This window comes from Neovison vison, chromosome 12 (assembly GCF_020171115.1).
Source record: "Neovison vison isolate M4711 chromosome 12, ASM_NN_V1, whole genome shotgun sequence".
NCBI classification, from domain to species: domain Eukaryota; kingdom Metazoa; phylum Chordata; class Mammalia; order Carnivora; family Mustelidae; genus Neogale; species Neogale vison.
In genome coordinates, this window is record NC_058102.1 from 66999768 (window position 1) to 67559479 (window position 559712).

General features: G+C 39.9%; 9 protein-coding genes and 1 pseudogene across 27 annotated transcripts; 5 read left to right on the top strand and 5 right to left on the bottom strand.

Moving 5' to 3' along the window:
- The first annotated feature begins 16575 nt into the window (after positions 1-16575).
- PTHLH (parathyroid hormone like hormone) lies at positions 16576-28099 on the top strand. Of its 2 annotated transcripts, none has more exons than XM_044227299.1 (4): positions 16576-16853; positions 17387-17509; positions 23053-23475; positions 27620-28099. In XM_044227299.1, exons 2-4 carry the CDS (start codon positions 17409-17411, stop codon positions 27627-27629), a joined length of 534 nt encoding a protein of 177 aa, XP_044083234.1. In that variant the 5' UTR covers positions 16576-16853; positions 17387-17408; the 3' UTR covers positions 27630-28099. The 2 variants fall into 2 exon arrangements, with proteins under 2 accessions (XP_044083234.1, XP_044083233.1); XM_044227298.1 differs by lacking the exon at positions 16576-16853 and adding an exon at positions 16879-17203.
- Positions 28100-48876: 20777 nt separating this feature from the next.
- On the top strand, positions 48877-49464 carry LOC122891361 (transcription factor BTF3-like). Its single transcript, XM_044226965.1, has one exon. It carries the CDS (start codon positions 48979-48981, stop codon positions 49462-49464), a length of 486 nt encoding a protein of 161 aa, XP_044082900.1. The 5' UTR covers positions 48877-48978.
- Positions 49465-147993: 98529 nt separating this feature from the next.
- Positions 147994-149311, top strand: LOC122890921 (annotated as a pseudogene).
- A 48047-nt stretch (positions 149312-197358) lies between these two features.
- Positions 197359-213573, bottom strand: KLHL42 (kelch like family member 42). Its single transcript, XM_044228476.1, is given in 4 exon segments — positions 197359-198000; positions 201343-201536; positions 211597-212752; positions 212755-213573. Coding segments are annotated over 4 exon segments (2244 nt in total). The 5' UTR covers positions 213197-213573; the 3' UTR covers positions 197359-197548.
- A 2571-nt stretch (positions 213574-216144) lies between these two features.
- MANSC4 (MANSC domain containing 4) lies at positions 216145-227280 on the top strand. Of its 5 annotated transcripts, XM_044228482.1 has the most exons (7): positions 216145-217355; positions 217480-217534; positions 219469-219511; positions 219868-220004; positions 222754-222888; positions 225589-225799; positions 225949-226015. In XM_044228482.1, exons 2-7 carry the CDS (start codon positions 217516-217518, stop codon positions 225965-225967), a joined length of 564 nt encoding a protein of 187 aa, XP_044084417.1. In that variant the 5' UTR covers positions 216145-217355; positions 217480-217515; the 3' UTR covers positions 225968-226015. The 5 variants fall into 5 exon arrangements, with proteins under 5 accessions (XP_044084417.1, XP_044084416.1, XP_044084412.1 ...); XM_044228481.1 differs by having other exon boundaries at positions 216145-217534; XM_044228477.1 differs by having other exon boundaries at positions 219469-220004; positions 225589-227280.
- A 9206-nt stretch (positions 227281-236486) lies between these two features.
- On the bottom strand, positions 236487-281018 carry MRPS35 (mitochondrial ribosomal protein S35). 2 transcript variants are annotated; one of them, XM_044228765.1, is made up of 8 exons: positions 280860-281018; positions 276913-276959; positions 275130-275297; positions 272311-272371; positions 264642-264781; positions 257795-257904; positions 255434-255503; positions 236487-236764 (listed from the first exon to the last, which is right to left on the bottom strand). In XM_044228765.1, the coding sequence occupies exons 1-8, from the start codon at positions 280969-280971 to the stop codon at positions 236495-236497; spliced, it is 978 nt and encodes a 325-aa protein (XP_044084700.1). In that variant the 5' UTR covers positions 280972-281018; the 3' UTR covers positions 236487-236494. The 2 variants fall into 2 exon arrangements, with proteins under 2 accessions (XP_044084700.1, XP_044084701.1); XM_044228766.1 differs by lacking the exon at positions 280860-281018 and adding an exon at positions 280751-280814.
- Positions 281019-286909: 5891 nt separating this feature from the next.
- REP15 (RAB15 effector protein) lies at positions 286910-288730 on the bottom strand. Its single transcript, XM_044228767.1, has one exon. It carries the CDS (start codon positions 288127-288129, stop codon positions 287419-287421), a length of 711 nt encoding a protein of 236 aa, XP_044084702.1. The 5' UTR covers positions 288130-288730; the 3' UTR covers positions 286910-287418.
- Positions 288731-288831: 101 nt separating this feature from the next.
- PPFIBP1 (PPFIA binding protein 1) lies at positions 288832-462861 on the bottom strand. 13 transcript variants are annotated; one of them, XM_044228754.1, is made up of 33 exons: positions 462643-462861; positions 441893-441969; positions 399592-399700; positions 385442-385471; positions 346008-346105; positions 342059-342267; positions 333351-333437; positions 332301-332414; positions 331253-331384; positions 326340-326432; positions 325929-326021; positions 324473-324587; positions 322544-322576; positions 321149-321210; positions 317869-317944; positions 315102-315256; positions 309568-309683; positions 308546-308602; positions 307187-307247; positions 306800-306829; positions 304728-304899; positions 304214-304246; positions 301929-302079; positions 301514-301642; positions 299439-299589; positions 298640-298751; positions 298404-298492; positions 294836-294958; positions 293988-294164; positions 293221-293409; positions 291741-291920; positions 290968-291033; positions 288832-290687 (listed from the first exon to the last, which is right to left on the bottom strand). In XM_044228754.1, exons 5-33 carry the CDS (start codon positions 346069-346071, stop codon positions 290601-290603), a joined length of 3156 nt encoding a protein of 1051 aa, XP_044084689.1. In that variant the 5' UTR covers positions 346072-346105; positions 385442-385471; positions 399592-399700; positions 441893-441969; positions 462643-462861; the 3' UTR covers positions 288832-290600. The 13 variants fall into 13 exon arrangements, with proteins under 13 accessions (XP_044084689.1, XP_044084686.1, XP_044084693.1 ...); XM_044228751.1 differs by having other exon boundaries at positions 317860-317944; XM_044228758.1 differs by having other exon boundaries at positions 293988-294113; positions 317860-317944; positions 462643-462860.
- Positions 382011-383574, top strand: C12H12orf71 (chromosome 12 C12orf71 homolog). The gene is made up of 2 exons (XM_044228768.1): positions 382011-382655; positions 383251-383574. The coding sequence occupies exons 1-2, from the start codon at positions 382011-382013 to the stop codon at positions 383563-383565; spliced, it is 960 nt and encodes a 319-aa protein (XP_044084703.1). The 3' UTR covers positions 383566-383574.
- A 22333-nt stretch (positions 462862-485194) lies between the features above and the next one.
- SMCO2 (single-pass membrane protein with coiled-coil domains 2) lies at positions 485195-509299 on the bottom strand. The gene is made up of 8 exons (XM_044226361.1): positions 509146-509299; positions 506631-506748; positions 500823-500959; positions 499443-499592; positions 495694-495788; positions 490383-490435; positions 489162-489337; positions 485195-485393 (listed from the first exon to the last, which is right to left on the bottom strand). The coding sequence occupies exons 1-8, from the start codon at positions 509271-509273 to the stop codon at positions 485195-485197; spliced, it is 1056 nt and encodes a 351-aa protein (XP_044082296.1). The 5' UTR covers positions 509274-509299.
- Between the last annotated feature and the right edge of the window lie 50413 nt (positions 509300-559712).

The window sequence follows — 559712 nt, forward strand, 5'->3', positions numbered from 1 at the left end:
TACAGAGGCAGATCTAAGAGGGTCTTAAAGAAGCAAAGTCAAGGTCACTATGTGACACCTGAAGACTGACCTATCTGAGATTTGATAGGAGAGATAATTAATGTTATAAATATAAGACCATGTTGGGTTAAATTTTCTATTATTTGCAGCTGAGAAATTTCTAACAGATAGTTACTTTGTTAGGGAACCAGTGTATTCATGATTATTATTGGTGTTCTGTGGTCCAGAAGAACCCACTTTAGCCCCTGTCCATGTCTGAAGCCCATTTTTTATACAGGCACCATGGGCTTCAGATATGAACAGACACTTCTCCAACGAAGACATACAAATGGCCATCAGACACATGAAAAAATGTTCATCACTAGCCATCAGGGAGATTAAAACCACATTGAGATACCACCTCACACCAATTAGAATGGCCAAAATTAACAAGACAGGAAACAACATGTGTTGGAGAGGATGTGGAGAAAGGGGAACCCTCCTACACTGTTGGTGGGAATGCAAGTTGGTGCAGCCACTTTGGAAAACAGTGTGGAGATTCCTCATGAAATTAAAAATAGAGCTTCCCTATGACCCTGCAATTGCACTCCTGGGTATTTACCCCAAATATACAGATGTAGTGAAAAGAATGGCCATATGTATCCCAATGTTTATAGCAGCAATGGCTATAACTAAGATGCCCTTCAATGGACAAATGGATAAGGAAGATGTGGTCCATATACACTATGGAGTATTATGCCTCCATCAGAAAGGATGAATACCCAACTTTTGTAGCAACATGGATGGGACTGGAAGAGATTATGCTGAGTGAAATAAGCCAAGCTGAAAGAGTCAATTATCATATGGTTTCACTTATTTGTGGAGCATAAGAAATAGCATGGAGGACAAGGGGAGATGGAGAGGAGAATGGAGTTGAGGGAAATTGGAAGGGGAGGTGAACCATGAGAGACTGTGGACTATGAAAAACAATCTGAGGGTTTTGAAGGGGCGGGGGGTGGGAGGTTGGGGGAACCAGGTGGTGGGTATTAGAGAGGGCACCTATTGCATGAAGCACTGGGTGTGGTGCAAAAACAATGAATAGTGTTACGCTGAAAAAAAAAATAAATTTTTTAAAAAGGAAAGGAGGTAGTATGTGTGAAAAAAGATGTTAGTATGCTAACTATGCTGGAATTTTTTTAAAAAAATTAATGAAAACCAAAACCAAAACCAAACCAAACAAAAAAGAAGTTAGGTAACCAATGGTATCTCTTAAACAAATAATCTTTCTAAATTATAAATTTTTCCTAGAGATGGTGCACTCTAATCACTACTGACGAAATACTTGATGTCAGAGCTCGGCCCTACTCTCTAGGAATAGGTATTTGTATGCTTTGGCACATCGGGTTCTTTCGGTTCCACCACAAGTCTGGTGACATCAAAAAACGTAGAGGCCTCTAAATGTCCTTTCTTCCTTACTGGAAAATGACACTGCATTGGATTAGATTATTTTTATTCACATTATACCTGATAGAAAAGGAGTAAAAATGGAAAGCTTAATTGCTTTATATAGGCCTAATCCTCCCCCCACAACACAAAAATCTGTAAATCCCTCCAGGGAATAAATGGTGTCTTTTTCATATTTACATATCCTATGAAGTTAGCCTTATATAATAGAAACTCCATCTAATAAAGAAATGATGACTTGTTAATCTCATTCATTCTTTCCAGGATTAACCTTTATGACAGCTAATTAAGGCTCCAAGCTAGGTGTGGTCCATATCCAACGTGTGTGCATCAGCAGAGATCCTTTGGTTTTAGTATACTTTCCTCCCTGTGTCTCCAACCACAAGTATTGCCCAGAAGCAGGGACTTACAAGCTAGAATTCTAATGCTCCTTACAGTGGATGGTACAGGATTAGGTTGGGCGGGGGGGCATGGAATGCATTCCCTAAATCAGACAAGCAGTACCTACAGAAATTTAGACTTTGATAAGACCTTACCAATCCATTTCTTTTCAGCTTTACCCATCAGAAAGTTCCTCATTCTTAAGAATTAGTGGGTTAAAAAAAAAAAAAAGAATTAGTGGGTTGAAAATCCTCTAGGAGAGAATATCAAAACTGGAACATGTTCAGACAGATATACACACAAATAGTATGTTTAAATGAAATTCTCTAAGTGATTTCAGATTTCTCCCTTTTTCTCCTTACTATCTCTTCTCTTATTTAATTCCCCTAGTTAAAAGATTCAGGTTCTTTCCCCTTCCCTTGTGGCACAGGATATTTGTTAAATATATGGATTCATGCCCTTTGGTTCTTATTCTTTGACTTGTAATTCTTATCTCTCTATTCTGTCCCCAGACTCAAAGTTTGTTGTTATGTCTGAGAAGTCCTTAAATACCATGGTTACCCCAAGGGTCAAACTGTCTCTCCCCTAAACTGAACGTTGCTGATTCATGGAATGCCTCAGGGCCTGTCATAGCCACAGCTGAAATAGTGACCCAAACAGTGATGCTTAGGTAAGAGCAGCTATTAAAAATGACCAACCCCTGTTACAAATCAATTAGCTACCCCTAATTTGAAAGACATTCAGTATGGTATTCATACTGTGAATCAGGGAGGATGGCATTCCCTGAACTGATTGACACAATGCTAATATTTGTCAAGCAAATGAAGGAAAATATCAAGAGAGTAAAAAGTCAAACAAAAAAATCTCAATCTTAAGGTCATTTTCATTGTCTAATTGTCCCAGTGTGCTATCAAATGCTCATCTGAATGCCTGAGGAGTGAATAATTTCAGTTAATATCTATGTATTTCTATATAGAATGATGGCCAAATGTAATATATGCATTTAATTAAATATTTCAATTAGATTTACACCCTATAAAGTAACTTCACATGTACTATTTCATTTGATCATTGTGACATCGCTGTGAAGTATGTGCTAATACTATCCCCATTCCACCAGTGAATAAATTCTGACTCTGAGAGATTCTGTGACTTTTTAAAATCCCTAAAACTAGCTAATTAAAAAGAAGAGAAGGACTAAAATCTAGGTCTTTCACTCACTCTTTCCATTGTTGACATTGCCAATATACATTCATGATAAACTGTAGTCCTCATTGTCTAAACAATTGTACCAAAAATTAAAAGTCAACAGGTTGTAATTCAGGTGCCCTTTCCTTTACGTGGGGACTATGGATTTGCCTTCCTGTCTATTTCTCTTTTGTTTAATGTAAGATCACAATAATGTTTCTTTAAGGGACATTTGAGGGTATCTAATGAATGAGCGATATTCCGATGGAGAATTGGAAAGGACAATATGCTTAAAGGCTGGCTAAGTGACACCAGGGAATATTCTACCATTGAAATGGCTGAGCACTCAGTTTTCCCCACTTGTCACTATTTATGCATTCACTGATGCTCTCAGTATTTGAGTTCCATCCTTTAAATCAAGAGAATGATGCCTTGTTAAACATAGGATTGTCTAGGGATGCCTGTGTGGATCAGCGGGTTAAAGCCTCTGCCTTCAGCTCAGGTCATGATTCCAGGGTCCTGGGATCGAGCCCTGCATCGAGCCCTGCATTGGGCCCTCTGCCAGCAGGGAGCCTGCTTCCCCTTCTTTCTCTCTGCCTGCCTCTCGCCTACTTGTGAACTCTGTCTGTCAAATAAGTAAATAAAATCTTAAAAAAAAAACAAACCCATAGGATTGTCTAATGAACCTTTTAAAACTAACACTTAAGTACATGCTGCTTTATTATCTCCAGTTTATAATAGAAAAATGAGTTTCCATGACCCTTGGCTTTCTGTGGAAAAATATTGCCAACTTTTATTCTTCTAAAAGCATCCATGAGAGCTTGAGATGGTTTCCATTCAAACACTATTCTTGCCAAGGACTGTAGGCCAAGATCCTTGCTGACTGACAGGACAGCAACTATGATCTTCAAGTTCTATCTAATGATGTGCTTTTGACAGGCAAGGTAATGTTGCTTGCATTTTAGGTCTTAACCTATGATTCTAGGCAATAGCCTCTCTTGTCAGGATTGAAAAAAAAAATAAGGTTTCATGCATTCGCAGATGTCTGAAACTCCAATGAAAGGCAATATATACTATTATATGAGATAGGATTTTGTAGATCAGATTTATTTTAGGTTTTTAATATAATCCTGCATTCTTTTGAATCAACATTGCAAATATATTAAGCTCATAACTCCATGGTGAAGTGGAAGGCTATTGCTCAGAGCTATTGTATGGGGAATGTAACACTTAAACCACAGCTATAACAGGTCATTTGAGGGGAAAATGTGGTTTCAAAAAATAACTGAAAAATGCATTCATAGGCATTATTATACAATTGAATGTGGCAGTTAGGGAAAGGAGTGGGGCACTGACTCAGGTATGATACTCTTCTGTCCAACTCATCTGCCATAACAGTAAAGTGTATTTCTTTACTGTAGGAAAAAAAGACAAATCAACATACATAAAGCTTTGGTTGATTAATGATTCAGCTATGATGGAATCACTCAAAGAACAATAACCAGCCTTTCCCACTAGCAAGGATCCTTACTGGGGTGTGGCAAAATAATATTCTCCATTCTGGCTATGTCATCTGATTAAAGAGACTAATCTAATTGTATCATAGTTTGGGAAGTAAAATGAATACACACAGGAATGAAAATAGGACCTGCCTTTGATGGTAAAAATTATTCATTTCTGGGCAATTCTAACTGATTATTACATAGGATATATTAAGACATTGTTAGGTTTAATGAGATATTATTTTCATTTATTGATAATCTTTTAGTTTATTGATATAAGTGAGTGACACTCATGAGGAAAATTGTCAACTCAGAGTAGAAATCTGTTTTATTAAAAAAAATGTAAAAATGTAAATGTACCACAATGGATATTGCAAGGAAAACTACTTGCACTTTTTAATGTTTATTACTCCTCTCCTTTGAAACATCTATTGACTTCTGGAGGTGTGAGGCAGGGCTAGGATAAAGGGTGGTGGATATTAAGGAGGGCACTAGTTGTGATAAGCACTGGGTGTTATATGTCGGTGATGAATCACTAAATTCTATTCCTGAAACCAACACTACATGTTACCTAAATTGAATGTATATTTTTTAAAAAAAATTTTTAAGGACTTCCAAACATATGCCAAGTGCTGCTCTAGGCTTGGGAGGTACAACAAAAATAGAAAAAATGTTGGCCTCTGGGGCTGGTGGGAGGTTCAGTCTTAAGCATCTGCCTTCCGCTCAAGGTGTGATCCCAGTGTCCTGGGATCGAGCCCCTCATGGGGCTCCCTGCTCAGCAGGATGCCTGCTTCTTCTTTTCTCACTCCCCCTGCTTGTGTTCCCTCTCTCACTCTCTCTCTCTGTCAAACAAATAAATAAAATCTTTAAAAAATAAAAAAATTTTTACAAAATGTTGACCTTTGCAAAGTTTGTATTTATTCCAGTGGGAAGAGATAGACAATAAATAATGTGAGTAAAACATTTAATATGTCAGAATTTAAAGATTTATGATAAAAATATTAGTCAAATATTTAGTAAATAAGAATTAAGAGATTCGGAGTTCTACAGAAACTGTAAGTCCCATGTCATTAGTGTAACCCCAGAACCTACGACAATGTCTGGCCTAGTAGATATTCAAGAAATATTTGTGAAGGTCTGAATGAAAAAAATGAATACTTTATGTTCTCTGAAAATAGCCCTGACACTATATCTCAAACTCATACTAGATTTCCCTTTTTTATCTGCTTACTTCCAAACAAGATTGGAAGTAACTTACAACAAAAAGGTAAAAAGAATGTAGCTTAAGCAATAAAGAAAGAAATAGAATCATGAGGTATGTCTTTTTTAAAATACAGGGCTTAGACACAGTGGGTGATCAATAATTTAAGTGAAGGTATATTTGATAGCAATTTCCCCAAAGATGCATACATATTTTTCACATGACTTTTTCAAAAATATAGCGTATTTCCAAAATACACTATATCCCTTATCAAAAACTGAGAGGGGGCAGGTCCAAGTGTGATTTTGAAAGGAAATCTTGACAAGCCATTTCCATTGGCCTTAGCGCAATAATCCAAATGCATATGGCTTTCTTTAAAATTCCAAGAGTAGGGGTGCCTGGGTAACTCAGTCAGTTAAGTGTCTGACTCTTGATTTCAGCTCAGGTCATGATCTCAGGATCCTGAGATGGAGCCTGAGCCCCACCTCAGGCTCAGTGCAGAGTCTCCTTCCTCCTGCTCCCTCTCCTTCTGGTCTTCTCCCCACAGCACCCTCCCACCCACCCACCGCTTACACACTCTCTTTCTCTCTCTCTCAAGTAAATAAATAAATCTTTAAAAAAAAAAATGAAGTTCCAAGAGTAGAACTTAGCATAAAGTAGAATCTCAATAAATGCTGACATAAGACCATCAGATAAAATTGATTCTTGGACTATCTGTATAGTGTGATAATAAGATCAGGCAATCAGCATAAAAAAAAAAAAAGATGTTCTTTTTATTTTTGTCTGTTTTCAGCAAGGATGTTTAGTGCCTCAATAACCCTGATCAAAGAAGGGTTCTTCTCAATCTCTTTAACTAAATAGATAGCATTCAGGAACCCATATGGGTGGGTGAGAGAGGACCACAGTTGCCTAACCAGTCATATCGGCCAAATCAACACTAACAGATTTGTGGATATGAGATGTAGCAGCCAGAGCCAACATCATACCAGAGGCTATGTAGTGTCAGACAAAACTGAATTCAAGCCTTAGTTCTAGTAATTATCCACCACAGTTGGGGCAGCAATCTATTATAAATGAAATGAAGTTCTTGCCATCCTAAGTATAGGAGCTCAATAATGTTTGTAATTATTATTGAATGTAGATAACATCTGAGATATTTTGGAGACTAAATTTCTGGGACATCAACAAGAGAGAAATTTAGGAAAATCATATGGCATGGTGAAAAGAGAAGGTTTCCTGAGACTTTGGAGTAGGAATTAAATAATCATCTCAAGAAAGGGGCAGATGTTGCTTACATAGAGGAGAACAATTGAGATATTCTGGATGGTGCAAAAAGATAATAGAATTATAAGCTAGAGTCGAACTGGTCTACACAAGTCCAGATCAGCAGGTATGAAGGCTCCTATAATATCCTGCCCCTCCCTAAGTGTGTGAAGGAGTTAAGAGATTTTTCAACCAGCAGCCAAAATAGCTCATCCCCTTCTTTGAAAAAGGTCTGAAAGTTAACATGGTAAGAAAGAAAAATACCTTCCCATGTCTTATGGGCAATGGGAAGAATGATGGGGTGGGCATGGGGATTCTTACTGATAAAGAAGCCCTTCCTTTAATTCCTTCTTTATTTCATTCTTCCCTTCCCTTCTATTCCTTCTGTCTTCTCTTTCTCTTCCTTCCTTCCATTTCCTCTTTTTTTTCCCCGTAACTCATTCAAAGGGTCTGCGATGGAGTGACCTCCTCATTGTTATTTGCCACTGGATTCTGGATAAGTCAGGTGCTAAAAGATGCTTTCAGGTTTTGGTTTGCTTGGATTAGACCTGATGTATTTTTCATTCTTCCTTTCTACATCTCCAAATGTAGAAAAGTGCAGCATTCAGATGAAAAATACATGGGTCATCAAGACTAGTTCTCCCATTGGAGCACAGGAAACAAAACTTGTGATGACTGTGAATGAACTCTCTGAGAACCAAATGAAAATCACAGAAATAGAAACCAGATGTAAGCAATCATGAATCCAGGGCAATGCTCTGCCTCCAATTTATTTTTAGCAGAAATGTTATTAAAGTCTTTTCAGTACCATAATTAATTTTCAAGGATTGCCATTAACCTCATAGTGTAAAATGGGACAAGAATTTTTTTCTTTGCATGTAAAGTTTAGTGGAAAATAATGATTTTTAAAGTAGTTTGCTGTGTGTTTGGTGGTTATTGGGGGTATTCAATGGTTTTTCATTTTTCCCAGTTTAACCTAGGAGTAATGAATCTCTCACCAGAATGTAATTCGTCTTTCGATAATAGTGGCTGTTTATATATTTAGGATGTGTCAACCTCCTCAAGGCTGGGAAGTATCATAGCCTAATATAATATTTGGCTTTCAAGTTTTGGGTGTGCAACAAGAGGACCAACAGTCTTGTTGGCTAAAATCAACCCAAGGTATTAGAGTTTGGACATGAACTTGGCCTGCCCATGCCAGAGGGAATACAAGTACCTTCTTTCAGGCTCTGAATGAAATCATTAATTATGTCAGCAGCTCCAGCGATAGACCTGGAGACACTTTGCACTACTTAGCAAACAAGCTACCTTCTCAACTGTTTAGAAGTCCGGGGAAGATCTTAAAGATCTGTACTCGCTGTACTTACACAGCCCTTTCCCTGCAAAATCCTCAGACTCTCCTTGATCCTGTGTCTCTTTGGTTTTACCACACCGGGGTTGGAATGAGATGAGGGAAATATGTGGCTATGATGCCCAGACTGTGTATTATAGAACTAAAAGAACATCCTGGTGCACCTCGACAATGAAACTCTTTTAAAATGAGGGGTTTTGGAACCATATCAACCACACTTGAGTTCCTGCTCCATTTAAGGCCATCATAGGTCTTTTGAGGAGTAATTTAACTGCTATAGACATGTACCTTTTTGCCTGTTAAGAACAGCTTTACAAAGAATGTGACCTGTGTTTATAGGACAAAAAAATTTTTTTAATCCTTTCCACAAAAAGCAGTTTCCTTTTTTTTTTAACCATTAAAAATACTTTGGCAGTTTTATGTATAATTACAGTTTAGCAGGATGAGAATTAAAGGAACAAAGTGCAACAAAATTCTGCTAAGGTCAGTTTTCTTAACATAAGTACTCTCACATAGAAATTGACTTCAGTATATTATGATACATCAAAAGTCCACACTTCTCCCCTCATTCACACTCTCTGGGTAGTGAAGCACAAACGAAATGAAGGGGGAAATATCTTCAGGAAAAGCATGAAATACAAGCACTAAGCTTTTGAAACTTAAGCACAGAAACTTTTGAAACTGAATGAGACACAGGATGCCCCCAAATCCACCACAATTTTAAAAAGAATATGCTTTATGAAAGGCTCCCGATAGAGATCAAAGTGCGTCATAAATGAATTTTGAAAAACAGATCTAAGATAATTAAAACTATGCTTTCATTTCTCAAAAGTGCAGGTAGGAAGAGCTACAATTCAATTCCACAGATATCTTCAGAAGACCAGCTCTGGGCATATAGCAGTGTTGGGCACATTGGGAAGGTAAGCACACAAAGGAGAGACTGATAGATTTTTTTTTTCTTTTTTAGCTCATAGACTATTATATCAATTGAATGTTTAACTGTTGAAAGCGGGGGTGGGGTATGGTGGTGGAAGTCCAGCAGCTTTAACAGAGCTGCTGGTGAGCATGATTAAAACCCTCTTTAAAAAATGTATAAAGTTTAGCATATTAAAGAATGAGATCTTAAAAATCTAATAAATGAGCAGTTGGGGAAAGCTAATTTTTTAAAAAAATAAAGAAACTGGGGGGAATTAGATAAACTTTGAAGGGAGAATTCTCAATTGGTATCACCATGGGACAGAGGAAAATACTAAGGCACCAATAGAGGGGAGTTAGGAGGAAAAAGCACATCAAGTTATGAGCAGATAAGGGATAAAAAAATGAAATTTATTTATATCATTTTATTTCTTCTCCTTTCTATGAAAGGAGAGTAAAGAGATGTATGGGGGAACTTCACTATCAAAGAATTAATAGAACAAAACTAATCTGAGTTATAAAATAATAATATTAAAATATTATTATGACAGTTTCATAATTTTCAAGGAACTGGGTACACATTTAAGTCTTATTTCATTTATTTTTATAAATAGTCAAAGAAAGAGAAAATAAAGGTTTATATCAATTTTACTGACTTGGGAAAATGTTTAGAAGAACTTATAGAAAGATTCTTTTTTTCTTCACTATTTGTATTCTGTAGATCCAGATACTGAGAGAAAAGCTATGAAAAATTATTGAATCATCACACTTTCTATTTTACATCAGGCATTCTCAAGGTTGTTTATAAACATATATACTCTATCTCTTTTTTTTTTTAAGTACTGCACCACCATAAGAAAGAATGGTAAAAGCAACAAGCAATGTGTTTTAATGTGATGTCTTCTGATTTATACAGAAATATGTAAATAAATATATATCTGTTAGGTACTGGATGTTAGATATGCCCTCCCCATAAATAAAGACACAAAATTCAATAAAAGCTATAACTGTTTATAATATTTTGTAGATTTTCAAGGTATTTAAGGGAATTTGTTATTCAGTTGGAGAGAGATGGCCAATAGAGGTAAGTGAGGGGAATTGCCAGGAGAAATTAAAGACAAAAATGTAAAATGTGGTGACAATTAAGAAGGCAAAACATTTTTTTGCCTTAAATACATACAAAAGCTTAATTAAGTTCATAAACAGTTCTTCATAGGAATATATCACAAGAACTGGGCAAAATGGACCTACAATATTGCATATTACATGGGAATTTCTTTGTTTCCTCCTTTGTTAAGAAGTGAAAATCACACGGTTCAGGGCTCTGGTGAATAATAAAGATCTCACCCCCCTGAGCAGTAATATTTTACGAAGAGCCCCAACCTGAGACACCTGACAATCTCCAGCAGCAGTGTCCCCAGTCAATAAAGCGGTTTTGTGGACATTCCTATAAGGATACTCTCCGGCATTCAGCTCATGGATGCCTTTAACAGATAGGGGAAGCATTAACAAGACCATCGCGCTCGTTCGTTTGAGAACAGAACCTTAGAACAGGGAAGGGAAGGAGGCTGCTGGATGGACCGACGTTTCTCAAATCAGGCTAAGTGTTGCCTGAGGGCTGGGGGAGACACCTTCCGGAAGGAACTAAAAGGAAACCCACAATTTGGACTCTAAGAGTTTCTTTGCGTCTATCTCTGGAAATCTGCCTCTGCGACAGCGCGTCCCGGAATTGTGCAAACGAACACATCCAGCCTCATGCCCCGCGCGCACCGGCTCTGTCGCCGGCAGGTGGGGGCGGGGGGACGCGGGAGGAAGCGCGGCGGGGGGAGGGTCCGGGCCTCACCAGGACAGCCCGAACACGCAAGAACTCTTAACCACCATGGACAGCTCACTGGCTTCCCCCAGCCAGCTCCGAGCTGTTCACAAACTCCACAGGAGCCACCAACGAGGTTGACTTTTATGCCCTGGAGAGATGCCATGTGTTCCACCGTCTACACCCCCCCACCCCCACCCCGCGATCGCCAACTGCAACCACTGAGCAGCTATATATAGACAGAGCGGGCTTCGAGAATAACCCTCCTCGCCCTCACATCAGTCCTTTAAGGTACCACCGGATTCTAAGAATCAGATGGTGAGAGCTGGCAGAGAGAACTTTGTTCCACGTCCCTTCATTTCCTCTCCTCGCCGGTGCGGCCCCTCACCCCGCCTTGGCTTTGCGGATCGTGTTAAATGAAATAAAACAGACGGACCCCGGGGCTCTTGAAGCTGTACGGACGGGAGAGGCGGGCTGGCAGAGAGCTACTCCCAGGGCTGGAGGAAGAGGGAGTCGTCCCTAAACACCCGCATGGGGTCCCGGACCTGGACCAGGACAGGGCCCCGGAGGGGGTGGTGGTGGAAGGGTGGGGTACATCTGCCCCCACCCTTCTCTCCCCCCCCCACTGGTAATTTATCGTCACCGTCTGCCAGGGGCTTATGTCAAGTTTGAGTCATAGATTGACCAGGAGGGAGAAGGGAGGGGTGAGCCCCGCTTGGAGGAAGTTCGCTCGCGCCTTCGGACCCTGTCCTCGGGTCGTACTGTTCCCGAAGTTTCCCTTCGCCTGCAGCCAGGAGCGGGGCCCTCCAGCGAGGGACTGGAGGGCTAGACCAGCGACTCTGAAGTATACCCGGGAGCGAAACCACGCGAAAACCCAGCGGGATGGGGCGGGGCGCCAAGGCCTCATTTCTACCGGTTGGGACAAAACAGATTCTGCGCAACAATCCGGAATCCAAATTCTCAGGGAAGGAAACCCCAAAACCCAGGAAACATAGCTAGACTTCCAAGGGGCTCTCGGGCCTCTGAACTTTTCAGCAAGCCTAGTATCCTCGGGAGCCAAGCCCGGGACTGCTTCCCTGGGAGACACACATCTCGCCTCGCTGAGTCCGGCGCGCAACCACGGAGCCGGAAGACCCCAGAGAGAGAGCCTGCAGCTTTCATGCTCGCTTTCCAGAGGCCTTAATTCTGACAAGAGTCCCAGGAAGAGCAGGCAGAACCCGAAGACACCGTCACCACAAGCTGAAAGCGAAAGAGACACAACGCCCATCTGGTGCCCGATGTCTTTATGCCAGAGGAGATGGGCACCCTACTTCGGGTGCTGCGTTGGGAGAGACTGAGAGCTGCCCTGTTTTGCAGAGGTAGAGAATGGCGTTAGGGAAGTAAACAGTTTTCGAGGTCCCAAGTGACTCCCGAGGGCAGCGCCTTGCAAACAGCAGGACTCACACTTTAAGAAAGCATGATTCTTCTACTCACAGAGGAGCTGGGAACCGGCCAGGAAGGCTGTGTGGCACCGCCCCACCGGAGATCAGTTGCGGGTTGAGGGGTTGTCGTCTGAGCCAGGTGGGACTCTCCCTGTGGTCTTGCACAAGTTCAGAGTTGCCTACTTTGAGGAGCCAAGAACTCGGCCCAGCCAAGGGCATCTGTCAGGCATCAGTCCAGGACATCAGGACTCCTGTTTTCTAACACCCCTCCCCCACCCTCCCACCTCACCCCCTCGCCCAACACACACACACACACACACACACACACGAGCACTATCCCTGGCCAGAAGACTCCTCAGAGGAGTTATGAAGATCATACGTTTAGAAGGTACACAAGTACTTGACCTTGGAGAACTGGCCCCTAGAGACCTCCATTTCCTAAAGACCTTCTCAGCTCACATGGGCTTGTGGTCTTGGGGGGAAAGTGCTTCATTACTGAACTTTCTAGTCATGTTTGGGGAAAGCTGAACATGGCCCAGAACATAGGGAAGGGTGAGGATCAAACCCACTTTTCCAATAAGAGAATCCATCAGCCCGGTTGCATGTCTACGCATTTCTCCCTGAGGCAGTTCCTGCAGATGTCAGCAGCCAGCCATGTTCCTGGAGAAGATAGCCTCTGTTTGGGTCTTATCACCTAACTAGGAACAGATTTAATAATCATACACCCTTTCCTAAACCTACTTGGAATTTAAATGCATTACACCCTCTTTTTTGCTACCTTGATGTCAGCTGACAATGGCCTCCTCTCAAGTCTCAGACCACATTCTAATAGAATCAAATAATTTTACTTGAGGTAATTTTGCAAACTTCTCTATGTAAACAAAGAAAAAGTTAGCAGAAGGGATGAGTTCAGTTGTTTGGTTTCATAGGATTTTAGAAAAATAGCTTGAAGCTACAGACTGACAAATGTTATTGGTAATAAGATAAGGGATGCTGATTGGTTATAAGGGAATTTCTGAGCCCAGGTGCATTGTTTAAAGAGCTATAGGTACCTTTTTGGTTTGTATGTTTGTTTGCTTGTTTGGGCTGAGGAGGAAAAAGAGAGATTAAAAAGCTAAACATAAATGTTAGGGTTTTTAACTTAATTGCAATAGACGATATCCCTGGAGATATCCATCAATTGGTTATTTTAACTTGAATTTAGGAGTAAAAGTGTACTTAAAAGTTTTGAAAACCTCTTCTTAAAATTGGCATATAATGCTGTGACTGGGGACTGGAAGATGGAAGTTTGGAACTTGCTCATGGGCTAGGCATTCGTGTAGGTGTAGATCTCACAATGCTAACCTGTCTTCACATGGAAATACTTCAGATTAAGGACAGGCCTTTAGATCCGCCTATTTGCTAAGGTGCATTTAAGTGATAGCAAGGCCTAAGCAAGCATTCAGCCTCTATTGGCAGTCACACCATGCCTAAGCAACCCCCCCCCAAAAAAAACCCAAACCCTGCTAGTGTGAAGTCATCTCATTTGTAGTCATGTGTTCTCAGCATTATCCTGGAGGTTATTCACTTATACTGGGAACGATTATGATGTCAGAAAATATCCTTTTCAGAAAGGCTAAAAGTCAGGGTCCTGAGTATATATTGAGGAGAATTTCTACTCAAGGTAATAAACAGGGCAGCTTAGCACATATAACTGCTTTCTAATAATTGCCTTAGTGAGAACAGAAGAGCCTTCTTAGGAAGTTTTTAATTCATTTAAGACTTAATTTTAGTTTTCTGAGGAACATCAACAAAAATTATTTCTGGAAGAGACCGCTGAGAAGATTCCCTTCATTTGGCCAGAAGAGCAGAGAAGACTGTAAATCAAGGAAAAGGTGAAGTAATACATTATTAGGAAGCTTCAGGAGTCCAAGTATATAAAGACTATTTGTTTTTCCTGTGTCCATATTTTCTCTTTTTGTGGAGGGAGGAAATTCTAAAAATATTGGATAGATTTTTTGCCATTAACACCAGAAAAGTGTGTGGGGGAAAAGAAAGGGAGGGGGTCCATTTTGTTTCATTAGTAGAAAAAGCAACATAAATCAAAGTAGCCTATTGATGGCAGCCTCTAATTTATAATGTTTTGAGAGAATAATGAATTTATTTACAGTATAAGTGATTTGATATTTTCAACCTATGTCTTCAACTTTTATTGGGAGAGGGTGGACTTTTTAAAGCCTGGGTAGTTTGAAATTTGGCCACGTACTTTTGGGCTTTTTATTGTGGAAGCAAATATTATCATTTTAATATTAAACAACTTGCAAGTGTTAAACAGATCATTTGTGATTTACATTTTTGTTTTGTTTTGTTTACAGATTTCCCCCCTTCAGATCTAATGCTTGCTTTAAGGCTCCTGCTTCTTTTTGGAAAAAATTTATTATAAATCAGAAAGTGTCAGAGATTCAAAGATTGACATTTCTGAGTGCTGATACTTTGTCTTTTCATGCCATGCAAACAGATCTAACATTTAGAAATTCTTAAACGAGGGAAATTGTGGAAATTCCCAGATTTTTTTTTCCAGTGGGAGGAAGCCAAGTTTTTTAAGTATGGAGTTTAGAGTAATCAAATGAGGGAGAAAGAAACTTGTGAGAAGGGGTGACTGTCACCCAAACTAAGGAGCTAATATTAACTGCTAGCTATCTGCACTTAACGAGTGGGAAAGGGAACCGTGTCACCCAAACTAAGGAGCTAATATTAACTGCTAGCTATCTGCACTTAACGAGTGGGAAAGGGAACCGAGATCAGCGAGGGAGAGGGCGCTATTTCACCCACCCTCGGTAAAATCCGTGGTGCATCAGACAGGAAGCCAGACTTGATAAAAGGTCAGGCTCCCTAAATCACCTCACATCTCCAAATCACACAGCGCATTGAAACGTACCAGTGGGGTTGTCTGTCTAGAATACAAACATCCCTTGAATGGTCCCCAACTACCCGCGTTCATTTCAGAAAGATAGAGGAATCCGTGGGGCGGGCGTTCACATCCGCTGCAATCCTTTCCTAGATGATACTGCCCAGTAATTCAGAGCAGTCTTCTTCCCCGCCCAGTACTTTGGGAAGAACCCCCTGCTTTCCCTTCGCTTCTCTGAGGCAGAGCCGCGTACAGCGATAGTTCCGCTTCATCTGCGGGCTGAAGCGACACGGATAGAGTCATCCCAGAATATGTAACAGGGGACTGGGCGGGGGATGGGGTGGGGTGGGGGTGAGAGAGTAGGTTGTCGGGAAAGGGTGGATTAGACTCTAGTCGGTGGGCGAAGGGGCCGCCTGCGCTCCCCTGGAGTGTCGGTCCACTTAGGCAATTAAAAAGAGGGTCTCCATCACGTATGCGGGTTTTCTTGGACCAGTTCCAGATGTCCTCACTATTCTAAGACAGCAAGAAATGCAATCTCGACCTGAAGTCTGGAACCTTTTTTACTCTTCTAAGCGAACGCTCCCCCCGCCTTAGGCGATGCTCCCCACTCAGCGGGTCCCCGGAAAGGGCCACGGAGGAGGATTCCCGTGTAGCTCCCCAAGCTCCCGGGCGGCCTTGGGGTTTCTTAAAGCCAAGGGCCAACCTCCCGCGACCTCCCCGCGGAGGTTTCCGGGCGCCCACGCTCTCCAGCCCCTTACTCCTCGGCCTCGGTCTTGCCGGTTCGCCCCCAGCGGCCTCGGCGGCCGCGCGTCCAATCGGGCGCGGCTGGCGCGATGCGCCGGGAGCGGTGACTGTTTCGGGTCGCCCGCACGCCCTCGGGGACCTCAGCGCGCTTCTCCGCCGTGCAGTCTGGGGCCGGTCAGACCCAGCGGGAACTGGGAGATCCGCCCACGCCCCCCGGCCCCCGGGACGGCGCGCCGGACCGGCGCTCTAGGGTGGGGCTCGGGGGACCTCGGGGCAGCGCCGGGGGCCGCCGAAACGGAGGCGTGGGGAGCTCAGCCGCTCGCAGTACACTCCCAGCTCAGAGCTCCCCTCTGCTAGCTGGGGCCGCCCGGGGCCCGCTCGGGCCGCCCGTCGCCGCCCCCGCCCCCCGCGCGCCCGCGCCCTTGCTCGCCCCGCGCGCGTTCCAAGGGCGCCACCTCTTTGCGACTAGCTCACTTCTCCGGCAGGTTTGCCTGGGAGCGTGTGAACATTCCTCTGCTAGGCTTTCAACTCGCCTCCAACCTGCGCCGCCCGGCCAGCATGCCTCCCCGCCCGTGAAGCGGGGCCGCCGCTGCCCTGCCGCTCGGGCCGCCGCCTCCCCTCCGCGCCGCTATTAACCCGCCCTCGTTGCCACCTGGCCCTCCTGATCGACGACACACGCACTTGAAACTTGTTCTCAGGGTGTGTGGAATCAACTTTCCGGAAGCAACCAGCCCACCAGAGGAGGTAGACAGACAGCTATGTATATATATGTGGGTCTCTACAAGTGGCTCTGGAACAAGACGGCCTAGTTCGCAAAGAAGCTGACTTCAGAGGAGGGAAACTTTCTTCTCTTTTTAGGAAGGGCTTAGCTCCGCTCCACGAACCTGGGAGAACTGCCGGCTAGATTTAATTAGACATTGATAGGGAAGACGTGTAAACACGCTGCTTATCATTGATGCATATATAAAAACATTTCATTGTTATCATTGCAGAGGAACGTCTCTGATTTTTGTTTTGTTTTGTTTTCCTTTTGGTCCCTTTTTGCCTGTGTGGTTTTGGAAAAAGCACAGTTGCAGTAGCTGATTCCTAAATAAGTAAGTGCTGAGAGGCTTCAGAGAAAGTTTTTTTCTTTCTTTTTCTTTCTTTTCTTTGCAACTTGGGAGATGCCCTTGGTGTCGAAGAGGCTAAGTGAGAGCCAGCTAAAACGGGGAGCGTGGTAGTCCCGGGAGATGGAGATTCCGGACTGACACTTTAAAAGCCCCTTTCCACTCTTGCAGGTCCCGAGAGCGAGAGGATACGATGCTGCGGAGGCTGGTTCAGCAGTGGAGCGTCGCGGTGTTCCTGCTGAGCTACTCGGTGCCCTCCTGCGGGCGCTCGGTGGAGGAGCTCGGCCGCCGGCTGTAAGTGCCCCGTCCTCCTCGGGGCGCCGGGTGAGGGCTGGGAGGGCCAGTGGGAGAGGCCGCCAGGCTGGGGCGCTGCCGAGGGCTCGCAGCGGTCACTGATGCTCCTTGCCCGAGTTAAAAAGCGGGGAGAGCCGGCTACCTGCCGGGGGCTGAGACAGTGCCTTCAACCCCGGCGGGAGCATTGGTTGAACCTCAAGGGGAGACAGGCAAGAGACAAATTTTCCATGAGTTTCCATAAGAGGGAGCGCAGAATCTCCTCTGGACAAAGATCATCTGTCTGTAGTGAAAGGAAAAGGTTATACTTCCAGGACCTGGGAAGGTTTTGAAACGCTGAGGATTACAGGAGACGGATAACTCGGAAGACGCTGAGGGAGCTAGGGGACAAAGGTCTGTGTGCGTTTGATTTACAGACTGAATGTGGGTGGCAGTTTGTGTGTGAAAAGCAGAAGCCTTACATCAAACTTTATTATGAATGACATAATTTTAAGCATATGAAATGAACCACATTACATAATGAACGCATATTATATAATAAAGTAGTAACAACTTTGCAATGGCACAACTCCAACATTAGTATTGATACAGTTCAGGAACGCTAGCGTGCCTAACTCCAAAATGAATATTAGGTGAGGAAAATTGTTTTTTCTTGGACTTATTGCTAACAGTTCTTTAATCTGGAGTCAAATGTTTGTATTGTAGACCGAAAACTTGTATTTTGGCATTCTCATCTGGTGGTTCTTTTAAGGATAATTTTGACTTTAACATAATCATACATCCAAGCACACCAGAGAAATATTACCATGTTGTAGGACTGCAAGTTGGAAGAGCAGCTGAGTAACACTATCTTAATAATTTGTTGGACCTAGAAGTACCTTAATGTGTGTAATGCCATCTTTGGGTGATCTTTAAGCTGTAGACTCTGTTCAGGATGGGAAAACCATAAAGATTGAGAACTGAGAGGAGTTTCCCTCTGGAGAAGGAATTAAGGGGCTTTTACACTAACAATAAAAATAGCAATATCCAATATTTACAATGGAGTTTGTGATGCTTCCTTGTAAATTCCCGAGGGTATACAAAAAGGCAACTGTTTTATATGTGCCCTTGGTCTATTATTATTAGAGCAGAAAATCCTTAAATGAAATTACTTTAGACATGTCTGAACCTTGGCACCAAAATGAAAATCTATTACGAATCTCCTAAGGCAAATTGTGTAGAACATTGTACTGAAGATAAAGCTGCATTGTATTCTTCAAATCAACATTTTACTGATGTATTTCTGAAAATTGTCTTCAGACATTTTCCTCTTTTTAAGACTTGTATTAAATTATTTAAAGTCCATATATAGATATAGATGTAGATATAGATATAGATATAGATATAGATGAAGAGTGAATTTTTAAAAGCATGCTTAAATACTGGCCAAAAAATACTGTCTTGAAACAGAGCCAGATTTTTCTTTACAGTTGCTTGAGAAATACCTGTTTTCTCTTTTGAGAAACAGTAAATGGACCATGATTAAATCCACAGTTATGACATAAAAATAGTGCTAAGTAGTCCTAAAGGCTATTTTTAACTCTTTCTTTGTTGCACCTTGCAAATACACATCAGAAACTATTTAACAGCCAGAGACTCTGTTATAGTTTTGTTTGTGGGTGAAATATAATATTGTAGTTAAACACTCACACTCAGCAGATGGTTATAAAACTACCACAAAACATTCTTATAGTTAATGGCTAATAGATCATCATATTACAGCCATGGTTTTTCCTGAAGGCTGAAATCATCAGTAGATGAAGATGTTTCATCAAATTATTACAGCCAAATGGAGTTTAAAAAAACAAGTCATTATTTTTGCATTGCTGCCAAGTAACAGTAAATTTTGTGTGCTAGACAAAACATTAGTCTACTATTACACTAAATCAACCTAATTTCTTGAAAGAAATGTTAACATATAATCAAATCATATTACTCCCCAATTACTTTTTACACCAAGTATTAGAGAAATTGCTTTAGATATTTTTTCTAACTAGGGACTGACTTTGAGGGGTGGGGGCAGGGGGTGACTACTACAACAATAACACTTCCTAAGCCACGCAGAGGAGGCAGTTATAAGTTGTGATAGTCCAAAAGATTTTAACTAATGGGGCTAGAGCATGAATAAATTGGAGGTTGGAAAGTGAGGCCTATAGACATTCTTGTCCCCATGAACATGACTTTCGGCAGGTAGCAACCTTTGTGTTTAAGTTAGAGAGGGAATTCCAGTAGATTCAGAACCTAAAACATAATTGGCTGATTTGTTTGGGAGCCAGACTGGGTCTATTCCATTTAATGAAAAGCATAACTTTTGACTGAGTCATTTGGGTTGGAAGGGACTTGTGGTGAGTCATCTTCACTCTAACACCCGAACCCTGACTCGTGCATGTACCACAGAACTGTTCTCCTCAAACCCAGACTCCTTCGTAAATAGCTGAGCCTCAACACAAGCCTGCTGCTCCTTTCTGTGCTGGAAGAGGCAGTCCTATCACTCCCTTTGCTCCCTGCGTTCCTTGATAGCTCCTTCAATTTTCTCTTCTTCCCCGAAAACTCCCTGGAGAGTGATTTTTCTTTAGAGCAGAAGAGCTATGTTTTGACTGAATTTATAGTTACCTATCTTAAGCATTTCTCCCATATTTCTGAAAATGTTCTTACAGTAATCAAAGGAGACCATAAACATACCATATTGGGATTGTAACAAACGCCGTGCGAACCACTGGGCTAGGGGATGTTTGCAGATGTATAGATTAATAGACTATTATTGAGACCGTATTTATCACATAAATATTTCAGAATTATCTAAATGGAAAGCCTCCTTACTTTGGATTCATTGCTCCCCACCTGTGTATATCTAGTTTTTACATGCTAGTTATTTACCCTTGTGTCAGTTCATGTCTTGTTTTGAAAATAAGTAAAATGCTCCAGGGATCTTACTCCTTGTTGACGATAAAGATAGTACTAAATCCCTGATCTTCCAGTGCAGTTGCCCAATCAGAAATTCATTCTTCACAGTATTTTAAATGCAGAAGTCTTTGAGCTGTTCCTTGTGTTTGAGATTTAGCATTTAAGAAAATCTGTGAGATTTAGCATTTAAGAAAATCTGGGTTTTCTAATATTATATTAACAATTGCCCCTGAAGGCAGAAAGAAGCTTGGTACCTTACAAGAGAGACACTATTTTAAACTGAACGGACTTGTGCCATCTTTGTAAACTTTTTATAAAACAGAAGGATAGACTGACCCCTCCTTTTCTCATGAGAACCATCCTGGGAAAGTGCAGTGCTTGGGTTAAGAAGGCACTGTGACTCACAGTTGACAGGCTGGCCAAGATGACAGGCATATATGCCAGCCAGAGGGGGCATAAGCAGTGGTGGCCTGATTAGAACAGACCAATCATTAAAAGTTTTGGCTTCGAGTTAAGCTAGGATGGGCTGTATTATACATTTGGAGAGGAATACAGATCGGGTGGTTATCTTCCAGGAACTGAGAAAGAAAGAAAAGCCCCAGGTCCTATAAATGATCACTGGTTAAGAACAACTTTAATGGGACATTTTGCTAAAGGATACATCTTATGAAGCTGCAACACTAATGAAATATGCGATTAATTCCCACTTATTCTTCAAGAATGTTATTAGAGAGTATAAATATATTTGTACCAAAACCTCAAATTTGTATATTATTACAAGTTTCCAGAATACTAACTATTGCCATAAAGTAAGTGAATTTTAATCTAGTCACATGTGGCACCTTCAAAAAGGAAGAGAGACTCCTTCATGCCTCATTTAAACCAGGCTCCTGTTAAATTCCTTTCCATTAAGTCATGTCTTTTTTGAACAAGCTGCATGGCTTAAAGTCAGTCCACACACTAAAACACTAAAAGGAAGCTGGTATTCTGGGTATAAGGTCTAGAGAAATAATGCCTGTATTTTCATGTCTTATTCTACTTTGATTCACAATATGACTGGGAAATCTCTCAATTTCCAGTGATAATCCAAACTCTAGAAATCCTTTTTTGGGGGATGAAAATGGCCTTGTTGGAGAAGTAAGCTTGATCTTCAAGTAAACCAATAAATTGCTATCCATTTGCCCACTGTCCTCATGTTTCCCACTGCAAGCTTTTTACTCTCTGCCCTTCATTTCTTGTTTCCTCAACATACACTTCTGCTTCCACAGAAGAAAAGATTGAGGTCACTGAAAGGCAGTCTTTGGTCTCAGAATCAGAGGACCTGATTTTTGGATCCCTGGTTCTGTCTGTTTTTATTTTGTGGACAAAGGCAGGTCATTGAATCTCTCTGAACCTCAACTTCCCTATCTATAAAATGAAGTTAATGCTATTTTTATTTTCATATTTCTCTGAGGAGTTAAAGAAGTTGTACTAATATAAACAAATAAGGGACCCAGATACTGTGTGAGAGAGAGGTAAGACAACATGGGAGATAGCCCTGTGAAACACCCTCAGATGCTTGACAGTGAACCATTTTGAAGAGTTACAGAGTGGCAGAAATTGGAGTAAAGTAAAGCACAGCTGAAGCAGGCATGATATGACTGATTCAGGTATGCAGTCCCTGCATATGGTTAATAATATACACAAGAATAATACAAGCATATGTGAATGGACATTTAAACAAGAGTCAGGGTGCCACCTAAGAGGACTGATGGGAAATTAGGTGATTCTCTTCCACTACATTCTCTTCCACTACACTTCATTAGAGTGTTGTTTAAACAGAAAAGCCACTTCATACTTGCTCCTAGAGACATTTTTTAAGACAAAGAGAACAAGTAGAAAAGTGAATATCTCAGTTTAATACTAAGGATAATAACCTCTGAAATTCTAAATTAAAAAAAAAAAAATAACGATGCACGGAACTCTTCTCCTCGTATTAAAATTCAGTCTGTTAGGTAGTTCCCTAGACAGCCTCTACTGCTCACTTCATCTTCAGCTTCTGTTTGCCTTTCCTCTTAAAGCTTTCTGTTCTCTGAGATTCAGTATTATTATTTTCTGAATAGGGGATTAGTGTGTGTGTGTGTGTGCACGTGCGCGTGCGTGTGTGTACGTGGCTGTGCACTCGGGTGAGTACTCAAGTAAATTCAGCCTCCTTTTAATTTCAGAGCTAGGACATCTGGATTTATTTTCCCAACATAAATCTGAAAAACATGAAAAGAAGCTCAGTTTTTTCTGTCCATTGCTGAAAATTACAGAATCATAATGTTTTAAGTTGAGAAGAGAGCATAGAAATCTCCGAATCTGACCCCTGCCTTTTAAATGGAGAGGGGCATGTTCTCACCAAAGTCACAGACCTAGGGAGCGGCATAAATGGGATTTGGGGCTACAGACTCTGAACTGCCCACACTTCCTTTCCCTCTCTGCTCTTTCCCTGCTCCACAAGCTTGCTGCCCTTCCAGCTTATGCTTTGCGTTATCAAAGGCCCTTCCTCTTGTCTTTGAGGTCTATACCAACAACTAAAATATTCTCCTTTTCTTCCTCCCCTGCTGTTTTTTTTCTTAAAGCAAAAGAGCTGTGTCTGAACATCAGCTCCTTCATGACAAGGGGAAATCTATCCAAGACTTACGGCGACGATTCTTCCTTCACCACCTGATCGCAGAAATCCACACAGCTGAAATCAGAGCTACCTCGGAGGTATCCCCGAACTCCAAGCCTGCTCCCAACACAAAGAACCACCCCGTCCGATTTGGGTCTGACGATGAGGGCAGATACCTAACTCAGGAAACCAACAAGGTGGAGACATACAAAGAGCAGCCACTGAAGACACCTGGCAAGAAAAAGAAAGGCAAACCTGGAAAACGCAAGGAGCAGGAAAAAAAGAAACGGCGAACTCGGTCTGCCTGGCTAAACACTGGCATGGCTGGGAGTGGGCGAGAAGGGGACCACCCATATGACATCTCTGCGACATCGCTGGAGCTCAATTTACGGTAACTGGCTTCTGGGCCCCATAGCCTCTCTTTGGTGCTGCTCTAAGCTGTGTAGTGTCCCTTCCTTTCACCCACCATGGCTTGAACAAATCTTGAATGTCCTCCCTTTCTGTCCCTCTATCCATTGCTCCACAGTTTAAAAGCTTACAAAACAAGACAGTTCAGCATATTATCTGCCCTCAAGTAGTGTCCTCCCACCACCCAGGCACCAACGGGGCTTGGATAACCTGTTTCTCTTCCTCCACCATCGCAACCCCAACACCAATCCTTTACTACTGTACCAAAGAACTTCTCTTCTAAGTCTGGCTTCAGAAACCCAGGACCACCTTCATCATTTGCTGCAGAAGTTTATTTATTTCCCTACTCTCCCACCTTGGCAAACTTTCTTGATCATTTTGTTATTTCTTACTTTTTTTTTTCACTTCAGGGGTGAACATAGAAGGCTTTGATATGATCTACAAACACTACAAAACAATACCCTACCATAGACAATTCTGAGCCAGTCACATTTTCCATTTAATTATATTTAATTAAACCTTAACTTTATTTTTCATTTAAATAAATGTTAAACATTTAAACACACACTCTCAATTTATTTAATTGAATTTAACTCTGGTTTCTACCAACCCATGAAAAAAAAGTCATGAATTCGGAAAATTTTTAAGTTTTGACTTGGGAAGGACATAAGTTTTTCTCATATATCCATTTATCCACTGGGAAGTTGAAATAATTTTCCAGGGCATTGCAGTAGGAATAATAAGACTTCACATTTACATGGCTTGTTCATTCTTGGCTCACAGATGCAAATGGTAATGGCATTCACCGACTATGGGGTCAGATACCTTGAGGTTCAAGTCTTAATAGGTCTGAACCTATTAAAGTTCACAACCTTGGGCAAGTTACATAGTCTATCTAAGACTCACTTTCCTTTTCCGTGAAGTGAAGATAATAACTGTAACAACCTCATAGGGCTGGGCAAAGATTAAACAAGATGACATGGGCTAAATGCTTGTCATAGTAAACAATAAAGTGTAACTTGTTGTTTGGGTACTTTTAGATCTAGTAATGATTGTTCTATCTATCTGGATATGTGTGTCTGCATGAGGCAAAAAAGCAGCAAATATTAACCTCATTTTATAAACCAGAAAACCAAGGTACTCTATGACTAAAGGACCTGAACAGCCCTGGGAGCTGGGATAGGTAGTCCTCAGAACTGGATTTGTTTCCCCATATCTGGATATTTGGTCCAGCACTGTGTTTAGTGCTGCCTCTTAATTCAGACATTTCCACCAACACAATCTTTTCTGTTTTTTACCTTTCATTTTGGCTCTTCTGTGGGGTTTGAAAGAAAGAGGAAACCACACAAGGACGTGTCATATACAGCTAATGATCTCGTTAATTACAATCCCTTGTTACCTCTCCAGGCTTTCCACTGACTAGTAGAGATAAAATTACAGGGTGATGTTTCAAGGGGGAGTACAGACCTACGTAGCATCACTTCTCTCTTTGAGTTAGTTGACAAAACTCATCATTAAATAGCTTATAAAATGATAATTATATTGGATGAATATTTCCACTTCAGTAATTAAGGAGTAATGACACTAGAGAAACTTTTAGCAGAGTGAATGACCTATTCTGGAAGTATCTAATGGATCTATAATGGGTAACAAACCCTGTAAATCTTGGCCAAGAGCACATATTCAATGTATTTTAAGATAGGATCCTAACTACATATTTATAACTAATGCAAGAACTTTATTGCCAAAACCCATTTTTATCCATTGTTGTACTCTGTGTGTGTGTGTGTGTATATACATACATTTATTAGAATTCTGAAAACGAAAGTATACTTTTTTATGGATTTCATTTATTTAGGATTTGAAATGCTCTGAAGTATCTGGGAATTCAATGAAATTCAGCACTCATCAATTCTTATGCCCAAAGCTACCCCTATGTAAAGGGAGATCTAGTAAATATTAGGCAGTGGCCTAATCAAATCCAGACCTAGGACTAAAAGAAATAGAATGTTTCTGCTTTCTCCTTTCTGTTCCCTGGTTGTGAGGGATGTTCATGGAAAGCACTGTTTGTCTGGCAGCCGGATGTTGGCCCTCTCCCGGTACGACGCAGCAGAGGTGCAGGGAAGATCGGGGAGATTCAAGAGTGTACTGATTAGACTTGATGGGGCCATGCAAGTGTTCTAATCCAAACAGAATCTTTTCGGAGTAACTAGTTTACAGTTTTGTAAGCAACCGACCTTTTATTAGTGTCCTCTCTTTAGTCTCTTTGCATAATTATACAGTAATCTGATGATATGGCAAGCACGAATTGTAGTAAAATATATGTAGTATTTCTTAAGAGAAACTACTGAGCTAAAACTGTCTGGCTCTTCTCACATGGACCCATCGGAAGTATATAGTTCAAATGTTGGAAATCACATTTTGGAATTTTTGATGTTGTAAATGAGATGTCCAGATACGGTAGGACTCATTTAATTGAGAACATATATTTTGCCTCGGTAAATATTGACTTAGAAATAATACAAAAGTTTTCAATATTCAAAAGAGACTCTAAAGTGTTGTCACACACATGCACAAACACACACACACACACACACACACATACTTTCAGGCCGTGTTATATGTTTTACTTGGCTATTCTAAAACGTGCCATTATAACAAGCAAACTGGCTGGACAAGGGGAAATATAATTAAAAGATCTTTTCCTTGGTCCTTTATTTCTTTTTTCTTTCCTTCCTTCTGAGGAAATAATTGTTCAAAATACTCATCATTCCCTCCTTGTTTGCATTATTCTTAAGTTCAATTCACTACATACTATTTGACATGAAAACATTTTAAAATTGATATAGCACACAAATTATTGAATTTTACAGTCACCTTTTATGTTTTCTTCATAACATACATCCATCCACCATTAAAAATGTTAATCTTAATTTATTTTCTCTGCAGTTAGGAGCTATTTTGCCATTCTAATTAAAATGGTTGGTGAAGATGTCAATTTCTTAAGACAAGAAAGCATCCTAAATGTTCAACTTGCTTATCTTTCTTCAAGCTGCATGTGAAGTTCCTAACTTGTCAAAAGTTGGCTCTTCCGTGGTTTTCACCTCCATATGGGTCTGCCATGTAAAACTCTGCCCACACTCTGGCTATTAATGCAATGGCACAGCCAGCTGAGTTCCATTCCATAGGTGCTTCTTTTAGACACTACTGAAATAGACACACAAAAGAAGAGAAAGGGAGAGAGAAAAGCAGAAAAAAATAGTGCCAGCCCATCTTAAAATACTGTCACTACAATGTTTTAGAAAGGGTTGGAAGAGATGTCAATCTCAGGTGGTAATTTATTCTGTGTAATGAACAGTGAAAAACTGCTATTTTATACTTTTAAGTTAATTGATTCTTTTTCTCTAATTTGAGTTTTCCCAATTTCTAATTCCAGATCAATTCCAAAAACCAGCAGAGTGAGAGACAAATAGTTCTTAGTTTTGACTTCAGACTCTAAAATCCAAAAATAGTTTCATTCATTAGTGTTCAAGGACAGCTAAAGCGATGACTGATATCATCAAATAACCAACCAAACATACTGTTCAATTACACATCCTTCCAACATTTACTCCAAATCACACACTCTACTCTCCTAACAGCCATTATCTTAGTGAGAGATTGGCCAAATGGAAACCTGAACAGAATAAGCAACCTTTGGATCACCCATGTCAGGCATCTCTGGGGAATAAGCTTTTAGCAAGGTGTATTTGATGATGGATTGCAGAACCTAGTCTTATTTCCAGACTCTCAAATGTGTGCCTTCTCTTCCCAGACTTGCCAGTTGGCAGCTTTGGAAAATTCCCCCAGGGTCTCCTTTTTCAGACATTATATAGAATTAGAAACCAAGCCCTTGCTCTTCTTGTACTACACTGATCATTAGATCATGCTGAAGACCCTGCCCGCAGCAAAGGTTCTGGAGAGTCAGGCAGATCCCACTGATACCACCTACTGGGAATATTTACAAGAAATCCCTGGAATCTTTTCCATTGTAATTCTGTATTCCTTTATTTTTTATGCCTTTTCACTTGTTAAGGAGAATTAACCTATTTTCTTTCTCCTCTTCTCTCCCTTCCTTCTCTTTTCAGGAGGCATTGAAATTTTTAGCAAAGACCTTCAGAGGACGTATTACAGGATTCTGTAATAGTGAACATATGGAAAGTATTAGAAATATTTATTGTCTGTAAATACTGTAAATGGATTGGAATAAAACTGTCTTCCCCATTGCTCTATGAAACTGCACATTGGTCATTGTGAATATTTTTTTTTTTGCCAAGGCTAATCCAATTATTATTATCACATTTACCATAATTTATTTTGTCAACTGATGTATTTATTTTGTAAATGTATCTTGGTGCTGCTGAATTTCTCTATTTTTTGTAACATAATGCACTTTAGATATACATATCAAGTATGTTGATAAATGACACAATAAAGTGTCTCTATTTTGTGGTTGATTTTAATAATGCCTAAATATAATTATCCAAACTGATTTTCCTTTGTGCATGTAAAAATAGCAGTATTTTAAATTTGTAAAGAATGTCTAATAAAATATAATCTAAATTACATCATGACTCAGAAGGTGAATTATGTATACCCTTTAAAATTTCTACTACAAGGAACATGATGTAATATTTTTAACTATATTTGAATATAGCCATAAGTATAATATGTTTATATTGGTATATATTCCAACATTTTCATATTAGCTTTTAGTTAAAAACCACTTAAAATGTATTTTGTCCAATATTGAAGTTCAATTCAATAGAATGGCTGAACTACTTAGACATCCTTTTATGAAGTATGTCTAATTTGAAGTGAAGACGGAAGAGAGCAGAAAAAAGGCAGAGAAGTCAGGAGAAAAGATTAAAGAAACTCAGTCCAGAGAGTTAGCCAGATCTGAGAAAATGGAGTAAGGCAGATCAGGAACCTTAAGGCCAGGGGTAATTTTCACCAATGTAAAGTTTAATTTTGAAAGATCTTGCTCTTACTGGTAACAACAAGAAGCATAAAAGAGCTATTGAGAATTTTACCAGGGAAAGGGATCGAGTGGGAAACATATATCAGCTCAAAAAAAACCTTCCCTGGGGCGCCTGGGTGGCTCAGTGGGTTAAGCCTCTGCCTTCGGCTCAGGTCATGATCCCAGCGTCCTGGAATCGAGCCCCATACAGGGCTCCCTGCTCAGCGGGAAGCCTGCTTTTCCCTCTCGCACTTCCCCTGCTTGTATTCCCTCTCTAGCTGTGTTTCTCTCTGTCAAATAAATAAATAAAATCTTAAAAAACAAACAAACAAAAAACCTTCCCTGAAGAAGACTGCTTTCCTGTTGTATCACTCAGGGTTCCAGGGACTTGGATTGCTAAATAGAATGGTGTGATGCCATATGTAATCACCTTTCCACTATGAGTATCATCCTACTTGTTCCTACCTCTGTGTTCAGATGAAAACAGACTTTCTTCTACAGAATTTTTTCTTTAACTGTCCACAGCTCAGGACCCACCCATCAGTAAAACAATACAACAAGACAGAAAGTCTGTGAATCAAGCAAGCACATATTTAGGTAGTATTCTGTTTATGCTCCCAATCCTCTTAGATATCTATTAGGTGTTTGGAAGATGCACAAGAAGTAAAATACCGTAACTCCCCCCGAGACTCTCTCATCCTAGTCGGTAGATTATACATACATTTATAAGAAACAACTAAATGCTGGATACATGATCCAAAATTCTATGAACATTTTAAAAAGGAAATACACACAAAGGGAGAGATTGGTCTGAGCTCTATGTGATTAGAATAATGTTTCTGAGATATTCAAATATTCAGACTGAATTTATTCATGCTTTCATTTGAGTCCCATAGCCTTCAAAACAGGACCCATCTTTGTATTTTTTTTGGTAAGAAATGTAAACCTATGTTAATAAGCAAATTCTAGAATTTGTGCTTAGTTTCACATATGAATTTGTTGGATACAGTTTTTAGCATTCAAATATTGAAGGCCAATACATTAAGCCTGTATAAGGCACCTAGTTTGGAGTGCTGTAACAACAGATATGACCACATTTTACAAAACTTCATCTAAAACTCTAAATCTTAAGATTGCACCAAATCCATCTGAGTTGTTCCCATGAAAAATATGTTTTTTAACACTGTCTTGGTAACTACTTGAACATTAAGGCAAGGAAGTATCAGATTCAGGTCATCTTTAAGGTTTCCCTCACAAATAGCCCATCCCTTAGAAGAAAAAGGGGAAGAGGGCACATGGGAATTTATGGTTAGCAAGTCTCACCAAAGCATTACTAATACAATTAGTGTCTTTAGAGTCATACAAAGGTCTTCTAGCAGTGGTAAAGACTAAAATCATAGGATAAGGCATGGAGTGGGAAGATGAAGGAAGCAAAAAAGCCTTTTAAGAACAAATGGTGATTTTTTTTAATGACATTGTCATTTTCTATGAAGGAAAAACTGAAATATATAATTTAAGATAAGTGTTTAAATATAAATAAACTCTTAGCAAATTATAGTCTAAATGAATATTGTTCAGCCTTGAGATAAGTAATGTTTATAAAGCAATAACAATTTAAATAAGGTAAGTTGGACTAAGTATTCTAGAATTAAGAAAACCTAATTCACTAATTCACTATTAACTTCCTCCAATTTCATTCAGACCGAAATCTGGTACTTAATTAGACAGCTAAGATATAGTCATGGATATTGGGGAGTTCAACTCCAAGCAAAAGACAAGAAATGATAGTTAAGTGTGAAGCCCCTATTCCTTTCCTCTGTATTTCCTTAGCCATTATTGTAAAACAGGTACATTCTAAAGGTTTGTGCCTACAATACAATGAATATATTCATGGCTATGTTAAGTTATGAACCAAAGTCCATGTTGACATTATTGGTGCTAAAATACTTCTCTCTCTCTCTCTCTTTTTTTTTTTTTTTGTTAAGTAAACTCCACACCCAATGCAGAGCCCAATGTGGGGTTTGAACTCACAACCTTGGGATCAAGACCTTTGCTGGGACTAAGAGCCTGATGCTTAACCAACTGAGCCACCCAGGTCCTACTGGTCCTGAAAAATTTAAAGTGAATACTGGCATCTCCCTTCCTTGTTACAAAAATTAGTTTGGAATGCAGGTAGCATCAATTCTAGAAATAATGGTGAAACTGACACCTTCGGAGATAGCACAATCATACATTTCGATGGTTATGAATTTGGTTTTAATTTTCTATTACCTATTCTGAGTATCAGTTGAGGAAATCAAGCACTTAAAGCATTTTTATTTAAATTCATTAAATTTATTTTATTTTTAATATATTTATAAAATATACTAATAACTAATATAATACTAAATTTTATTAAATTTAAATATTTAAAGCATTGAGAATTTTTCTGTATTTACCAAGCAAGAACAAAGGGAGTCAGTCTTCTTAAAATTCAAAAAGTTCCTTCAAGTCATATACTAATGGACCCAACAAGAACAAAGTTAAGTAGAACTTCAATTGTATCTTATAGTCCATTCATTAAATACTGAAATATGGTTTAATAGATGCTCATTAGTGGTTCAAGAACACAAGTTAATGCCTTTTATAAGAAATTAGAAAATATGTACACCATCACGGTGTTACCTTTAGGATAATCTTGAGTTTAATTCTAGAGCTTAATTCTCAAACTGTAAGATACAGTTTGTTATTTTTACCTTTGACCACAAAGTCCACAGAAAAATACAATCAGCTCTGGGCAGAAATAATGTGTTGAAGCTGAGAGGATTCATCTTCTGTAAATAGTATGCACTTTTATTGAGAGTTCTAAGTGTTCCCAGGAGAGCCACCATCCCTTCCTCAAACAAAGGGTCAGAGACATTCCAATCACAAATTTTTGCCACTTCCCTTTATTTAATAACCCAGCAGGTGTTAAGAACAAGACTATTACTAAAGAGTCTACTATATAGTTAGCAAAATCCTGCTACTGAACATGCCAGAGGAGGTATTAAACACTGGTAGCTACAAAGATTCCAAAGACTAAAGGTATTACTTTAATGAATTATATATCACAGGTCCTGGGGTTAACTCCTAAAGAGAAATGCTATTCCTTCCAAGTTGCCAATGTTACTTCCCTAATTGCTTTGTGGACTTCTTAAGGACAGGAACCTTATTATTCAACACATACTACCCAATACCAAATAATAGGATTAGTACATAGCGGGTGTTCAATAAATAATCTTTGAACAAAATTTAAAAGTTCTTTCAGCTTCCGAATGAATCAACTGAAAAGCAGAGCTGAGGAAAATGTCTGCCAGAGGTAGGAGATGGATCAGCATTTTGAGTATTTCAGATTCTCAGGTCATGCCATTTTCTTATTCCAGTAACAAGAAGCTTAGAGAATAACTGCTCTAAGTTGTCAACTGTTCACCAGAGTGCCTTTGTTTTTCAGCCTCTGGTTTAATAGGAACTTTTTCAGCTCTGTAAGTACAAGAAGCAAGGGTTTTTTGTTGAGTACACAGCGACCTCCCAGAGGAAGGGAGGAGAATTTAAAATATCAGGTTTTCTTCCTATGAATACACCGCACAGAAGTTACCCACAGGGCCCAGTTGTGCAAAAGAGGCACACTGCTATTTTGTCAAAAGATTAATGTACACAGTTCCCAACCAGAGCTACCCAACATCAGGATGAGAACATTCACATCTCTGTGTAAGTTCCTGATATGCTCATATTTACAACTGCAAAGCCCAAGGGATATATATGTTTCAAAACTGCATTTTAATTAAACTTCAAAATGTCTTCCAGAAAATGTCATTACATTTTCCTACAACCTGGAAGACATTTAAAAATTGGAATATAAAATGTGTCATGCCTGAAAAACTGGATTGTTAATGGTGACTCCTACTTCTTGCCAAACCTGCATTGCTTTGGGGTCTGAAAGATCGTTCATCCATCTTCCATTAGAGCAAGGTAATTGTGGTTACAGCTTCCTGGGTCGCCATTGAAAGACTGATGGGAAGTGGCTACATTGAGTCTCATGTTCTACAAAGTATATGCAAAATAATAAGAAACCATACCATATTGGATCTAGTAATTCTATACTCTTTTTTTCATTTATCATGAGTTTTAGTAGGACCCTTGAATCAACGCATACTACAAAACAATATACTGCAGAGTTGCATCATAGATACCTACAGGTAAAAGAAACTAGAAAGCAGGAATGTTTTCTTAAGGAGGATGTGTTTCTCTTCAGATGACACAGTAAGAGATTCCCCTGTTCCTCAAGAATTGGAAATTTTATTCCGTAACAACATTTTATGACATTATACCAACCAGAATGGTAGAAAGAATAAATTAGCCTAACACCAAGCCAACATATAACAGAGCTCATATTGTTCTTTCATGAGCTTGCACTAATCAAACTGACACTCTCTTATTTAATCCTTCCAAGCATCCCTGATACTATGTCTCCATTTTACAGATGAGACAGCTTTGCATTAGAAGTCTTACCCAAGATCACCCAGCAGCTCACATAGCAAACAGGACTCTAAGTACGCCTCACCTGCCCTCCCAAGTCTGTACTCCATGAGCCAGATACAAATTTTGCAGTAAAGCTTGCTTCAAAATCAACTTCTTTTAGACAAAACTATGTCTGTCTTACTTTCAGTGAGTTCAGTTAAATCACAGGTCTGACACAATCCTATTTTGTTCCTTTCTCTGCCTCCTCTGAGGGTATCATTTTACCAGCTTCTGTCCTTCATGGCATCTTGTAAAGCTGACTATTACCTATATTCCACAAAACTCATTTTTAAGTGTGCCCTCTTTCTCTCAATCAAACACACACATACACACACACACACATACACACAGGCATATGCCTGCAGCCAAGAAGCCCAGGTGTTTGCATAGTCCCATGAATGAGCAGCTGTTGCTTTAAAAGGAGGGAGGCAGAGGAGGGTGAGGGAGCGCTGGCTGGCAGGCGGGTGTGTAAACGTATACAGAGAACCACTTTCTGTAAGAAGGCTAAAACATATTTAAAATGGGACCACCTCAGAGATGAAATCTTTCCCCTCCTGCTACCTCTCAACCTGCTCCAAGACTCCAATATTCAGTTTTTCCAAGCCTCCCTCTCCCTCCCCCTACTTCCCTAGAGAATGCTGATTTTCTATGGGAACACTTGGCACATCACAGAGCGGCTCTCCTCCTTCATTTCACAGGCAGAAATAATCTCAGCAGTTAATTATTTCCCTGGCCAACAGAGGAGTGGGCCAGGCTCTGCATGCTCCTCTATCCACTGCCCACACAGGGCAAACAATGAGTGTGCCCTCATGGTTTCTTTTCAGTGGGCTTTCATCTCTAAACTGGCTTTTGGTTAGTGATTTATTTATTTTGAAATTACACAGAAAGAGAACAAGAAAATGTTTCCATTGAGATCAACTTGATTTAGGAAAGAAGAATGCCTTCATCACAGGAGGGCGCTGTGGAGAGAACAAACAGGGCTGGTCTGAAAGGTCTGCCTCTTTTGATTTGGAAACCAGCTGGGGGCAAAGGTGAAGATAACATACCAGCTCCTGAAGGTGCTGGCTTGACTTGGTTTTGAAAGCATTGGCTGCTGCAGCCTCTTGAATTCTCCCACTTCCCTCAGTCTGCAACTGCCTACCTTTTCTCATCAATTGCATATTCTTCCATTTTCATAGCTCTCAGTCTAATTGTGAAGAATCCTGCTTGCTCAAAGCTCTCATTCATTTAGTACTAAATTAGTCTTTTAAAGAGATATGCAATTAAATATACATTTTATTGCCCAAAAGAATACACAAGTTTTAGGGTAATGGCTGCACATACTTCACTGATGCACTGAACAGGGGAGATGATATCTTTACCTTTTACTATGTTGGACTGTTTGACCATGTTGCTCCAATGGGCTATCGTTCTCATAACGGTTCTCCTTGTCCCAAAGAGACAAGGAGATTCTTTTCCAAGAATCACATAGATTCGTATGCCCAAGCAATGAAGGCTACTCTAACCTAAAGGCAGATCCAATTCTATCTTCTTCTGGGGAGGACTATTATCCTGGTTGTCTGATGCTGTCCTTATATCACCTTCTCCAATGGTGTCACAATTAAGAGGTGATTAGCTTGAAAAGTAAATGTCCAGCAGACTATGTTAAATTGATTGGTTTGTTGGGCTTGCAGTTCATATACTTACTCTCTCTGGATGCCATGCTGAATCTACAACTGTTTTACCTTTTTTTATACTATAGATAGAGATACAGATAGCTATTTGGCCATTATTTCCTACTGAGCTTGTGTTTTTCTTTGGGAATTGGCCTAGCAGCAGCCAACTGGCCAGTAAATACGTATCTTGGTTGAAAGTGACTGGGTCATCTGGAAATATCCCTATTCACTGGAGGTGGAAGTTGCATTTCTTATATTTGACATAGACTGTACCTCAATGCAAATTCCAGACAGTTTCTATCACCTTTTATGTTAGTTAAATGGTAACAATAATAATAACTCCTCATGCTTGTTTAGTGTTAATGTAGCCAACCATCACAGAAACAATATCGCCATAGAATAAGTCTACCTTGAGTAATCCATAATACAAACTAAAACTTCTAATGTTTTAAGTAAATGCAAAGAATTTTGTAGTAATAAAAATTACAGGGCTTTTCTGCTAGTCAAGAACTAAGAGCTCCAGAAAGGATCTAGGTTACATAAAGGTAGGGATACCTTCCTATTATTCCAGAGGAAGTCCACATAACAGGTGCCCTATTTAACACTCACTTCACACACTTAATAAACATCTCATGTGTTAGGAACACAAGACAAAGAGACAACTGAGGCACACTATTTCAAAGAACCAATAGATTACTTATTGCAATCCTAGTTTTACCTAACTTTCTGCTGGTACCACCTGGTATTAGGAGAAATATTTCTCCTTCAAATACTGCATCCCTTGTTTCAGGAACACATGTTGTTTGTCTTCAACATATTCAAAATATTTGTGTTTCCAGTTGAAAACTATGCAACTAGATTCTAGAGGAAACTCCTGTAGGTTATCAGATTCTGATTCTGGGGAAAGTATTTTATAACGCCGTGAACTGAAGGTAACCGACAGCAATGTAAAATAATTCTTGTCTACAATTTTGTCCTGTCTAGTAGAGGATGTACTGACTTCTTTCCCCACACTTGGAAAAAAGTTTTGCCTCCATTTGCATATTCATTTCAATCTTTTTTGAACACATTATAACATCCATCAGTCCCCTCATTAATTAGTGCATAGAGAAAATCTTTAACATATGTTCTTTTATAAATATTAGACTTATGATTCTTAAAATCAACTGGTAATACAGTATCTTCCAGGTAAGGTGTCCACCCTTTCTTTATTCCATCGTTTTGGGAAGACAGGAAGGTTAACACAACCTTCCAGTCTACAGAGTGGGCAAATGACCCAAACTTCGTAAAACAGAGAACTCCACTATCCCTGACCATAGTGCTTGGTTTACGGATGGGCACATGATCAAAAGTGACCAATCAGAGTTCTCCCTGGACATTTCAGTTGGGCATTATGGTAATAATGTTGCGGCTTTCTTTTCACTCTTAGGTTGTAAGAAAAATGTCTACATTTTTCTTGTATTCATCATCGCCCCTAACTGTGTGAAGGAAACTAGTATAGAAGGGAAAGAAGCCAACTTATAAAGAAAAGCAGAGAAAAGAGATGAAAAAAGATAACCATGAAACCATGGTTTGTGCCTTGGATCCACCCATTCCTAAAAGTTTTAGCTATATGGCAAGGGGCAGGGAAGGAGGAACAACCTCCTTTTTCTTAAACTAGTTTGGTTAGATTCTGTCACTTGGATCTAAAAGGTTCTAAAAAGCAAGCCTGACTTCTGACTTTTCCTGAATTTCCCTTCTTCTCCAACAGCAATCCTTCCACTTCAGAAAATGTTTATGAGCAGCTAAACTTATTTGAGCAGCTAAGATTATTTTAAGATAACAGAGATATGGGGCACCTGGGTGGCTCAGTCATTAAGCATCTGCCTTCTGCTGAGGTCATGATCCCAGAGTCCTGGGATCGAGCCCCCCTTTGGGCTCGCTGCTCAGCAGAAGGCCTGCTTCTCCCTCTCCCACTCACCTGCTTGTGTTCTCTCTCTCTTTCTGTGTCTCTCCTGTCAAATAAATAAATAAACTCTTAAAAAAAAAGATAACAGATAAATGAGATAATGAGATAAAGGAGTAACACACTTTTCATTTATATTAAGTCAAGTTTAAAGGAGAAGGCAGTCTCTTCTGGGATTTCTTGCTACCACACAGCTTCCAAGGCTGCAATAACTTCCTCTGGCAATTGACACATGAGTTTATAGTTTTTTTCTATCATCCCAGACAGTCTACTACATCTTCAAGCATTGTCCACCTCCCTCCCCAGCCCAGTAACATGGGGTGCCTATATTAGTTAAGAGTTCTCTAGAGAAATAAAACCCATAGGATATATGTAGGCCTTTGATGTCAGATTGGAACTTACAACCTCAGTTCTTTAAGGTCTCAAGCTTGCCAACTGAAAATTTTGGATTTAGCCTCCATAATCCTGTGACTCCATTTCCTATAGTTTATCAATCAATTTCTCTCTTTCATTTAGGGCCTTTTTTTCTCTTCTTAAATATTCTTGCCTCCTTCCTAATAGATTAGTTGATTTATAAGTATATCTAGGTTTATGTCATAGATTTTTATATATTATATATAGATTATATAGAGGCCATAGATTTATATAGATTAAATAGATTATACAGACATATATATGTGTGTGTGTGTATGTGTGTATATATATATATATATATATAGAGAGAGAGAGAGAGAGAGAGAGAGATGGAGAGAAAGAGAGTTTCAAATGTAAATCTCATCCAGAAATACCCAGATATACTCAAAAATAATGCTTAAGTTCATGATTAAAAACTCCTGGCAAAGTGTGTTTAGAGGGAACATACCTCAGCAGAATAAAGGCCATATATGAAAACTCACAGCTAACATCATACTCAGTGATGAAAAACTGAAAGCTTTTCTTCTAAAATCAGGAAGAAGACAAGGATGCCCACTCTCACTACTTCTATTTAACATAGTTCTCGAAGTCCTAGCTGTGGCAATCAGATGAGAAAAAGAACTGAGAAGCATCCAAATTAGTGGGAAAGAAGTAAAACTGTGACTATCTGCAGATGACATGATAGATGAAAACTCTAAAGACTTCACCAGAAACTACTGAAACAAATAAATGAATTCAGTAAAGTTGTAGGATACAAAATTAAGATACAGAAATCTGTTGTGTTTCTATATACTAATAATGAAGTAGCAGAAAGAGCAACTTAGAAAATAATCCCTTTTACAATTATATCAAAAAGAATAAAATACCCAGGAGTAAATTTAACCAAGGAGCTAAAAGACCTATACTCTGAAAACTATAAGACATTGATGAAAGAAATTCAAAATGACACAAATGGGGAAAAAAAAACCATTCTCATGGATTGGAAGAATTCATGTTGTTAAAATAACATACTATCCAAAGCAAGCTACAGATTTAATGCAATCTTTATCAAAATACCAATACCAATTTTCCCACAGAACTAGAGCAAATAATCCTAAAATTAGTATAGAAACACAAAGACCTTGAACAGTCAAAGCAATTTTGAGAAAGAAAAACAAAGTTTGGAAGTATCACAATCCCAGATTTCAAGATATACTGCAAAGCTATAGTAATCCAAACAGTGTAAATCTGGAAGAAAAACTGACCTATAGACCAATGAAATAGAATAGAGAGCCCAGAAATAAGCCCACACTTATATGGTTAGTTAATCTGTGACAGAGGAGGCAAGAATATGCAAAAGAGAAAAACAGTCTCTTCAATAAATGGTGTTGGGAAAACAGGATAGCAACATGCAAAAGAACCTGGCAAAAATTTTACCAAGATAAAAGCAAAGGAAGCCATCAACAAAACGAAAAGGCAAACTATCAATTTGTAAATAATATATCTGATAATTAGAAGCTAATACTCAAAGTATATAAAGAACTTCTATAACTCAATGCCAAAAAAAGTAAATAATCTGATTAAAAACAGAGGACCTGAATAGACATTTTTCCAAAGAAGCCATACAGATGGCCAACAGACACATGAAAAGATTGTCAACATCACTAATCAGCAGGGAAATGCAAATTAAGACCACAATGAAATATCACCTTATACCTATCAGAATGTTTAGCATCAAAAAGACAAAAAATAACAAGTGTTGGCAAGGATGTGGAGAAAAAGGAACCTTTGTGAATTGAGGTAGGAATGTAAATTGGTATAGCCATTGTGGAAAACAGTATAGAATTTTCTCAAAAAAATACAAATAATAATACCAAATGATCCAGTAACTCCACTGAATATTTACCCAAAGAAAATGAAAACACTAATTCCAAAAGATATACGTACCCTTGTGTTTATTACAGCATTATTTGCAATAGCCAAGATATGGAAGCCACTTAAATGTCCATTAATAGATGAATGGATAAAAATGGGATATATAAATACAATGAAAAATGACCCAGACAATAAAAACAATATAATTTTTCCATTCATAATAACACGGATGGACCTAAAGGGTATTATGCTAAGTGAAATAAGTCAAACAGAAAAAGATAAATACCATATGATTTCATTTATATGTGGAATCTAAAAAACAAAACCAATGAGCAAATAAACAAACCAAGAACAGACTCATAAATACATACAGAGCACAAACTGATGGTTACCAGAGGTGAAGGGGATTAAGAGGTACAAGCTTCCAGTTATAAAATAAATAAGTCACAGGGATGAAAAGTACAGCAGAGGGAATATAGCCAATAATTCTGTAATGACTCTGTGTGGTGCCAGATGGTGACTACGATAAAAAAAAGAGGAGGAGGTGGAGGAGGAGAAACGTTTAACCAATATCTGGGTGCCCTGCAGCCCAGTCAAGTTGACACAGAAAATTAACCATCACAGTGCCCCACTCACGCACTCCTATAGCACACTGCAGAATGGAATCAAGACCAAGAAAAATGAACCAACAGTGAGTGCCTCTTCAAATCAATAATTATTAAATAGAAAAGAAGCCATACGCTATTGTGGGAAGTTAGTAGAGAGGGGAAACTGCTTGAGGTAGCCAAAAATTAGCTTCTCTTGCATTGCCTGTGAACGGTTCCCCTGTATCAGATTTGCAATCTCAGTCCAGCTGAAGGAAAGCCCTGAAGACAACCAGCCTCACCTTCTAAGAATGCAATTTAGTGATTCATTATTAGTATTCAAGCAGAGTCGTGAGGTGTCTCACTTACCCCACCTCAAGATGTCTATGAAAATAGTCCGTCAATCACAATCATACTCCCCTGAGTTTTAAAAACACAATTTGTTCCATTTTGCACATGTTCACTGACATTTAACACCCTGCACAGCTATACTACTCTCTGTGATTTTATCCCTGACTCTCTGTATTTCTCCTACAGGCATTCCTCTTATGCTGTATTGTAATTGCCCACCCACTTCTCTGGTGTAAACACCATGAGAACTAGCCCCACTAGAATACGGTATGGCCAGAACAGTATCAGGTGTTCAGTAAGAATTTGTTGAATGGGTACGAATGTGTTACTCACAACTTTTAAACTCCCTAAAGGCAAGGATCTTATCTGCCCCACACTTTTCACTGGAGATTTGTCAGAGCAGTGCCACACACACATACACACACAATATATATATAAATATATATATATATACATATTTATAAATATATATATTATATGTAGGGGTATATGTTATTATTCCTCCTGACTTTCCCACAGGAAATCTCTAACAAACCACCCTCCTGACTGTGGGCACTTACCTTATTACTTTGTTTTTATAAACTTCGCCCACCCCCACCCCATTGGCATAACCAATTGTTAACTCACCATTCGATAAATACAGCTTAATATTTTCAAATAGATTGCATAATGAACATTTTCCGGTACATCACGTTCACAGGCTACAATTTCTAAAGTCATTTCTTTGCTCTTTCTTTTTCTCTTGTTCATCACTGTGACCATACCCTCTAATGAATTGTAGCCTTACATGGATTTCCTGTTACACTGTAAGCCAAAACACAAATTTCTGAGTATTTCTTTCAAAGGCTCCTCCCAGGTAGACCCACCCTTTCTAAGTGTTTTCATCTCCTTCTCTAACCTAGCCTTCACTTCAAGATCAACTAAATTTATTGTCATGCGGCTCCTTCCACTGGTTCTTCCTCTGCTGGCCATGTGCCTTTGCTCAATTTTTTCCATATCTATGGAACAACAACCAAACCACAAGTTTCTCCTCTTTAAATCACAGCTCAAGGACCAACTGCTCCAAGAAGTTTTTTCCCCACCCATCTTCCAATCCATCAGATCATCACTGACCCTGACTTCTCCCACAACATAACCTTGAAATGACTGAATTTATAAGTATGGTGTGGCTGCAGTCCAACTTCTGGCTTACGTCAATACTAATGGCCTAATCTCACTATTAATCAATGTTAGATTTAGAAAGAACCAAAAGAAATGTTCAATAGTCATTAAATCAGCACTGTAAAATTTAGCATTTTGGGGTGAATACAATTAGGTGTACTTCATTTGAGTTTCATGAATTTATTCCTGCCTCATTCCATGGGAATTTGAGATTACAGTAATAAAGAGCATATAATGACAATTAAAAGTAGTATCAAGAGCAGGGAAAATGTGGACAGAGTAAAATACCAAGATTATGGGGAAAACTGAAATGTAAATAATCAGGCCATAGACTCTTTCATGGTTATTAAAGTTGAGCTGCTCATTTAGCTATGATCTTGGCACTAGATGATTAACCATTAAGTCCTATTTCTTCCTTAATAGTTAAAATTAATCCATCCTCTTTGAATGCTGTGAAAATAGTCAGGTTACTAGTACTTTTCAGAGTTGATAGCTGTAGCATAAATTAGTGTTTCTCAAACTGTTTTGCCTGAAACATAGTCCCAAAAGACATGGCATAAACATGGCATAAAAAGGGGGGTCCTGTGTTCAGTTTGGAAAGCTTTGAGTCATCCTGCAGAAAATAATCCTATTTTATTTTGTTAAAATCCAGTACTTCCCAAATGAAATAGAACACAATTCCCCAACCTTTTTCTCACATAATACCTTTTCCCATACAACATCCCACAGAAATAGCTTCCAAATGGCTCACTTGGAAAAAGCTGGCAGGACAGCTTTTAGGACAATAGCAAAGAAATCAGAACTACCACATCTTAAGATGCTTCAGTTGTATTTGTAATGTTTTAGTTCTTAAGCCAGGTAGTGGGTATACAGGTATTCATTATATAATTGTACATTCTTTTTGATGTGCTTGGTACACTTCCTAATTGCAAAAACAAAATTTAAAAAAAAAAAATCCCTGTCATAGACTCTAGGTTCTAGCAACTTCCCCCAGGCAGTGTATAGAAAAAGGGCTGATGACTTCATCTGCAGAATGGGCCCAACTGCATGGCTCCAACATTATTTGGAACAACAATAAATCAACAGTAACCATAACAGCAGCCAATACTTACCTAGTACCTACTATGTGTCAATCATTCTTTCAGGGCTATGAATTCATTTAATCCTTATGACACCCCTTGCATCAGTATTATTAACCATTCTTTGCACATGAGGAAATTAAACCATAAAGACGGTTTAATGTTTGACTCCTGAATTACATATTTTACCAGCACCCCATCTTGTATAAACCTTGTGTTATCCAGGGTGGTCAAGGGGGACTTCGCACATATGGAGACACTTGAGCAAAGGCCTGAAGGAATTAAGGGAGAGAGGTGTGTGGGTATCTGGAGGAACAGCATTCCAAGCAAAGGGGATGCCAATTGCCCATGGGGCAGGTGTGCTTGGCGAGTTTGAACAACTCTATTAACAATATACGACCCCACGTAATCAAAGACCTGCGAACCTCTGCAGACATGTTCATTTATTCATTAATTCTAGCTTCCTCAATGCACCTTTTATTCTCTCTTTTGCCTCTAGAATTTTTCTCCTTTAGAACTACTCCTCTCTCCCGGTCCCTATGTCCTTATCTTTGTCAAGCTAACTTCTTTGGGTCTTATGTTGCATCTTCTATTACATCTTTGACTTTCCCATAAGTAGACTGTTTCCTGTATATCTCATACCTCCATGTATAGATAATGTGTATTAGGTACTCCCCATGAGCCAGAATTATGCTAAGAACTTGTCTGGCATCATATCACATAAATTTCATGATAGCCTAAATGAGATAGGATTTGTTAGTGTCCTCATTCTATGGGTGAGGAACATGAGGCTTAAAAAGCAACTTACCCAAGGTCACATGACAACACAGGTCCAAATAAGGCCAAAACCCTTGTTCTAAGCATTCTGCTATAAAGCGTATTGAGCACTTATCACACTGCTCTGTAACTGCAAGTCCACATAGCTATCACCACCAAGCTCCTTGAGGCGAGGATTATGTCATGTTCTTTAGTGTGTGGAATGGCTTCTGCTACTAGTAAGTTAAGTAAACATGACTAAATAAGTGGAATAGAGCAGCTTTCTTCATAAGCAGTGCATTCTTGTCTTCAGGAGCTCAGAGTCTAGGTCAGCACACTGGGATCTGAGATTTAATTCTAATGTTTAGAAGAGGCACCATCCAGGCATACTTTCTTTGGCCAAACCACACCGTGTATATTTCAAATTCTGCATTTCTGCCCATTCCGTCTCCCCTGCTTGGCCACTTTGACCATCCTCCCTTGTTTCTCAGGGTCCAACAGAGATGGCAACTTTTCCGTACACCAAGCCTCCTTGGACCAGCCTGACACTTGTCAGAGTCTCACTCAGTCCATGATAGTCCATGACAGTGTCTCCAACAATCCAGAACTTTGCCAACATAGCACCTTCCAGAACATCCCTCAGATGACTTCCTTACTCTATTCCTAACTCTAAGCTGTTCTCTGCATCCATCTGATTTCTGTGCTTAAATTATTCTGTACATATTTTTAGTTCTGTTACATTGCATCATGAAAGATTCTTCAGTTGTTCTGTTTCCCCTGTTAAGCAACATGGGGAGCAACAATCAAGGCTTTAAAAAACCTCAAATGACATTTGGAAGGCTTGTTTATTAAAATGACTTTTTTTTAATTAAATATTTTTATTTATTTATTTGACAGACAGAGATCACAAGCATGTAGAGAGGCAGGCAGAGAGAGAAAGAGGGGAAGCAGGCTCTCCGCCGAGCAGAGAGCCCAATGTGGGGCTCCATCCCAGGGTCCTGGGATCATGACCTGAGCTGAAGGCAGAGGCTTTAACCCACTGAGCCACCCAGGTGCCCCAAAATGACTTTTAAATTTTAACTAAATATCATTTAATTCAAGAGTTATTAAAGCTTTACTTAAAAGGTACTGGTGTACAAGAGGTTATTTTAAGTATTTTGGAGTAGGAATAAACTTCATGTAATATTTGAATTATTATAGCCTTTTAACTAAAACTCTATAACAGGTCTTATCTGAGTCATTTTCTTGTCTCTATTCTGAACACTCTGTACAGGATGGATATCTAAGGAAGAAGAGACTCTGGTATCCATATGTGATCATCATTTCTTCCAAACAACTACTCCTAAATAGAAGTTACTGGAAGTAAATGTCAATTATTCAACAGACAGACATACAAAGCTTTAAAGAAATCATACCACTGATGTGGTTGAAGATTTTTTTAATAATGCTGCTCTGATAATTATTGACCTATTTCATTAGCATAGATTCTCTTTTTTATTGTAGATAACTACATTTTAATAGGAATTCACCTCAATAGTAAGTCTTTATAGAAGGCTTAATATCCATAGCCATATATTACCAACTTTCAGATTCTCTTCATTTGTAATAATGTTGGCTAAGATTGCTTGAGCATTTCTTACAAATCAGGCACTGAATTCAAGAGCCTTGTATGCATTATTTCATTTAATCCTTCAAAATCCCTACAAGTCAGTAGGGTTTTTATGCCATGTTGCAGGTGAGAATCATTAAACTCATTGTCCAAGCAACAGGTATCCACAAAGGTCATAGTCAGAACTGGAAGCCAACAATCTGATCCAAATACTCTGTTTTTGTTTTGTTTTTTGTAAAATACGAATTCATTCATAAATTGAGACATCCTTTGGGAATTTAAAAAGTAGAATAGTTTGCTACATAGTTTTTACAACTGATAAAAGGAAAAGGAAAGGGGGAAAAATCCCAGATGCATAAGTAAGATTTTGAAATATATCAGTTTGATGTGTATGGTCTACTTTTTATTCTGAAAAAAATTAACATTTCCTATTAATCACAACATAGTTTTGAATTATGGGATAAAATCCTTACCTTATTTCATATTTAAAAATTATTAATTAGTAAGTGCCACAGACTTTCTTATATTAAAATATATTTTTTTGAATTTCAAAGTATACCATTTTTGGTCCTTGAGGATTATCTGATCATACACTTTAGCAAGTTTCTAACTGCAAAAGGGCAAGTTGGAACAGAAAATATAGAATTTGCCAATTTAAAAAAATTAGCCATTATAGCTAGATCTAAAAAATCATTTGTTTTATAAAATCCCTTGTGTCTTTCAGTTATTAAATATTGACATCTTAAAAACCCTAAACAACAGAATTTCTTATTGTGAATTATGCCATGATAATATAAAAGTTCCAGATTTTAAAAAAAAAATCTTATTTCCAATTTAAGCCACATGAAAGAAAGCTGGAAGGGATTTAAGGAGATCACGAGGTTCATCCTCCAACCACTTCCAATCAAGACTAGTATTCAGAGACGTACTTTAAGGTTATGTACTAGAATAATGTCAACCATATTCTTAGATTGTGCTGTGATTATTTGACATGAAACAAAATGTCATGGGCATAATCTTAATTCCTGTTGGCAGCTTGGAAGATACCACTAGGTGGCAGCACAGGAGACACTCAGCCTCTGAAGTGGACTTCCATTGGCATGACTGGAGGGGTAAGCCAAGCCAAAGAATGGTATAGAATTCTGCTACAAATTTCAAATTGTGTGGCTTTGCTGGCTACACCCTTTATGGGTTAGAGAAGACAAGAACAATAATTTTCTTTTAATTAAGGGAAACATAAACTAATTCCCTTAGTTTTTTCCTTCACATGCATATTTTTACATAGTTGTAGTGAACAATTTAATATTCATCAAATCCATTTTCCACACTGTAGTCAGACCCATATTTTCTAAATGTAAATGGAATCATCCTCTATCCATGCTTTAAAATTTTCGATGGGGGCGCCTGAGTGCCTCTGTCAAGTGTCTGCCTTTGGCTCAAGTCATGATCCTGGGGTCCTAGGATGGAGACCTGCATGGAGCTCCCTGCTCAGTGGAGAGCTGCTTCTCCCTCTGCCTCTACCTGCCGCTCTGCCTACTTCTGCTCTCTATCTCTCTATCAAATAAATAAATAAAATCTTTGAAAAAAAAAAAAAAGATTTTTCGATGCCTTCTCCTTGCTCCTTCCAAATGGCCCTGTATAGATCATGTGGCCTTTACCTCCCCAAAGTCACCTTTCCTCCTGCTGTAGCACCCAGCACAGTGACAAGCACTGAATTCATACCTACTATTGTACAAAATTGTTTAAATTGTGGAAAAAACCACATAATATAAAATTTACCATTTTAACCATTTTTTTAAGATTTTATTTATTTATTTGACAGAGAGAGATCACAAGTAGGCAGAGAGGCAGTCAGAGAGAGCCCCGCTGAGCAGAGAGCCCCATGCAGGACTTGATCCCAGGACCCTGAGATCATGACCTGAGCCAAAGGCAGCGGGTTAAACCACTGAGTCACCCAGGTGCCCCCATTTTAACCATTTTTAATAGTGTTGTTATATTCACACTGTTGTGACAGAACTTTGTCATCTTGACAAACTGAAACTCTACAGCCCTTCAACCACTTCCCCACCCCTAACAACCACCATTTCACTTTCAGTTTCTATGAATTTGACTACCTTAGATACCTCATAGAAGTAGAATCGTACAGCACATGCCTTTTTGTGACTGGCTTATTTCACATAATATAATATCTTCGTGGTTCATCCAGGTTGTAGCTTGGGGCAGGATTTTCTTCCTTTTTAAAGCTGAGTAATATTTCATTGCCTATATATATATATTTCACTGCACATATATATGCAAAGGAATATATATAATCACGTATATGATATCACATTTTGTGACATAGTATGTCATATATGTGTCACATAAAGAAAATGTATATATACATGTGTGTGTGTGTATATGTATAATATATCATATTTTCTTAATCCATTCATCAGTTGGTGAACACTTAGGTTGTTCTCACGTCAAGGTTATTCTGAATCATACTGCAACAAATATGGAGGGGGATGTAAATATTTCTTCAAGATTCTGCTTTGAAAGTACTTTTGTCCATTTTCTTCTCTTCGGAGAAATGTCTATTAAAGTCCTTTGTCCATTTTTTAATCAGGTTGTTTTCCTACTGTTGTTGAGTTTATAGGAACTATTAATATTTTCTGGATATTAATCCTTTATCAAATATATGATTTGAAAATATTTTCTCCCATTCTACAGGTTGCCTTTTCACTCTGTAGATTGTGTTCTTTGTGCACAGAAGTGTCAATTTTTTATAAAGGGAAGCTCCATAGTCTACATAATTATCATTCTTCATGGGGCAGTCACATCCTTCCACCCAGCAAGTGGAATCATAATTTATTTAACCATTCTTCCAATGGTACATTATTTCCTATTAAATAATGCCATAAAAATAGTATTAGTGATTATTTCCTTAGGATTTATATTGCCAGAAATAGAATTACTGGATCAATTAATATAAACATTTTATTTTACTAATTGCTTATGGTCTTATTACTGATTGCTAAATTAATTTCTTTCTCTCTTTTCTTTCTTTCTCTTTCTTTTCTTTTCTTTCTTTCTTTCTAAGACCAACAGTAATATTATATTCGTTACTTTGTTGAAGTTATTACATGCCAAGCACTCAGCTAGATTATTTGAACTTAATACCAGTCCTCATATCGATGCTACAAGGTAGGAATCATCACCATTTTAGAGTTAATAATACAAATTCAGAATTGTGTTAGTTACCGAAGATTGCATAGCTTATAAGTGACAGAATTATCATTTAATGTTAATCTGCCTTACATTGATTATCTCTGCTTGCAAATATACCACTTTCACCATTCCTTCACATCCTCTTTAAGACTTATAATTTCTGCTAATTTAATAGATGAAGAATGGGTAATTATTAAGGCACATACCTTTGATTACATGCATGGATTAATATTTTTCCACATTTAATTTACACTGCCCCTTACTATTTCCCTACCCTAGACTGAATAGATATTTCTTTTTTCTGCACAACCACAGCACATAGCCTTTTATAACAAATGTTATTATGCAACTTTTATCCTGCCTTGAATTGTAGGAGTTTCTCTTTAGTAAGTTCACTGTTTATATCCTCAGCCCTATTTTTACATCTTATCAAATTATTTTTTCTATAATAAAGATATTAACCCTTGTCAGTCATACTTGTGCAATATGCAATGCCAATCTATTTTCCCTTCTTGTTAGTGTTTTTTCTATATATAGCACATATTCCTTAATTTTTATATATTTGTTTTTAACATGGTCATTTTTATATTGATCATTTAATTTGTGGTTTCTTCTATTGTTTCTAAGTGTAGAAATTTATTTTATCTTCATATATAAGTTTCATATAAATATTTATTTCTATTTTCTTGTTTTGCTTTTTTCTATGATTCAATTTTGATGCTTGAATCTTTAACCCCCTGAAATTTATTTTGAAGCACAGTGTAGATACAAATTTATTACCTTCTCAAAATTGTAAAGTAGATGGTCCCCATACCATTTATTAAATAATCTTTCCTCACTATTCTTAATGCCTCAATTATATATTAAAGCCATTTATATGAACTAATTTTAGTAGCAAGTTTATTGAAACATAATTCACACTAAAGGGCACAACTCAGTGGGCTTTGTCCATTCAGAATTGCACAACCATCATCACAACCTAATTTCAGAACATTTTCATCACCCCAAAAGGAAACCACCCACTGTTAGCAGTTACTCACCATCCTCCCCTTCCCTACCCTCCGGCAACCACTCATCTACTTTCTGTCCCCATGAATTTGCTTCTTCTGGACATTTCATGTAAATGGAATCATACAAAATGTGGCCTTTTTATGACTGATTTATTTCACTTGCTTCCCGTATTCATCCATGTTGTTACATGTGTCAGTACTACATTCCATTTTATGGCCAAATAAGATTCTAATATATGGGCACCTAATCTCAGCTGGTCCGCCCGAGACCCCCTGAGCGCCAACCCTAGTCCCCCGCGCGGTCCCATTTCCGCTCCAACAAGATGAAAGAAACTATCATGAACCAGGAGAAACTCGCCAAACTGCAAGCACAAGTGCGCATTGGTGGGAAAGGAACTGCTCACCGAAAGAAGAAGGTGGTTCATAGAACAGCTACAGCAGATGATAAAAAACTTCAGTTCTCCTTAAAGAAATTAGGGGTAAACAATATCTCTGGTATTGAAGTGAATATGTTCACAAACCAAGGAACAGTGATCCACTTTAACAACCCCAAAGTTCAGGCATCGCTGGCAGCGAACACTTTCACCATTACAGGCCACACTGAGACAAAGCAGCTGACAGAAATGCTACCCAGTATCTTAAACCAACCTGGTGCAGACAGTCTGACTAGTTTAAGAAGACTGGCTGAAGCTCTGCTCAAACAATCTGTGGATGGAAAAGCACCACTTGCTACCGGAGAGGATGATGATGATGAAGTTCCAGATCTTGTGGAGAATTTTGATGAAGCTTCCAAGAATGAAGCAAACTGAATTGAGTCAACTTCTGAAGAAGATAAAACTTAAAGAAGTTACTGGGAGCTGCTACTTTATATTATGACTGCTTTTTAAAATTTTGTTCATGGATCTGATAAAATCTAGATCTCTAATATTTTTAAGCCCAAGCCCCTTGGACACTGCAGTTCTTTTCAGTTTTTGCTTATACACAATTCATTCTTTGCAGCTTATTAAGCTGAAGAAGCCTGGGAATAAAGTTTGAAACAAGATTAATAAAGTTCTTTGCCTAGGAAAAAAAAAAAAAGATTCTAATATATGTAGGGGCATCTTGCCTGGGTGGCTCAATTTGTTAAGCATCTGCCTTCAGTTCAGGTCATGTTCTCAGGGTCCCAGGATTGAGCCCTGCATCAAGACCCACGTGGAGCCTCACATCAGGTTCTCTGTTCAGCAGGGAGTCTCCTTCTCCCTCTCCTTCTGCCTGCTGCTCTGCCTACTTGTACTGTCAGAGAAATACAATCCTTTAAAAAATACTTTAAAAAAAAAGATTGTATTATAAAAAAATGAAAAATTTTAAAAAACAAAATAAAAATTAAAAAAGATTCTACTATATATACACATTTTGCTTATCCATTTATTAGTGGATGGTCATTTGACTTACTTCTACTTTTTTGGCTATCATAAATAATATAAATATAAACATTTGTGTACAGGTTTCCATGTGTGTGTATATATAGATATTTTTTCTCTTGGGTATATACCAAGGAATAGAACGTCTGGATCATATGGCTTAACTTTAAGGAACTGCTGTACTGTGTACAAAGCAACTGTATCATTTTACAATCTCGTTAGCAATGTATAAGAAGAGTTCCAATTACTCCACATCCTCATCAACACTTCTTATTATCTTTTTTATTATAGCCATGCACGTGGATCTGAAGTTGTATTTCATTGTGGTTTTAATTTGTATTTCTCTAATGACTAAAGATGTTGAATACATTTTTATGTGCTTATTGGCCATTTGCCTACCTTCTTTGGAGAAATGCCTATGCAAATTTTCTGCTCATTTTTTAATTAGACTATTTGTCCTTTTGTATTTGAGTTAAAAAATTTATTTATATATTCTGGATACAAGTCCTTTAATTTCTCCAAATCGGTGGGTTGTCTTTTCATGTTCTTGATGATGTCCTTTAAAATGCAAAAGTGATTTTTTTTAATGAAGATCAATTTACCTATGTTTTTCTTTAGTTGCTTATGCTTTTAGTGTTATTTCTAAAAAACTATTGCCTAATCCATGGTAACAAAGATTATGCCTATGTTTTCTTTTAAGAGTTCTATAGTCCCAGTTCTTTCATTTAGGTATAAGTTCCATTTTTAGTTTCTTTTTGCATATGATGTGAGGTCCAACTTCATTCTTTTGCATATTGATATCCAGTTGTTTCAGCACCACTGGCTAAAAAGATCATTTGTTCCCTGTCTTCGACGAATTTCTGGACCATTTATTTGTTCCAGTGATTTCCATGTTCTTGAAGGTCTACTATGCCTTAATTATGTTTGCTTTGCAATCAATTTTACACCTGGAGAAGTTACCCTTCCCTTATTAACCGCCTCCATCACCCACTCTCCTCCCCAACCCACATATTCAGAATATTCTTTTTGATTCTCATCCACTTATTATCCTAGATCAGTAGTTTACCAACTTTGCTCCTCCAGACAACAAATTCAAAAGTTTATGGTTCACTGCTTGCATTTCTACTTAGTGATCATTTCCTTCCTCTCGAATTGGTGTTGTTAATGGTTTATGTATTTTTCTCAATCCATTGTTCTCATTGAACAGGTATTACCTCCATTTTAAAAAGTGAATAAATATTTAAAAATAGATACACAGCACACAGTTAAATTCTATGACTTGACCTAGTTCACCCAACTAGACATTGGCAAAAACATCTGACTATCTCAATTGCTATAAAGTATATTTCTGAGAATGTTTCCACTTAAATCTTACTGTTTTTGATCTACTAATCTGGATTTTCAAGAAAAATTGAAATGTATGTCAGTCAGTCTAATTGTACTTTTTCTCCGTACTGGTTTATTGTTGTATATCATCAAAAGGATTTATAATTTGATAAACTCTGACCTGTCAAAGCATCTGCAACTTGGATAAAGCCACTAGCTATTGGCTGTGTCCAACTGTTTTCTCAGTTTTAACTTAGAAGAAGTATTCCCAAGGGATGCACAGTATGATTCCCTATGGTGATGGGAAGACATATGTAGCTTAGGATAAGTAGTTTTTATATTGCTCTTTTAATGCATACTATAGTTAGTAAATCTCAATAAAATCTTCAGGGCTGGGAGAATATACCCAACATTGAATGAGAAAATGCTGTAGTGGACATATATCTACCACTCTCAAAAAAATAAAAGATAAGACACTATTTTGGAGAATAATATTGTACCTTCTTCCATCTCCAGGTCTGTATAAGCCAAAGAAAGTTATGTAAATTTATGCAATTTGCCAATGATTGGGCAATGCAATCTGCTGCCTTTCAAATATACAGATCATTCTCTTAGTACCAAAAACCTCCCCACAAATAGTCTAGGTCAGCACTTTATAATAGAAATAAAGTGTGAGTCACATAGAGAAACTTTTAAATTTTTAAAATTAAATTATTGAATTTTCTGGTAGTCACAAATCAGTAATCAGAAAAAGTCAAAATTACTTTTAATATATATTATTTAACCTAACATATCTAATATATCATTTTAACACATAATTATTATGAAAATTATTGCTGAGATGTTTTCTGTTCTTTATTCATACTGAGTCTTTGAAATCTAGGGTGCACTTCACACTCAAAGCTCATCTCAATTCAGACTAGCCATATGTCTAGTACTCCATAGACACATGGGGCTGGTGGCTGCCATATTGAACAGCACAGGTCTAGACAGAAGACCTCAGGAACTTCTCCAAGTCAGAGGGCCACCAGCGGAAGGAATGCATGGGAAGGAAAGGAGAAAAGATAAAAATTGGCAAAATGAAGAAAAATGGAAGTAGAGGAGGAGAAATGAATGATAAAATAAGAAAAAGATAAATGAAAGGAGAGAAAGGGAATGAACATTTTCTGAACACTTGCAGTGTGCCAGCAGTTAAGTATAATGGGAAGTGCTCAGAAGCTACTTAGAAATAATCTTTAGCATCCTCTGTAAGTAAAAAAGTCACATTGATACCAAACTATTATTACTGGTGATGATTCAGTAAGTTAGAAAAGTACATTAACACCCAGTCATAGGAAGATATTATTCTGGTTCACATGCTCATAGTATGGAGACATATCTGCCTCTGGCCTGGAATATAAATCACTGAGAGGGCTGCCTTTGAGAGAAACTCTTTCTCGTACCTTTTTTCTTTCCAAGACACCAAGACACAATACCAGACATCCCTTAGAGGAGATCTAGGCCAATGGAATTTGCAGTACAACTGGAATGAAAAAGGGAATGAAGGAGAAAGAAAAGAAAATCACAGAGTTTTCTCTGTGAGATACAGTGAACTGGGCAAACCAAAATTTTCCATGCTGATCTAATTCAAGCCTGGCATCTGGTAGAGGCTGTATGTAGGATTAGCGCATTGTAAATTCATGTTGTTTTTGCTCATTCCCTCACCTGGAGCCATGCTCTTTACACCCCCATCCAACTTCGAAACATGGAAGCCCTTCCCTTTCTTAGACCACCCCAATCCCAGTGGAACAAGCTGAACCACTCCCAGCCAATGGAACTACTGCTTTAAAAAACACTCAAGACATTATTCATTATAAGTATGGAGACGTTTCTTTGGGGTATTTTGTTTTTTTTTTTTTTTCCAGAGTCATTTATATTTGCTCTTTTCACTTTTGCAAATCTTTCTGGAAGCATCACTCAACTCTTTGTTTTCTACTTCATTTAATCAAGTTGGAATTATTTTCATTTAAGTCTTCAGATATTTGCTGTCTTTCTTCTTGGGAAGCAATGAAGAGCCCTGTCACTTTGGTTGCCATAGACCACCAATGGCCTGTAATCATCTCACAGTGCTGTTCTTGGCAAGAGCAAAGCCTTTAGAAACCAGACCCTAATAAGTGCAAGTTCTTTTCCATGCCTGAAATCTGCTTTGAGGATGTGCAAGAAGTGTTATCATTTAAGCCCACTGTAGGGTTGCTACAGTCTAACTGAAAGACTGGCTCTGCTCTTGAGCCATCATGAAATGATACATATGTCTCTGCAAACTTAGAAGAGTAAGAAAAAATACTGATGTTCTGTGTGTTTTAGATTTTACTTTTTTAGATTGTTGTTTTTAGTTAACATTACCATTTGGTTCTTTAGTTATGTGATGGGAGTGAAGGACTACAGTTGAGGAGTGGGGTGGAAAGAAAGAAAGGAAGAAGAGGTCAAGGATGGAATTTAAGGCAAGGCAGAATGGCTAAGTGATTAACACCATAGAATTAAGTCATAGCTTCAAATCCTGGCTTTCACACTCTCCAGCTGGGTGTCTTGGGCAAGCTATTCTATTCTTTAAGCTTGTTCCCTCAACTGTGAAATGGGAATACTACTCAAATCTACTTCAGGAGGTTGAGTGAACTAATTAAAATAAAGCATGTAAAGCAATTAACAAATGTCTGGCACGCAGCAGTCACTAAGTGCTATGGATTATTAGCACAATTAGTAGTAGTAGTACAGATGGGATTAAACAGAATGAAATAAAATCAATGCTATACTTCATTCTACTCATTCCATTCCTCCCATTTTTCACATAGATTTTTCCTTTTTGGTGTCCAGGGAGAGATGTGGTTGTGGAAATTGGATGGGTAAGGAAAGTGCTTTCAGAGAGCAAACTTAATCATGCAACAAGCACCATAGGGCAACATCACAACTTTCGGGAATAGAACGTTGCAAAAGAAAAGTAATTCTAAGAATGTATGTCTTCACAATCACCTCTATTAGATCTTTAACCGGAACTTTCACTCTCATTTCTACAAAATGGAAATAAAAATAATTTACAGAACTATTTTTCACTTGACAAATCTCCATCCCTGACAGGATCATCTCTCCTCTCCTCTTTCTCATCACTCCCAACAGCTGGGGTCAGGTCCAGGATGATTGTTCTGGGAGTTAATGAACCTCCATTGCCCCTGACTTTGGCTACCTCCACCTTGTGGTAAACTATCTGAACAAAACTAGAATAGGAATGGATGAGGGCAAGAAGGCTAAGAGGCTCTTGATCCTTTTCCAGAAACCCTGCAGTTTCTGGCAAGAGCAAATTCTGAGTATTTTATTCAGATATTAACAACTCTAGCAGTGATTTTACTGCCTTTGAGAAAGGCAATGCCCCAGCTAAAGAAAGGCAATCTACAGCATCTGACTCAGTGAGTCTGAGAGCAATGACCCTGTCTGGGTATGAATGTTCTATTGAAACTGACTGAAGCAGTTAATAGCAATCTTCAATTGGGTTACCTACAAATGTTCCTGCTCCACTTCCTAAGGTGTTCTTTTTCTGGCAGCATCAGTTATCTGCTGGGAAACTTAAATGAACAGAGATAAGCTGGATGTAGCCAACTGTAAGGGAGGTAACATGCCAACCAACCACATATGCTGTTAAATTAAATTTATCATTTACATATCTACACACAAAGACACATCTTGTGTGGTTCACAAGAAGATGCTCTTATTAACTTCTACTACATGTGATAGTAACACAATAACTATCTTCACAAAATAAAGTATGTTTCCGTATATTACTATACTGAATAGCATGTATATATGTGTATATATATGTGCATTTATATATGTGCATATATATACATATATACGTATTTCATACATTGCAACATACACTGAAATATACTTAGAATATACCTAGAAAGTATGGTTCATGAGGCAGGAGTCTGTCCCATCTTCTTACAACAGGTACCTGATAAATCTTGCTGAAAGAACATACAATAAATCATTTCATTTGGTCCTCAAGGCAACTGTATGAATTAGGAATGAAAAGTAATATTACTGCCAACGTGTTGTAGGTGAAGGATTCCAAATGGCTCGTCCAGGGCCAACCAGCTGGAGAGAGCAGAGTCAGACTGTAAGCCCAGGTTAAGTGGCTTCTCCTCCCATGCTTCAGAGGGAATAGATCTAACTTCTATCATGGGAGGAAACAAAAGTTGATTGTTTTCTTCTTTTACCAGAAATGTTGCTAGACTAAATCCATTTCACCATCTGTACTCATTTTCTTGGATTGGGTTTAGCAGGCACCTGGGGTTGAAAGAATTAGTGGCCAGTTCTTTAGGGGTTTTCATTCTTCTCCACCTCTAAGCCAATCCAGAGCCCCCATAACCCCCAACCACTTTTCTTTTTGTCCTTCCACCCTCTTCTTCCTCCTCCCTTGCTTTTGTTTCTCTGTCTTCCTTTGTGCTCTACTTACTCAAGCGGATAAAAGAAAGTAAACACCCTCTTATTTATTTATTTATTTATTTGACAGACAGAGATCACAAGTAGGCAGAGAGAGAGAAGGGAAGCAGGCTCCCCGCTGAGCAGAGAGAGCCCTACGCGGGGCTCGAACCCAGGACACCGGGATCATGACCCTAGCTGAAGGCAGAGGTTCCAACCCACTGAGCCACCCGGGAGCCCCAGTAAACACCCTCTTTTTGTGGAATCCTATCTGGTACTTCAAACTCTTGAGATCTCTTCTTCATAAGCCACAGTGAAGAAAAAGAAAAGAAAAGAAAAAAGAAAAGCTCCATTTACAGGAAAAGATGGAAAACTTAGTTGATACATTACTTGCTACACATGCACGTATGTGCCCGCGCGCGCGCACATTTCTACCCCCCACATACACACATGCTCATTAATCCTTAAAAAAGCTTGATTTTGGAGAGAGATGTTTGGATTTAGAGTGAATCATTAGCCTCCCATTTCTTTCTTCTTTCCACCAAACATGAGGAACACTGGATAATGTGTCCAGTCAGTGGCTTTTTTTTATTAACCGCCAAATGTTTAAAAAAAAAAAAAAAAAGCCCATGTATTATATCCACACACCTACTAAGGAGACAAAAAGATGGTGGACAAGGAATTGAGGATTTTCTTGAAAACATGTCTCATTTTAGGGGAATGGAATAAATGTCTCTGAAAATCCTGATGTCCGTGGGTATAAATGCCCACTTAGTATTTAGCATGTTCAATTTCTTGCTTCCAGGCCCTCCTGGCCAAATTTATTACCCATGGCCAAAGAAAGGATTTTTTTTCCCCCCATGAAACTTGTTTTGGCTTGAAGTAAAGTTCAAATAATATTTACCAAGATTATTAAAAAACTCTAAAACTTTTTTCTTCTTCAGCGTTCAGGGATGGAATGTCAGAAAGTGTTGACATTAATTTTTAAATTAATATTTTTGGAAGAATTTTCTTTAATAAAAGATCAAATGATGACCACAATGCTGGATATGCGCTACTGATTGGTAACAATGCTTGTCAACAGCAAAGTTCAGAACTTTAATGCAAACTCTCCCATGCGTTTGCACACAATGGAAATACAAGTTATCTTAAATAGAATTTTTTTTGAATTTTTGTTCTAGTTCATCTTCGGCCCTGAGGCTGAAATGCAGACCTCAAAAACGTCTTTGCTTCTAGCAGGAGAAAGAGCATTTCTTAACTGACCCATATAGTGTACATTCGTTCTCTATTGGCATATGCTAAGGAATTCTGTCACTGCCCACCAGGACATTAGAAAAGACTTCTGAAGAAGAAATTGTTTTGCCCTTTCCAATCTTCCTTTGTTTCAACACACAGCTACAGCAGAGAAGTATAAAGAAGAAAATGAGCAACAAAAAGCTAAAGATTTTAATCATTTATTTTATAGAATGATGGTGATAACAGATGGTAGAATTTTTTTTAATGTCCTTTAAAATAAAAAGTTGGCACTTCAAAAAATTAAAAAGAAAGATTATAAACTTCATTCAAACAGAGCTGGTTTATAGCTGAAACTTCACTACTCGGCTATGTGGCCTCAAGAACTGAACTCCTCCTGGCCTCCGTTTCCTTGCCTGAGAACTTAAGATAATAAGAATACCTTTCTCTCAGAGTGATTGAATTGGCACTCCCAATCCCCACTTTTTTCCCCCTGGAAGCCTGTACCTATACCAATCCCCACTTTTTTTTAACTTTGTTTTTCTTCAGGACAGTTATCGTCTTACAACATACTCTATGTTATTTACTTAGTTAATTGTCTAAGGACGCTCCCTCCCATTAGAATGCCCAGGAGGGCAGTGACTTTGAGTCCTTCACAGCTGTATTCTATCCAGCACACAGTAGGTACTTGATAACTATGTACTTAATGCTCAGTAAATGAAAATAAAGTCCCAGCACAAGGCTGGGGCATAAGACCCCCTTCCTCTGAGCACACCAACGAACCCACTCCTGTAATTGTGAGGGTCATAAACAGAAATCAGATGGAGACTTTCCAAGAGTATTTGTTTTTCTTCTGGCCTCCTCACCCTCCTGCTTTTTGTCACAGCACACCTGGTGAAGAGCTCTACTTTCTCTTCCTGCTTCCTTTAGCAGTCACATTGCCAGTGTCTATGGAAGCCCTAGAAGATTCTGAATCAGGATGGAGCCATCCTGGGAGGAGAGCAAGCTAAAGTGGCAACTTGCCATACCCAAGTAGCCCCATCTGACCTGAGTTTCCCTCTCTTTCCTTTTTATTTATTTTCACTTTTTTTCTGAAAAGCAATATTCTCAGTTTCTCAAGATAAAATAGGGGGTTTTCTCTCTTTTTTTTTAAGATTTTATTTATTTATTTGACAGAGATCACAAGTAGGCAGAAAGGCAGGCAGAGAGAGAGAGAGAGAGGAGGAGGAAGCAAGCTCCCTGCCGAGCAGAGAGCCCAATGCTGGACTCGATCCAAGGACCCTGAGATTATGACCTGACATGAAGGCAGAGGCTTAACCCACTGAGCCACCCAGGCGCCCAAAATAGGGGGTTTTCTTTGTCATTCTTAAAGCTTGGTGTTGTGCCCAGGTCTGGACACCATCTGCTCTAAATGATATGACACATTTGCCTGGACCCCACAAACCAAGGATACTGCTTCTCTCAGTGACCAGGCGTCAAGAATGCCCACAGAATTTAATCCCCCTGGGAGACCAGGTCTCATTTTTACTGGGGTACAAATGGGGTGTCTGAGAATGGAAGCAAAGCAAACCATCAGAGGAGATATGGACAAACTTAATTTCATGGTGGACAAAGTCAGAGCCTTAACTTCCCTCCCTCCTTTCAAGATGAAAAGATCATAATCTTTGGGAACAGCTGGATTTGGGCTAGAATCCTAACTCTGTACATCTAGGCCTATAAAATTGCGATTTCCTCATATAAAATGGGATTGTAATGCTTATCTCCTAGGATTATTATAATTCAATGAATTAATGCTTATAGTGCATCTGGTACAGTATTTGGTACTGTGTTCCATAAATGTTCATTTGCTTTTCCTGTATTCACCTGCCTGGTCCAGTTATCTCTTATTGTGTGACCCCGAATAATTCATGTCATTTCCCTAAGCAACAGGGTCCTCAGTTGTATGGAGTAAATGGAGTAAGTCTTACCTCCTGGGTGACAGTAAACATTGTCATGCAGTGACAATCTAGAGCATCATAGTTGCTCAGTACAAGCAGTTATGCCAATTACAACCTGCCCTTCAGTAAGCACCAACTCTGTGTTGTAACCATACGACTCATCCTCCAGGCACTTCAAATACATGACCTTGTTTATTTAATCTTCAAAGCAACGCTCACTCTGAGGTAGGTGTCCTTATTTTCATATCAAAGATGAAGAAATTAAGACCTAAACGTTAAGTAAACTTGGTCAGGATTACAGAGAGTAAGTGTCACCACTGTTGTTTGAACTTGTGTCTTCTTGACTTTTAAGTCTGCATTCTCCCTGATAACTATGCTACAGTGACTCCCAAATTATCATCATCCTTATTATTGTCTCTTCTAGTTCTCTTTTGCCAGATCAGATCTACTTGATCTGACACATTTGTCCCCAGGGTCCAATCATGTCACCTAAGTAGCATCTGCCTTCATGGCTCACAGGGCCAGGAATACCAAGTCCTAACGCCTTTGGAGCTGGAGTACAGGCTACTTTGTCCACTCCTTGAGTTTTCATCTTCCTTGCAAATGCCTTCTTGCTTTGGAATATGTAATAGAACCACCCCCCCCAAAAAACACGGAAGGCTAGCAGCCAACTTCTAGATGCCTGTCTAGTGATTAGAAATGAAGATACCAGAAAAGCCTGCAGGAGGTAAGAATAACATAAAGCTACCACAAAATCCATTCAGAGAGCTAAGTGTCAGCTAAAGGGAAAAGGAGTTCAATGGCACAATTAAAAAATCCAGGCTTGTCCAAGAGTCAGGTTAACACTGGTAGGAAGAAGCACGGACCTGGGATTCAGTAAATATTAATTGGATAGGTGGAGGAAGAAACCATGTTTATTACATCAACTGATTAGCACTAATTCTTAAAATCACAATTAGAGAACCTAGGTCCTTTGCATGACAGTCAGATCCTGGGTGTGTCCCATCCTGAACTCCCCCCACTTACACATTACCAACCTTGCCTTGAGTCCTCAGAGTTGACAGTCATGACTCCCCGAGCCATACGCTACTATTGAAGGGACATTAGAGATTGTGCATTATGTCTGGCTTACTGGCATGTGTGTCCCAAAGTTTCTAAATCAAAGTGAGGTTCAAAGGGATCAGAGTAACACGAGAGATGCCAAAGGGGGAAGCAATATGAGGCCACCTCCATTAGGGGATGGAATGCTTGAAATTAATGACTGCCTCCAAAATTCCAAACAGGTTGTCACAGTACATATAACTTTCATCCTTCCATGCTGCATAGAATCTAGAAAAAGGAAAAGGGAGATGACTTCTCAGAGAAAGAGTCTGAATACCAGAACCTTCCCTTGGATGTAGTTCCATCCTGGCCATTGAGCCATGCTAGCTTCTTCACACGGCTCCCACCTGCAGGCCTGGGAGCACAGTTCCAGATGCTGCATTTTGCCTTGGCAAGAGGCATACCTGAGGCTTCTTGGCAGAAGTAGTTGTCTTGGTTTCAAGACATCCCTGCTGCTGGTTCCTGCTGCCTTGTTCCTAACTCTTGCTCCCCACCCCATTTAGCCTTCACCTCATGAACCCAGAGTTTCCTGGCTTCCGCCTAACTCTTGGCCACAAGATCTCTAGTGCTTGCCAGATTTCTAGTGCTCCCAAATCCAACCAGCTTCCCAGGCTTCCCCTGGCTTTTTTGGTCTTGATTCTCCATCTCTGGCTCATCGCCTGTCAGCCCTTTACAGTTCTGGTTGAATACCTACTCACCCTGCAGCCAATACCTTACCTATTGCCCCATGATACTATTTTTTTTAGAAACCTAGTACAGAAAAATCTAGTACTATGACCCTCCTTATACTCAGGTTAGGATAAACCTAGAAGGGATGTTAAGAGTTCTCTTTGTGATAAATAAGTGGGCCAGGAGAATTATTTTGGGAAGCAGATCCCTAGACTTTGATGTCTTTGTATGGAAGATCTTCCATTATCTGCCCTTCTTCCCTGACCACACTTCTTCCCTCTTAAGGAACCTCCATCAGAGCAACCAGGCATAAACATTCATACCACCTTTCAGACCTAATTTTCTCACCACTGCATTCCACACCACCAATAATTTTAACATTTTAAATATTTCCCCCACTCCTTTATTACATATTAATTCTTTTATTCACTTAACATACATTCTTTATGTTCTAAAATATGCAGTTAATGGCATGAAATCATCTGTTTAAAAAAAAATTCTTTGATCAACGACACACATTGTCATTGAACCGATGCTTGATTGAACTGGGGGAATATGGACATGGAAATACAGAGGCACTTCCAGGGAGTAACCCAAGCATTCTACCTAATAGGGTGAAAGTGGACAATGTGTCTGTTTTCACAAGGCAAGGCACAGCTTAGCCACTGCAGTGCTTCTTGAACTTTTAAATGTCCTGGCATATGGGAAGTCAGCAATATTATGAGGAACATTGAGATAAACAGAGGAGGCCACATACAATAAGACAAAGCTGTCCAGGTCTTCTGCCATAGACCCTGCCTCAAGGGCTGAGAGTGTCAACGTCCCAGCACATCTCTAACCCACTGGTAGCCCATCAGAGTACTGTGACACAATGATGGGTAACCTCTGACTTCCAGTAGTGGCCATCCATTCTTTCATTCCAATATTTCTGGGTTTCTACAAATATTTTGAGTGGTTATGCTAGTGGCTATTCAAAGAACTTAGGATACACCAGTAAACAAAATAGAGAATGATCCCTGCCCCCACGAGCTTTGACACTAATGGAAGGAAACATGGAAAACCTGTATTAAGCATAATACATAAATAGGGGCCATAGTTGTGAGAAGAGATGAGTGCTATGGAATAAAGAAGCAGAGTGAAAAGATTGGGATTAGGAGAACAGGGCAGTTTGCTGAGCTAAACAGGATGTTCAGGATAGGCCTCACTGAGAAGTGAGCAAAGACTTAAAAAGAGTGAGGATATTAGCCAAGTGGTTATCTGGGGTAAGGGCATTCTAGGCAGTGGAAACAGCTAGAGCAAATGCCCTGAGGTAGGAAAGTGCTTCTTCGGTTGTAGAAACACCAAGGATGCTAGTCTGGCTGGAGAAAAGAAAGTGAGGAGGGAAGTATAGGATCCAGGTCAGGAAGGCATGAAAGGTCTCTGCTTTTGTTTATGTACGTATGTGTGTAAGTGTGTGGCAAATATCTTCCCTGGGCTATAGCGCATCTTCTCAATTAGGTTATAATAATCTTTGCTTTGCCTTACAGAAATTTTAAGTTTAATATAGTCAAACTTGAGTGCTGTGAAGAGTGTAAAACTGGCGAGTCACATACCTGTACCCTGGGGGTTAAAAATATATGTTTATAAAAAATAAAAAATTTTTAAAAATATAGTCAAACTTACTAACTTTCTAATTTTGTTGTGCAGTGTTTTGTGTCCTCTATAAAGAAAGTCTTCTGAATGGAACATTATATTTTATTTAGAAGCTTCAGAGTTTTTATTTTTCCCATTTAGGTTTTTAGTTAGCCTGGAATTTAGTAAGCAAAGGTCTTACATTCTTTTTTCCACAAAGATAATCAATAGTTTTGGCATCTCTTCTTGATAGTCCATATCTTCCTCCATTGATTTTTTTAATGCAACCCTGTCATTTGTCCCTCCTTTTAGATGAAATGTATTCTTGGTCTTGCCCCACATATCACTGAAAGGCAGAATATTGTCTGTCCTTACCCAGACACTGAAATAAACTAACAAATGTGTGGTTTTTATAGTAAAGGGGCAGGAGAAAAGCAGCAAAACATGAGGAGCTTAAAAACTGGGACAATCTGACCTAACCAAATTCATATAATACAGATGCTTTGTAATGGGGAGTGGCCTGACTCAAACAAAAACGAGGTGGCTAATACCCTGGCCCAAATGGTTTGGGCCATGACTGACTTCTTCTGGACCAAGTCCAATAGATAAGGAAGGCTTCTGACATGATAGGAGCAGATGAACAGCTATTTGACATGTGGAGGTCAGCAGGAAGACTGAGGCACCCTGACACCCTGGGAAGAAATCAGGATTTCCAAGCTTCTGCCCCCCTTGCCGAAGCTTCTCATTTTTAAAGATTGCCATATACTTCTAAGATTATGACTGAGAGTCATTGGTTTAATTTTTTTTTAATTTTTTATTGGAGTATTGTTGACGCAATTGTGACATTAGTCTCAGGTATACAACAGAGTGATTCCCCATCTCTATATGTTATGCTCACCACAAGCATCACTACCATCTGTCTCTATACAACACTATTATGACATCATTGACTATATTCCCCAAGCTGTGTCTTTCATTTCCAAAGTTTAATTTCTTGAAGAGTATGTGAAGTGAATGTCTACTTCACATACTCCTCAATGGCTCACTCCAGCATCCTGTCCCGAGACCCAGGGCAAGTCCCAGCTCAGTGTTCGGACTCCCCGAAGCTCATGGTTCTCTCATTCCCCAGGAGAGCGAGGAGTTATTAAGGGCACAGAAGATGCTTTTCCCCCAATATGAAACCCAGTGCGAGGGTCATGAAATCTGTTCAGGTTTCTGTCTCTTGATTCAGAAAAGCCAAAGCAGCTCTGAGCAGGAGAGTGATTACAAGAATGCAATGTTCATGTCTGCTGTGGGCCCGCTGTTTGCCTGTCTGCAGTGTCTGGGAAGGAAGCACGATGCTTACAGCATTTATATTTTCCATGCTGTGGTGAATTTGGAACCTTCACCCAGCTCAAGACAGAATAAATTTACTCCAGCACAAATCTCTTGATCATTTCTCCTTCAAATGTGGGAAAACAGCACTGAGCATGTGGAAAGTGGAGAGCACATCATAAATCCAGAGACACAGGCACTCAGAGAGCTGCATGGAGCACATAAAGGAAGCTCTGTGCTTTAATATTATTTTCTGTTTAAAATCGACATGTGTGGTTTCGGACAAAGGCCTTTTAGTGTGGAGGAGAGAAGGTTCAGTGTTTCTCTTTTCCAAAAGCAGAGGAGTGTCTGGGAGAGACAGTGAAGAGATGTGCTCTGGGGTATAATCTGAAGGAAACTAAAAATAAAATGACTATACTTTCGAATAACTGCCCTTAGGAAATAAAACCATGAAGCTGGTTTCCCAGGACGTGAGGATGTGTCTTCGCATGCTAGTGATTTCAGTCTTGGTGTGTTCTATTTCGATGGGAACAGGTGTTTATTGATAAAATCCTCAAGTTGGGTCCACATGGGAGAAATGATTATCACTGAAAATGTCTCTGTGTCCATTGCTCCCTCTCCCAAACAGGAGAGATTATCAGAGCCCTACATTTTCTTTAAATATTTTGTTATAGAAGTGTATTTTGTTACCTGAAGTTTCAGAGATAGATGGCATGGTGTATAAGAGTGCAGCCTGACTCACAGTGCCTGGGTTAGAGTTCATACTTCGTTATATATGGCCCCAGCTGTGTAGTCTTGCGTAAGCTACTTAACTTCTCTAGGCCTCAGTTTCCTCCTCTGTAAAATGAGATTAATGATAATGCCTAATTCTCTGGGTTGTTTTGGGGGAGTGAATTAGTTTACGGAAAGCATTTAGCATATACTGACTCATCGGGTTATATCACGTTTGCTGTTCCTAATCAGTGAATTTTCTTGACTGCCTCACCTTGAATTTGAACCCTAATGTCTTGGCTTCCTGTGTTTAAAAAAGGAGTGGGGAGAGGGCACTACTCTCACTAGATACAAACTCTTGGTTTTTGGCTCAGGTCATGATTTCATGGGTCATGAGATCAGCACCCTTTCCCCGCATTGGGCTCTGTGCTCAGTGGGAGTCTGCTTGAAGATTCTCTCCCCCTCCCCCTCCTCCTGTAGGTGCACACATGCTCTTTCTCTAAAATAAATAAATAAATCTTTAAAAAAATGAATGAATATCCTCAGTTGAATCTACTTATTTCTCAACTTGGGGCCACTGGGCATTTTTCCCACTTAGCATCTAACTCCTCTTCTTTTGATCATAGCATCATGATTTTACTTTGGAGAACTCCCCTCTCCTTCTGGATCCCTACTGCTTGTGCTTCCATCAAGGGACCTAAACACTCCTGTCCTGACAGTGCCTCACCTCTCACCAGTGAAAGAGTGAGCTTATGATCTGAGCTTGTCTCATGATATTCTCTCACTTTGGCGTTTGTACCTTGAGCAGAGTAAATCAGAGACTGGGGAAATGGTGGCAGTATTTTATCAGGTCACAGTGCCTCAAGGAGTCTATACCATAGTTCCTGCTGCCCAGACCCCGAGAACTTCCCCTGTGCTTAACCCTGTGGTGATGACTCTTTGTTTAGCTTTTCCTTTGAGTTACTCCAGATCCTTTCAATAAATTCCTTTCCCCTATGTTAGCCAGAAAGTATATCTTTTCCCTCACAACCAAAGATCCTAAGTGATGCATCTCTTGTTCCCTTTAGATTGCTGTGTCCTATAATTGCCTCTACTCATCTAATTCTATTGCAAGCTCATTAGTTCATTGTTAGTCTGGGAGTCCTATGCAGCTAGAAAACAAGTCACAAGGAAATACTCTCATTCCTTTTATTCAGACACAAATTTTTAAAAGCTGACAGGCATTAGAATGCCAAGAAAGCCATGTTTGAGAGGTGATGGGCTATCCTGAACTCTAGCAGTCATGGAGTCATCAGCAAAGAAGTACTAGGAGCACACAGTGGGCAAAAGTGAGAATAAAGTATATTGCATGTACTTGATACAAAGATGGGGAAGCTGGTGATACCAAAGCAATAAGAAGGGAACAGGATGAGAAGGAAAATTAAGAAGGATGGATAATGAAGAGGAGGGTGCAGAGTGAAAATGGGAGCAATGGGACAATCATTAAAACATGGATACTACAGAGGGAGAGCTCAGTTTTGTTATTTCTATCTCAGGGTCTCCTTGAGTTCAGCAGGCCCTCTGCTCCCAGGAAGCTGGGATGGGGGAGGGTAAGAAAGCACGTTTGACAGTGAGGAGGGGGATGGAATAAAGGGGAGAGAAATGGGGCCCAAGAGGAATCCTTTAACTTCACACTTGGGCTTTGGGCCCCCTCATGGGTGAGTGAAGCATGGGAGGGAAAGAATGATGTGACAGAGGAAAGCGGGTAAAGGCAGCAATGGGGAAATGGGGAAAATGGCAGAGAGGAGAGCAAAGAATTGAAGTAGGAAAAGAAGTAGCCGAGTGGCATGAGCACCACCAAGAAGCAGACAATGCTGCCAACACAGTACTTTCTTCCCAGTTCTGGGTGAGGAGTCTCTTTCAGTGGTAGGGTATCTCCCTATCCCTGCTGTGAGGAGAACAAACCTCCCCACTAATGAATGACCAAGGTGTTCATAATAATGGCAGTGAAATATTAGAAATTTTTGGTTCAGTGGAGATTTCTAGAGCATTAGCATTAATATTCTGCTTTTACTCTACTTAGCACTGTCTAAAACCTTAATGTTTTGGAAATCCCATGAGACCTTTGGATTTTCTCCTGGCCTACCAATAGGTTCTCTCAACTTATCTTGGCATAACATCTGAGACAAGGACCCAAAGTGAAGGTTAGAAGAAAAGTAGCCATGCAAAGAGCAAGAAATATAGCAAGATTAATTAGAGGATGCAGGGCCCACATCCCATTTGGGGAGGAATCTGGTCCAAATAGAGAGGGCCAAATTAGGCCCCAGGGAGGCCAAAGCTGCCAGGGAACAGATGTTCTTTTATCCTTTTAGTGTGAAGACAAGTCCCCCACAGAGAATGGCATGAAGCATGGGCAATGTGGCATATTTTCCAATTATTAATGATGCACACGATATTCACAAATCTACCTTATCGTGCCATTGAAACAGTTATGTGGATTATAAACTTAATTTAAGCTTTTTTTTCCCCAAATGTTTTTCAGTCTTTCTCTCTCTCTCTCTCTCTCTCTCTCTCACACACACACACACACACACACACACACACTCTCTCTCTCTCTCTTTCACACACACTCTTCCTGCTGAATCAGAATAATAGAGCAGAGCTCGGGGTAACATTATCTGCAGCTATTATGATCCCTTTCTCCTAACAATAAGAGCAGAAACTAAAACAGAAATTAGAAACAGCACAGTCAGGAAATATGCTATATGTAAGAATTTTCACTTTAAAAAAACATTTGGACATTAATGCTCTGCTATTTTTAACCTGGCTTTATTTATCACAGGTTTTTAAACTAGATGTACAAGTATTTCATTACCAAGAACAAAAATTGTCTTTTGTTCATGGGACACATGAAAGCCACTTTTCCCTTTGAAGAGAAAAAATAATAACCCTGTGTTGAAAGGAAGAAAAAAAAAACCCAGTTACATTCTACAACATGAAAGACAATCAGAGGGTTACAATTCCCCTAATTGCCTCCCATCAGATTTCACTTGAGGCTTCTTAGTAGGATGCATGTCTGTTCCATTTTTAAGATGCCCACAATAGTCTTTTCTGGTAATCTGATACTTAATAACCTTTTATTTCCTAGGGCATTTGTCCCTCCTTCAAACCTAAATTCATCCCTCTCCTGTTTTTTTTTTTTTTTACTATTTCTTTGTAAAATTAAAATATAATATGGATCTCTAATTATTAGCATTTTACATAGAAAGGAATAATTATATTTAGACAACTATTAATCCTATTCATAAAAATGTCACATTATGCCATATTAACTGACATATTTGTTTTATCTCTAATTGTTTCCATCACCCTTTTCTATTTTTTTATTAATGAAAAAAGTAAAAATACACAAAAGTTGAGAAAATGTGTAACAAAGCTCAAATACCCACACCCAACATCAACAATTGTCCACTCATGTTTCATTTATGTTCCCATACCCATTCTCCCTGTACTGATATTATTTTGGAGCAAATCCCATCCATAATATAATTTCATTAGTAAATATGTTAGTCTCTATTTCTAAAAGATAAGGACTCATTTTTAAAACATAGCCATAATGATATCTCATTGTGCTTTTGATTTGTATTTCCCTGATGCCAAGTGATATGAAGCACTTTTTCATGTGTCTGTTGGCCATCTGGATGTCTTCTTTGCAGAAACGTCTGTTCATGTCCTCTGCCCATTTCTTGATTGGATTATTTGTTCTTTGGGTGTTGAGTTTGTTAAGTTCTTTATAGATTTCGGATACTAGTCCTTTATCTGATATGTCATTTGCAAATATCTTCTCCCATTCTGTCAGTTGTCTTTTGATTTTGTTAACTGTTTCCTTTGCTGTGCAAAAGCTTTTGATCTTGATGAAATCCCAACAGTTCATTTTTGCCTTTGCTTCCCTTGCCTTTGGCGATGTTTCTAGGAAAATGTTGCTGCAGCTGAGGTCGAAGAGGTTGCTGCCTGTGTTCTCCTCAAGGATTTTGATGGATTCCTTTCTCACATTGAGGTCCTTCATCCATTTTGAGTTTATTTTTGTATGTGGTGTAAGGAAATGGTCCAATTTCATTTTACTGCACGTGGCTGTCCAATTTTCCCAACACAATTTATTAAAGAGGCTGTCTTTTTTCCATTGGACATTCTTTCCTGCTTTGTCAAAGATTAGTTGACCATAGAGTTGAGGGTCTATTTCTGGGCTCTCTATTCTGTTCCATTGATCTATGTGTCTGTTTTTGTGCCAATACCATGCTGTCTTGATGATGACAGCTTTGTAATAGAGCTTGAAGTCCAGAATTGTGATGCCACCAACTTTGGCTTTCTTTTTCAATATCCCTTTGGCTATTCGAGGTCTTTTCTGGTTCCATATAAATTTTAAAATTATTTGTTCCATTTCTTTGAAAAAGATGGATGGTACTTTGAAAGGAATTGCATTAAATGTGTAGATTGCTTTAGGTAGCATAGACATTTTCACAATATTTATTCTTCCAATCCAGGAGCATGGAACATTTTTCCATTTCTTTGTGTCTTCCTCAATTTCTTTCATGAGTACTTCATAGTTTTCTGAGTATAGATTCTTAGCCTTTTTGGTTAGGTTTATTCCTAGGTATCTTATGGTTTGGGGTGCAATTGTAAATGGGATTGAGTCCTTAATTTCTCTTTCTTCTGTCTTGTTGTTGGTGTAGAGAAATGCAACTGATTTCTGTGCATTGATCTTATATCCTGACACTTACTGAATTCCTGTACAAGTTCTAGCAGTTCTGGAGTGGAGTCTTTTGGGTTTTCCACATAGAGTATCATATCATCTGCGAAGAGTGATAGTTTGACTTCTTCTTTGCCGATTTGGATGCCTTTAATTTCCTTTTGTTGTCTGATTGCTGAGGCTAGGACTTCTAGTACTATGTTGAATAGCAGTGGTGATAATGGACATCCCTGCCATGTTCCTGACCTTAGTGGAAAAGCTTTCAGTTTTTCTCCATTGCGAATTATATTTGCGGTGGGTTTTTCATAGATGGCTTTGATGATATTGAGGTATGTGCCCTCTATCCCTACATTTTGAAGAGTTTTGATCAGGAAGGGATGCTGTACTTTGTCAAATGCTTTTTCAGCATCTATTGAGAGTATCATATGGTTCTTGTTCTTTCTTTTATTGATGTGTTGTATCACATTGATTGATTTGCGGATGTTGAACCAACCTTGCAGCCCTGGGATAAATCCCACTTGGTCGTGGTGAATAATCCTTTTAATGTACTGTTGAATCCTCACACCAGTCAGAATGGCTAAAATTAACAAGTCAGGAAATGACAGATGCTGGCGAGGATGCGGAGAAAGGGGAACCCTCCTACACTGTTGGTGGGAATGCAAGCTGGTGCAACCACTCTGGAAAACAGCATGGAGGTTCCTTAAAATGTTGAAAATAGAACTGCCCTATGACCCAGCAATTGCACTACTGGGTATTTACCCTAAAGATACAAATGTAGTAATCCAAAGGGGCACGTGCACCCGAATGTTTATAGCAGCAATGTCCACAATAGCCAAACTATGGAAAGAACCTAGATGTCCATCAACAGATGAATGGATAAAGAAGATGTGGTATATATACACAATGGAATACTATGCCACCATCAAAAGAAACGAAATCTTGCCATTTGCGACAACGTGGATGGAACTAGAGCGTATCATGCTTAGCGAAATAAGTCAAGCGGAGAAAGACAACTATCATATGATCTCCCTGATATGAGGAAGTGGTGATGCAACATGGGGGCTTAAGTGGGTAGGAGAAGAATCCATGAAACAAGATGGGATAGGGAGGGAGACAAACCATAAGTGACTCTTAATCTCACGAAACAAACTGTGGGTTGCTGGGGGGAGGGGGGTTGGGAGAAGGGGGGTAGGGTTATGGACTTTGGGGAGGGTATGTGCTTTTGGGTAAATTGGAAGGGGTGGTGAACCATGAGAGACTATGGACTCTGAAAAACAATCTGAGGGGTTTGAAGTGGCGGAGGGGTGGGAGGTTGGGGTACCAGGTGGTGGGTATTATAGAGGGCACGGCTTGCATGGAGCACTGGGTGTGGTGAAAAAATAATGAATACTGTTTTTCTGAAAATAAATAAATTGGAAAAAGAAAAAAAAACATAGCCATAATGAAATCATTTCCTAAAGGAAAATTAAAAGTAATTTCTAAAAGAAATCAAGATATCAATCCCACTTAAAATTGTACCACAAAAAAGAAAATACCTAGGAATAAACTTAACCAAGAAAGTGAGAGACCTATATTCTGAAAACTATAAAACACTAATGAAAAAAATTGCAGATGACACAAACAGATAAAAGATATCCCATGCTTATGAACTGGGAGAATCAATATTGTTAAAATGTCCATACTATCCAAGGCAATCTACAAATTTAAGGTAATCCCTCTCAAAATACAAACAACATTTTTCACTGATCTAGAAAATAATCCTAAAATTTGAACCAGAGAAGATCCCAAGCAGCCAAAGCAGTCTTGAGAAAGAAGAACAAATCTAGCAGTAACAGAATCCTAGATTTTATGACATATTACAAAGCTGTAGTGATCAAAATATGGTCCTGGCACAAAAACAGACACATAGATCTACAGAACAGAATAGAGAGTCCAGAAATAAAGCCACACTTATATGATCAATTAATCTATGACAGAGGAGGCACAAATATAGAATGGGGAAAAGGCAGTCTCCTCAATAAATCGTGCTGGAAAAACTAGACAGCTACATGCAAAATAAATGAATGAATGAGTGAAATGAAGAAATGAATGAAAATGGACCACTTTTTTTTACACTATACACACACAAAAAAAACTCAAAATGTAACACCTGAAACCATAAAACTCCAAGAAGAAAACATAGGCAGTAGTATCTTGGGTATCAGCCTTAACAACATGTTTCTAGATATGTTTCCTGAGGCATGAGAAACAAAAGCAGAAAATAAACTATTAGGATTACACCAAAATTAAAAGCTTTTGCACTGTGAAGAAAACCATGAATAAAATGAAAAAGCAACCTACTGAATGGAAAAAGATATTCACAAATGATATATCCAAAAAAGGATTAATACCCAAAATATATAAAGAACTTATACAACTCAACACCAAAAAGAACAAATAGCCCAATTAAAAAAATGAACAGAGAGACTGAATAGACATTTTTCCAAGAAGACATACAGATGGCCAACAGGCATATGAAAAGATGCTCTACAGCAACAGTCATTGGGGAAATGCAAATCAAAGCCACAGTGAGATATCACCTTACATCTGTCAGAATGGCTAAAATAAAAAACACAAGAAATTACGAGTGTGGTTAGGATGTGGAGAAAAGGGAACCCTGTGCACTGTTGTTGGAAATGCAAACTGGTACAGCCACTGTGGAAAAGAGTATGGAGTTTCCTCAAAAAATTAAAAATGATGAGGCACATGGGTGGCTTAGTGGGTTAAAGCCTCTTCCTTCAGCTCAGGTCATGGTCCGGGGTCCTGGGATCAAGCCCTGCATCGAGCTCTCTGCTCAGCAGGGAGCCTGCTTCCCCTCAACTCTATCTCTGCCTGCCTCTCTGCCTGCTTGTGATCTCTGTCTGTCAAATAAATAAATAAAATCTTTTTTAAAAAATTAAAAATGTAATTATCATACAATCCAGTCTTTCCATTACTGGTTATTTACCCAAAGAAAACAAACAAAAAACTAATTTGAAAAGATACATGTAACCTTGTATTTACTGCAACATTATTTATAATAGCCAAGATATGGAAGCAACCCAAGTATCCATCAAAAGATAAATGGATAAAGAAGATGTTGTGTATATCTACACAATGGAATATTACTCAGCCATAAAAAAGAATGAGCTTTTGCCATTTGCAACAACATGAGTGGATCTATGGGGTATAAGTTTAAGTGAAATAAGTCAGAGAAAGACAAATACCCCAACTGGAATTACTTTGAGGAACCATCCCAGCTCAGTGCTTCCTGCGGGCTTGGCAGAGGCCTTGCCATAACTACAACACAGCCCAGCTTCTCCTCCATCCAGTCCTGGGGTTTTCCCTTCCCCTACAGATGTTGTTCCCAGGAGCGCTCTCCAATAAATTTCCTGCATGCTAATCATTGTTACAGAGTGTACTTTCCAGAAAATGAAGCTACACTCAAGATTTCTGTCTCATAATGTCACAAATGACTTTTATGTTCATTTGGTTTTAATAGATTGTTCTTTTGGATTAAGATCCAAGTAAGTTGGATTTTGATTCAGCTTATTTTGGATTAAGATCCAAATAAGATCCAAATATATCTTTTAGGTCTCTTTCAGTGTATAGGTTTTTCCCTCTTTCTTTTTTCTCCCCTTCCAATTTATTTGTGGGAGAAACAGAGTCATAATTATAGTTTCCTGAAGTCAGGATCTTGTTGATTGCATCCCCATAGTGTGGCTTAACAAACTATTACCTGTACTTCCTATATATTCTAGTTGGATCTAAAGACCTGATCAAGTCTTTAAGTCTTTTGGCAAGAATATTTTGTAAGTGGTGTTAAGTTCTTCCCCTAAGAATTATATAATTTCTGAGTGTCTCTCTTTTTGTAATGTTAGCCTCCTGTGATGTGGAATGAATGCCTAGATCCACTAATTCATTGGAAGTTACATTGTAGGGATACTCTAATTCTATCATTTCTTCATTTATTAATTACAATGCTTCTATTTGGTTATATAGTAGTATAATTTACATAGGGAAGTCCAGATAAATGCTCGATTTTTTTAAATAGTTTTTAAAATAATAGGGTGGTTTTCTAGCATCCTCCAATGAGGAGTAATTTTTTTTCTATGATGATTATGAACTAAGAGTTCAGCATACTTGCAGTCATTATTCTCATTAATACTTAAATTACCACATCTATCTAGTAGCAATCTCTTCAATGTAGCCCCTGAGTTGACAGCTTCTCTTTGCTTTTCCAAGCAACCGTTCTCCAACTGTCTGGCACCAACTGAGTGTCCTATAATTCTAATCAATTCTGACACTGCCCACAGCTAGTACAGACACCACAGGTTAAGAGCTCAGTCCCAGGGACGCCTGGGTGGCGCAGTGGGTTAAACGACTGCCTCCGGCTCAGGGCGTGATCCTGGAGTCCCGGGATCGAGTCCCACATCAGGCTCCCAGCCCCATGGGGAGTCTGCTTCGCTCTCTGACCTTCTCCTCGCTCATTCTCTCTCTCACTGTCTCTCTCTCTCAAATAAATAATAAAATAAAATCTTAAAAAAAAAAAAAAAAGATCTCAGTCCCAGAAGACTGCTCCCATTTCAAAGGCCAGCTACAAATGGGGTGCCCAAGCTGTCCAAACTTCTGTCCAGCTGACTATTCAGGGGTTCCTACGACCTCCCCCTCCACACCATCAGGTTCAAAAATTTGCTAGAATGACTTCCAGAACAAGGAAAGCTCTGTATGTACAATAATAACTTATTATCAGCCAGATACAAATGAATGGCCAAATAAAGAGATGAATAGGGCACAGGGGGAAGGGCACAGAGCTTCCAAGCCCTCCATGGGCACACCATCCTCCCAAGCCAGTAGCTCCCTCATCCTCATTCTTTCTGTTTCCATCTATGTTTCAATACATGGGCAACCCTGATTAAATCGCTAGCCCTTGAAGAAAGAACACAACCTCCAGCCACTTTCCTCTCCTTGGAGGTTAGAAGGAAGTGGGGTTGAAAGTGCCAACCGTCTAATCTTGTGCTCTGTTCCTCTGGCTATCAGCCACCATCCCAGTTCTATTAAGGAGCCATAAAGAGTCAGCTCATTAGCATAAACTCTGCTGTGGTTGAAAGGAACTTACTACAAATAACAAAAAACACTCCTATCAAGAAATTGCAAAGGTTTTAGGTTTGTGTCAGGAACCAGACACAATGACCAAATCTTTGTATATATTTTTTGTCCCATGACTTACTTCCTTTCTTTCTGATATAACGAGATATTCTAGGCTTGTCTTATACATCACCCACCCCAGACTTGAATTCAGACATTTCTACAAAGGTCCAATGTTCCTTTTAGTTGGAAATGATATTTAAAAACAATAATGTGGGCACTAAAGCTGCCCATTGCTAATAGGTTAGCTACTGTTTCTAGGCCTTGTAAGTGGACAAAGTTGGAGAAATCTTTGAAGATAAAATTCCTCATGAATTCAACTGATATTTCTTATTTGAATTTGTAAGTATTGTTACTTATTCTCTTATATCTCTGAAGCTGAGAATCCTGGAATTTTATTCAGAATGTCATATAATTATTCACTTGCTTTGTCCCACAATACACACACAACAGTCTCAGGTGAATGACTCTTGGCAAACTATTTACAAAAATGTTGTTCTCTCCTCTGCTTAGGCTATATCCCACTATGAATGTATTGTCCAATTACCAGGTTTAAATTCACTTACTATAGTTTCTTTCTGCCAACAACTGATAACACAGTAAGGTTAATTTTGTTTCGTTTCCTCTTCCCTGTCTAAGGATTGTTTTTCATTTTTAAATTATTTTTCTTTTTAGATTTATATGATACAGGTTTATCTAAAAGAGGAAACAAGTGAGTAAATTCACTTATGAAGTACAACTAAATAAACCAAACACTACCCAGCCAAGCAAAGAAAATGTGAATGAAAAAAAAAAAAAAACTCAGACAATAGCAGCATATTCTCTCCTTTTCATAGATTCAGCTTTGATCTGTGTTACCATGATTTATTTCTAGCTGTAAATGACATGCTGAAAAAAGGCTAGGATTCTATGCAATTTTTAAACTTAATCTTGTTTTGTAAGTATATAAAATATTTTCACAGTTTCAAAGTCAAATAAATAAAACGAGGATATTCAAAGCCTGGTTTCTCTTTCTTTTCCACTATATTCTCTCCCATTCCTCAAAGAGAAAACATTTTAAATTACTTTATCCTCTATTTAAAAAATCATACATATGTATGTGTGTGTATATACCCCTTTCTATAAAAAAATTTTTACTCATCTTAATTATAAGAGATTCTAAGTTATAGAATTCTGTGTTTTGGAACTGCTGTAGCACCCCACCTTGGAAGGAAGAAGAGATAAAGGGAGAATGGAAGGATCCTGGTATTTATGAAACATTTGTCACATACCAGACACATTCCTAGTATATTTAATCCTCATTATAACTCTCAGCAGTATTAAAATCCCTATTTTATAAATGAGGAAACAGGTACGTACAGACAGGGTTGTCCAAGGTGACTTGCCCAGCTAATTACAGACAGAACAGATACTGGACCCCAGATCTTTCTCACTGCAAAGGCATGGTCTGTCAATATATTTTCTCGATATTTCTAACCTAGATTTCTCTTCTTAAGGCTAACGAATATGGTTTAACATGTATTCTCTTTCCTCCACCATTCTGAGTGTCCCATGAGATAAAGCATTTCATTTCTATTTCCATGTGCCTGGTGTATAGTTTCACATATTTCAGATATTTCTATTTATAAATAAAAAACAGAGATGTAATACCAAAAAGATTGAAAAGCCCTGCTGGCAAGCATCAGGAGTACCATACACTTTAGCAGAAGCATTCAGACTAAAGATGGAAAAGAAATTTCGTTGTAAGAAAATTTCTACTTTTAATTTTAACATGTCAAATCAGTATTCCACAAGATTTTGTATTTTTAGGTTATTGATAACAACATGATAATAATATCATCAGTGCCATTTTAATGTAAAAGATAAAAGAAAACAGGATTCCTTCCTGGAGGAATTCTTGGCAGGAACAGGAGAGCGTGTGTGGCAGATACTGGCGGCCTGTTTACAAATCAGATTTGGCCTACCCAGAGGAATACTGCCCCCAATTTTTCCAAACCTATCAATTCTGTGTTTGCCTTTGGAGGAGCTTGTTAATTGGCCTTCTTAGATATGTAAAGTTTGGCCCAGAACTGAGGAAGAAGGCCAGAGTTGAACCTCTCCCTTTTGTGTGGTAACAGGGACTTAGAGTTTTCAGATGGTACCTTTTGAGAGACTGGATCATTGACCTGGAGACCTCACAGCAGATAAGGAGGTTGTAGAAATTACCTTGGTGGAACAAGGGTGTCTGACTGAATGGAGGCAGTGTCTAAGGAAAAGTCATCCCCCGATGCCCTGCTGTTATCCCCGCTCTAGATTCCCAAGGGCAACTTTGCTGTACTGGGCTTTGGAAAATGACAGGGTAAAGCTGTATGCACAGAGAGAAGCAGTCAGAGCTAAAGTCATGAGGAGGATTGTATGTTCACATGGTGTGGGGACTGGGAACCTCTCATTCCCTTGCTGGAAACACCTACCCCATTCTCCAACTCTCACCTCGGGCATCCTCAGGATCCTTAAGAAAGACACATCTTCCCATGGGACATTTTATATGGATATTATAAGAAGGTAGCTCCAGCAGAGTCAGAGGCTAAAAACATTAAGATTATAAGAAAAGTAGAAAGTGAAAAAGACTGTATATGGTTTTTTAAAAATTGAGGATTAAAGCTATAATTATCTTTAAAATTATAACACCTAAGATGAAAAATTTTTGTTACTTAAAGAAAAAGAGAGGTCAGTATTCATTTTCATAACTGGGAGCTACAACTGATTTACTCCAAAATACTATTGTGAAAAGCTGCAAACTCATCAATCAAGAGAAATAGGGTCTGGGCAGCATACAAAATTCTGGGATGAAGTGGTGGAAAGACACAGAGACATATAATAAGGAATTCAAGGTCACATATTACTTTATGTTAGGTTCAGTAACAATACCTTAAGTACCGAATACCTAAAGGGATACTGATCCATCCCTTTAAAAGCAGAATGGGCTGCAAGAAGCTTAAAAGGTGATGAGGTTTATTAAGTCCCCACATATACATTTCCACTGTACTAGATGTTTTCGGGATCCTGTAAAGAATAAAAGAGACACTTCTTCACAGACTAAGGGAGTTGTTAATATGTGTATCTGTAATTCTCAGAAATGGCCTATCAAGGGGCGCCTGGGTGGCTCAGTCGGTTAAGCGTCTCTTGACTTGGTTCAGTTCATAATCTCAGGGTTGTGAGATGGAGCCCTCCATCAGGCCCCATGCTGGGCATGGAGCCTGTTTAGGATTCTCTCTCTTCCTCTCCACTGCCCTTCCCCCCTAAAAAATTGTCCTATCAAGACATATTCTAAAAATATTCTCTTGTGTCTTTAAGAAAAAGTGGAGCTATTGATTCATAGATCCATTCATGATTTCAAGGTTTCCAACAGTGAAAACAAATCTGCTGTTGTTGGTCATGGTGTGCTTGCTATAATGTCTTCTATTTTGTTTCATGACAGTTAAATTCATATCATGCCATATATTTCTTATTGTTAGGGCATTCCAAGTCACGGGAGCCCCTCTTCAAAGAAACTAATTATCTACTTTTATAAACTATTCTTTTACATTTTTTTCTTTTTTTTTTTAAGATTTTATTTATTTGTGAGAAAGAGAAAGAACAAGCAGGGGTGAGGGGAAGAGGGAGAGAGAAAAAGAGAAGCAGACTCCCCACTGAGCAGGGAGCCCAACATGGGGCTCAATCCCAGGACCTGGAAAGCATGATCTGAACTGAAGGCAGACACTTAATTGACTGAGCCACCCAGTGGCTAATTTTTTTCTGAATTTAACTTAAGGATCCTTTTTCTTTGTCTGTCTAAGTCAAACCCTACCTTTGTTGCCTAGAATTGCATAACTAGGTTAATAGTATGAGTTAACATTCAAGGGCTAAAATAAATGGCATACTCTCTTGGCACAAGAAGCCCTACTGGCATGAAGAAGTGAGAGTCTAAAATGAATTTTTCCTCATCCAAAAAATAGACAAAAAGTTTGAAGGGACATTATAAATCATCTGATATTATTCCTATTTAATGAAAGAATCTGGCATATAATATGGTTGGCAATTAATAAAGCCTTGTTCATTTATGAAACCATTCATTTATTAAACAAATATTTATTGATCACCTACCATGTGCTAAGCAACATGTTAGTTGCTGGGGGTAAGATAACAATGAGCAAAAATAGTATTGGTCCTTCTCTTTCCAGAGATAACAGTCTAGTGGGAGACGGGCAAAAATTGTCAATGGTAATAGCTATAAAGGAAAGGTACTTGATAATGTGAAAACCTAGCATGGGGATATTTGACCCAATAAGAAGGCTGAAGAGGCTTCTCTGAAAAAAAAAAAATAATGCTAGAGATGAAATTTGAAAGGCCAGAAGCTTTTTATGGTGAAGAAGGGAAGGAAAGGTCTTCCAAGTAGAGGAATTCAAATGTGCAAAAATCCTGTGAAAAGTTTGTTTATTTGATTATCTTAAAAAAAAAAAAAATCAGGGGTGCCTAGGTAGCTCAGTCAGTCTTCTTTCAGCTCAGGTCACAATTCCAGGATCCTAGGATTGGGTGCGTCTGGGTCCCTGCTCAATGGGGAGCCTGCTTCTCCCTCTCCCTCTGCAGCTTCCCCTGCTTGTGTTCTCTCTCTTTGTCAAATAAATAAATAAATATATAAATAAATAAATAAATAAATAAAATTTAAAAGAAAAAGAAAAAAAATCAGTGTGGTTGGCATGGAGAAAGTAAGGGGATGAGTCATGACTGAGAGGCTATGCAGGACCCCCATGTGGGGTGAAGGCAGTGAAGAACCACTGAGGGGACTTAAGGAAGGATACAGTGAGACCAAATTAGCATTTGGGGTGGAGGGAAAGAGACATCTATAGGGCCAAGAAGTTCTTACTGCTGCAGAGTAAGAACTGTAAATTGTTCAGTGGTTTGAAAATCTGGAGAGCCTTGCCCCCTTGGCAAGAGCAACTTCATTCTAGTTTTGTGTAGGAGGAGTGAATAGGATCTGAAAGTTGGAGAGAAGAGGGTAATAATACATTAATATTTAATAATTTGGGGCCCAGGTGAGAATAGGAGAGTTGGGGTAATTCTTCTAGAGAGCCTAGGGGTAAAGGGAAGGTTTTTTTTTAGGAGAGAATGGAGAGAAAGGAAGTAACAGAAAAGCTGTTCTCATCACCACCATCTCTGTTAGCACCATCACTCAGTATAGTTACACTGTTTTTAGAGCACTTGGCCAGAGTTTTATATAACTAGCATTGTGCTAGAAGGCTTTCTGTTAGTTTCACGACAACTACGTAAATTGGGCATATCTATTTCCTTTTTTCAATAGAAAGACACTGTTGCCTAGGGGTCACTCAGGGAGTAGGTAATAGATCTAAAGTTTGAACCCTGGGCCAACTGACTCCCAAGTCAAACTAACAATGACTCCAAAGCCCATGTTCTTTCTAAACACCATTGTATGTCTTATTTAGAATGGGAGAAGTTACCAATACAGAAAAGAGGAAGGATAACTAACTTTATCCATCTATATTGTTGTAAATGGGAAGATCTCATTCTTTTTTTTATGGCCAAGTAATATTTCATTGTATAAATCCACCACATCTTCTTAATCTATTCATTTATGGATAGACACTGGGTTGCTTCCATATCTTGGCTTTTGTAAAGAATGTTGCAATAAATGTAAGGTCATATATATCTTTTCAAATTACTGTTTTCACTTCTTTTGAATAAATATGAAATAATGGAATTCCTGGATCATATGGTAATTCCATGTTAAGATACTCTATTCTTTTTTAATATTAGCCAATGGGTTTGTTTCTGGGCTGCCTATTCTGTTCTCCTGATCTATGTGTCTATTCTTGTGCCAGTACCATATTCTTGATTGCTACAACTTTGCAATATATCTTTAAATCTAAGACTATGATACATACCTCCAGTTCTGTTCTCTTTCAAGGTTTCTTTGGTTAGTAGGGGTCTTTTGTGGTTTCAGGCAAATTTTAGGATTGTGTGTTCTAGTTCTGTGAAATATGTTGTTTGTATTTTTATAAGGATTGCATTAAATCTGTACATTGCTTTGGATAGTATGACCATTTTAACAATATTAATTCTTCCAATCCAATGAGCATGGACAATACTTCCATTTGTGTCATCTTTAATTGAATATATGTATTTCATCAGTGCTTTATAGTTTTCAGAGTACAGGTCTTGAACCTCCATGGTTAAGTTTATTCACAGGTATTTAATTATTTTCAGTGCAACTATAAATGGGATTATTTTCTTAATTTCTCTTTCTGGTACTTCATTATTAGTGTATAGGAATGCAACAGATTTCTGTATATTGATTTTGTATCCTGCAACTTAATTCACTTATCAGTTCTACTAATTTTTCGTGGAGTCTTTTGAGTTTTCTATATATAGTACCATGTCATCTACAAATAGTGACAGTTTTGTTTTTCCTTTCCAGTTTTGATTACTTTTATTTCTTTTCCTCATCTGATTGCTGTGTACTATGTTGTTGATAGTACTATGTTGATAGTACTATGTACTATCCAGTACTATGTTGAATGAAAGTGGCAAGGTTGGACTTCCTTGTCTTGTTCCTGATCTTAGAGGAAATGCTCTTGGCTTTTCACCATTGAGAATGATATTAGATGTGGGTTCTTTATATATGGCCTTTATTTTGTTGATGTATGTTCCCTCTTAACTTACTTTGTTGAGAGTTTTTCTCATGAAAGGATGTTGTACTTTATCAAATGCTTCTTCTGCATCTTTTGAAATCGTGTTTTTTTATTCTTTTTCCTGTTGATGTGATGTATCATGTTGATTGATTTGCAAATACTGAACCACCAGTGTATCCTGGAATAAGTCTCACTTGATCACAGTGAATGATTTTTAACATGTTGTTGGATTTGGTTTGCTAACATTTTGTTGAGGATTTTTCATCCATGTTCACCAAAGACATTGTCCTATAGCTTTCTTTTTTTTGTAGTGTCTTTATCTGGGATTGGTACCAATGTACTGCTGGCCTCATAGAATGAGTTTGGAAGTTTTCCTTCCTCTTTTGTTTTTTCAAATAGTTTAAGAATCAGTATGAACTCTTCTTTAAATTTTGGGTAGAATTCACCTGTGAAGCCATCTGGTCCTGGACTTCTGTTTGTTGGGAGTTTTTTTTTTGTTTGTTTGTTTTGTCTTTTAATTTTATTTATTTGACAGAGAGAGACACAGCGAGAGAGGGAACACAAGCAGTGGAAGTGGGAGAGGGAGAAGCAGGCTCTCTGCCGAGCAGGGATCCTGAGGTAGGACTGGATCCCAATACCCTGGGATCATGACCTGAGCCAAAGGCAGCTGCTTAACGACTGAGCCACCCAGGTGCTCCATGGGAATTTTTGATTACTCATTCATTTTATGACTAGTAAGCAGTCCTTTCACGTTTTCTATTTCTTCATGATTCATTTTGGGAGTGGTATATGTTTCCAGGAGTTTATCCATTTCTTCTTGGTTGTTCTTAGTTCTCTTACAATCCTTTGTGTTTCTGTGGTGATGGCTGTTATACCTTGCTTCTCATTTCTGATGTTGAGTCTTTTTAAAAAATGAATCTGGCTAAAGGTGTATCAATCTTGTTCATCCTTCCAAAAAATCAGCTCCTGGTTTCACTGATCTGTTTGCTTTTTAGTCTCTATTTCATTTATTTCTGCTTGAATCTGTATTATTTCCTTCCTCCTACTGGCTTGGGGCTTTGTTTGGTCTTCTTTATGTGTTAAGTTAGGTTGCTTGAGATTTTCCTTGCCTCTTGAGATGTCCTTCTTAGAACAGTTTTTGCTGCATCTCAAAGATTTTGGACAGTTATTTTATTTTCATTCATTCATCCATGTATTTTTTAAATTTCCTCTTGTATTTCATGATTACCCATTCATTGTTTGGTAGCATATTTTTTTTAACTTCCATGTATTTATGTTCTTTCCAGATTTTTTCTTGTGATTGATTTCTAGTTTCGTACTGTTATTGTCTGAAAATATGCATGATAAGATTTCAATCTTTTAAAATTTACGAGACTTGTTTTGTAACTTAACATGTGACATTATGGAGAATGTTCCATGTGCACTTGAAGAGAATGTGTATTCCACTATTTTTGGATGGAATCTTCTGAATTTATCTGTTAAGTCCATCTAGTCCAATGTGTCATTCCAAGTCACTGTTGCCTTTTCTGTTTGGATAATCTATTTATTGATGTAAGTGGGATTTTAAAGTCCCCCACTATTATTGTATTACTATCAATTCCTTCATATCTGTTAATAGCTACTTTATATATTTGGATGCTGTATCTTAGGTGCATAGATATTTATATGTTATATATTCTTATTGGACTGTTCCTTATATCATTATGTAATGTCTCTGTGTGTTGTTAGTCTTTGTTTTACAGTCTATTTTGTCTGATATAAGTATTGCCACCCCAGCTTTCTTTTCTCTTTCACTTGCACAGCAAATATTTTTCTATTCCTTTGCTTTCAATCTGTATGTGTCTTTAGAATGAGTCTCTTCTAGGCAGTATATCCATGAGTCTTGCTTTTTTATCCATTCAGTCACACTACATCTTTTGACTGGAGCCTTTAGTCCATTTACATTCAAAGTAATTATTGATAGATATGTATTTATTGCCATTTTGCTACTTGCTTTACTATTGTTTTTATAGTTCTTCTCTTTCCTCTTCTCTTGCTCTCTTCCCTTATGGTTTGATGTCTTTCTTTAGTGATATATTTGGATTCTTTTCTCTTCTGCCACAGGTGTTTTGATTTGTGGTTCCCACTAGGTCCATATATAAGATCTTATGCATATAGCAGTCTATATTAAGTTGATGGTTGCTTAGTTTGAACCCACTCTTTACTCCTCTTCCCCCATGTTTTAGATGTATGGTATCATATTTTACATCCTTTTATTTTTTAATCCCCCAACTGATGTTTTTTAAGATTTTATTTATTTATTTGACAGACATAGATCACAAGCAGGCAGAGAGGCAAGCAGAGAGGGGGAGAGGGGGAAGCAGGCTCACTGCCGAGCAGAGAGCCCAATGCGGGGCTCGATCTCGGGACCCTGAGATCATGACCTGAGCCAAAAGCAGAGGCTTTAACCCACAAGCCACCCAGGTGCTCCTCCCAACTTATTTTTATAGACACACTTAATTTTACTGCTTTTGTGCTTCCCACTTTTCTTGCTCCTCCTTATGGTCTTTCCTCTCCATTCAAAGAATCCCCTTCAACATTTCTTGTAGGGTTAGCTTAGTGGTCATGTAGTCCTTTAACTTTTGTTTGGGAAACTCTTTATCTCTCCTTCTATTCTGAATGATACCCTTGCTAGGTAGAGTATTCTTGGTTGCAAGTTTTTTTGTTTTTTTCCTTTCAGTACTTTGAATATATCAGAACCCTCCTGGCCTGCAAAGTTTCTACTAAAAACTCAACTGATAGGTTTATGGGATTTCCCTTGTATCTATTTTATTTTCTCTCCCTGCTTTTAAAATGGCCTCTTTATCACCACTTTTCAACATTTTAATTGCACTGTGTCTTGCTGTGGCTGATTTTGTTGAGGGCTCTCTGTGCCTCCTAGATCTGGACATAAGTTTCCTTCTCCAGACTGGGTAAGTTTTAAGTTATTATTTCTTCAAATAAATGTTCTGTCCCCTTTTCTCTCTCTTCCTCTTCTGGGATCCCTGTAGCATGAATGTTTTTACACTTAATGATGTTTCTAGTTCCCTTAATCTAGTCTAATTTTTTATTATTCTTTTTCCTTTTTGCTGTTCAGCGTGATTGCTCTCCATCATGCTGTCTTTCAGGTTGCTGTTCCATTTTTCTGCCTCCTATAATTACTATTTATTCCCTCTAATGTATTTTTAATTTGTAGTTGAATTCTACATTCCTAATTGGCTTATGTCTTCTCTTTCACTGAGGTCCTCTGCTCCTTTCTCAAGTGTATTACTTTGAATTCTTTATCAGGCATATTGTTTATCTCCATTTCATTTATTTTGCTGTGGTTTTGTCTTGTTCTTTCATTTGGGACATATTTCTCTGTCTCTTCATTTTGTCTAACTCTCTATGTCTGTTTCTGGGTACTGTGAAAGTCAGCTACATCTCTTGATCTTGAAATAATGGCCTAATAAAGAGGAGGTCCTGTGGTGTAATGTGCCCTATTCACCAGAACCAGTTGCTTCAGGGATATTTCCTATGTGGCTTGTGTGCACCCTACTGTTATGACTGAGCCCTGTATGCTTTCCATCCAGTTGGCTACAATGACCCACTTTGCCTATGTGGACACATGGGTGGGGCAAGGCATGTTCCCTGTGCAGTTAAGGAGCTGGTCTTGGGCTCCCATGGGCTAATAGTTGGGTAGTGCACACAGACCAGATAACTGCCCTCAGTCCATCTGCTAGGGCTGTGGTCACACCCATCTGCAGGGCACTCTCCTTGCATTGTCCCCTAAGAGGCATTCAGTGTTAGGCAGGACTGGCAACCAGATCAGATGCCTGGCCCCAGTCTCAGCTCGGTTGCTTACAGGATGTGTGGGCAACAGAAACCACTTTGTAGGGATGTCTGCCAAGTTGGGTGAGTTGGATGGGATGGATCTGCAGGAGACCAGGGTGGGAAGGTCATGTGGTGTTAGCAAGATAGGTGGAAAGTGTTCACACTGATTCCTGAAAGTATCCAGCCATTTAGTCTGGGGTGGGGGTGGGGACAGGGAAGAAATGGCACCTTCCATGTCTTTTGTTCTTGGAGATGTCTCCTAAAGCTCCCTGCCCCTCTTGCACATGTTTTGAGATGGTAAACAAATCTCTTTCACATATAGCCCAGGCAGTTGTTCAAATTGCTGATTCTATGCCTTATCTCTGTCAAGTTGTTTATTATGCTGTCCCTTTAAGGGCAGGGTCTCAGTTGTATCACCCTTTGGCTCTTTCAGAGATAAGCCTGCTAATTTTTAAAGTACCAGGAGTTAAGCACCACTAATTTAACAACTTGGGGAGTTAAATCTGGTGGTTTTCAAAGCCAGAGGCTATAGGGACTTGTTTTCCTAATGCAGATTCCTGTTGCCTGGTGTGGGGTCTGCTCCTCTCCATTCTCTATGCTTGTCTCACCAGGAAGTTGGTTCCTGACAACATCTCCACCCCTCTAACCCTTTGCAATGTGGTCTCCTCTCTACAATTAACTATGGAAAGTTTGTTCTCCCCATCTTTTGTCATTTTCTGAGTTAGCTGCACTGATTTGGCTGTTACATAGGTGTGTTCATGGGAATAAGAAGAGCTTTAGATCCACCGACTCTGCAATCTTCCTAGATTCCTCCCCCTTAAAATGTCTTTCCCCCTTGGATTCTTTCCGTTTCCTCTGAGCCCTCTTTCCACTCTTTTGTAATCTGTTGGTATTTCCAAACATTTATCCCAGACCAACTTACTTCTCACTCTACACACTATGCCTGGACAATCTTACCCACTCTCATCCTCCTGTATGAGGACTGTACCCAAATACAACAAATAACTTCTTTTTTTTTTTTCCAATTTATTTATTTTCAGAAAAACATTATTCATTATTTTTTCACCACACCCAGTGCTCCATGCAAGCCGTGCCCTCTATAATACCCACCACCTGGTACCCCTACCTCCCACTCCCCCGCCACTTCAAACCCCTCAGATTGTTTTTCAGAGTCCATAGTCTCTCATGGTTCACCTCCCCTTCCAATTTACCCAAATTCCCTACTCCTCTCTAATGCCCCTTGTCCTCCATGCTATTTGTTATGCTCCACAAATAAGTGAAACCATATGATAATTGACTCTCTCTGCTTGACTTATTTCACTCAGCATAATCTCTTCCAGTCCCGTCCATGTTGCTACAAAAGTTGGGTATTCATCCTTTCTGATGGAGGCATAATACTCCATAGTGTATATGGACCACATCTTCCTTATCCATTCATCCGTTGAAGGGCACCTTGGTTCTTTCCATAGTTTGGCGACTGTGGCCATTGCTGCTATAAACATTGGGGTACAGATGGCCCTTCTTTTCACAACATCTGTGTCTTTGGGGTAAATACCCAGGAGTGCAATTGCAGGGTCATAGGGAAGCTCTATTTTTAATTTCTTGAGGAATCTCCACACTGTTCTCCAAAGAGGCTGCACCAACTTGCATTCCCACCAACAGTGTAGGAGGGTTCCCCTTTCTCCACATCCTCTCCAACACATGTTGTTTCCTGTTTTGTTAATTTTGGCCATTCTAATTGGTGTAAGGTGGTATCTCAATGTGGTTTTAATTTGAATCTCCCTGAGGGCTAATGATGATGAGCATTTTTTCATGTGTCTGATAGCCATTTGTATGTCTTGATTGGAGAAGTGTCTGTTCATATCTTCTGCCCATTTTTTGATGTGTTTGTCTGTTTCATGTGGGTTGAGTTTGAGGAGTTCATTATAGATCCTGGATATCAATCTTTTGTCTGTACTGGCATTTGCAAATATCTTCTCCCATTCCATGGGTTGCCTCTTTGTTTTTTTGACTGTTTCCTTTGCTGTGCAGAAGCTTTTTATTTTGATGAAGTCCCAGAAGTTTATTTTCGCTTTTGTTTCCTTTGCCTTTGGAGACGTATCTTGAAAGAAGTTGCTGTGGTTGATATCAAAGAGATTACTGCCTATGTTCTCCTCTAAGATTCTGATGGATTCCTGTCTCACGTTGAGGTCTTTTATCCATTTTGAGTTGATCTTTGTGTACGGTGTAAGAGAATGGTCGAGTTTCATTCTTCTACATATAGCTGTCCAGTTTTCCCAGCACCATTTATTGAAGAGACTGTCTTTTTTCCACTGTATATTTTTTCCTGTTTTGTCGAAGATTAATTGACCATAGCTTGCAGCCTTCCCATTGAGATCAGGAACAGGACAAGGATGCCCACTTTCACCACTCTTGTTCAACATAGTATTAGAAGTCCTAGCAACGGCAATCAGACAACAGAGAGAAATAAAAGGTATCCAAATTGGTAATGAAGAAGTCAAACTCTCTCTCTTCGCAGATGACATGATTCTTTATATGGAAAACCCAAAAGACTCCACCCCCAAACTACTAGAACTCATACAGCAATTCAGCAACGTGGCAGGATACAAAGTCAATGTGCAGAAATCAGTGGCTTTCTTATACACTAACAATGAAAATACAGAACGGGAAATTAGAGAATCGATTCCATTTACTATAGCACCAAGAACCATAAGATACCTGGGAATAAACCTAACTAAAGAGGTAAAGGATCTGTACTTGAGGAACTACAGAACACTCATGAAAGAAATTGAAGAAGACACAAATAGATGGAAGACCATTCCATGCTCTTGGATCGGAAGAAAAAACATTGTTAAAATGTCTATACTGCCTAGAGCAATCTATACTTTTAATGCCATTCCAATCAAAATTCCACCGGCATTCTTCAAAGAGCTGGAGCAAATAATCCTAAAATTTGTATGGAATCAGAAGAGACCCCGAATCGCTAAGGAAATGTTGAAAAACAAAAATAAAGCTGGCGGCATCACCTTACCTGATTTCAAGCTTTATTACAAAGCTGTGATCACCAAGACAGCATGGTACTGGCATAAAAACAGACACATAGACCAGTGGAGCAGAGTAGAGAGCCCAGATATGGACCCACAACAAATAACTTCTGTTCTGAACTCTCCCCAGAGCTCTTCCTATATATTGGAAACACTCTAGAGCATCACCTTTTCTGCCCCCAACTTCAACACATACATGTGTGTGCATGCACACACACACACAAAATCCTCCTAGATTCTTTCTTTATTTCTTCTGTCTTGGTGTGTGAAACCAGTTGCAGACATTTTATCTATATCTATTGAGTGCTACCAATACTTGTATTCATCTAGCCAATAATCAAAGCTGGAAATTTAGGTACTCCAGCTTCTCTCTCTTCTTATTGCCCAGATCCAACTGTTCATCAGGCCCTCTACATTCTCTCCCAAGAACACATTTGTGACAACTGACCCCTTTCTCTCTACCTCTGACTGCTCCTGCATTAATTCCAAGTCTCATTGTGTTGTAAGCACCTCCTGAATTCCATCTTGGTTTTCTGTCTCCTCTGCTCTTGTCCTTCCATATGGCCACCAGAGTTAGCCTCCCAGTGTAATTTAACCAGATTACTCCCTTATAGAAAAACCTCCATGGACCCTCCATTGCTTACCAGAACCTACAGTTCTGGTAAAAGTTTAAAAGTGACTTGCTTTAAAAGTGACTTGCAGGAGCCCCTGAGTGGCTCAGTCATTAAGCCTCTGCCTTCAGCTCAGGTCAAGACCCCAGGGTCCTGGGATGGAGCCCCGCATTGGGCTCCCTGCTCAGTGGAAACCTGCTTTTCCTCTCTCACTCCCCCTGCCTGTGTTCCCTCTCTTACAGTGTCTCCCTTAGCCAAATAAATAAATAAATCTTTTTTTTTTAAGTGACTTGCAATTAGAATCCAACTTCATTTTGTTTCATTCCCCTACTGTAGACACTTGAGTTGATCCTTATCATTTTCTAGAATGTGTTGTGCTCAGTCAATTTCCCGTACTACTCACATTATAAAATGTAGCTCCAGATTGCCTTCTCTGGGACACTTATATCAAGTCTTCAGGGAGAGTCCCTCTTTTCTTCCACTGCCCCAGAACCGTTTTCAAACTCACATTCTAACACTTAATAGGAATCATTATAGTTAGTTATTTATATGTTGGTCTCTCACACTAGACTATGAGTTCCTTGCATACAGGAGCCTTGTTTACTCATTTTTGTACTTCCAGTGCCTTGCACAGGGCCTGGCATAGTGTGGATTGTCAATGAACATTTGCTGAATAAATGAACCAAACACTGAAAAATAAATTGCAGGTAGAGACAAGAGCACGTCAAAGGCTCAGAAAAGGCATGTTGTGCTTTGGGCATGTCTAACAACTCAGTACAGCTGGTGCTTGTGACAGATGAGAAAGGGTGTAAGAAAAGAGTTTTGAAAAGTAGGTTGGGGCCAAGTTGTGAGGGAGCTTGTGTATCAGGCCAAGCTTGGCCTTTATCCCATAGGTGACTGAGAGCCTGTGATGAATCAGCCTCAATTTTTAGTTTGAAATTCTTACTGTATGATTTTTATGAGCTTATAGTTTGAAATTCCTACTGTATGATTTTATTAGATTTTTGTATCTGAAATAGAAATCACCCTAACCTAAGCAGAAAGGAATTTATACTAAAATTTCAGGTAGTTCATAAAAACACTGAGAGATTGGAGGAGCAGAGTAGACAAAGGATCCGACTAAAACACCCTGGCCCCCAATCACAGTAAGCAACTCTGCCATCTCCTACGCAAACAGTCACCAGTTAGGACATTTCCACCATGATCTACTAGGATCTGCACCAACAAAAATGGATGCCTTGCCTCATCTCAGTTCTAAATTCAAGTTTCACACAGCTTCACCTGACTGATGGAGCCTAAATTATATTTTAAACATTAGCTGTGATTTCCAGAATCTGGAAAATGTGGGGTGCCTGAGTGGTTCAGTCATTAAGCATCAGCCTTTGGCTCAGGTCATGATCCGAGGGTCCTGGAATTGAGCCCCATGTTGGGCTCCCTGCTCAGCGGGGAGCCTGCTTCTCCCTCTCCCATTGTCCCTGCTTGTGTTCCCTCTCTCACTGTCTCTCTGTCAGATAATAAATAAAATCTCTTTTAAAAAAGAGAGAGAGAGAGAGAATCTCGAAAATGTAATTTAGTATTATAATACTATATTAATACTATAATACTAAATGAGGTTGGAATGGGTGATGAGTGAGACAATCCAGTTTTTATGTGCCTAAGGAGGTGTTTTACTTTCGTGTCAATGACAGCCCATCACACCCTACATTCAGATGGCACGTTAGTCATCTACCGCTTACAACTACGTCAAGTAATAAACAACAAATATCTCAGTGGCCAACAACAGACATCTCTTTTCTGACTCTTGGGTCTGCAGTTCATTTGGGTAGTTCTTATTGTGGCTACAGTTGGGGTTTGGTCTATTCCATAAGTCTCCATCTTGAGGCACAGGCTGAAAGGGCAATAGTACAAGGAGCATGCTCTTCCCATGACAGATTGTAGGAGTGCATGCCAGAAAGCCAAACCTCATGAGAAAAACAAGAAGCAAAATACCTAGTAGATTCATTCCTGAATGTCACAGAAGTAAAACAGTGCTTCTCACATAGAAGTAAAAGAACTAGAGAGCAAACACAAACTGCCTTCAGAATCAAACCAGCCCTCAGAGATGGAACATGGCAAAGACAAGATGCAGACTGAGTCAGAGCCCAGGACTCCTGTGAGAAAAGAAGCTAGGACAGGATCAGAAACATGTCCTGTAGATAACGCTGGGCTTCTTGTATCCTCCTTGTTTATTGCTCTGCTGTTCTCCCTATTATCTCATAAGAAGCAGGTATAAAGCACCCATTATGTACCAGGTGGTGGGCTGAATGCCCAGGAATCCACAATAAGCAAGAGAGATATGTTACCTGGATTGTGGAGGCCGAGACCATCAAATTGCAGGGCAATTACCGTAGTGTGCTAAGTGCTAAGGTATGGAGAAGTACCAGTTTATAACAGGAACACTCCAAGCAAACCAAAAGGATGGATGAGAATTAACCAGAAAAATTAACCAGAAAAAGGGATGAGCACTATAGGTGCCAAGAAAAGTAAGTGTGAATGCTAGGAGCATGAGCAGAGAAGAGATTGTGGTGCTTGAGATGCCTCTGTGAGTTTCACATAGTTGGAGAAGGGAACACAAGTGTGAAGCTTGAATGGTAAGCCAGGACAAGCTCACAAAAGGTGTACAAAGGGTTAATGAGTTTTAATTTCTTTTTAGTACTTAGGAAGATATTTTTGAAAAAGGAGATTTTTGTCTGGTGTGATTAGAGCTTTAATAAACCAAGTTGAGTGTCTCTCTCTTTCTGGTGCCTTAAAGTCATTGTTCCCAAAGGGAGTTGGGTGTGAAGTATGTCATCTCCCTTCCTTTCCATTAGGAGGTATATCAAAATTACACTGTGGATTTTTACACACATATCCTAGTTTTACCTCATGCTGCTTCTCCCTCTTTTCCCCCCAGCCATCAGTACTGTGAATATGCCACTTCCCTCAGGTGTGTCTGGGTAAAGAAACAGGTGAAGAGATACTGCTATAGAGGGTCTATGCTTTATTAGAATATGGGAAGCAACAGAAGAACTTTAAGATATGTGTCTGGGTATCCAGCATGGGTGCAACTTGGGCCACAGTTGGATACATGGCGAGATTTGTATTTTAGAAAACATCTCTGCTCTTTGGGACAGAAAGTGGTAGGTTGATCAGCCTATGCAATAATTAAAACAAGTGAGAAAAGGTGAGACTTGTATTAATGGTTAATGTAGGGATGGAAAAGGAAGTCACATTCCAGTCACTTCAGAGGTGACATTGAATCTCAGAGTAAGAGAAAGAGAGAAACTGAGGAAGATCCTGAGGCTTCTGGCTTGGGCTAGTGGAACCTACTTCCAAGGTACTCCTTGGTGTCTTCTCTGTGAATTCTGCTGCCTCACATCTCTAAGCCCTAAGATCCCCAACTCCTCCTATAACACTGGGGGCTGTAACACATGTGTAGAGTTAAGTAACCATCTTACAACATGAAAGAGAAATCTACTGTACAAGTTAGTACCTAGAGTAGGTCAGTCAAGTTATTACTGGCTCTAATTATCACCCCCATAGCTGTTAAATTCTTTACCTGCAGCAGAGTAGAACTCCAGAGGTGAGAAATTCTTTCCTGCCTTTGAAAATGCCAAGGAAAAAACCCAAAGGAGTAACTTCCAATACGAACCTTAGAAATCAAACCTACACTGTACATGAAGACAAGGCAGCCAAAGGGAAAAGCACCGGCAAACATGGAAAATAACTTACTGGAAAGTCAAAGGTCTAATGTTGATTTTATTTAGAAATTACCTCCTACTGCGACTTGGGTGTGTAAACTTGGAGACTGTGGCCCTCAAAAGCAGCAAACAGTGAATATAAGAAAAAAAGAAGAGAAAAAGAAGTCATGGCTTGCCAGTCCCTATAGTATTTTTCATTCATTCATCTCTAATTAAGACATGAAGAGGGAAAGCTGAGCTATCCATCAGACACGTGGAGAAACATAATGGAGAGAATTGAAGAGGTGGTACCTGGAGAAGACAAGATCCCATAGAAGGGGTCTTAACCAGAGAGAGAAAGTTGCTTTGCTGGTTACCATTACCTTTTAGAGAGGAAATACTAAGATGGATACTGTAAAGGGTTAAAGAGCTTTTACCACCTTGTCTGTAAATGGCCCACCTTAACCAAACACTTGCTGTCTAAAATTTCCAATTAAAAAAAATCAATCTCATAGAAGATATCAGCATTTTAACTAAGTTAAGAAAATATACAGGGTCAAGAGATTCCCCAGCTAACCAGAGAACATTCATTTTCAATGAATATCACCCATGGTCGTATAGGTGAAATCAGTTTTTAGTGTTAAGGTTCTGACATCTTTATCCTTTTGCTTTCCATGTAGGAAAATATGCCTGCAGTAGGAACTCAGGGAATAATTGGTGAATCACATTAAACATGAAGAGAACCATTTGAGAGATGCTGAAAGCCACATATCTGAGCTCACACTCCCAGATTCCTGAAATATGATGAAGAGAATTCCCAGGAAGCTTCAACCTAGACCTGAATACACACACACACACACACACACACACACACACGAGGAGCAACAGAGAGAGAAGAAAATAAAAGATGTGCCTTGTGATGGCACATTCACAAGGATAAAAATTGCACATGTATAGTTATGTGAGTCCAAATCTATTATTAAATCTATATTAAAGATTGGATTATTTTCTTAACTATGAATTGTCTAAGAGACAAACCTTCACCAACATGTAGCAAATGCACCTTCTGTTCTTCCCCAGTATACTTATGTTTCTATAAGGAGCTCAATTTTTTTGTGTGTCTATCCTACAAGCACTTAAAATATCTTTCAAGAAGTCAGATAGATGATAATACTGGAAAAGAGCATATGTGAAAACTTACACCTTGGAAGATTCTCTGCTGAGGAAGGTAACAATGTCATATGCTCTGGTAGCAGATTGTCCCTGGAGGCTATGCTTACATAGCACCCCAAAGCCACCTGAGGCTGTGAAATACAAGTCAGTATGTACCAATTTTCCATCTGAATCTGTATTTAGGATTATAATTAGGTCATTTCTTCTTCTAACTTTGCTGATTTTAGTAGAGGGAAAAGCCCTTCTATATACTGATTTGCCATGTAACTAAATTTATCATAAAGATCTAAAGGATATTCTATGTCCCAGTGTTTCAAATCCAGAAACGATAATTAACAAAAGCACTTGTATGTTCTCAATTCCACATCTCAAGATGGAATGGAACATCACAGAGTTCCTGTTGCTAGATAGGAGATGTATCAGAGGATGATGAGCTGCCCTGCTCTGTCTGCATGCTGGTGACAGGACTGCAACGTGCAGAGAGCCAGTGTCTGTGGAGAGCCGGAGCACACAGAAAGGGGTACAAAAGATGCTAGGACAGTTCACAGCATGAACTTGGAAGTCATAGGGCTTGCTTCTACATTTTATTCACTGCACGGACTTGGGGAAATTACCAAATCTCTTTATTTGCCAATGTTAAGGTAATAATATTTACTTTATCGGGGTCTTAGATATAATCAAGTAATCTACGTGAAAGTTATAGTTCCTGGGCTGTGGTATATGCTCAGTATTAGTTATTATTACTATGCCAGTAATCATCATCAGCATCAGACTCTTTCCAGGGTTCTGGAAGGAAGCAGAGGCTCAACTTGAGAATCCAATAAAGGGACTTTCATAAAGGCAATAGGGAAGGGAGTGGGGAAGGCATGGCAGAGAGTGCAGGGCTAGTATAAGGGCTGCACTTGTTACCCCTAAGCCACCCCTAATTCTGAAGGAAACCATGAAGGGAAGACTGTGGAAGGACCGAACAGGAATTGCGATTCCCCCTAAGGAAGAAGCTTGGGACTAAATACCCAACCTCTCTCTTCCCACCCTCCAATCTCCCAATGATGTATTTCATCGGCCCACACAATGGAAGGCCAGAGGATGAAAACATCCTTCGGATGTAGTCTATACATTTCAGCCCCCCAGAGCTTAGACAAGGATAAAGAAGGATGAGAGGCAAATAGAAGTATCAGAATAAATACATATTTGTGAGGTCCAATGTGAAATGACCAAACTTGGTCATTTACTGAGTGTCTAGGGCAGTGTCTAGCACATGGCAGGTACTCAAGAAATATTTTTAAATAGTGGAATAAATTATCCCGTGAACCATATTCTGGTTCCTTTATGTATATCCGACATTTTCCATATGTATTACTGGTAAATCATTTATCATTTGTCTCATACTTTAAAGTTAAGTGTAAACTTTAGTCTGAAAATAAGGTCTATCCCCGAGGGTACTGTAAGTCTGGAAGTAGGGTACCTGAAATCAGAAAGAAAGGTATGTGGATCCAGAGCTGTACAGAGAGGTGGATGATGAATCCTATACACACACACTTGGCTGACAATGTTGACAAAGCCTGGGTTGTGTTCTCAGCCTCTCAAGCCATAACATGTGTGGATTAAGAGTCATCATAGTTACAGCTTCTGAGCAAGCGACTGAAAATTCAAGCCTACTCAGATCACATTTTCCTTTGCTAGAACATGAAGGGGAAAGTTGCTGCTGACTTCGGAGTCAATGCTGACAGACAATTTTGCATGAAAAAAATAACACCCATGTAATGCTATAGCTTGCTTTGAGGGATGAGGGAGTAAAAAATATCAGTCTGAGAAGATATACAAACAGGGCTAGTTGTACTACTTGGCACAGACAGGCCTGTCATACTAGTTGGCAAAAACTAATAAAGCACTACACAAAGAAACCCATACTCACTTTGAGATGTACTTGAATTCTATATGTACATTAATCCATGATTTAAAATGTTTTTCAAGTTGTTACTCAGAGTATAACTTTGGGAAGGGATTGGGAGTGGAGATGAATATGAAAAGCACAACAACTATGCTTATAAGTGGACCATGTTTCCTGGTAACATTTGTAGCCCAAAACCCTGCAGCTCAAGAAGTGTCCCTATTCCTCTAACCACCTTCTCACATGACCAGAGCCATCTGAAAGTCTCAAACTACATCAAGGAGTCCTTCTAAATTTTAGGGGTTGGGGAAACTGAAAAGAAACATACCTTGGGATCGTATCATCTATAACCCAAATACCAGTCTACACAGATATAATCTCTATAAGTAAATGACTGTCATAGGAGGAATCATATCTTTGAATATCCCCAACCTCCATGCTTTCAAGACCAAAAGAAAATATATATATATATATATGTGTGTGATACAATGGGGTCAAGGACAGTCTCTTTAAAAAATGGCATTGGGAAAACTGGACAGCTACATGCAAAAGAATGAAACTGGACCACTCTATGACACCATATACAAAAATTAACTCAAAATGGATTAAAGACTTGAACATAATTATACCTGAAACCATAAAACTCCAAGAAGAAAATACAGGCAGTGTCCTCCTTCACATCAGTCTTGGTGATATATTTCAGATTTGACACCAAAAGCAAATAATAAACAAGAGGGACTACATCACACTAAAAAGTTTCTACAAAGCAAAGGAAACCAACAACAAACTGAGAAGGCAACATACCAAATAGGAGAAAATATTTGTAAGCCATATACCTGATAATAGTTTAACATCCAAAATATATAAAAAACTCCTACAACTCAATAGCAAAACAAAACAATCCAATTAAAAAATGGACAGAGGAGTAGACATTTTTCCAAAGAAAAATGAGTAGACATTTTTCCAAAGAAGACATGCAAATGGCCAATAGTACATGAAGAGGTGCTCAACATTACCAGCCATCAGAGAAATACAAAGCAACACTGTGATGAGATATCACTTCACACTTGTTAGAATGACTATTATCAAAAAGAAAAGAGAACAAATGTTGGTGAGGATGTGGTAAAAAGAGAAACTTCCGCACTGTTTGTGGAAACATAAATTAGTGTGGCCACTATGGAAAACAGTATGGAGGCTCCTCAAAAAATTAAAAATAGAAATATTATATGATCCAGCAATCCCACTTCTGAGTATTTATCCAAAGGAAATGAAAACACTGGGACACCTGGGTGGCTCAGTTGGTTAAGCATCCACCTCTTGATCTCATCTCAGTTCTTGATCTCAGTGTTATGAGTTCAAGCCCTATGATGGACCCTAACTGTCCATCAATGGGTAAATAAATACACAACCACACACACATGCACACACACGCACACTGGAATATTATTCAGCTGCATATATAAAAGGGTATTTTGCCACTTGCAACAATACAGAGACTTTCGGAGGCTTAGGCTAAGAGAAATAAGTCAAAGAAAGACAAATACCACAAGACCTCATTTATATATGTAATCTAAAAAACAAAATAAAAACCCAAACAAAACAAACTAATGAACTCATAGTTATGGTGAACAGATTGGTGATAGCCAGAGACACGGGGTGGGGAGTGGGCAAAATGTGTGAAGGAGGTCAAAAGGCACAAACTTCTGGTTATAAAACTAGTCCTGAGGATATAATGTACAGTATAATTTCTATAGTTATCAATACTGTATTATATATTTGGAAGTGGTTAAGTGGATATATTTTTAAAGTTCTCATCAAAAGAAAATAATTGTAACTATGTGGTGGTAGATGTGTACTGGGCATACTGTGGTGACCATTATTCATATATCCAACTACTGTCATTGTGTTGTATACCTGAAACTAATATGTTATATATCAATTATATTTCAATTTTTAAAACATTAAAAAATTGTCAATATTTTGCTATTTTATGGCACAAAACTTACTTGATTTATGTTTTAAAGACTCTCTTACTCTGGTATTTTTAAATCATTTCCAATGCTATTGCCCATATATAGTGACTGCATAGCCTTTAAGAGAAGAAAGGAGAAAATGAACATTTTCAATATTTGCCCATTTAGCCTCCCCTTACTTCTCATCTTCACATTTATCTAAAGTGCTTTCTCGGGAAACTCCTAAAGAAAAAGATTTCATACCAATATTTCAATAAAGTGTCAAAATTTATTTTTTAAGTGAATTTGAAATTTTAGAATAGCTTCAGATTTACAGAAAAGTTGCAGATAGTAGAGAGGGTTTCCATAGACCCTATGACCAGTATTGCTGTTAAGATCTTACCTATGATAACATTTGTCACAACTAATGAGTCAATGTTGATATATTATTATTAACTAAAGACCATGTTTTGTTTGGGTTTTAAAACTTATTTTTAAGTTTTAAGCTTTAACTTAAAATAACAACTAATTTTTAAGTTTTTTTTAAAGATTATTTATTTATTTGACAGGCAGAGATCATAAGTAGGCAGAAAAGCAGGCAGAGAGAGTGAGGGGGAAGAAGGCTCCCTGCCAAGCAGGGAACGTGATGTGGGGCTTGATCCCAGGACCCTGGGATCATGATCTGAGCGAAGGCAGAGGCTTAACCCACTGAGCCATCCAGAAGCCCCCTAATTTTTAAGTTTTAAGACTTATTTTTTTAAAGAACTTTTTCTACTGAATAGGGTATTATAACTCTTGGGGGGGTTAATATTTCACACTAATATGAATGAATTTTCGACCTCCACTGTTCATTTTTTAAAGAACTTTTTGAAGATTTTATTTTTAAGTAACCTCTATACCCAACATGAGGCTTGAACTCACAATTCCAATACCAAGAGTTGCACGTTCCACTGACTGAACCAGCCAGGCTCCCCTCAACTCATTTCATTTTATCTGATGCATTTTTACTGCTGATTCAGAACATCCCAGGGACAATGGACCAGACAACAGAATACCCCTCTGGAGAAATGTGTTCACAGAGAAATGTGTTTCAGCCTTAACTCTGTTTTGCTCTAGGAAAACCACTTAAGCTTCCTTCTAACTTAAATTCTATTTCTTACAAAATAAAGAAATTGAACTGATGATATCTGAAATTCCTTCCACCTTGAAATTCTATGGTTCTGGAACATCTGAAAACATGTTAATATTGTCATAGCAAAGGTTCAGAATTAGGGCTGGAGAATTGTGACTGTGGCATTGTCAACTTTTTTTTTTAAAGATTTTATGTATTTATTTGACAGAGAGAAATCACAAGTAGATGGAGAGGCAGGCAGAGAGAGAGAGAGGGAAGCAGGCTCCCTGCTGAGCAAGAGCCCAATGCGGGACTCGATCCCAGGACCCTGAGATCATGACCTGAGCCAAAGGCAGCGGCTTAACCCACTGAGCCACCCAGGCGCCCTGCGTTGTCAACTTTTAAACTAGCTTTTGTATTTCTCAATTTCCAAATTTTCCCAGAGACCAGCAGGTATGTTAAGAAGCTTCATGTGCATAAATACTTTCATTTAAATAATGTAGCTAAAATTTGCTAAAGTTTATATAATTTCTCCTTTAGAGCATAGAACACCTGGGATTCTCATTCAGTATTGACTTGAATATTACCTGATTCTCTTAGGATGCTCTACAGAAGAATTTTCTTGTCATTTCATTCCTTTTCATAACTAACCCAGAAAGAGAGCTACTGCTCTTTTTCTTGAAAACAGATACAAATTCCAGTAAACAGTTAGTATTAATGAAATAATGCTGAAATATGACACCAGAATTATACTTACAAAAGGAAATATCAAGAATTTAATGACTACAGACAAAATATCATCTTACTGATTCAAGACTGAAGGACAGTTACAAAAACAAGGCACATTCAGCATGTATTAAAAAAAAAAAGCTGGGGAGGAGTCAAGATGGCGGAGAAGCAGCAGGCTGCTTCTAAAGAGTGCAAACACCTGCAAATCCATCGGCAGATCGAAGAGAAGAAGAACAGCAATTCTAGAAACAGAAAAACAACCACTTTCTCAAAGGTAGGACTGGTGGAGAAGTGAATCCAAAGCGACGGGGAAGATAGACCCTGGGGGAGGGGCAGACTCCCGGCAAGTGGCGGAGCGACAGACCACAAAATTGGGACTTTTAAAAGTCTGTTCCGCTGAGGGACATCGCTCCAGAGGCTAAACCGGGGCGAAGCCCACACGGGTTCAGCGTGGCCTCAGGTCCCGCAGGGTCACAGAAGGATCGGGGGTGTCTGAGTGTCGCAGAGCTTGCGGGTATTGGAGCGAGAAAGCCAACTGCAGAGACAGAGCCGACAGTAAGCTCGCAGTTCAGGGTTACCTTGAACCGGTCGCAGGCTCGGTGAGCTCGGAGCTCGGCCAGAGGTCAGGCAGTCAGGAGTTACTGGGCGCTGTTCTCTGAGGGCGCACTGAGGAGTGGGGCCCCGGGCTCTCGGCTCCTCCGGGCCGGAGACCAGGGGGCCGCCATTTGTATTCCCGTCCTCCGGAACTCTACGGAAAACAAAACGCTCAGAGAACAAAAGCTCCTGAAAGCAAACCCCAGCGGATTACTCAGCCCGGCCCCTGGTAAGGGCAGTGCAATTCCGCCTGGGGCAAAGACACTTGAGAATCAATACAACAGGCCCCTCCCCCAGAAGATCAATAAGAAATCCAGCCAGGACCAAGTTCACCTACCAAGGAGTGCAGGTTCAATACCAAGGAGAGCAGCAGAATTCCAGAGGAGGAGAAAGCAAAGCACGGAACTCATGGCTTTCTCCCTGTGATTTTTTAGTCTTGCAGTTAAAGTAATTTTTTTCTTTTTCATTTTTTTTTCTCTTCTTTTGCTAAATTTTTTAATTTTTTTTAAATTTAAAAAAAAAATTTTAAATTTTTTTTTAACTTTTACCCTTTTCATTTTTAAAGTTTTTAAAAGTTTATCTAATATATTTTTTCTTTTTCATACTTTTCTTTATTCGTTTTTTTTTTTTAAATTCCTTTTTTTTCCCTTTCTTTTTTTTTGAACCTCTTTTTATCCCCTTTCTCCCCCCTCATGATTTGGGATCTCTTCTGATTTGGTTAAAGCATATTTTCCTGGGGTTGTTGCCACCCTTTTAGTATTTTACTTGCTCCTTCATATACTCTTATCTGGACAAAATGACAAGGCGGAAAAATTCACCACAAAAAAAAGAACAAGAGGCAGTACCGAAGGCTAGGGACCTAATCAATACAGACATTGGTAATATGTCAGATCTAGAATTCAGAATGACAATTCTCAAGGTTCTAGCCGGGCTTGAAAAAGGCATGAAAGATATTAGAGAAACTCTCTCAGGAGATATAAAAGCCCTTTCTGGAGAAATAAAAGAACTAAAATCTAACCAAGTTGAAATAAAAAAAGCTATTAATGAGGTGCAATCAAAAATGGAGGCTCTCACTGCTAGGATAAATGAGGCAGAAGAAAGAATTAGCGATACAGAAGACCAAATGACAGAGAATAAAGAAGCTGAGCAAAAGAGGGACAAACAGCTACTAGACCACGAGGGGAGAATTCGAGAGATAAGTGACACCATAAGACGAAATAACATTAGAATAATTGGGATTCCAGAAGAAGAAGAAAGAGAGGGAGGAGCAGAAGGTATACTGGAGAGAATTATTGGGGAGAATTTCCCCAATATGGCAAAGGGAACGAGCATCAAAATTCAGGAGGTTCAGAGAATGCCCCTCAAAATCAATAAGAATAGGCCCACACCACGTCACCTAATAGTAAAATTTACAAGTCTTAGTGACAAAGAGAAAATCCTGAAAGCAGCCCGGGAAAAGAAGTCTGTAACATACAATGGTAAAAATATTAGATTGGCAGCTGACTTATCCACAGAGACCTGGCAGGCCAGAAAGAGCTGGCATGATATTTTCAGAGCACTAAACGAGAAAAACATGCAGCCAAGAATACTATATCCAGCTAGGCTATCACTGAAAATAGAAGGAGAGATTAAAAGCTTTCAGGACAAACAAAAACTGAAAGAATTTGCAAACACCAAACCAGCTCTACAGGAAATATTGAAAGGGGTCCTCTAAGCAAAGAGAGAGCCTACAAGTGGTAGATCAGAAAGGAACAAAAACAATATACAGTAACAGTCACCTTACAGGCGATACAATGGCACTAAATTCCTATCTCTCAATAGTTACCCTGAATGTTAATGGGCTAAATGCCCCAATCAAAAGACACAGGGTATCAGAATGGATAAAAAAACAAAACCTATCTATATGTTGCCTCCAAGAAACTCATTTTAAGCCCGAAGACACCCCCAGATTTAAAGTGACAGGGTGGAAAAGAATTTACCATGCTAATGGACGTCAGAAGAAAGCAGGAGTGGCAATCCTTATATCAGATCAATTAGATTTTAAGCCAAAGACTATAATAAGAGATGAGGAAGGACACTATATCATACTCAAAGGGTCTGTCCAACAAGAAGATCTAACAATTTTAAATATCTATGGCCCCAACGTGGGAGCAGCCAACTATATAAATCAATTAAAAACAGAATCAAAGAAACACATCAACAATAATACAATAATAGTAGGGGACTTTAACACTCCCCTCACTGAAATGGACAGATCATCCATGCAAAAGATCAACAAGGAAATAAAGGCCTTAAACGACACACTGGACCAGATGGACATCACAGATATATTCAGAACATTTCACCCCAAAGCAACAGAATATACATTCTTCTCTAGTGCACATGGAACATTCTCCAGAATAGATCACATCCTCGGTCCTAAATCAGGACTCAACCGGTATCAAAAGATTGGGATCATTCCCTGCATATTTTCAGACCACAATGCTCTGAAGCTAGAACTCAACCACAAGAGGAAGTTTGGAAAGAACCCAAATACATGGAGACTAAACAGCATCCTTCTAAAGAATGAATGGGTCAACCAGGAAATTAAAGAAGAATTGAAAAAAATCATGGAAACAAATGATAATGAAAACACAACGGTTCAAAATCTGTGGGACACAACAAAGGCAGTCCTGAGAGGAAAATATATAGTGGTACAAGCCTTTCTCAAGAAACAAGAAAGGTCTCAGGTACACAACCTAACCCTACACCTAAAGGAGCTGGAGAAAGAACAAGAAAGAAACCCTAAGCCCAGCAGGAGAAGAGAAATCATAAAGATCAGAGCAGAAATCAATGAAATAGAAACCAAAAAAACAATAGAACAAATCAACGAAACTAGGAGCTGGTTCTTTGAAAGAATTAATAAAATTGATAAACCCCTGGCCAGAATTATCAAAAAGAAAAGAGAAAGGACCCAAATAAATAAAATCATGAATGAAAGAGGAGAGATCACAACTAACACCAAAGAAATACAAACTATTATAAGAACATACTATGAGCAACTCTACGCCAACAAATTTGACAATTTGGAAGAAATGGATGCATTCCTAGAAACATATAAACTACCACAACTGAACCAGGAAGAAATAGAAAGCCTGAACAGACCCATAACCAGTAAGGAGATTGAAACAGTCATTAAAAATCTCCAAACAAACAAAAGCCCAGGGCCAGACGGCTTCCCGGGGGAATTCTACCAAACATTTTTGAAGAACTAATTCCTATTCTCCTGAAACTGTTCCAAAAAATAGAAATGGAAGGAAAACTTCCAAACTCATTTTATGAGGCCAACACCACCTTGATCCCAAAACCAGACAAGGATCTCATCAAAAAAGAGAGCTATAGACCAATATCCTTGATGAACACAGATGCGAAAATTCTCACCAAAATACTAGCCAATAGGATTCAACAGTACATTAAAAGGATTATTCACCACGACCAAGTGGGATTTATTCCAGGGCTGCAAGGTTGGTTCAACATCCGCAAATCAATCAATGTGATACAACACATCAATAAAAGAAAGAACAAGAACCATATGATACTCTCAATAGATGCTGAAAAAGCATTTGACAAAGTACAGCATCCCTTCCTGATCAAAACTCTTCAAAGTGTAGGGATAGAGGGCACATACCTCAATATCATCAAAGCCATCTATGAAAAACCCACCACAAATATCATTCTCAATGGAGAAAAACTGAAAGCTTTTCCACTAAGGTCAGGAACATGGCAGGGATGTCCATTATCACCACTGCTATTCAACATAGTACTAGAAGTCCTAGCCTCAGCAATCAGACAACAAAAGGAAATTAAAGGCATCCAAATCGGCAAAGAAGAAGTCAAATTATCACTCTTCGCAGATGATATGATACTCTATGTGGAAAACCCAAAAAACTCCACTCCAAAACTGCTAGAACTTGTACAGGAATTCAGTAAAGTGTCAGGATATAAGATCAATGCACAGAAATCAGTTGCATTTCTCTACACCAACAACAAGACAGAAGAAAGAGAAATTAAGGACTCAATCCCATTTACAATTGCACCCCTAACCTTAAGATACCTAGGAATAAACCTAACCAAAAAGGCTAAGAATCTATACTCAGAAAACTATGAAGTACTCATGAAAGAAATTGAGGAAGACACAAAGAAATGGAAAAATGTTCCATGCTCCTGGATTGGAAGAATAAATATTGTGAAAATGTCTATGCTACCTAAAGCAATCTACACATTTAATGCAATTCCTATCAAAGTACCATCCATCTTTTTCAAAGAAATGGAACAAATAATCCTAAAATTTATATGGAACCAGAAAAGACATCGAATAGCCAAAAGAATATTGAAAAAGAAAGCCAAAGTTGGTGGCATCACAATTCCGGACTTCAAGCTCTATTACAAAGCTGTCATCATCAAGACAGCATGGTATTGGCACAAAAACAGACACATAGATCAATGGAACTGAATAGAGAGCCCAGAAATAGACCCTCAACTCTATGGTCAACTAATCTTTGACAAAGCAGGAAAGAATGTCCAATGGAAAAAAGACAGCCTCTTCAATAAATGGTGTTGGGAAAATTGGACAGCCACATGCAAAAAAATGAAATTGGACCATTTCCTTACACCACACACAAAAATAGACTCAAAATGGATGATGGACCTCAATGTGAGAAAGGAATCCATCAAAATCCTTGAGGAGGGGCGCCTGGGTGGCTCAGTGGGTTAAGCCGCTGCCTTCGGCTCAGGTCATGATCTCAGGGTCCTGGGATCGAGTCCCGCATCGGGCTCTCTGCTCGGCAGGGAGCCTGCTTCCTTCTCTCTCTCTGCCTGCCTCTCTGCCTGCCTCTCTGCCTACTTGTGATCTCTATCTGTCAAATAAATAAATAAGATCTTTAAAAAAAAAAAATCCTTGAGGAGAACACAGGCAGCAACCTCTTCGACCTCAGCCGCAGCAACATCTTCCTAGGAACATCGCCAAAGGCAAGGAAAGCAAGGGCAAAAATGAACTATTGGGATTTCATCAAGATCAAAAGCTTTTGCAGGGCAAAGGAAACAGTTAACAAAATCAAAAGACAACTGACAGAATGGGAGAAGCTATTTGTAAACGACATATCAGATAAAGGACTAGTGTCCAAAGTCTATAAAGAACTTAGCAAACTCAACACCCAAAGAACAAATAATCCAATCAAGAAATGGGCAGAAGACATGAACAGACAGTTCGGCAAAGAAGACATCCAGATGGCCAACAGACACATGAAAAAGTGCTCCATATCACTTGGCATCAGGGAAATACAAATCAAAACCACAATGAGATATCACCTCACACCAGTCAGAATGGCTAAAATCAACAGGTCAGGAAATGACAGATGCTGGCGAGGATGCGGAGAAAGGGGAACCCTCCTACACTGTTGGTGGGAATGCAACCACTCTGGAAAACATCATGGAGGTTCCTCAAAATGTTGAAAATAGAACTGCCCTATGACCCAGCAATTGCACTACTGGGTATTTACCCTAAAGATACAAACGTAGTGGGCGCCTGGGTGGCTCAGTGGGTTAAAGCCTCTGTCTTCGGCTCAGGTCATGATCCCGGCGTCCTGGGATTGAGCCCCGCATCGGGCTCTCTGCTCTATGGGGAGCCTGCTTCCTCCTCTCTCTCTGCCTGCCTCTCTGCCTACTTGTGATCTCTGTCTGCCAAATAAATAAAATCTTAAAAAAAAAAAAAAAAGATACAAACATAGTGATCCAAAGGGGCACGTGCACTCGAATGTTTATAGCAGCAATGTCCACAATAGCCAAACTATGGAAAGAACCTAGATGTCCACCAACAGATGAATGGATAAAGAAGATGTGGTATATATACACAATGGAATACTATGCAGCCATCAAAAGAAATGAAATCTTGCCATTTGCGACAACGTGGATGGAACTAGAGCGTATCATGCTCAGTGAAATAAGTCAAGCGGAGAAAGACAACTATCATATGATCTCCCTGATATGAGGAAGTGGTGATGCAACATGGGGGCTTAAGTGGGTAGGAGAATAAGAAATGAAACAAGATGGGATTGGGAGGGAGACAAACCATAAGTGACTCTTAATCTCACAAAACAAAATGAGGGTTGCTGGGGGGAGGGGGGTTGGGAAAAGAGGGGTGGGGTTATGGACATTGGGGAGGGTATGTGCTTTGGTGAGTGCTGTGAAGTGTGTAAACCTGGTGATTCATAGACCTGTACCCCTGGGGATAAAAATATATGTTTATAAAAATTTTTTTAAAAAGCCATAAGATTAAATCATCCCAAAACTAAAAAAACTCAGGGGGTGAAAAGATATTTTCACTAATTAGAAGGACGGAAAGATATATTCTGTTTTTATAAAAAACACATTGGGGAGGGTATGTGCTATGGTGAGTGCTGTGAAGTGTGTAAACCTGGTGATTCACATACCTGTACCCTGGGGGATAAAAATATATTATATGTTTATAAAAAATAAAAAATTATTAAAAAAACCCAAATGAACATATTTATGAAGTAGGGGTTATAAAAGAACCTAATTTCACGATCCGAGAAAAAGGAGTTTGTGACAGTTGAAAGGGAAAATCCCTAGCTTTTTCAAGGCTTCTATTATGCCCTAAAGGGGAATTATGCATTTGCAAATTTTAAAGTGGTATCCACTAGCTGTGGAAATGAAAATGGTTTTTCTTTTTCTTTCTTTTTTTTTTTTTTTTTTTTAATTTATTTGACACGGAGAGAGATCACAAGCAGGCAGAAAGGCAGGCAGAGAGAGAGGAGGAAAACACTTTTACTTTGAGTGAGTTCCTAAAGCATCCTTCTCCTCAACAAAGGAAAAAAAAAATCGGGGCACCTGGATGGCTCAGTTGGTTAAGAGTCCCACTCCAGGGGGGCACCTGGGTGGCTCAGTGGGTTAAAGCCTCTGCCTTCAGCTCAGGTCATGATCCCAGGGTCCTGGGATCGAGCCCCACATCGGGCTCTCTGCTAGGTAGGGAGCCTGCTTCCCTTCCTCTCTCTGCCTCTCTCTGCTTACTTGTGATCTCTCTCTCTCTCTGTCAAATAAATAAATAAAATCTTTAAAAAAAAAAAAAAAAGAGTCCCACTCCAGGTTTGGCTAAGGTCATAATCTCAGGGTCATGAGACTGAGCCCCAAGTCAAGATCCCCATTCAACACAGTCCACTTGGGACTCTCTGCCTCTCTTTCTGCCCCTCCCCCTGCTTGCACTCTCTCTCCGCTCTCTTGCTCTCTCTCTTTCTCGCAAATAAATATATGAATTTATTTATTTCTTTGTATTTAACTGGACAGTACATGTAAAAGAATGGAACTGAACTACTTCCTTATACCATACGCAAAAATAAATTCAAAATGGATTAAAGACCTTAATGTAAGACCTGAAACCATAAAACCCCTAGAAGAAAACACAGGTAGTAATCTGACATCAGCCTAAGCAACATTCGTCTAGATATGTCTCCTCAGACAAGGGAAACAAAAGCAAAAAGAAACTACTGGTACTACCACCCAAAATAAAAATTTCTACACAGCAAAACAAAACACACCCTACTGAATGGGAAAGGATATTTGCAGACAGTATATCTAATAGGGGATTAATATCCAAAATATATAAAGAACTCACATAACTAATACTAGAAAAACAAATAACCTGGTTTTAAAATGGGCAAAGAACCTAGACAGACAGGTTTCCAAAGAAGACATACGAATGGCCAATACTCCTTAAAAGATGCTCAATATCACTGATCATCAGCGAAAAGCAAATACAAACCTCAATGAGATAATACTTCAATCCTGTCACAATGTCTAGTTTCAGAAAGGCAAGAAATAATATCTGTTGGTGAGGTTGTGGAGAAAAAGGAACCCATGTGTACTGTTGGTACACATGGAATGCAAACTGGTGCACCCATTGTGGAAAATAGTATGGAGGGTCTTCAAAAAATTAAAATTAGAATTACTAAATGATCCAGTAATTCCACTACTGGGTATTTACCCAAAGAAAATGAAAACCCTATTTCAAAAAGGTATGTGTACCCCTATGTTTATTGCAGCTTTATTTATAACAGTTAAGGTATAAAAGCTACTTGTGTCCACCGACAGATGAATATATGGAGAAGAAGTGGTATTTTATGCAATGGAATACTACGCAGCTGAATTAAAAAAATTGAAGTCTTGCCATTTGTGACAATTTGGACCTAGAGGGTATTATGCTAAGGGAAATAAACCAGACAGAGAAAGACAAATACCAAACGATCTCACTTATACATGGAATCTAAAAACAAAACAAACAAACAAAAAACAGACTCTTAAATACAGAAAACAAACTAGTGGTTGCCAGAGGGGAGGTAGGTGGGGGGATGGGTAAAATAGATAAGGGGATTAAGAGGTATAAACTTCCAGTTATACAATAAATCACAGAAAAGAAAAATATAGCATAGGGTATATAATCAATAACATTGTAATGTTGGTAACAGATGGTGACCACATTTATCGTGATGAAGACTGAGTAATGTATAGAATTGTCGAATCACTATGTTGTACGCTTGAAACTAATATAACAATGTATGCTAATTATACTTTATAAATAAAATAAATAAATAAATAAATAAATATTTCACAGCCTTAGCAACTGGAGAGGGCCATATTTTGGAATCAGATCTAGGCCGTATTATTTACTACACATCCAATATTAGATATTGGATTTTGTCCAGAAAGTGGGGACAATAAATCCCTTAGGGATCTGTTGTAAAAGCTGAATACAATCACATAAAATCCCTGGTAGAGTGTTCAACCCAAAGTTGGTCCTCTGTGTTTTCTTTCCTTTTATCAGCTTTCATATTCATCATTTAATTTGTGATGCAAAAACTAGCAAAGACTGGGCTGAATAGCTTTTGAACATCATGGTGTGTCTATTTTCTATCCCCCTCTTCACTGCTACTTAACTTCATATTTATCTAGGAGCGCTCTATAGAAAATTCTTAGAGAAAAAATAAAGAATTCACAACTATATCTCAGCATAGCACCAAGACTTACTTTTTAAAAAAGTTCTTCCTCTAGAAATATGTTATTTATAATCATTAAGTAATTTTTAACTTGTATGATAGAAGTGGAAAATAAACAATTGCAAAGTAGTGAGTTCCATGTTGAATTAAATTAGTTATAACTTTGAAACACTATACCTTAGTTCCTGAGGTTTAAAAATTAACTTTAAGAACAAGAATTCAAACAACCAATTTTTCATAATAAAGACTGCGATAGCATGAAAAATCAGAAACAACAAACATACTAAAGATTTTTCTTTCGTAAAATCTCCTGAAATAAACTTTTTAAATAAAGTAACAGAAATAACTGATGAGAATAGCACATTTCTTAAAGGGATAAGGAGTTTCAAAACAGTCAAAGAAAAGGAAAAAAGTAAACTACCTAAACAGTAAATAGGAAAGGCTTTTTAAAATGTTTCTCATTTAAAAACAAAATTAAACCATATAGAAAAATATGAAAAGTATCAATAGATCTGAAACATTAATACCCAGAACTAAATGCTATTAACATTTTGGTAAGGGTCTTTTCTAGACAAGACTCTCTAAATATGTTAATGAGACTTAACAATTTCCACTTAACATGTTTGGGTCATTTTTCAAAGTAAATAATTATAGATCTTTAGCAACTTTTTAACATTGCATAGTACTTTATTGTTAGCTATTTAACATAATTTATGTAACCAGTTCTTTTTTGTAGTTTTTATCTGCCCCCCACCTTTATTTTGCTATTAAAGTAATGCTGCAGGGGCACCTGTGTGACTCAGTCAGTTAAGTGTTTGCCTTTAGCTTAGGTTGTGATCTCAAGAGTCCTAGAATCAGCTTGCATTGGGCTCCCGGCTCAGTGGGGAGTCTGCTTCTCCCTCTGCTTCTGCCCTTCCCCCTTGTGCGTTTCTCTCTCTCTCTCTCTCTCTAATAAATAAACAAAATCTTTTTAAAAATAATGCTGCAGTTAATATCTTTACATAGACATCTGTTAGCATATAATTTCCTAAAAGATAGGAATTTTTTACATTTTACATCAGATCTTACATTTTACATCTTGGTACATATTTCTGAAGGGGCCTGTTAGAAGATTTCAACCAACAGCCACATAAGTCTTTTTAAAAAAGTGTGTGGGGGCATATGGGTGGCTCAGTTGGTTAAGCAGCTGCCTTCCACTCAGGTCATGGGTCCTGGGATAGAGCTCCCAGATAGTGTGGGGGCCCCTGCTCAGCGCCTGCTTCTCCCTCTTCCTCTGCCTGCCGCTCTATCTGTGCATGCTCTCTCTCTCTCTCTCTCTCTGTCAAATAAAGAAATAAAATCTTAAAAATAAATAAATAAATAAAAATGATAAAAAAGGCATGTGGGGTGGAAGGGCCACCCTGCCCTAGGCGTGTGTATCTTTATAATAATCACCTGTGATTAACAAAAGAATAACTAGCCCCTAAAAATGGAAGTAAAACATTGAAGGTGTTATCAATAGAGATGTTAAAAAAATTTAAGTTCCCCCCCCAAAAAAAAAAAGTAAAAGACCAACCCAAAAGGGCCTCTTCGGCACCCCTTGGGACCCCTCTCATTCTTGAAAGCTTTTTCTGTATCTTCACTTAACAAACTTCTATTGCTTTACTCACATTAAAAAAAAAGAAAAAAAGGGCATTAGGTTGTTAGGGCCTTAAGATAGAGAATGGAGTATAACGTTTGATAGGGTAATACAACTGGTTTGACTTACCTATTTCTTGTGCACTGCTAAAATCAATTTACATTAAATAGCATTAAATAGATAAAACAACAACATATAGCCTTCAGTTTTATTCCCAAAACAGGTAATATAATGGGAGGTACAGATTATAACGATTTGCATTTGGACTGCACTTGGCAGTTACAAAATACTTTCACTTTCATTATGTAGTCTGAAGTCTCAAAAATTCTTTAAGATAGTCCAGGCAGGGGGCGCCAGCAGTGGATTAAGTGTAATGGATTAAATGGATTAAGTGGATTAAGCTGCTGCCTTCCACTCAGGTCATGATCTCAGTGTCCTGGGATCGAGCCCCGCATCAGGCTCTTTGCTCAACGGGGAGCCTGCTTCTCTCTCTCTCTCTCTCTGCCTGACTCTCTGCCTACTTGTGATCTCTCTCTCTCTCTCTCTGTCAAATAAATAAATAAATAAAATATTTAAAAAAAAAAACAAAAAAGATAGTCCAGGCGGAAATCATCATCTTTATTTTATAATAAAGAAATAGAAGCCAAGGAAGGTCACTTCTCAGTATCACACCACCAGGAGGTTAGTGTTGGACACAGCTGTGGTCCTCCAACTGATGGTCCTATCTCCCCATTGGGCCTTGCTTGCCTTTGTAACCCAGCACTACTACTTCTGTGCTAACATAAGATGGGGGATGAGGGGGTGCCTGGGTGGCTCAGTGGGTTAAAGCCTCTGCCTTCAGCTCAGGTCATGATCCCAGGGTCCTGGGATCGAGCCCCATGTCGGGCTCTCTGCTCCACAGGGAACCTGCTTTCTCCCCTCTCTCTGCCTGCCTCTCTGCCTACTTATGATTTCTCTCTCTGTCAAATAGATAAAATCTTTTAAAAAAAAAAAAAAAAGATGGGGGAGGAGGTCAACCATGCTGGATCTAGAGCCCACGTATCAGTGTCAACTTAGACTGTATATCTATAGACCTTGAAAGATCTGTGTCTTCTTTCCCATTGTAGGTCCAAATCAGTGCTGAGTGTCACTGAAGTGACTGGAAGGGCCTTCTTCATAATAACCCAGTTTCCCTTTAATCAATGGATTTGGAGTTTGCCTACTGACTAGTTATAGAAATTGGGCAAAGACTCATGGCTTTCCATTACAGAGGCAGACTTTAGCTTTCTGTTCATCCTTTCTTGATTTTTTGGCTTACATTTTTAACGAATATCCTTCTTGGCTGTGTAATAAAAAATGTCATATTGTAGTGCTCTCAAGACCCTATTTTATTACTTATTTCCGTAGATCAGTCAATCAGTCCTCCTGGCTGCCGTTCCATTCTTGCTGCACATTATAGCAATTACTCCCATTTCCTTCTGAAAGTTAAGTATAACCCTGTGTCTTCTGTTATTTTCAAACGATTATCCCCCTTGTTACCAAGGAGCAGCATCTCCTATCATCATCCACAGTCAGTAGAGGACAGTGACCACTGAACTTCTCAACAATGCTGATGACCCTCAGGTACAGATTGGCTTCAGCATTGTCCCTTGGAGGAGCACCTGCAACAGTGAGTGCCACCCTCCTCTCTCCAACCTAGAGGCAGGGGTCAAAAGCTTTATGAAACCCCACTTAAGTCAGTCTTAACCTATTCAAGCTGCTACAAGAGAACACTATAGACTGGGTGGTTTATAAACAACAGAAATTTATTCCTCACGGTTATACAGGCTGGGAAGTTCAAGAGCAAGATGCCAGTATGGTCAGGTTCTAATGAGAGCCTAGTCCTAGCTATCTCTTTACCATGTTTCCATGTGGCAGAAGAGAGTGAAGGAGCTTTCTGGGGTCTCTTTTATAAAGGCACGACTCCCATTCACGAGGGCTCCAACTTTATGATCGCCTCTCAAAGGCTCCCCTTCCAAATAGGATCACATTGGACTTTGGGATTTACCATGAATTTTGGGAGGATGAAAACATATGTTCTGTAACATGCATAGTCATTGTCTGACGGCTGCCTCTTATGTGGGAGAAGTATCACCTCCCAGGCCAGGAAATTGCCCAAGAGCAATTCTCCAGAAAAAGAAGACGTGTTCTGTCAGCACAACTAGAGTTGGGTGCACTAGTTCAGGGAAGAGATCAACAAGATCCACTACATTCTTAGTAGGCACCTTTGAAAAATGCTAGGAAACCCACACTATTATTTTGAAAACTGGTAAGTAAAGGCAAAGGAGCTAAGCATTTATTCTGCTTTTCCTATTAGAATTGTACCAGAAGGGGCATCTGGGCTGCTCAATCCGTTAAGTGTCTGCCTTCAGCTCAGGTCATGCGTGGAGTCATGGGATCCAGCCCCATGTTGGGCTCCCTGCCTGTGGGGAACCTGCTTCTCCCTCTTCTCCCAGCTCATGCTCTCTCTCACAATCTCTCCCTCTCTCTCCCTCAAACAAATAAATAAAACTTAAAAAAAAAAAAAGAATTGTACTGGAAAACCAAATGTTGATGCAAATAAAATTCTCTTTAAAATATTTTGGCTAATAAATGAAGAGAAATTTAAAAATTAGTATCACCATTTCATAACACCTAGTAAACTAATGGAGTTTGGTATTCAGCATCAAAGCTGAATATTTCAAGAAAAGAGTGATGATCAGACGCTATGTACCTCCCAATGAACATAAGACATAGTTACCTATGAAGTATTCTTGCCAGTAACATTGATCCCGACTTTGGTAAAGCCTCTAGATAAAACTATCAATTTATAGGAAATACAGAAAACATAGGAATGTGTTAAATAATATCTCACCCAAATATCTGTGTGTTATATATGTGTTAAATAATATCTCACCAAAAGATATGAAAAATTATACTGGATGAATGAAACTTCTTTTCCTTTTTGGAAAATAAATTTCAAAAAAAAAGACAGAAAGAAAATCTTTTTATTTAAAAAGTCTTAAGATCATATCAATTAATTACATGGTATGAACCCTACTTCAAGCCTCATGTCAATAAGCAAACTATAAAAAATAATTATAGTCAATTATAAACAATTATTAACAATGTTGTTTCATTTTGCTCCAACCACCCCAGGCTCCTTGCTATTCCTCAAACAGGCCAACTTCGTGCTTTAACACTGGCTATTCTACCTACCGATTTCGGAAATCCTCTTGCCTGGACACCTGCATAGCTGCTTCCCTCACTGCTTCAAGGACTTTTCTCAAAGTCACCATCTCAAGGAACTCTTGCCCATCTCCCCACTTAAAAATTAAACCTTCCGTTCTCAACATTTCATATCTTCCTTGTTCATTTTTTTCCCTTAGCATTTATCACTATGGAATATTGTTTATACTTATTAATCTTCTTTATGGTCTGTCTCCCCAACTAACATGTAGGAAAGAAATGTTTGTGTTTTGCCTATCTAGAAAATTCCTAGTTCATATGAGGTCCTCAATAAATATTTGTTGAATATTGAATGAATATGGATGAATCATAGCAAAATAATATTTAAAAATGCAAATCCCCAAATATATCACTTTATAGACTTAAAAACAACTAAAACTAAAATATATGTATATGTGATAAAAATATACATGTATGTGTGTGCCTACAAGCACACACAAGATGAGAAAAACAAAACTCAGATGGTTATTAACAAGCATAGAGATAGGGCATCAGAGCAGGTAGATTATTACTTCATAGGAAGATGTAAGTTATTCTTAATATTTTTTATTCCATGTTGATAGTAGACTAGATATTTATTATATTTTTGATTACTTAAAAATGAAAGTAAAACAAGAATAAAATGATACCAAATCTTAAGAAAGTAATCTTCATTAAAAATAATTTTAGGACCATATCATTTACAAATATTATTACAAATCTTAAAATTCTGTTAAAAAAAAAGAATCTAACAGCATATGATTTGGGAAATTTTTAGGTAATTTCTTCTCTTTTAATCTTGGCAAATGCCTTATGGTCTCTATAGAGTGCAATGTAGAATGAACAGATCTAAAAGAACAGAATTTTACTCTATATACTTACTTACAAATGTCTTAGTATGCCTCTGGGACAATATAAAAAAAGCTGTCTCTAACAATGGCTCCCTCCAAGAGGACAACTAGGTAGACGAGGAAAAGAGGTATGAGGGTTATTTCTCATGATTTACCCTTTTGTTTTTGTATACCATAGACATGTATTAAATTTTCAGAAAATGTTATGAAATCCTTTACATTTATTTATGAAAGGATTTATACACATACACACACACACACACGGCTTTTATAAATCAACAAACAAAACATAATAACCCAATAGAAAAAATGGGCAAAGGAAAGGCCAGATAATACAGTGAAGAAGAAATAAAAGGACGAACAAACATTAACAAAAAAAATGTCCAACCATAATCATAATTATAGGATACAAATCAAATTAAGAAAACGTTATTTTTCATCCAACAGGCTAGTAAAGATTAAACATTTAAAGACACCCAGTGTTGACAACATGTTGGAGAAATTGACATACTCTACTGATTGGGTATAAATTGGCCGTGTTTTGGAAAGTGGTTTGTCAATATATATAAAAGTCTTATATGCATATACTCTATGTCTTAGCAATGTTACTTTCAGGCGTTTACCCAAAGGCAGCTATCACACAAAGGCATAAAAATATATGTTCATAGAAAAAAATGTAGGAACAAAGACTCAAAATAGCATGAATGCTACTAGGTAAATACATTTTTCTATATCCATACAATGAAATATTTTGTACCCTCTAAAACTGTAAGTATATCCATATATATGACTATCCAAAGATGTCCAAGTTACATATTAACTGAATAAAACAAGTTCTAGAACAATGCATGTAGTATTGTGCCCCCCCCCCACTAACACACACACAGTTGGAACAATACAGTTTGAACTGAATGGATCCACTTACACAGGGATTTTTTTTTTAAATACAGTACAGTACTATAAATGTATTTGTTTCTTATGATTTTCTTAATAACATTTTCTTTTCTCTAGCTTGCTTTATTATAAGAATACAGTATATAATACATAAAACATACAAAATATGTGCTAATTGACTGTTAACAAAAGTTTTCCAGTCAAGAGTAGGGTATTAATAGTTAAGTTTTGGGGGAGTCAAAAGTTGTACATAGATTTTCAACTGTGTGGGGGATCTGCACACTTAAAACCCCATGCTACTCAAGGGTCACCTGTAGATATATTTAAAAGTGGTTATATAAGGGTGCCTGGGTGGCTCAGTGGGTCAAGTCTTTGCCTTTGGCTCAGGTCATGATCTCAGGGTCCTGGGATCAAACCCCGCATCGGGTTCTCTGCTCAGCGGGGAGCCTGCTTCCCCCTCCCTCTCTGCCTGCCTTTCTGCCTACTTGTGATATCTTTCTCTCTCTCTCTGTTAAATAAATAAATAAAATCTTTTTTAAAAATTAAAAAATAAATCAAAAAAATAAAAGTGTGTGTGTGTATGCTTTTAAAAGCACAAAAATCTCTGGAAAGATGCATCAAAAACTATTAAGAATGACTACTTCTAGAATGTGAAATTGTCAGTCAAATGGGAAAGGCAAGAGATTTACTTTTAATTTTTTACATCTCTGCACTGCTTGACTTTTCTACCATTTGTATTTTGTACATCTAATGTTAAATCTATGAAGAAGAAAAGGAGGGGAAGACTTTACATTTTTTCAGGACCTAGTTTTGCAGCAAAAGAACAATTTAATGTCCTCTGTGTCACAAATAATCATTGTTTCCAGACATACCTCAGCTAAAGCTGAGAAATAAAAGATAAATAATACCAAAAATTCCATCAAATGGATTAATTTATTTCATGGTATATATATTTTTTAAAGATGTTGTTTCTTTATTTGACACAGGAAGAGCAAGTGAGATAGACAGGGAGTAAGCACAAGCAGGGGGAACAGCCGGCAGGGGAGATGCAGGCTCCCCACTGAGCAAGGAGCCTGATATGGGGCTCAATCCCAGGACCCTGGGTTCATGACCTGGGCTGAAGGCAACTGCTTAACTGACTGAGAGACCCAGGCACCCTATTTAATCATGTATTTTGCTACTGAATCATCTTGGCAGGTCCACTGAGATGCAAAAATTCCATATGACCCATCTTAAGCTAATTTACAAGTGAATTTATATTCACTATTTTCCTGATCAACACCCAATTTTCATTGCTTAACAGTCTAGAACTCCAAGATTTAATGTAGTATTTATCCAAATGTAAATATATATTTCCTAATTTAAACAACAACAACAAACGCCTTTTTCACCTCAAATACAGTTATTCTTTGCAAAGGTTGAATGTTTCCAAACCTGGGCAAAAAATATTCTGTAATATAATCAAAACTCAGATTTTTATAGCCAACTGTAACTCCTTTACCTACATGCCTGATAGCTAAATGTATGAGGAGCACCTTTACTCCTTTCACCATGAATATCTCCATTTTGGCACTGTACAACAAGTTCATCTCTAATTTTTTGTTGTCTAACCCCTGTCAAGAGCTTCTATGAAATAGTCTATACTCTAGAGGATTAAAGGTCATCTCTCTAAGCCATGTCCAATCACATATCTTACCTGGAAAATTTGGTCTCAGTTACTACGAGAGTGTGATACACACAGAAATGCTCTACCAGATCCTCCTTCAAGGAAGATCTTGTTGCCCAGCTGCTGGGAGCTATCATCAGCAGTTAGCTTCCAGAGGTCAGATGTTTCAGGGACCACCTGAACTCCAGATTGGCCCAGCGTCATACCCTTTCAGGAGCAGCTCACAACCAATGACTGATTGAGGCAAAGAGAGAAAGTCCTAGGCATTCTTTGTAAGCTATTTTCACTCTAAAACTTGCCAAGGGGTGGTCTGAGGGTGAAGGGACTGCATCTCGGTTAAACTTACTCTTCTAGCCCCATCCTGTGTTCAACCACTCCCATCTATAGAAGATTATCAAGGACATACTCAACAAACATTCTCAACACTATAGACTGTCCTCAGAGTCAGCTTCCTGGACAACTTAGACTGTGTCTCCTGGAATCAATTCAACATCATCCCATTGATTTTCATCCATGCCCAGTATAAGAAGGGTCAAGAATGTTCATTATTTTTTTAAATTCATTAATGAACCATTGCAGTTTCCTCAAGGGAAGACAGAGAACAAACCCTGGTGGGAGACCTTCTGTAAAGAGACCTAGTACCCATCATGATTCAGGCAAAGTCATGTCCAATAAGTCTCATGCCACAGTGATGATGAATATGGAGCAGAAATATATGGTGGGGAGTATCAGCCAAAATAATAGTGTTAACAAAGAGCTGGAATTCTGGAATGGAGCTAACGTTCAGACTAAGGAAGAGCAAAAATAAGGTAGGACCTGGTCTTATTGATTTGAATTTGGAAGAATAGCTAAGGTGCCAAAAAGGCACCCCAGAAAAGGGAGACAAGGCAGAAGGCCAATTGTAATACTGATAATAGGGATCTGATTTATCAGCTCAGGTACTGAGTGAGGCCACCACCAAGCAAATAAAAGCTGGGACTTAGAAGCCTTTTGCTTAACACTGGAGCACCATGTCCTTGGTTGGAAACATAAATAGCAAGAATCTATACCTATTTGATAGGGTGGTGTTAGGAGTAAATGTCAATGTGTGAGCCACGGTAAACACTGGGAAAAAATGTAACTTTTAAACAGTGGTAGTTATCATAGTATGGTTTGAGATTATCCAAGTGTTCCTATTCTGAAATCCTTCTTGTTATGTTAATTAAGGAGCTTTCTCAGCCTTGATAAAAGATCAAGCCCAGGTGAGGAGCCCAACATTCCTAGCCATCAAGGCTAGCACAGGAAGAGACAGAAGTGAAAGGCTGGTACTCACAATCTCTCTCTTGATAAGCAAAAGAAACGTTTCCTCTTATTCCATACTGAGATGCTGCACTGCCTTGTTGTTTCACCTTTTGCTCAGTTGCCTGGGAACATAAAACCAAGCTTAATGCACAAAACAGAGAGGCTGTCCCTTCCTCCCTTCCAACTTCTTATTCTCTTACCTACCACCTTTCTAACTGCTTCAATTTTATCCCTATATCATTCATTTGTGACTTGTGTCAAATCCTTTTGAAAATTAGAAATAAGGAGACAAAGTAAATTAAAATAAAATTTTACTTGTAATGAAAAAATAATCTTTCATGGAGAAAGCTTGCCTACTTAAAATATTGTTGCTATATCACCTTACACCTGTCAAAAAGGCTGAAATCAAAAACACAAGACAAAATAATTCTTGGGGAGGATGTGGAGAAAAAAGAAAACTTCCTGCACTGTTGGTGGGATGCAAACTGGTGTAGTCACTCTGGAAAACAATACGGAGGTTCCTCAAAAATCAAAAATAGAATTGCCATATAATCCAGCAATTCCACTACTGGGTATTTACCCAAAGAATATGAAAGCACTGATTCAAAAAGATATATGCACCCCTAAATATTACAGCATTATTTAAAATAGCCAAATTATGGAAGCAGGCCAAGTGTCTATCCATAGATGAATGCTTAAAAAGGAAGATGTCATGTATCTACACAATGGAATATTACTCAGCCATAAAAAGAATGAAATTTTGCCATTTGCAATACATGGATGGATCTATAGAGTATAATGGTTAGCAAAATAAGTCAGAGAAAGAAAAATACTATATGTTCACTCATACATGAAATTTAAGAAACAAAACAAAAAAAAAAAGGAGAAATAAAAAACAGACTCTTAACTATAGAGAACAAACTGGTGGTTACCAAACTGGAAGTGGATGCAGAATGGGTGAAATAGGTGAAGGGGATTAAGAGTACACATATCTTGATAAGTACTCAGTAATGTAAATAATAATTAAATCACTATATTGTACACCTGAAATGAATGTAACACTGTATGTTAGCTATAATGGAATTAAATTTTTAAAAAAATTGTTGCTAAAGATTTTTGTAACTGACAGGTTTTCCATAACTCTCGGCATAAACTAGCTTTAAAAATTCATTCATTGGTTCATTCATGTATATACTCAAAAAACATTGTTGAACTATCAAAATCTTGAAGTTTTTTAAAGAAATGGAAAAACCCATCCCAAAATTCATATGGAATCTCAAAGAACCCTGAATACCCAAAACAATCTTGAAAAAGAAGAACAAAGGTAGAGGTCTCATAATTCCTGATTTCAAAACTTACTACAAAGCTACAGTAATCAAAGTGCAGTATTAGTATTAAAAACAGATATATCAATGAAGAGAACAGAAAGCCCCCAAATAAATCTTCACATATATAGCCAAATGATTTTTGACAAGGGTGCTAAGACTGTTCAATGGGGAAAGGATAGTTTTTTCAACAAGTGGTGCTGGGAAAACTGGATATCCACATGCAAAAGAATGAAACTGGACCAATTTTACCGTAGGCCAAATTAAGTCAAAATATACACACCAAAAAGTAAGTCAAAATGGATCAAAGAGTTAAATGTAAGACATAAAATTCCAAGAATAAAACACAGCAGAAAAGATTCAGGGCACTGAATTTGGCAATGATTTCTTGGAAATGACTCCAAATGTATAGGCAGCAACAATAACAAAAATAGATAAATTGGACTACATCAAAATAAAAATGTTGTGCATCAAAGAACACTATCAACAGAATAAAAATGCAACCCATGGAATGGGAGAAAATATTTACAAATCACATATCTAATAAAGGGTTAATATTCAGAATATATAAATATATATTTAAAAATATATAAAATCCTACAACTCAAGGACAAAATAACAACCCTATTTTTAAAAGGGTAAAGGATTTGAATGGACATGTCTCCGAAGAAGTCTATGAATGGCCAAGAAGCACATGAAAAAATACTCATCATTGCTAATGATTAGGAAAATGAAAATCAAAACCACAGTGAGATACCATCTCATATCCAATAAATGACTATTATCAAAACAAAAAAATAGCACATGTTGACAAGGTTATAGAAAAATTAGAACCTTTGTACACTGCTGGTGGAAACGTAAAAATGGTTAAGCAGCTATGGAAAACACTATGGAGATTACCTCCAAAATTAAAATTCCCATATGATCCAGCAATTCACTCTAGGTATATAGAATTGAAAGCACAGATTCAAACAGGTAACTGTCCACTTGATTCACAACAGCATATTCACAATAGCCAAAAGGTGGAAACAACCCAAGTATCCACTGACAGAAGAATGGATGAGAAAAATATGGCATATAAATGCCAGGGAATACCATTCAGCTTTTAAAAGAAAGGAATTTCTTTTTTTTATTCTTTTTTTAATTCTTTTTTAAAAATTAACATATAATGTTTTATTTGCCCCAGGGGTACAGGTCTGTGAATCATCAGGCTTACACATTTCACAGCACTCAACATAGCACAAACCTTCCCAATGTACATAACCCAGCCACCCTATCCCTACCTCCCCACCCCCCAACAACCCTCAGTTTGTTTTGTGAGATTAAGAGTCTCTTATGGTTTGTCTCCCTCCGGATCCCAACTTGTTTCATTTTTTCCTTCTCTACCCTCTACAACCTCCCGCCCTGCCTCTCAAATTCCTCATATCAGAGAGATCATATAATAATTGTCTTTCTCTCAGTGACTTATTTCTCTCAGCATAATACCCTCTAGTTCCATCCATGTCATTGCAAATGGCAAGATTTCATTTCTTTTGATGGCTGCATAGTATTCCATTGTGTGTGTATGTATGTGTATCTATATCTATATCTATAGATATAGATATATAGATTGTGGACATTGTTGCTATAAACATTCGGGTGCATGTGCCCTTTCAGATCACTACATTTCTTTCTTTAGGGTAAATCCCCAGTAGTGCGATTGCTGGGTCATAAGGTAGCTCTATTTTCAACTTTTTGAGGAACCTCCATACTGTTTTCCAGAGTGGCTGCACCAGCTTGCATTCCCACCAACAGTGTAGGCAGCTTCCCCTTTCTCCACATCCTTGCCAACATCTGTCATTTCCTGACTTGTTAATTTTAGCCATTCTGAGTGGTGTGAGGTACTATCTCATGTGGTTTTCATTTGCATTTCCCTGATGCTGAGTGATGTAGAGCACTTTTTCCTGTGTCTGTTGGCCATCTGGATGTCTTCTTTGCAGAAATGTCTGTTCATGTCCTCTGCCCATTTCTTGATCTGATTATTTGTTCTTTGGGTGCTGAGTTTGATGAGTTCTCCATAGATTTTGGATACTAGCCCTTTATCTGATATGTCATTTGTGAATATCTTCTCCCATTCTGTTTGTTTTCTTTTGTTTTTGTTAACTGTTTCCTTTGCTGTGCAAAAGCTTTTGATCCTGATGATGTCCCAATAATTCATTTTTGTCTTTGCTTCCCTTGCCTTTGGTGGTATTTCTAGAAGAAGTTGCTGTGGTGAGGTCAAAGAGGTTGCTGCCTGTGTTCTCCTCAAGGATTCTGATGGAGTCCTTTCTCAAATTGAGGTCTTTCATCCAATTTGAGTCTATTTTTGTGTATGGTGTAAGGAAATGGTCCAGTTTCATTCTTCTGCATGTGGCTGTCCAATTTTCCCATCACCATTTGTTGAAGAGACTGTCTTTTTTCTATTGGACATTCTTTTCTGCTTTGTCGAAGATTAGTTGATCATAGAGTTGAGGGTCTATTTCTGGACTCTCTATTCTGTTCCATTGATCTATGTGTCTGTTTTTGTGCCAGTACATACTGTCTTGATGATGACAGCTTCATAATAGAGCTTGAAGTCTGGAATTGTGATGCCACCAACTTTGGCTTACTTTTTCAACATTCCTCTAGCTATTCAGGGTCTTTTGTAGTTCCATATAAATTTTAAGATTATTTGTTTCATTTCTTTAAAAAATTTTTGATAAGGGATTGCATTAAATGTATAGATTGCTTTAGGTGGCATAGACATTTTCACAATATTTGTTCTTCCAATCCATGAGCATGGAATATTTTTCCATTTCTTTGTGTCTTCCTCAATTTCTTTCATGAGTACTTTACAGTTTTCTGAGTACAGATTCTTTGCCTCTTTCATTAGGTTTATTCCTAGGTATCTTATCATTTTGGGTACAATTGTAAATGGGATTGACTCCTTAATTTCTCTTTCTTCTGTCTTGTTGCTGGTGTATAGAAATGCAATTGATTTCTGTGCATTGATTTTTATATCCTAACACTTTACTGAATTCCCATATGAGTTCTAGCAGTTTTGGAGTGGAGTCTTTTGGGTTTTCCACATAAAGTATCATATCATTGGCAAGGAGTGAGAGTTTGACTTCTTCTTTGCTGATTCAGATGCCTTTAATTTAAAAGAAAGGAATTTCTAATACATGCTACAACATGGACAGATCTTGAGGACATTACGTTAAGGGAAATATGCCAGTCATGAAAACAACAATTACTGTGTGACTCCACTTATAGGAGTTACCTAGAGTAGTCAAATTGACAGAGACAGAAAGTAGACTGGTGGTTGCCAGGGCTAAGGGGAGGGAGAATGGGGAGTTGTTGTTTAATGGGTATGAAATTTTAATTTTATAAGTTGAAAAGTTCCAAGGATGGACAGTGGTGATGATTGTAAAACAATGTGAATGTACTTAATGCCACTTGACAATGGTAACAATGGTCAATTTTATGTTATGTATATTTTGCCACAATCTTTTTTTGAAAAATGCATTTTTTTAATAACCAAATTTTACTAGATCTGTATAAGACACAGATAACTAAAAGTATAGTAGGGAAGAAAGAAAAAAATAAATTATCACAAAATAACAGTCACCATAATGGAGTTATTCACACTTTGGTAGCCCAAGAAAGAGAAACAGAATCAAGGATAGAGTACCCTATGTTTCATTTTATAGAACTAGCTATGTCCTGAATATATCTAATGATTTGTTGTTCAAAAAAGACTTACTGAACAACCACTTTCAGTCAGACACTCTTGCGTGGAAATTACACTTCCTGTGAGAAAAAATAAGGAAGAGCCACATTTGCCCTGTGGAGCAGAGATCTAGACTCCCTGTCCAAACTGGGGAAAAAATAGAAGATATTCTGGAATCTAACCCAAAGCCATTTTTCATGCGACCCCCTGGAAGTAGGACCATGCTTTGAAAAATTCTTTTGGCAATAATCATTTCCTAGATATTAGATCCAAGATTCAAGAAATAAAACTGCTCTTTGACTTACAAATTTTCCCTCCACTAAGAACAGTCAACTTAGTTAAAGTTCACCTTTTCGACAACAAAACACTCAGTATTATAAGCCAGTGCATCTTAGCATTAGTGTACATTCAAGGCATCTGGGGTTCTTTTGTTTTTTAAGATTTTATTTATTTATTTGACACAGAGAGAGAGAGACAGTGAGAGAGAGAGAACACAAGCAGGGGGAGTGAGAGAGGGAGAAGCAGGCTTTCTGCTAAGCAGGGAGCCTGACAATGCAGAGCTCAATCCCAGAACCCTGGGATCATGACCTGAGCCAAAGGCAGAAGCTTAAGGATTAAGCCATCCAGAGAGCATCTGGAGTTCTTAACTTGCAGTTGTTGATTCAGTGGGTCTTGGGGCAGGTTCTGTTCTGCTTTCCTAATAAGCTCCCAGGTGAGGCAGATCCTGCTAGTCCCTTCACCACACTTGGAGCTGTCAGGTCATAGATAACAACATCAGATAATATATATACCCTCCCATCACAGCAATCACATGGCTGCTGCTTGGTTCTGGTTCAAGCTGGGGTTGCTCTCCCTGACACAAACTACAAAATCTTACAGCATTTGTCAAAAAAAAAAAAAAAAAAAGTAGTTTCCAGGGGTTGGGGGGGGGAACCTTTTTAAGTTTGGATGAACCTCTATTTCTAATTACAGGGTTTTCATAAAGAAAGCCTTAAGGGTAAGATTAGTTTTAAGTTCATCAACTGCTTTCACTCAAGGAAAATTAAGGGTTGCCTGAGTTTGACAGGTACTTAATTGCATCATAACAGAAAGAGGGTTTGATTTCCCCGCTAGACCATTATAATTAAATCCTTGCATATTCTTCAGCTTCTGAAAGGTCACATGAGGAAGCTGAATTTGTAAGTGTTGTAGGGTTTTTTCTTCTTTTTCAATTTAATAAAGAAAATGAATCAAATTGCTTTGCTTGGAAACAAACATATCAGCCCCCCGAAGAGAAAAATCAGTGCATGGGTACAAAAGGGGACTGTATACCTCTCATAATTCTCATAATGAAAACTCTGCATAATTTGTGATGTTTTTGTTTTCCCAAACTTGTTAAATGATCAAAAATTATTAAATCTTAACAGATTGATCTACCCTTGTCAAAACCCACATTATGCAGAACAGGGCTTCCCAGAAAAAGAGGACTCTTCCTGGAAGGTTATTAGGCAGTTTCAAGAAAATGTTATACACTCCAAGACCACATCAATACTTCTAGGAATCAAAGACTATTTGTGATACATAAGTTTTGTTGTTTCCTGATTATAACTTTAAATCTTTACATCAAGAAGAGCAATGAACAAAAATGCATTCACAATTTTGCTCCCATGAGCTACAAAAAGATCATTAGCTATTGCACTTAGTTTTTCCATTTTGAGGGGTGAACCAGAAATTCAGAGGCTAATTCTCTACCATTAAGTTGTACTTTTTCTTCCATTATTTCATAATATTTTGGTCTAGCTGTCATCAGAAGCACTGTCCAATCCTACATAGGTTTAAATTCAGGCCTGTAGATTTAGCTGAGATCAAGGTATCAAGATTCCGCAAATGGCATTAATCCAGTCTCACATTTTCCACTGAAACAAATCTAGTTCCAGAAAAACCCACAAGATATGTAGCAAATTCCTATGTGACCACAGATCTCCTCACTAACTCTTCTTGTTAATCCTTGAAAACTCTCTGGATGGCCAATCAAGAGAGAATATACTTGTCCAGCTGGCAGATAGATGACTTATAATTGTGATAGCCTCTTATTTCTTTTTGTGACTTTAACTGAAATGGTACTTTTATTGAAGTCTGCCATTTTTTTCTGACCAGCCATGCAAATAATTATACTGTCCAGGATATTAAAGGAAACAGGCCAACCCAAAAGGAAATCAGGGAGTGACTTGAAGGAATCTTACCAGGACTCTAAACACAATAACCTCTGCCTCCCCCCTTGCCATCTTTCTCTCAGGTTTCTGTGAGAATCTGTCTTCTAGGTTTATAATAAGCCAGGAGAGAAGCAGAACAGACAGAATAAGTGGCGCAATGAAAATAGGAGGAAGCACATTATCTTTGGTGGTCCACAGACTGGCTATGATGTGTGACCCTGATTGGCCCTTGAGGGGACCAAAATTTTCCCATATGAAGTCCCCTTAGGTCTACTTCTTCTTTCCACTGGCTCTCTGAACAGCCAGGAGCCAGGACAAGGGGCAGTCTTTTAACTTACTTTTGCTTAGGGACACACCAAGAACCCTCTTCCTCCTGAAGGAAACTCAGCAGCTGACAGACCCTTCTCCAATAGTTGCGTAGCAGACCAGGAACCTGCCCAAGAGCCTCAGAGTAGAAATTTATTGGAGGATCCTACTTCTTGCAGTCACTAAGTCATTTCTCAAAAACAGTTGTTGCTTTCTTAATTTACTTATGAAAAATGGAAAGCTGGGGCCCAATCACCATTTCCCCAACTCTCTTAACACCCTCACTTCTTAATTTACCATCTTTCTCTCTGTAGCTATAGAAATTTTTGGAAACATTTTCCATCTCTCTGTTAAAAGTGCCACTTTTTCAAATGATAACCAGGATCTAACTGTACACAACCTCTCTCTTTCACCAGTCTAATGAAGTTATGATTCAACAAAGGAGCTCTTCCTAGCTAGCATTTAAAATTCCTTAGTTACATTAATTATACTAATAAATGCAAAAAAAACAGGCCTCTTATTCACTAAGAATAGCCTAAAAGAGAGGGACCACCCTCCCCAATAAAAAGAAAGGGATTTTTCCATTTAAAGGTTATTTTCTTGAATAGTTTAAGTAGGCATTAAACCCAAACCTTCCGGAGTCTTGGCCTCCAGAGGCTCCCTGCTTCACTCCTGCTGTCCAGGGCTTTGCCTCAGTCACTGTGGTCCTCCTGCTGGCACAGGAGACTCAGACCTCAGCTTTCCCCCAAGCCTGTCAATGCTACTCCCAATAACTGCCAGAGAAACCATATGGTCTTTCCATACCCTCCCCTTGGGGCCAAGTTTATTATCTCTCCAAGCTACCCACAGCAGCACGGAGCGGGAAAGAAGAGAAAGAGCAAATTTGGGGCCTGAACGTGGGCTATTCTTATTTTTCTGCTATTGAATCACCATAGGGAGAGGTAGTGTGGGACATGGGATGGAAAGAGAAAAAGGAGGGGAGAGAAAGAGGAGAGAAAGGAAAGAAAGGAGAAAGGGAAGGAGGGAGGAAGGAAGAAGAGACTACTTGGCAAAAAAGAAAAAAAAAACACTCGATATGAAAGAAGCTTAGCTCATCTGTAATTCAGTTGTTGGTTTAGTACCATTTAGTTCTACACTCTGATGTCAGAAATGCCTAGGAAATGTCTTCTAATTCTAATAATGGTGTCCTCAAAATAATTTATATACTGGCGTTAAGCAGCATTTTAAGAGCATTGTGCTTTCTTTAATAATATCTTCACCTCAGAGAAGAAAGACTGCATACAATCCGGAGGCACTTCTTGAAGCTGCTATTCAAATATGGCATGGTAAGGTAACTCTCTGAGTTGAAGAGAAAATTGTTACCTGGACAAAATGTCACCTGGACAAAAGGTCACCAGAGTTTAAAAATCATTATGCTTTTCCTATTTCAAAAATGAATTCTGTATAATTTTTTTAAACCTGGTCATTAATTCCTTAAATATGACACTCAGCTCAGATTCAGAAAGTAGGTTTTCATAGGAACCAAACTCCATCTGAAAAACTACTATTGAATATCTATCTACCCATCTAGTCACTTTTATTTTTATCATAATGAATACTAAGCTATGATCTCTAGCTATCAAAATTTAATTTTAAAAAGAGATATTTATACTCTGTACTAAAAAGACAAAATTGGAAGTCTAAAATTATTTTATGAGAAAATAATTTGCATGAAATTCTGGATGTCTGACCAAACCATTGCTTTGGGATTTGACCTGAACTAATATTTCCACCCCCTACTCCTCATCATACATCCCACTCAATACCTCATACACTGAGAAATCTTTTTTTTTTTAATGCCGTGTTGAAGGGACTTTTCTAAAATGCCAAGAGACCACAAACTGTATCTGGTTGGCCTGTCTGTTCCCCATACTTGCCTGGCTTCATTATGAAAGATGCCAGAAATAGCATTCCTACAGGATTTCCAGTACAGAAACCACAAGAATGCTCTTTCTCATGATATGGCAACTGTGCAACAATATGGCGTCATCTGGAAAATTACAGTCTTAGAGACAAATATTTTTCCCCTCTCTGATGATTTAAAATAGACAGGGTGTCGCCCAAAAATCATGCTTTCCCTTCTCCAAGATGGAGGACTCTTCTTACAACGTTTCTCCTGGGGACAGCAACCTTTGTTGCTAGAACCCCTAAAAAAACAAACTCTCACACACAAAACTCCTTGGATAGTCCTCAAAGGATTTTGGAAACTATTCAGTGTGTGTCCACTGAAATGGAAAGCATTTTAGAGTATATCACTAAATAAACATTTCTTTTTTAACTTGACATTATAGTAAATCACACTTATAATGAATTTTCCGCAGAGCTTAAATTTGCATATTATGAGAATTATCAACATTATTATGGCAGATATTTTTTGTGTGTGACATTTATTTTGGATACACGCTGCACAAAAAAAGAACAATAACCTAGAAACAAGTAATTTAATTATGAGACATTATGTATAGGGCATTTTTTTCTGGCACATTAATTTTCCTCTTATTCCCTTTTATAGGTCTTTTTACATTTTTGTTTTTTAATTTCTTTTCAGTGTTCCAGAATTCATTGTTTATGCACCACACCCAGGGCACTTTTAAGGAGAAAGAACATAAGAAGATTTTCCCAGAAGTGTAGATTGTGAGTTCCATGAAGGCATGCCTGCCTGATTCATAGCTATAATCCCTGGACCTACTCATGTAGAACTTATAAAGAAACTCAATAAACATTTAGGAAAAGAAGAAAGAGTAGGAGATATGGGGCAGAGGTAAGGACAAGAAAACAAAGTGTGCAAGGTAGCTGAACTCAACATGGGGTAAATGAAGCTAATTTATTAGGAAACCATCTCAGTCATTTGCATTTACCGAAAGAAGGAGTTGCACTCTCCTCATGGAAGTGGGAGTTGTTTTTCACTGTGATGGCAAATAAGCCTGTGGGCTCTTGGGAGAACCTACCACCCAGTTTCTCAGAGCATTTTCTATTTCCGTTTCTTCCTACACAGCATCAAGTCACTATACAATTACTTGCAATTGCCTAAAGACTGCATATTAATATCCTGGCTCTTGATTTCCAGAGTCCCCTCTAATTTTATTACATTTATATGGGTTAGACAAAGTTGTTAATGTTTAAAAGGTCATAAACAAGACATATGTCACCAAAAGTGTGTGCGTATTGTTTTCTGTTTGGTTTTCAGCAAAGAGAGATTTTTACTTCTTAAAAAAAAAAAAAAAGAGAGAGAGAGAGAGAGAGAGTTCCTGAGGAGAGATTTATTTCTAATTTTTAGCCTCTTTAGCTTCTGTATTTCTTGAAACCCTCTAATCTCAAACCCCAATGGCGGAAAATTTATTGAGCTCACAGAAGCAAAAAATATAGAAGCCAAAATGATTGGAAGAAGTGTAATGTTGGTTTACTCAAAAGTAGAGACAAGTGATCACACAGAAAAGCCATTTGAGTCCAGTCCCTCTGCAAGGTCACACACACACACACTCACTCCACAAAAGCTTCTCGAGCTTCAGAGGGTTCCTTGTGTGAAAATGGCCTAAGGTCTTTAGAATTACTACTTCCTGTTGGCAGTTTCCACAAACACCATCTGAAATCTCTGAGGAATGACTAGATGAACAGCTCCAGAATGGCACCCTCTCAAGTTTTTTACCTGGACATCGACTGAAGGAAAAGAGGAAGTTATTTAATGACTGGGAATGAAAAAAAATCAAGTAACCTAAAACATATTTTCTGGCAAAATTTGCCTTCTACAAAGCTGCCGAAGGATGATAACAGGGTGTGGAGAGATGGAATCAGCAGTTAAGTGGATATCCGTCTGTCACTTAGCCTTCATTACACAGCATTAGAGACCAGCGTCTGGCCAGCTTGGCAATCTGTCTTCCCACATTGCCCCACTGGCAAAATGCTTCCCCAAGGTCCATGGCCTGTGGCCACACCACTCTGGCCTGCGGTTCCATCACATCTTACAAACTGTAAAGGGGCCGAACAGTACTTGGATGAGATCAAGGGTCAATCTGGACTGGATTCAGGCCTGGTTCAACAAGGCTTTGTACAACTTGTTCCCCCATTTCCCTCTCATTTCTTTATCTTCTGGGCTTCCTATTTTGAGCACCTCCCTCACCCCTCTGACCCAGATGAGCTTCTGTTTTCCTAAATTCTTCTCACACTTACCATATCCCAAAGTCTTCCTTCCTCTGTCTTTTCAATGTTTCCTCTTGCTGTACTTATATTTCTTTAAAACCAACATGAATTGGCTGGAAGCAAAATAAACAGATGCAACTAACAGAATCATAAATCACCAAGTCGGAGGGTAAGATTCTTCCCAATACAGGAAACCACCTCTCAGTTGGCTTTAGGAAAGGAGATAAAGGAACAGAACTTTAGATTCACCAATATGTCCTATTCCCTTAACAAGTCCTCTGGGATTAAATACGAAGTGTGTTAGACAGATCAAATATTCAGACTGAGCATATATACAGTGAATCAAGTCCTTTTCACTGTATGCACCTTATTTAACAAATATGGAAAATAAATACAACTCTTGTACTTTCTGAAGCTATAAAGAAGTATTAAAAAATGACCTCCAGGTATTCAGGCACATAACAATAGTCCCACACCAGGGCTCACCAAAACTATTTTGCAGCAAAAGTGCACTGTGAATTCTAACTTTCCTCATAAAGATGGAGCTGTCACATACATACAAACATGCATACACAGACAGACGCACAGACACATCACTCCAATTCCACAATACTAGCCACAGAAAATGGCTCTCTCATCTACCCAGCTGTGCAAGCCACACCCTAACAGTCATCTGCTTCTGTCCAGTGTATTTACAAAAGAATTCTCATTTCTATAGCCTCCCTTTAGTAGTCCAGGGGTTGTCAAACTCTTTCTGTAAAGAGCTAATAATGAATATTTAAAGCTCTATGGGTCAAACAGCTTCTGTTTCAACAGCTCAACTCCACTGTTGTAGTACAAAAGCAGCCATAGAAATATGTGAGCAAATAAGCAGGCAGCAGGTGGGATCTGGCTGCTGTCTGCTAATGGCTGTTGCAGGCTATGAGCATCTCTCATTCACATTTCTGCCACACTTCTAACTGGTCTCCTATGTCCAGACTGGCTCTTCACTAACCCATTCTCTACTTTGCAATCAAAGATCTTTCAAAAACATGAGTAAGATCCTCCATGGATGAAAAGGTTCACTAGTTTCCTAGTTCCCTTAAGATAAAAGTGAAAATCTTTAGGATGGCCCTTTTATGCACTCCAGGATAGGCCACTGTCTATTTCTTCACACTCTATGATCCAGTCATACTGCACTTCTGCATTTGTTTCCATTCTTCATAATATACATCAAGCTACCTGTTCCCTCTGGGCCTTCACAAAGGCTGAGAAGAACACTGTCTCCAGTGTCCCTCCCCCTATGCCCTTTATCATTTAGATCTCCTCTTACAAGTCATTCCCTCTTGAATGTTCCCTGCCCATCATACTTGACGTATTAAGTCAGACAGGGACTCCTGCTAAATCTTCTTAGCAGGAGAACTTCTTAGATGAAACCTTGAGTTTTCATCATATTTGAATATTAATCATGTTTGCTTTTAGACTGTAAGTTTGGGAGGAAGGAAGCATGTCTGTGTTTTATGTAATTGTTTCTTCAGCATCTAGTAGAGTACGTGGCATGTGATGCATGCAAAAGAATGTTTATTGAATGAGTAAATAAGTGAACCAGAATTGAAAGTGCAGTAAAATGTTCCAAATTGTTCTGTAATACTATACTTAGTTAATTACAATAAGGACCATAAAATCTCAACAGGCATAAAAAAAAAAAATGTTCCCCAGTATAGAATAATATTACAGTCTTTAAAGAGATGAGTTCACTATATAACTCAATGAATTGGTTAAATATTCATAGTAGTTCATTAAAATTAAGTACTTCAATGTACATTCAGGTATAGTCTTTATTACCTTCTCTTCCTATACATAACACTCTTGCTGATCACTGTCCTCAAATGTGTATAGTAAGACATGGAAACATGACAACCTCATTATAATAAGGATGTTACTATCTTTTGACTCCTTCCCATTTGTAGAGGCAAAATAACGTCACTCCATGCATTTTTAACAGCCACAGATAGAAGAGTTGCAAAACTTTTCAGGGTTCTAAAAACCACTCATATAAGTAAAATTTGTGAGAAGGAATAGCGAACTCTTACTAATGGCTCTTGGCACTCTAAATCTGCATAATTTTTTTACTGAAGTATAACTGAAATATAATACTACAATATCCTATTAGTTTTAGGTGTGTATCATAATTATTTGGTATTTTTAGACATTACAAAATGATCCCCATGATAAATCTAGTTACCACCTGTCACCATACAAGGTTGTATTACTGACCATGTTCCCTATGCTGTACATGACATTCCCATGATTTATTTTATAACTGGAGGTTCATACCTCTTAAGCTACCCGCCTCTCAACTGCTTCCCTCTCTGGTAACCAACGACTTTTTCTTATATCATTAGTCTGGTTTTGGTTGGTTGGTTTGTTCTTTAGATTCCACATACAAGTGAACTCATACAATATTTGTCTTTCTCTGACTTATTTCACTTAGATAATACCCTTGAGGTCCATCTGTATTGTCTCAAATGGCAAGATTTCATTCTTTTCTATGGCTGAGTAATTTTCTATTTCAATTTTTATTTATTTATTTATTTATTTATTTATTTGACAGAGAGAAATCACAAGCAGACGGAGAGGCAGGCAGAGAGAGAGAGGGAAGCAGGCTCCCCGCTGAGCAGAGAGCCTGATGCGGGACTCGATCCCAGGACCCTGAGATCCCTGAGATCATGACCTGAGCCGAAGGCAGCGGCTTAACCCACTGAGCCACCCAGGCGCCCCAGTAATTTTCTATTTCAGATAGATAGATAGATAGATAGATAGACAGACAGACAGCAGACAGCCAAGTAGCTAGAGATAAAAATAGATATCTTCTTCTTTATCTATTCATCTATCGATGGACACTTAGTTTGCTTCCATATCTTGGCTATTGTAAATAATGCTTCAATGAGCATTGGTGTGCATATATCTCTTCAAGTTGGTGTTTTTTTTTTTCCTTTGGGTGCATACCCAGCAGAGGAATTGCTGGATTGTATACTAGTTCTATTTTTAATTTTTTGGAGGAAACTCCATACTGTTTTCCAGAGTAGCTACACCAGTTTACATCCACACCAACAGGGCAAAAGAGTTCCCTTTTCTCCACATCCTTGCCAACACTTGTTTCTTTCTGTCTTTTTGGTAACATTTATCTTTTTGACAAACATGAAGTGATAGCTCCTTGTGGCTTTGATTTGCACTTTTCTGAATGAGTAGTGACGCTAAGCATCTTTTGATATGCTTGCTGGCCCTCTTGTCTCCTTTGGAAAAAAATGTCTGTCTTCTAACCATTTTTTAAATTGAATTGTTTTGTTTTTTGAGAAATTGTATAAATTCTTTATATATCTTGCACATTAATCCATTATCAAATATATGATTCACAAGTATCCTCTCCCATTTGGTAGGTTGTATTTTGGTTTTTCTGGTTTTTAAAATTATTTTTTTTGCTGTGTAAAAGTTTTTTTAGTATGATGTAGTCCCATTTGTTTATTTTAGCCTTTGTTGCCCTCATCAGAGAAGACTGGTCCAAAAAATATTGCTAAGATCAATGTCAAAGAGTTTACTGTCTATGTTTTCTTCTAGGAGTTTTATGATTTCAAGTCTTACATTCAAGTCTAATCCATTTTTAATTTATTTTTGCATATGGTGTAAGAAAATGGTCCAGGTTCATTCCTTTATATGTTGCTATCCAATTTTGCCAACACCATTTATTGAAGAGACTGTCTTTTCCACACTGTACATTCTTGCCTCCTTTGTCATAGATTGACTGTATATATGTGGGTTTATTTCTGAGCTCTCTACTCAATCCATTGATCTTGTGCTTGTCATTGTGCCGGGACCACACTGTTTTGATTACTATAGATCTGTAGAATACTTTGAAATCAGGGAGCAGGATACCTCCAGCTTTGGCTATTTGGGATCTTTTGTGGGTCCATACATATTTTAAGATCCTCAGTTCTAGTTCTATGAAAAGTGCGATAGGTATTTTGATGGGGATTGCATTGGCTCTGTAGATTTCAGGGGGGAGTATAGATATTTTAATAATATTTATTCTTCAAATCCATGAACACAATATGTCTTTCCATTTGTGCAATCTTCAGTATCTCTCATAAATGTCTTAGAGTTTTCAGAGTACAGATCTTGGTTAAATTTATTCCTAGGTATTTTATTCTTTTTGATAAAACTGCAACTTATGGTTTTGTGAATTTTCTTTCTGATAACTCAATATTAATGTAGAGAAATACAACTAATATCTGTCAATTTTATATCCTATGACTTCACTTAATTCATTTATTAGTTCTAATAGTTTTTTGGTGGTCTTTTAGGTTTTCTCTATATACTATCATGTCATCTGCAAATAGTGACAGTTTTTTACTTCTACCTTTCCAATTTGTATGCCTTTTCTTTTTTCTTGCCTAATTACTATGGCATAGACTTCTAATATTCTGTTCTACACCTAATGTGACAAATATCTTGAGTAAAGTTGCTATTACGTAGCTCAGAGAAAGAAAAAGTGGAGAGGGTGGCATCTTTGTCAGGTCCCTGGTCACATGGAAAAGGTTGCAGCTTTTCACTGTTGAGTATGATGTTAGCTATGAGTTGTCATATATGGCCTTTATTATGTTGAGATACATTCCTTCTATACCCACTTTGTTGAGAGTTTTTATCATAAATGGATGGTGGATTTTGTCAAGGGCTTCTTTGTATCTACTGAGATGATTATATCATTTTAATTCTTTGTTTTGTTAATGTGGTATATCGTGTTGATTTGTAGATGTTGAGCCATCCTTGCATTCCTGAAATAAATCCCACTTGATCTTGGTATACGATCCTTTTAAGGTATTGTTGAATTTGGTCTGGCAATATTTTGTTGAGGATTTTTACATCTATGTTTATCAGACATTTTGTCTGGTAATATTCCTTTTTTGTGGTGTCTTTGGTTTTGGCATCAGAGTAACTCTGGCCTCAAAAAACGAATTTGAAAGTGCTTTTTCCCCTTTAATTTTTTAGAATAATTTGAAGATAGGTGCTAACTTCTTTAAATATCTGATATAATTCACCTGTGAAACCATCTGACCCCAGACCTGTTTTGGGGAGTTTTTAAGTTACTGATTCAATTTTACTGTTTGTAATTGATTTATTCAAATATTATATTTCTTCATGATTCAGTCTTCTGTGTTTCTAGGAATTTATCCATTTCTTCTGGATTTTCCAATTTGTTGGCATATAGCTGTTTATAGTCTCTTACAATCTTTTATGTTTCCATGGTGTCAAGTGAAACATCCCTTCTTTCATTACTGATTTTATTTATTTAGGCCCCCTCTACTTTTTCCTTGCTGAGTCTAGCTAGAGGTTTATTGATTTTTGTTTATCTTTTCAAAGAACCAGAGAGCTGAGTAATTTTTTAACTTGGTGTGCTCACTGAGGATTTTTCTCAGTAGCTATAGAGGGACAGAGATATCAACATTTTTAAATAGATCCTAAATGACTCCAATATGAATCCTCAGTTGAAAGTTTGTTCTAAATGGTAACTTATTGAGGGCAGAAGCTATTTCCCACTCGTTGTTTTATGCCAGACCTTGGTTCAGAGCCTAACATGTAGTAGATGTCCCATGGATATTTACTGACCTAATTCATAATGACTGTTAGTAAAGACTTTTAAATTTATACACCTTTGTATTACATGGAATTTTTTTTTGATGAGCATGTATATTTTTCTAACCAGAAAAGAGTAGACCTTAATTCAAATTTATATTAATATATCTGGAAACAGATTAGAGTAAAATATATATTTTAAAGCAGAGAATTAGATTCATATTAAAAGTACTGATGAATAACTTGAATTTAATAAACTGTTTGAAATTAATAAACTGTTTCTATCCAAAAGAATAAAATATTGTAACTATAAAAACTTTTTTTTTAAAGATTCCATTTATTTATTTGAGAGGAGTGAGAGAGAGAACATGAGAGGAGAGAGGTCAGCAGGAGAGCTGGGAGCTCAATGTGGGACTTGATCGCAGGACTCCAGGATCATGACCTGAGCCAAAGGCAGTTGCTCAACCAACTGAGCCACCCAGGCACCCTATAACTATAAAAACCTTTTTTTTTTTTTAAGATTTTTTTATTCATTTACCTGACAGAGATCACAAGTAGGCAGAGAGGCAGGCAGAGAGAGAGGAGGAAGCAGGGTCCCTGCCAAGCAGAGAGCCCGATGTGGGGCTCAATCCCAGGACCCTGGGATTATGACCTGAGCCAAAGGCAGAGGCTTTAACCCACTGAACCATCCAGGCACCCCTGTAACTATAAAAACTTTTAATAGCAACCATGAAGGAGCACATTCCTGGGCCCTACCTGTAAGTCATCATCAGTCACTGTAAGTTAGATCAACTGGTCTTTAGGTTTATACTTGATGTGTCCCCTATCTTGGATAGAGCTCCTACAACTCAGAGAAAAATCTCTAAAAATAAAAGAAAATAAATATTGAAGTCTTTTCCCACCAGGGCAATTATGAATAGTTGACCTTTAGGCTGCTAATACTGCAACTCCTTCCGAATGACCCATAATTGTGCCTTACACCAGTCTACATTGGTAGAATAAAAACTGCTTACTCTGGAAGCTTGATTGCACTGCTATGAAATGACTTGCATACTATATTTTTATTCCAGTGGGATGAGCTACCTTCTAACTATATCCCCTTTTATTTCCCTCGCTTTTTTGATCCTACTCATTGTTTTCATCTTCCCATAATTCTTAGTTAATTGATTTTCCAATCTATTTTTCCTAGAAACAAATTTAAGAAGTGTTCACACCAAGTTGGGGCATTTAATGGCTTTCCCCTGCACCACACCCAAAACCACTATCACCCCATAAAAACTTGCTGCCATTACTTTCTCACCATTCAGGCTATTTCTCAACTTTGCCACTTGTTCCTTGTTTTGGACTTTCATTCTAGTCTAATCTCCCTGGTTTTCATCTCATTAGCACGTACACATATTTTTCCATGATTTCCCAGCCCTTTCAAATGGACAGCTCATTCGGAAAATCGGCCTCAGCTTCATCCTCTACTGAAGATGCTACATCTTGTATTAACCACTCCACACATACAACTTATCCTCAAGAAATATGCTTGGCTCAGGCCAGAATCCCCAGTAGAAACCCATTATGGACCACAGGACCCTTGATTCCCTCTTCTCTGAGAGAATTGATGAGATCACTTGGAAAAATTAATCTTTAAAATTTCACTAGATTATTCCAGCTGGGCTCAAATTCATCATCATAAACCATATTTTTGTCACGAATTACCAGTCACTACACTCAGGACTTTATTTTGGTAAAAGAATACTTGCACTTTAAAAAATTTTTAAGGGAACACAAAACAAGAAAGATAAATCAATGCTGCACTCCTCCCACCCCCATCTCCTACCTGATCTTCTTCTAGATATACCTCAGGATTAAATTTGATCAGGGTTAGGCCTATGTGTCTGATCTTTTAAGAAATATTGAATGGCCTTAGGAAATAACATAGAAACTAGGTTTTTTGCTTGGGTCTACCCATTCATCATTCAAATAATTTTGTGATCCATCATGTATGTTAGCTAGTATTTATCAAATGTCTACTTTGTGTGTATTATAGTCCCAGCCTACTCCACCTACACCTCTAATGGACACAACATATTAAGATGATGTGTCAAGCTGGACCAGAACTATATTCCTCGGGGATATAATCTATGAGGTAGGAAGAGGACAGGAGTGATGCAAAAACAGTACTTAAATGTACCCAAAAAATAAGGGCATGTGAGAAGAACCTTGAGGGTAGCAGCCTAAATCCTCAAGAGATGTCATGGTCTAAATTGCATGTCCCAGTTCTGAGCCCTTTCCATCTGTCTGAGCTGGAGGTGGTCTTGGATTCTGCTCTACAAGGAGCTGTAGGGCAAATAAAATAGAGATGGGTAACAGCACTTGAATGTTGAATACACAACCCCTTTTAAGAAATAGGAGTTCAAAATCCAGGGCTTTCCAGCTGGGCTGAGTACAGCTGTTGTACCCTGAGTTCATGCCATCCCTTTGAAACAAAAAACAAAGCAGCAGTAATAAAAATAAAATTCATGCTTAAAAAAAAATGTTGGTCCCTTCCCACTCATGTTTATGTATAAACCAAACACCAGCAAAACAAACTGGTGGTTAAACTGGCATTTTAGTTATGAGCCATTGCATTAACCAAACAAGCTATGGGACACCCACAGACATCTCTTATTTTTATGGTGCTGGATGGCAAGAAGGTCCAGGTAGGTGTCCAGGTATCCTACTGTTCACAGAGAGGCCTCCAGCCTTCACTATTCCCACAGAAATTCATCTTAACAAAAATTATAAGAAGTTTTGGAGTCTTCTGGAGGAGAAACTCCTTCTAAGCTTAGACATCAAAACTAGGAGAGCAATAAAAACTCCAAAGCATGACTTTATGGCTGGGTTGCTGCTATTTTAAATGACTGTTTCCCACTCTGGTCCCTTAACCCAATTTATTCTCATCTCCCCAAACCAATCCTTCTTACTTATGGGAGATATGAATGGGCCAATGCCTATTTGAAAACCAGTTCTTTCTAAAACTGTTTGTTTTTGCAGAGCACTGGATGAGGGGATTTCCTAACTGACTTAGGAAAATGTAGCTCAAGCTGATGAAACCATGTTCTACTTATTATTAGGCCCAGAGTGCTGGAGAGAAAGTGTGACAACCTACAGCTGTCCACAGCTCACCTTTCAAAAACAGCTTCTTAAAATTAAATACAGCGGCTGCAAACGCCTGGCCAGAGGCATTCTGGGAAAACACCTGTGTCAAGGCAGAGACCAGAAAAGACGAAAAGATGAGTACTTGGGAGAAGTGAATCTGTGGTTTTGACTGGCGTAACCAGTCCAATTTGGAGTAAGAAGTCAATGGAAAAATGATCCTTCCTCAGTTACTTTTATTTTGTTTTTGTTAAAATTTCTTTTGGAAAAATTAAACATCTGGACCTCTTTATGGAAATAGTTGTTATGGTCACTGGGAAAAAAATTATATATTTTTTTCATAGACTTTGGATCAATTTGGTCAGAGAAGGCCTAGGGGTGTAGAAAGCCCCAACATGGGGTGGTTGCTGCCTCTCCAGCCTTTAAACATTTTGAAAATAAACTTTCTGCTGACTACATTCTGGGGCACTGGACTAATAAAGCATTTGTTCCACAGTGTTGAGAAGCAGCACTGAACAGTTGTCTATAACAGGAAGACCTGACTATACCCAGGAAAGAGGGAGCTCTCCTCCCCAAGGCAGGGAAATTCCTGTTAGGTTTGAAAGTTGGTTGTTTGTGTTGCTAAGTTTCTGGCATAATATTTTTCCCCCTGAAGTTGGTGTTTCACATTTGGGAAAGGGAGAGGAAAACAATGTGTTTGTGATATTTTTCAATCAATATCTTTCTTTTCTGGAGCACATTTTAAGGGAGATATATTTGGGAAGAATTTTCTATCTTCTCACCTTCATTATTTTTGAAAAAGGATTGTGGAAGGACCTGGCTGCTTTATGCTCCTTTCTTCCTAAGTATAGGGCTTAAGGAAAAGGAGATGCCTTTTTAAAACTCTCTTATTTGGAAATGTAGCATTTTCTTTAACTCAGGCAGACACTCTAAATTACAATCAGATCTGAAGTCCCCCCTCTCTCCTGTGTTGCCAATTTTTGAGCCCATTTTGAAAGCCGAAGTCTTCTTTCAACTCCAAGATAAAGAACTCCAAGATAAAGAAAAGGTATCACAAGTAAGCTCCAACAAGATGGGAAATGTGGTCATCCACTAGCATTCTCTTTCTGCCTCCCATGAGTGCCTTGTACACAGGAGATAGTCAAGAAGGCTTAACCTAAAACATGCAAGTTTAATTCACTCTGGGTAATGAAATGTACAGAACTTTTCACATGTGATCTCCCCCATCATTTTTTTTTCCATTTTTGTTTTTTAAAATTGTCTCTGAACAGAAGTAGCTGGAGCTACTTGAACCTAGACTTTTTCTCTTGAAAGTTCCCCCATCAGTCAGCTTGAGATCATATAGATTACCAAATGGCCTAATACCATCTTTGATCAAAAGTTCTTATCTGTCTATGACCCTGCTACTCAATTTCATTTCTTTGGATTTTTGGTTTGTAAATGTGTCCTATTAAAATGTAAAAAATCCTGAAGACTATAACACCATATTAATAGTATTAATAATCACCCCTTAAGCTGAGATTGGCAAAATGATTAAGAAAAATTACCATAGGAAGGAATAGGGTGGGTGATAACAGAAATGAGGCTGCAGGAAGGGGTCCAGGTGGCATGGTGCAAGGGAGCAGAGAGAAGGCCACTTGAAGGGAAAAAAGAACATTTTCTAAAGCCTAATTTCATATAATTTGCACTTTACATAATTTACAGTTGTGTTAAAAGCCAGTACTGTTCTTACCCACAGGGGATTCATAAGGAACACTTTGAACTCCTCGGAAGGAAAGATTTAGTAAATACAAAATATGATTATCATTACACCTGTTTCCTAGAATAGATGAGGGAATTTTTACCCAGGTGTCTATTATCCCTTTGTGTCTTTTGGGTCAAGAAGGTTAATTTATAATTTCATGTCTGTTTGGAGAGATTATAGATGGGTAGCACTGAGAGAAAATGGCATAGGATAAGACAGAAAATATGGCAGCAGATGAGAAAGGATATAAGCAGTTTATACATTTCAAATGGTTCGCCCTCAAAAGACAAGGAAGAATAGGAAGGCTGGCTAAGTTTGGATTCCCCCAGAAGCAGATCCTGAGGCAGTGATCTGATTGCAAATAGTTTACTTAGGAGATGATCCCAAGAAGTGCTAGTAGGGAATGAAAAGAGGACAAAAAAAGTGCCCAAAATCAATAGCGTATAATCAAACAATTCACCTCTGGGGGCAACTGAGGGTAACTCCTGCTGAGTAACTCTGGGACATACAGAAGAATAAATATGTTTCCAAGTCATTCCATTTAAGAAGTGAGGAATCTGGGGTATCTATCTTTTGATACTCATCCGTCATGGCTGAGGGCTGCTCCCTGCTGCTTCTGGCATGCCTTGGTGCAGACTGAGAAGCAGAGCCACAGGTGCTGTGTACTGGAATGGTAAGTGCAAGGGAGATGTGGTGGGGGCAACAGTGTGTGGGCATCCAGAGGCAACTAGGGCCCATGAAAGTCATGAAAAGGCCCTGTGGGCACTTAGAGCTTCATACACAAAGACATAACAAATAAGTGGTTCTTATCAATTTAGGATATTCAAATTCATAAACAAGTTCATATTTTTTTCTACTTTCCATGAGAATCTCCTCTACTTACTTGGCTCCAACTAACACAGCAACAATGACTCCCAGTGACTCATTTCTGCTAAATCCTTGTTCCATGTTTCTAACTGCTTAAAGAGCATCTCCACCTGGAAAAGAGCCTCTCAAACTTAACACTGCTTAAATTCTCTTCTCACAAAAATCCACTTCTTTTCCTGCCCTTCCTAACTCAATCAAAGGCACCACTATCCATCTTATTAAGTTCAGTTAGAAACTTTGAAGTCATCTAGAATCTTCATTCTCTTGTACCCTACAGATCCAGACAACTCCTGATGTCCTATCTCCTAAATATTTTTTAATCTACCCCTCCTCTCCAGCTCCTCTACCACTGTGATTTTTCTATGACATTATCATTTGTCACCTAAATTATTGCAACATCCTCCTAATTGCTCCCCCACCTTCATTTTCTCCTTCTCATCAGTCTATTCCTAACACTGCTACCAAAAAGATCATTTGAAAACCTTCATTTGATTACATAATTCTAATCTACCTATCCAGCTTCATCTTGTTTCTCTGCATTCCTCCAAGTCAAAGTTCTCAGTTGCAAATAACTCTAGATGACTTAAACCAACTCTGGATGACTTAAGAAGTCATAATAACTAACTTAATAACTAACTGAGTGATTATTAGGAAGCCCACAGGATCTCTGGGAAGGCTGGAAAACCAGGCTCAAAAGATAGATAAGAACAAAGGGAGGCCATGCAGCCAAAACCACAGCCAAAACCATTCTACCAAGCCAGTCCCTGGAGAACAGTTGCCTCTTTCAGCAAATACTAGACACTGTACTGGCTCCCAAGACAGTTTTGGGCCCTAGGGACTGCTGCTGGTTCCTCTGTCACTTTCTCTCCCACAAGCTAGATATTGCTGCCATTGCTACTCCCTGCAGAATAAAATCTCCACCATATTTCTCATTCGCATCACTTGGTCCAGATTCAATATCCTGTGAGTGTGATTGATTGGCTACCATGTGAGGTCACATCACAGGACCATGACTTCCAGAGAAGCCAGAGAACAAGTAGGTGGTTTTCTCAAGCTTGTAAGGGGAGGCGGACTCAGCTTCCCATCAAGCTTCATAAGAAAACAAAAAATGAGTTTATGTCATAGGCAGCTGTTAAAAAATGACAACTGTCAATGAAAATAGATCTTTTCCTGATGAGGAATTTGAGAGGAAAAGTGGAGGGGTTTAGGGGGTAGGGAAGGAAAAAAATGAAACAAGATGGGCTCGGGAGGGAGGCAAACCATTAGAGACTTTTAATCTCACAAAATAAACGGAGGGCTGCGGGGGGTGGGGGGGAGTGGGATATGGAGAGGGTAGTTGGGTTATGGACACTGGGGAGGGTATGTGCTATGGTGAGTGCTGTAAAGTGTGTAAGCCTGATGATTCACAGACCTGTGCCACTGGGGCAAATAATACATTAGAAGTTAATTTAAAAAAAAAAAGAAAATAGATTTTCCGTTTATAAACTACAAAGAACAAAAATAATTTTTCTCTTTAACAGAATTCAGCTGTTCCTACATATATCCACAAATATACTCAGGCACTCTGCAAAGGGAGATGATCCAAAACCACATCAGCACTGAACTTAATATTGATATAGCAAGCTCCAAAGTACATGGTCCATGGAGTGTGCAGTGTTCAACCTACACAACCTGATGGAAACATTCTTTCCTTGAGTGACAAAAAGTTCTAAAGCAGCAAAACCATTAGTTTCAAGGACAAGAGTACCTTATAGCTAACTTAAAGCTATTTCTCAAAAGGAAAAAGTTACCTGCTAAAGAAAGCATGACTTATTCCAAGTCTCTTGGATTCCTGCTGTGGTGACACAAAGGTCAAGTTTTCCCATAGGTTCCATTCCAGCATCTTGGTATTCACATGTCCACTGAAAGGAGGGCCAAGTGACAGCTTGATTATACTACACCACAGGCTAGCTAGAGAGCCTTCCTGCTCTGGGTTCCTCTCAAAGGTGTTAGCTTTTTGGGTCTCTTGGTAGATAGTTTTAAGCCACACATCCAAATGTGGTGCATATTCTCTCCCAAACCCAAAGAGGCCCCACCAAGTATTGTGCCTCTGATTTAATGAGTATCTCCTTGGGCTTCACTGGAAGAGCTCGTCTAACATGCCCACTGACCACTGGACTTTAGAAAGGACACTGTATGTCAGTCTTTGTGCTTTCATGGGAGTTTTCACTCACCCTGCAATAAAATTATATCTTGTTTCCTCCTTCCCTCAGATGTTATAACTGATGTAGCAGAACAGTAGATGTTGAAGGATGGAGAGACTACTAAGATCCCTGGGGACTAAATTGTGCCACAGAATCAGAGTAGTTATAATCTTGAGGCAACCAGAGGAAAGCTGATGCTTTCTGATGTCAGCTTGCTGGAATCCAGGGGTAAGCATTAGATGGCTTAATAACTGTGTAACAGGTGTGAAGGACTACATTATCCAGAAAAGAGGCATCACCAGTAACAACAACCATAATTGAAGCCGACATGTACATAATCTTGCACTATGCCCTCTGCTTTTCTTCAAAACCCATCCACATTCTATGCAGGCCAGATAGACAAAGTGAAGGGATATGCTCATGTTAAATTTCCCCCAGGATGCAGTTTTACCTCTGACTTACTATTTACTACTGCTATTTTATTTTTCATTTGAAATTTGTCTGATCTTTCCTATCAAAATAGCCCATGTGAGACCTCTGCCTGATGTTAAGAGTATTTGCTTTGGTGATTTGTTCATGATCTGAGAAGGCAACCTGGGGGTTATTCAGGGTCCAGCTATACCTAACATTGAGCATTTTCAGGTCCAGCTCCATTTTTGTCTGATGCTTATAAGATTCCACTCTGGCTGGTAGCCTACAGTGATGTTATAAGTCACATGTTGGTGTTAGCCCAAAGCCAGTGTCCAGGAATTGTGAACAGCCTTGATCTAATCCTTTCCCTGATCCGCAATTACCCAGTAAATGGGAACAGTACCCTTTAAGGAGATATAGTAGGAAGATTCAGAGTATATCATTTTTGTTGTTGTTTTTAATATCCACCTTCAATAATACCCACTAGTCTCCTCTTTATTCAGGGGCTCTCCATCTACAAATTTACCCAGGCATGGGGTTGGAAGAAGTGGAGTGATCTTTGCCAGGGTGGTCAGGTCAGATCTTTATTCATTAGTTTTTTCTATTATGCAAATAAAGCAGAATATTACTGGACTGCTGACCTATCTCAGATGTGGGGACCTTATGCTCATTAGTTATCCTGAGGAACATTTTGGTGACCATGTCCCTGAGGTAAATAACTTTACTTGGCTTCTGCCATCCTGAGATCCTGCCATTTTCAGGAGCTCCTTTTAAATACAGACTCTCTGGGTGCCTGGGTGGCTCAGGGGCTTAAAGCCTCTGCCTTTGGCTCAGGTCATGATCCCAGGGTCCTGGGATCGAGGCCCCCATCAGCCTCTCTGCTCAGCGGGGAGCCTGCTTCCCTTCCTCTCTCTCTGCCTGCCTCTCTGCCTACTTGTGATCTCTGTCTGTCAAATAAATAAATAAATAATCTTTTAAAAATAAATAAATCAATAAATAAATAAAGACTCTCCACCAGCACTCCTGGACTATAGGAAACATTTTACTAAGGCACAATTCAAAGTAAATAAAATTATATATTTACTGAGGTCTTAGAGAAGGAAATATTTTCTGGGCTCTCTTGTGAAAGGTAAGTCATTTATTATGAATCCAATACAACTTTTCTTATCTTCTTAAACCTTAGAATTCCTTCCACTATATTATACCAAGAAATTTATGACATCCACATTTAATCCAAAATAGGACATCACTGTGCCTGAGTTTTAGTAGATCAAGTGAGCAATCAATAATAATTCACCCAGTATTTCAAGCTACTCAACTGAATTTGAACTCCCTGGGAATTGCACCACCTTAAGAAATTAGGCTGACTTAAAATTATACTCATCTCTACATGGTTTAGTCCCTTCAAGATTCATGCCCACACATATTCTCCAGACTTTTGCTGATATAAAATTTTTAATCTCACTCTTCTCCCAAATGTGAACCTATATTTTGCTATACTAGGATGTAACTTTGCTTATAGATCCAAAGAAAATAAGTGGTAGATGAGGCAGACATAAGGATAAATGATTTCTCCTTTTAAATTAATCCCTTAGGGGAAAGAGTTATGTGATCTAAGAAGGAACAACCTTATCAATAAATGGAGAAGGAACTTCTTTGGGTGGTATATTTTCTATTGTCACTGTAACAAATTACCAAAATGTATTATCTCACAATTCTGTAAGATAGAAGTCCCACATGAGTTTCACAGAGCTTAAATCAAGGTGTCTGTATTCTCTTCTGGTGACTCTAGGAGAGAATCCATTTTCTTGTCTTTTCCAATTTCTAGAGGCTGCCCCCATTTCTTAGCTTGTGGTCCCCATCCTCCACATTCAAAGTAAGCAATGCTGCATCACTCTCTGATCCTTCTTCCATGGCCCTGTCTCCCTCTGACCACAGCTGGGAAAGGTTCTTCACATTTAATGATTCATGTGATTAGACTGAGCCTCTCTGGATAATCTCCACATCTCAAGGTCCTCAGCCAATCTGCAAAATCCATTTTGCTACGTAAAGTAACATATTTGTAGGTTCTGGGATTAAGACGTGGCTGGGAGTATTATTCTATCTACCACAACTAGAAAATGGAACTTACTTGAGGTTGGATGACCTTTCTTTTCCATTCTCTGGATCTCATTCTTTCTCAATGTACATCTTCATTATTAAATAAAAGATCTGGTAAGGTTGCAGATTCAACTAATGTTGTAATTTAGCACAACCCATATCAAATCTGTTTAGTCTACAGTAATCTCAGTACTATCACTGAAGGAGATAAATTATTTTAGCACAATCATAAGAAATTCCCTAAATTTCAGGCTGAGGCTCTTTGGGGGAGGGTAGGTATAAAAGGTATTCTTTTTTCCCAGCTTTTTTTTCTTTCAAGGTATAATTGACAAATAAAAATTACGTATTTAAGGTATACAACTCAACGTTTTGTTATATGTATACACTGTGAAATACACACCACTATCAAGCTAATTACCATATCATCACCTTAAAGGGTATTCTTTTTTAAAAAACATTTTTTATTAACACATAATGTATTATTTGCTTCAGGGGTCCAGGTCTGTGATTCATCAGTCTTACACAATTCACAACCCTCACCATAGCACATACCCTCCCCAATGTCCATCACCCAGCTACCCTGTCCCTCCCACACCCCTCCACTCCAGCAACCCCTGTTTGTTTCCTGAGATTAAAAGTCTCTTATGGTTTTTATTCCTCTCTGATTTCATCTTGTTTTATTTTTTCCTCTTTTCTAAGCTAGTAATTAAGGAGCTTGAACTTCATGTTCTCTTTCTTGAAGCCATTCAGGGCCACTAGAAGTGGCTATTTTTGGCTATTGCATTTCTCATGCCCATCATCCTGGTCTATGGCCTTTAATGCACACTTTATTACCCATTAATATAAACCATAACTGAGTTATTTCTTCGTTCTATTTCATGTGCTACAGCTTGCCATCCCTTAAATTTTGCTTAGTCCAACAAGATTCAAATTCCCCTGCACTAATCTCCTTGACAGTTTGTAGCCACTCCTTGTACTAATAGCTGGGATGCTTGGTTGTAAGCCACAGAAAGCAATTCTGAGCTCTGCCAAAAATTAAAATGTATGAAGAGATAAGAGGTTGCCCCCAGGATGGCTGAAGAGGCTTGAGAGCAAACTCAGTAAACTAGTAAGAACAAAGAGCGCCAAAGCAGCCAGAGTCACAGCTAGAATTACCCCCAGAGGTCCAGTCTGATAATAAAGATAATGGTACAGCAGTCAGGACCAGCACTGGTCTATGCTGCCACTGATATTCTTAGCACCACAATAATTCTACCTAAAAAGAATTCTTTCTTTCCTAGTTTCTTTGCTTCATAAATCAAGATCCCAAGTCCTGAGGAGAGACATTTGACTAACCAAAATGGGACATTACTGTGTCCCAGTTTCCTGGAAGAAAAAAAAACAAGAAAGGATTTGGCTTCTTTGGATCAATGCAGTAATGGATTCATACTTATTGGTCATTTTGTAAATGGGTTCCTTTTTTTTAACATTTTTTTAAGATTTTATTTATTTATTTGTCAGAGAGAGATCACAAGTAGGCAGAGAGGCAGGCAGAGAGAGAGAGAGGAGGAAGCAGGCTCCCTGCTGAGCAGAGAGCCCGATGCGGGACTCGATCCCCGGACGCGAGATCATGACCTGAGCTGAAGGCAGCGGCTTAACCCACTGAGCCACCCAGGTGCCCCTGTAAATGGGTTCTTATCCCATTGTACTATATCTGTTCATCTTCTGCACTGTACTAACACTGAAAGATAGGTACCATGTCTTAACTTGGTGTCTCCAAAAGCAACCACAGTATCTGGCACACAATAGGCTCTCAATAAATAAAATATTTAAAAAGGGAAATTAATTCCAGGATTTTCTTTTGATCTTTTTGAAAAAGAACTGACTGGGGAAATAAGGAATCAAGGATGGAGGGTGTGCCTTTTTCGCAACGGGTTTGCCGCCAGAACACAGGTGTCGTGAAAACCACCTAAACCAGAATGGGGAAGGAAAAGACTCATATCAACATTGTTGTCATTGGACACATAGATTCGGGCAAGTCTACCACTACTGGTCATCTGATCTACAAATGTGGTGGGATCGACAAAAGAACTATCTGGGAAAAGGCTCCTTCAAGTATGTCTGGGTCTTGGATAAACTGAAAGCTGAACGTGAACGTGGTATCACCATTGATATCTCCCTGTGGAAATTTGAGACCAGCAAATATTATGTGACCATCGTTGATGCTCCAGGACACAGACTTTATCAAAAACCTGATTACAGGCACATCCCAGGTTGACTATGCTGTCCTGATGGTTGCTGCTGGTGTTGGTGAATTTGAAGCAGGTATCTCCAAGAACGGGCAGACCCGTGAGCATGCCCTTCTGGCTTACACACTGGGTGTAAAACAACGAATTGTTGGTGTTAACCAAATGGATTCCACTGAGCCACCCTACAGCCAGAAGAGATATGAGGAAATCGTTAAGGAAGTCAGCACCTACATTAAGAAAACTGGCTACAACCCCGACACAGTAGCATCTGTGCCAATTTCTGGTTGGAATGGTGACAACATGCTGGAGCCAAGTGCTAACATGCCTTGGTTCAAGGGATGGAAAGTCACCCGTAAAGATGGGAATGCCAGTGGAACCACACTGCTTGAAGCTCTGGATTGCATTCTGCCACCAACTTGTCCAATTGACAAGCCCTTGCATCTGCCTTTCCAGGACGTCTACAAAATTGGTGGTATTGGTACTGTCCCTGTGGGCTGAGTGGAGACTGGTGTTCTTAAACCTGGCATGGTGGTCACCTTTGCTCCAATCAATGTTACAACTGAAGTCAAGTATGTTGAAATGCACCATGAAGCTTTGAGTAAAGCTCTTCCGGGACAATGTGGGCTTCAGTGTCAAGAACATATCTGTCAAAGATGTTCATCGTGGCAATGTGGCTGGTGACAGCAAAAATGACCCACCAATGGAAGCAGCTGGCTTTACAGCTCAGCTGATTATCCTGAACCATCCAGGCCAAATTAGTGCTGGATATGCACCTGTGCTGGATTGTCACACAGCTCACACTGCTTGCAAGTTTGCTGAGCTGAAGGAGAAGATAGATCATTGTTCTGGAAAAAAGCTGGAAGATGGTTCCAAGTTCCTGAAATCTGATGACGCTGCCATTGTTGATATGGTTCCTGGCAAGCCTATGTGTGTTGAGAGCTTCTCTGACTATCCTTCTCTGGACCATTTTGCTGTTCATGACATGAGACAGACAGTTCCTGTGGGTTTCGTCAAAGCAGTGGACAAGAAGGCAGCTGGAGCTGGCAAGGTCACAAAGTCTGCCCAGAAAGCTCAGAAGGCTAAATGAATATTATCCCCAATACCTGCCACCCCAGTCTTAATCAGCAGTGGAAGAATGGTCTCAGAACTGTTTGTGTCAATTGGCCATTTAAGTTTAATAGTAAAAGACTGGTTATGATAACAATGCATCGTAAAACCCTCAGAAGGAAAGGAGAATGTTTTGTGGACCATTTGTTTTTTTTGTGTGTGTGTGGCAGTTTTAAGTTATTAGTTTTTAAAATCAGTACTTTTTAATGGAAACAACTTGACCAAAAATCTGTCACAGAATTTTGAGACCCATTAAAACAAAAGTTTAATGAGAAGAAAAAAAAAAAAAAAGATGGAGGGTGTGGACAGTAATAAGGAAAAGCAAGTCTGTTTGATGGAGATAGGGAGGAGAAAGGGGAATGGGATACGTGTGTGTGTGTGTGTGTGTGTGTGTGTGTGTGTGTAGGTATCATCAGATGAGTGTGTTAGAGATGGAGAGAGGCAGAGACAAAGAGAAAGTAAGAAACTGGAAAAAGCAAATGAGCCCTAGACTCACCCATGATGCTATGTATTAACACACCTCCAAAGCCCAAGTGACCTGGAAAAAAGGTACCCAATCTTAAAAGAAATTAATATGTAAGGAATTAATAACAGCCCATAGCACCCTACATACTTTGGGGGACTTTTTTTGCCCAATATCTTCAATTGAGTTTCCCTAAAACAATGGTTTCCTCATGTAACTCCTCACTCAGAAACTTTCAACAACCCCCACTGGCATAGATTAAAATCAATATTCTTTAACTGGATAGGTACGCCCTTGAGTACCACATTAATCTTCCAAAATGAGGAGTCAACTTCCTTTTTCAGAAATGTCTTTCTTGTTTCTATCTCTATGATTTTTGTTAAGCTATTTTCCCATTCTAAAAAGACCTTTGTTGCTCTTAAACTACACAAATTTGTATCATCTTTCCAGACCCCAATTAAGATTCTCTTTGTCCCTCAACTCCTTCAACCCCACCCCATTTAGAATTGTAGTAATAATCTCTAGAGCCACCCCTTTTGCACTTAATCTCGTAGACCCTCAGCACTGTAAAGTTATTCAGCTTTCATGTCACCACTGCATTAAGACCAGAAAATCTACTGTAAGACTGTGACTTTCTGTATATTCTCATGTTTTGATAAGGCTAAAAATTAGCTCTAATAAGTGATGATATTGATACGATTTTATTTGTATACCTAAAGAGGAAAGAAAATAATTCTTTATGTGGGAAGATGATTTAAACCCACGTGCAAAACTTCAGTAGGCATAGCTTACACAGTCTGAAAAATGATCATATCTTCCAACATGGGCTGAAATTCCAATTCTCCCAGAAAGCTCAGCAAACCTCCCCCGAGGTTTGGTCCTCTGAACCTAGGGATAGGGTGAGTATGCAGGTGAGAGGAAAAAATGAACAAAATTAAGGTCTTATTAGGAAAGAGAAAGGAAAATGGTATTGGGCAAGTAATTAAGAATGTCTATAGTCCACCACCTCTCACCATGATTGACTTTTTTTGAACACTTAAATTTGAGTTCCCAAGGATTATATTATAAACCCAAAAGACAAATAAGTACCCCAGGTCTTAAAACTTATTCTTAATGTTTAATAAAATGTCTACTAATTTAAAAAATCAGAATTTCAAATAAAACATCCATTCTTTGTTTTTAACCCACAAGTCTTGCAATGATAAATTGTGACTCTGAGAGGCCACTGCCCAGCCCTGGAGTACTCCTTTCTTTAATATGAGTAATACCCCTGGGCTTGGCATAATGCTTGACAACTTTACATCGGCAAATCTGATTCTCCCACAGTCACACTTTACTAATAAAAAAATTGATGTTAAGCTATTAGTGCCATGACTAGTAATTCTTGGGCCCAAAAACAGAATCCAGATCTTCTGATAGAACAAGAAGTGGAATGGAAATAAATGGAGTTTGCCTGGGTTCAAATCCCAGGTTTGCTCTTACACTGTACAATCTTCAGAAGTGACTCACCTCACCAAGGCTTTTCTCCTTTGTAAAGAAGAATAAACAAGATGTACAGAATAAGGACAGAGAGAGTATGTGAAAACTTCCTGGTGTTCAGTGGGGTCTGATTAGAAGATAGAATTTTTTTTTCTCCATAACTTGTGTTTCTTTCCAAAGTCATCTGTAGGCCACCACAGAAGTCTCCTACAAGGTGATCTCTTAGGCCTCCAGAATGAGGAGAGACATTCGCTTAACCTGGTGGCTGTAGATGGTCAAAAAGCAAGATCCTTGACTTCTCCACCTATCCCTACTGGCCTCCCCTCCAACAGCAACAAAATTGCGAGGGAATTTTAGATTTTGGCTTCCTGGAGGGTTTACTAGGGCTGTAGAAGAACTTCAAGATGATTCTCATAAAAGCTGTTTTCCTTGTGATTAAGTTGTATTTGCCTGTTAACTATGTGGTAAACAAACACTCAGCTCCCACCTCATGGTTCTAGCATAGCCGCATGTTAATTGGGACTCAGAGGGTAGTGGGTTGGCAAGGCTACTTGGGACAGGAAGCCAAGAAGCCCAATTTGGTTATCAGTTCTGTTGACATGAGCTGAGCCATATGTGGTTGTGTGGCATGTCCAGCAGGTCTAGCAGGGGTTTTCCAAGCCATGAAAGGCCTGCTGTTTGAAACGCTTGGCCTGCAGTCAAACAGGGCTTCAGATCAGGATTCTCACTGCCTTCAGCCCCATCAGTTCCACTGGCCCGGTCTGCCACTTGGGCAAGGGGGAAGGGCATACCAAACATGTCTGGTCCTATACTTGGTTCAGAACAGAGGAGAGAAAGCAAGAAATGAAACAAGCTGCACCTGGAGCTAATCTGCCCTACTTAACACCCCACCACAACCCCAACCCAGACAGAAAAATATCCCTTTCCCTGCAAGAGACATCAGCAGCACTGAAATCCTCTCCCTCTGTGTCACTTATCAGGGCTGAACTCAGACACACTCAATCCCTAAAATAAGACTGCCAGGGGATCAAATGCGCAGGAGAGGCTTGCTGGGAAATTCCTCCCAGCCAGTGGATACATGACTTGAGAAGAAATTGGGGCAGTTCCCAATGTAACTTGCTACCCCTCCCCCAGGGGCAATCACTGTCAAAAATGATTTATTTTAAACATTTTGTAATTATTTTAGCCAGTGGGACGTGTGTGTGTGTGTGTGTGCGTGAGCGCGCGCGCGTACGCGTGTGTGTACACACACAGAAAGAGAGAGAGAGTGTGTGTATGTGTATTTAATCATTTGTGGTTAAGCCTGCGTTCACAAGAGTCTTTGAATTCAGTAGAGTCCAACCGCCAAACCCACACCCAAATATTTTGTAGATAACAGAAGAGCCATTGCCGGGTTATTCTCGTATGTACACAGACAAGCTCTGTGGCAGAGTGGTGAGGACCCTGAAGTGGGACTCGGGAGGTGAGGCCTTTGTAGTAAGAGCTCCAGCAAGTCATTCAGCTGCATCTCAGATAAACAATGTTTTTAGAGACTTCTGTGAAAACAATTCATTCTGCTTCTTAGTAAATTAATATAATTAAGCATCTAATGGGTACCGTGACTGAGTTAAATACTGTTGAACAGGGTTAGCATTTATTATTAGGATGATGTTTGCTCTTATCCCCCATGTTAAATGTTTACAGGACCAGAAGCAATTGTGCCAAGATGTTAAATGGAGCTAATTCTGTGCAGTGGGACTCTGTTACTTTCTCCTTGTGCATTTCTACAGTTTAGACATCCCTATAAATAATTTTGAATGCTTACTGTATGAATGAATGAATGAACCAACCCACGTAGGTCTACTTAAAAATAGGCCTAGCTTCTGCTCTCAAAATGCTTCTATTCCTAAAGACATAGGATGGATAACAACATCCCCGAGCATCTGTTTCTATGGGCTTTTTGTGTTTGTTTGCCTTCTACTTTCTTTTCTTTTTTAGGATATTAGAAGAATAAAAAAGAAGAGGCAACATATACACTTGGGGTAGCTCAAAGTTGGGGGGGTGTGGGGAAAGGTTCAAAAGTTGTGAAGAGAGAAGAAATCCAGAAGATAATCATTTAGTTTTAATAAATGGCTTTCTTTAAGGAACTTGGAAGGTTGTAGATGGGTGACAGTGGTTTCTGGCTGGTCAAACTGGTCACATTCCCAGGTAAAAAGGAATATACTACATAAGTTAACATTCACCAGAATTTAAGTTCTATCACACAGGGACTCCATTTGTCCCCATTCAATCTCCTGTGCCTAGAATAGTGTCTAGTGAATTATACACAATCGATAATATTTAAATTATGAGTGAATGCATTTCCTTTGAAATTTAAAAAGAGGAGGAAACAGCTCTTAAGTTGTAAGATTTAGATAAGGTCAATAGAACATATTTCTGACTATGATCACTTTGCTACATTATCAAGAGTATCAGTATAAGCTATGAAATTTCTAATCCCTAGAGCTTTATAAGAAGAGATTAAGATATTACTATTAACAATAGTGGCAGTAAGGTTAGAAAGTCCTATGCCCAAACCAAAGAGTCTTCTATATTCCTGTCTTTGCTTATTTTGGTTTAAAAGTGGTGCTAGATAAATAAAAGCTTTTAAAAAAGGGGGGGGGGTGCACCTTGGTGCCTCAGTTGGTTAAGTGACTGCTTTCAGCTCAGGTCGTGATCCTGGAGTCCTGGGATCGAGTCCCACATCAGGCTCCCTGCTTGGCACGGAGTCTGCTTCTCCCGCTGACCTCTCTCCTCTCATTCTCTCTCTCTCTCAAATAAATAAATAAAATATTTAAAAAAAAAAAAAAAAAAAAAGATTGTGCTAGGGCTGTCTTGGCTATTGTCCAAATACTGGGGCAATGACTGGTTCATTGCAAACTGGTTCTTCTCTCAACCCATATTTTGCAAGGGGCCACAAGTTAAATCATTATGTTAATGAACTTGACAGAATTATTTCAACTGTAACAAGCTATATAGGATCATAAGGCTTTATGACTTCTTTAGTCAGTAGAATGTGGTCAGTTTTGAGTAAATGTAAAGCGATGCAGGGCTGAGCTGTCAAAAATGTGATTGAAAGTCTTGAAATATAGGCACCTCGTCACATGGTTTCCTAGACCATGGGACACACGAGGACATTCTACAGTGTTCCTCTTAAAAGGTCTTGCCTGAGAAGTTCAAGTTTGTGAGGACCATATACAATGGACATGAGGCCTGCTGTTATGTGTTTAAAATAGGTCCCCAGGACCCACTTTGAAGTGATGACTCACAGAGAATATTTTGTCAGGCCAACTAGGCCATAAAAATATTAAGTGTGGTTTTAAGTGGTAAAGGTTTTTATTATCCTGCTCACTTCCTGTCATGAAACATTGCACTAAATTGTACTTTAAAGGGATTAATGACCTGCATGCTAAATTTCACAAGAAATTCATTATTATAAATACTCTAGAAGCATTGATATTAACACCAGGGTTAGTAAAAAAAAGAAAAAAAATTGGAGGTGCTCAAAAATATTCACTGATCTGAATTGGGACACATAAAACATAACAACATAATATTGTTGAGGTGACAATTCATTTAAATTTGTTTTTATCCAGAAATTACCAGATATCACCCTGTCATCATGGAATTGTTGATGCTAACATCAGAAAAGGACAAATTCCTTGCTCAGGACTTCTTATGGCTCAGCAAAGCAAGGTACTTCCTTCCAGGCAGTTGCAACCCAGGGTAATTTATCCCACCTCTTTCAAGCCACTTAGCTGACAAGACTGATCAAACCCCATCTCAGTGCCACTGTCTTTAAAAAAAAAAAAAAATCAAACAAGAAAATAATCTCTTCCAATCTTCAGTACAATTGTGCTGACTGGGAATCTCCCCAACCATTAATCTACATTTCTTCTTTGCTGAATTCAGTCTATTTCATTCAGGTCACATTATCTTACATGTGGGGCTCAGGGGCCATGTCACATCCAATGGCAATAACAACTGAAATCATTTTGGGGCCTGCCTCATTCCTTCCTTAGATTTGATACTTGTCTCTCATATTTTCCTTTGCTTGCTCAGCTTCCTCTTTTAGAAAGTGAGAATTATACTATGGATTGCTTGGGCTATCTAAGATAAACAATGTTTTACAGCAGTCTGCCAACAACCAAGTCTTTTGAAAACAGCTAAACTGGTCAGTGTGTATTACTGTTCTCAAGCCCTAAGTTTGGCAGCATTTCAAATGCGACATTTCTATTTGTGTCTTAGCTGCTGGTTGGCTGAAGCATGTTCATTTGATTAGGGCCATTAAGAGAAAAGAACTGGTATCTGTAAGTTCATATTGTATTATTCTGCCTTTTTGCTAAAAAGATATTTAATAGTACTTCCAGAAGAGGGCAATATTCCTGAGGTTAACTTTGTTAATAAATTTTCCAAACACCAAAAATTCACACCAACTCCAGATTATTTATTCAAAAGCACTCTCATGCTGAAGTCTGAGAACTGATGACTTTAGGAAAACACTGGATTTGTACAGATTCCCCTTATAAATATTACTGTAATTTTCCTTTTCTCAAGAAATCTGAAACTGTTCTATCTGTTTGACATAACTCTTCTCTGGGGCCTAAAGTTTCTGGGAAATGTCTTTGGGCTATGCCAAACTCTTGGTTTAATTATGCTGACAATTCACAAACGTTTGAGACTGGTTTGCCCCTCGAGATTGAAATATTGATGTTATTTTAGATGGGTGCCTGGCTACAAAGATTACCATTTCATCTGCAAAGTGAAGGACTTAGGAAAACACACTTGATTGTTCTTCTTCCCTCTCTCAAAGGCCTGAGTCAAGCTGACTTCTGAAGCTTTGGGTCATAAATTGCTCTGTTGACTGCCCTGCAAACTTGAAATGCATGACCCTGAGCCCTCACAGGACCCTGGAGTAGAGAGTTGTGCTTTGTCCCCACTTAAAAGTGTACGATTATGTCAGGGACTCTTCCTAGAAAGGAACTGTTCAAACTTCAGTGAAAAAAATCATTAACTAATTAATTCAAATAAATCAATAAATCCTGTTCTTCTTAGAAGGATTTCTTAATTCTGCTCCAAAGAATTCTAGCCCAAAACAGCCTATGGAAACCATTTCAAGAAGTCTTCCTCTGTGAATTCAGATGAGTTTTTGGTGGCAAATGCAGTGTCTCTAAGGGCACAGCCTGTAACAAGCAGGCACACTGTAATAAAAGTGACCTGCCAGTAGCCCTAAGACATGCCAAGGAGAATTTTGCCTGAAAGATCTCAAAAAAGCAAAGCCAGCTTCCAATAACCTTTCCAACCCTATAAAATTATCGCCTGGGTGGACATCTATTTATTTATTTGCTTTGTTTTGCCTGCCAACAACCCTTCCTCTTCTTTTGGCTAAGAATGCTCAAGCAACAGGCCTGTGATCCTGGTTTAGACAATCAGATTTTTTCTGCTTAGAATCTGACTCTTGAGTGAAATGACAACAGAACAGGGGTGGTTGTGGTGCAGTCCTCTCAAAGCTGCCCAGGAGCTCCTGTTTAGAGCTTCCCTAGTCTCAGCCACATCCAAGACCCAGCCGCTCAGCTCATACTTAGATTTTGTGAACTTGACTTACCTGTTCTCTGCAAAAGAGAACAGAACCAAAGAGCCTGAACCAGAACATGTCCTGAATATAAAGAAATCCTATGAATCCCTGTGGGTGAAGGACCACTTGGACCATCACACCATAGGCTGCAGGCCAGAAAATAGAAACAAAGTCTTTAAGGGCATATAGTCAATGGTACTGTAATAATGTTGTTAGATGAAAGATGGTAGCTACACTTGTAGTGAACCTAGCATAACATAGAAAAGGTGAATGACTACGTTATGCATCTGAAACTAATGTAACATTGTGTGTCAACTATACTTTAAAAAAAAAAAAAAGCCTTCTGGGGCACCTGGGTGGCTCAGTGGGTTAAGCCACCACCTTTGGCTCAGGTCATGATCTCAGGGTCCTGGGATCAAGCCCTGCATCAAGCTCTCTGCTCAGCAGGGAGCCTGCATCCCCCCTCTCTCTCTGCCTGCCTCTCTGCTTACTTGTGATCTCTCAAGTAAGTAATTAAATAAATAAAATCTTAAAAAAAAAAGTCTTTAAAAAAAAATCTATAAAAGGCATCCAGTTCCAAGTTGGAAGAATAAAGCTCTAATCTCTTCTCAAAAATAATCTCAAAACAAAGCAAATAAAAAGAAAATCACTATGTATTTTTGATGAAACTAAAATTACCTACAGTCCTGAATTAAAACAGCAATAGTGAATAGGAAAACTGCAAATGACTTCACAGCGGGGAAATAACAAACTCAGAACCTGAAATGGTGAGGCAGGTGGCATGAAGGAGAGATACAGCTTTAAGAAAAATCTCCAGAAAACTTCAGAATTCAAGGCACCTGTTAGAGATAAGGCCAGTGACTGAAAAGAGAGGCTCTCTCTAGAAGTCTACATAAGGAACACTTGGGCCTTGGTGCTCCCCCTCCCACCCCACCCTGCCAGGGCACTCTTCCCCTCCAATCCCTGCCATAGAAGATGCGGATTGTGCTCTGGCAATGTTTTCCCCAGAAGAAACCAAACCAGGGAGACTCCAGACAAGAGGTGCGGAAAAGCAGAGGGTAATGTACACAGTAAATGGATGCTGCCTTCAGTATCTTCGCCTTCAGTGGAGACGAGAGGAATGGAAGTAAGACAGTATCTGGCAGGGGTGCCTGGGTGGCTCAGTCAATTAAGGGTCTGCCTTGGGCTCAGGTCATGATCCCAGGTCCTGGGATGGAGTCCCCCATTGGGCTCCTTGCTCAGCAGGGAGTCTGCTTCTCTCTCTCCTTCTGCCCTTCCCCCTGCTTGTGCACTCGCTCTCTCTCTCTCTCTCTCTTTCTCTCTCAGATAAATAAAATCAGTTTAAAAAGTATCTGGCAGAGTTGCTGGGCAGGAAAAGTACTGATAAGCTTTCTGTGAAGCTATTGGGAGGTGGAGGGCGAATTCGTCAGGTGTTCTTATAAAACTAAACAGATGAAATGACATCATCATGGTAATATTACCTCCAGGTAGAAGGAAAAGTTGTTCCAAAGCAAAATAACCATAGCATACTATTAGGCTTAGTGGGCAAAATTAACATGGTCACAACAATGGGAAGACTGTTATATTTGAGCAGAAACTGAGGAGTATACTGAAGAAAGTCAAATAATAAATAAAATTGAGAAGACATTGATATTTAAGATAATGCCAAAAAAAACATATAAAGGAGTTCAAAATTATTGCTTCTGAGGATCAGTACAGGGGTAAGGGTGGAAAAACAAGCAACTACTGTTTCCCATAATAAGCCAGTTAACATTATTTGACTTCTCAAAACTACCTGCAGGTAATATTTTGACAAAAAATTTTCAATCCAGGGGTGGCTGGGTGGCTCAGTGGGTTAAAGCCTCTGCCTCTGGCTCGGGTCATGGTTCCAGGGTCCTGGGATCAAGCCCCACATCGAGCTCCCTGCTCGGCGAGGGCCTGCTTCCTCCTCTCTCTCTCTGCCTGTCCCTCTGCCTGCTTGTGATCTCTGTCTGTCAAATAGATGAATAAAATATTTTTTAAAAAAAAGAAAGAAAAAAATTTTTCAATTCACTAGAATTAATTGAAACATTAATAGGGTCATGGGCACTAGATTTTTTTATGAAACAGCAACTATACATTATTTAATTATACCAATAGCTACATAAACATGACATTAGTATCCCAGATGTATCCCACAGTTCCCAGTTTCCATCTTGGTAATATGGTGATGATAAAATTCTTTGAACACATATTGTAATAACAGATAACTATTTTTTTTCTTTTTTAAGAGAGACAGAGAGAGAGCACACATGAGGGGAGAGGTAGAGGGAGAGAGGATCTTAATTAGGCTCCAGTGGCCATCATGGAACCATTTGGGGAATTGGATCTCATGACACTAAGATCATGACCTGAGCCAAAAACAAAAGTCACACATGGAGTACCTGAGTGGCTCATCTGGTTAAGCATCTGACGTAGGCTCAGGTAATGGTCTCAGGGCCCTGGAATTGACCCCCACATGGGGTTCCCTGCTCTACAGGGAACGTATTTCTCCCTTTGCTCCCATGCCACCACTTGTGCTCTCTCTCTCTCTCTCTCTCTCTCTCTCGCTCTCTCCCAAATAAATAAATAAAATCTTTAAAAAATTATTTCTTTCCCTCTGCCTCTTACCACCCTTTGTCAATCTCTCTTTAAAAAAAAAAAAAAGTTGAATGCTTACCCAACTGAGCCACCCAGGCACCCCTAACAGATATATTTTTAAACTCTGAATGCAAATTATTTGAATAGTGGGCTTAGCCTGAAATAATTTTTGAAGTGAAAACTATTTTAAAAATCAAAATTAGCATATTTCTGAGCAGAAATCAGTATTGGGACAAAATGACATAAATTGTACTTAAATTATCTCCTATTAAATGTCGCTAAAATCATCTCCTATAAAAATTTATTTATATAAATGTAAACATTAAGTACACATTATCATTCTAAAATAAAGTACTTCCAAATAAATTCATGTTCAAAAACAATGTCACTAACATGAAAATGAAAACATGTAATGAACAAAGTTAAGAAATTGCTATTATTTAATATTTTTAAATGCAATTTTTAAAAAAGCAGCTTGTCATCTTTAAATCACACAACCATTTTCATGCAAAATTTTCCAGCTTCTGCAAAAAGCTTTTTCTGGCTCTAATAGTCTGAAGATAAGAGAGGAGGTAATTATAAGCTAGCTTCAAATATTTTCCTTTGGCTTTTACATCTTCAAACACTATCTCCTGTTTAATAATTCTAAGTTCTTTTTTGAACTTTTTTTTTGTAAAAACTGTTCAGTTGACACCAACCTATAGCTTTTGTTTCAAAGAATGAATTTATGACTTGCTTCATCTTCTTTGTTTCATCATGTTTAGAAATCAGTACTGCTGTGTTCATATTCCACTGGTTTGAAAAACCTTTCAACAAGAATGAGAAATATTCTTGCAACAGAACTTTTCAACACAATACAGTTGCTTTATTGCATCTTGCCCAAAAAGATCTGTCTAGACTTGTAGACTGTGCATCAGATGGTCTTTTCCTTTCAATTGAAAAAGTGAGTCATTGCTCTTGATCTTGAGACAGAATTGATTCAGATTTCAACTATTTTAAATAATAACATACTACTCCAAGTAAAATATGATGATTTGGTACTTTAAAATCATACAGCACAACAGACTACTGAATACTGAAAACTGATATGCAATACCTAGTAGAAAGTTCAAGTAATTCTATACATTGGTTTTTAGTTTATCAAAACAATATTTGAGCCATTTATCTTCATTCATAATACAACAATTTTCGGGGCACGTGGGTGGCTCAGTGGGTTAAAGCCTCTGCCTTTGGCTCAGGTCATTATCCCAGGGTCCTGGGGTCGAACCCCACTTCAGGCTCTCTGCTCAGTGCGGAGCCTGCTTCCTCCTCTCTCTCTCTCTGCCTGCCTCTCTGTCTACTTGTGATCTCTGCCTGTCAAATAAATAAATATTTTTTTAAAAGAGTCAATACAATAATTTTCAACAGCGAACTTATAAATGTCAGTTTATATCCAATATAAATATCCAATATAGTTAGAAATTCTCAGAATATACAAATTAGGGGGAAAATGTATGCTTAATACCTGATCATAATTACAGAAAGCAGTAATTCCAAATTCTTATAACCATAGTGGAAGCACAGGGAGGTGATTTTGCTGGTGATCACTCAATATTAATTTACCAACACCTCACTAAAAGCTTTCATTTAAGACAGTCTGAGATCTACTTTCTGTAAATCACAAGTAGGTATTAATGTCACACAGCAGAAAGAAAATAGCTTGAAAACCCATGATGGTGGCAAACAGACACATGAAAATATGCTCAACATCACTAATCATCAGAGAAATATAAATCAAAACCACTATGAGATGTCACCTGTCAGGATGGCTAAAATAAAAAAAATAATAATAATAATAATAACAAGTGTTTGCAAGGATGTAGAGATAAAGGAATACTCCTACACTGTTGATGGGAACACAAATTGGTGCAACCACTGTGGAAAATAGTACAGAGTTTCCTCAACAAATTAAAAATAGAACTACCACATGGTCCATTAATTCCACTACTGGGTATTTATCCAAAGAAAACAAAAACACTAATTTGAAAAGTTATATGCACCCCTATGTTTATTGCAGCATTATTTACAATAGCCAAGATATGGAAGGAACCAAAGTGTTCATCAATAGATGAAAGGATAAAAAAGATTGAGTATATACAGAGAATGGAATATTATTCGACCGTTAAAAAAGAATGAAATCTTGCCATTTTCAGGAACATTGATTGACCTAGAGGTGTTATGTTTATGCTAAGTGAAATAATTCACACAGAGGAAGACAAATGCCATATGGTTTCACTTATACATGGAATCTAAAAAATAAAGCAAATTAATAATAAGCAGAAACAGACCCATAAATACAGAGAAACTGATGGTTGCTAGAGGGAATGGGGTGGGGGATGGGAGAAACAGATGAAAGGGTGGGAGATACAGGCTTCTAGTTATGGAATGAATAAGTCATGGGGGTGAAAGGTACAGCATAGGGAAGATAGTCAATGGTACTGTAATAGCATCATATGGCGATAGACAGTAGTCACACTTGTGGTGAGCACAGCATAATGTACAGACTTGTCAAATCACTATGTTGTACACCTGAAGCTAAAGTAGCATGGTATGTCAACTACACTTCAGTTAAAAAAGCAAAACAAAACAAAAAAAAAAAAACAGAACAGCGATGGTTTCCGTGAGAAACTGGAAGATGCAAGGAAGGGTCCTCCCCTAAAGCCTTCAGAGAGAATATGACCCCACCAGTGGACTTACAGCCTCCCAAACCATGAGAGAATACATATCTGGTTTTGGTTTTGTTTGGTTTTGTTTTTTACATATCTGTTGTTTTAAACCTCCACCCTCAAAGCAAACGAAGAAAAATCAGTCATGGTTTCTAGTCTCTTCTTAGTCTCTAAACTCAATTCCCTCCATTTCCTATGTGAGAATTAGTGAGGAAGTTGCTCCTTTATTGTTCACCTTTATGTCACACTGAGAGAAAATATATGAAGCTCTGAGTAGGATGTTATACATGATCTGAGTGGACAATACTTTAGATTTTGGAGCTCGCTGTAAAAACCTGCCCTTCAAACTACCTTTGTTAACTAAATGCCACAAGAATCAAAGTCCATCATTAGACAATTTCTGCTGGAGTTAAGCAGGATCCTCTGCACGTAGTACTCTTCCTACCTCTGAAGCCCCTGGGAAGAAAGACTCTTTCTACCTCTGAAGCCCCTGGGAAGGAAGACACACTCCATCACTGTTTAGTGTGGACTTGTGTTTCAAATGATGGTAAGACAAAGACAGCACACAGAACTATACTCTGTGTGAGAGGAACAATGCAGAAAGGTGGAGAAAACACACCAAAGATCTGGCTTTCAGGTTTTTCCCCAGGGCCCAGCTTTATCTCTAACTTCTTAGTTCCATGCTGCTCTCTACATTAAATCCCAGCCTTATTTATTCTAGGTTAATCTCCACTCTGGTTATATCTGAAAGGGTTAACTACCGGCTCCTAACTTTGAAGGAACAAAGCCCTGCAGTTAATGATCACAGATCACAAGAGGAAAGAGAAACCACTCTGAATACTAGCACTGACATTGCAAGTACAGAAGGAAATGACCACAAAATGAACAAACGTGCAGAGCAGTGAGTTCAGGGTTCAATAGACACACACTTTAAGTCTGAGGGTTAAAAATACTTCTCATGGATGTGTCCTGGCTTCCAGTCTGTCTCAGTGTTTCCTGTTTTATACATGTAGGCTTTGGAGCGCCACAGTTGGACTTCTCGTCAGGGAGGTACGGAAAGTGGGAGATGTGTCCTTTCAACCCTCTCTCAGTTAAACATCCCATCCAGCTTAAGGAGCTGTACCACTGCACAGAGCTCACTTCTGGTGACTGGCCTGAAAGACAAAATGGAGCCTCACAAACCAGTCCTGATTTCCAAAAGGTCAAAAGAAAAATCTACAACAACATGGATGGACCCAGAAGATAAAATGCTAAGTGAAGTCAGCCAAAGAAAAGACAAAAACTATATGATTCACTCAGATGTAGAATTTAAGAAAACAAATGAACAAGAACATAAAAGGCATAAAGAATCCTACATATAAAGAACAAACCTGTGGTTGCCAGAGGAGGGGTGGGTGGAGGATGGATGAAATAAGTCACGGAGACTGCGGAGTACACTCATTCTAAAGAGCACTGAGTAATGTACAGGACTGTTGACCCATGTTGTACACCTGAAACTAATATAACACTGTATGTTAATTATATTTCATTTAAAAATGAATTTTTAAAAGGGTGGCAAAACATTATAATTCACTTTTGAAAAGGAAATTTTGCACAACAGACAAATCGCTAAGAAACATCTCCACCTGTGGTATATTCTCTGCCTTGCTCTGCATAAATCTCTCCGGGTGTCCAAGTTGTCATCCATTACACATACAGTCACAGGACTTGCGTCTTCAATAAACACAGCTCAATGGGGTAATTTCATTGTTTCATCATGTGGTTCCAATTCTAGAAATGATCACTGGAGCATTTTAATAGAATCTTCCGAAGGGGATACATGAATAAAAGGGGTGGGAGGGAGACCCTTGGCAAAATGAAGTATCAAGGAAGACATTTAACCAGGGGGTTGGTCAGGAAGTACTCAGAACTGCAGACCCCTGATGATGTAGAATGATCTTATCTAAAGCTGAGTCAAATTCCTGGCCAAAGAATTGCCCTGGATTTTAATTCTCTGGGAGGAAAGACAATCCAAACACAAAGTATTGGGCAACTGTTTGGTTATCCCATGGGTACCAGTGGGTATATGTTACCATATACCAAAGAGTCTCTTTAGACCCCATGGGTAAGGGCAGGGGAGAACACTGAATTACCCATGTTCCCCTTCAGAGTAAAGACATCAGAATTATCAGAGTTACAGGAGGAAGACCTTGAGTTCCCCATATCAAATGTGGGGCATATATCCTAACCTCAATTACAGTCCCAGCAACATGGTTGTAACTCACATAGTGAGGCCCCCGCCACTGTATGACAGAAAAACAGTTTCCACCAGTTCTGGTTTCTTTTCTTCCTTCCTTTCTTTCTTTCTCTCTCTTTTTTTCTCTCTTTCTTTCTCATTATTTCTTTCTTTTTTTTCTTTCTTGTTATTGTTGCAAATCAGCCTTCTTACTTTAAGAATAATCAAAGCAAAATGAAAACTGGGTGGTCATGAGACATTTGAACGGCTTGCTCCTAGTTCTCCACTGGTGTCTTTTTGACAGCTTTCAAGGCTGTGGCCCAAATGTTGCATTTCATCAACATCACTCCTTCCAGACCCAAGCTCTGAATTTAAAAACCGGGCAGAAGTGTTTCTTCATCTGGGGATTCTCAGGATGCCAAGCTTGGCCAAATGGGAGTAGCTTTCCTTCTCGACCACAGTCTTGTGGCCCACCATGGAGGCTGAAATAACCTTACTGTACTCAGCCTCCCAACCTCACCCAAGGTCCACTAATAACATCTGCTTTATAGCCGACGTTCCTGCAACCTGCTCTCTCCTTGGCTCTCCTGCCCTCTCGGAGAGGATGTGCTCTACTATGCGGCAGGTCTGGTGGAAAGTTGACAGTCTCCAAGCCAAGAGCAAAGCCAGCCAGCACTGGATAAATGACTTGAAGTGCTTTCTCAAGGGACCCTTTCCAGGTACAGGAGCCCTTCTTAACCAGATTTGGCCTGTGCTGGCAGACAGCCTTGTTCAGGAGCACATTAAAAATCAAAATACAGACACCATTTGGAAAGCATAGAAAGCTTGACTCTAACATCTTGTGTATTAAAACATTGTTACATAAAAATGACCACAAAGCTCCAAATTCATACTTTCCTACCTTGTAAGACCAATTGCCACCAGGAATAAACCCATGAAAGTGTAAGGCTGACTGCAGAGCCTCAAGAGGCCTGGGGACAAGGCTGGAGCCACATGCCAAGCCTTAGGGGCAGGATCAATGCCCTGGACCTTGAGGGCAACCCAGCCTGAAGCGAAGTGGGTGAGCTGGTGCCCTCATCTCACCACCCGGGTCTGGGGGGCAAACACCCAGTCTGAGCCAGGGTGCAACTGATAGTCTTTTCCCAGACCCTCTTTCATCTACCTCATAAAGCCCCAGACAAATTGGCACAGCTCACAGTTTTTAATGAAGCGCGGGCTCCTGGCTGGAGCCAAAGGGGCCTTACAAACTCAGAATGAGGTTCTTTCATACCCTCTGAGATGGTGATATAGAAGGCCAGACTTCTGGAATAGCTTTCTGCTGAAGAGCTCGATAGTCATCATGTAACTCGTTTCATTTTCCCTTGTCAAACCAACATGATGTCCAGAATGGATCATTTCCTCTTTGTTTTGAAATATATCTAAAGCAAGGCCTTGACAATTTGAGGTTACCAACCAGTCCTGGGGCTACAGTGCAAATCTCCTGAGTACTGACTATATGAGGACATTTATAGAAAGCTTACAACAGGCTGAGCAATGCTAAACTTTATAGGCATTGCCTCATTCACTCATGACGATACCCTATGGGAAATTCACCATTTTCTCCCTTTTACAGAGATGAGGAACCCCACAAACAAAGAATTTATTAAGGTCATATATTTAGTCTCATTTTGTCCCTCCTTAGTAAACATAATGCCTTTGACATTCATTCAAATGTGAATGAATAATTAAAAAAATATTTAAAAATGTGAATGAATAGGTGTAATGGGCTTGGTTGGACACTTGGAAGAATTATTTTTGAAATCAGTTGAACTGTGTATAAATCTTGACTCTACGAATTCTTAGCTGTGTGATCCTGAGAAATCAGAGTTTCTTCATTTCTAAAATGGGGTCATTTATAGACCAGGGCCTCTGCACTGAAAAATAAAAAGTGGGTTACAACTTTTTAAGGCTACCACCTAGAATTGTGTAATTTTATGGCCCTGTCAAGACTTCAGCAATTGCACATTGTTTATAAATTGTATGCCTTTTTTCTTCCAGAGAGAGCATGGTACTATGAAAAGATGCGCTTTGGAGTTGATTATTCTTAGGTTTGAGTCACAGTTCTTCCACAACCTGGCTATGTAACCTTGAGCAAGTCACAACCTTCTGAGTCTTCATTCCCCAAACATGTTGGGAACTGGGAATAAAAATATTCTTCTGGATAATTATTATAAAGATTTTGTTGTGCGGAAGTGGAATACCAAAGCAAATTCCAAAATGTAGGAATGGCTTTGGAATAGAGCAGTGGGTGAAAACTAGAAAAGCTGTAAGGATTTTGAGGAAAGCATTAGTAAAAATTTAAGTGCCTTGAATATACTATTCACATCATTTTGGATTTTGAGGATAATGTCACCGAGGACTTAAAGGAAATTAAAGAAAATATCATTAGAAATGCAACGACAAGAGATCTTTGTTAGGATAGTGGCAGGAAGTTTAGCAAAACTGTCATGTGCTGCTATAGGGGAAGTAGAAAATATACACAGTGAATTGGGGGTTCTAGCTGATGATAGTCCTAGCCACAGTGTTAAAGTGATACCTGGTTTCCTCTTGCTGCTTATAGGAGGTAAGGTTGTTCTACAAAAGACTATTAAATTGAACATACTGGGAAACTATTAAAAACAATGGGTATGAACATTCCAGATGACAAATAATGATAAATTTGAGAAAGGGCTTTTAAGCCAAACTCCAATGCAGAATAATTCCAGGAAGACATTGTGCCTCAGAGTACTGTTCATTCTGACTAAAGGCTCCATAAAGATATTAAGAGTTTTACTCACAGATTCATTCAAACTTCAAGACTTTTACAGTGCTTAGGGACATTGTCCTTCACTAGAAGTTTAAAGAAATGAAAGGTGTCTCTCAGAGAGATGTAAGAGTTTTTATTTAATGAAGTAAACCCCAACAGCATTCATAGAAGGCCCATTAAAGTTTTTAAAGAGTGATTTCAGCCTGGACTAAAAAGAGAACACAGGGAAGAGGACGAAGTAAAAAAAAAGGTCATTGGACCCCAAAATCTCAACTGACAAGAAGTAGTTGAGAAAAACACTCGGATGCAAACACATGCTAATTCTCATGGGAAAAAAAGGGAGTACTGAGGGTACAAAGCCAAAGGCCCAGAAGGCAGAGCCAAGAGTAATGTAGAGTAACTCCTAATCAGGAGCATGACTGAATCCTAATCAAGGAACTTTCATATTTGTCTGGTTGGACTTCAGAACTGCTAGGGACTCCTGCATGCCTCCCACTTCCCCATTTTTGAACAGACATATCTATGGTGGTTACCCTACACCTATCTAAACATTGCATGTTGAGAGGTGGGGTGGATAACTTGTCATAGAGTTCACAGGTCTGCATAAAGAGGAACAGCACTGGAGGAGCTATACATAGGAAACTACACCTGACAAGCTTCGTCTACTCCCAGACCTCATTTAGATGACAGGATTCTAGACTTTGAATGAATGTTATGATGGGATGAGACTTTGGGGGACCTTAAGTGCAGGATGAGTGTATTTTGCATGTGGAAAGGATATAAATTATTAGAACCCAGAGGACAGACCATGATGGCCAGATTCCAAGATGGCACTGTATCATTCACAGTCAAGTACAATCTCCTTCTGCCCTGTACCAGAATTTGTGTGACCAACAGACTGTAGAGGTGGTGTTATATCACTTCTGGGATTAGGTTATAAAGGATACTGTGGCTTCTGTCTTGTTCTGTTTCTCTTGGATCACTCACTCTGGAGATCACCAACTGCCATGTTGTGATACTGTGAACAGTACCATGGAAGGGCCCATGTGGTAAAAAACTAAGCCTCCAACCAATAGTCATGTGACTGAGCTTAGAAGCAGATCCTTCAGTCCAGTCAAGTTTTTAGACAACTATAGCCCCAACTAACATCATGACGGAAACCTCACAAGAGGTTCTGGGTCAATATTACCCAGCTAAGTTGCTCCTGGATTCCTGAACCTCAAAAAGTGTGTGAATAATAAGTGTTTGTTGTTTTAAGTTGCTAAGCTTTGGAGTAATTTGTTATGCAGCAATAGATAACAAATAAAGATAGTCAATACAGAAGAACTTCTTTGAAGTGTCGCATTCATGTGGTTAAAAACAAATGTCTGTGTGGTCAAAGGGTTTATTATCTACAGATGCATTTTACTAAAAGACATGGAATGTAATCGTTAAGACTCAATTGCTACATGTCACTCTCTGCACATAAAGGACATGAACATACAGAGTCATAAATATCTAGAGTCAAGATGCTACCTCTGGAGAAAGGAACACAGGCCCACACCCCACTAGTCTTCAGGAGCTAAAAATCCTTTGTTCTTACTGGTGTGCCAAAATGTCTAATGAATAAACTCCTCTTGATATACATTTGGTGCCAGAATAGCTCTACACTTGGAAAACATGCTAGTGTTTATTATTTTGCATGCTCCCAACTTGGGAGTAAAGGGGAGACTGGATTTTAATCCACTTAAAAGAGCCCAAGAAAAAAAATACAGGAGTGAGTAAAGATGGGAGGTGGGTGTTCTAATTGACATAGCTCAACTCTGGATCTCCAGCTTAGGAAAAGGTTTTCAAACCCAATGTGACAGACAGTCAGGGTGGGGCCTGGGAGAGGAAAGACAGGGGGCTGGAAGAGCCTAAAAAGAGTAAATCCTCTGAACCAAAGTTTCCATTCTGTTGAGGATAACGGAGGCATCTCCCTAGTGCCTGATGTGACAAAACAAGTTGTAATTGACTGTAACTAAATAAAGCAACAAGAAAGGGAGGACAGCAATCCCCAGTTTCAGTGGGATGTTTTGACTAGAGAGTGAGTAGCTCTCATCACTGAGAATTGACAAGAACTGATCTTCTTTCCAGTCAAAAATGTGTCTCGCTTGGGTTCTTTTATTTTAGAAAACTTCATCTCCTGCCTCATGCTGACCACATTAGAACCTGGAATTGTGGGACCAAATTTGGTTTTGATCCTATCCACGGAGCAGTTTAGAGGTCTTTCTTTTTCATTGCTTTCTTTCTCTCTCTCTTTTTAATGTGAGTTGAGTGCCAGTAAGAGGAGCCAGATGGAAACTGAAGCTCTCTGTTTATGACTGCACAGGTACACCACAAACAGCAGTGTAAATGTCCCACCCCACTGCCTCCCACAGACCCAGACTGCCCCAAACCCCACCTGGAAGGACCAGCTTCTAGCAGGGAGATGACGGTTCCATTCCGATGCTTATTGAGCCTGGTAATATTTGCTTAAGGACAACATTTGAATAGAGGCCCCTCAGAAAATTCACATTTCCATATTTACTGGGGGATTTGTTTATTACAGATGAGGTTAAGAAACCATTCTCTATACTTGCTAAATGAAAATAAGCAGACTACAAAAGAGTACGCCAGTCATCACAGAATTAATAACCATTTGTTAGCATTTACTATACATCAGAACCTGTGCTGGGCCAAGAGGTCTATATAGATGAGTCCATGTGAGATGAGCTTACAATGTGCATTTTACAGGTGAGAGACAGAGGTACAAAAAAGGTGAAATAACCAGTCCAACCTAAGATGGCTACCTCTGGAGAGTCAGGTAGAGGTGCCGTAGGATGCATCGTGTACTCTTTTACACTGTTAGAAATGATATGCCACAGTTTACTATTTGATGTATTTTAAGTAACAAGAAAGTAATTCACTTTTTGTAAAGTCTTTGCTTAAACTCACAGGGCTGCATGTGGCCCAGGCAAACTCCGGAACTGGTTTATTGGGCTCCCCGGCACACAGACTCATCTTGCTGCTCTGACCTTTTGTTGGAGAAAGGAATCTAGAGACATCGGTTGACGTGAGCACGTAGTTACCTCTGGGAAAGAGGAAAATGGCCACATTCGCTATTGTCCTCAAGGAACACTTCTGAGAGTGAAGGAGGTGCTGATTGGACTGGGACGGTCCTGGGTGCACTAGGGTGCACTAACTGCACCTAACTATGGGTGACTGGTTTTATTATGCTGCAGACACCAAATGTTCTGCCTTGAGCATGTACCATTTTAATAAGAAGGACAGCGTTGTACACCTTTTTTTTTTTTTTTAGACAAAGACACTTTTAGTGTCTTTAGTTCTAACTTTTAGTTAGAACTCTTGTGGTCATACATTCTTTTCATTTGAATCATAAATCAAAATTCACATAATTCCAATTATTCACCACTGGAATCTTCTCGAGTGCTGACAGCCATAAATGTGGCCATCGTTTTTGAAATGTGATGTTGAATCAAAGTGCTTGGAAACCACTGTGTAAATCCCCCTCCCCAGCAGTAGGGCAGCAACAGGCTTCAACTGCGCAGGTGGCAAACCCAGAGGTTAGGGAACACCTCCCCCAAGGTTACGCGGCAAGTTAGTCAGCTTCTGCTCCACCTATCACCAACTTCCGCTGCTCCTCCAAGCTGAAAAACAGTTTCCAGTTCTCTGCGGCTAGTCATAACTTTCTCCAAAAAAATACAAGCCAGCTTCAGAAGAACATATGTGTTACCTTGGCCACATCGTGCACCAATACACAAACACCATTTACATCCAGGCAAGACTATCAGTAAATAATGTAACTTGACTCAAAATGGAATACGAACATTGCTCAGTAAGGGCAGCCTTGTCTGGACCAATTCAGATGACTAAGGAACCTCAGGAAGTGGAACCGTGAATCAGAAAGCGACCTCCTTTCCTCTGACTCAGTGCTGAGCTCATGAACCTAGGGGCATCGAGGATAGTGTCCCTGGAGGTGCTGAGCTTCTTGCAAATAGACAAAAACTAAGTAAAAACTTAGAACCTTTGCCGTTGCTCCCTGAATGAGGCTCTGTGATCACACTGTACTAATTGCTTTACATATGTGAATCTCATTAACAGTTTATGTTCCACATCATTATCCCATTTTAAAAATGAAGAAACTGAGGCTCAGAGAGCTTGCCAAAGCCCTCCAACCAAGTTGATGCATTACCAGTGCTTTTTCTATCATATTACACTGCCTCCCAATATGAAGCAATAAGGAAGAATTTAAATGGTATAAAACATCCTGTGAGCCACCTACTTCTAATTTTTACTATGATCTGTCACTGCAATTTAGATAAGCTCTATCAATAGTAATAGCTTTTAAATACGTCTTTCGTTTCTTCTGTTCTATTTGCAAACTTGGGAAGGTGCTACATTATTTTGAGCACAGTCATGATATAGATAGAGTATTATCTATCTATATATCTCTATAGATAGAGTATTATCTATCTTTCTCCCATACACGAGAGGTCTGACACATATTCGTGAATTCTTAAGGGAATAAGCAACGTACTTTTCCAGGAGATGTATTAACTCCAGTCTCAAAGGCAGTGCATGAATAGCCCACATCTCTTTGGGTCCACTGACCCCACAGAGGAATGACCACATATGGCCCCTTTTGGGATTTGTCTGGCTAACCCATCAAAAGCGGTTTGCAGCCTCTCGACGTCAGCGTGATGCTTGCAATCCAGATTTTTACCACTAGGTGGATGGTAGTGCTTTGTATACTAATGTATTTGCTGAGTAAGGGATAAGCTTTCCCTAGGAACTTACAAACATTTAAATTTATAAAGTCAGTTATACCAGCTTTAATTAGAGACTACAAGCTCCATTGGAAAACAAGACTTCAGAATTTAAAGGGTGTGAGAACAATAAAACCATATGGAATAAAAAAGTCTCGTTTATAACACCAAATCCCACTCAATTATGCTACCTGATACAAGCAACCTTTTTCTTAAGTAAGCATAAGAACTAATCCGATTTGGGACAAGGAGAAACCTTTTGCAAATTGCTGTAATTTGGTGGCTTTCTCACTAAAATTCAATTACTGCTGATTATTGCTGAATCTAATCATGTCTTTACTTTTTCAATTTTTAAGAGGGAAACTCTAACCAACCAACCCGCCATCATTCCCCCCCATTTTTTTATACATGAAGTTTCAGCTGTCAGGAGAGTCTCAGACTATAAATGTGACTGAGATTAGAAGCCACTGCAGCCTCTCACACTGAGGCTCATCCACATCCTGCCAACTCCGGAATGATCTTACTTTCCAGTCCTTCCTCAGTCTTAGATGGTCACTGTGAGGCAGAGAGCTGCTTTAGGAAGACAGTGGTGACTTTTTGATTTGTTTCTCTGTGACTATCCCCATGATTGTCCTTTATCAATCATGAAGAATCTCTTTCTCCAAGAAACTCCTTTCCATTCTAATCCCAAGACCTTTGAAATCTAGAACCAGCATAAAACTATTAAGAAAGACAGTAAAGTAAAGTATAAGTATTACTTAAAACCATAAGTAATGCTGACATCAGGCTTAAAGATGTCGGGCGCTATGCTAAGCATTTTATAGGTCTTAATTCATTTTAAGTTATGACACTTTAAGTATTACAGACAAGCTATAAAACATCTCTAATAGCTTCATACCACCTTTTTTTTTAAGATTTTATTTATTTATTTGACAGACAAAAATCACAAGTAGGCAGAGAGGCAGGCAGAGAAAGAGGAAGGGAAGCAGGCTTCATGTTGATCAGAGAGCCCGATGCGGGTCTCGATCCCAGGACCCTGGAATCATGACCTGAGCTGAAGGCAGAAGTTTTAACCCACTGAGCCACCCAGGTGCCCCTTATACCACCTTTTTAAATGTTTTTGCAAAACATCTAGTGAATGATGCCATTTTTAAACAGAGCTAGCTTATAGATTCATGCATATCTTATATTCATATACATAAATATTTCACCACATATACACACCCTTACTCACCTCTTCCTGGCTATCTTATTTTCCCAGGTGGCTTATGGCTCTGTGAAAGGTAATCTTCCCCTTAGCTCCATCTGTCATTCCTCTACTATACCTTTCCACTCCAGAGCATGGGTCTGTGACCTGCAGCATCTGAATCAACTGAGATCTTATTAGAAAAGCAGAATCCAACTTCCATCTCAACCTACTGAATCAAAATCTGCATTTTAACAAGATGCCCAGGTGAATTAGATGCGCATTCATGTCTGAGAAGGGCTACCTTTGGCAATACATCTGTTGAAGAAGATGATCACTTGATTAAGGAGTTATGTAGTAGGAGTGACTGTGTTTCCAAGAACAGAGAAGTTGGTGAGTGAAAATGGAGTGCCAATTTAGCAGTCAAATTGGGCCACCGATGCAATATTGCTTTTACATTAACAGGAATCATACTTCTCTAGAGTGAGTAGTAAGTAGTAGAGGTAGGACCTTTTGTTTTGTTTTGCTTTGGTCTTTAAATCTCCTTGTCCCAATGCAAAAGAAAGCATAATGCTAATAACAGAAAACGAGAAGTATTTTCCTCAAACATCTGATCCTATGGACAAAATAGTACACATCAGTGATTTACCTCTTTTCCAAAGATAGCTATTCAGTTATTCTTTTGTCTTCCCTTTTCAGATTAATCCATAGCTAAATGAAGCAGGAGCTACTCACAAGTGGTCACATATTGTGAATGGCATTTATTCCAACGAACATGTCCCGTTTGGACTCAAATGCTCTAATTTTGGAAATGTGAAGGGTGAGGGTGGGAACGGCAGAGCTCCTTGACCACGTGGGTGCTGGCTCACCCCCAACATCAGCAAACTAACTCTACTATTTGAGATACTTAATTAAAGCTAAGGAGTCCGAAAATGCATTTTTTAGACGCCAAGAAGCAATGTGTGTTTTTAGCAGCTGTGAAAGTATGTGTTTGTGAAATTTAGACTTGGAGAAGGAGGTGATTTGCAAGCGGGTCCAGCTGCTGCCACCCTCGCTCCTGCTGCCCTCTCTCGGGAGCGGCTGCTGAGTCGGGGCTGACAGTTCTGAACTGTACCAGACAGAAGAGAATACGCTGGTCGTAAGACGGTGAGCAAGAAGGGGTGAAGTGGAAGAAAGGTGGGCAACTATTCCCAGCCCTATCTTTACACTATGGTCCGAAGCCAGAGGTGGGTGTGGGGGGGCAGGGGGATCTCAGATGGAGAGAACATCTCTCTGGAACCTGTTTGATATTCATCTTAAAAAGTTAATGACAGGAATTAGAGGTTTTTTTTTTTTTTTAATGTTCTTAAATCTTGTTAAAAGCAGGAGAAGAACTTAAGAGGATGAGAGGCATCTGCAGTAAATGCCTCTGCTGCCTTCTTGACTCTGTGAGGGAGTGGAGGTGGGTTTTACAATAAGCTTACATTGTTATTATTTTCTTTTTAAGAATGTTTTTAAACTCCAGTCCTCAAGGTCTCTATCAAAGGCTCTTCACTTTTGGAGGAGCAACCTGCCTTCCAACTAATGAGCCTTTGCCTATTCCTCATGGCAGGCAGATTCTCAGATCCATCTGCTCCAAGTTCCCCAGAAATGGGAGGTGTCTATACACTGGTTAGTGCCACCTGATCTCTGCCTTTTTATCACCAAAACTGCTGAGCAGGACCTGGGATTCTCAATGGAGACAGTATCGCCCCACAGAGGGCATTCTGGAAACTGGCAGGGTGTTTTAGTCATTCTTTTTCCTACACTTAGTGCACACTAGTTCCAACATTAGATATTTGCAGTAAACAGAACAGTCTGAGAGAACGAATTGTCCAGCATCCTAGAAACTTTGTGTTGTCCAAAGACATGCACAGATTAAACATTCTGTGTATAATTTTCTTACCTAGAATATAAGTTTATTTTACAGATAGGGTTCACTGTTTTTTTGCAAAGTAATTCAGTACTACAGTGAACTTCCTAGGAATACAACTACTGTATAAATCAAGAGAATACTGTCCTCTTTTTCCACTCAAAATTTTGCCTAGGGTTGTTTACAGTTATGGAAATCCATGTCCCCAGTGGCAAGGCCATCACTGGTGTCTGAGTCACAGGTACAACACACCTTTATCAAGCTGCTTTTGCAGTTGTCACAGGGCAAGGATTGTTGGTAGATCAAATTCTCTGGCAGCTTTACTGTCTTTTTTAGGACAGTTGTGCCCCAACATTTACAGATTGATAAACATTATTTGATTATAAATCATTTTCCTTTTTTCTTTCTCTTACCAACAGGGCATCATATTGATTCTTAATGAAGTGTGCAGGGTGGCTATATTCTTCATATTCTATATTCTTTGCTATCTCAAAGTAGTAAAGAAAATATTGTAAAACAAATGCAAAAGAAGTGTTGAGTTTAACAGAGTTGAGGCCACTTGGTATAGGCAATTTCTCCAGAACCTAGGATCTAAAGAAGAGCAAAAGACCAAAAAATGTCCAGCAGAAAAATGAGAATGAAGACTTGAAAAGGATGTGCCTCTGTTCTGTACACAGGTAGCCCCTGACTGCTCAGTCTCCTTCAATGTTCTCTTCCCCTGCCTGTCCCTTCGTTCTTCCGCTCTCTCATTCTAATCCTCATCTTTGGAAGATGTATCCATTCATAAAACTTCAACCTCCATTTCTACGCACATGATTCTAAGTCTACCCTCCAGGTCTGAGAGATCCTTCAATTTCTTTTTTGGATGAGCCACATCTATGTTGTATTACACCCCAAGTACATGCAGCAAATTATATTCATCATCTTCCCCCAAAACTTGGTCTCCCATTGGTGTTCCAACTATTAGCTAACAACTTCCTTATCCTCCGAGTCACTTAGCATTACAACTTCAGGCAAAAAATTCAGAGTGATCTTTAACAACTTTTCAAGCCCACATGCACCTTAACCAATTATCAAGGTCTGTCTGTTCTACCCAAACATCTCTGTGAAATCTTCCTCAGTGGTGTTCTAGTAAAATGACTTCCCCAAAAATAAAATTTTTTTAAAGACCTAATTTGTATTGCTTGCCAATTTCTGTGATGCAAATATTCCCACTATGGCCAATTTAAAATGGCCAAAAGTTTAACATCTGGCTCATAAAATTCCTGAAAATTTCACAATAAGCCCTTGAGAGCCAGTGCCCCTTTCTATTTCTACTGTTGCCACCCTAGTTCGGTCACTTGTCATGTATTTTCTGAGCTATTTAGAAACTTATAAATTAGTCTGTGTACCCCTCGCTCCAACTACATCTGTGCATAAAATTCTTTTACATTTCTTTGTTGCATATAAAATAAATGCCAAACCTTGTATGCAAAGCCTTCCATAATATGGCCGTAGTCTATCTAGTCTATCTGTTTCCAAGGAAGGATTTGCTAAGACGAGAAGGCTGGAACTGAGAATGAGTGAAGGAAATGTGGCTCAAGAAAGAAGCAAACACCAGATTATGAAGGGCTCAGTATACCACATTTCCCAGCTGATACTTCTTATAAGTAGAGAATTTATCTTTCTCAGGCAGAAAATAGCCTACGAGGATGCAGATGCCTTTCATGGAATCCAATGAAAAGCTGAACAGCCAGGCCTCCGTAAGGACTGGAACTTACCTCCAGGAACTGAGTTGCAGAAGTGCACCAACCTTTGCTTCAAAGCTCTGGAATTAATGTGACTCAACTCTCAACAGCCTATTCTTATGTCGCTCAGTTTAAATGCAAAAGAGAATCAGATTGGTCCAGTTTGGGTCAAGAGTGCATTCCTAGTTTAACAGCTATGACCAGAGCCACATTGGTCATCTTCATACACCAAGATGCTCAGAGAACAGAGATCCCAGACTCAGCAGAGATCCTCAAAACTGTCTTCTTTAGTCAGACACATAATTACTCAGAGATGAGGGCAGAAAAATCATGGCCAGTTGTATCAGTTAGCAATGCTTTGGGCTGCAAGTAACAGAGAACATGCTACAGTGGCTTAAACAAATGAAAATGAATTATTCTGACATACCGAGAAGTCCAGCTATAGGTATTACTAGTGTGAGTTCAGCAGCTCATCAGTCATAAGGCCATAATCCCTGTGATTCTCTTGACTTCTTGCTCTTGGTCCTGTGCTGCTATAGTTCCAGTTAGTTACATACACATTGGAGACCTAAAAAGGAGAAAGAGTGATGCCAACTGTATCCCTTGCCATTTATGAGAGCCCAAAAGATTTCCCAGCACCTCTGAAGAGACCTGTACTTAGTTGTCATTGCCATACATGGTTCACATGAACCCTTCTCACTCCAAGAGAGACTATGAAAGCATGAAATAGTATCACAGTTAGCTTAAATCAACCATGATCTACAACTAGATACATGAAGATCCCAAACAAAATTGAGGTCGTTAAGTATGGCAGACAGACTGAGGTAACCGCCAAAGATCCCCACCTTCTGGCTCTTACACTTGTGTGTAATTCCTTCTCCTTGAGTGTGGGTGGGACCTGTGACTTGCTTCCAGTCAAGAGAATATGAAAAAAGTGACGGAATGTTAGCTCAGTGATTATGTTACATTACATATGATTCTGTCTTGCTAAGACTCATTCTAGAGACTCTCTCCTCCAAACTGGCTTTGAAGAAATTAAGTGGCCATGTTAGGAGGATCACATGGCAAGGCACTTGAGGCTGCTCTCTAGGAGCTGAGCCAGCAACAAGCCAGGATTCTTGGTCCTAGAATCACAGGAAGTAAATTCTGCTAACAACCTGAGTGACCTTAGAAGTGGATGCTTCTCCTGTCAAGTCTCCAGATATGAATGCAGCCAGATAACACATTGACTCCAGCTCTGTGAGACCCTAAAGAAAGGATCCAGCTAAGTCATACCCAGACTTCTGACCCACAGAAACTGTGGGATGATCAGTGTATGTTGCTTTAAGTCACAAAGTTTTTGGCAACAGATAATGAATACGTCAAGGGAGAATTGAGGAATATTTATGGTGGAGGCAACCAACAGCTTCCACCATACCAGTCATGTTTGATTTCATTTCTTTTCTATATAGACCATTTTTTACCTTCATCCATGTTTAATTATCTTCCTTATTCTAATCTCTAGGCCTGAATCTGAAATCTACAGAGATCATGACTCCCATGGGCTTTGACACCACTCCCCTTGGAAATACCTTTCTTGACTCTGACACTGCACTGCCCTTGTTTCTTTCAACCTCTCCTCCGTGGATGTCACTAAGGTTCACTTCTTGACCTGACACTCTTCTTTCTAGCTACATTTATCCAGCTCCCTGTTGATAGTTTACTGTTATTCTAAAGTCAAAGTGGTTGAAACCCATTATTCCTTCTCTCTATGTCCCATAAACCAGCCTTCCTCCCCAGCCCTCCTTCTCTGTTAGTAGCACTACAGTACTTTTCATCTTTCAGAATCAACATCTTGAAATAATCATTGATTCCCATCACCCATCATCAAATGCTGGAGATTTTCCTCATAATGTCTCCAAAAACATCCATTTCCTCCACTACCTTCCTGTTTCAGAACTTCAGAACCTCTTGTTGGTATTACCTCAAAGCTTGCTTGTTGATCTTCCTACTTCAATTAATTATATATCACATGCTCAGAGCTTTCTTTTATCTTCTATCTCAAAATCCCCTTTATTGTTTATGCCACTTAATTTTGAGTTTTCTCTGACAGTCAAAAACTTCCTGGCAAATGCAGTCCACATCCCACAATTAACATCTATTTCTAGGCTCTACTGCATTCATTTCTGGATCTGAATATAAAGCAAATTATGGACATTCTCTTTTCTCTAAGTGCATTAATTCCATGTCTGCCCCTGAACTAGGTTGGAAGCTTCTCTTAGGATATAGATTCCTCTTTGGTTTGTATTCCAATGGCAGTCACTATAATATACAGTTGACTCTTCGCTAATGTGGGGGTTGATGGCACTGACCCTCCTCTAACTTCACCTGGTCAAAAATGTATGCATAACTTCCAATGCCTCCAAAACTCAACTACTAACAGCCTACTGTGGACTGGAAGCCTTACCAATAATATAAGCAGTCAAATACATGTTTTTTATGTTACACACATTACATATGATATTCTTATAGTACAGTAAACTAGAGAAAAGAAAGGGTTATTAAAAAAATAATGACAAAATACATTTACAGTGCTGTGCTGTAAAGAAGTCTGTGTGGACCCACACAGTTCAACCCGTGTTGTTCAAGGGTCAACTGTAGTTGCAACATATCCCACATGTTGATTAGGAATTTACCATAGTCAAGTTAGCACAAAATACCCTACAAATTAAGATACTGACAGCTTTGGAACAATTAAGTATCTAAGGAAAAAAAGTCAATTTCTGCATTACATGATAGAATATATTATTTCCTCACTAGTTCTTATGGGTTGAATTATGACCCCCAAAAATATATGTTGAAGACCAAACCACCAGTACCTCAGACTACAGTGTTCTACAGAAATGGGGTCATTGCAGATGTTATCACTTAAAATAAGGTCATACTAGAGTAGTATGGCCCTTGGTCCAACATGCCTGTTGTCAGGATGAGAGAGGATGCCGTACAAGGATGACTGTAGTTCGAAAGGGCAAAGATGGATTCTATACAGAGTTGCAGAGAGAGCATGGCCATGCTGAGACCTTGACTGAGACTGTTAGCCTACAGAACCAAGGCAAAATAAGTTTCTGTTGTTTTAAGCCATATGGTTTGTGGTACTTTGTTATAGCAACCGCAGGAATATGCAGATTTTTAAAAATCATATCTAAATACCAATTATAAAAAGCTTACTCTATCTCAGTGTGACCTAAAGCCTTGCAGGTGCTGCCTGTTCCCCACACCTGCTTCTTAAGCCAGAGCCTGCTCTGTCCTTTCCACTCCCCTAATTCACCAAGGCCCTATCTTCCTCCAGGCCTTCAACATGCTATTCCATCTGTTGGGTAACAGAGACTCTTCTCCTGGCTGGCTCCTTCTCATCCCTCAGCTTCAATGTCCCTTCCTAAAAAGGTTGATTTCCCTCCTATTATTCACTTTAATAACATGGTTTTCTTTCACCTTAGAGTATCATCACAATTTGTATCCTCACTCCCCCAAAAATGTACCCCCAAGGGCTGGTGCCATGTCTTTTGGGGACACTACTGAATGTCTGACACCCAGTGGAGCATCTGGCACATACTAGTACACCACATGATTGAGTCCAAGATCCTGAGATATATGCCCAATGTCAGGTGCCCAGGTATCCACATACTCTGTGCACTGACAATGGCTGTAGTTCCTAATGTGATGGGCACAAATATACTGCAGCAAACCTTTCACAGCTTCTTGCTTTCCCAACATTTCAAGGAAGTTCTTGGGTCACTTTGGTTCTGAGGAGGGCAGTGTGTGGAGTTATTGGATACATCTGAAGGAGAGGCTAAATGAGTCATGTTAGTAAGGGTGTGGAGCTACCCACTGAAGAGGTAAAAAGGTGGGAAAGAGAAGGGAAACTGAGAAATTAGGGGAGATTATAAGGGGACAGGTGAGATCAGGACACAGGACTGCCATGTGGTACCCTGGCAGAGGTGATGGTGAAGACAATGGTCAATGTTTCATGGTACGCCGTATAGTATGCTCCTTCCTTTCTCACTCCACTTCCAAGAATATCTATATTAAAGCTTTTCATTATTATTTTTTTAAAAGATTTTATTTATTTATTTGACAGACAGAGATCACAAGTAGGCAGAGAGGCAGGCAGAGAGAGACAAAGGAGGAAGCAGGCTCTACTGAGCAGAGAGCCAGATGCGGGGCCCCAATCCCAGGACCCCGAGATCATGACCTGAGCCAAAGGCAGAGTCCCCAGCCCACTGAGCCACCCAGGCACCCCTTCATTATTATTCTTATTCATCAAGGATTTTGGTGTCATATTTGCAACTCCTCTGGAAAGGCTACCACCTATACAAAAATATCCCAGATTAATCCAACTGCTTTAAAAATCATCCCTATTCCAATTTACTGTCCATCTGCTCACACCTCTCTTTCTGCTTCCTGAGCATTAATCCTTTGTCATTATCAGGAAAATACATCCCAGACCTCTCCATTGTCTCAGACTGAGCAGTTACTCTGGGAATCACACAGTAGTTGAAACTACTTTGGAACTTTGGAACCAGACAGGGGTTCAAGTCCCAACTCTGTCAATTAGTAGTGGGTAGAAGTGGACAAGTTATTTAGTAATATGCACCATCTGGAGTATATTGTGATAATACAGAGTGTTCAGCACCATGCTTGGCACACAATTAGAGCTCAGTGTGTGACAGCTATTCTTTCGGTGCTCCTTATGACTAATAAGGTGACAAAGTATCTCAGCATCACCTCTACAATTTTCCTCCAAAATTTTCAAAGAGCTGGAGATCCTCAGAGCCATTGTAGAATTCTGAGGGTGAGGGGGAAAGTATAAAAAGTAATAGTTCCAATTAAAGAAGATTTTTGTCACACAAAGAAGACGGCGGGGGGGGGGTGCCGCGTAACTAATGAAAGCCCAAGTCCTAAGCTTTAAGTAATGGAAATACAGAGTCCTCTTTTGACCACACCCTTGCTTCTCTTCACTCCAAAAGGAAGAGGGACGCAGAGCAAAGACACACTGAGAGGGGAACTCTTAGTAGGGGAGCAAAGGGGCCAAACCTCTCTCCCCACCCCTGGACACACTCAATCCTCCTCTCTTGCACCACTGGGTGAGGGGCAGGGCAGGGCTTCTCCTTGGGTGGCCCCCTCCACACTAAAACAACTTGGACTAGCAGAAAGACAGCTTGAAAAGTTACTTGACAACAGACCTCCAGCTGATGGGGCAAAGATTTCCAGAGTAGGAAAGGAAATAGGGACTCAAGGTATATGTTCTGTCCAAGGACCCCAATTATGAGAGACACTAGTGTTCTCCACATTAAAATTTTGCAAGAACCTAATCTTGGCCACAGATGCCTGGAGGGAGTTAGGTCTCACCAACCTCTGCTTCCAATACATTCAACACATTTGGGAGTTTTCATGTATTGAGTCAAAGACTGCAAGTTGCATATTCCAAAACCTATTTTTCTTTTCTTCCATAGTAATAGGTACTGTATTTGTTTTCATTTGTTGTATAATAATTTACCACAAATTTAGCGGCTCAAAACAGCCTCCACTAACTAACTCACAGAGGCTGCTCAACCCAGCTGATATCTTGATTTTAGCTCCTAGATCTGCCTGGATTCCTTGCCTCAGAGCCCGCCCCCAGCCCCAATCTTCACGCCAGCAATGACAGGTTGAAACTATCTCCTGCTGCTTATCTCTAACTTCCTCCATCTCTAACCTCTACACCCGATTTAGAGGTCAGGCCTACCTGGATAATCTTCCTATCTTAAAGCTGATTAATTTCAAACACAACATAATCACAGGAGTGGTATCATATTTGCAAGAGCCACCCACACTCCAGCAGAGGAGATTATACAGGGTGGAGAGGCCTGGAGTATCTTAGATCTCTGTCCACCAGAGACCCCTACCTTTAAGCTTCACAGGTGGATCCCCAAATAAAGACTACACTTCCCAGCCTCCCTTACAGCTAAGTACAGCCATGTAGTTAAGTGCTGACCAAAGAAGTGCCGTAGAGCAGCTTCCCAGAAACCTCTTTAAAATACTACTGTTGCCCAATAGCTATCTGTCCCCTCCTGTTTTGATTCCTTCTTGCCAGCTGGAACGTGTGATTTAATGTCTGGAACTTTCGCAGCAACTTGGACCATAAGAATAGGAGCCACATGCAAAGGCAGTGGAGCAGGGGGATGGAAATATCCTGGGTGTCTCCAGTCTTCTACAGAACTCTACCCAGTGGCGGGCTGTTAAACGTTAAACCACAGGCTCTCAGAAAGGCGAAACCCTGATTTGTAACATTTGCCAGTTTCTGAGATATAAATACTCCACCCTGGCCAGTTTCAGGTTGCCACTAGGACGCTCCTGAACTTGGAGTTGGGCGGAGATGCTAGCAATCGGTTCTCAAAAGCTGGAACAAGCCACCCCCAGGCCACCCCTGGCTGGAGCTGCTCTGGGCGGCCCACCTCCAGGTTTCAGTTTCGAGAAAAAGAACCTCCACCTTCTTCGAGGGACAGTTATTTTAGGGTTTCTGTTGAATGCAGACAAACCGGACCCGAGGCTAATTTTCTCCGGTTTTCTCTCCCAAGCACTGAATCTTTTTCCATGTGGGTTTTTCTCTGTATGGGTTGGGTCCAGACCGAAACAGTAGAGTGGGTTCCGGTGCGACAGGATTTACCCGGCGCGCGTCCCCAGAGGCGCCGCTTCGTCAGAGCCGCGTCTCTGGAAGATCCACCCCAGCACTTCAGACAGCAGTGCCGGATCCACCTTACATGCCGCAGAAGGACCCGGAAGAGTGACTTCCAGAGAAACAGCAATCGCCATGTTGACAGGGACTTCCGGTCGGCCCCGCGGTGGGAAACATTTGAAGCCAGGCGACAACACCGGGAGTATGTGACATGGACCCCCTTCTCACAAAGCCGCCTCCAAGACCAGGGAAGTTCGAGACCCCGTTCGAGAGCGGAAGAGACTTCAGACCAAAAAAGCCTCAGCACAACCAGAAAACACCCACGCACCTCTCTGAAGATGGAGCGGGAAAACACCAGAGGCCAAGGCTTTCCCTCAGACTTGAGTAGCGCGGGACCCCTGAGCATGAATCTGCCACAGCGAAGGGGCTAGACCTTCACCCACCAGCCCGGTGCCTGGAGCAAGCCGGAGAGCGGCACCCCCTCTGTTACCGACGTGTGTCCCCGCGGTGCCGGCGGCCCTCTGAGAGGACGGCTTGATGTCCTTACCTCAACCTGGAACCCAGCAATGGCGCCGGCGCTCCCAACAAACACGATCTCCTCCGCGGCTTCCGCTCCCTGCCTTCCCGGGGCGCCTCAAAATGGAACGTACAGGGACGCCTGGGTGGCTCAGTCGTTAGGCGTCTGCCTTCGGCTCAGGTAGTGATCCCAGGGTCCCGGGATCCAGCCCCGCATTGAGCCCCCTGCTGGGCAGGAAGCCTGCTTCTCCCTCTGCCTCTCCCACTTCCCCTGCTTGTATTCCCTCTCTGGCTCTCTCGGCCAAATAAATAATTAAAATGTTTTAAAATATAAATATATATATACATACATACACACACACACATAACGTAGAGTTCAAGGTCCTCCTCCATCTCTTTGTGTAAGAGCTGTCTCGGAGGAACATAGCATTGACGACCTATGACCCACCTGGACTTCCTCGTCAGACCCCTTCTGCAGGTGTGTCAGGTCACGGAAGGGGTCTGATCATCAAGAATCAGCCAGATTTCCTCCAGGAGCTCCCTCTGGGGGCTCATCGCACTCACAGCCTAGGAAGAGTGGTCACAAGAAGTACGTGTCTCTGTCCTCTGCGGAGTATCCACCATATGTGAGAGCCTGTGGGAAGTGTGTGCATTTTCTCCGGGGATCTTGCTAGGAAATCAGTGAGGTACCTGAGATCCTTACCTGCACTCCACAACTGCGGACTCGGGTGAAGGTGGGGCTGAGGCCAGGTCGCCAGCTCTTTGCATTCAGGCTGCCCAAGCACAGAGCACAGACTTCTCAGAAGGGGGCCTTTGGCTGTGGGTTCCTGATCCTTCCCAGAGCAGTGCTGAGGTGGAGAAAGGATGTCTCACTCAGACTGTGAGTACAAGGCTGCCATTCCTAGGAAGCACCCTGGGCTCAGTGTCCCTGGGCTTTTTGAGGCCAAAAAAATGTTTTACTTGTAATGTCTTTTAATATCAAAAGAGAGACCTACATAATAATGATTCCATCCTGGATTATATTTGTACACCAACATAATCAAAAGATATAATTTTTAATATCTTCTACAGAAAAGAAGGCACACGAAGGCAAAAGTGCCAAGGACCTATGAAAGTCATAAAATGGGGCGCCTAGATGGCCCAGTGGGTTAAGCCTCTGCCTTCAGCTCAGGTCATGATCTCAGGGTCCTGGGATCAAGTTCCGCATCAGGCTCTCTACTCAACAGGGAGCCTGCTTCCCCCTCTCTCTCTGTCTGCCTCTCTGCCTACTTGTGATCTCTGTCTGTCAAATAGATAAATAAAATCTTTTTTTAAAAAAAAGTCATAAAGTGACCCAGATTAAGATAGTAGAAGTAGATGGCATTGCTGTGGGCACCAACCAGATGGAAAAAACGTCAGAATGTTCCCGCACACCTGGGAGTTGTTGGTTCAAGAGAGTATATTCACAGTGAAAGTCTCAGAAGATTGTCAGAGTTTGAGCTATAGAATATTCCAGTAAGATAAAAATAAATAGGGTTAAAAATGCTCCTTATCTGTTCTTTATCCCAATTGGCTATTCAGATAAGAAAACTGAATAAATCAGCAGCCATTGTTATGATATCGACTATGCTAGAGCCCTGGCATTGGATCTGGGTTTTTTTTCCCCCCCAATATTCTTAAGGTAGTTATGGAACAGTCCTCTGGTGACCTCTCTTTTCCCATGAGTGCCTCCACAGAACTAGAGATTTACCATGTCTGGTACTCGGAAACATAAGATAACCGTGTCAGATGGTTCCTAGGATGGGAACAGGGCTGCCCTGACTCCATAGCTTAATTGTTGGTTTTGTTCTGGAGAATCACCCTCCCACCTTGGGCACAGTCTTCCTGAGACTGTCCATCAAGGTGCCCTGCCTTGTCCTGGCGTGGGCACAGGACTCCAGCTGGACAGTCAGGATGTTCACTCCTTGAATTTCCATGTTGACCTGATGATGTGGGTCCTGAAGTTAATTAGAGTTCCTCTATCTCCTGGGTGGAGCCCTGATGAGATTGTGTTTGAGTTCCCAATTCCCAGAGCTGCTGTAGTTACACAGCTTCTTTGATTCCCTTTTAAATACTGAGCTGAGGGCACCTGAGTGGTTCAGTCAGTAAAATGTCCGGCTTCAGCTCGGTCATGATCCCAGGGTCCTAGGATCAAGCCCCACATCTGACTCCCTGCTTAACTGGGGAGCCTGCTTCTCCCTTTACTGCTCCCCCTACTCATGCACATTCTGTCAAATAAATGAATAAAATCTAAAAAAAATTGTTTTAATAAATTTTTTAAGTATATAACTTTTTAGTAATTTTTCCTTCTTCTACCTCTCCTTCTTCTCTTCCTCCTTCTTTTTCTTCTTCCTCCTTCTCCTCATCTTCTTCCTTCTACTTTTCCTCCTTCTGTTCTTCCTTTTTTCCTCTTCCCCCTTCCCCTCCCTCCTTCTCCTTCTCCTCCTCCAACTCTTCCCCCTCCTCCTCCTCCTCTTCTTCTTCCTTCTATCTTCTTCTTTTTCCTTCTTCTTTCTTCTTCCTCCTCCTCTTCTTCCTCCTCCCCCAACTTCTTCTTCTCCTTCTCCCTCTTCAATTAGCTAGAACCTGTACCTGGTGCTTTAAAAAGAATTTTTAAATTTAAATTTTTGATTGGTGGGTACCTTCCAGGTATTCAAGGGTGGCAGAAATTATTCTGTGTGGGACACTGGGCATTGATGGCACTAAATTCACGAACATCATGTAAACCTGCTAACTCACGCACTTAGCTAAGAAACATACCTTGTTTGTCATTAGAAATAGAAATCAAAATTAATTCATTAAATAGAAATCAAAGCACAATTAACAGAAGGGAACGGATCTATTCTGTTCTTTTAGATTTATAATTATTAAAAGATGCTCCCTGATGAGGAGGTGGGGAGCTGGGGAAGGATGCAACTCAAAGCAGACCTCCTTTCATGAACTGGGCCCCCTCTCCATGAATCACATTATGTAAAAAATAGTAACAAAAAGTTTTAGAAGAAGACTCAGTATTTGTTACTGGTTGAGTTGTGTTCCCCCCAGAAAAAGATATTGAGGTCCTAGCCCCAGGTACCAAGGAATGGAGCTTTTCTGGCATGTAGAGTTGTTGCAGCAGTAACTAGTTACAGTATGATCACGCTTGAGTAGGGTGGGCTCCTAGTCTAGAGTGACTTCCTAAGACAGCCATGAAAAATACAAGGAGAATACCACATGAGGATAATGGTAAGAGACTGGGTTAGCACAGCTACACACCAAGGAGCCCCATGTTGCCAGCAAACTCATTCAACTTAGAAGAGGCAAGGAAGGAATCCTCTACAGGTTTCAGAGGGAGCGTGCCCTATTGAAACTTTGATTTTGGACTTCTAGGCTCAAACTGTCAGACAGTAAGCTTTGGTTGTTTTAAGCCATCCACTCTGTGATTATTTTGTTACAGAAGCCTAGGAAACTAATACAATAACCTCCTCTCCAGACTTTCAAGAAGACATTGCTTTAATGGCAGAAACTTTGTTAAAATAAGGCAAACAGGCAAGCATATACATACACACTAGACCATGAGAAAACCTCAAGCCACACACCACTTGTATCATAGTGTCTCTTCTTAGATCTCTTGTCCTTTCATCCAGCACCACTGGTGACATCTACCAGGGCTGAAAGTGATGTGAGCAGTGCACTCTGTTCCATGGGTTTCCTCATCCTTCAGGAAGCCCTTTCCAAGCAACCCCCCGCCCCGGGGGGGCCAGGGCAGGGCAGGAATCACACCACAGGCAGGAAACTGGCCTTCTGTCACTAAGTCAAACACTTTCCAGCAACAATATCTGTCTAGTGTTCTACTTCTCTTTCTAGTATTCAATTCAAATTTGTGGCATTCAATTCAGATTTTACAAAGTCACTTCTCTAAGTGACGATACTATCACTCAAGCCCTGATATTGATTCCATTCACAAGAAGATAACAAAGTGATAGGGCTCGATTCCCATTTTCCTGCAGCGCTCTAGGGTTCCTAAGCACCAGCAGCACTACTGTTTGAGGGCAAATTTCCCTTCCAGCACTACCAGAAGCTGAAACTTCTCCCACCTCTTTGATGAGTTATGTACTATGGTAGAAGAGAAAAGTACACTGCAAGGTATTTCATATATATATATATATATATATATATATATATATATATTTAAAATGGTAGTGTCTTTTTTTAATTAACATATATTATTTGTTTCAGGGGTGCAGGTCTGTGATTCATCAGTCTTACACAATTCACAGTGCTCACCATAGCACATACCCTCCCCAATGTCCATCACCCAGCTACCCCATCCGTCCCACCCACCTCCACTCCAGCAACTCTCGGTTTGTTTCCTGAGATTTAGAGTCTCTTATGGTTTGTCTCCCTCTCTGGTTTCATCTTATTTCATTTTTTCCTCTCTTTCCCTATGATCCTCTGCCTTGTTTCTCAAATTCACATATCAGTGAGATCATATGATAATTGTCTTTCTCTGATTTATTTTGCTTAGCATAATAACCTCTAGTTCCATCCACGTTGTTGCAAATGGCAATATTTTTATGGCTGCATAGTATTCCATTGTATATATAAACCACATCTTCTTTATCCATTCATCTGTCGAAGGACATCTAGGCACTTTCCATAGTTTGGCTGTTATGGACATTGCTTCTATAAACATTGGGGAGCACGTGCCCCTTCAGATCACTGCATTTATATCTTTGGGGTAAATACCCAGTATTGCAACTACTGGGTTGTAGGGTAGCTCTATTTTCAACTTTTTGAGGAGCCTCCATACTGTTTTCCAGAGTGGCTGCACCAGCTTACTGCAAGGTATTTCTAATAAAAGTTATTGATTAAAAAAAATACTAAATTAATTCCTTTAAAGAAATTGTATGGTTGGATATACCAAAACCTACATTTCTTTTTAGAAAACCCAACTAGGCTTCAAGACCTTCCAAATTCAACAAAGATGTTAAGCATCTGCTATGTACAAGACTTTGCTGTATTCCCTGATTTAGGATTATAAAGAATGAATACAACACTGTATCATCAAGGAAACTGCAATCTAGAACAAGAATAAGAAACACACATAAGAACTATTATGTAACTGTCATAAGGAATTATCTTTCATAACACCATGAAGCTAGTATTTAGCTCACTTCACTAAGACTCACAGCTTAGACTCATAGCTTACTCATCAAGGCCAGCTGCAAGGTCTCACTGCAATATGGCCACAAAGTGTTGTGCCCAAAGCTGTCATATCATAAACTACACAGTCTCAAAGTCTGCTTTAAGATCATCCAGCCCAGGCCTGGAAACCTGACGTCCTCTTTCTGAGACATGGCTCAGACTCAAGGTGATGTCCCTTCCTCACTGCAATTAGCATTTTTAACATAACAAGCTTAGCTCTGCTCGAGCAACAGATTGTTCATACGGTCTTTTCGGGATACAACAGTTGACATCCCTTTCTTCTGGCAAGGGGAATCCCTCTTATCTGATATTCATTCATTCCATGTGGTTGAGCCTGGAGCTTTCCCTCCAACCTCCCTAGCCACAGCAGTTACCCTAGGGATGGACACATGACCTGAGCTGGTCCCATCAAAGGCTTGATTAAGAGTTTGGCCCTTAGGGGCTCATGGGTGGCTCAGTTGGTTAAGCAACTGCCTTTGGCTCAGGTCATGGTCCCAGAGTCCTGGGATTGAGCCCCGTATTGGGCTCTCTGCTCAGTGGGGAATGAAAAGAGAAAAAGCATAGGAGGGGCACATGGGTGGCTCAGTGGGTTAAAGCCTCTGCCTTCAGCTCAGGTCTTGATCCTGGTGTCCTGGGATCGAGTCCCACATCGGGCTCCCAGCTCCATGGGGAGTCTGCTTCTCCCTCTGACCTCCCCTCTCATGCTCTCTCTCACTCTCTCTCTCTCAAAATAAATAAATAAAAATAAAATAAATGAATAAAAATCTTTTAAAAACAAACAAAAAAAATAAAAAGAATTTGGTCCTTGGGATGGGATGTTCCAACTATCTAACACTTAAATACAGGACTATCTAAATAAAGACGAGGGGTGGAATAGGCAGGATTCCCTATCATTATCCTTATGAGAGAAGCAAAGTAACTGATGATACTGCTCTATCTTGGGATTCAAGCCCGTTCTTTGGGAGACATGACAGAAACACATCAGGATCATGGAATTTGTCAGCTACCTCTTAATAGCTTCAGTAAGGTATTTTAAGAAGGGCAGAAGATGCTGGCCGTGCTAGCCCAGTTGAAGGTATAAAGAAAACAGCCAACAGCTCTGATAGTCATAACAGCTCATGTCTACTGAGTGCTTCACCTGGATTCCTCATTCAATGGTCATAATAATTCCACAGAGTGGAGACAGTGGTTATCCCTACTTTACAGTTAAAAAACCCTGAGGCCCAGGGAGATGCAGTTATCTGACCAAGGCTATACAGCTAGAAAGTGGCAGAACTGGGAAGCAGAGTCAGCCAACCTTGCTCTGGAGCCCAGGCTTTTCCCTTTTCTGCCTGCAGCCAGGCAGCAGCGGAAGGTCAGATAATGTGTGCCTTGCAGAAGAGCCAGAACTTCTGTTCCCATCAAAGGTGCATGAACAAACAGGAAAACATAGCAGGACGGGGCCTTCAGAGCAGGCAAAGAAACAGAGTGGGAATTCATGCCCAGAACCCCTCCCAAACACCTTCTGCCACACAGAAGCAAGCATTTCTACGAAAGCAGCATTCCCTGGGATGTACCTCAGCAAGGGCAAATCCCTACTATAGGTTTTCCCAAAGCTGAGGAAGACATTGGAGTCATTAAGCTAGGGGTAAAGAGTATAGGCAGGAATACAGATATCACAAAGATGGGCTTCAAGTCTAAAAACCCAGGCCCTACTAGATCTGGGCCTTTAGCATACAGGGTCTCCAGAGATCAGATCCACCATGCTCTAGCCGAGTTCTTAAAGGAGTTTTATCACCAAGGAAATGTTACTGGCCTGTAAACAGATGATCCCCCAGGCTCTACAGAAATTCCCAGGTTCTCTCCACACACCCGTCTGTCCAATAACCATTTCAATGGGAAGAGAGCTACCGCTTGGGCACAGCACCCAGGCAGGCCCATGGAACATCCAGCTGCAAGGCAAGAGAAGTGGTTCTCAGATTAGCTAACCGGGAATCCTACCACCTTTGGAGCAGGGAGCCCTTGCTAGACCTTACCTGCAGGAAGAAGTATACAATTTGGACCAGTGACTACAGTTTTTCCTTCTCTCTTTTCCCAAATAGCAATGCGTGACCTGTATGTCTCAGGTTCCTTAATTGTAATGTGGGATAAAATTTGTATTTACCACATGGGATTGTTGTGAGGATGAAATCAATTCAATTTTAAAAATGCGTGGAGTTCTGGGGCACCTGGGTGGCTCAGTGGGTTAAAGCCTCTGCCTTCAGCTCAGGTCATGGTCCCAGGGTCCTGGGATCAAGCCCCACATCAGGCTCTCTGCTCAGCAGGGAGCCTGCTTCCTCCTCTCTCTCTCTGCCTGCTTCTCTCCCTACTTGTGATCTTTGCCTGTCAAATAAATAAATAAAATCTTAAAAAAAATTTTTTTTAAATGCTTACAGTTCCTTACACAGAGTAGGAGCTCAATTTGTGTTGGGTGTGGTTGTTTTCATGTGTCTTGAGTATGTAGGAAATAATCTGAATTATTCATGATAGATTGTCAGAACTGAGTGGTCACCCAGGGACATTCACAATGGACATCCCCTGACAACCCTGGACTGGAATGCAATAAGCTGTGATGTCCCTGGGTGCAGTAGCTAGGTCTGATTTTTTACTGTAAAGGCAGGTATGTCAGGTTTCTTATGAGGTACCAGTGCTATCTTAAGACGGATCATTCTTATAATTGTATGTATAAGGGGGAATGTATGGGCAGGTGAGTTCCTGCACATGGGGCAATCAAAGGATGGAAGGGAATGGACATCCGTGGTATGTCATATAGTAACTGAACCCCATTTTGTGATGATGCCCCCTCCAGGAACCCCGCAAACCTCAAAAGCAAGGGATTGTAGGGCATTTGGATGGCTCAATTGGTTAAATCTTCTACTCGGGTCGGCTCAAGTTGTGATCTCAGGGTGGTAAGATCGGGCCCTGCATCAGGCTCTGCGCTCAGCGGACGTCGTCTTGGGATTCTCTCTCCTCTGTCCCTCTCCTCCCCCTCCCCTGTTCTCTCAAATAAATAAATCTTTAAAAAAAAAAAAAAAAAGGCAAGGAGTTGTATGTTTCAGTTTTCCTGGAGTGAGGAGTGTTTAAAGGAAATGGGAAACATTAGAAAACAGTGGAACAGATTGTGGCGGACTGTAATTGATGAACAGTGGGATTAAGACGTCAGAATTCTAAGGCTTCAGAGATCCTCCTCCCAGATCCCTCTTCTCCAAACACTAAAGGCTCTGGCAACATTTGCTACCCCATTTGATCCATCTTCCTACAGGACTACTGCCTCTCTAGCTGGTCCCTCTGTGCTAATCTAGCCTTCCCTGTGGGTCAAGAGCCCCCACCTGAGGGACCCGTGTCCTCTCTGTTCCGCACAGCTCCAACCACATGGCTGGTACACAGTACCTAATGGACAACAATTTAGATTGCTAAGATTTTGAACTATTTTATTTGAAGAGATTTTCTTCTATGGTTCTAGTTATAAACACAGAACAAATGCTATTTGAGTGAGGGCATCATAGGCATCATTGTACTTGAACGAATCATATCATAATGTTTACATTTTAAGCCATACTTGAAGACACAATACAACCTTTTTAACAAAGTGTCAGTCATAACAAAACATAATTGTTCATTCTACAGATTATCCACTCTTCTAAAATAACCACTACATATGAAAACATTGTAGAGACATCTAAAGAACCCCATTAAGATTTTTCTTAGAAAAATGACACAATAATGCAAATTACATTTTCCTTTTTGTTACTAGGAACAAACTGTGACATCCATTTGAGAAAGCAGCAGCCAACCCTACCAAAATCATCTCAGCGGCCTTTTGCTCCTCAAAATCAACCATCTTTTACATTTAATGTGTTCTAGAGGAATGATAAAAATGGTTATGTCAAGTGCAGAAGTTAGCATTATGTCCATTGGTATGTATTTTATACCGTGTTCCTAAATTAACATAAGAGAATGAAAAACAGCAAATATTCTTACATGAATGAAACATAAGGACAGAAAGCCACCCTTCAATAAGTGATCACACAGGTAGCATCAACCGACTTTCCTTCAGGACCAGTGTCTTAATGACCATTTAGTAATGCTTTTTATGGAAGTGTTTTAAAGGCATAGGTACAAACACACATGTGAAGAGCTCCCCTCTCCCCCAATATTCACTTCCCTGACTTTGCTCCCCCTCCCCCGCTCAAGGGATTGAGCTGTTGAGCTCTTAGCCACATAAGCTGTGTGCCTAGTAATTATCTTTAAAGCAGATCACTTTTTTTTTTTTTTAGAAAAATGAAGTACAGAGAAGACTATGAAAGGTAGTGAGAAAAAAAGCAAACCCTTAGAACTTAGGTTGTGATGTTCAAATTTAGAGAAAAGCTGGTTCATAAGAATTGTTAGATCATGAAGCAGTGGATAGACGAGAGGCAGCCAGGCCACAGAGCCCCAGTATGCCCGACAAAGGTGGGCATCTTAGAGGACATCGGTTACAATGATATGGCAAACATTTTCACAAGGCTGTAAGCTCTCCAGGTCAGGGGACATGACTCATTTACGTCTATATCCCTAGTTCTTAATATTGTCCTGCACACAACAGACTTTCAGTATTTCTGGGAACCAGGGAATGGAGCTGAATCAGCTCAGTGCTTTCAAAGCCTTTCTTGGGGGGCGCCTGGGTGGTTCAGTGGGTTAAGCCTCTGTCTTCAGCTCAGGTCATGATCTCAGGGTCCTGGGATTGAGCCCCACATTAGGCTCTCTGCTCAGCAGGGAGCCTGCTCTCTGCCTGCTTCTCTGCCTACTTGTGACCCCTGTCAAATAAATAAATAAAATAAAATTTTTAAAAAGGCAATCTGGATGGTATCTACTCACTATTTCATTCACTCCTCTAAGGCAGGATGAGAAAGAGACTTCATTCATCTCACTCTGATGGCTGGGCAATGGATGCCAGGAAGCTCTGATGACATGGACTGTGAGACCAATTCCTGGCACTGAGGAAGGGAGTGCTACTGATTCATGATGCCACCATCAGAGAAAGGTGGCACAGACATTATATATTCCCCAGCCCTGGTCAAGGAAAAGGCATCCAACAACTCACCCATGTTCCCTTTCTGTCACTATGCTGCCTCACGAGAGCTCTGCATTAAGCCACTGCTCATTAGACGCTGGTTGATCAAGAAGGCCAAGGCCTTTCCACTCGATTTACCTCTGCGGCCAAACAGGTAGGGTCATGACTTTACCTGGAAACATGGCTTCCACAATGCTCATTAAGTAATTCTTTACTGAAAGAAAACAAGCATTTCCTTCTAATTCCCTTTGGAGAGAAAGAGCTTTGTCCATCTCAGTACAACTTTAACTGACATCTAAGGCATTTGGAATTACTTGGGATTTTGGTTCAAGAAAACACGGCCGAGCTCAATTCTCTTTGGTATTCATGCTTAATCTTAATCTATTTGTTTCTTAATAGAATCCAAAAACTTCTCAGTACTTCATTGTTATGATTTAACCCACACTGTTGAAATAATCAACTCCTACTCTTTCATCAGAAAAACTTCCAAGGATGCTAAGGGGAGAGGCCTCTGAAACCAAGAATGTTATGAAGAAAGCCAGAAAGAATGACAGGGAGAACCAACCTCCCTCTGCCTCCCAGGCCATTCTTCATAAAATGGGTTTCTTCTGGCAAGGTGGCTCCCACCAGCAGGGGTCCTCCCGCTAACTCTCCTCCCCACTGTGGGAGGTTGGCACCCCTAAGAAGCATGTCAGAAAAGAAGGAAGCAGCATTTAGAGAAAGGAAGAAAACAGAAGAGTATTATCAAAGAGTACTACATTGTACACCTGAAACTAATATAACACTGTATGTTAACTACACTACTATTAAACACTTAATTAAAAAAAAAAAGCAAAGTCCTGGGGGATGACAAGGACTTTTCAAAATAACATTCCCTCATCATAGGTAGAGTCTTCACTACAACATTGGCACCAATGTGAGAACAGAGCTAAATTAAAATTATCCTCAAAATGCCAACATAGCTGATGTGCACAGCAGGAAGAATGACGACATGATGACCCAAATCCACAGATCAGTTCCTATTACACATTCCTCCTCGCCCAAGTATGGCTGGCAGTCCAGAGTGACAAAAATATTGTTAGACGTCTGGGTATCTTAGAGCAATACACCAGGATGTGCATGCACACACACACACACACACACACACACAATATGCACATACACACACATCAAACCTGGTTTATAAAAAGAGCTTTGTGGACCAGAGTATGCCTTCACTTGGTCCAATAATCGAATTGTTGGCATGAGGGAAACAGACCCAAAGAATGTAACCAGGAAGAGAACTGGTTGGCAGCAATAATATTACATTTAAATGATATGGTTATTTACAAGCTAAGGTCTAATTGTCCAGAACTAATTCAACTGGCTAGACTCTTCAAAATATACAAGGTGAAGCTTTAAAAAAGTTAAGATCTGTAGCAACAAAAGTTAACACTATCTAAAATAAATTAGATTTTTAAATATATGCAATGAAATTATAGGTCACTGGAAATTCAATTCCATAATGAATATAAATTAATATAAATCTATTATTAAAGTACCATCCCCAAGAAGATTTCAGTTCAGACTTAAAAAAAAAAAAAAAAAAAGGCTGAGTATTTGAGAATAAATGGGTATGGCTTAGAAACCCTTAAGTAATGTAAGTAGAGTACCAATATGATTATTTGGTGACAAGATCCAAGAGCTGTTCCCAGATCCACAATAAAGGCTTGCCTCAATTTACTTAATAGAAGTATTCCTAAAGAGTTGTGCAAATAGAATTTTTACAACCAGACCCTGATTTTCATTCTGCTCGCAGGCCATGGTTGTCAAGAAACCCTGTAGTGACCTTGTGAGAACCTGGGGCACTCTGCCAAAGTGACCGGCCCTCTGCACCATGTCCGCAGGGCGAATGCCTACCCAAGGCGCTGGGTAACCTCGCAAAACACATGGATTTGCCATGACAGTTTTTTGTTTTTCTGCAGGACGTTCTTAAAGTGAGGTGCACTGTAACTGGAATGTTAGAGCAGAAGGATGGACTCCAGCTCCCAGCTTCACCATCCTATTACAAAACATCAGAGACGCTCAGAAAGAATAACATTTCTATAAGTATATATATTTTTTAAAGGGATGGAGCTATGACTGGCAGAAACTTTATATTCGTGTTAGCTGACTTACTGACAACTGCTGGAGCTGGGTTCCATCTGACTCAACGACCAAGGCAAGCAGAAAAACTTCCCAAATTTCAGAGATACCACCAGAGGCCATTCCTCTTCCACAAGAGTTTCTTCCCTCTCCAGCAGCAAAGTCCCACAGCTATCCTCACCTTCCCTCATAAAAGCAAAGCGTGAATTAAAAGGCTAAGGTTAAATTAGAAAGATGTCTGATCTAAAGATGATGAACTTATCTTTCTTATCTTAAAAACAGAACTAAGTCAAAGACATTCATCAAAAGTAACTCTTAAAGTCAATTTTTTTTTCTTATTTGGTCTTCCCTTCCCATTTAAACTTAAGACTTGATTTCAAAAAAAGAAAAAAAAATATATATATATATCCATCCTTCTAAACAATATATCCTCTTTTAAACAATACAGAATGCCTAGCAATGCAATTTATCTGACCACATAAATTTGCAATCTGCCACCAAAATGAAATAAGAGGTTACACCTGTCTATTCAGTACACATAATTGCAAAAGAAGTTTGGAAAAATAGCTGAGAAGGTTTTTAAGAAAGGTTCTGGGAGGACTGGAAGCTTGTAAGGACTCACTCTAGGGCTCCATCATTGTAAGTTTCCTGGAAAGTAGTGTGCAAATAAAATAAACACAGAACCCTATTTTTAAACCACCGGAAGTATATGTGGGTATGAATAGGGGAGAAAAGGGGTGAATGACAGTGTTAATATAAATGTATCTCAAGTAAATGAAAAATCTCTCACTTAAGGTATTAATGATATTTCAAGTGACCTAAATAAAACGGATTTTAAAATGATCTTTACCATTCACGTCAACAATTGACTTTGGTCCTTTACTAAAGCAGACACAATGAATCTTCTTTTTGTTGATCAGTTTCAGTCACTGGTCCAAGGGTACTATATTTGATGAAAATAGTATCATGGATTTGCTCCCATCATTTAAAAATCAATAATTAAAAAAATAACAAAGTTGGTCTCTTTTCTCCACAAGTTTTCAAGTAATTAGTTCAGGTAAGCTTATTTACAGCTATTGTACATGTGACCTACTTTAACCCACTTTTTCCCTTTAGAAATTAGCCTCCCTGGAAATGGGACACTACTTTTTTCTTTTTTTTTCTTTATCTGCCTTGAACCAGGTTTCTTTTAAATACTAAGTCGGTTCAGTCATGTTTCCGCTTTATTGGGCAGATAAAGAGAGGAAACCAGCAAGTTGTGTCCAAAGGCTGGGAAACGCCTGAATGCTTCCCAACTATCTGAGAAGATGTTGTACTTGAGAAAAACTCGATGTTCCAGGCTGGTGGACAGGGTCACATCTCTGCTCATGATGTAGATGCCGTCGTTGTGGAGTGCACAAGTCAAGTTAAGCCCCGATTTGGACGTGTTCTCCTTGAGGTAGAGCCACTGCCGCGTGACCGTGTTGTAGGACTGCACCGTGAGCATGTCCTCGCTCTGGCTGCTCCTCCGGTTGGGCCCCAGCTCGTGCAGACAGCCGCCCACAATGTAGATGGTCTCCTCAACAGACACCATCTGCTGCTTGCGAATGTGGACGTCACAGGTTTCAAACAGTGTCCAGATGTCGGCCGAGGGGCAATACTGCAAAATGTTCATGTTGCGGTCTGAAAGGAAGAAAGAAGCCAAATGAGGACACAGCCGTGAGGAACACCACTGCCCATGCACGCTGTGATAACATCTGTCCCCGCCTGGACCATCTGGTCACACAGAGGCAAAACGACTCCAGAGAAGCAGAGGTTGGGACAACAGTAAGGCTGGGAGATCATCTGTTTAGAACCATCCCCCTGGGGATGTCCCATCCCTGGGAGGCTCTCAGAATCAAGAGAGCCAGGACACGGTCTGCTGTGATTGGAGCATTTCAGAACCACCAGTCCAATGTAAAAAGAATCAGAGCCTTGGAACTCTCCTCAATCACTACAGAATTACTGACGTCTTAATACAGGTGACAGGCGAAGCCCCAAGGGATCTACTCTTGACAAGCGACTCTACTAAATAAGACAAGTAAGCCAAGCAAGATCTTCAGGGGTTAGTCTAAAGGAAACAACACACAACTGCAAGTCAGGAAAAACCCCAGAAATTCTCACTGTGGCCTTCAAGCCATAGAATCACTTGGCAACTCGATGTCCCAACTACAACAGCAAAGACATACTCACAAAGGCCCTTCCCTCTCCCCGAAGCCTGCTTCCCCAGAGATGGCTGGTTCTTGTGTGGATAAAATCAGAAAGTAGATCAAAGGCTACTCTAACATTATCTTGAATTCTCAGCTGCTTTAAGGAAAAATACTGCCTACTCTCTTTTTGAAAAATGCTTGTGAAATTTAAAATAACTAGTTTCATTTTTCTTTTTTTAATTTTTCTTTTTTATCTTCTTCTCCTCTAGGAAAGAATAAGTGGCATATTTTAGCCTCAGCAGAAAAAATGCCCTGAGTTATCAGAAAGAATGAACTTTCTCTTTGTTGTTGCTGTTTAAACAAACAACAAAATCCATCAGTGTAAGAGACAACTCAGCTTGGGAAGAGACGTAGAACTAAAGGGTACAACACTTCCTCCTGACACAGAGGGACCCACCTCCCAGTTAGCAAAGATGAAGGAGCTCCACCCCCACCTCTGGTATCAAGTCGAGGGCCTCATAGAGGGCACAGAAAGAACAGAAGGGAGACCGAGCCCTGTGTGTGCACGTGTCCCCCCACTTACAGAAATTTCAGAATTGCTACAGCTTTAGGAAATGGTCCCTCTCTTTTCCACCCACACTACTACCTCCTTGTATTTCTTTTTATTGTAGGTATTATGAAGAAACTCATTCCAGAGACAGTCCAAGGGAGTTTTGTTCCAATGTATCAGAAGTGCTCCTTAGTAACCTGGCTTCCCACCGCATGAATAAAGGAGTTATTTCTCCGTTCCAGGTCTGAAGGTCTTCCCAGGTCTTCTGTAAATGTTTTTTCTCTCCTCACCCAACGAGGGCTCAGACCATGATGAGGTGGTTTGAGTTGGTGGAATAACCTTTTTGCTTTTATATTGAGAGGTAATTCTGAACTTCAGCAAATCACCCTTCTTCCCTTGAGTGGTTACTATTGCTTTCTATGGGGTTTCCTTTAATTTCCTCAATGCCTGCTACAGAATCAATATAATCAAACAGCTGTCATAAAAATCATGAACTATTACTTCCTAAATTTTAAAAGTCTACCTAACTTAAGAAGTCAGCCAGCCAAGAACCCAACTTTGAGCCCTGCATTTTGTTTTATGACAATTATGATTCCTTATTTTAAATCCAGGTAACTATTAGGAAGTGCTGGGAAGATCCCACATAGAAGAGGAGGGGTGTTTCAGAGTACAAGGAACTGTCCTGCCCTCTCATCTCAGAAAACCCGTTTTCAACCCTTACACAAACACTCATCCATCCACATCACCCAACCATCCCATCACAGGTATTTGGCTCGGGGAATCCAGGGCAGGAATCACCATGGGTGGCCCAAGTGAAGAAGGTACATTAGTAGTGGCTTGAAAAACTAGAAAACACACAAACAAGGGTTTTCCAGGTCAAATCTAAAGAACATTTGCTCAGCCAGGGTCATGGAAAAACTAGGAAATCTACCAGCAGAGTACTCTTGGGTTACAGTGCTGCCTGTCAGTGCTTCCCAGCTCCTGGTCACAAGAGAAGCCAAGGGATATGTGTGCATTATGTCAGCCCACAGGGTGCATTCTGGGTTACAAAATCTTAGGGAGGAATCAGAATTCTTAGAAATGTTCAAAAGCAAATAACTGTATTTACTTTCCTAAGAGAAGAGACACACAGACACCCAGAGGTACATATGCACACACAGGAATTCTCTGGGGGCTATGGTTTCATTAAGCACATGAAGTTGACCACTGTACCCAAACACCAATGTGGAAGGTAAAAGAAATGGTTGCTAGGTCTCTCTCTCTCTCTCTTTTTTCAATTATTTGTTACCCCAAAAAGCTGGCAATTATCTTATCTTTAGTGGAAAGTCATGAAAGAGAGGCACTGGGACTAGCTCCACGGGGATAAAAACTTGAGGGCATTAAAAAACAAAAAAGCTCACTGCGTCCCATGCATTTCTCTTGGTCACTGCCTCTCCTTAGATGCATAAACACAGCACCTGTACTGAGTTCAACAGTGGCTCCCTAAAAGATATGCGCTTTCTATTGCTGTCAAATAAATAAATAAAATCTTTTTTAAAAAATAAAAAATAAATAAATTTCTTTGGCCAAGAGGTAACTTGGACACAAGTAGGGGAGAGAGATAAAAGGCAAGACACACTTCTATCTGGTGGGCCACCACTGCCTCCTAACACAACCAAGTTTGTCACTATCATGTGAGATGCTATCTACCAAGACCACCAGTATAAAACCTATTGGAGAAACTTATTTCCAAGTTATTAATGCCAAATGCCCACCAAAAACAGTACAGCTTAATAAAAAGCACAACCACCTCCCACCTCTGGTCAGGAAAAAATTCTCTTATATTGTTGTCTTTTGTAATCCTCTTACACTATGTGAACAACAGCCTTGAGCTGAGCTTCTGGAAACTGTCTGATATGTTTGTGCTCAAGAACGAAGAAAGTGAAAACACAGATCCGCAAGGATGTTCTGGCCCTAAATTCCATAGTGTTAAATGTGTTTGGGAGAAGGATGGCACTTACCCAGTCCAGTCACAAGACAGCTGCTCACAAGGCTGGGTTTCCAGAGCAGAAAGAAAATACATATTCTCTTCATCACATCCTCTACCCCATTCAGTTTTCATGTTCACACAAAGGGATCAAAGGTCCCTTCTGTCCCAAGTACCCTTGTAATACTCAACTCTCTTCCTCCCAGATATGCAAATATCCAGTATATAATGTATGAAATTACAATATGTACATCAGAGCATTTCCCCAGGCTGCCCAAGCTCACATGGAAGAGGATCACTTACTTGGCCCCTTCACTTACCTCTGGTCGTATATCCTCCAATGACATAAATTTTTCCCTTACACTCACACGCAGAGAACTCGGCCAGAGGATTTGGTAAGGGTGCCACAAAATTCCAGGCATCCTGCTCGGGATTGTAACACTCAACATTAGAAACGGCCTGCCCACCAATGGCATAGAGTTTTGAATTAACAGCCACAAGTTTGAAGTTAGACCTGAAAGAGAGATACAAAGGCCCAGAGAGTCAATTTTCTTAACCATTAAGAAGGCAAGGGGAGGTGAACCATGAGAGACTATGGACTCTGAAAAACAGTCTGAGGGGTTTGAAGTGGCGGGGGGGTGGGAGGTTGGGGTACCAGGTGGTGGGTATTATAGAGGGCACGGCTTGCATGGAGCACTGGGTGTGGTGAAAAAATAATGAATACTGTTTTTCTGAAAATAAATAAATTGGAAAAAAAAAAAAGAAGGCAATGGCATGAACTGCTAAAGCAGACTGAGGAATGTGCTGGATATCTAAAGAAAATTAGCTCTCCAAGTTGGGTGCCATTCTGTCTGGGGACAGAGGAATGGCCAAATGACACCTCAAATTTCATTCCTATCTCAGAATTCACAAGAATGAAGCATTTTTTCAAATTTTAGCAATTAGAGATAAGCAACTCAATATAACCAAGAGTAGTCTTGCTTAGCCTTATGCCAAGAACCAAAGATATTTTAATATTAAATATTAATTTATTAATGTTAATTTATATTAATTTTTAATATTTTAATATTTCTTTCAACAGCAGGAGCAAGTGTTAAGGGAGGAACGCATAACCACCTCCCTCCCTTGTCTCTCTACTCAGCATGTTTCCCATTCTTCCTCCCCATTGAGGAGGCTCCATGTTAGGTACACACTAGCACCTTCTATGGTACATATGCTAAGGGTGGGTGCTAGAGGGTGGTTCAAAGACCCCTTTACCATAAGTGCTCCTGGCAGATCTCTCGCCCCCCAATCCCACCGCTCCATCCAAGGGCATCTTATATACTGTTTCACAACACGATACACAGGGCTACATAAGCACCAAACTAAACATATTTTGATACAGACCCTTACGGGGGCTTCGATATGTTAACAAATACTTAAATCAACAAATGTTCACTTATCATAATAGAAAATAATTTAAGGGGCACCCGGGTGGCTCAGCTGGTTGAGCGTCAGCCTTTGGCTCAGGTAATGATTCCAGGGTTCTGGGAGTCTGCTTCTCCCTCTCCTTCCTGCTCACGCTCTCTCTCACTATCTCTGTCTCTCTCAAACAAATAAAATAATTTTAAAAGGAGAAGACACTGGTTTTGTTTTTGTTTTTGTTTTTGTTTTTGTTTTAACAGAGAGAAATCACAAGTAGACGGAGAGGCAGGCAGAGAGAGAGAGAGGGAAGCAGGCTCTCCGCTGAGCAGAGAGCCCAATGCGGGGCTCGATCCCAGGACCCTGAGATCATGACCTGAGCCGAAGGCAGTGGCTTAACCCACTGAGCCACCCAGGTGCCCCGAAGACACTGGTTTTAAGCCCCATATTCAGTAACACAATCAAATACTGCTCATCAGCTTCAGATGCTACATAAAAGTCTTGTAACTTTTAACTTCTGAATTGAAAAGAAAAAACTAATTTGTTCCAGTGTAGCGCACAGAAATTAATGACTCCTTGAAGGCCAGATGGGATACACATTTGGGCCAGTCTCCCAGATTGGTGCAGCGGTCTCAAGTTTACAGGAGCGTGAGCAGAGCACAATGCAACAGAAAGACCTGAAGCAGCTCTCTGACCCTAGCCCAAACACGCCAATTCACTATTGCTGGTAGGGGGTTAATACTCATCACAGGATAGTCAAGACATTATAGGCAACAGTTTCTCAGGAAGTACCACACTGAGATAAGATACTATCATTATAATTCCTTAGTTTTCTAGTGTTTGAAATAAAGAAAGTAGACCATGTAAATTTAGAGACCACATCTACCACCAATACAACGTCTTCAAAATTAACAATATTCTAAGAAAGAATGGGGGTAGAGGCCACATTTGAAAAATGCAGGTAAGAGGGTAGATGAGGAAGAAACAGGGAACAAGTCGCCCATGTGTGATCTCCTAGCAGGAGTCTAATCAACACTGATGTACCATGACATAGGACATATGGGTAATAGCCACCTACACCTACTAAAACAGTAAGATGTTTTCAAAGGTGCCTGCAACGTGTCCGTTTAAATGAGTCTTTGTTTTGTTTTTCAAATCACAAAGTGAACAGAGTACTCTTCAGCAAGAACCTCACATTGGCCATTACACCTAGCCAGCCAGTCACATTTTATGCCAACTGACTTCACTGGGATGGCAGCCACCGGGGGGGTCTCTACTTCATGTTGCTTACTTTTCCTGCTGCCAATGGTCCTTAAAATCTGACCATGATGCCCTCTCTGTGTGTGCAAATTTGGGGAACCAAAGGAAATAAAGCTTGCAAATAAGGACTAAATTTTACCAGCCTGCAATTTGTTTTTGCTCCCCAAAGGTACACAGATAGTAAATTTTCTAAGATCAAAACGGTTTTTAATATTCATCCAGCATAAGCATTTGTCCTAAGTAAACATGTAAGGGCTGAATGAGTAAGCAGTTAAAAGTAAACAATTCCATCTCTCCAGACCCAGCATGCTCAAATTCACTTGAAGAGAAGACGCTTTTCAATATTGAGTTGAAGATGAAACTGCCACCCCAACGCGGACCACTTAGTGAAGATGCGTCCTGCTGAGGATTGTGAGCCCAGGCTCACACGGGGAGATCTTAGCTCCACCACTCAATGGCTGTGTGACCTTAGATAAGTCACTGAATCTCAGTTCATCTCATCCTCAGTTTCCCCACCTGTGAAGTGGAGAAAGGAACATATAACACACAGGGAGAGTTGAAAAGGGGAACACCTGCAGAAAGGGGTCACAAGAGGGAATGCTTTTTCTGGGTGTCATAAGGCTAAATTTCTTAATTCCGAGAGGGTCTCTTTGTCATTTGTTAACTGCAACAGTCACCGGCTGGAATGTATTCTGGAATTACATACAAATTGCTCTCTCATCCATAAATTCTTACCATGAAGCACCTCATTTCCTACTCTTTGAAAGTAACTTTAAAAAAAAAAAATTCATCTCTAGTGTTTTCTTAATATTGATCCCTGACATACTACCCTCAGGGGGTAAAAAGAATAATTTTTAAACCAAATAATGATGTGTTGTAGCTACATCCTTGACTGACTTAGAAATAGAAATAGGGGCGCCTGAGTGGCTCAGTGGGTTAAAGCCTCTGCCTTCGGCTCAGGTCATGATCCCAGGTCCTGGGATCAAGCCCCACATCGGGCTCTCTGCTCAGCCGGGAGCCTGCTTCCTCCTCTCTCTCTGCCTGCCTCTCTGCCTATGTGATCTGTCTGTCAAATAAATAAATAAAAAATCTTTAAAAAAAAAAAAAAAAAGAAATAGAAATAAAGGGGGGAAAATGCTGATTTAATTACTACTTCACCTCAAGGAAATAAAGAGCTCAGCAAATCCTTAAAAACGAAGTGACATGAAACACGCTGAACCCTGCTACACAGATCAACAGTAGCTGTATACAGCTGTAGGGCAGCCAGTGACACAGAGGTGTGAGCGGCTTCAAGTGCTGGCCCTGTAACCATGCAAACTTATGAAACTCATCCTCAGTTTCCCCTTGGGGAGATGGAGCCAATACTACTAAAAAGAGATTAAAAGAGATTTAAAAGATCTAAAAAGAGACTACTCCAAAGAGATGCTGTGAGTGTGAAACAGGAAGTGACATCTAAACAGTGTCTACAACATGTAGCCCAGAGTTAAGAGCTCAAGAAATAGGAACCATTGTTAAGGTTTGCTACATAGGAAAGCTTGTTGCCATTGGAGTAAACATCAGAGAGAAATGGCAAGATCTTTTCTCAACCACACAGAAAAGACATATAGTTTGTGGAGCACTCGGGTCCTTGTGTCCCCTCCTCCTCCTCCTCTTGCCTACCTTCTGCCACTTCCCTATGGATTAACCTCCCCTGGGGACCAGCAGGTCGCTACCTACTAGGTGTCTGAGAGACTGGAGCACACGAAGCAACTACTGGACAAAATCACAATGAGTGGGGGATGAACAGACACATAGTTTTCTTTCCTTCCCACTATTCTGGGCTCCGCTGCAACCTTAACCAGAAAGGAGACCAGAAATGCCCTAAAATACTAAACTTCGGCCCAGAGAAAAAGGGAACAGCTAAGGCTGACAACAGTAATTCCACCTCAGCCAGGAAACTTGTTTAACTCTCTCCCGGCTTTGTATTCACACACAAAACAACTGCAGAGCAAAAGTACAAGGCAATCAGAGAGACTAGAGACATTAGAGACGGAGAAATGAATGACCAGGATTGCTGCAACAGTGGCCAGTTCCTGCAAGTTATCACCAATGTAAGCAAGGAGGGAGGGCAAGCAATGTTGTGGGTACACAGGCTTTCACATAGATGTCCTGACAACTCCTGAGATCAAACCCACATGCAGACCACTGGGCAGTGTGGCATCCCTGGACTTCAAAGCAGCCTCTCTGCTCTGCTGTGTATTCACACTGCCATTTTCAAGTGTGTGGGCACAACACTAACATCTTTCTCTTCCTTTTTGGGTGGGGGGAGGGGGGACACTACTGGTCACATGCACCATTTTATCCAGGGTGCAAAGGGCTTTACAGAATCTCTCAAAGCTAGGGTTCCTGCCTGTCCCATACTATTTAAGATTCTGAGATCACCACCCTATTCAGTCGCTGAGGAATGTGGGCTGCTTTGCATTTGACCAGTTTGTCAAAGTAAAACAGTAAAGGTACATCACAGAGGCAGTGAATCAAGCCAGATGTGAAATGCTGTGTAATCACAGGGGCTGAAATCTGCTTTTCCTCAAGGTTCTAAGTTTCCTCTGGTGTTTCCAGAAACTGTATTAGATACATTATCCAGAAACAATCCCATTCTAAGTTTCATTTTTACTTGTTTCATCATCTAAACTCCTTGAGGACAGGAACCATGTTGTCTTTGTTGTTTGCCCAATAGTGACTAGAAAGATACTAGACAGGAAGGCTGTGGTGAAGCTCAAACACATGTAATGAAATTTTTAAAAGCAGCACAAAGCATCTGTGCTCCACTTCTCTGAAGAAAATAATTTTTAAGAAAATTTAAAAATGCACATGAAGATGGTCACTGCCAGTCTATAAGCCAAACTGTAAATACTCTATATGGTTATATCTATTCAATGGATATTTACATTTTGTTACTCTACTTACTGCACACCTTAGCAATTTACTGTCAATGCCTTGGTTTCTGACTCTGTAAAATGGGAACCTGCCTGATACAGTCTTTGTGAAGAATAAGTGAGATAATACATGCAAAGCAGTAAGAACAGTACCTAGCACAGAGTAAATGTTCAGTTAAATGTTACCTATTATTATTTTTCCACTATTCTAAATAACTATAGTGACTGTTATAGGATAAAAATATTCACAATATTACATTTTTAAAAATAAAATAATATAGTCACTTTTATTACAATAATCTATTATATAGTCCATAATTCAAAAACAATGGTGCATTTTAAGCATCTATGAATTACTGGATACCACATTAGCAGTAGGAGCACACAGAAGCAATGAACTGGACCTGACTGGAAGGGACAGAAACAAGCATAAGCAGAAAACTTCAATTCGAGGTGGAGAGTGTTCTAGAGAAACAAAGAATTTGAATATTTAGCCTAACTGAGAGTTCAGAAAGGGACATCCAGTTGAGCTGACCGTCAAATCTGAGTCAAAGTATGAGAGAGATAAAGAAGATTACAAATTCTGACATGGCACCCAATTGTAAAATTTGGTGGAAAAAAGTATCTGTGTAGAAAAAAAACAGTAGCTCGGTGTTCCCTGGCTCGCTCAGTCAGTGGAGCACGCAACTCTTAATCTCGGGGTTTTGAGTTCAAGCCCCACCTTCGCCGAGAACCTACTTAAAAAATAAATAAATAAACAAAAGTTAAAAAAAAAAACCTAGAAAATTCCTGAGAATAACTGCAAAAAATACACAGACTATACAAAGATCATAAACCTTTCCTGAAAGACCAAAAGACCTAAATACATGGAAAAACAAACCATTTTTCTACCTGCAAAGTATTATGAAACTACTAATCCTCCTCCAACTTAACTGATAAATATAATGTCAGCCCAATCAAAACTCCAACAGGACTTGACAATTGGATTCTAAAGTTTCTCTGAAGGGGAAAATGTACAAAGAATAGCTAAGAGAATCAAAATAAAACAGAAAAGGGGTGCCTTGGTGGCTCAGTTGGTTAAACCTCTGCCTTCGGCTCAGGTCATGATCTCGGGGTCCTGGGATCGAGTCCAGCATTGGGCTCTCTGCTCAGCAGGGAGCCTGCTTCCCCCTCTCTCTGCCTGCTGATCTGCCTACTTGTGATGTCTCTCTCTCTCTCTCTGTCAAATAAATAAATAAAATCTTAAAAAACAAAACAAAACAGAGAAAAATGGGTCTCTATTCCACGAGACAACAGAATAGTTTACCAAGCTGCAATAATTTAAAAGTATGCTATTGGTAAAGGAAAAGCCAATAAGTCTATATGGAAACAGGAAAATTAGCATCTGATAACTGGTTGTGCAAAACACAGTGAGGACTGAGGCCACTGAGACATTTAGGAAAACATGCTATAACCTTACATTATACCTTACATAAAAATAAATCCCAAACACATTCAAATATAAATGTAAAAAGGCAAAACCATAAAACAGATTATAAGACAGATGAATATGTGTATATTCTTAACTTGTAGACACCTTTCCTGTGCAAGATTAAAAGCTAATAGGATATACATAACAAATTTGACTCCAAAAAAATTTAAATTTCCTCATGTAAGAATACATGATACATTCGTATAAAGAGACTTTTTTAAGATTATAATGAGGATTAGGTATTACATATTAAAGATTTAAAATTAAAAAAAAAAAAAAAAGAATACATGATAAACTTGATGTCCAAAATTGGAGGCTCACAATGCCAGTGTTGTCCTAAAGTTTGTTTGGTCTGCAAGGTTTCTGTTATTGTTGATGTTGGTTTTTTCAATGCAGTAAGTTGCCAGTCTTTAAAAATCAGGGCATCTGGCTGTCTGGCAATGCTTTCTATACTTGGAGATAGCAACAAGCTGTGGGTGAGAGGGGTGGGGCCCTCTTGCGGTGGGGTGATAACTCCGATTCATCATCACTCCAACCCACCCCTCTACTCATTGACTTCACCAGCCTAGTCACTTTGCGGATTTTATTTTTGAGGCCTTCCAATAAAATAAAGGCAGGGGGAAAACAGTGCAACATTACCTAAGAGACAAGAGATTGATTCTACATATGTAAACAGAATTTCTAAACTGAATAGGGAAAAGATAAACCAATTTTCTTTTTCATTGGCAAAGGCCACTTATAAAATATACACAAAGGGCCAATAAACATCTGAGAGGAAAAATTTCTCTCCCAAGCAGAAAGAGTCACATCAGTGTTTGCCAACTGGATTGGTAAAAATATAAAATGATGATAATATCCTGTCTTGGCAGGAGTACAGGAACTGGCAAGCTCAGACACTGTTGATAGGAGAGGAGATCTGAACAATGTTCTGATGGGCAATTTGGCAGGGGCTACCAAAATTTAAAACTTATATATACTTTGGCCCACCTATCCAGGGATTCCAGGAATTTGTCATTTAGGACTACAGAAAAATGCCTGCTAAGAGAGGCACATCTATGCCAAGATGTTCAACATAGCATTTTTTTAAAAGATCTTATGTATTCGAAAGAGAGAGTGAGCGAGTGAGAGAGCACAAGTGTGGGGAGGGGCAGAGGGAGAGGGAGAAGCAGACTCCCTGAGGAGCAGGGAGCCTAACATGGGACCCATTCCAGGACCCTGGGATCATGACCTGAGCCAAAGGCAGATGCTTAACCAACTGAGCCACCCAGGCATCCCATTATAGCATTGTTTATAATGGCAAATAGAAGCAACTTGAATGCTCACGAGTAAGGGATGGGCTGATTACATTACCATACAGCCATTGGCTAGAATACAGCTCTTAATGAGTGAGACAGCTCTATATATGTTGACATTTGTTGATACAGAAAAAACTCTCCAACTGGAATTGTCATAATAATCAGCACAGCCTAATCAACCTATGGTAAAAATATATATAAGATGCACTCACACCCCTGCATGTACACGCATACATACATTTTCCCCTAACAATTATTAACATATTTATGTTTATATAAATGTACATTTATAACATATATTTACAAATGTATAATATATAAATATATATCAGTAGATACACATATCTTCCACTCTGTGGTTTTTCGTGTCATTTGTAATTTTTCTAAGCATGTATTTACGAATTACTTGAATACCTTTTCTTTTTCCCCTAGAGGACATAAAGAATATTCCTAAAAAGAAAAAGAAAAAAGAAAAACGACTATCAAGGATTTGTAAAGAAAGAAAATGGGGCACTGGAGTGACTCAGTTGGTTAAGGATCTGACTTGATTTTGGCTCAGGTCATGATGCCAGCATCATGAGATCAAACCCTACGTCAGGCTCTGTGCTGGACATGGAGCCTGCTTAGGATTCACTCTCCCCCTGTGGCCTTCCCCGCTTCTCTAAAAAAATAAGAATTCTGTGAGGTGTTATGTTAGAGCTCAAGCTGGATTTGGGGGTGGAAGGGTTCTGTTGAGCAGCAGTTGATACAGCTGGACACACGTGTCTAGAGGTGATGGACAACCGGCTGGGCCTTCCACCCCAAATCTGAGCACCATTCGTAACCACTGAATGTCTCTTTGTTACTTCAATTAAAGCTTGTAGAATTTGCCTAAAAATAACACTTCTGATACCAAACCTTAAATACAGTATCATCTCAGTGGTATAAATAATACACTAAAAAGGACTTGGAAGAAAACATGCCAATCTCTACACAGTATTGCCTCTGTGAGGGAGGGAGCAGGAGTGATAGTCTTTCTGTTTCTTGATTTTTTTTTCCATTTTCCACTTTTCTAAAATAAATATGTATTATTTTTATCACCAGAAAAAAAAGAACACTTTCCAAAATGAACTTTATGTTATAGTAGAAATAAAGCCACTATTCCCCTTACCCCCCCAGGCTGGGGTACCCTTAAGTCAAGTATGGATGTATAATGGTCTTCCCATTCCAGTTACAACTTTCTTTGCCTGGTGGTGAGTCCCCCAACTACTTGTTCCATACTTCAGGGTAGGGCCCATGTGGGGGTTGAGATGGATACAAGTGTAGCAGAAAAAAGAGTATTCCTGTCCTTTCCTGGATCATATGGATTCTTCTCCCCACTTAAGTGTGAATGGCTCTGGGCCATCTTGAGTCCTTCCATCTTTCTTTCCTACCATCTCTTCCTGTATCTGCTCTGCTCTTCTTTTTTTTTCCCCTTCTTCTTCCTTTTCCTTTCCCACCTCTATTCCCTACTCTCCCTCGCCTCCCCTCCTCCTTTACCTGTCTTCATATCACCCAAGGGAATGCTGGGAGGGATTTGAGGATGGGAGGGGAGAAGGTTGGGTGGACTGAAACGTTCTAATTCTGTAGGTGACCACTGCCAGGCTCAAATTTTAGAACAAAGACGAAACTGTCTGGGAAGGAAGGGAGATGCAAAAGAGAGGATACAAAATAAAAAAGACAACCCAAGGTACAATTCTAATGGTAATCTCCTGATTACAGATTGGGGCCCCAGTGTGGAAAGCTTCAAAGTCAATAACAACAACAAAAATCCTCTCAAGACAGCATTACAGGTCACTGCCCGGTCTGTCACTGTAATCAGGATTAGAGCCTAAAAAATAAAAAAAAGGTAAAAATGAAGGCAAACTTAAAAAATGTTTTCCTTTACAGTATCCTCCCAGAAAACCACAGACATCCCCCACCCCCACCCCCCAACTGGGAAAGAGGCAAAAAGGCAGTTTGCCTGAAAGAGCGAGACCTGCAAGCAAAGTACTCGGTTAGTTGACCTGGCAGGGGCCACTTCTTCCTCGCAAGTTCTCAGTTCCCTGGGAACTCTGCCAGAGTCCAGGCCAGCGACACTCCGGAAGATGTCATTCCCACTTAAGCAAAATCTCCTGCGATTGCCCAGGAAACATCAGGGGAATGAACGAACTAGTGAGCAAGTGAATGAATGGAACGGGAAAAGAAGCAGAAGCAGCCCCGCTGGGCGCTTACCTCTTCTGGTTCATGGAGGCCACCTGGAGCCATTCATTGGTGCTGGGGTTGTAGGAGTGCGCAGCCGAGATTTCCTGGCTAGTGATCCTATACCCGCCCACTATGAAGAGGTAGTTGTCCAGGATGGCGGACCCGTAACCCCTGACGTTCACCAGGTCGGGAGGAAGGTTGTTGGCCAGCGGGAACCAACGTTCGGTCATCTCCTCATACCTGAGCATGGACGGGGGCTCCCCTTGGTAGGGGTGAGGGGCCAGGGGTCCCCCCAGGAAATCCCCCAGGGCTACAAGAACCGGAGTCCCGGTCATCCGGGCCTCTCTCAGCCTCTGCTTCAGGCTGACATCCCCGGGGGCCTGAGGAGGAGCCCCCAGGAGGTGGAACTGGGGCTTGCACAGCACCTCGTGGAAGTGGACGACCATGAAGCGCAGGCAGGCCTCCTGCAGGTCGGGCAGCCCGTACACCTGCGCCAGGCGGTACAGCTCCAGACAGTTGGTGAGCCGCACCTGGGACAGCAGCAGCTGCAGCAGAGACGTGACCTGAAGGAAGGAGGCCGCTTCCACCAGCTCCGCCAGCAGGCTCACCTCGTCCATCTCCTCTTCCTCCTCCACCCCGCCGCCCTTCTCCGCCTGCGGGCCCAGGAGCCAGCCTTCGCGGGCCCCGCCGGCGTTGATGAAGTCCAGCACCAGGCGCAGGCCCGGGGCGCTGAGGCCGCGCAGCTGCTGCACCTCGGGGCCGCCGGCCTCCTGGCTCAGGGCCTCGCGCATGCCGGAGCGGTAGAGGGCGCGGAAATAGTCGCTCTGCTCGATAAGCTTCCTCTTGCTCACCGGGTAGCAGCGGTCCTCCAGGCGAATCTGCACCATCTCCTCCGCCGACATGGCTGGGGGGCCGGGGGCCGCGGGGGTGCCCGCCAGCTCTGCGCGCTCGCCTCCCCGCCCCCACGCGCTCGCCGGGTTCCGGGTTGGGCGCGCCGAGGGATGGCGCCGCGGAGGAGGAGGGAGGCGACGGGCCGCCGCCCGCTCCCGCGTCCGCCCAGCCTATCTGGGTCGCGGCGGCGCCCCCGAGGCAGCCCCTCCTCCTGGTCCCGGGGGCGGCGGCTCAGCCTCGCTCCCCCGGAGCGGCCGCCCTGCCCGTCTGCTCTGCCTCAACGCCAAAAAAGGCCCGGCTGCCGCGCGTCGGGAGGCGGCCGCGGTCCTCGTCCGGCTTGTCCGGGCCGCGTCCGCCGCCGAGGGGATCCCAGCCCCCAGCCTGCAGCCTCCTCCCACGCCTCGCTTCTCACTTCCGCCCGCAGGACCCCTGCCGCGCGCCAGACCTGCGAGCGGATCCGGCTTTCGGGGAGGGCTGCGGGCCCCGGCGCTCCGGCTGCGGCCACGTCCCCGCAGCCTCCCCCGCACGCCGGGCGCAGCGGCTCTGCGGCCTGCGGGCTCCGCAGCGACGCGCGGGTTGGGAGGGGGACTGGAGGCGAGGTGAAGCCAGTCCGCTGTTTCTTCCGCGCTGCTTTACAAGCGGGGAGACAGAGAAGAGAAGAAACAGGCGTGGGGGAACCGGGATGATGGGAGTCGGGGGTCCTGGGAGTCAAAATGACATCACATCTGGGATCGCCCATCTAGCCCAATCCGGCATAGTGTCCCGGGGCCTGAGGCACATAGGCCGTCCCTACACACGCAGGTGACACCTAGAGCTGATTCTTCGCCAGGGTCATCGTGTAGGAGCCATCTTGCAGAAAGAAGGTCCAGGCAGATGGCAGCAGGTTCTGCAGGGCTCGCTGGGGTGCACAGTACAGCAGATGGAACGGGTCGGGAAGCAGAGGAGCTTGTATTTGCTGCTGGTGCCCGTTAATCCTTTTTACCCTATTAAAAGAAAGACAATTTAAGTGAGGACACGTGACTTCTTTTAAAACCTCGTCTAAAAGTCATTGCTTTTACTATTTCAATTTGGTTGGGCTAGCCATGACAGAAGGTCTGGGCAGAAGGTCTGGCCGCCTTTAGTCATACTGGCCTACCGAATGGCTTTACTTGCCACCCTATATTCCCCAGCCCATGAGGACTACTTAAGGAGGGGCGACTTCTTCCCGGTCTTCTCTCACTGGACGTTGCAAAGAGATGAGTAAGAAGCTCAGGCTAAATAATGAAGAGCTCGTGTTGTTCATGAGATATGAATTAATCTTAGAAGGGAGTGAGGGGGATACTGTTAGGTTAGCTTTGGGTAGATGGAGGGGATAAGGATTGGGAGGGAACTGGCACCCTATCCTAAAAAACAAAACAAACAAAAAAAAAACCAAAACAAAATTTGAAATTTTTCCCAGACCAAGATTTTTCCGTAATAGTCTTCAACTTGGGAAGGAGATGTATTTGGGCTTTGTTTTTATTATGACAAGCTTCATCTGTCTTCTTGAATGGCAAGTTGTTAAATGACACCTTCTTCATAAATACATTTCCGCTTTTTGAAACAAGTTATCTCCTACAACCGGATTAACATTTTACCTTAGCAAGAGGGGAAGCATTAAAAACCAGAGAAGAAAGATTGGTAAAGCATGAAATCATTTCAGCACCTTTTTGGTTAATTTGTTCTTCTCACTATGTAACTTAACTGCCTCGTGGTGAGTTGTCCTCCATTATTTTCTCTATAAAACACCATGGATAAGGAACTAACATATTAAAGACATAGAAAAAAATTCTAGTAGATTCTGGCCTCGCTGGGAAAAGTGAAGGAGACAAGGATGGATCTATGACTTGCCTTATTCATCTGTTTTTTGTTTTTTGTTTTTAAATCTGTGAACTTTATCTTTTCGCCTTGTTTCTTGGACTTTAAATCATTACTGATAAAAGTAATGATTCTCAAGCAACTTCTCACACTTCTGTTCTCAATAAGGGTGCAGTCAAGACATTCTAAGTTTCTTGGGTGTAGGTAACCATGACTTTAGCAACCTCTTTGGGAAAGTAAAGCGCCACCTCTAGTATTAGGCCTTAAACTGGCAAATTTTGCTGGGAGGCACATCCTCTATTAAAGAGGCTTGGACTTGGGATTTATTTGTGCCTCCATTGGCAACAATGCCAGATTCAGTGGGTCAGCCAAGAAGAACAGGCTCTTAGTCTCTTCCCTGTCCTTTTAGAATCTTTCACCAATGGATGCTTTTGTTTCCAAACGTCATGGATATGCCTCAGACTGGTATTTTCTTGCCTTCTAAAAAGAGACCCAAAAAAATCACACTCAAAGAATGATGCACATCAGAAAGGCAGTTCACGCACAGTAATATTATCAGAGTAAGATTAGCTTGGGCAGGGAATCTGGGGTGTGAGTCTGACAATACCAGGCACTGAACCTGTAAGCTTTTTGACTCTGATAATGATAATAATGTCATTTAGGATTGGAAGTATCTTAAAAGATCAAATCATTTTTATAATTTATACAGTAAGCTTTCTGTTGAGCTAGAAATGCAAAGTCAAAGCAATATAAACTCATTTATAAAAGATCTAAAATATTATTTCTAAGCCTTATGAAAATATTGCTCATATATAGTTGGTGGTATAATTTTATAGATCTGTTATTGACTGAACAATGAATAATAAAGACTGGCCTTTGTGGTACTATGACTCACTTCAGACACTTTATATTTTATGATCTTTTTACAAAAGACTACAGTAAGAGTCAGACACAGGCTGTTTCTTTAAGAATTTCTGGAAAATACAACCTTAATGACTGAGGAGAAAAAAATATTTAAGTACAAGATATTTATTACATTGTTGCTTTTAATAATAAAAAATTGGAAAACATAACATATAATAGTAATAGTAGCCAGCATTTATTGAGTATTTATTATATGCCAAGCACTATTTTCAGTGATTTTGTGGATTACAATACAATTTTTTATTTTGCTTCATAGCTGAGGAAGCTGAAGTACAGAGTAAATTTTGGTACATTCGTAGAATGAAATACTGGAGAGCCATTACAACTTTGGATAAACATGTAGATCCTCTTTAGAAACCCTGAAAAATATAATTTTACCCTGGGTATTCAGAAAACAGTTTCTGGAGGGACAACTGGGTGGCAGAGTCAGTTAAGCATCAGGTTCTTGGTTTCAAGTCAGGTCGTGACCTCGGGGTCGTGGGATTGAGCCCTGAGTGGGATCCGTGCTCAGTGTGCAATCTGCTTAAGATTCTCTCTCCCTCCCGTCTGCCCCTTCCACTCATGTTCTCTGTCTCTAAAATAAATAAATAAATCTTTAAAAAACAGTTTCTGGAACAGCATGAATCCATTTACATACAATGGCATATATGTATCTATTTTCTATAGAGATGTCTAGAAGGATGTTAATGAAAGTGTTAAGACTATAGGACTGTAGTTTTTATTCCTTTTTGTGCTTTTCTGTATAGTTTGGATTTTTATTTTATTTTCATTTTTTAAAATTTTTTAGAGATTTTTATTTATTTATTTGAAGAGAGAGACAGCGCAAAAGGGAACACAAGCAGGGGGAGTGGGAGAGGGAGAAGCAGGCTTCCCATGGAACAGGGAGCCCTATGTGGGGCTCAATCCCAGGACCCTGGGATCACAACCTGAGCCGAAGGTAGATGTTTAACAACTGAGCCACCCAGGTGCCCCAAAAGTTTGGGTATTTAAAGTGAAACATATATCAATTTAATAAAAAGCAAAACATTTTAATAAAGATTATTTCCTTTTCTTTTTTAACAAGCAAAACTGAAATATTTTCCTTTCATGCAAGCATGTGGGGCAATTTAAATGACTTTAAAGTAGTACAGTTCTTTAAAAATGGCTCAGGGTCTCTTGGGTGATTCTCCGTGTGTTGGCTATCCAGCTTTTGGCTTTAGCTCAGGTCATGATCTCTGGGAAGGGACAGGAGATCCAACCCCTTTCATCTTTATACCACCCCCATCAGGTCAGGCTCCCTGCTCAGCAGGGAGTCTGTTTTTCCTCCCCCTCACTCTCTATCCCACCTTGACCCCCCCATGTGTGCACTCTCTCTCTCTCTCAAATAAATATTTAAAAAAAACAAAAATCGTTCATATTCAATTCCGATTGAGCATCTTAATGTAAGTAAAACTTCCATTTTTTTTGCAGTCAGTGTTATGTCAGTGTTTTCCAAACATCTTAGTAAATCACCTGGGATGCTTATAAGAATTCTGGTTCCCAGACTAGAGCAACTGAATCAGGCTCTTGGAAGAAAAATGTGGTTTTTAAGGTAAGAATACAACCTTTGAACCCTTCTTAAGAGCACCCAGTTGGAAATAAATACAATATATCACTGCATTGCAATAGTGTAACATTTCTCAATATTTGATAAAATCTATAAAAGCCTATATAACAATTTTTTATTCAGAGTTGGAATTGCTTTCTGGTTTCTGTAATTTCATCTCACATGGACAATTTTGAGACTAGATGTTTCTGGGCCACATATCTCAGCCCATTGTGGATTCCTCCCTCTGCCCCTGCAGTTCAGTTTCTATCTCTCCTTTTCAAAATATTTGGCTCCAAGAAGTTCCTGGTTTCCAACTGAATGTTTATGCAATCACCAAAAAAAAAAAAAAAAAAATTGTTTAAAAAATTTTAAAGCATGCTTTTACATTGGAATTTGGAGATTCTTTAAAAATGCAACTTTGATCTTTACTTGAACACCATTTGACAGCAAAAGGATTAAGCAATTATGGGTTGTTCCATTATCCCTGCAGGATACATGAGAACTTCAAGGAATTCTGTATCACACAAAAGAAACTGCATTTAATGTGATTGAAAGACACTGAGGGTAGAAGGTTAGAAAGCTGACTTTCTGGTTTATGTCCCCGGGGCATGAACTAATTGCTGTATCTATGGAACCTCATGGAGAAAAAGGGAGTAATCTTTTTGTTCCTCACCTGTCGCTTACTTTGCCATCAGGAAACCTCTCTTCCCTTTCTCCTTGGAAGAGGCAGAATGGTCGGATTATTTGCAGGTAAGCAACTGAAACTTGTTTTCTATGAGAAGTTCAATAGAATAACACATTAATCATTTTTAGTATATTTTAGGTGGCTTAAGCAAGGTTAGGAGTTAATCCATGTTATAATTTTTGCTTAGGAGAAAGTAAAATGTTTTGTTTTTAAAGTTATTCAGTCCTTTGATTATTTGCTTATTACTGATGAGTAAATCATATATTTCTAAAAATTAAAGCATATGTGATAGGCTATTATTACAAAACAGGTAGAGAAATGAAAATTCAAAGAATGTTAACATTTTTGTGCCAAGTAAGTGAATGAGTCATTGTGCAAAAGGTACGAAAGAAACTGAGATCACAGGATAGAAAAAGGTTTATCTTTTTTTTTTTTTTGAAAAGAGCAGTTCAGCCGTACTTTATGCCAAAAGCTGATTTTTACTTATACTTGGTATAAAAATGGGTATAAAAATCCAACAGTTTCATATTTTGAACTACTTTGTCAACGTGGACATCATCATGGGATATGGAAACTACAACCTTCACAAAAGTGAGAGGCCATTTTTGCCTCCTTTAGTATCTTTTCAAATGTTTTGGCCTTGCAATTAAAGTGATTTTTATTAATACTTAGAAATTTAAAACCATTTGATTTCCCTAATACACATTTCTTAGCAACTGTCTCTGCTTTAGTCAGAGATACTATGCATTTTTGTATATGCTTCACAAAGAAGTATCTTTTATAACTTGCAAACAAGAATCCCAGAAAACAGATTAGATAGCCCCCATTTTGAACTTTTTTTTTTAAAGATTTTATTTATTTATTTGACAGATAGGGAGCGAGGGAGGGAACATAAGCAGGGGGAGTGGGAAAGCGAGAAGCAGGCTTCCCCTTGAGCAGGGAGCCCAATGGGGGCTCAATCTCAGGACATTGGGATCAGGAACCAAGAGGAAGGCATATGCTTAATGACTGAGCCACCCAGGTGCCCCCCCCTTCCACTTTTTTAACTTCTTCACAATTTTCACTGTAATGTTTCATTTTCTTTTTTTTTTTTTTTTTAAGATTTATTTATTTATTTATTTGACAGAGAGAGAGAGAGATCACAAGTAGGCAGAGAGGCAGGCAGAGAGAGAGGAGGAAGCAGGCTCCCTGCTGAGCAGAGAGCCTGATGCAGGACTCGATCCCAAGACCCTGAGATCATGACCTGAGCCAAAGGCAGCGGCTTAACCCACTGAGCCACCCAGGCACCCCTCATTTTCTCTTTTTAAAGAAAGTCTGTGGTTGACCTTTGAGGGGGTGGGGAATGCCTAGCTCCAAGAAGTGACCAGGATCCACATATCCACATTCAATGTTTTCAAAATCACTGCAAAATTAATTTTTTTTCATTTTCAGTTTTCATTTACTTTCAAGGTTTTGTTGTTATTGTTGTTATTTTGTTAGTAAAAACAAAAAATTTAAACCAGGGCACAAACTGGTTTTCTGATGAATGTAAATACCAGAACTTAAATCCATAGGGAGAAAATTTTTTTTTAAAAAGTCTGCAGTTGGGGCGCCTGGGTGGCTCAGTGGGTTAAGCCTCTGCCTTTGGCTCGGGTCTTGATCCCAGAGTCCTGGGATCGAGCCCTACATTGGACTCTCTGCTTGGTGGGGAGCATGCTTCCTCCTTTCTCTCTGCCTGCCTCTCTGCCTACTTGTGATCTCTCTCTCTGCCAAATAAATAAATAAAATCTTAAAAAATAATAATAAAAATAAAAAAATAAAAAGTCTGCAGTCACAGGTTTCTTTAAAACCATACAACAGTCCCCTTACAAACCATGTCTTGTTTCTGGTGTAATGGATCCTTCCTTTATCTGACGTCAAGTGACTAAATTATTGTTTTCCTCAGAAAGACTCTGGGCTAGGATTTCCACTTGTCTTTATATTTACTTAGGAAGAGGTGTCTGTGACTATTCACTTTCAGAGAAAGAAGAAAAGCAGAGGAGAGAATCCACATCTTCAAGAGGGTAAGGGACAGAGTATCAAAATGGCCTGGAAAATGTTCAGAATTAACATCAGAAAGTCAAATGTTCACCTAGGGCTCAGCTGGGAAGAAACAAAAGAAAAATCAATATGCAGTCAAAGAATGGCTTCACTTTTCTAGAAGGTGACTCTCTAGGAGAGTCCCTTAGCAACAGCTTCGAAATTCCAGAACCTGTCCTCAACCCCGATGGTCAGCTTCGGTGTCTGTCTGGATCTCAGACTTCTTGCCCGATCTTCCTACCACGGAAATGCATGTGGCAGTGGTGGAAACAGCCTTGGTGCTGCTGCTGAGCATGGGGTGGACCTCAGACTCTCTCTGCTCACCCACCATTTTTTATAGAGACTGTTGGATCCGTCGCTTTCCAGGTCTTCTGATTGACCTGGAGGAGTCTCAGAAGCTGGGAGCTCAGTTCCTGAAGTATTATTCTGAAAGTACTGGCCAGAAATGCAGCAGGAGCTGCTGCCTTAGGAAGGATGGTAAGTATCAATGATATGCCTGAGCAAAAATCAGGAGAAACTTAGAAAATGAAGACCTAATAAGGAGCTCTAGGCAGAGGTTCCAGGGAACAGATGATCAGGACTAGGGAAGATGAGGGAGAGACAAGGGGATGGGGGAGGGCAGGAGAGAGATTGAGACTGACTTTGCCATTTGGATCAGTGCTGGCTCAGTTTACAAATCTGGTGATGATCCAGAGTGCCATGGAACCCACAGGTAACACAGAATCTTCTTTTCTTCACTAAAGTGCTATATTTCCTCGAGGGTTAACTAACAATATTTCCACATCCCCCCAAAATGGCATATTTGGTTTCAAAAAAAAAATACAATAATTTCCTTTTCAAACTTCTTTTGGTGATCTCAATATTTCAAATTTTTGAAATGTGCTTGTTTGTGTTGAGCAAATGTGGGTTGCATTGAGCAGGAATTTAGATTGTTTAGATGTTTTGAAGGACATAGGTAGATATATGTCAACTAGCAAAAAGAAAGAAAATAAATATATATTTTAAATACTCTGATTTTTTTTTTGTCTGAAATCCAGAATCAGAGTTAAGCATCACCCATGTAATATGATCAAGGTTTATAATGAGGAAAACATTTCATTATTGCATAATTTCCAGTTACAATTGTCTAAAGACTACTTTCATTTGTTTTTCATTTTTCCAAGATTTTAAAGCTACTTGGAAAGAAATAGCAAAAGCAACACAATACATTAAAATAATTCTCTTGGTTCTTCCACACTTTCTTTCCATGGTTTGATACTGACTTATTAATTGCCAGTGCCTCCTATCCAAGTACACATGGCAGATTTCTGGGATGTGGACTGAGGCTACCCAAGGGTGTAAACTGACCACAGTGTGAGAAGCTGTGCCGGGCTAAGCCCTAGAAAGTTAATCAGGCACACAAGAGAGCAATTAATTTTTTTAAAGGGAATTTTTTTTTTTTTTTTTACAGAATTTATTTATTTGAGAGAGAGAGAGAGTGTGTGTGTGAGAGAGTACACGCAGAGGCAACAGCAGAGGGAAAGGAGAAACAGACTTCCCGTTTAGCAGGAAGCCCAGTGCAGGGCTTGATCCCAGGACCCGGGATCATGAGCTGAGCCAAAGGCAGACGCTTAACTGACTGAGGCACCCAGGTGCCCCAAAGGGAAATTTTTTTGAAAAGGTTGCCAATCTAGATTCTCACCTTAAAGATGCTTCTAATTCCCATAAGCCTGAAGGGAAGGTGTGTGTGTGTGGCGGGGGGTGGGGGGGTGGGGGGGGTGGGGGGGTGGTGGTGTACCTTGGTATCAATTTACCTGACTGTCCATCGCAGGGAAACTGTGACCTCTGGACTTCCAGGGATACTGTAAGTATCCAGTAGAATTCCATGATTTTAGAGCCTCTGTAGCTTCCAAGTTGTGGTTTTCTTCCTCCAGAAGAAAGGGCACGAACACACGTCTGTTTTTAGCTGGAAGCCAGAACTTTAAAAAGCCACAGTCCTGCAATAACTAACCTGTTCAGAGCTGGAACTCTAAAATGTACACGAAGAGGAATATAAAACTTCTTTTTAAATTGTTCTCTTTACAGCATCAACTACTTTCTTATCAAAAATTTAAATGTCTAAATTTGAGTATTTTTTAATCCTTTCCCTTAAACTTGACAGTCCAGTCTTCAGGGAATGCATTTGTAATCTAAAATGTATTAGCAATGTATTATTCATCGAATTCTGCCCTCTTCTTTATCCTCCTGGCTGGTCCAGAGGTAACGGGGGAGGGGTGGGATAGAGCTCCCCACAGTTAACCTTACACAGAAGCAGCAAAGGTTTGGCCAACTACAATTCCACAACAGCTTTAGGGATACTCTGAGGTCTGGTAATTGTATGCCATCCCTCTGTAATCTTATTTTATTAAAGAAGTTGATACCTTTGGTCAATGGATATTTCCCAGCACATGGTTCCTACTACACTGCAGCAGGAGGAAAGTCTGTTTTGCACTTTAGGGAGGACAGACTGGATACTGGCACTCAGCAAATCAGACTTAAGGGTTTCCAGAAATAACATGATGCATTTTATGGAGCAAAGTTATTTAGGAGAAGGGGGATAGCATCAGTGATGTACCCCCACCCACTACAATTCCAAATGTTCACATCCTTGTCAGTGGACTCTCTCCCTCTTTAAAGGACACTGAATGGGCTTTCCGTTGGATGTGTGATTTGCAAACGGGGCTAGTGCTCCCCTATAATCAGGGTCAGGGTAGCGTTCACCTGGTCTGCTGCCTTTCTACCATCTGGGCCTCTCCCAGTAATTGCAGTTTTTGCCTTCCCATGACTCCCTCTTTTGTTACAACATCTGTCACTTGATTTTCGTTCTTCTTTCTCTGGTGAACTCCGGTGCATTAGCATTCTGAGAGGGCACTGCAACTAGAAATCTGAGAAGCCCCAGGGCCTTCTGTAGCCAACTGAACTTTTCATGAACATAAAATCCTCGGATTGGAAAATGATTCCAGGTAATCCTGTGTGGAATGGAATGTGTGAAAGATTAGAGAAAAATCCATGGACAGTTTCTTTTAAAAGGGCATTTTCCACATTCATAGAAACAGTTACTGTAGTTCGCCATGTTCTGTGAGATGTCTGAACATAGCCCTGCAATATACTGGTGTGAATGCCATGTTCTTGGAAGAAATAGAAGCTACTCAAAGCTCTTCCAGCTGGGAGAAACCAAAACCATCTGCAGATGCACTTTTCCTTTCAGTTTCCTGTAACGTGGCTGTCTTCTACCATGATCCCATGCATGACAATGTCAACTGCCTCCATGTTCACTGCCCCACACTGGAGAGCTGCATCTTAGAGCCTGGAACCAGTGCCATTTTATACAACGTAACAGAAGGTAATGATTTGTGCATTTTGTGTTTATGTTGAAGAATGTTGGTATCGCTCTAGTAGAGATGTATAACCTAGAAACTGGCTGATAACAACCTGAACCACTATTTTCCCATGATCTCTATCTGGAAAAGTTTTGGGCATCCAGGGCAGAAAACTACAAATAAATTTGCTCTAGTTTGGCATGGTCAGCACTGATGAATTCATTCCAGATGATAACAAATTGTATGTGATCAAAGAAGAGCTTAAGCATTACCTATATTCCAGAAGCCCCTAGCAAAAGCCAAAAAAGGCATTCCTAATAGTGAATACTGTTACGCTGAAAAAAAAAAGTAAATTAAAAAAAAAAAAAGAAGGCATTCCTACTGGAGGGGCTAAGAGTACTACTAGGAACAAAGACAGTGGCAGTTTTGAGGTCTATGGACAGACACTGTATACAAGGATTCTACAAAGATTGATGTCAAGGACAAGGAAATGCACTTACTAACATACATTAGCCTACCAATGGTCCCAAGATAACCATTATTTTAGATAAATACACATTTAAGCGTGCCTTGCCCATGTATACAAACACATGGTACAAATTGGTAAATGTGAAAGAACAGATTTTTGCCATCCGGATACAAAGGTGCTAAATTTCGTCATCAATTTTACTTACTGAACACCTAATTCAGGCCAGGAGCAGCACTGCAAAAGATGGCAGCTGTATGTCTGCCCGCGAGTTTCTTACAATCTAGTTGGTATGACAAGGCTCACAATTAGTGTAGAACCTAATTAAATACAAAAATGTGTGATACTGCCTCAAGTACAAGCACTCAAAAGAAGAGGAGACTAAAGAAACCTACGTTCAGAGGCAGCTTCGTGGAAGAGGCCAGGCAGAGGCAAGACAAGGAGTTCTGTATCACATGACGGGAGAATAGAAAACAGATCTGGCTACAAAAGGGGCACTTTCGGGGTTGCAATGAAAATCTGGGTAAGGATAGGGTAGGCCAGGTTACAAAAGTGTTTTGGACAAAGCAGTGTTTGGACTTGACTTTGTCAGCAACAGAGAACCAGCAAAGGCATTTAGTGAGAAAACGTCATCATTAAAGTGATGAGTGTGATTGTCTTTAGTCTGGGAAAATAATATGCAGGATGCGAATTAGAATATCTAGTCAGGGAAGCATTAGATCTGGAGAAGGTGACCATAACTGCAAGGAAGAGGAGGGATGATTACCAGCACATTGGGAGGGAACCAGATAGGACCGACTTTTTGGATGAAGGAAAAGAAGAGAGTGGGGGCGCCTGGGTGGCTCAGTGGGTTAGGCCACTGCCTTCGGCTCGGGTCATGATCTCGGGGTCCTGGGATCGAGTCCCGCATCAGGCTCTCTGCTCGGCGGGGAGCCTGCTTCCCTCTCTCTCTCTCTCTGCCTGCCTCTCTGCCTACTTGTGATCTCTGTCTGTCAAATAAATAAATAAAATCTTAAAAAAAAAAAAAAAAGAAAGCGAAGTCAAAGATTGCTCTGCAGTACATAGATTCCAGCTTGGGTGATGGAAGATTGGTGAGGTCACCGAAAGGGATAGAGAGCCAGACAAAATGATTTTGGCTTTGGGACTGTTCAGTGATGACATGAAATATCTAGGTGGGAACCTTCAGTAGGCCACAGGAGCAATGAGACCAGGGACCGAGAAAGAGGAAATAACAGGTGATGTGGATTTCAGTGCCACTGACATAATGGTGACAGCTGATGAGGATACTTGTTTGTGTGGGTGTGTGTCTGTGTGTGTGTGGTGAAGGGGTGAGATGAAGGGAAAATTCAGCAGAAGACAACAGACTAAAGATTGTGGAAAGGACACAACCAGTTTGAACCAAGGAGAGAACCAGCTAAAGAAAGAAAAAATAAGAAACAGGCAATCTGAGATAAAGTGTCAAGAGAGTCTGCATTCCAGGGAGTCACAAGAGGAGAATTTTAGGGAAAGGATGGCCAGCAGGATTGAGGGTAAAAGAGAAGTCAAAACAATGAGGTGGCCAGGAAATATGGAAACTACTGATTATCTCAGAAGCATAATTCTGACAGAATAGTGTGGATGGAACAAGATGGCAGAAGGCAAACAACAAAGAAAGGAAATGGATATTGTTATGTTGAGAGGGAGAGAGGCAGAGAGACAGAAACTGATAGGAGACACAACTGAAAAGCTGTTGAGAAGTTTTTCCCCTCCCCTTTACAGACAGAGCAATATTTGCTTGTGTCTGAAGTCAGAGGGAAAGGAGTTCCTTTACAAGAGAGAAAATACTGAAGACAAAGTCAATACCTTCAGGAACTGGGAAGGGAGGAGACAGAGGGCTTTGCTCATGATTTTGAATACAGCTATACTTCTGTATTATTTACTTTTTAAAAACTTTAAGATGCTACATATCTCAAATGGTTACTGTTTTTTTGCAATTCTTGCACTAACATTGGCTATTATTACCCAGAAGCCCTGGCAGACACAAAGAATCCTCCATGATGTAGCCAGCTGTTTGTAACAGAAAGTGTTCTTGAAAGTTAAGATAAATTCAAATGTGGCCAGTACGTTTCTAAGCCTTCCAGAAATATGCAATAGTAGAACTTGAACTTAAGCTCAGTTCACTAACTTGGTGGCAAACCCAAGACTTCTCCAAGCTGTGCTTTGATATTCTCTCCTTGAAATAAAAAATAAAATGAATGATGCCTTATTTATCTTTCAGGTATAGATCCAGATTTGCTGGTTTTTGAACAATCACGTCCCACATATCTAAATACTCGTTCCTCATCTAACACACGGGACAGACTAAGGATTTTAAAAGCTACGCATTTAGATGAACAACAAACCACAGTGATAAACCAAATGCTACCATCAACAGAGATGCCGTCATCAACCACACATCAAGATCTGGTTGTCAACACAAACAGTACTAGGTATTCCAAGGGGTTAACCACAGATTCTTGGGCAAAACTCATTTCCCTGAATAACTCCATTACCACAGAGGCAAATATGGTGTCACACAGCACTGATTCCATCAATAATCCAGATAACACGACTATTTCTCCTTTCTTTGTTCCCATAGACACAAAAGCTTTTCATAGGCCTATTCCATCCCGACTCAACAGTAGCAAGCAATTACTAAATAAAACCAAGGGGTCCAACAGCAGAAACCACACAGCTGAGAATGAAGACATGACACCTGATGGGGCATCTGTGACTTCAAAGATGTGGCTGGCTCCGGTGGCCCTCTGTACCTCTGTCATCTTTCTTTGCTGTTGTATGATCATCCTAGCATCTGGATGCTGGAGAAAGCAGCAGGGCCAGTATAAGCCAGGGCAGAGAAAGTCAGGATCCAGGCATGTCAAAAAGTTAACACTCTAAAGAAGAACTCTTAATAGTAAAAGTTATAAGAAGATTGTAAGCTTTCAAGGTTATCATTTTTAGTTTTCTGTAAAACAAGGGCAGTTTGTTTAAAAAAAATAAATAATTGCACAGGATGGCCCCCCTTACCAACCTCTAAAAAAGGCCATAATCTTCATAAACTTAACTGCTTTGATCATTTCTATTTTGTGAATAGTCTACCCTTTGCCAAAGTTCCAAAATTCTGACCCCTGCACTTGTTTAGCACAGTGTGAGAGATATGCTTCTAAGTGCTATACATGTATTCCCTCATGGATATAATTTTATGAATTAGATATACTTTTTTAAATGACTATAGTATTATTATCACATTTTACAGATGAGGAAAATGAGAAGAGAGAAGCTATTTTCCTTAAAGTCACATAGCTTAATATTAGGGAAGGCAGGATTTAATAGATATCTGGTTCAAAAGTTCATGCTGGAAATCACTGTTAGATTAAAAGCCTCCAAAAAACATGGAAAAAAAGATACGGAGAGGAAAACACCATAATATCATATGTTTCCTGTCAAGGTCAAATAATTGTCATGTATATTAATAAAATCTTTTAGTGGATTGGACAGAAAAGTGCTATTATTACAGTTACTAACACATGTGCAAATGCAGCTTTTTAAAAAAATTTAGTTTTGATGTTCAATTGATTAATTTCTTCTTAATCCTAAACCATCTTCATTTTTTAAAGTTGACATGCCTTTAACTCTGGTACTGGAATCTTTGAGTTTGTGTTGATCTCTGTTCAATAAAGTTTGGGAGTTTTAGTTTACAGCCCTCACGTGTATGTAGTGTTTTCCCAGGTGCAAACATTAGCTGTAGGTATTTGAGCTCTGTCCAAATCTTACACCAGATCTACCCCCACCCCCACCCTGAAGTGCAGACACTTTAATTCAATCAAGTCTCCAATGATTTTAAGCTTTAAGCCCTTAATCTAACCCTTGAAACTCTGAAAGACAGCCAATAAGCAAGAATAGATAAAAGAAAGGCCTATTACAGGATTAATAAAACAGTACTGTTCTCTCTTATGTTAAAACAAACTGTCCAGTGGCTTAAGAGGTGTTTCTGTTTCTTTCCCTAGTGTTGATACTCTGTGGGAGAAACATGTCTGTTTCTTTAATATAAGGAAGAAATATAAAAAATCTCTATCAGTGGAATATTAGCTACAAATAAAAATCTGATTTAAAAAATGTCATCAACTTACCCTTATTTACTAGTCATGATATTAAATATTAAATTTTATGAATTTCTTTCCCAATTCATTAGGAAAAAAATTATTCATATTACATAGGGAGGATATAAAGACTTAAATTACCCTAAAATTATATTTCAATAAATAATTCAGGAAGCAGTCTTTAAAAATTATTTGTACAATCTTTTAAAAGATTATTTTTCTTTAAAATATATGCAAGTTTTTAATTTACCTTATTTTATTTTTTATATACAAGCTTTTAAAGGTTTCCAAAAAAACAGGGCTGCTAGAAAAACGTTTTCTTCCTTGGGGTTTCTTAGAATTTGCTCATTTCCTAAAATTGGTAGTTTTATAAAAATGACCATAATTTGAGAAAACATATTTACATTTGTAAGAAACCAAACTCATACTCCTCTTCTTCAGCCACTATCTGTGACCATCAGATAAACTGAAGACATTTATTAGACGGTAGATGCAACTAGGCCAGTGTCCGCCAGGAAGCAAAAATCGCCGAGCCTAGAAACCATGTACTTCCTGGAAGCCACAAGGACCAAAAGAGAACTTCTGAATAGAATTTAAAACTTTCTTAAGAAACAATAAAAGATTCTCAAGGCCAACAACCAGTCCACAACCAAGGCCAAGATTGTTAAACTCAATTGCAAAGTAACCATAATACTGAAATCCTCCCAACATTGTAACTAGCCAGACCTATTTTAAAAAGTCTGTAACTGTCCAGTATTATGAAATATTTACCACTATTAGGGAAGACATATGCAAAGAAAGAACTAAAGCATGTCACAATGAAGGGAACAGATTTATCCTACTTCTTAGTTGCCTATGTGTTTAAGCAACTTCTGAGTTATGTAATTTTAAGTTTGATGTTAGCAGTCAATGTGTTATCAACGTAGCAAATATCCCTTAGACTTGGTTAAAGGATAAATATGATGTTCATTGTATATATTGGCTCAAATTAATAGTTTAAAGGACGGATAAAGATCCGATTAATGAAAAACAGTAGTTTAATTATTGCTAAAATTATAATCATCGTAACTGCTTTCCATCTGAGGCAGTTCTGTATTAATCTCACAGCTCTTAAGATTTTGCCATTAGGTGTCAGTGCTACAGCCTATCTTCAGGTCAGTTGCCAGGAGATACCCAAACCGCAAAGGCTAGAGGGTACAGTGCTCTGAGACACCAAGTATAAATTTGGAGCGGGGAGGTCTGTCTGAAAACCACCCTCAGGTTTGGTAATTCACTAGAATAATTCACAGAACTCAAGGAAAGCTGTTATACTCATGGTTATGGTTTATCACAGGGAAAGGATATGGATTAAAGTCAACCAAGGGAAGAAGCACATAGAATGAAGTCACAGAGGGTTCCAAAGTTATAGTTTCTGGTGTCTCCCCCTAGAGGCAAGATATGTTACTTTTCCTGTTCCAGTGTATATGCCCAGAGTACTGCCAGCCAGGGAAACCTGCCCAAATTTAGCAGTTCAAAGATTTTATAGAGGCTCTATTGCATGGGTATGACTGAGTGATTACCTGGGTGGTTGATCTCAGCTGCCAGGTGGACTGATCCCAGGTGACTTAATGCCCCTTCCTCTAAATCATGTGGTTTTGCCGGCATGGCTAAGACTGTCAGGTGTGGCCAGCCCCACCCTAAAATCCATTGTGACTGGCTCTCACCCTAAACCAAGATATTCCTATGAGGTATGACACAGATTACCTCCTGGAAGCTGCAAGCAAAGGCCAAACCTCTCTTTGGGCCAGGTCAGATTCTTTATTACACAGTATTACCTCCTCTGTTTTATCTATTATTATAGTATTATTTCAAAAGATGGATGACCCTAACCTACCATCTCTTTACATGTTCCCAAAGGATTTCTCCTCAACCTCTATTTTCAAAATGTTCCCTTTGTAAGAAGGGATACTGTTTCTGCATCTGAAAATACTGTTTCTGCATCTGAAATTCCTTAAACTCCATGAATCTCTAAGAAATATAACATTTCAATACACTTAAAGTATGCTTTTAATTTACTATTTTTTAATTTTTATTTTAAAAAAAGATTTTATTTATTTATTTGACAGAGAGAGAGAGATCACAAGCTGGCAGAGATGCAGGCAGGGGGTGGGGGGTGGGGGGAGCAGGCTCCCCGCCAAGCAGAGAGCCCGATTTGGGACTCAATCCCAGACCCTGAGATCATGACCTGAGCCAAAGGCAGCGGCTTAACCCACTGAGCCACCCAAGCACCCTAATTTACTATTTCTATGCAGTGGATTACAATGTATCTCTCTTTTTGCAGTCAAGGTCATATTATCATACTTAATAACATACAGATTCTTGGCCTTGCTAATACTAAATCATACCTTCATTTCATATAAATCCTTTGGGTAACTGTTTTCAAATTCTTTTTGGCTTTCATTTATGTTCTCTAATTCTGTTAGGCAAAATAAGTTTTGGACAAGTAACAAACTCAATAATTCCAAGTAATTAAACTCAATAGAAAATAAAATTCTATTTTAATTAACTTAACCACTTACAACTTTGGAAGTGGTAAGACATAATAGATAAATATACTGAATTGACAGTTAAATTGAATGGAATGTTTCATAGGACAATTCTTAATTTCAAGGTCTTACACCTCATCTCTTTTCTGAGCTGCAGAAACTCTAACTGGGGAATCTAAAGAGATGAATACCAGTTAATCTCCATTTCCACCTTTCTGCAAGCATTGGCTTGGAGAAGTGAGCCCCAGAAAACAGAAAGGAGGATGCTAAGCAGAGTTGAATTAACATAAAGTGAGCCCAAAAGAGAGGAATGGAGCAAACTTTTCAGATTAGAAAAATACTTCCAAGAACCTGTTTCTAATCAGAATTGGCATCTGTAGAAAAGGCATTGGATGGACAGTAGTTATGTAAAAAAAAAGCACTAAACTATATTCAGGGAAGTAGATTCTGGACTTAGTTTCCTAAATAACCAAAGTCATTACAGCTGGTCCTGACTTACTTTGACTCACGATTTTTCGAATTTATAATGGTGTGAAAGCAGTAACATACTGAGGAAACCATACTTCAGATTTTGAATTTTGATTTTTTCCCAGACTAGTGATATATGATGATATATTTTCATGATACTGGGCAGCAGCAGCCAAAGCTCCTATCCAGCCATGTGATCCTAAGGGTAAACAACCTGTATAATGACAGCCACTTTGTACCCATAAAACCATTCTTTCACTTTCAGTACAGTATTCAATAAACTTCATGAGATATTTAACACTTAATTATAAAACAGGCTCTTTGATAGATGATTCTGGCCAACTGTAAGCTAACGTTAAGTGTTCTGAGCACGTTTAAGGTAGGTTGAACTAAGCTATGATGCTTGGTAGGTTAGGTGTATTAGATATATTTTCAACTTATGATATTTTCATCTTAAGATGGATTTATTGGGACATAACCCCATCATAAGTTGAGGAAGATCTGGATTCAAAAGCAACCAATAGGTGCTAATTTGTATGGAAAGAAATAGGAGATAAAAGAACAGCATATGTATATACAAGAATATTAAAGTGATGGCAGAAATAAAATTAAAATACTTTCAAACCAGAAGGAATCACACAGATCTTCTAATCAGTTCTATTGCTACACCATACAAATAAGAAAATTGCTGAATAATCATTGCCATGATGCATCAGTATGAGAAAATACTTTAAATGTGATGTGACTTCTAGAGTTAACATGGTGGAGTAGTAAGGACCCTATGTTAGTCTTATCCCTGGAATTCAGCTAGATAGTTGTCAAATCATTCTGAACACTTGCATTTTCAACCAGAGGCCTGATAAAAGAAATGCTGCAATGCTACAAAGAGAAAAGTGGCCACTTCTTAGACATACTGTTGTCTTTACTCTCTCTCTCTTCTCTTCTTTTCTGGACATAATAACAAGATGGAGAAACTTAATAACAAAAGAAAGAACAGGAGTTAATCAATATGGATATAAGTAAGATGTCTGAACTAGAACTTAAAACAATGATTATAAAGATACAAGTTGGGCTTGAAAAAAGCATTCAAGATACTAGAGAATCCCTTACTGTAGAAATAAAAGAACTAAAATACAATCATGCCAAAATTAAAAATGCTATTACTGAGATGCGGTAAAAAATGGAGGCTCTGAAAGTGACAATAAATAAGGCAGAGGAGAGTCAGTAATATAGAAGACAAAATAATGGAAGATAAGTAAGCTGAAGAGAGACAACTACTTAATCACGAAGGAAGGCTTCCAGAAATCAGTGATTCCATAAAGCAAAATAATATCCAGATAATAGGGGTCCCAGAAGATGAAGGGGAAGAAGGGGGGGGCACAGAATGTTTATTTGAACAAATTACAGCTGGGAACTTCCCTAATCTAGGGAAGGAAATAGGCATTCAATCCAGGAGGGACAGAGACACCCCCTCAAAATCAATAAAAAGATTGAGGTAATGATAAATGGTTCTCTAACCCCTTACTCTCAGTTTGGAGTTGTGTTTGGACATACAATAATGAAGCTTGCAAATTTCAGATAAAGAGAAAAACCTGAAAGCAGCTTAGGACAAGAGGTCCATAACCTACAATGGTAGAAACATAAAGCTGACAGCAGACTTGCCCGGAGACCTGGAAGTCCAGTAAGGACTAGCATGATATATTCAGGGTACCAAATGAGAAAAATATGCAACCAAGAATACTTTATCCAGCAAGGTTGTCATTCAGAGTTGAAGGAGAGATAAAGAGTTTCCAGGTTAGACAAAAACTAAAGGAATGTTTGACCACTACACTAGCCCTGTAAGAAATATTAAAGGGGATCCTTTGAGGGAAGAGAACCCAAAAGTAACAAACAGTAAAAAGGAACAGTGACAATCTACAGAAACTGACTTTACTGAAAATACAATGGTACAACTTCGTATGTAACTACTTTGAATGTAAATGGACTAAATGTTCCAATCAAAAGATACACGATATCAGAGTGGATAAAAAACAAGACCCATTGATATGCTGTCTATAAGAGACTCATTTTAGACCCAAAGATACCTCCAGATTGAGCATGAGGGGGTGGAGAACCATTTATCATGTTAATGAACATCAAAAGAAAGCTGGAGTAGCCATCCTTACATCAAACTAGACTTTTTAAACCAAAGACTGTAATAAGAGGTGAAAAAGGACACCGTATCATAATAAAAGGGTCTACCCAACAAGAAGATCTAACAACTGTAAATATTTATGCCCCTAACTTGGGAGCAGCCAATTATACAAACAAATTAATAAGATTAAAGAAACACACTGATAATAGTACAATAATAGTTGGGAGACTTCAACACTCCACTCACTGCAATGGACAGATCATCTAAGCAGATGAAAAAGGAAACAAGACTAGATGGACTTAAGAGATATATTTAGAGCATTTCATCTTAAAGCAACAGAATACACATTCTTCTTGAGTGTACATGGAACATTCCCCAGAATAGATCACATACTGTATCAAAAATCAGGTCTCAACTGGTACAGAAAGACTGAGATCATACCATGCAAATTTTTAGACCACCATGCTTTAAAACCTGAACTCATTCACAAGAGAAAAATTGGAAGAAACACAAATACATATTGGTTAAAGAGCACCTTATTAAAGAATCAATCAGGAAATTAGAGAAGAACTCAAAATATACATGGAAACAAATGTGAAAACAGGATAGTTCTGAACCTTTGGGATACAGCAAAGGTGGTCCTAAGAGGGAAGTATATAGCAACATAAGCCTTTCTCAAGAAATAAGAGAAGTAGGCCGCCTGGGTGGCTCAGTGGGTTAAAGCCTCTGCCTTCGGCTTGGGTCATGATCACAGGGTCCTGGGATCGAGCCCCACATCGGGCTCTCTGCTCAGCGGGGAGTCTGCTTCCCCCCTCTCTGCCTGCCTCTCTGCCTACTTGTGATCTCTCTCTCCCTCTCTCTGTCAAATAAATAAATAAAATCTTAAAAAAAGAAAGAAAGAAACAAACAAACAAACAAGAGAAGTCCCAAATACACAACCTAACCTTAGACCTAAAGGAGCGGGGAAAAGACCAGCAAATAAAGCCTAAATCTAGCGGGAAAAGAGAAATAATATAGAGTAGAGCAGAAATCAATGAAATAGACATTAAAAAAAAAAAACAACAACAAAAACAAAAACAGTAGAACAGATCAACGAAGCTAGGAGCTGGTACTTTGAATTAGTAAGATCGATAAACCTCAATGCCTGGGTGGCTCAGTCGTTAGCCGTCTGCCTTCAGCTAAGGTCATGATCCCAGGGTCCTGGGACTGAACCCGGCATTGGGTTTCCTGCTCAGCGAAGAACCTGCTTCTCCCTCTCTCACGTCCCCTGCTTGTATTCCCTCTCTCGCTGTCTCTCTCTGTCAAATAAATATATAAAATATTTTAAGAAAAATAAGATTGATAAACCTCTAGCCAGACTAATCAAAAAGAAAAAAGACCCAAATAAATAGAATCATGAATGAAAACGGAGAGATCACAACCAACACTGAAAAAATACAAGCAATTATAAGAGAATATTATGAGCAACTGTTTACCAACAAATCAAGCAATCTGGAAAAAAATGGGTGCTAGGAACATGTAAACTACCAAAAGTGGAACAGGAAAAAACAGAAAACCTGAATAGACCCATAACCAGCAAAGAAATTCAATCAGTAATCAAAAATCTCCCAAAACACAAGAGCACAAGGCTGGATGGCTTCCAGGGGAATTCTACCAAACATTTAAAGAAGAATTAATACCCATTCTTCTGAAACTATTTCAAAAAATAGAAATGGAAGGGAAACTTCCCAACTCATTCTATGAAATGTCTAGTATTTTGGTGAGAATTTTTGCATCCATGTTTATCAGGGATGTTGGTCTATAGTTCTCCTTTTTGGTGGAGTCTTTGTCTGATTTGGGGTTTGAGGTGCTGCTGGCCTCAAAAAAAATGTCGATGCTACCTACAGCAATCTACACATTCAATGTAATCCCTATCAAAATACCATCAAGATATTTCACAAAGCTGGAACAAATAATTCTAAAATTTGTGTGAGGCCAGAAAAGACCCTGAATACCCAAGTAATTCTAAAAAAAGAAAACCAAAGCTGGAGGCTGTCGGAGGCAGGCCCTTGGCCAGGGCGGCCTCCGCCATTAAAAGATGGCGCCTGGCGAGCTGCCAAGAAAAGTTGCCTCATAAGACTAAGCAGAACGCCTTAAGAGGAAGCGTATAGCATTGGTTGCTGGCGCAGTCATCTTGCTTAGGCAAGATTCGCCTAATCTTGCCTAAGATTCGCCCCCTTCTGTACCCTATGCACTCATTGGCTGTGTGAGGATATATAAGCATGTCGCTGGAAAAATAAAAGGAGGAAAGAGCACAAGACAACGAGGCTGATTGTCGTCCTTGCGGGTCGAGGGCGATAGGAGGCATCACAATTCTGGACTTCAAGCTTTATTACAAAGCTGTAATCAGCAACACAGCATGGTACTGGCACAAAAACAGACACATAGATCAATGGAACAGAATAGAGAGCAGATATGGACCCTCAACTCTATGGTCAACTAATCTTCAACAAAACAGGAAAGAATGTCCAATGGAAAGAAGACAGTTTCTTCAACAAATGGTGCTGAGAAAATTAGACAGCCACATGCAGAAGAATGAAGCCGGACCATTTCCTTACACCATCACAAAAATAGACTCAAAATGGATGAAAGACCTAAACATGAGATAGGAATCTGTCAAAATCCTAGAAGAAAATGTAGACAGCAACCTGACCTCAGCTGCAACAACTTCTTGCTAGATATGTCTCCAAAGACAAGGGAAACAAAAGCAAAAATGTACTATTGAGACTTCATCAAGATAAAAAGCTTTTGCACAGCAAATAGCTGACAAAATTAAAAGGCAACCTATGGAATGGGAGAATATATTTGCAAATGGCTTATCAGATAAAGGGCCAGTATCCAAAATCTATAAAGAAACTTATTAAAGTCAACATCCAAAAAGCAAAAAATCCAGTCAAGAAATGGGCAGAAGACGCCAACAGACATTACCCCAAAGACGACATACAAAAGGCTTGCAGACACAGTATGAGGGAAATACAAATCAAAACCATAATGAGATACCACCTCACACCAGTCAAAATGGCTAAAATTAACAAGTCAGGAACAACAGATGTTGGTGAAGGTGTGGAGAAAGGGGAACCCTCTTACACTGTTAGTAGGAATGCAAACTGGTGCAGCCGCTCTGGAACACAGTTTGGAGGTTCCTCAGAAAGTTGAAAACAGAGCTACCCTATGAACCAGCAACTGCATTACTGGGTATTTACCCCAAAGATACAAATGCAGTGATCCAAAGGGGCATCTCACCCCAATGTTTATAGTAGCAACGTCCACCACAGCCAAAATATGGAAAGCGTCCAGATGTCCACTGACAGATAAATGGATGAAGATGAGGTATATATACACAGTAGTATTTTTATTCAGAAAGAATTAAATCTTATCATTTTCAACAATGTAGATGGAATTAGAGTATTATGCTAAGCAAAATAAGTAAGTCAGAGAAAGACAAATACGGTATGATTTCATTCATATGTGGAATTTAAGAAATAAAAGAGATGAACACAGGAGAAGGTAAGGAAAAATAAAATAAGATGAAAATTGACAGGAAGGCAAACTGTAAGAGACATTGAACTCTAGAAAACACACTGAGGGTTGCTGAAGGGGAGGTGGGTGGGGTGATGAGGTAACTGGGGGATGGGCATTAAGAAGGGAAAATGATGGAATGAGCATGGGGTATGTTATATGCAACTGATGAATCACTAAACTCTACCTCTGAAACTAATAAAAAAAAATCTGAAATGTGTAACAATGGGTTTTTTTTTAGCATTTTCAAATTTATATAAAGTGAGATAATTATAAAATTATATCAAGGAGATTTTAAATCAAGGAGATTTTTAAAAATCATAAAATTAAAATTAAATCAAGGAGATTTTTCTAAATAAATCACATTAGATTTAATAGTTTCTTCACTGATTCTTTGTACTGAGAAAGGGTATTTTCATTGTCCCCTTCATTCTTAAGACTAACAACAGACTTTTTGTACTCTTCAACTTCTTTCGTAGCAAGGAGCTCTTCTTTATTTACATCCAGATTTTTCTCAGCAGCTTTGATTTGGAGAAGTGTTTCCAGAATATTTTTTTCAGAGGAGCTATTGTTCCATACATACTCTTCCATGTCTGCTTCAGTCTTATCTTTCTCCCATTCTTCAGTTTTCTGAAAGGAAAAAAATGAGTTCTGAAATCTGAGAAATACGATCCAAAAACAAAGTTTTGTTTTTGTTTTAGGGAAAGAGAATCTGCAAAATGTGGAGTCCCTATGGATACTTTGTATGTGAACTTTGATTTCCTTCCCTTACAGCACTGCTATCCACCTGCGCCAACTGTTCCAGGACCCCACACTCTATGAGGTGACTACTACATTACCACTCACTAACTCTACAGAATTTATCTGGCTTGCAAATTCCACTCACAAAGCAACACTACTTCCCAAAAGATACAGAAAACTCATTTTTTGCAGCTTTCTAATCCCTAAACTCTTAACACATCAACACTTCACATTTCTGAGGTTAATAATAAAGAGTTGAGAAAAGACTGTATTTATCTTTGTAACATGCCTGTGGGAATGACAAGGAATACCAATCATTACAATAAAATAAAAAATATAAAATACATGTGTAATACATGATTTTTAGTCCTAATGACTTCATATATTCTGGAATTTTATTTTGTTATTATCTTTATTTTCTGTTCCTCTAAGGGAAACAATTTTTGTTACTACTTGTTTTCTCTTTTCTTTCTTTCTTTTTTTTTTTTTTTTTAAGATTTTATTTATTTATTTGACAGAGAGAGAAACAGTGAGAGCGGGAACAGAAGCAGGGAGGAGCGGGTGAGGGAAAAGCAGGCTTCCCTTGGAGCAGGGAGCCCGATACAGGGCTCAATCCCAGGGCTCTGGGATCATGACCTGAGCTGAAGGCAGACGCTTAACAACTGAACGACCCAGGCTCCCCACTAACATGTTTTTTCTTACAAAAGTTACTACTATGCTATCTTAGGGAACACTGTTAGGTTTTATAGTAATATAATTCAGATTTGTGATTTAGATGAAGATGTAACATTCTGTGAAAAATCAAGGATCGCAGCTGATAAATAATAAGCCCTGGTTCAATGAAGTGCTGAATGCCAGCCACATTCTTTTCAAACTAACATATTCTAACATAATATAACATATTAACAATATTTATTTCCAAAATAACACATTCTGAGCTACATACTATTATAGAATCATCCAATATTCTTAAAGCTTTTGAAGGTGGTAAACCCTGCAAATTAGAACATTTCTGAAGTATTAAAAGAAAAACAGATTTGTAAGTCTATCAAAAATATTTTATCTCTGAAAACTCCTCTTGAAAAAGACCCTAACTTGAGCAGACAGAGCTCCAAGTCTGTTCAGAATTAAGTGATTACCAAGGAGTCGGTTTTCACTTCTGCCTCCCTCCTGTCCCCAACCTCACTATTCGAGTCCATGAAAAAATAAAAAGCACAAGAGGGGCACCTGGGTGGCTCAGTGGGTTAAAGCCTCTGCCTTCAGCTCAGGTCATGATCTCAGGGTCCTGGGGCATCAGGCTCTCTGCTCAGTAGGGAGCCTGCTTCCTCCTCCCTCTCTCTCTCTCTCTCTCTCTGTTTGCCTCTCTGCCTACTTGTGATCTCTGTCAAATAAATAAATTTTCAAAAAACTTAAGAAACAAAAAAAGAAAAGAGAAAAAGCACAGGAAATGGGTCCCTCAAAGGGTAAAGAGAGCCCCACCAACTGCAAACAGGCTCCTGGATATGCCATGGACTCAGCTAACCCCATTTGGGTTAACTGAAGGCCAGGAAAGAGTCTCCTCCACCACAAAGAACCACAAGAAAAAGAAATCCTGTTTATATCCTTCAAACTAAATAACCTTTCCTTCAAGATAAACCAATAGGATGTGGAGTGTTTCCCTGACCCTCAAATTCCTTAGCCAAAGGGGCTATACTCACAACTCCCTATATACTGTTTGCCCCACCTCCCTATCCTGAATTTATAGCTGAGGAAAACATCTCAACTAATGTTCTAGAAACATATTATCTGGTTGAGAATTAACTCTACAATCCTTTTTTAATCTGGCTGTGATTCACCCCATAGGCTTGGCAAAGGGGTGGGGTGGGTGAATAATGTGAAACAACTTCTTGTATCCTGTGCATACAAGCCTGTTGCAAATAACTGCTAACAGCCAAATTCTGTTAAAAAGATTAAAATTTAAAGAATAAAAATTAAAAAGAAAACTGACAAAATCATCCTACCCCACCTACTTTTTACTGTAATATTTGGGGAAAAAATAAATGTCAGCCCCTTAAAAAAAACAAATGCCCTAAATTAAATGTATCTTTGGTCCTATCTACTCTTAGAAGTGCTTTAAATGATGAAACAGTGTCATAGTTTCTTCATAATTCTAACTTACAAATGAGTATCCTTAAGATTCCAACAAATACATTATATAAAGCACTACGTAAAACAGTCAATCTACCTCTTACTTTTTAAAAAAAATCCTAATCTACTTCATTCTTGACTGCTAGAAGACAATTAAGAGAAGCAATTAAGAGATGAACAATTTAAAAAATTATAACTTTCACCTAGTTTTATGTGGATTTTTTTCACCTATTCTGAAATAGATACTTAAAGAGGTAACAAAAGTAAATTCACTGTAATCTTCATCTTTTCATTTATCTTCCGCTTACGTTTGGTGTACACAATTCTAGGCTGCTTTGTCAAAGTGTTACAGTGTGCCATGCTATTGATTCCCTTGGCCCTCAGGTGGCCTGGAGAGCCTGGAGCAGCGGAGCACAAGCACCCTCTTCCTTCACTGATCTCAGCAAAGACTTTTCTCTGTGTGCAGCGACACAAAAAAAGGTTAGGAAATACTGCACTAAGGGATAACAAACACTTACAGGAGAAAATCATACTGTGTTAAATAGCCAGTGGTAAGTCAAAGTGACTACAATGTGTAGAAGGCATAGTTTCCTACTAATCCTACACAGACACAAAGCAGTGTTGGGTTTCAGCTGCAAGCTAAACAAAACTCATGTTTTTAACAATTCTAATAACTTTAGGATCCAAACTCTGCACAGTTGAATAAAAATTCCAAGATAATGATAGTAACAATACCAATAAATTAAATACTTATATGCCACGGACCTTAAATGCTTACATACATTAATTACTTCATATAATTCTTATTAAAGCCTACTGGGTTCGATGTTAACATCTCTACAGAAAGAAAATAAAGTATTATGGAAGTTAAATAGGGGCCATAGCCACCTGGGAATGTTTCAGATTTCAGAATTTTTTACGTTTTAGAAAATTAATACAGTGCATACACCATATATTTTGTTAACATTTCCAGAGAAGATCAACCACAGGACACCCTAAATCAAATACATCACCATTTTTGCAGCAACGTGTATGCAGTCACACTAAATGGGATAAACAAAGGCTATAAATGTTTTTCATCCATTCAAGTCTCATTTTGCCACCAAATAAGTTATGAAAAAACTAGCAATTTCCAAAGCTTTGGGGGTTATAGAGTTAGGGCGTGTATGTGTGTGATTTGCTCAGGATCGCACAGGGAGGTGGTATGACACAATATTTAATATGGGCTTTGGTGTTTTACAGAACTCAGTTTACATCCTAGCTTCATCACTTACTACTGTGACAGACTTGTGTTACAGAAGAAGTGATTCCAAGGGCTGTTCTGTGAATTAAAAGAGGTAAGGAATAAAAATAAAATAGGTAAGGAATATCCATGCACTTAGAGCAACCGGCTCAGAGTAAACACTAAATAAATGCTTGCTACTAATAAAACACAGCTTATTAAGATGAATGAAAGAGAGTGGGATTCAAATCCTTCTTAGCCTACCTACAAAATGTTTCTATGTCAAGGGCATCACTACCCCCATCAAACAATAAATAGAAACTTTCAGTGTAAATATAAACACATACCAAATTGTTCGAATGTTCTGCAATTATTCCCACTCACAAAATTGTATCATTATTTTTATAATGTTTAGATATAAAATAGTTAAAGAAACAAGAGGTCTTTATTTCTTATCCCTGATATAAAGGTAATGTTTTTCATGATTCTTGTAACTTCATGTCTTCTTGATAAATGCTATCACTGATTAAATTTTCCCAATTAATTGCCTATTCTTACTAAGTTATCTCCAGTTTTCCTGCAGTCTCCTGCAGGCATTTTATGTCTAATCAGATGTAGGTTAGAAAACACAGACACACACACACACGCACACAAAATAGCATTCTTGTCAAGAAAAAGAAATTGACTTTTTTGAAGTCCTGTGTTAAATGGAAGAAAATATCATTACAGCATCTTTAGAATGTCTCTGTTTTTCAAGCAGGAAAAGTAAAAGCTAATTATTATCAATATATTTACTTTTTGAGGGAAATCTTTCCTAGTCATTAATGTATAAGCTTTCACAGATGAGTAACAACCAAATAGAGCTTGTCAGTGAAGAGAGAACAGAACTAACTAAAAGAGATGCTGTTCTATAAATGATATATTAGGAAGCTATTCTAAAACATCTTAATTTTTGTCAATGATATAAAAGCAGTAATACTGTCCATAATACTTGTCACATTAGAATATTTTTCATTTCTGAGAGGTATAAATATAAAATCCTTGGGGCACCTGGGTGACTCAGTCAGTTAAACACCCAACTCTTGATTTCAACTCAGGTCATGATCTTAGGGTCCTGGGATGGAGCCCCCAGTAGGGAGTCTACTTGGGAATCTCTCTCTTTCTGCCCCTCCCCCACTCTCACTCTTTCTCTAAAATAAATTTTAAAATCTTAAAAAAAAAAAAAAGATATCATTGTTACAGAATCAGTGATGACTAGACGAATGTGAATTCCAGGCTGCAAGGATGTGAGGAGAATCCTTCTGAAAATCCTTTAACATTTTCTTTCCTGAGGGCATTTTCCAATTCTGTACAAGACTGGCACTTGGCACATGCAGGATTCTACTTGGGTATAGAGGAATATGTGAAATTTGAGCTGTTACACAGGGCTCTATAAAACAGACTGGTACTGAAGAATCCCAAACATGACTGGTTTTAGTTCTGGGGTTACTTATGGAGAAGTTGGGGAATCAGATTCACGCCTCTAAAAAGCACAGTAAAATCCCCCATAATCTCAGAGTGTTTAGGAGACAAAGTCCCACTAGAAGGAAGAGGTGTGTTTTAAATGCACAACCAATCACCCTTTTTTTTTTTTTAAGATTTTATTTATTTATTTGACAGAGATCACAAGTAGGCAGAGAGGCAGGCAGAGAGAGAGAAGGGGAAGCAGACTCCCTGCTGAGCAGAGAGCCTGAATTGGGGCTTGATCCCAGGACCCTGAGATCATGACCTGAGCTGAAGGCAGAGGCTTAACCCTCTGAGCCACCCAGGCGCCCCCTACCCCAATCACCCTTTTAAAACAGCTACCAGATTCTGCTTTAAGGTTAGAGGTTACCACGCTAAGCTCAAAACTTCTGAAAAGTACAAATGACTCTACAGCAGATATAGAAGTTGATTAACCAAGTTCCCAATCAAAAACCTTGAAGGCTATGCCTAAGAAAGAGCTGGACTAAATCTTAAAAAAACTGCAGCCCAGCGCTGGTGTAGCTAAATCATGACTGGACTAAAATGATAAATCCCTGAACCTCTCTGCCTAAGAGAAAAAAAGAGGAAATTCCTTCTGATGGATGATAGCAGCTGGAGCATCTGTGAGTCTTTTATACATAATGTCTAGCATGCAAGAAAGGTCCTAGGCATTTGAAACATTTGAAAAGAAGAAAAATGTAATAATAACCAAGGGAAAACAAACAATAGCAGAACTCCAGATGATCCAGATAATGAAGTTAGCAGAGAAGGACAGTAACTAAGAAAAAATATGTTAAAGAAAAAAGAGGAAAAGATAACCAATATGACTTAAATAATGAAAAGTTTCAACACAGAATTGGTATCCATAAAGAAAAGGCAATTGAATGAACACCTGGAATTGAAAAACACAATATCTAAAATTAATAAATTACTGGATGGGATTAATAACAGTCTAGATAGAGCAGAAGTCAGAATTAATGAATGCAAAAACAGACCAACACAAAACTACATTGTTATATATATCAGATCTGTACTATGGGATTATAACTATGAGATTCTGAAATCTTTTTATATTTTATGATATAACTCCAAGATTTCCAATGATTCTACTTAACAAGTTCCAACAAATCTTTGGAGGATAACTCTTAACATATTTCTTATAGACTGAATGCTTGGGTCTCTGCCCCCCCACGCCCACCCTCAATTCTTGTTGGAATGGAACTCCCAAAGTGGTGGCACTGGAGGTGGGGTCTTTGGGAGATGCGTAGGTCATGAGGTGGAGCCCTCATGAATGAGATTAACACCCTTATGAAAGAGCTTCCAGAGAAAACCCTTGCCCCTTCTGCCATGTGAGGAGACAGCAAGACAACAGCTGTTTATGAAACAGGAAGTGAGCCCTCACTAGACACCCAATCTGCCAATGCTTTGGTCTTAGATATCTCAGCCTTCAAAAAAACAAGAAACAAATTTCTTTTGTTTATAAACAGACCAGTCTGTGGTATTGTGTTATAGCAACCTAAATGGAATAAGACAATGTCATATACAAATAAAAATCAAAACTTATTTTTTAAGTTTGCAATAACAAATTTTGGGAAATTTAGTCTGGATCAATTTTCTTAAATAAGTTTATTTATTTATTTATTTATTATTTTTTAAAAGATTTTATTTATTTATTTGACAGACAGAGATCACAAGCAGGCAGAGAGGCAGACAGAGAGGAGGAAGCAGGCTCCCTGCTGAGCCAGAGAACCCGATGCGGGGCTCGATCCCAGAACTCTGGGATCATGACCTGAGCCGAAGGCAGAGGCTTTAACCCACTGAGCCACCCAGGCGCCCCAAATAAGTTTATTTAAAAGCCTATAATTTTCACCATCTAAAACATAATTTTTCTATAACTTCAAACTTAAAGAACTATTAGTGTTAAATTTCACAAAAATAATCTGATACCATAGACTTCCTGATGGAAGAGCACAATACTAATTACACAGTAGTTTTTAAAAAGTCAAAATAGAATCTGAAGCTCTAGATCCAACTATCAACTTAAAAAATTATAGTATGGTGATACAATCAGCAGAATTCAAATGATGGGAAAGCCCACAGCAAACAAGAGCCCAAGATTTCCTCAACAAATAAATTGCAAGGAAAGAGCTCAACAGACAAAACTCCCTTTCGGTCTGTGACTGCTCCTGCATACTCTTTCAAAAAACATTTCCTAAGAACCCACCATGTGCTAGGCAGTACGGGGAGAAGCAGGATGTCTCTAGGTACCCTGGCTAAAAATGAATGTTTTCATATCCAAGTATTTTAGAAAAAGGGTACCTATGCTTGTTCGTATTAGGCATCTGCTGATGAAATAAAAAACAGAAAAAAAAAATCCTCATTACTCAAATACAATAATAATGTAGTGGAACAAAATCCAATTTTTTAAAAAAGATTTTATTTATTTATTTGACAGACAGAGATCACAGGTAGGCAGAGAGGCAGGCAGAGAGAGAAGCAGGCTCCCTGCCGAGCAAGGAGCCTGTTGTAGGGCTTGATCCCAGGACCCTGAGATCAAGACCTAAGCCGAAGGCAGAGGCTTTAACCCACTGAGCCACCCAGGCGCCCCCAAAATCCAATTTATAAGCTAATTCTTTTCTTTTCTTTTTTTCCTAATTCTTTCTTTCTTTTTTTAGAGAGAGCGGGCACATGCTAGCAGGGGGAGGAGCAGAGAAAGAGGAACAAGCCAGCTTAGTGCTGTGCATGGAGCCCAACTGGGGGCTGGATCCTATGACCCTGAAATCATGACCTGAGCCAAAAATCAAGAGTCCAACACTCAATTGACTGAACCACCCAGGCACCTCTAAGTTAATCATTTTCTATGAGGCTAAATACATTTTGTTTTTGTGATTTAAAGGAGTCTATTACAGGAAATTTCAAACACATACAAAAGAGATAGCACTATATAAACTCCCACGTACTCATCAACCAGTCTCTCTCCACCGCACCCCCAAAGATTTTATTTATTTATTTGAAAGACAGCAAGAGAAAGAGCAAAAGAGATAGAGAGCATGAGTGGGGTAAGGGGCAGGGAGGGAAGCAGACTCCTGGCTGAGCAGGGAACCCAATGCAGGGCTTGATCCCAGGACTCAGGGATCATGACCTGAGCTGAAGGGAAAAGCTTAACCAACTGAGCCACCCAGGCACCCCAAGAGTTTCTTCTTTTGAAGTATAGCTGCAATATATTAATTTTAAAGTATAAATAATATCATCTTCAAATTACTGGGTGGTAATTAAAAATATCACTAAGCTTAAACTGATCACCATTTAGGCAGAGTTTGATTAACCTATAGACTCCTATTTTAATACTTCAACCACTAAACATTTATAATTTTAGCATTTAATTTGTATGAGTGTGTATATAATACATATACACATATCTGGGCTCTCTTTTTTCTTCCCTGCCTACAACGAGAGAACCTGCTCTGACTACAACCCTAAAGGAAGCAACATTTCATTCTACACGATCTGCTCTCCTTTCTACAAATGCCTCAATTATTCATTTGCTCAATAAATATTTATTGCACAACTACCCTGCCAGGCACACACTGTGCTGTCCTGCAATTGCCAGTCAAGTAGGAAACCTGGAGTTGAGTAGGAGCCAATCAAATAGAAGACTGTGATCCCAGCAGAGAAAAGAGCATCCAGGAAGACCTGGAGATAGCAAAGAGCTCAGTATATTCACGGAACTGAATGGAGGCCAAGGTGAGGAAAGCAGCATGGGATGAGTATAGCTATTAGAATACTTACTTTAGAATACTTACTACGTATGTCAGCACCATACATACAATAATTCACTTAACTTCCACAACAACCCTATGAGGTAGTACTATTACTATCTGCTTTATAGACCAAAAACTGAAGCCCAGACCCATTAAATAATTTGCCAAATCATACTGCTTTTTAGTGGCAGAACAACATATTCCAAGGAACACAGATACACTGTAAAAAAGAATATAAAGAACAAAAGAATAATTTAATTGAATCTATCACCTTTTTGTCCTCTTGTAAGCATAAATTCAATACAAAGAAAAACACTGCATTCCATGCATTGGTCAGTGTATTCTGATGTAACAGAAGGCAAAGAAATAGCTGTTCCACTGAACACACAAAGCTGTCACCTTTTACCATCTTATTTACAGCTCCCTTTGCCTAGAACATGAATCACAGTAATATTCCACTTCTCATGATTATAAGTAAGGCATTGTGCTACATGAGGAAAAAAGTTTAAGCATTAGAAGAAAATTCAAGTTATTTGAAAATCATAAAAAATAAGAAGAGGTAAATATCCATAGTGGAATTTTTAAAAAAAGAAAGACTACTGCCAATTCTTTCAGTTACCATGGCCAAATGTTTAACTGAATATGTCAAGGAACTCAATTTAATTCAGATTGGTTTTTTTAAAATTTACTGAATGCTATTTTGCCAGACATTGTACTCGGGGTTGGGAATACAACAATAAATGAAAGATACATCCTTCTCCTCAGTAATCTCACAGTCTAACAGGGTCAGTCAGACATGTATATGGACAATTACCATAGAAGCAATAAGAAGAATGCTAACAGGAGGAGGAGGAAAAGATACACTGATAACTTCTAGGACGGGCTACATCTGAAGTGTATTAAAAGATTCATATGAATCGGCAAGGCTGATCAATTTGAAAAAGGGATCATAAGCTGAAAGAACAGCATATGTAAAGTTATAAAAGAACACATTATGTTCATTACGGCTGAGATACAGAATACATAGCTTATATTTCCTGAGAACTGGTAATGAGGTGGCAAACTGTTGTGAACAGACAGGCTATGTAGTTCAGATTTTATCCTGGGTAATAGGGAACTACTCACTGAAGGACTTTATAAAGGAATATGACACAATAGATTTGCTTTTTAGAAACAATTACTTTAACAGAAATCCAGAAGATAGATGGGATGGGAAAATCAATAAGGCTATTATAGTTAAAAGACGATGAAGACTCAGGGTGGTAGTAGGCAACAAGAAGAGAAAATAGTTTTAAAGGATGTAATATGATGTTTTCCCTGACAGCAAAGAGAAGTGTCACCTTAACTGTACCATCATCCAAGAATACAGAACAGCTGCTTACTGCCTAACACATCAAGTCAAAAAAGTCTGTATCATGGACAAATTTTTTTGCCCTTATTCTTTTTTTTTTTTAATGATCTTATATATTTATTTGAGAGAGAGAGCAAGTAAGAGAGAGCATGAGAGGGTAGATGGTCAGAGGGAGAAGCAGTATCCTTGTGGAGCTGGGAACCCAATGCGGGACTCAATCCTGGGACTCCAGGATCATGACCTGAGCTGAAGGCAGTCACTCAACTAACTGATACTAGACACATATACAAAAACCATCTTAAAAGAGATATACCAGCCTTCTGTGTAGTTTCTTTATTAAGAAGACTCAAAGATTGGGGAAATTATTCACAATCAGAACTTACATCAGACTCCTCTGTGGAGACTTTAAAATGAAACCTTTCTGAGTTTCACCACTAGAGATGTTAATTATGTAGAGTTCATGGATCCGTAATTTAAAAAAAGCTTCCCAGGTGAGTCTAATGCAACCCCTAGCTGAAAACAGGTTAGGGGGATAAATTTTCTTTCTTTTTTCTTTTTTTAAAAAGATTTTATTTATTTGAGAGAAAGAGCACAAGCAGGGGGAGAGGCCAAGGGAGAGGGAAAAGCAGGCTCCCCCCTGAGCAGGGCACCTAATAGAGGGCTTTCCATCCCAGGACACTGGGATCATGACCTGAGCTGAAGCCAGAAGCTTAACCAACTGAGCCACCCAGGCGCCCCGGAAATAAATTTTCAACTGTCAATTGTTAAGTTTGAAAACATAGTAAGCTAGCAGCTGAAGTGCAGATTTGATTTCATCTCTTATTTAATAATCTGTTTTAATGGAAGTCAAAGTTGAATAACACTAAATATGATACCGTGGGGAAGAATATGAACTTTGAAGCTGCAGTTCAAGTCTCGAGTCCCTCAGCTAACAAACTCTGTAAACTTGAGAAAAAGTATGTATCTCTCTAAATCTTGATTTCTCAATTAATATTATGAAGAGGTTGTAACAAATAAATCTGATTCCTGATCTTCAAAGTCAGTACTAATTTAAAATGGATGGACACACTAAACACTATTGTATTCAGAAAAAAGACACCATTTTAAATCACTTTTTAAAAATGGAGCTCCTCAGAGCACCTGGGCAGCTCAATCAGATAAGCGTCTGCCTTCGGCTCAAGTCATGATCCCAGGATCCTGGTATGGAGACTGGCATGCGGCTCCCTGCTCAGCGGGAAACTGCTTCTCCCTCTCTCCCCTGCTCATCATGCTCTATCTCTCACTATTTCTCTCTGTCAAATAAATAAATAAAATCTTAAAAAAAAAAATGGAGCTCCTCTCTCACTCCTCATCCCCTTTTTGGTTTCCTTTTTATTTTTATCCAGGGTGATCATTTGGAAAGCAAAGGTAAAAAAGAAAGAGATACAGGTGACTCCTGGAGCAAGACTAAAAATTTCTTTTAAAACGAAAGCCAAGGGGAGCCTAGGTGGCTCAGTCAGTTAAGTGTCGAACTCTTGATTTTGGCTCAGGTCATGATCTCAGGACTATGATACCAAGCCCCACATCTGGCTGGGTGCTAGATTTGGAGCCTGCTTAAGATTCTTTCTTTCCTAGAATGAATGAAACAAGATGGGATTGGGAGGGAGACAAACCATAAGTGACTCTTAATCTCACAAAACAAACTAAAGGTTGCTGGGGGGAGGGAGTTTTGGAGAGGGGAATGGGGTTATGGACATTGGGGAGGGTATGTGCTATGGTGAGTGCTGTGAACTGTGTAAACCTGGCGATTCACAGACCTGTACCCCTGGGGATAAAAATACATTATATGTTTATAAAAAAGAAAAGGAAAAAAAAAGATTCTTTCTCTCCTCTCTGCTCCCTCTCTAAAAATAACAGTAACAATAATAAAAATAAAAATAAATTAAATAAAGGCCAGATGTGCTATTTGCCTGGAATCAAGGAAAAGGTAGCAAGTAAGCACTCTTTATTATTACTGCTCTACCACAAATGCTCAGACTCATCATGGGAATCCAATTAATGTATTTAGTTATTTTTTTCTTTAATAAACACTGTAATATTAGTTTATGCATAATTAGATTACTCAGAAGTTTATGCATAAATACATTTCACATTAAAGAGATGTACCCTGTTACAGCAGCCATTATTTTTCTAGAATACAGAGGATACTAACATAGTCAAATATAAATTAGCATCAGGAAATAAACTCATAGAAGCAAATGTTTGTGGAAAACTTCCAAAACAATAAGGAATTAAGAATACTTTATAAATATTTGAGAAAACATAATCAAATGAAAAGCAAACCTAATCTACACATAAATCATACATCCATGAAAATTAAGTATCTCAAACTGTTGCAAAGATATTTTTTATAAACTGGGCACAATTATGATTGCTGATTATTAACAATTTTATCAATAGATCATTAAGCTAGAACGTAAGCTAATTATTGCTAACATCTAACAAGTATGCTACATTTTTACTAAAAAGGGAGTTTGGTACTTTGTCACCTTACTTTTGAAGACTTCTACTTCAAAAGGCTATGGAAATCAGGCACCTGGATGGTTCAGTGGGTTAAAGCCTCTGCCTTCAGCTCAGGTCCTGGGATCAAGCCCCGCATTGGGCTCTCTGCTCCGCAGGGAGCCTGCTTCCTCCTCTCTCTCTCTGCCTGCCTCTCTGCCTACTTGTGATCTCTGCCTGTCAAATAAATAAATAAAATCTTAAAAAAAAAAAAAAAGGTCTATGGAAATCTAAAAGAATGGACAACTGTTATTAAACATTCAGTGTTCTTATATAGCACTGACCTAGATACTATGAAAAACAAAATACAGTAAGGTTGGATATATGCTAATGAGGACCTTATGATTAGTCAGAAAGACAAAACATATATGGAATAACAAAAACACACATGGGAAACAGTCAACTGTTTCCAGTCATACATGGCACAACTCTCTGTGGTCAAGGGCCCTATTAACCAATATAGATGAGACAGTATAACTTGCTATTTATGTGAGGTAGGAGTTACGCAAAGAATAAAGGCTCAAATTCATCTGTTGAATTAATATCCAAAATACATAAAGAACTCATAACTCAAGCAGAAAAACAATTTGAGAATGAGAAGATCCAAATACCCACTTTTCCAAAGACATACAGATGGCCTAAAAGACACATGAAAAGATGTTCCACATCAGTCATCAGTGAAATGCAAATCAAAAGGACAATAAAAGACAATGCAAGAACACTTCACACCTGTTACAATGGTTATTCTCAAAAAGACAAGAAATAACAAGTATTGATAAGGATACGGAGAAAACAGAACTCTGTGCACTGCTGGTGGGAATGTAAATTGGTACAGCCACTGTGGAAAACAGTACAGAAGTTTCTCAAGAAATTAAAAATATAACTATCATAAGATCAAGCAACTCCACTTCTGGGTATACATTCAAAGAAAAGGAACATTAACCTGAAAAAATACCTGCACCCTCAAGCTCACTGCAACATTATTTACAATAGCCAAGACATGGAAACAATCTATGTGTCCAATGATGGATAAACGGATAAAGAGTTAAGTGTGTATGTATGCAAGCATACATACATATACACTATGGACTATTATTCAGCCAAAAAAAGGAACTCCTGCCATCTGTGACAACATGAATGGCTCTTGAAGGCATTAAGCTAAGTGAAAAAAAGTCAGAGAAAGATATATAACATATGATCTCATTTATGTGTGGAATCTAAAAAACCTCAACATATAGCAACAGAACAAATTGGTGGCTGCTAGAGGCTAGGGTTGAGCAAAGTGAGTGAAGATGGTTAATAGGTACACACTTGCAGTTAGAAAGCAAATCATGGGGATGTCGTGTACACCACGGTGACTATAGTTAATAATACTGTACTGCATATTTGAAAGTTACTAAGAGTAAATTTCAAAAGTTCTCATCACAAGAAAAAAACATTTGTAACTATATGCAGTGATGAGTGGATGAATGTTAACTAGACATAATGTGATCATTTCATAACATATTTGTTATGGAAGCATTACACTTTACCACCTGAAACAACTATAATATTATACATCAATTATATCATAAAAAATAGGCTCAAAGCAGGTATCAACTGAAGTCTTGAAGGATATACAATAAGTAGAAAAAATTAAAAATTAAATACTAAACTATACAACATAGTAAACTATACAACAACACTTTTGTAATATTTACTACTAAACCTTGTTTCTACTAGTGTTCCTCAATGGAAAAGACAAAGTCTTCCTCCTTATATATTAAACCCTATATGCAACAACACCAAGCAAGTAATAGGCAACCAGTAAACTTTTACCCCATCAATCAATAAACAGTTCATTTTAATGAAAGCACACCTGACATTTGCTATATGGATGGTTTACTATTTCATAAACATTAAAAAAGTGAAAGGGGTACCTTCTTAAACAACTAGTAAAATGCTACCTCGGCTCAATTTTGCCCTCTGGATACAATTTTACACTCTGTAAATAAGCCATACAACCTGTTCACAACCTGGCTCTGACTTGTTTTTCTGGTCTCAACTCCTTACCTCTGCCCTATCAGCCTTACACCCCGGCCACACCCAACTTCTGTGGGCTCTCTACATCCACAAGGCCAGAGTCCTTCACCCACTGCTCTACTGCATCTTCCTATTTATCTTCCAGAACCAGTCACCAGTTCTTGTGAAGCTTCCAGGGAGAATTAATACTCCTCAGTGGCTCTCACAGCACCATGTTCCTACCTCCGTTACTGAGTGAAACAGACTACGTTGTAACTTACTGGTTCTCTCCAGAAATAAAGGTACCTAAAGGCAGAGCTCTTTCACTTTCATAGTCTGAGCAATACCTAGCACTGTACCCGGTACACAAGACAAAATCACTGCTGAATGCAGAAAAGAGTACACAACATTACAAACATCATTCAAGAGTTCTTTACTATCACCTGGAAATATACGTGCATTCCATGTATTCCACACATCATAAGGAACTCACAGACCAAACATTAAATGGTGATTTTGGAGCTGCAAAAGAACTCTTCATTATCAGATATATCTGCGATAAGGTCTGCTTTAAAAATGAACTTTTTTTTTTTTAAGATTTTATTATTTGAGATAGAGAGAAAGGGAGAAGCAGGATCCCCACAGAGCAGGGAGCCTAACATGGGGTTCAATCCCAGGATCCTGGGATCATGACCTGAGCTGAAAAGAGATGCTTAACCAAACTGAGTCACCCCACTGCCCCTGAACTTCTTACTTTAACATGAACTTCTTACTTCAAAAATGAACTCTTTAAAAATGAACTTTGAGGGGCGCCTGGGTGGCTCAGTGGGTTAAAGCCTCTGCCTTCCGCTCAGGTCATGATCCCAGGGTCCTGGGATCGGGCCCCACATTGGGCTCTCTGCTCAGTGGGAAGCCTCCTTCCTCCTCTCTCTCTCTGCCTGTCTCTCTGCCTGCTTGTGATCTCTCTCTGTCAAATAAATAAATAAAATCTTTAAAAAAAAAAAAAAATGAACTCTGAGTGTGAAATTACCCAACTCAGAAGTTTGTTACGTGACTTTCCAGAACCATTTTAGTATAAAGCTAGATCTATTTTTGACTGGCAATAAGACTATCATGGAATCCACATAAGACAGTTGAAAATTCAAATTTAAAAAAGGAACTATTAGTAATTAAATATCAAATTATTCAAGAATCCTTGGAATTTGATTTCAGATCTCTATAAAGTAAGTGTTTTTTTTCTTCCCCCAGTGTCTATCTTTTGTGCAAATCATTTTACAAAATGGTTCATCTGATCATTTCTTAACCAAATTACTTGTGGAAGCTTTAAAGAATATCATGGCACGAAGTTAAAATCTAGGAAGTTTTGTTATTATCAGCATGTCAGAATGCTGAGTAGGATACCTGTTCTAAAAATTCAAATACAACATGGTACAGATCTGATTACCTATATAAAGTCTCTGTCAAGTTAAATGGGAATAAATGAATTTGAAATCAAAAGACAAATCTTTCTTCCTTTTAGTATTAACAATAATGTTAATAGCCACCATTTACTGAGAGCCCGCTACCTGCCAGACATTTCATGCAAATTCTACCCGAAAAAGCTTAGAAGAAAAGTGAACCTAGGAGGCCAAATAGCTGGCCAAAGCTACATAAGAAGTAATGGAATTCAAATCCAGGTCAATCAGGTTCCAAAGGATAAAACTTAATTCACTCCTATGCTAACAACGTGTCATACTGAAAGACTGAAACAAATTTCTACAACTCTCTTTCCTTCTTTGAACTGCGGAAGGATAAATGGTCTAAAGCATGTCTCATCACCTCCTAGCACTGCCATAACCATTCTTTAACTCACTGCTTGAAGTCTACGGTATGTAAAATCTATGCTTTTCGACATCTACTTTGATACTTCCAAAGTTAAACTGTTTGAATAGCATACAGTAGTAATTTCTTTATCCTCAAGTCTAGATGAACACGTTTTCATATAAGTTTCTGAACTGTGTGCTACATAAAATCAACTACTTTCCCCTCAACACTTAGAGGTAACCTCCACAAAAAGGTTAAAAAGCCAGAAAACTAAGAGCAGCTTACTTTTAGGTATTAAATACTCCGAAACTAGTTAAAAAATAAAGAAATGGATTAAAAGGGGGTTCTCTAAATATTTGATTAAATACCAGTTTGGTAACATCAATTTCAAGTCTGAATTCCAGAAAGGAAGGAAAGTGAAGGAAAAAAGAACTTCAATTCAATAAAAATTCTGTTCCACCAGCTCTGCAAAATTTCACGGCTCATCTGCATTCTCTTAAAGCTTCTTCATTGATGCTACTTATTTAGAAAGGATTAAGAGCCAAGTTTAGTACAGAAATTATTTAATTATATCTGTTTAGGACAGATGTACGTGGTCACTTATTCTGGCATCAAAGTAATTAGCATTAAAGATCAAAGGCTACTTGTGTGAATCCAGAATACAAACTTGTTTGGATTCTATGTCATGGAACCACAGAAAGAATCCAGTAAGTCAACTTTCACTGAATTTATTTATGCCTGTCATTTCCTCTGGGGCAAATTCATTTTACAGGCTGCTGGCAAAAGAGACTCAAAACTGGTCAGTTTTTATTGTTTGGTATTAACTCTTTCAGGATCAGCCATAGAGCTATAGCTAATTCAACCATGTTGCTGGTTCAAAAAAGAACTTAATTACATTAATCCAAAGGCATTTATAAAATCAACTGACAGGAAAGAGAGATTAACCGCTATTATGATGTTGCTCCTGAAGCCAGGAACTAGAAAATCCGGATAAATTATGATAATTAGAATACCTCAGAAGAGAAAAGCTACCAGCTACTTTTTGTTCTTTACTAACCTGGCAACAAAATTTCCTTTTCTCTTATTTTCCACTTAAGCTCTTGTGCTACAGTTTTACTGTTATTATGAAGAGAATGCTGTGAGCAGTCTGGAGAATGGTTGCATGTGTTTACTCAATTACAACAACTCAGGGATGGCAGGAGATTCCCAATGGCATCTAATCCAACTATCTATCCAAAGAGAGTGATCCTTTCACCACCATATCTCCATTAAGTAGCCAACGGATGGAACGTTCTCTACCAGTTAAAAGTAGCACACTCCATCTTTAGAGGACTCTCTTAGAAAGTTTGTACTCAGTGACAAAGTCTGTTTCTCTATTGCTTTTACCTTGTTGTATACCTAAAAGTCATGAAAAACAAATCTAACCTTTCTTTAATATGAAGTCCTTCAAACATCTAAAGAGAGTGACACTCTCCTATCTCCATTCCTTCATATGTTCCTAATAGAAAATACTACTGAGTCCCATGTCTGTTAGGCAAGCCGCAAAAAAATTAATTTATGCATATTTAAAATTTTAATTTTTAAAAATAATATTTAAAACTTTGAGTTACCCAAACATATTAGATACCAACTTTAAATTAGTAAGTTGATGCTCAAGCAAAAACTTCCTTATAAATAAGTGTATATGCCTGTATTAAATCTCAATAAACTCAGACACAAGACTATTTTTAATACTAAAATTAAATAAATAATTGCCCTTAATTGTCCCTAATGTAAACTAGAGAAATGTTCCCACAAAAGGCTATGTGTTAACTAAAAATTTTAATAAATATTTAAAATACCTTTCTATAAAGTTTTGGGGCTTTGTTATGAAGTTTATTTGAACAGCAGGATGCATTCTAAATTCTCGAGTTATACAGATGAACTCCCTTCTATAACTTTGATAATTTTCAGCCAAAGTCAAACAAAAGAAAAAAAAATTCAAATCTTCTAAATGAAGACAGAAACTCTGAATTTTAAAGGCATTTAGTATTTGGTCATCTGATTTCTGTAAGATGGAACTGAGATGGACTACATAATCTATTTCAAGGTCCTCAATTTCAATGTCAGTAGAAGTTATTTATAACATTTCATCTGTAGTTTAGTGGTTCATTAAATCCTCAACTGACTACCTGTCACAGACTGTTTTGAAATGTTAACACCATCTAAATTATACTGACAAAATTATTAAACATTCACACACAATCACTTACCCAAGACTCATGGTATAAAACTGTTAGCAGATAGAGTGCATAATCATAATTCTGTCTCTTTAAAGGGCACCTGTAAGAGAAAGAGAAGAAGTCAAAATTTAAAAAATTCAGTATATAAAATAATTTGCAAAATGTACAAACACTAAATACAAAGGATAACTTATATTCAGATATTCTCTATATTCAGGGAATATCCTACCTTTTATTTTTCTTTGTTTTAATCACTAATGGGAGTTATTTGTATCTGATAATAGTTTTACCTATTTTTAATATGACTGTGTCCAGTCCAAGTGCCCTTCACAATCTTAGGGCTAAGAGTCTGCTGGACAGTGTTGAGTGTATCTACTGAGTTCATTTTAAAAATAGAGATAGACTAAAGACAGTGGCTAATCAAAATGTTCATTTGATTTCTCCAGAGCCAAGTTTTTAAAAAAATGAGCTATACTATTCAATGCTATACTGAAGTTATTGTATTTAAAATAGAATTAATGACCTAATACTAGATAAAACTTCTATATAAATATGAGATAACAAATTAAGCTTTTAGAAATCATTAATTCCAATTTCTTCAAATATAAAATAAAATCATCATTTGACAAGAGCACATGGGTGGCTCAGTAAGTTAAGCATCTGCCTTTGGCTCAGGTCATGATCTCAGGGTCCTGGGATGGAGTCCCACATTGGACTCTGCTCAGTGGAGAGTCTGCTTCTCCCTCTGCCTGCTGCTCCCCCTGCTTGTACTCACTCTCTCCCTCTTTCTGTCAATTAAATAAATAAAATCTTAAAAAAAAAACAAAAACCATCACGTGACAAGTGACTTTAACAGTACTCTGCTTATTCTATATATTTAGGTTTAATAGTTCTCTAAATAGTTGCTACCATAACCACACACACACACCCACCAACACTGGAAAACTTAGGGAAAAACTCTGTCAAATACTTACAGAATTTCAAAGAGCAACACTTTAAAAGTAATTCTTTAAGCTGCACAAACTAAAAACTCAACCTTATTTTACATTTTCTAAAGACAGTAAAAAAGAATATTACTAATATATCTCAAATCTATTTTCCCCCATATAATAATACTCTAAAACCAGGGTTCCCAAGTTCTTTCCACCCCACATTATTGCCTTCATTTATATATGCCATACTACTTCTTCTCACCATTAAGAAGGAGGACATAAAACTTAAAAATGACTTCCAAGAGCTTTGAAACTAGAATGGGAAGGGAGAGAAGATATCTGCCCACTTGCTTTTCTCTAATGGCAGGTCTTTATATTTTGACATAATTCAGAAACAGCCAAATATGGTAAGATAAAAATAAAATAATCCTGGGGCACCTGGGGGCTCAGTCAGTTAAGTGTCTGACTTTTGATTTTGCTCAGGTCACGATCTTGGGGTCACAAGATCATGCCCCGTGTTGGGCTCCGTGGTGGGCATGGAGCCTGTTTAAGATTCTCTCTCTTCCCCTTTCTTTCTACCCTTCCCCGCCTTCCAGAAACAGAAATAAAATAACCCTTTTGTAAAAACATACCAATAACCCTTCTTCACCTCAAATAACACAATTTATAAATTCATATGAGGTAAATTTAATACTGTTTTTATGAAGCAAATTCACTAAAATTCTTATTTACAAAATTGCCTGGGTAAATTAAGTTTCTGTATTTAATCATTTAAATTTTGAACTGAAAGATCTTTGGCTTTGTAAAAATCAGTTTAAACCTTAATCACTAGCAAATCACACTTTTGTTCTCTTCTAACATCTTCCCTGAGTCTTATTCACATGGATATATTAGAATCAAGACTGAAAAATAACAATAATAATTTAACTAGGCAGTTAGGCAAGCCTCTCCATGTCCATAAAGAGGACAGCAACAGTAGACTAGTGTGAAGATATTAAACACATGAAATGCAGGTGGCTGGGTGGCTCAGTTGTTAAGTGTTTGCCTTTGGCTCAGGTGATGATCCCAGGGTCGTAGGATGGAGCCCTGCATCGGTCTCCCTACTTGGTGGGAAGCCTGCTTCTCCCTCTTCCACTCCCCCTGCTTGTGTTCCCTCTCTCACCGTGTCTCTCTCTGTCAAATAAATAAAATCTTTAAGAAAAAAATAAAATAAATAAACACATGAAGGGGACAACCTCACTGACCTAATACGTTAGTGTATGTTGATGTAAAAGGCTACCCCGATTTTTTTTTTATTGTTTTAATTTCTTTTCAGTGTACCAGAATTCATTGTTTATGTATACCCCGATTTTCAATGTCATTTCTTAAGGAAAGGACTGCCAGAAGACTGGAAGATAATAAAACAACACAATGACCAATAAAAACAACACAATGACCAATTGGCTGAACTTTTCTTTACCTGTCTGTTTTGATGGTAAGAACATCTGTAGTCTTGCAGTATCGCTCTCCCACAAGTTTAATGAGTTTCTTCTTTGCATGATCATCTAAATTCAAACTGGAAAGTTTAACCTTAAAAATACAAGAAAAAGTTATTTGAAAAGAATTATTTCAGATACTTTGTTTAGTGAAAAGAAAACCCCAAAACCCAGTAACAATATCATTTAATGTTAAACTAACCAAAAAGAAACTTTTGCAACCTGTACCGTTGTCTATGTGGAGTTAGCAAACGGCATGCATTATGAAGCCTGATCTTACTCATGGGGAAAAAAAAAAAAGAGGAGGAGGAAACTGTTTTGAGTTGAAAGTTCTGGGCATTAGCACCTTTCCTGTTAGAACCAATAAGTCTCTTAAATAAATGATATTACAGCTTATGAGTAGCACTAAGAATTAAACTCAATTAGTATTAATAAAGCTGGAATATAAGAATACTGGGATAAAACAAAAATGCTTTAAGATATTTCCACCATGCAATTACGCAACTTGCTTAGGGGTATTTATTTTAAAAGGTACAGGTATCTCATGGAAGATGATATAGAGCATTCATGAAGGATCAAGACATTTGAAATTCAGCTCATTTCTCAAAATGTTAATACTAGTCCCAGAGGCTGTTAAGAAGAATTATTTCTCTAAAAAGCCTATTATTGTTGAATATATTCAGATAATACAGAGTTAAACTGGGTTCTTTATAGAAGGACTTCTTAGAAGTGGTAATATGCTAATGAGCATTCTGAAATTTCAAGACGCAGGGTTCTTATGTAACAACTTCCAGATTTATCTGACCTCATATTCTATTTTTCAAGGGACATTTCATGGATTTAGTCTTCCTTAAAACATATTTTGGGAAACACTGGACTACATGAACAGTTTTTAATTTGGAGAGAATTATGGCATGGATTGAAGGTATCTAAAAGAAGACTAGACTTGACATAGAAAAATAGGTTAGATATTAGAATACAGTTAAGTAAGGTAAGTCACACACTGTTTTTCCATGGACGGCATTAAGAATAAGAAAAATCCATAACTATATGAAGAGAAAAAAAGGCTCAATAAGATTTTACAATCACATCCACTTCTCTGTAGCTTCAATAACCCTGCACTTCCCTCAAGACATTATAGCAGAAGAGCTTATTTATTTTTCCATTTTTCCCACTAGCCTGCAAACTCTCCAGGGTAAGAACGGTATCAGTCCCATTTTTGGTGATGGCCTAGCACTTAAAGAACATATGACATGTATTTGTTGAATGAACACATAAATGAAAAAAAGAAAGGATACATGTTTTTTTTAACATGTATTTTTTATCTGAACTAAGAAAATATAGGAAATAAATAAATAAAAATATACTTTTAAAGAATAAATGCAGGAAAAACATTGACTAATCAATATCAACCTAACAGAATGGTCCTATGTGTAGGCAGTGCAAATTATCACAGTCGCCTGGAAAGAATATGTATCAACAACCAGGTTATCAGCTTGAGGGATAAAAAAATATAATTCTGATTATTAACGATAAGAATTACTTAAAAGGAAATAGTGAAATGAATGTACCCCTAATTATTAACATATTTGTACATATGCATGCATACAGATACAGTACAAAGAATAGTTTTTACGTTAAAATAAGAGAATGGAATGATTTTTTTCCTTTTAAAACTCCCTTCAATGTAATCATTTTCAACAATAAATTTAAAAATTTACAATTTAAAAAATTTAAGTGTTCTAGCTTTTTATGTAAGAAGTAGTAAAAAAAAAAGGCACCAATGCTGATTATTGTAACTGCTTTAAAACTTACATTCACATTAACACTTTGAATGTTCAAAAATTATACAGCGTTTATGCCAGAAACTTAAAATATTTTAGAGCTATGTGGTACACTCACGCCACCTGCTAGCACTCAAAGGCACTGCAAAATTGTAGTCATTAAACTAGATGAACAGTCTGACTCTGAAGTTGAGCAGCAATCATTACCATTCTTTTTCCAAAATTCCAAAGAATGCTTGGACTTTTCTTTTGCTACATTTTAAAGCATCAATACTCTATTAACATTATTCCCAAAAACAACACTGACATTTCAAATCATAGGAGATCATGGTTTTATGTATATACTTTCAAATGCCCATATTTAAGAGTTACATAAATTGAGAAATAAACCTAATTGTGTGAAGTACCTTCTCTGTTTAGAAGCACAGTACGTCAGTTAAAGAACTATAGTTATATACAAAAGACAAGACCTGGGTTTGATTTCAAAAGATTTGCAACTTTATTTGCTAAGTGACCTTAAATCACTTGATCTTACTGTTTCCTCATTTACAAAACAAAGTCCTCACAGGATTTTTGTCAGGAATAAATGAGAATAAATAGAAGAAAACCATTTTTAAAGAAAAGTCCTACACAAATATTGTTTTTAATTCAGCACTACCTTTATGACTATCAAGAAAAATATGATACCATCTTTCTTTCTCTGAATTTAAAAATTTGAGTATTTTTTTTAAAAGATTTTATTTATTTATTTGACAGAGTGAGAGAGATCACAAGTAGGCAGAGAAGCAGGCAGAGAGAGAGGGGGAAGCAAGCTCCCCACTGAGCAGAGAGCCCGATGAGGGGCCTGATCCCAGGACCCTGAGATCATGACCTAAGCCGAAGGCAGAGGCTTTAACCACTGAGCCACCCAGTGGCCCTGAGTATCTCTTAATATAGTACTTTATACTATTTGACTGGCTTCACCATATTACTTTAAATCATGCCAGGCGACACCTGGTTAAATATCTGACTCTTGATTTGGTCATGATCTTGGGGTTGTGAGATCAAGCCCCACACTGGGCTCTGCACTGGGCAAGAAGACTGCATGGGATTCTCTCTCCCTCCCTCCCTATACCCCTGAAGAGAACTCAGGTTCTCTCTCATGTTCTCCCCCCCAAAATAAATAAAATAAAAAAATAAGTCATACAGGAATGCACATGCTTTAGTCCCACTGTTTTACCTACTTTTACCCTTGAACTACATGATACCATTCAGGACACCACCACTGAGCTTCAACCGTCAGTGGGTAGAGTGAAAAGAGTCCAAGAAGGGCAGATGTGAGTTAGGAAAAGAACACAAAGAAGTGATGAAGGTTTCACATGGTGGCATAAGACAAAAAGGAGACAGGAGGCCCCTGGGTGGCTCAGTGGGTTGGGCCTCTGCTTTTGGCTCAGGTCATGATCTCAGGGTCCCGGGATCAAGCCCCACATTGGGCTCTCCACTCAGTGGGGAGCCTGCTTCCCCTTCTCTCTCTGCTTGCCTCTCTGCCTATTTGTGATCTCTCTCTCTCTCTCTGTCAAATAAATAAATAAATAAATAAAATCTTTTTAAAAAATTAAAAAAAAAAAAAAAAGGAGACAAAAGAGGATGGCGGCCTGATAGCTAAGTGGTATCTTGTGGGATACTTCAAATAATGCAGTCGGATTATTTTTATGTAAAATAACATAAACAAACAGAACAAGTAGGGAACCGGATGTCTATTCTGGTACTGAAGATTAAGGCCCACAAAAAGTAAGGCAAAATTCTAGATTTCCTGATTCTGAGTTCAGAGATTTTTTAAATCACTTAACATGGAGCTTGACAACAGCTGGTTGTTATTATCATCATTATTATTAAAAAGAGGCAACATTTACTAAATTATTAAAAATATATCAGGTATTAATTACCCTTAGGTACTTTTAAAAAAAATTTTTAAAAACATTTTAAGGTAATCTCTATACCCAACATGGGGCTCAAACTCACATCCCTGAGATCAAGAGTCACATGCTCCTCTGACTGAACCAGCCAGGCGCCTTACTCCCTAGGTAATTTATATTAACCTGTGGAATGTTGGCCAAGCATAATTTTAAGGTTCCCCCCCCTTATCTAGATTTTCTAAAATTTATACAGTAAACATGTATTGTCTTTTGTGATTTTAATATTTTCAATTTCTCCAAACATATAAATATAATGCTATGATATTTAAACTATTCTAGGGGGGAAAAAAAGGCTGACGAGCTTTGTAAATTTATTTCATAAAGAAGGCACAATCCTGGGGCGCCTGGGTGGCTCAGTGGTTTAAGCCTCTGCCTTCAGCTCAGGTCATGATCTCAGGGTCCTGGGATCAAGCCCCACATCGGACTCTCTGCTCAGCGGGGAGCCTGCTTCCCCCTCTCTCTCTGCCTGCCTCTCTGTCTACTTGTGATCTCTCTGTCTATCAAATAAATAAATAAAAATCTTGAAAAAAAAAAAAGAAGGCACAATCCTGATACCAAAACCTTTCAAAGAAAGAAAATTACAAATCAAACATGGATGTACCTCTGATAATATTTCTAGAAATTAAAGTTTATCTACTTGTTACCTTATAGTGTAAAAATGGTTGCAAGACTGTCAACATATTTTTGCAGTCCACATGGAATGTTCATTTTTTTTTTAAGATTTTAATTGACAGACTCATGACCTGAGCCAAAGGCAGAGGCTTTAACCCACCGAACCACCCAGGAGCCCTTTTTCATTTTTTAAAAAGATTTTATTTATTTGACAAAGAGACAAAGAGAGAAGAGGAGGGAGGGAGAGAGAGAGCACACATGAGCAGGGGGAGGGATAGAGGGAGAAGCAGGCTCCCAGCTGAGCAAGGAGTCCAAAGTAGGTCTTGATCCCAGAACCCTGTGATCATGACCCTGGCCAAAGGCAGCCACTTAACTGTCTGAGCCACTTAGGCACCCCACACATGGACTGTTCTGATTTAAGATACAAACTACATGGAGTACAAAATCTAATTTTTTGAGTGTAGAAAAAAAAAAAAAAAAAAAAAAAGGAGTCTCTACCTTTGCTATGATATGATGAAATGGCACTTTACTGGTGAGATTTTCCTCCCCAAAATACATACCAGTCTAAGCATGAGAAGAAAATCAAACAAATCTAAAATGAAGTACATTCCACAAAATATATAACTAGTACTTCTCAAAACTAGTCAAAGTCACTAAAAACAAGTAAATTCTGAGAAACCACCACAGTCAAGAGGTGCCTAAAGAAATCTGAATAGGGGCACCTGGGTGGCTCAGTCTGTTAAGCATCTGCCTTTGGCTCAGAGCATGATCCCAGGGTCCTGAGACAGAGCCTGGTGTCAACAGGGCTTCCTGCTGAGCGGCAAGCCTGCCTTTCCCTCTCCCATGCCCTCCAACTCATGTTCTGTCTCATGAGTGCTGTTTCTCAAATAAAGAAATAAAATCTTTAAAAAGAAAATCTGAATAAAGTATGAACTTTAATTAATAATGTATCAATATTGGCTCGTTGTAATAAATGTACCACAATAGTAAAAATGTTAACAACATAAGAAATTTGGTGTGAAATATAGGAGGATTCTGTGAAGTATCCTTGAAAGTTTTTCATAAATCTAAAATTTTTTTAGTTAAAAACAAAAAACCAAAAAACAAAAACCCATCAGGTAACTGCTCTGTGACTGCTGTGTGAGAAAGCTATGCCATGTGGATCAAGACTCTTACCGGAGAAAACAGTGGTTTCAAATACTAACTTGGAAGTTACTACAGCAAGACACTTGGAACTGCAATAGTATGTGACATGCTCTGATGGGTAGGAGCAGGGATTTAATGTTTCTCCAAGCAAAAAACGATCCTAAATAAAATGCTAACAGAGCAGATCCATAGTAAGCAAAAGAATGATGTACTATGAAATAATCAGGGTTCAGAACACTTCAGTAAGTGTAAATATAACAATATAATTCATTACTACATTAATTCAAAGGAGATCATTTCAAAAATGCTATAGGACTAGGACACATCGTTAACATAATAGAGGCTATTATCTCAAACTGAATACCAATGTATACTTAGAAGCTAAAAGCCAGAGGCACATCCATTGTATAGAACAGCATAAAGGACTACATAAACATTATTTTAGAAGTTTCACCTAATGAAAAAGACAAAAAGAAAAGATAAAAACAAGGTATAGATATTTAAAAAGGGGAATTAAAACCACTCTTATTTAGCACTTATTTCCTAAGAAATCTCTGAAAGAGTAAACAAAAAGCCCAAATATTCAGATTTTGGTCTCTCTCTTTTTTTTTTTAAGATTTTTTTTTCCCAATTTATTTATTTTCAGAAAAACAGTATTTATTATTTTTTAGATTTTGGTCTCTTATTAAATAAATATCAGTGTTCAGCCTCAAACACTCTCTTAGCACAGAAAAGACCCTGATTTACGTTATTCTATGGAGCCATTAATAATATATTAAAGAGGGGCATTTGGCTGGCTCAGTCAGTAGAGGATGTGACTCTTGATCTTGGGGTTTTGAGTTTAAGCCCCACATTGGGTATGGAGATAACTTAAAAATAAAAAAAAAAATAATAATATTAAAGAGTGATAACTTTGTATGCTAACAGATGGTAACTGCACTTATCATAGTGAGTATTTGTAATGTATATAATCATCACTAGCTTGTACACCTGGTATTAATAACGTAAGTCAACTATACTTCAATAAAAAAAATTAAAGAATGTTTAATAACCTTGGAAAAAATTTAATTCACATTGTTAAATAAAAAAGAGCAGATAACTAATCAAATATAGTATCATCCTATTAACATACACAAAGGTTGACTATATATATACTAAAATGAATTCCAGTAGTCAAGGTTATTTATAAGTGGTAGAATTAGAGGCAATTTTATTTAATACTTTAAAATTTTCACTGTTTTCCAAACTTTCTACATTATCAGTTTTCTATATACAAAATGTTATTTCGAATTAATGTATTTAATAATTCTTATTTTTAGAAAAATATTCCTTACCCTTAAGGTTACTACTCGTGCTTTGGGGTTTCGGATAGATGGTCCTGCTGAAACATAATCAGTTGTGTCCACTTCAATGGGAAAATGCTTCTCACATTTTTCATCACTGTCCAGAGCAGCTGGCCACTCAGTGCAGAAATCTGAGAATTAAGAAAAATAATCTCAAGTATAGTTTTGCCAAGTACATTCTCGTTGCAATGTGCACTACCAGACAAAATCAAATTACTGAGGGAGATGACTCTCGAGCTACATGGAATGAATGAGCAGACTCTCTTCTGCACCTCACAAACACATTATCATCCTTCACCCCTTTTCTTCTCAGATGAATCCTAGTTAGGGAATGTGATTAAATGAATGACTCAGATAACTTGGGTTTGGTGAGGAGCAGTAAGCTTGGTTAAAAGGAAGCTATGACTTGATAGAAGCTTATTATAGCTTTGCACATACCCAGTTATGGGGCAGTTTAATCCCCCCTCACTCACCAACTAAAAGCAAACAGTTAATAGTGCTCAGAGTGTTAATTATTTTTGAGAAAAGCAACAGTTAATAGTAATTCATTCCCAAATGAAAGTTACTAAAGGTCTGAGAGGAACTGAAAAAGGCTCTGAAAGAGCTCTTAGAAGAAAGATATGGTCTCCATTCTCTCAGAAACTGAGCTGAATAGGGCCTCAAACTGAACAGGTACAGTCTAGGGCATTATTAAATAGATCCTTACAGTAACTCATGTTTCCTCTAGGTGACTTCTGTGCCAATGAAACTAAATGGAAAGAGAAACAGACTTGTCCTCAGATTCAGACAACACAACTAGCCTAAAGGGGAGATGGGACTGGCTGTGAGAAGTGGGCCACAATGGGAAGTTTCAAGCACTGTGACAAAAATGTGGTGCACTGTCTATCTCCACAGTACAGATCTCCACAGCACATATAAACTCAGGCCTTCAGTGGAAGGGTGGGGAATAGGTGAGAGGGGGCTGAAAAGAAAAATATAGGGCATGTCCTATAGCTATCTGTATTGAGGGACTCCGTAAGAAGGTAGCTGATTTCATTTTGCCCTATTCCTATAAAGTTAGTGTGGTAGAGGGCTCTCAGCTTGAGGCACTATCAGCCTCCCCTCCGTGGAAATTTCACTGCATTCTAAGAATCTTCATTCATTCGAAGAACACCTAAAAGTAATTCGTTTCTTAGGTCAAACCTATTAAATCTCAGGGGGTCTGTGCTTTCTCCAAAAAGCATGACTGCAGGAGAGGCTGGTCACAAGCACAGGCATATGTGGGAACTCTTCCACGTGATGATTTAAGGGACAGTGAAAGGTACATTGTCAATAACATTTCCTATAGTTACAATTTTATTTCTTTTTTTTTTCTTTTTAAAGATTTTATTTATTTATTTGATAGACAGAGATCACAAGTAGGCAGAGAGGCAGGCAGAGAGAGAGGAAGGGAAGCAGGCTCCCTGTTGAGCAGAGAGCCCGATGTGGGGCTCGATCCCAGGACCGTGGATCATGACCTGAGCCGAAGGCAGAGGCTTTACCCTAGTTAACAATTTTCTTATAGTAGGTACTATATTTAGCTCTCTTTATAGGCTTTAATACCAGTCAGCAAAATGCCACAAAGACTCTCCAAGATTTATAACTAAATATATGGTAACAAATTAAGTATAGCTCACACCATTCCCTGAACACCCTGCTTAAGAGAGCAATACTCACAAACTTGAGGGGAAAGAAGTAGCTCCACAATTCTGACATTTAAATAAAATGGAAAGAGCATGATTACTGAAGTTAAATTTTATTCCCATCATGGAATAATTCCAATATCCTGCACTATAAGATGCCACACTGCCAAGCACTTTATAAGAGACTAGTTTGGAGAATTTTATGAGTTCTTGGGTTTGTACTGACTCTTTTATTTTTTATAACTTTGAATAAGTCATTTCAATAACCAGATGATAATTACAACTTTTAAATTACCGGATTATATGTCTAAAAAATACAGCCAACTGGAAAGTACATAATAGACCCCTATTCATCTGATAGGTAGAGCAATAGACTAGACTTCGGAAGACCTTGGTTTTTACTTAACTTCTACCACTGATTATTAAAGTTTGGGTAAATTACCTAACTTTCCTGTGCTTCAGATTTTCCACTTGCAAGTTAGATATAAAATCTGAACTGACCTACTTTAAAAGAAAATTGAGAAGAAATATTTTAAAAGCTTTTGAGTTATTTGGAAGATACAAGCTAAATCTAGAAGCTGGCAAAAGTGTAAAGACAAAATCAAAAAAAGATTAAACACTTAAACACTTAAAATATAATGCTACTCTTCTGAATGTGCTATATGAAAACCATTCATTTAAGAATTATGAAGTATTTTAGAAGTACCTCATTTAAAAACCCATTTCTAGATTATAAATGCACATTCCAAAATAATGTTTAAAAAGGAAAAAAATGAGATTTATCACAGTGCAGAACATTCCTTAACTGGCTTCACAAAGGATCAAAAAGTGCTACATGGTTTGTGCCAAACAAGGAATAGATCTGGAATAATGATCAGTGACAGTCTATCACTAGACACCAATGAAAACAGAAACATACTAAAAGGATAGAAATGCATTCTACTATCCCAAAAAGACCACATACATGAAAGAAGATAGGAGAAACTGTTCTTCCTTCATGTAAGAGTAAAGTCATTCTTCCTACTTTTTGACTTCTTTATTTCTTCCTTACATTTCTCAATAAAAGGCCCTTCCAAAAGCTCAAATTATATCATGATCATGATCACTATACTATTTCTCCTTCCAGCATTATCAGGCTGCCTGTGGAGAGTTTTTACATTTCATTTCTTTTCTGAAAAGCCTTAACAAGTGTACTGAGCATTTATATATCTCCTTTTTAATTAGCATGAAGAATTCATTCAAAGGTACTAACTCTTGAATTAAACTACAGAACCAATTGCTAACAGCTGTGAACCTAAAACAATTCCAATGTCCTTCTGTATGTATCCAATGCAAATGAGATGAGAAATTGAGTCTATGTATATATGAAAACATGCATAAAACTATGAAAAAAAAATTCTTTGCCTTTACCTCCATGCATGTGGGAAGGAAAAAGAGTGAGTGAGGGCTATCTGGGTGGTAGAGTCAGTTAAGCCGACTCTTGGTTTGGCTCAGGTCAGGATCTCAAAATCATGAGACTGAGTCCCCTGTGAGGCTCTGTACTCAGCAAGGAGTCTGCTTCACATTCTTTTTTTTTTCCTTTTAAAGATTATTTATTTATTTATTTATTTGACAGACAGAGATCACAAGTAGGCAGAGAAGCAGGCAGAGAGGAGGAAGCAGGCTCCCTGCTGAGCAGAGAGCCCATTATGGGGCTCAATCCCAGGACCCTGGGATCATGACCTGAGCCAAAGGCAGAGGCTTTAACCTACTGAGCCACCCAGGTGACCCTCTGCTTCAGATTCTCTTTCCCTCTTCCTCTCTCCCTCCCCTCTGCAAGCTCTCTCTGCTTATATCTAGGAATCAATAAATATTGTTCAAATTCAATAAATTTAGAAGTGGCAATATAATCATGGTCTGGTGATTACTTCCATTTTACATATGTAAAATAGAAAAATATATACTAACATAACTGTACATATATAAAATATAGAGTGAAAGAATATATAATAAATACTGTATAGAAAGAGACTATGTGGGGCACCTGGGTGGCTCAGTGGGTTAAGCCTCTGCCTTCAGCTGGGGTCATGATCTCAGGGTCCTGGGATCGAGCCCCGTATCGGCTCTCTGCTCAGCGGGGAGCCTGCTTTCTCTCCTCTCTCTTTGCCTGCCTCTCTGCCTATGGTCTCTCTGTCAAATACATACATACATACATACATACATACATACATATGAGACTATGTGGAAAAATAAGCAAATATATTCTCAGCAAGTAATTATCAGACCTAAACAATGACTAAAAGAGAACACTTCTAAAATGAGGGGCTGAGGGGAAAGGAGAAATAAAAAAGACTACTGCTTTTCATCATCGGTTTTTCTGCTACTTGATGTTACCACATCTATGTATCACTATGAACTTCTTATTTTAAACCATTTCTTCAAGATAACTTTCTGCAAAGTATCCCATTACTGACTCTACTAACTATTGACTTGGCATCTTTCTACATTATCTTCAGTTTGGATTATACTGACTTCTATCTATAGGCAACACTCTGCAATATTTTCTTCCATCACTTTATGTATGTGCTATCTATAATGCAACAATTAAATCCCTAGTCTACCTGAACAAGGACTACAATTTCTGGTTCTATTTATTATTCATAGCCACTTGCAGAGTAGTCTGCAAAAAAAAAAAAAAAAAAAAAAAAAAAAAAAAAAAAAAGAAATTGCAGATTTGACATCTTAACAATTCACTGAAAACTTGAAAATTTTTCTAAAAAAAGGAGAAACTAGCAATGAATATAAGACAATTTAAAACAATAAAAATGAGATTTTGTTCTTCCATTTTTATTGAGATATAGTTGACATAAAACATTGTGTAAGTTTAAGGTACAGGATATATTGACTAGATGCACTTAATATATGTTGCAACATGATTACATTCACAACACTAACACAGTGTCACGTAATTACCATTTCTTCTTGTGTTAAGAATATTTATGATCTGCTTTCAGCAAATTCCAGGTAGAGAACACAGTATTAATAACTATAATCACTATTCTGTATGTTAGATTCCCAGAATTTATCATAAAACTGGAAGTTTGTATTCTTTGACCAACATCTCCCTCCCCCACCCAGCCCCTACTATTCTGAGTTCAGCCTTTTCAAATTTCACATGTAAGTGAAATAATAATCCAATTGTTTTTCTCTGTCTTATTTCATTTAGTACAATGCCCTCAAGGCCATCTATGTTGTGAGAGATGGCAGGATGTCCTTCCTTCTCATAACTAAATAATATCAAACACACACCCCACTTTTTTTTTTAAGATTTTAATTTATTTATTTGACTGAAAGAGAGACAGTGAGAGAGGGAACACAAGCAGAGGAAGTGGGGGAGGGAGAAGCAGGCTTCCCACTGAGCAGGGAGCCCAATGCAGTGCTCAGTCCCAAGACCCTAAGACCATAACCTGAGCTGAAGGCAGACGCTTAATGACTGAGCTACCCAGGCACTCCCCACTTAGGTTGTTCCCATTTTTTGGTTGTGGTAAATAATGCTGCAGTGAACAGAAGAGTACAGATATCTCTTCAATACCATGTTTCCTTTTCTTTTGAATATATATATATATTTATATATACACACACACACACACACACACATACATACATACATATATCCAGAAGTGTGATTGCTGGATCACATGGGAGTTCTAATTTTTTAAGGAACCTCCATACTATATTCCATACTGGCTATATCAATTTACATCCCTAGCCATCAATATAATAGGGTTTCCCTTTTTTCCACACCTTCACCAACATTTGGTATCCCTTGCCTTCTGGGTGGTAACTATTTCTAGCAGGTGAGAGGCAACAGCTCCTTGTGGCTTCGATTTGCACTAATCTTTCCACAATTAGTTATACTGAGCATCTTTTCACTTGTCCACTAATGACAAGTGAAATGTCCACTTCCTTAGAAATTAGTTTATGCACCTAATGACAAGTGAAATGTCCACTTCCTAAGGAATGTCCACTTCCTTAGAAAGACATCTATTCAGGTTCTCTGCCCATTTTTTAATCAAATTATTTGGGATATTTTGGTGTTGAGTCGTGTAAGTTCTTTATATATTTTATATAACCCTTATTAGATATATCACTTGCAAATACCTTCTCCCATTCAGTAGGTTGCCTTTTCATTTTGTTGATGGTTTCCTTCATTGCGCAAAAAGCTTTTTATTTTGGTGGTCTCAAAAGTTTATTTTTGCTTTTATTTCCCTTCCCAAAGAGACGTATCAAGAAAAATAGTGCTAAGATCAATGTCGAAGAAATGCCTATGTTGCGGCGCCTGGGTGGCTCAGTGGGTTAAGCCGCTGCCTTCGGCTCAGGTCATGATCTCAGGGTCCTGGGATCGAGCCCCACATCGGGCTCTCTGCTCGGCGGGAGAGAGCAGAGAGGAGGAGCCTGCTTCCTCCTCTCTCTCTGCCTGCCTCTCTGCCTGCTTGTCATCTCTCTCTGTCGGATAAATGAGTGAAATCTTTTAAAAAAAAAAAAAGAAAGAAAGAAATGCCTATGTTTTCCTCAAGCAGTTTTATGATTTCAGGTCCACATTTATGACTTTAATCCATTCTGAGTTTATTTTTGTGTGTGACTTAAGCCAGTGGTCCAGTTTCATTCTTTTGCATACAGTTGTCCCATTTTCCCAGCATCATTTATTAGAGACTGTCTTTTCCCCATTGCATATTCTTGCCTCCTTTGTCACAGCTGAATTTGCCATATAAGCATGGGCTTATTTCTGAACTCTCTATCCTGTTCCATTGATCTATGTGTCTACTTTTGTCCTGATATCATACTGTTTTGATTACTATAGCTTATTGTATATCTTGAAATCTGAGACTGTGATATCTTCACCTTTGGTCTTGCTCAAGACTCTTTTGGTTATTCAGGGACTTTTGTGGGTCCATACACATTTTAGGATGCTTCCCTCTAGTTCTGTGAAAAATGCTGTTGGTATTTTATAGGGATTATATTCAATCTGTACTTTGTTTTGGGTAGTATGAACACTTTAACAATATTAATTCTTCCAATCCTCTATTTATTTTTAAATTGAGTTGTCTGGGATTTTTTGTTATTGAGTGGTATGAATTCTTTATATATTTTGGATATTAACCTCTGACCCGAAGTTTGCAAATATTTTCTCCCATTCCGTAGATTGCCCTTTCCTTTTGTCAATGATTTTCTTTGCTGTGCTATAGATTTATAGTTTGGTATAGTCCCACCTGTTTATTTTTGCTTTTGTTGCCTTTGCTATTGGTATAGAATCCAAAAATCATTGCCAAAACTCACGTCAAAGAGCTTACTGCCTATGTTTTCTTCTAATTTTGTTTTGTTAATGTGATACATCATTCTGACTGATTTTTATGTTGGACCATACTTGCATTCCTTAAATAAATACCATTTGATCTGACATGATCCTTTTAATGTACTGTTGAATTTGATTAAGTAATATTTTGTTGAAGATTTTCTGGGTTTTTCTTATAATAGAGTTCTAGTTTTATACCACTGTGATCAGAAAGGGTGCCTGATATGACTTCAGTATTTTAAAATTTGTTAAGACTTGTCTTTTGGTCTAACATATGATCTGTTCTGGAGAATGTTTCATATGTGCTTGAGAAGAATCTGTATTCTGCTTCTTTTGGATGCAACATTCAGTAAACATCTGCTAAACCCATCCAGTCTAACATATAGTTTATATTCAGTGTTTCCTTACTGACTGATCCATTTATTGTTGGAAATGGTATATTGAAGTCTCCTATTGCTATACTGCCATCTGTTTCTCCCTTCAGTTCTGTTAATATGTGCTTTATATACTTAGGTATTCCTATCTTAGGTGCATAAACTAAGATGCGTAAATTTCGATGCATAAACAAATGTTATATCTTCTTGATGAACTGACCCCTTTATCATTAGAAATGAAATTTTTATGTTCAAAGTTATTGTTAAGTTCATATACTGAAACAATCACTTACCTTTAAGAGCTTCACAGTGCTTTTTAATTGCTACAGGAGTTAAATGCAGAAAATTGGGGATCTAAAATAGAGAAATTTAAAGGATAAATTCACCTACTACCTCAAAAACATAAAAAAAAATTTTTCATAAAACTAAATCCTAAGCACAACAAACCTTGTAATAAATAAAATCTAGTTTTTACAATATTAATTCTATGTCACATGTGTTATGAATTCAATAAATGAATTCTGGGAAATATAGATTCATGACGTATCTTATGATGACTGGCCGTTGGGGGGAAAAAATGCTGTTTTTATAGTACTCTTCCTGCCAAAAATCTACAGGTGCACATATTTTAGTTATAAAACTAAAAGCACTCAAGGACACAGATTATTGTTTAATCATCTTAATTTCCCCGGAATACAAAAAGACATACAAATTATTCAAGGTTCTACAGTCTTAACACTTTGGTTAACATCCTTCTAGACATCTCTTTAAAAAACAGATACATGTATATGACTTTACATAAATGGATTCATACTGTCCTAGAAACTGCTTTTTAAAGATTTACTTATTTGAGACAGAGAGAACGTGCACATGTGTGCACACAGCTGGGAGGGGCAGAGGGAGAGGGAGAGGGAGAAAGAATCTCAAGCAGACTCCGCATTGAGTGTGAAGCCCAATGTGGGGCTTGATCTCACGACCTTGAAATCATGACCTCACCCAAAACCAGGAGTCACTCAACCACTGTGCTATCCAGACACCCCTAAACTAAGTTCCCTTCTTTCATTTAAAGAAATGATAAATTTCTTTAATGTTTGTTTTCTTTTATCCCTTGAAACATTCAGATTTCCAAATTTCATTTACCCCTCTCTAGCAGCAGTCAACTCCTTCTCCATATTACCGTCTCATTTTTTAACCATCATCTTTTAGCAATTTTTTTTTGTTTTTCGGTTTTTCAATACTGAACATATATATATGCTATGTATATAAAAGTAGCATACGTATGCTAAGTGAAGTAAGTCAGAAAAAGACAAATACCATATGATTTGACTTATATGTGGAATCTAAAAACAAAATGAACAAAAAGCAGAAAAAGACCCATAAATTCAGAGAACAAACTGGTGGCTGATTGCTAGAGGGGAAGGGACATGGAGGGATGGGAGAAATGGGTGAAGAAGAGTGGGAGATAAATGCTTCCAGTTATGGAGTAAGTAAATCATAGGGACAAAAGGTAGAGCATAGAAAATATAGTCAATGATATTGTAATAGGGCTGTATGGTGACAGATGCTAGCTACATTTGTAGTGAGCACCGTATAGCACAAAGACTTGTGAAACCACTATGCTGTATACCTCAAACTAATGTAAAATTGTGTGTTAACTATACTTCCAATTAAAAAAAAGAAGAAAAAGATTCTCATATAGTGGAAAACACAGTTTATGACAATTTTACCATATATAACATGAACCATCTAAGATATGCCTTCTCAGGCAAAACATATTCATATTTTCTTTAAAAAGCTTATAGTTCATGGCACCTGGGTGGCTCAGTTGGTTAAGTGTGTGTGTTCGGCTCAGGTCATCCTGGGATTGAGCCCTGCATTGGGCTTCCTGCTCAGTGGGGAGTCTTCTTTTCCTTCTGCTCCTCCCCTCCCCCTGCTCATGCTCCCACATGTTCATGCTCTCTCTCTCTCTCGCAAAAATAAATAAGTAAAATCTTCAAAAAAAAGCTTATAGTTCATAAATCATTATAGATGCTACCAACTGAAGCATTTAATATGACATATTTTGCTTCACGAAATAAAGAAGTTGAAGGACTATAACAATATTAAATGATATTCTACTTTTCTGGGCAGAAAGTTTTAGAATCTCTTTTTTAAAAGTAGATTTCAGGGACGCCTGGGTGGCTCAGTTGGTTGGACGACTGCCTTCGGCTCAGGGCGTGATCCTGGAGTCCCGGGATCGAGTCCCACATCAGGCTCCCAGCTCCATGGGGAGTCTGCTTCGCTCTCTGACCTTCTCCTCGCTCATGCTCTCTCTCACTGTCTCTCTCTCTCAAATAAATAAATAAAATCTTTAAAAAAAAATAAAAAAAAAATAAAAGTAGATTTCAAGGGTGCCTTGGTGGCTCCATGGGTTAAGCCGCTGCCGTCGGCTTGGCTCATGATCTCAGGGTTCTGGGACTGAGCCCTGCATTGGGCTCTCTGCTCGGCAGAGAGCCTGCTTTCCCCTCTGTCTCTGCCTGCCTCTCTGCCTACTTGTGCTCTCTCTCTCTCTCTCTGTGTCAAAAATAAATAAAAATCTTTAAAAGCAGATTTCAGGGACACCTCAGTGACTCAGTTGTTTAGGCGCCTGTGTTCGGCTAAGGTCATGATCCCCATGATCAAGCCCTGCACCCTCTGCCTCTTCCCTTGTTGGTGTTCTCTTGTGTGCATGGTTCCTCACCCTCTCTCTCTCAAATAAATAAATAAAATCTTACCAAAAAAAAAAAAAAAGCAAATTTCAGTCACAATTCTCAATCTCAAATTAGGTTATTTCATTTTTCTGAGTTCCACTCGAAAGATATAGGTAGAAAAAATACAATAGAAAAGAAAAAGCCAGAAAGGAAGCCATAGGATCAACTGGTTATATTCTTAAATGCTCAGGTCTCTTGGAGTCTTCTCTACCATGGACAATCAGCATGTATCATCCATTATTACCTGAAAAAAAGTTTAAACTAAAATACAATACCTGCTGCTACATACTGAACCCTCAAGTACAAGGCAGGGTAGGAGTGGGAAGGGGACCAGCATTTATTTAGAAATAATTCTTAGCCAACGAATCAGCAATTTATCTTACCTTTAATAGTTCTAGATTTCCCTCCTTTGCCATGGGCACCCCCCTTTTTACTGGATAGCCCATTCGAATGGGAAGAGGTACAGCAGAAGGTTTAAATGGTGCTGCAACAGGATAAACACTAGGCCAATCTTGGTCAACAGTCATTTTCTCTGTCCTAGGAGGTAGTGCCTATAGAACATAAAATGGCTTAGTATTTTAAATATGAATATGATCTTTAATTTTAAAGCAAAAAACCTACAAAAAAAGAAACACAAGCAGAATTGCAACTGATGTAAAATCTGACCTCTTATAAAGCTGCTGCTATTCAAATGAAAAACACCAAATCTACCTAATATTTTTGCACTGTTTCTGCAAAGCTTCTGGTAAGGATCTCCTTTAATAGCACACTTCCTTCACTAAAAATTTCTGTGGATTTAGACTTTTAGCAAATTTTTTACATTTTGTTGAAGAGTAACAATGTGTTTTGAAATACAGATCTTCCTCAACTTACAATGGGTTTATTGGACACTCAGTGTTTAAGTTGAAAACACCGTAAGTTAAAAACGCTTTTAATACACCTAACATACCAAACAGCATACCTTAGCCTAGCCTGCCTTAAATGTGCTTAGAACACTTACATTAGCTTACATTTGGGCAAAATCTTCTAAAACAAAGCCTATTTTATAATAAAGTGTTGAATATGTCATATAATTTATTGAATACTGTACTGAAAGTTACAAAAAAAAAAAAAAGAATGATTATAAGGTACAGACTGGTTGTTAAGTATATTGGTTATTTATCCTCATGACTCTGTGGCTATGCCTAACTGACACTGCCCAGCATCGTACAAGCTCATACCGCATAATGCTAGCCTAGGAAATGATCAAAATTCAAAATTCCTAGAACAGTTTCTACTGAATGTGTACTGCTTTCTCACCACTATAAAGCTGAAAAATTATAAGCTGAACCAGTGTAAGGTGGTGAATGTTTCCCAAGTTAAAATAGTTTTCAGAACTTTATTGATGGAAGTCAGTAAGGAGAAGACACTGAAAACTGAGAACTAGAGGAAATAAGAAATAAATAATATGAACTTGGAAATAAGTAAGTAGGTTAAACTAACTGAATACATATATAATGAGAGATTATATGTCTCCTAGTTTCAGAGAACAGCTATGTGACAGTTTAGTCAATCACATTAACGTACACGTATTTTTTAAAAAACTGTATTCATTTGAAGGGGACAGCCGGCATATTAAAAGTAGGGTTTAAAGAAGCAAAATCTGGCAATGCCCAACAATGCAATACCAAAACTAGGGTAGTGTACGCCTTGGGAAAAGGTAATATTCCTGTGAAAATAACTACTCAAGATAATTATAATTTGGTACCATTTAACTTCCATCTAATAATTTGTCTCTGTTCTGACTCCATCCTCAATATAATTTACTGACCTTAGGATTCGGATTCTTTTATAGACTTGCGTACAGGGTAAGACCAAACTGGTGAGATTAATACACACATCCCAGGCTTCATAATTATTAAAAGTACCACCAAAAATAATTCTATATTCTAGTTTATATACCTATTTCCCAGGAATATGTGAGTCTATTTCTCAAAGATGATCCATTTCTTGGGGTACTGACAAAAACCAGTCAAAGACTAGAGCCAAAGCTCTGGCAGTCACCAAGTTCGCATCCCCTGGTGAAGCCTTCTCGGGCAGCATTCTTCTGCCTGATCATCAATATCTGCCTCACTTTAGAACTTCAGAGATCATGAAAATATATAGTAGAGCACATTAATTGTTTACCTTTCTTCTCAGTGGTCTTTCATATCTGGATGTTCTGGCTGCTGTACCTAAAGGACAACACAGTAGTTACAGAGAACTGAATAGGTACAGTTGTTCAACAGTGATCATGATCCCAAAACTCTGAGATTATTTCAGGTATTCATGAAAATGAAACAATAATCCATTTTCTGTAAGCTCTGGGACTAACTCATCTTAATGAAAAGTCAGAAATAGTTAAGAAAAGTCCAGTTACTATTTTTTTAAGATTTTATTTATTTATTTGACAGACAGAGATCACAAGTAGGCAGAGAGGCAGGCAGAGAGAGAGGGAGGAAGCAGGCTCCCTGCTGAGCAGAGAGCCCGATGTGGGTTCTCGATCCCAGGACCCTGAGATCAGGACCTGAGCGGAAGGCAGAGGCATAACCCACTGAGCCACCCAGGTGCCCCAAAGTCCAGTTATTTAAATATAAAATGTATTGTGACTGATAATATAGTGAATTAATCACCCAAAGAAATATTTTTAATAAATATTAAGGTTCATAATCAAACTCACTTTCCCAAGTTAAAATATCTAGTTAGAAATAAGAACTTTACATCTTTAAAGATATTTGAATAGAAATGTTTTAACTATAAATATACTTGCCCATATTTGGCATTATTTGGTTCCACCAAAAAAACAAAACAAAACAAAAAAACCTTTGTTTTTCCTTCTGTATTGCATATTAGAACATATTAGCCAATGTTACAGTAATGCCAGTAAAAACAAAAATCATGGCCATTCCTAATAAATCATATAACTATAGAAGACAGTAAGTTATTTACATACGGTATATAGCTTTCGTCTCTCTAAATGTTCTGCTTCATCACAGCATACAGTGCTATAATTATGCAGCACTTTCACATGCCAGGCACTATGCTACATGCTTTTCATTATCTCACTTAATCTTATTGTTCACAATAACTGGAAGTACTATTTTTATCCTTAGAGGTCATTTAGAGCCAAGAAAAAGAGTTAGGGTGACAACAGGATTGCATATAGAACTCTCCACACTCTGAACCACTTCTATCTCTAGCTTTATCTCCCTTCACAAGGTCCCACAGCTAAACTAAACTTCCAGTACCAGAGCCTGTGGACTTTCTCCAAACTTACTGGCCCCTCTGCCTGGAATGTGCATCCCTTCCACCTGTCTGGCTTCTGTCCCCTTCTGCCTCCCCATCTCATTTCTTTATCTGACAAATTTTTATTCATCCCTTGATAGTAATTCATTTATTCACTCAATCATTTGAGTGATATTATATATCAGAAACGGAGAAGGCAGCAATGTGCAAAAGAAACACAGACCTTGCTTTCACAGAATGTAGTCTGTCAAATAAGATATTTAACAAGTGATTTCAATAAATAGTCATACTATTAAGGGCAACATACAGCAGAAGACAAAACTTAGTTGGAGAGAATTGCCCTGAAGAGCTGGATTTTAAGCCTAAACCTTAAGGATGAGCAAGAGGTAGCGCTAGGAACAGGCAAGTGAGAAAGTTTCTACACAGAAAAGGAAATGTAAAATCAATGGGAATAGTTCAAGATAGCTGAAATTTAAGACTAGAACAGAAAGGACATTGAGAAAAGAAGCTGGAAATATTTAATAAGCACCTCAACTATAATACATCATTAAGAGAGCTCTTAATTTTCTTCTTCCAGACTTCCTGACCCCTGTAAATGATACTGCCAATAATCCGATTACTCAGGATAAGAATCTAACCTGCTTCCCGAGACTTATTCTTATGCCCCATATCAAATCCATCAGTAAGTCCTCCTAGCCGTTCCACTTTTAGCCCACTAAAGTTGGTTCTTCACACAGTGATTTTTTAAAAATATTTTATTTATTTATCTGACAGAGAGAGAGAGAGCGGCCAAGCAGGGGGAGCAGTGGGCAGAGGGAGAAGTAGGTTCCCCACCAAGCAGGGAGCCTGATGAGGGGCTTGATCCCAGGACCCCAGGATCATGACACAAGTCAAAGAAGGCAGATGCTTAACTGACTGAGCCACCCAGGTGCCCCAGGGGTCAGTGATCTTCTAAAAGTATAAATCAGGGGCACCTGAATGGCTCAGCTGGTTAAGCATCTGACTCTTGATTTCGGCTCAGGTCATGATCTCAGGGTCATGGGATCAATCTCTGCTTCAGGCTCCACACTCAGCAGTCGGCTTGTCCTTCTCCCTCTGCTCCTCCTCTCCTGAAATAAATAATTATATCACTTCCATGTTCAAAACCCTCCAGTATAATCCCAAACTTAAAATCCTAAAAGCTGTGCAAGATCAGATCATTACTTATCTTTCTGACATCTTTTTTGTTTTTTAAAGATTTTATTTATTTATTTGACAGACAGAGATCACAAGTAGGCAGAGAGAGAGAGGAGGAAGCAGGCTCCCTGCCAAGCAGAGAACCTGATGCAGTACTCGATCCCAGGACCCTGAGATCATGACCCAAGCAGAAGGCAGACGCTCAACCCACTGAGCCACCCAGGCGCCCTCTTTCTGACATCTTAAGACTACCACTTACCTATGTTCATTTACCTCACTGACTTTCTTTCTCTTCCTTGATCACACCCCTAAGCTTGTTCTCAATTCCTGGCCTTTGCACTTGCAGATCCCTATGTTAACAATGCTATTCCCTCCGGATCTTGGCATGGTATATACCATGAGCTCTGCTCAAATGTCACTTCCTCAAGGAGGTCTTTCCAAACTACTCAAATTTTATCTATCCTATAGCCAGTACTCCTCCAATCTATTATTTTCAATACTCTGCTTTATTTTCCTTCAAAGCCCTAATCACCACCTGACACTGTACTGACATTGTTTTGTTTATAATCTGACTTACCCAAAACAATATAAATTTCATGAGGTGAGAGACCTTGCTATATCCCATTATCTAGAACACTACCCAGCACACAGTAGGAGTTAAGTATTTACAGAATGAATAAAAACCTTACAAGACACAATCATTAAGACGATAAAGGGCCACTCTGACAAGTTAAGGAATTTATCCTATCTTAAAGCAATGAGAAATCATTAACAGATTTTGAACAAGGGAGTGGCAAGGTAAGATTCGCTTTTTGAATACTTGACTCTATCGCTTCTCAGCCTTTTGGCTAAGATCAAGTGTGAATACTTCACTCTAGTTATGAGAATTCAAGGTAGGAGAGCATGAGCAGAAATAGGGACCAGTAAAGAAACTACTGTAGAAGTGAGAGTTGGTGGCCTAGACTGAACTCTTGGTAATACAAAGATTAGCGATTGTACAGACGGTAGCTAGGACAGCACCTGGTGAATGACTGGACACGCCCCCTCTTTGACATCGTTTTTCCCGATTCCCTCCCGAGGGCTCTTCCTCCATGCCCGTTACTCTAGTCACGCTTCCATTACAGCACCTCACACTGCATATAGTGTGACTCCGTTAACAGATCTGTCTTTTCCACAGATTCTTCCAAGTAAGAACAAGTGTCTTGAATGAAGGTCATCTCAATGATGTCTGTTGAATGAAGGTCATCCCATTTGGTGGCCTACCTAGGGCTGGAATTCAGAGCGGCAATTTGTCCCACGAGAGCTGTATGCTTCTCTTAACGTTCGAGAAAACCCATGGTTCAGCACTGCCCAACAAACATCACCCGGCACCAGTAACTAGCGTGACCCTGTGCCAGTGGCCGCGCAAAGGGAAGACCAGAAAGCGCGGGTCACTGTAAGGGGCTAGGGGCAGAAAGCTCGCAACGTCCAGCCCATCCAGAAATCAGCGACTAAAAATCCGATGACAGGGGTACAGAAAAGAGACCCACACCTGCGGCTTTGCTACCGGGAGCAAAGGACGTACCGGCTTCCCTAAGGCGGTGCGGAGTCCGCCACCGCGGCGGCTAGCATGGATTCGGTGTTCCGCCCTCTCACCTCCCGCAAAGCCCGGAGGGGATGCGACAGACACTCACGCGGGCTTGGTATCGCGGAGCGGGTGGCCGGAGACACGGAGGTACAGAAAGCACGCAGGGTCCTGGTCCCCGGCTGCAGGGTCAGCCACGCGGAGAGCGCGGCAGCTGCCATGGTCGCGAGGACGGCAAGCCGGATGGGACAAGCGCAGTCGGGAGTCAAGGGGCGGCTCTGAGACCGCTACTGCGCAGGTTCGCCCCGCCTTGCCCCGCCCCTACGGGGGAGAAACAGGAAATAGGCGGGCCTGCAAAGTGCGCTTGGAGTCAAATGTGCAAGAAGATAGCCCCAAAACAGGAAAAACTAATAAAAGAAAACAAAAAGGTAACAAAATTTTTTAATACATACATACATAAGCAGTGAGTCCAAAGAGGACTGTAAGGAATGGGGAAAAATGTGGCTTACAGAGGGCAAATGTGATCTGGCTGGGATTTCAGATGACACAAGAGTCTGGCAGTTTACCTTAGTTAGGGCCCTGCTCCTTTGCCATTGCTGCCTTTCCACACTTTCTCGGTTTAAAGAAGTCTTGAGCTGGTGCAAGTGATATACTCTAAGAACGAGATAGTATCTGAGAGTAGTTAAAAGGATGGCCTCTAGCCAGACTACTTCTGTTTAAAACTTGACTTCATTTTTTCTTGGCTGGGTTGATCCTGATCAAGTAAATACAGCGAAAGCTCTGGGTGAGCTGTTAGCCTACAGTGAGCGCCCTTTGTGCATAGGCTGTGACTGTTTTTAATGATTTCATTAGCTCCTTTGTAGATCAGGTTAGAATTACAAAAAGACCTCATCAAGACCTCAAAAATAATGGCCATTCTTTCTTTTTTTTTTTAAAGATTTTTTAAAAAGTTTATTTGACAGAGAGAGGGCAAGAGGGAGCATGAGCAAGGGGAGCATGAGCAGGGGAAGCGGGAGAAGCAGGCTCCTCGCTGAGCAGGGAGCCCCAAGCGGGGCTGGAGGCTCAATCCCAAAACCCTGGGATCATGATCTGAGAGAAAGACAGACACTTAAGACTGAGCCATGCAGGCACCCCAATAATGGTCATTTTTAAAATGAGATTTTTTTTTTCTGCCCTCCTCTATTTCAATAAAAAGTTGTAGATTTGTGTGTCTGTAAAGGAGGTGAGTTCAAGGTCTTCCTGCCTCGAGGCATCTTGGATTGAAACCTATTTTGACAACCCTAGGATGGATTAATGTACAACCATTAAAAAACTATCCTCTATTGTTTTTAATAGGTACTATAATATTTAACCAAAGTACAAAATTACAGTAACAGGAATAACTGGGAACCAACATGACTGACTCTTGGTAAGCATACCAAGTAGAGCAGGGGGGTGCAGGTGTCCCAGAGTAGTGTGTGTGCAAGCATTCCGTGTGCTATGGACATCAATCAGTATTGTTGGGGGGTGGGGGAGGGTAATTGGCAGATAGGGAAAAGTATTAGTGATAATCACCATTCTCATCTTTTCTGGCCTTTTACCATCCCATAATTGTTCCAAAGCAGAAGTACAGTTTGTTAAATGTACTAGTTTCCTAGGGCTGCCCTAAGAAAGTACCACAAATTGAGTGACTTAAAATTTATTCTCTCACCAGTTCTAGATGTGAAAAACCCCAAATCCAGGTGTTAGCAGGGAAAATTAATAAAAGGAAAATTAATAAAAGAAAATATCTGTTAAAACTAATTAAAGGAAATATCATTTAAAATGAAGTCTAGAGGCCAGATGAGGGAGCTGTCACATCTACCACTAGCCAGCAAGTACAGACCCCACCAGGAACAGAGAGAGTACCTTGCAAGTCTTGCCAGTGGATACCAGTTTACTAAGCCCCGCAGGAAAAGACTGTTGTTCTCCTACCCCAGCAACAGCCCAGTCAGTAAGAGACTGTCACGATTAGCTAACGAAAAGGCAACGCCCCGCAGGAAAAGACTGTTGTTCTCCTACCCCAGCAACAGCCCAGTCAGTAAGAGACTGTCATGATTAGCTAACGAAAAGGCAACATGCCTCAAACTCCCAGTTTACTCCCTAGGACTTTTCATCCATAACAGCCCCTCCCAACTCCCTTCTTTGTAACAAAGCAGTCTCTCATTTGTTCTCCATACATGCCAATGGTTTTGCTGTAGCATTCATGTCCTAAACTGCAAGTCTCTGCTAATCCCTAGTAAACTCATTTTTGCTGGTAAAATAATTGATAGTTTTAAGATTAACAGTTCCTTCTGGAAGTTCTGAGAATCTGTTTATGCCTCTCTCCTCACTTCTGATGGTTTGCAGTAGCTTGTAGATACATGGCTCCAATCCCTGCTTCTGTCTTCACATGGTGAGCTACCCTCTCCTCTGTTTTTAAGATTAAAAGTACAGCCTTTTGGTCAGATGGGTATGGGGTTTGAATCCAGGCTCTGTTATTTTGTGTTCTGGGGAAAATCTACCTAACATCTCCGACCTTCAGTTTCATGGAAAATGGAACCGTAAGATCTTCCTCAGAGCTGTTGTGATTAACTAGTTATGTTGCAGAAGGCAGAATATAAATGGTGGTCATGGGGCCCCTAGGTGGCTCAGTGGGTTAAGCCTCTGCCTTTGGCTCAGGTCATGATCCCAGGGCCCTGGGATTGAGTCCCGCATGGGGCTCTCTGTTCAGCAGGGAGCCTGCTTCCCTCTCTCTCTGCCTGCTTCTCTGCCTACTTGTGATCTCTCTCTGCTAAATAAATAAATAAAATCTTAAATAAATAAATGGTGGTCATTGGAATTAAGCTCATGGTCAATACAGCTGTGATTTTTGCTCTCTCCAGTTTGTATGTTCTAGTACAGTGAATTACAAGACCTATACCATACAAATTTAGGGACAAAAGAAGTATGAATCTTTACAGAATTACTTTATATTCAGGGATCTCTCAGTTTCTGAGCAGGAAGTTGAGACTCCTGTCCTCACCCTGCCCTCCTGTGTTTTCTTTTTGTCTTACTATCTCCCTAAGACATTAGTGGACAGACATGACCAGAGTTAGAGGAGCTAGAAAAATACTTACTGTTTTCCCAGACATCAAGTACAGTAAGGTTCCTTCTGAATTAAAAGAATTCATTTGCAATCCTGTCTGCAGGCAGTAATATGTTTCATGCAGTGTAAACAGTAACACATGTACCTAGGAGTCACTAAGAATTACATAATTTTTCAGTTGGAAGAATTCTTTTTTTTTTTTTTAATTAAAGATTTTATTTATTTATTTGACAGAGAGAGATCACAGTAGGCAGAGAGGCAGGCAGAGAGAGGGGAAGGGAAGCAGACCCCTGCTGAGCAGAGAACCCGATGCGGGACTCGATCCCAGGACCCTGAGATCATGACCTGAGCCGAAGGCAGCGGCTTAACCCACTGAGCCACCGAGGCGCCCTCAGTTGGAAGAATTCTTAAAAGTGCAGTTGCTCACTTAGGATAAACACTTTTTGTTCAGCTTTCTTACCAAATTATGGCCCCGCAAATTATGCAGCCAGTGCTGTGTGGAATAATTTTAAATATTAAGGATTTTTATAATGGGGTTTTATTATATCTAAAACCCAGATTAATCCAGTGACTTTCTGTCAGAGAGCTACTTTCAGTTAAAACTTCAAAACATCTTCTTAGTTAATAGCAAAATTCTTAATTCTTAATTGCAGATTTCTTAAGCAAATTCTTAATTAAGCAGAATTGTTAATTAAGCAATATTCTTTTTTTTTTTTTTTGAAGATTTTATTTATTTGTCAGAGAGAGGGAGAGAGAGCGAGCACAGGCAGACAGAGAGGCAGGCAGAGGCAGAGGGAGAAGCAGGCTCCCTGCCGAGCAAGGAGCCCGATGTGGGACTCCATCCCAGGACGCTGGGATCATGACCTGAGCCGAAGGCAGCTGCTTAACCAACTGAGCCACCCAGGCGTCCCATTAAGCAATATTCTTCATGTTAACTCTCCAGCAAACTGGAGAGAGTGGGTATGGAGAGAGGGTGAGACTCCCGAAGGCTTAACTTTCTGTATTTCCATACTTTTTTACAGCAGAATGCAGATTTTTTAAAAGTACAGTATTTTTAAAATCAGCAAAAGCTTCACATTTTTATTTTCATGAAAAATAAGAAGACATGGTAAGTCTTTGATTTATATCTTCCAGTTGTTTAGAACATGAATATTTACAATTTGTACTAGAGTTCCCAAAATTATTGTTAGCTTATAATTTAGTATGGAAAAATGTTATCACAAGCATCATCTCCTTCGAATTAATTGAACTCATCTCCATTTACAGATAAGAAAATGAAGAGTTAAGTCGCCAGACTCTGCTCTTAAGATAATTCAACTCAAACCCACCTCTGATTTCAAACTGAATGTTGTTTTTACTACCCTAACCACCTTCTTGATAGTTTCCTTGACACAGCATTGCTACAGATAGGGTCCCCATATGCCAAGGAAACATTGTCAGGGTAGCTTCCAGCTCATTCAAAGTGTGTGCCTTTATTTCTTCCCTTGCATCCTTAATATTTAAGATGTTTGGAAATACAGCATTAATTGTGGTAGATTTCATCCCTACATCCAATCATCAGCAAACGCTGTATGCTTTACCTTCAACTCTTTTTTTTTTTTTAAGATTTTATTTATTTATTTACAGAGAGAAATCACAAGTAATGGAGAGGCAGGCAGAGAGAGAGAGGGAAGCAGGCTCCCTGCTGAGCAGAGAACCCGATGCGGGACTCGATCCCAGGACCCTGAGATCATGACCTGAGCCGAAGGCAGCGGCTTAACCCACTGAGCCACCCAGGCGCCCTTTACCTTCAACTCTTGTAACAGCTTCCCAGCTGCTCCCATGGGCTCGGATTTCACTCTTTCCTCCTTACAACCTAGTCGCCACCCAGTAATCAAGTGAGGTGTTGTTTTTTGTTTTAAAGATTTTATTTATCTGAGAGAGGGAGAGAGAGAGAGAGAGCATGAGAGGGGAAGAGGTCAGAAGGAGAAGCAGACTCCCCGCATAGCTAGGAGCCCAATGCGGGACTCCACCCGGGGACTCCGGGATCATGACTTGAGCCGAAGGCAGTGGCTTAACCAGCTGAGCCACCCAGGCACCCAAGTGAGATTTTTTTTTAAAGTGTAAGTCTGATCAAGGCATGTCTGTCTGTCCCTTTATCACTCACAATAAAATTGGGTCCTCACAAGTGTGATTGGCTTGTTTAATTTGCTGGGTACTTCAATTTCGACTCCTGTCACTCTCTCCCAGGCTCCCTGGACTCCACTCACACCAGCCGCCTCTGCTTTGCTTTACACACATTGACTCTGCTCCCATTTCAGGCTCTGCCTTTGCAGTACTCTAAGCTTAGAACATTCTTTCCCAGATCTATCTGTACTAATGCTCTACTAATGCTCTCCCTTTTCATTCAGATCTCTGGTCAATTATCCCTTATCAGAGGTCTTCCTTAACCTAAATCCCATATATAGTGGTACCCCCTTCACTCTCTATCCCTTTATCCGTGCTTTATTTTCATAACACCAGATATATTTTTAAGATGCATTTTATATAATCATATATTTATCAGTTGTCAGTCTTCCATCATTAAAAGAGAAATCGCCAAGAGTAGGGACTTTGTTCTTCTTACTACTGGATTGGAAGGGTGTAGGACAGAACCTGACATAAAACTAGGCATTTACCAATCATGTGAATGAATCTTTCATTTACATTCTTAAGCACTTTTTGCTTCACTTAGTTTTCCTCTCTTATAGTACTATTACAATTCCACTCAGGCTTTTAAGCAAAGATGCTTTTTATAAGTGGATACATGTTAATCATCATTACGAGGGATTGCTATAGGGGTCGCTGTGTTTATTTTAAATGTTTTATTTATTTGACAGAGCAGGTGAGAGAGCACAAGCAGACAGAGTAGTAGAGGGAGAGGCAGAAGCGGGGAGCCTGATGTGGGTCTCAATTCCAGGACCCTGAGATCATGACCTGAGCTGATGGCAGATGCTTAATCATCTGAGCCACCCAGGCACCTCGGGGTCACTGTGTTTAACGCATAGGGAAAGTGGACACTCCAAGCAAGTCTCAAAGTGAATCCTACCTAGAGTCTCTGTGCACAGAGAAAGCAGCTGGGGAGGAGATGGGATCAAGGGCAGAGCTCATAGGAAGAGAGGGGAATGAGGTTTTGTTTAGGAGTCCTGAATCGAAACTGGTGTTGTCAATGTAATTAAACCCATTCTGTAGTCTCACGGACCAGCTTATCCCCCACCCTGCCACCTTCCACCCAAGCAGTAAAAGTACATTTTACACTTTACAGTTCTAGACTTATTAAACAATTAAACAAAGACTTTTTCTTAGCAAATCAAACTTCAAGGCTGACTTTATTCTCTCCTCTCATTTTTATTATTGAATAAATTAATTTTCCCTGCAATATGAGCAGGGATTTTTCCCCCTCTGTTGTCATGACATTATATGCTTTGACCCAGGTGATTATTTTCTTGCAATGGAGGGTGGGTAGAGAAAAAAAAAAAAATCCCATGCTGGGATGACGCATGTGGATGAGCTCGCTAAAATACTTTTTCCTTTTTGCCTTACAGTCTCTTTGCCCACATCCAGTTCAGAGGATGCTAATATAAACCTTGCCCACCTCTCTCAGCCCATCTTTCTTACTCAGACAGTTCCCCAGCAGCTTTCTGATGGACACATACTCTTCCGTTTCCAGGATAAACTGTGCCACGGCCTTCCGTCCTGGCAGCTGGCCCCGCACAGTCTCACTTTTGACACTGTCCAGGACCACTCCTCTGATGTCTTTGGGCTTACCTGGCACCCCAAAGATGATAAACAGGCCCAGACAGTCATCTCCTATCAAGTGACAGAATTCTTCAAGCTTATCAAATCGACTTCTCTTCCTGGAAGACCCCCCTGCCCTGGATTCTGGAGGGGACATGTCACAGGGCTGAGGTGCCACAGGAGGGAGGGAAGACATCTGCAGAGTTTGCACTGCCAGCTGAAGCCTGATCTGTTTGTTGGCTCCCCAGAAAGTCCAAATCCAGTCTGCCCCGAACAGTACGGCTTGGTGCTTGGTCATCTTGGTGGTGGTGAGCCATTCATCCACTCCCTTGTCTTGGCAGAAAGTGATGAAGTGGATTAAGAAGATCTCGTTCAGAGTGTTGTTAGCTGGGCACAGATTGCTCAGAGGATCTTCGAATCCAAGATACTCCCTCACTTTCTGAGCTGCATGGACTATTGCCTCGCTGACAACCTCACAGATGCTGGAATCCTCTTTGCTGTCCTTCGGAGGCAACTGTTGCGATGAGTTTTGCCCCATATTTCCTCTGCACCTGATCAGTACTGCTTCTGGAGATCGAACGTATGAAGCTCATGCAGAATGACTTCTTCGGAGAAGTTTTACAGTGTTTTACAGTGAAGTCATGTCTGGTAATGCAGTCCCAGTTTTCCGACTCAGCATTGACGTGGCATAGCTGAGCACATAGACACACAGCTAAACAAACATGCCCGGTCTCTCTGTTTGCCAACGAGGTGTGTTGTATTCACACATTCCTGCTGGTTTATTAAGTTAGAGATGATTAACTCTCACCAAAACATCTGTTCTTCTCTAGCGATGTTCACTCCACTTCTAATATTGGGCAATCTCTTCCAAGATAGGTTTCCGCTTTTCAAATTTTACTTAAAGACAGTATTTAGTTCTTTAAAGAAACATACATCTCCTTCTAAAACGAACTTCTTCAACTTTGATGGCAAGTCATTTCCCTTTGCTTTTCTAATAACCCCCTCTTCTAGGATTCCTTATGCCCCACCCAGTCCAGCTGCCCTATTTCCTTTTGTACAGAAATTCCTCAGAGCCCTCAAATTTCTACCTGTCAATATATGCTATAACCCTCCCCCATGAAATTTATGAGAGTTTGCAAACGATAAAGCATCTGTGTCACTGTTCTAATAGGTCAGAAATAAAGCCTACAGGGTATTCTGCACAATGGAAAATAAAGTCACAGAGCATAAAAACAGGAGATAATTATCAACTGACTTTATTTCTTTTCATATGGTAAAACCAGCAGTGCACAATGTTTTGTAAATAAAATATATCTCATCAAAAAAAATTTTAACTTTATCATGTATCATCAGTTATGTTACACTGCCCTGAATAAAGAATATTTGGCATCTCTAACAGTCTTCTGGCATATTTTTTTTAACCAGGTTTGTATAAGAAATTGTTTTTCAAATGGTGACATATGTTCACATTAAAAAAAATACTAGTATGTAAGAGTCCAATACAGTTAGCAGACAATGAATAGTAGAAAGTAAAGGATTATTATTAGCATCAGATCATTTTAGTCACGAATAAACAGTAATTTGGTATTATAGGCCCTTGTTGAAAAGCTTGGTAACCTGCTAAGAACTTGCAAGATCACACCACTGATACTCAAATAGAATTTATAAGCAAATCCATGGGCACATACTGAACTGCCTCTCCCCACACCAATTTGTGACAACGTGTCTTTACCATGTTGGCTATCGTGGGAAGTGATGTAGTAGTGAATAAAAAATAGGATATTTTTTCGACTACCCCTAAAGATAATGATAAACACAGTAAGTTTTTGCCACAGCTATTTCCTTTAGAAATAAATGTCATCTGGGCCCTGTGCTAAAAACGTTTTCTCATCAAAATATAGCCATTCTAAAACTCATTGTGCAGCCTCAGCGTTACTGAACTGAGACGAAATGCTCAGATGCATATTCAGCTTAACAAAATCCCATCCACTGATAGCCTGAGAAATATACAACTAATAACAGTAGGTAGATTGTTAGTATTTTGATGTCATGAGATACTCAGCAAGAAGGAAAATAAGCAGCTTAATACTGTGAAGGCTTTTGTTTGGGTCTGGTTTCTTCAGAAATTTCTACAAATTTGGGGGGGAACTTCTGAATTCATTTGAGTTAATAGTATTCAAATGTCCCTGGTGTTCTTCCTTTTGAGGCTAAAGGATCCAAGATGAAGGCTGAAACTTTCAACTCTTCAACAATTAACTGGGTGATGTGTCATCAGAGAAGGGGTACTTCATATATCCTAATTTAGTTGGGATGATCAATATTAACTTCATTTTTAATATCATTAAAATTCAGTTGTGGAGAAGAAGAGATCATCCCAACCTTTCGAGGACCAGCTGGTATATGACTGTTTGGAGCACTGCATTTGCTTTTCATCATCTCCTGTATGTCACAAAATAAAAGTTCTATTTTCTATGTACTAAATATATACACATATTTAGAAAAATATATAAAATAGGACAAGAGGCGGCTGGAGGTGGCCGCTGGCATTTAGCGGGCACGTGGAACACTTGAGGAAATTCCACATACGGATTTTGAAAGCATGTAATGTCCTATGCTGACAGCTACAGTGCTGTCACACAGATGTGACGAGATCATCCACGCACTGCTTCCTGATCCCCAAATCCTGCGTACTGTTGAATGGGAACGTGAAACACTATAGTAAAACACTCATATTAAATGCATATTAAATATATCACAGAATTTTACATTAAATAGAGGACAGACCACTACACTCTCATTCACCAGTGTCTCATTTTTCATGGCGTCTTCGGAATAGGCACACGCTGCCTCCCTCCCCCACCCCCGCAACCCAGCCCTCCGTGTCCACTTCCGAGAAGGTGGAATGATCAATTGTATATAATCTGTTGCTTGTTCTAGATTCTTTGAGTTGTTTGAAAAATCAGGTGGAGGAAAGCCAAGGGGCTCCTCATGCTCGTCCAAGTGCTCAGATTAAACATTGGAGTCCTCGTCAGTGATGCTGGCACTGGGGGAACAGGCGGCAAAATCCCGAAACATGTCGTCCTCCTTTAACATGTGCTGGAAAACAAGGAGATGGGGTCATGAAACAGGAAGCAGGAGCTCGGCATGACACACACTTCATTAAAACATGCAGTCCTTTGGGATTATTTTAAACATCTTTTTAGAATAACATTTTTATTTTAAACTTCTTCTCATTTTTAAAGATTTTTAAGTAATCTCTACCCCCAACGTGGGGCTCGAAGTCACAACCCCAGGGATCAAGAATCGCACGCTCCACCAACGGAGCCAGCCAGGTGCCCCTGTAGAATAACATTTTAACTTCATTTTACAGACTTACTGTTAGATTGTTGATGCCTTCGGAGAACGCCCCTATCTGTCTCACCGTACCTTCTGAATCCTCCATCTGTAAAGAACACACCCACCACGTGACCTACTCGGTTGCATCATTTCAAAGAAAGGACAGCAAAATGAGCAGAAGTCAAAGAAGAAATAATGCAAGTATACGAAACGGGCTGGGAGCAACAGAACACTTCTGGGGATACCTCCTTTCGTTACAGCAACCAGAGGCTTAGAATGAGCCAAAATGTCCCTTTACTGGCACATCTAGCCTAATGCTCTGATATTGACAATGACATCAAAGGATTGGTGACTAGGGGGCAATACTCAAATCCAGGACTTCGCACTGAAAAAGACTACATGAGCTGTGTATTTCCACTTGACTTAATACACAGATTTCCATAACCCAGAGACAGTATAACATCAGTGAGCAGCCCAGCCTGGCAGCTTGGAAGCCCAGGTCTTCAAGCTGCTCTTCTATCTCAGGTAAGTTACTCAGCCTCTCTGTGCCTCGGTTTCCTACCCCCTACACTGAGGATGACAAGGCTCTGTATGTTTTACCATCACCGTGAAAGCTGACATATATTAAGTGCTGAGGATAGTGCCTGGGACATAGCAAGCAACTGGGAAGCTATTGACTATTATTTTCTTATTATCTTTATTTTCAGATATTAGAGAAAAAACTGATTAGTAGACACAGTGCAGCAAGTTTCCATTTAGTGTTTCATGGCTGGAGGAACTTGAAAGAAAACAGGCATGTCCTATTGCCTTTACCTGCTCCAACCGGTCCAAATCATCTTCGTCATACAGACGCATGTCCAATCCAGGTTTAAATCCCTTCTTAGAGTTACTTCCTGATGGATGTCCCAGTTCCATAGGACAAATATATTCTTCCCCATCTTCTTGTCTCTTCCTTCTCAGATTCCCAAAATTGCTGAAGGTAAGTTTCCTTGGCTTTAAAAGAAAAGCAAACATCCAGGGATTTAATAAAACTCATATGGCAGAGAATTGAGAATATGCATGATTCAATTATTCACTCCATTTACAGAGAAAAGCAACTGGATGATTAAATTGGGTGTGACAAAAATAAAAGCACCCTGTGTGTGTATGATTGATGTGCCCAAATATGATCCAGATTATGAATCTCAGAAGATTAAGCTTGTTCTCCTTATTCACCCCAATTAGCTGCGCATTCACGGTGATACGCAAAAAAATGCCAAGAGCCTTAGTTTTTGATTAAACAGGACTTAATGCAATGATATTTCTCAGGGATGAATCCAGTTTTGCAAGGTTTTCCCATCTCAGATCAGGAAAAGAGAATGGTCCTGTGTTTTCTTTTCGGGGGAAGCTATGATTATCCTGTATGCCCGGTATGCTTCCATAACAGAACTGAGATTGCTAAAGGAATCCTCGCTTGTTTGGAGAGAGAATTTCTAATGATACTTGGAAGAGAAACTCCATCTGAGTCACTGCATAGTCCCTGAGACTATCTGTTCAGCAGACGGTGATCAGGCTGATGTTGAGAATTTAAATAGAACAGAGTCTTTCAGAAGTTTCAAATCTGGCAGATCTTTTAAGAGAGAAAGGGAGCTAATGAGAAAGTGTCAGGCAGGTAGAGGAGGTAAAAGAGAGAGAGAGAGAGAAAGAAATATCTATGTATATAAAGAACTTGGTACAAATTTGCAGAAGAGCTGGTAAACTCTACCTCTACATTAAGTTGTTGAGATAAAAGACTCACAAGAGTTCACAGAGAAATGATTAAAAAGAAGAAAATGTAATCTGAATTTGGTATGACCCATGAATCTGGGTATACCCGGAAACAGCCATTCTCTGTTGGTCTACCTTGAATCATTTCTTAAGTATCTTTTTCTAACTTGCAAGATTGGTTCATTGTAAGCCAGAAAAGTTGAATCTGTGTGAGAAATCTTCCTCTTCTGCTGGATTTATCCATAGAACAACTGCAATCAATGTTTGAGCCCAAGTCATGGACTCTGCATTGGCAATACATTGACTGCATCCCAACGTCATCCTCTTCATCATGTTAACTCTAATAGAATAAACAACGTGAGCAAAGGTTCCCCCAGAAAGACACTTGTAAAAATGCATTTTCTTAATTACTCTTAAAGATGCACAGACCATTAACCCATCCACAAGACTCAGTAAACTCCAGAAAATGGGACAGTCAGGTCAAAACCAAGCCCCAGCTTTAGTTTTTGCTTTAACCAGTTATTAGAAGACAGAAGCCTGAACCAACCTTCACTTTGGCCGTGGCTGTCAGGAGTACATAATCTGGTAACTCCATGGCATCACGCTTTTGGTGCTGGGCCTCGGCCCCGATCAGAAGGTTGAAATGAGTAGCCAAATGTCTTCGCAAGAGGGTCTTACTTGGTGGGATGTTCAATAGCTGAGCCATGGTTTCTACATTAAAACGAGGTTCTAGAACCTATAAAAAAAAAAAAAAGAGTCATTTGAGGCACTGTGTATCATGCATGTCTGCCCTGCACTTTGTAATTGGCAAAGTTCCTTCATTTAGTCATCACCAATGATCCCGCAACAGCCCAGAGAGACAGAGCATGGACTTTGATTTTCAAGCTATAGATCTTTATTTTGCCTAAGCCAGTGAGAAGTAGAGCCGTTCCCAACATCCATGCATTCCAAAGTTAGGGCTTGTAGCTCCCCAAAGTGGAGCCTTTGGAAGGCGACTCCTTAAATCACTGTGCAGAAATAGAATCTGGATGTGGCAGGTGTTTCACGCTTTTGGTGCTGTGCCTCACATGAGAACCGGTGGCCAGATGGTCACACAAGATAAGAGACAATGGACTGAAATCTGATCTAGCCCTACATGATACAAATACATGATGGGGAAAAATACTTGGAAAGTAAAGACTCCCTAGAAATGGTTACAGGGGGGCTCAGTTTGATGGTGCTAGGATTATGACAAGCAAACTGATAATGTCCTAACTCATTCGACTGATGGAAACAAAATGAGAAGTCAGTTTTTCAATTAAAAGAGAGTTTTACCATGAGCCCACCATGGACACCGCTGCCTCTGAGATTGGGGGCATATTCTGCCAAGTCCACGGAGCGCAGCCACTCCATCACCCGGTGATTGGTCCACTGCTGAACTTCGGATGGGGTGACACTGTTCTGTGAGAACAAACCACCACCAGGAGCTTCAGTCATGAGAGACTCTGGGCTCTGAGAAACACACAGAGGGTTTTGGAGGGGCGGGGGGTGGGGGGTTGGGTGAGCCTGGTGGTGGGTATTAAGGAGGGCACGTATTGCATGGAGCACTGGGTGTGGTGCATAAACAATGAAATCTGGAACATTTTATTTTTTATGAAAAAAGTAAAATAAAATAAAAGGAGCTTCAGTCCATTGACTGTGGGATCCCAAACACTCAAACTGCACCTTCTAAAGTCTGCCTTCTAGAGCACAATTCCCTCGACATCCCACTAAGTATTTACAGAAAAGGTGAAGAGGGGTCTGCTAATCTCAGTTTTGTTTTGAGGCATCCGTGCCAGTGTTCCAAGCTTTTTTCACAAACTCATGAAGCAGGGCTTTAGGAAAACAAGTCTCTAGAGTGATATTTAACTCTGTGGCTTAAGGAGGCAGGAAAATAAAAGACACCCGAGAAAAGGAGGGAGGGAAATTAAAACACAATCTTTGTGGTTACACAGGTAGAGCCATCACAATGGGGGGGACATAGGAAAATAAAGCCCGAGAAGGTAATGAGGCTGGACTTGAGGCTCTGAGGATGGCAGAAGCCTTCCCTGCCGGCCCATGAAGACTCGTGTGACTATTTTGCCTGCACAGCTGTCCGGTGCATGGAGAGCACATGCAGCGGGAATCTCAACCTCAGGTGCTACCTCGTCAGACGGCCGCCTCCGCAGACAGTTCGGTTCAAAGTTATTGATCCTCAGGACCTGGATAGCCCTTTTGATACTGAGATGATGTAGCACACTCACGACCTTCAAAGACAGTAAGTCATCCTGGAAAAAAAAAAAGAAGAAGAAGAACAAAAAGAGGAGTTCACTGAGCTGGCCTAGAGCAGGAGGACCTTCTCAGGGAAATTTCAGAAAACAAGTAAAACTAGGAAATCCCTCTACCAACAGGCCTGGAGCACTTGCATTTTCAAACCCTTTATTTGGTAACAGAACACTTTTTTTCCTGTTCCCAACAAAATCCTCTCCAGGACCCCAAATTAAAAACAACAACAAAAAAATTAGTGTTGCATCAACAGAAGCCAAGTTTCACCTGTTTCTCTTCCAGACACTTTGAAACAGGATCGTGAGACCCCACAGCTCTGTAGAGCACAGTTTGAAAGGAATTGGCTGGGTTACACTTTGATTTGGTGTCATAAAGCAAAGAGCTAAGAGCACATGATGTTCAGTGAGGACAGCAGAACTGGGTTTGCTGAACTAAGGCACATCACCATTTGGGAGAAAATCAGAAAAATATCTCTGTTATAGTATTCCCCAAGCCTCAAGGAATCTCTAGTTCTTGATTATTATGCTCTATCCAGCAGAGTCTGTGAATAGTTTTGGGAAAATTATGTTGATCGATGAGAAGGTTTTGGTGAGAGTTAAACAGAAAGGAGACATGAAGAAGTTATTAGTAGCAACATGTATCACCACCAGTTCCTTCCAGGTGTAACTTTCCTCAGTCTGTGGTTATTGGGAACATTTCAAACATACCAAACACACCAAAACAAATTATTTCAGAAGGTGATGTGGAGGGCAGTGTCAAGATAAGCACCAGTCTATTTCCAAACACACCCAGAAAATAAAACAAGAAAAATACCCATTTTAGACACACCTTACTGATAAACACATTTGTTGGTGGGGGCGGGGGGAGGTGATAATCTATTATAGAAATAGTTTTTAAATAAAAATATTAGACAATCAGCTTAAATTCTTAAAGCTACTGAGCAAAATTATTTCCTGAATTTTTTTCTGGATCAATTTCTTAAAAGGCACTTCCTTATGGTAAGTTAGAAGGCATTCAACACATTTTAATCTAGGATTGAGACACCCATTCAAAACATTTCCATGTGGGTCAGTTTCAACTAATTCAAGTCTTTCAGATTTAAAAAAATTTAAATACATAATGATTACAATGTAAATACAATGCAAATTATTTTAGCTTGAGAGATTTTTTTTAAAGGGCTGTTTTAAATCAAAACAGATACTGTTTTTAGATTTTTTTAACAAATCTTTTGTTTTTTTTAAGATTTTTATTTATTTATTTGACAGAGCAAGATCACAAGTAGGCAGAGAGGCAGGCAGACAGAGAGAGGAGGAAGCAGGCTCCCCGCCAAGCAGAGAGCCCAATGCCAGACTTGATCCCAGGACCCTGAGATCATGACCTGAGCCAAAGGCAGGGGCTTAACCCACTGAGCCACCCAGGTGCCCCTAAAAAAATCTTTTAGGTAATTTTAATTTACCAAAGAGCTGCCAAAGAGAGATAATAGTTCCATATATCCTTCACTCAGCTTCCCCTAATGGTTAACACCTTCTAAAACCATGATGTAGTCATCAAAACTGAGGAATTAACATAAACAAAAAAAGGTAATTAAAACTACAGACTTTACTCAGATTTCACCAGTTTTTCCACTAGGTCCTTTCTCTATTCCAGGATCCAGCCCAGGATACCGTGTTCAAATAGGTATTTTTGTGACTCAGAACTTTTGAGGTCAAATTTTCTAAGATGATTTACTCTTTTATAGTCACAAAATTTATATGCACATTTCTTGTGGTTTTAAGCCTGAATCTGCTCACGTTCGTGCAGAAGCATACCTATCTAGACAGGCAGGCAAGTATTTACTGAATTTGTTCCAGGCTGAGCTATTAAAAGGAGGAATCTGGAAACATCTTAGGTTCAAACACCCTGTGACTTTTGACTACTTTCTGGCTGTGGAAACTTGGTTGAGCTACCCCGTTTCTCAAGTTTCTCATTCCCTCACCTAAACACTGGGGGATAACAAGAATGTCACCTCAAGGCCTGCTGAAACTAGAGTATTCATAGGAGTACAGAGCTTGGAAGAGTGTCTGGCACACAGTATACATGCAATGTGCCATGCGCTCGTGTTATTACAAGCAGGTGCCCACCAAGGTATGGACTTTGGTTCAATGACAGAGAAGAAAATGAATCCCATGAAAAGAACCCCACAATTTTGACATTGAAAAATAAGCTGTTTGAAATTTTCAACAAACTTTTTTTTTTTTTAAAGATTTTATTTATTTGATAGACAGAGCTCACAAGTAGGCAGAGAGGCAGGCAGAGAGAGAGAGAGGAGGAAGCAGGCTCCCCGCTGAGCAGAGAGCCCGATGCGGGGCTCAATCCCAGGACCCTGAGATCATGGCCTGAGCTGAAGACAGAGGCTTTAACCCACTGAGCCACCCAGGTGCCCCAAATTTTCAACAAACTTAAAGAAGATACTTTTGGGAGTTGGTTCCAGAGCGTAGCTCACAAAAGGCCTTTTAAAAGAAAAGAATCTAAAGCAGCAGTGCACTAACAGGACTGCGGAATCTAGAACAAGTTCTCCTGGAAACCATCTTTCCACTGTTGTAAAGTGCTTCTACCTCTTAGATGGAAGGATAAAAATACGGAACAGTAATGCAGGAATCAGAGAGAGTCCACCTCACCCTACTTCTTGCCTCTGCAATTACTCCCCTAGTGGAATGGGGCTAAAGAGAGAAAGGAGGCAGGTTTTGGGTAACGTTCCCCAAAGCGGAAGGGAGGAGAGGAGACGAGTCTCTAGATGTCAGGTCAAGAGGGTGGTCTCTTCTGAGCAGTCACTGCATATAGGAATGTGTAACTTAGAAACCCCCAGAACTTCGACACTCTACACTCTATTTTTTAAACATCATTAGGAGAGGGGCGCCTTGGTGGCTCAGTCAGTTAAGTGGCTGCCTTCGGCTCAGGTCATGATCCTAGAGTCCCGGGACCAAACCTCACATCAGGCTCCCTTCTTAGTGAAAGTCTCCTGCTCTTTCTGACCCTCTCTGGGCTCGTGCTCTATCTCACTCTCTCTCTCAAATAAATGAATAAAATCTAAAATAAAATAAAACAAAGCATCTTCATGACATATAATTCGCATATAAAATTATGCAAAAATTTACCCCTTCAAAGTGTGCACTTCAGTGTCTACATTGTTGAATATACGTAAAACCATCTTCCTGGAGAGCTGAGTTTAGATTATCCTTCATACAGCTTAAATCCAAGTTTTAAATTTCCCAACGGTACTGCAATCACCAAATCCTCTGACTTCAACTTAACAGAAACTCTTTTGGCTCTTCTCAAGTTAAGGCAACACCCTGAAACTCTGGTGGAATCATTGTGAAAACAATGTATTTTGCTCACTATTTCTGTGTCTTTCCAGAGAAAAGCAATTCGACACTCCCCTTCCCCAACTCCCAGGAGCCAATCACTTACAACAGTCATGTAATGGAGCATTCGACCATCTACCCGTCCTTCGTCAAACTGGGTCTTGTACTGGGGGAGACCAATGTCATCCAACCACCCTACAGAAGAGAAATCAGTGTTGTTAGTAAGCCACGCAACACCTGTACTTGTGATTCAAAAGAAAAAGCAGCTTCATTCATTTATTCATTCATTCATTCAGTCACTCATTTACTCATTCATGAATGAGTGAATTTAAAATCTCTTACTAGTGACCCAGTTGAAATCCAGCTTTCCATGGTTGGTTTCTTCTTCAGACCCCACGGCTTGCAGTGCCAGCTGGAGCTTCTTTCGATGAAGTGAATTCTTAATCCCAAGTTCCTGAAATAATAAGCAGAAACACTGGTTTGACCATTCTGTCACTATGGGCTAGATGCCACTGGCAAAAGATGCCAGTTCCCCCAAATGAAGCCAGTGTTAAAGACCCGACAATCCCGTTCAGTCAGCATGCCAAGTCAAGCTGGTGAAATTGTGCTGAACAAAAGGCCCCTAGAAAGCCAAGACCACAGCAACTAGTTTAGTGGGATGTTCCATTCCCTAGTAGGCTCCTTCCTCAGCAAGACTGGAATTCTATTCTTTCTGTACAAAAGGTTAAACAATTAGGAACTATGTTAAATAATTTGACGTAAGATGTAGGGCTCTTTCCTTTTCCTTTTTGCAAAGTGAAGCTGAATTGCATACATTACACTGAGAAGTTGGGCCAATGCTAAAGCCTCATAAAGATTCTGAGAAATACAAGCTTAAGGTTTATTATTATGTCTATACAATTATTTCTCATTAAAATAGCCAGTGGCTTACGTGTTTCATAAGGAATCATTAAGATCAGGTCCTTCTTGTTAAATCCATGCGATTAAATTAAATTAAAAAAAAAACCGTGAAGCAGAAAACACAGTTTTTCAAGAGTACTGACTGGCTCCCCCCACTCTCCTTTCTGGAGTATAAAACAATTCTACAATCATATTCTCTTTCTCAGTAGCCATTGTCTAAACAAAACAGAGAAGCAGTCACCTTCTCCAGATCTTGCTGAGAAGCCTGCAGAAGTGTTTGGCCAGATGCAATCCAGTGCTTGCCTGAATTCACGTAGGACCCCAAGCCCTGCTCCACAAGCCAATCGCAAACCTGCTCCTTGGTCCATTTGGCAAATGGCATATCCAAGTCGCTATAAGAAAATGAACAACTGTGTGAAGAACAATTCCAAGCCAGCCCTGTGGCTTCTCGAGGTTGACCAACTTATACTGAATTAATGTAGAAATTCCCTAGTAATGCCCTATTTGACCGTGAAAAGCTTACTTTTCAGTCCATGTTTAGGGGAGGTGGTACTGGCATTGAAAGTTACCTCAAAAGGACCACAGCTTTCATTTCAAATGAAACCACAAAAGATTCAATATGCTTGAGCAAGAAACATATTGTGTGGAAGAAAAGCAAGTTGAACCAACAAGTCAAGTCACTGTACTAATTTCAGTCAACGTGGTTTGAAGACTGAATTTCCAAACAGAAAACACTAGGTTAGATGGAGAGAAATCAAGTCTAACTTGAACTGTAGCAGAATTATGGTTTCTCTCCAAATGGTTATCAGTGAGAAGAGCGCAACATGCCATCACTGAGTACAGGGAAACATAATCACAGTAATTTCTGGGTCAAATTTTCTACCTTGACACGTAAATCGTGTTCCTCTTTGGGGAAAAAAAAAATGTAGATAAACAAAAATTTTCTTTATTTTTTTATTTTTTTTTTTTAAATATATTTTTAAGATTTTATTTTTTTATTTATTTGAGAGAGAGAGACAGTGAGAGAGAGCACGAGCGAGGAGAAGGTCAGAGAGCGAAGCAGACTCCCCATGGAGCTGGGAGCCTGATGTGGGACTCGATCCCGGGACTCCAGGATCACGCCCTGAGCTGAAGGCAGTCGTCCAACCAACTGCGCCACCCAGGCGTCCCATTCTTTATTTTTTTTTAAAACAGCACAAGGAGATCCTCTACTGTGTATAAAGAGAACACAAGGCAAATGAGACCTTCGTGTGTTTGGAGAAAGCCAGGGTTTCCTCCTTGATAAAACCTGTGCCCAGTCTTCTGCGAGGGTAGGAGAGACCATGTTCTAAAGACTAAGTGTAATGGTTTGTGCTAGATGTTTGCCAACCCCACCCTTCTCATGCTTAGTAGGTCAGTATAGTAATTTCAAAACAGCCCTTAATTATGGTAAGGGTGTAGGAAAAGTTCCTAGAGTCTTAACAGATAAAGCATTACATCGTCCTGATAAATTCAGGATTATTTAATCCTGATTAAATTCCATTAGAATTTGTGTCTTAATGTAGGAGCTTTCACAGAATCCATTAGTCATTAACGTTCACTGAACAGTTACTATTTATCAGATACTCAATGCATATTAACTCCTTTAATCTTCACAATTAGACTAATTCATACCAGGGGAAACGGAGGCGCAGAGCATGGATGTAGTTGCTCCAAGGTCACCCAGGTTACAGGAAGCAGCCAAGCCAGCAATCAGATCCAAGCAGTCTGTCTCTAGAACCTACTCTTTTTTTTTTTTTTAAAGATTTTATTTATTTATTTGACAGAGAGAGATCACAAGTAGGCAGAGAGGCAGGCAGAGAGAGAGGAGGAAGCAGGCTCCCTGCTGAGCAGAGAGCCCGATGCGGGCCTCGATCCCAGGACCCCGAGATCATGACCTGAGCCGAAGGCAGCGGCTTAACCCACTGAGCCACCCAGGCGCCCTCAAGAACCTACTCTTAACCGCTATGTTAGCCCATCTCTCTAGAGCTATGCTTTAGAGTACTTGGAGTAACTATTTTCTCGGTCAGATTGAAGTCAAAGAATCATTCTTGCACAGATGTTGCTGACACTTTAGCTTTGGTTCCTCCCCTGGCTCTCGCAGCCCTCATATTCTGCATGATTTTCACCAACCACTGCCAACCCGCACTGCTCTAAAGATGACGGACCCCTCTGCCAGGCAAAGGGGTAAGCAAGGGATTCTACTGCTCAGCCCAGGGACAATACTAACATTGCAAGTGCTCACAGCCTGGACATGTGGGTAGAGATGTCAAAGTCCATTCGTTCAGTTTTTCTCACCTGTTAGATTGTCCCAAATCTCGAGACCAGCCCAGTCGTGGCCCTGCAGTTGCCCTTGTCCCTCCTCTTTTAAATTCAGGCTCAGACAGGTCATCTGGGTTGAAAGTAGTTGACTGACTTCTCCTAAGTCTGAATAGAAGAAACAACATCACATTGCCTTGTAGAGACCTGAGGAGACCTTAGGACTTGAAAGTTAATGAGAACATTGCTTATGTATGATCAGAAAAGACGTCTGGATTTACACTTTAACTGAGACCCAGTGAGTTAGTGCATCCCAGATCACAATCTTCCTTCTATAAAAGGAACAGCAAAGCCTTACAACTGCATACTTGTTTCTAGGCAATCTTCCATTTATTCCTACATTTGAGCAACACACAACACAAAGCCCCCTCCGGTTGTCTGCTGTGTTACTTACCTTCCAAAGAGTTTCATGATACCTCTGGATTTCTTTTTGGAATCCGGCGATGGTGGAGATATCTGGAAGGGACTGCCTCCCTGCGAATTTTTCGGCTGGGAAGATCCACCAGCCAGATCTAGGTGCTCAGCTGTCTCCTTCTCTGTTTCAGCTATTCCAAGAACAGAATACATACTTGGTGAGTTTTAAAGTACAGAATGAACATGACTAGATGCTACCCTTCTTAACTTTAGCAACTGTTAACAAATTCTTCTTCTGTTGGTCTGTAAAGCAGTAATTTACAAAGAGCACCCTACAAATATTACAGATGGAACACAAATGTATGTTCTGCTCTACAGTCTGCTGTGTATCAGTGAATGATGCATATAATATCGTATATGATATTGTGCCTAAATTCATTAACTCACAAATTACCACCTCTTTGAAGTTCAAAGGTGGGATAGGATTGCCACATTCTTTAAGTGATCTGAGTACATAATGAAATTAATCTCAATTTTTCTGCAGCACTGGCTACTGCTGACATTCTTCCCACATTCTTCAAAATCATCATCTCCTTCATCTTGTTAGGACAATCTCCCAGATCTGTCATCTGATCGTTTCTTCTCTGCTGTAGGACCTGTTTTCTCTTCTTCTTCCACTCTGAGATTCTGTTCTAGGCTCCTGCCAGCAGGATCTCTGAACAAGTTCACCCACTCCGTGCCTGGCACAAAATGATGGCTTCCCTCATTCATAAGCAGCCAGTATCACAATCTCTGGTCCTAATCTCTCTCCCCAGACTCAGGATCTGAAAGTTTATGGATATTCCCAATGTGCTGTGGCAGGAACATCTTAGACTCAACAAATCCATCCAATTCTCAGAAGAATTCTCTTAGATTTTCTTATTTAATATTCCCTTGATACTAATTAATATTCTTCCTGTTACTCCCGTTCACACTCTTTGGCATTTTCTTTTCACTCCCTCCTCTCCTTTGGCATTTACATCAGATCCTAGTCACCAAGCCCTCGCAGTCTTTTCTCAAGAGAGTTATTCCTATTTATAACTTGCTATGTCCTACTGAGAAAAGAATGTACTGGATATGCACACATTTTTCTTCTGATATAAAATCAGTGTCTGTTGATTCTGCCTTGAAAGAGTAACATCCAAATTTGCTACGCCCAGTTCTCCCAGCATTCTCTATTTCTTAATTCTTTTACCTGTCCCTTAAGGCATGATCCCCCACTAACAAACACAAGCGGTACCGTTTCCTCAGTGTGAGACGACACTTTTTCGGGAAAGAAAAAGTTGTACAAAAATCACAGAAATGTTTTAGCAAGATATAAAAGTTGCAGAGGTTGACTTTTCTACGAAGCACAGCTGTGATTATAGGTTATAATAAGCAGCACTGGGCTCTTAGCATTAACAATGTATTTCTTCTAAGAAAGATGCAAAAACATTTGAAAATGTTGTCTGGATTTTATTTATCCCATGTGTATTCTAGAAATGTAAGACTGCAAAGGGAGAGAAGTAACCTGTGCTGACCCACGTGAGTTGGTGTATGGGTATCTCAGGGAAAATCCAAAGGAACCTTTCCATCCAAACCCCAAAGCCATCTTGGGTATGGGTATACCAGAAAATGTTGCCTAACTCACCCTTATTCTAAAAGCATCCTGTTTTCATTTTTTTGTTTTGAGGATGTTTCCTCCCTCCCATGCCCCACACTTTTAAAAAGGAAAACGGAGTTTCCCCTCTCCTAAAATCATTCTGGGGGAGGCTCCTTGGATATCCCAGAAATCTTCCTCCAGTGTCACTAAACGCCACCTCCATCTTCAAAGCAATGAATGTCAGAAGAACGTTCCCTTAAGAAAAGTCAGTCTAAAGCAATCATTTGCAATGTCTTCTACAGGCTTCTCGATTTGGCTGAAAACATTGCTCTCTGGGGATAATGGAGACATGGAGAAGGAACTGCCAGGACCTGGGAGTTAGTGTGAGACAGGATGCACTGGAAGGGTGAGAAAGCTGGAAGGTACGAGGCAGGAGAGTCCTGCCCTGGACTCTGAGGGTGCCGTGAGCTCCCAGAGCTCCTCGCAAGGTGTCATTAGCAGGGGTTAAAACAGCACGGGGGCTGGGAAGCGAAGGCTCTCCAGAGAGTCCACTTTAGCAGCAGGCGGAAGGAACTCTCTGGAGTCGAGGACAACATTTTCTGATCGCTGCCAGCTTGCTTTCTAGAGATCGCAGATGCCAAGAGCAAGGATTAGTCAGCCTGGAGGACAGCACTGGCAAAGGCTGGCATGCAGGGGTACGATACCTAGGGTGGGTGCACTGGCACTTCGTTTACGATCTTCAGATATCCCAACAACGCACACAATCACACGCAGCCCAATGGAGAGAACACAGGAGAATGACAAAATGAAACACAGCTCAAAGTCCTACTCACAAAATACACACAGGGGGAGGAAAGGCAAGCACTGCGCTGTGCTTCCAACATCGCAGACTCCATTAGCAGGAACAATATGGGGTTAATTGGTCCACTTTCGAAACAGATGAGAAGCTGTTTACAATGAAGTCAGAGAGTGTGAAGGTTTTGGTCTTTCCTCTACACTTATGCTCCAACAAGGAGAGCAGGGTGACGGCCTGCACAGAGCAATCATTACCACTGAATTAAACCCATGGGGGCAGTTTCTTGCAAACATTTCCCCCAGCTCATTCACCTTCATTTCTGAGAAAGAGAAACACACAGATCGATGAACCAGGGAAGGGAGGGGATTGACCTTGTCCTCGTTCTGAGTGAATTAAAGCAAAAGCACGCTGGCCATACATACCCAAGTTTGGTGCACTTGCTGTCCTCTTGTTACTTTTTATTTTAAAAAAGCCACGCCCAAAGGACAATCTGGCTTTCCGAGTGCCAAAGGGGTTGTCGTCCACGGATGCATCACGCCCCGGAGCTTTCGGAGGGAGGCCCCCGAATGGGCTGCTTTCTACAGGAGCTTTATCCTAAAAGACAAGTGATAATAAATGGAAAACGGCGTGGCTGTGCACAATTAGGAGTACACGCTGGGCACAACACCTGATCTGTTACACATGTGATTTTATTTAAAAGAATCACGGAACTGACAAGTTGATTATGAACACCAAGCACCATATTACAATTTAGAAAGTCAGTTCTGAAAGCTACTTAGGAAGCAAGAGCAGCAACAAAAACATGTTTGTCACTGACCTATAACCGGCATGCTTCGGATGTGAAGTATTTAGGATATAGAAATTCTCAAGCTTTATTTTAATTTTATTTGCCTCATTCCCCCAATGACATGGAAATAAGGTACTGCATAACCAGAATACCAGCAGGCTTCCTATTTTTCGAATGGTTATGACACAGACTGGGCTACAATGCAGTTCCCAGTCTTTGTGAAGCCCAGCGTAATATAATCACTGTGCAAAGGAGGCATTATCTCCAAGCTTCTACACCAGCAGCAGAAAGAGATTCTACTCCAGTTATTTCAAATATTCTTCTCAAGGAATTACTAGTCAAATGAGGACACAACCAGTGACCATTAAACATTTTGTTTTTGAGAGGGTGTTCTGAGACATATTCATTACCTTGCCTGCAAGTTACCCGACACGGATCACCAATTTTCAAACGCTATGACATGCTCAGATACACTTAACACCAAAACTAAACTTGTTATAATTAAAATTTTCTTCATCGATTCAGAAGATTCTTTGGCTGTCTCTAACAGGTCAAGGTCTTTATCGCGAACCTTAACTGTAATTAAGTTATACTTCTAAGTACTCTTGATTTTTTAGCTTTCTTGTTATTTGAATTAGCAGTTACAGTAACATGATCTGTTATATTGTTTTAGTAGAATCTAAAGATGCTTTGATTTGCATGCTCTCATTCCTCTAACATCTCCTGCCCTCTGTTTTTGTTTTTGCAGAGGTGGAGAAAGGGGAGAGGGGACACAAGCTTTGAAGGTGGTTATTTTATCCTCTGAATTTATTGCTCATTGTAACTACAAGTTTATAGATGCCACAGTTTAGTGCAACTATTACCTACGTCTCACCACAGATGTCAAAATCATTTAATCATTTATTGAATTGGCAAGGCAAAAAAGGACAAAGGATGCCTGTAATTACAGCTGTGTGCACAGACTGTGCCTTATCAGGGACACCTACATTATAACTCAAGGCATTCAGAGCCAGCAGTCAAGGGAGTGCATCTGGAAGTGGCCTACCAGAATGTAGCCTTTACAGAGTTAATGATTGAAAATTAGAGGAAGGAAGAACGAGAGCCCTTGTTGATGAGGTCTTTAAAAAAAAAAAATAAAAGACAAAAAAACAGAACACCAAAATGTTTCTGTATACACAGTGGTTATATTAAATAAACAGCTGTTCTTGGGCGGGTGACCTAAGGACTTTTTGTGAGGTCTTAGGAAGCCCAAATATGATAATTAAGAATATCACTAGCCTGATTGAGAGTTTGGGGTTTTGTCTGTTTTTTTGTACCCCCCCCCCAACAGTTTATTGAGGTGAAACATAAAAAGTGAACAATTAGGGGACATTTAGTCCACTCACGGTGTTATATAACTGCCACCTCCACCTAGCCCCCAAACATTTCCATCATTCTGAATAAAACCCTTCACCCAGGAAGCAGTTTCTCTCCGTTCCTCCCTCTCCATCTCTGGCAACCGCCAAACTGTGTTCTGTCTCTATGGATTTATCTATTCTACATACTTCACATAAATGGAATCCTGTACTATCTGATCTTTCGTGTCTGGCTTCTTTCATACAACATGTTTTGGAGGTTCTGAGTTTGGGTTTTTTGGAGACATTTAAGCAATCACATGTATCAGACATCACAAACATTTTTCCATTGTAATCTGGACATAAAAATTACCTCTGGAGGCTTCTGAACAGACTCCTTTTCCTGTTCAAAACAATAATATTTTAGATTGTTACAGGAATGGCTTCATATATTCACAATCTGTTACATACAATTCTAGAAATTAAAATAAACTTTTATCTACTTCTAAACTACACAATCTCCGTTCCATTTATTTCCAATAATGGCTAATTAAAGTCTTCAGTTGTGATTATATATACTAGTTTCAACCGTTCATATTCATCCTTCTTAGTATTTACCATTAACTGTGGTATCTAATAAATCTGCATTAGAGAAACCTCAAGCTCTTCTTGAGAGTTTTATTTGCAAAATGGGAAAATGTGAGGATCCCTAAATATTTGCGTCTCAGGGTAACAGACAGAGAAACAACACAGAACCAACCCCGTCTGATGACTCTCTCTTCAGATTGCCCAGGCTGCTGGACTTTTGCAGACTTGAAGTTCTAAAAATAACAATAATAGTAATTAGGATTAATAATAAGTGGCTCTGGTGCCACTGTTTCTTAGGAGAATATCTTGGAAAGAAACTAAAACTGTGTGTGGGTTGAATCCTGGTCATAAAAGAAAATCCGGATTCAGGCAGTCACTTATGTGCTTTACTAAATTATAACATTGAGTTCTTTTAAAAGCAGAGGTGGTTAACTGTCCTGCCAATAACTCTAAATGTCCCACACATGTTAGAATAGCTGGAAAAACACTTAGGACTCTCCTTGTGATGTCAACATTTGAAAATAAACCAGCATTTTTCCACGGACCAGTGGTGTATCCTTTTATGTATACATTTAGACCAGGAACTTTTTTATTTTTTATTTTTGTTTAAATTTTAGTTAATATACCAGGGAACTTTTAAAACATTCACATACTATTTACATATAATCCTTGTAATTAAAATAAAGAACAGAAGTGTTACTTTTCAATTCACAAAGGAATCCATTTTCTGAATCTGGCCAAGTAGTTTATTTTACAGTTCTGATCGAGGCATACAAGAAAAATCCCTCTGGCTGCCCATAATAATTTGTTTGCTATCCTTGCAAAGGCGAAGTGACACTGTAAACACCCAGAAATTTTTTTCCCTTTCACATAACTAGCATTCAAGTATACAGGGCTGGTCTTTTCAAAAATGGGAGGCAGGAATAGGTGACCAGTTTAGAGAGAGAAAAAAGCTCTAAGAAGCAGAATAACATACATACACAAACTTTTAAAAGGCAATTCTCATGTACTCATGTGTACATAAGTTACTGGACTTGTCCAGTATCAAATAAAGTAAAAGATAATGGTGAGAAAAGAGAAGATCTCATCTTTGCTCTGGAAATAGATTTTCCTAATTCAGACTTGAACTTGGATAAACATAGATAATGGACCAGTTTACTACATGGAGAATGCAAAAAACTACTGCAGCCTTTCCAGCCATTACATTATTCTCTGTGACTCTTTTCTGCTAGGGTCAAAATGCAAGCCAGTGGAAACCTGAAATTCAAAGCACTGCACTTCACATGAAAACTGATGAAGGAAGGCTAAAGCCGTGCAAACACTTGGCACAAGATAATGGATAACGGTCAATGAGCAAGTATCTCTTTGTTAACTCACAATCTCCCCTTTCCCTGACATCCAACCACCACACCTGCATTAATGTATTCAGGCCTCAGTCATCTGCTTCTCACAGTGGTCACTGTGAGTTTGTCAGAAGCTTCCTCTCTCCCAGGTATCAATGACATTTTCCACATTCAAGAACGTGACTTACGAAAGACTATCGCACGGCTGGGTTTCAACAGAAGCACCGAGGATTATTTTTCCATCACTAAAAGAAGAAAGAAAAGAAAAGGAAAAAAAATGGAATGTGTGTGCTTCACAAGTAAAAGACCATATATATTCTAAGTAAGCAGAACTGTCAAAAAAAAAAAATAATTGTGCTGGGGAAGCTATTTCTCTTTTAAAATAGTCATGTGTTTTGTTTTGTTTTTAAACACAGGCTCCATGCCCAGCATGGGACTTGAACCCACAACCCTGAGATTAAGACCTGAGCTGAGATCAAGAGTCAGCTGCTGAACTTACTGAGGATTCCCAGCTGCCCCTCTCTTTTAAAATTTTCTACTATATTTTCTTTTGTTAAAAAATATTTTACTTATTTATCTGACAGAGAGATCACAAGTAGGCAGAGAAGCAGGCAGAGAGAGAAGAGGAAGCAGGCTCCCTGCCGAGCAGAGAGCCCTATGTGGGGCTCAATCCCAGGACCCTGGGATCATGACCTGAGCCAAAGGCAGAGGCTTAACCCACTGAGCCACCCAAGTGCCCCTAAAATATTCTATTATATTTTATTTTATTCAGTCTCATTATAAGGTTAAGTAATTGAGAACATGCTCCCTCAAAATTCTACTTGTTAATGGAGAAACTACTGTATCCTTGTCCCAAATCCTTCTTCCGAACAGCCTGGGCCACATGACCATTGCTATGGGGCTTGGGACCCACTGGCGGCTCCCCATGACTTAGGACATAAAACTTGAGTCCCCTAAAATCTCTCTCTAACCTGAACACCACACCTCCCTGGACTCCTGCCCTAGGACTTCTTGCTTCACACCCTTTATTTCAATAATCCAGAACTGACTGTAGTGATTGATTTACACTGGTCCCCTGGCACAAGCCTTACAGTTTCTTGCCTCTCACAGTAAAACCTGTGTCTGTAAATAAATTGCAATGCACTCTTGTGTTTGCTTGATCTACTCTGCTGAACATTTATATTGCAATGTTGGGTCATAAATGACATACCTTTCTTCGAATGAAGTCTCTGGTTGAGGAGGCAATTTTGCTCTTTCAGACATTTCCAAGCCCTTAGATGTTGGCATTAATGAAGGGATTGAAACTTGCAAGATGCTGGTGTGGAACTGTAATGTAATTAGAGAAAGTAAAAAATCCAATAAATAAGACAGAAGTCACAGAGAAAAAAAAAATAACCGAGACAATTACATGGTCCATCGAAAAAATTTCATACACCTATGTTTAAAAACACTATTCTTGTATTTATAAAATGGTCTCTGGATATAAACATCAATGACTGTTAAAGTCAGAGAAAACATTCTGGAGGAAGGTCATTTTTTTTTTTTTAAGGTTTTATTTATTTATTTGACAGAGAGAGAGTGATCACCAGTAGGCAGAGAGGCAGGCAGAGAGAGAGGGGGAAGCAGGCTCCCTGCTTAGCAGAGATCTCGATGTAGGGCTCGATCCCAGGACCCTGAGATCATGACCTGAGCTGAAGGCAGAGGATTAACCCACTGAGCCACCCAGGTGCCCCGAGGAAGGTCATTTTTGAACTTGGTTCTGAATAAAACATAATAAATACCATCAAGTAAGTCAACAGTTGATCCTGACAACTTTAAGCCCTAGTAAAAATTTTGGTTCTAACCTATGCAAGTCACTTAACTGGGTACCAGTTTTCTCCTCTGTAACATGAGAATGGCAATGCCTACCTGACAGGGTTGTCATGATTTGAGATGAGATTTGGGTAAAGTGCTTTGTAAACACACCTGTTTTCACTTTATTTTCTACCACTAGTCTAATATAGAATGTTGTTCAAACCAGTTTTTTTTTTAAGATTTTATTTATTTGACAGAGAGAGACATGGTGAGAGGGAACACAAGCAGGAGGAGTGGGAGAGGGAGAAGCAGGCTTCCCACTTCCCTAAGCAGGGAGCCTGATGAGGGGCTCCATCCCAGAACCCTGGGATCACGACCTGAGCAGAAGGCAGACACTTAACGACTGAGCCACCTAGGCAACCCCCAAACCAGTTCTTTGTGGATACCACTTAAAACACTCGGCTTAATAATACTACAGCAGCAACAACAAAAATGCCTAAATACACCTTCCTAAACAAATGCTTTGTGTGCCCTAAGGATGGAATGAATCTATGGAAGAAATTTTATACTCTGGGGTTAAATAATTTCCGATGACTGTAGAGCAGTATGGTGTAAGAGCCCATCATAAACTACAATACATGAATCACTTAAAAAATATTGTGATAAAAAAATAAAATTTTCCTCAGTGAATTCAGTCTGCCAGTCAACCAACCAATCATTGACTGTGCCTCCCTTCTGAAGTCAGCCAGGAAGGTAGGGACTCACAACCTGGAACATACTTCTAGATGCCAATCAATCAAGGACAGTCTCACCTCTGTAACCACACGTCCACGCGGATGTCAACTCTCTCTAGCCTCTGAGAGTCCTTTAATCCCTGAGCTCCAAGCAACCCCGCATGCCCCACATATGATCAAAGAGACTGTCCCTGACCAACAAAGTTCACCGAGGTAACTAAATAAGCAATACATTTAGCTCTGTGGCTTTTTGTTCCAGTTACTGAACGGTGGTCTCATTCCTTGACACTAAGAGGTTATAACATGTGAAGTCTGTTGAAATAATCTGATTGGGCCCACGATGGAGTGGTTCGTGTTAAGCTCCATGTCAGTAAACCCAAACTTAGCTAAGTTTCCGTGCTCGGCACTCCCAGAAAAAGGCAGACCTAGGTCAACCAATCGGCACTTGCCTGCCCTTAGTAAGTTAGCTGACCCACCCCGCCCCAAGACTTCCCTTTGCTGCACATTAAGGAAAGTAACCCTACTTAACCAACCAGCAAATGACCAGCCTGATCCTCTGCTCCTGCTTCCTTTGGCCTAAAAAAGCCCTTCATTTTGTACAGATCCATAGAGTTCCTTTCCATCTGCTAAAACAGACATTGCCTGATTCATAAATTGCTGAATAAAGCCAGTAAGATGTTGCAAATTTACTCAGTTGAAGTTTGTTCTTTAACAACAAGTCCGATCTCGTTGCTTCATGATTTTTTTTTTTTTTTTGAATCTTTATGATTAGTTCTGGGCAACTTACAGAGCCATCATCCCTGTGTTAAAAATTTTCTCAGCTGAGGGGCGCCTGAGTGGCTCAGTGGGTTAAAGCCTCTGCCTTCAGCTCAGGTCATGATCCCAGGGTCCTGGAATCGAGCCCCACATAGGGCTCTCTGCTCAGCAGGGAGCCCGCTTCCTCCTCCCTCTCTTTCTGCCTGCCTCTCTGCCTACTTGTGATCTCTATCTGTTAAATAAAATAAATAAAATCTTTAAAAAAAAAAAAAATTTTCTCAGCTGAATTTTTTTTTTAAAGATTTTATTTATTTATTTGACAGAGAGAGATCACAAGTAGGCAGAGAGAGAGAGAGAGAGAGAGAGAGAGAGAGAGAGGAGGAAGCAGGCTCCCTGCTGAGCAGAGAGCCCAATGTGGGACTTGATCCCAGGACCCTGAGATCATAACCTGAGCCGAAGGCAGAGGTTTAACCTACTGAGCCACCCAGGCGCCCCTGAATTTTGTTCTTTAAGAAGTCTTATTGCTGTAAAATAGGAGATTACTTCACTATCTTTTTTTTTTTTTTTTATTTGAATCTTTATGATTAGTTCTGGGCGAATTACTGAGCCATCATCCCTTGTGTTGTCGAGTTCACAGTAGCTCCCCGGGTTCCTAATCATGGGGAAGGAAATGGCTCCACTAACAAACTAATCCATTTCCTTGATTTCGTTTTGAACTTAGGACTTTAACTCCCAACTCCAATCTCCCTCCTAGATCTTCTTTAACAATGTGGCTGAACACACTCAATCCTCATCAAATCATTCTGGTTCCAAACGAAAAGTCTCATCAAAGTACAATTCACATAGGAAAGACTTTTTTAAAGAGACTATCTGGGCAAATCTTACATGTAACATCCGCCATTCTGTAAACAGGCAGCAAGCATACTCATTGACTGTCAGATCTTATTTTTCCCTTCAGTAGAAATATAATTAGCAATTAGGGGATTTTTCCCCTCTAACATATTTTTTATTTCCCCCTCTAAAATATTTTTTATTCCTTAACTAATCCTTTGCCTCTTTTTTCCAATTTTATTGGAATATCACTGACATGCAGTACCGTATAAATTTAAAAAAAAAAAAGAAAAGAAAAGGAAAGGAAAAAAAAAACATATTTTTTTTCCTTGCAATGAGAACTTTTCGGATCTACAGTCTTAGCAACCTTCAAGCATACCAGACAGCAGTGTTAACTATAGTCATCACGTTGTACCTTATACCCCCAGCACACTTGTCTTATAACTGGAAGTCCGTCTCTTTTGATCACCACCTTCCAATTTCCCCTACCCAGTAATCCTTATGACTGACATATTTTAGCCCTCTCCTATAGTGAAGAGAGAAATGTTTCCTCCTTGAATTCATTTTCATGCAATTCAAATTTCGTTTTCTCATTAGGTAATCAGCAGGAATAGATATGAAAAGAAAAGATGCCACTTGGTTTTTTCTCACTGCATACAGTAATACGTTAAAGGAAAGACGACCAAAAGGGGAATTGGAAAACATAAGGTAGCCAAGACTGTTTAGTTAAAAAACAAAAACAACAATAACAAAAACAATTTTTCCCATCCCCAGTTTCTCTAGACAGTACACTGCACTAAAATTAAAAGTTCTAGGGCAAAGAGGGAGGTGCTGTCAGGAAGCCACGGGTGTGCCTAGGTTAAGACCTCAGGAAGACTTAAGGTACAGCTGTCTCATTGAAACCTTCAAAAAGTTTGACAACTCTAAAAATAGAGGGATATTCCATAGCAGCCATACAGCCATACAGAAAACTTAAGATAGAGAAAGTCTTATGGTGAAGATAATTGTGGATATCCTTTACCTGATGGAGTGGATTAGAAATTGATTCATAAGAAATTCCAAATGAATAAAATATTATACCAAATTAGACCAAGAGGGTCAGAGATAGTAGAAGGCAGAAGGCCCCGGACCCGTATAGATACTTTTGCAGAAAACAACTCATCTGCAATTACAGGTTCTTTCTCCTGGAAATGGAAAGATGACTCCCAAAGAACAACCAAGAGCCCAAAGGTCTGGGCCCTGTCAAGGAACTGGCCACACGAGCCTGGCTGGATTTGGGAACTGCTACTGACTAATGATACGTGGGTGTCTTCCATGTCTATGTTCCCTCTTCTTGAATGGGAATGCCCAGTAGTTACTATGCCCATTCCACCACTGTATGTCAGGTGTGTAGGGGACAAATGGCTTGACCTTGAATTTCCTGGTTCTTTAAATGGAATGGAGTGCTACTCGAGAAGCGAAACCTGAGCAGCTGCACCTACATCTTGGCCTGGATGACAAGGTCTTGGGATGCGGAAGCCTGACTGGAATAAGACCAAAAGTCTTTGACAAGGGGATGAGGACATTTTGCATGGGGGAGGGATATAAATGATTGTAGCCAGAGAGTGGAGGGCAGTTGTACTAGTCGAATATGGTCGTAGGGGTATATGCCATTCCATGTGTTCTTCTCAAATGTGATATTATTACTTGTCCATCAAGAGGTAGGGTCTTTGTTTCCTCTCTGTGAATGTGTGTGGGCCTGTGACTACAGGAGAAGAGATGCCACAGGATTTCCGAGTCATAGCATAAAAGATGATATAAATATGTCCAGTCCTCTTATTGGGATGCTCATCCTTAGGATCTAAACACTATGCTAGAAGAAAGCCAGGGAGTCACAGGTATTTCCAGCTAGGGCCTCAGCTGAGGTCCTGGCCAACAGTAGTACCAACCATGTGATATACAAATGGGTAGCCTTCGGATGACTCAAGCCTCCAGCCTTCACGCCATTCCAACTATTGCCCAGTGGAGCGAAGAAGAAATGATCCTGCTGAGCCTTACCCACATCACACATTTGTTAGCAAAACAAGTGCTGTCATTCAAGCCACAAATTTTTGGGGTGGTTTGCAATAGGTAATGGAAACAGATTTTGGCACCAGTCTGATGTGTGAAAGAAAAGTAAATGAGTTCAAGACTAAATATTCCTGTCCAACTGCTTTTTTCCAAGTCTAAAGAAGTCAGGGAAGATTTTAGACCAGAATTTTTCAGAGACACCATTGGAAGTGACTAAAACCAACTTCTTTATATAATCTCACATTATCCCTCTTCATTTATTCCCTATTTTTTCTTTACTAATAAAGATTATTATTGTGTAGATTGTAATCTATTTAGGATGAAATCTTTCTCCCATGTTCTTCCTGAATTATTTAAGCAATTTTGACATTGCCCAAGGTATTTATTTATTAAAGAGGGGGGAAAAACCAATCTTTCAAATAAAGTCCTACGAGACTGAGTTTTGACACGAAAATTGCTAAGACTCAGTCAGTAGCCACACTGAGAAAATATCCCATGTCTTTCATGCTGTCAACAGCATTTTAACCTTCAATGACACAGTCTCTTCACTACAAAGATAATGTTGAGAGTCTGTAAATACCTCTTCTGGAACACTTGTGTTAAATGGGTCACGACTGGGAGATCCCATGACTGGTGTAGATGATACACTTTTCTCCAGGTCATTAAAACCCTGCGCATCCAGCAGAGTGGAGACGGAACCAGAAGTGAGCAGACCGTCAAAGTCGCCATCTTGGTCTAGGAAAAGGAGGAGAATGGCAGCTTTTCATTTACATTTCATTTTTGGAGGAAGAATACCAACTGAATATAAAAATTTTTCTCATCCTCAAAAATCAAAAGTGAGTTTCCTTTGAAATCCTTAGAAAAATAACAAAAGGGCCTCTATAGGAGACATGTTAAACTATGAGCACCTGAAGCCTGAGGGTGGTATTAATAGCTACTACCACAGACTCACAGCCTTGAAATCAGAAGTTAATTTAGTCCAACAACCTTCCCTAATTTTGTTTCAGAATTTGGGGCTTTACAAATTTCAGTTCAGAAACAACCAAGCTGGAGAATATCAGTGGTACAACAAACTAATTCTGAGCAGCAACACAGTCACCATGAGAAACTCAATATTCATTATTCATCATTTCTGTGTTCTTACTTTCTTATTAATTTTTTAATTTTTTTATAAACAATGTATTTTTATCCCCAGAGGTACAGGTCTGTAATTGCCAGGTTTACACATTTCACAGCACTCACCACATCATTTCTGTGTTCTTAAAACAAAACAAAAACCACACACATATAAAGAAAAAAAAAAAACAACAATAGGCAATCTTCTGATTCCTTAAGATGATCCTTCTGTGCCATTTATTTTAAAGAAGAAAGAACAGCCTTACGGACATATGCAACCACATATCCAGGAAAGCGGCCAACTTTGAGAACTACTTCTACATCTTCAGCGATGAAAAGGATTAGGTACTGAACAACTATGTCAGATATTCTTTTTTAAAACCAAAAAATGATGCTTAGAACACTATTCTCTGAATAATACAAAATCCTAAACTCATTTAAAGCTGTTAACTAGACTTACCTTCTTATATTTTTATTAGGCATTTATTCTAATTTCATTAAAATGTAGGTATTATTGGCATTCTCTAAGGACTAAGTAAATACAAATACTAGTTAGAAATCACTGTTTATAAACTCTTCATTAGAACAGGACATAATTTTCAATGGTGGTTAAAAACTCCCTCTTTTTAATACACAAATGTCAGTAAGTACATGATAAGATGTCCAATACTTATCATGAGGGACTGTGATGAGAATACTTAAACATTAAACCGATTAAATCAAAATCATATCAAATGTACAGGATTGTGAAGTTTCAAATACCACACCAAGTGTTGGCAAGTGATACACTGCTGTTGGCAATGTAAAATAATACAACTAACTTTGGAAAAGAAAATGAAAAACAACCTCTTTTTGCTACACATTTTATATGCATTAAAAAAGATGAAAAAAAGTACATGAGGGGTGCCTGGGTATCTCAGTTGGTTAAGTGTCTCTCTCTCTCTCTCTCTCTCTCTTTTTTTAAGCTTTATTTACTTATTTGAGAGAGAGAGAGAGCATTGCATGCACGCACAGGCCAGGGGAGGGACAGAGGGAAAGAATCTTCAAGTAGCCTCCATCTGAGTGCAGAGCCAAGGTAAGGCCTGATCTCATGACCCATAAGATCATGAGCTGAGCTGAAACCAAGTGTCGACGCTTAACAAACTGAGCCACCCAGGTGCCCCAAATGTAGACTCAATCTCTGCGCAGGTCTTGATCTCCAGGTCGTGAGTTCAAGCCCTATGTTGGGCTCCATGCTGGTCATGGAGTCTATTTTAAAACAAAACCAGATTAAACAAACAAACAACAACAACAACAAAACCCCCATGAAACTGACAAAAATGATCATGTCAGTGCAATTATGAAGAATGCCGCAGACTTGTAAAAACCCTTCAGTGGATCCCTCTGGGATCACAGAGCTGAATGCCTCACATTGCCTGACCTGGCCAATGCTAACTTCTATCCGCTCGGCTCATCTCCTCTCATTCTCCCCCTGATCACTTCCTTCCAGTCAGTCACAATGGTCTTTGTACTTCTTAAATACACCAAGCCCACTTTCCCCATAGGCTCTTAAAAAAAAAAAAAAAAGATTTTACCTATTTATTTTTGAGAGAGAGAGAGAAAGCATAAGCAGGAGGGAAGGGTAGAGGGAGAAGCAGACTGTTTGCTGATCAGGGAGCCCAATGCAGGACTCGATCCCAGGACCCTGGGATCATGACCTGAGCTGAAGGCAGATGCTTAACCCACTGAGCCACCCAGATGCCCCTCCCCACAGGCTCTAGAACACACTGTTCTGTCTAGAATGCTATCTGATGAACTCCAACAGAGGTTCTCCTTGACCAACCAGTCCACAGTATTCTCTTTGGTCTACTCACCAAGAAAGTGTGATATTGTTTCCTTTTTTTTTTTTTTTTTTAAAGATTTTATTTATTTATTTGACAGAGAGAAAGTAGATGGAGAGGCAGGCAGAGAGAGAGAGAGGGAAGCAGGCTCCCTGCTGAGCAGAGAGCCCGATGCGGGACTCGATCCCAGGACCCTGAGATCATGACCTGAGCCGAAGGCAGCGGCTTAACCCACTGAGCCACCCAGGCGCCCCGTGATATTGTTTCCTAATGATATTGTTGAATGAATGAATAAACGAACTATTTTGGAATAATGGATATTCCAGGAAAATGAAAACAAATGTTAAAGTTCATAGCCACTTAAAATCAAGTAAAGTAGAAAAACCTATAGAGCTACAGTACCTTTTTTACCTTGGGTCAGTATCACTGTATCTTGCATTTTCTTGTACCTGTTCAGGCACTGTCGAAGATCTTCTATTTTCCGATCCTATTAATAAAATAAATGGTCATCTTTAAACTATGACTTTAAACAGTAAAAGTAACTGCAACACAAAGAATAGGGAGACATGAATTATTTACATTATTCAAGGAATATTTCTAAACTTTAGTAAAACTGGTAATATCTACATTTTACCAGTTTTCCTACATACATCAGAGATAGAGAAAAAGTACCTCTAAATTTAGAGATCCTATCCTTCAGCTGCCATCTTTAAAAAACAAAAACAAAACAAGGTAATAAGATACAAAACAAAAACAAAAACAAAACAAGAAAAAAATCAACTTTAATTATTCTCCTCTCCAACTTATGGGCAGGTCTTGAAAGAAAGATCTACACCTGTCGTCTTTACCTGCTGTCATCAATCACAATCTGGCCTTTCTCTTCTCAAAACACTCAGCCAAAGCTGTACCAATTAGTCATCAGAGTCATCAGAGACTTCACATTTACTAAAAATAAGAGAACTTTTCATCTTTTTTCTAATTTGACCTCTGATACTTGACTGACCCCACTCTTTCCTCCTTCTTTTTCCTTCACTTTTCTTTCTACTCTTTCTTTTCTTCTATTCTGATTTCTTAATTCCTTGACCAAATAGATATTCTACTTCCACTATCTACCCAGCCCAGTCTATAAAATGTTAGTGCTTTAAGATTTTGTCCTTTATCCCCACTCTGGTGGATTCTAAAAAAATGGGTTCCCTAGCTCTTCCCTCACTGGTTTTGGGCCTGGCCATGTGACTTGCTTTGGTCAAAGAGATATCAACAAATGTGGTTAGGGTTTGCCCTCTCTCTCTGCTCCAGGGAACCTTCACTATGTGAAGAAGCGCAGGCTAGTCTAATGGAAGACTAAATATCATTTGGAAAAGAGACATCCAGATGGGCCCAACCTATGCAAGGATGTTAATCACTAGACATGTGAGTCACACCAGCCTAGACCATCCAGCCCCATCCCACCCACCAGCTAACTGCAGAGATCAACAAAGCCAGCCCAGACCAGGAGAACCCCCTAATCAACCATCAGAACTATGAGAAATAATAAATGTGATTTGTCATGGAGCAAAAGCTAATTTACATATCAACTATAGCTTAGTCTCCGAAAATCTACAATTCTGTATTTTTCCTAAAATTGACTGGGTTCATTCCCTACCCAATCTATAATTATACATTAACCCCCAAGTTTAGATTCATTTTCCAACTTTCTATGAGAAATCTCCTTTTAAAAGTCCCATGAGCACATCAAAGTGAATGTCTCTAAAATTAAGCTCATTATTTGCCCCTGGTACTTGAGCTTAGATTCCCTTAACTCTTTTTTAACTTCATTACTCAAACTAGAAACTTGTTCTCAAATCCAAAAAAAAAAATACTTCAAAGATTTTACTTATTTGAGATAAAAAGAGGATGAGAGGAGAGGAGAAGAAGCAGGAGGAAGGGGCAGAGGGAGAGGGAGAAGCAGGCTCCCACAGGGAACCTGATGTGGAGCTCAATCCCAGGACCCTGATCATAACCTGACCGAAGGTAGGTGCTTAACCAACTGAGCCACCCAGGAGCCCTCAAATCCAAAAAAATTTTTTCAAAAATCCTGTCAACCTGTGTAAATGATAGCTTCATATACCCCTCTACCTTATCTCATTCTGAACTTTCCCAACATGCACTGGGCTGTTCCAAGTCTGGGCTTTTGAGACATGTTTGGTTCGTAGATACTCTCCTTAGAAGCTTTCATTTTCCTGATAAACAACTCTTGCCTTTCCTCAGATTTTGCTCAAATGCAACCTCTTTGAAGCCTTCTGGAACTACTAAAAACTTATGTCAGCGTTGATGCTCCTAAAGCAGTGTGAATGTCTAGTAAGCCCTCAGTCAACACTGGGAGATTTGTTATTGATGCTTTTTGAGAGAGAGAAATTAAGACTAAATGAATTTGTGATTACTTTTTTAAAAGTAAAAGCTATGGGGGCATGGAGGGGACTCAGTCAGTTATGCGTCTACCTTAGGCTCAGGTAGTGATCCCAGAGTCCTGGGACCAAGCCCCATATCAAGCTCCCTGTTCACTGTTTTTCTCTCAAATAAATAAAATCTTAAAAAAATAAATAAATAAAGTAAAAACTACATGGGCCCCTTGCTAATGACTTTCCTTTTTATTCCATAGTGGGAAAGACTAGCAAAAAGAAACCTAAATACAGGTGGGTGGAGAGGGCAATGAGTTTATTTCCTAATAAAGAGCAAATAAAGAGAATGAAAGGCAAAAATATAGAGTAAAACAGAGAACACAAGAATTAGAGAAAGAAACAAGATGAGACAAAAAGATCAAGGCAAAGTTCTTTGGCAGTTGCTTGTTTTTTTTACTTCCTTGAAGTGACCCTTTCCTTGGGAAAATGCCTCCTTGTTCTATTCATTGAGTAACATGAGGTAAGAGTAGTTCTTTTTTTTTTTTTTCCCAATTTATTTATTTTCAGAAAAACAGTATTCATTATTTTTTCACAGGTAAGAGTAGTTCTGATGATGCGAGCTGAACCCGACTGTTGCTGTCCGATGGATATATGGCTGATCAGGTAGGCTGTGAAAAAACACCTTGCTTTGGAGGACACTGTTTCCCTGCTCTAAGCAGAATGAAATCAGGGAAGCAACAGGAAAGAAGACTCTGGAGTCCCTGGCATTTGGCCAACAAAGCTAAAAGACAGCCTAGGGCCATATTTTATTTCATGGTGCTGATGCCTCTGTTCTCGTATCTCACCTCTCAGGAGAACAGAGACAATCCCTCATGTGAAAGAATCCAGGAGTGTGAAGAAAATGATATGAAGAAAATTAACCTCATCAGGAAGCTAACAGCTGTCGGGGGCCACCCCTTTCAGAGTTCATGCTAGCCCAGAAAGGATGCACTATGGACTGTATCCTTTCTCTCATTTCCTACCTGAATATAAAGAAATGATCTGAGGGCTTGAACATTTTTCCAGATTCACAGGGAGGTGGGGGAGGGAGACCTTAGTGGACCCAGTGCTGCCGGTCACGACTCTACCCACACAGTCACAATGACAACTGCCATCACCGAGAGCAGGCACATGAAGGTAGAAAGGGGGAATGGTTGTCCCTCAATGTCAGTAGTGTGTAGGGTTCTTCCAACTTGACATATCTCAAGAAAACTCATGGAATGATCAAAATGGTGGTACACACCCACATAAATACTTTAATTTCATCTAGATACCTTTTCTTCATTTGCTGCCATCAAAGATTCCATAGCCTTTTTCATTTTTTGCACTTCAATATCTGAAAATATCACAAGAACACGTCAGAAGTCAGTTTTGTTGACATGTGTGACAATAACAAGGGGCTGACTCTTCAGACTGAAGTGTTTTAATGAAATGTTTACCATCCATATCCTCTTTTGGGGAAAATCTGAAAAATGAACACCTTCCAAGTCGCCTGAATAGTTATCACTCCAGAAAGCAAACAATAAGGGCTCAGAGCTAACTACCCTCTCTCGAAGCAATAACAAATCCTCATGAGAACACGGAAGGTGAAATTTCAGTGCTACAACTAGGAAAACAGTTTTTCAATTAAAAAAAAAAAAAGAAACCTAGAAAGCAGTGGGTGAAAGCGATGGACGGTGTACATAATGACATAAGCAGAGGACAGGATACTCAGTTTTAACCAAGATGGAGACATGAATGGCAAGAGCCTGATGGAATGTGGCATCTATAGCAGTCATGCTATGAAGTTGGTTGTAGGTTCCATACAGAAGGATAAGTACTTTGCTTCATCTATAAACATCATTTCTGACACTATTTTAAAAGGTAAATGTGATTTTCCTTAAAATTTGATAGTCAAATACAAAAGCACATTACTTTAATAATAAAAGAACCAATATTTTAAGATGAAATGTCAACCTAAAACAAAATCACAAATTTAAAAAATTCAAACAGAAAAAAAAATTGAGCTAAGGTTACCTGCTTCTGAGAAAAAACAAACAAACAAACTACTACTTAAGGTAAGTTTTAAAATGCATCATTCATCACTGATACAACACTTTCAATATGAAGGTATATTCTGTAGAAATTGCCTTTTTTTTTTTTTTTTGATGCCCAATTCTCTGGATGTAGGAATTCAACATCTGGAGGAAAGAGTCTATTAATTAATGATATATCTCGATGATGCATTAGATAATCTGGGTTCTGTTAATCAGCCTGGGTACAATCTCTTGCCTAACACCAACAGGGTATGTTTAGTTCCTAATGTAGATCTCAGGGAAGAAGTGGGCTACAAAACCTTGAAAAGTAATTTTCTCCTCTGATACTCTGTCTCCTGAACTACAAAGAAAATTCTTCCTCCCCTCTGCTACTCTGGGTGTTCTGCTATACCCTGTGGAGCAAAAGGGCTGAATCGGGAAAAAAAAAAATCAGCAAAATGACCTTTCACTCCTTGTTTTTACTGTTTGTTTATTTACCCTCTATTTTGTGCACTCTGAAGAAATGGAGAGCTTATCGATGAAGCAACTTCACATCTTTGGTGAGAGAAATGTTTTTAAAACACATGCAAAGAACAGTCCAAGTAGTACTTTTGGTGAATGTAAAGGCTGATGGAAATACACCAAAAACCTTACTTTTGTCTTTGAGCTTCTTTTTAAAATTTTCATCTGTGCAGGAAAACCCATCGAATTGGAAGTTAGTATATACATTACAACAATAAATATTTTAAAAGTACTATTATTTAGTCTTTTGCCTAAGATAAAGAAACTAACCCTATAAAAACTGAATATTAAACACTATTTAGTGGCTTTAGGAATGGTACTGCAATGCATGATGCTCCGTGTAAGGTTAGAAAGAGAATTAAATTCATCCAAAGACCTAGATTTGAGTTCCTACCTCTGTCACTTCTTCTCTGTGAACCCTGATTTCCTGGCATATTAAAGTTAGGTCTGTGGAATACAAGCAGTCCTTATACTCTACGAGGTGAAAACACCATTAGTGATGTTTGGTTGTAACATTTTCATTACAGGTCCGCACATGGCTTTCCTGAATGTGCCCAGCACTTGGCTTAGGACACAGGAACCTCACCACTCAAATTCAATGACTCTGACACGGTCTACCTCCCGTTCAATGAGATGAGTCCACTAATCACGCAGTGAGATCTTATGCCAACATCAGATTGCTATGAAGTTTCTAAACATTGTTCCCGACCCTGGTATTTATCAGGCTGTGTGTTGGCGAAAGCAGTTCATAGACCAGTGTCCGTCTTTGGAAGGCAGCTATGCTCACCACTATACCACCAACGCTGCACCAGTGTCCGTCTTTGGGAACCACTACTCCAACACATCCTCTAGCCCACAACATGATTCCATTTTATTCTTAAAACCCTAAAGGCATGACCTATCTGTGAACGTCCTTTAACGACTACACAAATCTCGGGATGCCTGGCTGGTTCAGTCAGTATATAGTATGTGATTTTTGATCTCGGGGTGGTGAGTTCCAACCCCATGTTGAGTGTAGAGCTTCCTTAAAAAACAAAAAAACACAACGCCAGAATTCTATTATATGCCAAAATACACAAGGGGGGAAAAATCCTTCAATGGTTGATGAGTTAGCTTTCTGATCCATAGGGAATTGCAACTACAGGGATATAAAGCCAGGGTATTCTAGAACCAAGAAAGACATTATAGGTAACCTAATTGAAGCCCTTCATTGTTCAGACAGTGAGGTTACCAAGGCTCACATAAAAATGTACTAAAGCTATACTCAATGGAATTTTTAGTTTCAAGAGTCAGAAGTTGCTTTGTAGTTTGCATGCCACAGTAATTTATAATAGCAAAGAAAGGTTAAACCAAACCTAGTGTTGTCAGGTGTTCTGTGCATTTATATTTCCAAATATAACATAAAAAACACATTTCATTCAAGTTATCTTCTATCACATATAACGTGTATTAAAAATGATAGTCCATACAATATTCAAGACAAACTTCCTCGGTTATGAGAAAAATTTTTGATAAATTCACACACGTTTTCAAAAAAGAGGATTATTTTTGCTTTCTAGCAGGTTGAGGGCTCAGTCCAGGATAAGAAATTTTCCTTGATCTTTCAAAGATGCAAAGTCCTTTCTTCTCTTCTCTAAAAGGGTAGGAACGGTTTCTAAATCTCTTAGTTCGTGCTGTTTCAAGTTCAGTTCGGAGGGAGATAAACCTGGGACATGATAATGTTCCCTTTTAATGCTTTCTGTCACTTCCTTGTACTGCCATCAGAACAAGAACTGTCTCAACAGAATTTACAACTTAGTAATCCATAAAAAACACTGCATAAAGTACAGAGTTGCCTTCCTCCAGCTGCTGAAGAGGAAGCTACTAGATCCCCAGGCACAGGGAAGAGTTTCGGAGGAGGCCCTGCTGTCCTGGCCTCAGCTGGTTTCCGCTACATTCTCCTTTCTCTGAAAGGACTCACCACTGACACGGGGTTCTTTTGTAGGTGTGGGGAGTAAGGGAGGGCTGCACAGGGAGGTTTCTAAGAAAGTAAGAGAACAAATGTCAAATGTATGGACCCACCTCGATCGAGAATTTCCACCCCTTCTCCTTTCATCTTGCACACCAATTTTTCCTGTAGCCTTTTTACTTCAGATTCCTTCTCTTCTAGCTGTTCTTTTAAAGATGCCAGTTCGTCCTACAAATGATAAGCTCGTTTTACAACAGTGAATTATGACTAAAGGAGAATATTCAGGGAGCATGTTAACTCTTAAGTCAATAATGAGTTTTTGGGAATGAAACAAAAAACGATAGGAATCTAGATGCAGACTTCAGAAACCAGACAGTGGCAATAGGAAGCAGGAAGCAAGACAATTAATGAAGGTCAATGTCTAATAATTCTGGTATAAGTGTTTCAAGTTTCTGTGTGACCAAATTAAAACAAAATGCTTTAAAGTATAATTAGGACCTGAGTAGCCCTAAGTTTTAAAGCTTATGTTAAACAAAAAAAACCTCCCCCAGTTAATCAAGGATGATAATCAAATTAGACCCCGAGTGTCATAAAAGCAAAATAAAATGCAAATTGGAAAATATATATCAAGACTTGACTGAGATTTATTATTTCAAGATAGCATTCATGTTCCCTGAACATGAACAAGGCAGAGCTTAATTGAGGGGTAAGGTAGCAAGTGATGAGCAATGTTAGCCAAATCATGGGACTAACTAATTCATCTTCATCACCAAAATAAAAGGACAGAGTCTCCCACAACAATGGAAAAAAGATTTAACAGATTTTAAATCCCCCCTTCTTTTCTACTATGTAGCTATTAAAGATTCCAAGTCCAATATTCTATTTACTAATGTTAAATTTTCAGTTTAATTTTGGTGAAGAATTAGCTTTAGCAAACTGAAATTTTGCTGGCTGTATTTTAGCACAGAAAATAAAGCTATGCAGTGCTAATAAGTGTATTTTTATAACTGATAAACATTTTATTTTCAGTCTCTTAAGGTAGGTATTGTGTTTAGTACTAAGAGAAGATCTCCAAAGAAGCAAGAAAGCTGGCCCTATACTTTTTACTTATGATAGGCATGGATCTCAAGTACAAGGAATTTTCAGTAGCACTGGCAAAAAGCTTCTTTACAGCAGTAATTTCAACTCACTGTCACGATACAGTCAGCCTGTAAGAAAGTCCCAAAGGAAGAAGCAGTCTGATACAAAATGGATATTTTTTCCAGGTGCATTTTTACAACTATTTTACCAAGCTTAGATCTCAGATACTCTAAGAGGGTGAGATCAAATTTCTAAATGAATATTTTTATTTTGCCCATTTACTATTTTTCATTAATTATTTCATATGTTTCTGAAAACAACATCAGGGATCGCACTGGCCCTTCCATCAGCTTTTTTAAATGTATTTTTAAAAAAACAGATGACACACACACGATGAATGCACATGCTACTAAAAAACACTATCACGGCAAAACAGCGCAAGCCAGAAAGCAAACAGGCCCAGGAGCCCATACCCAAAGTCTACTACACCTTTAGTGACTCCCATTTTTGTTCCATCCGCTGCTTTTCATACTGCATCTGACCCACCTTGATTTTCATGCTAGAAAGTTTGGCCATTAAAGACTGGTAGAGAGACAGAGGTGTGAAAGAAACCACAGATAGAAAAAGACAAGCCTAAATATCCAAGAAAATAGTATCGGTTTATAAAGGAGGTTAGGTTAACTAACAGAAATAACAGGTTATGTTTCACTAGATTAGTTAAAGCCCCAATTTTTAAAAATTCAGAATAGTAGTGTTCAAATTCAAGAAAGTCTCCAGCTTGGGGGGAAATTTCATTCACTTGTAAGATACCTTCTTTATCATCTATTGAGTTGAGAACTTGTATTATGGATCATAGATAAGTCAGGCTGTTTACAAATTTTTGCCATTGAGAAAGCTTACCTTGGTTGATTTCAGCTTTTTTTCATACTGAAGTCTTTCATTGTCCATTTCACTGACTCTTAACCTCAAATCACTGATCTCTTGCATTAGCCCCTGTCAAAGAAGGAACAATGAAACTCATTAGGAAAGCAACAACACACCTATGTAGGCCAAATAGCAGCTTGGAAACCTAGTCAACAAGCCCCTGGGTTGGGGTTGTATGAATTGGATCAGACAAATGGAAATAAATGTTATCTCCCTGAGACCCAAAGCATCTTTCTAGTTAAAACACTATTTTAAATTCTCCATGCATCTGGCCTAATAATCATGAGATTATGGAAATCAAATCATGAGATTATGGAAATAAAAGGTAATTCTTTAAAACTTAAATTCAAATATTTAACATATAATGTATCATTAGTTTCAGAGGTAGAGGTCAGCGATTCATTAGTCTTATATAACACTCAGTCTCTTCACATCACGTGCTCTCCTTAATGCCCATCCCCGTTACCCCATCCCTCCACCCACCACCCCTCCAGCAACCCTCAGTTTGTCTCCTATGCTTAAGAGTTAAAAGGTGACTTTCAATTTTGATTAACAAAGGTAGCCAATCGCATACATCAATCATCAGCTATTTCTGGACTAAAAATCACCATATAGATTCCGACTTTAAAAATTAACTAGAAAAATCTTCTTTAGTAAAGCCATTACTTTTAGGGCCTTTACAGCGATCTGTGGATTATTTATAAAAATATTTTTACAATTTCTTCCTTTGTCTAACAAAAATATAGATTGTTCATCAACCCAGTCTGGGAGAATGGAATGGAATTTAAATCCTTTTATTGTTTTTTTTGAAATGAAAATCTTTTAAACCAAGGATTCTCAGCTTGAGGGTGGATGAGGGCCCTGTAATTTACAAATACATTGTCACAACATGAATGTTACATTTGGAACAGGAAAAAGAAAATAATCCTAAGGTTTTCGTAATACAAATACAGCCAGATGCTTTTCTCTTTCACATTAAAAAACAAAACAAAACAAAACAAAAAAACAAAAACTAATTTGCTTGTAAAACTTGTCTAAGTGTTCTAAGAAACAGTAACATATTTTTGTCTAGAGCCCAGACAGTAGGAAAAGTGAATCAGAATGCCACACAATACCAACTTCAAATACTGTAGAAAGGATTTCTTTTTTTATTACAAACCATCAAGACCCCACCAATGGTTAACATGTTTTTATTCCTCATTTTACAAGTCCTCTACTCCTGAGCCACAAATAAGCAGATGACAGAACTATACAAAAATGCCATAAAAAAGAAGCAATACCATAAGAACTAAAACTTTCTTACTAAACTTCTATGAGTAATGATTCACACATGGGGAAAGGGACGCCTTTCCTAAATTACTTAACAGTACTATATAATAATTACTCATTAGTTATTATTATAATTATTTTTTCTTTTTTTTTTCTAAAGAGGGGGGAAGAAGGAGATACGTTTCAAGCAGACTCCCGCTGAGCATGGAGTCCTAGGCAAGGCTCAATGAGATTCTGACCTGAGCCAAAATTCAAGTCAGAGGCTTAACTGACAGGGCCACCTAGGTGCCCCTAGTACAATTGTTATTAATACAGTACCTCAGTAAGGGAACAGCTATTTTCTCCTTTCACGAATGAGGTCAGGAACTGTTTGACATCATTTAATAACATTTTAGTTGTGATTCCTTATCTACAGGTTCAGAATTCAAGTCTAAGGAAAAAGTCAGTTTCTCCCATTTATTTATCCCCTATTTATTCATCATTCTTGCATACTAGAATTCTTAGTGACTTTCCTTCATCTCCTTGTCTTTTTAATATATATCTTGCCACTTTTTCATGGTTAGCAGCTTTGAATTCCTATTTGGTATTGTCTTATTTTACCTCTCCTTTTAGAAACAGTGACAACTTGCAAAAAGAACTGAAGAAAACACAATTATAAATTGAGATAATTTTTCTGTTAAAAAACAAACAAGCAAACAAACAAACCCTACCCAAATTTCCCTTCTGGCAACACTAAGTATGAATGTAAATCTCCAACCAGAAAGAAGTCCTGTTTTTCCACAGTCACTCAAGCTGGAAAATCTGGAAATAGCTCAATATAAGACTTTAAAATAATGGAATTCAAATTATTTCCAATTCAGTTCTTTATAAAAAGAAAACCCCTGTTACTAGTCCCTTTTCCCTCTCAGAGAAACTCTTCAGGCTCCACAGAAATGCAATTTCTGGCATCTGTACTCTTACCAGAAGGGGGCACTGTTGAATAGTGTTAAGCATCTCCTATCAGCCATTCCAGGCAAGTCTTCAAAATTCCAGGATTTCAAGACTTTTACCCTTAATCTTTCAGAAGTGCCTGTATTTCTTCCCCACTCCAATATTTTCTTAGAAATTAACCTCCAAATAATCTAAAATTCTAAGACAAAGTTAAGGAATTTTGGATTCATGAAACAGCCAGGGAAACTTTTGTTTTTAAAGGAGGCTCCAGACCCAATATGGGGCTTGAACTCATGACCCTGAAATCAAAAGAGTTGCACGCTCTACTGACTGAGCCAGCCAGGAGCCCCCACCAAACATTTTACTAAGGGAACAATAATAGGAAAGAGCATATTCAATTCGGTTTTAATTTTGAGGACTATTTTATTTATTGTCATATGTAATGAGGTTGATCAGATTATAGTTTATAATCTCTAGATATGCATGCGGTATTTTACCAATAGTGTTGAATATATTAGAAAATTATCAAGGATTGAGTTTACTGAAAGTTTGATGACAGGATCACTTTGCTTATGATTGAAAATGCATGAATGAAAAAAAAAATGCATGAATGAAGGAAGGAAGCACCAGAAAAAAAAAAAAAGTTTTATTAAAAAAATGCAGACAGGGCACCTGGGTGGCTCAGTCGCTTACATCTCTGACTTGATCTTCGGCTCAGGGTTATGCGATCGAGCCCCACGACAGGCTCCTCGCTCAGCACAGAGTCTCTTGAGATTCTCCCTCACCTTCTCCCCCTGCCCCTCCCCCCGCTCACGTGCTCTTTTTCTCTCAACTAAATAAAATTTTTTTATTTTTTTTATATTTTTTAAGATTTTATTCATTTATTTGACAGAGAGAGATCACAAGTAGGAAGAGAGGCAGGCAGAGAGAGAGGAGGAAGCAGTCTCCCCGCTGAGCAGAGAGCCCGATGCGGAACTCGATCCCAGGACCCTGAGATCACGACCCCAGTCGAAGGCAGCGGCTCAACCCACTGAGCCACCCAGGCGCCCAATAAAATCTTTTTTTAAAAAACGCAGACAAACTCAAGAGATGTGACTATTGCTCTGGAGTCTTACCAAAAAATCCTAATACATCCACTTCTATTTAGTCCCAATGCTTGGTTAACATCCCCGATCCAAATTAACCAGTCGTGCAGGATGACTCACTCCCCCTCAGCTTTATGGACACAAGGGAAAGGGCCAACTCTTGACCAGAACACTGCAACGTCTTTCCCTGCACCAGAGTAACCTCCATGGCACAGGGTCCATCTGTTGACTGAACTGTCATGTTATGCAGCAAGTGTGGAGTCAGGGAACAATAGAGAGGAAATAGAGGAAAATATCCAAATGGATTTTTTCAACAAAGCAAAAAAGGGACAATTTTAGAGAAACTGGGTGACTTTCTCAGCTCTGTTCTAAGAGCCCCAGCCTGAATCAAGTGAGGAACATGCTCACATAGGTGACTGACAAAGGACTTTAGAAGATTAAACGTGAACTAAGTTGGGGATTTCCTTTTGCTGTTGAGGAAGTAACACATACGCCAAGACTTTCCATTTCAGTTCCATTTTGGCAGAAAATTTAATTTGGAAAATAGCAATGGAGTAAATCTCACTAAAGCCAGCCTATGCGGGACTTGCCCACAGTGGGTAACATACCTAAAGTACCCCGTTAGCATGATGGTACAGAGTTGGCTTCAAAGAAATGTGTGCAAAGAAAACAGAGGGGGAAGAATACTTAAATGAATTCTTCTCCTCTCAGATTCTTGGGACCCAGTTTCTAATGCAGTATGACAACTTTCCATACTCCAACCGAGGAAACAAAAGAGAGAGAAAGGAAGAGATGTCCCTGGGAGATAAGGGAGTCCTGCAGATCTTCGAATTTCTTCCAAATAAACATTTCAAATGGATATGCTCTCTTTTCCCAACAACAAATAATAAGCAAATAAAAGACCCAGATTAACAATAAAACAGTCCAAAGAACAAAACATGTTTAACCACAAAAATGGGTACTTCAAGTTGTAGAATCTATCCCAAATTTCACAAAAGTATAGCGAGCTTTATTTAATTGGTATGATTTATGTGTGGAAGAGACAAAAGTAGAAGGCCAAACTAAATAAACTCTAAAAATCTGATTTTTATGATTATATAATAAAAGCACGTTCTCTGTACATATTTTCAAACTTACTTATTATATAGAAAATAATCAGTACAACTTAAAAATGGCTATTAGTCAAGTGATACACTTAAACCCATTATTTCCATAATGAAGAAAACCACTATGGATGGACAGGAGGACAGACAGGCAGACCAACAGAGAGAAGCTCCAAATGTCACAAAGTGAAAAGTTCTTTCTAAAGACTAATGAAAGGATTAAAATTTCAATCAAAAGTCTCACAATTTAAAAAAAGGTATGAACAACAAAAAGTCTCACAATAAATACTGCCATGAGCATTTAGTGATTAAAAAGTCAATGTAAAAAAAGCCAATGTAATTAAAGATTATTCCTAAAAAGGAGCACGAATGAACGAGAGCATGTAGCAATTAACTACCTCCCCCTCACACCTACAAGGAATTTCAACTTGCTCTGGAAATATGTGTATGACATATACACACACACACCCATATGTATGTTAAGGGGGAGGGTATCACTTACCTCCGTGTCTCTGAACCTATCTTCATAATCCAGTCTATCCTTCTCCACAGCGGTCAGTTTAAGCTTCAAGTTAGATATTTCAGCCATCAGATCCAACTTCTGAGTTTCTAGGGATGTCCTACTCAGAAGCTCCTATTGGAATTTAAGAGATACACTCAAAACTTGTTTTATTACAAATCACCACATATGATTGTGTCTTAGCCCTGCAAAGCAGTAACTATCAAGTCGGGAATGTGGTAAAGATTAATCACTAAACCGATAAAATTTGAAAAAATTATCTGCTTCTGTGAACCTTCATGGAGCAGAACTAAGTGTACGCTTGCTTCCCGGGGAGATGTACATGCTCTAGATACGCAGAAATCTTAACTGCTTCAAAGCCTGATGAGAACACTGATGCTGACAAGGTCGCTCTGTGTTAGGCACTGTTCTGATGTGGTTCGATCCTCAGAACAATCTTCTAAAGCAGAAACTCCTACTAAAGATAACTCATGAATTATCTTTGTTCAGCAAATGAGGAAGGTGAGGAACAGAGAGGCTGAAAACCTGTCAAAGGTCATACAGCAAGGATGTGGCAGAGCAAGGACTCAAACTGAAACAGTCTCCCTCCAGTACGTACCCTACCCGCTATATTATAGGTCCTCTCGTCTACGAGCACTATGTGTGTGTGTGTGTGTGTGTGTGTGTGTATTACAAGTTTGGGTTTGTTTTCTTTTCCCCAGTAAAAGTCACATACGGTATGTATCTTTTTTCTTAATTATAAAATATATGCTCATATCTGGGGGTTAGGAAACCATATGCAAATTTAAAGAAGAACATTAAAACTACCCATAATCCTATCAGTATTTTATTCCAGATTCTAATTACATGAACACTTTCTATGGTATGCATGTGTTTTGAGACCCTGTTACCCTCGGTTTTTGCTTAAAATATGCCAGTCTCGGTGAATCATGAACTTCAATGCTGCGTCCGAGGGGACACAACAAACAAGTGCAGAACTTCAAACAGGTGAGCAAGAAAACTCCACCTCAGTGACGGCTTCTGAACATACCTGCTGCAGCATTTCCTCTGTGGCATTCAGCTTCTCCCGGTGCTCTTCAAGACAAAATTCCAAATCTCGAATCTTCTCCCCCTGAGCATCCACCTGGTCTGTTAACACACTTACCTGTATATAGAGCAAAATACTGCAATAGATTAGGAAGGATTTGGGTCCCACTACAAACTTTATTTCTCTAAATAGAACAAAAACTGGAATGATGTCACTACCCATTTGTTGTAAGGGGAAAAAAAACCTGTCAATAAGACAGCAGTCCTTTACAATCCTATCTAAGTGATGCTTCTTGACCTGCGGACTCCCAATTTTTAAGGAGGTTAGGGCTGATTGGGGATATACAATACCTTGTAGTTATAGGTTAACTTCATTTCAACCATTTTATGCAAGAGGGTATGTGCATCATTTTGGGGAGGCTGGAATGGGAGTGGGAGGTAGTATTAGAGATTAAGAGAGGAAATGGAGTTATGTTTGAAAGAGAAGCTGTCAAGGACTACACGTGAGTTTTTCCCCATGATCACCAATCCCATAAATACACTGCAATTTACTTAGCTCAAAATACCAAAATAAAAATGTTGTCGTGCATTTAAAACATTAAGAAGAAGAAAGCTCAAATTTAGCCACTAAACCAGATTCCACTACTCACTTCTGTTCTGTTCAGCTCACAGGATCATTTTCAAAATTGAAAATTAAATAGATTCAGATTCAAAAACATTCAGGTTTATGAAAATCTGTGGTATAAAATTGTAATTTATGCTATAAATTAAAAACACCAGATCAACTAAGATGACAGATCAGATCAGTAAGTCAGCTTAGATGACACTGTGGCTGTCATCAGAGGAGCTGAGGCTGCTCACTCTAGACTGGGGAGGCACACCTTGGTGCTGCCACAGTCCTCACCACTCCCTATTGTGTGCACATACTTATTTCTATCAGCACTTATTTCTATCAGCAATCCGGCTCCCAAGTATCTGAATATGCCATCCCAATTTAAAATGGTCTTTGTAAATATGTTGTGGAGGAAGAATAGCATTGTTAAAAATCACTTGCCTGAAGAACGAGAGATTCTTTATCATTTTCTAAACGTGCTAGCCTTTCTTGATACACCTCTCCATTTCCGGGCAGGTGTCCATTTGTCTGAAAAGATGAAGGAGTATGTGTAAGGCTTGACTCTCTTTAAAACTGAAACGACTATGAGCAAATAAAATGGCATACATTCTTAATCCAAGGAACCTGAATAGAATTCAGCCAGCTGCTGCCACCACTGCTAGAAAACACGAGACTAAAAGACTAAAACTTGGTCCATTTGCCTCAAAATAGGTTAAACAGGCACGGTAGGCATCTTATCACCAAACCAGACAAGTTCCCATCAAGCAGAAAAATCATGACCTAAAAGGAACAGTGGTTACTAACATTCGCTTGCAGGGATGCATCGCTGGGTCATTTTACAAAGTTTCGCGAGTGTGTAGTCAGGCAGAAATTCCTTATGCCGCCTGAATGATCTGTGCTAATTCTGGGTGGGGGCACTGGGAATGTCCTGGGCTGCCCTTATGTGCCTCCCCTCTCCTCCCAAGTTGCAAACCCAGGACTGCAAATGCCTGTCTTTACAGAGGAGGCCATGGGGGCAGCTCACATCAGCTTCGTCCCTGCTACTCAGGACCAAATCTCAGGGCAAGCCTTCCCTTTGTCTTTGGAGCCTTTCTTCCTTCCCCTGAAAGCTTAGGAAGCAGTCCACAACTACTTCCCCCAACCGTCCCCATCCACACCTTACCAGGAACTTTATTAGCTCCCATCCTGACTTCATTCTTTGTGACTTTGCTCGAATCTATTAGGTTATGCCAAGCTCCTGCAGAGCCTGGAAACAGGTACCATCCTGCAACCACAGCACTGGCCCGGGGCTCTGCTTAGACTCGTGCTCACTTTCTTCACCTCCCTCCAGCCCCGCACGTTTTTATCAGATTCGGACAGGTCTGTGCATGGTGTAAATGCTGAAGGAAACACCGATTGGGAAAGCGAGTCACATTTTTCTTTTTCTCAGCTGTCTCATATATAAAAGCCATTAAGGAGATACACAAAAAGGCTCACAGAGAGCACACAATATAAAAACATCATTTTGAAATACAGCAGTATATCTGATATGTCCCTTGTTATCTCATGTAAATAGCTCATAATCATATGACGGGTAATCCCAATAGAATTTCCTGATTCCTCATTCAACTACAACAGAAATAAAAGCCACTGGAGCTCAAATTAGTTAGATAGGGCCATCCAGAGGTCAATCAAGAAAGCAAATAACTTCAGGGGCGCCTGGCAGGCTCAGTCGGTTAAGCATCTGCCTTCGGCTCAGGTCATGATCCCAGGGTCCTGGGATGGAGTCCTAAATCAGGCTCCCTGCTCAGCAGGGAGTCTGCTTCTGCCTCTCCTCCCTGTGCATGCTCTCTCTCATTTTTTTCTCTCTCTGAAATAAATAAAACCATTAAAAAAAAAAGAGCAAATAACTTCAGGTTTAAACCAGAGAAACACAAACTCAACCTTATCGTCCAAGGACACAGCAGATGTGACATCTATTATTTTCCAGAATTAACTGGTATTCTTTTTTTTTTTTTAAGATTTTATTTATTTATTTGACAGAGAGAGAGAGATCACAAGTAGGCAGAGAGGCAGGCAGAGAGAGAGAGGGGGAAGCAGGCTCCCCGCTGAGCAGAGAGCCCGATGAGGGACTCGATCCCAGGACCCTGAGATCATGACCTGAGCCGAAGGCAGCGGCCCAACCCACTGAGCCACCCAGGCGCCCCTTAACTGGTATTCTTATACTACCTTTCCAAATAATGCAGTTTACCATATAAATTCTGGGAGTAATAAAAGGCATGTGTTGAGCGCGCGCACACACACACGTACATGCACATGCTAACAAAAAAGGAAACTGCAGGATGTTGCTTCTAAAAACTTAGATGCACTGGATACATTGCCCATGAGGCCACAAAAGAATCAGAAGCTAATTGAGGAAGGCTGCAACATGTATTTAGAGTGGATAAAGTTTTTTAACATCAGCTTGACCACATACCTGCCCTATAACCATTGCATAATTCTGTTCATATTGTAAACCGAAGTATCCAAATACAATTACAAGTTGTGGCCTGAAAGACTTCCAACCCCAGGGACTGCCATGAAAATGAAATTTACATAATTTCTTAAGGACAGTTTTTTGGAACAGAGCCAGGATGTATGATACACGTTCTCAATCTGAAGCAGTGCTCAGACTGGCCTTCTACAGCTTTGAATTCCTCATTCTGATGATGAATGTTAGCAGGCATCTGCTTTTAAAACCCCACGTGCTTTTATAAACATATATTTCATGAGGTAGAAAAAAAAAAGGTTTCTGTTCACTGAGGATAAAAAGCAAAAGTTGTTATTTCTTCCAACGGAAAGATTAGAAATGCTGCTATAGCAAGTTCTGGAAGGGTTTCACGAAGCTACTGCATTTGAAATGGAAATCAGATGTTCCAAAATCAGTATCACAAAACGATCTTAGAATCAAAATACTAAAAACTGACTCACTATGAACATACATACACTTCTCGAGACTAGTGATATTTACAAGAGCTCATAATGCTTGAGGAGTTCTTTTTTTAAAAGACCACAGGTCACCACAGCAATACAAAGCCCAAGTTAAGAATCACCAATGGAGTAGTTAAATACTTTTAAAGGAGTGCACTGACCTAGTCAAGCAGGTGAAAGTCTAGTCTCTTCACACATTTATTTCTATTTCTGCCAATTCTGTTACCTTTGACTTAAGAATGCTAGTAGGAGGTAAATTCCATTAGGCAAATACCTTACCACCTCTATTTTTCCTCCAACTCCCAAGCTTTACCAACCTGACCACTCAAAACCTCCCCAGACGTGGCATGCACTCTTGAATTCTATTCCTTTGGCGCGGGCCATATTTCCCGCCCTTTCCTCATCTTTCCTCGCTCTGTAAAGTCCAGCTCAACCCGGGCTTGGCCTGTGAAGTGTTCCTTGAGTTACCTGTTCACTCATATGCCAGTAAGAGATTCCAGATCGTGGAATCCTCATCGTGGCAGGCAACACACTGCACAGATGAGGCTAGACGTGGCTACATATATGTTCCCCTCTTCCAACAAACTGCCTTCTTTGTGAGTAAATTTGCCTTTGCCCCTGGCACACAGTGAGTTCAAACCAAATGACTATGGAATGAATAACGAATGATAGCTGTTCAATAACCATCAGATGAATACAGGATGAATGAACACTTGGTTGCAAGTTGGCCCTCTCACTTCTCACTCCGTGGTTGACCTGAAGTCTGTACTCCCTCTTGCTACCATGTTTAGGAGGTGTTTTCAGAGCCTTTTTAATGGACTATACTTGAGACTATCTTGCATGAACTCCCTTACATACTATCTTCTCCAAAGCAGAGTATATATGGCCTCCGACATCTTCCCTTTCTTCCGCCATCTTGGGAGAATTGAGTCTTACTTCCTGCTCAAAGCTCATTATTCCACATAACCTTTGGATCCTTAATTTCCTGCTTCCCTGAGACTTACAATTACCACCTCTACCCATACTATTCTCAGTTTCGTCCTCCTAGTGAACTTTCTTCCATTGGCCATTCCAACATCTACTCCAAGGCCGTGTGTCCACCACTATACTCACTCATCATTCCTCTCGGCCTCTACAAATCCATTTATCTTAGCCAGTTCTCACCTCCTCCTTCTTACCTTATGCCATACTCTCTTCTCCCCCTACACTGGTTTCCCTTCTCTGTCTTGTCTTGTCCTTCACCACTTAGCTTTTCACCATATTCTGCCATGGATGGCTTCCTCATGACCTTACAAGAGTTGGTCACTTATTCTCCTTAATGGTCCCTCAAGGCAAAACTACCTTACATTTCTTTTGATTCTCCCAAGATTCTTATAAAATCATGGGCAGAGAATTAAAAATACATTGAGTATCAACTCTCGTTGAGTCGATTTGACATCCAAAGCACTGAACACCAGCTCAAATTACTTTACTCAAAATCCCAGAGATGCCTTCAAAATAACTCTTCCTACTTTCACTCATGATGCAACCCCATACTGACCACATTCGATGCAACTGAAAGTTTAAGTCAAAATCAGCATCAGCTTGGGGATTTCAATAGTATTGTAGCCAACTAACAGTGCATGTGGAGGAGGGTATGGGACGCTCGGGAGGGAAAAGCAAGGCAAGGGATCCAGCTCGAATGCAACAGTGATACTTTAATTAAGGAACTTGTGGTGTTTGCCGGATATTCCTGGCACGACAGGGGTAAAATGTCTAAATGGCTCTATTCCTTACAGAATTATAGAATCCAAAAGTTAGTCAGCAACCATCCCTGGGAATATGAGTTGTCTGAATTCATGCAGCAGATGCTCCATATAATGTTAAAGGCACAATATACCTCACCCACAGTCATCTAGATAGAAGCTCTTCTATTTATATTATTTTCCTTTTAATGGTCAAGTAGACCCACGATCAAGTATAAAGATGTAATAAATGTTAGCATCTTGCTTCCCATGCCTCCCTTTCAAAAACTGTTTTATTATACAAAATTTCATTTGTATCTGCAAGTAGAGACCTTAAGTACCCATCACACAACAATATCAACAGTTACTACTTCAAGGTAGGCAGGAATGTTTTACCCGCTATTTTCACTTAAAGCATCGTGCTATATTTTCCTTTAATTTTCTTAGTTCTGTTGGTTTGCACTGGTCTCCAGTTGACTCCCCTCTCTCCCCAGCTTCGTTTTGCTTTGTTCTTTCCAGAGCTCTGCTGTCCTGTCTAAATCCCAAACCAACAAGCAAGCAGTGATTTGCCACAATTACACTTAACTTCTGTTGTAACACAGAACTCAATTTGAAGAGAACATTCCCAAATCAGAGTGCTGAGTAGCTAAATGACAACGTGGAAAAGAAAATCAGTTCCATTTTATAAGGACAACAAATGTTAAGAAACAGTTGGACTGCTGCTATAACACAGACACACACACACACACACACAAAGATACACACAGTCTCCACCAAAGTCAATACACTTATTTTTTTTTAAGATTTTATTTATTTATTTGACAGAGAGAAAGAGAGATCACAAGTAGGCAGAGAGGCAGGCAGAGAGAGAGGAGGAAGCAGTCTCCCCACTGTGCAGAGAGCCCAATGTGGGGCTTGATTCCAGGACCCTAAGATCATGATCTGAGCCAAAGGCAGAGGCTTAACCCACTGAGCCACTCAGGTGCCCCTCAATACACTTATTTTTAAAATTAGTTTTAAAAACTGCCATCCAGTTTTTTATTTCATGATGACATTTTTCAAACTTCTGTATCAAGGCAAAAAAAGGAAGGCGCAGCCCTCTAAATCTCCTTTGGTTAAATTTATCTCCAGCCACTCAAAGAACCCTCTCACACCAGGGCCTCTCACACCCGCATTACCTCTCTACCGCTGCGTGCAGACATTTGTTTGCCTGCTCTCTACCAGACACTGGAGTACGAGGAGAAAAGGAGAAAGACAGGAAGGCCACGAACACCACAGTCACATTTCACCAGGGCCTAACAGCACAAGAAGGAATCTCATGCACTGTTGTCCAAAGAATAAATGAACGTGACGGCAAGAGCACTGGAAGTCAAACCACCAGGCAACAATACTCCACTCCCCTGTCCTCTCTCCAAGTGTGATGGAATCGGGGCGGTGAGGCTCTCACCTTGTGCCGTGCATAATGATCTCAGGGCAACACCACTGCTACTGGGAGCCACTGGAGCGTCCCCACTGGAGTGTCCCCACTGATTGGCTGATGATGCTATGTACTAGCAGGTCTGCCTCCATCAATCTTGAAACACCCCATTTATTGTCTCCTCTGAAATTTCTGTTATGACTCTAAAAAATAAATACGAACCCGAGGCAATACGGACAATCTTTCCAGGAAGCTGTCTATTTCTTCCAAAATCTCATCAGTTCTGCTCAAAAAGAAATCCAAAGGGAGAAATCCATCTCACATATACAGCGTCACACCCAAAAAGCCCACTCGCGACCCTCTCCTAGAAAAAGATGCCTGTTTATTCAAAGTCGCCAGAAAGTGCATCGAAGCCCGAAGCTCAGGATAAGCCTGAGTACCTCCTGTACTTTCCAAGTCAAGAGAGCAGATGTGGTCAAAATCAGAAATATAGCTTTTATTTCTGGGTTGTAATTTTTCTCAGTGTTTGTTTTCCAGAAATAGAACACATCTTCTTCACTCAATAGCCAACGGGAGCAAGAAACAAGTGTTCTGGGGGTGAGAAGCTTTCACGTGAGCTAGGATATCTCAGTGAGACACTGTCGAACTCAGATGATCTGTGACCTTGCGACCCAATCTTAAGATGGGCCTTGTTTGCCAAAGCTGGAGCAAACATTCCCTGGAGACACACATGAAAACAGAAGCTGGGCAGAGAGCAGTGGGGGATTCTGGGGACGGCGGGCCTAGAATGGGTCATGTGGCGGAGAGTCAGGGACTGGAGAGAATGTGCCCCACGTCGGAAGTTATGAGTATTTTTATTTTTATGAAACTTGTTCTAAAAACTTTTTTAGAAGATACACTTGCAATTAATAGGGCCTGTTTTTTAAATGTAGGAATACGATGGAAATGTACTGTGACTTATCAGGTCAGAAGCCAGTGAGGCACACTTCACTTGATCTTATCGGCCACGAAGCCGATGTGAATTTCTATCATCGCAGTTCCACTCACTTTGTTGAAAACTGCACTTTTGTCATTTCTGCTGATTTTGCGAATGCCTCATACTAAAGCTGCTAAGTAACTGGTCACTTGTGGGATTTTATGCCCTGATCAAGGTCATGATCCTCAACGTCTTCTATTGGGAAAAGCATAGTATGAATGTTCTAGGCAACGCAAAGAGTTAGACCTAAAGCAAACAGAAACTGCTTGCTTGGCTCAAATAATTTGACATATTTTTCTGTTTGCCCTCTTGAACTTAGAGCTTGATAAAGCATGTAATTCTCCACCATTAATATCTCTATTAACAGGATAATACTTCTATCTCAGTACTTGACCAAATACGGCATACTCAACAGATTTGGGTTTTTTGTTTGTTTGTTTGGTTGGTTGGTTTTTTTTGGATGAAAATTATTATATTTTTTTCTCTTTTTTTTTTTTTTTTTTTGTTTTAACCACAGGAGAGGAACTTCAGAGTCTTAAACTTGTCCATGTTTAGAAGGTTACAGCTATAGCTACTTTATTCAAACAAATTCATTCTTAGTGATTTAATATCCCCTCACAAGTAACAAACTATTAATGTGACTATTTTCTTTCTTCTCAACCAGCTTCTGATCATATGAAAGAATGACACAGGCAGCAGAAATCAGTAGGGAAGGAAGACGCGACACCCGACAGGAAACCAGGGGGTCTCCTGGCCCAGGCAAAGTAATTAGAACTGCAAAGGGCCAGTGGCATTAATGAGAAGATTGGTATCAGTCTTAAGGACATGGACTCCCAAGGTGGCTATCATTAAACATAAATGAAATCTTAATTATGTAACTGATAATAAGTTTCTAAAATATTGTAAAAGCTTCTCCACAGTCTGAAAAATGTCTGTACTCTTGTAAAAAAGTGAATCATGTAGGAGTAACACGGAACTGGAGCCAACACTTTCTTTCCCTCTTTGCAAACGGATCCCGTAGTTTCCCCTCCCTTCTCTACAATCTCTTCAGTGTTGTATTTTCGACTCATCTACCAGGCTCACTGACGAGCACTCATAAATTCACTCCCGGGACTCACAATCCTGTGCGGCAGAAGCTGTGGTCCCCATTTCACAAACGAGGAAATGAGACAAACAGCTTAAAAAATCTCCCCCAAATCATGCAAGCTTCTAAGAATCAGCCCCCAAATCGAAATTCAGGTGTGCTGTCTCCAGCACCTGCATTGGGAAATGCCAAGATACAATCCAACCATCAATTTTATCACAGTATTAATGTTCTCATTTTGGGTGGTGGTAAAATACACACAGAAAATTTGCCACTTTTACCATTCTTAAGCATATAGTTCAGTGGCATTACTCGTATTACAGAAAGAACAATTTTCTATCTTCTTCTCTCAATATTTTAGTGGCATTCTTTAGATTTTATTTGTTCCAAATGTATTAAAACCATGGTATATATCAATGTGTTCAGGGAAAGGGCAGATCCGCCACGCCATCCGTTTTTGAGACGGATGCCTAGAAAGGGGCTTCACTGTTCCGGGAAGAAGAACGCCATTGGAAGCCCAATTCTACAGCTTCCCTCACACTCTAGAACTGACATGATCCCCACAGATCACTAGATGGCACTTCCTATCAGATACTGCAGACCTCCGCCTCGCTGCCTTTGGAGGTTCTATTCACTCTGCTTCCTATCTGAATTGCTCTTGGTCCTTTTACAGTAAATTTTCCAATAGTACTGAGAAAGCATCTATTATGTGCAAGGTTCTTTCCTTTACAGGACTATTTGTTCTAGGTCACAGCAGGTCAGCCAAGAAAGCAAGTCCACCTTCAGAGGCAAAATCAGGTGGTGGGCTGGAGCCCATGAAATGTACACTAACATTATCCTTAAAGGGAACTGGGATGCATTAAGGGATAAAAATCACAGCGAACCTGCTGCCCTTTACTTTTTTGTTGTTGTTGCTCTAATCAGCTACTCTATGTTCTAAATTTTGGAATAAGCCACAAGAGATTCAGAGCGCAGGATCTGTAATGTGCCATTATCTACCATTTGACTCTGAAGCCATTTGACGAGTGTTTCCGCTGTTGAATCTGGGATCTGGCCTCTCAAACCTTCCTTCTCATCTGTGTCCATCACCTCCAACAAGCCACGCAGGTCTTCCACAAGGTGCAGAGCTCGCAGGCTTCCCATGAATCCCGGGGAGGTGGGAGACTGGCAATCAAAAATTCCATTGGAATATTCCAGGGCCTTAGAACCTAAGTTAAAAAAAAAAATCACAGAGAGAACAACAGAGTTTATATTACATAATGTCCTAAAGCTGAGGGTGGCAAGCAAGTCCAGTCACAGTGAGGAATAATCAAAATAAGCAAAAAGGAAAAGAAAATAAAGGAGTCATGCGAATCTCTCCAAGTCATAGTGATTTGGTGCAAAAATAAAATCCATATAATTGATGGTAAATATCAATCACCAAATACCTAACAGGGACGTCAACTGTGTATTACGGTAAGAATATAATGAATGGACTTTGGTGAAAGATGTGCTGACCTCATGGAAAGAAGGGCTAAGAAGGTAGCAGATCAGTGTGGATAGAGCCAAGTACTCCCAAAAATATAAATTTAGGTACCATAAGATTTTGAGAAATTCCCTGGAAAAGAAGTTGCACAATTTGGTGGAAACTGCATAGCATAATGTCAAGGGTAATAGGACCGGCTTCCGGTTAATTTACCAGAATTTAATCTTTGGAGAATTTCAATGAATTACATGTATACATTTGTGTATGTACACGAGTGTGTGTGTGTTAACATTTTCTCCCATGATTTTGTTTGCAGCCTAGCATCAAAAACTCTTGCTAATATCAGCTTCAAAAAATAGTTTTACAGCCTTTCTTTCCCTATTACTTCTAAGGGAAAGCGTTTTATGGCTTGAATGTACATAACTAACCCATTGCCTGCTCAGAAATCACTCATATATACCTCTTCATCTCTTTGATTTTTATTTTCTGGTCTATCAAATATACATATTAATTATAAGTACTAACTTTAAGTGTCAATAATTATGATATTTTGACTACCACCTCATTAATCTGAGGGTCTTATAAAGGGAAGAAAAGTGCGAACCAATGTGTAAATTCTCTCTCCAGTTGCCACACAGCTTGATCAATTCCAACCATAGGGAGAGGCATTTTCTTTCAGTTAGTCCTTTCCACTGACCTTCCGAAGAACTAGACCAAATGATGAGGACCAAAATCTGCCAAACTGTAATAATGGTAACCACTGATATGCTAGGCCCAATGTTAAATACTTCCCATGATCTTCCCCTCAGGAACCATGTAAGGCTGAGAGGAAAATCCAGAAAAATAGAAATTGAGGAGAGTATGTCCGGGAAAGGGAGGAACAGTCGAGCATTTTAAAAACAAAACAGGCTATCGTGTCCTATTCCAGTAGTTTAAAGCACTACCATCACCTGATAATACTATTCACAATAGATGTACCCACAATAACCTTCTATTCTTTTAAGTCTCCATCACAAAACAAGGTGAGGGATAGGGGAGAAATGCGTATTTAGAAAAACTCCTCAAATATTTGCAATCACATCTCTCTCTACCTTAGGTGGAGAGCTACTGATAGTAATTTGAGAACATAAAGCCAGGTCCTACCCACAAAGCTCCTGACTGCGTCAGTGTGAGCTGGGACCCAGGAAGTCTTGATTTTCTGAATAACTCTAATGTTGGTCCTGAAGCCCTGCCAGGGCTAAGGAACAAATATACTCATCTAGTAGAATATGTAAAACGTCAGTCCTCAACTACTGTCCAGAAACATCACTTGTCTTGACTACGGAGTTCCACTAAGAGTTTGAGGTTATAACCTCTGTTAACAGCCTAGGATCTGGCTCTGGTTATGTTTTCTGAAACTGTGACACAGGAAGTCCAATCTCTTTTCCACGTAATAGTCCTTCAACTGTGTGAAAGTATCTCTCATGCCCTGAGCAAGAAAATACTTTCCCAGGTTACACTTAACCAGTTCCTTCCTTACCAGATGAAGTTGTTTCTTCGCCTTCACGGTCACCTCCTCTTAAGTTTTACCAATAACCTCTCTGAAACAGATATTCCAAGAACTAAACACAGTACACAAGATGTGGTCTAATCTACAAAGGAGGTCAAATTAAAATGTGGTCTCGGGATATACAAGTAGAACAAAGGAGGCCAAGCTTTGACTTGCCATGGCATTCAAGGGAAGAACCTCTGACAATGAAAACACCTGTGGTTTCTTCAAACCACTGAAACAGAGGAGGGTCAAATTTATGACCAGAAAAGATAAGCAACAGGGGCTAGGTAGCTAGAATGGAGGAGCAGTGATGCTACCCACATCTCGACCCTGACCATCAGACCATCAGATGGAGGACAACCCCAGCCACTGGCCCCTTCAACCTTTCTTCATGACCATGGGTTCCTAAATACATAAAGGTACTTCTCCTGTGACAAAACGCAGAATGTGACATGAGACCTTAAGGAGCCACTATCCCTAGGAGAGCACAAGCTTCTGAAAGGGTTTACCTACTGTTCAGTCCCTCTGGTCATGATGAGAAAACAAGCAGGCATGATCTACACTGTTTTTGCTCTACTTCCATAACAGAGAATCACTCAAGATTCATAATAAGGGAGGAATACCAACAGATCTGTGTTTCAGAAAGAAAATTCTGGTGGTCTAGAGAATGAGGAACTATAGCGGAAAAGCAAGAGTGTTAAGAACATCAAGGGAGGGGCTTGCCAGGACAAAGCAAGGCAGAGCACAGACAGGACAGATTTCAGAGGGGAAAAAAAGGAATGGCTAAGGGGCACGTGGGTGGCTCAGTCATTAAGCGTTTGCCTTTGGCTCAGGTCATGAACCCAGAGTCCTGGGATCAAGCCCCACATCGGGCTCCCTGCTGAGCGGGAAGCCTGTTTCTCCCTCTCCCACTCCCCTGCTTGTGTTCCTTCTCTCAATTAAAAAAAAAAAAAAAAAAAGGAATAGCTGAATTTAAGATTTTACTTATTTGACAGACAGAGATCACAAGTAGGCAGAGAGGCAGGCAGAGAGAGAGAGGAGGAAGCAGGCTCCCCTCGGAGCAGAGAGCCTGATGTGGGACTCCATCCCAGGACCCTGAGATCATGACCTGAGCCGAAGGCAGAGGCTTAACCCACTGAGCCACCCAGGTGCCTGGAATAGCTGAATTTTTAAAGGAGAAAGAAGTGACAGAACTTGACTAAGCAGGGGCTCTGAGGGACAAAGGTCTAGTGTGACTTAAATTTCTAGGTAGAAAACTGTGTGGATGGACGATTATGAAACTAGATAAGATAAAGACTACTAGAGAGGCTTCTGAGAAAAGAAAATGACCTCAAAGCTTTCTGTGATGACATGGATATGCATATAGGCTATTTCAAAGGAGGTATCTGATTGGCAGTTAGAGACCCAAAGCTTAGCAGAGAATTGAGAAAGTAAATAGAAGGGAGAGTTACTGGTGGCAAAATAAATGTCGAATTCAAGGGACTAGATCAGAATATCCATGGATCCTAGGTAGAGCAGTATCTCTCAAAGTGTGACCTGCAGCTACTACCTGCACCGAAATCCCATGAGATGTACTTTCTTTCTTTCTTTTTTCTTTTTTTTTTTTTTTTTTTTTTGGTGGGCAGCAAAGCAAGGTTTATTAGGAGTACAGTAAAGTACAGATAGTACAAAGCTTCCGAGGAGGAGGAGAACCCGAGAGGGTTGCCCGAGATGTACTTTCTTTCTCCTTGAGTCAGAACCACAGTATGGAAATGGAATTAGACATTTTCAAACAAAGTTTGAGAATAATACTGGTATAAAATGGAGAAGAGGGGCTAACGTGAAACCACGAGGAATCTAAAGGCAACCAATAAATGAAAATAAAGTGGAAAAGGTAATAAAAGAGTTGGAATGAAAAAGCCAAAAGTGCAGAGTAAATTTCATGATTCCATCTTTCAGAGGACGCAGATTACCTGCTATAAGCCCATCCATCTGCTCCAACGCCGCCGCCAACATATCACTTGCGTCACTCATCATTTTGTGTTTGTCAAGCGCAAATTCCAACCTAGATCTGAAAAAACAGTGATGTTACCATTATATCCTTTTAAATGACACATGCTTCCCAGCAGGTGTGACAGCTCAAGGCCAAATTACAACCCCACTTAGACGTCAGCTAGGGAGAGAAATTTTCTGAACTGGCAGAGCTGAATTACCTCAGTCACTTAACACGCTGTGGCCAACCGTCTACCGAACTGCAAGACCACACACTCCACCAGTTAATAAAATGAGTTTCAGTTCTTGCACGCAAGGTGTTGAAAGTCCAGTAGAACGGTTTCCATGATGCCCTCTACAGAACTCGAGGCCTCTGTGGAGGGCACCAGGGATGGCTATGGAAACTTCCTGAGGGCCATGAAGAATGCTCAGTAGAGGAGATTTCTTTCTTCCTGCACTAGCCCCACCCAATTTCTGCTCTTTCAGTTTGCCTTTGTTTCTGTTTTGTTTTGTTTTCTGTAGATGGATTTACCACAGGACTTGTCAAAAGGGTTTACTAGCAAACACACTGAACACACACACACAACCACTGGTATTTTGTAATACAACAACAACTACCATGTACAAGTGTCTATAGTGGTCCTTATACATAGACACAAATTATTCATAAGCCCTAATCATGACAACAACCCAATAAAATGGATACATTTGTCTCCATTAGATAGGTGATATCAATGATGTTTGTTGATTTTTGTACAGAAACACAGCAAATAAACATATAGTAAAGACCAGGTTTTAACCTAGCTCTGTCTGACTTCCACTGTGATACATATTAAATTTCTGTTTATCTCATCTTATCTGAAAAATAGGCATATGCTGAAATTATGACATAATCTACTCATTCTTTCATCTGTTAAAAAAATATATTGGAATTATTCTTGCAAAAAGTTTAATTATGAGCAAGAAAAAGTCAAGACTATGTGATTTCCAATATTAATTAATGCGCTTCAAATACCAGACTAAACATCCATGTGAATTCTCCCAAAAGGCCTAAATAGGGCCCTAGCTACTTTGCAGATACTGTGGTATAGCAAATGTCTGGGAAATAAAGGATACACTGTTTAAAAGAAAACTTTGCCCACTGTTTCCAAGCAGCCAGATCTCACCACTTTATTTTTATGAACATATTTACAGTTCTGATAAACAGCTTCTTGGATCAATTTTCTACTCTGCATTCATTCTGATAAAATGCCCTATCATCGTGAAGCATTGCTTTGATTTCATAGTTTTTAGAGATTTCGTTACAGATTTCTCAGAACTTGACTCAACTTCAGAAGTTGTAAAGTATCACTACCATTTTATGTAGAAAAACTATAGCACAAAAGTACTCAAGGCAGGTGTTTCAATCACCCAGCAATTAGGAGTTAACAAAGCAAGGTTATGAACTTAGCGAGTTCTCAAATATTTACTTGCACAGTCCAGGGAGGTGGGGAGCAAATTTAATAGTCACAGTTCAGGATGAAAACTCAAAATTCAGTGACAACTGAGAACATAGAGGTTTAAGAGGAAGACCATGCAGTCCCTGAATTTCATGTAATTAAGTGGCTTGCATTCCCTGTCATTTTTAAAAGTAGCACTTCCAAGAGCTCCAGATACTACAATAAACATAAAAATAACACAAAGAAATTCAAGCCAGGCTCAGCTATAACGATGGCTAATAAAACAAAGTAATGCTCATATTAGAAAAACTCTCACCACCTCACTGAATTAGAAAAACAAATATTCATCTTTGTTAGCAACTGTATTTATGTGCAGCATGAACACTTTTCACAGACAACAGATAGTTATGTATTTCTTCTCTGTTCCGTTCAACGAGCCTTTCAAATGCTCTGACACGGAGGTATGAGAACCTAGACCATGGTTTTCAGAGTGGTGAAGAACCAGTGGTTTTTTAAATTTCCAATCACTTGTTTAATAAGTGACAATATTAAATTGCAATAAGTAGGGGCGCCTGGGTGGCTCAGTTGGTTAAGCGACTGCCCTTAGCTCAGGTCATGATCCTGGAGTCCCAGGATCGAGTCCCACATCCGGCTCCCTGCTCTGCAAGGAGTCTGCTTCTCTCATTGACCCTCCCCCTGGTCATGCCCGCTCTCATTCTCTCTCTCAAGTAAATAAACAAGTAAAATCTTTCTAAAAAAGAAAAATTAAAATAAATAAATTGCAATAAATGTTTATGGATGCTTATCTCAATCTCTATACTTATCATGTAACAGCCTGCATGTAATAGTTAAACAGTCAATAAAAAAGGTATTTAATACTGTAAATGAGGTAGGTGCTAAAGGGGAAAAATGGAGCAGGAAAAGGGGGTCAAGAGTATAGAAGGGTTTACAAACTAAATGGGGTAGGTCCGGGAGAATGATGGATTCAAAGGCCTATGATCTCTAATAAATTAAAAATAGTATAGGTGGTCTGCTTCAGTGGTAGTCAAAGGATAGAATTCCTACAAACTGATTTTAAAAAGGGAGAAGTGAGGACATGAACAGATATATAATAGAAATTATCTCCAGCCAATAAACACTTAGAGGCTTAATGTCATTAATACAAGAAATTTTAGGGGCGCCTTGGTGGCTCAGTGGGTTAAAGCCTCTGCCTTCAGCTCAGGTCATGATCCCAGGGTCCTAGGATCGAGCCCTGCATGGAGCTCTCTGCTCAGCAGGGAGCCTGCTTCCACCTCTCTCTCTGCCTGCCTCTCTGCCTACTTGTGATCTCTAATAAATAAATAAAATCTTTAAAAAATATATATTTAAAAAATATACAAGAAATTTTAGACAACAATGTGATATCATTTTATACTTAGTCAACGGGAGGGGAAAAAGCTGACATTACCAAGTATTACAGAGGATATGGATTCACAAAATCTCTTACACAGTGGCGGTGGAAATGTAAAATGGCTTAACCACTTGGAATAACAGTTTCGCATTGTCATCTAAACTTCAACATATTCATTTTTGCGATAACAGTATTTACTCCAAGGTACATAATCACGAACACACACAAATGTTCATGGTAGGACTCTTTGCAAGGCCAAAAACGTGAATACAAACCAAATGTCCAACACAAGAGACGAATAAACTGGTATATTTACACAATGGAATTACATACAGTTGTCAAAGCTAACTAAAGCAATACACGTGTGGCGTGAATAAATCTATGCAGTATAACAGCAAATAAAAATAAGTCTCCAATAAATTCAGTGAGACTTTTAGGAGCTAAAACAATATAAATTTAAATATATTTTAGAAATACACGTAAGATTCAACAAAACTATAAATGCAAACAAAAAAGAGGAATTAGTAACATGAAATTCAGGATATGGTACCTCAAGTCAGGGATATGGGGGGACAGACTGAGAGGAAGAGTTACATAGTTAAATAAAGGTTACTGTTCAAGTTTTTGAGTTAGGTAATGGGTTCAGAAGAGTGCTTAGTTTATTAAACATGACAAAATGAGAATTCCACTTCAGATAATGGTGGAGTAGATTAATTAGACAAACTACCCCACAAATAGCAATACAAAGCACTGGATAAAATATAAAAATGGTTTTGAAGAAACTGGAGAGTGAGCAAAAGCTGGTAGAAACTGGAGGGAATTCAGCACTTGAGTAAAGGGAACCATAATGAGTGAGATTCATTTTTACACCTCTTTTATCTGTGGGCACTTCCCAGTCCATTGGATGGAGAGTAGCTAGGATCATGAAGACTATCAAAATCTTATTGGCTCAAAGGGAAGAAAGGGGTAAACCTCTTACATTATACACAAAGATGTTTAATACTAATTCATGGTAGACAGTGACAAGTTAAGAATATACAATGCAATCCATTAAGATTCCAAAATAGAGAGATATTAGTAAAAAGCCAATTAGGTTAATGAAATGAATTACTAATAAAATCCTCAATCCAAAAGAAGGCAATAATGGAACAATGAGGAGATGGGAGAAACAGAAATCAAATGGCACGATGGTAGATTTAAATTCATATAATTATATTAAATATAAACAGAATGAACACTATTAAAAGCCAGAGATTGTCAGACTAGATAAAACAAACAAAAACCACTAACAATATACTGTTAACAGAGCTATACTTTAAATATAAAGAAACAGAAAATAAAAGGATGCAAAATGAAATACCATATACACAGTAAGCCCAAGGCATGGCTTTATCAATATAAGAAAAATGTCTTTCAACTGAGAAGTATTACCAGAAAGAGATAGAGTTTATAACAATGATCAACTCATCAGGAAGTCATAACAACTGCAATTTTTTTTTTTCTTAAAGATTTTATTTATTTATTTGACAAAGAGAGATCACAAGTAGGCAGAGAGGCAGGCAGAGAGAGAGAGAGGAGGAAGCAGGCTCCCTGCCGAGTAGAGAGCCCGATGAGGGGCTCGATCCCAGGAGGGATCATGACCAGAGCCGAAGGCAGAGGCTTGAACCCACTGAGCCACCCAGGTGCCCCAACAACTGCAAATGTTTTTTCAACTAATAACAGAGCTTCCAAATATATAAAGTAAAATCCACCACAATTAAAGGAGAATCACGTAAGTCATTTATATTTGATGTAATTTTTGATATGGTTAGATTTAAGTGTATGGTCCTGTCCTTTTTCTGGTTTTGTTTTGTCCCACCAATCATTTTCAACCCTCTTTCAGGAGAGCAAAGGCAGATACAAGGTAGGAAAAAAAATAATCAGCAATAACACAGAAGATTTGAACAGCATCAATCATCCTGATCTAATTTGATTTATATAAGGAAAGACCCAAATGCAGGACATACATACTTTTCAAGTCCACATGTTATATTCCTCAAGATATTCCACATCCAAAAGGCAACAAAGTCTCAATAAATTCCAAATGGACTTCAAAGGACTACACAGAGGAGTAAAAACAGCAAACTGAAGTGGTAAAGTACTAATGTTAAAATAGAATTTCCATGTTTGTTAAAATTCTGACTTGCCCATTGGCTTGAGTTACTTCAGAGGCAGCTTAATTTAACGAGCATCTGTGTTGATAAAACTATGTCAACTTTCATGGCTGGATCGAAGTATTTTTAAAAATAGAAAGGCAAAATGGAAAGGCTTCAGAAAATCCTATGCTCTAAAAAGATTTTCCTATATCTCAAAACCATTTCTGAGAGGAAGATTCCCCTGGAATCCTTACATACTCAATACAGTATTACTCCAAATACACTGAGAGGAATGTTACTCCACATTAAAAAAGACTGAACTGCTGACACATGCAACATTATGCTGAGCAAAAGAAGCCAGACTTAAACAACAATGTACTATATAATTCCTTTTGTCTGAATCAAGAACAGGCAATCTATAGTGATAGAAAATAGGAAACGGTTTTGCAGGAAGTGGCAAATGATCCCGGAGGACCTCCTGTTCCATATGCTGATTGAGTAGTTGGTTACACAAGTTTATACATTTGTCAAAACTCATCAAACTATACACTTCAGATGTGTGCATTTCACTGTGTATATACTTCATCTGAAATTTTTAAAAAATTAGGAATGAAGATTATTAATTAAAACTAAAATTGTAGTTTTAAGATAAACTACATAAAGTGGATTAATATAAGTAGGAAATGCACGGACTTGTAATGACGTTACAAATCAAGGATAATGAATAATTACCAATTATAGACTTGAGGTCCAAAATAAAAGACTCAGAATATCCAAGTCCCTTTGTTCTAATTCTTTGTTTACCCAGAAACCTCCTGATTATAACTCGGTCTTCTGGGTACACAAAATCATTTAGAAAATTAAACCTTCAACAGCCAATAATTCTCATACGATAGCAAATTCATTTCTGAATTCTAAATGGTTAATAATTTGCTACTTTGAATGACTTGCTGAAGGGAAAAAGTACCAGAAAATACAACTACCACAACAAACGAGTGGGGTTTGGGTTTAAGGTCATAGCTCAAACTCGAGAAAACCCTATTTGTTGGGTAATTTAAACAGAGATCAGCTCTGTTTGCAGGAGTCCTCAGTCTGGCGGTTTCCTATTCCAATGGCTCAGTAAAACTAAGTTTAGAGAAGTCTTAGAAAAGCTATCTCCTGGGAATAACATTCATATATCATATATTAAAGGAAAAAAGAAAGACTCAACAGAAGTATGTTTTGGGTACATTTCAAGTTTGGTCAAGACTCATTTAGAGTAGATTTGAACAGGATAAAATATTAAGGAAAGTTCCAACAATGGGCGTGGTAGCTAAAGGGTTGGCAGAAAACCACAGTTTTTTCCTGGGTTGCTAACTGAGTGATGTTTTTGGGCAGGCTAGCTGCCCAGTCTCTCTGTGAAGAAAGAAAGGAAAAAAAAAAAAAAAAAAAGACTAAGAAAACTAGTAAGTTTGTTCTAAACCTGGGCAAAAACGACATCTGTCCTAGCTTTCCCAGCTTTCCTTAACTAAAATGTTTAGTTTGAAAGAGAACTTCTAACTTCATACCTAGAAACAGATACAACTCACTTAAAAGAAGAAATATCTCTATCTGAGAGAATGTTTACAAACATTCCACCAGACTGGTAGTGCCATATTATTATGTGGTCATTATGAAAACAATGTATTTTCACATAAATTACCCACAGACTTCTCATCAATCCCCCCCCCCCAAGACACTCACTGATTCCCAATGCATGCAGCAATAAAGTCTTAGCAAAGATAACATGACTTTAAAATTGTAAAGAGCAAAGGAGAGGAGTTGGAACTATCAGTGGTTCTCAAGGTGTGGCTCCTGGATCAGCAGCAGCATCACCTGGAAGCGAGATAGCAGGCAAATCCTTGGGCTCCACCAAAACTTACTGAATGAGAAACTCTAGGGCAGGGCCCAGCAATCTGGGTTTTTACAAGCTGTCCAGATGATCCTGCTGTGCACTCAATCACTGTGCTAGAGCATAAAAGGCCATCTTTCCTCTTAGGACAACAAGCTCCACCCAAGACGAGGTTGGAACTGGTTACCAAGGTAAACAAGGATAGAACTCCTCTCCCCAGTCACTGCTTCTTTTGATCCCAAAATAACAGCTCTGAATAAGCAATTCAGGTTTCAACCGGAAAACTCTTTCCCTTTAAACTTCAACTACTAAGTCCTTATGTCCACAACATTTTCTGATTCTGACGCAATGCTCCCTGCTTTCTGGTTCTCTGCTATGTATCTGTCATCACATACTTTCTCCTCTCTACTCTATTAGTTCAAATCCTTTTCATCTCCAATCCACTCTAACATCCCTAGAAAATTAATTCAGAATCACTTGAAAAGACAACATGGTAAGAAGTGGAGGTCAAGGTGCATGGGAAGTGGGTGAAAACAGGAGAGACCAGGCTACTGGCAGCAGGGGTGATACCTGATGTTACAACATACATTTTTAAATCTGTCAAACTATAAAGTAGGTGCAATATTGATGATAGAATTGAAAGTATGAACACTATTTGATGATATTAGGGAATTATTTTAATTTTTAAGTTATAATAGTTATTTTTTAAGAGTTTTTTTTTAAGATTGCTAGCAAAATACTCCCTGATAAAAATGATACATCTGTAATTTGCTTTAAGACAATAAAGGGGAAGGGAATAAGAGTAACGATATAGATGAAACAAGATTAGCCACGATTTGATCATTGTTGAAGGTGGGTGATAAGTATGTGTGGTAATATTAGACTATTCTTTATACACTTTTATATATTTGAGATTTTCAATAATCAAATATTTAAATTCCTTCATCCGTATCTTTAGACAGTAGGATTTTCAAACACCCTTGAACTTGGTATGTTGTCTTAGATATTCTATTTTTCTATCATGACCTCAAGCACAACGAGGGCTCACCAAATATTTACAAAGCCAATAAGAAAATACTTATTTTAACCACCTGCAAAAACAAAAACACAGTCAGAAACAGCCTCTCACAGACAGAGAATTTGTAAGGCAGAGCATAAAAGAGGAAGTATTAATGACTGCACCTTAGTGAAAGTTACTTCTCTTGCTCCCTAAAATGAGGCCCCACAAAAGATGGTGGGGCAAAGTTGGCAAGTACTCAGATAAATGAAACAGCCAGGGAAAACAGGACAGGATAAAAGGAAATGAGCTTCTCAGCTCAATGCTATTAATATTTAGGAATGATAACCTTAAGGGAATTGATAAAAAGGTGCATAGAATAAGCCAAGATCGTTTACTTCTTGAATAAAAGGATGCTGCTGCTATTTGAAAAATGGGCTGTATTAAGTATCAGTAAATCTGAAGATCTTGTGAGAAAGTGAAAGAATTCCCATTTCTCCTTATCTATTATTATTAGCTATTATGACTGCAAAAAGTTACGAATTTGTCCAAGGTCACTCAAGAAGTAAGATCTGAGCCCCAAACCCATGTTGTTCTCAATAGGGATTTATCAGCCAGCCAGTCAGCCCTGACCAGCATCACCAACCTTGACCCTTCTCATGAGCTTCTACCCAACTTAACTACTACTTCCAAGGGACCCATCCCTGCCTGTCTTGCCGTACAACAGATCCTTTCTCTGAAAGAAGATCCTTCCCTTCTTTCCTCTGTGTGGTCATGAGAGCTGCTCCTTCTCTGTCTGGACCACCCTCAGATGCCCTGGGACACTTCCTTTTTTAAAACAATAATTTTATCTAAATTTAATTAACATATAGTATATTATTATATACTATAACATACCCGTATATATAGTATATTATTAGTTTCAGAGGTAGAACATGTTGATTCAGTTGCAAATAACACCCAGAGCTCATTCCATCAAGTGCCTTCCTTAATGCCCATCACCCAGTGACCTCATCCCCCCGCCAGGACACTTACTTTCAAGACTCAGCTCAGGCATCCTTGCCGCCCAGCCTTCTTGCCCCTCTCTTAGAGTGCCCTGGGCCTGAGTCCAGGAGAGCCCTAATTTTGTAGTATGTGTCTCCTTGACTAAGCTGTGAGCTCTGTGACAATGGGAGACTTGTGACGTCCGCATTCTCCGTATCTCATGGGGTAGACAGCATGCTTGCAGCACAGCTGTGTTTCAGGGGCTCCTCAAACAGGCACATCTTTGTCAGAAGGATTCTAGCTCCCAGATTCCTATATATATTCCTTATATATAGAATATATATTCATATGGAATAGTATGACCTTCTTCTCAGCTGCATATGTCAAAAACTGGTCTCTTCACCCTGATTTTTAAGATAACTTGGGATGAAAGAGACTGTTGCTCTCACCTACAATCTTAAATATAAATTTTCACACTCTTCAAAATGCAGGTGAACCAAATCCATTGTGATGATGTTATTTATAGGAGTTTGCAAACTTAGTTCCCAATAGAATGGAGGAGTATTAGGGGGTCTTGAGCAGGTTTTAACTTCTGATTTTTCCATGTACTCTAACCCTAACCCCCACCCATCTCTTCTTTTTAGCTCTTAGAAACCTGGGAACTCCCATGTCTCCCAGTTTCCTGCCAGGTCTACCAACCTAGCTTGAACTGGTAAGAGGTCAGCAGTTCTGGAATCTGTAAGACCCAGACTGTGGCCTACAGAGGGCGGGGTGGGTCCCCGCTACTCAAAGCTCTAAAAGGAAGGGAAAAGGAAGGGAAAGGACAAGTCATCTTCTATACAAACATCTATACATCTTCTATACGAACCCCCTAAAGGAGTACTTGATCAGCTGGGGGTCATGACGATCAGAAGGCAGTGAAATAAATTTAGCAGACTGCAAGGCAATGTGTATTTGAACAAAACAAAAATATCAGAGAGTCTCGCGGACGAGAAGGTTAAGAACTGTTTTGTGAAACTTTTAATTCACTTAGATATACACACACATCTACATGCAATAAATAGTGACTGAAGGCCTACCACGTGCCAGGTATGGGAGACAGAACAGTGAAAAAGAAAAGGAAAAAGAAGAAAAATATCTCTGCCCTTAGGTAGCTGACATTCCTGAGGTTTCAATGTGGTGGGGAGGTGGGTGGTAGGGGAAGGCATCCATATGTATTGCATCTTGATGTGAGAAAGTATATTTTTTAAAGGATTTTTTATTTATCTGAGAGAAGGGGAGAGGGAGTGGGAGAGAGAGAGAAAGAGAGAGGGAGCGCACAAGCTGGGGAGGGGCAGAGGGAGAAGCAGCCTCCATGCTGAGCAAGGAGCCTGACCTGGGAGTCGATCCCAGGACCCTGGGATCATGACCTGAGCCAAAGGCAGACGTTTAACCAACTGAGCCACCCAGGCACCCCAAGAAAGTGTTCCCACACTAGGTCAATCCATTTGAGAAACATTGCTCTAAAGTAGTGTGGCTTAAAATGTGGTCTGTGGGGGTGCCTAGGTGGCTCAGTCAGCTGAGCATCCGCCTTCAGCTCAGGTGGTGGTCTCTGGGTCCTGGGATAGAGCCCCAAGTCCCAGGTCGGGTTTCCTGTTCAGTGGGGAGTCGCATCTCTCTCTATTGCTTTCTCTCTCTCCCTCTGACTCTCCCCACCACTCTTTCTCTCCCCTCTGTCTCTCTCAGATAAACAAAAACTTTAAAAGTAAAAACAATTTTAAAAAACAAAATAAATAAAATATGGTCTGTGAACTGGTTCACTATTACTGGTCTACTATGAGTGAAGTATAGAAATTATTCAGAAAACTTGACAGTAACTTGGTCTTATCATGATATCCAATTAATGATCATGTTGCTGGCCTGCCCAATTTTTTAAAATTGGATTTTACAGAAAGAATCAATCCATGATGAACTGGAAACAAGGCAGGACAAAAAATCTGGGCCTTTACCAGAGGTGGCTGCAGAAAGCACCACTCTGGAGGACACGGGGAGCAGGTGTCTTGGGAGCGTGAACACGGCACTTTGACTGGAGGCTGCAGCCGTGGGTCACAGACAGAGAGGAGACAACACAGGAGGCAGGAGAACCCGAACACCTAGGGAGTACGGTTCAGGTTCTCTCTGCACACATGTCCCATGGTGAAAATAGTTAAACAGCAAGTGGAAAACCGTTAGCGCTGACAGTGACATATGATTAAAATCAGAAGAAGTGAAATAAGAAACATTTTGCTTACATAAAATTTCTACCAGTGGCAGTCATATATTTCAACTTAAACGTCTAGTTACAATGCATCACAGCAGCAGAACACATAATTTCCGATCCACTGTGTTTTCATTATAGCAATCAAGTCTATGCGGTTCATGCTAACATGTCATATTCTGTCACTCATTCAACATGGCCAACATTGTACTGTACTTAAAAATGGAAGGATCCCGCCGGCATACCAAATTGATTGGGAAGAGTGGTAAAAATTATGTGCCAGGCAACAGTTTTGTGGTAAAATAAGACTCTAGCGTAATTCTTAAAAACTAAACTGTCCAGCGGATAATTTCTGTTGGTTTCTGTTTCGATGAGGAGTTAGTCACAGCACTGGCTGTTCAGTAAGTGGAATGCCCACTTGTTCACTAATAGCATATATGCTTCTGGCCATTATCAGTGGTACAGATATGTGTCCTCGGCTGCTGGAGGAAAAAGAACATCAAAACCAGAGACCTGAAATGACACCGTTGAAAGTACAAAATATATTCTTAACATCATTATGCACTATGAAAATATTAAAAAGACCTATGGAAATTTTGTACAGTTAATGAAGGCTGAGTATTAATGGGTAATACAGTGCTTTGCAAACTACTTCTATTTCAGTTCTGTAAGACCCAGTGCAGCACTAATTGCTGCAGTGGGAGATGTCTTAGGGGAAGTATAAAGAGAATGAATCAGGAAAGCAAGATGAAGAATTATTTCCCAACCCAAGAGCTGGGAAATGGCAGCCCATAAGCTAACTCTGGCCCCCTGCCTGTTTTTGACAATAAAGTCTCATTAGAGTCCCACTCTTTCGTTTATGTATCATCTGTGCTGCTTTCTTGTCCAGCAGCAGATCTGAGTAGTTGTAACTCACAAAACCTAAAGTATCTCCCATCTGGCCCTTTGCAGAAAAAGTGCGCCAACCCCTGCCCCATCCATCCCATGGCCTCCTGGAAGTCCACAGAACCCTCTCCCATTTGCTCATTCACCCACTGATTGAATATTTAAGTACCTATTATATATCAGGCATAATTAAGTGATCAGGATATAGTAGTAAAGAAAAAGAAAAATGAGTAGAAGAAAAGTTGTACTTCTGACGGCAAGAAACCACACACAGTTTAAATGTATAGTACATGACATATGGGAAAAACAAAGCAAGGAAAGAGAATTAAGTTAATATTAACTTACTATGTACCAGGCACTGCTGTAAGTGCTCTTTATGCACTAATCTATCAAATCCTCTCAATAACCCTATCGACACAATACTTACCATTTTATAAGTGATAAAACTGAGCCATAGAAAGGGCACCCAAGTCATAGAGCTAGAAAAAGGATTTGGAGCCAGAGAGCCCGATTCCAGAGCCCATGCTCGTAATCATGCACTGTGATGGCTCTTTGTGCAGAAAGCAAATGGCAGGGAGTCACAATTTTAATGTAATAATCAGGGAAGACCCCGATGATAAAAGTGATACTGGTCAAAGCCTGGTACAAGGTGAGGGGAAAAGTCACATGAATGTACAGTACAGGGAAGAGCTTCCACATAGAAACAAACAAGGTGTAGAAATGTACAAAGGCCAAGAGGAGGGAGAGCTTCATTTAGTCTGTATTTGAGAGGGAAGGAGGGGTAAGGGGGGGTTGAATTTACGCAGAATAAAATGCACAAGTCTTGGGGGCACCTGGGTGGCTCAGTGGGTTAAAGCCTCTGCCTTCGGCTCAGGTCATGATCTCAGAGTCCCACATTGGGCTCTCTGCTTGGCAGGGAGCCTGCTTCCTCCTCTCTCTCTCTGCCTGCCTCTCTGTCTACTTGTGATCTCTCTGTCAAATAAATAAATAAAATTTTTAGAAAACTACCACAATTTAATAATGGTGTTCGGGAAAAAGAAAGGACTCAAGCGCTGTGGCCTACTCTGTAGAAGGATGGAGTGCGTATTTAGAGGTGTCTAACCTGCTCACTCCCAACCCTGAACATGACAAGTAGTTCCACTATCCACCAAAGGAGAAAGAAGCAAGAACTACAAAATCATCACCCACGGAGAGTCATCACCTGCTGTCCTTTACACTAAAGCCTAATGAAACACCCGGATCTTGTACATGAAAGCTGTAGGTCATGGCGGATTACCAAGCAAAATCCACGATCATGGCATCAAACACTCCCACAGCACTTTTTTGGTTTTTGTTTTGTTTTGTTTTGTTTTTTAAACCTTTACTACTAGGTACCATATGGAACCACAGGGTTATCTTACTAGATGCTATACTTGGCAGGCGGGCTCACTTAAGTTAAGGCCATGGAATGTTATCACTACTCGACTGTGCTTTTCAAGAGCTAAGCTACCACTCTTAATCCTTTCTACCAAACTTAGCTCAGGACACAGTGCTCAAGTAAAGATTTGATAAATAAGTGAACAACCATTTATACCCATCAACACAAAATTATTCATGAGTCACCACCACCCATGCTGTAGGGAACCGCACTGGGAAAGAAGGGTACATTAATAAACTTGCTCGGCACGTCTGTATCCTAGATCATCAACGCAGATTTTCTTTTCACTTTATTAAAAGTTCTGGCAACGCATACCCATCAAGAGAGAAAGAGCTATACGTCGAAGGACGAGGGTAGGGCTACAAATGACCAATATAATCAGGATTTTTCATATTTTACTATGTCAGGTAAAGCTACTGCTTCAAAATCAGATGGATAAACTCAGACATTCATTCATACAGACAGATGTTTATTGAAAGAATATGTATCACATCCCCACCACGTGCCAGGAACTGTCGCAGCCACCGAGGCATCGTCATTTACATGAACACACATGAACAATAAAGCCCATCTCACAGACCTGGTTAAGTGAGCCCACCTGCCAGAGACAGAGCCTTTTTCTCTAGCATCTGTCTTATTTTCAACTGGCAAGCCCAAACTTGAACCTTCTAAATGACTGGGGGAATACGGTGCTCGCTTGAGTTTAAAAACAAGGCAAAGAAACAATATATTTGGTTTTTACATTTTTGCTCTTTATACCATGTACACTGAATGTCTTTAAGTTATCTGAATCTCAGAACGCCCCAAGTCCTGCCTTCTGTTGGAAAGTAATATAGTATCCAAAACACCTTTTCCCTTATGAAACTCCCTGTTGTGTGGACTTGGCTGTAGCAAGCACTGCTAGAGAAAGCTGGGCTGGTTCAGCTGCCACTGTCCGCTACTTGTCTTGACGGGCACTTCGTGTTACTCAGCCGTCCCAGTCTTCATCATTAGTTCCCTATCACATTCTTCACAATGGCGAACTCTAAGAATCCCTACAAAATCCTCCCCTAATCTATTCCTATTGCTGCCACACTTCATCTCAGTAGATTACCTCATACCCTACGTACACAGAATCCCAGAGAGCTCTCCTCTACCTTACTTGCCTGTTCCTGCCTCCTGTCATAAGAAAACTTGCCACCTACGGTCAACGGGAGTCTGCTTCACCCTCTCCCCCTTCCCCTGCTCGTGCTCACTCTGTCTCTCTCTCAAATCAATAAATAAAACCTTAAAAAAAAAATAGAGAAAACTTGCCACCTTTATTGATCTTATCGCAGCCTTTTAAACAACTACTGCCTCCGTCCTTTCTATCTTCAATCTCTTCCATTCACCTATTCCCTTGTGCTCAGCCAATAAAATGTTGACAATCTTCTGGACCTAAAAATCCTAACCAAAACCAACATGTAAAAAATTCCCAAATCCTTCCCTCTGCTCTTCGTAAGTTACAGACCTAGCTCCAACTCTTCATGATTACATCCTTGAAATGAATGGTCCCTACCTACTGCTTCACCCTCTCCCCATTCCAGTTTGGATGCCGTCTACTCATCTCATAATTTTTTTAATAATCCCTCAGGCAATAAAAGCAAAATTAAACCAGTGGGACTACATCAAACCAAAAAGCTCCCACACAGGAAAGGTGACCTAGAGAAGAGGAGAAAATATTCGCAAATCATGTATCTGATAAGAGGTTAATATCCAAAATATATAAAATCATACAGCCGAATAGCAAAAAGAAAAAAAATCTGATTTTATGGCCAAAAATTTTTCCAGAGAAGACATACAGATGGCCAACAGGTACGTGAAAAGCAGCTCAACATCCCTGATCATCAAGGAAATGCAAATCAAAACCACAAAGAGATACCACCTTACACCTGTCAGAATAGCTAGAGTCAAAAAGACAAGAAATAACCAATTCTGACAAGAATGTAGAGAAAAAAGAAACCCTCATGTGCCTTTGCTTTGAATGTAAATTAGCGCTGCCACTATGGAAAATAGTAGGGAGGGTCCTAAAAAATGAAAAACAACTGCATACGATCCCACAACCCCATTTCTGTGTATCTATCCAAAGAAACTGAAACTATTAACTCAAGCCCATATTCACTGCAGCATTATTTGCAATGGCCAAGACAGGGAAACTACCTAAGTGTCCATTAACAGGTCAATGGCTAAAGAAAGCATGGTGTATCTATACCTTGAGGGTATCATGCTGAGTCAAATAAGTCTGACAGAGAAAGACAAATATCATATGATCTCACTTATACATGGGATAAGTGAAAAACAAAACAAAACAAAACAAAAACCAAGCTCGAAGATATAGAGAACAGACTGGTGTTTGCCATAGGCCAGGAGTTGAGGGGTAGGCTTTCGAAATGGGTCAAAAGGTACAAACTTCCAGTTACAAAATAAGTAAGTCATGGAAATGCAATGGCCAGCATGATGACTATAGTTAATAATACTGTATTGCATACTGGAAAGTTGCTAAAAGATGATCATTTCACAATACATACAAATACTGAACTACCATGTTATATACCTCAAACTAATATAATGTTGTGGTCAATTATACCTCAGTAAAAAATAAAAAAGGCTGAAAACAATGACAGAAAAATCGCCTTTTATCAGAGTATAAGTGAGAGTCCATAGAATATGGGTACAATGCAACTAAACTGAGGGGATTAAAAAAAAAAAAAAAAAAAAAACACCATCCCTGGTGGTCTCATTTATTTCATGAAATAAAAGAATCCTACTGCTGCCAAAGGTGACAGAAGTCCCATGTCCTCCCTTAATTTCCACCACGAGGGCACAGGCCTGGGATCTTTTCAGTGTAAAACAAGAGCTCTTTGAGTTTGCACAGTTTAGAAAATGATTTGCCAAGATGTGTGTGATGTGCCATGTGCATGGGCCTCCTGCATTTTAAAGATCCAATAAATAGTGCATGTGTAACTACGATTTCTGCCCCTGGCAGGTATCCGCTGAGAACCTCTTGTGTATGTCCCTTCTGCTGACCTGATCTTTATGAAGAGCTCAGCACCCTTCACTGGTTCCATAAATATTTTCTCATGACAGACCCCCACCCCAGGAAAAAAATCTCCTACCTTACACATTATGCTTAAAAACCATGGAAATAAGAGTGTAAAAAGGGAAGGAAAAATGAAAAGGAGGGAGGAAAGAGGAATATAGGGAAGAAAAAGAAGAATGGGGACACCTGGGTGGCTCAGTGGGTTAAGCCTCTGCCTTCAGCTCAGGATATGATCCCAAGGTCCTGGGATCGAGCCTCACATTGGGGTCTCTTCTCGGCAGGGAGCTTGCTTCCCACCCCCCCACCTGTCCCTATGCCTTATTGTGATCTCTGTCTGTCAAATAAACAAATAAAATCTTTAAAAGAAAAGAAAAGAAAAAGGAGAATGGGAAGCAGAAAATAACTTTTATTAAATGCTTGCCCAACTGCGACAACTGGAACATTCGTGGCTGAGGACTCTGACAGGAAAAAGAGAGAAGTTCGCTAATAGCTAATGCAGACTCTCATTTGTACGGGACTGTCACTGTTCAGGAGTTTCCTGAGTTTTTCTTGACTTGCTGGGGACCCCAAGTGTAGTCAAGAAGCGAAAGGAGGTTAGGAAGTACATGCCAGAGATAAATCTCTGTGAAAATATCTTACAAGGGAATAGAAAGAGAAGTGAAACCTCGGTGGCGGCTCGAAATGCCTTAGATCTGTGAAGTGAGGTTAGTCTATAAGCCAAAGTGGAAAACTAGCCCAGAGGACTGATGCCAGGGGCCAAAAGGATTACTACCTGATACTACAGATCTCTAGGTGAAATATTTAAAACATCCTTGTCCCTGGAGAGAGTATTTTAGTCCACTGGGAAACTGGAATTCATGGGGGATCCCCTAGGCTTGTCTTCTGTGAAGAGGTCAAATACCAGAACCATCAGGTTACCAGGCAGATGCTGGGAAGTTAGGGCTCCTCTCTGGGGCTTCATGGGAGTCTCTGGAATTTCCTCCAATGGGAGGCCAGGCATGGCAATCAGGAAAAAAACAACTATAGCCATAAAGAGGTTCTGGTTCTTGGCACTGGAATGATCCAAATCTAGGACTGCTTCTCAAGGTACATGGTTGCCTCTGGAAAGATGAGGTTCTAGGCCTTCCTTTGCTTGGGTATGACATTGGCTCCAGGCTCCATGAAGAAAAAGAAACCAGTCACAGACAAACTTCTAGAATAGAAATCACCATTTCAAAGGCTAGCTGAGAGGGTTGATGTATTTACTGTTTCTTGTTCAGTTAAACATGTGGCCCATGGCATGGGGGTTGGGTAGCAAGAGGCAAAAAAAAAAAAAAAAAAAAAAAAAACAAAACCGGTTTCAACCCATCCCTCATGAGGATGGCAGAGAAAATGACTCTCATTCTTTAAATCTTTTTTTTTTTTTTTTAAACACCAAGAGGTCAAGTGGAGTAAAGACACGTATGTTTGCTCCAATTCCACATGAGAATTCCCTGAAGAGGTGCCTTTCTCAAAGAGACTGGTAAAAACACAGCAGCTATCCCTAACCTGACCAAGGACCTTCACCTGTGAGAAACTTCCAGTTCAGAAGTTATTCACTCTGGTGGGAACACAGGAAGGAAAAAAGGACCCTTGGCTATAGAAAGAAAAAAAGAGAGAACTGACCTCTTATCTCAGGGAAATATATGTATTAGGATTTAGAAAAATTTTTGTAATTTTCTACTTCACCTTAGGGCACCTGAGTGGCTCAGCTGGTTAAACATCCGACTCTTGATTTTGACTCAGGTCATGATCTCAGGGTCGTGAGATCAAGCCCCACGTCCTTATGTCAGGCTCCACACTCAGTGGGGATGCTGCTGAAGATTCCCTCTCCCTCTCCCTCTGCTGCCCCAACTCCACCCCACCGTGCTTGCTCACTCTCTCTCTAAAATAAATCAATTAGTCCTTTAAAAAAAGTAATTTTTGATTTCATCTTAATAGTAAAGATTACTAGAGCCTTTCACATAGTCAGAAAGGACCTCTGACCTTGGTGGCTGCCACACTACTACCGGCTTATAGAAGTATGGATACCAATGATGTCATGCAGTATCCAACCAGCCCCAAACTGTTTCCTGCAGGATATGGAGTTTTACCAACAGACTGCTGGTGTTTTAGAACAGACTTGCAGGGACACAAGATCTACCTCATTTAGTAGAAAGGGGAGACAAGTTCCCATCCATCCTGGGTCTCTTAAGCCAGGAGAAATGAAGTATGGGTTATGACTCCATGCCCAGAAGCCGAAGAAGGTATACAACAGTCACACTAACAAGACACGCTTGGGAATGGGGAACAACGGGGAAAACCTAAAAATACAGATGGGGTAAACAAACTTGACAGGGGCTGGGTGTCTGCGGAGACAGAGGCCTGGAAATGCCTTGATCTTCCAGAAACTGGGAAAGGCCCAGAGGAGAAAAGGAAGACATCCTTCAGCTCAAAAACCTCCATCTCTGAAGGAATCACTAGATAGTATCACAACAACTTGCCAGAAAATTCAGCTGCAAGCTCTCAGAATAAACAGTCAGCCCAAAGCACTGGAGAGTTGTGAATGTCAAAACTATGCAGCCAAACCAGGCTTATGTGGAAACTAAAGGATATGCAAAGATGGTGTAATTAAAACAGGCGTCAAGGAAAAACACACTACGCATCAACGTGTTCTGTCTTAGATCCTCAGGAGGAATGGGTGGGACATTTTATAGGTCACGGTATCTGGCAGAAAGGCAGCGGCTGAAGCCCCCTAGCTAAAGATGCTGCTGTCGTATTGGTTTTCCTTTACCTAACACTTTGATCCAGTGACTCATGAAATGAATGGAAGGGAGAGCACCGTGTACTAAAGAACCACCGCCATCCACATTAAGGCACTCTGCTGGACTGGAAAAAGAGGAACTAAAATTCAGTTGCTTACAGGTTTCTTTTGGTGATTTATAGGAGATTCCCCAATAAGTACAGCTAGATTTCTGAGGCCAATTTATATGGAGGCTTAACTATAGGTGGTGTGATGGGTTGAAATGTGTCTCCCCCAAAACTCCTATGTTGAAGCCCTAACCCCCAGGACCACAGGACGCAACCTCATTCAGAGATAAGGTCTTTACAGAAATAATCAAGTTAAAATGGGATCATTAGATCGGGTCCTATTCCCGAGGTCTAGTATCCCAATTTTAAAAAAAGGGATATTTGAACACAGAGACATGCAGGGACAGAAGATGATATGAAAACATAAGAAGACGGCTGTCTACCAGCCAAGGAGAGAAGCTTGGAACAGCGCCTTCCCTCACAGCCCTCAGGAGCCTCCAAGTTTGCCAACGCTTTGATTTTGGATTTTCAGCCTCCGGAACTGTGAGAGAATAGATTTCTGTTGTTCAAGCCACCGCGTTTATCGTACCGTGTTTGGCAGCTCTAGCAAACTATTACGGGGGGCTGAGGCCTAACAAGAGGAGCTGGGTGGTATGAGCAGCAGGTTGGCCAACTGCCAGGGATGAGATAACCCATGATCACAAAGGCACAGGGCACCCTATGAGGTGGAGTTTAGAGCATGACCGGCCTGGAAAATCCAGCTGCAGCTCTACCTTGAAGAACGAGTCTTCTGAGCAACAATGGGCTGGCCATGTTCTAGTCTTTTCAGTGACAACAGTCATCAACTGCCTTTATGACCCAGTAATGAATGTGACAAGCTAATTCAATTAGATACAGCATATTTGCAATTTCAATACCATAACAAATATTTACAGAGCAATTATTTGCTCCCAGATTCAAATTTTATTCCTACCGAGAGCCCTGGCAATGATCTCTCTCGGAGAGAGCCCATCAATGTTCGAAAATGACAAGGTACTGAATATATGTGGTTGTCTTTCATGCTTTCCTTTACAGCCCTCCCTCGCCCCAATAATACTTAGGTACTTCCATAATTCTGAAAAACGACAAGATAAAAAAAAAATATTCAGCACGAAGTTTGAAGAAAAGAAACAAACTGCCCTCAAATCAAAGGCAAAATTATCATAATGATATTTATTCCGTGTTTGCTCAGAGAAAGATTGATGCTAGGATCCTGGCAGAGGACATGTGGATATCTAACATGTACATCAAAGTGATCTAGGTTTGATAAATCGTTCTGTGCCAACGATGAACTACTTAATAACATGTTCAGTTTAAATGTTTATGAGATGACTCACGCCTAGCAAGAACGAGGTCCCCTCCCATTTCTTCTCCTGCCAGGTCTCAAATACTTCAAGTCATTTTCACAAGAGCAAACATGCCATATGGAAGAATGTTGTGCTTCTCCGGCTAGCAAAGACATTCTAGATTGTAAATCACTCCTGATTTTCAACTATGAGACACAGCTATGAACAAGCACAGAGACAGCCACACCAGCTTGGGAAGATGCATACATGTTATCCTAGTCATGCAAAGAATAATTTCTATAGGTTTCCTGGTAAAAGCGTCCTCATATTTGCAATCATTACTATATCATAACGCTTTTAGGGATTTCCAGATGTCCAGGACTCGGCTTCTAAATAGGACATACAGACCTATTTTAATTTGGAGGCAAACCAACTGACATCTTGAGTCAGGGTCACTGTTCTGACTGTGCAGGTTGTGATCTGCACAGGGTGCCCTGCCCTAGCAAGTGGAGGTTGAAATCTGGTCTGTTCCAGCCCAGAGGCTGTATCTGCCTGCGGGGCCACCATTTTCTAATTACACAAAAGCTCTCTCAGGACTAGGACCATATTCACTTTCTTCTCTGTGGTTACCCTAGGGATATAGGTCCACAGTCACCTCAGCAAAGGACAATGATTTTAAACATGTTTAGTTCAGAATGTGAAATAGTCAGTAGGACTGGAATTTACAGAACGAGGAGGGTGTGACTCAAAATGAGGCTAGAGATGTTGACGGAGGCCATTTTGACAATTTAAAGATTATCCTAAATACAGAGGAAGGTCATTGAAGGGTCTCAGCCATAGGGGTGACCTGATGTGATCTGTGTTTCTAGAAAGTTCTCTCTGGCTCCCATGTAGACAATGAATCAGAATGGAGCGAGAAGGAAGTAGTCGAAAGGTACAGGTGAGAGTTGGTTGACAGTGGTCCCAATGGGGTGTACACACTAGGAGATGGAATCACCAGGACTTTGTGAATGACTGGATGCAGGGCTGAAAGTGAAAGAGAGAGAAGGAATGATGTCCAGGATGATTTCTAGCCTGGGCCATGAAAAACTGGGCAGACGATGAAGCTGTTAGCAAAGAGCACTGGAGGAGAAGCAAGTCTGAGGGATCGAGCTTATGAGTTCACTCTTAAGAGTCGAGACTTCCATAAGATAGTGGGCTACTATGTCTTCTAGTAAACACTGGTACTAAAGTATGATATATCATACTTACTTTTTTTTTTTTTAATCTGAGAAACACAATTCTAATCAGAGTTTAGAAGCACTCTGGCCATACTCAGAATATGACTCTACTTCTCAAATTATTCCCCATGACTGCATTCTTGTAGAGTATTTTTGGTTGGACCAGCTGCTCTGAGAGTAAATAAATCTCAAAAGAAACAGAAGAAAAGATAGCCTACCTGGTAGGAGTTCTAGGTCACAAAACACTGTGACTACCATCCTGTCCTCCATCTTGCCCCCACAATGTGTTCCAATCCCCACTGATGAGTTGTTGATAGATTAAGTTATCAAATTCATTAAGTGCAGTTGAGTTTCAGAGCATTGTCCCCAGAGGAAGCAGCATGAGCAGAATTTGGGAAGCTGTGAGAAATTAAAACTATCAGGCCCTACCCCAGACCTACTGATTCAGAAATTGTGAGGATGGGACCCAGCACTCAGGGCTTTAACAAGTCCTCTGGGCTTTAACAAGTCCTTTAACAAGTCCTCTGATTCTAATGCACACTCAAGTTTAGGAACCATGGACAACTATCAATCACATTTCCTTCACGACTACTTCCTAATGCCCATAATCCATTTTTTCCTGTTAAAATTTCCTCCCAACTCCAAAACTGCAGTCTCTGTCTAGGTAAAGCTCCTTCCCCAGGTGATATCATTCCTCATTTGACTACCACGCTATCTCCTTCAAGGTGTCTAGACACCCAGCTTCATTTCCTCCAATCTGAATCCTGCCTGTGTCATTGAGTCAACTGATGGTGGCCCCACCCTCCTGCTCTGAGTTCCTTCATTCCATACTGGCTGCACCCCCAGAACACTGCCTTGTGCTGGGAGCTACAGCACGTCCCCAACAGGGACCTGCCTTTCATTTGGAGTCACCAGTCTCTAATATACAGAGAAAACCTACTGAAAGTCTAGTGGCTGGTCTAAATCAGTGTGTCTCGAGGTGGAGTCGACTGCAAGGACAATGCAAGAGTACAGATACTGAGCTCCGTTTTTAGTCTCTTAACTAGAAATTTCTGGGCACAGGGCTAGGCATTTTCTTTTCTTATTATGTTATGCCAGTCACCGTGGAGTACCTCATTAGTTTCCAATGTAGTGTTTCAGGATATACTGGGCTACGCATTTTCAACACACATCGAAGTTTGCTCAGTACTACTGTAGAGGAACCGCTATTTTGAGAACTACAGACTTAAATAACAGCTTCTTGAGCACAGGACACTGAACTAAATTGAAACAAAATGAGAAGAGCTTATTTGGTTCCTGACCCATGGTCCACTTCCTAAATGCATTTGGCAGATTTTTAGAATTTTAAAGCAACATCACACTTGGTGCTCTCTGTATACTATCAGTGTGTCTTCCCCAGCCTACATGTACAGAATTTGCTTTTCAGACCTAATGAATTTTATCTTTTATCTCTTTCAGACCAGATATCGGAGCTTTACACGGTCATTTAGAAGATACCCTTTTCACCTATTTCTCTTGGACTTACTCAACTCTAAATTGTGAATGTTTACATTAGCTTCGACAAAATTTAAACACGGAATTTTAGGTGCAAAAAGAAAACACCAATATAGCTGCCAAATAGCAAATGAAATTATTTATAACCACTGACACGTTGTCGCACAGCCAAAAATATTTCCTGGCTATAGTTATGAACATAGAACTTGCTCCCCCCGCAACCCACTGCCCCCACAACGTCCTCCTCTCCAGTGGGTACAAGAGCTCCACCCCAACCCCCACACACACCCTAAAAACGCCTGCAGGCAGATCCAGAGTCAAAATAGTTACTACAAAGCATGCTATATAAGAGGAGCAGAACTGCGTCCGGAGACAAGCGGTTTTTAATACTACTGCAAGAGAAGTAGCTATGAAACAGAAGGGAAAACAACAAGCTCTTTCCTAGAATTAGCATCCAGGGTCTTTCTCAAAACAATCTGTGCTCATGTTGATCTTGTCAAACACATGCAAATCTGTTTTTTAAAACTGCAGCACTGTCTAATTAAATTTTCACTCTTTCTAAACTTTGTCATGGAAGAACTGGCACATACACACACTCATCTGAAATCTATGAGAATACATGCCTTGGGTGGTTCTGATGTATGCTCTTCACTTTTATTTTTTAAAAAGTTGCCAAATTCTATTTCTGAGATTCATTTTAAGAGACTAATTTTAATAGATGCTCATGAAAAGAACTTGCATGGTTCATTCTGCCTAGCAGGAAAATGTCTGTTTTTTTAATCAAGGTACAATTTATATACAGAAAAGTCACCCTTTTTAGGCATACTATTGGATGGTTTTTGATGAATGTACACAGTTGTGTGACCACCACCAAAACAGTGAACTGTGTTGCCCATCCAAGTTGCCACATGCGGCTACTGCACCCTTGAAGAGTGGCTCCCCCTAAAATTAGAGGTACTGTAGGTATAAAATACACACCAGACTTCAAATACTTAGTTTAAAAAAAAAAACAGCAAAAGATCTTATTAATTTATAGTGAAATTATACTTTACATATAGTGGGTTAAATATTAACATAGTAAAATTAATTTTACCTGTTTCTTTTTCCTTTTTTGCTGTGCCTCTTAGAAAATTAAGTTACTATAGAAAATTAAAAGTTACTGACTTGTATTTGTGGCTCAAGGTACATTTTTATTAGACAGTGCTTCAGAAATTATTTCCAGCCCCCAAAGAGCTCCCTCCCCTCCCTTTGCAATAGATAACATTTTTCCACTCCCAGCTCCTGGCAACCACTGATCTGATTTCTAACCCTGAAGTCTTTCTTTTGGTTGTCTCTAAAAAATATATCCTCTTTTTGTCTTCTATCTTCTAATTTTCCATAATCATCTTGTGTTATTCTAAAAATACTCCTTTTTTAACTTTAAAAGATTTGGAAATGCCTTGCCTGATCATTTCTTAGAGTTTTCATTAACCAATGTCATTCTCATTAACCAGTTCCAATGCTGACAGGACCACCACCATTGTGGGTAACCAACTGCCTTCCAATGGAGGTACACACAAGTGGTTCATAATGGAATGGAGACCACCATGCAAACACAACAGCTCTGCTCAAAGATGCCAAGGGAGATCTGAGCCAGAGGTGGGGAACCTACTGTAGCTTAATTTTATTTAGCTTTAGGGAAGTGGAGAGAAAGCTTTGTCTGTGCTAAGAAAAGGTTGGACAGACATGTAAAAACATTTACAGGTAGGAGGGGGAGCAAGGACAGGAAGCTCTGGCCCATGGGCAATGCCTGCAGTGGGAGCTCTGTGATGACTGATGATAATGGCCAGAGGCAGCAAGACATCCAAGCTGTATCTCTCCCCAGCTCTCACCCTAGGCTCACCTAGTCACATTCTGCTTTTCTTCTAATTCCCTTCTAATTAAAATGAAGTTAATCATTGTTTATAATAGGTATTCACATCTTCTGCTTCTATCCACATGTACTCTTTATTCATTCTTCAGTTATGACATACCATCTTTCTGATTTCCCGGAATTTAAGGAAAATAGTGTAGGCTACCTCCTATGCATATTTTCTCCCATCGGGTGAGTTTGGGAGCTGCATGCTAGTCTACCTCTGATCTCTTGTGGTTCTTCTGGATTATCAACCTTAAGCACATCTCCCTAGATTTCTATACCTCATTTGGACTGTCCCCCCTGCCCTCTCCCTTTGCAACACCCCAGAGAACCAGAACAAAATCTTTGCATTTTGAGCATTTTATTACAAGTCTTTTAGGGAATTGTAGTAAAATGCCAACTAGGCTCTGAAGTTTCTTGTTTCCTCTGAGATAACTAAAAGCACCTGCAGAGTCTACATTCTCCCCATCCTCCACCCCATAGATTTCTTGTGAAAAACTCTCTCCACCAAGAGAACCATCTGCCAATTCAGATTAATGACAAAGCAAAAACTAAATGTCCAGATTGGTTGGGATTCATTTTGCCAGGTCTCTGCTTAGCCCCGAAAGGATCCCTTCCACGCATTTCCACCCTGACTGGAAAATGGACTAGAAATGGAAAGCCTCCAGTGCAGTGCCCACATGAAACACAGAAAGATGAGAACTGTGGTGGTCCCTTAGGACCGTCAGAATCCTGGAGAGGCTCACAGACCAGCTGGGAGACAGAGACACTGCTTGACAACCACAAGGCTCCACCTTTCTCTTGCAGCGATCCAGCCTAGGGGAAGGAGATGGTCAGATAATCATACAAACACCAGTATAATCACTAAGTGCACACATGATTCTGATACACAATCAGAGCTGGAAATAAGTTTATGCTTGAATTTCTTTCTAAAGATTTTATTTTAGAGAGAGCACACATGAGCAGTGAGGGTAGGCACAGAAGGGGAGGGAGAGGGACAAGCACACTCCTCACTGAGCAAGTGGCACCAGACTTGGGGCCCAGTCTTCACAATCCTAAGATTATGACCTGAGCCAAAACCAAGAATTGGACGCATAATCAACTGTGTCACCCAGGCACCCCTACATTTGAAAAAAAAAATTTTTTTAAGATTTTTATTTGACAGAGAGATTATAAGTAGGCTGAGAGGTGGGGCAGGTGGGGGGTGGGAAGCAGGCTCCCTGACAAACAGAGAGCCCAATGTTGGGTTCCATCTTAGGACTCCGAGACCATGACCTGAGCCGAAAAGGCGTAGGCCTAACCCACTGAGCCACCCAGGTGACCCCTATGTTTGAAATTTTAAAATAAAAACGTTTTCTCCAGAGAAGCAGTGCCAATGAAACAGGAAGTAGTTTCAATTTCCTTAACTGTGAAATAAAAATAAACCATTTACCATGCATTCCACATATATAATCTCTAATCATTACCAAAACTCTACAAGAAAAGCATTATCATCTCTATTTTGTAGATGATGCAGAGCCAAGTTAAAAATGGATTTGCTGTTGCTAGAAGTGACCTGGAATTGGACAGGCACTCAATTGGTAGGCACCTAGTTGTTAAATTGATAAAAACAGAAGAGTAGAGGGAGTATTTTAACAGAGACCTAGGAGAAGACTGTGGATTCCCCACATTTGGTGTTGTGTGAGGCACTATCAGTCTTGGCCTAAAATAGGTATAAGCCCTGACATTGGGAGATAAAACAAGACAGGCTATATGCATGTCTGGTAACTGCATAAATAATTCTCATTTAGTTCTCACTTAAATAAAGAAGCAACTGTCTCCATCATGCAAAAGTCTGGCCACGGGCCCCTGGGGAATTAAAGCCAGCCCCAAATGAGGTTAATATCAGCAATGTGTATAAGAAGGGCTGTTGGAAGGACTGAATGACAGAACAAACACAGGCTGTCACGGTGCCTGCTATTTTTAAAAATACTTCAACCTAGGCACTTGTGACACAAAAGGGATTATTAATTTTAACCTATACTCTGGGGCAGTTAGCATTTGAATGACTAATCAAAAGCTCATATAGGGGCGCCTGGGTGGCTCAGTCGGTTAAGCATCCAACTCTTGATTTTGGTTGGCTCAGGTCATGATCTCAGAGTCTTGAGATCGAGCCCCGTGTTGGGCTCTGCACTGGGCGTGGAGCTTGTTTAGGAAACTCTCTCCTTCTGCTCCTCCCCCAACATCTCCACCTCTCTACCTTTCTTTAAAAAAAAAAAAAAGAAAGAAAGAAAGAAAAAAAGCTAGTGTAAACAGAAAATCAAGTCAATTTTCTGCTGAACACCAGAGGGTTGCTGCTTAGTATAATGGCGGCCACAAATGAGTTTTCATCAACGAAGTGGTGTTCATTGTGGCCTGTAAGTATTGTACAGATACATTCTGTTTATGCTGAAGTGGGAATAAGAACCTATCCAACCCAGCTGTCCAAACCTTTTAAAATGGTGCCCTTGCTGAAGACTGCCACGTCGTCTTTCTAGATGCTCTGGAAGAAATATTCTCACCTGATCCTGACAGAAAAGTCAAATCCTGATTCTAGGCTATTGTCCCATCTGCCTCTAATGAAACGTTTTGTTCGGAGTGCTACTCTAATACACAAAAGGACACAGCGTTCAAGACCTTCCAGGGCAGCTCTGTCCAACAGAACTCTGCTGCAATGTGGGAAATGTTTGCCTGCCCTGTGATAAGCTAGCTACTAGGTACAGGCAGTCACAGAACACTGGAAATTTGGCTGGTGTGACCGAAGAACCAAATTATTAATTTAATTTGAATTTGAATGGCCACCTGTGCCTGGTAGCTACTCTGTCGGATGGCATAGTTATGGAGCTTACGAAGGAGGGCTGGGCGCAGATTTTGTGCCTGCTTGCTATTAAATGCTTGCACATGGGAGACCTACAGCTCTCATTTACTGCGATTGTCCACTAGCTGTATCAGCCCACGGTGTACGACTGGCTGAGGCTAGTTCTCAGCAGCCCACCTCCAGAGGACCTCTGGACTCTGAAGGCAGATCTGGGTAATCTGAACTGCACCAGAAGTTAAGATTGGGATAAAAATACACAACTTGGGCAGCTGTCATGGAAATTAAATGAACAAGCCTGTGAAAGCCCTAGCAGAGTATATAGCACAGGTAAAGGCTTCATAACATTTAACTTTGCTTTACACCAAAACACCATTCTCCTTTAATGAGGTCCATGAGCTTCGATAAGGTCTTGTCTCTTTGGGAATAAACCTATAACTAGAGCATAGGAAATTGTACAGTGTCCACTCCCCATCCCCCAAAAATAGACACTAAATATTTCAGCTAAGAATTTGATTTGGAAGAAGGATGCCCTTGTCACAATAATTCTTATAAAACAAAACAAGCTATAGGAATAAGGGGACTTACCATTTTCTAAAGAACATCTCTTATAGTCTACTTACACTGGGTCCCCCCCCCAACATATGTGTGTGTGTGTGTCGGTGTTAAAATACACACATCATAAAATTTAACATCTTAACCATGTTTTAGTGTACAGTTCAGTAGTATTGAAATTAAATTCATACTTACAATGGTTTCTGTCTCCAAAAATTAAGCAACATATTAACATGTAAAGTTGATAGTAAAAGATGTCTAAGGTAAATAAACATCAAATTGAAGAAAGTGACCATGGGAGAAGTGGGGTAGGAGAGAAAAGGAGGAATACAAAGGGTTTTAAGTTTTGTCTAGAATGTTTTGTTTCTTTTTAAAAAATTAGGGGTGCCTGGGTGGCTCAGTCTATTAAACATCTGCCTTCGGCTCAGATCATGATACCAGAGTCTTGGAATTGAGCCCCGCGTTGGGCTACCTGCTCAGCGGGGAGCCTGCTCCTCCCTCTCTCTTTGTCTCTCCCCCAGCTTGTACTCTCTCTCTCTCTCGAATATATAAAATTATAAAATAAATTTAAAAATTAAACATGGCAAACTGTTAAGACCTGACCAAAATGAGTTTTAAGTATATAGGTGTTTCTTACATTATTTACTATATTTTTATGTATTCTCTTAAAAATGTTTCTTTTTGACCGTATTTTACACTTAGAGAGAAGTTGCAAACACAGTATCCACACATTCCTCCACCTACTCCCTCTAATATCAACATCTTGAGATCAGGAAATGAACTTCGATATAATACTATTGTAAAACTATTAATTAAAATAAGGAACATGTTGAAATCACTCTACTTTTTCCATTGCTGTTCTTTACCTATTCTTGGATCCTACCCAGAATCCCTCAGTACTTTAAAAAAAAATGTATTTCTTTACTTTGGGGTGGAGAGGGGCAGAGGGAGAGAGAGAGAGAGAGAGAATCTCCAGCAGATTCCCCACTGAGTGCAGAGCCCATGGGTCTCCATGTGGCTGGACCTTACAACCTGAGATTAGGACCTGAGCTGAAACCAGGAGTCAGACCCTTAACCAACTGTACCACCCAGATGCCCCCTCAGTACATTTATATTTGTTGTTATTTCTCCTCTGTGTTCTGTAGTCTTTGACAGTTTTGCAGCCAGCCTTTCCTTGTCTTTTATGACCTTGACACTTGTCAGTTATTTCGTTGAATGGTTCACAACAGGGGTTTGTCTGACACTGTCTCATTCTCAGGCTGTGATTATGGATTATGGGCAGAACTACCACAGAAATGATGCTGAGTACCTAGTGCAACATATGACAATGTTTGTGATAATTTTTGTATTGTTAAAATAGTTCATAATTTCAAAAGATAAAAAATAAGCAGCTATGTTAGACTGGGTTCTCCAGAGAAACAGAACCAATAGTAAATATATGTATATGTGTATGTGTACACACACATAACACACACACACACGTTTATTATCAGGAATTGGCTTATGCATTTATGGAGATTGAAAAGCCCAAGATCTGCCACTTGAAAGCTGGGGAGCCAGTGGCATAGTTTCAGTCCAAGGCCAGAGGCCTGAGAACACCAGGGGAACTGAGAGAATCAATTCCAGTCTGAGTCCAAAGGCAAGGGAAGACCAATGTCCTCACTCAAAGACAGTCACAACAAATTCTTCCTTACTCGGTTTTTTGTTCTAGTCAGGACTTTAAAAGAGTAGGGTGAAGACTACCCACACTGGGGAAAGCTATTTGCCTTCCCCAGTCTACCCATTCAGATGTTAGTCTCATCTAGAAACACCTCCACAAACAGGCCCAGAAAAATATTTAATCAAATATCTGGGTACCCTGTTGTTCACTGAAGACAATATACAAAATTAACCCTAACAGTAGCTTAACTTCCAAATTAAAACTTCCTGCATATTTAGGTTCCAAATCCCATCAAGCCAAGTGGATTTTAGGAAGTGTTCCAGTTTTTAAAGTTATCATTATTACTAGCTTCAGGCCTAAAACATTGTAAATTCATGACATACTATCATTTAAAAAAATTTTTGGAGCGCCTGGGTGGCTCAGTCACTTAAGCATCTGCCTTCGGCTCAGGTCGTGATCCCACGGTCCTGGGATCTAGCCCTGTTGGGATACCCTGCTCAGTGAGGAGTCTGCTCTTGCTCTCCCCGACCTCCCTCTGGCTCTCAAATAAATAAATAAAAATCTTTTTTAAAAATTAAAAAATTCAAAAAAATCTCAGGAGTCTTATTATGACTTTACTTCAAGAGAAAAGGTGATGATGAGCCAGCTTATATTCAGATTAACTGTGACTCAAGAGAAGCTTGACCATCGTTAACACAAGCTAATAAGAACCAAAAATCCCTTATTTCTGATATCTTATTCCAGGTGAAAGCTGAGTCCTCTTTTAAAGATTTTTATTTATTTATTTGATAGAGAGAGATCACAAGTAGGTAGAAGGCAGGCAGAGAGAGAGGGGGAAGAAGGCTCCCGCTGAGCAGAGAGCCCAATGTGGGGCTTGATCCCAGGACCCTGAGATCATGATCTGAGCTGAAGGTAGAGGCTTAAACCACTGAGCCACCCAGGTGCCCCCTGAGTCCTCTTTTAGAATGAACTACACTGCTCAGTATGGCATCCTAAAGAGGTTCTAGGTCACTGCTTCTTCAGAAATAAGATAGTGGAATAAAATCTATATATATCAAACAATGCCCTATTATTCTGGGACAAGAGAGAACGTGAGTTTCAGAGGCTTTCACTATTGGAGTTGTATATTCAAATTAAATATACATGTTTATGCACACACAGCTCACCCTTGAACAACATGGCTTTGAACTTATACATAGATTTCTTCTCCCAATACAATGTAACAGCTCCTAAGGCTATTAGTATTTAAGTTTTGAGGAGTCAGAAGTTATGCTCAGATTTTCACCTGTGGCGGGGACACTCAGTACCTTAACCCCTGTGTTGTTCAAGTGTCAACTGCACTTGTATATATAAATATGGACAGAGAGAACAGCATATAAATAAACTTTCAAATCTTTTCTGAGGCTTCCCCCATTTGAAACTTTTTACCTTCAGGATCACTCTAAATGTTGGTGGTTTAGGCTGGGAAATAATTTTTTTCCAACTTAAATGTTTATATTTAGTTCAAAGCGTTCCATTTCCATGAGTAATGGTACCACAGCTTTTCCCTCACCTTCATGGAAAGAAAGCTACTCACAAATGCTTTTCTAGGTTCCCAGTGCTCTGGAAGGCAGTCACAGGGAATTTTATAAAAAGCCAGAGCAGAGTGATTTAGGTCTCATTATGCCAAAGAGGAAGGTGGACACCCATTTTAAGTCTTTTGGCCTACCACAAATGTGGACATCACTGTTCTGGGCCATTCCCATGTACCACACACCTTCTGCTGTCTCTTAGAACACACAGCTCCACTCAAAGTGGCTTCTTTCAAAGAAACAGTGGAACATGGGTTTGCTTTTGGGCTGGGTCAACTCTCCTAGGGATCTTCTAGGGAGAAGGGAGGCAGTCAGCCCCTGAGAGACAAGAGCATGGAGAGGGTAGGAGTAGGGGCTTTAGACCCAGACTTCCTATGTTGAAATCCAGGTTCTAGGGTTTATGATCTTGGAATGTCAGCAAGTTATATAACTGCTCATGCCTTTGTTCCTTCAACTGTAAAATGAACAAATAACGACACTCCGCTGATAGGTTTGCTGTGAGGATTAGACACGCACACAGAAAATGCCTGTGTGCCTATGCCACACCCACAGGATCTGGCATGTAGTAAATGCTCAATAAATGCTAGGGAGACTGTAGGTCCTGATTCCACGCCCCAGTGGGATTAATCTAGGTCCCCAGTCACTCATGGGAGTTGTGATCACCTGCAGCTGTTGGGTAGGAGATATGGTTTTTTCCCCCAACTCCATCACCTGAAACAGAATTGCCTAAAAAGTCTTATTTAGAACCTAAAATTTAAACCTGAGCAATAGTCAAAAACCTGAAGCACAGCAGGCTTTAAATGTAATCTCATCAGGGGCACTTGGGTGGCTCAGTGGGTTGAGCGTCTGCCTTAGACCCAGGTGGTGATCTCGGGGTCCTGGTATTGAGCCCCCAGAGCCCCTGAGTCAGGTTTCCTGTTTTGCAGGGAGTCTGCTTCTCCCTCTGACCCTTCCCCTGCTCATAAGCATGCACACAAGCTCTCTCTCACTCTCTAATAAATAAAATCTTTTTTAAAAATGTAATCTTGTTAAATGGAAATAAAGAAGAAAAATATTTAGAAAGGATCTTAAGTAATGGATAGATTCCAATGAGTTGAGGTTCTTTTAAGTAGACTTGTATTTTTTGGCTTTTTTCTAGAGTGTGTGTATTTAAATTCATGCCTCTTTTTTGATAAATATAAAAACCTTATGGTTTCTCTTAATGCTATTTAAAACTTGACATTTTTACAAAATGGACCAAAAGCAAATCTAAGCAATGTTATTTTAAGAATATACTTGTTCAAACTACACATGGGCTTTATCTCTAAGAAACTGAGTAGGTGCCCTAGTCCCTTCCTGGAAATCACTGAACTGACCAAAAAGCAGAATTGTACAGCCTCACAGTTTACACCAGACTGGAGGTTGCTAGTTTGTCAGGATGACTTTGTTATAGAAAAGGTTTTTTGGTTTAGTCTATGCAGCTGAGACCCCTTGATCCTATATGACCCACATTTATCCTCAGAATTGCACATTTGGAAACAAGAGTTTGAATCAATGAAAGATTTACTACCTCCACCTATGGTTTACCCACTGAGAACAATACAGCAGTGAAGGCAGAGTGACCAGATTGGATCACTGTGGGACTATGATCTGACCAATTCCCAAATAATTTCATGATGCCATTAGAAAGGGAAGGGTTCACAACAGTGGTTAAGGGAAGAGCAGTGTGGGAAGTGGGAGGGCTTGGTTCTAGAAAAACCAAGACACCTTATGTTACTGGAAGCACTTAACAGAACTGGACAAAGATTCAGTTAACAGAATTGGTGTAAAATGCAGGCTTACTCTTGCAATAAGACAAAAGCCTAGCTGGGAAACTCGAAGAAGAAAAGGGAGGTCCTCAGCACTGCATTCTTACTGCATTCTTACAAATTTCTCTACACCCATCTTCACTTTCTTCCTTCCAGTATCAGGGTATAACAAGCCTGTCCCTCTAACCATGCCATGAGTCCCACCCTTATCCTCTTCAAAAGCAGCAGCCAATCTCATATTTTGAAACTCTCCCCCCCATACTAATTCCTTGCTCCTTATTTGGGGATTTGGTGCAGAAACTAACCTTGACTCAGTTTCCTCCTCTTACTTTCTTATTCAGATATTTCTAAAGTATAGTCTATATTCACTGTTCTCACTTCCTTTCCTCTCATTCATTTCTCAACCCCATGCAAACCTACCGATTCCATTCTCATAGAAGTCCACCAATAACATCCACTCTGCCAAGTCCATTGTTAAGTTTTGTTTTAATCGTGCCAAGTATTTCAATATATTTTGAATTGCCTGGAAGACTGCCTTATAAATGAATACCACTATCCTGAGTACAGTCTTACAAGATAAAAGTCTAAGGTCCCTAACAGGAGTGGAAACCCTTTCATGATCTCCCTGATCCCAATTTACCTCATCAAGCTTGATCTCCCCACACAATCAGCTGTTTTTCACCTGGGTGTCCTTGCTCAAGCTGTCCCCTCTGTTGGAAAGGCCCTCTCCCCCAACCGTTCTATCACCTTTTTAAGAAAGTGAGAGAAAGAGCACAAGCAGGGGGAGGGGGAGAGAGAGAATCTTAAGCAGGCTCCACACTCAGTGCAGAGCCCTACACAGGACTTGATCTCACAACCTGAGCCAAAAATCAAGTCAGTCAGATGCTAAACCAAATGAGCCACCCAGATGCTTCCTCCTGAGCCTTTTTACTTCACTAACTTCTACTTCCTCATACATACTCAGATTGGGCGTAATCTCCTCCAGGAGGCCTTTCCTGATATCCCCACCCCAGTCTCACCCTGGCTGCCTGAGGAACCTCCTTTCGTTCTCCCACATTATTTTTTAAGTCCTATTGTTGCACTTACCGTTCTGTCCTATAACAAACTGTTTATGTCTGTCTCACCAAATAGGCTCTACACTCCCTTAAGGCAGGAGCCATCTTTCATACCCATGTGACAGGAGGGAAGGAACCGCCATTGCATTTGCTCTTCCACCCTCAGGGGGGATCCTCTTCAGACCCAGACAGGATGAGCACAGAATAGGGGGGAGCAAAAAGATAGCCCTTGTGGCTTTCTATCACTTTATTTTCTCTTCCCATATTTCTGACTCCAACTTGGGTCCTTGTGTTGCCATAGTAACCAACAGTCCCAGAACAGAGACCTCTGGCAGTTGGACTTCTAGTCACTGTAAGTCAGGATCTGAAGGATTTCTAACATCCCCAGTTTATGGCCCAGGAGCTGGCAGCGCCTTTTTCATGTGGGCAGCCGCCAGAGCAGGGCGTGACTGTGTGTGTGTGTGTGTGTGTGTGTGTGTGTCTGTGTGTGTGTGTGTATTTCTTCCACCCCCACACACCTACTGGGGCATCACAGAAAAAGCTGCACTAAAAAATGCCAACAGATGGTGGGAGGATGGGTATCTAAATGGCTATAACCTTTCTGGAAAGCAATTTGATACCAACTCCAATTTATCTGTGATCTTTGATCCATCAAAGCCACAGATATATATAGAGAGAGGGAGACACAAGGATTTAGTGATAAGGGGGTTTATTCAAGACTTATTAAAACAGTAACAACCACTTAATGGTCATCAATCAGAAAGTCATTAAAAATGACAAAATAGCCATATACAGGTTTACTGTAGGGTATGCCATAAAAGAGAGTGATCTCCAACAGCTGATGTGACACCCACACATATGCAGGTATGTGTATGTATATGTACAAATACACAAGTACACACTTATGTACATATAAAGAAAAAGAAAAGGAAATCCACCAAAATCTTTCCAGGGATGGTTATCCATATCTCTGGACAGTAGGATCATAAGCGTATTTAATTTCATCTTCATACTTTTCTGCATTTTTCAAATTTTACATGATGATCATTTTTTTCTTTTGCGACGCAAGTTGTTTCAACTGCAGCAAGACAGAAGACAAGCAGTAGCAGGTGGAGAGGATTAGCTGAGAGGGTTGTCACACAAAGAAAGGCATTTTTTCAAGGGAGGGGGGTGGCTTTTTTTTGTCCTTCCTTAAGGAATACAAAAATTGGATGAACTACCAGAATGGCATAGTAACAAACAGAAAAAGTAATGAAAAACATTACTGCTTAAATACTGTGACTTCCCTCTTCTCCCCAATCCCACCAAGTTTTTTTTTTCTTTTGAAGATTCCTGAGTTGAGGGAAACCTGAGAATGAGTCCCTGAACTCCATGGCGCACACAACCTGCAGCAGCGACCAATCGGACAGCACAGACTGCAGCTCGCAATCAAACCTGAGTCTCTCCGTGGGTTATTTCCCCTCCGAGGACACCTTCTCCTACGAAAACACCATCTCCTGGGAAGACAAGTCTCCCAAGAGTCTTCCAATCCTTGTCCCTCCTATCCAAGGGACATGGAGGACAGAGAGTACAGGCAGACTCCTGAGGAGACAAGACCAGATTCGGGACGACCCAAAGCAGTTCTGCAAACTCAGCATCACCCTGGCTTGGGATGTTGATGAGGGCTCTAACAATTCAGGCTCCGTAGCTAGTTGGGACCTAACTGGAAGCAATCAGTGGATCAACAAGTACCCTGAAGAGAACAGACAATTGACTATCAGTAAGCTGGACAGTCTTGTACAAAAGCTTGAGACATTTCTAGAAAATCAGAAAGATGACAAAGATGATGACTCTGCATTCCCTGGATCTGCCCAGGAGGAAGATTCCCAGTTGTTTGGCAGCTCCCCTCTAGACATAGCTCAGGTCAGTCATCAAGAACATGATACTTGTCAGGACTTCTCCCATGCCTACCAGCATGAAGGCATCATTCAGTTTCCACAGATTCCACCAAGACTTCGGGAACATGAACTTGCTGAGGTGAGCAGAGAGATGCCTCACAGGCAAAAAGGAGATGGACCTGCTTGGGGGAGGGGGGGCAGTTTGAAATGATGCATGGAGCATTATTCCCTGCTTTAAACCAAGGTCAGCCTCCCTCAGTGCCTGACGTGGCAGGAGAGTGAGGGAAAAAGGAAGGAAAGGGGTCAGGGTGGAGCTGAAGGGAAAATACTGAGGAGCACTGAAGAAGAAGAGAGGATAGGGAAGTTAAGAAAAGCTATGATACTGCGCCCGCCCCATGTGTGTTGAAGTATTAAAATTTTTCATTTAGAGTTGGATTTTTTTTTTAAAGATTTTTAATTTATTTGACAGACCAAGATCACAAGTAGGCAGAGAGGAGGCAGAGAGAGAGGAGAAAGCAGGCTCCCTGCTGAGCAGAGAGCCTGATGCAAGGCTTGATCCCAGGACCCCGGGATCATGACCTAAGCAGAAGGCAGAGGCCTTAACCCACTGAGCCACCCAGGCACCCCTACAGTTGGATTATTTTTGACAGAAGGATTTGAATTCTATAAGTGGTAAATATTAGCCAGATTGTTATCCAGGATTTGCATATTTAACTCCTTCATTTTCTTGGCAGATGATAAACCAGTCAACTGCCAACCAAATGACAGGCACTATAGAGACCTCCTCAGTCTCATCAGGTCAGCCGGAGAAGGAGGACACTCATTCCAGGACATGGGCGCTCTCCTGTGTGAACTTCAGGTGGGTCTTGCGCTGGCTAAGGCAGCAAGTCCTCTCCTCACTTCTCAGGAGACCACACCGCAAGGAGGCCACTGAGAGACCTCATAAGTTGGCACGAAAGAAAAGACTCTCTCACAGAAGCAAGAGAATCCAACCTCAAGACTCCCTCGAATTAGGACACCCTCTATCGCCAGATTTTTTAACCATTTGATAGCCCCCATTCTATAATCTTCATGAGTTAATTGTTTTCTAATAAATATAACACATACTCTTATATTAGTCATGTCTTCCTCTTCCAGCCCACCACCTTGACTTGGGCTGAAAGTTTGTATGTTGTCTGGAAGTCTGAAATATATTCTCTGAGAATTTTAAGTAGTATTAGCATTCCTAATTTGAAGGCATTCTTGCTCTCCTCCTCCCTTCTTACTGTATTTTACTCTATTTTTATACACTTTCATCTTAATATCATCTTAATATTAATACATCTTAATATTATATCTTAATACATCTTAATATAAACCCAAATGCCCATTGTCAGAAGGCAGTAGTATAACCCAACAGATTCCCAAGATGGTAGTGTGGTTTTGGTTGAACTTCTATGGCTCGAACAAGTGGCCGAGATACTGAGTCATTCAGGAAGCAGATTTCAGTTGGCAGCGTTTCAGGAGTTCAGATGGTAGATCCGATGTTCCCAGGAGACCTGACTGGTTCTAGTGTGTGCTGCAGTGGCTAGAATGAGTGGCTCACTCGGGAGGAATGTGAGGATTGGGAATGCAACTTAACCACTCCAGGTTTAACCCTCCTCGTTCAGAAGATGGGGAAGATAATAATACGAACCTCACAGGACTGTTGGAGAACGAACGAGATAATGATAATTTCTTTGTTGTTGCTACTATGGCTTCTCCGAAGGATCTCCCCAGAAAACCAGATCCAAGGGACATTCCAGAGGGAGAGTTTAAGAGTAATTCACATTGAAGCATTTCCCCCACAGAAGCAATATTTACCCAGAGTTACAGGTTTCTGCAGATCTTGACTCAAGCAAGTCCTCTCCCCCCCGTCCGTTCCCCACCGTGTCTTCTGAAATTCCTTTACAAATGGCAAACTTCCCTCTAAATTTCACTTCTTTAAGGAAGACTGTACTCAGCTCTCACCCTTTTGCCCTGACCTCTCCCTCTTACTGATCTCAACCCTCCTCCCCACGACCACTACCATCCTCCTTAACCACCCACAGGCTTACCCAAGAGCCTTCCTTCAGCTTTTGACCTGCAGAGTTCAGGTGCCTAAAGCATCGGAGTCTTTGGTCTCAAATTCCTCCCTTTCCTCAACTTCAATTCCCTTTTCTCCTTTCTTCTTCTCTTCCTTCCTTCCACAAATATTTAGCACAAAGAAGTGCCAGATACTCTTCTAAATTACAAAAACAGACACTCAATCCTTGGGGCTCAGGAGGCTCATTGATCAAGAGAGAAAGCCATGTAAACATTCAACCAGAACAGGTTACAGGTGATAACAGTTTGTATGAGGTACACACTGATTACTAAAAAATAATTCAACATGAGGAAGTGAATTGTTAAAAGTTTCATGTCTGAGGTTGCTTGAGTTAGTTTAAGGTGGAGGACTTGAAGCTGCTGGATAAACTGGTGTGGCGTGACGTGTGCAGTCCTGGTTACATGTGAGAATGTGCAGTCCTGGTTACATGACTGATTACATGTGAGACATAGTGGGGATGATATTGCCCGAAGAATAACAGACAGTACGATGGGAGGGAAGACATCAAACAACAGGGCTTTCTTAGCAATACACTCATGGTCACGTCCTGAGCTTCTTCACAGGCAGACTCCTCACTTTATCCAACTCTCGGAGAGCATTTCCCTTTGACTGGCTCCCTCCAACACCCTCCTCCCCCACCTTCACCTCTCTCTGACTTGGCAAGGACTTTGAGTCCCATTACCGCACCTGTTCAGGAGTTTTGGTCCCTTCTTTCCAGATCCATCCCAGGCCCCTCCTTCCCCAACTGTACCATAGCCATCGCATCTAGTAGCCATCACAAAGCCTTGCCCTTTCCAGATCTTCTTTCAATCCATACTCACCACATTCCGCAAAGGAGACTCGTGTTTTTCCTAAAGGCCAACACACAAAACACAGGAATTACTTTCTCCATTCCTGAAGAATTCCCCCCACTGCCTTTTCGAGTCCGCCCACTGCCCGGGGAATTCGTCCTTAAAGACTCCAAACTCTCGAGTTACTATGAGGCCCAGAATGATCCTTCTGGCTTAAGTTGACCACATCCTTCCAAGCTGTCCCCCAGGCCCCCATCCTGCCACCCCCCTCCCCTGTGACTTGTACTTTTCAGCTACTACTTGACCTACTAACTTTTAGTTCCTTTTTATTGGAGGATCCTAACACAGTGTCTGGTACAGAGCCGTCTGTCTCTATAAAACTTTTTAAATGATTTGAATATATCTTCTTTCAACTTTTTCCTATATAGTTTTTGGTTTTTTTTTTTTTTTTAAGTGAAATACAAGAGCTTAGAGTTGCTATTCTTTATGTTAAAAGTTAGGGCGAACAGAGTGAAGAGCAGGTATGGGGATGGAAAGGGGACAGACAGAAAGTGAAAAGAAATCCATGGAAGGTCAAGAGAGATGGTGACCCACAGACTGAGAAACCTAACCCCAGGGGAGGTTAGGGACTAATCTGGAATGTCCATTCAACAAATATACAAGAAGCCTTAGTGTTGCTTTAGGCTAAAAGGATGATCTATCTAAAAGATGACATCTCCTACTTTCACGACACTAGTAACCAGAACTCTGTTATTTTAACTCTTTCTCTAGTAATTAAGTCCAGCTCTAAGAAAAACTCAACTGAAATGACCTACTTGGAAAGACTGCTCCTGGTGAATTAGAGGCCCTGTTCATTAGCAAGACTGCTTACATATTTGTGCTTACTTTTCAGTGTTATATAAACCTGCTTGACAGGTATGAGGTTTATCTCTAAAATTCAAACAAGGTATTTTACAGGCCTTTACAACAAATGTTCTTTGTAAGAATTAGAATTTGAAATACTCATTGGGGTTATCATGCTACATCTCAGAAAGCAAGTCAAAGTGCTTAAAAACAGGAAATATTTCAATATCTCCTCTTCATTATGGTGTCAAATATGCTATGAGGCTATTAGCTACATGTTAAACTACAACCAGGTTCTCCACTTTTTGTCACACACATGGGGCTGGGGTTAGAGGAGGCCCATTATACATCAAAAGGACTGAGAGCAAAATGGAAGTGGTCCCTGGAAGGTCCTACCTTTGCTGTGATCTTAAGCTTCGAATGACCGCACTTGCCAGACACACGCTAACCGAAATAACCAAAACATTTTGGGATTCCCATTATCTTAATATCCAAAACTAAAACAACTCCTTCAAGTGAACCACTCAACCCTGAAACCCACAAAGTTCAGCTGGTTGCACTAGACAAGTGTTACCTTAGATACTCATATTCTAGAATCAGTAATGTCATAATGAGCCAGACTGTGGTGAAAACTTACCAAGCATACATAGAGAGCATTCAGCTTTCTCCACACACAGAATTGGAGAGACTAACGTAAATTTTATTACCCACCCCATGTCAATTTTTTACTCAGTAGGATCCCAATGAGAGAAAAAAGTATGTGCACCGTACCAGCAAAACAAAATCATTTTCTTCAGACTAAACATAATTTTGAAATTTCATGGCTCCAGAGGATACACAGGTCTAGGTCTACCTAGTTACAAAAACAACCTCCAAAATCCTCTTATCAAACAACGAAAGGAAAAATGAAACAAATTATAAATGAATTCCTTAGAATACCTGGTAGGGTTTTTACCCCAAGAGTTAAAAATGGTTTTGTTTCAGCAGGAAGGATAGCGAAGTGCCTAAAAAATAAGTCTTTGCATCATGAGTTGCAAGTGGAAGGAGGTCTACGGCAAGCAATGTACTCTCTAATTGCAAGATGCATGAGTAGGCTTTATACTGTATTGCCAAGAGTCAAGCTTTTCCCCCTACCCCCTCACCCCCTCACCCCCCAACAAAGAGAACAACACCCTGCTTTCAAAAGTGAAATGAGATCCTCATCAGATAACACAGAATCACTGAGTGAGCCAGTCATGGGTCGGGTGGGTACAAAAGCCTTAAGATAAATTCCCAAAAGGATTATAAACCTAGACCAAGAAATCCCCCTACCAAACAATTTGTTTACTATTCCACCGTTCAAAGGAATTCCACAGCCTTGATGCCCTTTGGATTTCGGTCGAATATGCTTCCCAAAGAAATATTTCTGAGGCCTTTTCAAATGGGAGGGCACACATTCAGACTGTGGCTGTTTAATGAAAATTCCTCTCATTATTACTGAATTCTCTTGGTCTAGAAGAAAATCAGAATGGCGATTTAACTTCATTTGTCCTCATCTGTGTTGATGAAGATTTATTATTTTAAGTGCAAATCCCCAAAACTAAACAAATCTCCCTCTCCTCACAGAACTTCCCCATGCACCCACTCACAAAGGCAAACACCAGACAAGTTCATTATCAATGCAGGCTTGGAGAGTTGCTTCCATGTTTCCCTTTCATCACCTCAACAGCCCTCTGTCTTTGGGGCCTAGATTTCTTCCCAAACAGGCATGACAATGAAAAGGAGAATTCTTCGCCAGTAAAGTGACCACAAATTCAGTTAGCACCCTATCACAACCACCACCATAACCACAGACGCACATAAGAATCCAAAAAGAATGCTAACCCACTTGCTGTGAAGAGCTCAAGGGTTATACGGAAGCGCTAAATCACTACACTGTACACCTGAAAGTCATATTCCATTATATGTTAACTAGAATCTAAATAACAACTTAAAAAAATGGAATGCCAAAACCATTGGGTGAATGGCTATTAGGGAACAAGACATGCACATGGTCTCGGGGAACTATCCAGCAGACTACGCCTTAGTTATCAGGGAGATTAGGTACCTTCACAATAGAGAGAACTGGTGAACGCCAGCTTAACCAAACGATTTGATTCAGCCTAACCAACATTACGTATCTTCTATTGCTACCACTGTTGTGTTTACCCTGAATTGGATCATGAGGAATCCAACAGTCAAATGAATCCAGAATATAAGAAATTATTCTAGACAATTCTAGACAACCATCTTAGACTTTTCAAACATGTTAACACCATCAAATACCAAATAGAAGAGAACAAAAAAGTCAGGGAGACCAGACAATTCACAAAGGAGACCAAAGAGACGTGATGACCAATTGCTGTTCATAATCCTTCACTGAGTCATTCACCAAATTCTCAAAACAATGATAAAAAAAATTTCTTAATAGATAGACAAATATGAATATGGACTATATCTTAGGTCATTATATCTATATCTTATATCTGTATCTTAGGTTATTATAATAATATCACTATTATCTTAGATCATGTTATTATAATAAGAATATTATGGCTACGTAAAAGAATGTTCTTTGTTCTTAGGAAATTAAGAGTGAAGCATCACGGTATTGGTAACTTACTTTCAAACAAACCAGAAAAAAAATATAAAATAGAAAATGAGCAACAAAGATGGGGAAAATGTTACGAAAAACCCCAATAGATAGGTATCTAGAAGATTGTTATGAAAATAAAACATTACATTTGCTATACTTGTGTGAAAATAGTATGTTAAAGATGTACATATTTAAAGTATTACAATCTTTAAACAGAACTTAGGCATTGATTTCCCAAATGATATAGGTCAGGCAATTCTCTAATCTGGATTCATTCATTCATATTAGCACCCGCCTTTGGATTCACCACAGGCTGCAAGGAATTTTCAGTCTCCTGGGTTAATAAACATCAATCCCATAAGTCCCTCTAACTGTAAAAAGTTGATCCAGTTGAAAGCAGACCAGCATACAGGAATTTTTTAGAAACTTTCAGATTTTAGGAGTTTATTTAGCTTTTGTTGAAATTTAAAAGACTAATTTTTGCCAAATGGTGAGCTAGGCTCTTTTCTCATTTGAGTTATCACAAGTTTCAAGTAGCCTGGAGACCTCAAGTTTACCTTCAAAAAAGACCTTCTTGGACATTTTCTGTTTTTTCCCAAATCAAGAAACAACCTGCCACTTTATAGTACCAATTCTTGCAGACTGTTTTCAACATTTCCTTTTATTTCCAGCAGTGCAAAAGTGTTTTGCTTTTTTTTTTTTTTTTTTTTTTTTAAGATTTTATTTTATTTATTTGAGAGAGAGAGACAGTGAGAGAGAGCATGAGCGAGGAGAAGGTCAGAGGGAGAAGCAGACTCCCCATGGAGCTGGGAGCCTGATGTGGGACTCGATCCCGGGACTCCAGGATCACGCCCTGAGCCAGAGGCAGTCGTTTAACCAACTGCGCCACCCAGGCGTCCCAAGTGTTTTGCTTTTTAACCCTAAGCAGCAGCATATGCATACGGTCACCTATAAGGCGCTAAATATACTGGGGAACTTGTGAGAGCAAAACAGTGCTTCTAGAGTCCTTACTAAATGTTTTTGGTAAATTCCTCTTACAGGATTAAAGTTATACATTTTTTTTTCTTAAACAAATTTACACATTCATATATATTAACACTTTGTAAATAATTCAGAAAGTTCAGAGACTCCTTGAAGACTACTGTTCAAACCCAGGTTCAAAACCCAAAGTTCTCAACAAAACTTTCTGGCTTCAAGTCCCAGGCCTACCTCTTATTTGCTGTGGATGCAGGGAAGTTACTTAACCACTCTGGGCCTTCCATTTTGTCTACAAAATGTGATCCTAGTAGTACTAACCTCAAAGTGTTGTGGTGAGGATTTAGAAAGAGTGCCTGGCACACAATATGTGCTTACAAATTTTAGCTGCTGCTAGTTGCTGTCACATATTTCCTTTTTAAAATCTTCCTGTTAAAAATCTGCCACAGCTCCTTATGCCTATAGAATTATGTCCAAGCAAACTGTCATTAAATCGCTCTAAAATCAGATCCCAATGTACTTTTCCAGTCTTATTTTATAATGCTCTGCACTCACCCCTCATGTTCCTTGAGGAATGCATCTGTACCTTTGCTTATACTGTCCCCTCTCTTTGCAACTGCCCCAACCATGTTAGCCTACCCTGCTACCTACCTACTCCTAAATGCACCCTTTCAAGGTTCATGTTAAACTCGAGCTCTTCTGCAAGAGCGAGCAGACTAGAAATAATCTCACCTTCCTTTGTGCTACCATAGCACTCCCTGTAATAAGTGAACATTTTATCGTGTTTTACAGAAATGTGCTGCCATGTCTCCCACTAGACAAAAGCCCCTGTGTTCTGCTTATCTTTTCTTTTCATACTCCAAAGTCCCTGGCCCAGTTTCTTGGACATGGTAGCTCCATGATAAATATTTGGTGAAATGAATGGTTAATCTACAGGAAAGAATTGAAACAGATAATATCTGAAATTGCATGTCATTTCCTCTCATATAAAATTTAACTATCTCCTACTTTAATTAAGTCTAGTCCCTGGATATTTATATTGGGGGCCACCAAGCATGGCGTAGTGTAGATGTTTCCTGAGTGGAAAAGCTCAGTTTTGTACAATAGACAAAGCTAGTCAACAAAAGAACAGTCACATTTTTCTATTTGAGTAGAAATTGATATTCTATCCTCTTTTTTTTTTTAAACTTGAAAATATCTTTTCTAAAGTCTTCCTATTTCCAAATTCTCCAGATAATGTTCAGATTCCTTCACCCATTCAAATACATTTACGAACATAACATCCTAGAGGTTGTGCACCAAGATAGTTAGAAAGACACTTCCCTTGAAGGGCTCAAAATTGTTGGGGGGGACGGACATCTTGCCAGACACAGGGGACGATCTGGAAGAAGAAACAGACAACATTGGCAAAGGGAAGAGCCTAAGCAAAAGCCAGAAGTCCTAAAAGGCATGCATAGCAAACAGTGTAAAGTGTAGTTTTGCTTGAGCACAGGGAGGTAAGAGACAGAGAAGTATAAAAAGTGCCGGGATGGAAGCCAGATCACGAAAGAGTTTTGAACTGTATCTTCCAGAGAGAATTGAATTTTGAAGCAAGCTATTGAGATGATTAAATCCAGAAAGGTTTCTGATCACAGAAGCACGGCAGTGGGACCGAAAAGGGAAGCTGGCAGCAGGAATAAGAGGAAAAAAAAAAAAAAAACAAAACCAGCTAGCCAGGCTATGTGGTGAGATGGAGAAGGACTAAAATGCAGTTTTAGCCCTTATGTAGTTTTCTCAGTATGGTTGGTGATCCTGCTGTTCCTCTCTCAGGCCAGCTGCAATATCCTCCATGCTATACTACTTTCTCTGACAATTAGTAAGTATTTACATGAGGCAATCATCTAAGCTGAAAAGATACATCAGACTCCTCAGGTGACCTGAAGTAGGTTCATGCATTACCAAGATAACTTCTTCTTGCTCTTCCATTCGTTCGTTCATTCATTCTAGTTGCCGCTCCCTCTAGTCGCCGTTCCACTATGTCTGGCTGTTATCATTTCATGTCAAGGACATGGGGATACACAAGACCTTGCTCCTTTCCTCCAAGTGTTCAAAGCCTGGCAGAAGCGTTGTCATCCGTTCAACAACAGGAGTGACTAAAAGGGCAAGCTGTCTGTAATGGTCTTCATCTTACACGAGGCTGTTTAAAGACATCTTCTGGATAATGGTCACAATACAAACTCAGAATTCATTTTTACCTTAAATGACTGGTTTGGTATGTGAACTACAGCACTGAACTGAAAAGGGTTGCTGCCACAATAATTGACATCACTTTGCTTATGTTACACAACAGGTACCTGTGGATGTGCCCCCTTGCTAAAATTCATTTGTAACCCCAAAATCAATACAAGCAGTGTTCTCATGGACACTCATGGGCATGCACAGCGCAGCAAAAAATGTGAGTTGCCTCTGAGCACGGTCCCAGCTGAGGGGGAACAAGGCAATGCTCTGCCTTCTAGTTTCAGATCAGCACTCATACTATAAACACGTGTTTCTAGGGCACAGGGCTAAGCTCAAGAGGGCTGTGACATGCCTTGCAGAGAAAAACGGGTATGTTAGATAAGCTCTGTTCAGGGATAGGGGGCACCTGGGTGGCTCAGTGGGTTAAAGCCTCTGCTTTCAGCTCAGGTTATGATCTCAGGGTCCTGGAACCGAGCCCTGCATCTGGCTCTCTTCTCGGCGGGGAGCCTGCTTCCCCCTGACCTCTCTGCTTGTGTCTCTGCCTACTTGTGATCTCTTTCTCTCTCTCTCTCTCTCTCTCTCCCTGTGTCAAATAAATAAATAAATAAAAATCTTAAAAAAAAAAAATAGCTCTGTTCAGGGATGGGTTAGAGTGCAAGTGATTGTAAATTCAATGCTAATGAATTAACAATATTAAAGTCAATGCTAATGAATCAACAATATTAAACAATATTAAATCAACAAAACTAAATATTAAATATTAAATAAGGTGCCTTAAAACAGAAAACAGAAACAAGGCCATGGAGGGCATCAGGGTGGCTCAGTCGGTTAGGGGTCTGCCTTCAGTTCTAGTCATGATCCCAAGGGTCCTGGGATTGAGTCCCATATTGGGCTCCCTGCTCAGAGGCGAGTCTGCTTCTCCCTCTACTCCAACCGCCTGTTCATGATCTCTCCGACTCTCTCTCTCAAATTAACAAAATCTTTAAAACAACAGCAAAAAACAAAGTTATGTACTCATCAACCGAGAAAATGTTGTGACAGAGACTGACAGGAACCTAAAACTTACACATGCTCTGGGGCCAGTGGCTCAGCATTCACTAATTCAGCACCTGCAGTGACTGCTGCAAATGAGAACTGACTGTATCGATCAGGTAAAGAGCACAAAGAGCCATCTGTAGCACGTGATTTTCCTCAGCTCCCCCTTCTGAGAATTCCGGAGGGCCACAAAGGGAAGAACCAAAAAACGCTTTCTGAATCCTACAACCCTCCAGTAGAATGAGTGAGCATTTTTCCACCCCTCTAGAGACTCAGACTCCCAGGGAAGTGCTTGCTGCTGTATTGGCTGGCTAAAAAGGGGAGGCCAGAGAAAGGGCCAACAGGCCATGGGGTGCTGTGAGTCAACATAAACAGGTGTTTTGGGTGTCACTGTTTTCTGCTGCAACTAGTCTTAGTTGGAAGGTCTGATAGTCCTTGAAGGCCATTTGCTTCCCACTTGATGCTTGTTTTTCTCACTATCCCAACAACACAGGAGATTCTCTCTGGGATACGAGGCTTCAGAAAGGGCTGTTATGTGCCAGACCTCACTCAGGACCCATTTCGACTATGAAGAACCAAATAATCCGTTCTTTAATTTCTAAAAGTTTACAAACTGCAAGAATATAAATCCCACACATCATCCAACACTTGTGCAAATGTCCCAGGATTCATGTTTCCCTCTGTAAAAGCTAATCCCCTCAAGCAGGAAACAACTTCTGGACACTGATATATTGGAAGCTGGTGTCCTGGTTCCAGAAATCCTATGCATTAGAACCAGAAGCATTCACGAAGAGTTCCATCCTGGGTCTCCCTCCCTCCCAAGGTTGACATTGTGTTTATTTGTCAAACAAAACAGTCATCCAAGTTCAGACCTATTGAAAAGCTTCCAAGCAAGATGAGAGGCCAAGGCAAGGGGGAGGAACAGCTAATCAGAAATCAAGGGCAGGAAAAGCTGGACCCAAAATAAATATAGTACAAAATGCCCAGAATAGCCCAGAAAGACAGCTGATGACCTTTTCTTCTAAAATCTCTTAATATCACAGTATCAAATAGCCTATGTATCTAAAATCAAGCACAGAACTACTATCACAAAGGTAAGGAACAAAGTAAAAAAAAAACAGATAAACAGGAAAAGCTGGTGGTACAGTGACAATTTGCATTTTAAAATACAAACTAAAACACAGAAGGCATACAATTAATGCACGGTACTGACGAGTCCCTCACTGGTGAGGGATTGACCTCGGTTCAAGGCAATGGTCACAGGAAGCTGTTGAGGCTATTTAGAGCTTTAAAAGCTACCAACATTTCTGAAGAGATAGCATTTTTTCTTTTTGCCTAAAGACTAATGGGTCCTGCTACAATGGCTGTAATTGACCACACTCCTAATTTAAGTCTCCTCTTAAATTGAACAAGCTCTGGGCTGTGCCTTCTCAAGCAGAGGGCAGCATCTTGGTGTTCAAGGAACACAAAACACACCTGGGGACACAACCTCATTTCTTTGATTATGATGCACAAAGCCTTGAGCTACCGCTAAATAATAGATTTAAGAATTACTGAAATCCCTTCTCCCACATCCTTGCTCCCTAAGCCATAGAGAGCCTTGGCTGATTGAAATTCTGGGGCCAGAACCATGCTTTTCAAAAAAGATCCACTACATGAGAGCCAAAGTTCCCTTGGACCCTCTCCCTTCTTAAAAAACTGCTAAGACTTGGGGTGTCTGGGTGGCTCAGTGGGTTGAGCCTCTGCCTTCTGCTCAGGTCATGATCTCAGGGTCCCGGGATGGAGCCCCTCATTGGGCGCCCTGCTCGGCGGGGAGTCTGCTTCTCTCTCTCTCTCTCTGCCTTTCTACTTGTGATCTCTCTCTGTCAAATAAATAAATAAAATCTTAAAAAAAAAAAAAACCCTGCTGAGACTATATGCGTCAGTATCATCAGAAGTGCTAAGTGCTTCTAATTAAATACATAAATGCAGAGCACTTGAAAAAAAAAACACATCACCTGTCCCGTTATAGAGTCAAGGCCTGTGTGCGCACACACCCTCCACATATTTTGATTATTTATTTGCTAAATGTGTAAACATTTCCTTTCAGTCTACAGTTGCACCCTTGCATATCTGTATCAAGGAGAAAAAAAAATCAAAGTCACTGACTGCCAGTTTCCTAAGGGGTGGGGAGAAAACAAAGCAACTGAGAATAAAAAGACGGCTGTGGCTTTGGCCCAGTGGAGCAAAGAGCTCCTGCAGCCTTCAAACTCCATCCACACCCTTGCACACAAAGGAAGCAGCTGCTTAAAGGCAGAGTTCTAAAAGCCCAACCACACCTCCCTTTGATTGTAAAGGAGATCCAAGATACTCTGTAGAAGAGGGAGAGAGGACTAGAGGGGGACAAATGGAAATAAAAATCTTTTGTGGCTTTCATAATGGAAAGAAATTCATTTACATATTGCCTCAAGTTATAATGAACTACTAAAGCTCAAGACAGAACACATATGTGACACGATTCCAGTCAGGTCACCAACCCCCAGCAGCACCTTGAGAATCCACAGTAGGAATTTACCTAGAATAGCAATGTTTGGTCCACAAAAGGCAGTGGGGACATAGAAAACTTCAACCTCCCTATGATAATTAAAGTGAAAAATACTACCAGGGTATGGACAAAGAGGGCCCAAAGGAACAGAGCTATGGGGTTGCTTTTCTTTGGGACACCATTATCTCAGCAGCCTGCTCAAAAACCACTACATGAGGGTACCCAAGTGGCTCAGTCAGTTAAGTGTCTGCCTTCAGCTCAGGTCATGATCCCAGGGTCCTGAGATCGAGTCCCACATCAGCTCCCTGCTCAGTGGGGAGTCCGCTTCTCCCTCTGCCTCTATCCCTCCCCCTGCTTGTGCTCTCTCTCTCTCAAATAAGTAAATAAAATCTAAAACAAACAAAAAAATCCCACTATATGACAAGGTGGAGAGATTACGTAACCATGCCTGCTTGATGACACGGACAGTCCATGGCCTTCCTCACCCTGAGGAAGAGAAGACCCCACCAAAACCAGAGCAGAGGCTCCACCTCATTCTTGTGTCTGGGGCCACTCAGCTTTCACCATTGCCACCCGTGATCTCAAGAACCATGAAAACAATGGAGAGACCAGGGGGTTGCTCTACTCTGGGGCAAATGATATTTCTTCTGTTTGCCAGTTATCAGAACATCTCAATAACTAGAAGTACTGAAGTTTTTAGCTTAAATTTTCCCTAGATGTCCTCCTGCATCCTCTTATACTTGGGTATAAGAGGACAAAGGACAGAACTTAAAAGTAATAACACAATTTGGTATTTATTCTCATTTTATCAATCCAATGTCATTTCTATGACAATTAGTAAATGTTTTTAAATCAATGTTTGCTTTGATGTCTGGAACAACAAAAGAAATCCAGTTTTGGGGGGTGGGACACTCCCAACTGTGTCATGTGGGAACTGAGAATTTAAACAGAGATAGAAGAGAAGGCCAAGTACAGCTTTCGTAATCCAGCTAGGCCACTTATTTAACTACATTTATTTATGTAGCTTATATATAAATATACACACCCTTTAATGAACAGAGCATGTGTATTAGAGACCATTAATGTGAAAATATATCTAGATACGCTCAATATAGCCTTATATCAGTCACAAGACTCCAGTCATTTAATTTTTTATCTGCTCTGGACATTAACTATTTTGTGAACCTAGGTCATATTTTGAAAACACTCCTTCGAGAATTGAGAATTGAGAGTCAATTCTTCCCAAACAAAATTATGATTTTTCCTTTGTGCAAAATGACCCTACTTTCCCCTGACTCTTAGCTCCACTGGCCTCTTCTTGAACTAACCATGTAAAGCAGTTTCAACAACCAAGAGTGTCTTCACTGACTCACCCTGGGGAGGGACCTGCCAAGAACACATGGACAAATGCTTCCTTTCATCTTCCCTCAGATTTCAGTTTAAGGCGAGGCAAGTAGGAAAATATTTATTAGTTTTCACCATACTTAAAAAAAAAAAAAAAAACTAGTCTTATATTTTAAAAAGAATTACCTGAAAAGTCCTATAAAGAATCAGATGCAGAGTCAAACCAGCAACATCCATAATAAGATTCAGAAAAACAGTAAGAATAAGGACTATTATTTTTAGCACCCATGCAACACACCCAAAAACACACAGCTGATACTCTGCAGCAAACTATACCAGCAAACCTATCAGATCAGCATGTTAATATTCCTTCTTTAGAGATGAGAAGCTAATCCAGAGAGATCGTGGGAAAAGGTGAGGGAGCTGTGACTTCCACAAAGAATGGTCACACAGCAAGGCCCCAAGGCCCACTCCTCAAATCTGTTTGAAAATACTTTTTTCTCCCCCAGTTTGGTAATTCTACTGATTAAGTCCATCTTAGCTCAAGATTCATACATTAGGGACAGGTTTTTCCAAACTTCCTTAAAAGAAAATTAGACTTAAAAAGAAATTTGACAAAATCAGAATAAATTTGTTCAGAAAATGCTTTGAGAGCTCCTTCTGAGATTCAGCCTCCCCGCCTGGATCAGTATTTATTTCTTTATTCATCTCTTCAGACTCTTTAGGTCTCACAGCAGAGATCCTTCCCCTGCATTGTCAGCTTTCCAAGCTCTTGATCTGGCTGACAAGATATCCTAAGGATTTCTAGGGTAGCCCAGATGTCTATCACTTCTGGATTTAGTTTCTCTTCCTCTCTGTAACCCCTTCCTGAATCCAAGCAGAGCCCTTGCTGTCAGGAGGCAAGCCTTCCCACACCACACACAGAGCAGACAAGGTCCCACCTGGCCACACCCTCGAGAGCAATCTGTCAAAACATCTTCATCTGCTCCTGACTAGCGCGCCCAGACAGTCAGGCTGAAGCAGACAAATCACCTAAAATCAGCGTGTCTGCTTTCAAAGATACTCATTTAGTCCAACATCCCTCCCCAGATCGGCAGAGTCTAAATTACTGAGTAGTCCCTGAACAAAAAAAATACAGTCATCACCAGAAGACAGGCACAAAAATATTCACTGAAGCATTATCTGGTATTCATACAAACTGGATAACCACCGAAATGTCCAGCAACTATAAAACAGATATATAACTGAATATTGTGAAAGCGAGGAGAATGGCAGAAAAACTATAAATATTGGAGATAAATTTCACAAATATAATGAGAAAAATTCACCAGGCACAAAAGAATATATAGGACATGATTCTAGTCCCATGAATTTTTTAAACAGGCAAAATGGATTAATCAGTTATTTCCAAGGGCATTTGGGGTGCTGGCAATTTTCCATTCATCTGCGGGCTGTTACAAAGGTGTACTCACTTTGTGACAATTATTCAAGCTATCCACTTATGATTTGTGGGCTTTCCTCCATATTTCCATAAAAAGCTGACTGAAAGAGACCTCAGAGAATATCTGGTCTGCTCTCCTCAGTTGGCATAAATAAAAGTAATTGTTTCCCGTGTATGTTAAATTATCGCAAGGACACACAGGAAATCCATGGAAGGGCTGGGACTGGACATTGTATCTTTTAATTCCCCATCCAAACACCAAAGCTCTCTCTCAAATGTGGGAGGATGTTTCTCCAATTTCCTTCCTTGTTGTGACTATGGCCAAGGTTTAGAAGAATTAGGATCATATTTCTATTTAGAATAAAACCCAGAAGGCTCTAGGCTCCTACCAAAGCAGGGTCAGGAAGAGCATTTTAAACACCACTTAGGATGTGGCCAGTCAGAAAAAGTCAGCGCCATGTTCACACTCCAGGTTTTGCCACTTACCAGTTGTGTGACCATCAGCATTCTCCCTACCTTTCCCTGAACTTCAATATCCTCATGTATATTCCTGAAAATATTAACTGCAAGGTTGCCATGACAAAAACACAAGGTGTCAGAGTAGGGGCTGGCACATCACAAACAGAAAAAGTATGTGTTGAATACTGATTGACTTGAATGAGTCAAGTACTTGTCACTTAGCAGATGCTCAAGAAATAGTTAGGTGTTATTATTATTACTGAACAAAAATACCAGGGAGGAAGGGAGTAAATAAGCTTATGTGAAAACATCTCATTTTTCTAAGCCTATAGGGTCATTAACAGGTTGACCCAATTCTCACTAGCTTCGATGTGGCACTGAAATGGTCTGCGGGACAAAAGCAACAAGGGATTGGAGAAGAGGGTGGTACTGTTCATGGGCTACCTGGTCTGTATTTCCATTCCTGGTGCCAAATAGATTTGCTCACAGACTGCCACACCATGTCAAAATTCTACAGTCATCCATGTTAGTCATAGCACTTCAAGAATTAAACTTTTCAAGACTGGGGTGGGTCATCAGTTCTCATAGACTTAATGAGTCAACCAATATAGTCAAGTAACTTTACTACTGGGGAAAAATTTACACACTGAACATACAGAAATTACCTTTCTATATTCAGGCTTTAAAGATCTCAGAAATAACCCATGGAGAGTAGAGAGTTTACTCACATTTTAAAAAGCAAGTCTAAGATGGATTTTTTTCTTTCAGCTCTTCAAACCTCCCATGTACTTATTGGCCAACCGGTCCATAAAATTCTTTTATACTGGAAAGAAACAACTGTAAAAAAAAATTAAAACTAATTTCAAATTAGAGTATACCAGAAAAAAAAAAAAAAGCTGACAGATGATAAATTATTTTACAAGCAATGAAGAACATCTAACAAGGTAACATGTGTAATCAAAAACAAAAAAATGTGGGATGTCTGCATGGCTTAGTCAGTTAAGCACTCGCCTTGGGCTCAGGTCATGATCCCTGGGTCCTGGGATTGATTCCTCCCTGGGGCTCAGCAGGGAGTCTGCTTCTCCCCCTCCCTCTGCCTGTTGCTCCCCCTGCTTGTGCTCTTTTTCCCCTCTTCTCCTCAAATGAATAAATAAAATCTTTAATATTTAAAAATAAATAAAAACAAGAAAATGTGTTAAGGACCAATAGATTTAACTAATTTCCTTCTAGTTATCCTTCTTTCCTTCTTCCTCTTTTCTTCTCCACCCCTCCAACCCCAGCACTCCCTTCTCTTTCTTCCTTAGTTCCCAGTTGCTAGGCAACCTCAAATATTCCTTGAAGCCTGAGTTTCAGGAGAAAACCACCAGCATTCCTTTTTATAGCACAAAGTACCTGCACCATATTAGACACTCTATGAATGTTTGTCAAGTACATAAACGAACCACAATTTTACTATATTTAGTTGTTAAGGTAAAAAAAAAAAAAAATCAATTAAAAAAGGGGAAGTCAATCAATTAAAGAAAATGAATATGCAGACAATATGGTAGAAACATATACACCCCGTGTTCTAGACTTGCGCCTAGACTTAATTTCCTTACTTCTTGTAATTAACATATACTCAGGGAAAAAAAAAAAGATCCCAGTACTATAGGTATGGCATGTACATACTCACCATTACAGTAATAAAATATATTTTGGAAGTAAAGGAATATTTAGGAATAGAAGTTCCTTTTGAGGTGCTCACTATTCAAATCCTCCTAATACCTCCATCTAAATAAGAAAGCAAGTATCTCCCAGTTAAGTACTACAAATAACCTCATATGGGGTTATCAAATGTACACAGAGTCAGAGCCAGTCCCAGACCAAATTATGAAGGAGCAGTGTGGCTCCTTGCTTCTTCTATCTATCCTTCTGAGGAGTCAGTGACCCCAGATGTTTAAGTAGGGAAGAAACAGGATCGGTGCTAAGGTTCAAAAGGCTTAATGGATAGCTTTCCTGGGGATATTTTCATTTGAAAAAGAGCTTCAAAAGAGGCAGCTGCTTAACACAGAAATAAAATGCATTACTGACCATGGAATTTCAGGCATGAATGGGGGATAAAGGCTGTCTTAAATCTCTCAACTCAGGTAAGCATCTGTCCATTTGGTCGCCCCTAAAGCTGGCTTCATATATAACCCATACAGACACACCAATCCAGGTGAACTTTTAGCAATTAATCGTGTATACATAGGCAAGCCCAATTTTAAAACTAATGTGTGCTCCAAAAATAAACAGTTATATTCATCAACAGTTTTCAAAGTGAGTGGGCAGGAACCCTACTCCATAGGTGCTTCTGAGAACGGAGGCCGGAGTGAATGACATGAGACAGCCAACACAGCAATTTCACTCTTGTCTGTGTTAAATTGAGATCCAAGATTTGGCTGGAGAAGTGGTTTCCGTGAGTGCTCATAAAGGGTTGAAATTAACAATTACATTAACAGAAAATTCCCATGAGTTTATAACATAACTGATCTGGAACAATAATCACAGCAAAATCCAACCACCATTTCTAGCAGGGCCTTTGTGGGGGGGTCTGAGTTCTAGCTGGGGTCCCAGAGCACAGGTCAACCTGGGTCTGAGTAGGCCTGGGCCTGGCCTGTGCCCCCTTCTCCTGCCCTGGAGCGAACAGCAGGAGGAAGAACACAGACATTGCCAGAAGGAAGGGACCAACGGTGAGGGGACAGCACTGAGATGGGGAGAGCCTGAGGATATTCCAGAGGTGGGGAAACAGGGACCTCCGCAGGAGCAAGACACAGCACATTTCTGTGAGTCAGTTACATCCCCAGACCCCTTCCCAACGCCATCAGCCTCCTTGCTAGAAACTACATGTGCAAGGTTTAGAGGTCACATATCTAAATACAAACGAGGGCCTACAGGATACAGACGAGGATACAGAAAATTAGTGGAATGTTTTAAAAAGAAGAAAAAATATATTCCATATATTCTATTCCATAAAACCCAATTCTAAACATGTGCAGTAAAAAAAATGTTAAAGACTTATAAGAAAGTGTTGCCTGAACTTGCTCCAGAGGAATCCATTCAACTGGGAAGCATTGAGTATTTTCAGTCCCTCCCTTAGCACAGAGCTCTGATTATTTGGCCCAACCAAGACTGAATACATAAAAACACTTATAAACATGAACCATGAGATTTTTTGAGTTTCTATCATGAGCCTTGTTAAAGTAAGTCAAAGATGTCCTTTGTCACACAGTTTTGATCGAATGCAAGCGACTTTAGTCATTTCCTCAGAAACAGACGTAAGCTATAAATATGAACTAACACAGCCACTCACAAAAAGGTTCGCTGACAAGTTTAATTTAAAAAGAACACTTTATTAAACTGAGAAGTAAGCCACAAAAAATTCAAACCCATGCAAACAACATTCCTAGCAGAAAAACCTGTTGTGTAATGGCAAGGATAATTACAATAGCCTGTTACTAGACTCATACATTTTTCCTGCACAAAAATGAAAAACTACAACAAAAAAGTCTGTATTTATGTTTACTTATTATTTTTTTAAAGATTTTAGTTATTTGACAGGGAGACAGAGAGCCAAAGAGCACAAGTGACAGGAAGAGCAGAGGGAGCAAGAGAAGCAGACTCCCCGCTGAGCAGGGAACTCAATGCTGGGCTCAATCCCAGGACCCTGAGATCATGACCTGAACAGAAGGCAGCTTAACTCACTGAGCCACCCAGGCGCCCCTGTATGTGTGTTTATTTAATAAGACAACCCTTAGCATCTTGCCCAAATCAGATTTCAAATTCTAAGAATAATCCTCCAAACCATTAAGTGACTTCAGTATATCTCTTTGAGATGGGAAAAAACATTACTACTGCTTATTTTCTAAATTACTTCGATCTTCTAAAGCATGACCATCACAAGTCAGAATAACATGTTAGACATACTCCTTTAGAGGTGAAGTTATTTTTTATTATCATAATACCTGTTTCATACCTTAAATGGAATCCAGGAGCGCCTGAGGAGCTCAGTTAGTTGGGCATATGCCTTCAGCTCACGTCTTGATCCTGGGATCCTGGAATCAAGCCTCACATCCAGCTCCCAGCTCAGCAGGGAGTCTGCTTCTCCTCTGCCCCCCCAACCCCCCAGTCATGTTCTGGGATGCTTGTGCATGCACACTCGCTCACTCTCTCTCAAACAAATAAATAAATAAATAAACCTAAATTGAATCCAAAGTCTCTATGAAGGTATGGCTTAAGTATCTGAAGCAGAGGTCTGGGAGGGAAAAAAAAAAACAACACCCACACACAAAAAAACAGCAATCTGCTTTTATAAACAAAGTTTTATTGGAACCCAGCCATACCTATTCATTTACATACTGTCTATAGCTGCTTTTACAGAACACAATGAGAACTGAGTAGCTGCAGAAGAGAGTCTAAGTCCTGCAAAGTATAAAATATTTATTAACTGATCCGTCCCTTTAAGAAAAAGTTTCCTGACCTCTGGTCTCTATGTCAGTATAGCACAGCTGACTGGTTAAATACACTCACAGTTGACTAAATGTTGAAATACACACTAATTCTGGCTTAGTCATCTTGTTGGACAATTACCTAAATCACTTAACCTGTGGCTGCTTTAATTTTCTCATTTGTAATACAATAATAGATAATATTTGTTGGGAACTTATGTACCAGAAACTATTCTAATAGTTCTATTTTCAATAAATGGACAATACATTCATTTAATTCTGGCAAAAATGCAGTAAGAAAAGTAAAATGATTATCCCCATATTACAGATAAAGAAACTGAGGCACAGTGGTTAAATAACTTGCCCAAAGTTACACTGCTATTAAGTAAGAAAATCAGGATCAGAACTCAGGCAATCTGGGTCCACAGCTGGTATTATTAATCTCTGTGCTATACTGATAATACTTTCAATTTTTGAAAAGTTACAGATAATAAAAAGAAATCTCAAAAAGTTTGTAGGCTAGAAATGTTAAGTAGAGGTAGTAAAGTATACCTCTGCACAGCTTAAGATAAAGTACCTAAAATAAGAATATAAATGGATTTCCACAGACTTGCAAGATTCCTCTGATTCTAAAATTAGAGCTTACCCTGAGGTATGAGGAACATAAAAGTCCACAATATTCCATTTTTTACCAAAGTAATCAAAGAACCAAACTAACTAACCACCGTCTATCTTTCCCTTGGTAAGCTAAGGCCACTTCAGAACCTTCAGAAAGTCTTCAGGATAAAGACTTACCAGGGACCCCAAATCTTCCGAATTTGTTCCCATCTAGTCTTATCCTCGGCCTGGTTTCCATCTGGGAAAAGGCTGAGCAAACATCCACATAAATTATGGAAAGACTTCTTCACAGCCTGGCAAGAATAACTCTATCCAAATACCAATCTCTGCATGGTTCAGGAAGATGTCCCCTGCTGAATCATCCCCGCCACTTCCTGAAGTTCTCCAGGATGTCTGGAGGAAATGTGTCACCTAAATGTGACCCAGTACTCTTTTGGACTGAAAGACAAGTTTATACAACCCAAATAATAATAAGGGGGAAATATACTGTTAAGTTACTCATCACCAACTTCCCATTTAGATAGAGATGGTCTTAATCTTCTTTTCAGTCAAGCTAGTCTTTCATTGGCTTGTAATGTCTGCAGAGTCAGGTCCAAATTCTTGACTTTGACATTTAAGGCTTTCCTGATCTTATGCCTTTGCTTCTTTTCCACTCCTACCTCCTTTATTTTTAGTCCTTCATGTAACAAGGACAGCCTATTTCTCTTTCACACATCACCTCTACTCCTGTCTCTGAACCATACTCGTTCTGTACTCCATTTTTTCTACTCCCAACACCACATCCAGTGTACAGGCCAAATCACTGCGCTCAATATGGGATATAATTTGTACTTCCTGTGAGGATTGGATCCTCACAATCCCTCAGGGGAAAGAGGTATACAAAAGACTAAATAAAGTTGTATAATTAAAGATGTGAAAGTACTACAGGATGTAGATTACAGGATCTAAAAAGACTTTAGAGAGAGGCTATCACTGAGTTGGACCTTGAAGGAAGGGGGAGGCTCACAGACTGGTTGAGTTTATAAAGTTGGAAGAGTAACCATATGGGATAAAGGTTTATATCACACATTCCAGAGCCAGATAGGCCTAAGTCCAAAATTCTGGCTCCCTCTGACTGGTGTGTAGGAGTGATGATTAAGTAAGTTAGGTTGCTGCCTAACCATGACCAAACCATATTTGTATCCCATCCTCATGTCTTGCTCAAATAATTAAACCTTCCGTGTTATGTCCCTAAGGAGTCTTCCCCTTCTCTCACTGCCAACAAGATTCAGTGTTTCGACCTCTTCATTCATAAGGGCATTTAATCACATATTGATTTTCAGTGTTTAAAATATTCCAGAAGTATGCTTTGCCTCCTCAATAAGACTTTGTTATCAAAGAATAGATTCTTTCAAATAGACCCTTGGCATTTGCAAATTTTTAGGTTCAAGGTCCCTGACAAGTAGTGCTAGCTGAGCTGAGAAACAATTTAAATTATATGCGTGGGCTGTCTGGCGAGTTACATGGGGCCCAGCCAACCATAAACATCGGTCTTCCTACATGGCTTTGTGTTCTGCCCATCCAGGAACTCCTATGAACAGACTTAAAACTTGTTTCTCCCTGGGATGGTCAGAAAAAAGCTCACAGCTAGGGCTAATGATAGAAGGAAAGATCAAGTTAAACAGTACAAGAAAGGGAAGGCTCTCAGCCAAAAAAATAGACATTAGAGAGTTGAAGAAATTACATGTTATAGTATATTTGCAAATCTAAGGTTGGACAAATGGCTGGGAATTCACCTCTTATGCTTTAAGAGGGTTCAATATAGAGTGTATGGTGTTCTCACAATACTAAGCACCATGAGGTCAATACTAGCTGAAAGGATAATTTTATAATCTCTCTGATGTCCCAAAGTCCTCAGCGAACCCAATTTCTTAGCCAAAATCAAATTTCCCTCAAGGTTCCAAAATCTTAGTATTTGCAATGTCTACTGACATATTACATCAAATAAAGCCCACATGGCTTTAAATTAACATGTTGCCTCACAATCATATTTGTAGTGTTTAGTAATGGCTTGCCTTTTTTTTTTTTTTAAACGTTTTCATGCACAGCTTTCTTTGCCAACGCTGGCAAATTATTTCCCAGAGAAAGATTCTAATTCAAAGATGCTAGGCAATTTGAGGATTTAAAAGTTGTTATTCTTTGAAAGTTTTCACTGAGTTGATTGAAATGATTAAGGCTTGCTGGGAAGTTTTATGTAAAAATAAACATGCACAGTTGTGTGCGACATGGGACAGTGGGGTGGGGGGAGGGAATGAACATGGCTCGGTTTCCTAACACACCAATTTCCTTTGTGGCAAATACTTCATGAGCTATCCTGAAAATTATATAACAAATATTATGAACTACAATGTAAAATTTACCTAAGAATGTATTTTAAACAGTTGATTTCAATTAAATTTGGGGCGAGAACTTTAGAGCAGACATTCCTGTTATTTACACATTTCTTGGAGCACAGGCATAGTTTTGTAGAAATTGGAGATGGCTGACTACACTCATTTATGTCCTCAGAGGGAAAAATGTTCTATAATTGTTCTGAAGTATGTTCCATCCTTATTGAAAGTATAGGAGAAACAATTGCACCAGCCCTAAAACCTGGCTTTCATATCCAAGAAATCTAGGAGAACCAAGACCTTCCACCTATATCATTGGCTAATGTGTTACTGCAAATGTCACTCAAAAAATATGAAGCCAAACCACTCTGATCCCACAAGCACTCTGAAAAAGCATTCTGAACTGATGTAAAATTTGTATAGTAATTGTTTCACTACAAACCATGACTTCAGTCCATTGGCAAATAACACTTTATCATGGCAAACGAACTCTGAACCAACATTCCCAACAGAGCTCACCATAGCTCTGGAAAGTGGGTTGGCTTTTGATGAACTCTGTCATTGCTGACCCAGCAGAACAGCAGAAACTCTGGGTTGGCTTTTGATGAACTCTGTCATTGCTGACCCAGCAGAACAGCAGAAACTCTTTCTCTTAAACTGTCCCACAAAGAATACATTTATTTTCACTGTCAGACTAGGACCATGATCTCTCCATCATGTGTGTTTAAGAAATACATGTGGGGACGCCTGGGTGGCTCAGTTGGTTGGACGACTGCCTTCGGCTCAGGGCGTGATCCTGGAGTCCTGGGATCGAGTCCCACATCAGGCTCCCAGCTCCATGGGGAGTCTGCTTCGCTCTCTGACCTTCTCCTCGCTCATGCTCTCTCTCACTGTCTCTCTCTCTCAACTAAATAAATAAAATCTTTAAAAAGAAAACAAAACAAAACAAAAAAAAAAAAAAGAAATACATGTGGTTGACTGACTTATTTCCTAAGAATTAAGCTAGTGAATTTTAAGGAATTATGAAAAAAAAAAAAAAAATTCCCTCTCTCTCTCTCCTCCTTGCCTCTCTTTTCTTACTTTAATAGGCCAAATGGGAAGATGCTTTCTTGGAGGGTAGAATGGCCCTGGCAATGATCATCAAAAGTCCTAAAAATCTAATAGCCTCTGACCTGGCATTCCATACTAACTAAGCTAAAATAAATAACTGGACAAATAAGGACACGATTTATGTATATAATTTTCACAATGTTACTTGTAAGAAAAAAAAGTAACCAATCAAAATGTCTATCAATAGTACCACTGAAGTCCATTCCTTAGACAGACTATTAAGCAGGCCAAGGTTGCCGAGGTGAGTACCAGGGGATAATAACATAGAAGAATGTTCATGATCTATTAATTGATCCCTTTTTGCAAATATATACATAATAAGGTAAAAAGTCTCTGGTTTTGAACACTTTCTTCTTGATCACTGAGCCGAGAGCAGTCTACCAGGGATGAAGGAAGAGGTATACACACATTCACCCCTCTCTCACTCCCAGGGTCTGTGCCAGGTCTCCTGCCTTCCTCTGAGATAGGCAGTCATGCTCCAGCATGCTCCCAGTGGTATTCTTTGTAGGGCAGAATTTCAGATGAATGTGGTTTTATTTTCCTTTTTGCTTTTCTATACCTCATAATTTTACAATAAAGATTATTTTGCCAAAAGGAGCAGAGCATGATGACTAAGGGTATAAAATATGGAACAGATAAGCCTGGGTTTTAATATTCCAAGTCCATAAATTTTAGGCTATCAAGTTACTTAACCCAAGGTGCCCATCCAGCAAATGGGCCAAATAATATTATAGCCATCTTTTTATTAGAGACGTTAATAGAAACTCCATGTTGAATAAAGGAAATGATTAGTATGTACTATGTAAAATACAAACTTTATTTATACTTTTTGAAAGATTTATTTCAGAGAGTACACATGCATGTGTGCATGAGCAGTGGGAGAGGGGAGGGAAAGAGAGACTGTCAAGAAGATTCCCTGCTGAGTATGGAGCCCAAAGCATGTGGGGCTGGATCCCACCACCCCAACAACACCATGATTGGAGTGGAAACCAAGAGTTGGACACCCAACCAACTGTGCCACTTAGGTGCCCCAAAGTGTTTGTACTTTTAAGAAAAATAAATCCAAACCCAGTCTCACAGAAGAACCAAACAAATAAAAACATGGGGAAAACTGTATTTGCAATGGTAACAAAAAATGCATATTTAGCAGCCCTGAATTACCATTTTACACATACCAAAACAAAATCCCTAATAAAGTTTCAGTGTTGTAGTGAAATTGCTGGTATTCCATTGCTAGCAGCACTAAATTTCGTATGAATCTTTTAGGAAAGCATTTAGGCTTTATTAGGGTAAGAGTAATTCCTCCAAAGAATTTATCTGCAATAAATAATGTGCCTAAAGCAAAAAATAATATGCAAAAAGGTGTTCATGATGGAATCCTAAATGACGGTAACTAACCGGAAATATTTGAAAATTCACTGTTAGAGGAATGGGGAATGGTTTAATTCATCTTGGCATGTCAAAGCAACAAAATTAGGAAACCATCCAGACTGTCACACTGAAGACCATGGAGAAACAAAATAGTCTGATACACTTTCAAGTGAAAACAACAGAATTCAAAATATCTATACCCCATCCCTATATAAAATATACAGACCTGCACACAGGAATAACTGAGATGAGAAGAAATGTGTGGGAGTAGGGAGGAAAGGCTTCTAGACGGAGGAGCAGTGAATTCAAAAGCAGAGTGGACCAGCAGTTGGACCAGAAGACGTGGTCGATCAGCCATGCCAGCTCTTTCTACTGCATGGTAAATAATACCATAAACTTCCTATTTCTAAAGAAGGAAGGAAAACCAAATTTTATTAGTATTTCATGAATAGATTGCCAATGACACCCTCTTTTAGTCCAGATGGCAGCCAGTCACATGAAAGGAGTCTCTGAAGGCAGCCTGGGAGCTCCATTGCCATGAGGCACCCTCCGTTCCTGTGCCCTTCCAGTGACTGCAAAGTATCACAGTCTACATGTGCCCACGTAAGCAGATGGATGGATGATCTCATTACACCTGAACCACATGACCCCCGTGAAACAGACAAGTGGTTTGCAGGAGCCACCGCTGGATGAGAACAGCAGTCAGGTAGGCGCGAGAGAGCACACACTCGTGAATCTGACACCTCTGCTCGTCCACACTGCACAACTGTACAGCAGCCCTCATTCCTCTAAAGTACAGATGACACGGTCATAGTGAGAAAGGTTCCCGAAGGAAACATTTTGAAAACAAAAGTTCGAAAATATTTCCATCATTATGTTCATCTTTCCGCAAATAATATCGCATACATAAAATCCATCCCATCTGCACTCTCTAAATATGTCGACACAGAATTTTCTAATCTGCCTTAAAATTTACAAAATTAAGAGTCTTCGTTTTTGAAGTCCTATTAAAAGTAGGAAAATGCAGCGTGTTCCCACTCTTTCTTAAAGAAATGACTGAGCTTCTCAAAGAGGAAAATAACCGCTACCGTTTATTGGGGACGTTCTGCTTATGGATCCGGCACTGATCAGTGCTATTTGCTAATCACTCAATCTTCACCACCATCCCTGATGAAGAAACTGTGATAATCATCTCACTTCATAGAGACAGAAACCAAGACACAGATTAAGCAAATTATCCAATCTAGTAAATAAACAAGAGAAGAGTCTAATCTAGGCAACAGAACCATGGAAGGTCTGTTCTTAGCCACTCTGAATACTATGCTAGATTACAATTTACTGGCTGATTTCAACTGAACCTTTGTGCAGCTGGTGAATAAAAACAAACAAGCAGTGAACACTGCATATCTCCCATTTGGATCTGCATTTTCTGAAGACAAACTAACTTTTCAACGATAACAATCGAAAAAAAAAAAGTATGTAAGAAAACTGTACTTCAACACAGAGCTTAAAATTAGTGTATCACAAAATGGAAATCGATTTTTAAAAGGAAGCAAATGCAATCATATTATTCACACTGAAATTATCAACGACTCAGAAAAAAATTCCCAAAATTAAAGGACTGAATATTAATGAATATAAAATTATTTTTAAAACATTACTTTTATGTCCTTTTAATCCCTACTTTTGTGTTTAAAATATGTAATACATTAGTGCAATAAATATGTATGTTATTTATCATACATATATGTATACTGAAGGAGATGCTCACAAATTTAATGATTAGCAACACCCTGCTCAGAAGTTTAGAGTTTAGAATATTGCAAAAGGCTTTAGAAGAGAAAACAATTATATTTGCATTTCAAAAAGCTCTTCCTGGAGGCAATGTCAGGGGATGAATTTGGAGCAATGGTATAGCTACGGATCCTGAAGGCTTGAACTCAGCAGACAAGAGAGAAAGCATCTAGGACATTTATCAGTCATGGAGGAGCCAAAGTCATTGATGATGTCACAGTTTCTGACTTGCGGCGACAGGGGATTCAGAAGAGAACACAAACCAAAGTGCATGTGTGGTGGGGGTGGAGGAGAGTGGGCTGCGATGATAATTAAACTCTGATCCATTGAGATCACAAGGCCCTGTAACCACAGGGTGAATGCATAAAAGGTAATTGGGAAAACAGGTCTGGAAAGTTCAGGGAAGACCATCGGCTCATTCATGGCTGAGCTTCATCTGTTTACAAGCTAAGTTTTGGTAAGCGCACTGGGGGAGCATGCCTGAAGGTGGATGGGAAGGGCACCAGCATTAACAGAACAGGTCCTGGGAACAAAGCCATTGAAGAAGACTGGGAAGGGAGGAAGAATCTCGGAGATGGGAGAAGGCCCAGGAGAGGGCGGAATGAGGAGGCTGAGGAACTGTGGCACACTGATGTCTGTAGGGCAAAGGCTACAAGGCTAATGGGCCAGTCATGTGGGCACGCCATCAGTGATGTCAGAACATCTGGGCAACACATCTGCTTCCAAAGCAAAATGAGGTCCCTCTGCTACCATTCCTCACTCTTACACATGTAAGATGATCTTGGTAAAGAAAGGCACAGTATCAGCAGGCTTATATCCTATAGAAAGGAGAGAAGAAGCATAATCAAGTTACGATTAAGTAGTCATACACAATGCATCATGTCATTCCTAGAAAAAGGACTTTTTCCACTATTGATCTTGATTTTATAGAGTCAACTAATACAAAGAACATAAAAGTGCTTTCTGAGATTAAGAACAAAACCTCCCTCAGACCCAGAAAACATGAAGAAGTAACTTCTGATGCTACTCTTGCTACATCTGCTAAACTGCCTGGCCAACACTGATGATTCCTCTTCCCATCAGACCCCAGCAGCCCTCTATCAGGATATAAAGACGGGCTTTGATGTTTTGACAGAACCATGGATCTGTTCAATGTCTTCTTCTAAGGGGAAATAAAAACTAGACTGAAGGCATATTTTACTGTTTTCAATGCCCTTAAAATTTTTTATAATGTGGAATTTCTCCATAATGATAAAGGATAGAAACTTGATCTTGAGGCTCAGTTCCTGATCATATCTCCTTGGTCTGTATCCTGAGCCAGGATGAAACTTCAAGGAGGCTAAACAACCCCCTCGGACTTAAAAGTACTGCCACTAGTCGAATTTACCAGCTTTTTTCCCCAGAAGTTTTTATTACAGAAAAGTTTAAAGGTATATAAACATAAGTGGATTAACACAATGAATGCCATCCACCCATCACCAGCTTCAATAATCAATCCTTATGGCCAATCTTGTTCCATCTGTATTCTCTCCCACTGATACCCCCATATCACCTTGAAGCAAGTCCCAAAAACAATACCATTTCTTCCATGAATACTTCAGTATACATCTAAAAGATAACATAACTGTAAGACTATTTATCCTAAAATTAGTATAATTCTTACCATTAGGAAGAGGAATTTCTATTTCAATACCATCCCATTTGCAGCCAATCGATGATCATATTTCCAAAGATCTTATAAAAGTCATATTTTATGAAAAGTCATATTTTAAAAAAACTTTTTTTTTTTGCATTAGGATCTCATCAAGGTTTACCACTATGGTTGGCTGGTGGTTAAGAATTTTTTAATCTGGGGTACCTGGGTGGCTCAGTGGGTTTAACATCTGCCTTCAGCTCAGGTCGTGATCCCAGAGTTCTGGGATGGAGCCCTGCATTGGGCTTCCCAATGCTTCTCCCTCTCTCTGCCCCCTCCCTGCTTGTGCTCTTTCACTCTCTCTCTCAAATAAAATACTTTTTAAAAAAATTTTTTAAAGAATTTTTTAATCTATACATTTTCCCCTTCAGTTCTCTTCTTTCTCCTGCAAATTACTAGGTAGAAGAAACTGGGTTATTTGTCCTGCACAGTACCCCATAGTCTGGCTGCATTGGCAGGTACAATTTAACATGTTTTAGTTCACCTTTAAAATTCAGGTGGCTAATTTTTTTCCTGCCCCTTGTTGCTAGATAAAGATATCCCACAGTGTGCTGAACAAAAACGATGAATCACCCAGGAGCCCCATGCTGTGTGGTCTTTAATCACCATCTTTAACTTCTCTGTGCTTCAGGGTCCTTCACCATAAAATGAACATAACACACTCTACACCTACGGTAGGAGAATTCAGCAGGATAAATTCAGAAAAAGGGCTTGACACACAGTAAGCACTCTAGAAAAACTTAAATTAAAAAAGTTGTCATTGTTACTGTTTTTAAATTATTATCCCTAATTAAAAGTGAAACTTTCCCTCTCTCAAAACTAAAGCTCAACTTTGAGGTACCATCTCCTCTCTTCCCCCACTAAGTGACACCTCTAAATTGACTTTTACCCTGAGACTTTTTGCTTTAGTTGTGCTCTTGACAATTTTTGTCTGTCATGGCACTTCAGAACAAAAACTACCCCTGCTGTGTGATAATATGTCATCCATATTTTGCAAACAGCAGGAGAATCGGCTGTTCTTGAATAGTCACAGATCTAACCTTCTTGGTTGTTTTAAAAGCATTCAAGTGAGAGACAGATTTTTTTTTCCTTAGACTGAGAGCCTACCATGTGCCAAACCTGGCATTTAACTCCAGCAACTTCATTAATTCTAACCTGCTGGAACTTAAAACTGTTGGATTTCTCCCCTCTTACGTTTTAATTATTAATAACCTGAGATTTTTTTTAAAATATTTTATTTGAAAGGGAGAGCACAAGCAGTGGGGAGGAACAGGAGGGGGAGAAGCAGACTCCCTGCCATGCGGGGAGCCAGATGTGGGGCTCGATCCCAGGACCCCAAATCATGACCTGAGCCTAAGATATTTAACCAATAGAGCCACCCAGCCGCCCCAAGGGTCTTCATTTAAAATAATGTATTTATTGCCCACCACTGGGACACATGCTGGGGAGTGGGGATGAAAAATTAGTAACAGGGCACAGTTTCTGGAAAAAAATATGCAGTCCATTAGGAGAGAAGAGAGGTTTATTTATGATCTATACTTTAATATAACATAATGGTAAGTGTCACGGGAGGGGAGCTGTTTAAGAAGGAGATAAGAGCTAAAATGAAAGACTGAACAACGTGTAGGATTTCAACATTCCAGAGAAAGGGTTGAGAGCAGCAAAAAGCGAATTTCAGACAAAGGAAACTGGAGCAGGGGGGCTGAAGTGTGGGGGTATTTAGGGAAAGGCAGTAGCTCTGGCTCAAGTATAGGATGCATGAAGGGACAAGGAGAAAAGAGGCTAGAATGATCCAGTGGGGCTAGAACCTAAAAGCCCCTGATGAGTAGGTAGCAGTAAGGAGGCTGGACTAGATTCCGTGGTTAACTGAGAGGTCTTGAGGATTTCTGAACCAGTGAGTGGCACAGTCAGAGCTGTGGTTTCCTATAAATTAATATGGATGCACGGAGGTGAAGGGAGACAAGGGGACAACCTGTTTCCTAATTCAGAAGTCAAGGACCTCTGAGTCAAGTCCGGAAGAAAGCAAGCTATGAATACAAGCTATATTGTGGATGGAGGGCATATGACTTGGTGACTGAAATGACAGAAGTGAAAGAGAACTCAAAGTCAGCTCCAGAGTTTGGAGCCTAAAGGTCTGGAAAAAATAGTGGCACCATTAACAAAACTGTAAGTCAGTTCAAAGAGCTGGGGTTGGAAGAGAGATGACACAATGAATCCCATCCCATCTGAGTATGTGGACTCTGATGTCCCAGCAGCACACACACAGTGGGCCACCATCATCAACAGAGAAGTGTGGAGAGAAGGCCAGGAAGAGAATCTTGGAGATGTAGTATGTGTAGGATCCAGCAAGTGCAAATAGATGGAGAAGTCATGCTCAGAGAAGACTCTTCAGGGCAGGACAAATCATAGGATGCAAAGTATGGAAGAGCTTCCCAGGAGTCATGAAGACAAAAGACAGATTGCGGAGCTTAAAGAAATGAGGGAAGAAGTGAAGGCGATGAACGTAGACCCCTTATTTAGTAACTCCATATAAAAAATAAAGAAAAGAGGGGATCTAGGCAGGAGCACTGAAAAAAGAGTTGCATACAGAAGTTCCCCCTTAGCCACTATTTCACTTTCCATGATATCAGTTACCACTGGTCAGCGGTGGTCCAGAAGCAGGCAGTGAGCCTCCTCCTGACATAAGATCAAAAGTCAACAGCAGACTGACACTATGCATGTGTCATTCAGCTCACTTCCTCTCATCACACAGGTGTTTAATCAACTCACATCATCCCAGGAAGGGTGAATACAGTATAATAAGATACTTTGAGACTGTAGTCATGTAATTTTATTACAGCATATTGTCCTAATTGTCCTGTTTAATTAGTAGCTATTATTCTTTTATAAAAAGAGTGCGCAGGATCAGTGCATGGAGGGGTAGAGAGGGACAGAGAGAATCTCCAACAGAACCCCTGTGAGCACAGAGCCTGACTCAGACCCAGGGCTCAGGGCTCAACTCAGACTCATGACCCTGAGATCCTGACCTGAGTTCAAATTGTGGGTCAGACACTTGACCGAATGAGCCACCCAGGAACTTGAATTATTAGCTATGATTGTTAATCTCTTACTGTGCCTAATTTATGTTAAACTGTAACTATAGGTATGTATGCATATAGAAACATCCTATACACGGGGTTCAGGACTATTGTGGCTTCAGGCATCCACAGGAGGTCTTGGAATGCATGCCTGGTGGATAAGTGTGCCCTACTATATCCATTTTTTTTTTTAAGGAAAGGAAGGTCTGAATATTTTTATGCAAATAAAAGGGGAAGAAACAAATGAACACCCCAGGCAAGAAAAGAAAGGGATAACCCTGGAGACAAAGAAATGGTGGCCCGTGAAAACACTGAAGTAAAAAAAGAAAGCAAAGCTTGAAAACTGAAGATGACTAGCTGTCAGATCTGTTTCGTTGTTTCACAAAACAGAGTTTCAAAAAACGTGATGTGAGCTTGTAGAGATTTCACCTAGAAAACCAGAGATTTGATTTTTCTGGAGAAAACAGAAGAATGGCAACACCAGGCCCAAGCCTCCAGAGGACAACCAACCACGGCTGCTGCCTACACCGAGGCATGCCTGGTACCCTGCAGCCGGCCACGATCCCTGCCTGTGGCCACACTCATTGTGGTGACTTCAATGGCTCCTCCTGGCAGTGGAGTTGGTGACCCCTGACCCAAATCTTTTCAATAAAATGCTGCCGTGATGTCATCCTTAGAGAGTAAGTGGGGACTACAGACTGAGATTTGGAAACTGAAAAAATATTGTAATAGTCATGGAAGGAAATGGTTAGGAAGTCAGCAGGAGATGAATAATCAATGGATTGTTATCTGTGAGTCTGATGGAGGGAGCAGTGATTTGTCGCTTCCCCGGCAGTGCCCTACAGCCTGGAAGCAGAGGTCACAGGGCAGTCATGGCGAGAGACAGGAAGAGGAGGTGTTAGGGTGCTGGGCGGGCCTCAGTGAGGAGACGGAAGGCGCTGGTGGCCTGGGAGAGTGAAGAAGAGGCATCCCAGGAGCCAAGAGCAGATAAGGAAGAGGGAGAGACCTGTTTAAAAACATTAGAGGACAGACACACATCAGAGTCTAAGTGGAAGAGCTGAGAGACTTGGGGAGAAAGCAAAAGCAAGGAGCATTAGTACAAAAGGGAAAAGTTAGCCCCACAAAAATTTGACCATTAGTGTTTCTTCATCTCCCTGCTATTCAACTCCTAGAAATAACCTAGAAAAGATTTTTTTGTTAATGGAAAGAAAATAACAAAAACAAAAACAAAACCAGGGAAACATGACCGGACTTCATAAATCAGAGCAGGTTCAGAGGATTATATTTTTGTGCAATGAGCCATGTGAATGTTGAGGAAGGCCATTTTTAAACTACACACTTGACTTCCCTTCAAATATCCTTAGTTATGATTTGGAAGATAAAAAGTACATTCCGTCTTTGTTCTTATATGCAGAGCACGGTATACATTGTCTCAAGTTTTGAAGAAGGAAGGAGATCAAAAGTTCAAAGTTTAGCAAATTCTCAGTGTCTCACACAGCGAATGCCTGTAAAAAGGGAAGGAAGAAAGCCGGCGTTCATGACCTGCTTGCCCGGTGCCTAAACCTCTGGGGTCTGCATAGGCCCTAAGTCCCTTTGAAAATGACGTGTTAAATGCAGAGAATAATTCCACACGGTTACACCCAGACGGGTAGCCTGGTCACTCTCAGAAAGAACAGTAAGGGCTGGTGGTCCCATGACGGAGAGATGAAGGGGGAGCTTAAAGCTTCATCTTCAGTGCTTGGGTGACTTACTTTACAGCAAGAATGCATTTGCAATTTTTTTAAAAAAATTTAAACTTGAATAAAATGGAGCTAAAGCAAGCTTTTAAGAATCAAAGAAATGTAAATCAAAAGGAGTCCCTTTATTTCACGTACCACAAAAGCCTACAACACAATATCTGCAAAGGTGTGGGGAAATGGGAAGTCTCTAAGGGTTGTTGCTGTTGTTCTCTCGGAGAGACAACACAAGCACAGGGCACAAAACTGAAAAGGTGCAGAGGAACTATTCTCAAAATTAAGTCTCCTTCCCTCCCCTGTGCCCTAGACACCCAGTTCCTCTCCTTGCAACCAGTTACCTGTAAGAGCTTCCTGGGTGTCATTGAGAAAATCCACTAAATCACAGGAGGGAGTGCAAACTGATACACTTTACTGAGTGACAGTTCAGCATCTATCAACATTTAAATACAGGTACCATGTTGCCTAGCAACTCCACCTATAAGACTACAAGAGACATCTATGTACCTAGATGCCCACTGCAACATTTTAGAGGTAGTGAGTTAACTGGAAGCCAGTTAAATATAGAGTACATCCACCCAGTGGACCACTGTGTTGTCCTTATAAAACATGAGAGGGGAAGAAAAAAAGGAAGCTGCCCCCACACACACACAAAAAAAAATCAGTATGAAAGCATTTTCATAAGCCAACAAAAATTTCTGGATATGCCTATGTGTGTATGACCACTCATGTCTGGGAGCATAGTCAAACCATTTCTAATCTGTTTATTACAGACCATTAGAAATGAGAAAGGAGTGAGGATAAGAGATTTTCTTTAAAAAAAAAAAAAGTCTTTATTTATTTATTTATTTATTTGACAAAGAGAGAGAGAGACATCGAGAGAGGGAACATAAGCAGGGGGAGTGGGAGGGGAAGAAGCAGGGAGCCCAATGCAGAGCTCGATCCCAGGACCCTGGGATCATGACCTGAGCTGAAGGCAGACCCTTAACGACTGAGCCACCCAGGTGCCCGGAGATTTTCATTTTTAAATAATATGGTACTATGTGAATGTCACAATGAGCTGTCACAGACTGCTTTGATGGCTTAAGATTTTTAAGAATTAAGTTCAAAAAAATAAAGCTAACAGAAATCAGTATTACACGGATGAAGTTAGCATCTGTAAAAACATTTTGCATGTAGACTATTAAAAAGTCAAAGGTATGAGGCACCCGGGTGGCTCAGTTGGTTAAATTGGTTAATCTTCAGCTCATGTTAGATTCCCGGGTCCTGGGATCAAGCCCTGCATTAGGCTCCCTGCTCTGCGGGAAGCCTGCTACTCCCTCTACCTCCCTCCCTCTCTGTCTCTCATGAATAAATAAATAAAATCTCTAAAACAAAAACAACAAAGGTATCACAGGTACAGACCTGAATATTCAAGATCTGCCCCAAAGGCCCAGGCATGAACAAATGAATGACTCTACCGAAGGCTGAATCGAAACTGTGTGTGCTGAGGGCTGCCAGGGCCCCTGACCTGGTGAGGGAAGCCAGAACATCCCAGCTACCCACAACATGTAAGTTTTCTTCTTATAGACCAAACTCAACTCCCATGATGTGACTAAAAATACTGGGGATGGACAAAGAAAGGTGATGGGCAGGAAAGAAAGACATCTAATAAAGGTGTTCCTTGGGCCCCATCTGGCTCAGTGTATGCAATTCTAGCTCTTGAGGCTCTAAGCTTGAGCCACATGTAGGGTGCAGAGATTCCTTAAAAACAAAATCTTTAAGAAAAAAAATTATTTCTAACCCCGGGATTCCAGAAGATCTCCAGGAATATTCCTAAACTCAACTTTCTAAATTTCAGCCAGAAGCTGAACTTCTTTCCTGAAAAAGTAGACATCAAGTGTAGAAGATAAACTTGAATCCAAGAACTTATTACACATTTATCAAGGGGAAGTGCAGAGATGAAAATGCTGTCGACCAAGCAGTTAGACTACTAGACTGCATAAGTATCCCTCTATCTCCAGCACTGATGTGTTCACTTATTCATGGAAGTTTTCCAGTCCTGCCAGCAGATAAAGCCCTGGAAAGGAGAATGCCCTCTAAGGCAATGATCATTCAGAATCGGATGAAGGTTGTTAAATGTCTTTCCAGTAGCTAAGCCAAACGCCCTTCCAATATTGGTCTTATTTCTCAAACTCCCTGGATTAGTTTTCTGTTGCTGCCACAACATATGACCACAGACTTAACTGTCTAAGATACCACTGTTATCCCACAGTTTCACTGGGTCAAGATTGCTTCACAGACAGCAATCAACATGAGGCACGGCTGTGTTCCTTTCTGGAATCTCTGGAGAGGAGTTCATTTGGCTTGCTGGCAGCATTAATCCCAAGCGGCTCTAAGACTGAGGTCCCCATTCCCTCACTGGCTGTGGACTGGGGGCCAGTCTAGAGACCACGTGGCTTGCAGCCTCCTTCAAAGTCAGCAATGGTGAGGGAGTTCCCCTCATGTTCTAGTCTCTCTGCGTCCCCTGGGCCTCTCCTCCCCCCACAGCCTCCCTCTCTGCCCCATCTCTCTGACTCAATCTTCGTTAGTTATTTACCTCAGGCCCACCTAGATAATCAAGGCTACCCTCTCTCTCTCTCTCTCTCTTTTTTTAATATTTTATTTATTTATTTGACACAGAGAGAGAGATCACAAGTAGGCAGAGAAGCAGGCAGGGTGGGGGGAGGCAGGCTCCCCGCTGAGCAGAGAGCCTGATGTGGGGCTCAATCCCAAGACTCTGGGATCATGACCCGAGCTGAAGGCAGAGGCTTAACCCACTGAGCCACCCAGGCGCCCATACCCTCTCAGTCTTAAGGTCAGCTCATTACTGACCTTAATTCCATCTGCAAAGCTCCTTCAGAACAGTACCTAGATTCATGTTTGACTGAACAACCAGAACAGGCATGGGGGGAGGGGGCGCGGAATCTTTAGAATGATGCCTGCCACATCCATTTCTATTCTAAGATGGAAAAATAAACTGACCCAAGGATTCCAATCTGCCTGGATTTTTCAGAGTCCGATAATGAACTGACACTGCTATTATGGGAGTTATTTTGATCAAACCTGCAAAGAACTCTGCTGAATAAATATTAAAACCACCTTTATAATCAACAAAACTATGGCTCAGAAGTTAACTTGCCTGAGACCACAGGAGCTCGAAGTAGGAGAATCAGAAGGATATCTGGTTTTGACAATCTTAAAAAGCCCATTTCTTTTGCTATTTCTGAAAGGAGGGCACAATTATGCCTTTAGAAAAAGAGTGGCTATGTTGGTAGAGATAGGCTAAGGAATAATGATGCTTAAAGCAGAAGAGAAGGAAATCCAAAAGGATTTAGCAACTAATTGATTCTGTGAATGAAAGGTGAAGGACAACATAAAATCAAACCCAGCCACCACTATAAGGACAAACTGAGGTTTAAAACATTAACTTAAAACTTAATTTTATTAATTTAAAACGTTAAAAATTACAAAATAGGCATATCATGGGATACAAGTCCTAACGCTGAGCAGGCGGCAAAATGGCACATTGAAGAATGTGCATATACATGTGTGTCAGGCGTGTATACATGTTCACACATACATCCTTTCACTTATTTTACTAAACAAATATTTAAGAAGCACCTGCTAGGTAGCAGACACTTATCTAGTTGTTGGGCATAAAGCAATAAACAAAACAAAGTCCCCGCCTAACAGCAAATAAACAAACAATATATATAAGATATATATATTGTTTATTATGTTTATTATGGAGGGAATAAAGCAGAGTGAGGAAAGAGTGAGTTCAGAAAGGAGGGATGTTACTTTATATGAGCTGGTCAGGGAAAGCTTTGTTGACGTAGTGCTGTCAGAACACAATCCTGAAGAAAATGAAGGAGACATGCAATTCTCTGGGGGAAAGCAGTCCAAGCAGAAGGTACTTAAAGTGCAAATGCCCTGGGGCAGGAGTGGGGGTGCAGAATTAAAGGAACAGAAGGGAAGCCACTGCTGCTGCAGCAAAATAAACAAGGTGGGGAAGAGGAGGAGGAGGAGAAGTCAGTGAAATTAGAGACACTGGGCATGGAAGAAGATAATGTGGGAGTTTTAGTGTCACCAGGATGACTCTGGGAGAGATGAAAAAGCATCAGAGTTCTGCATAAAAGAAAAATGGCACTGTTTATCCATAAACAAACTAAAGTTCACAACACTAAATCTAGGAATAATTACTTCTTCCTGATGAGGTGATTATAAATTTCCATTTTCCAGTTTTACTTATTATTTTACAAGAAAAGGTACGGTGCATTAGATATCAAGTTGGTTTTTAAGTGCGCCAAGTGACCCAAGGTGGTTCTCTTGGGACAAATGGTTAGGTTGTCTGGGTCTGGATCAGGAGGGCTGGGTTTAGTTCTTGATTTTGTGCACATTCAAGTTGCCTAATGGCTGCCAACCTCCATATATTTCACTTCAGGGGAGGAACTCGTGCCCACCTCATCTGGCTGGTTGGATGTAAGTAAAAGACTCAGTACTCAGCTCAGCTCCTAATAAGAGTGACCCCCTCCCCACACAGAGTGGTCTCTGTTCCCATTACCTCCAAGCACAGAACAACCAAATCTGCTTTAAGCAACAGCTAATATGAGCGAGTAACCGTAGCAGGATTGGGTGCGGCTCACGTGGTAATCTGGGCTGCTTCTTTTTTACCTCCCCTCCGCAAGTCACTCTCAAGGACAAACCAGTCTAACTACCAAAACCCAAACTGAAAGGATCCGTTTGGCAGCAAAGAACACCAAATCCAAACCACCAAAACGAACAGACTAGCTTTGCATTTAATTCATTCCTGAGGTTCCCCGAACTCAAACCTTTTTATTCCCTTAAACCTCTTCATCCTCTTCTGTCATCATCTAAAACAGCCAATAATTTGAACTTAAAATATAGGCGATAGCTGCTTGTGAAACAAAGGGAAAACTCTGGATTTTCAAAGATTAAAAAAAAAATAGGTTTTACACAAGAATGAACTTCTGACTACGTATTTTGAAAACATTCAAATACCTAGAACTCTCCGTGTATAATATTTACCTACCATGTCAACATACATTCTCTTGGCAGAGAAGACTATTACACAGACTTTATCATTAAGGGAAGCCTCAGCCACTTTAAAGTCTAAAGGACATTCTAGTTTAAAGGACAATTTTTGTGTCTTATTTTCTGAGGAGGAGGAATAAACAACGTTACCATCTTCTGGCCCAAGCGTCCTCTCTAGCAAATGTCAGCTTGGCCCAGTTACACTTATTTTTCGTGTAGGGAAATGGCAGGGTTTGTTCCACATCGGCTCTGTGTATGTGCGTAGAAATTTCACCATTTAATTTTCATGTCTGGGAGGAAAGGAGCTTATAATTATGCTGGGAGGTAGAACTGTAATTAGGTTTTCAAATACCATAGGTATCCCTATGATCCAATTTAAAATAAAAGAGAGTTCTGGTACTGTGTTATTGGGTTGGCTTTTCTTTTTCCCCCTTGAACATCACATTCCTCAAACCTCAGGAATCATGAGAAAATCTTAGAGTTAAAAAGTGTTTTTAATTAAAAAAAATAAGCTAATACAAACTGTTATTAGCATTTGGCATGAGTAAGAATTTCATACATACCTGTAGATGCTTAAAAATTATTCTGGCTATGAGTTATATCCCGCAAAATAGGTTAATGGCAAGTTTAGAAAATAATCAGCTTAACCTTATTACCTCTGGGGATGCTAATAAGATTTTACAATCACACAGCTTCCTAACTCTCCGGCCACACAGTATACTTTATACGTGACTCCTTTACACTTACGGTTTGCAGAAGATGAAACATACAGATTTTATAGGTCTTATTCAAGTGTAAGCAGCATGTTTGTGTTTGTGTGTGGTGTTTTGTGTGGAGGAGGGAAGCAGGGCGGAGAGTATATACTCAAATGCTTTTCCCCACCCACTCTCAAAAAGTGAGTAAGATCATACTTGACCTATACAGGATAGTATGGAAGACATAACATGCAAATATTCTGCGTAATTACATTTATTCCCACTTTTCTGTACTGCTCCCATTCTGGGAAGGAGAGAGAGAAAATGAAAATAAACATTCCCAATATTTGATTGTATGATCTAATTAATGGAAGTAGCCCTATTCATTTTAAAAACCCCGTCACTGGTTCTAAACACCAAATAATCTTGGAAACATCTGAAAGTGTTAAGGGAAAAGACAAATCTATGTGAAACAGAGTAGGTACACATGCCAGTCAAGCATTTGTAAAATATAAAATGCCTAATAATTTTATTCCAAAGTATTTCAAGAGCCGACTTCCACTCAAACATACCCACTGCATTACAAAAATCCCATGAATGTATAAATGGTATACAAATACCCAAAGTCATATGGAGCATGGGAAGGCCATGTTATGTGAAACACTGATTCCAAGAAATAAAGGAACAGAGCTTCAATACAAAATGGGATCCTTTAAACAACAGTAATTCTAGGCGCACGGGATTATCAGAAAACCAACAAAATTAGAGAACCTGTTTGGAAATCTATAAGGAGAGAGAACTTTCTTGAGCACTTGGAAATAGAAGAAGGCAGTTCACATTCCAGTAACTCCAGGTTTTTCTCCAATAAATTTTCACTACTCATTTTTCATATAAAACCTATAGGGGAGCATTTAGCACTTAGACAAAACTTAATGTGCCTACAGTGTTGGAAACTTTCTGTGAACTGCCCTAATCATAAAAATAACATGTATTCAAAAGAAAGGGCTGTTGCAAGTATCGTTCTGGAGACTTTTTAGGTACTTAGTAACCACTTTCACATTTTGATTTTTTAGATGATTCCATTTGTATTTCCTTATATTCCCTTACTTGTAGAAGTATTGTGACCATGATTTTACTCCTCAAAACTTTAATTTGACTTACAAAAAAGCTCAGCAAGAGGAAAAAACATTTTCCTTCATTAATTTGAAAATAACTTAAGCTATGAGCTGTATAAAGCAGGCTCCTTTTTCTTTTTCCTAAAAATACATATGAAGTCAGTCATGGAGGATTATCAAATAACATGACTTGACGCAATTTCAGATATTGAGATTAAACAAAATCCAAGCCACTTGGTGAAGTCAGTAAACACCTGGACAAAGTTGAGTTTTGGGGAAAGGGGGATGTGATCTAAAAGGGGCCGTTGAGATTTTAAGACTCTTAACCCCTCTCTTACCCCCTCCCTCCAAATATACATGCCAGAGGAAACATAAAATATTCACTTTTCTTAGAAAGGCAGGCCCACACAGATTAATTTATTAGCCTCCAACAATCCAACAAGTCCAAGAAGTAACCAGCTTGAAATCTGAAGCAGAGAAGTTAGATGGTTCATTAGTAATTCTATGACTTGCTCTCTCCAGGTCAGTGCCGGGTGATAGCGTGGCATTTGCCTGAAAGCAGCAGGCAAGAAGAAAACTCTTCCAAAACAACACAAATCTGAACAGAATGGAAGTTTCCTGTTCCTTCAGTAAATGACAATTCTAATGTGGACAACATTCAGGTCTTGGGAGGAATAGACAATCAACAGAAGACTTCATTTTGAAATTCCTAATTCCTATAAGCCTAACCTTATCCAAACCTTTCACAAAATCTGTGAAACTAGGAATGCAAGCGAAGCCCACGTCATCTAGTCTGGTACCAATGTTCTAGGTATTGCCATCAAAGTTTGTTTGGGGATATTCCAAAACTGGTTTTTTACTCTGTGATAACAAATGTTACCATTGGCAGAGAAGGGAAATATGGCTAAAGATTGAAGTCTCGTACAATATTCCTTTCAGTATTTAGGTCTTTCATTACAATACAGAAATGATTGTTAATGCTCTTTGTCACTCCCAGATGGCCGTGAAAATGTCCGTATTAGCCATCTGTAGGTCAGAAACCTGTTAGGCATGTAGGAAATTAAAAACCTGTACTGGACCTTTGATTTCTCCAAAAGAAACCAGCCTATCAACCACAACAAATGACTCAAAACCAGCATGATACTATGCCAAAACATACTTTACCCCAAAAGCAGCAGATGTATTCAGGAAGCAGTTTTTATTAGGCTAATCACTAAATACAAAATGCACTGTATTCATTACTTATGATTCAACTTAAGTTTCATAATTTAAGTCTAAGCACTAAATATAAGTTTATTTATTTTTAAGTGTTATTTATCTCAGTAATCTCTACACCCAACGTGAGGCTCAAACTCATGATCTCGAGATCAGGAGTCACATGCTCCACCGACTGAGCCAGTCAGGCTCCCCAATACTAAATATAAGTTTAACATGGACAATTTTTTTTTCCCCAATGAGGAGCCTCTTTCAAGCATAAGGCTCTTTTTTTGGGGGGGGGGGCTTAAAGCTATTCTTTAAGTTATCCACAATCTTATGCAAAATGGTGCTCAAAATGCTTAAAGGAATAAATACACAGGGGTCAGGAAAAGAGATAAAGGTCAGGACAATTAACATAAAACAGGGGCTTTCCCCCCCAAAATAGCATTTCTTAAAAATGATCTGAATCAATGAAAATACAAGCTTGCCAACAGGTGAAAAGCTTTAATTCTGTCTTTGGAGTGCTATATGGTAACCAAGCCATTATTAGTCCTTAGAGAAAGGGAGAAGAACTGGGTTAAAATATCTTTTGCCTTCAATGCTGATTTATGATTTCCTCCACAGAAAAGCGCAATTTCTGCCAAGCAGAGGAACACAAGGCTTAGCTTGACCATGGGGGCGGGGGTGGGGGGGAGCAGGGGGGAGTAGCAATCTTTTTTGCATATAATAATCACTTTTATGTAGTCCACTTATGTAAAACACAAAACGAAGGCATAAGGGATCTACAGTCCTGAAAGGATCTGCGAAAATAAGGAACAAGAAAAGCATGTTAAGAGACATTTCCAGGGACGCCTGGGTGGCTCAGTTGGTTGGACGACTGCCTTCGGCTCAGGGCGTGATCCTGGAGTCCCGGGATCGAGTCCCGCATCGGGCTTCCAGCTCCATGGGGAGTCTGCTTCGCTCTCTGACCTTCTCCTCGCTCGTGCTCTCTCTCACTGTCTCTCTCTCTCAAATAAATAAATAAAATCTTTAAAAAAAAAAAAAAAAGAGAGACATTTCCAGAGCTTTTTCAGCTCTCATGAGAAACAAGCGGTTGTTGCACTTTCTATGACCTATGGCATGGAAAAGGGATGCCTTTCTTCTGCCATTCGCTCTCTGAATAAAGCAATTTTTTAAAAAGAACCAGAAGGAACCAGCTATTTTACAAAAATCATAGAACCTTATCAAAGTCTATTTTCTGACGCATCTCAGTGAATCTCCTCACCCCCTTGAAATGGCTAGACTCATTCAGTTACTGGAAGGGCCTGCCGTCCCTGAGTCATTCTGCCCACCCCAGCCCAGCTTCATCTCCCCTGAGGACTGTCCTCAGGAATAAAACAATACTTTTGCGTGGTTACGCTGACAAAAGTTTTTAAAGCGGCAGCCCTGTCTCCCTGAACTCCCCAGGACTTCAAACTCCAGTTCTCCACACCACTTTGATTAGGTCACCATTTCCAGACCTCTGGTCACACTATCTCCCCACCCTAACACTGGCAACCTTCCAACATGGCAATGTTCCTTAAATGGTAGGTATGGAGTCTAGCACAAGAATCTCCAACACAGAGCACAAAGGGAATGTTCTCCCCAGGAAAACGGACGCTAACTTCCATTAAATCTGCTAAACGTGGTAAGGTTAACTTTCCTTAACTCTCCGTTAGCAGAGCATCACACATTTGTGCTTAACGACAACCCCCAGGAATAGTATTGCCCAACCAAGTCATCTTCATTTTTAGTTAAATTTTTAGATGTCAATTCACAACATAACATATAGCCCTGTTCATGAAAATAGTACCCGCTTCACTTCACTGGGTCCTCTCCTAAGGATTATTTTCTGAATTCTGTCACCAGTGGTCTCTCCCAGCTTTGTTTCAACCACAACTCCCAATCACTGATGAAAATGCTGAGTATGAACTCTGTGGTGAGCACTTTGAAATTCCAAATCATTTCCTCCTAATGCACATCTTTTCTGTTTTTTTAACCAAAGAAAATACCAGTTTTCATAAAGCAAGCATTTTAAGCAGAAGCTGAGAAATCTGGTGAATGGCAATATGTCAGTAAGGAATAATTCGTTTAAAACTGTTCTGTTGGGGGCGCCTGGGTGGCTCAATGGGTTAAGCCTCTGCCTTCGACTCAGGTCATTAGGCTCCCCGCTCAGTGGGGAGCCTGCTTCTCCCTCTGCCTGCCGCTCCCCCTGCTTGTGCTCGCTCGCTTGTTCTCTCTCTCTCACAAATAAATACATAAAATCCTTTAAATAAATAAATTATTAATTGATTTTTAAAACTGTTTGTTAGGGGACACCTGGGTGGCTCAGTCAGTTAAGTGACCAACTCTTGGTTTCAGCTCAGGTCATGACCTCAGGGTTGTGAGATGAAGCCCTGTGTCAGGGTCCAGGCTTAGCTTAGAATCTGCTTAAGCATCTCTCTCCCTCTCCTTCTGCTCCTCCCCACTGCTTGCCCTCTCTCTCTCCTTATCTCTAAAATAAATCTTTAAAAAACAAAACAAACAAAACAAGAACTGTTTTGTTGGACCAAGCAGACCACTATCTCTACCAGCATGGATGTCTCTACTATAGTTGTCTCGATGCATGGCTATGCATTCTCTTCAGGATGCATCTTAACAGGAATGCCAGCAGATATCTACAAGTTGCCAGTTTTAAGTAATTTACCATTTAATACGCATCTAAGCACTGAATGTTAACCAGATGCGAATCATGAAGCACCCGTAGTATCAAATTTGTTGAAACACCAGTATTTCCAAAAGTCAGCTCTTTGTGCCCCGTTCAGTTCTGTGAGACAGCAGGTTTATCCAAGGCACAAGCAAGAGTTGCTTAACAAGTGTTTCTTTCATCATTTTTTAGGTAACACATATAATTCAGAAAGCTCTGTCTCGTTCAATTTGAAGACCTGGAGGAGAAAAGAGAAGTAGGAACTACTTCTCTATTGGCCTCAGCTGGCTCCATCTCTCTGGTCTAAGAGGATCTCCCCAAAAATGTTCTCAAAGGTATAGAGAATGACTAAGGGAATCAAATGAGGGCCAGTGAGAAGAATGAGGTGAACGGTGGTCTCTGGACTTGTGCTGTTGAGTCCCTGAGCCTAAGGCCCAAAGTGATGGATGTATTTTCTTAGGGACCTTTTCCTCACCACAGACAAACTCTGCAGACAAGAATGGTTTTTTATTCAGTTCACAGATCACCAATTCACAGAAATCCAATACCCGGAGAGAGTCAGCCACAGAACATGAAGGCTCCTTGGGGAGAACCCATCAAGCTCCAGGGGCTTTCCCAACACATGTCCTGCATTATTCTGGTCACATCCACAGAAAGCCTTCCTGAGCACCCTTGGGTTTCTACAAATGGACCGCCAACGGCCTCTAGCCTCTGGACAGCTGAGAGAGCAGTAAGCCAACGGCCTTCAGCCTCTGGACAGCTGAGAGAGCAGTAAGCCAGAAAAGGCTATGGAAAGACGCTACACAACAGGGCACAAAACAGCATTCATCCAGGGCCCTGCTGAGCACAATCCCCAACCCAGCTGGACAGAGTGGTGATAGAGGCAGCATTATAGAGGGCGAGCTCAGACTTGTCAGTCACCCACTTAAGGAAGTTCTGCTCTCTTCATACCACTATAAGCCTACTGTAAGCCCCACCCAGGGCAGTGACCAGGGCCGGGTCACAGCAGATTAAATTCAGTGTTACCAGACAGCCCTCAGCCAGAGGAAAGAAGACCCTTTTTCCCCTGTCAGGCACAGATTGGAAGCACAGCTAGAATCCCACTGCTGGTATGGTGGACTGAATAAGAATACACTTTTCCTCCCCGGTCCTCAGCCTCATCTGAGCCTTAGTCCAACCTCGATGCTCCATTCCACAGCTGGGCCTCTCTCAAAGCAACCCGAACAGTTGTTCTCTGCTCCGGGCAGCCCTCCAGTACACCTATCCTCACAGCGTCAGTGTCTGACCACAGTTCAAAACCACTCAGCGAGACGCTGACTCTCGGGTCGACTGTCAGGGATTAAGGCAACAAAATGGCACACTGACCCAAAAAATAACTGCAGCTGAATTCTCTTCATTAACAGTAGGTTTGTGTATTTAAAAGGTGTGCAAGAAAAATGCCTACAATACTTTCCCTTTGGGGGTACCCGGGTGGCTCAGTCAGTTAAGCATCTGCCTTTGGCTCAGGTCACAATCCAAGGTTCTGGGATTGAGCTCCACATCGGGCTCTCTGCTCAACGGGGAGCCTGCTTCTCCCTCTCCCTCTGGCCTGCCACTCACCCTGCTTGTGACTCGTGCACATGCAGTAAATAAAAAGATAAAATCTTAAAAAAAAAAAAATTTCCCTTTGAAATGCAATCCACAGGTGATCGGAATTGAAAATACATCACCCATTTCCATTCACTGACAACAGAAGTCAGAGACCGACAAATTCAATATTTGGTGTTAAAGGCAGGCACCCGGGTGAACTAGTCAGAACAAAAGCCACGTTAGGATTAGAAATGTCTGAGTCAAAATAATTTTTTTTTAAGATTTTATTTATTTATTTGTCAGAGAGGGGGTGGGGGAGAACACAAGCAGGCAGAGCATTACGCAGAGGCAGAGAGAGAAGCAGGCTCGCCGCTGAGCAAAGAGCCTGATGTGGGACTCGATCCCAGGACCCTGGGATCATGATCCCAGCCGAAGACAGCGCTTAACCAACTGAGCCACCCAGGCGTCCCTGAGTCAAAAGAATTTTAGAGGCATGTGGGACTATCTTACCTACCCCTCTGTTCTAAAGATAAGGAAACCGCTGGTCAGCCGTGGTGTGAAAAAGTAAACACACCTGAAAAACAGTCCGCTAATCAGCAATTAGGATTCCTCGTTCCACAGGTTCCTTCAGTATCTTCTAACACCTGTCTACTTATGGGCCAGACTCTGTCAAAATTTATTTTCAAATGACAGAAAAACTCTCCACTTAAAAATATTCTGCCTTATTTCTAAATGGCAGCTTGACACACAATCTTCATAGCCTTTAGCAGCACACCAATTTGAGATAAAAATCACTAATTCCATAAAAGGAATTAGAGACAAATGAAAAGCCAAGTAGTTGAGTTGCCACAGACATTTGGCCACCCAGCGTGTGAACACAGATGGGGCTCTCCTGTGGCCTGAGAAGGCAGAACACGACAGAAAACCTGTCCATCTGTAAGTGACTTCAATTACACAAAGTCATCAAAGAGTACGTTTTCCCCTCCCCAATTCTTTTGGATTTCCAAGCCCTTCCATGCAGCCATCCTCCTAGGACCCAAACAACTGTCTGATTTACAACATTCCCCCTAAACCAGGTCAGGTGTTCTTTAGAACTTTATTTATAAATCAAGTCAGTTCCTTCTAGCCAGTGCCAGTTTAGAAAGATGGTATCAGCACGGGTCCCTAACCTAGGGTGACCATGATTATTTTTAATTATCATAGTAGCTAGGGAGGGAGAGATGAACATTCCCATTTTCCTTCTAGTGCCACTCACCATCTTTGGGAATTCCTCCTGACTGCAGGTCTGGGTCAGATGCTCCCAGAAGACAATGAGCAGCCTTCTACCAGATCATACTCTTCTGGAACCTTAACCAGATCTGACATGATTGTAGATAAAAAACCTGAACTCTTAAGTACCATGTTATAAAATTTATTTTTAGAACTAGCCCAATGGGCACCTGGGTGGCTCAGTGGGTTAGGCCTCTGCCTTCGACTCAGGTCATGATCTCCAGATCCTTAGATCGAGCTCTCATCAGGCTCTTGAGATGCTCAGTAGGGAGCCTGCTTTCCCCTCTCTCTCTGCTTGCCTGTCTGCCTGCTTGTGATCTCTCTCTCTGTCAAATAAATAAATAAAATCTTAAAAAAAAAAAAAAAAGAACAAGCCCAGTGACCTTGGGACATTTTCTGTGCGTCAATTTCCCCATTTGAACGGGAATAAGAGTACCAATCTCCATTGCCTTGTTTGTGTAAAAGAGAACATGGAAGTATCCACCTGAGAGCACGTGTAAAGAGCCCCATGCTCTTATGAATTAGAGCACATGAAAGCATTGCCACATCCCAAGTAGTCAGTCTATGATCACCAACTATTACACTGCTGCCCTTCGGAGTCCTAACACAGTAGATGTCCTCTTCTCTGTGCTTGTTGTACTTTTTACCACCAGATCGACTGCAAGTTCTTGTGTGTGATGAGGAGAGAACATATGCTTTGAAATTGAGCAGGAATGAACATCTAGGTTTTACACTCTACTACATTTCATTGATTAGAAAGAGATTTTTTTCCACATTCAACACTGCTGAAATTGGAAGGTGTCTTCCATTCAGTGAAACTGGGTATGATTATCTCTTAAGCAAGTTATTTAATCTCCATAAAACTGGTAATATCACCTTCCCCTCTTAGTGTTGGGGGAAGGATCAGTAACATAATTATGCAAACCCCTAACACACAGCAGGCAGCCTGATGTACCACTTCATTCTGTACCCTTATGGGCCCAGTGTCTTGTACAAAAGATGCTTAGGATTGAATATTTACATATATTTAACAAAGCAACCCATCATCCATGGAGATTTAAAAACACTGCCCAGACCCATTCCAAGCCAATGTGTGTGGCTGTCCCAGCTGGAGCCATCTCTAGAAAAGATCAAGGGGTTTCAGGACAGGAACTCTCAGGAGCGTTAACCTATGGGCACCACAGAGACCTGGGCAAGGCCCTGCAGCTGCTCTTGGTAACCCAGCAGAGCCTCGATACTGTCTAACTCCCTGCGGATACCAAGCTCAGTATCAAAGTACGACAGTGGAGCCAGAGGGTGTAGGAAGCGGCCTTTTACAAATCCTGTAACCACTCCTGGCATGCAACAACACTTAGCTCATTTTTAAGCACTTACTTCATTAGGGTCCCCTAAACCCTTTACCATAACCCCGTGAAATACAATCAGCTTCATCCATCTTCCTGTTTTCTGAGGCCCAATGCTGAAGTCACAGCTGAGTGGCGAAAGTCTGCATGGTTCCCAGGCCTGGGCCCTTAATCACTGTGTCCTCTCTCAGGCTGGTGATGCCACATCAGCTTGACAAGGAAGCAGGATGCCCCCACACGTCAAGGTCTTGCCTTCAAAACAGGCACACAGCATCCTCTCCAGGGGCGTGTCAGACCCTTCTTCTCCAGGTGAACAGGGGCAAAAGCAGGTAGATATGTGGAGCGGTTCTCTGTGGAGCGCATTTCCAAGCCCTTTGGTGCTGCCTCGGTCCTCAGGCTCTAACAGGCAGCCCTAACAGGCGGTGTTTTCTGTTGAACCTTTGTCTGTTTCTTTTATCCCTGACTTATTTCCCACAGCTCCAGATTACCTCTGGTTTTCCCTTTTCTTGATAGGCATCCTCCACATTTTTTCTTTTTTTAAAATTCTGGTTCTTCAAAGTTGAGTTACCTCTCCCCACACGGTACCACACTTCTTGGCAAAGAAACTCTTCTTGATTCATCCCCGGCAGATGTGAGTCGTAATGAAAACTCATAGCTGGAGATTCCATCTGAACTTTCCAGAATGCCAACGCTCACGTGGAGGCATGTCAGAAAGATGGACAAGCCGGAGGAAGACACGAACCGCATTACAGCTTGCCTTGTTGGCTCCTTGCATGATCAGATCACCTGACACTCTAGAACTCAGACCAAGAAAGACCAGCAAAGTGGAGAGTTTAAGAAGACCTGGTACATGTTCAACAAACTCGCCTCAGCCTGTCCCCTGCAACAAGGTCACGATGCTACATTAACTTCCTCCTTGTCTGAGGAAACCTTGAAAGCTTATTTTATGCCATCTCCCATTTCCAGGCAATACAATGAACTGGCTGGCAGATCACCTCCTTCACAGGCATCACCAATCGCCCATCCCTCCAAGGTGAGATGTATGTCTTATACAGAATGTATCACCAGGGCAGCTGGCGCTGTTCAGTTTCTGAATAAGGAAGAGTGACCTATTTACCTCTCCACTACACCTGGAATACAAACAGGTCCGTGACATCTTGCGCTACGGAGCTCCTGAGCGGCAAGGCAAAGAGGACAAGGGTTACACAGGGGTGGAAGGGGGACTCGCTGGGAAGTGAAGCCCACTGGTCAGAACACACACCTTTACTCTGTGCCAGGCTCAAATCATCAGACTTCCCTACCTCCGGACCCCACAACACACTCTAACTATGAGATGATGGGTCCACAGAACCCACCGCCGCCTTCACTCGCTAGGAAAGGCAGAAACTAAGGAAGAAGCATGTTCGCTTTTGCAGATATGATTAATCTGAGGTTGGAAAAGATGTAGGGCGGTTTGGGCCTATTTACCCATCCCACTCACACCACAGACCATGCCAGACAGTTTCAGACATTGGCTGAGTACAACTGGCTTTCGGAAATGCCAGAAAACCAGTTCATTTTTCAAAGCACATTAACTTCTCTTCCAGCCATATAACTCCTAAATTATTAGCCTCAACTGAATCAAAATGCCCTATCAGGTGACTGGAATTTCAACGCAGGCTATATTCTCCTATATTTGCTCTCTCCAGCCATCAGATCCCCTGGAAAGTTCTGAGTTGATGGTTTGTGTGTCTTAATCTGCTCTGCCTGACTTTTGTGGTAGTGACCCACCAATTCTATAAATTCAACAGGAGTTTAAATATTCCAGAAACAGATGCACTTACGTACACACAGGGTTAACATTCTAAACATGCAGTAATTCCTATGTGGGCAAAATCACTTAACAGGTCAGCCATTTCACACATACAGAAGCTGGCCCCAGCTACACCACCACCAGGTGTAAAGATTACCCAAGTATCTCACAAATTTCTGAAAAGCCAGAGATCCGTTTATCATTAACAAAAGGGTATGACCTCTTCGTTCAGTTTTTCTAAGAGATCCAAACTTTCTGACTGCAGATAAAGAGACCGTATATGTTGGAATTTTGGTGTCATCTATTACTGTTTGTTTCTTTTTTAAGGGGTTAGCTTCTTTGTGACAGGTAAGAAGATATTGGTGTGTTTCACCCAAACCCCACTTTTAGAGCTGGCTGTGCTCATCCTGGCTCCCAACAGCTCGAGGGAAGGCCCCCAGCCAGCTGCAGGACACTGCTTCAGCAAGGTTAAGCCACCAGAGGGGGTAGCCAGCTGCCAGCAATGAGCTGATTCAGGAATACAAAGGTCCAGCCCCTCGCCTCCACTGGGGCCATCCTAAGACCAGAGCTCCCCATACAGGCAGCTGGGGACTCCACTGCGGTGGCATTGCTGGTCAGCTTCTCCTCCACCGAATCCTACTACCTTTTCCTCAGCCCTAAAATCCTTCAGCATCCAATTCCTGGTCTCAGTAGGCTTCCAATGCACCTCATCAAAGACAGGCTGTTTGCGGTTTTCTAAGTGTAGAAAGCTATTTTTTCAATTCTCCTGAGGAAGTTACAGGCCCTACACATGTTCTATCACAACATACTATTAGAGGTCCTATGAAGGCTGAAAACCATCTTTGAAAAATAGTGTTGGCTCGGTTCAATAATTGCACGTTTTTGATAGTCAGCCCAGAACGCTTTCTGAACATCAGCCCAATGCAGTCAACAGGGACAGGAGTGAAATAATGCCCCGGAATATCACAGGTTCACAAGGAAGGAAAGTGAGACATCGCCAGGCTAGCAATCTGCATGTCACAACATCATGGGGCACTGAAAACTGACACCAGGTCATGAGAGGTCGGATCTGCTGTTTTCAACCTCAACCCATGGAGCCTGCCCCTCCGCACATAAGGCACACTTGCATCAGGACCTCAAATCCTAGGAAATCAGTCTAAGCTCCTTAAACAGTTCTACATATAAGTATGAAACAAAGTGCTGAACGCTTTATCCCCAACATTTCAAGCTTTCCATAAGAGGAAACAATTCTTGGAGCCGACAGGTAATAGACGACTTGGCAAGAAAGCAGATGCAGACAGGCCTGAGCAAGAATCAAGACCCATGGCTACGGCATTGCCCAGAAGGCACTACCGCTTTCCAAAAGAACCTTGAGGAACCATCTCCCAGTCATTCAGGCTCTAGCCCAGCTGAGGGCGGGGGATGGAGTGAGGGAGGTCACAGAAGCAGAAGTCTGAGCAAAAGCAGGTACTGTTGCAGTGTCTGTATCTTATTACCAAAGGTTTGGGTTCAGAATGTTAAAAAATGTAGATAATGTACCCCATATGAAAAACTCAACTTAAAATCACACTCCTCCTGCTTAATGTTTTTTTTTTTTTTAAAGATTTTATTTATTTATTTGAGAGAGAGAGACAGTGAGAGAGAGCACGAGCGAGGAGAAGGTCAGAGAGAGAAGCAGACTCCCCATGGAGCTGGGAGCCTGATGCGGGACTCGATCCCGGGACTCCAGGATCACGCCCTGAGCCGAAGGCAGTCGTCCAACCAACTGAGCCACCCAGGCGTCCCTCCTCCTGCTTAATGTTTTACTGTTTTTACACTTTGTCCAGTTTGACCCTCACAGCTCTCCCTGTGAGGGCGGGGCTAGTATTAGTAGCTCACTTTTATGCCCAGGACCACACACCTGATCAATGTGGGGACCAGACTGCCAGATTCCTGGTTCAGGGTTCTAGTCTATAAAATCCGCCAATTTGCAGTTTTTCTATATATTTCTCCAGGATTCTGTGCAAAACCCCCAGACTTTGCTGCCCTCCTACTACACGTGCCTTTCTGGCTCCCAGCTTCATAGCTACAAATCTGGATTTCAGAAGAATAAGGACTACCCATGCAGGTGGTCCTAAACAGGGCCACCAACCACCCTCAGACATCTCTCTTTCTCAAAGACTTGAAACAACCCAGACACTCTGTTGGCACCACAGCTGACAGCAGACCAAGGAGATCAAGTTACAGGACCACCAGTGTTCGATATCTCTGACTAACCCGGTTCGTGTCAGCCAAATACACAAGAAGCGGGGTTGGGGGAAGAGCAAAAGCTAAGGCTCCCTGATTTCTTAGACACAGTCACAGCTCTTAGGAAAGACTTCCACCCTGCAGTAGGATTTGCTACTGTCATTTGAGACACTTGGTGGATTTTACTCTTGCCAAGTTGGCATTCTGTTTCTGCAATGCAAAAATGCTCGGACTGAAGAGATCAGATGGGGATTTTCACGTTTTGAGGAACAGAAGAGAGCCTCTTTCCGCCTCAGGTGGATGCATTACAGCTTGGGGGAGTGCTAATGAGAGCTAATTTCTCTATTTACTTCATAAGCCAACCAGCCAGCAACAAGAAATGCCTGGGTAAAACTCTCCGCGTTCTCAGGCTTGGTTTCAAAGGGCTGGTGCCAAAATGATCTGGCTGAAGTGACGGGCTCAGGGCTGCCCAACTGGATTGTTATCTCGAGATCACAAAACACAGGCCGTCTTTTGGCCTGTATATCCCGTAAATTAATAGTCACAGCAGCAGCAATTTTATTCTTCCATGCTTAATCTACTCTCTTCGCCGTTATCAACACTCCCACCTGTGCCCCCAAATGTCCACTCTGGCTGTAAATTAAGAAATCAAACATTAGGCCTGAATTTTAGGAAAACAACTGTCTTCCTACCATTGAAACTGGGTGTGGCATTTTACAATGTCCTACACTCACCTGGCAATAGTCACAAGATTTGGCCAACAGTTCATTCACTTTGATCCTTGAACTCTAGACATAAGAAAGAACTTAGAAATCACGTAAATTTCACTTAATCATTGATACTTAACTGTATCCATGTGTTAAGTAAAGCATATACATATGGCATGAATTATATAAAAATACAACTAATTTATGACTCTAATTTATATAACTTATATAAATTACATTTAAAAGAGGCTTTCTCATCCATGTTTCTCCATTCCTGCCATAGTCGGGGGAAGGGGTAGGAGATGGAAAAACCATAGGACAACAGATCTAAATTTCCCAGAATAAGAACAAGAAGGTTAGTCATTAACTCAATAAAGCCTCAACCATATTAACCTCTCCCTCTTCCAATACTAAGATGGTGTATTGTTGAAAATGCAACCATGGCTTCAGGGACAAAAGTAAGAAGATTCAAGACACATTTTAAAGAAGATTGCCAAAGGACATTATCTTCAACTCCATAGAAACGAGGCTGCATTGGATTATAATATAACTCTAAGCTAACATTTATAATTACTTGGCTCAATTTATTAAAATGAAAAAGTCTAAATAAACACAAGGAGAAGTTAAGTGGCCAAACCAACCTCACGCTGAAATTCTTCAGGCAGAAATAACTTCCATAATATTAGTGGAGGCTTTTTATGTGGATGACAATCTAACATAAGGACTAACCAGATCCAACTCAATTTATATATGGTATGAAAAATGGAAATTTAATAATGGTTCTCCTGAGTTACTTAGCAACCTTCTCTTCTCTCATGATTTTCTACGATTTTTTTTTTTTTAAGAGAGAGAGAGAACAAGTGCATAAGCAGGGGGAGTGGCATGCAGAGGGAGAAGCAACTCCCACTGACCAAGGAGCCCAACACAGGACTCCATCCCAGCACCCTGGGATCATGACCTGAGCCAAAGACAGACGCTCAATGACTGAGCCACCCAGGCATCCCTATAACTTTCTTTTTAAGACTGCTTTGTTACCTGAATGTTTATAATACATGGGACAAGTAAGTAACATGAATGATGCCAAAAATCTCATCTATGTGTAAAGGAATGACTAGGTTATGGCCCTTCCCAAAACTGCCTATGCTTTTTTACAGAAACATGTAGACAAACATGTTTTACTTTGGCTGTGAGTACAGCCCTAAGCTGGGGATTCATCACAAAGTCATCCAAGCAGAAGTATTTCAGAGAAGCAGTTGACATCCGTAACAAAAAAACAAAATCGACTCAACAGGATAATAAAGAGGCCAGATAAAGAAACATTTCTTGCACAGAAATATAAATAATATTTACTAAAATTTCACAAGTCTGAGCAGGTTTGCCAGTTATTCTAAGATTTTTTTTTTTTTTTTAAAGCAAAGAATAGTAGCATTTTTAGCTTTAAGACTAGGTAGTCATCATGGGACGCCTGGGTGGCTCAGTTGGTTGAGCGGCTGCCTTCGGCTCAGGTCATGATCCCAGTGTCCTGGGATCGAGTCCCACATCGGGCTCCTTGCTTGGCAGGGAGCCTGCTTCTCCCTCTGCCTGCCACTCTGTCTGCCTGTGCTCGCTCTCGCTTTTCTATGACAAATAAATAAATAAAATCTTTTAAAAAAAAAGAAAAAGAAAAAAGACTAGGTAGTCATCATTACTGAGCTCCTGCAATGAGTAAGCCAGGTGCTGTGCTAGGCATCTGGTATATGTAATCTCAACTTAATCTTTCTCATATCCCTGCAAGGTAGGCACCGTTGCTTCCACTGACAGACAAGAAACCACGGCTCAGACTGGACAAACCACAAAGTCACAATGTTAAGATATGACTCTACTGGGATTCCACCCAAGATATGGCTGACCCCAAAACCCAAAGTTGCTGCTACCTTCTGCCCAGCAGTACCACTAAGAAATCACAACCAGAAATTACAACGATGGAATTATTTCCCAAGTACAGAGGATCAGCTCTAAGGTCAGAAGTTCTAGATTTTAATTGTGCTTCTATTGAGTGGTGGTTTCCTCCAAATTAATGGAGATGAAAATAGTATTTAACCTCCTAAGGTTGAGGGGAAAAGCATACAAGAAAGCCCTGGTCGAGGCACTTTTCAAAACAAGTAAGCACTATTTGTATTTGCTATTATTACCTTCCTCCTCAAGCCTCAGCTGGTGAACAGCACCTGGGGAAATCCACCCACAGGGCAGCAAATTACCTTGATGAGGTCTGAGCAACACAGAGCCTGGAGCCCAAGAGAACGAAACTTAAATGGTAAGGAATGGAGGGGGCTTGGGTACAGTCTCTGCTCAGTATACCTTCTCAGGCACTAGAGAAATAAAATAATGGTTGTGGGCAAGCTCTGTGCCAGGCACAGCCACAGTTCACTAGACAAGCTGCTGGCCCCAATTAGTCAGCCAGGTAAGAATGGATGGAAGCTCCTGCCTTCAGGCAAGCTCACGTCTACCCTGTGGTAAAGGAAATTCAGACTAAACAAGCTACTGCCCAACATGAACCTCATTCTTTCTCATCAACTTTCCCTACTCACTCATGCTCACCCACACCCCCCATGCCACCACACACACAGAGATGGGGAGGGCTTTCATGGTACAGGGGGTGCCCAGATTCAACCAAGCACTTGAGGCCTGTTCATCCCCATTAGGAAACTCTATAGTAGTCCAGAGTAGCAGAATTTTAAACATTGACAATTCAATACAGTGACTTCCAGAACAGAGAAGGTTCATTTCAGTACAAAGGAAGGTTAAAGATGGTGATAAAGAAAATCAAGATTTGACGCCATAAAAATTTTATGATTCTATAGGACTAAAAACAAAATTAAAAAATAAACCAAATAGAAATTAGAGAAAAAAAAAACGAGGTTAAAATATGTGCAGTAATGATGATAGAGGATTAATAAGTAAAATACATAGTCTATGACAAATGAGAAAAATACGAATCCCCAATAATAAATAATAAAAGGGCAAAGTTCAAGAACAGTTTGTTAAACAGGAAATGCAGTCAACAGTCATATAAACATGTTTGATCTCATTAATATCAGGCAAAACAGAAAAACAAAGTACTTTTTCTCTTAGAAAATTGCCAAATATTATTAAAATGAGAATAGCACTCTGCTACTGGTGGCAAAAATTAGTACACACTTTTTTGGCAACCAATACCAATATCAGTCAAGATACCCATATGCATGACCATCCTTTTGTTCTACTTCTGGTCATCTCTGATAAAAATAAAAATGATCTGAAAGAAAATGCTGACTGCATAAGATGCTCATCAAATACTGAAAACAGGCTCTGCAATCAGATTAAATAAATCACAAAATATCCCTAGACAGAATATTTTACAGTCCTTAGAAATAACATTTACAGTTAGTTTTGTAGTGTGGGGAAAGGCAAATAAAACAATGATAAGTAAAACACAAATCATATACTTAGAATATTTCAAATATTCTAAGTAAAATAAATAAATTTATAAAAATATATAAATATATAAATTTATTAAGAATATATAAATTTTTTAAATGGACAGAAACACAGCAAAATAGTTGTGTGGTAGGATAACTGTTTTTTACTACATCTTTATGGTTTTCCTATACTACAAAATCTTCGATAAGGTGCATCTCACTCTTGTACTTACAAAAAAACATAAGTAACAATCTCCCCTGCAAACCCACAACAATAGAAGGAAATCCAACAACTCTCCAAACCACTCCCACAATTACCCAAGCGTGCAACAGGCAGGTAAGGCAGTAAACTGAGGGGAGAGAGGCTTTGTTTTAAGTCTGGGCCTAGAAAAACAGGAGGCATCTTGATGTGAAAACAAAAACTTTTCATCTTCCACTTGTCAAAGCATATTTTGGAAATTCATCAACCAAAACATTTTCCATCAGAGGATTTAAACCCACACACCAAAATTATCTCCACAGAATAAACTAGTTAAGCAAGCAGGAAGTTTACCAGGAACACCCTAAAAATTAACAATTGTTTTTACGGCTCTGATAAAGCCAGCCAGCTCATGTTGGTACACAATGTAACACAAATAACCTCTCCAGTGAGTCCTCTGAACAGGAGTGCAAGAAGTCCTTATCATAAGGTTTTCCTTGGCAAGAATAACAGATGCCACGGAAATTAAGCCTTTTGGGGTTCACCCTCCTAAGAGCTGATTTTATAATCTTAGAGATGGCATCCATTATCCACCTTCGTCTTCACAAACCTACCAGTTAGGGTTTCTCCACTTCAGCACTCCTGTCAGTGCAATTCCTTACAATTCCTTGCTCTGTTCCATGCACTGCAGGGCTTTCAGCAGCATCCCTGGACTCTGCTCACTAAATGTCAATCCTCCCTCCATCCCCAGTTGCAACATGAAGAAGGTTTCCTGACATCACCAAATGACTCCCACAGGGCAAAATCACCCCAGCTGAAAACCAGTGGTACAAATCACGTGCTCTCATTGCCCGAATTTTACAAAGGAGGAAACAGACACAGCGAGGCCCATCGAACTTCAAAGCTCGAGATCCAAAACTCCGTACTGTATGGGTGCACAGGTAGGAGGCAGATCTTCTAGTATAACCTATGATACACACCCTTCTTTTCTACTTGGTCCCTATGCATCCACCCCCACGGAGCCTGGCTGAGTCAGCCTTGGTGCACACCATTCACGTAAACCATTTCTCTCATCACGTAAACATTTATGGATAATGCCAGATAAGAGTCTGGCAATAAAGGCACAGTCATGACCTTCGACAAGTATATAATCTATATGAAGAAATAAGACATAGCCATGGAGAAGCTATTCGGAGTACCAGTTTTGAAGAACACTGTTTCTTCACCTGTAATATGGAAACGATGTCAGGGCTGATCTCATAATTCACTGAAAGAGTGCAAATCAAGTTCTTTTCACGAAATAGGATTTCAAAAAACAGCCAGATATCAAATGCTTGGCAATATATAGGCACCAGCTCAGGAGGGATTAGAGTATCTCAAAAATCACTGGGCTGGCATGAACACTCTAAAACACCTGAACCCACCACCCCTTGGTACTTGAGCATTTGAAAATCCAAAAATTGAATTACCTGTTTCCAGCAGAGTTTGCGGGAGGAGCTCTGATGGAGGCTCTCAGCAAAGGTTTCCTAAATGGCTTCAAGCAGGCCTAGAGGAAAGAAAAGGAAGGATTCAAACAAAGAGAAGAGCCAGGAGTAGGAGAAAAGGTGGAATGGACTCAAAGCACTCTGGAGGAGCAGAGCCTGGGCCTCAACCCAGCAGGACAAGGGAAGACAAGGGTGGGAAAAAAGGTCAAGACCAGAGGAGGTCATCTGGTGATCTCTAGGTGATCTGTAGTGTCACTGACTAGGCTAGAGCCAAGAAATACTTCTAAAAAAGTAACCAAGGGCTGCTACAGCTTTGTAGCACCATTATGAAGGTGGAGAACTTAATTTCTCAGACTAAAAGGTCAGCATTCCCTGAGGACAATAAGCAGATGCTTGCTTAAATTTACATAAGTGAAAGTGATGATTTTCCAGAACAATGAGTCAATCTGCCCTAAAAGTAAATCCAAATAGGTTCTTTCCCAAGTCCACAGGTCCTCCTGTTCTCTAAGGGCATCAGCCCAACACAAGGAAACAAGAGCCCAGGGTAGCCAGATTTCCTGATTTTAAAATCTGGATTTCAGTTAGGTGAAATCTCCCAAACTTTAAGTATTGGCCTAAATTGCTTTAAATACCGTGAAGGTCAAACCAAACCTATAGCTCCCTGCAGTCTCTACCCCAGGGCCCCCAGTACAAAAACCCTGTCGTTAGCCACAGCCCACAGAAGGTCAAGTAAAGCTTTCTGGGATATTTGGAAGATCTCTCTGGCAACGTGTCAGAGAACACAGGGAAGAAACTAACTGTAGAGTGTGTAGAGCCTTCAGCAATGGACTATAGAAAGGCCCCATAGCGCCACCCCCAGCTGAATACAAACCGGCCCTCAGGTGATACCTCAAAATATCCACTGGCCAGGGGTACCTGGGTGATGCAGTCGGTTAAGTGTGTGACCCGTGACTTTGACTCAGGTCATGGTCTCATAGGTCAGGAGATGGGGCCCCATCTTGGGCTCTGCGCTCAATGAGAAGTCAGCTTGGGGATTCTCTCCCTCTGCTCCAGCCTCCACCCTCCCCACCCTGCTCACTCTCTCAATCTCTCTCTCTCTCAGATAAATAAATAAATCTTAAAAAAATATATATCCACAGGCCCTAAGTGACCAATGGGCTACTTACAATTAAGCAGTTACCAAAAATGGGAGAATTCCACACATCAGCATACCTCCTCATTTCCCCATTTTTAAAAACATACAGTAGTATGTTAATAAATAAATAAATGATATAATAAATAAATAAATAACAGCCCCCACTCACTGCCTCATTACAGAGAGCCCTCCTCTGCTCTCCTGTCCACCACCCCCCATCCCCTGAGGTATATTCAATAAACTTCTACCTCCTTTGTTCTGCCTCAGGTGAATTCTTTCACTGCTTGTGCCACTGGCTTTGACCCAATCATCACCTCATATCTGGGGAACCTCATCTGCTCAGGAGAGACATCCCACTTAAGACACCATAGGGTCAAAAAAAAAAAAAGACACCACAGGGTCTACATCAGAGCTGACAGGGATGTGAACAAAGGCCATGGCGGAAGTAATAGAGAGTGATTCAAAAAATGTATGAGAGGCAAAAATAACAGTGCTGATGGCCAGGAGAAGGTCCCTAGGATACCAGAAACAAACCTGACCCATTGCAAATTTTGACAATGAAAGGGAGTCTTTAAGACCAGCGGGAAACAGGCTTAAATGTGCACTTTTTGACCTCTGAGAACAGGGCCATCCTCATGGACTTGTGACCTGTGTCGTCACACAGGGCTCCATGCTAAGAAAGGCTCCATGCTTGGTTTAATGATCTTCTGTCATCATTTTGAGATTCTTAATTTAACTTCGAACTTGTGTTTTGTAAGTGAGGTCTGATGGGGAAATGGAGCTTGCATGTGAGCAGAGGAGATCCTGCTCAGTGTGTGTGGCCACATTCTTACACAATGTTTGCCATGACCCAGAGCACAGAATTTCTGTGGATTCATGAGGCATGGGAGCCCAGCAAGACTAGTTCAAGATAAGTACGTTACAAAGACAACTAAGTGAGCAGGTAGGTGTTGACAGCTCCCAGAAGCCATGCTTTCCATTCAAAGGAACCACAACTCCTTTTGCATATAGAAACAAAGCAATGTTTTTCTAAGATACAAAACCAACAAAAGAATCCTATCATATCCTCTTACTCCTATTACATCCCTGTGTTAGCTGATCCTGCACACTGAAAATAATGGCATAGAAGGAAAAGGAAATATAGGGCAACCCATGGTTCTTTTTCCTTTCAGTCCTTCCTTAAAGCCAGCCCTTCCTTCCATAAGACAAAGACTAACAGAATGCAGGTATCAAGAAGTGAATAAGGGTAATCCGTTAGCTTTGGGCAGTGTTTCCACATTCTGGTAAGAACAATACACATATGCACGTACAAATTACAAAATCTGAAGTGTATGATTTCAGTAATTCTGCAGATGTGTCAAATAAACTTACATTTGCATTTAACGTTGGACTTGCACCATATAAAGAGTACAAATCATGCTAATAATTTAAATTTTTAATTTCTCTTCACTTAGAACAATATTAAATAGCAAACGAGGATAAGTCAAGGGAGAGAGTATAGAAGGAAAAGCTTTTTATGCTAGTACCTTTAACATTGCTTTTTTCATGCTTTTTGAACAAGGGGAAACACATTTTCATGTTACACAGGGCTCAACAAATTCTGTGGCCGGCCCACTGAGAACAATTGCAGTCAAGAATATCATGCCTAAAATGTTACACATGGGACACCTAGGTGGCAGAGTGGTTGACTGTCCAATTCTTGGTTTCAGCTCAAGTCATGAGCCCGGGGTGGTAAGACCAATCCCCATGACAAGCTCCACACAGCGGAGCCTCTGGGGATTCTCTCTTACCTCGCCCTCTGCCCCTCCAGGCCCCACCCCACCACATGCTCATGCATTCTCTCTCAAGTAAGTAAATTAAATCTTAAAAAATAAAATAAAATAAAATGCTACACACACCTAGATAAGTTCCTCCAGATGTCCTCCAAAGTAACCCCCAAAAGAGCCACTTATGGACAGATGGGGGTGATGATTTTTACTTCCATGCTCTGTTACTGAATCACTTTTCCCTTTTCCCCCAGGTACCTCACATCATCACAACAACACATCTGCTGAAACAGTGCAAGCCTTTTTCTTTCCAACTAAAGTGAAGACTATAGAAGACCTTCCCCAGAGCAGCATCTAAGGCAGAGACCTCTCTGCTGGGCATCCCCCTTCTACAGAGTGCTTCCCTGAGCTCTGGCATTGCAGTTTTCACCAAACTCAAGCTGTTTCTCACCACTCCGAGTGCTCGGGTTTCCCCTGGGAAGTGGTTCTGTGTAAGTCTGGCTGTCTAAAAAGGCCTCCTTCAAATACTGTCAAGTTTTCCTTTGTCTCACTTCATTCTCCTCTTCTGTTTGGTACCACCACTTTCCACTTCGATAAATTAATTTCCTGCCTGGAGACACATCCTGGGAAATGTGTCAGTTTGTATTGTTTAGATGAGAGACTTCTGTCATTCTTTCAAATTTTTCCTCTGCACCAATAATCCTGAGAGCCAGCCTCTTAGGAGCCTGAGTGGCTTGTCTATGAATTTCCTTTCACGGCCTCCTATTAGACTGAAAAAATGCAGACTGCCTGCGGTGAACTTACTCAACTCTTAACCCTTTCGATCACATCTTTTTCTATTTCCCCATCCTTTCTTCTAGCCCATCTAAAGAAGGGCTCTTATGGAATTCAGGGCTAACCGGCCACTCTCTACCTGATTGTTAATGCTGCTTTAACATCACCCCCACCCCCAACCTGTACCTGCTTCACACCAAACTATCACAGCATGCCTCTCCTGGTTTGATTCCTTGAAAGGCTGGGCTACAGAGCCACTTATGGTGCATCCCCTCCCTTACAATCCTCAGTTTTTTTGCACTCTGGACTACATCTCTACTGGGCTACTGAACCTGCACTCTCCAAGTTCATGAATGACCTGCTGGCTGGACCAGGGGCAGTTTCTCGGACCCATCCTCCTAACGGGTCTATTGTGCCAGATGGCAAGGACGGTCCACATGTGTTGGGTCTGCTTCTTCCCTCTGCTACCACCATCTTCCCCTTCTCTGGTGGCTCCTGCTCTTCCTCCTCTAATAAATTTCATTAGTCTGATCATGTCTAAATGTCAAGAGTTCCTTGAAGGATGTGTATCACTTCTATTTTTATTCTACATCTTCTTCAAAATAGGTAGAGGCAATTAGGAGATACAAACTTCCAATGGTAAATAAAAAAGTCACAGATTGTAAGCACAGCAGAGGGAATGTGGTCAACAATATTGTAACAACAGTGTTCAGTGACAGATGGTAAGTACAGCTATTGTAGGGAGCACTGCAGAAAGTACAGAATTGTCAAATTGCTAAGGTGTGCACCTGAGAATAATATAACATTGCAAGTCAACTATCTTCCAATAAAAAATTTAAATAAAAATAAAATTGGCAATATTTGATATATTGTACACAGCATAACAAAAGGTAAATAACTAAATTTTCAGTTTTTCTTTTTTAGTTTCTGAAGTATTTTATGGTTTGTTTTGTTTCTGCAGATTATGGGCATTTCTCTAAGATTTCCAAAGGTAAATCAAATGAAAGATGAGCTCTACTCATTACTTTTCCATTACAGAGGACATCTCTTCTTGATATTAAAAACTTTCATGGCCTAGAAATAATTGATCAACATTAGATTCAAACAAACTTCAGCATGCCACATTCTGTCATTACCCTTGCCCCATATTTTCTAGTCTTTTAAAAATATTTGACTATAAAAATGCTAATAAATATATATACTATTTTAAAAAAAGAGTTCCCTGAAGGCACCATATTTGCTTCTCTTTTTATTCTACACCTTCTCCTTTAGTGAGTTCATCTATTCTTACTCATTATATATAACAGCTCCATGGAAACGATCCATCAATATAGGATTTTGCGTAAATTCCAAATCTAAATTTCAATTTTTTCTTAAAAAAGATTTTATTTGACAGAGTGGGAGAGAGAGGGAAAGGACAAGCAGAGTGGCAGGCAGAAGGAGAGGGAGAAGCAGGCTTCCCACTGAGCAAGGAGCCTGATGTGGGGCTCAATCCCAGGACCCTGGGATCATGACCTGAGCCAAAGGCAGACGCTTAGTGACTAAGCCACACAGGCGTGCCTAAATTTCAAATTCTTAACATCTTCATGTGGATAAAATCAATTAACAGATTTTAATGGCTTTTAACATGCCTAGTACAGAAGTAAGCCAGAGGCAGTAATACAAAGTAGTTGAAGATACTGACCCTCGAGACTGTATGTACCTGCATTTAAATACACTCCAACAGAGGATAGTCCAAGATGGCAGAGGAGCACAAGACCTTAGTTATGTCAGGTCCCAGGAATTCAGCTAGATAAATATCAAATCATTCTGAACACCTGTGAACTCAACAGGAGATCTAAGAAGGAACAGTTGCAACTCTGCATATAGAAGTGATCACTTTCTGCAAGAATGACAAGACAGAAAACTCACATCAAAAAAGAGAACAAGAGGCCATACTGACTGCCAGGGATCTAATCTGTATGGACATAAGTGAGATGTCAGAACTAGAGCCCAGAATAATGATTATAAAGCTACTAGGTGGGCTTGAAAAACACAGAAGACACTAAAGAATCCCTTTCTGGAGAAATAAAAGAACTAAAATCTAATCAAGTCAAAATTTGAAAGGCTATTAATGAGATGCAATAAAAAATGGAGGCTGTAACTGCTAGGATATAGTCTCTATCTCTCTTCTGAAGAGAGAGTTAGAAGACAAAATGATGGAGAATAAATAAGCTAAGAAAAAGAAAGATAAACAACTTGCAGATCATGAAGAGAGAATTCAAAAGATAAATGATACCATAAAGGGAAATAGTATCAGAATAATTGGGATCCCAGAAGAAGATGAAAGAGAGAGAGAGGCAGAAGGTATATTCAAGCAAACTATATCAGAAAACTTCCCTAAATCTGGGGAAGGAAATAGGCATTTAAGTCCAGGAGGCAAATAGAATCCCCCTCAAAATCAATAAAAACAAGTCAATACCCCAACATATAATAGTGATGCTTGCAAATCTCAGAAACAAAGAGAAAATCCTGAAAGCAGCTCAGGACAAGAGGTCCATAATTTACAAGGGTAGAAACATTAGATTGGCAGCAGACCTATCCACAGAGACTTGGCAGGACAGAAAGCACTGGCATGATATATTCAGGGTGCCAAAGGAGAAAAGTATGTAATGAAGAACACTTTATCTAGCTAGGATGTCTTTCAAAATAAGTGGAGTGATAAAAAGCTTCCAAGACAAAGAGAAACAAAGAATTTGTGATCACTAAACCAGCCCTGCAAGAAATAATAAAAGGGATCCTTTAAGCGAAGAGAGAGCCCAAAAGTAACATAGACCAGAAAGGAACAGAGAGATTATACAGAAACAGTGACTTTATGTGTAATACAATTGCATGAAATTCACATCTTTCAATAGTTACTCCAAATGTAAATGGGCTAAATAGCCCAATCAAAAGATACAAGGAATTAGACTGGATAAAAAAAGCAAGACCCACTGATATGTTGTCTGCAAGAGACTCATTTTAGACCCAAAGTCACCTCCAGACTGAAAGTGAAGGGATGGAAAACAATTTATCATGCTAATCAACATAAAAACAAACAAACAAAAACAAAAAACTGGGATTGCAATCCTTATATCAGACAAATTAGATTATAAACCAAAGACTGTAATAAGAGATGAGTATGAACACTATAACATACTTAAAGGGTCTATCCAACAAGATCTAACAACTGTAAATATTTATGCCCTTAACCTGGAAGCAGCCAATTATATAAATAATTGATGACAAAATCAAAGAAACACATTCCTAATATGTTTCCACACTTTATTCACTGCAATGGGCAGACCATCTAAGCAGAAAATCAACAAGGAAAAAAGGGCTGTGAATGATACCCTGAACCAGATGGACTTCACAGATATATTCAGAGCTTCCACCCTAAAGCAACAGAATACACATTCTTCTTCAGTGCGAATGGGACATTCCTCAGAACAGATCACATTCTGGGTCACAAATCAGGTCTCAACCATTACCAAAAGACTGGGATCATTTCCTGCATATTTTTGGACCATAATGCTTGGAAACTGGAACTTAATCACAAGAGGAAATTTGGAAAGAACTCAAATGCCTGGAGACTAAAGAGAATCCCACTAAAGAATGAATGGGTAAACCTGGAAATTAAAGAATTTTTTTAAATTCATGGAAATAAATGAAAATGAAAATACAAATGTTCAAAACGTTTGGGATGAAGCAAAGGCAGTCCTAAGAGGGAAACATAAAGCAACACAAACCTTTCTCAAGAAACAAGAAGGGTCTCCAGTGGAACAGAGTGGAGAGCCCAGATAAGGACCCTAAACTCTATGGTCAAATAATCTTCGACAAAGCGGGAAAAAATATACAGTGGAAAAAAGACAGTCTCTTCAATAAATGGTGCTGGGAAAATTGGAAAGCTATGTATAGAAGAATGAAACTTAACTATTCTCTTACACCATACACAAAGATAAACTTGAAATGGATAAAAGACGTCTACGTGATGCAGGAATCTATCAAAATCCTAGAGGAGAACATAGGCAGTAACCTCTTCAACATTGGCCACAGCAACTTCTTTCAAGACCTGTCGCCAAAGGCAAAGAAAACAAAAGCGAAAATGAACTTTTGGAACTTCATCAAGATCAAGTTTCTGCATAGAAAAGGAAAAAGTCAACAAAACAAAGAATCAACCCATGGAATGGGAGAAGATATTCACAAATGACAATACAGACAAAGGGCTGATATCCAAGATATATAAAGAACTTCTCAAACTCAACACACACAAAACAGATAATCATGTCAAAAAAATGGGCAGAAGACATGAACAGACACTTCTCCAAAGAAGACATACAATGGCTATCAGACACATGAAAAAATGTTCAGCATCACTAGCCAACAGGGAGATACAAATCAAAACCACACTGAGATACCACCTGACACCAGTTAAAATGGCCAACATTAACAAGACAGTAAACAATGTGTGTTGGAGAGATGTGGAGAAAGGGGAACCCTCTTATACTGTTGGTGGGAATGCAAGTTGGTACAGCCATTTTCGGAAACAGTGTGGAGATTCCTTAAGAAATTAAAACTAGAGCCACCCCATGATCCTGCAATTGCACTATGGGGTATTTACGCCAAAGATAGAGATGTAGTGAAAAGAAGGGCCATCTGTACCCCCAATGTTCATAGCAGCAATGGCCACAGTTGCCAAACTGTGGAAAGAACCAAGATGCCCTTCAACAGATGAGTGGATTAAGAAGATATGATCCATATATACAATGGAGTATTGTGCCTCCATCAGAAAGGATGACTTTTGTACCAACATGGACAGGACTGGAGATTATGTTGAGTGAAATAAGTCCAGCAGAGAGAATCAATTATTATATGGTTTCACTTACTTGTGCATAAGAAATAACATGGAGGTCATTGGGAGATGGAGAGGAGAAGGGAGTTGTGGGAAATCGGAGGGGGAGACAAACCATGAGAGACTGTGGACTCTGAAAAACAAACTGAGGGTTTTGGAGTGGAGGGGAGTGGGGGATTGGGTGAGCCTGGTGATGGGTATTAAGGAGGGCACATATTTCATGGAGCACTAAGTGTGGTACAGAAACAATGAATTTTGGAACACTGAAAAAAAATTTAAAAAAAAAGAAAGAAACAAGAAAGGTCTCAAATATACCACCTAACCTTATACCTAAAGAAGCTGGAGAAAGAAGAGTAAATAAACCCTAAATCCAGCAGGAGAAGAGAAATAATAAAGATCAGAGCAGAAATCAATGGGCTAGTAACCAAAAAAACAGTAGAACAGGAGCTGGTTCTCTGAAAGAATAAGATAATTAATTATTAAGTAACAAGAATGAGACTGATTAACACTTTCCTGGACTTAGCAAAAAGAAAAGAGTAAGGATCGAAATAAAGTCATAAGTGGAAGAAGAGAGATCATAACCAACATTGAAGAAATACAATTACAAGTACATATTATGAACAACAATATGCTAACAAACTAGGCAACCTAGAAGAAACGGATGCATTTCTAGAGACATATAAACGACCAAAACTGAAACAGGAAGATAGAAAACCTGAACAGACCCATAATCAGCAAAGAAAGTGGAGCAGCAATCAAAAATCTCCCAACAAACAAGAGTCCAGGCCCGGATGGCTTCCCAGCAGAATCTACCAAACAGTTAAAGAAGAATTAATACCTTCTCTTCTGAAGCAGTTTCAAAAAATACGAATGGAAGAAAAACTTCCAAATTCATTCTAGGAGGCTAGCATTACCTTGGTCCCAAAACCAGACAAAGACCCCACCAATAAGAATGACAGACCAATATCCCTGATGAACACAGATGCAAAAATAATCATCAGCATATAGCTAATAGGATCCAACAGTACATTAAAAGGATTTTCACCACAACCAAGTGGTATTTATTCCTGAGCTGCAAGGGTGGTTCAACATCCACAAATCAATGTCATACATCACACTTATAAAAGAAAGGACAAGAACCATATGATCCTCTCCACAGATACAGAAAAAGCATTTGACAAAATACAACATCCTCTTTTGAGAAAAATTCTGCAGTGTAGGGATAGAGGAAACATACTTCAATAACATAAAAGCCATCTATGAAAAACCCACAGCAAATATCATCCTCAATGAGGAAACACTGAGAGCTTTTCCCCTAAGGTCAGGAACACGGCAGAGATGTCCATTCTCACCACTACTCTTCAACATAGTAGTCCTAGCCTCAGCAATCAAACAAAAAGAAATAAAAGGCATCTCAATCAGCAAGAAAGTCAAACTCCATTCTTTGCAAATGACATGATACACTATGTAGAAAACCCAAAAGACTCCAAGCCAAAATTGCTAGCACTCGTACAGGAATTCAGCAACGTGGCAGGATATAAAATCAATGCACATAAATCAGTTGCATTTCTATACAGTAACAATGAGACAAAAGAAAGAGAAATTAAAGTCGATCCCATTTACGATTCACCAAAAACCAAGATACCTAGAAATAAACCTAACCAAAGAAGTAAAAGGATCTGTACTCTGAAAACTATGGAACACTTATGAAAGAAAGTGAGGAAGACAAAAAGAAATGGAAAAACATTCCATGTTCATGGACTGGAAAAACAAATATTGTTAAAATGTCTATGCTACGCAAAGCAATCTACACATCCTACGTAATCCCTATCAAAACACCATCAACATTTTTCACAGAGCTGAAACAAACAAAACTAAAATTTGTATGGACCCAGAAAAGACCCTGAATACCCAAGTAATTCTGAAAAAGAAAACCGAATCTGGAGGCATCACAATTCTGGACTTCAAGCTCTATTACAAAGCTGTCATCAGCAAAACAGTATGGTACTGACACAAAAACAGACACACAGATCGATGGTACCAAACTGAGAACCCAGAAATGGACCCTCAACTCTATGGTTGTCTAATCTTTGACAAAGCAGGAAAGAATACCCAATGGAAAAAAGACAGTCTCCTCAAGAAATGGTACTGCAAAAATTGGACATGCAGAAGAATGAAACTGGACCATTTCCTTACAAGCTACACAAAAATAGACAAAATAGATGAAACACCTCAATGTGAGGCAGGAATCCATCAAAATCCTAGAGGAGAACACAGGCAGCAACCTCTGTGACCTTGGCCACAGCTATTTCTTGCTAGACATGTCTTCACAGGCAAAAATGAACTACTGGGACTTCATCAAGTTAAAAAGCTTTTGCACAGCAAAAGAAAAAAAAAAAAAACAGGAGACAAAACAAAAGACAACTGACAAAATGGGAGAAGATATTCACAAATGACATATCAGATAAAGGGCTAGTATCTAAAATCTATAAAGAACTTATCAAACTCAACACCCAAAGAACAAAAAATCCAGTCAAGAAATGGGCAGCAGATATGCACAGACATTTCTCTAAAGACATCCAGACAGCCAACAGACACATGAAAAAATGCTCAACATCACGTGGCATCACAGAAATACAAATCAAAGCTACAATGAGCTACCACTTCACACCAGTCAGAATGACTAAAATTAACAAGAAATGACAGGTGTTGGTGAAGATGAAGCAAATGGGGAACCCTCTTACACTGCTGGTGGGAATGCAAGCTAGGGCAGCCACTCTGCAGAACAGTATGGAGGTTCCTCAAAAAGTTGAAAACAGAGCTACTCTATAACCCTACAACTGCATTACTGGGTATTTACCCCAAAGATACAAATGCAGTGATCCAAAGGGGCACCTGAACCCTTATGTTTATAGCAGCAATGTCCACAGTAGCCAAACTATGGAAAGAGCCCAGATGTCCATCAATAGATGAATGGATAAAGAAGACGTGGTGTTCATACACCGCCCACCACACACACACACAATGGAATACTACTCAGCCATCAAAGAGAATGAAACCTTGCCACTTACAACAATGCGGATAGAACTAGAGGGAATTATGTTAAGGGAAATAAATCTGAGAAAGACAATTATATGATCTCACTCACAAGGAATTTGGGAAACAAAACAGGGAAGCATAGGGGAAGAGAGGAAAAAATAAAACATGACAAAATCAGAGTGGGAGACAAACCACAAGAGACTTAATCATAGGAAACAAACTGAGAGTGCTGGAGGGAGGTGGGTAGAGGGATGGGGTAATTGGGGTGATGGACATTAAGGAGGTCATGTGATGTAATGATCACTGGGTATAAGACTGATGATGAATCACTGACCTCTACCTCTGAAACTAATAATACATTTTATGTTAATTAATTGAATTTACATTAAAAAGTACTGTGTCCAACATGTCTAATCTAGGGAAATTTGTCTAGCCTCTCTGTGGCTCAGATTCTTCTGTAGTATAGGAATAACAACAATACCTTTTCTTTGGGCTGATGTAGGTATTAAATCCAAGTTAAAATATGGAAGGTGCTTAGAGCAGTGCTTGGTACATACCAAGTATGTGTAAGCATTAGCTATTACTATTATTGTTACTGTCATTCTAAATCTAAATACCTAGTAAGACAAGTACTATTACTTTACCCATTTATATAACGAGAAGAAAAAGGTAAGTTATTATGGGTCATGATGGAATCTCCAACTCCAACTCCAGAAATTTACTTCCCATTAAAACTCAACTTTCACTTGCGTACCATTTTTCTTAAGATTTTATTTATTTTATGAGAGCAAGAAAGAGAAAGAGAGAGCCCGCGCACACACGCGAGTGGTGGGAAGGGCAGAAGGACAGGGAGCGAATCCCAAGCAGACTCTGCTCTGAGCATGCAGCCCAACATGGGGCTCAATCTTAGGATCCTGAGATCATGACTGAGCCAAAAACCAAGAGTCAGATGCTTAACTGACTGAGCCATCTATGCACCCTGATGCCTTTCTCTCGATTAATGTGTTTTGCCCCTCTCCCCACTCCTCACCACTTATATTCCAATAATATCCAACATACTATTTCTAAAGTCATCTTTATAACGTAATTTTCATAATTCTCCCCACCTTTTTTTAAAATTTTTTTTTTTTACTTTTATTTTTTTTGACACAGAGAGAGATCATAGGTAGGCAGAGAGGCAGGCAGAGAGAAGGAAGCAAGCTCCCTGCCGAGCAGAGAGCCTGATGCAGGGGTCGATCCCAGGACCCTGAGATCATAACCCGAGCCAAAGGCAGAGGCTTAAATTCTCCCCACCTTTAAAAAAAATCTCATTTAAAGCATAATCTTGTCACTCTCTTAACCCTCTAAGGGCTGACTACATTACATCTCTTAATATGGATATCTGTACCTTATCTTTCTCTAAAATTAATTTCACTGCACTCTACATTTCACAGCAAAGCCCAGCATGCTCATTTCTCTGTCGCCCCCCACCATCGTTGCCTCCTCAAAATCTCCTACTCCTTCAAGACTCATTCAAATCCCACCTTCTTTAGGGATCCCACCTAACTCAACCCTTTGAGTGACTGATCTACCTCATCTGATCTTCCCACACCTACCTCCCAAAGACCCAACAAACTGATTTCTTGAACTTTAATGCTTTTTATATTTCAGGACTAATGCATGAATGTTATAAAATTAACATTTTAAAAAAATTAAAACCCCTTTCATCTTCCCTGCCATGCTTGGCTCTCATGAGTCACCCATTTAATAATTTTTCATGTATTAACAAATATAAACTACAGAACTGCTTGGCTGTTTTGCTTAATACATAATAGACATACTCTAAGTCAACATTTTTTTCCAACAATTTTAACTGCTAAACAGTAGTCTAAATCTGTTTTTTATTATGGGCCATTTCCTCTCTGCCCCCATCTCCCATATGTGAATATTCTCCAGGGTAAAGGCTGTTTTGTTCTTCCATCTGCAAGAGGACCTCATTCCAAGGCCAAGAATTCCTTAAACAATGTATTATCGTATTTAGTCCTCATAACCACCCAAGTATTCCCATTTCACAGAAGACAAAAGCACAAAGCCAATAGGGACAAGGGATTCTAATCTACACTTATCTGACTCTGGAGTCCACACCCTTCATCCGCAGGCTATAGCTAATAAATTTTTCATAAGGACATCCTCTTTCAAACAAAGCTGGAAGACAGAAGAGCTCCAAGTATTCTGGTGTAGGTGGGTAGAGCTGAGGAGAAGACATGGGCACTGGCCAAATGGCAATTACATGCAGGCGAATGGTTACAGCTATGAAGCTAATATACCATTTAGTCCTTCGATCTGTGTTTACTGAGAACCTACTAGAAGTTGAATTACTTGCCTCATCCTCAACAGGCTCCCCATTACACTCTCCCTCAGAAGTAGCTGTACCATTTGTTGTAAGTCTCTGTGCCTAATGTGCCATTATTATTTTTATTAATAATTTCTAACTGTTTTGAAATTATTTCTAAAAATTCTATGAGACAAATATCAGCACCACCATTTTAAAGATGGGAAAACTGAGACCCGGAGAAGTTAAATCATTTGCCAATACTACATTATAATAAATAACAAAGCCAGGATTCAAGCTGAGGGTATGTGTGGATTTAGACTGACCCCTCTTGTTATACAGAATGCCGCTTTTCAACTTTTAGAGAAAAGATGAACTATGACTTTTTAAAATTTAGACTCAGGATTACATTTGGCTACAAGTAACAGACCCAACTTCTGTGGTCTAACCAAACAGAGATTTTCTTTTTCTCCCAGAAAGTCAAGAAATGGACAGACAAGGTCTGGTATAGCAGTTTCAAAATGCCATCAGCTTCTCGGCCTACTTAACCCTTAAGCTTCTTGTGTTTGGTCACAAGATGGCTTCTCCACTTAGAAAACAGCCTTCAGGGGCGCCTGGGTGGCTCAGTCGGTTAAGCGTCAGCCTTCAGCTCAGGTCATAATCTCAGGGTCCTGGGATCCAGCAGGCTCCCTGCTCAGTGGGGAGTCTGCTTCTCTCTCTCCCTTTGCCTCTTCCCCCTGCTCATGCTCTCTCTCTCTCTCTCTCTCCCAAATAAAGAAATAAAATCTTAAAAAAGGAAAAGAAAAGAAAAAAGAAAACAGCCTTCATGTTCCAAGGAGGAAAAAAGTACAAAGGCCAAAAGGTCAGCTCAGAGAGGCCATCCTCTTATAAGACCTTTTGAAAGTGGGGAGGGGGCCCAACCCACCTACTTCCATTCCATTTGCCAAGACTACAGCACTTAGACACCCTACAAGGGATTCTGGAAAAATTAAGTTTTTGTTGTTTCTTTCCGCCACTGCCAAACTGGCCACAGTGGTAAATTAAACAAAATGGGGTTAGCTGTAGGGATGACATCAGTGGGATAGATTCTGGTGGCATCTAGCTGGGTCTGCCCCATAAGGTGACATAGAACACAAGTCACCCTAGAGAATCAAGGTACTCTGGGGAGAAAAAAAGCATTAAAAGACTCTTATTTCCCTATTTATTTATTTATTTTTAAAGATTTTATTTCTTTATTTGACAGAGATCACAAGTAGGCAGAGAGGCAGGCAGAGAGGGAGAGAGGAGGAAGTAGGCTATAGGCTAGCTGCTGAGCAGAGAGCCTGATGCAGGGCTCGATCCCAGGACCCTGAGATCACGACCTGAGCTGAAGGCAGAGGCTTTAAACCACTGAGCCACCCAGGTACTCCTTAATTCCCCATTTAGAAGCTTTCTGGTTGCGCAAAGTTAAAAACCAATGGGGGTGTGAAAGAATCCATAGCAGCTGACCCAGAATAAAAACAGAGAGAACCAGGTGACTTCACACAAATCATTCTGGCCATCTCACAGGTTCAGTGGGTTTAGTGTTCCCTCAGAGTCCTCCACCGTTTCCCTTCCTCCCACTCACTCACTTCCCAGTTAATATAGAAGAGACCCTACAGGCTCACTGGACTCTTCTATCATTCATAAAGAGTAGTAGAGCGTGTCCAAATTCTGATTCAGACAAAGTAAAACGCTCTACTATGTGTTGTCATAAGCAGCAGCATCTTTAGACACAGATAATGGCTGCAGAAACATGACTTAGGCAACAACAGCAGTTACAGCAACAAGCTAGAATATTAAGAAAGTAGGCCATCGAGTTCTAGCCTTATTTTTACTTTCTCCCAAATAAAGTCAACTCCATAAACTCATAAAACCTCATAAAACTCTGTGGTGGTGAGATGACATCTGTGCAAGTATTATAGAGAGGAAGGTGACAAAGAGCCAGCAAAAAAGGACTGGATCCTGCGAGCTAGATCCTACATATAGAGATATAAGATAACGTAGGCATCTTTAGCGATATGGTAGAGCACTACGTGTATAGCATGAAAGAATGAACACCCTTCCCATTGAGCCTCCTCCTTCTTCCCAAGAACCTCCTTGCCTACCTAAAGAATTTGGCCACTGGGATGCCTGGGTGGCTCAATCGGTTAAGGGGCTGCCTTCGGCTCAGGGCATGATCCCAGGGTCCTGGGATCAAGTCCCATGTCGAGCTCCTTGCTCGGCACGGAGCCTACACTCTCTCCCTCTGCCTGCCATTCTGCCTGCTTGTGCTGTCTCTATCAAATAAATAAATAAAATCTTTTTTTAAAAAAATTTGGCCACTTGTTTATGAATGGGCTTGTCGATGAAAACAGCATCTTTACTCTCTACTACCAGGTAAAATTAAGTTTGCCCTTGTTAACACACACACCCACACGGAATCAGCCACCTGCTCTCCTGAACTTGCATCTATTCTATGTCAAATGCTTAATTTCCCAAATTTAAGAGAGATGTGGAAACACCTAGCCTTCCTCTGGAGTTCAGGGGGTGTCCATGAAATCTACAGCCAGCCCCAAACTTTACAGTACTTGATCTTCTTCCTCCAGGATCCACAGTTGAGCCATGAGCCTTTGCCAGAATGATTGATGTTGACTAAAATTTAAGTTTGTACAATTCCTTCAGTCTTGGACATTTTTAGGTACACCCCTGTACAAAACCCACCAAATGATCCTTCTATTCTTAACTCATTATACTTGCCAACAAAAACAAGAATTTGCATGTGGGCCAGTCAAAATGTGAGTCACAGCAAGTTCTGGGGAGACACAAAACCCAAGTCCAGTCACAAACTATGACACCACACCCACCAGGACCACACTCCAGGTCCAAAGCCACATTTCAGAAATACAAGCTCTTCAATGGATATAGACCCTCCTCTCCCCAACAAAGGTGCCTAACAAGTGTGCAAACTTCAAACTCCTGGGGGAGCCCATTTTTCAATCTAAAATCCACTTGTTTGGCATTTTAGATCCTTCAAAATGGAAAAAAATATTAAAGCAAAAGTAATCCTCACCACTTGGCCTTTTGAAACATTGTCATCCACTTACACCAAACTGGCATCAATAATGACAAGATTTAAAATAAACAGCATAAAAGAAATAGAAGAGTCTTTGTATTTTTTGTAGGGTGGGTTGGTTCAGTTTGGTTTCTTTTAAGCCATTACCTCCAATGAATAAAGCATCAGTCTTTGTGGTTGTAACATATGTGACAAAAGCTCTCAACCTTTTTGACTAGGAAAAAGGTTCTGACATGCATGGTGAACAGTTTGAGGGAAAAAATGGCATAATAAACTAGAGCTGAATCAACTGCACAAGCCCAGAGCAGTTTTAGGACAGTGTCCACTTTTGGACAGTTTGATGACCGATTTAACTGTGAAATTATCAACCTTTAGTTGAAGGCAACGGGTGGCCAGAAGACACTTTGTTCCATTTATCCCCAAACAACACCCAGTGTCACTAATCTCGACAGCTTTGCATCTCATACTTACACCCATCTGTTCAACCACAGCTAAAAAAAATAATAATAATCCCAGCTCACTGAAATATTTCAGGATTGGCTGCTCAATTGTGACTTTTTTTACTTAATTTCAGAACTAATATGGCTTTCTAGGGAAATCTCTGGGAATAAATAGGCCATCATTATGCAATATCTCTTGCCTATCTTTCCACTCTGAAGCAGTATTTCTTTAATAAAGAATCAAGACACACACCCAGTATAAATAGTCATACTTTCACTCCTTGTTTTGAAAAGGTAATTCAGATCAGGTCAGAAATGTAATAATATCTTTGAAAAGACAGAATCAGATGAATGAGGTCTTCTTTCAGTTAACAGTTTGAACAATGTGCTATTCGGAATTTGAGAATCTTTTTTGAAGAACGAGCAAGCATGGGTCAGAAGGGAGAGGGAGAGAGAGAATCCCAACGAGACTCCCCACTGAGTGGGGAGCCCAGTGTGGGGCTTGATCCCAGGATCCCGAGATCATGATGTGAATCGAGACCAACTGAGCCACCCAGGCACCCTGGAAACCTTTTTGAATGGAAGATGAAAAACTCAACAGGCTAATTTTAATATAACAAACTACCAAGATAATCTAAATTAACTATAAAAATACAAATATTTCCTGAATATGAAAGGCATGTTTTTTACAAGGAGTCAGCTAGTTGGTAAGAGGGGAAAAGTGACCTTGGTCTCATTTATCTCATGCTGGTACAGTGAGTAACAAAAAGACTACATAAGCAGTTAAGCTCTCTCTCTCACTGAACTTGTTTCCAAAAAATCGTCTATGATGCCCTTGAAATTAGGCACTATTGATCTGGAACTACATTGTTCCCTTCATTTCAAGTCAACATCTACCTGCCCACAAAGGCCAGATTATCCTATTTTTTTTTAAAGTAAGTATTGGAAGTATGATAGTTGCTGGTTAAAAAGAGAATTTAACCAAAACCTGATCTTACCCTTCTCAATGACTCAATTTATCTTTCAAATTCTGTCCTTTAGGAGTACTTTGTTTTACTATACCATATCTGTCTTATAAACACAGAGAAAGGGAAATAAATATTGTTAAAATTAAGTACATAAAGTAAGTATTATTACTCAAACTGCGAATGAGATTTAAAGCATTAGCATATTCAAGTCTCTAAGCCAGGACTGGTTTCCCTGAAAGAAAGCATAAACTAGAATTTGGCCCATCAACGCAACACCATAAAGATGCTCTTTACTTGACTGGTGATTACAAACTGCACTTTGAACACTGTATTAACCAAGGCTCCAGTGAGCTCACATTAACCCCCAGGAATTCTACATTACCTCCTCTTTCCCCATGAAAAAGGACACTGGAAAATACAGTGTGTTTTATGTACTTCCCACGGAACAAATAGAAGAGACCCATTTCACAGCCATTAAGCAATTGCTATTTTTTTTAATTTATTTTTTAAAGATTTTATTTATTTATTTGTCAGAGAGAGAGTGAGCACAGGCAGGCAGAGTGGCAGGCAGAGCAGTAAGCAGAGGCAGAGGGAGAAGCAGGCTCCTTGCTTAGCAAGGAGCCTGATGTGGGACTTGATCCCAGGACACTGGGATCATGACCTGAGCCCAAGGCAGCCGCTTAACCAACTGAGCCACCCAGGCATCCCTAAGCAATTGCTATTTCTTAGCCCCAAAACACAAACCAAAATTAAAATGGCCTTAACTTTTCCAGGAAAACACAACTTCCCTTTGCAAAAAGACTGCTCCTTATCCACCCTGTACTAAATTTTTTCAAGAACCAAGAATAATACAGCCCCAGGTGTTTTATAAACAACAGCAAAACAAAACACTTCTTTCTAGCTCTGAAATCTAACTGTCATCAGCTAGAAACATGGAGAACCTGATCTATTAAGTCCTGTGTTCCCTATTTCTCTCCATGGGTTTATAAGACATAATGTGCCTTTTCTTTCTTTCCTCACCTCCTGGAAATTCTCTTTCATTCAAGGCACCTGGGATGCAGCTTTTGCATCACTATAAAGTTCACACCTGACCTGGCAACAGAAGGATCCTCACTGCTGAGGAACTGTGATGAATGAAAAGGGACACTTGACTCCCAAGTCTCAGCCCCACACGTGGTGTTTGTTTTGTTTTTGTTTTTTCTTCTTCTTCTCCAAAAGAAAGAGCCTCAAGCACTGATAAGTGAAGGTTCTGAATCAGTTTATGGAGTTAATTCTGTTCACCAGAAAGTCAATCACAACGGATTAGCGACCTGGGTACACAAGATCTCCCAACAGGAAAAAGATTTCAAACAGGAAATAAACAAAAATCAGAATTCTATACTTCCACTTCTCAAAATATCTTTTCCTCCCAACAGCCAACTGCCTTTCCTAACTTCTAAACTTGGACACTAAATCAAGTTCTTCTTCTACTGCTCTCTGCACTTCTTATTGAAAGGAAGAATTTGTTTTGGGTCCCACATGTTGAAAGAGCCACGCTCCTGTAATTAAGAGTTTGTATGCCCCGCCTTCCACCCCATTTCCCTGTGAAAACTCTATTCCAAAAAATGATCCTTGAAAACGCAACTACAAGCCCTCATCCTTTTCTCAGGCAGCCACAGGGAGCAGATCTGGAGATTCTCAGCAGCTTTCCTAACCCCACCAGATCACAGTTGACTATGAAAGAAATTTTGTTAAAATGTCAGAGTGAAAAAGAGTTGGGAGTTTTAGAAGTGTGCCCCCAAGAGACGAATTTTCCCACAGCTCATAATTAAAACACCCCAAGTGAATGTCTCACATCCTGACTAGACCATATAAGGGACATTTTTACTTTGATATATACGAATATTAAGAATAACAATGATACTCTTTCATTTAAATCACCGTGTAACAGGCCACAGGGAAACTAAAAAAATACAAACCTTTCCTTCTCAATCAAGGGGCATAATTTATGAGTCGAAATTTTATAAACTTGTGACATCTTTAAATACCGCCCCCAACACACACACACACACACACACACACACACACGTTCTCTAATCGGGGTTCTCAAGTATTACTGGGAGACCACGGTGTGGGGGTCTAAGGACACAGACAATACCTTACACGTCCACCGTGGAGGTACTTTTCACCTATGTGCTAGCTGGGAGCCCCAGGAGTTAAGCCCTTTCCCCCAAAAAAAGTTCCCGTTCCCCCGGGGAAACAGGAGTGAGTTGGAAAGGAAATCGAGCCGGGGAAGAGGAGGAGCAGCTGCAACACCCAGCTGCAACCACACAACGGTGCCCCTTCCCTCCGGTCTCTGAGACGAGCCAAACGCCCTTACCTGGGGGGTGGAGAGCCGCCGGCACTACTTCCAAAAGTTCTGGTTCACCTTCCGTCCGAGTTCAAAGCCCCGGCGCGGCGGCCCCGCCGCAGGCTCTCAGCCCGAACCCTTTCCCGTCCCGCTCCCGCCTTCCCCACCCCGCCGGCCCTACACCATGTCAGGAATCCGGGCAGGCACCGAGCTGGGAGCTGACATCACTCCCAGTTCCAGGTACCTCCCCTCCCCCCTCCCACTCGCCTTCTCTCCTCCCTCCCCGCGGGAATTAGCCAAAGAGCGTTCGCAAGGGGGTGGGGCCGGCCGCGCCCGGGCGCCCGCCGATTGGGCCGGGGGGCCGTCAGTCAGAGGAGGCAACTAATTTTATACATTCCTCGCCGAGCGAGACCCGGACTGGGAGTGGGTGGTGGTTGGAGGGGGAGCTGCTGCCTTTCCTGCTATCTTTAAGAAAAGGAGGTGATGGTATGGGGAAGAGCCTTGCGGGTCGTGTTTTGAACGAATCTCGGCGCATTGACTACCACCCGGAACGGAAACGAAACTAACCCACCCCAGCCCCCTTTCTAAGGAAAAACAATTGCTTCTGTGTCACGGGCAAGTACGAATCCCGCGGCGCGTGGAGCAGAAAAAGGCTAGCTTTAAGTCATGCAGATAAAGGAAGCCGCCCGCTCTCTTCCCTGCCCTTTTATCTTGGGGCTGCTGGGTGTTCCCTTAGATGGGGAATTGAGAACTTCAAAAGCTCCGGAAAGGTTTGGAAGAGAATCGTAGAAACCGCGACCCAGCTCTGAATTGTTAACTGGTGGCGTTATCAGCCATGTGCTGCTTTTGCTTTTAGTGGTGAGAATCACACCACCCGAGCTTTCGGGCAAATAAAATTGAATCTCCGAAGTAAGGAAAATCACTGTTTACCTTTTTAAGTACCTTAAGGCTGTTGCTTTCTTTCGTACACTTCTGAAGGGGCGGGGGGGGGGGGAATCTCACAATTGACTTGAACAAGCCACATGAGAATAATTACTGTTGAATGGAGCCAATTGCAGTGGCTGAGCTATCAATTAAGAATTAACTAACATTTACTCTTGACGGAGATCATGCTGTATAATCCCCTTGGCTAACAGAATGATTCTCAGGAGACAGTTCTTTCAATTTGCCTAACATCTGATCCAAGGCAGAACTGAATGGTGAACCGTGGTTCTATTTATATTAGATAACATATTATCCATTACCTTCTGGAAATGTAGTGAATTAAGTATTGGCTTTCTGTTGGTTTGTATTGTTGGTTTTTTTCATTGATGACAACATCCCCCACATTTCACCAGTCTGCCAAAAACTGTAGACAGATGCACAGAGTCAAACATTGATCAAACTTGATCCTCACAACCATCCTGTAAAATGTTATCAGCCCCACTTTAACATAAAGAATCAAAGGTTCACCCAGATAATTTTAAGTTACTCCAGAACCTCCAGAACTGGGGCTGAAACCAAAATCCATTGACCGCCCCCCTCACCAACCATTTTTTTCTCTTCACAGTGGCAATTGCTCACAGTGGACCTCGTTCAAACACCATAATGCTGAAAAAAATCCACACGCCCAGGCGTCTGTCCTCTCAAATCTACATTCTATTACCACCACTATGCTGTTTGTCAGACCTATGCTATTCCAACCTCCTAACAGATTTCCGACTCCATTTTTCCCCCACTTCTAGGTCTTTCTATGCATCACACCAAATGAGTTTTCTAAAACACTTCGGTTTTGCCATCAACATCTTCCCCTCTAAATCAAGCTTCTTTTCCCTGCAGTTCTTAGCTAGCCACTTAAAACTCTCCCTAGCAAGGGGTACCTGGGTGGCTCAGTGGGTTAAAACTCTCCCTAGCATCCTTTGTATTTATCTTAACCACCTCATCTCCCACTTCATTCCAGCGAAACCCAAACTGGTCTATCACAGATCCCTTGATTCTCACCTTCTGGCCCACCTGGAATCCCTGCTCTTCTGTGTGTGAAGACTTGCTCTTCTCTCAAAGCCTAACTCTGTCCTAGTCCTCTGTGTGTGCTATAGTGGACAGTAAAAGAGCTTGGGGTCCATTGCCCAGTTCTGGCACTTACTTGGTGCCTAACTGGGTGAGTCACTAAAACTTTGCATCGGAAACCTTGATCACCTCCTTTATAAAATGGGGCTGATAATACATGGAAAGTAATTGTAAGGGTTATTGAGATTGTCCAAAGGTATAAACATGGTTAAATATGTCCAGTTTTATATATTTCCTTATCTTCCCACAGGATTAAGCAAGCTCCATGCTTAATCCTCTTTGTATTATTTACACCCAATTCAAAGAAAAGACTCACTAAAAATACAGGACTACAGAAAAATGGATCATCATATCACCCTGACCCCCCTCCATTCTTTAATGTACCCAGAACCCAAATAATCTCACAGCCAGACACTATAACTCTCTCTCTCTCATATATTCACCAGAATCCTTCCCTTTTCCTCCTCTCCCATCATTCATGCAACAACCGTTAACTTTTTTTTCTGCCCAACCCACTTAACCTGCCTCTTAGCCACTCATCCTTCCCTTCCCTCAGTCAGAGACACACTTATCAGTAGTGCCTGTTGCTTCTTTTGCCCCCCAGATGCCTTTGAACAGTGGCCCAGTGACTACCAGTCTTCTTCCAGCCCCAGTCACAAGAAGGCTGCATCTAGGCTCACATTCTACAACCGACAGCAGATGGGGGAGGGAATGTCCCACCCCCACAGGGATGGCAGGATAGAATAACAGGAAGTTGCCTCCCATCCCCTCTGCAGCTGGAGTGATAACAGCTGCCATCAGAGTCCAGAAAGCAAAAAAGTCAAGAGGAAAGCTGAAAACAGGCGGGGGCTGGAACAGTAATGTTCAAACCAGGGGTTTCAGAGTGGGTGAGAAGGAACCAGTGGGTAAGATTTCAGCCTCCTCCCTGCACTCTTTTCTGCTCCCCCTTAACAAGAGTTAGAGCTTCTCTTTTCTACATTTAGGCTTCAGCATAATGGTTCATTTTAAAAAAATAAAGTATGCATATGTATACTGACCTCTGGGTATCTTGGAGAAGCCCCAAAGGATTAGAACAATGCAACAGAAGTGAAATAGGATGCCTGATGAGCGGACACCTGGAATTTCCCTACTATCTTGGATTCTAGCTGGCTTAATGGAAAAGTCTATTTACAACTCCTGTGGTTTCAACACTAATTAACTCTGTATGTCTAGATATCTATTGTCCACCTAGTTCTTCCTATGGTTAGACTTACCTTTAGTACCTATGAGTTGTGCCAGATACTAACACTATGGGGTATGGGTGAGGAGAGGAACATTTTGAAAGCAGGAGAAACCCTGCAGAGAGTAACAAAAACAGAACTTGAAATAGACCCCAAAAGTCATCTGATGCAACCCCCCACTGAACGCAAGGAGCCCTTCTATAGCATTCCTGACAAATAGCCTTGTTGTAAGCCCCTGTTTAGATTCACCTGGTAACAAGGAGCATACGAACTCAGAGAGCAGCCCACCACTCAAAATCTTTCTCCTAACAAGCAGTTCCTGCTTTTCTGACTTTCTCTTCCAAAGACTCGGGCTTGTGTCTCATTTAATCCTCATAACCACTCATTAAGCTAAGTGTTATAATCCCCCTTTTAACATAAGGAATCAAAGGCTCAGCAAGGTTATATAAGTAAATTGCTCCAGAATACCTAGAACTGGGATTGAAACCAAGGTCTCTGACTACAAGCCTTTTTCTCTTTATACACCTGAAGCCTTGCCTGTCCACAGTCTACCCTTTTTCAGTTCTGTCCTCCCGAGTAACAGGGAACAGGCTAACTCTTCATTCCTCATCCCCAAGCCTGTGCAGGCACAAGGACACATGCCCCACTTAGTTTATTTAGATGCAGATACCAAGAGAGGTTCACCTGACTCATCAAGGCCACATCACATGCCTGTCTGGCCTTCACAGGCTTCCAGCAGCCACTCTCGAGAACACTGTCCTGATCATTCTTCACTTTCCTTTCAAACACTTGAACGTGTCCCTTCACTAGGGAACAAAGCCCAAAGTCTCTTTGAGTATCCAAAGGCCCTTACATCCCTTACATTCTGGTCTCCAACTTACCTTTCTACACTTAGTGATCCTCTCTTCTTCATACTCCCATGTTGTGCAAAGTTGGCACCCATATTCCCTAATAACTTTTTTCCTTAATCTGACTTTTGCCCATTTCTAGTAAAATCTACCTCATGGGGTTTTGTGAGAATTTGAGGAAACATCACTGGCAAGGTGATAGAGCACATTGCCTGACACATAAGACATCAGTAAAGATAGTTTCCTTTTTCTTACGCCACAAAACAATTGTACTATTATTTATAGAGAGAGCTTATGTCCCTCACTGACTAAGTTTCTGAGGACAGGATACCAATTTGTGTTATCTTTAAGTTCTTTAGGGAATCCAAAGCCCTGCTTCACCCTATAGACATTCAATAGAAATTCACTGGTACTGACTGACTGACTGAATGCTGTCTTTTGCTTAAAACTTTTAACCTGCCAGGAGCTACCTCTTCAGAAACTCATGAAGAACTGGACCAAAGTTGTCTTAAAGGATGTGCATGCCTCAAACTGTTCTTACCCTAGTCACACTGCTAAACACAGAGTGAGCTGGACACATGGTATAAATCATGAACCCAAATTCAAATGAAACAAGTCTAGCTTTAGAATTCTTTCTAAAGGAAATTGCGGCTTATTCTGTATGATTCTAAGCATGGCGTTGGTGATAACCCAGGCACCATTTTAATATCCTTTAGCTGGATACTAGGCCACTGACATCATCTATGAAACCAACGTTCCTCCCTATTCCCTTCCTGCCCACGGAGACAGGTTAGAAAGAAGACTGATATCTCCCTTCAAGTAGAATCTTATTTCAACAACTCTTCCCTTCCAACCCAGATTGTCCTTGTTATTCTCTGGTTACCTGCCAGACAAATCCAAAAACCCAGCTACATTCAATTACCCATTTTATTATTCTATTTATAAATGGAAAACAACTTTAAAAATAGAGACTATTGCTTTTCATGGTCCTTGATTAATGTTCAATTAATGCCTATACTAAACAAATTGAATTCCCTTAAATAGTTAAGCCCATTTACAAACATAGTTAATTGAATTTCCTAAAAAGCGTGTCTGGTTTCTCTACTCTGAGAGAGTCCAGAAAGATGGCTGGTCAGTCCTTCCAGGACACAGCAACAATTCCTCTCTTCTGTTCCATGCAGATGATGGGCAGAGGGTTCTCCCCAAGCCGGCCCAACCCAGGCTGTCCAGGGATGACAAGTCACTGCCATTCCTTCTTACAAACAGGCACTGTGCACAAAGCCTTGTTAGAGGTCCCGGGAATGTACCCAATCAACAGCAGAGCATTATTCATAACCAGTAACTCCCACTTTAATTTTCATCTGCCACAATATTTAGTAAGGCTCATTTTTCAAATACTATATCATGGCTCACTACTAATCAAAGTTTACCCCCCTGGAGGGGCGCCTGGGTGGCTCAGTGGTTTAAGCCTCTGCCTTCAGCTCAGGTCATGATCTCAGGATCCTGAGATCGAGCCCCATGTTGGGCTCTCTGCTCGGCAGGGAGCCTGCTTCCCCCTCTCTCTCTGCCTGCCTCTCTGCCTACTTGTGATCTCTCTCTGTCTATCAAATAAATAAATAAAAATCTTTATTAAAAAAAAAATCTCAAAATTTACCCCCCTGGAGAGTTGTAATGTACCCCATTCTCTGGACGACTGCCACATATGATTCCCAGACCCCAGACTAATCCATTAATTTCTACCCCACTCACCTTTTCACCTGGACAATCATTAATTTACTGTTGCTTTATTCAGTCTCTCCTAATCCTTAACTAGAATCCTTCTACTTAACTAGAATTTACATTTTAAATGGCAGCTTAGATTTCATTTTAGAAACTTCTAGGGGGATGAAGAGGAATGGGTTTTAGTAAGCACAGATGTAAAATGAAGATGGGACGACAGGTTCAAATAAATGTTTTTGTTAAAGGGACTTTTGTGGCAAGTCGAAACTAGTTGAGGATTAACAAATCTTTAGGCTAGAGCATCTTATCTCCCAAGTCTTATAAAAGTTAGATTCTCTCCTGCTTTCCCTAGCTCCTCCAGATTCTATCTCCAGAAAGACCTTTTCACTGAAGGATGCTGACTGTGTAGCATGTGAATTGCCAGTAATTAGTATGGTGGTTTGTTAAACTAGCCGGGGTATTAAGGAGGCAAGGAGAAAGTGGCTCAGTCATCACTTTAGTATGTCTGTCTTTAAGTGATTTGAACCTTGTTTCTCCTATATCACCCTAATATAATTTCCATTTGACCCTATATTGCTCAAATTCTGAATTAGTCATAGTGTAATAGCCATAGAATTACCTTCTCTATTGTAAGATGCTACTTCTGAAAAAGATCATCACCCATTCCTGAATAAGAGGAAGTGTAAGAAATAGCACCTCCTCTTTGGTAAAATTAAATAAAGCACTGAGTTCTAAGACATAGGATCACTTGACATTTTTGACACTTCGCATAAGATGGAGGATCACTTCATCATCTATAAATGGGATGACATCAATGCTAAAGAAAGCACTGGAGTGGAGCCACAAACCCCTGGATGCTGCCAACCCCACAGCTTCCTTCTGACAGTCCAAAATGGTTCTTCACAGAATTCTCAGTTAGCAGCCCGAGATTTTTGAACGGTACTGACTGGACCATGGATTTCCACCTGAATCAAAGACGGTCGAGTATAAGCTTGCCAACAGCATGGAGCAAACAAGCATGGGAACTCACCAGCAGAATTGCCTACTAACTAGTCTCAGTGGCCCCATCAGATCTCTCTCTAGATAGTGAATGTGAGACACATTAAAAAAAAATAATAGCAACAACCCAGAGAGTAAAGCAGAAAGAAGCAGAGAGGGACATAGAATGAAGGTAAGAAACAGAAGCATGAGTAAGTAGTGTTATGAAATCTAGAAAGTGAACCATGAGACCGTAAACCCCAAAAGAGTAGTGGAAAGTAGCAACAGGAGTAATAGTGAAAGAACAATGATGATAAAAATGATGATAATAGGAAACACCAATTTCTCTCTGGTACTTTTTTTTTTTAAAGATTTTATTTATTTATTTGACAGGCAGAGATTGCAAGTAGGCAGAAAGGCAGGCAGAGAGGAGAGAGCAGGCTCCTCACAGAGCAGGGAGCCCAATGTGGGGCTCGATCCCAGGATCCTGGGATCATGACCTGAGCTGAAAGCAGAGGCTTTAACCCACTGAGCCACCCAGGCGCCCCTGGTACAATTTAAATGCTATAAATATATTAACTCCAATCTTCTGAGGTCTGTTTCCATTTCACAGATGAGTAAACTAGGCCACAAAAGGCTAAGTAACTTGCCCAAAGTCCCATGCTAGCGTGATTCAACCCAGCTGAGCACTAGAGTCTGTGTTAAGAGGGAAGCTGAGTTAACCAGAATAATAGACCCATAGCCTTACTGATGAGTATTTAACCATGCTCCCGTTGGTAAAGGCTTAATGGCTCAGTGGTTTCCGGCATTTCCTTCATTCCCCGGATAGTCTCACGCTAAATCTCCACCACTTGAGGTAATCTGAACTCCTGAAATAATCTAGCCCTGGGACTTCCAATGAGACAATAAATGTGAGAGCATTTTACCTTCCCTGAAATAAATGGCCCAACTGAAGTGTTTTTATTCTGAAAGAAGGTGAAAGTTCTGAAGATGCAGTCTGGTGATCAAGATTGAATTTGTCTCGTAATCACATCGCTCTGCAACATAGCTTTGCGTCAGGCTCAGTCTGCCTTGGTGGTACATTTTTCCACGCACTGTGGGAATTTTAGAGTGTGTTCATTTTCAACATGTAATTATCATTACATATTAATTAAATATAATTATATTAATTACATGACCCTGTTCTACCTCATTCCTTCCCTAAGCAGCTAGAGCGAAGAGGCTATGATTACAGGGGCAATGAACAAAGACCCAAAGAGAAGCAGCTTGAATATTGTTTTATCCTTCCACCACCTCTCACAACAGCAACCAGATCACTTAGGGTATTGAAGGAGTTTTAATTTATTCTAACTCTAATGAAAAAAATCAGGACATACATTGCTACCATCTTCTCTTTTCACCAAAAAACTAAAAACTTTTCTCAATCAACCCCATTTTGCTTTTATTGAGCCCATTCGTGAGAGTGCCCACAGATGTGATGACAGTTGATGCTTTCTTACAGGGCTCCTTTGCAGGGTTCTGAGCTTTGCTTTCAAAAGGGCAATCAGTGGACATTGTTGAATCAGTGCCTCCCTCAGCATGTTAAGGAGGGAAAAAATTGGAGCTTAGATTCAACCCTCCCTTAGCAGAGGTTGAGTAGCAAGACATTGAAGTCTGCTGAAATACTAGCAGAAGATTTAGAACTTTCTGGGTTGTACTAAATATTATTTCCATATGGTATCATTGTTTGAAAAGTTGTTAGCATTGGGCATTAAATTCTGATTTGTTCAACGCACTGGCTTCTCAGTGCTCTTAGAAGGTAATAAACATGTAAAAGAAAATAATCACCCCTTTCCAAAATGCCACTCAAAATCCCCTGACTTTACCTCATAACAAGGACTAATCTTATAAGGATCAGCTTTCTTTGTCCTGTCCTATTTTAGATATCAGGGTTGTGTTCCGTTGCCTTCTAAAGCTTTATTTATTTATAGAATAAAAGAGTCATATGTGTGGAAATAATAACACTTTTGTCAGAAAGTCAGGCAGCAACTTGGAAGCTCCAGGGTCCAAGTGCCACTTTCAGCGGAGCACACTTCTACAGACTTGGAGAGAGAGAAGAGAAAGAAATCACGTACCCTGTAGCAGAGACCCTAAGACTATAAATAAGCAAATTATTGAACAGCCTGCATTGTTCACCCCAGCAGAGTCTCTCAGCTCTGAAATGTCCCTGCCTACTCCCCGTATACACTCTCCCTCCCCACTGACTAATGTCTCACTGACCAGAAATAGATTAAAAAATCCCAAACTCTTCTTTCCTGTGACCCTGTGACTCAACCTCCATAAGACTTTTAATGTTAAACTTTAAACACCTTTGTTGGTAACCCTTTCACGTTTTCTGAGAACTAAGTCCTAGAACCTGATTTAATCTTCTCAGCAAATCTAAAGGTAGGTGCAGTTATTATCACAACCTTCCAGATAAGGAAACTGAACTGGTTTTAGAAGCAGAACTGGCTCCATAGGCAGGAGATGTGTGGAGTCACAAAGGGCCCATGCTTAGAGGGGCCCCATACTTGGTTTAATCTGCTGTCGCTATCTTGAAATTCGTAATTCCTTAAAGGGCCCCACATTTTCATTTTGTACTTGGTCCCACAGATTACATAGTTTCTCTTTTCTAGAAGGAGTAAATTTCCCTAGTTCCCTTTATTGGTTTTCTAGGGTTGCCATAATGAATTACTGCAGATTGGGTGCCTTTAGGCAACAGAAATTTTTATTTATTTATTTATTTATTATTTATCTGACAGATCACAAGTAGGCAGAGAGGCGGGCAGAGAGAGAGAGAGGAGGAAGCAGGCTCCCTGCTGAGCAGAGAGCCCGATGCGGGGCTCAATTCCAGGACCCTGAGATCATGACCTGAGCCAAAGGCAGAGGCTTTAACCCACTGAGCCACCCAGGCACCCCTAGGCAACAGAAATTTATTTCCTCACAATTCTGCCAGCTGGAAATCCTATCAGTGTCCACAGGATTGCTCTCTTCTGAAGTTGCTCTCCTCGGCTTGTGGATGGCTTCCCCCTCTCTTTGTCTTCACATGGTCTTCAGGATTAAGGCCTATCCTATGACTTAGTTTTAACCTAATAACTTCTTTAAAGACACTATCTCTGAATTCAGTCACATTCTGAGGTAGTAGGCATTAGGTCTTTGATATCTAAATGCGGGGGGAGGCAGGTATGGAGAGACAACTCAGCCCATAAGAGTCCCATAACAGGGGCGCCTGGGTGGCTCAGTCTTAAAGCCTTTGCTTTCGGCTCAGGTCATGATCCCGGGGTCCTGGGATCAAGACTCGCATTGGGTTCTCTGCTTCCTTCTCTCTCTCTGCCTGCCTCTCTGCCTACTTGTGATCTCTGTCAGAGAAATAAATAAAATCTTAAAAAAAAAAAAAAGAACCCCATAACAACCGGTGTGTGGAAGAGCCTCTAAGATTTGTTCTATTCATTATTCTCTATGTGTCTTCACAAATACCTATGTGGGTTGTGAAAGTGTCTCTTATCACCCGTAGGAGAAGCAGAGGCATAGAAAGGTCAGTACTTGCTATCATGAAACTAAATGGCAATACAGGAAATGCGTTACTACGATGTCAGCGCTGGGTTGAAACCTCAGCTCTCCTGGCACTGAATCCCCTGCTGGCCCAGTACCACCTTTCTTACACACACAGACACTGCTGCCAGGAAAGACGGGCCCTCTCGACAATTATAGGTTCTGGACTCTTTGCCTTTGGTAGATTTCAAAATAGCACAGTTGACTGCTTCTAGCCAGGAAGAAAAAATCATTACTCTTCTCCTCACAAGTTACACAAAGGCACCTCTGTGGACTACATCCAACGTACCATTGTCACGGTTTTATCTTGTTCTTTCACTGGCTCCAAGCTGTGAGTGTGAGCAGGGTGAAGTGAGTTTGTGGAGATTAACAGGAGAGTAAGGTAACTCATTTAAATGATAAAACAGGAAACCCATCTCCAGTTTGGACATAGATAGTGTTGGAATGTGAACAGATCTGGAGTCCGGACTAAAGACTTGGGCAGTATTAAAATATGGTGTGGCAAGGCGGTGGGCAAGGGAGGCCCCAGATTTCTTCTTTTAAAGGAAAGCGTTCTTGATGCCTGCTGGGCAGGGAAAGCGTTTATCGTGCTTTGGCTCGCAGGTACAGTGATGTGGGAAGGGTCGGAGAGGAGGGACAGAGCTTTGGTCTTCACTCTGGCCTTGATGCTAATGGTGGGCAGGATACTTCACCTCTCCAGACTAAACCTTCTTTTCGGCAACATGGTGTTTTCAAGTCTCATGCCTGTCTCTCAAATTCGGTCTTGTTGATGGGGTGTAACAAGTTCTCTTTGTAAAAACAAGAGAGCATGGCATATACACATAGTTTTTCATTGATACTCAGTTCCCAGTTACTGTAATGTAATCTTTTATAATTTATTAGTTTTTAAAAAGACATTTTCCTGGAAGATTAGAAAAACCATCAGCAGGGAAACCAGACAATACTGTGACCAGATGATCAAAACTAACATGACTAATGAGGGGAAGATGGACTTTGTATGCCTGCAGATATGATGCCCTGAGAAGGACACACCACCACTTAGGTGATTTTCTGGGCCAAGATGCATAGTATGAATCAAATCATGGGGAAACATCAAACAAGCCCAAACTGAGGACCTTTTATAAAATGATTGGCCTAATCTTAAAAATGTCAGTGACATGAAAGTGAAAGAAAAGTTGAGGAAGCCATCCAGATGAAAGCAGGTTAAAAAGACAAATTACGCACAAGTATAAGTCGTCTTATATATTCCAGTGGGGGGGTTGATATTCAATATATTCTAATAATAGGAATATATTCTTAATATATTGAGCTGCTTAATTAACCAACCCTGGAACCAGCCTGGCTTCAGACATTTTGTCACATGATATAATAAACGTCCTTATTCTTTAAGCCAGTATTGCTTAGTATCTGTTACAGACAAAAGCATCCCAACAGTTAAACCTCTATTTTTAAACAAGATAATGTGGCCATTTGCACTGCTCACTTATCAAACACATGTAGCAGAAGTTCTTCCAAAGGAAAAAAGTCATGGGACCAAATCTGGGTTTTGAGCATGTGGTGAGGTCACTAGCCAGAAGCTAAAGGGAACACGAGTTTCTAGATTGGGACAGGCAGTCCCAGTCATGCCCAGAAACTGAGAATGGGAAGGCCAGTCTTACTCTCTGGAACACCTCTGACTCTGGAATAAGTACTGGGATTTAGACTTGCTTTGGCTTCCAGAGGGGGATTCAATATAGGGAATAGACAAAGTGGAGGAAGCAGTAAAAGCTGTAGCTCAGTATCCATGCCTCACGTATAGGCTGGGTGAAAAAAGTGGACCATTGGCCTTTCCAAGCCTATATTAATGAACTTTGCATCAGTGTGACTTCTGGGAATCAGTGGCAGAGATGATGACAAAGAAGGGCAACGTGGCAGGTGGTGTCTGAAAGCTACAGCACTGGTGGAGGCTGAACTTGGAAAATCAATGTTAGTTCACTGATTCATTAATAAACCTTTATCAAACACTTGCTATTTCTAAGTAATGTTGTAAATGCTGAACATACAGGGCTTACCATGGCATTGTTCCTGCCTTCACAGAATTTACAATCCATGTTTGGAAGGTTGTGTGTCACACGAAAAGACTACAGACACCGTACTCAGATAGATGAAGATTCAAGTCCTGACTCTTCCATTTACAGTGGGACAATGGACTTATCCTCTCTGTGCCTCAGTTACCTTATGTAGAAGAATGGAGATAATGGGGTGCCTGGGTGGCTCAGTCAGTTGGACATCCTACTCTTGATTTCAGCTCGGTCATGGTCTCAGGGTTGTGAGATGGAGCCCTGTGTTGGGTTCCACTCTTAATGGGGGATCTGTTTCTTTCCTTCTCCTTCTGCCCCTCCTCCAGCTTGTGTGTGTTCTCTCTCTCTCTCTCTCTAAAATAAATAAATAAATCTTTAAAAAAAAGAATGAGGATAACAATAATATATGACTCATCAATTCACTCTGAGGATTAAATAATGAAATGTGTATGAAGTGTTTCACATAGTGCATGAAACATAGTAATCATTTGATAAACATTATTTTTTATTATTATATGTGTAGTTTTTGTTACATTATCAGTTAATAACAATCATTGTTACTGTTGCTATTTACATTTGTGCTCTTCTTGTGCTGAAGGATAGAATTTTGTTGATAAATCTGAGTACAGCCTTATCTGCAAGGCCACCAAAGGAGGTCAGGTTGATGTGTTCAGCGTCTTGCCTGAAACGCACTAACTACCCTCTTTTCCTCAACACCTTTGATGTACACACAAGAAAGCGTGAGTGTGAGAGGCTGTGAAGGTCTCAAAAGCCCCAGGACTATTGTCTCCTCACATCAGCCATATTCTTACCTGGAGAGATTACTTCCATCTGAGAGGGAGCAATGTACTTTTCCAAATGCAAAGAGAACACCATTCACGTTTGGAAGGAATTTGTGTCATTAAAAACTCCAAAAGCCGGGGGCTTTTCAGTCACTTGATTTGCTATGAAAGATCTTTCCATTTCTCCCTAATGCTTCACTGACCATATTTTTGAGGAAGAAAATAAGAAAATGAGAAACAAATTATTCCTACATCCACACTTAAGAACATTAACTGTGCAGTGTGGACCGAATATTGCATGTGGTATTATTTTGAAAAGGCCTGGATCTCATCAAGTACAAGTACAGGAGGATGTTTGGCCAGTATGAGACTGTTTCTTAGTCAAGTGCTCTTCATCTGGTAAACTCAAATGTCGCAATAGACACTACTGCTTGTTCTTATTCAGGAAAGGAAAATAACCACACAAACAACACAGGCATTTGGTTAAGTTCTAAAAGAACTCCCTTAATTCCAGCATGCATAGCTTCTTCTTCTACCTAGGCCATGTATCAGTCAAATGCATTTAATTATGTACTTGATAATACACTTATTAAAACTTTTACTTGCTACCATTTAATTCCAAAATGGCTGTTTCCCATAAATTAAAATTTGTCTGGATCCATTTACAAAAGAAAATGAAACCCATTTGTCTTGTTTACATATACTTTTTTAAAAAAATCAAACTAGACTTTGAAAAGTAATTATCTCATCCACCTCTATCTCCACCTACTCAGTTTCCCTCCTTGGATCTACAACTAAGAGTCTGGAACAATATAGACCATAGATTAGGCTGTTAGCCATTCACTGATGCCATTGAGCATCCAGGCAGTGTTTTTGTTGTTGTTTGTTTTTTTTTATCTCTTGTGGTATCCATCAGCCTTGCTCTAAGGGTTGTGGGGCCAAACTAGATTGTACATTCCTTTCATGGTTGCAAGAGGACCTAAGGAATTTCAAGCACCAAATGCGCACACAGTGAAATCTGAAAGTGAAATAAGAGATTTTTCCTTCTACTATCTCTTTTTAAGGTAAAGGAAACTTGCTCAGACACTTCCCCTCCCCTAGTAGATATACTCTCAGGTTTCACTGGTCAGAAATGAATCACATGTTTGCTTCTAAACCAATCATTAGGGGTGCCTGGGTGGCTCAGTGGGTTAAATCCTCTGCCTTGAGCTCAGGTCATGATCCCAAGGGTCCTGGGATCGAGCCCCGCATTGGGCTCTTTGCTTGGCAGGGGGCCTGCTTCTCTCTCTCTCTCTCTGCCTGCCTCTCTGTCTACTTGTGATCTCTGTCTGTCAAATAAATAAATAAAATCTTAAAAAAATAAATAAACCAATCATTAACAAAGGGATCAGGGCCTTGTGTAAGCCAATTAGGATCTGATCCCCAGTGGTACGGGGCAAGGATATCTCTCTCAACAGTAAGAAGGGGAAGTGAGACATGGCGGCTGGGTAGGCGTTGCTACATTATTATGAACTTTGCCTTATTTGTTAGGATATATCACTTGGAGATTATATCAGTAAAATCAGTCAATTTTAAATCAAGGAGAAAGAAAAACACATCATCCCAAGCAGTCAAACAAAAACCAATGTGTCACTTGGTCAGCAACTATTCTATGACAGAGTTTTATTTTATTTTATTTTATTTTTTAAAGATTTTATTTATTTATTTGACAGAGAGAGATGACAAGCAGGCAGAGAGGCAGGCAGAGAGAGAGGAGGAAGCAGGCTCCCTGCTGAGCAGCCCAACCCACTGAGCCACCCAGGTGCCCCTATGACACAGAGTTTTAATGAGTTTTTTCAAATGCATGTAGAAAAAAAGATTCAAAAACTGAAATTTAAAAAAAAATTAAAAATTAAAAACTAAGATGGTTTCAGACCTTGTGAAGTTAAGACAAAATTGAAGCTAATCTCCTAGGTGACTAACAGGCCCTCTGACAGAGGAGCTGCCCCGCCTCTCACACCCACCCACCCTTACATATATCACCCCTCACTGTAAACTAATGTCCTATGGAAATCTTTACCTTTCCCTAATTCTGTGGGATGGCAAGCCTGGGACCCTTAATTTGAACATACCGTCTCATCTACCTCTAATCTAAGGTGAACAATATAACCTTGGACTCAATTTCACCTGCCAGTGAATTTAGTTTTGCTGCCTTGAGACTTAATAAGTACCAAACACCTGAGTACATTTGTTCCCACCAATTTGCCCTCTCCTCTCTAGCCTAGGGTGATTATACAGTCTGTGTGAATAAATCCAGTCATGTAACTGGGAAATTCATTTGCCCTACGTGGAGCATGTTTTTCTCCTCTTCCTCTAATCCTTATCCAAATACAAACTTCTCACAGATCTAGCTAGCCCCTTTCCTCCTATGGCTACCTATCCTTTTTAAACTTTGACTCCTTCACCCTGGATATAGCTCATTCCTTTTCAGACTTTTAGCATTCGGAGCAAAATAATCCCTCAGGAAATTTTGCTCAGTAATTATGATGCTAGTGTCCCCCCCTTTCAAATGGACATATTTTCTGATATTATGTGTACAGGTAATGTGGTGCCCATAAATTCCTAGTTTAGTCTCTGCTCTTGTGGAGCTTACATTTCAACAGACACAGATGAATAATAAACCTAATAAATGAATAAACTATATATATGTTAGAAATCATAACAAAATAAAGGAGGAGAATTGGGAGGGATGGAATGTGGATGGGAGGATTGCAATATGAAACATGATGGTCATATAGGTCTCATTAAGACGGCGCCTTTAAAAGTTGAGATATGATTCACATACTATAAAATCACTGTTTTAAAGTATACAAATTCCGTAATATTTAGTATATTGACAAGGCGGTGCAACCATCACCACTATTGAATTCCAGAATATTTCATCACTCCAGAAAGAAATCCTGTACTCACTGGTAGTCCCTCCCTCCCTGCTTGCCGCCAGCCGTTAATCTACCTTGTCTCTGTGAATTCACCTATTCTGGACATTTCATGCAAATGGAATCATACAATATGTTACCTTTTGGGTCTGGCTTCTTCACTTAGCATAATGTTTTCAAGGGTCATCCATGTCGTGGCATGTATCAGTATTTCATCCTTCTTTTGTGGTTAAGTAAACACTTCATTGTATGGGTAGACTATATTTTGTTTACTATTGGTTGATGGCTATTTGGATGGCTTTTAGTTTTTAGCTGTTAAGAAATGCTGCGAGGTGGCGCCTGGGTGGCTCAGTGGGTTAAGCCGCTGCCTTCGGCTCAGGTCATGATCTCAGGGTCCTGGGATCGAGTCCCGCACTGGGCTCTCTGCTCAGCAGGGAGCCTGCTTCCTCTTCTCTCTCTCTCTGCCTGCCTCTCTGCCTACTTGTGATCTCTCTCTGTCAAATAAATAAATAAATAATCTTAAAAAAAAAAAGAAAAAGAAATGCTGCTAGGAACATTCATCTACAGGTTTTTGTGTGGACTTCTGTTTTTTAATTCTTTTGGCTATATATCCAGGAGTGAAACTACTGGGTCATATGGTAACTCTACATTAACTTTTTGAGGAATTGTTTTTCTAAGAGACTATTTCATTTTACTCTGCCATTAGGAGTATATCAAGTTTCCAATTTCTACACATGCTCACCAACACTTAATATTATCTGCCCTTTTTATTATAGCCAAGGGGATGACATTTGAACTAAGATTTAAAGGCAACATGGAAGTGAGCCATGTGAGTATTCAGGGCACAGACTGGCAGGCAGAGAGAGAGCCGGGGCAAAGCCCTTGAGGTGAGAGTATGCCTGACGTGCTCCAGCAACAGCAAGATGGACAGCGAGAGTGGAGTGCTGTGATCGAGGGGACAAGTGGAACAGAATGAGGTGAGAGCCAATGGAGGGTCAAGTACAGGTTGCTGAAGGCCATTGTCAGGATTTTGGTTTCGTTTTAAAAGAAATGGGAAGCCACAGAAAGATTTTGGAGCAGAGGGGGTGATGTGATTTTACCTACATCATAACAGTATCACTCTTTTTTTTTTTTTTAAAGATTTTATTTATTTATTTGACAGAGAGAGATCACAAGTAGGCAGAGAGGCAGGCAGAGAGAGAGAGAGGGAAGCAGGTTCCCTGCTGAGCAGAGAGCCCGATGCGGGACTCGATCCCAGGACCTTGAGATCATGACCTGAGCCGAAGGCAGTGGCTTAACCCACTGAGCCACCCAGGCATCCAACAGTATCATTCTGACTGCTGAATTATATGTGGACAAGGGTGGAATCAGGAGAATCAAAGAGAGAATTGGTAAAATTTTGCAGTAACAGTGATGTTATTATTAAGAGCAGTTGCTGTCAATGAGATGGTGAGGAGAGCTTGAATTCTGCATATGCTTTAAGGTAGAACCAAAAGATTTCCTGCCAGACCTCAAGTGGAACATAAGAAAGAAAGGAATCAAAATTTGTGCTTCAAGGACTTTCTTTCCTTTTTTCTTTTCTTCTTATCTTTCTCTCTCTTTCTTTCTTTCTTTCCTTCCTTCCTTCCTTCAGAGAGAGAGAGAGAAAGAGAGTGAGAGTGAGCAGGGTTGGAGGGAGGGAGGGAGAGGGAGAGAGAATCTTAAGCTGACTCGCCACTGACCATGGACCAAGATGTGGGGCTCAATCTCAAGACCCTGAGATCATGACCTGAGACAAAATCAAGAGTCTTGTGCTTAACTGACTGAACTTTTCAGGCACCATCAGTGACCTTCATTTCTAGAAATAGTGTATCAAGAAGTATATTCAAATTGACTTTTTCTCGATTAGGTCAGATCAAAAGCTTTTTTTTTTTTTTAAGATTTTATTTATTTGACAGAGAAGGGGCGAGAGCAAGAGAAAACAATTAGGGAGAACTACAAAGGGAGAGGGAGAAACAGGCTCCACACCAAGCAGGGAGCTCAATGTCAGGACCCTGAGAGCATGACCTGAGCCAAAGGCAGAGGCTCAACCAACTGGGCCACCCAGGTGCCCCAGATTCAAAGTTCTTAATTAGTTAATCTCACATGTTTAAAATATTGTCCATGGTAGTAATAATAATAATAATACCCTACAACCTATTAAGTGTTGAGTCCTTTAATCCAACTATCTCATGAGGCATGTATTATCTTCCACTATTTATACATGTGTGAACAAAGACAGGATTAATAACTGACAGCTTCCCTAATTTTTGTCCCTGTTTCCAACTTAGAACCAACCCCTAACCATTACGAAGGATACACCCCCTTCTAGTTAGCCCATCTACATCTCCCTCATGCCAATAGCCTTCAGTCAAGATATACCTGAAGCCTTCCTCTTTTTTCACTGTTAAGCTTTCCCACTCCTCTGCCTTTCTTGAGTCTCTGTTAAGACACAAATCATGGTGGCTGACTTGTTGCTATAGCAGGTTTGGTTATGTGTTCTCATTTGGTTAGTCTTCATTTGTTTCTACAGGTGTGTTGGATCAAACTCCCTGGGAAAGGACTTTAAAGTTGAGACTCAAGTGTAGGTTTACTGGGGAAGAGTTTCTAGATCATTCCCTGTGAAGGGGATGATGGGGACAAGATGGGGCAGAGAGAGAAGCTGCACTGTGACATTGTTGCACTAGAGCTTTAATTACTCTCTCATGGGGAGCTCTGAGTCAGGTTGGCCCTTCAGAAATGTACCCTGGCCTGGATCACTTGTTGGATGCAGAGTACCCTTGGGAAAGGAGAGGAACCTTAGGCAGAGGAGATCTCTTTGACCACAGACAAGTTCAGGGGGAGATCCTAGCTGTGAACTCTCAGCAGCCAACACTCTGGGGAGCTGTGGAACGAGTGCTGGGATGGACTTCGGGACAGAGGGAGGGTGGAGATTAGAAGAACCTACCAGACACACAGTTGGCCACAGATCATTACTCTAACGTAAGCTTTGGATCCAAGTTTAAATCTCCTTTCACTACAGTATAGCTGTCTTCGCTCAAAGAAAGATGACCAATGGAGACTTTGTGACCATTTATTTTCTGTCCTCCTAATCCAAAACCAAGACCATATTTGTAAAATGACTCTGTCATTTTTTTAGTAAGTGATTGTGTACATAGTGGTTGACTCAATTGAATATGGCATTTAAAAGATCTGAAATAAAACCCAACCAACCAAAGCAGTTAACTGAACTACCACATAAAGGCATTTAGATCATCTTAATATTATGGTACTTTACTAAATGTTTCCCTCTCTCAATAGAGTAGAACATTGTGACATCCAGCTTTCCAGCTTGAGATGTTGGCAAATTGAAAATAAACTGATGAGAAAATAGTACATTTCCCACTTTAAGGATATACATGCCCTAGTGAAAATTATTCCATCTTAGTTTAGATATTAATAAAGCCTATCTAAGTAGTTAGTAAAATATTAATTTTATTCTTAAAATAATCTAGTTCCCTTATTTTCATCACTAGTGTTATATGATTATTGCAGGACTTTTAACTTTAATTGAGTTAATTAAACTCAATACTTCCTTTTTGGTTTTATAAACAAAGCAGCTGATCCTGTATCTAGTAACTGGAATTTTCCTGAAGATTATAAAAAACATATACCAAGTTCTGTCTACCAGTTGGTCTGAATAGTCCCTTTAATATTTGTAAATAAATCTGAGACTTCAAAAAGAAAATCTGTCTGCTAGCATGTTCTCTCACAATCACATGACCTTTTGAATATATTACTCATCGTTCCCAGAGCTTTTGGCTTTTTCCCTTTTCTGTTTGTCCTGGAAATTCCCTCATCCATACTCACTTCCTTCTCCCTTCCTGCAAAAGGAGTCACCTCTTTATTAACCTTGTATGGGATTTCAGTTAAATTGTAATTCCAGGTAGTTTTGCCCATAGCATAGCATAGCATAGCATAGTGGTTCTTAAACCTGGAGTCTTAAGACTTGTTATGGGAATCTATTAAAACAGAAGATATTAGAGATTCATCCAAGATCTAAAGATTCAGAATTTCTAGAGGTGAACCTCAGGCAAATGTATAACTGAATTTCTCTTTGTGGAATTCTGTTAGGTATCATAGCCTGAGAGCCACTCACAAGAAAATGTTGCATTTCTAGCAACTGATACAGTTTTCTGGCTTTAGAATGTCATGATGAAAGTGGCATTTGGGATATATTCTTTTCTAACATTGTGTGTATCATAGCTTCTGGAGGAGGAAGATAGGCTAGCTTTTCCCAGCAGTAATCCATTTGTATAATAAGGCATAGCAGAATGGAAACTTTATAAATGTAAGGAACAGGGGCTGTTTGAGAAAAATTGCTGTAGAAGAATTAGAAGGACCTGGTGATTTCTAGAATGCTAAAGCCATAAGATAGTAAAGGAGTTGAAGGTTCCATTGAGAAAATGGCTATGGCATAAAATTATTATTTTTTATGATGGAATTATTGAGCAAATATTAAGTGTAGCACAAGATGAGGTGATAGGGAGACCACAAAGATACGAACACATAATTTAATTTGCTTCAATAGGTATTTATCGAGTATCTGCTATGTGCACAGCATTATCCTAAAGCGTGCCAAGGCATGGTTCCCAAATCTAGATTTGTATTATGTTTGGCTGGGGAGATTTTTTAAAAAAGATTTATTTATATTTATTTTAGAGAGAAAGAGAGCACACATGTGAGGGGGGGAGGGCCAGCGGGAGAAAGAGAATCTCGGGCAGACTCCCTGCTGAGTGCAGAGCCTAAAGCGGGGTTGGATTCCACCACCCTGAGATCATGACCTGAGCTGAAATCAAGAATTGGAGGGTTACCTGACTGTGCGTCCCCCCTCCCAGTTGCCCGCAGCTAGGGAGATTTTTGAGAATAAAGTTTGAACCTCATATTAGCTCTACAGAATCTAAGTATCTGGAGGTGAGATTGAAAACCTTTAGTATATAAGGTTCCCCAAGTGATTCCAATGCACACCGTCCATGGACCAGTTATTTGGCAATCAGAGACCACAAAAATGAGTGAGGCAGAGTCTTTTGAAAAGAATGGATAAGCTGTTATGTTGAGCAAAATGCCCTAGCAAGTTTCCTGACTCTGCCTTGTATCATGGCTTCTAAGTTTTACCCAGATGTTTCTTTCTCTGAAATGCCTTTTCCTCATTTCTGCCATGAAAATATTCTCCATCCTTCAAGATCCATTCAAATGTGAGAAGAACTGGGACCACATTCCCTGTCACCACCCTTCCAATCCCAAATTCATTACATAACCCAATATTGTAGAATCTATCCTTATAGTAACCACTAAAGCTCTCATCTCCTTTCTAGCCTCATCTCCCCCTCATTAGCTCACCTGAACCACTGACTGGCCTTTTAGCTCATCCCTCACATTCCATGTGCCCTCCTAACTCCAGTGTATGTATGTATGTATGTATGTATTTGTTTATTTGACAGACAGAGATCACAAGTAGGCAGAGCGGCAGGCAGAGAGAGAAAGGGGAAGCAGGCTCCCCACAGAGCAGAGAGCCCAATGTGGGTCTTGATCCCAGGACCGGGGATCATGACCTGAGCCGTAGGCAGAGGCTTTAACCCACTGAGCCACCATGCACCCCATCTTATTCTTTTTTAAAAAATATTTTATTTATTTATTTGACAGAGAGAGATCACAAGTAGGCAGAGAGGCAGGCAGAGAGAGAGGGGAAAGCAGGCTCCCTGCTGAGCAGAGAGCCCGGTGCAGGGCTCTATCTAAGGACCCAGAGATCATGACCTGAGCCAAAGGCAGAGGCCTAACCCACTGAGCCACCCAGGCGCCCCTCAAAATTCTTATTCTTAGAAAATGACTAATGCGACATATTCCCAAGTACTGTTAATAGAAAGATTGGGGATCTTATGAAAGACCACCTACAATTATGCTAAGTAAAGATGGCTCTTTGAAAGCAAATTAAGATGCTGTTACCAAAAGGGAAAGTGAATGTTAGGAGCAAAACTAAGAAGTGTCCACTACTCCCAAACTATGGCCCCAATCCTACTGAAGTAAAACTGATAATGATGGAAAGAAGTTCATTCTGTGCTTTTCTTTTTGAGGAAAATGGGGGAAGAAACAAGGAAGCTAATACTGGATAGTCTCAGCATTCTCGGCATTGGAGAAGACACTTGTGCTTTGAAGTAAATGTGTAAACAATGTGTGGAATGATTCAAGATGTAATTGTGAGTCAAAAGGGTAAAGATAAACTGTTTTCATTTTTTCTTTCTGTGAACAAGCAGTTTGCATATAACAACTATGTCTTTTGCCAAAAACCCAATAGTACTTTTTTGAAAAATATGTTAACCAACATAATACAAGGACAGCCAGAATTTTATTAAGGAGAAAATCAGTAGGGTAACAGTAACTTCTAAATCTCTAGGAAGGTAACAAGTCTTCCACTTCCAAGTTTAAGAAAGGTGTAATGATCTCCCGAAGTTCCCACATTCTGCGGCGTCCAAGCATTGTGGGGAGCAAGCTTTCAAAGATAAACGTAGCATCAAAAAATAGGATGTAACATGAAAGTCCAGTGAAGATGAGGACATAAAACATGATGAAAATCCTCAGTGCACGTTTCCTACAAGGAAAGAGAACATCTGCATTAAGAACGGTCTGAAGAACACCACACTGATGAGACTCCTGGTTCCACGCCCCAGGTAGCTCTATAACTTCAAGGAAGTAATTAAACTTCTCTTGACCTCTGTTGACATCCTCAAAAGAAGGAGCTTCAAATAGTTGAGGCTGTAAGCCCCTCCTAGGACTGGCATTAGAATTTTAAGGTTCTATAGCCATAAAACAATGAAACCTTGGAAATTATGAGACCCTTGAAATGCTTCTCTCACATTCTAGCAGATTATTGACATCTTGACCTCACTTGCGAGGAATAGTGACACTGATTTGGAGGGAAATAAAGGACCAGGCCCTTAGATATTCCTGGAGATATAAAATGCAATGTGACAAATGGAGTCTAGCTCTATCCCTAGTTTTGTTCCTGCACCAGACTTACCCTTTTAAGGTAAAACAAACTTTCTCAAGTCTTTCAGGACTCCTCCTTCTAGGCTGTACCTATGATGTATTTTATTTATTTGATTTTAAATCCTTGCATTATTATTTTCTAACTATAAACGCAATTCAGGATTAGGGTAGAAGATCTGGAAGATCCAGAAAAACACAAAGAAGGAAAGAAGTGTCGCGGATAATCCAGCTACCTGGAGATAATAGCCATCGGTAATATATTTCAGAAGAGAAAATTTAGAGCACAGTGAAAGCTAGCTATAGATCTATTTTGTGATCCAAGTCAGTGGATTCTGTAAACCTGAGCCAAGTTTCTTGGCATTATTGCCACTGGCTGCCTCTTGCTAGTGACACAAATAGTTGTTGCTTCTATTTCACACATTTTTAAAAATTAAAGATTTATTTATTTATTTCAGAGAGAGGGAGAGAGAGAACATGAGCAGGAGGTGCAGAGGGAGAGGGAATCTCAAGCAGACTCTGCACTGAGCGTGGACCACCATGCAGAGCTCAATCCTATGACCCCAAGATCATAACCTGAGCTGAAACCAGGAATTGGTTGCTTAACTGCCTATGCTACCCACGCATCCCATCACACATTTTATTAGAGAGCCAATGTATTATAAATACTCTAGTCAGAAGAAGCTTTGAGGGTTGCCCTGCCCTCGAGAAGGGCTAAATCTAAATTTGTTTTTTTCTATGAAAGGAAAAACGACTCACTACTAAAACATAGCTAAATTTCAAAGCCAGTCATCTTTGGAAATGCCAAACTGGAACATTTTCAAAGAAACACATTTTAACTTTATTTTTAAAGAGAAAAATAGTTTTTTTAAAATTATGGATAATTTGAAAAAGAGAGAAATGAAAAAGTTATAATCTCATCACCCTAATATCATCAGCTAAGTTTTGTTTCTTTTTTTCTTCTTTTCATTCATTCATTCTTTCTATTTCATATTAATTTTTTGTCTTATTTTGTTTGTTTTTCTTTTGGTATAGAGTATGTTCTTCCATTATTCCAGTTTTTTCTTTCCTTAAGTGAACACTCTGGGTATGGTTAGGTTCAGATTTATGTATTTATATTTATCTATCTATCTATCTTTCAGATTTATTTTTTGACTGAATCATTTGAGTTTGATTTATAAGTAAATATACTTAAAGAAATTTTCAGATGTTCTGTTATAAAAAAAGAACATGTGTAATATTAATTTTTTAAAGTGCAGACTTTTTTTTTTTGGAAAACGTCATAGCTACAAATTCAAAATACTTTCTTTCATATCAACCTATGTAGAACCAAATATTTGTGTCATTAAATATTTTAGTAAAAAAATTTTATTCATTTTGAATTTACCTTCTTTCTTTTTATTTTTTTAAAAATATTTTATTTATTTATTTGATAGAGAGATCACAAGTAGGTAGAGCATCAGGCAGAGAGAGAGGGGGAAGCAGGCTCCCCGCTGAGCAGAAAGCCAGATGCAGGGCTCAATCCCAGGACCCTGAGATCATGACCTGAGCCAGAGGCAGAGGTTCAACCCACTGAGCCACCCAAATGCCCCTTGAATTTATCTTCTTTCAAAAATAAAAATATTCTTTTAACTTTTTAAATGCTGTTTATCTATTTACATGTTTATTTTTCAAGGTCTGCCATACATAAAACCTTTCATCTTTTCCAAAATGTTCAGATTATTTGTGGAAAGTCTACAAGGGAACTGAAGAATTGGGGATTATACCAGGAATCTGGTATAGAGGTATCTTCTGAGCCTAAAAACAACAACAACAACACCTGCAAGATAAACCTCCTCAAAAAGATAGTGTATAAGTATGCTTCAGTGGAACCAGTACATTCCCAAGAAATGTAGTTAGACAAGAAATTGGTCAAAGTCTTTGGTGGTCTTAACTGGAATATAATGATGTGATGAAAGATGGTCAACTCAACTGGATTGTAATCTGTCCATTTATATTTGATAATCATTTGATTATCAAGTGATAATCAAAAGGCATTTACTTGTTTGATTTTTGAGATATAATTTGCATGCCATAAAATTTACCCTTTAAAGTGTATAATTCAGTGGCTTTTAGTTTATTTACAGGGTTGTACTGCCATCACCATTATCTAATTCCAGGAAATTGTCATCACCCCCAAAAGAAAGCCTGTACCCATGAACAGTCACTCCCTATTTCCCTCTACCCTAAGGCTACTCATTTACTTACTGTCCACATGGATTTTCCTATTTTGGACATTTCACAAGAATGGAGTCATATAATGTGTGGGCTTTTGTGTCTGACTTCTGTCATTTGGCATACTGTTTTCAAGGGTAATCCAAGTCGCGGCATGCATTAGTACTTTGTTCTTTTTTGTGGATGAACAGTACTCCATTGTCTGGATACACCACATTTTATTTACCTATTCATTAGCTGATGGATATTTGTATTGTTTCTATTTTTATGAATAATGCTGCTATGAATATTCATGTACAAGTTTTGTGTGGACGTATACTTTCAGTTCTTCTCGGTGCATACTTAGGAGTGGGTCGGTTGGTAGCTGCCCTATATTTAACAATTACAGGAACTGCCAAATTGTTTTCCAAAATGGCTGCACCATTTTACAACCCCTCTAGTGATGTCTGAGGGTTCTCATTTCTCCACGTCCTCTCCAATGTTTGTTATTATCTGTCCTTTCAATTGTAGTTGGCTTAGAGATGTAGAGGGGTACCTCATGATTTTGATTTGCATTTCCTTAATGACAAGTTGACTATCTTTTCGTGTGTTTGTTGGCCATCAGATTTGAAATAATTTAATGGCAATTATATGTTGTAGGTTCTAGATCAGGATTATGTGTAAGGCAGAGTGCACCCATGAGACATTGCTGAACATTCTACTTGGATTGGATTCTACTTCTGATTCTAAAGAATCAGAAAAGTTTTCTTAGAGGAGGGTACTACTCCAGGTATATAGGATGGTCTGGCATCTTCAGAAAAGGATCCGAAGAGTCAGAATTTGCTAGGATGTATGTCTTTAATGCCATACGAGAGAGGCATCCTGCCTGGTGAACAAAGGTTTTCAAATCCACTTAGCAGGTAGGTTCCTTTGATGGAGGTGGCAAAGCAGTAATAAAGAAATCTGTATCTATTTATTTAATGCAATAGATCTATAGCTAAAAGTGATATGAAAAACACTATGACTCCAAAAAACACAGCCTTTTAAAGAACAAGAAGAGATAATGTATAAAGGAAGATAAAACAAATTTTTAGTCATTCCTTGAAGAAATTCATCATACTATGCTTCATACATTTGAGGGGACTTGGTTCAGCCCCAGAGGCTCCTTTCTCTGACTTACCACACTGTAACGCTGGCAGGACTGTTCTGTACTGAAGGGGGTGGTGGAGCCTGAGGAAGCAGGGGCTCACTTTCTTCCATGACCATTTCTTCAGGACTCTGAGAGTCTGTTTTCCCTTCTTGCATTTGGTACATTCCCAGCTTTGTACTAATCAGAGTCATGTCTTTGTAAAAGTTCTGAAAAAAAAAATAGCAATCAACTATCATTTAAAAAATGATTTTAGAGGTCTGCTAGTCTTATTGTAGATGATGCAGAGTGCTTTTCCTCCAGAGCACCTCAGGAGCCCACATTGCCAATCACATATGAGTCACATGAGGAGGTCATGGGCAAGTGCAAACTCACCTAATAGAAAGAGACATACACATTCGCAAAATAAGGTAGCAGCATGGTAGACACACATGCTAATCTTTAAATACTGACTTATTCACGTAGGAAGATAACTATCCTTATACTGAATTCATCTGTTCAATTTGTTCATCTATGCAAAACATATTGACTCCCACCAGGCACTATTCTAGGATACTGTGGTTAACAAAATAGATAAGGAATGTGGATTCTATTACATGTGCCTTTTAAAACCAAATGGCTAAGGAATTACATGCACATTTATAGGGGCTGGGGGAGAAGCAACACACACACACACATACACATCTATATATACGCACACACAGACACACATATACACATATATTACATATGATAGACTAGGATACATGCTAAAGAGGAAATAGTAAGATGATGAGTTAGAATAGCTGAGGTTTGTTGGTGGGACACTTACTCCAGATAGGGGGGTGATTAGGCACCTCTGAACAAGTGACAGTTTGACTCATTCATTTCTTCTTTCATCCATTAACATTTACATCAAGATATTGTAGGAGGAGTTCAGATATGGAGCCATTTTTCTGGCTAGGGGAGATTATAGGAGGACTGGAAGAGGCGATGACCTTTGGGCTGAGCCTTGAAGAACACATAACATGTCGACATAGAGGCTGAGCTCTAAGTGGAGGAGATGTAGAAGCAGCACAAGGCTGTGAGACCTGGGAAGTCCTCAGACTGCAAGCTGGTCTGTCCACCCAAAGCAGAGGTCCAAGAAGTGGAGAAAAAAGTGGTAAGGAAAGAGAAAGAGAACAGTAGGTGGCACACTCTTAACTTCTAGAGAAAGAACGATCCCTATATTTGGATTTTATCATTAGTTGAATTTAAGTAACTGTGAAATCTTACCTTCATTCTTGCAATGAGTTTTTCCTTTAATTCATGAGCTTCATTACAAGCATCTTCCTGAAAAGATACCCACAATTTGGAGTAAAACAGAAATTATATTTTTCTGGTTTATACCATAAAACGTCACTCAGGTTGATACCACTTAGTTGTAAAGTGACTTCTTTGAAACTAACTTTTACTTAGTAAAATCCTTCCTCTCAGCAAATTCATAATATAATCATGGTAAATTGCAGGAGGAATCACCAAAAGATTAGCATAATTATTTTTAACATTTTAGGAATATAAATTTATACAATAGCAGCTTATGATAAACCATCTTTTTCTTTATTCCTTATTCTTTCCTTGTGCCTTAATAAACTTCCAAGACACTAGGTGCTCCTGGGTGGCTCAGTTGGTTAAGCATCTGATTCTTGATTTTGGCTCAGGTCATGATCTCAGAGGTATAAAACTGAGCTCCATAATGGGCTCTATGCTGGATGCTGAGCCTGCTTTAACATTCTCTTTCTCCCTTCCCTTCTCCCTATTCCTTTCCCCACACCTGTGTGCATGTGTGTGCTCTCTCGCTCTCTCTAAAAAGAAAACAAACAAACTTCTAGGACACTAGTTGGAGAAACGGTATGTGTCAAAGAAAATTGTATTTCTTTTAAATATTTTAAAATTTATAATATATGAATATATGTTCTCATTATGTAAGTTTGAATATTTGGACTTTATAGTTTAACAAAAGAGCTACCCACAAAAATGTCTGGTCCCTCTGGTTGGTTTCTTTCAGCAAGTTCAAGAGACAGGCTGAAAGCAAACTTTCTAAGACATGGATGCCAATTATACATATGTCAGGAGTAAATAACTCTTTTAAGGTTTTTAACTAATCGTTCTATAATAGACTTGCAGGATACTTTGAAAGGCAGAGTAATAGCAGGAAGAACAGTGTTCTGGGATTCAAGAACATGGGTGCCAGAGGTGCCATTCCTAGAAATTTTTCTTAATTTTTTTTTTTTTTTACTTTTTAATATTTTAATTTCTTTATTAACATTATGTTTTCCAATTTATTTATTTTCAGAAAAACAGTTAAACAAGTACTTGCAAAAGCAAGCAATGATATGAATTGGTGATGCAAAATTTGTGATAGCACATTTATTATAAAGACCCAAATGCCCAATGAAATAAATTTAATAAGTCCAAAATTTAAAATCCTACATTATATAAACAGTGACAAGGTAAAATGACATCTAGTGGCATAGAAAGTTGCTGAAGAAAAATGCTAAGGGAAAACAGCAAGTTGCAAAAAATATATATAATATAATTCCATTTAAATTGTAAAGACAACATGTAAGCACATGTATAGGAAAATTTAGAATATAAATGTACTAAAATATTCACTGTGTTTATCCTTGAAGGAGTGAAGATATTTTTCTTTTTTTTTTTAGTAGGAAATAGTTCTATGTTTCAATTATTAAAATAAGCATGCATTACTTTCGTTAGAAGAAAAGATACACATACTTTAATTTTAAAATGGGAGAGCAAGAAAGAGACTGGTCTTTTCACCTGGAAATATGGGCAAATCACATCACATTTTTGAGTTATGCTTTTCTCCTCTGAAAATGAGGGTGTAAGCTACAAGATATTTCCCTTGTAGGCTAAAATACTGAGCCTATCTTTCATCCAGTTTTGAATTCCATTCACTAAAATTCTATAAATCTGAGATTCCCTTGAATAACTGGTTTTCTTCCTTAATTATAATGCCATCACTACCTGGACATAGTTGTTATCCATTTCTTCTATTTGCTTTTTAATTTCCATGATCTTCTCCTTTAAAACAAAAGGGCATAAGTCAAAAGTTGTGGTGATATGTTGAATTGAAACCAAGAGAAGATTTTTAGAAGAAAGCTAATTTAAGATCAAAAAGTTTGAGACCTGATAGCCACTGTTTTTTGCTTTTTTTGTTGTTTGTTTGTTTTGTTTTGTTTTGTTTTTTTGATACTGCTCTGGGTACTGATCTCCAAAATCAACCTTAAGTTGAATCAACAAGATACAGTTGTCTACATTCTACGTTAAGTGACCCTTGAGCTAGGCATTGTGCTAGTTGAAAACACGTAATAAACACTTACTCTCAAACAGCTTCCAGAGAGGGGCACCTGGGTGACTCAGATGGCTAAGCATCCACCTTGCAGCTCAGGTCAAGACCTCTGGGTCCTAAGATCGAGCCCCACGTTGGGCTTCCTACTCAGGGGGGATTCTGCTTCTCCCTGTCCTTCTGCCTCTCCCCCTGGTCATACTCTCTCCCTCTCTCTCTGTACCTCTTTCTCTCAAATGAATAAATAAAGTATTTTAAAAAACCCAGCTTCCAGAGAATGTATAGTTACACCTTTCTTTTACCAAGTTCAACCATCACCAACCCCTGAACTGTGTGACTTAATTATTTAGAAAGGAGTTGTGATCTTCTAATCACCTTTACTTGGTACCCTGGTTTACTTATATAATGAATATCTTAATACAGTACTTAATCTAAGATAGTGGTACCAAAGATAATGGATACGAGTCAGTTGCAGAATGAAAGTCGAGATGTTAATATGGAGATCTCAGAAAGCTTCGTGGATTTGGGGGTTAAGTATCAGGCAACAGCCAAAGGCCACCTCAAAGTCCTTTCCTCACCTTAAAGGTCTTTTAAATTTGTTTCTGCTGTGTGTGTGTGTTTAGATTTTTTTTAAGATTTTATTTATTTGACACAGAGAGAAATCACAAGTAGGCAGAGAGACAGGCAGAGAGAGAGAGGAGGAAGCAGGCTCCCCACCTAGCAGAGAGCCTGACGCGGGGCTCGATCCCAGGACCCCCGGATCATGACCTGAGCCGAAGGCAGAGGCTTTAACCCACTGAGCCACCCAGGCGCCCCTGCTGTGTGTGTTTTTTAAGTGATTTTACCAATTTCTCTCTCCTTTCCCTTTCAGAGTTGTTCCTTTCTTCACAAAATATAAATGAGCCAATATATGTGGTTTTATTCTAACTTTATTAACTTATTTTTCCTTTAACCTACCCACACCACACTTCAGTTATTGGTTCCATATCCAACAATCTTCTTTTCCCATTACCAGAGTGAAATTATAGCCATTCCTACTTTGTTTTTGTAATACTTATATTCAAAGTTTCTTATTTAGGGACACCTGTGTGGCTCAGTCAGTTAAGCGTCTCTCTTTGGCTCAGGCATCTTGGGATTGAATCCTGCATCCTTGCTCAGCTGGGAGCCTGCTTCTCCCTCCCTGCTGCTCCCTCCCTCCCTGCTATGCCCCCATTTGTGCATTTGCTCTCTGTCCTTGACAAATAAATAAATAAAATCTTTAAAAATGTCAAAAATAATTAAAATTTCTTATTATATTACTGCATTTGCTTTTACATGACCTTTCCCATCAATTTTTAGACTTATTGAGGACAGATCTTGTGCCTATTTTTAAAAGTTATGTGTATTGAGGTATAATTTACATACAGTAAAACACACTTTTAAAAAGTGTACTGTCCTATGAATTTTGTCATAATCAACAGCATAAGATATGTAATATTTCCATCATGCCCCAAATTTCCTTGTGCCCCTTTGTCAACCCCTCATTCCCTTTCTCCATGCAACTCCAGCAACCACTAATCTCTTTTCTCTTCCTATCGTCTTGCCATTTTCAGAATGTTATGTAAATGCAGTCATGAAGAATGCAATCTTCTGGATCTGGCTTGTTTCACGTGGTATAATGCACTTGAGACTTATTTATGAGTAAGAAGTCTATTCCTTCGTATTGCAGAGCAGTATTCCATCATATAACATGTACCACAGTTTATCCACATACCAGCTGGTGGATATTTGGGGTGTTTATAGTTTTTAAGTCATGCTGTTTTTTTTTTTTTTTAAAGTGCATACAAAACTATGCATCTCCAGGACAGAATCTCCATAGGTATTTGTCCTGCCTTCCCTTTTCATACTATCCCAAACCTTTGTTGGTTTCTTTTTAAATCTCACTTTCATTTATCTTTGTGTTCTTCCCTCTTTCTCCTCATTCCTTTGATACCCATCCCTCCCCAACCCTAACTTCTATTGAAATCCATATCCTTGTAACACAGCTGACTCTTGGAGAAAATTTTCCAAGGCAGAATATTTGTTGGCCTTGTCCTCTTCCCTTTCTCAAAATTTGCAATTTCTAAAGCCCGAAGATAGTGAAAAGAACTCCTGACTTTTCAGTTAGCTCAAAATGAGGTTGCTACTTCAAAATTTTGGACTAAATCATGGCTGAAAGTATCCACACCCCCAACCCCTTGTGTTAAATCTGTGCTGATCTATAGTTGGCTTTAGTATGTGAGGGTTCTAAATAAACATTGACTTCCTGCAATAAAAGAGGCATTTCTTCTTTATTTCCTCCAAAATTCATTTAATTTAAGCTTTGGCTTGAGTTAAAGTAGAGGAGGTAGCAAGACACAGGTTTCTCCTTTCTTAGAGAATTGTTTTTTAAAGCTGTGACATTTAGAAATACTGTTAGCCAGGGCTCTGAAGTCTGTTTCTTATCCAAAGTTGGTCACTGCCTTTCTAACTTCCTATGACTCTTTAAAAAAAAAAAAGTGGGGGATGCCTGGGTGGCTCAGTCAGTTAAGCGGCTGCCTTTGGCTCAGGTCATGATCCCAGGGTCCTGCGATCGAGTCCCACATCAGACCCCCAGCTCAGCAGGGGGCCTGCTTCTCTCTCTCCCTCTGCTGTTCCCCCTGTTTGTGCTCAGTCACCCTTTCTCTGTCTCTGGCAAATAAATAAATAAAATATTTTTTAAAAGTTGTGGGGTGGGGGATTCATCTTTTCTCAGAAAAGAGTCTCTTGTCAGTGCAAGGCGAGAAAACAACAGAAAAACTGGATTGTGAAAACCAACCCAAGAACCCTTCACGAAGGCAGCAGAGATGAACACAAATATATCTCTTACATTTTAAGATTGCAGCTATTCACAAATATTTAATTCCTGGATGTCTTCTTGAACTGTTAGGTGCTGGGATGCAAAGATCAAGAAGAGAATTCTTTCGTTAAGGTACTAATCATTGTCTTAAGATGGCATTAAGATAGAAGCCTACTGAATTGAGTTTCTAGGTAGAATTAAAAAGTCTAGTCTTTCTGTGTTGTCAAAGAATAGAAGTGGTGGTACCCACATGAAAGGTGTTCCGAACTGACCACCAGGGAGCTCTCCTCGTGGCAAAAGATGGGTTTTAATTCTTACTATGATCTGTTAAATAATAGAAGGGTGGGAAATGGTGGCAGAGTCCCCACAGCCTCCCAGATTGTCTTTTCCAAGCCTCCAGCTTACCTCAATATTTGCTCCCTGATCAGGGCCAAGGTCCTGGTGTGACTCTAGCTTTTCAATTTGACCCTCCAGAGATATCACCTCATTTAATAATCTGCAAATAGACCAAGAGATGGACTAAGTCCTATGGATTAAGAAAAGTCACCCAATAGACAATCTTTTTTGATCTTTCGAGAATGAAATCCTATTCTTACATAGGAAGACTCTTTAGTTGTGGTTGTGTTGGAATGGGATGTCACTAATGCAACGTAAGAAAGTAAAAAACACAAAATAATCTAGAGAGTAGTAAAGAAATGTGAGGTCCAATTGGATACAGGAGCAGAAAATTTAAAAGATTAAAATAGAAGCTTAGCTAAATTTCTAGAAAAAAAAAACCTATAGAAAATCTTTGGGACTTACAACTAGGCAAAGATTTCTTACACTTAACACCGATAACACTAGGTATAAAATAGATAAACTAGACCTCATCAAAATTTAAAGCTTTCGTTTGGCCAAAGACCCTGTTAAATGGATTCACTTGTCAATATCTGGCAAAGGTCTTATAACTAGAATATATGAAAATGTCTTAAAACCCAACATTAAAAAACCAAACTATCCAGTTAAGAAATGAACAAACCACATGCACAAACATTTCACAAAGGAGATACATAAACGGCAAATAGATACATGAAAGGATGCCCAGCACCATTAGCCATTAGAGAAATCCAAATTAAGAGTACAATGACATATTACTACAAATTTATCAGAATGACTATAGGATACAAAATAGTGATAATGCCAACTGCTAGTGATATGGAGTAATTGGGTCACTCAGACATTAGTGGTGGGAACGTAAAATGGATAGCTGCTCCAGAAAATAGCTTGGTGCTTCCTGTCACAACTGAAAACAGACTTACCATGTGACCCAGCAATTTCGTTCTTGGGCAGTTATCCCAGAGAGGTGAAGACTTCTTTTCACACAGGGATTTGTATGTGAGTGTCCAAAGTAGCTTTATTCATAATAGCTGAAAACCAGCAATAACACACTTGTTCTTGGTTGGATGAATGGTTAACCAAACTCTCTCTCTCTCTCTATATATATATATATACATATGATCTGTGTATATATATATATATATATACACACACACACATATATACATATATGTATATACATATGCATATGTATATATGTGTATCTCTCTCTCTCTCTCTCTCTCTCTCTCACCATACTATGGAACACTACTTAGCAGCAAAAAGAAAGGAACTATTGATATACAGACAACAACTTGGATGAACCTCAGGAAAAATATGCTGAGTGAAAAAATAAATCTCAGAAGGTTACATAATGCATGATCTGATGTATCTAACAGCTATGAAATAACATAATTATAGACATGTGGAAGTGATTTCTCATTGCCAGAGATCAGGGAGGAAATAGGTGTGGCTACAAAGGGCTAACACAAAGGAATCTTGTGAAATGGTAAAACTGAGAATCTTGATGTGGTTGTGGTTATGTAAGTCTGCCCATATAATAAAATTGCACAGAACTATACACACACTCACACACAAAAGGGAGAATACACATAACTGGTAAAATCTGAATAAGTTCTATTTATAGAACCAAGGTCACTTTCTTGGTTTTGATGATGTACTAGAGTTGGACAAGATATTACCATTTGGAAAAGCTGAGGGAAGATGAAATGGGCAAATTCCTCAAAAAATACAATCTACCGGGCACCTGGGTGGGCTCAGTTGGTTAAACAACTGCCTTCAGCTCAGGTCATGGTCCTGGAGTCCTGAGATCGAGTCCCTCATGGAGATCCCTGCACAACAGGGAGTCTGCTTCTCCCTCTCCCTCTGACCCTCTTCTCTCTCATTCTCTCTCTCTCAAATAAATAAATAAAATCTTAAAAAAAAAAGATATACTCTACCACTAATATATACCCAATGGTTCAGTAGCCTGAATCCCTATATATCATTAAAGAAATTAAATCTGTAGTTAAAATTTTTACTGTAATGAAATATCCAGACAATATGACTTTGCCGGTGAATTCAATCAAACATTTTGGGAAGAAATTATGCAGTTCTACACAAATTCATCCAGAAAATAGAACAGGTGGGAAAATAGCCCAATTTTTTCTATAAGACAAGTTTTCTGAGACTAACACACTACAAGAAAGAAAAAGGCCAATATCTCTCATTAACATACATCCAAAATTTCTCTTTAGGTAAATAGTGTCCAACAATATCTGAAAAGAATAATATGCTATGACCAATTTGAGTTTATTCTGGGAATTCAAGGCTGGTTCAGCATTCGAAAATCAGTCATTATAATTTGCCATATCAGGAGACTATGAGCAAACAAACATGATCATTAGTAGATGTAGCAAAAGCTATTGAAAAAAAATTTAATCTCATTCCTGATTTTAAAAACATCTCAGTAAACTAAGAATAGAAAACACTTTCTTAATCTAAAAAAAAACTAGCAAAACACTTTACATCACACTTAATGCTTTCTCTGTAGGACTAAAAAACAAGGCAAATATGTCTAGCGTCTGCTGTCATTCCTCCTATTCAATGTCATACTAGAAGTTCTAACCAATACGATAAGGTAACAAAAAGAAGTAAAACATGAAGATAGAAAAGAAGATATAAAACTCTATTTGCATATGACATAATTATCTACGTGGAAAATCTCAAATAACTTACAAAACTACTGGAGCTAATAAATGAGTTAGCAAGGTCACAAGACACAAGACCAATATATAAAAACCAATTGCATTTCTATATCCTGGCAAATGATTTGAAATTTATTTATTTATTTTTAAAGATTTTATTTATTTATTTGACAGAGAGAGATCACAAGTAGGCAGAGAGGCAGGCAGAGAGAGAGGAAGGGAAGCAGGCTCCCTACTGAGCAGAGAGCCTGATGCGGGGCTTGATCCCAGGACCGTAGGATCATGACCTGAGCTGAAAGCAGAGACTTTAACCCACTGAGCCACCCAGGCACCCCAAATGATGAGAAATTTAAAAGTTTTAAGTATAATGGCACCAAAAGGATGAAATACTTAGGCATAAATCTAACAAAATGTGGTCTGTCTGTACCCTGAATTTATAAACCACCAGTGAAAGGATTTCCTTTTACTCCAAAGCCTTCTTTTTATACCAGTAACTAGATAAATAATAATTACTCTTATCTTTTCTGTTTCATCTTAAAACTTTCCATTTAAACTCAGACATACATTAACAACTATACTTTTTAATAATTTTTTCATGTCATGCTGGTTGGATCCCTTTGGACAATACTGGCTATAGGTCAAGGGTTATTGGGGACTTCAAGTCCTTCTTCTGATGACCATTAATACAGTTTCAAAAAAAGAAAAAAAAGCCTACAGGTCAAGGGTTATTGGGGACTTCAAGTCCTTCTTCTGATGACCATTAATACAGTTTCAAAAAAAGAAAAAAAAGCCTACAGGTCAAGGGTTATTGGGGACTTCAAGTCCTTCTTCTGATGACCATTAATACAGTTTCAAAAAAAGAAAAAAAAGCCTACAAAAGAAGGCTTGTTCCTTCTTCCTTGAGAGAAGAGAGAGCAAAGATGCAGATATCTTTAATATAGGCTTTGAGACATTGACTGCAAATGTAAGACCTGATACTTTTTTACTCCGAAGACATTCCTAAGAGATTTTACCACCTTAAGACCAGAGTTTCTGAAGCTATGAAAAATTTCAATATATTCTGGCCAAACCCAACACCCTACAATTACCTCTTCATTGTGTCTTCTGTTAGGTTTATTTTTCGGATAATATTGTTGATTTTCTCCATCCAGCCTATGTGATCGGCTCCAAGTTCTTTCACTTGTAGACCCATCTGTGTATTCCAGTAGTTCAGCTGAAAGAACGTGTTTTCCCGAGTCCTGCGGAAATATTATTATGATCAGTTTTAAGGTAAGAAATGGGAAACATCTTCAAACGGCCCCAAACCTTCTTGCTTTGAATGGCAAGGTGGTGTGCTGATTCATTTCCTGTCACCAAAATGGGTCAGGCAAGTATTTAAGCCTCAAGAAAAAATTTGAGCATTTATTTGATATCCATTTTAGCAGATCTTCATAAGGCTGGAGAAAATAAACGTATTTTACATTTTACATTTAGTAAAAATAAATGTTTTAACTTCTCTGCATAGAACAAATGTTAAGATTTACACTATCTCAATGAATGTTAGGATACTGATTCCATGTTGTTGGATTCAGAGAGGTGTGTAACAGGGAAATGGTCTACAAGGGCTTAACAATACATTTCTTTCTTTCTTTTTTTTTTTTAAGATTTTACTTATTTATTTATAAGATTTTATTTATTTATTTATTTGTCAGATTGAGAAAGCGTGCGTACAAGCAGGCACAGTGGCAGGCAGAGGCAGAGAGAGAAGCAGGCTCCTTGCCGAGCAAGGAGCCCAACGCAGGACTCGATCCCAGGACCCTGGGATCATGACCTGAGCCAAAGGCAACAGCTTAACTGACTGAGCCACCCAGGCGCCCCTCATTTCTATTGATAATTCTAATTCTTTTCTTTTTTAAAAGACTTTTATTTATTTATTTATTTGAGAGACAGAGTGAGTGAGAGAGAGCACAAGTGGAGGGAGGGAGAGGGAGAAGCAGACTCCTCACTGAGCAGGGAGCCAGACACAGGGCTCCATCCCAGCCAGGGCCCCAGGATCATGACCCAAACTGAAGGCAGACACTTAACCCTCGGAGCCACACAGGAGCCCCTATAATTCTTTTCTTATCTAGAAAGTTATCTGAGAGTGACAAGATATGCATTCATTCCAGTTTCGAATGTACAATAACATGCTCAAGAGTTCTATACGGTATTCAGTGTTCATCACAGTCAATGTACCCTTAACCCCCTTTATCTATTTTACTCATCCTCTCACTCACCTCTCCTCTGGCACTGACCAGTTTGTTCTCTGTGCTTGAGAGTCTGTTTTTTGTTTGTCTCCTTTTTTGTTTGTTTGTTCATTTGTTTTGTTTCTTAAATTTTTCATGTAAGTGAAATCCTATGGTATTTGTCTTTCTCTGACATACTTCACATAGCATGTACCCACCACAAAATATTATTAAATGATTCCTCTTGCATGTGTCAACGCTTACAGTTCAGGGATGTTCTCCTTGGAAAACTGCAAAGATGTGGACATGTCAGGATCCTCGTGCTGAACCTGATTTGTTTCTTGCCCCTCCCATTCATTCTGTTGGTCCCGGTGATGCTCAGCCTCCAGCTCCACCATATTCTGATAAAGATTATGAAAGAAGCAAAGCAAGAAAAAAAGGGTTATATGAAGAGGTGATGGTCTCTTTAGCCTACTTGCGGCCCTCACTCTGGGGGCAAGCCCATAGCCCTGTCTGAGGATGGAGATTTCTACTGCATTTATAAAATAAGTAGAAATGCCCGACTGCTCCTTGGCTGGGACGGGGATGCATGGAACATGCAGTGTCCTCATGCAGAACTCTTTCCAGTGCTGATGAATAACAGAATTCCACCTGCCCATGGACTCTAGTACTGCACTCAAGATCACTGTTTTCCCAAAAAGTCAATCTCAAGGAAAAATAAAAGGGGATGGAACTGTTCTATGTTAAGAGAGTCTAAAGAGATATGCATGTTGTTTGGGTGTTGGTTTTATTTATTTATTTTTAAAGATTTTATTTATTTATTTGACAGAGAGAGAGAGAAAAAGAGAGCACGAGAGAAGGAACACAAGCATAGGGAGTAGGAGAGGGAGAAGGAGGCTCCTGCAGAGCAGGGAGCCTGATGCGGGGCTTGATCCCAGGATCCTGGGATCATGACCTGAGCCTAAGGCAGACGCCTAGTGACTGAGACACCCAGGCGCCCTGGATGCTGATTTTAAAAGTCCAAGCATTTCCTGAGTTTTGGCACCAAAACAAAATTTTTTAAATAAATGAATGAGTGGATGAATGAATGTATGGGCATTTGAGGGACAACCGAAAAAATTTAGAATGCTCAGAGAATTGAGGATATTAGATTATATCATGGAATTATTGCCAATTGTCCTGATGTGATGATGGAACCTTGGTTATGTAGAAGAAAACCTTTATTTTTAGAAATGCTTCTGAAAATAAACAGGGATCAAGTCTCATGCTGTCTTTGACCTACTTTTAAATTTAAAAAATTCCATCTATTTACATATGTAAAGATAGAGCAAATGTGATAAATGGTAATGATTTTAAAATCTAAGTGTGAGAATAAGATGGATCTTCATTTAATTCTCTTAAGTTTTCTTTTTATTTAAAATTTCTCATAATAAGAAGAAATAAGTGGGGGAAAGCCAACTCTATCAGTTTGACCTATGAAATTCATTTCTTTGTTTCTTTATTCTTTGCCTTGTTCTAGAAAAATATTCAAGGCAGCTTCTGGTATTTCACTTCTATGCATACACACAATTGACAATAATTTATCTTTGAACATTTCTCTTCTTTAGTAACTACATTGTGAAATATTTCTCTGTCCTTGAAGAGGTTTGGTCTGAAATCCTTGCGTTTCAGCAAAACTATTTTTAAACTCGAAGGAGAAAAAGTTGGACTGCAAATCAGTGTGTTACTGAAATGTCTGGACAAATTACTGGCCACATCAATGGGAATAACTAACATTCACGTAACTCTTGACAAACTATTTTCATGTGCCTTCTTTCCTTTAATTCCCATGATAGACTTGAGGTGGATAAAGCCAGGTGTTGAAACCCTCTAGGGCATTCATATTAATAAACAGTCCAAGGTTGTAAGGTGTAGTGGGTTAAGAGGTCACTCCAAAAAGATATGTTCATGTCCTAATGCTAAGACCCTGAGCATGTAACTCTATTTGGAAAAGAGTCTTTGCAGATGTAATTGAGTTAAGGGTCTAAGATGAGATTCTCTTGAATTACCTGGTCCTAATGAGAGACAGAAAGCACCTACACAGAGGGGGAGGTCATGTGAAGACAGAGGCAGCCACGTGCCAAGGAATCCCACCCAATCTTTTGCCAAGGTATTCACAGGTTGCAGGAACCCTGTGATATAGAGGGAAAACCCTTCCTTGGGTATGGAGGACCTGAGTTCCAAGCCTTATTCTATTCTTGTGCACCATGAGCCACCTAACCGCTCTGAAGCTCCGTTTCCTGCTCTGTAGGAAGAAAATGGAACCAGATCATCTCCAGAGTTCTGTCTAGATCCAAAAAATCTACAATGACATTTTCTTGTTTTCATCAATCCATTTACTATAATGGTTGCTACACCACAAAAGAGTCAAAAACCAGGAAGTAAAAATAAAATATATATATTTTTTAAAGCTGCAGGATTGAACAAATAAAGAGGGGTGTGTGTGTGTGTTTTAATAGCAAACCTAAAGTGTGCTTGCATGAAATACAAAAACAAAGGGCCTTACTTCCCATTTTTGTGCAGCCACTTTGAAAAGCTCCTATGCCTCTGAGTGTTCCACAGGCACTTCAAACTCAGCAGAGCAAGAACTGAACGCACCATATTTCCCATCTACCTTGTCCAGGTTCCCATCCTTACACATGTTTCCCCGATTCATGCAGATGCTTCTGCAGGAACCTGGAAAAGTCCTGGAGTTTTCATGGCAGATATTCTTTACCCTCTTCATTACTCATGTCATATCTACTTGGGGTCCAAGCCCAATAACACCTGTCTTTAAAACCTGTATCCTCTTCTCACCATCTCCATGGCTATCAGTCAGTGCCTGGCTGTGTCCTCAGCACTTCCCGCCTGCTGGTGGCATCCTGGGCTATCTCCACCTCCATAGGGTCCTTGCTGCTTGGCTGTTCATCACGCCTTTTCTTTCACCTTTCCTTCCTCAGAACACAAGTTCCCTTGGGCCCCTTTGTCTTTGCACATACTGTCCCTTCTTTCTGAAATGTTTTTCTTCCATCCAGTGTATCCTTCAAAACCCAGTTTTCCTATTCCTGGTTCTCTGCCCACCATGTACGTTGTAGCACATCTGCTACTTCTAGTAGCATAGACATTTTCTTGTCTGAGTCCCTACTAGTGTGTGAGCTCACTGAGGCGAAAGGATTTTAGATAGAAATGCTGATATGGGACGCCTGGGTGGCGCAGTTGGTTGGACGACTGCCTTCGGCTCAGGGCGTGGTCCTGGAGTCCCGGGATCGAGTCCCACATCAGGCTCCCAGCTCCATGGGGAGTCTGCTTCGCTCTCTGACCTTCTCCTCGCTCATGCTCTCTCTCACTGTCTCTCTCAAATAAATAAATAAAATCTTTAAAAAAAAAATTGTTAAAAAAGAAATGCTGATATCCTCAACACTTTGCCGTGCCGAGAACACAGAGGATGCTCAGTACGTGGTATTAGAATAATCAGACTTCCTATGCTCACCGCAGAACTATTTACAATCGCCAAAATATGGAAGCATACATCAACTGATGAATGGATAAAGAAGACGTGATGTATATACGTGCAATGGAATACTATTAACCATTTAAAAAAATGAGATCTCACTGATATGAGGAAGTTGAGAGACAAGACAGAGGATCATAGGGGAAGGGAGGGAAAAGTGGGACAGGATGAGGCCAGAAATGGAGACAAACCACAGGAGACTCTTAATCTCAGGAGACAAACTGAGGGTTGCTGGAGTGGAGGGGGGGTGGGACAGATGGGGTGGCTGGGTGGTGGACATTGGGGAGGGTATGTGCTATGGTGAGTGCTGTGAATTGTGTAAGACTGATGAATCACAGACCTGTACCCCTGAAACAAATAATACATTATCTGTTAAAAAAGAATTGAGATCTTGCCAATTATGGCAACATGGGTGGACCTAGCGGGTATTATGCTAGGTGAGATAAGTCAGACAGAGAAAGACAAATGCTATAGGATTTCACTTGTATGTGGAATCTAAAAAACAAAACAAATGAATAAACAGAACAAAACAGAAACAGATTTATAAATACAGAGAAAAAACTAGTGCTTGCCGGAGGGAAGGAGAGAAGTAGGGGAAGGGTATGAAGAGATACAAACTTCCAGTTATGAAAGAAATAATAATAAAAAGACTACAGAAGTAAGCAAATACATTCTGCTTGTGAGAGATGCAGACAAAAGCAGGAAATAGGAAAGAATGCTCACTCACCTGTCACCCCGAATCAACACTGCACATACATACAGTGCCTGCTATCGGAAAATGTGAAACTAGAGCAAACCTCATTTCTAAACACTTTGGGGGCTTTTTATGATTAGCTATGGCCATTCTGGCAGCCTGGCTAAAGTCTATTTTGCTAATTAAATCAACTGATTTTTTAAAAATTTCTGTTAGCTCTGTCCTTTTTCTGAACCTTTAAATTGTATGGTCTTATTAAAAAAACAAATGTAAGATAATACAAATTAAAGACCTTTTGTTTTGCTTCCAGAGAAGGAGAAAAGGAATCTTTCTTAAGAAGTCATGTATTTGTCCTTTTGTTGGCAAAGAGCCTCATTTGTTAATACTTCTGTTAATTATGCAACTACCTGTGATTTATTTTGTGTAATTGTAGAATTTGCCATATAAATAAACTGATGTAAAGAAATACAGCCAAAAGTTTTAAAAAAGCCTTTTGGTAAACTTATACCCTGACTTGAAGTTTGTAAGAAATAATTTTTTTGCCTTGTACTCTGAGAATGTGGACTGTTTGGTAAAAATAATTCACTCTTACCAAGCAAATAATTTTATTCTCTAATTAGACTTATTCTGAGTCAACAAGTGATGTTCACTGATGGACAGGGTTCAGCAGGGCACAGTAAACTGTGGGGGCAGGAAAAGTTTCCTTGCAAACTGGGTCTAATGATAGCAGCCCTTGCCTGAAGGCCGGGACAAGCCTCCCCTCCTCCCAAAATCAGACGACACTATTTATGGAGAAATACCTTCAATTCATGTGTTCCCTAAGATCATAACACCTCATACCTCAATTGCCCTTTTTCCTTTTCTCATCTTCAGCCCTCCTAAAAACCTGTCCCAAGTCTCCCCTTCTAATTTAGTTTCTATTATTTTTTCCCATATATGCCCTGCCGAAGTGAGAACTATTATTTTTTTCCCATAAAAGTTGTCTGTCTGTCTCTCCTTTCAGTTCTTGACTGTCTCATTGCATCTATTCTCCACACCTCTAACTCCATCCCCTCATGCCTTCTATCCCCTCCTACTTCTTTGTTTACCTACTGAAGAGTCCTTAAAGATAAGGTCTAGCTTAGGATACCCTTCTATGGATTTACAGAGTTAACCATCCCTGAATCCAAGATATAGTCAAAGGAGAAGCAGACAATAAGACCAATCCTGAACTTCCTTTTGGGGCTGCACAAGCCTGGGAGTGGACAGTCCCACTCCATCTTCCCTTTATATTTTTCTGACTGATTCAAACGAATGGTCAATGGCCTTGGGAGTCTATGGAGAGATTCGCTCAATGATAATAAACTGGGTCTGTCTCAGCCATGACTTTGCTTTGATCTAAATGGTGGTGAAAACATAAACGCTTCCCAGGACAATCTCAGGCGCTTGTTGAAATTTCCTCCATTCCATGTCAGCTGGGTGACTGAATTTCAAAGACCAAGTGCTGTTCAGAGTGCATGAAGAGTAACTAGATCTCTCTCCTGCTTCCTGTTGGAAGACAATCTGTGAGCCAGGGGGCAATTTGACACATGGCAATTTACTCTGAGGTAAAAAATGTCACCATTTTTTTCACAAATCCCAAGGACTGAAGCAACATACAATGCACAAGTCATCAGGTGGGAGGGTTAGCAAGTCCCTCATGTGATAACAGCAGCCCTCAGAGGAGACACGACCTCCCTTCTGGTTTCAAGCTCCAATCACCCTGCGACTGCTATGAGGAAACGCTCAGATCTTTCCTTACCACGTTGAGATATGAGGAGACGTCAAGTTCCTCTCTCCACCCACTGCGACATTTAAGTCTCCCCCTTACCCATTTAGTTGTCTCTGTCTCGTGAAGGAAGGCAGTTTGAGGCTTTTCGGAGAAAGTGTTGTCCTTATCATCTGATCTGTCCAAGATGTGGTCCATTTTAGTAAATCCCCTCAGCAAACTGCAAGCCACACAATCAAAACACACACTGTTATTGTGCCTTAGGTGCACAGTTTAGGCCTGCCCTAAACACTTCCAGAGGGAGGGCACAGGACTCTTTCCCAGCCCCCAGGAGCCCCCGCTGCCCCGCGTGCTGCTCCGACTCTGTGGGAATGGTGCGAGCACAGTGCGCTGCTCGGACCAGGAATAGAGAGGCTGCCTAAGTATTTGCTGACTGAACCCGTGAGTGATTTAACAGTCCAGTCTCAAATTCCAAAGCCATTGTAGCTTTGTAGCTGTGTGTGTGCAAATATGTGTGTAAAATAAGTAAACAATAAATACTCTTTAAGAAAGAGTAGAGTTAAAAAACGTCATGTGGTTCTAAGATCATGCAGAACGGAGTAAGTCAGATCCCGTCTTGATCTCTAGCCCTCAGATGTCCTCCCCACCACATTTATTAGTTTCTTCTTTCTTCTTCCACAGAGATTCTATGCCTAAATAAGCAGCTATGTTTATGTACATATATATGCTTTTCAAATATGCATGAGAGAATATTAGATGCACTATTTCATACCCTATATTTCTTTTTTAATAGCATTTGGTGTCCATTTCATATCAGTACATACAGAGCTGTCTCATTTTGTTTTATTTTATTGAGATTTATTTATTTATTTGAGAGAGAGAGATCACAAGTGGGGGAAGGGGGAGAAAGAGAGAATCTCCAACTGTCTCACCACTTAGCGTGGAGCCAGGATGTGGGGCTTGATCTCACTACCCTGAGATCATGATCCTGACGTCATGACCTGAGCCAAAATTGGGAGTAAGATGCTTAACTGATTGAGCCATCCAGGTGCTCCTGTCTCATTTTAAAAATGGTTATATGGGGGGTGGGGCGCCTGGTTGGCTCAGGGGGTTATGCCTCTGCCTTTGGCTCAGGTCATGATCCCAGGGTCCTGGGATCAAGCCCCACCCTGGGCTCTCTGCAGCCTGCTTTCTCCTCTCTCTCTGCCTGCCTCTGCCTACTTGTGATCTCTGTCTGTCAAATAAAATTTTTAAAAATCTTTAAAAAAAAAAGGTTATATGGTATCCATTGTGGGGCCATACACTAATTTGTGAATGAATTCTTTATTAATGCATTAATTCATCTTCATTAATTAATGAAGTTAATATGACATTAACTAATTAATTTCCAATTAATTGCTACTGCAAACAATGTTGTAATGACCATCCCTACACAACTACGTGTCACTGTATATGTGTACAAGTGTATCTATTGAGTAACCCTAGAAATAAGAATTGCTGGGTCAATAGATACATATATTTTAAATTTTGATAAATGCCACCAGGTTATCCCTTAAAGAGCTTGAACCCATGTACATACACTTCCAGCAAAAATGATGAGCGTTCCCGTTTTTCCCTCCTTTCTATAATCATATAAGACTAAAGTTTTTAATCTTTGCCAATCCCATATGCTTAAACTGGTAATCTCATTTCAGTTTTAATCAGTTTTTTTTAGTGAGGTTAAGCTTCTTTGCCTGCATGTATTAAACTCATTTATATTTCCTTTTCTATGGTAAGGGTGTTGATATCCTTTGCCCATTTCCTATTGGACTACTGTTTTTTTCTGGTGTGCATACTCACGCGCGCACACACACACACACACACACACACAGGCTCACACACTCACGTATACTTCTGAGTGAATCCTAGTCAGTTTGTAATGGAGGCCAAAGGCAGGGGTTTCCAGTCTGTGGGTTTTGAACCCTGAGGTGGAGCAGGGGACACTTTGCAGCTACCCTGCATAGAAAGGGGTTTTGGAATCTATAAATATTTCTATAGACTGAATAAATATTGCTTACATAAATAAATACTGCTCAAAGTTTCCATATGTATATACAACTGTTATTGGTAAATTACAAATACATTTAAAAACATCTTCAATGTCATACTAGCTTTTTTTTGACATACTAAGATTCTGGAAAAACTTTTACTTTAATAAATTTCTTCCTATTTAAAAAGGTTGTTAACTATTGGTTTATATGACAACACGTTTTTATCATGTACTAACAAATGTATATGTATATTTACATGAACATTTTGTGTTTTGTCTACTCTACAAAGTATTGTAAATGATTTATATATTGTGCAGATGAAGATAATAAAGGCACAAAACAAAGTATTTTTATAAATTGCTATTTTTTATAAATTGCTATTCAGCTGAGGTACATCTGGTTGATGACCGTAGGCCCCTTTAGTGTCTCACAAAAATTACTCATGAGGTCAAAATTAGAAGAATCGTAGAAAAGGCTGTCAACCCTACCCCTGAACTTGGTGATCTCGTTACTTGCATACTGCTGTCCCAAGCAAGTGTCTGGACAGGACCACAGCAACTGCCCCCAGGAGCCCAGGTTTCACTTACTTCTGCATCGCACCTTGAGCTGCATCCATATTTTGGAGAAAGCCACTGTTTTTCTCAGTCAACTGTTGTTCCTTCCCAACTGTCATCATCTGCAGAGATGTCCTATCACTTAGCTTCATGAGCGCCATTTCTTGAGCACTGCAGGGACAGTGATGGCAACAAGAGGGCTTTCACCACAGGATTGGCAACTACATTCCCTACACTGACACACTGAGAGTAGGTGTATTTCAGGGATCTTGGCCTTAACCCCTCTCCTTCCCAAACTGACCATCAATTGTAAGGGACCCCAAAGCAAGCTCTTTTTTTTTTTTTTAAAGATTTTATTTATTTATCAGAGAGAGAGAGGGAGAGAGAGTGAGCATAGGCAGACAGAATGGCAGGCAGAGGCAGAGGGAGAAGCAGGCTCCCTGCTGAGCAAGGAGCCCGATGTGGGACTCGATCCCAGGACGCTGGGATCATGACCTGAGCCGAAGGCAGCTGCTTAACCAACTGAGCCACCCAGGCGCCCCCCAAAGCAAGCTCTTAGGTTTCTCTTCAAATATATACAAGAAAGTCTTTGTAAGTGGCTGTTCCTTAGGACTTCTCTGGTGAACGTGAAGGTTGTCTGAGCCTATGAATGTGTGTTTTGAATCTTTGAATGGAAATATTAGAGAGCAATATAAAAGAGCCAGGCTAGGGAGATGGGAAAGTTTCACTTTTATAATCTCTTTCTTATCATGTATATATATATGTACATTGTAAAAAATAGAAAAGGAGAAAGAAGGAAATAGAAATCATTAGTGCTCTAGAGATAACCAGAGATAGCACAGAGATATCCAGACAAAAACCACTGTTAATATTATGTTGTATTTGTTTCCATTTCTAAATTTGATGTTTGTCTTATTCTTTTTCTATCATTGACAATTAGGTTATTTCTAAGTTTTTACTAATATAAATAATATAGTAATGAATATCCTTGCTTAGTAATTTTCAGTGCATCTCTATTATTTCCTTAGGATACTTCTTTAGAAGTAAAACCACTGGCTGAAAGTGTATCTGCATTTTTTTTTTTAGAGGGGGAGCGCGCATGGGGAAAGGGGAGGGTGAGAGGGAGAGAGAGAATCCCAAGCAGTCTCCACAACCAACATGGAGCCCAGTTCAGGGCTTGATCTCATAACTCTGAGATCATGACCTGAGCTGAAACCAGGAGTCAGTCACTTAACTGACTAAGCCAACCAGGCACCACAAACTTTATATGCTTTTCTAATTTAATTAATTAGTTAATTTAGAGAGAGAGGATGGGGAGGGACAGGAGGAAAGGGAGAGAGAGAATCTCCAGCAGACTCTCCACTGAGCATGGGGTCTACACAAGACTCAATCCCATAACCCTGAGATCATGACCTAAGGTGAAGTCAAGAGTTGGATGCCCAACAGACTGAGCCATCAAGGTGCCCCTGTGTATACTTTTTTTTTTTTTTAAGATTTTATGTATTTATTTGACAGAGAGAGATCACAAGTAGACAGATAGGCAGGCAGAGAGAGAGAGGGAAGCAGGCTCCCTGCTGAGCAGAGAGCCCGATGTGAGACTCGATCCCAGGACCCCGAGATCATGACCTGAGCCGAAGGCAGCGGCCTAATCCACTGAGCCACCCAGGCGCCCCCCTGTGTATACATTTTTAAAGGTTTAGAAAAATATTCCCAAATTAATTTCCTAAAGGTTCAATCACTATACACCACTAGCAGCTGTATGTGAGAAGGGGAACTTTCATTCCAGCTGGATAGGCAAGTATCACTGGGTGGTGGGGGTGGGGGAGTGAATTGTTAGAGTGAGTACTGAAGTGGTGAGAGACATAAAGGTGAAAGGAAATAGAAAGGGGATGGAGAGTTGCAAGACAAGTTCTAGAAAGCTCATATGAAAAGCTGTAAGAAAGGATCCATATGAAACAGAACTCCTAGTTATTAGCAGGAATCACAAGGATTGTACCCACCACTGAACAGAAGGAAACCTTCTCCTCTGGAGAGTGGCCTGACCCTGAGGACCTTAAGAGACAGAATCCCTGAGGGACTGAGGGGACTGTAGACTGATGGAAGGGAAGGGATAACAGGGATTTCCCTGGAAGGGTGAATTATGGCTGAGATGAGGAATGGTAGGAGGAAAGAGGCTTGGGGAACCAGAGACTTTTGGAACCATTTGGGCAGCCAATGGCCTGGTCCATCACTCTGTGGCAAAATTGTGCTTTGTGTTTGGCCATTGTGGGAATCCACCATGGATATGGTACAAAGGGGGCTCCTATGAAGGAGGAGCAAAGGCAAAGACTGGAACCTTTGATGTGAGATAGCTCCAACCTTCTTAACTTTGAATGTGACAAAAATGAATAAAAATTTGATCTCTTTCAGGAGAGAAACTGTGCCCTGTCCAATTTTATCACTGCTCCTATCTGGATGGTTTCATCTGTTTCCTGAAGATGTTAAGCATTACTAAGGCAAATCCAAGCTCTGAAAGATGAATGGCCATAAAATCTGCCTGGTTCCATGTCTCTTTCCTGTCCAAAAATTAGAATACTGTGCAAATAATATTTCCTTATATTGATAATTCTTTGACATCCTGATAGCTTTCCATTGGGTGATTTAAAAGAAAATTTGCTTCTCTCATTTCAAGTACCTACACAAATTCTACATCCATACATTTTCTCTTATTTCAATAACAGAATCCTAATGATGGCTTGTGTTTGTGCAGCTCCTAGTAAATTACAGTGCTTTTCACTTATGATTTAGTTCCCATGACAACATGGTGAGGAAGGTAGTATTCCTGTTTTATGTGTCTGAAGCTCTGATGGTGTGATTGACTTTGAGTCATACAGCTGGTTAACTAGTAAATTTCCATGTCCTCACAGCTACCCGTAAGGGATTTCTCCTCCACCCCAAAAGATGATCTAGATGAGGACTCACCGTTAAAACTTCCTGTGGTTGGAAATCTTCTCCATACTGTTCAGTACGGTAGACACCATGCCCCTGTGGCTATTGAGCACTTGCGATGTAATTAATGCAACTGAGGAATTGAAATTAATTTAACCTAAATAAATTTAAACTCAAATAGGCATATGTGGCTGGTGGCTACCATATTGAACATCTCAGAATTTTCTAGACTAGGAATCAGCAAACTATAGCCTGCAGGCCAAAGACACCCTGCCATTTTTTTTTTTAAAGATTTTATTTATTTATTTAACAGACAGAGATCACAAGTAGGCAGAGAGGCAGGCAGAGAGAGAGAGGGAAGCAGGCTCCCTGCTGAGCAGAGAGCCCAATGTGGGGCTCGATCTCAGGACCCTGGGATCATGACCTGAGCCAAAGGCAGAGCCTTTAACCCACTGAGATGCCCAGCCATCCCTGCCACTTGTTTTTGAAGTAACATTTCATTGGAACACAACCACAGCCATTCCTTTAAATATTGTTTATGACTGTTTCTGTGCTGCAGTGACAGAGTCGAATGGTTGCAAGAGATGTAAATTTGGCATACAAAGCCTAAAATATTTAGGATCTTGCTTTTTAGAGAAAACGTTTGCCGGCCCTTGTTCTAGACCATCACCTTCCTCTGTGATGATAGGTGTTTGCTACAGTGAATCAACTGGAGGCAGTGAGTAAGAGTTTGAGTTTTGGAGAGGCAGGCTGAGCTCATATCACAATCAACCCTTAGCAGCTAGGCATAATCTTAATGTTCTAGGTCTGACTTTTCTCATTACTATCACCATTGTTACGAGAGTGGTGTGGAGCAAATCAAGTCATTCTTATTGTGCTTCACACAGTATCAGATGGATGCAGACACTTGGCAATGTTACCTATTTATCAAAGTAAAAACAGTAGAGATGGGAGCTATTAGGTTTCATTAGCTTCAAATATAATAAATAATAGTAATAGTGATGATGATGATGATGATGATGCTTACACATGTGCAGCACCTTTAGTTTATTAAGAACTTTCACTGATGGGGCGCCTGGGTGGCTCAGTGGGTTAAAGGCTCTGCCTTTGGCTCAGGTCATGATCCCAGGGTCCTGAGATCAAGCCCCACATTGGGCTCTCTGCTCAGCAGGGAGCCTGCTTCCTCCTCTCTCTCTCTGCCTACCTCTCTGCCTACTTGTGATCTCTGTCTGTCAAATAAATACATAAAACCTTTTTTTTTTAAAAAAAAAAAAAAGAACTTTCACTGAGTGCTTCCTTTGGTTCTCACACCCACCCTGAATGGTCAGGCAACCCAGGCAGATCTTATTACCTCTATTTTTAAAAATGCGGAAACTGAGACTCAGAGATAGACCGTGATTTGCCCAAAGTTTTATTGCTAGAAAATGGTAGAATCAGGGTTTTAAACCTGCACGTTTTGGCTACAAATGTGACAATTATCCTACTACTACACATACATTTGATGCCCAATATGTTTTAATAGGTTCCTTATTAGCCATCTCACCTAAAAAACAAGTTACCTTTTTTTTAAAAAAATATTTTATTTATTTATTTGACAGAGAGAAAGATCTCAAGTAGGCAGAGAGGCAAGCAGAGGGGAAGGGGGAAGCAGGCTCCCTGCTGAGCAGAGAGCCCGATGCAGGGATAGATCCCAGGACCCTGAGATCATGACCTGAGCTGATGGCAGAGACTAACCCACTGAGCCACCCAGGCACCCTTAAAAACAAGCTAACTTCTGAAGATTTTTTTAAAAAAAGTAATCTCTCCACCCAGTGTGGGGCTTGAACTCAAGACCTTGAGATCAAGAGTCACATGCGCTACAGACCGAGTCATCAGGTGCTGCTGAAGCTACCTCTGACTAGTCAGGTAGTTTTGGTCCTTGCTACTCCAAGTATGGTCTGCTGACCAGCAGCATCAGCACCATCTGAGAGCTTACTGTAAACACCCAGAATCTCAGGTCCTACCCTAGACTCAACAGCATCTGCATTTTCACAAGATCCCAGATGATCCATATATGTATTGAAATTTGGAAGTATTCACTCGCTAGACCTTTGAAACTCAAATCTGTTTTCTCCTCCCTAGAGCCTATCTCTTCATTCCTGTACGTTTAAACCATTGGCCTCTAGGATTGTTTGGTACAACTGGAATGAATCCCTCCTCTTTTCCCTAACCTCATCAAAACCTCTACAATTTCAAATTTGGTGGGGCACCTGGTTAAGCGTCTGACTCTTGGTTTCTGCTCAGGTCATGATCTCAGGGTCCTGAGATCGAGCCCCATGTTGGGCTCTGCACTCTGTTGGGAGTCTATTTGAGGATTCTCTCTTTCCACCTTCCTCTGCCCCTCTGCCTCTCCCTTGATCCCATGCTCAGTCTCTTCTCTCTCTCTAAAATAAATAAAGAAAGAAATCTTAAAAAAAATAAAATTACAGGGGCACCTGGGTGGCTCAGTGGGTTAAAGCCTCTGCCTTTGGCTCAGGTCATGATCCCAGTGTCCTGGGATCAAGCCCCGCATTGGGCTCTCTGCTTGGCGGGGAGCCTGCCTCCCCCTCTCTCTGTGCCCGCCTCTCTGCCTACTTGTGATTTCTGTCTTTCAAATAAATAAATAAAATATTTTAAAAAATAAAATAAAATTATAAATTTGAACAAGCATTACTCAAAAAGAACAGATCAACTATTTTAAAAGACAGCTGATGAAATCTGTAACTTACCTTTTGTGGGAGATTTTTTTCCAGGCCTGACCACTCAGATCCACCCTCTTCAGTACCTGCTAGCTAGACAATTTGGGCTCCCAGAAATTTTAAAGCCTGGTTCCAATAATTGAGGATTTGATGTCACCATAGGCTCCTGGCCACTTTATGATGAGATGGTAACAGCTGTGAAATATGTGTATGCCTGGTGATATCCTTGTTTATGCTGATTTGGCAATCATAAATAACCTCTCAATTCAGTGGGGGTAGACTAGCGACAGTTCAGTTTTCCTGGAAAGTTCTGGTGATGCCAGATCCTCCTTTCCCCAGCAGCAAAGGAAGAGATGAGGCCATTGATGAGTGGTACACACCTAGGCAGGTGAGTTTGCAGTTGGACTTGCCCTCTCTGACATTCCACGTGGAATGCGGTACATGCGACCCTTCAACCCCCTCTGACAAGGTTCCAGGGGGGCATCGCTCTCCTGCATCCTTTTAACTTACATCTCCAACTTGTCTCCCAATTTCCTTGCTTCTCCTACCAACACTTTAGAAACTAAATCCAGCCCTCAGTCCTCTGTCTACTGACACAGTGCTCTGGGATGCCCTTCCAACTTCAGCTGCTTCTGCCGTGCCCACTCTTTTCACCTCCTTGTCTGAACAAGGCATCCCAGACCTTCTGTAATAGAGGACATGACTTCTCCCAACCCCCATCCCCCTTAGGAGGAATGAGGAAGCAGTTGGTCTGGCAAACCAGAGCTACTCCTACTTTATGGCTCTGTCCATACTTCCTCTTACCATTCTCTACCACCCACTTTCACTTCTTCCAAGACTTCGTTGCCAAGTTCACATTTTCCTTGGTACCTCTTCTTCTCCCTCATTCTTGGGGAACTCAGCACCCATGGGAGGGGTCTAACATTCTGATGCCAAGGGTCTTAAGCTACCAACTCTTTTCTTTTTTTTAAAGATTTTATTTATTCATTTGACAGACAGAGATCACAAGTGGGCAGAGAGAGAGAGAGGAGGAAGCAGGCTCCCCGCTGAGCAGAGAGCCTGATGTGGGGCTCGATCCCAGGACCCTGGGATCATGACCTGAGCCGAAGGCAGAGGCTTTAACCCACTGAGCCACCCAGGCGCCCCTTAAGCTACCAACTCTTAAAGATTTCCTATGCAACTACCAACATTATTTGGCAGCATGGTGAGGAAATCAGAACAACTTTTCTAAACATGAACTTTAGAATGAGGTAAGTGTTTCAAACCTGACTTTGCCATTTATTAGCTATTTGGTTTGTGGTAAAATATAATTTCTTTGTCTGAAAAATGTGTTTAAGAATATCTGCCAACTTGGTTTGTCAAGAAGATTAAGGCAATAATTCAAGGAAGGAGTTTAGGGTATTGCCGGATGATTGCTAGTGCTCTGGCTAGAAAGAGGCTCTAGGAAGACACCAATGGCTGTATGCTTTGTTGACTGTTGTACACCAGCAATAAGCAAGTGGCTGGTATTAGGCACACAAAAAAATTTTGTCAAAGAATAAAACGAATACATATACGGTAGCCATGTTTTCTATGTCAATATTTTAGGTCTTGTCATCACCCTGAGTATTTCCTCAGCTAAAAGCTCAATGTCAGATATCTCATCATTCTTCTTCTAGGATTTCTATGCTCCAGACTCCTTCACCTTGTGGCCTCCTATAGTACCTGCTGGGCCAATCTTCAGTCTTGGGTTCCTGCCTCACATCAAGACAATGCTCATAACTTTGGTTGTCCCAAGTAACTCTGTGTTTCTTTAAGAAAAATCGTGGATGTCTTGGTGGTTCAGTTGGCTAAGCATCTGCCTTCAGCTCAGGTGATGATCCCAGGGTCCTGGGGCTCGAGCCCTGCATCAGGCTCTCTTCCCTGGGAAAGTCTGCTCTTCCCTCTGCTCCCTGCCTCCCCGCAACTTGTGCTCTCACTCTAAAATAAATAAATAAAATCTTTTTCTTTCTTTCTTTCTTTCTTTTTTTTTTAAAGAAGGAAAAAATCACAAGATTCTCATGAGGAGCTCCACCAAAATGTTAACAACAATAATAACTAACACTGAGTACTTACTTATATGTAAGACACTCTTCTAAGTCTTTTACATATATTACCTAATCCAATTCTTACCATCTTTCAAAAAGGGATTCAAACCCAAACCTATATTGGCTCCCGGGACCACGCCCTCAAGCACCACCAAATATGACTACTCTTCACATTGGGTTCTCACTGTTACTCAGCAAAGTTTACACATCTCTTGCTGCCTTCCAGACATATGGGGCCAACAGCTGTTTTCTGTCTTCCTTGGTTCTTTCCCCTTTCTGCCCCACTACCAAAATGCAGCCAGCTCCCTCTGTGAGCAGTGACCCAGCCTCCCTCATTACCCACATTACATCATGGCCACCTGAAGGAAGGGCTCTCCACCACCAGTCAGCTCCTCTCTGTAACCTCTTCTCCACTCAGAACATCCGTATGCTTTCCTCATCCTCTCCCAAACCCTTGGAGCTCAGAGAAAGTACTTTTCCACTTTCCTTCCTCAGGCTCCCTTGAATCAGACCCTTTATCCTTCTTGGGGATTATCTTCCATTAATTATCCATTCTCTTGTAATTTCAGAAACTCTTTTTGGCATTCCCCTAAGAAGCTTGCAATTTCTTTGAGGAAATGGACACATAGCTTTAAGCTCTGTCTCTGCATTATTGTTTGCTCTGTGTAAAAACCTTGTCATGCTTCCCTTCTTGCAGAAAAACATTCCTTCCTTCTGTGTATTTGAACTACCATCTTAGCTTTCTCCTTTTAACAAAAATTTCTTAAAATATTCACAACTAGAGTTACCCATTTCTATTGTTCATTATATATTCTTAAAATGTTTTCAATATGGCTTAATTACAAAATTTTTTGCCCTTTTTTTGTGTTTTGGAGCCTTTAATAATGTAATTTCTTTGGTGGAGTGAATGCTTATTTTTAAAAAGATTTTATTTATTTATTTGAGAGAGAGAGAGTAAGAAGGAACAGAGAGAGGGCCAGAGGGAGAGGGAGAAGCAGACTCTCCACTCAGTAAGGAGCCTGATGTGGGACTTGATCCCAAGACCCTGGGATCATGACCTGAATTAAAGGCAGACACTTAATGGACTGAGATAACCAGACACCCTGGTTGCTTATTTTTCCATTTACTTTAATAATCCAATTTCTTTGCTGGAGTGGAAATAGTGCAGTTTGTTTCTCACGCTTATTTGATCCCAGAGGTTTTTTCATGCCCAAAGCACTGTGTTTCATGGACCACACTTCAGGAAGTCCTTTTTAAAGATTATAGGTGATGTAAGTGAAGTTCCAGGCACACAGGAAGGTTTTCTAATCAGTAGCAACCACAGTCACAGGGCATTCCCCCTGCCGCCACCACCACCATTGTTGTTACATCTTGGATATCACGACGGGGCAGCTTTCTTGAACTAATCTCTAAATGCTCAAAACACCTTCCCCCAAGGCCTGAAGCTAGGTTTAACTACCCAACATCAGTTCCATCCCAGCAAGAGGTTCTGTTCTGATCCCCTTTGAACCCCCTTGCCCATCACCAGGCCACCTGTAGCCCAGCGAGTCTTGAGATATGGCACTTACTCAAGAAGGACATTAGAGGGGTACTTGAGTGTCTCAGTCGGTTAAGTGTCTGACTTCAGCTTAGGTCATGATCTCAGGGGCCTGGAATCAATCCCTAAGATGAGCCCCATGTCAGGATCCACTCTCAGCATGGAGTCTGCATGTCCCTCTCCTTTTTCTTCTGCCCATCTCCCTGCTGGTGCTCTCTATATCTGTCTCTCTCTCTCAAGTAAATAGAATCTTTAAAAAAAGGTGGGAAGCATTAGATCCCCATGAAAACCCTACACTGTGAATGTATTGGCAAAAGGCCTCATTGAGAACCCAGAGATTTCAGGAACTAAACCTACAAAGGAGTAAATATGTGCTTATTAATCAGAGCCTTTTAATGAGTACCTTTCCATGGAGGGTTTTGTAATAGTTTAATTCACTTTCTAATATTGTTACCAAACCAGTAGTTAGATCAAACAATCTGCCTTGAATGTGCCTCTTTTTAAACTTTGCCAGGACAGAGAGATATCTGCAAGTTACTTAATATCTCTGAGCTTCCCTTTTCTCATGAACAAAATAGAGGAATGTCTACCTCGCAGACTTATTGTGAATAGGAAACGGGGTGATTGTGTATAAAGCATTTGGTTCGGGCCCTGGAACGCAGCAGACACTGAAAAAGAGAAGTGACAGCTTAGAGGAATAAAATATGTGAAACCTCAGGTGGTGAAGGTCTTGACCTCCAGGATAAGAAGAGCATTATTCATCCTACATCTGGGAAGCCCCTGACTTCCAGCCCTTTAATAAAATGATTCTCACTGTTGTAAAGAATGAAAAAGTTGAAAGAAAGAAAGAAAGAAAGAAAGAAAAACTACTGTGTCCTGATATTCAGGAAAGATCTTCAAGACCGAAACTCTCATATTAGACCCTAAATAAGAGTGATGTCACAGGGCGCCTGGGTGGCTCAGTGGGTTAAGGCTCTGCTTTTGGCTCAGGTCATGATCTCGGGGTCCTGGGATTGAGCCCTGTATCAGGATCTCTGCTCAGCGGGGAGCCTGCTTCCCCCTCCCTCTCTCTGTCTGTCTCTCTGCCTACTTGTGATCTCTGACCATCAAACAAATAAATAAAATCTTAAAAAAAAAAGAGTGATGTCAGATTTGGAGCTATAGGAAATGGTAGAGAACACATAGAATCAGAAAGATTGGGTAAAGTAGTGCTTTATCTACTCCAGATATTTGGGAATAAAACATCAGTGTGAAGTCCTCTTATATGGTGGTAACAGCATCCTCATCTCTACTATCAAATATTTATCAGCTGCTTATTGAATCTAGGACACTGTGCTAAGTAAGGCGGGGGAAGAAAGCATGTCCAAGGCTGTCTTTACCCTTCAGCTTAGCAAAAGATAAAAACAGTAACATTCAATATAGGTTGAATGGCAAGAGTTGGGACATTTATAGAATTGCTGTGAAATTGCAGAGCAGGGATGCCTGGCTGGCTCTGTTGGTTAAGTATCTGCCTTCAGCTCAGGTTATGATCCCAGGGTCCCGGCATGGCATAGTGCCGAATTGAGTCCTGAATCAGGCTCCCCGCTCAGCGGGAAGCCTGCTTCTCCTTCTCTCACTTCCCCTGCTCGTGTGCACGCATGCTCTCTCTGTCAAAAAAATAAATAAAACCTTTAAAAAATAAAAAAAAGAATTGCAGAGCAGAGGGATTTTTGGAAGGATGCCTACATAGGATGGGTGGCTTTTCTAATACTTTTAAAGAATTTCCCATCAGAAATGTGACTGAATCAAAGGTTGTTCAGATAAATGATGAAGAGGGAAGAAGGTTTTCTAGGGAATGGGTCCTGTCTTAAATATGTTGGCGTGCAAGTGCAAGGAGTTCGAGCTTAAACAGAATTTGATGAGGAGATAGTTTTACAGACAAATTTCATTGTATTTTATTCAGCTGTAATTTAATTGATGTTTTAATCAATTAAATATAAAAGAAGAAAATGATGAAATATACATTTATGTCAATACATATTTATAGCCATATCGATATTTTTTCTTTTCATAGAGAAATAAGTTGCAGGATGTTCATCTGAAGGTTAAAAGTGGCTATTTTGGAGTAGTGGGAATTTGTGTGATTTTCTGTCCAGCACAAAGTTCAGAGAAGAGGAAAGAAAGGAAGGAACGCAGACAAGCCTGCCGGCGATGGGGAATTAACAAAGATTCCTGTGAAAGGACATGCCACGACCTAAGTCACGCTATAGGAACACAGCAATTTCAGGCAGCGTTTTAGAAAGGAATACATGGTTTCTAAGTAAGTGGTTAGGAAATGAAGCAGTGGTTTCTGGGCATGGGTGTGGGTTTTCCGAGACAAGCCCTCTGAGACTCATTTCATTCCCTTTTGCATGACAGATGCAATTCATCTTTTCTGTGCACAAAATCATCTCTCAAGCATTTAACACTTCAATTGACACAGAATGAGAAAAATGGAATCATTTTGGAAGCCCAAGAAAGTAAGCCATAAGAAGGAAATATAGTTTTTCTGCTAATGGAAAAAAGGATCTACCGTAGAATGCAGATTTTCTCTTAGTCATCCCCTACCTGAAACATGAGCCATCGTACCCTCCTCCAAGAGGAGATAACAAGAATGTATTACATTTTAAGTTTAACCAAGAGTTCTAGTTAGAGTTTTCATTTAATATATCATGAGCAGATTTTGGCTTTACCTGTAATCTTAGGGAATTTCTACAGAAATCAGGAAGACATTTGGAAAGAAAGGCTGTGCAACCCTGGTGATATGGATGTGTCTTGCTCTGGCATTCCTTTGACTAGTAGGATGAGAGCCTGTATATTGCCTGAAATTCTCAGTCATTTCAAGCTACAATTTTGGGGGTGCCTGGGTGGCTCAATCGGTTAAGCATCTGCCTTCGGCTCAGGTGATGATCCCAGAGTCCTGGAATGGAGCCCCACATTGGCCTCCCTGATAAGCAGGGAGTCTACTTGTCCCTCTCCCTCTGCCGGCTGCTCCCCCATCTCCTGCTTGGGTGCTCTCTCTCTCTTTCACTCTCTCTGTCAAATAAATAAATAAAATCTTAAAAAAACATATGGACATTGGGGAGGGTATGTGCTTTGGTGAGTGCTGTGAAGTGTGTAAACCTGGCGATTCACAGACCTGTACCCCTGGGGATAAAAATATATGTTTATAAAAAATAAAAAATTTTAAAAAAATCGTAAAAAAAAAAAAAGCTATGATTTTGGGGCACTTGGATGGCTCAGTTGTTTTTGCATCCCACTCTTGATTTCGGCTCAGGTCACAATCTCAGGATTGTAAGACCGAACCCCAGGGCAGGCTCTGTGCTCAGTGTGGAGCCTGCTTAAAATTCTCCATTTCCCTCTGTCCCTCATCCTGCTCTCTCTCTCTCTCAAGTAAATAAATAAATAAATAAAATCTTTAAAAAATTAAAACTATAAAAATAAATTAATAAAATAGTAAAATTTAAAAAATAAAATAAATAATTAAAAATAAAATGATAAAAAATAAAATAAAAAATTAAAACTATAAAAATACATACACTAAAAAATGAGAAGACCAGTCTTATAATCATTCTTCTCAGAGACATCAATATTTTGATGCAGAGTTTTCCAGGTACTCATGTACTCATATATACATTACCTTACTTATTCAAATGCTTTTTTTTTTTTTAAGTAGGATTCCTGCCCAGTGCAGAACCCAACATGGGGTTTGAACTCATGATTCTGAAATCAAGAGTCAGATACTTATCTGACCAAGCCACCCAGGTGCCCCCATATTCAAATGCTTTTTATATAATCTTACTGTGCTCACACTGTGTATTATGTCCCACATATGCTTTCCTTTTTCAATATATCTCAGAACCTTCTAGGTCAGTCTTGTACATTTTCCTCATTTCCTTTTAATTATTTCTACATTTCCTTTTAATTATTGTGTAATATTTCATATGATCAACTTCCATATTCTAACCATCCATTCTTCCCATTCTTGAATATTTAATTTGTTTTCAAGAGAACATTAAGAAAAATTATATGCCAACAAATTGGACAGCCTAGGAGAAGTGGATAAATTTCTAGAAGCACATAACCTTCCAAAACTGAATCAGGAAAAAACGGAACATTTGAACAGACCTATTATTAACAATGAAATTAAATATTTAATCAGAAAGTTCTCAACAAACAAAAGTCCAGGACCAGATGGCTTCACAGGTGAATTCCACCAAACAGTTAATGAAGAGTTAATATTGATTCTTCTCAAAGTATTACAAAAGATAGAAGAGGGAAGAAAACTTCCAAATTCATTCTGAGGCCAGCATTACCTGAAAAACAAAACAAGATAAAGACACTACAAAATAGAGAAGTACAGGCCAATTTCTCTCATGAACATAGATGCAAAAATTGTCAACAAATGAGGTGCCTGGCTGGCTCAGTGGGTTAAAGCCTCTGCCTTCGGCTCTGGTCATGATCCCAGGGCCCTGGGATCGAGCCCTGCATTGGGCTCTCTGTTCAGCGGGGAGCCTGCTTCCTCCTCTCTCTGCCTCCTCTCTGCCTACTTGTGATCTCTGTCTGCCAAATAAATAAATAAAATCTTTTTTAAAAATTGTCAACAAAATATTAGTGAACAGAGTTTAACAGTATGTTTTAAGGAATCACTCACCACAATCAAATGGGATTTATTCCCAGAATTCAAAGGTGGTTCAATATTTGCAAATCAATCAATGTGTTACATCACATGAACAAGAGAAAAAATAAAAACTATATGATCATTTCAATAAATAGTTTACTTTTTAAAAAACGATTGTCTGAAAATATGTAATATCATGGAAAATACATAGAGTGTATAGCCAAGTGGGCGAAAAAGGCAGCATACAGACATTATATCCAATATAATCCCATTGGAAACACATTTATTCATACTGATTCACAAAGAAAGGGTAAGAGAAAACAACAAGTGTCAACAATGATTATATTCGCATGGTGGGATCTACTTGATTTTTGTCATTTGCTTCATTGCTTGTCTGCATTTTTCAACATTTTTTTGCAATAAGCCTGACAACTTTTATAATTATAAAAACCATAAGTGACTCTTAATCTCACGAAACATACTGTGGGTTGCTGGGGGGAGGGGGGTTGGGAGAAGGGGGGAAGGTTATGGACATTGGGGAGGGTATGTGCTTTTGGGTAAATTGGAAGGGGAGATGAACCATGAGAGACTATGGACTCTGAAAAACAGTCTGAGGGGTTTGAAGTGGCGGGGGGGTGGGAGGTTGGGGTACCAGGTGGTGGGTATTATAGAGGGCACAGCTTGCATGGAGCACTGGGTGTGGTGAAAAAATAATGAATACTGTTTTTCTGAAAATAAATAAATTGGAAAAAGAAATTAAAAATTGATAAATAAAAAAAAAAAAAGAAAAAAAAAGAAAAAAAAAATCAACAGTGTTACTTGGAGAGTAAACCAAAACGACAGTTACTTAGCTAGGAAAAGGCAATCTCTCTTCTTCATTCACGCAACATTTGCCTTACTCACTTGAATACAGTTTTCCTGGGGACCGAGCCAAAGTGTAAGTCAAGAAGTCTTGATAGAAGCCCAGGGAAAACATCTGTAGCGAAGGAGGTGGGGGGTGGGGCGGAAGGAAGGAGAGACCAAGAAATCAGTCAGCATCCAGTCTCCTCTCATGCTCTCTACCTCCTTTTGATCAAACAGTTCATTCTGGTGAGGCCACAGGCATTTCTGAAATTCTCCAAGGTGGGGAGCTGCCAGGGGCTAACTTGGCCATTCTTTCATGTGGGAACATGCGTGATTGCTGTTCAGGGAGGATCTACAAGGGAATGTTTCACTCTCTCGCTGGGCTTGACTCCAAAGTATAGATTTACAGAGCTGTGTACAGTGCCACTGAAAGAGCACTTACATTTCCCAGCATGGGTCGGGGCAGTGGCTTTTATCTCTGCAGGCTCTGGGTAGAGTCATCTTTTTGAAACGGTAAGACTTTAAACAATAGGTGGCAGCCCCAAACTATGCTAAAGAATCTTGACCACATTTGCAAGCCTGTCCTGGACTCAGTTTCCTGTCCAGCCAGCTGCTGGAAGGGAGATTTTCGAGGCCAGGCATCTTTTGTAGCAAAATAGATGCTCAGCCCCAGCCTGGTTGAAGACTTGGTGCCAATACCCTGTACACTGCGATGGAAGCTTGAAATAATCAGAGGGACTTCAGGAAGAGTAGGCAGTTAGTTCCCAGAGAAAGTGCTCCCTTATGATATGATACCAGAAATGTGCCTTCCTTACCTTCATTTCCTCTATGTATCTACCGACCGCTCTGAAATCCTACTAAAGTTCCATTCCATATGATTATGGAACAAACAGATTTTGCAAAATTATCATTATCTCTGGAAGAGGTATCATATCAGCCATGAACTCTTAAATGTGACTGAATTTTACTCGGACTCCTGCTAGCTGACAAGTGTTCCCTGCAGAGATGATGGTTATTAGGTGATGAACTGGGGTGAAGGAAAAGATCCCCTTAAGGACTTTGCTTCATGAAAGCAGACCCAGTAGGGTTCTAGAAGCCCAAGTCATTTAAATCCATGAGGTAATCCACCGAGTAGCCCAAGAATGAGGATACTTAAGGGAGAGAGGGTCTGGGGACCAAGAATATACAATCAGTCTTCATTATTGACAATTTCCATATTTGTGAATTGACCTCACTAAAGTTTATTTGTAAACCCTCAAATCAAACTCTTGGTATTTTGTGATCCTTTGTGGGTTTTCACAGAGCCCTGAAAACTTTGAGTCACAGAACATGTTCCAAGCTGAGGAGGGACAAGGTGGTGTTCTGCCTTCTTGTTTCAGCTCTCATACTATAAAGTGTCCTTTTTGCAGTCTATGATGGTGCCAATAATTACAGTAGTGATTTTTTTTTGGGGGGGTTGGTGATTTCATGGTGGCCTTCAAGTGTAGTGTTAAAGTGCTGTCTAGTGTCTAGTGTTCCCTTACACAAGGAGGCTGTGTGTGATATGCTTTATAGAGAAAAAACATGCATTAAAGAAGCTTCATTCAGTCATGAGTTATAGTGCTGTTGGCTGCTGATTCAATGTTAATGAATCAATAATATTCATTAAATATGATATCTTTAAAAAGAAGCACACGAAAAACAAAGTTGCATATTGATCGGTTGATGAAAATGTGACCAGAAGCTCACATGAAACTAACCCTGGATTTTCCCTAGGAAAACTATCCAGTATTTGTTAATTTTCAGCATTCTCAGAGACTTTATACACCAATAATGAGAATCAACTGGGATCTTAGACTTTAGAAGATGAAGAAGGAAAAGCAACAGGTAAGTAGCTATCTTTAGCAATAAAATAAATGACATGTATCAGTATCTTCCTATGATTCATGTGAGAAAAGATTGAGAGCCTCAGTGTGGATGTTCATAAAGCATATCAAAATCTGGAATTCCTTGGACTATATCAATGTTTCATAAAGGTTCTAAAATTTCCCCAAGGAATCGTTCAGGGCAGTGATTCTTTCCCTATAAGGATAATCTCCTTTGCTGACATCCCATTGGGGGTACTTAGATGTATGAAGCCAGTAATACAAAAATACCAAGAAACTTCTACCTAGAAAGATGTAGCCCATTTTACCTCACCATTTGGCTATAATTTCATTATTATTTATATGGCAGTCTAATTTGCCTGAAGTGCCATTTTTAAATAACTACAGGAGTACTCCTTCACTAATAAACATTATTTTAATAACTCCTCTATAATTAAGGAATTCTCTGTTCCAGACTTAGTGCTGTTTCTTTCTGTGAGGGCTCTGGATTACAGTCTTCAGTGTGCTAATTTACGAGACCTAAAGTATGGATTCTCTGGGGTGTGTGTGTGGGGGGGGTTGCTATTTATACTGGAACAACAGTCCTAAACTTGGTAGTGTTAGAATCTAACAGACTTATCTAGACAAGAAGACTCAGCTAACTGATAACATCCATTTATGATGAGTACACAAGTGCTTCAGTGAAAACCAGGCATCAGAAGAAACAGAGGTCAGGTCATGTGGTGCCCATCAGACAAGCCAGCGAGGTCCGCAGGGGTGGAGCTGTGGGATGGAGTGGGGTTGGCCGACACTGAAGAAACGGGGTACTTGTCTCATATTCAAGGAAGCCATAAGGCCTAAATCAGGACCAGAGAGAGGCTCAATGGCCTCGAGTGACCCTTGGGACAGCACCGGCTGAGACTGCCTAGGGCAGTGACCTCTACAGATTTCTCTCCTAAAATGAATGGAGCTGAGCCCAGGATGAACACTGTGTCCCTGCATGAGGTCCACATAATTCATTCCTTGCTGCATTTGATAAGATTGCCTGAAGAGGCTGTTATGGTTGGAGAAGGGGCTGGGAGCCAAAACTGGCCGATAAAGGGAAAGACAAAGGTGAGAGAGAGGCAAGAGGCAGCAATGGAGCCAGCTACTCTGGCCTGAAAAATTCTGTCTAGAGATGTGAGACCCAGGTAGTCAGTCAGGCATTTAAGCCAACTGGGCCATTGTCTTCTTGGAGTTCAGGGGATTTTTTAAGAGCCTGTGGTTCTGCTGTGGGAGGAATAGAAGCTCCTAGCCAGGGAAATGGAATTACAAAGTGCACAGAGGACAGTGGGACATATTTGTATTACTGGTAGATTACTTGGTGGATTTATATCAGGGGTTTCAACATTTCCCCCCTTCAGGGAACCAGTTGAGTATTAAGTCTGCATAAATCCTCTCGAGTTATACTTAACTCAATCAAGACACAATAGATTTTAAATCAAATTTCTTCTATGCAGGAAGTTTCCAGGAAGGCAAAGCAGGGAGAGGAGCCTCATTATTGTCAGTCTTTCAATACAACCTCAATAAGCAGTTTCCTGTCTATAAGCCAGAGTTCTTCAGAGAAAACAGAAACAATAGGATATATATGTTTTATCCTATTGGTGTACCAAATCATGCCACCGGCTTTCCTGGGTCTTTAGCTTGTAGATGGCAGACTTGGGTCTTCTCATCCTCCATAATCACATGCGCCAATTACTCATAATAAATCTTGGGATGAGAAGACCTAAGATCTGCCATGTGCAAGCTGGAGACCCAGGAAACCTGGTGGTGTAATTCAGTCTAAGTCCAAAAACCCGAAAACCAGGAGAGCCAATGGAGCAAATCCAAGTCCAAAGGTAGGAGAAGATGAGATGCCATGTCCAGCTTATTGAGGCAGGAAAAAGAGGCTAATTCCTCCTTCCACCTTTGTTCTATTCAGGTCCTCAATGGATTGGGTGATGCCCACCCACAAAGGAGGAAGCAATCTATTGAGCCCACCAATCCAAATATGAATGTCATCCAGAAACACTTCATAGACATCCTTGGAAATGTTTAGAGGCACCTGGGTGGCTCAGTCGGTTGAACATCTGCCTTCAGCTCAGGTTATGATTCTAGGGTCCTGGGATTGAGCCTAGCATCATGCTCCCTGGTCAGTGGGGAGTCTCCTTTTCCCCTCTGCCCCCCACCATTTGTCTTATTTCTTTCAAATCAATCAATCTTAAAAAATGTTTAATCTGGGCACCTCATAGCCAGTCAAGACGACACCTAAAATTAACCATTACACTGTATTATTTACAATTAATTTCAGTAACTTACTTTTTACAGAGATGCTTTTGTAGCTGAGAAAGCTTGTGAAGTTGTTTCTACCCATTAATTTTTCAAAAGTATGCAACAGATGATGGCTTGCTTTTTCCCTTACACAGATAAAGATAACTAAAGCATAAAATGTTTGTGTATCCAAACGATGTTTATGCAGAGATCCTAGCAAAGTATTTGGTTTGTATATATCCATTGAAAGAAACATCGTTCAGACATTGATGTTCATCTAGTCACTTTAGGTTTATATTCTGCTCCTGTGGAAGTGTGGGTGGCATGATCTATTAAAAAAAATCTTCAGCTTAGCCAATCTAGCACAATACTTCAGGAAAATGTGAATTTGGCTCAGTTTTCTGACCTGTGCAAAACCCGTAGCCCAGATTAGGGGTGGTCTTATGGCCAACATATTGTCAAGTCTGCAGTAGATGAAAAGTATGCCTCCTTGCTTTCTCTGCCTCCTCTTTCAATCCACTCTGCCCTTTTAATCCTTTGGTTTTGGTGTTGATAATTTCACCCCTCTGTCCTTATTAGCTCATTTATTAGAAAAAGCTTGGGAGCCAGACACTGAGGGGATTAGAATCTTGTGGTTGGAGCATAAGGGTGCAGGATATAGGAGCAGCCTTGAGGTGAATCATCAAAAAGACGGTAATTTTTCTCAGGGGAAAATTTAACCTCCAACTAGTACATCTAAAGCAGAAGATTCTGCTTATAGGTCATTTGTTTGCTGCCCCACCTTGAATCACATTATAAAAAGTTTCCTTATTTACTCTTCTTTAGGACACTGGTGGACAGAAATGAAGAAGCCCAGGGGTCCCAGAACCTGGCTGGGATCCTTTGTGTAGATCCTTAAAGACCAGCATGTCTGATGGCCCAAGTTTGGGTTTTGTCTTTCTGACACAAAGCAGAGAAGAACATTGATTCCAGGTCAGTTCTCAGTTTTATTGACTTGTTTTTGCTTTTATGCAGTGGGAAAAAGAGCAAGAAGAAAAATGGCAGTTCGCTCAAGTACAGCCTGTCTTTCTATGTCAATGAGTAGTATTCTAGTAAACTCAGTCAAGTCTGAGAACTAAGGGAGAAGACCACTCCCACTTCCTGTGCAATTCTGATGTGGCAGGCATTGTGTTCTGACTTTAGATGTATTATAGGGTTAATCCTGACAACATCTTTATAGAATAGTTGATGTTATTCTCATTTTACCAGTGGCTAGCAAGTTCTAAAAAGTGAGTCACTTGTCCAAGATTCTACACCTAGTAAGTGGCAAAGAAGGAATTAGTCCCAATCTCTTTAAACTGGAAAGCGAATGCTTTCTCTACTTATTTCCAAAAGCTTTTATTTAGGGGCTCCTGGGTGGTTCAGTTGGTTGAAGTGTCTGACTCTTGGTTTTGGCCCAGGTCCTGATCTCAGGGTTGCAAGATCGAGCCCTGCATCAGGCTCCCCCACCTCAGCAAGGAATTTGCACAAGATTCTCTCTCTCCCTCTTCCATCCCCCACCCTCTCCATCTTTCTCTCAAATAAATAAATACATGTTTATAAAAAGCTCTTATTTAATCAACAACTATTTTTGAGCATTTGTTATGGGCTAGGTCTTGTGCTATTGTAAAGAATACAAGGATAAATAAACATACAGTCTTGTCCGCAGAGAGCTCACAGGCCAGTGGGAAATGGGGCACACAGGTGCAGTATGTTAGCTGTTAGTGAAGACTACCAGGCAGACAGAGAGGATAGGCACCTGCCTGAGTCTTGGGGGGATCAAAAACATCAATCCAGAGAAAATACCTCTACAGGAGCTTAAAAAAAAAAGTGCTTCTCAAATTTTGATGTAGAGATGAATCATTCTGGGATTTTTTTTTCACTCTGGGATCTTATTAAAATATAGGTTCTGATTCAATAGGTTTGGAGCGAGGCCTGTGCATTTCTAACAGGAGAGGCTGATGCTGCTGGCCCATGGCTCACACTTCTTATCTGTAAGGCTCTAAAGGGAAAGGAAAGGTTAGCCAGGTGGAGAGGTGTGTTGGGGAGAACTTTCCCAGGAAAGACCAGGAATGCGCAAAGACTCAGCGAGAAAAAGAGCAAGATCAACTTCAGGGAACTGCCATTGATCCAGCAAGCCTGGGTTATAGGTCATGACAAGGTGAGCCAGCCTGATACGGACTAGAAGCAACAGCAAACAAGTGAGCTGGAAGCACATGACGCAGGCTCTGCAAGACTTGGTAAGAAGCTACGTCTGATGCTGAGGGCAACTCAGATGCCATTCAGTGTTTTTAACTGATGAGTTCCTGTCGCAGATTCAGGCTTTCCAAAAAGCATACAGGCTATCTCATGGAACATGCATCAGCACAATGTTGCTTGTTAGAATCACCTGAGAGCTTTAAAAAAAAACAATGCTCAGTCCCCGCATCAGACAAAGAGGATCTCTAAGGCAGAGCTCGAAGTGTGGTCTTCGGACCGGACCGGCAGCATCAGTATCAGTTGGGACCTTATTTGAAATGCAAATCCCCTAACTCCAGCCTGCATTTACTGAATCAGGAACTACGCAGATGGGACCAGCAGTCTGGGTTGTAACAAGCTCTCTCAGGTGACTCTCATGGGGCTAACGTTTGAGATTCATTAGTTTAGATGGAAAACAGTAGGGAGAGGAAAGAGACGGCTACTGTACAATTTATGAACTAGGTAAGCTTCTGTCTTATGTACTGAATTGTGCCCCCTAAATTCCTATGTTGGAGCCCTAAGCTTCAATGGGATGGTATTTGGAGGTAGGGCCTTTGGGAGGTAATTAAGTTCAGATGATGTCATGAGGCCGGGGCTTTATGATTGAATTATTGGCCTTACAAGACCAGGCGCCAGAGGGCCCATAGGTCTCTTTTCTCACCACACGTGAGGGTTTAGGGGTAGGATAGTTGTCTGAAGCCAGAAGAGAGCGGTCACCAGAAACAGACAGTACCAGAGCCTCCGTCTTGGACTTCCGAGCCTCTAGAATGGCGAGTAAGTAAATAAATTTCTGTTCTTAAGTCACCTTGTTGATGGTGTTTGGTTATGGCAGCCCGCCTATGCTAAGACGCTTCTGGAATGGTGGGCAATCTTACTGTGACACATGGGTCCCTGTAAAGTTACTGTTAAAATACGTATCTTGGAGCTTGTACGCATGAACTAGTTTTAATTATAACAAACTGAGCCTTGATAGCTTGTGTTGTGATATCAGTTTTGCAGTTGTGGCTTTTTGTTTTGTTTTTGTTTGTTTTTATGTTTTTATCCTAAAGTTGGTATGAGTAATTGGAATTGTAAACCTGTAATAGCATTGCCATAAAATATAGGATATCCAGTTAAATTTGAATTTCATATGAACAAGAAATAACTTTTTAGTAAAAGTATGTCCCAAATAGTGTAGGGGTTAAAACTCCTCTAAAAAATTATTCATCATTTGTCTGAAATTAAAATTTTACTGACTGTCCTGTGTTTTTGTTTACTCAATTGGAAATGCTAACCTATAACAAATTAATACAGATCAAGAAATATCAAATGGGTGACGGGGTTGATTGATATAGAGTAAGGGGATGAGTCAGTGATACCTTAAAGGTTTCTGGTTTGGAAACTGGGTAAATCTTGATACCCTGTAGGAAAATAGGGGACGCTGAAGGCAGAGTTGATTGGAGAGGAAGGACAAAAGATGAATTACATTTTGGAAATGTGGATATGAAGGTCCTTCTTGAATATATAAGCAGATTTAATTAGTAGGCTTTTGGAGATATAGTTCTGGACATAAGGAGAAACATCAGGAGGGAATCACAGGTTTAGATATCTTAAGCAATTAGGTGGTAGGAAATTTTAGGAATGGATGAGATCCCAGAAACCAGGTAGAAAAGAGGGAGTTGTTGAAAATAGGTTGTAGACTGAAGTATCTGAGGAGTTGGGAGACCAGATGTAAGCCGAGAACTGTTCTTGGGTCAAGAACAGGAACCCCAATCTGTTTTCACAGGAAGAAGGGTGGAAGGGATGGCTGTGCATGCAGGTGAGCTTGGTGGAAGGAAATGGACTTGCGTCAGGAGCTCTGCATAGATTCTTTTGCCAAAGGAACCCTTTTTCCCTTGTGACCTGTTCATTCTGGTTGTGCTCATTGTATCAAATAATGTAAAATGATGAAGTGAGTTTCAAAGGTTTTTTTAATGAAAGCTAAGCTAAACTTTGGAAAAATCTTAAAATGGCAAACTGCACTTTTTTGTTGTTAAAGTAGGGGTAGGTAACACAGCTGTAAACATTTGGATCTAAAAAAAAAAAAAAGAAGTAAAATCCTAGTAGGATTTTGCACTTACATTGCTTTACCTACAGAAATTCAAACTAGGCACCCAAATGAGAAGTCATTGGTATGATTTCTGTAGAAGTCCCACTAACAGACCCCCTCCAAAATGCCATGGGCCTAACTCAGAAAACTAACAAATGGACGTATACTTTTTAGGGTAAAATAAAATGTAAATTATACCTGTTCGCATTTCTTAAGTGATTCACTGTTTGGTTTTGGTTTTGTTTTTAGTATATTTCCAACAGTTCTTTCTAGTTTCATTACTCTATGATTGATAAAAACTTCATATATTTAACGTTTGTATATTTTGGTATATGTATGCATTGTGTTATGATTACCATAACCAAGCTAATTAAAGTATCAGCTACCTGACATAATTATCATGTTTTGTGTGTGTGATGAGAACTTGAGATCTACGGTCTCGACAAATTTAAATACACAGTACATTATGAGCTATAGTCACCATACTTATGTGTTAGGTCTCCAGAACTTACTTGTCTTATAACTGGTAGTTTATACTTTTAAAAAAATTTGTGAATAAGTTCAATTTAAGTAACATATACTATATTATTTGTTCTGAAGCAGAATGTAGTGATTCATCAGTTGCATCAATAGCCGGCGCTCATTACTTCAAGTGACCTCCTTAATGTTTATTACCCAGTTATTCCATCCCCCACCTACCTCCTCTCCAGCAGCCCACACTTTCTTAGAGTTGAGAGTCTTATGGTTTGCCTCCCTCTCTGTTTTCATCTTATTTTTCCTTCCCTTCCCTACATTTATGTTTTTTTTAATTCTACATATGAATGAAATCATATGGTATTTGTCTTTCTGACTTATTTTCCTTAGCATAATATGCTCTAGCTCCAACCACATCATTACAAATGACAAGATTTCATTCTTTTTGATGGCTGAGTAATATTCTATCATAGATTTCATCATATATATATACACACACACATCAATATATATACATCATTTATATATATATATATATATATATATATATATATATATATATCTCACATCCTCTTTGTCCATTCATCTGTCCAAGGACATCTGGGCTCTTTCCATAGTTTGGCTATTGTGCACATTGCTGCTATAAACATTGACATGCATATGCCCCTTTGAATCACTATGTTTGTATCCTTTGGATAAATACCTAGCAATACAATTGTAGGGTTTTAGGGTAGCTCTATTTTTAACTTTTTAAAGGACTTCCATACTGTTTTTCAGAGTGGCTTCACCAGCTTGCATACCCATCAACAGTGTAAGAGGGTTCTCTGGTTCCCCTTTATCCACACCCTTGCCATCATCTGTTGTTCCCCGAGTTGCTAATTTTAACCATTCTGACAGGTGTCAGGTGGTAATCTCATTGTGGTTGTATTTGTATTTTATTTGTATTTGCTGGATGGTGTTGAGTGGTTTTTTTTTTCATGTGTCTGTTGGCCATTTATATGTCTTCTTTGGAGAAATGTCTGTGCCTGTCTTCTGCTCATTTCTTGACTGGATTTTTTACTCTTTTGATGTTGAATTTTGTAAGTTCTCTATAGATTTTGGATACTAACCCTTTATCTGATGTGTCATTTGCAAAATCTACTCCCATTCTGTGGGTTGACTTTTAGTTTTGTTGTCTGTTTCTGTTGCTGTGCGGAAGCTTTTTATCTTGATGAAGTCCCAATAGTTCATTTTTGCTTTTCTTTGCCTTGCCTTTGGAGACGTGTCTAGCAAGAAGTTGCTGCAGCTAAGGTCAAATGAGGTTGTTGCCTCTCTTCTCCTCTAGGATTTTGATGGATTTCTGTTTCACACTTAGGTCTTTGATCTGTTTTTGAGTCTATTTTTGTGTATAGTGTTAGAAAATGGTCAAAGTTCATTCTACTGCATGTGGCTGTCCAATTTTCCCAATACCATTTCTGGAAAAGACTGTCTTTTTCCATTGGATAATCTTTCCTGCTTTGTCGAAGATTAGACAACCATAGAGTTGAGGGTCCATTTCTGGGTTCTCTGTTCAGGATCATTGATCTGTGTGTCTGTTTTTGTGCCAGTACCATACTGTCTTACCAATGACAGCTTTGTAATAGAGCTTGAAGTCCAGAATTGTGATGCCTCCAGACTTGGTTTTCTTTTTCAGAATTACTTGGGTACTCAGGGTCTTTTCTGATTCCATACAAATTTTAGGATTATTTGTTTCAGCTCTGTGAAAAATGTTGATGGTATTTTGATAGGATTACATGGGATATATAGATTGCTTTGGGTAGCATTGACATTTTAACAATCTTTGTTCTTCCAGCCCATGAACATGGAATGTTTTTCCATTTCTTTGTGTCTTCCTCAATTTCTTTCATAAGTGTTCCATAGTTTTCAGAGTACAGATCCTTTTACTTCTTTGGTTAGGTTTATTTCTAGGTATCTTATGGCTTTTGGTGTAATTGTAAATGGGATTAACTCTTCAATTTCTCTTTCTTCTGTCTCATTGTTACTGTATAGAAATGCAACTGATTTATGTGCATTGATTTTTATATCCTGCCACGTTGCTGAATTCCTGCATGAGTGCTACCAATTTTGGCTTGGAGTCTTTTGGGTTTTCTGCATAGTGTATCATGTCATCTGCAAAGAATGGAGTTGGACTTCCTTGCTGATTGAGATGCCTTTTATTTCTTTTTGTTGTCTGATTGCTGAGGCTAGGACTACTATGTTGAAGAGTAGTGGTGAGAGTGGACATCCTTGCCGTGTTCCTGACCTTAGGGGAAAAGCTCTCAGTGTTTCCTCATTGAGGATGATATTTGCTGTGGGTTTTTCATAGATGGCTTTTATTTTTTTTTTTAAGATTTTATTTATTTATTTTACAGAGATCACAAGCAGGCAGAGAGGTAGGCAGAAAAAGAGAGGGGAGGAAGCAGGTTCCCTGCCGAGCAGAGAGCCCAATGTGGGGCTCAATCCCAGGACCCCAGCATCATGACCCAAGCCGAAGGCAGAGGCTTTAACCCACTGAGCCATCCAGGTGCCCATTTAGATGGCTTTTATGATATTGAAGTATGTTCCCCCTATCCCTGCACTGCAGACTTTTTATCAAAAGAGGATGTTGTATTTTGTCAAATGCCTTTTCTGTATCTGTGGAGAGGATCATATGGTTCTTGTGCTTTCTTTTATTAATGGGGTGTATGACATTGATTTGTGGATGTTGAACCACCCTTGCAGCCCAGGAATAAATATCACTTGCTTGTGGTGAATAATCCCTTTAATGTACTGTTGGATCCTATTAGCTAGGCTCTTGGTAAGAATTTTGGCATCCATGTTAATCAGGGATATTGGTCTGTAATTCTTCTTGTGGGCGGGGTCTTTGTTTGGTTTTGGGATCAAAGTAATGCTAGCCTCCTAAAAAGAGTTTGGAAATTTTCTTTCCATTTCTGTTTTTTGAAATAGCTTCAGAAGAATAGGTATTAAATCTTCTTTAAATGTTTGGTACAATTCTTCTGGGAAGCCATCTGGGCCTGGACTCTTGTTTGTTGGGAGAATTTTGATTACTCCTCCAATTTCTTTGCTGCTTAAGGATCTGTCCATGTTTTCTATCTTTTCCTGTTCCAGTTTTGGTAGTTTATTCATCTCTAGGAATGCATCCATTTCTTCCAGATTGCCTAATTTGTTAGCATCTAATTGCTCATAATATTCTCATTATTGTTTGTATTTCTTCAGTGGTGGTTGTCCTCTCTCCTCTTCATTCATGATTCTATTTATTTGGGTCCTCTCTCTCTTTTTTAAGGTTTTATTTCTTTTGAAACAGAGTGTGCCCGAGAAAGCATACACAGGAGTGAGAGTGGGGAGAGGTAGAGGGAGAAGCAGAATTCCCACTCAGCAGAGAGCCCAGTGCAGGCCTCCATGCCAGGTCCCTGAGATCATGACAGAGCTGAAACCAAGAGTCAAATGCTTAATAGCCTGAGCCACCAAGTCTCCCCCTTTCTCTTTTCTTTTTGATAAGACTGGCTAAGGGTGTATTGATCTTATCAATTCTTTCAAAGAAACAGCTCCTAGTTTCATTGATCTGTTCTACTGGTTTTTTTTTTAATTTTATATCCTTGATTTCTGCTCTAATTATTATTTCTCTTATTCTGCTGGATTTAGGCTTTATTTGCTGCACTTTTCCCAGTTCCTTTAGGTGTAAGGTCAGTTTGTACGTTTAAGACTGTTCTTGCTTTTTGAGGAAGGCCTGTATAGCTATGTACTTCCTTCTTAGGACCACCTTTGCTGCATCCCAAATGTTATGAACTGTGCTCGCTTCGGCAGCACATATACCAAATGTTATGAACTGTCTGTTTTCATTTTCATTTGCTTCCATGTATTTAAAAAAAAATTCTTCTTTTAATTTCCTGGTTGACCCATTCATTCTTTTGTAGGATGTTCTTTAACCTTCATGTATTTGTAGTCCTTCCAGACTTTTTCTTGTAGCTGAGTTCAAGTTTTAAAGCATTATAGTCTGAAAATATGCAGGGAATGATCCCACGCTTTTGGTACCTGTTGAGACTCAATTTGTGTTCCAGTATGTGATCTATTCTAGAGAATGTTTCATGCACACTCGAAAATGTATATTCTGTTGCTTTAGGATGGAATGCTCTGAATATATCTGTGAAGTCCTTCTGGTCCAGTGTGTCATTCAAAGCCCATGTTTCCTTGTTGACCTTCTGCTTAGATGATCTGTCTATTGCAGTGAGTGGGGTGTTGAAGTCCCCTACTGTTATTATACCATTATCAATGTGTTTCTTTAATTCTGTAATTTTTGTTTATATAATTGGCTTCTCCCAAGTTAGGAGCATAAACATTTATAGTTGTTAGATCGTCTTGTTGGATAGACACTTTTATTATGATGTAGTGTCCTTTTTCATCTCAGACTACAGTCTTTTGTTTAAAATCTAGTTTGTTTGACAAACCATAAGTGACTCTTAATCTCACAAAACAAACTGAGGGTTGCTGAGGGGAAGGGGGTTGGGAGAAGAGGAGTGGGGTTATGGACATTGGGGACAGTATGTGCTATGGTGAGTGCTGTGAAGTGTGCAAACCTGGCGATTCACAGACCTGTACCCCTGGGGATAAAAATATATGACTATAATTATAAAAAAAAATCTAGTTTGTCTGATATAAGGATGGCTACTCCAGCTTTCTTTTGATGTCATTGCATGATAAATGGTCCTCCAGCCCCTCATTTTCAATCTGGAGTGTCTTTGGGTCTAAAATGATTCTTTTGTAGATTGCATATCAATGGATCATTAGGTTTTTTATTAATTTATTAATATTTTAAAACATATAATGTATTTTTATCCCCAGGGGTACAGGTCTGTGAATCACCAGGTTTACACATTTCACAGCACTCCCCATATCACATACCCTTCCCAATGTCCATAACCCCACCACCCTCTCCCGACCCCCCTCCCTCCAGCAACCCTCAGCCTGTTTTGTGAGATTGAGTTTTCTATGGTTTGTCTCTCTCCTGATCCCATCTTCTTTCACTTTTTCTTTTCCTACCTCCCTAACCTGCACATTGCATCTCCACTTCCTCGTATCAGGGAGATCATATGATAGTTGTCTTTCTCTGATTGACTTATTTTGCTAAGCATAATACCCTCTAGTTCCACCCATGTCGTTGCAAATGGCAAAATTTCATTTCTTTTGATGGCTGCATAGTATTCCATTTTATATATATACCTCATCTTCTTTATCCATTCATCTGTTGATGGACATCAGGTTCTTTCCATAGTTTGGCTATTGTGGACATTGCTGCTATAAGCATTTGGATGCATGTGCCCCTTCGGAACACCATGTTTGTATCTTTAGGGTATATACCCAGTAGTGCAATCACTGGGTCATAGCGTAGCTCTATTTTCAGCTTTTTGAGGAAGCTCCACACTGTTTTCCAGAGTGGTTGCACCAGCTTGCATTCCCACCAACAGTGTAGGTTTACCACATCCTTGCTAGCATCTGTCATTTCCTGACTTGTTAATTTTAGCCATTCTGACTGGTGTGAGGTGGTATCTCATTGTGGTTTTGATTTGTATTTCCCTGATGCTGAATGATGTGGAGTATTTTTTCATGTGTCTGTTGGCCATCTGGATGTCTTTTTTGCAGAAATATCTGTTCGTGTCCTCTGCCCATTTCTTGATTAGATTATTTGTTCTTTGGGTGTTGATTTTGCTAAGCTCTTTATAGATTTTGGATACTAGCCCTTTATCTGATATGTCGTTTGCAAATATCTTCTCCCATTCTGTCAGTTTGTCTCTTGGTTTTGTTAACTCTTTCCTTTGTTGTGCAAAAGCTTTTGATCTTGATGAAATCCCAATAGTTCGTTTTTGCCCTTGCTTCCCTTGCCTTTGGTGATGAATGGGTCATTAGTTCTGATACCCTGTGTCTTTTGATTGGACCATTTAGTCCGTTTACATTTAGAGTAATTAATGAAAGATAGGAATTTAGTTTCATTGTCTTATCTGTAACGTCGCTGTTCCTGTAGATTGCCTGTGTTCCTCTCTGGTCTTTACTACTTCTGGGCTCTCTCTTTGCTGAAAAGATCCCCTTTAATATTTTTTGTAGGGCTGATTTACTGTTCACAAATTCCTGTAGTTTGTTTGTCCTGGAAACTATCCAGAAAGGCTATCCTTCAGAATAGGAGAGATAAAGTATTCTTGGCTGCATATTTTTCCCATTAACTCATTGAGTATATCATGCCAGTCCTTTCCAGCAACTGGGTCTATGTGGACAGGTTTGCTGCCAGCCTTGTTTCTACCCTTGTAGGTTAAAGACTTCTTGTCCTGAGTTCTTTCAGAATTTTCCCTTTTTCTCTGAAATTTACAAGCTTCACTATTGTATGTCCAGGTGTACTTTGGAGGGGGTTTTCCTGTGCCTCTTGGACTCGAGTGCCTGTTTCCTTCCCCAGATTAGGGAAGTTCTCAGCTATAATTGGACTGTTTTCAGCCAGATTTTCAGCTCTGATGCTTGAGTACTCTGCTGCACTCAGGCACCCCTGTTCTTCTTGTGACACTGGGGATCCTGAGATCATGCAGTCTCACCTGGGATTCTACCTGGCTTCTCCACCTGAGCACCTTTAAGCCAAGGATGTCCCCCAGTGTAGCAGACTTCTAAAAGTTCTGATTTTGCCCTCCACTGCTAATAATACTTTGGGGTAGGCTCCTTAAGCCAGCCTCCCTCCCCTCAGCCATATTCTCTGATATTCTGCCACAGAGTCAGTCTCCGCACATCCTACCTTCCAAAAAGTGGTTGCTTTTCTTTTTGTAGAATTGCAGCATTTCTTTTCTCATATCTGATTTTGCAGGTATTCAGAATGATTTGATAAGTATGCAGCTGAATTCCAGGGACCAGATAAAATTAGGGATCCCTACTCCTCTACCGTCTTAATTCGTTCCCCTGACAGTTTATACTTTTTTAAAGAACATCTCCCTTTTTCTCCCCACCTCTCAACCCTTGGTAATCACCATTCTAATCTCTGTTATGATGAGTTCCATTTTTTAGATTCCCCCATTTGAGACCATGCAGCATTTGTTTTTCTGTGTCTGGCTTATTTCACTTAGCATAATGTCCTTCAGGTTAATTGATGTTGTCACAAGTAGCAGGATTTTCTTGTTTGAGTAATATTATAGATACTATATTTTCTGTATCCATTCCATCACTGACAGATACTTAGGTTCGTTCCACGTTTGGCTGCCGTGAGTAAAACTGCAATGAACATGGGTATGCAGATGTCTCTTTGAGATGCTAATTTCATTAACTTTATTTTTTTTAACTTCATTAACTTGTAAAATTAATTCTATTTTTAAGGAACTTCCGTACTGTTTTTCATGGAGACTACACCAATTTACATTTCCACCAACAGTGTACAAGGATTCTTATTCCACAACCTCATGAATACTTTTATCTCTTGACTTTTTGAGAATAGCCCTTCTAACAGGTATGAGGGGACCTCTCATTGTGGTTTTGATTTGCATTTCCCTGATGACTAGTGATGTTGAGAATTCTTTCACGTACGTGGGAGCCATTTGTATGTTTTCTTTGGAAAAATGTCTATTTAGATCCTCTATTTTTTAGATTATTTGGTTTTTATGGTGTTGAGTTGTAGGATTTCTTTATATATTTGGATATTAACCCCTCATCAGATATATCACTTACAATAATGCTTCCCATTCAGTATTTTGTCTTTTCATTTTGTTAATGGTTTCCTTCATTGTGCAAAACTTTAAGTTTGACATAGTCCCATAGTTTATTTTTGCTTTTGTATCCCTGGCCTGGGGAAACAGATCCAGAAAAATATTGTGAAGGCCAATGTCCAAAAGTTTATTGCCTATGTTTTTTCCTATAAATATTATGGTCTCAGGTCTCATATTTAAGCCTTTAATCCATTTTAAGATTATTTTTGTGTGGTGTAAGAAAGACGTCCAGTTCCATTCTTCTACATGTGGCTGTCCAGTTTTCTCAGAACTCTTTATTAAAGAGAATATCTTTTCCCCATTGTATATTCTTGCCTCTTTTGTCATAGATTAATTGACCTTGTAAGTGTGGGTTCATTTCTGTGTCTGTTTTTGTGCCAGTACCACACTGTTCTGATTACTACAGTTTTGTAGGAAATCTTGAAATCTGAGATTGGAATATTTCTAGCTCTGTTTGTTTCTTCAGATACATTAATATTTACTTTATATATTTAGGTACTCATATATTGAGTGCAGAAATAGTTACCAATATAACTTTTTGAAGATGTTCTTCAATAGAATTGACCTCTTCATATAAGGACCTTATTTGTTTTTTATTATAGTTTTGGCCTAATGCTTGTTTTGTCTGATGTAAGTAGGGCTACCCTAGCCCACTTTCTGGTGTGTGTAAATATATATATATATATTTATACCCTTCTTTACCCTTTTATCTATTGATGTGCACTTAGGTTGTACCCTGAGAGCTATGAGATATTGATGAGAAAAATTTAAGATACAAATAATTGAAAGACATTTTCTGCTTATGGTAGATGGGTAGAATTAATATTGTTAAAATATCCCTATTACCCAACACAATCTGCAGGTTCAATGCAATCCGCATCAAAGTATAATCAATTTTTTTTTAACAGAACTAGAATACTAATTTGTGTGGTCTAATTGTAAGTGGGATTGTTCATTGCTACTGCTTCATTATTAGTGTATAGAGATGCAACAGATTTCTGTATATTGATTTTGTGTCCTGCAAATTTACTGAATTTATCAGTTCTAGAATTTTTTTAATTGGACTCTTTCATGTTTTCTATATATAATATCATGTTATCAGTAAATAGTGGAAATTTAACTTCTTTCTTACCAATTTTGATGAGTTTTTATTTCTTTCTCTTATTGCTGTAGCTAGGACTTCCAGTACTTTTTTGAATAAAATTGGTGAGAGTGGATATCTTTGTCTTGTTCCTGACCTTGGGGGAAAAGCTCTCAGTTTTTTCCCATTAAGGATGTTGTTAGTTGAGGGTTTTTCATATATGGGCTTTATTATGTTTAGGTATGTTCCCTCTAAATCGACTTTGTTGAGGGTTTTTTTGTTTTGTTTTGTTTTTGTTTTTAATCATGAATGGATGTTGTACTTTGTCAAATGCTTTTCCTGCATCTATGGGAATGAATCATATGGTTCTTACCTTTCTCTTTTGGATGTGTTTTGTGAGTATTGAATCACTCTTGCAACCCAGGAATAAATTTCACTTACTTGTGGGGAATCATTTTTTTTTTTTTAATGTATTGTTGGATTTGGCTTGCTAGTATTTTGTTGAGAATTTTTTGTATCCATGTTCATAAGGGATACTGACCACGCTGTAGTTCTCTTTTAGTGGTGTCTTTATTGGGTTTTGGTATCAGGGTAATGCTTGCTTCATAGAATGAACTTGGAAGTTATTCTTTTCTATTTTTTGGAATAGTTTGAGAAGACTAAGTATTAAGTCTTTTTTAAACGTTTGGTAAAATTCATATGTGAAGACATCTGATCCTGGACTTTTGTTTCTTGGAAATTTTTCAATTATCAAATTACTGATTCAATGTCACTGCTAGTAATAAGTCTGTTCAAATTCTCCACTTCTTTCTATTTCAGTTTTGGCAGGTTATGTGTTTCTAAGAATTTATCCATTTCTCAGAGGTTGTCCAATTTGTTGGCGTATAGTTTTTCATACTATCATTGTTTCTGTTTGCTATTTCTCCTTGAATTTCATTTCTCGTTTTGAGTCCTTCCTCTTTTTTTTTTTTTTTTCCCTGTAAGTCTGGTTGGAGGTTATCAATTTTATTTCCTTTCCTTTTCTTTTTTTCAAATTTTTTTTTCTTCCTTCAAAGAACCAGCTCTTGGATTCATTTATCTGTTTTACTGTTTTGTTTTTAGTTTCTATGTCATTTACTTCTATTTTGATCTTTATTATTTCCTCCCTTCTGTTAGTTTTAGGTTTTGTTTTTTCTTTTTCTAAGGTTAGATTGTTTGAGATTTTACTCGTTTCTTGAGGTAGGCCTGTATTGCTATAAGCTCCCCTCTTAGAATAGCTTTTGCTGCCTCCCAAAGATTTTAGGCCATCATGTTTTCATGTACTTTTTTCTTCTATTTCCTGGTTGATCCATTCATTGCTTACTAGCATGTTACTTAGCCTTTATGTGTTTGAGATCTTTCCAGATTTTTTCTTGTGGTTAATTTCTAGTTTCTTTCTTTCTTTTTTTTTTTTTTTTTTAATTTCTAGTTTCATAGCATTTCAGGAAAGATGTGTGGTATGATTTCGATCTTTTTGAATTTGTTGAGGCTTGTTTTGTGACTTAATATGTGATCTCTTCCAGGGAATGTTCTGTGTGTACTTGAAAAGAATGTGTATTCTGCTGTTTTAGGATGGAATGTTCTGAATATCTGTTAAGTTAATCTGTTCCATCATGTCATTCAAAACCATTGTTTCTTTGTTTAGATGAATTGCCCATTGTGTAAGTGTGGTTTTAAAGTCCCCTACTATTATTATAGAGTAGTTCTTTGTTATCAACTGTTTTATGTATTTGGGTACATAAATATTTTTAATTATTAGATCTTCTTTTAGGACTGTCCCCATTATTATGTGTTGTTCTTTGTCTCTTGTTGCAGTCTTTGTTTTAAATTCTATTTTGCCCAATTTAAGCATTGCTATTCAAGCATTTTTTGACATCCATTTGCCTGATAGATGTTTCTCCATCCTTCACATTCAGTCTGCAGGTGACCTCAGGTTTGAAATGAGTCTCTTGTAGGCAACATATAGACATGTCTTCGTTTTTCTAATCCATTCTGTTACCCTGAGTCTTTTGATTGGAGCATTTAGTCTACTTACAGTCAATGTAATTATTGATATGTGTTTATTGCCATTTTATTACCTGTTCTTTGGTTGTTTCTGAAGACTTTTTCTGATTCTTTCTTGTCTTTCTCTCCTTCATGGTTTGCTGATTTTTAGTGATATATTTGCACATCTTTCTCTTTATTCTTTGCCTATTTAGTAGTGGTATTTAAATATGATTAACCATTCGGTTTGCATATAACCCGTTCTGCAAATAGCAGTCTATATTTAGTTGATGGTCATTTAAATTTGAACCCATACTCCTCTCCTCCCTACATTTTAGGTATATAATGTCTTACATTGCACCCTCATATTTTGTGAATCTCTTCACTGATTTTTTTTTTTTAATTTTATAGATCTACTTAGTTTTACTGCTTTTCTGTATCATACTCCTCTTCTGCTCATGGTCTTTCCTTTCTACTCAAAGAGTTCCCTTTAACATTTCTTGTAGAGCTGGTTTCGTAGTGATGAACTCCTTTAACTTCTGTTTGCTAGAAGAGAGTTTCTATCTCTTTTTATTCTGAATGCTAGCCTTCCTGAACAGAATATTCTTGGCTTCAGGTTTTTTTCTTTCAGCACTTTGAATATATCATGGCACTCTCTTTTGGCCTTCAGAGTTTCTGCTGAAAACTCAGTTGATAATCTTATGTGGTTTTCTTATGTCTTTTCTCTTGTTGCTTTTAACATTCTTTTTATCACTACCTTTTGCCATTTTAACAACTATTTGTCTTGGTGAAGAAAGTCCTTGGGTTGGTTTTTGTTTGTGGTTCTCTGTGCCTCCTCGATCTGGATGTCTGTTTCTTTCCCCAGATTTGGGAAATTTTTTCAGCTATTCTTTAAATAAAGGGTCTGCCTCCCTTTCTCTCTTCTCCTTCTGGGATCCCTATAATGTGAATATTGTCACAGTTGATGGTGTCACTGAGTTTCTTTTCATTTTATTATTATTTTTTCTCTCTTTTGTTTCACTTCATTGCTTTTTATTACTCTATCCTCCAGGTCACTGATTCATTCTGCTTTCTCTGGTCTGTTTATTCTATCTAGTGGGGTGTGTGTGTGTGTGTGTGTGTGTGTGTGTTTAATTTCAATTACTGAGTTTTCCATCCCAAATTGCTTTTTTGTTTTTTATCTCTTTTTTTGAGGGTATCATTAAGGTCCTCCATCTTTTTTTCCAGTCCAAAGAGTATTTTTATGAAGATTACTCTAAATTCTCTATCAGGCACATTACTAATATCCATTTTGTTTTACTCTCTTGGTGTGATTCTTGCCCTGTTCTCTCATTTGAGACCTATTCTCCTGTCTCCTCATTTTATATAACCCTGTGTCTGTTTCTGTGTGTTAAGAAAGAAGATCTATGCCTCCTGGTTTGGAAGCAGTGGTCTTATGAAGAAGAGGTCCTCGCTGCATTATGTTACCAGTTTAGCAGAACCAGGTCCTTCAGGCATGTCTTCTATATGTGTTATGTGTGCCCTGCTGTTGTGGCTGAGCCAAATTTGCTTTCTGCTCCATTGCCTGCCGTGGCTCTCTTTGCCGGTTGTGGACAGAGTTTGTTCCTGTGTTAGTGGGCTAGTCTGGGGCCACCTTGAGCCTGAGTTGAATCAGACCATGTGTTTGCCAGAGATGCAATAGCACCAAACTGCACCAACCCTGTGTTGTTCCTTTCACTGGTGGCCAGGGTCTGCTGTCACCTGATGTTTGCCCCTAGCCCACTGCGGGGGTCACAGTTAAATCAGTGTGTAAGATTATGTTCCCCTGGGCCTGGGGCAGGAGTCACTTTGGGATGGTACTGGCCCCTTGTTGGGGCTGATTGCATGCTGTTAGACTTGTAGCACCAGTTTGGCTGGACTCCTGCCAAGTGTGTTGGGAGGGGACAGATCTGCAGGAGAACCTGGGGGTAAGACACATAGTACCAGCGAGGTCCCTAATGGTCTGCTGCAGCAAAGGAACTCTGGCTGCCTGGGAGAACTGCTGCCCAAACTGAATGGATGGGATGAGTCTACAGAAGGGCAAGGGGGCAGGGCATGCTGTTAGCAAGCTAGATGGAGAGGGTTTAGGATGTGCTGGTTCCTGCAGGTATCCATGTGTCTAGTGTGGGGAGTGTGGGAGAAAAATGGCGCTGACCAGCTCTTGGAGAAGTCTCCCAAATATCCTTGGCCCTCCAGCACATGTTTTGGGATTAGTAAACAAATCTTCCTTCCATGTGCCTTAGCAATTTTTTTTTTTTAAGATTTTACTTATTTATTTGACAGAGACATAGAAAGAGAGGGAACACAAGCAGGGGGCAAGCAGGAGAGGGAGAAGCAGGCTTCCCTTGAAGCAGGGAGCTTGATGTGGGCCTTGATCCCAGGACCCTGGGATCATGACCTGAGCCAAAGGCAGCCGCTTAACGACTGAGCCACCCAGGCACCCTACCTTAGCAATTGTTTTTTTAAGATTTTTTTTTTATTATTATTTATTTGACAGAGAGAGATCACAAATAGGCAGAGAGGCAGGCAGAAAGAGAGAGAGGAGGAAGCAGGCTCCCCGCTGAGCAGAGAGCCCGATGTGGGACTCGATCCCAGGACCCTGAGATCATGACCTGAGCCGAAGGCAGCGGCTTTAACCCACTGAGCCACCCAGGCGCCCTACCTTAGCAATTTTTTAAAAATTGCTGCTTCTATGCTGTATCTCAGCAGGGTTCTTTGCTATGCTGGCCACTTAAGGTGGGAACTCCCCTTCCTATGATCCTGCACCTCCTCCTCCACTGATTTGTCAAGTTTCCAGGGTTGAGCCCCACTGATTATAAGAACTTGTGAAGTTAAATTCTTTTTTTTTTTTTTTTTTTTAAGGAAATAATATTCAATTTTATTTGGTAGGATAAATTATTCTCTTCAGGATAATGTCCTTAGTCTTTTTTTTTTTTTTTTAATTTTTTTTTCCAATTTATTTATTTTCAGAAAAACAGTATTCATTATTTTTTCACCACACCCAGTGCTCCATGCAAGCCGTGCCCTCTATAATACCCACCACCTGGTACCCCAACCTCCCATCCCCCCGCCACTTCAAGCCCCTCATGAACCATGAGAGACTATGGACTCTGAAGTTAAATTCTAAGCGAAAAGTTACGGCAGTTGGTCTTCCCAGTGTGGGTCCCCATGCCGAGGCGGCTGGGGTGGGTTCTGCTCCTCTCCTTTCTTCTCCATGCTTTTTGGTGTTCCTCCCTCCTGGAGATAGTCTCAAGGGTCAGTTTGGTTCCCGATGGTGTTCCTGCCTTGCCTTCTTTTCTTTTTCTTTCTTTCCTTCTTTTTCTTCTTCTTTTTTTTAATGTGGTCTCTTCTCTACTATTAGCTATCACTATTAGTCTGGTCCACCAGTATTTAGATCATTTTCTGGGTTTGTTACACTAACGTGGATGCTGTCTGTGTGTATTCATGGGAGGAGGTGAACTTAGGATCATTGTATTCTGTCATCTTCTGCGTTTGTTTTGAAGTGTACGTTGTCTGATACCGCCCTGCCTGTTTTTGTTTTGTTTTTACTTCCATTGGTATCATCTATTCCAAGGCATTTCCATCCCTTCACTTTTGAGTCTGTATTTCTTTAAGTCTAGAGGGAATCTTCCAGAGAGCAAATAGATGAGCTTTGTTTTTTATCTGTTTAGCCAGCCTGTGTCTTCTGATTGGCGCATTTCATACACTTATTAAAGTGATTATTAATAGGTTATGACTTATTTCCATTTTGTTAATTGTCTTTTGATTATTTGTGTAGTTCCTCTCCATTCCTTTCTTCTTCTCCTTGTCTCTTCCCTGGTGGTTTGACAGCTTTCCTTAGTGTTATGCTGAGATTCATTTCTCTTAATTTTTTGTATATCCTAGGTTTTTGATTTATAGTTACCATTAGGTTCATGTAGAACATTCTACATGTATTCTCTAGCAGTCTATATTAAGTTGCTGGTCACTTAAGTTCAAACATTCTAAAAGCAATAGCTTCCTACAACCCCACCGGATTTTATGCATACAGTGTCATATTTTACATCTTCTTATTTTGTTTATCCTTGTGCTGATTTTTGTAAATATAATTGATATTACTGCTCTTAAGTTTTAACCTCCAAACTGGTTTTACAAGTGGTTAATCTACCACACTGAAGATTATGTTTGCTTTTACCTGTGAAATGTTTTTCTTCCTTAATTTTTTTCTATTTAAGAGCTTATTTCATTTAGAGGATTCCCTTTAACATTTCTTGTAAGGCTGGTTTACTGGTGATGATCTCCTTTAACTTTTGTCCAGGAAACTTTTTTATCTCTCCTTCAATTCTGAATGATAACCTTGCCAGATAATGTTCTGGGTTGTAGGTTTTCTTGCTTTAAGCGCTTTGAATATGTCATGCCACTCCCTTCTATCCTGCAAAGCTTTTTCTGAGGTCAGCTGATAGAGTTATGGGGTTTCTCTTGTATGTGACCTGTTTTCTTTTAATGTGTTGCTTTTAAGATGATCTCACCACTGCTTTCTGCCATTTTAATTATGTCTCATAGGGTGGTCCTCTGTGGGTTCATCTTGTTTAGGGCTCTCTGATTCCAGGATCTGGATGTCTGTTTCCTTCCTCAGATGAGAGAAGTTTTCAGCTATTTCTTCAAATAAGTTTTTTTTTTCTCCTCCTCCTTCTGGGATCCCTAAAATGCAATGCTGTTAGGTTTGATGTTGCAGTGTTCCCTTAACCTATTCTCATATATTATTATTATTATTATTATTATTATTAATTGTTACTGTTGCTGTTCTGATTGGTTGCTTTGTATTAACTTGTCTTCCAGGTCACTGATCTATTCTTCTGCATCCTCTAATCTGCTGTCGATTTCCTCTAGTGTTTTATTCTTTTAGTTATTGAATATTTCCATTCTGCTTTTAAAAATATTTTCTCCTTGTTTTAGTTTGACTGAGTTCATTCACTCTTTTCTCAAGTCCAGTGAGCATCTTCATAGTTGTTACCTTGAACTCTTAATCAGGCATATTGCCCATTTCCATTTCATTTAGCTCTTTTACTGTGATTTTTGTCTTGTTCCTTCATTCGGGACATACTCCTGTCTCATCTTGTCTAACTCTTTATATTCATTTCTGTGTATTAGGTAGGTCAGCTACATTTTCTGGTCTTGAAAGTAGTGGTCTTGTGCCTACGAAGTCCTGTGGTGCCCTATAGAACAGTATCCCCTGCCCAGCAGAACCAAGTACACCAGGGGCATCCCCTATGTGGGATTTTATGTGCCCTCCTATTGTGGCTGAATTGTGAATGCCTTTAGCTCAGCTGAGTGTAAGGACCTGATTTATCGGCTATGAGCACATAGGGCAGGGTTTGCTCCCTATTCTGTTAAGAGGTCTGCCTGTGGCTGCCATGGGCTCACTGGTGGGCTGGGAGGGCCGTCGCTTAACAGCCTGTGATTAGCCTCTCTGCCACAGCAGCAGACACATCACAGCCAGAGCTTGCCCCTGGAGCCCCAGCCCTCTTAGCTTCTGGAGCAGGAGGCATGCTGGTATGTGGGGTTATCTCCTTCCCCTCCCAGCTTATTATCCAGGACATGGCTGCCCTCCAGCTCTGGTGGGACAGGAGTCACTTTGAAGGGATGTTTGCAGAGGTGGACAGTTCTGCAGAGGAACACCTTGGTCTCGCATGTGGAACTAGCATGGTGCTAGCATGGTAGATGGAGAATGTTAGCACTGGCTCCCCAAAACATCCAGTCTCTAGTGTGGAGAAGGGGAAAGAAAGGGTGCCCTCCACCAATTTTGTTCTTGGAGAAGTCTACAGATCTCTGCCCCTCCAGCAAATCCAGTAAATCTGCTTCACATATACCCCAGGTGCTTTTTCAAACTGCTATTTTGTGCTATCTTCTGGGCTGAGTTATTTAGTATGCTGACCCTTTAAGGACAGGGACTGGATTTCCTATTGCCCTCTGGCTCTCCTGGAATTAATCCCAGTGATTTTTAAAGCTCTCAGAGTTAAGCGCCAGTGATTTTTCAAAGCTAGGCATAATGCGGACTCATTATGCCTAGCTTCCTAGTGTGGGTCACTGTACCAAGAGTGTGGCTCCCTAGTGTGGGACCCTGTACCAAGAGTGCCTGGTGTGGTTTTTGATCCTCTTCTCTGTGCTTGTGATGTCCATTCTGTTTGTGGCTTGTTGCATTGGAGGTTTGGTTCCCAGTGATGTCACCACCCCTCCTCTCCTTTTCCATCTGGCCCTCTCTCTGTAACTAGCTGTGGAAGATCTGTTCTTTCAGGGTTCAGGTGCTTTGTCAAAGTTAGCTGTATAAATGGAGTCATTAACAAAACTTTCTTTCTTTCTTTTTTTTTTTTAAAAGATTTTATTTATTTATTTGACAGACAGAGATCACAAGTAAGCAGAGAAGCAGGCAGAGAGGAGGAAGCAGGCTCCCTGCTGGACAGAGAGCCCGATGCGGGGCTCGATCCCAGACCCAGGGATCATGACCTGAGCCGAAGGCAGAGGCTTTAACCCACTGAGCCACCTAGGCGCCCCAACAAAATTTTCTAATAAAGAGTGAACTCACAAAATCCTAGGGAACTTATCCTTGACTTTTCCTTTTTTTTTCTCTCCTTCTTGCCTATCCATCTCCTCTCCCAGTAGTGTCCCCCTCATGGTCAGGGCTGGAGAAAGGGCTATTCCTAGCTCATTATGGCAGAACAAGGGTTGCTCCCTGTGGTTGGTCACTCCTTACAGTTAGTTCTCCTTAAGATCTTCTCCCTCCACTCACACACTTTCCGTTCTTTGAAATGAAGTTTTAATGAGGTAAATCCTAAACCAAATCAACAACGTCCTTTAATATTGAACACCTTTTCAATGTGTATCAAGACCAACCCACTCAAGGTGGTGACAGAAAAGTTTGAAGTGTGTGAAGAGAAACAACAACCTTCTGTTGCCTCCCTGAGGCTCATTATTGGGAGATTGTGAACTGATGCAGACCTACAGTTTTCTCAAACAATATATTTGGTAGCTTGGTGTAGGAATAGGGTTATCAGAGAGCTGAACTCATCCAGAGCTGGGATTTTCTAGAGTTGAATGAGATCAAAAGGCAGAGGGTCCAGGAAGTGGAGAACATAGGCAAAAAAATCAGTGAAATGATAGCCTTAGTGGACCAGTCCATGTATATAGAAGGAAGTAAACATTTTGTGTACGGAGGGCGTTGTGGAGGGAAGCATGAGGAGAGGAGATAAGTAGGAAAAGAATGAAGGCTGTCATAGGAGTGGTCATCTTAATGAAGATTAAAGAACAGAAGGGAGGAATTTTTACCTACCCCCTTTAACAAAAAAGAGTGTAACTCTCTGGGGATGTGGTTCTCAACTTGGGATGTGGAAGATTGTGATCCTCCCCCTCAGGACATTTGGCGCTGTCTGGAGACATTTTTGTCAAACTAGGTTTGCTACTGGCATCTAGTGGGTTCAGGCCAGGGATTCTGCTAAACATCCTACAATATATGTGATAGACTCCCACATCGAAGAATTATCCAACCCAAGTAGAGAAACCCTGCTCTGGAGAGTGTCATTGTAATCCAAAAACTATGAAACATCCCTCAAAATGGACACATCACCTAAGATTTTAAAGATCTGCCTGACTAAGGAACCCATTTTTTAATTTTTAATTTTTTTTTTTAGCACCGTCATACTGTTAGGAAGGTGAATATGAAGGTCTAGAAGAGGGCAGGCAGATTTCAGGAACCCCTTGGAACATGGTGGTTGTGACTGGAGACTGCAAGCCACCAGATGCCTGGTACCAGATGCTGCTGCTGTAAAGCAGACAGCCTCCTCCAGAGGCTCAGCCACTGGGCTCTGCCCATGGTGTAGGACGTCCCTCCGATCTGCAGAGCAGAGATGCCCTTTTATTTATCTTGGAGGCAGCCCCACTACTTAAAATGTCCTCTTTCTATTTATATAATTGTGATTGCTCTCTTCGCTGGGGAATGGCTCCATTATTTTCTCAAAGTGCTGCAGATATTAGTCAACTTCATAGTTATACTCTTATCCTGTTATTTTTTATTTGTTATTTATAGACCAATCATCTAAATCTAATGACAAAAGAGAATGAATCCTTTTTAGTTGTTTTCCTGAAAATGCTAACAAATTCTTTTCAACGTTCTAAAAATATATAGGCAACTTCTGTACTCTATTTTTGCTATAGAGGGAGGGTCACTTCTAATTGCTCATTAGATGTTACATTTGGAAAATGGTCCCGTATTCTCAAGTGTGGGGAAATTCCATTATTACCAACATCATACAGAATGAGGAGCCTCAGTGAATCTAACTAATAGCAGACAGGATCAAGGGCAACAGTTCTCAAACTTGTGTGTATTGGACTCACCAGGAGGATTTGTTAAAGCACACAGAGTGCTGGGATCTGTTCAGGCAGTTTCTGAATCAGACCTAGGGTGAAATCCAAGAACTTGTATTTCTGACAAGTTCCCAGGTGATGCTGATGTTACTTATCTGGGCTTACATATGGAGAACCTCTGTGGATTTATACACTAATTTTCATAAATTCTTCTGTTTCAATGCTAGGTTATATTTAAGAAATCCCTTCATGGGGACGCCTGGGTGGCTCAGTTCGTTAAGCGGCTGCCTTCGGCTCAGGTCATGATCCCAGCGTCCTGGGATCGAGTCCCACATCGGGCTCCTTGCTTGGCGGGGAGCCTGCTTCTCCCTCTGACTCTGCCTGCCACTCTGTCTGCCTGTGCTTGCTCTCGCTTCTCTCTCTATGACAAATAAATAAATAAATCATCTTTAAAAAAAAAAAGAAATCCCTTCATGGTTCAGTACCATATAATATGTTACTGTTTGGAAAAGGATACATTGATTCTTTTTCTTTTCTTTCTTTCTTTTTTTTTTTTTTAAGATTTCATTTATTTGTTTGACAGAGATGACAAGTAGGCAGAGAGGCATTGGAGATTGGGGGGAACAGGCTCCCCACTGAGAAGAGAGTCTCATGCAGGGCTCAATCCCAAAACCCTGAGAGCATGACCTGAACCAAAGGCAGAGGCTTTAACCGAGCCACCCAGGTGCCCTAACATTGAATTCTTTTAACAGGTATTCCTGTGAACTCACACATCTGAATGAAAAACATTAAGCCTTAAGATGTTTTGTAAACTTGCCTGTTCATAGCAACTGTTGCTATGATTTTTAATGACTTATTTCCTATAATGTCTTGAAAAAGACCAATTTAATAAATGCTCACCAAAACTCCATTTTTTAAAAAAAGATTTTATTTGAGAGAGCATGTGAGGAACTGCAGAGGGAGAGAAAGAAGCAGACTCCCTGCTGAGCAGGGAGCCCCCACGCAGGGTTTAATCCCAGGACCCTGAGATCATGACCTGAGCGGAAGGCAGACACCTAACTGAGTGAGCCACCCAGGTGCCCTCTAAAGCCATATCTATGTAAACCCCTAAATATCCAGAGCTAAAATGAGAGCTAGACTCCAGGTAGTGGGCCTGAGTGGCCTGTTCCTCCTTTGTATAAAATAAGAGGTGGAGATGCTATAAATAACAACATCCCTTTTGGGGCACCTGGGTGGCTCAGTTGGTGAAAGTCTGCCTTCAACTCAGGTCATGATCCCAGGGTTTTGGGATGGCGCCTGCGTCAGGCTCTTTGCTTAGCCTGCTGCTTAGCGGGGAGCCTGCTTCTCCCACTACCTGCCACTCCCCCTGCTTGTGCTCTTTCTCTCTCAATCTCACATCTGAGGAATTCTGCTTTACCTAATGTGTTTTTGTAAATGTTTTCAAGGACAACATGAAAAATTCATTTCATCTAATATGTTGCCTCAATCACCTGTGAGTGGTTGCTTGGAAAGCTCTGAGTTGGGAAGGGTTTGAAAGCCCAGTTGGGTTCCACAAAAAATGATTTATTTCTTTAGCTATATCTGTCTGGAGTGTAAAGAAAATGGTGGTACCAATGCTATCCATGTATTAAATTTCTTCTAAATACTTGGGATAGTTTTTTTTCCTCATAATTCTTATGCAGCTACAATAGTTCGGCAAAGTAATGATTTGTAAATAAAATTTCCTTACTTATTTCAAGAAATTCTTTGAGGTATACAAAATTCATTTCAATAGGAGTCCTAGTTAGCACAATCAGAGAAGAAAAAGAAATGAAATGCATCCAAATTTGTAAGAAAGAAGTTAAACTGTGGCTATTTAAAAAAAGAAGTCACTGTTTGCAGACGATATATGACACATGGAAAACCCTAAATACTCCAATTAAAAATTAGAAATAGTAAACTTGCAGAATACAAAATTAATACACAGAAATCCATTGTGTTTCTATAAACAAATAACAAATTAGCAGAGAAATTAAGGAAGCAATCCCATTTACAATTCTACCAAAAAGGATGAAATGCCTAGGAATAAATTTAACTAGCGGTGGAAGACCTCTGCTTTGAAAACAATGAAACACTGAAGCACCTGGGTAGCTCAGTCCCTGCTTGGCTGGCTGCTGCTTCTCCCTCTCTCATTCCCCCTACTTGTGTTTCCTCTCTTGCTGCGTCTCTCTCTGTCAAACAAATAAATAAAACCATTTTAAAAAACAAAAAAACTATGAAACACTGATGAAAGAAATTGAAGATGACCCAAACCATGCTCATGGATTGGAGTAATTGCTTTTGGTAGTATGGACATTTTAATAATAATTATCTGTAGGTTAAAGGCAATCACCATCAAAATATAAGCAGCATTTTTTACAGAACTAGAACAAATAATCTTAAAATTTGTATGGAACAAAAACAAACAAACAAAAACCCCCTGAAGCAATCTTGAGAAAGAAGAACAAAACTGGAGGTATCACAAGCCCATGTTTAAAGATATATTACAATGCTGCAGTAATCAAAACAGTATGGTACCGGCACAAAAAATAGATATATAGATCAATAGAATAGAACAAACAGCGAGCCCAGAAATAAACCCATGATTATATGTCATTAGTCTACAACAAAGGAGGTAAGACTATGCAGTGGGAAAAGAGTCTCTCCAACAAATAATGTTGGGAAAATTGGACTGCTACATAAAAAGAATGAAACTGGACCACTTTTTTACACTATATTCCCTAAAAACCTCAAAATGGATTTAAGGTCTGAATGTTAGGCCTGAAACCATAAAAATCCTACAAGAGAGCAGAGGCAGTCATTTCTGACACTGGCAATAGCAACATTTTTCTTTCTTTCTTTTTTTTCTTAAGATTTTATGTTTATTTGAGAGAGAGAGAGTGAGAGAGAGAGAGAGAGAAAAGGAGCAGTGGGAGTTGCGGAGGGAGAGGGAGAAGCAGACTCCCCACTGATTAGGAAGCCCAACAGAGGGCTCAGTCCCAGAACTCATGGATCACAACTGGAGCCAAAGACCAATGCTTGACTGACTGAGCCACCTAGGCCACCTTGTAGCAACATTTTTCTACATGTGTCTCCTGAGGCAAAGGAAAAAAAAGCAAATGCAAACTATTGGGACTACATCCAAATAAAAAGTCTCTGCATAGCAAAGGAAATAACAAAACAAAAAGACTATCTGCTGAATGGGAGAAGATATTTGCAAATGGTATATCCAATAAAGGGTTAATATCCGGGCACCTGGGTGGCTCAGTGGGTTAAGCTGCTGCCTTCGGCTCAGGTCATGATCTCAGGGTCCTGGGATTGAGTCCCGCATCGGGCTCTCTGCTCAGCAGGGAGCCTGCTTGCCTCTCTCTCTCTCTCTGCCTGCCTCTCTGTCTACTTGTGATTTCTCTCTGTCAAATAAATAAATAAAATCTTTTTTTTTTTAAAAAAAGGGTTAATATCCAAAATATATAAAGAATTATGACTCAACACCAAAAAGACAATCCAATTTAAAAATGGGCAGAAGGCATGGACATTTCTCCAAAGAAGACATCTAGATGGCTAACAGACACATGAAGAGATGTTTAACATTACTCATCAGGGAAATACAAATTAAAACCACAATGAGCTATCACCTCACACCTGTCAGAATGACTAGAATCAAAACCACAAACAAGTGTGGTGAGGATGTGAAGAAAAAGGAATTCTTGCACACTATTGGTGGGAATGCAAACTGATACAACTACTCTGGAAAATAATATGGAGGTTTCTCAAAAAATTAAAAGTAGGATTACTGTGTGATCCATAATTTCACCACTGGATATTTACTCAAAGAATACAAAAACACTAATTTGAAAAGACGTTTGCCCTCCTGTGTTTGTTGCAGCATTATTTACCATAGACAACTGGTATGTTCCAATTATGGAAGCAACCCAAGTGTCCATCCATAGACGAACTGATAAGATATGGTGTATATATACTATGGAATATTACTCGGTCATAGAGAAGAATAAAATCTTGCCGTTTACAACAACATGGATGGACCTAGAGCGCATAATGCTAAATGAAATGAGTCAGAGAAAGGCAAATACTATATGCTTTCACTCAGTTGTGGAATAAGAAAACAAATGAACAAAGAAAAAGACAAAAAAACACTCTTAAATATAGAGAACAAACTGGTGGTTACCAGAGAGGAAGTGGGGTGAGGGGATGGATGAAATAGATGAAGGAGATTAAGAGTACGCTTACAGCTATGAGCACTGAGTGATGTGTAGAATTGTTGCATCCCTATATCCCTATATTAACGTAACTAACATAACATTGCTAATTATACTGGAATGAATGAATAAATAAATGGCAAGAGACTTGAATGGACATTTCTCCAGAGAAGATACACAATGGTCAACAAGCATATGAAAAGATGGTTAACACCAAGCAAATCAAAACCACGACAAGATACTACCTTATACCCATGAGGATGGCCACTATTAAAAAACAAACACACAAAACAAACATACAAAAAAAAAAAGTGCTGGTAAGAAAGTGGAGAAATCAGAATCTTAGTGAATTGATGGTAGCAATGTAAAATGGTGCAGCCACCATGGAAAAGAGTATGATGTTCTAAGAATTAAAAATAGAATTACCATATGATCCATCAGTCGTGCTTCTGAATATTTATCCAAAAAGAATTGAGAGCAGAATAATCTTGAAGACCCATTTGCATACCCATGTTCATAGCAGTATTATTTGCAATAGGCAAGAGAAAGAATGAATAAAGAAGAGGTGGTATATACATAAAACAGAATCTTCTTTTCCTTTAAAAGGAAGGAAATCCTGTCATGTGCTACAACATGGATGAAACTTGAGGACATTTTGCCAAGTGAAATAAGCCAGTCACAAAAAGAAAGTGTATGATTCCACTTAGATGAGCTATCTAAAGCAGTCAAACTTACAAAGAAGAATTGTGGTTGCCAGGGGTTGGGAGGAAAGGAAACAGAGTTGTGCAGTGGGTATAGAATTTCAATCTTACGGAGCACCTGGGTGGCTCAGTGGGTTAAAGCCTCTGCCTTCAGCCCAGGTCATGATCCCAGGGTTCTGGGATCAAGTGTCTGTCCCCCCCTCCGCCCCCCCCACCGCCGTGTTGGGCTCTCTGCTCAGCAGGGAGCCTGCTTCCCTTCCTCTCTCTCTGCCTGCCTCTCTGCCTACTTGTGATCTCTGTCTGTCAAATAAATAAATAAAATCTTTAAAAAAAAAAAGAATTTCAATCTTACAGAATGAAAAAGCTCTAGAGATCTGTTTTACAACAATGAGAATACAGTTAACACTGCGGAACTGCATGCTTAATATGAAAGTGGTAAGATGAAGACTTTTTTTTTTTTTTAAAGATTTTATTTATTTATTTGACAGAGAGAGATTACAAGTAGGCAGAGAGGCAGGCAGAGAGAGAGAGAGGAGGAAGCAGGCTCCCTGCAGAGCAGAGAGCCCGATGCGGGACTCGATCCCAGTACCCTGAGATCATGACCTGAGCCGAAGGCAGCGGCTTAACCCACTGAGCCACCCAGGTGCCCAGATGGAGACTTTTTATGATTACAAAAACCTTAGAAATTGTCCCTTAAATTAAGGAGGGTGGGGGAAAGGCAGAAAGACCCTAAAAGTCCCAGAATAAATCAAAGGGATTACTATAATCCAAGGTTAAAAACACCAGTGTGGGCTGTGTGGGTCTGGATTCCGACTCCACGGCTCATGAGCTGGGTGACATTGTCAAGGTACCGAACTCTCTGAGCCTCAGTTCCCCCATGTGTAAAACAGAGCAATACCAGCATTTGTCTTCACAGTTGTTAGGTCATTTAAATTAATACATGTAGAAGGCTTAGGAACTTGCTCCCATGGTAAGAATTTAATAAAGGCTAGATGTTACTCTCTTAGAACATCAACAACTCAAGAGAATAGAGACTCTAGTATTGGATGGGTTGTTCCAAGAGTAAATGCATCCTATACCAATATATTCTCTATATAACACAAGTATGGAAGAATGTCAAACCCATCAACACCATTCCTGAAATGGAATTCATTGTTTTAAGTGACTGATGTGCAATCTGATAAAATAAAAACTTAGTAGTTTTTGTTCTGACTTCAACATTTCCTCTATTTTCACTGTCTTAAAAGTATTTCATAAGTATATATATAGAAAATTGCTATTTTAAACACTTTCAGAGAAAAAAGTGTAGGGAAATTAAAACATCCTTTTATCCAAGTCCTGTGACTGGGCCTAAGAGTTAAGCTGATGTAAGACAGATTAGCAGGAGAAGGGAAATCAAATTTAATTTTTTTATGTGGACATGGGAATCTTCAGAAGGACAATGATGAACTAAAGAAGGTTATAGGCCCCAAAAGCTACATATCTTTTTATACAAACAACAATAAATTGTGGAAATATAAGATATAAATTAGGTTAGGCCCAATAAATTGTGGAATAGGGACTAGTAAATCTATGGGGAAACTAATGGGAAATCGGGGTTATTTGTGTAGATTTGCTTACGAAGGTCAATTTCACCATTGATTCTCAGTCTCTGCTGATAAGAATGTTCTTCTCTTCCTTATACAGAGAGGGTACCTTTCCCATGGGGAAATTTTGTGTCCTGCTTTTAGGTAGAAAGGGGGAGGGCAGAGAGCCCTTTCCACACTTTGTTTCTTGAGTGCCTTCGTCTCAAAATAATCCATGTGCTGAAGTGTCATATTTTGAGGAGGCATGTTCTCAAATCCTTCCCAAGATACCGTGATACACCATCAAATAATGGACAAATTCATTTCAAAGTCCATTATTAATTTAAGCAGTTTGATACTGGTGAAAGGACAGCCAGATTAATGGGTGAGAAGCCTCTCCCCACACACACAGCACCATTACCTCAACCCCCCTCCTTTCCAAACAGGTCTCAGAATAGGTAAAAACGTAACAGATGGTAAAGGTAACATCGCAGAACAGCAGAGGAAAGGAAGGAGTAGTCACTGAATGTTTCTGGGGCAAGTGGCTAGTATTTGAGAAAAATTAGACTTCTGTATCTCATTACAGACTAAACTTCAGCTAGTTCTAAGACTTCAGTATAAAATTATGAAAACACATGACACCTAGAAAGAAATGTAGTTGTATATTTATCTGATCTTGGGGAGGAGAAGTTTTTCTGAGTGTAGAAGCAAACAAAACCAAACATTTGTTGAAGGATATTAACTGCCGTATTACCCATAATAGTAACATTTTCCAAATATCCTATATGTTTCATATTTAAATTGTGGGCTATCAGGTCTAAACTCATTCTGTGCAAACCAAGAAGAGGCAATCAAAGCATCTTAAGAGATAAAAGTACTGTAATAGGTTAAATGAAAGTTCTATGGTTGCTCTGGACAATAATTAAAAGTTAGGGACACCTGAGTGGCTCAGATAGCTAACTGTCTACATTCAGCTCAGGTAATGATCTCAGGTTCCTGGGATCAAGCCATGTGTTCAGCTCCCTGCTCAGTGGGGAGCCTGCTTCTCCCTCTGCCCCTCCCTTCCGCTTGTGCACTTTCTCTCTCTCTCTCTCTAAAATGAATAAATAAAATCTAAAAAAATAATAATTCTTTAAAATTTTTTTTTATTTTTAAGAGTTAATGTTTTTTATTACTAAATGACTTTTAATCAATACACATGTTCATTTCATACAAAAATATAGGAATAATAGAATCCTAGTTGTATAATTTTATAACTT

Bases quoted from the DNA above. Each gene is read 5' to 3' on its own strand.
- LOC122891361 (XM_044226965.1), top strand. From the start codon at position 48,979: ATGAAAGAAACTATCATGAACCAGGAGAAACTCGCCAAACTGCAAGCA.
- MANSC4 (XM_044228477.1), top strand. From the start codon at position 219,776: ATGCATGTGGCAGTGGTGGAAACAGCCTTGGTGCTGCTGCTGAGCATG. The intron at 220,005-222,753 runs GTAAGTATCAAT...TTTTCCTTTCAG, and splicing joins CTGCTGCCTTAGGAAGGATG to TTTCCTGTAACGTGGCTGTC. The intron at 222,889-225,588 runs GTAATGATTTGT...TTTATCTTTCAG, and splicing joins TTTATACAACGTAACAGAAG to GTATAGATCCAGATTTGCTG.
- REP15 (XM_044228767.1), bottom strand. From the start codon at position 288,129: ATGGGGCAAAACTCATCGCAACAGTTGCCTCCGAAGGACAGCAAAGAG.
- PTHLH (XM_044227299.1), top strand. From the start codon at position 17,409: ATGCTGCGGAGGCTGGTTCAGCAGTGGAGCGTCGCGGTGTTCCTGCTG. The intron at 17,510-23,052 runs GTAAGTGCCCCG...TTTTTCTTAAAG, and splicing joins GAGGAGCTCGGCCGCCGGCT to CAAAAGAGCTGTGTCTGAAC.
- SMCO2 (XM_044226361.1), bottom strand. From the start codon at position 509,273: ATGGCGCTCATGAAGCTAAGTGATAGGACATCTCTGCAGATGATGACA. The intron at 495,789-499,442 runs GTAATTGTAGGG...GTCTATTTGCAG, and splicing joins ACAGAAGACACAATGAAGAG to ATTATTAAATGAGGTGATAT. The intron at 489,338-490,382 runs GTAAGATTTCAC...TTTTTTTTTCAG, and splicing joins AACTCATTGCAAGAATGAAG to AACTTTTACAAAGACATGAC.
- C12H12orf71 (XM_044228768.1), top strand. From the start codon at position 382,011: ATGGCGCACACAACCTGCAGCAGCGACCAATCGGACAGCACAGACTGC. The intron at 382,656-383,250 runs GTGAGCAGAGAG...TTTTCTTGGCAG, and splicing joins GGGAACATGAACTTGCTGAG to ATGATAAACCAGTCAACTGC.
- MRPS35 (XM_044228765.1), bottom strand. From the start codon at position 280,971: ATGGCAGCTGCCGCGCTCTCCGCGTGGCTGACCCTGCAGCCGGGGACC. The intron at 272,372-275,129 runs GTAAGATAAATT...TCTCTATTTTAG, and splicing joins GAAATCTAGAACTATTAAAG to ATCCCCAATTTTCTGCATTT. The intron at 257,905-264,641 runs GTAAGGAATATT...TGTATTTTTAAG, and splicing joins CACGAGTAGTAACCTTAAGG to GTTAAACTTTCCAGTTTGAA.
- PPFIBP1 (XM_044228753.1), bottom strand. From the start codon at position 346,071: ATGATGAGTGACGCAAGTGATATGTTGGCGGCGGCGTTGGAGCAGATG. The intron at 332,415-333,350 runs GCAAGTGATTTT...CTCTATATACAG, and splicing joins AAGAATCTCTCGTTCTTCAG to GTAAGTGTGTTAACAGACCA. The intron at 291,034-291,740 runs GTAAAGGCAATA...TGTTCTTTACAG, and splicing joins ATTTGGACCGGTTGGAGCAG to ATGGAGGATTCAGAAGGTAC.